This window comes from Leptonotus elevatus, chromosome 6, assembly GCF_054856555.1.
Source record: "Leptonotus elevatus isolate MCC_2025b chromosome 6, RoL_Lele_1.0, whole genome shotgun sequence".
In the NCBI taxonomy this organism is placed as follows: Eukaryota; Metazoa; Chordata; class Actinopteri; order Syngnathiformes; family Syngnathidae; genus Leptonotus; species Leptonotus elevatus.
This window is the reverse complement of record NC_141244.1, coordinates 22,040,475-22,555,307: the sequence shown is the minus strand read 5'-3', so window position 1 is coordinate 22,555,307 and position 514,833 is coordinate 22,040,475. Positions and strand designations below refer to the sequence as shown.

At 40.6% G+C, this 514,833-nt stretch overlaps 13 protein-coding genes and 2 long non-coding RNA genes across 17 annotated transcripts in view; 12 read left to right on the top strand and 3 right to left on the bottom strand.

Annotated features, from left to right (window-relative positions):
* Positions 1-76,799, top strand: part of LOC147172764 (mannosyl-oligosaccharide 1,2-alpha-mannosidase IA) — a 135,941-nt gene extending 59,142 nt beyond the window's left edge. For both annotated transcript variants that reach the window (XM_086077734.1, XM_086077735.1), the window contains 11 exons: positions 18,795-18,891; positions 35,724-35,839; positions 38,918-38,998; positions 61,034-61,128; positions 64,427-64,550; positions 64,716-64,809; positions 66,482-66,597; positions 69,858-70,077; positions 71,871-72,043; positions 74,098-74,213; positions 75,754-76,799. In XM_086077734.1, coding sequence (XP_085933860.1) covers positions 18,795-18,891; positions 35,724-35,839; positions 38,918-38,998; positions 61,034-61,128; positions 64,427-64,550; positions 64,716-64,809; positions 66,482-66,597; positions 69,858-70,077; positions 71,871-72,043; positions 74,098-74,213; positions 75,754-75,916 — 1,395 coding nt within the window. In that variant the 3' untranslated portion in view covers positions 75,917-76,799. The remainder of the gene's footprint in view (positions 1-18,794; positions 18,892-35,723; positions 35,840-38,917; positions 38,999-61,033; positions 61,129-64,426; positions 64,551-64,715; positions 64,810-66,481; positions 66,598-69,857; positions 70,078-71,870; positions 72,044-74,097; positions 74,214-75,753) is intronic.
* An 18,437-nt stretch (positions 76,800-95,236) lies between these two features.
* On the top strand, positions 95,237-105,573 carry ifnlr1 (interferon lambda receptor 1). Its single transcript, XM_086077893.1, has 7 exons — positions 95,237-95,409; positions 96,661-96,787; positions 97,961-98,133; positions 98,208-98,392; positions 99,371-99,509; positions 100,649-100,788; positions 102,635-105,573. The coding sequence occupies exons 1-7, from the start codon at positions 95,367-95,369 to the stop codon at positions 103,481-103,483; spliced, it is 1,656 nt and encodes a 551-aa protein (XP_085934019.1). The 5' UTR covers positions 95,237-95,366; the 3' UTR covers positions 103,484-105,573.
* Positions 101,237-134,146, bottom strand: LOC147172762 (uncharacterized). Its single transcript, XR_015095330.1, has 3 exons — positions 133,733-134,146; positions 133,331-133,444; positions 101,237-102,994 (listed from the first exon to the last, which is right to left on the bottom strand). It is a non-coding gene; the product is annotated as an uncharacterized LOC147172762 (long non-coding RNA).
* On the top strand, positions 114,262-173,930 carry myom3 (myomesin 3). Its single transcript, XM_086077891.1, has 37 exons — positions 114,262-114,461; positions 117,901-118,035; positions 124,593-124,697; positions 130,858-131,011; positions 132,336-132,493; positions 133,155-133,247; positions 133,346-133,434; positions 134,595-134,639; positions 139,484-139,615; positions 139,690-139,851; positions 143,121-143,262; positions 144,843-145,042; positions 146,367-146,420; positions 148,016-148,143; positions 150,830-151,013; positions 151,811-151,985; positions 152,054-152,175; positions 153,300-153,487; positions 155,592-155,718; positions 157,469-157,650; positions 158,950-159,064; positions 160,126-160,282; positions 162,278-162,384; positions 163,301-163,345; positions 163,456-163,592; positions 165,904-166,048; positions 167,357-167,416; positions 167,585-167,652; positions 168,546-168,656; positions 168,720-168,807; positions 169,331-169,369; positions 169,454-169,559; positions 170,752-170,915; positions 170,987-171,023; positions 171,107-171,129; positions 171,204-171,259; positions 172,166-173,930. The coding sequence occupies exons 2-37, from the start codon at positions 117,929-117,931 to the stop codon at positions 172,436-172,438; spliced, it is 4,278 nt and encodes a 1,425-aa protein (XP_085934017.1). The 5' UTR covers positions 114,262-114,461; positions 117,901-117,928; the 3' UTR covers positions 172,439-173,930.
* A 700-nt stretch (positions 173,931-174,630) lies between these two features.
* On the top strand, positions 174,631-175,431 carry fabp10a (fatty acid binding protein 10a, liver basic). Its single transcript, XM_086077894.1, has 4 exons — positions 174,631-174,752; positions 174,824-174,996; positions 175,164-175,253; positions 175,353-175,431. Exons 1-4 carry the CDS (start codon positions 174,686-174,688, stop codon positions 175,401-175,403), a joined length of 381 nt encoding a protein of 126 aa, XP_085934020.1. The 5' UTR covers positions 174,631-174,685; the 3' UTR covers positions 175,404-175,431.
* Positions 175,432-175,538: 107 nt separating this feature from the next.
* On the top strand, positions 175,539-180,978 carry srsf10a (serine and arginine rich splicing factor 10a). The gene is made up of 6 exons (XM_086077639.1): positions 175,539-175,773; positions 177,198-177,302; positions 178,243-178,346; positions 179,536-179,710; positions 179,795-179,845; positions 180,001-180,978. Exons 1-6 carry the CDS (start codon positions 175,709-175,711, stop codon positions 180,281-180,283), a joined length of 783 nt encoding a protein of 260 aa, XP_085933765.1. The 5' UTR covers positions 175,539-175,708; the 3' UTR covers positions 180,284-180,978.
* A 54-nt stretch (positions 180,979-181,032) lies between these two features.
* On the bottom strand, positions 181,033-185,639 carry pnrc2 (proline-rich nuclear receptor coactivator 2). Its single transcript, XM_086077640.1, has 3 exons — positions 185,436-185,639; positions 184,891-185,163; positions 181,033-183,435 (listed from the first exon to the last, which is right to left on the bottom strand). Exon 3 carries the CDS (start codon positions 183,411-183,413, stop codon positions 182,928-182,930), a length of 486 nt encoding a protein of 161 aa, XP_085933766.1. The 5' UTR covers positions 183,414-183,435; positions 184,891-185,163; positions 185,436-185,639; the 3' UTR covers positions 181,033-182,927.
* Positions 185,640-192,124: 6,485 nt separating this feature from the next.
* Positions 192,125-194,766, top strand: cnr2 (cannabinoid receptor 2). The gene is made up of 2 exons (XM_086077637.1): positions 192,125-192,344; positions 192,946-194,766. Exons 1-2 carry the CDS (start codon positions 192,290-192,292, stop codon positions 193,998-194,000), a joined length of 1,110 nt encoding a protein of 369 aa, XP_085933763.1. The 5' UTR covers positions 192,125-192,289; the 3' UTR covers positions 194,001-194,766.
* Positions 194,767-197,720: 2,954 nt separating this feature from the next.
* On the top strand, positions 197,721-206,802 carry akirin1 (akirin 1). The gene is made up of 5 exons (XM_086079074.1): positions 197,721-198,088; positions 205,195-205,341; positions 205,628-205,756; positions 205,879-205,950; positions 206,241-206,802. Exons 1-5 carry the CDS (start codon positions 197,881-197,883, stop codon positions 206,249-206,251), a joined length of 567 nt encoding a protein of 188 aa, XP_085935200.1. The 5' UTR covers positions 197,721-197,880; the 3' UTR covers positions 206,252-206,802.
* A 1,310-nt stretch (positions 206,803-208,112) lies between these two features.
* Positions 208,113-213,302, top strand: rhbdl2 (rhomboid, veinlet-like 2 (Drosophila)). 2 transcript variants are annotated; one of them, XM_086077853.1, is made up of 8 exons: positions 208,113-208,673; positions 209,555-209,803; positions 210,299-210,447; positions 211,283-211,395; positions 211,492-211,592; positions 211,674-211,734; positions 211,818-211,879; positions 213,048-213,173. In XM_086077853.1, exons 2-8 carry the CDS (start codon positions 209,567-209,569, stop codon positions 213,048-213,050), a joined length of 726 nt encoding a protein of 241 aa, XP_085933979.1. In that variant the 5' UTR covers positions 208,113-208,673; positions 209,555-209,566; the 3' UTR covers positions 213,051-213,173. The 2 variants fall into 2 exon arrangements, with proteins under 2 accessions (XP_085933979.1, XP_085933978.1); XM_086077852.1 differs by having other exon boundaries at positions 208,116-208,673; positions 212,983-213,302.
* Positions 213,303-214,497: 1,195 nt separating this feature from the next.
* gja9a (gap junction protein alpha 9a) lies at positions 214,498-218,032 on the top strand. Its single transcript, XM_086077854.1, has 2 exons — positions 214,498-214,646; positions 215,480-218,032. Exons 1-2 carry the CDS (start codon positions 214,597-214,599, stop codon positions 216,327-216,329), a joined length of 900 nt encoding a protein of 299 aa, XP_085933980.1. The 5' UTR covers positions 214,498-214,596; the 3' UTR covers positions 216,330-218,032.
* mycbp (MYC binding protein) lies at positions 217,667-220,674 on the bottom strand. Its single transcript, XM_086077856.1, has 5 exons — positions 220,470-220,674; positions 220,086-220,158; positions 219,101-219,149; positions 218,883-219,012; positions 217,667-218,248 (listed from the first exon to the last, which is right to left on the bottom strand). Exons 1-5 carry the CDS (start codon positions 220,482-220,484, stop codon positions 218,204-218,206), a joined length of 312 nt encoding a protein of 103 aa, XP_085933982.1. The 5' UTR covers positions 220,485-220,674; the 3' UTR covers positions 217,667-218,203.
* A 1,154-nt stretch (positions 220,675-221,828) lies between these two features.
* rragca (Ras-related GTP binding Ca) lies at positions 221,829-229,467 on the top strand. Its single transcript, XM_086077851.1, has 7 exons — positions 221,829-222,267; positions 224,386-224,589; positions 224,675-224,874; positions 226,763-226,877; positions 226,961-227,103; positions 227,510-227,658; positions 228,830-229,467. Exons 1-7 carry the CDS (start codon positions 222,085-222,087, stop codon positions 228,985-228,987), a joined length of 1,152 nt encoding a protein of 383 aa, XP_085933977.1. The 5' UTR covers positions 221,829-222,084; the 3' UTR covers positions 228,988-229,467.
* Positions 229,468-236,785: 7,318 nt separating this feature from the next.
* Positions 236,786-496,473, top strand: LOC147172751 (uncharacterized). Its single transcript, XR_015095416.1, has 7 exons — positions 236,786-236,921; positions 237,038-237,075; positions 292,496-292,545; positions 358,708-358,770; positions 422,829-422,928; positions 449,130-449,229; positions 496,073-496,473. It is a non-coding gene; the product is annotated as an uncharacterized LOC147172751 (long non-coding RNA).
* An 11,163-nt stretch (positions 496,474-507,636) lies between these two features.
* On the top strand, positions 507,637-510,667 carry pou3f1 (POU class 3 homeobox 1). Its single transcript, XM_086079112.1, has one exon. It carries the CDS (start codon positions 508,026-508,028, stop codon positions 509,202-509,204), a length of 1,179 nt encoding a protein of 392 aa, XP_085935238.1. The 5' UTR covers positions 507,637-508,025; the 3' UTR covers positions 509,205-510,667.
* The last annotated feature ends 4,166 nt before the right edge of the window (positions 510,668-514,833 follow it).

The following is a 514,833-nucleotide window of genomic DNA, read 5'->3' as shown; positions in this document are numbered from 1 at the left end:
TACATATATGCTAATTTGACAATATGACGTTAGTGTTCATTACGCATTTGCCCCCAAAGATATATAAATATGTTATATTTTAAATGTTTTAAGTGTCCCAAAGACATATTTATGTGTTTTCTGTTTTGTTTTTTTAATGCTAGAGCATACAGAAGGCTTTGATGCAGCCTCAACTGCAGAGAACAGATGAAGAAATGGTAGTTATTACAAAAACGGCCACCAGGTGGCAGCATAGCAAAAGATCAACCAGGGCCATGTTGAAAAAAGCTTATTTACCCACCGTTCTAAACAGATTTGTGAATAATTATGAAACTTAGCTATATTCTAATTGTAATTGCTGCAAAAGTAAGTTTTAAGAGAAAAAAACTAATTTTACAAGAATAGAATTGTAATTTTACAACAAAACCCCCAAATTCATTATCTCCCAAAAAATGTGTAATTTTTTTTTTTGCCATGGTCCCAAAAACATATTTATAAGTTTTTTATGTTTGTTTTTATGCTAGATTATACAGAAGGCTTTGATGCAGCCTCTGAACTGAAGAGGTCACTTAAAGCAATGGTAGTTATTACACAAACGGCCATCAAGTGGCAGCAGAATATAAGAGATCAACCAGGGCCATGTTGCAAAAAAGCTATTTTATTCACAGTTGTAAATAGATTTGTGAATAATTAAGAAACTTAGCTATGTTCTAATGCTAATTGCTGCAAAACGAAAACAGATACAAGTATACTTTTTTTTTCCTGATGAAAGAAGAGTCTAGTTTTTCTTTTGGTAGCTTCCATGTTTTTATAGCAATAGAACACAATATTCTGCGGGCCTTGCAAAATGAGCCAAAATCCAGTAAACCAGCCGGGAGTGAAGAGGGTTGCTTCAGAGTGAATGAGTTAAAGAAGTTCCCAACCGATGTGACTTTGTTTAATCATTTGTAGTTGTACAACAACAGGCATAAATAAAAAAATGTGTGCCATCTTGAAAATTGAAGGGAAAAAAAAAGGTTGCAGTGACCATAACAAATCTGGCGACCTCGAGTTTGTAAACCTTGACTTAAGAATTAAAAATTTCCTGCAATGCATGCACAAACAATACAAAGTCATCATCTTGACCTTGACGGACCATCTTGCTGTCGACGTGTTTTTTTTGGGGGAGGATTTGGGATGACATTAGCATCACAGTGTGTACTCACAGGAGGGTGTCCCCGTGATGAATGGTCTCTGTGCTTTGGATGGCAATAACGAGCACAAAAAGCAGCCCGCTGACCTCATTTGTTGCACCGCCGAGGTTCCTAATGAACATCTGACGCTCGCTACGTGTTTTTTTTTCCCGCCGCCTCACGCGGCGATGCAATGGATTGGCTGCGTGCTTTGTGTTGTGTTGAGTCTGGAAGATGCGTGCCGTCCTTGGTTTGCCGCCCTGACGGATGAGGGCGGAAATAATGCCTCGTCGGGGGGGAGCAAGGGTCAAGAACCAATGCGGTTCGTAATAGGATCAGCCTGGTGGGTGGGCTGTATTTTAGCATGCTACAATACGTCACCTGTGTCACAGGAAGGGATTGCAAAAGCCTCGGATTCAGTCATGTGCGCGCGTGGCGTTGGAATAGATGGGAAGGCAAGGGAGAAGGCCGTGCACATTTACCGAGGGGGGAAATCAATGCGGTGATTGAGTGACTGACTGTCATCTCGGTCTGTCCCTTCCGAAGGTGGAATCACCGGGGCGGTAAAAAGCAGCGTCCTGTCGCAGGTCGTAAATCCCAATTGCTCTCCTCTGTATTCACTGCATACGTTTGATATGCAAAGAACGCCGACATCCCGCTGCAGATGTCAGGATGGGGGCTGCCGTGGGTTCACGACAGGGTTGCAAAAATTGCTGCAACTTCCCATTGGAGCCAGGAGAAAGGGATGGAAATGAGTGGCAATGTGAGAATTTACAGGAATTCCTCACAATAAAAATAAAAATGCGATAAACGGGAAAATGTGAGAGATGTTCGGTACCACTGATACTAAAACAAGTATTCACTCTTGAGTACTCACTGATACCGAGTAGAAAAATTGTGAACAAAGCCCTTTTTTTCTGATGCAGATGATGATTTGCCCATGTGGCAAACCACCACAGTATAGCGCCAACTACTGGTGAGGAGGACTTACAATTGTCAGATAATTGCCGCAAGTAAACAAGTATTTGGCTCATAGACTTCCTATTGGATTTTGGCCAAATGCATTTTTACCCCACTGTACCTTAAAATAAGGCTGGAACTCGCCATTTACTTATATTTTTTAAATATAACAATGTAATGATAATAGAATTAACAGGACTTAAATAAAATCAGAATTAATATAATGGAATTTACTGAAAAAAGTTCATGTGAATATAAAGGAATTTATAGAAATTAGATGGAATAAATAATAATTAAAATTGACGGGAAAAAATAAAAATTAAAAAGCAAATATAATTATATAAATCAAATTATATATAATTCATGGGAATTAATTGGAATACAAATTTGAATATGAGGGAATTCCATGAATTAATTGGAATGAAAATGCAAATATAATGGACTTTACAGGAATTTATTTGAATTAAGAGAATGTAATGAAACTCGTTTGAATTTAAAATTCAACCAGAAAGGAATTTGACATGAAAACGCAATTATTCGGGATTAAAAGGAAAAGGGGAAAAAACATGACAAAGGTAATCTACTTTAATTATAAGGACAATAATTAGAGTTTTAAAAATGGCAAACTAAGGTGAAGTAGTAACGGGACTAAAATCAGGATGGGGCGGCGTGCCGAGAAGACGATCAAACTTGACTATCTCGAGGAAGTAAAAGTCGTAACAAGGTTTCCGTAGGTGAACCTGCGGAAGGATCATTACCTGCACAGTAATGTAATTATTGGATAAAACTTGACTGGAATTTTTTACAGGAACCTGTGATAACAAAATGACCAGAAGGGAATTTCTAAGAATGAATGAGAATAAAATATGACTCAAGCAATTTACACAAAATGAATGTGATTTATTTTTAGGTTAATAGGGATTGGAATAAGGGTCGCGGGGTTGCTGGAGCCTATCCCAGCTGGCTTCGGGCAGTAGGCGGGGTACACCCTGTACTGGTTGCCAGCCAATCGCAGGGCACACAGAGACGAACAATCATACTCACAATCACACCTATGGACAATTTGGAGTGTCCAATTCACCTGCCATGCATGTTTTTGGAATGTGGGAGGAAACCGGAGTACCCGGAGAAAACCCACGCAAGCACGGGGAGAACATGCAAACTCCACCCAGGAAGGTCGAAGCCCGGACTTGATCTCACAACCTTTGCACTGGGAGGCGGACGTGCTAACCAGTCAACCACCGTGTCTCAAGCAATTTACACAAAATTAATGTGATTTATTTTTAGGTTAATAGGGATTGGAATAAAAACTGAACATAAGTATTACAGGAATTAATGTGAATAACACATTTAATGGACTTGGCTTAAATTAAGAAAAACAATTCAAAGAGAATTTCCAGGAACGAATGGTACATTTTCAAAACACAGATAAACAAAGTCGTAATGTTCCCGGGTGGAAACAATTTAGCGAATGACCGACAGCTGACTGACAGGCAGAAAAGGTGCGCACTGTCTCAGGTTAATATTGTTTGAGGAACCGCTGCAATCACATCTCTTTTTAGGGACCCTTCCATCTCCCAGTCTCACTGGTGCGGTTACCGTGGCAACCATCCTGTAGCTTTCCATAGATCACATGTGTCTGTCTGTCAGCTGTGACCTCCACTCCCCCTCGGGTAGGTCCACGCAGAGGTCATCACATTTTGCTGACATTTCCCAGCCAGTGTTTGCCACATCCAATTTTTTTTGTCAGCTTAAAGATGCACGACACCCTCGGAAATGGTACGCGATCCTTGGCAAGATGGTGAGAAATGATAGAAATCTAATTAAAGGGGAAGTCAACCTTAAACATTTCTTGACAATAATATGTTATATGTGACCTCACTCGTCTAAACATGACATTCTGATTAATAGTACATTTGTGTATGATCATCATCAAGATAATTTCAAGAACCCATTTCCGAAACAGGAAGTCTGTCATTTTAGTTTGAAGCTACCTCATGTCCTTTCAAAATTGAGTTGTCGTTAAGATTTTGTTCCATTGGTACCACATTTGAACCTTATATATAGACATCTGTAAATGAAATGGGGAAAATACTGATTTTCATGACTCAGCACATCTACAGTACAACCCGGCATACATCTGGTCGTATTCCAGAAAAACACACAAAGCTATTAGCAATAACCGGATTATTTTCCTGCCATTATAGCGCAATGTTATTTTACAAGCTGCTTTCCTCTTTTATGCCCCCCTAGCAGGCTATCTAAAATGGCCGAGGTGACCCCGCCTTCCCAGTGACGGGGGGGGGGGGGGACACCTTAAGAAACCCTTCATCTTATAGCCCCCTCACCAACCATAAAAGGCAAAACATACGTGTGCGCCTTAAGGCACGAAAGCGATGAAATGTGTTGTGAATGCCGGACATTTATTTGGCGGCGTTTACGACGCTAAAGGGTTTGCGCGCCTGACGTGTTTGCTAATCGCAGCGGAGGACGGAGGTGGTCGCGCTGTACATTGCGTACGTGAGGGTCTTAAAAACGACATTGCCCGCTACTAAACGGTCACATTTGCTTTTATGGATGAGCCGCAACGTGCCATCTTTCTTCCGGTGGTTTGCCGTAACATGCCAGGAATGCTGCTCTGTATTCACTGCATATGTTTAAGATGCAAACTCGTGCCACTGCATGACTTTAAAAGTCAGACCCTTTCAGGGTGTGTTGCTTTAACTTATTCACTGCCATTGACGGCTATAGACGTCAAAAGTTAATTTGAACTATTTCTATTAGTTTCACATTTTTTTGAGTGTGACAACCTATAATTTTTTTATTGTACATTTAGAACAGATGTAAAAAAAAAAATTGAAAAGTCATGCGGTTAATAACAATTAAAAAAATTTATTTTCTGACGCCCCAATTTTTTTAAATAATCTTAACTTTTCTTTTCTTTTTTATTAGGGGCATCAAGCGATTAATTTTTTAAATTGTAATTAATTGCATGACTTCACTAGTTAACTCAAGATGAATCACAAATTTTATATCTGTTCTAAATGTACAATAATTTTTTTTCTAGGTTTTCATACTCTTGTTAACAAAAGTGGGCAAAAATGTGAAACCAATAGAAATAGTTCAAATGAACTTTTGACGTCTATAGCCGTCAATGGCAGTGAATGAGTCAAGGAAGTCGAGTCGAAACTGGTTAGATTCTGTCGATTATTTCTAGCGTCATAATTGCACATCTGTATCGTCAATAAACAATCACCATAAATTGTGCTTTCATTTAAGTGACTGAGCCAGAAAACAGGAAACTGAAATTACAAATCGCTAGGTCGTTAAAAAAATAAATAAATAGATAAATAAACAAAGCTTTACTACATAATCATTTTTTATGTACATAAAAAAAGGTCTTACAATAGATGTTTTTTTGTTTTGTTTTTTATAAATAAAAGCTTTACTACTATTCATGATAATTCACAAAAAAAAGTAAAATAAAATAAATAAATAAAATCGACCTTACTATTGTTGTTTTTTTGTTTTGTTTTTAAAACAAAACAAAACACCTGCCTCAGAGAATTTGAGACGGGTCAGTTGTAATTGCTGCACTGCCAATGTGAAGGATATGTGGTTTGTGTCAAATCTGTTGGCCCCCCCACTGGCAAAGGGGCCCCTTTGCTCTGCGAGATGAATTCTCGCGGTATCACAAACTATCGATAGCTGCAACTCATGACGACGAACTCAACGCACAGATTGGCTAACGGGTTAGCCAATGGACAGCCAGCCAACTCTACACTCTGATTCGCTGATGCCCCCGTCGCTCACCAAGCCAGGCTTCGCCTTTTTAAATCCGTGCACACTCAAGAGTCACAGATACTACAGTAGAACTCGAGGATTAGTGACCCCAAGTGGACAAAAATAAGTGGGGCCCTAACTAGCACCGAAACCTGAAAATGTCCTCTTTTCCTCGGATGTTTATTTCTCATTGCACTGCAGAATTTTGCTGTCGTCGGTTGAGGGTGGAGCCTCTGTCATTATCTCGCCAAGGACACCTCTGCAGGGTAAACAATGTTTGTTGCATTGGAGTTTTTTTCTTTTCTTTTCTTAAGTCGCAGCCAACAACCTCTCTCTTGCGCTCTTTATTTTATGTTAACACATTTGAAGGATTTTCAGCCAAGGCGCACAAGAACACAGAATGGAACATTGGACAAGTAAATCAATGGAGAAATGTGCTGCAAAAAAAACGTTACTTTCATCGTCTCATGAGTGGCAAAAGTGTTGTTCCCGTGTTTGGTTCGCGCTGGAACTAAACAACGAGCTGGAATCAAACTACTGCTTTGTGGACATGTTCTGCTAACTGTGGCCTTTTAAGAAGGCTTTGTAGTTTTGTTTGCAGGTAGTCAAGCTTTATTTGTGCTAACCAAACAGCAAATGACGCCAAAAAACGCCAAACTTGCCGTTATGATGTCACCTCCAAAAGTATTGGAACAGAAAGGTTAAGTCCTTGTTCCTGTATTTGTTGTATACTGAAGAGGGTTTTAGATTTCAGATCAAAAGAGGAATTGATTTTTTTATCTTCTCTTCTTTTCCAGGCATTTACATTTATTTCCGGACCTCTTTCATGTCATGTTTGTTCGTTGGGGTTTCTTCCTTTAGTTTCAACTCCAGGAAGTAAAATGCATGCTCTATTGGGTTAAGGTCTTGAGTTGAAAACACTAGGAAAAAGAGCTGGTTGCAACATGGCCCTGATTGATCTCTTATACTCTACTTTATTCTACTGACACCTTCTGGTCATTTTTTGTAATAACTACCATTGCTTTAAGCGACCTCCTCAGGTCTGAAGCTGCATAAAAGCCTTCTGTATGCTGTCTAGCATTTTTTTTTAACATAAAAAACGTATAAATATGTTTTTGGGAGTGCAGGACAAAGTATTTAAAACGTATTTATACGTTTTTTGGTTTGAATGAGTTAATTACCGCCACTTTCACCAGAACCGATCGTCATAAAATATGGTGAACATCTGTCAAAACAGGACACACGAAAAAGTCTTAAGGAAGCTGTGCCTGAAATTGAACAGAAAGTCGGCCATTTTGGTTTGATCGAGCCTAATTTCAGAGCAAACTTGAACTAGGAAATCCCTCACGTAAACTCCAATTGGAAGCGGTCATCACAGGCAGATGGGTGACACAAGTGTTCCTTAAGAGAGGAAGGCGGCATACAGATGTTTAAGCTGCAAAGCCAAGAGATTTTAGGCATCTGCTAAAAAAAAAACACAGCGCGTCACCAGGCTTCGGGGCTCGAAATGCGGCATCGAGCAGGTCTGGATTAGGCCGGGATTTTCAACCACGATCAATACGCGGTCAGTGAGACGCGCCGTATCTGCTAGCGCGTGGCCCGCCATGTTCCCTATCGACCCATCAGCGATGGCGGCTGATAAACACGGAGCTGCTGATCTTAAGCACAGATGATACTTTGAAATACGTTGAAAATTTGATTATTGGAAAAGAACACTAGCTTTATATATTTACCGGCCACTTCATTAGGTACACCCACAAATAATAATTTATGTACAGGATGTTGTTTGCAATCAGGAATTGTGATTTACAAAGACAACTTTACCTGATTGAGTAGGAGTAAAAAAATAAAATAAAAAAGAGTACATAGTCTGTAAGTAATTGGAATTTTTAAAAAGGGTAATTTAATGTACATGAAAATGCAAATATTTAGGATTTAATTGGAATAACAATAAGGGAATTTGCCAGAATGAATGGAGATTAAACAAAGTTAATAAACAGGAATTAACTGAAATTAAAGAAGGCAATTCATTGAAATTAGTGGGAATAAAAATGTGAACATAAAAGAATAATTACTCATTTTGAATATACCAAAATCAATTAGAATTTAAATTGTGGGAATATATGGGAGTCAATTGGAATTATTGCTGGTCCCAGAACCAGTTGTGTCAGGGACTGCATCCGGCGTACAAAGTGTGCCAAATAAATTATGCGTGTGACTTGTTGTGGTGACCCTGAAACCGAAAAGCAGAAAGTCACTTCTGAAAAAGGTAATTTGCAGGATAGTGATAAAAAAATATGAAAAATACAGGAATGAATTGAATCAGAAATAATTTGAATAAAAGAAATGTTTAAAGATAGGAATTTCTTGAAATAATAAAAAATTTAATGGGAATCAAATGTGACCATAAACATGCCAGAAAATGTAAAAATTCATTTCACAATTTTTGTATGATTTAACTTCATCAAAAAGTCACAAAATAGAACTGTTGTGCTTGACGCCATTCAACTGCAAGTGTACCTAATACTGAGTCCAGTATGTAATATATTGCTCACATTCACATGCATGGCCCTTGGGAACATGCTAAAAAGTTCATACAAACAGATCCCGGACATAAATCTCAAGCAATGCGTTCACCTGCCCGGAAGACGGATCCCACTTTGGCCGTAATGCTTCATTCTTTCTCACTCACGCTGTACTGTGACATCCCGTAGGCCTGATCACAATAGGCGTATCGATGGATGGGGCCATTTTTTTTCTCGGGGCTTATCAGCATTTTGCAGGAATACAACGCCGGCAAGAAAGGGTGACAGATGCCTCCAATATCAGAATGGACAAATTTCCAGTGTGGTGGTGTGTCGCTGAATAAAAGATTTCAAGCTTGGGTCACTTAAATGCTGTGATATGACCGCACTGAGCTCATACTCAACACGAAGACGATGTATTTAGGGATTGGCATTTCAGTTATTTCCTTAAAGGTCTGAAAAATATCTTTACATTAGCGTTTTTATTTGATGTCATGCGTGCATTGTGTATGTGAAGAAGGGAAAATGCAGTTTAATTTTTCAGCCACAGTATAACTCTAAAAAGATCATTGTTGAACCAATTTAAGATTAAACAGGATTGATGACCAACTTAATACAATTGCTTCAAGTGGTAACACATGATTGAATTGAATGAATCCAAAGTGGTATATTAACTCATTCACTACCATTGACGGTTATAGACATCAAAATTCATTTTAACTATTCAGATTAGTTTAACATTTTTTTTTCCCACTTTTGTTAACAAAAGTATGAAAACCTCGATTTTTTTAATTGTACATTTAGAACAGATATAAAATTTTTGATTAATCGTGAGTTAACTAGTGAAGTCATGCAATTATTTAGGATTTTAAAAAATGATCGCGGGAGACGCCCCTAATCTTTTCTATTTAAAAAAGAGAAGTAATTTAAAAAAAAAAAAGAATAATCTTTTCTAGTCAACAAAATATTTTAATTATTTAAAAATATATATATTTTCTTTAAAAAATATATTTTTTATCTTTTCTTTTAATCATCTATATAAAAAAATTTTTTTAAGAAAAAAGATTATAAAAAATTAGGGGCGTCAGGCGATTAATTTTTTTTATCGTAATTAATCGCATGACTTCACTGCTTAACTCACGGTGAATCACAAATGTTATATCTGTTCTAAATGTACACTAAAACAAATCTGGGTTTTCATATTCTTGTTAACAAAAGTGTTGTTTTTTTAACTAACAGAAATAGTTTAAATTAATTTTTGACGTCTATAGCCGTCAATGGCAGTGAATGAGTTAAACAAGTGGGGGGGGGGATTAGAGCTGGGGTGGGAATGTCAGAGGAATCCCAAGTGAAAAGGAGGCGGACAAAGTGCAACAAGGACAAAAAGGAACTGGAAACAGGACAAAGCGAAAACACTCAAACAATTGTCGTGTTAAAAGAAAAGAAAAAGAAAAGGCCGACCCCTTTGCTCGTTCGTCCCTGCAGATCTTCTTTAATGGCGTTGAAAGCAAGAGCCTGCAATCTAACTCCTTCGCTGGCGCTCCCAGGACGCATTTTAGGGGCTAAAATGGATTGAATCTCAGGCACGGGAAGCTTTTCCTCGACGCCGAACGGATTTAGCGTCTGCGGGGGAACTGGGCAGGAAAATGCCATGGATGTTCTGCGCTGTAAAAAATGTGATTCTTCTACTGTCGTCATTAAAAATCGCATTAGTCGCGTCGTCTTTTATTGTTGGTATGACGAGCTTAAATCAAAGGGTTCATTAATCCTGAAAAACGGAGACGCATTTTCAGCATCAGGCAAAATGAATTAGCAGTCAATCACATATTCCATATTCTGTCCATGCAAAAAAAAAAAAAAAAAAAACGTAAAAGCTTTTGACAATTACAGCGATTGCCTCGACTTTGAGGTTCAAAGGTAACTCGATGGATGCTGGCTGATCTCAAGAATCAGTTATTAGAAAGTAGCCCCAGAGGCCCCGGTGGCATCTTGTGCTTTGAGATAGCGTGTACCGCAGAGGCCAGAAGGGTGATTGGCGTTTGTGATCTTCACGCTCAGTAAAGACTCGGCTTTGGTGATTTTGGAGTCTGATTGATTACAGGATCAAAAATCTTTGGAGCCACTTCCGCGCTCAACTTCTCGGCAACGTGGCTCATTAGCGATCTAACGGGCGGCGCGGTGAAATGAGTGGTTAGCAATTAAAAGGTTCCTTAATACGGTCAACCGCCACACATATTCACATATTCCAGCACCTCTTTTTTTTGGACTGATCCGATTGTACAATTTTGTTATATCTTATGTTGAAGTAATCGGAGGAGTTTCATAGGCAATTATAAACTCTTTTTTTTTTTTTTGTGGGGTCAGGGGTTAAGCGCAAAAGGAAAGGGGCTCACTGTATGACAAAACGTCAACATTTGTTCCTAATTGCATCTTCTCATTAGGGAGATTAATACAAATTATGAAATTTGCATAGTTGTTAACTCATTCAATCCCAAAAAACGTATAAATGGGTTTTTTAAATAGTTTTTATATGTTTCTTTTTTAATACTAGAGCATAAGAAGGCTTTAACTCATTCACTGCCATTGACGGCTATAGACGTCAAAAATACAACAATTTCTATTAGTTTAAAACATTTTCTTTTCATTATTATTATTATTTTTTTTACATTTATCACAGATATAAAATTTGAGATTGAGTCAACTATTGCAGTCATGCGATTAATTACGATCTGTCGTCTGTCTGACGCCCCTAATATGTTATTTTATTTTTAATTAGGGGCGTCAGGCAATTACAATTTTTAATTGTAATTAATCCCATGACTTCACTAGTTAACTAACGATTAATGATATATTTGATATCTTTTCTAAATGTACCCAAAAAAAAATCTAGGTTTTCATACTCTTGTTAACAAAAAAGGAAAAAAAAGTTAAGCTAATACAAATAGTTAAAATTAATTTTTGACGTCTATAGCCGTCAATGGCAGTGAATGAGTTAAAGCAATGGTAATTATTACAAAAACGGCCAGCATGTGGCAGCAGAGTATAAGAGATCAGCCAGGGCCATGTTGCACCAAGGTCTTTTTGACAGTGGTTTCACCAGGAATGTGAATATTGATGAAACTTGGCCATATTTGAATGCTAATTGCTGCAAAACGGAAATCAATACATCCATACTTTGTTTTTCCTGATGAAAGAAGACACTCTAATCTCTCTTTTGGTACGCTCCTTGTTTTTATAGCAATAGAACAGAATATTCTGTGGGCCTTGCAAGATCAGTCAAAATCCAGTAAAACAGCCGGGAGCGAAGGGGGTTGCTTCAGTGAAAATGGCTGCGAGTGAATGAGTTAATAAGATTGTCCAGAACAAAGTGACACGCTCGGCATTAGCGTAATCTTGAAGGTGTTGCTTTTGATTGACGCCCGCTCCGCTTCTGCGCAAACTTTGTCGACAAACAAGCGAGGCGAGTCCATTGCCCGAGTATCCCAAAAAAAAAATGGTTCTCTTTTCCCTGACTTTGGACTTGGCGAGTTTCATTAAAGTGACGGAGCGGTGCTGTCAAACAGCCGCGACAGGATGACTGATGTCCTCTGCCGCCGCAAATGTGAGAAAAAGGAAATTTAAGGAAACTTTCTTCCACCTGCGTCCACACGGCTCAGCAAAAAGAAACGCACGCAAAAAATGTCATCTTGTCGTTTGATATTCATGCTTGTCTGAAGGTGATAATAAATGCAAGACGAAGGGTTCCTCCAGGGGGATATTTCCGCTTATCTGTGCATGCAACCGACTCCATTACTGAATTAGACTTTAGATTTGTTGTCTTTTGTACTTCAAACAAAGGGAAATCGTTTATTGATTGCATTTCTATGAGGTACTAATATTTTGTTACTAATACTATAGTTTTGTTTTTACTTTATAAGGCAGCCATTGCCTAAACAACAATGTCAGAGAGAGCTAATGAGAAAGTGTTTGTTTTTCTTTTCAAATTGCAAACCCCTTTTTAAGTATATTTCAGTCAGTAGTTTTTATTTATTTATTTACTTAACTCATTAACTGCCATTGACGACTATAGACGTTAAAGATCCATTTTAACTAGTCTAGCAGTGAATGAGTTAAGAGAGTCCTTTTTTTTTTTTAAGTATCTGTATGTCTACTTGAGTACAGAGTGTAAATACTTTTGGTAAGTCATGACATAGCGAGGGAACACTCCATTTATAACCAAACAAACAAAAAGGAAAGATGTGCAATATATTAGGGGTGGGAATCTTTGAATGTCTCACGATTCGATTCCGATTTTTGGGCCTGCAATTTAATTTAGAATCGATTTTCGATTAGGAACGATTTTAGATTCAAAATGATTTGATTGACAATGATTTTTGCTAATTATCTACTCTAGTCTGACTCGCTAATGCTAATTAGCGCTGCGTTTTTCTCACTGAGAAGAACGGCTCCGCACTGCAAAAAACAAACAAACAACTTTTATTGGAATAACTTGATCGTGACTTTTTCCTTCTACTCTACTGTGGCTACAACTTAACAGTGTATTAGACCGCGTGGAACCACACTGCCGCTCAGTGGCCAAACCGGGTACAACATGAACAGCGCTCCAAATAAAGGCACACACAGACAAAGGCAAGACAGTATACATTTTTTTAAATAAAATCGATTTTGGGGCATTTAAAAATCGATTCTGAATCGTACTAAATGAGAATCACGATTCTTATGAGAATCGATTTTTTTTGCCACACCCCAACAATATATATATCGGAGCAATGTGTAGCACATTGCTTCAGGACAGCATGTAATTGCTCCAAGTGTGTTTGAAAGACTGAAAGGGGGGAAAAAGGTGCGATAAGATTTGCACTAGCGAGTTTACTGCCGGTTGGTGCTGAGTCGGAATGGACTTTAGAGACCCACACAATGCTGTTGTGGTTTGATCAGGTAGGAAATAACAGGTCGGGTCCAGGTCCTGGGATCGAAAGGCAACAGGGGCGGGTAAGTTCAGCGCTGTAATAGTTGGATGAAGCTGATTGTTTCCTTCCAGCAGCGCGATTTTGACAGTACCGCAGCGTGATTTATAGTCTCGGCATCTACCCTCGGATTAAAGGGGGGCCGGTTTGGCTTGAAGCAAACATAACAAGCGCATTATAGAGTGTTCCGGTAAGTGTCAAGAAGTGTTATGAGGGCTTTATGAATATTCATGCAGCTCCCCTCGTTCCAGTGGTACAAGATGACCCTGGAAGTCAATGACTCAATGGAATGTTCATGTCGATTGTGCAAAGTGACGCTTTGAACCTCGACAAAGTGGTTTATGTTCTCACTGATTTATTTACTCAACTTCTTTTATTATTTTTTTTTTTTGTGAACTGGACAGACGAGCCAGTCATTCGCAGACGAGGTCAAAATATATATAAAAATTTAAATGTGAATGTGAAAATATGTAAGCTATTGTTTTTTAATAATAACAATATAGGTCAGTCACTTGTAGTGACCTATCTTTTTTTGTTAATCCATTAAGATTGGATGTAAATGGAATAGAGTGGATATAAGTACTCATAATTTATTATCTTCTCTACATATGCGTTATTAAACATCAACAAAATGGTTAGCAATCACGATTAACATTAGCGCACTAGCATTTACCACTTATGGTAAACAAACACTAGCATTTAGTTCACACACACACACGCACACATCATTATATCTACATTACACGTATAATATTGTCTAAAAAGTCACTTAAAAGATGATGCTTCAACATTATTCCATGAGTAGACAAGTATAGAGCTAGCTGTTAGCTACATGAGGTCAATAACTTCTTTGCTGGCTGTCTTCTCCTGGGAACGTTTAGTGCATGACTGCCCTCTACTGGTTAAGTGAGGAACAAGTGGCAGGTTATATTTTGGAATAAATACAGCCCAGCTGCTTTTTAGGAAGTTCAGTACTTGCTTTCCTGTGTTTTGGGGAACACAAAAATGCTTTCAAGGAGCAAATTTGAGTCAAACCTATTTTTAAAGTCGACTTTTCTTTTTTTTCTTTTTTTTTTGAGCCCTAATTGGTGTGCAGACGCCTCACTATATCTTTACAAGACATTTAAAGACACATTACGTTTGGCTGTAAGCAACCAAGATGTGCGTTAATTAGTTGTCCGGAAAAATGCAGACTGTAGTCATTTGCCTCTCCTGGGAGTGCGCGAGCGAGTATGCGGGAGCTCAGCTGTCAGTATCGCGTTGACAGTAAACCGCAACAGATTCCCACACTGATTGCTTTGGTTATTAGCGAGGAGCGGAGAATGCGAGTCATCCAGGCTTGTTGGAGCGTTTTCCACACGCGGGATTCCTCTTGGGAATATTTCACAATAGAGATGTCGCCCCGACGGGGTAGCGCGACGGCCTCGGGAAAAATCACGGTTGGATCGCAGCACAAACGCAGCGATTGTTGATTCTTGGGGTGGCGCTGGCGCGCAGTGGAGCTTTTCAAAGTGGAAGGTTGGCCGGGATGAAAGTTGGCAAAGTCTCAAATGAAGGATGGGGAGGACATGACAGTTTTCTGACCAGAGTGGCTGTGATGTCTCCTAAAAAATGGAAGTCGGGATCCATGCTGACTTTGGCGGAATAGGAGAGGGCCGGCGCTGAGATGAAAAGCGCCCGCCCGCCGTGTCTCTTCTAACCTTGACTGGATGCCGGCCACGTTTGCGGAATACCAACAACATCCCGATGCTCCTATATGAGCGATTTCCTCATATTTGGAATTCAATGATGGATCAAAATGGATTTTGCGTTTGTTAAGTTTTCATCATTGCACTAGATATGATAATGTATCGTAGGTTTTCGTCCAATCAATTGCAGCCTGGTTTAGAAAATTCCATATGTGAAATCGCATGTTACACTGAGACGTGCATTAACTCATTCGCTGCCAATGACGACTTTAGACGTCAAAAATTCATTTGAACTATTTCTATTAGTTTAACATGTTTTCCACTTTTGTTAACAAGAGTATGAAAGCCTAGATTTTTTTTATTGTACATTTAGAACAGATATCAAATTTGTGATTAACTATTGAAGTCATGCAATTAATTACAATTAACTCATTCACTGCCATTGACGGCTGTAGACGTCAAAAAATTATTTGAACTATTTCTATGAGTTAAATTTTTTTCCCCACTTTTGTTAACAAGAGTATGAAAACCTAGAAAAAATATTGTACATTTAGAGCAGATGTAGAATTTGTGATTAAGCATGAGTTAACTATTGAAGTCATGCGATTGATTACAATTTAAAATTTTAATTGCCTGACGCGACTTAAAGATTATTAAAAATTCGGGGCGTTTAAAAATTGTAATCGTAATGAATCGCATGACTTCACTAGTCACAATTAATCACAACTTTTAGATCTGTTCCAAATGTACAATTTAAAAAAATCTAGAAACTAATAGAAATAGTTCAAATGAATTTTTGACGTCTATAGCCGTCAATGGCAGCGAATGAGTTAAGATGCGCCGTCCTCCGTCTCATGATCGGCTGCGCGTGACTCCCTCCGGTGTCGGTATGCGATGATTCATTTTAATCACCGCCTCTGCGTTCACTTATTGATCCACTGCAGGCACGCGCAGCGGCCAATTAGCTTGACCTGCGTCAGGTTGTGGCGATCCTGACCCGCCCTCACTTTGTTCTGCCACATCGCAGTGCTGAGAAGTAACAAAACGTGCAAATGCTTTGTTATATTTGAGGTATCTGTACTTTAGCGGAGTATTTCTTTTTCTGATGACTAATTTTCCCGATATGATAGATATTCCCGATTCATGGCCTTATGTAAGAGAATTTGACTATTTCAACTTTTTGCAGATGTTGACACAACTTCAAAAAGATAAATGGAGTGGAAGTCAACCACAGTTGAGAGTTTGATTGATTGAAGATAAAGAACGCTGACCAGGAGGCATTAATAACGATGATGCAACACATTCGGAGAAGAAAAATATTCCTCAGCCGTGGCCTTATTTATGAGAATTCTTTGATGTTGTCGGCTCCAAGAATGATAAATGCGGAATGCGCGAGCTTCGGGCCTTCAAAAATTCGCTTGTGTAATTTGTTAGAATACACAAAGCAAGGGTGTCATTTTTTTTGGTTGTGGTCTTTAGTTCATTTCAATGTTTTTGTTCACAATGATAGCAAAACTATGTGAAAATGTTTCCTTGGTCCAAGTTATCAAAAGGTGAAAATTCGTTTTCACCTTACTTTATTCTGTACTTTTTTTACTTCTACTTTTTTTTTTACTTCTACTTTCTACACAAGCACATTTACTGACCACATTTGCTCCACAAAAACGTATGAATACGTTCTATTTTAATATTACCATGCTCCCAAAAACGTATTTATATGTTGTTGTTTTTTTTAAATTGTTTATGTTAGAGCATACGGAAGGCTTTGATGCAGCCTGTGAACTGAAGACAATGCATGAAGCAGTGGTAGTTATTACAAAAACGGCCAGCAGGTGGCAGCAGAGTATAAGAGATCAGCCAGGGTCATGTTGCAACAAGCCGTTTTATGAATAATGATAATATTCTAATGCTAATTGCTTGAAATATACTTATTTTCTGATGAAAGAAGAGACTCTAATCTTTCTTTTGGTAGTTTCCATGTTTTTATAGCAATAGAACACTGAATTCTGTGGGCTTTACAAAATCTGTCAAAATCCAGTAAAACAGCCGGGAGCGAAGGGGGTGGCTTCAGTGAAAATGGCTGGGAGTGAATGAGTTAAGTACAATGTAAGTCATTTTACCGCCTCTGCTGTAATGTCAAAAATGACCAATCAGCATTATGTTGACTTATTTCTTTATTTTAAATTTCTGCTTCAGTTTTCTCTGTGACGTTCACTCGGTAGCGAGCTTGAAAGAAAGAACAAGATTTTTTTTTTTTAATCCCTTTTTTTGGAGGCTTGAAGACAGGCTGAGAATATAAAAAGAAAAATCTGACATTGTTGCTTTTCTTTGATTGGGTGAAGCCTAACGTCGTGTCGGGACGCCGTCACACTCTCTTATGTTCTTTTGTCCCCATCTGGCGTCTGCGGCAGATGAGGGTAGGAGGTTGTGGTTTCATCGCATTCTGTTACTTCGTGTGATTAGGAAAAAAAGAGAACAAGCTTTGCCATTTTTTATTTTTATTTTTTTTAAACAATTTTCCTTAAGATCATCAGAAGTGATAGAAAAATGATAACAATCAGATACATCTCATTCTGGAATGAGTGGCGAGCAGTCCAGAGACTCGCCGATGATCAATTCACGATCACCGGCACCAGAACCGGACTGACGATCTGCCCAGACTTACTAAAATCAGAAACCTTGATTGTGACTGGCGACTGCTCACAACTGACTGGTGACCAGTCCAGACTAAGTGTGGCGAACGACTTCCGAATGCGGGGGTGCATTTCTCCAATAAAATATGTATTGGCGTAATAAATTAGATGTAATGATGGTTTATTTTAAAGTGGAACAATTGGATTCAGTAGAATTACGATTCGATTCAATATGGTGTGGCTCAATTTGAGAGGTTATGATGAAATTAGTTTCTTGTTGACCTTTTTACGTAAGAGTTAACGATATGTCGGCAATGAAAGACGTTTCGATACATATCTTAATATACTTTTATAAAATGGAACGAGATTCAATTCACTCCCATCTTTTAAACCTTAACCGATTTTCTGATTCAAATGACACCCCTACTGGTGACCAATCCAGATTTAAAGTCAAACCAATGCAACCATTCCAGATCGCCGGCAACGACAGACTCTTTTGGTGACCAATCCAAAAATAATTAGTACCCAATCCAGACTTTTACTGCTCACCAACGCAGATTGACTCGAGTCCAGTCAAGACCGATGGTGACCATTCCCCACTGAACGGCGACCATTCAAGACTCAATGGTGGCCAATTCGGATTGACTTCCAATCCACTTCAATCTGTCGTTCATATTGGAATGTTTTGAAGTGACAAATCGGGAAACATTTCCTGCAGTTCTTGTCAATGAGTAGAAAACGTTGAACCAAGCATCACTCATCTCACTCGCCGTATCGCCGATCATATCAATTGATAAAAAAAAATGGGTGATGAGAAACTGTCCCAAAAGATCTCCCCTCATCTGGCGTGAACCAATTAAATGCTGCCTTTAATCTTGCAATTTCTTGTGAAGTTTTTAATGGCTGCAGGATGAACGTCAGCCTGACTTTACTTCGGAATGTGGCATAATTGCACGCTTGTCCTCTGCCGCGCTGATCAATAAACTATCATTCCAGTCGCCCGGAGCTCGACAAATTTAATTACATGTGCGCTCCGTCAATCCCACTGACTGTTTTGTGTGTGCGCGTGTGCGGCTTTGTTTTGCAGATGATGAAGTTTGCCTGGGACAACTACAAGCAATATGCCTGGGGCAAGAATGAGCTGAGACCTTTAACTAAAAACGGGCATATTGGCAACATGTTTGGTAAGTCTTTACTTTTTTTATTTATTTTTATTTTTTTTACTTTCTAAAGGCGGAATGATCTTTCTCCCAATGTTTTCAGTCACAAAGATTGGTCCTCATTCCCAAAAAGTAGCTTGTGTTCAAGTAATTCCAATTTGGGACTGACTGAGAATAATGATCAAAATAATATAATAATAATAATAATAGTCAAAATTGACACTGACTCTAGTAGCTTTTGTATTTTTGTATGAGTAAAAAGTATTTTTTTAAAGGATATAAAGCCCTATTTTTTTAATTTAAAAAATATTTTTTTGTTTGTTTTTTTGTAGCTCTTACAAAGTTTAGAAATGCATTTCCCCCGTTTTTGTAGCTGTTGAATACAAAATAAAAATGCACCGATCTCATGAGAATTTAATTGGATTTATACAAAAAAAAAAGTGAGACACATTTCTTCTAAATCAAACCTGAAAAATGTCAAATTAATATCCGAATGCCTATCAAATGTGGCCTAAAAAATTTTATAAAAAAAATTCGATTTTTATATTCATAATTCCATTAAAACAAAAAACAAACACAGCCTTTTTAATTGAATATATCATAGGCTAAAATGTTGCAATAATTAAAAGTGTACTTTAAATTGAAATATTTCATTATTTTTCTGGCCTTAAATGTCCAAAACATGCCTTAATGAATATGATCAGGAGGAATAAAGTAAATCCTTCCCTTAGGGTTTTAATGAAATAAAAGTGTATTTTTTACGGCGAGCTGGAATTAATGTCAGGAGAAAAATTGCTTTTGTACAAAAGTTAAAGTACAAAGATTAAATATTTTGATGGTATTTAGTTGGGTTAATAGTGGAAGTTGAACTGTCTGCCAAAAACGAACTCGTGGGCCAAATCGCTGTCCAAATCCCCTGTAATAAACGGCAGATCAGCTGGTAGTAAAACCCTTAATACCTGGAGTCTCCTTTGTCATTTTCCTCGGATTATGACGATAGAGAGCATTTAACTTGGACGAATAAACGGGTGTGATATGTTTGGGGCGGCGCAGTGCACGATCACACAACTTCAACGTGATGACATTTCAAGGTCTAAACATATGGAGATGATCAAACCTGTCTAAACTCTGAAAATGCATCATTTTGAAAAAAAAGGTAAAAAGATGGAAATGACCGTACCTGTCGAGACATTAAAAAAAAAACAATTAAACACTAAAAAAAAAGGCCTCAGCGGATGTTCAACAAAAAAGCAACGTTTTGAAAAGGTGATTAACCAACCCGTCAAAAATACGAACAAAAGCGTATTTTTCTAAAATGGTTTCAAAGGCAAGCCTATCACATCCATCTCAACACTTTTAAACAGCTACACATATAATAACCCCCCCCCCCCTTTTTTTTTTAATAGCACTGCGGATCGTGTAAAAATAAAATTTCAGTGTATGCCCCGGGCCGCTAGAAAAATGGACAATTGGCCGCAAAGGACCCCTGAGCTATAGTTTGGACACCTCTGCTATAAAGATCAAATGTAACCATTTGTTTTTGTACATCGGAACCATCCAGTGGAAGTCAACCTTCAACACTTCTTGACAGTAATACGTTATATGTGACCTCACTCGTCTAAACATTGACATTCTGATCGATATTACATCTGTGGAATATGCAGCCATTTTTATCCATCTCAGGGGGCGGCCATTTTGTCACTTGCTGGCGAGTGAAAAATGACATCACAGTCGCTCAGCTCTCAGGTAACAACCAATCACAGCTCAGCTTCAGAAAACAGGCGAGCTGTGATTGGCCGTCGCCCGAGCAACTGTGACGTTATCTTCAGTCGACGGCAAGCGGCAAAATGGCCGCCCCTTGAGATGGATAAAAACGGCTGGATTTTACTGCTTAACTCATATTCCTCTAACACAATATCAACCAGAATACCATATTTGGACTAGTTTGGCTGCATAGAACGTATTATTCAAATTTCTAAGACCAACAAATGAGGCTAGCAGATTTAAAAAGCAGCTAAATTAGCCTAACAGAGCGCTTACGTTGTTGCTTTGTTTATTTCGTCGTGAATTGAATTGACCACTGGATGTCTTAGTTTGAAGGTATGCAAACTAACGCTTGCTGGGGGGGTTAAAGGTTTGACTCCTCGTCTCCTTGCTGCTAATTGCCTTCGTTGATGAAGCTTTAATAACGCCATCCAGCCACCATCAAAACAACGTGGACTTTGCCTGGCACTTTCCTGCATCTTGTTGAGCCTCTGAGAAGCGAGTGACAGATCCGGGAAAGGGCATCATTCTGCCGAGTAAATGTCACAATAACGCGCGCGCGTGCGTGCGTGCGTGTGTTGCGACAAGCCAGGTATGAAATTGGCTGCTGTGTTCTTAAACGTAATCCTCAAGAGTGAACACGAACGCGGGATGATTGGATTCCGCACGCTGCAGTCTGAAGGCTGTCGATACACAGATAAAAGACGGCGGCAACATCCGCGCCTGAAAAGGAAAGAGCGGAAGACGAGATGTTCGCCGCAGCCCGTCGAACCTCAACCTTGTCTTCTTCTCGCACGACTTCATCTCGGCGCTGCTTTCTGTCGTACCGCCGCGGGCTCGATCTGGTTATCCTCGCGCGGAAGAAAGAAAGAATACAGTACGGTGACTATTTTGAAGACACTTTATCTTTGTAGCGTATTAAATATTCATTTGTGCTCGGGGCATCTCGGAAGAGGAAACGAGGGGTTAGGTTAGCGGTGGGGCGTTGGGTGTCGGCTCGGTGGCCCCGGGTGCTAAATTTTTGGGACAGCAAAATTACGAAAGAACAAAAAAAAAAAAAAGTATGCACAACTTATTCTGGCTTTTTTTTCTGTTTTACTACTTGCCCGTTTAAGTAGTTTGTTTACATGTGACGTTTTCAATTAGGATTATTTACAAAGCCACTCAGTTGTATGACAACAATCTTTCTGACATTCAACAACACCAACTTTTGATAATTTGCTTTTTTTTTTTTTAATGCATCAAAAAGCCAAAGCGGGGGTTACCAAAATGTAACTTTTCAAAAGATTTAAAAGCAAAACTTAAAACACTCATCCTTTTGAAAACACATCAAAAATGATGAGTAACGCATTCTTTTCAAGGTTTAAAAGTGGAAGATGATATGATATGATATACTTGAAATACCAATGAAAAGCGTCTTTTTTGATTGATACGTCTTCTCACTGAAAAATGTATCTAAGTAAGTCTAAAAGGGGACGTTATAATCTCCGTCAAAACACTGCAAACTGTTTATAAAATGGTTAGCATAATCGTCTGAAATACACTTTATTTTGAAAATAATTTGTCACACTGTTAATTTCACGTCAGCGTGCGCGCACGTTTCCTAAACCTTCTCCAATCTTCTCTAAACTGTTTGAATGGTTTTCATGTATAACATTTTCTTGTGGCACTAAAAAAAAACGTCGAACTCTAGGCGAACGTTTGTGAATCTTGAACGAACCCCGACGAAATCGCGCATTCACTACCTTGGCCAACACTGGGAGACATTCGCAAGCGGAGGTTATCGTGTACGCTTGTAAACACTGAAAATGTAGCAACGGGTGTTAGCGTTTCTCTTCTAAGCGCATCCGTATTGAGCTCTGACCTTCATTTCTTTATATTTCACTTTCATTCCGCATGAATAACTTTTGCTAAAGAGGTGATGTTTTAATCTGCTTCTGATGGATCTGCTGTCTATCGGTTGGATTATAAACAGAATTTTTTTATTTTTATGAATATTAGAAGAAATTATACATTTTCAGGTGTACATTTATTGAATTCTTGGGTCTGCAGCCGAATATTAGCTTGAAGTACGTAGCCCCGCCCCCAAAATCTCTCGTTTCAAGTTAATTAAAAACATTTTCTTGGCGCGAAGCAGCTCGGGAGCGTTCCAGGGATCCGATCAGTTTGGATTTGCGCTTGTCGGTGTGTCCGACTCGATTGTGAAACTGCCTACGCGCCTTCCGCCCGTGTTTGTTTAGCATCCGGCACCGGCGCCCCGTTCGCGTAAAGTGCTGTTTGCACACAAAAGCAGTTTGGGGGAACATTAGCAAAAGCGGGACAGTCCGTTGCTCTCGGGTGCCTTTGCTGCACTTTTCTCGGTTACCAGCCTGGGAAACATCTTGACAATTAATCCCTCAAGTCAACCGTTCGCTAAAGCCGGGATTTATTGTTTTTTTTTTCCCCCCTTGCTAAGCTACAACAACAACACCGCTCGTGGACCGGAGAGCCGACGACCTTGCATGGCAAATAGAGGTTGACAGGATACTTTAAGATACCGGAACTCCTCACAGTAACTGGCCCAGAAAACAAATTCCCGCTTTACTATTGCAGCGTGCTCAAAAAAGCAAACCAGGAGTTTCTTTTTTTAATTTCTTATGAGAAGCCTTCTAGCTTTCTTTTGTTTACTCATTACTCATTGTTTAGTTTATTAAACTATGCACTGAGTAACTCGTCTTTTTTTTTCTCAAATTTTCAGAAGTTGAAATGGGTTAAAAGACAGAGGTTACCATAGCTGTCCAAACACTGAAGAATGAATCTTTTTCTGAAACGGGTCTGAAAGCGGAGCTTACCACCTTTCGACTGACAAAGGCAGAGGCAGGTTGTCATACCGACTAAACATTGAACATTGGTTTTAATGTAGACAAAAAGTGGAAACAGACCTTGTTCAAATGCAAACCAGGAGTTTCTCTTTCCTTTTGTTATGGGGGGGGGGGGGGGGGGGGGTTGGGCTGGACAATATCCCACTGTAGCCTCGTTTTTTCAATATGAGCTGGCTCTGATTTTAGGCTTCTTTTTTGCAGCCTCCGTCACTTTATGAGCTCATTACCTCGTGTAACGGCGCTCACTTCACAAACACATTTTTTCATTGGAATATGCATTTACATTAAAAGCATATCATATCCATACCTGTTCTTAAAAGTTCCCGTTATCAAACTAAGCAATGGTTAGTTACCATACCCATCTAAACGCCCCAAATGCATCGGGTCTAAAAGCAGATCGGTGCTTATCGGATCAGGTTATCATACCCGTCTAAACATTGAAAAACCAAAAACAGCTTTTTGAAAATGTTTCAGTTTGTAAGATAAGGGTTATCATACCCGTCTAAACATTGAAAAACCAAAAACAGCTTTTTGAAAATGTTTCAGTTTGTAAGATGAGGGTTATCATACCCGTCTAAACATTGAAAAAACAAAAACAGCTTTTTGAAAATGTTTCAGTTTGTAAGATGAGGGTTATCATACCCGTCTAAACATTGAAAAACCAAAAACAGCTTTTTGAAAATGTTTCAGTTTGTAAGATAAGGGTTATCATACCCGTCTAAACATTGAAAAACCAAAAACAGCTTTTTGAAAATGTTTCAGTTTGTAAGATGAGGGTTATCATACCCGTCTAAACATTGAAAAAACAAAAACAGCTTTTTGAAAATGTTTCAGTTTGTAAGATGAGGGTTATCATACCCATCTAAACATTGAAAAAACAAAAACAGCTTTTTGAAAATGTTTCAGTTTGTAAGTTTGAGGGTTATACCCGTCTAAACATTGAAAAAACAAAAACAGCTTTTTGAAAATGTTTCAGTTTGTAAGATGAGGGTTATCATACCCGTCTAAACATTGAAAAAACAAAAACAGCTTTTTGAAAATGTTTCAGTTTGTAAGATGAGGGTTATCATACCCGTCTAAACATTGAAAAAACAAAAACAGCTTTTTGAAAATGTTTCAGTTTGTAAGATGAGGGTTATCATACCCGTCTAAACATTGAAAAACCAAAAACAGCTTTTTGAAAATGTTTCAGTTTGTAAGATGAGGGTTATCATACCCGTCTAAACATTGAAAAAACAAAAACAGCTTTTTGAAAATGTTTCAGTTTGTAAGATGAGGGTTATCATACCCGTCTAAACATTGAAAAACCAAAAACAGCTTTTTGAAAATGTTTCAGTTTGTAAGATGAGGGTTATCATACCCGTCTAAACATTGAAAAACCCAAAACAGCTTTTTGAAAATGTTTCAGTTTGTAAGATGAGGGTTATCATACCCGTCTAAACATTGAAAAACCAAAAACAGCTTTTTTTAAAATGTTTCAGTTTGTAAGATGAGGGTTATCATACCCGTCTAAACATTGAAAAACCAAAAACAGCTTTTTGAAAATGTTTGTAAGATGAGGGTTATCATACCCGTCTAAAAGAGAGTCTTTTTGACAGGAGATGGTGAAGCTTGCAGGAATATAGGCTACCTTTGTTGAAACACAAACCAGGAGTTTCATTTTCAATTTGTTATGGGTAATAAATCACATTGGACACTATCCCAATGGAGACTTGTTTTGGTGGCAAACAGTTTGAGCTAGCTCCGATTTTTCCGCTGCTTTTTCCAGGCTTCCACCACCTTCTATATCTAAGCTCATTACACCTTATCTAACTCGGCGCTTCTTCTTTCACACCGGGAGAAAAAAAATAAGAGTACACTTTGCCTCGCCAAGACCAAACTTCCCCACATTGTTATCCATTACACTACAAAAGTGGCCTGTTCTGAGAATAAATAGCTTGAGAATTTCTCCCAGACAGTAAAGGGGAAGATGTTTTTGCTGATGCACTCTTAAGAAGGTCGTTGGTTTGAATCTGGAAGAGGGTCTGGTCTCAGCCTTTCTGCCTCGGTTAAGGTTAGGGCTTAGGGGTTGGATTTAGGGCTAGGGTTTGCCCATCCGGATAAATGTGGATTTCACCCGCACCGTAATTCAAATTCCGCTTCCCCGTGTGGTTCACGTGAGAACGGAACTTAGAATCAAAAATTCTCAAAAGTTGGATTCTGAATTCCAAGTACCAATTTATGGAAGTCCGGCCAGGGCGGTTTCCGTCGACTTTCTGTATCCGACCATGGGCACTATTTTCGGGCTCATCCGAGTCCTCGCCGGGGGCCTGGAGGTGTGTAGTCTGACTTGCGTTTTCCCACGGGGGGGTGGGGGTTTGGGGGGGGGGGGGGGGTTTGGGTTGTTTGATGTTAGGATCCCTCCTAATTCGGGTCAGAGGTACGGTTACGGTTATTTTAGGCCAAGGGCAAGCTGCTGATTCAAGACCTGCTGCGGGTACGACGTCATCCTGTCGAATAACACATGAACCCGGGCCAAGGAGACGGCAGGGCAAATGTTTGCGATTGTGGGGAGGAAAGAAGAAAAAAAGAATCTGCCACATTTACTGTGCAAAATGTTTATCTGATGAGTGGGTTCGGGGGCCGCATGCTGCTGAGACCTTCTTCAATACACGGAGAGATTCTCATTGGATTATTAAAGAGCAGCGGGGCATCGTTTTGCTGAGGCATCTCCTTGAATGCAAAACGAGAAACTGCACGAGTAACCCCTCCACCCCCCCCCCCCCCCCCCCCCCCCCCAGTAGCGTGCCCGGTGACCGTTTAAAAGCGAACGTTTATTGGAGAATCCCAAGGGCTCTTCACAAAGCGGCTGATAGCTGCTCTTAGATGATGAAGTGCACTGTAGTGGGCAAGGAGATGGCCTGGGATCGTGACTGAGCACAGATCGATGGTCCATATGATGGACCCCCCCCCCCCCCCCCCCCAACACACACGCACTTGACAGTATTTATTATTTAGTCTTCTCTGGCCTCTTCCAGGTGGTTGAAGTGAAAGGTAAAATAGTGTAAATATTTTAAAGAGTTAATAGCAGTGCAAGATTTAAGGCAGGGTTCGCCAACATGGTGGGTCGCCCCCAAGGACCGCATGAGTAGCCCGCAGCCTTGTTCTAAAACTAGCTCATCAGTGATGGGACAGTGTGACTTCCTAAGAACTTTGAAAAGATCATTTGAAAAGAGTTATTTATAAATAGTGATGCATATTGATTTATCTTCAAAGTCTTGATCTTAAGTTGGTTTCAGAACCTACAAAGTCTTGTCTCAAAAGCGCAATGTCCTGGTCGTCATTTTTTATGACAAATATTCCTGCTAAAAGCATTCAACTGACAACCACTTTCCCCAGTAATCACCTCAGCCATCTCCGCCACCTTCGCCTTCGCTCAACCCCCCCCCCCCCCCCCCCCCCCTCCACCGCCCACCTTCACCTCACTGGCAATTACCTCTGAACGGTCCTGGCTCCCGCTCTTTAAGAGGACCGCCATGAAGGCGGCTGGAGACAACGGTGAGGGTGTGGCGACCGTCTCTCGCCGGCAGCTTGAAAGGGAACGCCTCACAAATGGCGCCGATCACGGCAGCCTGTCGCATTACTGGCAGAGCGAAAGGCTCGTTACCATATGCCCGCTCTCCGTCTCCGGGCCATCCATTTTTATATCCCCCGGGCTCCCCCGCCATTGTGTGCAAGGGATCATCTGTCTCCATAGCAACCTGCATTTAGGTGACAAATAGCTATATTGTGCACGCGCATTCCACAGAGAGCTCATCCATACCCTCTTCTTAAAATTGCCCAGTTAAGTTGTCAAGTTGTCTGGCGGGAAATGCTGGCTCGGCATTTTTTTTTATAGTATAATATTAAACTTTGCATGATGATTGGAATAATGACGAACACATACTGAGCAATGATTTACACCAGAGGGTGTCCAGTCTGGCTTGCGGGCCATTCGTGTCACGCAGCCGCAAGAGAAATGTATTCGCCGATTAAGATACGATACGATCGGTACATTGTGATAGGAGACGATGCAATAGGCAACAATTTGATAGGACGTAGCATATATAGTACGATGCTACTATAGGGCAGGGTATGGGTTCGATATGATAAGGACAGGATATAGTACGGTAACGGGGATGCTAGGCTAAAAGGCAACAGGGCAAAGTACAGTAGGATCGGAAGTGATGCATTACAACAAGGTATGATGTGATAGGATAGAATATGGCAGGAAACAAGATACGATATTGAATACAATTGGACAGGACAGAGTACGATGGGATAGGACAAGAGTAGGCGACCCTGGTCCTCAAGAGCCGCAGTCCTTCGTGTTTTTCATGCCCCCCCCCCCCCTCCAACAGGTGAGGATCATTATCAGACTTATCCTGAGCTTGCTGATGAGCTGATCATTTGAATCACCTGTGTCGGAGGAGGGACTTCTAAAACGCACAGGACTGCGGGTCTTGAGGACCCAAAGTAGGGCCTAGCCCTGGGATAGGATGTTATGTGGTAGGAAAGGATACGATGCGACCGGATCGGTTTAATAAAAGCTGACATTGTTCTGTTAGCGGCCGTCCTTGTCAAACATTTTGGACGTCAAATTGATCGGCAACGCCTTTAATTGGAAGAACTGGCAACGTAAAAGCAAAACACAGACTAAAAAGAATACAAATGCGCCTGTCGTTATCGCCGCCACCAAATTTGTCCTCTTTCTTTCAGGGATTAGAGCAAGTCCCCCTCAGGGGGACGCAGACCCGTCATCAAGCCTCTGCCAAGGGATTATAGCCAAGATGATGAAAATCTGGTTGCTGAATGTATGACGAAGCTGCTGGATTACCGGGGGGGGGGGGGGGGGGCTCCATTTTACTGTAAAACTTCCATGGCAGGCTGATGAGGGTCAATTGGACTCGAACCACTTGATGTTGTCCGCCTGATGGCCTCAAATGCCACGTTTGCGTAATCTGATCACTGATCTGTCTGCGCTGACGTGGTCTCGCGTGGGAACGGTTCGTCATAGAGGTGACGTCACGGCGACCTGAGACACGTCGTGGTAATCCCTGTTTGCTAGCTTTAATCGCCAACATTTCCTGCCAAGCCTCTTAAGCCCGCGGCGGGTTTAGCCGACTATTAATAAACTCAACTTTATTTGGAGTTGCGTCAGTGCACCCCGGTCACATCTGTACGTCTTTCGATTCATCGCGTTTTAATCGTCTTGGATGCCGGCGTTTTTGGTTCGAGTCATTTTTTGCTAACATTTACTGATCCAGACGGACGGTTTAAAAAAATGGTACTTTGAAAATGAGTCATCAAAATCAGCGCGTTCCAACATGTTCCATGATACGATCAAATTGGAGAGAAGTTGCGATAGGATATGGTCGGTAAAATTTGGTAGGTAGGTCGGTACGGTATATGGACATAAGTCGGTTCTGCATAGCAACAAGACATTTGTCAGGCGAGAAGCCGTGCCCGAATAGACACGGGAAGGCCGCCATTTTGCCATACCATTTCCCAGTGGTGCTTCAAAAGCAATCTTGTCCTTGAGTTTGTGTGATTGCGAACACATTTGAAATATTGCACTAGACACACTGGCGCTGCAAAATTGGGGGGGGGGGGGGGGGGGGGAATGTTTTCCTAATTGTGTGTGGGAGGGAGATGGCGGCAAAGTTTGCAGGCGAGTTCATTTTGAGGTTACTCTAAGAAGACGCTAAGATGGCCATTTCTTATACACCTGCTGCCGTGGCAACGTCCATGTTCGTTTCATTTCTTGTGTCCGTCAAGTGTCGTCTCGTTGTATAAATTGCAGCCATGAAAATATACGTTTGGGAGGATTGTTTTGCACTCTTAATTCAGCCCCCAAATCCACTTCTACGCAATAGCATTGAGAAATTTGGTAGGCTTCGTCTGGGGGGGAAAAAATCTCAACAGGCCGTGCCAGGAAATTCACAGGAAGTCAGCCATTTTGGTTTAAAGCAAATGTGTCATGGTCAATATGATTAGGAAGTCGTTGAGGTTGTTGTCAGACCGTCAGCGTCAAAGCAATATTCAGTTACGAAGTATTTCCATTCCAAAAGAAAAATCCGCTTGCGTTTCCATCAATCTGCTCTGTCTTCCCTTCGCCGCCGTCGAGCCGCTCGCCGCGCGCCCGCCGTGCACAAAAGTGTTTGATTCCTGAAGCAAAGACTTGGCCGCCTGACCTCAGCGGCCTCGCCGTGTCTCAATCGCCTTCCCTTTATTGCCCCCGCCTTAACGTGTTTGCCGGCATAGCGTTTCCAAGTCGGGCGCCCGCCGCGGGAAAAAGGGGGAAGCGGGAAAAAGGCAGTGGCAGAATTACAGGGCGAAGCTGCGTGAAATGAATTCCTTTTGTCCTGCTAGGCTTGCGGGAACTTTCGCACTTTGCTCAGCAGTCTGGGCCACACTTCAGAAGCGAGGGCGGGGGGGCGGGGGGGGTTAAGGTAGGTCACGAGTGATCCCAACTGCCCCCAAGCGGCCTGGAAAGGAAGGAGGGTGACGCCGCAATCAAACCAAGAGCGGTCGCCGGAGCGGAATTGGGTCCATGTGATGTTGAGCAGTGCGGACAAGTGTTTCTTAGGAGGCTAACTGACATTCCTCAAGGCCGTAATACGAAATATTGTGGATTGTTCATGTAATTGGGTGTGAAAATGAAGGCGAATTGGGGATCTGGGCGACAGCTTTCCATGTTCAGAGTAAATTGGATAAAGTAGACGGTTTGCCTCCTCAAAATTGAGGCGGCAATATTGGTGGAAGAAACACGATCAAATGTAAAGAATGGTTTGAACCTTGAGTCGACCCACAGGAAAGCATCAAGAGGCCCATAAGGTTGTTTCAGCCGTTTCTGGGGGTCCTTCAAAGACAAACTCATCCTACAGATTTTGTTCCAATGGTACAAAATTGGACGACACGAAAATGATAAAGGAATTGGTTTTTGTCACTGTGTGTTAGTGGAAGTGAAATCACAATTTTCACCAAATTTTGCAGGCGCCAAAATTAGGACCAAAATTTGAGTTTTATTTGCGTTCCCTCGCGTTCTTTGCATGCCCTCGAAAAAAAAAAAAAAAGATTCCCTCGCAAAGATTTTTGTTCTCTTGCAAAGAATGCGTTCCCTCGCAAAAACGTTTGCGTTCCCTTGCAATAAATGCGATATAACGCGGTTTTGTTTTTTGTTTTTGCGAGTGGACGCCTTTTTTTTTTAAAAATGTATTTATTTATCTCTGCGCGTTTATGTACTTCCGGGTCAGTTTGGATACCGTAGCCTCAAATGCAACGGGTGAGAGGCGGCGGCACAATAGCATAGATATCTACGGCGGAACCTTTTTGAAAATAAAATTCAATGACACTTTCCTGCTGCTGAAGACACAACATCCTCGTCGCTTTTGGTCGCACCGAAGTTGACCCGGAAGTACATCAGCTCGGTTTAAAAAAAAAAATTGCGTCCCCTCGGAAAAACAACTTTTGCAGTATCTCCCAATGCTAAATTTTTGGGGAGGCAATGCTAATCCCCCCCCCCCCCCCCCCCCAAACCATGTCATGTCACCTTAGGGGCTCCGGAGCTTGGTCTGTAGAAAAACCTGCAACACACATAAATCGGCTGCATAAGTCGGCACGCACGCACATACACATACTCACCCACACACACACACAAAAAAATAAATAAATAAATAAAATAAAATAAAAGAAAAGAGCAATGATGATGACATTTCCGAATGAACAATACTGAGCTCTTTAAAAAAGAAAAATAAATAAATAAATAAATAAATAAATCGCATAAGTCATTTCCACTTCGCAACGTGAAATTCGGCAGGCGTGTCTATCACCGACGGACGGACCCACAAAAAAAGTCTCAAGAAACCAAGCCTGAAAAAAACCCAATCATCAGTCTTCAGTTTTGCTTTGAAACGACCATTTTAGTGTTGATTTTGGTCATTTCGAGGGGTCCTTGACAGGCAAACATGATCTGAGAGACTTTGTCCAATCGCCACCAAGTTTGGACCCCGTACAGCAGACAGATGGCCGGCACCGAGTCATTGCGCGCGCGGGCGCCGTTTGGCAACAAAGTTTGATGACTAACCGTGAAATTCACCAATATTTGTCGACGCATTCATCCCTGGTGGAAATTTACATTTGTTAAGCCTTCTTGGCAACGTCTGCATTTGTCCCGAGCACATACCTGAAAAGACCCGGGAAGTCTTTTTGAATCTGACATCTTAGGCCCATTTTGGCAAAAGTTGAACGCTCCTCTGAAAGCTTCCTGCCGTCTTGTAGTCTTTTCAGCCCAATCAGATCTTCCGGCTTTTACCTACTGTGAAGATTTTGCGGCTCGACAAAGCATCGGAAGCACGCCGACCGTGGAGTGTTTGATCGATGCGCGGCAGGCTTACGGATAGCGGGGGACGATGCGAGCGTTCGATAACGCCGCGTAATCTCATCTGAGACGCTGTCATATCAGCCATCCTGACACGCTCGCCGCGCTTTCCCCGGGGGCGCCAAATTAGACGATTAGATTGAGGTGTGCGCCGAGTCTGGAACGCCAGCGCTAATCAAGTCCGGGGTGTTTTGCATTCAGCATTAGCCTTTTGATTTAGTTAATGTGTGCGAGGCGCTCTTCGGCGTTTGATCGCGTATCGATCTGTCGTAAAGGCCGCCGGTCGGGGGGGGCCAGTTCGACCTCCGCTTATGTTTACGGGACGCGGATGAAGCCGCGGGTCAAAAGTGCGAGAGGAGATAAAGAGTATGACGCAATGTAAAAAGGCTTGACTGGAAAGCGCTTGTCTAATCACTCGCTGTATCTCGCTGCATCGTGTCACCACTCATTAAAACACAAAGAGGCTTGAAATCAATGACTGTGATTGAAGCATATCTTAAGTCTTTTACTGAAGTTACTTAATCGGAAGCAGTTGCATTTCACAAAATAGGAATTAGCCTCACTCTTGTACGGGAGAGGATTACGGTCAGTGAAGTGGGGAAAAGGGTGGGCAGGATTCTCACTTTATTCTCAGACTCTCTGACTTTAAGGTCAGAATTCTCGATTTATTCTTAGAATTCTGATTTAAAAGTGAGAATTCTGATTTAAAGTGAAAATTATCATTTTAGAATTCTGAAATGAAAGTCGGAATTCTTACTTTAAAGTGAGAACGCTGTCTTTAAAGTGTGAATTCTCACTTTAATCTCAGAATTCTGTCTTTAAAGGGAGAAATCTGACTTTGTGACGTAGAGTTATAAATTTTGGGGGGTGGAGTCAGAAAGTCAGAATTCTGAGAATAAACTCAGAATTCTGACTTTAAAGTCAGAATTTTGATTTAAATCTCGGAATTCTGACTTTGTGACGTACAGCTATGAATTGTGGAGGAGAAGTCAGAATTCTGAGAATAAAGTCAGAGTTCTCACTTTAAAGTCAGAATTCTGAGAATAAAGTCAGAGTTCTCACTTTAAAGTCAGAATTTTTATTTAAATCTCGGAATTCTGACTTTGTGACGTACAGCTATGAATTGTGGAGGGGAAGTCAGAATTCTGAGAATAAAGTCAGAGTTCTCACTTTAAAGTCAGAATTCTGAGAATAAAGTCATTATCCCGACAATCATTTTTTCTCTGTCTTCACTGGCCCTATAATCCTCTTCCGTACTCTTCCAACACTTTTGGACTGTATGTATAGATCGCAATCTTGACTGATGGACACGGTGACATTTCTCATTCTCGATCTTCTTAATCCCGCTGCCGCCGCGGCGGACTGCTTCCTTTCCATCCGTCCGCCGGAACTGCCGTACGTGTGTCCTGAATAGCAAGCAGCTCGCCGTCGCTAACGCCGCGCTGACTCATCGACGCGCTAACCCCGCTTCCATGGTGCCAGACGGCATTAGCGCTAACAAGACGCCCGTTGCCCCCGCCATTGATAATTGGATGGCGGTATCCGCTGGCAACGGGGTGGCGTGATGAGTGCGAATCCAAGCATCTGTATCAATTAGCATCAGCCGCCACACCAAAACGCTCGCCTTACCTCGCCGCGGCATCTGTTACACGATGCTTACGCTTTGCAACGGGCACATTTCAGTTGAACGTTCCCAGACATTCTTCATGATAATGCTCACTCTTGTATTAGCAGTCCATAGATAGTGTGCGGGTATGTCGTTACTCTACCTTACATGCTGTATGATTGGTAATGCAAATTAAAGGGGAAACGCCTTTGAGAAAGACCTGGTGGTGACATTGAAGGAAGGCGCACATACTTAATGTAACGTAGTTGTGTGTGCACGTAAGATGTCTGTCATTTGATGGCATCTCTGCCCGCGTCCATTGCTGACCGCCACTTGACAGCCGTGATGAATGAACACATGACGATTTTTTTTTCTTTTTTATGTGCACGTCACATCATGAATGCATATTTTTTCTAGTCAACTTTGGTTTGATCTAAATGCTTAATCATAATTCCCACAAAAAAATGTGCATTGAACTGAGGTCCTGTGCGACGGTGAACTGATCTCTGAAGTTTTAGCAACTTTTGAGGCGTGTCTACAATGAAAACGTTATGTGAGGGATTATTATTATGGCTAAAACTGAAACAACAAAAACTTTTTTTTTTTTTTATATAAATAAAAATCACATATAAAAATCTTTTAAAATAGATTAAAAATAAATGTAAATAAAAAAATTGGGGAAATTGAAATTCTATTTTTTTTTAACTCATTCACTCCCAGCCATTTTCACTGAAGCAACCCCCTTTGCTCCCTGCGGTTTTACTGGATTTTGACAGATTTTGTAAGGCCCACAGAATATTCCGTTCTTTTGCTATAAAAACATAGAACCTACCAAAAGAAAGATTAGTCTCTTCTTTCATCAGAAAAAAGTATCTACTTTTTTCCGTTTTGCAGAAATTTGCATTATAATATAGTTAAGTTTCATCATTATTCACAAATCTGTTAAGAACTGTGGAGCTTGTTTGCAACATGGCCCTGGTTGATCTCTTATACTCTGTTGCCAGCTGCTGGCCATTTTTGTAATTACTACCATTCCTTCACCCGTCCTCTGCAGTTCAGAAGCTGCATCAAAGCCTTCTGTATGTCCTGGCATTTAAAAAAAACTTTAATGTATACGTCTTTGGGACACTTAAAACATTTAAAATAGAACATATGTATATGTTTTTGGGAGTGAATGAGTTTGAAACATGCAAATGAAGACTTCAGATTTAATCATTTAACTAAAATAAATTAAAATGTTAATGAAACTAGAAATACAGAAGCTTAAAAATCAGTTGATGAATTTTTTATTAAATAAAATGAACCGTTTTTTATTGAAAATGCAATTAGATTTAAATAATTCAATAAAAACATTTAAAAAAGGAAAAATAAATCAAATTTGTAATCACAGAAAATTACATGACTTCAATATGTTTTTTATTTAATTTTACAACCCTATTTTTATGGTTGTATCAAAGAGTTACTGGTAATATCGGTTGCAGCTCACGAGTGTGTCCACATTTGACAAACACACATCCACAATAACAAACTCATTGTTATGGAAATACAGAAAATAAAACAAAAGTATCAGTCGTAAATACAACACACAGCATACAGAGTACACTTGTGCATGTTTGCTCCAGCGCTGATCAACATAGCAGAGGCTAGCTTTGTTAGCCTGGGTTCGGCCCCCGGGGCTCTCGGTCCATTTGTGTCCGAGGGCTGCAGAAAGTCCAAGAAAAAGAAATGCACTATTGGCACACGTGTGCAACACTGAGAACAAACATTGATGGATTGATCTGTTCTGTCTGTCCGGGCACACAATCAATCTTCTTCACTTTAAGGTTGGATTTTTATTTTTTATTTTTTTGCCTTATATGGAATTTTACACACGTCTTCTCTTCATGCCGAACACGAATCGGAACTGCTCAAGTCCCAAACATCTGTGCATTAAAATCAAGTCAAATGAGTCATTAATAGTATTGCGGAGATGCAATAATGAATCGATTCAGTGGAAACGAATCGATTATCAAATTATTTTGGTAATCAACCTCCATGAAAACAATCTGATTATCTTTGCGTTTTGTCCAAAATACACGTGGGCTTTAGAGCACCGACGGCCGCTATATTTGATCCATTCGTATACAAATAGGAATGTCATAAATGTTTCTTGGGCAGCAGCTGCGGCGCCGGCGGTCATAAATCACGGCGCGGCGACACTTAGTCATTTTGTCTGCTGTGCTTCCAGGTGGCCTGAGAGGAGCATCCATCATCGACTCGCTGGACACGCTCTACATTATGGGACTGTTGGACGAGTACGAAGACGCTAAGGAGTGGGTCAGGAGCAACCTGGACCTAACCACGGTAAAGACCGTGACTGTTTTTTATCGACCCGCCGAAACAACATCTATGGCGAGTCGTGCTCAATCATTTGCCGCCGCTTCAAACCAAAATCGACGACCTTTCTGTTCATTTTCGATTGGGGAGATTAAGACTTCTTTGGTGCATATATAATTTGATGGGTAGGACTTTTCTGTTGCTTTTACTTGACTTCCTTTTTGTATGACACCCTTAGCACACATATTAGCTGAATTCAATTAAGGTCATAGGGGTCACACATTGTCACATGGGCTGGGTGGAGACGAAGAGTAGGAATCATGAGGGAAGGGGGATTAGACCTTCTTCCACATCTGGCAGGAAAGGTTCTCCACAGCCATGTCTTGATCTTACTGGCATCCATTAATCAACTGAGAATGTGCAGTCAAGCGGGCATTAACTCATTCCCTGCCAGCCATTTTTACTGGATTTTGACTGATGTTGCAAATCCCACAGAATATTGTGTTCTATTGCTATGAAAACATGGAACCTACCAAAATAAAGATTAGGGTCTCTTCTTTCATCAGGGAAAAAAAGTCTATTTCTATCTATTTCCGTTTTGCAGCGATTAGCATTAGCATATAGCTAAGGTTCACTGTGGGGGGGGGGGGCAGCTTTGTGCAACATGGACCTGGGTGATCTCTTATACTCTGCTGCCACCTGCTGGCCGTTTTTGTAAAAACTACCATTGCTTCAAGCATTCTCTTCAGTTCTGAGGCTGCATCAAAGCCTTCTGTATGCTCTACAATTAAAAACAAAAACAAAATCACATATAAATAAGTTTTTGGGGACCATGGCAATATTTAAAATAAAATGTTTTTTATACATTTTTAGGAGCAAATGAGTAAAAGAACCAGTAGAAGTTTGCTAGAACTTCTCAATTAGTGCCGTGACTCGGATTCAAACCGGGGTTGCTGCAACCTTGGGTTCTTGAGGCACCTGACCCATATATCCATCAGGGTTATAAAAAAAAAAAGAAGATTTTTTGGGGTGGGGGGGAATAAAAAAACATGTTTTTTCGAAAATGGAAATTAATCAAGAGGCCACCGGTTGCTCTGGCATAAACAACACATTTTGCAATTAAGATATCTGCTTCTAATCGGGGCTCAGCTATGGAATCAGCCCCAAAATGGCTTCTTCAACTTCCTGCTCAATTTCCGACATGTGTCCTTGAAACTCATTCATGTGTCTTGTCACAATAGACTTCTCCGCCAAATTTTGTGCCGCTCAGTTGAAACTGTTGTCAGACTGACTTTTTTTCAGTCAATATGTTTTTTTGTAGCGGGGACGATGATAGAGATTTGAGACCCCCCTACATTACATCCATTTTCACTCACTTGCAAGCTCCATATTTATTCACATTGTTTACTTGCGCTGCCGCCTCTAAATGAACTCGTCAACATATGAACACTGTGAGCAGTAAGGAGGAGGTAAAAAAAGAAAAAGAAAAAGAAAAAAAAAGTATTTTGTCTCGTTATTTCTTCCACCGGCTGCTCACACAAAGCATTCCAAGAGGATGATGTCATCACCAGCGCGTTCATTTCATTTTCTTCTTCAGAGTTTTGGTTTTCACAAAGCTTCGCTATGACCTAGATCGACACAAATGAGAGCCTTAAAAATTATAGCGCATCGATTTCGGTTTTTTTTACCGTCAGTCAGCACTTTGGCGCTCATAAATAAGGAGCGTAAATCTAGCGTTGGCCTTTTTGGGGTTACGTTTTGTCGATAGTATTTAACTACAGGGTCAGGGTGTCAATCTCCTGTTTACCCGCAGATGCTGCCGTATATAATTGTCTTATTTTATTATGTCAATGCAATGATTAAATAAAAATGAAGTATAATTTAATATTAAGTTTAATACAACTGTCATTCACTGGTAAATGGCATTTTATTTATATAGCGCTATAGCGATGTAGTTACAATGGCATGGGATCGAACCCACAACCTCTGAGTGGGGCGACGGCCACTCTACTACTGAGCCACGCCACCCTGTACAATGTCATTTAACTTGATAACATTTTGAATATAAAATTGCATTTTAATATTAAAAATAAATTCATTGTAAACCCGTGAAATTAGGATTTCCTTTCATTTCATTTTTATTAAATTGACTGAAACAATTATTGACAAATAATTCAGCACAAATAGTTTTTTTTTCTATTGAATTGTGTAATTAATCAAATAAATTGACAAAAATTTAAATCTTGAAAATATATTTCATTAAAAAATGTAGGACTCTTACATCTTTCATTTATTTAGTTATTTTTTATCAATCTTTGAGAAAAATTCAATATTTAAAATGTGATTTAATATATGAATGTAAAAATATGTCTACATTGTGATGCATTACATACAACATGCTAAATAAATGTATTCAATTAACTTGAGTTGTTTTCATAAGCTAAATATTAAAAAAAAAAAATTTAAACATATCTTTTTTTTTTTATCTGTAAAAATGAAAGCTAAATTTTAAAAAAAAACTTCGTTTTAATCAACTGATTTGTAATAAATGAGAAATAAATTATATATTATAATATCATAATATTTTTTTATATAAAAAAAATCGGTTTTAAAAAGATGGTTGTCAAATGAAAAATGTAAATATATTACTAGCTGAAATTCCAGAAATGTGTTTTAGTTTAATCATTTTTAAAGGAAAATATTCATATGAACTAAAATTGAAGTTAATTATTGATATATTTTCCTTTATAAAAAAATAATTATCAGGGTTTCTTATATGTGGAAATATTGTTGTTAATATTTTGTCTCGCATGTGCGTGGCACAGATTCAGCTCGTATTTGACTCATGATGCCGTCACTGCGTTGACTGATGTCAGCTTGCGTATCAAACGAATTGCCGGGGTCCCATTTTTGTCATTTCTCCGTTGACGACAATGCAAATCTAACGCTATTGCTTTCTAAATATACACATTAGACAAGAGAAAGTCTACAAGTGAGTTTGATTGATGACATTATTAATGATCATATGTGTTAATGCTTTAATGTCATCTCGATGCTGACAAGCCTGACAAGTGAAGTTCTTCTGCTCTCGCTCTCTCACCGCAGAATGGCGAAGCGTCACTCTTTGAGGTGAACATCCGTTACGTCGGCGGCCTGCTGTCGGCGTACTATCTGACGGGAGAGGAGGTAAGATGAATAGATGTCTCGTGGTGTTATCCCGCTGCACTCCCGCCCGCCGAAATCCACTTCCTGCTTTTTTTCCCCCCAGTCCAAAGTTTGACGGATGTTAAGACTTTCTGGGAAGTGTGTGACAGTGCAAGTTGAGAGCGAGTGTGTGTGGTTGCGTCAAAAGATGGACTTTGCTTTTTTTTTCTCGGGTAGTTTTTCACCTGCCTATATGTCAGGTGAATTGGATTTACTGACATCCGTCTTGGTTTGCATCACGTTTGAGCTGGCAGTGAAAAAATAATGGAATGAGTTTCCATAGGCTGGAAATGTTAGCATTAATATGTCTGGAAATGACTAAAAATGAATGGAGTAAGGTTTCCCGTGATGATAAATGTAGCATAATTAGCTCTACATTATATTGACAATAACAAAGTACTAGTACAAAATACTGAATTGCAATATATAGCTGCAACACGTGGACAAACACAGAAAACGAATGGAGTGAGGTTCCCGAGGTTGCCAAATTTAGCATGAATGCATCTACATTATATTGATAATGACAAACTAATCCAAATGACTGAAAAATCATACTTGGATTTACAAAATGCTGAAACATGCTAAATGAATGGAGTGAGGTTCCCTAGGTTGGCAAATTTTGCATAAATACATCCACATTATATTGACAATGAATCCAAATTACTGAAAAATCATATTTAGATTTACAACATGCTGACTCATGCAAAAAAAATAATGGAGTGAGGTTCCCCAGGTTGCCAGATTTAGCATGAATGCATCTACATTATATTATTAGCGACAAACTAATCCAAATGCCTGAAAAATCATATTTAGATTTACAACATGCCGAATCATGCAAAATGAATGGAGTGAGGTTCCCTAGGTTGGCAAATTTAGCATAAATGCATTTACACTTGATTGACAAACAGTCCTAATACAAAGCACCACATATAGCTCCAAGACGGACTGGTAAAATAAACAAATAAATAAATAAATGGAGTGTGGTTCCCCAGGCTTACAACGTTAGCATAATTTCGTATAAATAATGCTGGTAAAAACAATGTTCTAATACAAAACACTAAACCACCGTCTGTAGCCTTACAACAAAGACAAGTTGGAAAAGAATAGAGTGAGGTTACCAAGACAAACCTTCATTATCCGTGAAGAGTGGCTGGAGGTCAGCGAGGCACCGTAATGAGCATCTCCCTGCAGCAAAGACCCCCCAACCTCTCCACTCTCTCTGCTCCCACCCCCACACCGTAGGTGGACTATTTTTAACAGCGACCACATGCTACGGCTGCGCACGAGCTAATGGAGAAAGCGCCCACGGAAAGTCTCCGGCGGCTTTAATGAAAATTGATTTGAAATGTGAACACACATGCGATATAGCGGAATACGTTAGATGTAACTCATTTTCACGAGATGCTCTTTTAGTGCATCTTCATGGCTATACATTATGGAGTGATGGTGACGAATGAATAGCTTGTATTAGTGCTCATACTAATACTGAAGTAACATATTTAGAAACAATAGACATTTGGGCAAGGAATGGAGTGAGGTTCCCAGGCTAGCAAATTTAGCATAAATGCATCCAATAAATGTGTTGACATTAACTAAATGTTCTTTCCCAAAAAATACATTTGCAACCACAAGCCGGGAAATGAATGGAGTGAGGTTCCCCCAGTCTGGCAATAATAGCATGTTTTATAACATGCTTTCACATGTTGACATGCTCATGTTTCTCATCTGTAGACTGTTGTAACCTTGTTTTGTGAGCATTAGCTGGATTGTAAATGGAGTGAGGTTCCCCAGGCTGGCAAAGTTAGCCTGTGTCTTCATTCCCTCTGATTATTAGATGATTCTGTTTTCATGTATTTGTTGACATATATTACTTTTGATTCATGTTCGTTCTTTTGACAGTTGTCGGCATTTAATTTGAGCTCAGAGCCTCAGGCAATTTCTATTGTTCATTTGTGAATACAGTACAGCCATGGATTTCCTTCCTTGGTACATCTACCCACATCCCAGTGCAGCATCTTGCCATGACTGCGTTATCTTCACATATGAAATCAACCTTCACGTGATTTCCCAAAGACCATAGAATGTCTAGTATGGCTATTTGATCCCATACCATAATTGCCACAAATTTCCCTCGAGTTGTTGGTTTTCCCACCAGCAGATTTTCCAACTTCAAAGGCATTTTTAACAAGCCGATATTTACATTGGGTAGACTCATGGACGTTAACGTGTGTCAGCAGTCTGTCATGCAGACGTGTGCGCAAGCGACATGTTTTATTCATATTTTGCGGAAAGACTGACAGCTTCTTTTTTTTTTTTTTTGTCGATGGTCTGTCCACTGACGTAAAGTCAATCTAGAGAAGTTACAGTCGCTCGTTGTCAAAAAGGTAATGGCAATCCATTGAGGCGGTGGCGTTTATTTCTTTAAACTGCTTATTTTATTTTGAATGATACAAAGTATTAAAGGTTTATTAAGTTTCATGCCAAATACAACCAAAAACACTATTATGAAGAAATTCAAATGCTAAGTCGGAACATTTAAGATATTACATTGTGCCCTTAAATGCTAACATAGCAAAGAGAGCCGTTACTAGCAGCAGCATGTAAGCCTAACAAAGACTTCAGTGCGACAGGACCGAAAGGGAAGAAGAAGGCTTTGCTTGCCACAAGGCTGTAGTCATTAAGAGGCTCTCTAATGAGTCCCCGCAGTTGATTTGTTTGCCCCTCCCCCTTTCTCCCCCTCAAATGCATCACACCTTTCATTTGTCTCACTGCAGGATTCCAATTGTGGCAGACGCATTTGGGCTCACACAAAGAATGGATTGGGAGAGTAAACAACACTCGAAACGTAGATGTTTATAAAAAAAAATTATCAGGATTATTATATAAAGCCTGGACCAACTTGTTAGCATATTAGCATTTTGATCAAGTCTCATAGGACCAGACGACAAAGCATGATGAAAATAAAATAATAAAATAAATAAATAAAATAATTTTTGGGGCTGCCTAGTGTGTTCTGTATTCAAGTTGCTACTATATGTTATCAAATTGGATCAATAATCATTTGATAATTTGACAATTTAAAATTCTTCCCACTTTTTACGCTCAGTTTTCTACCGCTACAATATTTTGTTACTATGTTAGCATTAGCATCAATGAGTAATGTAGCTTTATTACCATCTGCCTTGGTTGCTGTACTTGTTGCTAGCTTTCACTGTGTTAGTGTGACAAGTTTAGCACGTTTGAGTGCTACTTTCCTCCATAGGCTGTAGCACACTGAAATCAGCAAATCAGCGGCGTCGTCGTAAAATAATTGCAAAAAGTGTTTTGGAGACGGCGCATTCTCAGACGTCATTTCCATGACGTTCCCGCATATCTGATGGGGAAGAAGCGAGCGGTCCACATTAGCCACGTAATGAATATCAATTTGTTGTGCGCGGCGAGCGGAGGTCAAGGCGCAACAAAATTCAACAATGTGATTACACGGGCGGGTAAAGCCGCAAAACAAACATGACAACACAAATGCTCAAAAGCGCGTTCAAAGAAACACTCAACATAAGTAAGAATTTTTCGATTTTTTGCTTTTTTTTTAGATGCTACTAAGATAACGACATTGCCTGATTGAAGCTGTAATCAAATGAAATAACATTAAAATAATGTAAGCCTAATGAAGGCAATTAGTACAGGAAAAAAAAAGCCTTCAATTCAACGCTCTCATATCTTGAAACCTTTTTGGTGTCTCACACACGCAAAACAAATATAAAAAAAACGTTGGCCTTGGCAGCACATAATGGACATAACGTCTGCGGAGACGCTTTTCATCTGGTCCAATTCTCACTCGCTCAGACGCTCATTAGCCATTTTCAAGCCCCTCGTTCTCCCTAGATGCATGTTTGTGTTGCTTTGTCTTTCCCTATCTGCCTCCTCTCTTTTCTATCCCCCTCCATCTGTTTGTCTGTTTGTCTCTCTGTCTTGCTATCTCGCTGTCGATGCAGCTATTTAGCAAGAGTCATCTATTTGATCCATTCTCATTCCAATCCTTAGCATTTCCTGTACTTAAGTTGCTATATTGCTAGCATAGCAACTTTTTAGCCTGTTAGCATTTGTTGATCTGACTTGGCTCCTATTTAAGTCATTCACTGCCATTGACGGCTATAGACGTCAAAAATTAATTTGAACTATTTCTATTAGTTCAACATTTTTTTCCACTTTTGTTGACAAGAGTATGAAAACCTAGATTTTTTTTATTGTACATTTAGAACAGATATAACATTTGTGATTAACTAGTGAAGTCATGCGATTAATTACGATAATTTTTTAAAATTGTAATTAATTGCATGACTTCACTAGTTAACTTTTTTTAATTTTATATCTGTTCTAAATGTACAATAATTTTTTTCTAGGTTTTCATACTCTTGTTAACAAAAGTGGAAAAAATGCTAAACTAATAGAAATAGTTCAAATGAATTTTTGACGTCTATAGCCGTCAATGGCAGTGAATGAGTTAATCAGGTTGCTATCTTGATAGCATGTTAGCATTAATTTTTGGGTGCATTTGGACATTTTCCCTGAGCGTGCAATGCTTCACTTGGAAAACTCAGTGTTGTTCAAATATGCCATTGTGTTATTCAGTGCCCCAAAAATCTCATCTGTCTCAGCACTTTGTATACTAGCTTACCATATATTTTAGCATACCGACTAGCATTTAATCAATTCTCATTTGACATAGTTTGAGTTAACGTCATGGAAAAGTTAAGTTGAGTTTTGACGCTGGTTAGAACAAGCCAGGTCTACTCAGATTAGCTAACGGCAGAATAATGTCAGAATTTAAAAATAGCGGCATAATTGAGCGTGGCTATATTACCATGCTACCGCGGCCATTAATTAAATGAATAAATAGTGTGTTAGCTCATTCGAGCTGATCAATTAAAATAAATAATAAATGAAACCCATTTAATTATTCAACACGCTAGCCCGTATTAACTCAAAGTCCTTGTGGAACTTCTAAATCTAGATACAGTACCCTCGTGTTAAAAACAAACACATTAGCTCAGTTCCAGAACGACCGAGACTGCGCTGATTGATTGATGGGCGGCGTCATATTCGGCATAGGGCAATTAGCTAATGGGAACACCGGTGTCCCACTTTGGAGGTGATGATCAGGAAGGATAAATGGGTGTCAGGGGGAAGACGGGCGCTCTTGGAGCGCCTATTGGCCAACAAATAGCCACTCGCCTCGATGCTAATGTGTAGCATTACGACTACAGACCATGTCCTTGCCGCTAGGATGTCCTTCAGGATGTCAATCAGAGATACCAGACATCCTTTCCGCGATAATTCTTCATACGCTATATAGCTAAGATAATGCTAGCATGGGTGTTCGTTTTTGTCAGGCCGAATTTGTGCGGTGGCCCCAGGATAGGTTAGTCATTCAGAGCTCGGCTAAGCTAACATTAGCATGTGTTTCTCGTTCATCTTTGGCAGGCAGAATGTGTCGGCAGATTGTTAAGGGAGACTGATTTTATCCAAGGGGATCAGGACTGTTCCTCAGTACCTGTTTGGATATAACGAGAAGTACAAAAATACTGCTCTCAATTAGACATAACAATTGAGTAATTGGCCACTTGTTTGAATGGTCACTTGTTGCTAGGCAGAATCCATAGGACTCAGATCATGACTGTCGCATCAAGCAAAGAAATATTGCATGCGCAATACTTGTTAGAGTTTCTTTTCTCCGATTCTCACTTGGACTTTGAAGGTCACACGCCACCAATCAATGCTTCCATTGTAATGATTTTTTTTATTTATTTTTTCCTTTCAATTTTGTTTTAAAAATTAGCACTTAGGTTGGTGAATTTCTCGAAACGAAGCCCGGTGGTCTCTCGTGGCCTATTAAAAAAAAGAAGAAGAAAAAAATCCTTCATAGAGGAAACACTTCATGCACGGCTTGCTTCTTTTGAATGTTAAACTCAGTATTGTAATTGTTTTAAATCGGCTCAAATGAAGGTCGTCGTTTCATCAAGACATCCGCTGGGATTAGGGATTAGATTATATACAGATGGTTATTAATTTGTCAGTTCGTTGATTTTACGAGTGGTTAATTTTGTCGGCGTGTTTACGTTTAGTGGGGCACATCAGGCATCCAGATTTGGCGCATTTGCACAGCCGGGAACACTTTAAAAATTCAGCCCCCTGAAGCTACTTTTACATAGCAACATGACATTTGGTAGACGTTTGTATTATGAGCAGACCAACAAAAATGTCCCAAGAAGCCATGCTTGGGGAATTTTGGACATTTTGAGGATTCCTTCACAGAGGAAACTTGTAAAGTTTTTGTCATTTTGTGTGGACAGAGCATGGCGGCAAAGTTTGACATCTTTAAGGCCATTTGTTTTCCAGTCTTAACTCATTCACTGCCATTGACGGCTATAGACGTCAAAAATTCATTTGAACTATTAGTTCCACATTTTTTTCCATTTTTGTTAACAAGAGTATGAAAACTTAGATTTTTTTTTATTGTGCATTTGTAACATAAAAATGGTGATTAATCAATCGATTAATTACAATTAAAAAAATTAATTGTCTGACACCCCTAATTTTTTATAATGTTTTCTCTTTTTTTTAATTACGGGCATCAGGCGATTACAATTTTTAATTGTAATTAATCACATGACTTCACTAATTAACTCACGATTAATCACAAATTTTATATCTGTTCAAAATGTGCAATAATTTTTTTTTCTAGGTTTTCCTACTCTTGTTAACAAAAGTGGAAAAAATGTAAAACTAATAGTTCAAATTCATTTTTGACGTCTATAGCCGTCAATGGCAGCGAACGAGTTAACAGAGAGTTTGGAGCAGCAAAGCGTGCATGCTAGCGCACAAGATCAAATATCCGCGCACCGCCACGCTGTGCTTTCTAATTGCAGCCAGGTTGCGCCGCGCAAATGTCCTTTTTCCAAGCGTTCTCCCCAACACCTCAGTCGCGGTGGCAGCAAGCAGGAATGGCGCGCTCGGATTTCCTCCCGTACAACACGAAATTACAAATATTAGTAATAATTACAAATATTAGATGAAAAACACACACATTAGAAGTATCTAAATACAAAAACAAGACAAATACTTCAAAATGATTCTATCAAAATATTACACAAAAAATACAAATCAGTCAAAAATACAAATGTTAGACTTAAAAATAAATAAAATAAAATAAATAAATACATTTAAATTAAATATAAATTAAATTTTAATTTAAAATAGTAATAATTAATATATACTTTAAAATTACAAATATTAGTAATAATTACAAATATTAGATGAAAAATACCCACATTAGAAGTATGTAAATACAAAAACAAGACAAATAATTCAAAATGATTCTATCAAAATATTACACACAAAAATACAAATCAGTCAAAAATAAAAATGTTAGACTAAAAAAACAGACAAAAACATGCAATATTATATGCTACAAAAATATTGGCCAAAATATTAGACAATACAAACACTAGAATTGTTTAAAAAAATAATGAATAATAAAAATAAATAAAATGCTTCAACCATTGATTGAATAATGTTTTCTTCGTCAGCAGAAAAGTTCCTACTTCTTTTTTGCCAGTGGTCGTTTCTTTCGCTGACCCGGAAGTAAACAAAAAGAGGAATTATGGGATATATCGGTGCTAACCAGTGACGTAAACGGTACGGTTAACTTTGACGGTGCCGTTAATTAACAGCGTGACTAACCATGTTTTGAACAACGCATATTTGATGGCCGGTTAGTTAACGGCGGGTGAAGAACTTAACCGGCTTTTAGGGGTTAAACAGTGAATAAAATAAGATCAGATCATCCAGCCGTACTGTCCGATCTTGTCGATATCGCTTGTGTTAACAAAAACTGCTGACGTGATGAGATGCCCACCCGATGTTTTGAAAAAAATATTAAATTGACATATGGTCTCTTCATCAAATGCTATTTTATTGTATTATTTTTAGCTGAAAGTGTTTTAGTCCACTTTTTTTGAGTTGGTGAATAATGGCGTTTTGCTCGCTATTTACCTGTCAAGCCAGATTTGAAAGGCTTTCCTTCCATACCTGTGGAGAAAATACTGCTTTCCTTGCCATTGGAAAGGCGAATATGATCTTGACAAAGAGGATTTTGTGTTAACACTCCCGGGGAGTGAAGCTGTCTTTTTTTTTTTTGTGTGGACATGGCCAGAAATAGGATTACTCTGCATTTTGACATTTTGAGGTGAACGAGGGGAAAATGTGTGATATGTGGGTTAATATGCACACAAGCTTAACACGCACACTCCTTGGCCCTGTTCCCAACTGGGTGATGCGTGTATTAGCTGAACTGGTCTTTTTTTTCCTTTCGTCTGAAAAAGGTTCATATTTGCATCGAGGGCGCTTTTATCAGCGAGAACAGCCTCAGCTTCGGTGCGCCATGACACTTTGAATACCTTCTTCATGACGGCAAGCAACCACAAGGTGTACGAGGCCTCGAGTTTAAGCATCTTAGTGCGCTGTTGGGGATATTTTTAAACTGGGTGCATTAAATACTAATCAACTTTGTGGAAGCTTCTTCACCAATTGTTGCCAATGTGTGTGTCTTGGTGTAAGAATATGTTTTAAAGGGGTCCTGAATATGACCTCGTCGGAGATCATTCAGTAGAACCCCCTGGAAATGTAACTCATTCACTCGCAGCCATTTTCACTGAAGCAACCCCCTTCGCTCCCGGCTGTTTTACTGGATTTTGACTGATTGCAAGGCCTACAGAATACTGTGTTCTATTGCTGTAAAACAAAGAAAGATTAGAGTCTCTTCTTTCATCAGGAAAAAAAATGTATATTTATATCTGTTTCCGTTTTGCAGCAATTGGCATTAGAATATAGCTAAGTTTCATCATTATTCACAAATCCTCTTATAAATCCAATAAAAATAGCTTTTTTGTAACACAACCCTGGTTGATCTCTTATACTCTGCTTCCACCTGCTGGCCATTTTTGTAATAACTACCATTGATTCCACCCGTTCTCTGTAGTTCAGAGGCTGCATCAAACAAAGTGTATGCTCTAGCAGGAAAAAAATTGTTTTTTTATTAAAAACGTATAAATACGTTTTTGGGACCATGACAATATTTAAAATAGAAAGTTTTTATATGTTTTTGGGAGCGAATTAGTTAAAAAAAAAGTCTCATGAAATAGGGCTGTGCAATTAATCGAAATTCAATTACAATTTCAATTATTACTCTTCACAATAACAAAATCGTCATAATCGTGAACAAAAATAAAAGATTATTAATGCTAATTTTGAGTTGTTTAAATTGATATATTTGCACCTTTTTTATTTTAAAATGACAAATTTAATAAATGTTATGTCCAAAAGGAACTTGCATAATTTGTGTTTCAAAGAAATGTATTTGTGTTAATATTTTTTTACATGTTTAAACATTTTCTTGTTTTGTACCAAAAAAAACAAATGAGTGGCAATTATTGCCAATTAATTTAATAATAATTAATTAATTATTACCAAATTAATTGTGATTTTTTTTTTTTTCATCGAGCAGCCCTACCATACATTTTTCCAGATAAACACAAAATATAAAAAGTCTCAATCACAAATGCCTGAAATTCAACAGGAAGTCAGCCATTTTGATTTAGATCTAACCAAAGGGTGCGCGGAGGCCTGTTTGTGTGTTTTTCTTCACTCAGCACTCGGCGGAACACTTGTGACCATAAACTGAATAGAATGTCCACGTATTTGTGGAAGGAAAGAGAAAAAGAAGGCAATCGTCGCTAATATTCCCTCTTCCTTCGAGTCCTTCCATTTCTCCGCGGAGCCATTCATGGGAGTCACTTCCTGCGAGACGAGGAACAAAAGGTGTTTACTATCTGCTCGTCGGAAATAAAAAATGTGACTATGATGAGGTCATCAACCTGTAATTGCATCTCGGGAGCCGTGTTGTTCCGCCTGGCATCCTCCTACGGAAACGCGTCCGTTCTCCAATGGCCAATTCCGACGGCGTTCCCGCTTCCCCGCGAGTTCATTTTGCTGCCGATTCCGCCTCCATCGCGCAAAGTGTTCTTTGGGCCCAATTCCACGGAGAGCGGCATTCCATTACAGCGCAGGATTGAACACATGGTGACCTCTCATTCCCTTTTTTTTTTTTTTTTTCTGCCTTGAAAGTTTTGTATTCTCTTCTGGCTGTCGATGCGCAATCACTGCTCGCTCACCCCAGTGCTACCTAATCAGAGCCGGATGCTAATTTCCCGCCTTAACGAACCCGTCTCAACTTTGATTCCAGTGATTGCGCTGATCCAATTAAGCCGTCTCGGAGATGGGCGTGAAAAAGAAGAAGAAGAAGAAAAAAAACAACAAGTCTTGATTTTTCTGTTTTTCCTGTCAGACGTGCGTTTGCCGGATGCGGGCCGGCCACGGCGAGTGACTGGCAAGCGCGCCGGCAAATTAGGACTGGAAATGACTTTGTTGTGCTGCCAAAAGTGCGTTTCGGCGCCGTCAAACAGCGACTTAACGCACAAGAACACAACTGAAGCGCTTCATGATGGATTTTATGGCTTGATTAACAATGACTTGTCTCGTCCAAAAGCGATAATAATGCAAGGAAGCAGCATCTGGGTCGAACCTGATGTCGTTCGAACAGCAGCATGCGCACAAAAGTGAAGTCATGACATCACAACTACAAAGATTTATGATCTGCCAGGAGATTTTGACTTGGCAAAAAGGTCATTGAAACTTTTTTTCCCCCGTGCCGTGTTTCCAAATTTCATGTCAGTCAATTGTTTTTATTTTTATTTTATTTTTTCAAATTTACTGGAAGTGAGCAAAACGGACATGCGACTTATGCCCGTTTCCATCTGTTCTTCTTTTGCGAATATTGAGAGGGGGACTCCGCCGCTGTAGGTGGCAGTATACATCATAGAAATGTGATCCACCACTAATTTAAAAAAGAAGACCAGGAAGCGACTGCGCCGTGTGATGACGTCGTATGAATTTTCTTTTTTAATTCTTGATAAACTGTAGCGTTTCTTTGCCGTTTTACATCTAAAATAGCATTAATATTCGCTTTTTTTTTTTTTTTTTTTTTTATTAATATTCGCTTCTTTAATGAATTCCAAAAATATTCCCCCCCAACATACCTTACTTTATAATCCCTTATTGTTTTGGGACAACAAACGTACGTGTGACGTAATGCCCGATCAAAACGTGCGACGTGTATCCGGTCTTGCCAGCGGTTATTCGCAAAACCCGTTTCCATAACCAATATGAGCCTTTTTCCTTTTTTTACTCTAAGCGTAAAAACATTTTTTTTTTTTGAATTTTGGGCCCTTTTTTGAATTTCGGTTTATTTTTGCATTAAAATAAAAATGGGTGGATGGAAACCCAACTAGTGAAACTGGTGTGACGCTGTTTTTGTTTATATATTTTTTTTTACTTAACAAAATCCTCAAACTTTGAACACCATGCTCCGCCCACAATAATTTAGCATCTGCCATTTGTTCGTGACACCTTCTTCTATGGACAAATTCCCTCACAGGAGTTCGCTAAAGCAGTGTTCCTCAACCGCGGTCCTCGAGTACCCCCTATCCAGCCTGTTTTCCATGTCTCCCACAGCCAACACAGGTGTTTCAAACGATCGGCTAATCAGACAGATCTGCACGAAGCCTGATAACGATCCGGGGTTGAGAACCAGTGCATTAAAGTACTTGCCTTGGAATTTGTCTGGAGTGTTCAATCCAAAATGGCCGACTTCCTGTTTTATTTTGGGTATGGGTTCTGTGGCATTTTTAGCACATTCGTCATTGAAACTGTTGCGGGGCGCAAAACGCACTCCTTAAGTGACTTTGTCCTGCTGGTGTCACCACAGTGGCCAGTGACTTTAACACAAAACGACGGCACTCTACTTTTCCCGTCCATACTGGATGGCGGTGATGCAGGGTTGACTGTTATTCAGGGCGACACCACCTGACATGTGACCCCCCCCCCCCCCACACACACACACACACACACACAAACCCCCCACCCATCCCAAAAGTCGTTCAAGGACGTCTGAAAACATTAGCTGATGTCACTCTACTGCCGCCTTGGATCGCTGCTAACAAGGTGACTTTCACGGCACGCTTACGGTTAAAGTCGCGCTTGTTCCTTTAAGGAGGAATGTTTATAGCCGAGTTCACCTTTTTCATTGACATTTTTATCGTCGTCGTTGCCCGTGTTAGCTCAGAATGAAAACATGCTGCAAATAACAAGATAAAAGCAGTAGGAGTAATATACTGTTTATTTTTATTCTATTTAGGTTTCATAAGAATTCACTATTTGGTTCATGTTAGTATATGGATGGATGCTAGCTTTTTTTTCAGGCTGCAAATTTTGGGGCACATTTTGAGATTTTTTGTTTTTAAACCTGAAAACAAGTCATAAAATCTGTAGATACATGCTTTTTGTTGGACTGCCACAATATTAGTTGTATTTATTAAGTATTATTATTTATTATTACAGTAGTTTGTTTATATAGTTGTTGTTTTTTTGGGCAACTCACATTAAAAAAAAGGTTTTATCTGTATTTGTGTAATTTGCATATTTGACAAATTTTATCACAAAATATATATATATTTTCTTTCCTCTCAGACTTGGATGTTGATGCTCTTGTTAGACAATATCACGTTTGTTTACTTCCGTGCTCATGCTTACGTAAATGTCAGATTTAAGCATTAAATCCAAATCTGGCTTTAAGATCCACAATGTCAATCTAACCTTTAGATTCTCACGTTTCCGCCACCGTGTGCTTCAAATGTCTAATTTATCGTACCAAACTGACAAATGTGATAAATGGCTCCGACATCAGAGACGACACCAATGTCACTCATGTTGGTCTTTCTGGACACTTTGTCTGCAGTGAGCCTTTCTTTGCCCCCCCCCCCCCCCCCCCCCCCCGGCCCCCCCAGATGGAGGCACATCAAAAGTGTCGGAATTGACGCCTCAGACCGCTTAAATCTTCCATCTCCGTGGAATTGGATGCACATGCCTGAGCCTCATTTCATTTCCTCCGGTTAGCTGCGAACGAATGCCGACAATCCCAAAATAAACTCGAAGCGAGATGCTGAAGTTGTGCTGTTGCGCCGCACAACTCTGATAGTGTTAATTGGAATTAAAGCGTTTTGCCCTTCGGTCACAGGTTGCTTTTTTTTTGTGCTTTTTTTTTTTTTTACCGGTCAAATGGACAATATTGATATCGGTAACAATAATATATAATAATAGGGTTTGGCCAAATGGAGAAGATGAGTTAGTTATAGTCAGGGGTTAAGATTAGAAGGGTTTAGGGGTTAGCTATAAGGTTTAAGAGGGTGCTAGTAATGTAAAGGTTAGCCTTAGGTATAAGATTTAGGGGTTTACAGGTTTAGGGTTTGTGGGGGTCCGGGGGTTAAGGTTAGTGAGAGGTTAGGATTATGAGCGGGGTTATGCATAATTCAAGAGATAGGGTTATTATTCATTTTAGCCTTCGGTATATGTTCAGAAGGATTATAGTTGCGGTTAGGGGGTTAATTGTTAAGTTCTCGATGCCTGGGATCGCATTTAATGGGAATCGAACGGTTTTTCCCTACGGTCACAGGTCGCATTCTCTAACCAGCCGTCCGTGACTTTTATGCGCAACCTTCCTTTTTCCGTCTTGGCGAGCAGCTCGGTTTAATTAGCATCAAAAAGGAGTCCAGGGCCATGCAATATATATGAGCGCTGACATTTGAGGATTCCTTCAGAGGACCCCTTAGGCCTCCCTTCCGCTGTCCTCCGAGGCTTCTCGGGGAATATCAGACGCCATTACTCACCATCGAGTAGGAATATTCCGCCTCGTCGTCTTCGGCCTCCGAGACATCGGGGCGTCTTCGGATAGTTCGCACCTCTTAGTGCTCCTCTTGTGTAGAAAAGTGTCCAAATGATTGATGGTCACCGACGTGGCCTCTGATGCCCGCGGCTCTAAAATTCTACTGGTGCTGATGTCATCATTGGTCTTTGTACAATTCCGCATTCTTGTTCATTTTACTCCAACATACCGATGTAATGTAAAAAACAACAACTCTAAAACATCTTCAGTAAGTTGTGCGGAAAGCCTGAATAGGATAAAAATAATTACAGATAAAGTCGGGGGGTTATTATTGTGGTCGGTTAAATGGTTTGTGTAATGGTTAGTGGTTCGTTATAAGGTTTAGAGGGATACTGGTTAGGGTATACAGTAGTTCTCAGGGTTAGGTTTAGGATTCTGGGATGGGGTTTGAATTTGTTATAGGATCAAGGGATGATGTTAAAGTGTTTGGGTTAGAATGGTTAGTAGTAGAATTAACTCATTCACTGCCATTGACGGCTATAAATGTCAAAAATTCATTTGAACTATTTCTATTAGTTTAAAAAATGTTTCCCCACTTTTAACAAGAGTAAGAAAACCTAGAAAAAAATGATTGTACATTTAAAACAGATATAAAATTTGTGATTAATCGTGAGTTAACTAGTGAAGTCATGCAATAAATTACGAAAAAATTTCATCTTATTTTGAATAATCTTTTCTTCTTTTTTTTTCTTAAAAAAATAAATAAATGTATTTTTATTTTTTGTTTTTAATATTTTAATTTTTTTTAAAGAAAAAATACAAAAATATTAAAAAATTAGGGGTGTCAGGCGATTACATCACAATCATAATTAATCGCATGACTTCAATAGTTAACTCACGATTAATCACAAATTTTATATCTGTTCTAAATGTACAATAAAAAAAATTCTAGGTTTTCATACTCTTAACAAAAATGGGAATAAAATGTTAAACTAATAGAAATTGTTCAAATCAATTTTTGACATCTATAGCCGTCAATGGCAGTTAATGAGTTAACAGGGTTAAGGTTAGGTTTAGGATGTTAATATTGGGGTGAGAGGTTTAAGTTCAGGATTTTGGTTTTGGGTTCGGTTTAGGGTCAGGAAATCTCAGGATCAGGCTGAAGGAGATGAAATGGGGTTTAGTATATGTTTAAGGGGTGAAATGATGGTTTATTGTAAGGGGATTACAAGTGTTAAGATAAGAGCCTCTTGTCTCATGGCATTTTAATGTCATTTAATCCACCTGTCCATTGTCCCTTAAAACAAACGACCCGCTTTCTCACCAGCTCCGTTGGATTTATTCGCCTTTCACATGCGCACCTCCTCAACCTGGCACCTTTAGTTTGCGCACCTTCGAACCGATGAGGCGCGTCCGGCCCGCCGTCAACAACAATCCTCTTTGCAGCCCAGCTCAACGGCGTGTATGAGAACGGGGGGAATGTCACCCCGACCTCTCCCGCTGAGAAAATGAGCGGAATCACGAGATGTTCAACCCCGGCCCCTGACAGACGGGGTGGGGGGGTTAGCGCTGCTTCCCATTTTGGGATCCATGGCAACAGTGCGCAACTGGAGGTCAGGGACCAATCAGACGAGAGAATGACATTGTCATGTTGGTTGGCACGGGGGCCGTTCCTCGCACCTGGAGGATGGAAGTCAACACCATATGCTTCGTGTCCTTCCACGCACTTCACCCACTGGAGACGCCGTCTCCTTTACGTTTGTCCTGGTCCACCAGGGATTGCTTGTTGGCGGCACAAAAGGCTGACAATCTAAATTCAAGCTTGGTCTCAAGGAGAGTTATCATTGTCTATAAATGCATTAGAGTGTAATTCTCACTCTTGTCTCGTTGCCGTGTTCTTACGCCTCCGGCTTCACAGAGACAAACTCTCCGTCTCTGTTAAAGGTGTCATTTTGCTAATGTGTGGTTTTCTAAGTTTCGTAGATACAAATTATTATTTTGCCATCAGAAGCGATTTCTCGGCCTTGTTTATGTTGTGTTGTAGTTTGACACGACGCAAAAGCAAAAACATTTTTTAACTCATTCACTGCCATTGACGGCTATAGACGTCAAAAATTCATTTGAACTATTTCTATTAGTTTAACATTTTTTTCCACTTTTGTTAACAAGAGTATGAAAACCTAGAGACATTTTTTGATTGTAAATTTAGAACAGATATAAAATGTGTGATTAATCATGAGTTAACTAGTGAAGTCATGCGATTAATTACAATAAAAACATTTAATTGCTTGAAAAGGTGAATGTTAACTCATTCACTGCCATTGATGGCTATAGGCGTCAAAAATGCATTTGAACTATTTCTTTAGTTTAACATTTGTTTCCACTTTTGTTAACAAGAGTATGAAAACCTAGAAAAAAATGTTTATTATACATTTAAAACATAAAATGTGTGATTAATCGTGAGTTAACTATTGAAGTCATGCGATTAATTACAATTAAAAAAATTAATCGCCTGACGCGACTTAAAGATAATAAAAAATTTGGGGCGTCAGGCGATTAAAAATTTCCATCGTAATTAATCGCATGACTTCACTAGTTAACTCACAATTAATCACAAATTTTATATCTTAATGTACAATAAAAAAAATCTAGGTTTTCATACTCTTGTTAACAAAAGTAGGAAAAAATGTTAAACTAATAGAAATAGTTCCAATGATTTTTTGACAATTAGTTAATGAATTATGAATGTCATTGTTCTGATTGACAGGTTTCTTTTCACAAAAATCGCACTTTCTCTGGAGTCTTTGGAGAAAATTGAAAAAAAAAGAAGCTAGAAACAACCTTTTTGGTTTATTCTGGGGAAAGAAGAACACAGAATTTCTTGGGCTCTTGAAAGAGCAGTCAAAATGCTTTGAAATCGGCTGACAGTTGAATATGTTAAGAGTAAGTAAAGTGGAGTTTGGTGTGTTTCAAGATTATTATTTTTTTGCTTGTCGTCGCCAAACTCAATGCAGATCAGGTAGCGCTACGGATTAGGTTGCACCAATGATGAACACTGCTCCGATGACTGACACGAAGACTGACTTCAAAAGCGGGCCAGTTTGGAATCAGGAAGGCGGGACTTGCAGAAACCCAAGTCGCAACGTCATGGAAGAACGCATGCTGACTGAGCCCATGAAATCCTTGCGCGGGTAGTAGCAAGTGCCTTGCTGGAGGTAATTGCCTTTTTATACAGCAGGCTATAAAGCAATAATGATCACTCTCAGTGTTATTGTGGCCCTACATACTGTATAATAGGAACATAACGATACGCAATATGTGCCTTAATTGTTTCTAAACAACAAAGTCATTGCTCTTTTTGGGCGATCAACACGCCAGCGAGCGTTCAAGGCCGCAATATAGCGCTAATGCGCTCCAATTTAGCGCCGCGCCGCGGAAGGAAGCAAGCTGGCCATCGCCGCTCGTTTGTTTTCCAAATTGGGCTTTGGTGGCTTCTTCTTCTTCTTGGGTTTTACCACCCGGGCCACAACCATCTCTAATTTAGTGAATCTGCTCGCCGGCAAGGCTGCGCTGCATAAATTATGCAGAGTAATCTTTATTTTTTATTTTTTTCTTCTTAAAGCACGAGGCTCGGGCGGCTGACGTGACAAGTTCATTAGCAGCACCGGCAACGCACTAAAACATTTACAATGATTATTTTTTAAAGCTCAGACGAAATTATGAAAGCGTGGATAAAAATAAAATACTTCCAGACTAATTGGAGATTTTTTAAGGTATTACATCATATTAAATTACGTTAAAATACATCTAAATATAATTGGTATAATGAAGAAAATATAAAATTCTTTAAATGAAGTACATTTATTTATTACTACTTTATTTTAGTTTTTTTTATGCTTATTTTATCTTTACTTTCTTATTAATTTTTCATATTTTATTTGATTATATAGTATTTTTTTTATTGACTAATGTATCTGAATTTTTTATAATATAATATTAATTACATAATTTATTTTATTTTGCAGATTTTTTTCACAGTATATATTTTTTTATATTTAAAAAAACATGTTTTAGGGTTTTGTTTTTTTCTGGATCCCCCCCAAACCCCCACCTTCCCCGTTTTTCAAACACGCATCATATAATGAATGTTTATCAGCATTTTTTGAATAATTTTTTCTTTATTTTACTGCCAATATGTGTCATTCGCTGTTCGGGGGGCATAGACATGACTGGCGATTAATCTATTATTTTTATTGTTCCAGTTAATCAATTGGATAAAAAAAATTGAAATGTCAATCCCTTTCTTTTAAAAACAGTGCATTTGGACAATTTCAAGTTAAACTAAGTCTCTCAACGATTACTCGATTAGCAAAATGGTTGTCGCTTAATTTGATAATCGATAAGTTGTCAATTAATCGATTGTCTGTACTTTCATTCATTCTGATTGGTCAGTTGTTGCTAGGCGGAATTCACAATCCACAATTCCTTCCTGCAACAGTCCAATCAACTCAACTAAACTCCAAAAAAAATAAAAAAAACATGTTTCTAACTCCATGGAAAATATTTTCCATGTTTTTGCCATTTAACTGACTTCAATCTGTTTGGAGATTGTTCTTGAAAAGTGTACATGAGGAGTGTGGCGAGCCTGTACAGGACAGATAGCAAAAAGGGGGGGGGGGGGGGTTATGAGGCCCAGACATTCCAAATTGGAATTATTTATCTGTGGCTTTTTTTCCCCTCCCTTCAGCCACAGACATCAGACAAGACTTTAAATGTCATCCACTCTATTTTCAAATCGAAAAGTTATTTTTTGCCACAGACTTCAAGTCACATGATGAGCACACGCGAGCGCACGCGCACACACAATACATAAACCCATACTCTGCACAAGTGAATATCAAGTTGACAACTATCGCAAATGTTGTAATTTATGAGCTTCAGTATTTTCATTGGCTTATTATTTAGTATTTGATGCGTATCTTTTTTTTACTCATTGTATGCATTTGATTAACATTTTGACATTTTATTTGTAGTTATTTTTATTCATAGAGATTCAGTAAAAAAAAAAAAAATTATATCACACAGCGTTCTTGCCTTTTTTTTTTAACAAAGCTTCTGGAAAAAAATAATTACACGAACGTTTTTACGCTACAGAGAGCTTGCAAAAGAGATCGACAAAATTTGATGGAATTTTGCAGAGAACCTTCACAATTGAAAAAAATTACACAGATTCTACATGGTTTTTTTTTAAATACACAGCATTCCTGCAAAATGTGTTTTTAACACAAAAACAAACTTACACAAATATTTGTATTAATCCTACAGAGAAAAAAAAACAAACATTCAACAGATTAGCGATCCTGCCTTTTTTTTGTTTTGTTTTATACAAAAATTGTGAAATAAAATGACAGTGAAAATATTGTACAGTTCCAGCATAAAATATTTTTGTTTCTATCCTGAACTCCAATTTCATTTAAGGTATGACCGATACCACTTTTTGTCAGACCATTACTAGTATGAGTGTTCACACTTGAGTTTTCATCAATACCGATACCACTAGTACTTATGATACATATATTTTTCAACTAAACGATGACAGATAATTTTCTGATAATTTTCTGATAAACATGATGATTTACTGATGTGTGTGCCGCGCTTACTAGATTTGTATATATATATATATATATATATATATATTAGGGGTGTTAGAAAAAAATCGATTTGGCAATTCATCGCGATATTACAGCACGCAATTTTCGAATTGATCCAATATGCGGCCGAATCGATTTTTAAACATCAATTTTTGATGGGAATATTCAACAAAACGTCTTACTTAGGGTTAGGATTGACACATTAAGCATGGAAGAATGTTATATTAATATTTGATTTCAGTGCTGTTCAAACATGAAACGAACTGCAACCTGTCTGTTAAATGCAGTGGCTCAGTTATAAGCCTGAATGTTCAGATAAATAAATACATTTTCATACAAATCCTACAGTGGACATGTACACGTTTACTGATTTGTATTTTTTAAATTTTGAGTTTTGAAAAAATCGCTATAATCAATTTATAGATTTGTATCGAGATTAATCGGTATCGAATCGTGACCTATGAATTGTGATACGAATCGAATCGCCAGGTATTAGGCAATTCACACCCCTAATATATATACATATATATTTTTGCTTTAAGTATCGGTGGCTGGTATCGGCAACCTTTCCTAGTACCCAATACTTTTGAAATAAGGCCAGCATCTGCCCGATACCCAATACCTGTTATCGGCACTTGCCAATCCCTCTTTTTTTTACCGAGATGATGAAAAAAGGAAACACAAAAAAGTCCTCAAACACAACACGGGAATCCAGCAAAACGCCATGATTATTTTTTTTTTCTTGATAAGAACCGCCAGTGAAGAAGCCGTGGCGGTCCGAATCCTTCCTTGTGGGTTTTCCCTCCACGTCCCCGAGGCGAGTGGAAGCAGACAGGCCGTGTTTTTGCAGCTTAGCGGAAGTGGCAGCCCGAATCTGCTTTGTCGCCCTTGTCCCTCCGCCGGGGCCTGACACTGTTTGCGCTTCCTTTCCCGGGTGGTCGCTCCAGCGCTTTCGGAGCTGATGGAAAAAGCCGTTTGCGTCCTGCCGGCCCATCGCGCGGGGGTCTTGCCTGTGGGCCGTCGCGTCTCATCAGCTATAAATAAAAGTCACGAATGTCACCGGGGAGGATGGCGATGACGATAGCTCTTCATCGCAGGGGGGGCGACGAGTAGGCGGTGGGAGTTTAATTAAGTTCGGGAATGGCGGACGAGGCCCACGGCGCCGTTGCCGAGCGCGGCCTTTAATTTAGCAGACTGTAATTAATCATGTCATCTCCAAACAAGCAAACTACCACCATTGATGGCCTCGTGCTATTTTGAGACACGTGCTCTTACCTCCACCAAGCAAGTTGACCTTTAATTGCATCTGTTGGTGTGTTTGTCTCGTTCATTGTCAACAAACTTCCTGGGCGAGAAATGTCAACTGAGAATTTACATACGCTGCCAAATTTGAAAATGTTTTACAGAAATCATTTTTAGAGATCCTACAAATTTTTAAAAAAAACTGAAAAAAATATTACTGATATTTTCTTTTGTTTTTTGTCCCACACAGATACAAAAAATATATAATAATTCACAGTTCTTGAAAAATTGCAAAAAATAACCTGTATTTTTAGAGATCCTAAAAAAAATGGCTGATATATTCTGTTTTTACAAAGAAATCATGAAGTTAAAAAAATAATGAAAACAATATCTTGAAAAATTGCATAATTTTTGTAGAATTCTCAAAATATTATATTTTCAAGATTAATCTATTGCTGTCAAATTTAAAGCGTTAACTAATTAATTCATCACAAAAAAATATCGCATTAATCATATAATCATGTAAGAATTAACACACAATATATGCTCTTTAAATTTTGGCGGGCAATTTTTTTGGAATAAAAAGCCTTTTTAATTAAGCGATTAATCGCGATGAATCAAAATACTAAAATGTGATTAATCGGATTCAAAGATGTAATCGTTTGACAGCTTTATTTTTTACACAGTATGTGCTGAAAGAAAACGTTGTGTGAATTTTAATAAAGAAAATAACAAGAGCCTGCAAAGGGAACCAAAAAAAAGCAAAACTGTAAAACGATCCTACAAGTTTTTAAAAGAACAATACAAAATTGTCTTGAGCTTTTTTTTTCTCTCTCTCTCTCTCTCTCTCTCTCTCTCTCTCTGTGTTGATACTTGACCATCGCACCTTGACCAACTTTTCCCAACTTTCCTTTTCCCCTGCCATTGATCTCCCATCCACGGGTTTGCCTGTGAGGTTTTTCGTCCCTGCACTTGCGTCCATCCCTCTTCTTCAATATCACACCTGACTCGCCTCGCTTTTGTGCCCGGACACTAAACGCACAATTTGGTGATCGATGAGCCATTAGCTTGGCCTCAACCTTGGCCGAGAGTCGAGAGTCCGAAAAAAAGTGCTCTCTTAAAGGGACAGCGTCCTAAAGTGACAAGTTTGCTTTGAAATGTTGTCGGGTTCAATGTCAGCGACAGTTGGATTTCGATAGTTGATGGTGTAGAAACATTTGGTGTCGAAAAACGATTGGAGGATCCCTTGTCCTACATCTAAGTTTTTTTTTTCCTGTCGTGCGCTTGCAGCTGTTCAAGACGAAAGTACTGGAGTTGGGCGCAAAGTTGCTCCCGGCCTTCAACACGCCGACGGGGATCCCGCGAGGAGTCATCAACTTGGGGAGGTGAGCATCAGCACCGAGTAGTCACACCAGCCATGAATTATGCAAGTCACAAAATCCTTTTGTATTAAATTTGCATTTAACTCGTTCAATGCCATTGACGGCTATAGACGTCAAAAAATCTTTTGAACTATTTATATTAGTTAAAAAAAATAAATCCACTTTTGTTAATTGTTTTTTTAATCTTTTCTTCTTCTTTTTTTTTTTAAAGAAGAAGAAAAGATTATAAAAAATTAGGAGCACCAGGCAATTACAATTTTTAATAGTAATTAATCGCATGACTTCACTAGTTTCTTTTTTAAGAAAATATTTTAAAAAGAAAAAAAAGATTATTATAAATTAGGGCGTCAGGCGATTAAAATTTGTAATCATAATTAATCGCATTCTAGTTAACTCATGATTAATCACAAATTTTATATCTGTTCTAAATGTACAATAAAACAAAATTTCTAGGTTTTCATACTCTTGTTAAAAAAAAACGTTAAACTAATAGAAATAGTTCAAATGAATTTTTGACGTCTATAGCCGTAAATGGCAGTGAATGGGTTAATAATTTTAATATTTATTTTAAAAGTGCAGACCAACGTACCAATAAAACAACCAGCTAAATACTCCTCCGTACCTTACCTTTGACTTTGGCCCAATTAAACGCTGTAATATAATGACATAATAATATATAATATAGAATCACATAAATCTGACATCCGTCATGTCTTAATGTTTTTACTGTTGTTATTTTTAAGAACAAAATGTGTATTATTACAGGAAATAAGCAATTTTGGGCAAAATAAAGAGGCCTTTTCCCACAATCAAAGGCATAATATTACAAGAATTAAGTTTTAATTTTTTTTCACATGTTAAGATGTGACTTTTTATTCAAAAAGGCATACAAAATATATAATATTATTAATAATAATATTATTATATCATTATTTTCTTCCAATTTCTTTTAGATTCAGTGTTAAACACAATAGTGTGCCGCCATCTAGTGGCTGACAGCGGAATTACACACAACATAGCACAAAAATGCGTTATCACTGGACCAACAAATACAATAAAATCTAAAAAATAACAAACATGGAACCCATGATGAAGGTGTGCTTTCCTCTGTAGCGCCCCCTAAAGAGCTGCCATTGCGCTATTTTTGATAATTATAGCTTTTAGCTTGATAGCAGCTAGCTTGCGCTATAAGCTAACTTGATGGTCTATGTCTTCATTCAGTTAAACATTACAAACAGACTTGACTACGATGTGGCTGAGGGTACGATCATTGAAAACAAAAACAGGAAGTAGAAATCTACCAACAGCACGATAAAAATACGGTTAGCACGTTTGGGTCACACGTTTGAGGTTCCGTGTTCGAATCTGGGCCTTCTTGTGCGTGTTCACATATTCTCCCTGAGATGTAAAACTAATGTAATGTAATGTAAAAAAAAAACAGCTAATGGTTAGCATGTATGCCTCATAGCCAAGAGGTTCTGGGTTTGAATCTAACGTGAGTTTTCACCAGGTACTCTCTCACATTCCGAAAACATCTCAATTGTCCATAGGTGTGAATATCGATATTTTTTTCTGGGCTATACAAAATGGATGGATGGATGAAACATTTTAGAAATCATCACCAGCAAAGGCAAAAATGCTAGATTTTCTATTAATACACTTTCAAAAAGTATTTGGCGTGCTTGCCAGTTAATGTAGCGGAGCGCTACAAACGGAGTGTTTATGTGATTTCGATTAGGCGCTAATCCATGTGCGTAAATAAAAATGGCCTGAATGATATTTGCATGCATTAGAGAACATGAACTGGCCGGGACTGTTCATCTGTTCCGAAGCATTAACGTGTCCCGGCTAAGTTGCTAATAAACATACAGCAAACGCGGCTTCACTGATTTTAAACACAAAAGTCCGTTTGGCCATTACTTTTGCTTTACGCGTCGGGTGGGAAGCAACCGAGCGCGCTGGACATCTGCTGGCTCGCTTCGTTATCTTCTCCTGCACATCAGGAGGAGGAAGGAGGAGGAAAGGAGGAGGCAGGGTGTTGTGTGATGTGTGCTCATGTGAGGTGAAGGAGCGACAAAATAAAGTGGATAGAAAAAGTTCAAATGTGAACTTTTGGATAAAAAAAAAAAAAAAAAAGAGAGATCTTGTCACCTGTACAACTTAACTGAAAATCTTTTTGAGAGTGGAAGTGAAATGAAACAACTGAAAATATGTTTGCACAAGTGTGCACACCCTCCTAAGCAGGCTTAGGGAGTAACACATGTAATAGTTTATGTTACGTAATTACGATACTGTATTCTGCTTGTTACTACGACTGCGTATTAGGGACACATTATTATTATTTGTAATCCCCAGGGGGGGCGTGGACATAAATATTCCTAGAAAAATCTCGCAAATTTGCGACTTTCCTTATTTGAAATACTATCTCCTTATTTGACAACCCGACCGAAAAGTATTGGCACAAACATTCGAGTAGTACGCTACATGTATTTCTTATTTATTGACATTTAGTTTTTTCCTCACAAATTTGCCACTTTTTAAAGTGGCAAATTTATGAGTTTTTTTTTTCGCAAATTTTCCACTTTACGAAGTCGTAAATTTATTTGGTTTTTTTCTTGCAAATTTGCAAATTTACAAGTTTTATTTCTCACAAATTTGCCACTCTATAAAGTCCAAATTTGCGACTTTAAGTGGCACTTTTTTCTTTCGTTTTTTCTCGGAATATTGCCCCCACTCTCTAAAAAAAATACTTATGCGTGGCCCTAATACGCCGTCGTATGTTACAGAAAAAAACCCTACATAAAAGCATTATTTTTCACAGTTTCAATTTTAATGCAAAGAGAGGCCAGTCATTGATTGGAGCAGATATTCTGATGGTATGATAACCGTGAGAAAAAACATCACGGTATTAAAATTATAGCTCTACAGCGCTTTTCTTTTTTTTAAATAATTTTTCAACAAAACAATATTGGGTACATTAAAAATATGTACCAGGTAAATGTATGTTAATGTATTTTGCAAAAAAAAAAAGTATGATTTTTTTTGTAAAGTTAAAAGGCTTAGGCTCCTTGGCTGAGGTAATGAAACTTTGATCTCATACTGTACTATAATTTCTGCATATTGCCATTTGCGTGCATGGCCAATATTTACTACACAATAAAAACATTTAAAAATAAATTTAAAAATAATAATAATAATGACATATATATATAATAATGTGAGTATTATCAAGCTCCCAAAACGGCGGTGTCTATTGTGTGTGTGGCTGCTTATTGTGTGCGTGTTTCACGTTCTGTTGCAGTGGCAGCAGTTGGGGTTGGGGCTGGGCGTCGGCCGGGAGCAGCATCCTGGCCGAGTTCGGGACCCTGCACTTGGAGTTCGTCCACCTCAGCGAGCTCTCCGGCGACCCCGTCTACAGCGAGAAGGTACGCATTTTCAACCCGGAACAAATGATCGATATTATCGGTTTGTGAGGAAATGGCCCAAATATGGGCAACAGGACGTTTGCGTAAATTCAATTGAAGTGATTCTTGAATGTATCACACTTTAAGATTTTTTTATTTTTTTTAATTTTTTGACTATTTGTGCAGGTGATGAACATCAGGAAGCTGCTGAATAAGATCGAGAAGCCTCAAGGCCTGTACCCCAACTTCCTCAGCCCGGTCAGCGGAAACTGGGTCCAACGTACGTCCATTTATGCCAATGCGGTTGTATGATTATCAGTGCCTTTTTTATATTTCTGTGTTGAGAACACAAATGCTGTCACTGCATCCTGCGGGTGTCCCTAATGTTGCGGCCCTACTGCAACTCTTGAGCTTTTCTATGAATCCACATTGAAATTCATAGCTGAATATGATATTTCAGCGGGGGCGTACTTGCGACTCCCACGCAATGTTCTCCCAACGCTGCTCGCCGTGTTTGCCCTTGACACACACACACACACACAAGACACACACGCACACTCGGTCCTTTTTAGTGCGATAACGCAGACAACTAGCAACGATTAGCCTCTGTATTCATGCGGAATGGCTGCTTTTCAGAACCCCCCCACCCCCTCCCTCCTCGCCACCCTGATCATTTTCACGGCTTTTCTGGTCAATCGGAAAGGATCCAATTTTCCAAAGTAATTGAATTCATTATCATTTCAATAAGGCAAAAAGCGGCAGGAGCTCGGCAGCCGCCGCTTTGATGCCGCGCATTAATAAGCAGAGCATTTGACAGACAGCCGAGCGGATTGTTGATGCTCCGGCGCCGCGTCACCTTCACAAACGGCGACGTAATCAAGTCTGCATGCAGCGCACACATGCAGTTAATTAGCTCTACAAAAACTTTTTTTTTAAATGTCACCGAAAAAGTTTGTCTGTGATGGCAAAGTGTGTGTGTGTGTGTGTGTGTGTGTGTGTGTGTGTGTGTGTGTGTGTGTGTGTGTGTGTGTGTGTGTGTGTGTGTGTGTGTGTGTGTGTGTGTGTGTGTGTGTGTGTGTGTGTGTGTGTGGGTGGGGGGGCTGCACACAAAATCGGAAATGGAACTTACTGCGATCCACTCATGTTTCTGTCCTGACTGCAATAATTGATATTGTTTGAAAAATTAAACCTCAAAGTCAATTTCACTTAGCAACATGAAATTTGGTGGGCAATGTCTATCATGAGAAAACCCACAAAAAAGTCTCAGGGCGACACGCCCAGAATGACACTTTTGGTTTGAAGTGGTCATTTTAGCCAAAAGACAAAAACGTGTGGTACTTTTTTTTTATACTTAACGATTCAGCAACCACAACCAGTTTTACTTAGCAATATGATATTTGGTGGACATGTCTATTGTGGACATGTCTAAAAAGACACAGGAAGTCTGATCATCTGAAGCTGCTGTTTTGGTGACATTTAGCCAAAACAAACTTGTCCTAGTTTTATTTTATTTTATTATTATTATTTTTTTATGATGATTCAGCACCCAAAATCAGTTTTACTTAGCAACATAAAATTTGGTGGGCATGTCTTTCATGAGAAGACCAAAAAAAAAAGTCACAAGAAGCCATGCCCAGAATGACACAGGAAGTCTGCCATTTTGGTTTGAAGTGGCCCTTTTATAGTCATTTTGGCCAAAAGACAAACGTGCTAGTTTTTTTTTTATAGTTACGATTCAGCACCCAAAACCAGTTTTACTTAGCAACATGATATTTGGTGGACATGTCAAGGAGCCATGCCCCAAAAGACACATTAAAGTCCATCATTATTATGTTACGAAGTGGCCATTTTGGCATTTTTTTGTGATTCAAAGAAACTTACCAGTCTTTTTTTATTTTTTGCTCATATGCCATACAAAGTGACCTCATCCACCAACTGTTTGTTCCTCCCAGATCACGTGTCCATCGGCGGGCTGGGGGATAGTTTCTACGAGTACCTAATCAAGTCGTACCTGATGTCGGACAAGACGGACGATGACGCCAAGAACATGTACTACAACGCTCTGGAGGTACGGACGCCAACCACTCAAATATGCTACGCAATTAAAAAGCTGTTCTTTCCGTGTGTGTGATCGTTCTAGGCGGTGTGACCGATATTGGTTAATAAGCCACAAGCGTGACGTGGGGGGGTCCGCCTTAGATTAAAGGAAGCAAATCCTCGCAGTAGGCTTCATAAAGCATGTGTCAATAAGAAAAAGCTCATTAACTCTGCTTGGCTCCTGTTTGCTCCCAGGTTATACATACGTTTATATTTAATCAGGCATGTCAACTGGTTCAGTCACACTCCCCAGATTATTATTATTTTATTTTTTTAATTGAGCTCTCAAGACATTTTCACTTAACATGAAATTTGGTGGCGATGCCAGTCACAAGGAGACCTCCAAAAAAAAAAGTCTCAAGAAGCCATGCCTGAAGTCAGCCATTTTGGGGTTATTCTGGATTATTTAGGGGTCCTTCAAAGGCAAACTTATTAGAGTGACTTGAGTTTTGAAGGAATGAAATTTTTGCCAGTTTGGTTTAAAAGGCTCAATTTCATTTTGGCCGTTTCCAGGCGTCGTTCAAAGGTGAAGCCAACCGAGAGATTATGTCGGATTGCTACCAAATTTGTACTAATGGTAGTAGACAGACGGACGATGCTAAATTGCAAACCATTGGTTTTTGTTATTGGGGCATGGCAGCCAAATGCCATGAGTGGGTCATAAAACAAGCTCCAAAGTTTGTGTGATACAAGTCATTTCAGGGCGGTTTGCAAGTCTGCTTGTCAAACTCTGCATATGTACTTGCATGAAAATGTTCACCCGGCACGCCCGCCGCACTTGGTGTATGCTCATTTGAATGTATTTCTCGCTCTCCGCCAATTTAGCGTGTAATAAGGCCATTGAATGCCACATTTCGGATAGCTTGACATTTAAGAAGTTTGAAAGGTTTTATCGGATTGTTAATAGGTGCTACTTGGAACTTCTAAAATGTGGCTTTGGTTCAGACGTTTTAAGGTCTTTTTTCACTTTTAATCTTATGATAAAATATTTTGGTGAAAAAAAAAAATCCTGATTAAAATCAATTTAAATTCCCCAAAAATAAAATATTCAAAATATTCTTCTCTTTTTAAAAAAAAAAAATCATTTTTAGTTATTTTCCTCACAAAATCAAACTTTGATTTTGAAAATGAAACTTAATTCTCATTGAGTTTAGACTAATAAAAAAATGGGAGCAAAATCTAAAGTGTTAATATTTTACATATTTTAATATGTTTTTTAGTATGATGCAGGTCAGGGAGGTTTATGTTTCTGTCAACAAGGTAAAAAATAAAAATTAATAATAATAATTCAGTTTTCTCACCCCAAAAAAACAAACATTTCTGTGAAAAAAATATTTAAAAAATTCTAAAAAATAAAATACAATTCCAATTTACATAGCTTGAAAAAAAAGTTGAAAAAAAATTAATGAGAGAAAAAAAGATTTCATTACAACATTTTTTTTTTTATTTATTTAAATGAAGTGTGTCCCCAATGCCCTTTGTAAAAGTGTTTCAGGTTCAGATTTGTCTATTAGATTTGAGATTTTCGATTATATGAAAAACAAAAGATAGCATTAACATGTGCCTCTTCAGTCCAAATCCCTCTCAAACCTCCATGCATACTCTTTTTTTTCTCTTTTTTTCTTTTTTTGAGTGTGTGCTTTACGCCGAAGTGCCGCACTTTAACTTGTTCCAGACATTCTCTTCAGATTGGTCTTCGGGGAAGGCAAAGACAGAAGGATGATGGCATTTAAAAATAAAACTCAAAAATGATGTACAGTGCTATAGATGAGCACATTCCCTCAGGTTGCAATTATACCAAGAAAAAAACAACACGAACGGCCATTGAAAACGAGGGTCAAGCCGGAAGCGCGGGCGCTAATTACGATCGCGCCGGTTTACCCCCGTGATGTGCGATTTAAATGGCTTCGGTCCAGTGTGTGTGTTTGCTATCAGATGAAGTTAAAAGCTGTGTGTGTGTGTGTGTGTGTGTGTGTGTGTGTATGCTTATGGCGAGCCAGATCGAAGGTCCAAGTCGCAGCGCTACTCATTAGGCGTGGCATTTAAATAAAAGTACGGCGCTAATTAAAAAAGCGTGGGACAAGAGCACATTTTGCCCAATTATTCTATTCCCTGATTAGCTTGTCTTAATATTATTATAAAACACATTGCTTCATTTTGTCTTGTTGTATTAAGGCGGATGAGATGTGTTCATTTTATAATCTGCAGATTTGCACTCTAATGGTATGCTAATGTTCAACATAAGATGGCAGTGAATCGCAAGCCACAATATTAGGTACACCTACACATTTTTCACATTACTGCTAAGATATGTCATTCTGTATTTTCATGGCACAACACTGAAAATGACATTTTGACACAATGAAAAGTTGTCAGTTTACAGACTTAAACCAGAGTGCCGCGCTATCATTGTCTGATTTATTAAACTTTGGAACTCTATTTGTATTTATGTGGTCTTTTGAAGTATTTGGAAATAAAAATATATAACTAAAAACATAAATATATGTTATAAATAAAGATTTGTGCACATAAAAAATATTATCAACATTAAGCTTCCTCCTTTGGGATCACAGTTCAGGGATTTGTTCTCAAAAAGGAATAATGAACTGAATTTTAAATAAAGTTTTCAAGTCATTGACAGGTGATTCTAGATGGCATATGACAAGTTGGGTCGAACCATTCTGGTATGGAGAAGCTGTGTTTTTAGCATACTGAAAATTGAATAGCCAAGGAAATATAAAATTCATTTTATGAACTTATATTTTTCTGAAATATTTACATATACTTTTTAAAATATATTTAAAAATCTCACGTACCCCCATTTGAGAACCACTGGCTTATAGCAATGGTAGTTATTACACACACAAAAAACGGCCAGCAGGTGACAGCAGAGTATAAGAGATCAGAAAGCTCTTTTTGTCACCAGGAATGTAAATAATGATGAAACATAGCTATATGCTAATGCTAATTGCTGCAAAACGGAAACAGATAGAAATATTTTTAAAAAAATCCTGATGAAAGAAGAGACTCTAATCTTTCTTTTGGTAGGTTCCATGCTTTTATAGCAATAGAAAACAATATTCTGTGGGCCTTGCAAAATCAGCCAAAATCCAGTAAAAGAGCCGGGAGCGAAGGGGGTTGCTTCAGTGAAAATATAATTTATTTTTCTTTTTTCTCCCCCTCAAAATTACTTCAAATCTCAAACATTTTGTAACATGTATTGTCTGACAGGCCATCGAAAACAACCTGGTGCAGAAGTCGCCCGGCGGCCTGACCTACATGGCGGAGTGGCGGGGGGGCATCCTGGACCACAAGATGGGCCACCTGGCCTGCTTCTCCGGGGGCATGATCGGCATCGGCGCCGACGACGGCGTGCCCGACAAGCGGCAGCACTACCTCGACCTGGCCGCCGAGATCACGCACACCTGCCACGAGAGCTACGATCGCTCAGGTAAGAGCTGCCGCGGGACACTGTTCACGTGCGTTTGTGAAAATGCATACGTTCGTGCAGTCAAATGCGCTTGAAACCAAACGAAATCAAAAGTTGCGTCGCGTGAGCTTGAAGTGATCGCTGCTCACACGCGAGCGTCCTTGGCATATATTGAGTTGAGTGGAATAATTGAAGTGTGCTTGAGTGACGCTTGAGTGACTCAAATGAAAGGTTCTGCTCCAGACATCTTTTTAGGGAGAAAAATTGGATGTGGCGATTCTTTTATAGACGGCGTTTAATGAGCAAACATCGTCTTTATCGCCGTTGTTTGCGTCGGGCAGATTGGGCCACCGTTTTGGCTGATAAAAGACGGAAAGGTTTGCTTGCTTTTTCATCGTCCTTGGCTTTGCTTACTTTTTTATCACCCATGAATGTTTCTCATTTCCTTCCGTGGTCTTTACTTTGGGGGGGGGGGGGGGGGGGGGGTCTTTCGAGGTGCTTTAAAAAGTGAATTCAGAGATTTGTTTCTAAATATGTTTAAAGAGATACTCGACTCATTGAGCCATTTTCAGCAGTAAAAAGTTAATATTTTGTCCAGAATGAATTTGATGACTTGGTACAAACAATTTTTTCCACTTGCTGTCGACTGAAGATGACATCACCTGTGCTGAGGAAGTAGGTAACGACCAATCATGGCTCACCTACGATTGATCGGTACCCACTTCCTCAGCACAGATCATCTTCAGTCGACAGCAAGTGGAAAAATTAGTTGTTAAAGTTATTAACTCATTCACTGCCATTGACGGCTATTGACGTAAAAAAAAATATTGGAACTATTTCTGTTAGTTTAAAAAAAATGCCACTTTTGTTAACTAATTTTAATTAATTTATTAATTGTGAGTTAATTATTTAAGTTATGCGATTAATTACAATAAAAAATGTAAATTGCCTGACGCAATAAAAAAAAAAGATTATTAAAACATTTGCAGGGTAGGGCGATTAAATGTTTTAATTGTAATTAATTGTCTGACTTCAAGTTAGCTCACGATTAATCACAAATATTATATCTGTTCTAAATGTACAATATTTTCATACGCTTGTTAACAAAAATGTTAAACGAATAGAAATAGTTAAAATTAATATTTGACGTCTATAACCGTCAATGGCAGTGAATGAGCTAATTGTACCTGTACAAGAAAAATAATGAAGTTAGCAAATTAATTCTGGCTAAAATATGAACTTTTTACTGCTGAAAATGGCTCAATGAGTCAAGTATGCCTTTAAGAGTAATTTTGTAAAATGAGTTTAACATCATATTTATGATCATACTTGGCGTTATATTAAATTTTTTATATTATATATATTATGTATTATTTTATTATATATCATTACATTATATGTTATATATATAATTATTATTATTCTTATTATTATTTTTTTATATATATTTTTTTCATTGTCCTTAAATTTTTTTCATTCACTTTCCTTTAGAAACAAAAATGGTCTGTGGGTCAATAGACAGTTTTTCATGGTGCTGGCCTTGTAAAATAAATTCAGAGATTTGTTTCTAAACATGTTTGAAGTTAATTGGACTGAAAACTACGCTTTACCGAATTGTGGCTTGATTTTTAAAAATTTTAAAGCCTCATTTTATATTTGGTGATTTTTCAGATCTATAAATTTTGCAGGGTTTATGGTTACTGTTAGATTTGATGATATTTCCAGCGGATATAAAGTCATTGATTAAGTGCGAAACAAAAGAGCTGCTCATTGAAATGGTTGATAAAATAGCACTTTTTTTTGTGTGCTTCCAGCTACCAAACTGGGACCCGAAGCGTTCCGCTTCGACAGCGGCGCCGAAGCCACGGCCACCCGGCTGAGCGACAGATACTACATCCTCAGACCCGAGGTCATCGAGAGCTACATGTACATGTGGAGGCTCACCCATGACCCCAAGTACAGGGAGTGGGGATGGGAGGCTGTGGAGGTAAAAAAACAAACAAAAAAACACACACACAACAAAGTGAAAGAAAGCATTGAACTCAATCGTTAACGTTTACAGTCTAGATGTTGTAACGCGCGGTGGCTTGATCAGCCAAGGACGGCACTGCTGGATAGCAAAAAAGAAAAAAAAAAGTCCACATGGAAGTCCACATGTTATTATGAGGGGGAAAAGTAGGGTTCTTGGTGCTACCACAAAAAGTGCTGCATAGGAATAACAAAAACAAGAGGCGCCACCTTGTTTTTTTTCTTTCAAATGAAGAACAATCTGTACTGTTATCTCATGAGAATTTTAAATATTTTTCTTTTTTTTCTCTTTTTGAAATGTAATCCTTTGAGAACACAGTCTTATTTATTTATACCAATAAATAATGTGTGTGTGTTTTTTCTAATAATCTAGCAAGAAATTAAGTTGTAATATTAGGAGAAAAAGTCATAGTATTACAATAACTTATTTTCCAATATAATTCACACATTTATGATGATAATGCAGAGAAAAACCCAACTAAAAGTAGTAATTTCATAACAATTTAATATAACAATGCTGCAATTATGAGAAAAATGTTACAATTTGATCATGTTGTTTTGTTAAAAATTATCTTGATTCTGTTCTGATAATAAGAAAAATTATACACTGATGAGAATAAAGGTATGTTACAAAGAGGAATAAAAATCGCTCTATTTTGAGAAATTGTTCAATAAGGTAATGTTAATCCATACTATAAGAGTAATTTTATAAGGGAAATATTTTAAAGAAAATAGTTATAGTTTATTACAAAAACATGTACTCTCACAAAATAAGTTCATAATATGTCAGTCTTTTTCAAGACAAAAAGTCATAACGTATTATTAATATTAACTCATTCACTGCCATAAAATAATTGTTTTAAAGATAAAAAATTAGGGGCAAGAGGCGATAATTTTTTTTTTAATTGTAATTAATCGCATGATTTCACTAAACTTACGATTAATCACAAATTTTATATCTGTTCTAAATTAACAATAAAAAAAATCTTGGTTTTCATACTCTTGTTAACAAAAGTGGATATTTTTTTTTAACTAATAGGAATAGTTCAAATGAATTTTTGGACGTTTATAGCCGTCAATGGCAGTCAATGCTTTTTGAAAAAAATCATAATATTGCTAGAACTTTGGTTTCACACGCTTAACTTAACTTATTACAATAAAGTTGAGAACATTTTTTAAATAGGCATTATATAATTAGACTAAAGTAATAATATTAGAACAAAATATTTAATAGAATTTTTGTTTAAAAAAAAATCACAATTACCAAGATTTAAAAAAATATATCCTAAACTTTCAATATTCAGAGAAATTTAAATGCGAATTTAAATATAATGAACTCAAAATGTTGTGAGAATAAAGTCGTTTTTTTCACAATGAAATGTTCACGCGTGTTTACGTGTTTACGTAGATCCTGCCTTCAACGTTAACATCCTGTTTGTTACTTCTCATACCAAATGTAAAAAGTAATCAAAGATCGTATCAGGTTAGTGCGTGCTATTAAACCAACATATTCTGAACTACTCACCTTTTACGCTAAACCTCATTAGCATCCCTAATTACCCTCTCCAAGTAGCAGCACACGCTATCATGCAGATTAAAGCCTGAGGTGAGGCTTGCGCGAGCTCGCGCGCTATTATTAATGTGCATTAGCTGTCATCAAGAGCAGAGGGTTAGCGTGATGGATTTTGCTTTCATTTAGTCAAAAGCGCCGACCGGGCCTTTAATTAACCAGCACAAAGGTTGAACGCGGAGCATTAACGCGTCAGGGTCTTGGCTAATTAGCGTGCGCGAGGCATCCCTTTGTAGCTAACGCCGCGCTCATCCGCTCGGCTAGCTCGGACACTCCCCATTAGGCCCGTTTTGTTTCGCGAGGGATTTCCATTGTGTGCTCGACTTCTCAGGTGTCGAATACGATTGCAAAGTGACACATCATCATCATGAAATGTTGCCGATATGCTCCACCCACATTATACGGCATCGGCCAATCGCTGATTGATGTTGTCTCGTTTTCAGGCGCTGGAGCGGCACTGCAGAGTGGAGTCGGGCTTCTCGGGGATCCGCGACGTTTACACGTTGACCGACAGTCACGACAACATGCAGCAGAGCTTCTTCCTCTCAGAGACACTCAAGTAAGTTTATGGCGACTGAAAACATTATTATTTTTTTTATTTATGCCGATTGAGTGCACCAACTGAATTCCCCTACTGACTGTGTACATAATCATTAGCAAAAACTAACGAAAACAAAAATGCTTTAAAAAAATATATATATATTTTTTTACTTTATTATGCAATACTTAGTGACCTTTTTTTTTTTTTTATGTTGTCTGCAAACACTAAAACAAAGCATTTAAAAAAAAACTGCTGTAAAACAAATAAAAATAAATTTATTAAAAAAATGTCCAAATGAACTACAATAATTTTTAAAAAGCTATACTATAACAATGATTTTCATACAACAATTTTTCTTTCTCAGAAACGCATTAATGGCATTTCCATTCATTTCAATGGGAATAGTTGATTTAAAGGGGAAGTTAAGCCCCCCCAACCCCCCCCCCCCCCCCCCCCCCAAAAAAATGTTTTACAATAATTTGTTCTATGCAGCCCCATTACTCTAAATATGGCATTCTGGTTAATATTGCGTTAGCGGAATATGAGTTAAGCAGCAAAATCCAGCCATTTTTTATTAATCTCATAGGGCGGCCATATTGCCACTTGCTGTTGAATGACGTTGACATTAATGTTGCTCAGGTAACAACCCAGGTTATTATAGTTTAGGAAATTTTAATTTTAGTTTGTTTTTATTTCGTTTTGAGGTTGTTGTTTTTTTGTTACTTGTAATTAGTTTTCAAGGCGGTTCTTTTTGTTTTTTATTAGTTTTATATATATATATATTTATTTATTAATTTTTTTTTAAACTGCTTAGTATTATTAGTATTATTTTTTTTTTAATGTGTAATTTTTTACCTAGCGTTGCATTTCGTCCGATTTAAATGCAACAGTCAAGCCAAATTGTCGGATGGGAATGACGTCATCTGAATGTGCTTTTCTATTGGCTGTTGCTTCATGATGTCACTTCTGAGCGACACACTTTCAAACATTCGTATTTTTTAATCACATCCAAAATCAACCCCAAATGCTCATGTATTGCTTTAATTACCAAAGACTAAAACAAAGGACATTTTCGCTCAAATTATAGTTAGTTTTGTAAACGTTTCAGTTAGTTTTTGATTAAAAAAAATAAAAAATAATTAGATTTTTATTTTCTTTCGTTAAAGAAAATGTTTTTTTGAATTTTTTGTAATTTTGTTAGTTTTCGTTAACTAAAATAACGTTGGCAACCACCAATCCCAACGCAGCTTAAAAAAAACAGGTGAGCTGTGATTGGTCGTTGCCTGAGCCCTGAGCAACTGTGATGTCATCTTCAGTTGACAGCAAGCGGCAAAATGGCCGCCCTTCTGAATGGATAAAAACAGCTGGATTTTGCTTCACAACTCATATTCCACAAATATAATATTAATCCGAATGTCATGTTTAGACGAGTGAGCTCACATATAACATATTATTGTCAAAAATGTGTCAGGTTGTCTGATTTGATTTCTGAGCACGATCACAGAACATAAGAAATTCCTATTCCAAGGTTTGACTATTTGAAACCTTTGCTGCTCAGGTATTTGTACCTGCTGTTTTCGGACGACGACCTGCTCCCGCCGGAGGACTGGGTGTTCAACACGGAGGCCCACCCGCTGCCCGTGGTGCGCAAGAGCTGCCTGCTGCAAGAGCCCTCGAGCGCCGCACAGGACAAAAGCAAGCCCGCGTTTGCATCCGTCTGACCACGCAGCTCCGAGGGGTGCGTTCGAGTTCCTTTCCAGCAAAGGACGTACGTGACGTGGTGGTTTTTACACGCTGTGATTGTATATTCTAATCTTTCAAATGTCGTTTTTCCGGGTGGACAATCAAGACCAAACGTTGCCGGACACTTTTTCTTTCCTCTGTGAGGAAAACGAGCTCGATTCTGTCGGGAAAACCACTTTTTAGTTTGTCAGTTTTTTTTTGTTTTTTTTTTGTTTTTTGGGAAATGAATGATTTTTGCTTGGCTGACCAAAGGGTTTCTTTTCCTCCGCCGCATTCCTGCAGTCAAAATTAAGCATTGAATTGTAATAAGAAGTACTGAGAGCTCCAGAATATGCTGTTGATGTCACGTTTCTCGCTGAAACTTTCTTAAAAAATGTCAGGAAAGTGTCTTATGCATCCTGGGACCGTTGTAGACAAAAAAAGAAAAAGACGCTTGTTGTTTTTTGTTGTCTGTTTTGACTTTTTGGGGAGCTCACAGCCTTTCTGATAATGGATCCCAAGCCTAAATGTGTTTTCACCTTTGTTCTTTTTCAGTTTTTCCTAACAACACTGATTTTTGTTGTTTTTATCAGTGCTGTACATCAAAAAAAAATATGATTTCTTCTTCTTTTCTTTTGTGATTTTTTTTCCAGTTGATTTGCTTCCCTCAGGTGTTTCCGTAAGAAAAAGGAGGAAAATTAACTTTAAAAAAACAACAAAAGTTATACAATTTTAAGTCTACTTTTTGCCGATATTTGGATTCTTATTATACAACTTATTCATGTTTGGTTAATCTTTGGTTGTTGAGTATTTTCAAATACTGATTTAAAAAAATAAATAAATAAAGAGCTGTGCAACTTTGTACCTTTAAAATAACTTGTTTTTGTGTTTTCTTTTCCTGACTTTAGTCACATGACTGAAAGAATTGGCTCATTAGCACAGCTGCAGAATCAGAAAATGACGACTACAAGTTTATGATACAGTCCAATTACATGAGACGACATAAATCAGTCTGAAGCCAGTGATTCGGATCAACTTTATGATGGATTTTTTTTTTTAGAGCCACGCTTAAATGAGTGAAAGACTGAGAGCATCCTTTTTACTATTTAAAGTCATAATATAACATTGAATTGATTATAAAAAAAAATTCTTGTTTCACTAGTAATATTGGTACAAACATTACAACTTTCTAGATTATGTCTTTTTGAAAGGATTTTTTTTTTTGGTCCTCATATTTAGGACCAATATTTAGATTCAATATAACTGTGACCAAAAATATTGCGGTATCACGATATTAAAATGACAGCTCTTAAATTACCTTAAATATATATATATTTATATTTGGGTAAATAAATAAATAAAAAATCCTCCCCCTGAACACAATACGTTTTTGTTTTAAACAAAATATAGAATATTTGGTACGGAAAAAGCGTGTATCATGTTAAATTTTTCAATCAGATTAATCACATCTTAGAATTTTGATTAATCACAATCACTTAATAATAATAATAAAAAATGGCTTTTTATACTAAAAAAATTCACGCTTTATTTTAAGAGCACCGGTTATGTGTTAATTCGTTTGACATTTAATGTTATGAGGACGTCTTCCAACATTTTTTGACCCAATGCACATGCTCATCCTCATCAGTTAATTACTTGCAGAATTTAAAATGGGGGGAAAAAAATGACACCAATATTTACACAAAAATTTATTAAATGCTTTACTTTAATGCATGTAATTATGTTTATTGCTCAAACACAACCTGTGTTTAAATAGTGCGATTAATCTTAATTCATGATTAATGCAATAATTTTTTGTGATTAATTAATCAGTTAACACTTTAACTTTGACAACACTAGTTAATTTTAAATAAATGTCACTGGTGAACTATTTTTAGAACAGACCCATGGGCTACTCATGTTGTCCTTGGGGCTAAATAGTACCCGCTGGCAAGTTTTTATGAAAACGATTAGCATTCCGGCAGTGGCCACTCCGAGGATCTGTGTATTTATTGGATGGATTTGTACACATTCAAACGGTAGATTAAACATATTTAGAACATCTGAGTCTTGTATCTTTCCTACTGCGTGGATAACAAGAATGTAATGTTTATATTTATTTCTGCCCGATGTTGATGGTTGTGCATTTTTGTGGCTACTTAAGACTTGCAACGTGTATCGCATATGTTGTCGCCGTCAAGTTGGACTACGTGACAAGACCAATGAGATTAAAATGGAGGCATCAATAGCGACGAGCCGAAGCGCAACGCAGAGGTGCAGCGACAGCTCCATTTTCCTTCAACGCGACACCCACCAAGCGTCTTTACGCCAATCAAAGAAGCGCTTTTCAAAAAGCTCTCAGATGTATTCTGGGACGACGACGCACGGAAAACAAACAACACAACAGAAACGTCTCTTCTGTGCTCCAGTAAACACATTTGTCGTCATCTGACATGAAAAGTTTGCAAACCGCTCGCAACTCATCGAGTTTGACAAGTGACAATTATTTTGTCGTGTTCCATATTGTGCATTCCCTTTATCAGCACGCATTTTTTTTTTTGGGGGGGGGGGGTACAGTCTATAAATAAGCGTCACTTCTACAATCAATGTAAAGTATGATTCAAAACGTTTTTAATCTTACTATGTGGAAGATTAGTGTGAGGGGAAAAAATGTTCAGAAGACTAAAAAAAAAAAATGTAAAATTGTTTTTTTGCTTGTTTCCTTATTGTATGAGTAAATTATTTATTGAGCAATCCAAACGTATATATTAATATCACAAGAAAATAGGTTTTGAGGGTAAAATCTATGAGGTTTAGGGGGACATGATTTTGGTAAAAAAAATAAAAAATAAAAATTAAGAAAAAGGGATATGACAAAAAAAAGTCTGTTCATAAGAACAAAAAAGTATGAGAGCAAACTGGAAAAAGTCCATTTTTAAAATAAAAAAATGCTCAAAAACAAGTTATCTTTCAGCGAAAAATTGCAACTAAAAATACACAATTTAAGTCAAAATCTGTATTGGCCAGAAAAAAAAGTTGTAATCTTCAAGAATACACAGTTGTGGTATTAGTGTTGCAAAGACATTTTTCAAGAAAATTTTCGTAATGATAAAGTGTTGTAATGTTCAGGATTTTTTTTCTTTCGTTTAAGTTATGATCATTCAAGAATTTTAACATTTCATTTGAAATTTGGGAAACATCGTAAAGTTATAAGAAAAAAAACTGTCCAAAAATAATGGTGAAATATTGAGATAATATTCATTTATCTTGGAAAAAATACCTACATTTTCAAGAAAAAAGTTATAATTAAAACAAGGATAGATTTTCAAGAAAAAAAAGGTCATAAAATAAAGTAAAACTTTAAACGCTGCAATCTTACAAGGGAGAAAAAAAATCATACTAAGAAAAAAATCCTTGTCCTTGAGGCTAACTAGTACAAGCTGGCACAATTTTTTGGGTTTAATTTTTATGAACAAAATGCATATTAATCAAAAAGCATCTGTGCAATTATAACCGTTTTTTTTTTTGTCCTCCTATGTGCATAACTGCTCCCCCCCACCCCCTCTCTGCTTGTTGGGAGGGTGGGGGTTGGGGGGGGTCACTTGTCAGAACACGATGAGCAATGATGCCAACAGAGCAAAAGGTGTGCCAGGCCGTGTCAGGCCCCGTGCGCTGGCCCGACACCTTGTCAGCAGCGTTTCGAGGGGAGCAAGGACGCATAATGGGATGCTAATGCGGCTAAAAATAGAGCACGCCACGACACGCTCTTTTTGGCCGCTAATCTCACAGTTGGAATTGATGCCAAGCTGGAAATAATATTTCAACTCATGTTAGGTTCAAGTCAACAAAAGACGGCATTTTGTGTGGACTGTTTTTATTCATTATGTATTCACATTTTTATTATGTAAGATCTATAGACGGAATTAACATTAATTTGATCATTTATTGTTTTGGATTCTGTGGCCAACAAGAATTTATTTGACTTAACTTTATTTTATTAAATGAGAGCTGTGGTGGACATTAAATTGATTTATTTTATTTTTATTATGTAAGATCCGCCACGAACAATATTTTATGTACAGTATTTTCATTACGTAAGAGCTTTGTGGTTTTATTTAATTTTTGTTATGTAAGGCAGATGATCAACATTATTTCATTCATTGAATGTTAATGTTTTTATCATGTCATTTATTTACTTGGTCATTTTCATTTTTAATAAGCAATATCTGTGCACTATTTTATTTATTTATTTTAAAGGTCAAGATTATTTATTATTCCATAAGATCCATGGTGAACACGATTTAATTTATATTTATTATGTAATATGCATGGTCAACAATTTATTTTGTTAAATTTATTTATTTTTATCACGTAAGCTCTGCGGTAAATGTGAATTGATAATAATGTTATTTTATTTTCATTACCTATCAACTCTATGGTCACCAATAATTAAATGTTAACTTAATTAGAATTTTATTATGCATGATCTATAGTAAACTTTCTTCTTTTTTTTTAATCAATGTATGCAAAATTGGCATACTAAAATGATAAATTTTAATTTTAATTCTAAAAGCATTCTTGCAATAATTGTATTTGAATGTATGATGTAGGATAATTAAATTACTAAAATAATTTTTTTCAGTGCAACATTTATGGTAAATATTCGTCTTTTTCTTATGTGAGCCTTATTTTACAGAGGAATTTCATTTGTTGAATTATTTAAAACCCAAGTTGGAGACATAAAACAACAATGATTATGATATTATTAGTCATGCCTTTTGTATCATTGTTGCAGTGCGTCTGTCTGTCGTCACCCTCCAATAATTATACGAGTGCCACAACTTAATGTGCGCTTTCGTGTAATGAAGTTCTTTCATTTGAGGGTTTTATGTCGTGGGCGTAATCCTTTAATTAAGCGGCTGCTGCTTTTAATTGGATGCGGTTTCAATAAAAAAAAAAAAACGATCCATATTTACACTGCTACCTTTGCGTGTTTACAATGCTGCGCTCTCCGTCAATTGTGAGGGACAATGGAGCATTTTGATGCCTTTATGTGAACAATATCATTTGAATTTAATTTCACTGACATGTACTAATATAGTGTCTTTTAGAAGAATACTGTATTCCAATGTGAAAACATGCATTCTTTTTTGTGTGCTCTTTTTAAGGACGACGATACCAGCCACCAATATTTAAGGCAGCTAGTAAAATCCACCCACCCCTAATATAAATACAGAGGTGGCAAATCCAGGTCCAGAAAGAAAACACCCTGCCACAGTTTGGCTTTAGCCCCAGGTGTTAGCGAGCTAGCTCCCTAGCTAGCGAGCTAGCTCCCTAGCTAGCTCCCCATGGTGCTCGTTTACTTGCTAGGGAGCGAGCCATCAGGAGCTAAAGACAAACTGTGGCAGGGTTTTTACTTTCTGGATCTGGATTTGCCACCTGTGTATAAATATACTATATATATGTGTGTGTGGACTCTGGGTGCGCCTAATGACAGCCTGTCTGGGAGGTAAACAGCACGTCATCGTGTAGTGGGAATCCGAGAATGTCATTACTTTAACGACAACCATGCCCACACGCACGTCATGCTAATTGGGCGTAAAGCCATTTTCATAAATAATGGCCTCTTTTATATTAATTATTTTATTACGAGCGAGGCTCCGTGTGTCACTCGGGACTTATCAAACGAGCGCAGTGATTCTGATGAATGAAATTGATGCAAAGTGGGGAATATGAGACTCATAAACAGGACCGTTAAAAAGCCATTTGATGTTTTCAAAGCATTAAGATAAGCTAAACTGACGTAGCATTGTGCCATTGCTGGGGCAGATCACCTTTTAAATGATATAACAACTCTTATTTTGAAATTGATCTTATTCAAAACTTAACCACAACAAGATATGGTGTTGTTTTTGTATGCCATTTCGAGACAGAAATTTCTATTCCACCTTCATTTTAATGAAATGAAGAATAACTCAAATAAGAAAAAAATTAACTACTACAGTATAACAATGATTTTTATACAGCTAATTTTCTTTCTTGGGAACGCATTAATGGCATTTCCATTCATCTCATAGGGGAAAGTTGATTTAAAGGGGAAATCAAACCAAAAATATTTTTGGGACAAAAACATGTTCTATGCAGCCCACTAGTCTAAATATGGTATTCTGGTTAATATGACATTAGTGGAATATGAGTTAAGAAGCAAAATCCAGCCGTTTTTATCCATCACAGGGGGCGGCCATTTTGACACTTGCTGTCGCCTGAAGATGACATCGCAGTTGCTCAGGTCTCAGGTGACAACCAATCACAGTGCAGCTTCAGAAAACAGGTGAGCTGTGATTGGGCGTTGCCTGCGCAACTGTGATGTCATCTTCAGTCGACAGCAAGTGGCAAAATGGCCGCCCCGAGATGGATTAAAATGGCTGAAGTTTGCTTCTTATCTCATAATCCAAATGTCATGTTTAGACTAGTGAGGTCACATATAACATATTATTGTCAAGAAATGTCTATGGTTGACTTCCACTTTAATGTGCAATAAATTTTATTTGAATCATTATTTAATTATTTTTTCACATCCCTTTGATTAAACACGGAGGTAATTGTCAAACTGTCCATAATGTTGAATTTAAAATGACTTATAATATTATAAAATGTACTTTTCAGGAGTAAACCCTGATCATACCACCAATACAACGTGTCCATCGACAGACGTTCAATATTTTTCCCAGTAACAATTTAGCCGTCACGATCAATTGTTCATGAATAAGAGATCAAACGTAAATCGTGTCACTTTTGACAGCCCGCACACTCGTCTGTCTTTTTCCAAGGCCCGTTTCATCCGCGCTACGCCGGCTGCCGTCTGTTTATGCCACATCGTCGGCGGCGGTGAATTTACAACATGCAGTCGGAGGCGAACGACAGCTTGTTGGATTCATCAATTTACTTTGAATGGAAGGAGGTAGCAAAGTAGACTTTGATTGAGTGACTGGGTGTCATTCCTGGACCAACGTCACCGCTGAATTTTTTCATCCCCAGTATTTATTTACAATCTCAAAAATTTTTACAAATGGTGTAGGATCCCTCTTTCTGTTTAAAGTAAACAAATCCAGTTTTTTTTCTGAGCAAATTCTCAAATAAGCAACAGCTGTTGCTTTCTGTAGGCGTAAAAAGCAGGACAGGAGAGGACTGCAACATTCAATAATCTCTTTTGCTTCAGCAAAAACGAGGTCCAGCTTGAAAATGGCCTACTTCCTGTTTTCAGGCTTTTTTTTATTTGAACATTTCCCACAATAAGTGTCCTCATCTACTGGCCAACAGTGGAATTACACCCAAAATAAACAGCACAAAATTGAGTTATAACTGGATTGTTTTGTTTTTTATTCCCACAAAATAATGGCACCGTGAACCTGGAACCTTTGACGGAGGTGGGGTTTACTGAATTGTATAAAAAAAAATAAAAAAAATAAACTGGTATTATGAAGTGCAATCACTATACTTACTGTATTATTGTAAGTATTGTGGTGGATGTTTAATTTTAACGGCAGCTGCTCCTTGTGAGTGATTTCATTTTGCATTTGTGTGTTTGACAGTTTGTCACGTTCAATAAACTTAATTGCTCCATCGTGCTTTATGAATGGCAGCATATCTGAAGTTTCCTTGTCACTCAAATGTTGTCTTTGAAGGAAAGGCAATAAATCAAACAAATGTTTTAAAACTTGAAAAATGGAGTACAAAGTCCATCCATCCATCCATCCATTTTCTTAACCGCTTTTCCTCACAAGGGTCGCGGGGGGGAGTAGTACAAAGTCTTCAAACTAAAACTCCAGCTGCTGTCTTACCAAACATACAATTTCACAGTTCCTTGAAAGTAATCTTAGGTCATGAGCCCCATACTGATTCACCGTGACATTATAATCACACATCGCAGCCTGCTTTGGTAAATTTCCACGGCACGTTTGGAATGCTAACCGAGCAGCCTTGTCATGAAGCGATCCAACCCTGCTCACTAATTCCACTCTGTGCCTCTGTTAAAGTGCTAAAGATGATCAATGACGCATTCAAAAGCCATTTTCTTTTCATCAAATCTTATCACATGCTTTCTCTGTGAAGCCGCTACCGCCGCCATAGCAGCCGTTTGGTTCTGAATTTTTGATTAACGGCGATTCCCGCGAGGACTTCCCGCAACGTGATGCACAGCGTCTCATCCTTTCGCGCTCTCGTATCTCCCGCCAACGTCACCCGTTTTTTCTCTCTGCGATGTGAGCGGCAAATCAATGAGGATGCTCCATCACGGAGGTCGGAATGATTGGGAGCTAAAATGGCTAATACAGTGGTACCGCGTGCCTCCACGTATGTGTTTTTCGAGCCATGAGGTCGATTTTGTGCTTTGAGCGATTCAGATACGACCCCTAATTCGTAGGTCAAGGTATCACTGTATTCACAAACGCAATAATGAGTTATTTATTCACATGAGAGAGAGAGAAGTGTTTTATATGGAGGCTAATTCACTAGCAGGTCGCTAGCACAGGAAGCTAACAGCTAACGCTACCGTCTACATCTCAAGTCTTGACAAAAGTGACTTCTGTTTATGTTGAGTTAACAATTTTATTTTTGGAAGGTTTGAATTTAAAATATCAATTTCGCCGAGTAGCTTATTGTTTTAGCTTTACTTATCCTTAACATGAAGTTTCATAGCATTGGGTGTCACGGTCATGATGCTCCATCAATAAACCAAAAACCAACATCACTTCTACAACACTCCTAGAAAATCACAATGACCCAAAACTTTTGAGCTATTTTTAGAAGAAAAAAAAACAGGCTGCTCAGATGGTCCTTCAAATCTTCCGTTGTCATGTAAATTTACCTGAGCAGGCTGCTTTTTGTCACATATTAATAATGCCTTTATCTTGGTGAAGCAGCATGTCGCTCATTCCCCAAGGTTATTACGCTTCTTGCGAGGATTAAACCAAAATGGATGCACACAGCATGTTCTTAATGCATCCAGGAATTATTCAGTGTAATAGATGTTTTCATAATTAATGTGATCTACATGCATGAATTATGCATTAATCCAACATATAGGAGTTTGTATACATAGTGCGCCCCCCATGCTTTACGTAAACCCGACATTGTTAGCTACCACTGTGCCGAGTAGACTTTCGAGCTTAGTCCTTCCCTTCACTATTGGAAGCCGTTTGATAATTCATTACATTTCAGCACGACTTCTTTTTTTTTTTTTTTTTTGTAATTATCCTACTAGCATGTTGAAGTCTTCCTACTAGTGAGGACAAACAGCAAAAGTGGCACTAGGCTAGTAGCGCGGAAGAAATCTGTCATTCTCCTTGTGAGTTGAATTGCCTTAAGTGAGGGCAAAGAATGGACGAGTACAAAGACCATCAATAAATTCCATACCACACAGACCGCTAAGAGAAGTTATGCATGGTTACCGCGGCAACCACAAAGAGGCTGTTCTCCTCATTACGAGGCCAGTGTACGAAAAGTGAAAGCCTGAAGTCAAGCTCGAAGGAGAGATCAATGTATTTCTGTCCGTCACCAGTAAATTTCCCTCAGGTCTCTGAGCTTAAATAAACGCTGAAGGTGCCTTGCGTTTAAGGTTGATGTATGGAGGTGGGGGAAATGGACGCTTTGATGCGTATAAACGGCCGTATACGGCTTTTATGTATAGACTAACCGGTGATGTTACATCGCGTAAACCTCCCTCGCGTGTCCTGTTTTCAGACGTATTAAAGAGGTAAAACATCCGACTGCTTTGTGAGCCTCCCCTGAAGATGCTTGCTATTTTCTATACATCAAAAGAAGAAATACCTAAAAAATAAATAAAAAAACAACAACAATGAAAAGCTGAGTGAGGAGAATGCAGATGATATTTTATTGCTACCACCGACGCTGTTGGAACGCTCTGACTGGCCGCTACATCTGTTACACAAGCTAAGGTAAAGTAGCCGAGCTAAAGCATTACATCCGTAAGTACTATGACACATTTTTCCATCGTTTGAACTAATTCAAACACCACATGGCAACGTAGAGCCCCCCCCCCCCCCCCCAGTGATTATTATTCAGTTTAATGAGTTATGGGAACGGTGTGGTGGCGGTGGTCCAGAGCCAAAGCGCTTGGGTGCCTGCTGGCTAATAATCATGACGGTAATAACACGACTACTCACTCAGTGGTCGCGTGCCGTCATCATGTGACCACTTGACGAAGCCACATGGGGAGCCTTGACGCCAACGTGGTTAGTCAACGCCAAACGTGAGTCACAACCGCTTTCACTCAGAAATCCTGAGAGTCATCATAGAAGATGTGATAATAAGATGGCTTAGCCTCAGAGGTGACAAATCCAGGTCCAGAAAGTAAAAACTCTGCCACAGTTTGGCTTTAACCCCTGATGCTAGCTTGCTAGCTCTATAAAAGGTAAACAAGCACCTAGGGGGCTAGCTAGCTAGCTAGCTAGCACCTGGGGCTAAAGCCAAACTTTGGCAGAGTTTTTACTTTCTGGACCTGGATTTGCTACCTCTGCTGCTACAGTGGATCCTGTTATTCGTGGGTCGGCCCGGTCCCTAAATCCCCCACGAACAGCAAAAATACACCATAATTGACGGACATTATAAATACAATGAAAAATGAAAAAAAAAACATTCTTAACTTTGATAATGTGGGTTTTGAATGCAAGTCTGCTAACTGCGCACAACTTTGAGTATCTTCTTCGCTAAGGTTTTTTATTATTATTATTTTGAAATAAGTTTTGTCAATCTGGCTTGACTTTGAAAAGTGTTTTGAAGTATCTTTTTCTAACTCACCAAGGACTTTTGTTAAAAAAAATATATTAAAAAAAGCATTCATATTGTCCATCTGGTATAATGTTGCTAACAAGTGCTTTAAATCTTTAATGGTCTGGACTGCTTTTTATATGGCGCTTTTATATACACCATATGGTGCACAAAGCCTCACATTTGTCGTCCACTGCCATGCAGGTTCACTGGGAGAAAGCAGAGGTGGCAAATCCAGTCTAGAAAGTAAAAACCCTGCCACAGTTTGGCTTTAGCCCCAGGTGCTAGCTAGCTAGCTCCCAAGCTAGCTCCCCGTGAGCTTGTTTACCTGCTAGGAAGCTAGCTAGCTACCACAAGGGGCTAAAGCCAAACTGTGGCAGGGTTTTTACTTTTCTGGACCTGGATTTCAGTGTCTTGCTCAAGGACACTTTGACATGGTCATAAAGGTTGAGGATCGAACCCACAATCTCCCAGTTGCGAGACAGCAACTTCCAACTCCCCACAATGTCTTTTTCATGTAAACGGCGAGGCTCATCAATTTCTTCCGGCTCTCTAACGTTGGCATAAAAAGTGCAAGCGTGAAAAAGCACAGCTAGCAACGCATGCTCGCCGTTTGTTCGTGTCTCGTCGAGGCATTGTTTGAGGGGGAAACAACAAGCCGGAACGGAACCAGGGGAGACGGCGGTAAAATGAATCCTGGTCGGCTTCATGCTCCAGCTAATCAGATAGCAAGCAGAGAGAAACGGACAGCAAAGCATGGAGAGATTTATGAGTGCAAAGTTACAGCTGGCAAACTCCACCAGGAGCACAACAAATACATTTGATCAAAGATAAAAGTAAGCTTCAGGTCTCTAAGGGGCTTATTGGGCCATGTTGTGGATGCACCAGCAGGGGGCAGCAAATCTTATGTACTTCGTGAAATGTTTAACGTATTAGTTTCACAGTTAGTTTTTTTTTTTAAATGATTTAATTATATTTTTTAAATGTACTATTTTGTTTTAAATAATTTTCAACTCACTCACTTTCAATTCCAGCCATTTAAAAAAAAACTGTTCCTGAAATTGTCAGGCATTTTAGAGCATTTTGACTTATTTATCAAGACCTACAGAATATTGTGTTTTGTTTTAGTAATCAGGGAGAACACAAGTTGGTTACACCAAAAAACACAGGTTTCTGACCAAGAAACAGAGACAATTAGCTTTCATTAACTTTGTCTCTAATATTTTCGACTTTGTGATGTCAAGATTGAGGTGTCAAAATAATATATTTATATATAATTTAGAAACTGCGTTCTCACTCCATGAATTGCATATTTTTCCTCACAATTGTGACCGACACTTTCTATTACATATGCGACACATACACTGCTGATAACATATATACTACTGTTCACGTGTTGTTCAGTGCCTGGCATTGCCTGATTTTAATCTGAATTGTATTTTATTTTTTTACATATAAATGGAAGTGAAATAGTTAAATGTTAGATCTTTTATTTATATTTGTAATTTAAATTAAATTAAATTAAATATTTGTAATGGGATGAGTATTAAATAAATAAAATTCAATTATGGGGAAAGGTACAAATCAATCGATTTGTTTATTTAAAATCATAGATTTTAGTGATTTTATTTTATTTTTTTGGAAGGGACATCTGAATTTAATGGCTTGTATACAAATAGTTAATAATCTTAAACAATTGAGTAAATCTTTGATGCCTATTTCTGTCTGACTGCACTGTCTAAATCACTATCATGCACAACCTCCTACATCCCCCATGGGTGCGACAACCCTACCATCTTGTCAAAGCCAAAAGGTAAGCAGAGCTGCATCGAGTTTGATTGGGTGCGCAGGTTAGCGTCAGCTAACAGCTTTAGCTTCTGATAAATGGCATATAGTGGTTATGTTGTCCATACACCACATACGCGTATGAAGTGCTGCTTCCAAGAATGAAAATGCTTTTAATCTCTTTCCAGGCACATCATTATTCACCACATAGAAATCCAATTTCACCCAAGTGGTCCGAAAATCATTCGCGTCAAGTCAGTTTCGAGTTAAGTCAAGCTTATTGAAATAGCCTTTAATCACAAGAGTTTCAAAGGGCTTCACAGTTGACAAATATTAACGACATCCGCTGATCTCACAAGAGGGCAAGGAAAAACTCAAAACACCCATCAGGGAGTCATTATTTATGTGCTAAAAATGGTCTTCGTTCATCTACTGTATCTAAGCCAGCGACATATAGTGGTACTTTATAGATATAGATGTACTCTAACTCTTCATCCGTGTGGTAATTTGTTAAAAGCAAGTCATATACATCTTATTAAGTCACCTGGGAACTATTTCAAGTTGTGAAAAAAAAACTTGTGTAATATGTCTTTTTTAAGTTCTTACAGGATCCACAAATGCTTCCAAACACTGTAAAAAATAAATAAAAAAACAACCACAACAAACACAATGTCTCCCACAGTGACCAAACGACTCCCCAAATGCCTGGAATACACGGCGAAAAGCTGCCAGGCTTGCTTGTTGTTGTTATTATTTTTTAATGGCCTAGAACCCGCTGAGCCTCGACTCCAAAGATGCTTCGCCCCCACCCCCCACCCCCCCCCCCCCACTCCCGGAAAAGAGAGCACATTGGAGATAAGATGTGACAGCTCGATAGCTGCTCACCGCTCTGCATGGAAGACTGACAATCGTGGCAGAGAGGAAGGTTGTTGTCTGTGACCTTTTTTTGCAAATGGATTTTTGTAAACTCACACAGGATGCCGTGACATTCTCGTTGTGTTTTTAATTTACCAGTACACACTTGGATTTAATATGCAGGCGAGCACACCCATGGGCTAAATAGTCTGCGCTGATTTCATAGGGAAAAGGTCAAGTTGGACGGCTGATTTTAAAGCCTTTCAACAGTTTGTCATCCATTTGCGTTTGGACGCACATCACAAACCTTGTACCTCCAAAATAGTTTTTCAAGAAAGCACGGCATTTTCAACACTTCGGATTGGTAAATAATTTGTAGAAAAACCACCAACACGTGGAATGACCAAAAGTAGAATTTTTTGAAAAAAAAATATATTTTACCAAATTGTGACTTTTGAGGTTTTCGGCCCAACGCTAGTGATATATATATATTTTTAAATGTCATATTTTATGATTTCTGCGGCGTTAAAGGATTTTCCACAATTTAAAATGGTTCCCAGGTGTTTTAAAGAGGAAGTCAACCCCAATTGTTTTTTTTACAATATGTTCTATGCAGCCCCACACGTTGAGAATGTACTTACTACGCCCCACGCAGGAGCAGCACAAAAAAAATATTAAATTAAAATAACATTTTACAAAAACAAGGCCACTTCACAGACATACAGACAGATAGCGAGTGTAGCTCAGTATCAGAGGAAAAACCCTGCCAGTTTGGCTTTAGCTAGCTCCCATGGTGCTCGTTTACCCGCTAGCAAGCTAGCTATCTAGCTAGCAAGCTAGCATCAGGGGCTAAAGTTAAACTGTGGCAGGGTTTTTACTTTCTGGACCTGGATTTGCCACCTCTGCTCAGTATTGAGGAGAGTCAGTCTATAGGAGGAACTCTCAGGAAGTCTTAAAGAATCACTCTCCTTTCCGCCACACCAAGATGGATGCACGCTTTAGCGGCTGCGAATTGCTTTGCGAGGGCGGCCAGATAACCTTGAGCACGTCGTGACAGATGAAGTCCGAGCCTACTCGGAACATATCCCTCTTTTTGTTGTTGTTTTTACCCTCACGGGAGTCAGACTTGATGGTGACGGACGTTTTAAAGACAGCTTATTTACTTGTGTGATTAATTCAGTTGAAAAGCGCACAATGTGAAGCAGGACGCCGGCATATGGAGAAGTATTTTGTTCCGTTATGTACCTTTGGCTTTTATTTCATTTCAGAGTTGACTGCTTTTGAAGGGCGGCATTATGTGCTTTAAGTCAGCCGTGTCGTCCAAAGCGGCTTGTCGAATTTGAGACAAACCCACGGGAGCGGGCGCACACACGCGGCGTGCAAAATAAGCCTGCTGCTCAACATCTTAGCGACACGACTTTAATGGAGGACGTGACGCTCGGCCGACGAGGACATGGAAGTTCTTAAGCTCAAACGGTGATGACGTGACAAATACAGTATTGATAAATCATCTTATCGTCGCAGATTTTCTGCTCCGGTCAAAGCAATACAACCGTTACTATGGTTGCCATCTGGTGAACTCTTGATATTGGTGTTAGGTTTAATTTTTTCACTACCGTTTCCCGAAGTAGCTAATCAAGAAATCACGTCGGTTTGTGCTAACGTGTTATTTAGGCTAATTTGCTAGCTAAAACTATTGATGAGCCTCACATGAAGGTGATTTGTGTTTCATTGATATATTCCTCATACAGTTAAGTAACATGATTTCATGATTGTGTACATCCTATGGTGTTGATACTTTATGATCATCTCCCTTTTAAGTTCATTGTTTGGGCGTCAGTACTTCGTCTTGAAGCCAGAGGACCGTGATGCTGTAAAATGTAAAAATGCAAACCCGTTCCCTCTGACAGCTCCCCTTGCAATCCTGCATGTGTGTGATCTAGTTCTGTATGGTGTGCAACCCCCAAAAAATTGACAGCAGAATGTTGAATTGCCCCTTGAGGGATTAAAATGAGTAGTAGGATGTAAGATAGTCCAATATTTTACTCTCGCAGATACTATCTGGTGTTGTGAACTCTACAAAGGGTCACAGATTACATTTGATAAAGACAAATGGCAAGCAAAAGTGTGTTTGTGCAATGGACGAATAATGTTCTTCCCTTTCTCCTTTAGAAAATGGCTTTTCCTCCCCCACATCACATCTAAACGAATTAGAGGAATTGTGACTCTATTCATCCGTCACTGGCAGGGGATCAGTAATACATGCTCATAAATTATTGTTCAGGTGATTCATGGCCACGACCTAGACATTCACAACTCATGTCTGAGTTGGAAAAGTCAAGTTATTACTTACTCGGGAAGCCAATTTCATGCTGCATTTCCATCATTTTCGCTTCACATTACTCCCCCACCCAATTTCAACTCCACAATATTAATTATAACAATTATGCGTTAATTGATGAGTTTGGATAATGTCACTGCCTGCACTGCACAATTCATACCAGCAACTAAAATGAGTGCTTTCGCCTCGAGACACACAACAGATGATTTTGACATACAAAAGCATTGCTCATTAATTCATGCAAAAGGGCACAGTGGCCCAAAAAAAATAAAAAAAAACTTGATTATGTGCCCATTCGCGGGCGTGTCGTCGAGGGAATTCAATCAGTTTTCAGCTGTACTTGTTTGGGACGACATACATTCTCGACTCATTATGGCGGCGCCTCCTGGCCTTGGCTGTTGTGTTTAATTAACTTCCCGGGATTTGTCTGTCACGCGTTGCCAATGAGCCAAGAAATCTGCGGAAGATTGATGTTTTCAAAAGGCCTTAATGTCATTGCGCTCTATTTATTTTGCTTGCGGAGCGATGGCTGTTTGATTGTGGGATGTATTTGGAGCGGAGCCACCTTTGTCTTTGGTACGTTTACCCGTCTTTGCAGCTGCCTACTTTAGAGCTTGCGTATTGTCTCAGCACAAACAATTGTCAGTTCCGGAAGAACAACAAGAAGCACATAATTAGTACCAAATGCAACAAATATGCAATGATATCACAACATTTTGGGGGAAACAAGTCTTTTTTTTTCTTAGCAACAGTAAATTGAGGACAAAGGGAATTGAGTTGTGGAGCCCCGAGAACCGAAAAATAAAATGCTCAGTCCTAAAATGTGAGAGTAGAACTAGGTTCCTTCTCTGTGCATTAAAGAGGAACGACCCAAATCACAAACACAAATCAATATCGCACTCATTTTTTACAGTACAGTACATCTTTTTAATTTCATTATTATTAAATTAATGACTAAAAGATGCAGCCATATTTCTATTAGTTTAACATTTTTCCCGCTTTGTATGAAAATTTAGTATTTTTTTTGTACATTTAGAACAGATGTAAAATTTGCGATAATTGTGAGTTAACTTATTGAAGTCATGCGATTAATTACGATAAAAACTTTTAATCGCCTGACAACCCCTAGTTTGAAGCCATTTCACATCGTTTGCATGTAGACAAATATCCAAAATGCATAGAAGAGATCATAGAACGTTCCTGTGTGCAAGGCTCCCAACATCTGTGGGTGGTATGACGCTGACGTAAACTAAGTCATAGTCTGCTAATATGTTCAAAGAAATAGCACGTGAATGCCAAGCGTGCTAAAGATTGGATTAGGTGAACTGCCACCTCCCCCGTGTCGACTGATCAAAGAGGTAGTTCTGCCCGAGTGATGGAAAGAAGCTTGGGAGCGAGCTGCGTCTGATTCACTGAGACGGTCCAAAAGATGACTCATTGATGACGTTCTTGAAGAGAGCGAGTCGCTTCGTCTCAGTTTGCGAGCCGGCGCCATCAAAGCGTTTCCGCCGCTCGGGGAACGCCTCCGCAGGGACGCCTCCGCTGGGACCGGGTGAAGAGACAAGGAAAGGCTCACAATCGCGCTCAAGGAGGCGTGAAGTGAAAACTGAGCTGCCACATTGGGCGGAAGGTCCAAATGCACAGGGAAGCATTTTTGGACACCCTGGACTGGTTGCACATATAGATACCGTATTTATATATAGTAATCCGCAGCGAGCCCTGCTGCAAATAATGAAAAACAGTAACTGAAGCTTCCCAAAAATGTTTGCATTCATTTAGAAAGTAAATATACAACAAACTATGATCTCAGAAGACTAACATAATTTCATTGTCAGGAAACCAGAGGACGGACTATAGGAAGGAAAGATGAAACAAAGTGAGATCCACAGACACCAACCAACTCCAAGATCAGCGGGAGAAACAAACTGTTGGTGAGTTTTGGTAGATGCTGTTGTGGTGGATCTGGAGTGCATAAAGACCTCCACCACAGTTACAAGTCCAGGATCCTTCACCAACCGAACCGGATAAGGGAGATATCAGGGGACCATTGTGTTAGATTAGGTCTCTTAATGATTTGATAGGTGACTTGAGCCAGGCTGAGCCGCCCCCCGTGTGGGCGGGGCGGCCTAGACAGTGGGAGAAGCAAATTCTTGCACCATCTTCGGTGTTTTTGAAAGAGAGCATGACTGCTAACAGGTGAGTTTTTTTAGCAGAGAGCTGAGTTTAGGTTCCACAGAGAAAAAAAAGAAAAGAAATGTGAACGGACGACCCCTCTGGACTCCTTACTGACTGACTTAATGACTGAAAAAATGTCCATCTGAAAATGGTCCTTCAGCATGTATTCTTCCAAAAACAGCAAAAGTTATATGTACTATATTAAGATTACTATATTCATCCGTGAGGGAAATGAAATGCCCGCTGCAAAGAGATAACATTCACGATAAACACAATACAATCATGATAAAGTCAGAGTTTAATTACACTGGAACCAGCGTACTAATATATTATAATGACTACGCCGTAGCTGTCCTTTCATCAAATCTGATTTTAAATTAAGGAAATTGCTTTTCTCGCTTAATTAATATATTCCGAAGAACACTTTAGACTTTTGAGTCGTATGTAAATTAGGACTGCTTAGGCTGAATCTAATCTACAACACGTAGAGCACTCACAACTAGTGTAACCTCCACTAACCTTAACTCTCCCGACACTAGTAGTAGTTGTAATTGTTAGGGTCGTTGTTCAGCTCACTGTTAGGGTTAAGGTATACCCAAACATAAACCAAACTTAGGGTTTTTCCTGGCTCAAAATGAGGCAGAGGTGGTATAATGCTGACTATGATGGGCGACTACCGATATCAGGAAGAGAGTAAAATTTTTCAGAGTAAATTTTGTATGAGAGAATTTATCCCATGACAAAAAAAAAAACGTTTTTCCACTCTGAAATTCTAATTAAATTTGAGAATTTTGAGAGTAAGTTTTATTAGTTTATTTAAAAAAAAATGTTTTTACTGAAGGGTTGAGGAGGGAACTGACGACCTTCAGCTTGGGAGACGGCCAACCTACCACCTGAGCTATGCCACTCCTACTGTTTGTTACTAAAAACATTCTCTCGTACACAAAAATTTACTCTGAATATTTTTCTGTCTTCCAAGTGTACATTTTACTCTGTTTAGAGTGGGATCCAATAGACTCTTTTTAGAGTAAAATGTACTCTACAAAATTGACTGTGTACCTACCTAATCCTACCTAGCGTGACAACTGTATATATATGATAACAATGAGCACACTGTGTGAGAACCTGAAAAACATGCTCGTGGCATAGCGTATCAAGGAATTATATGTTATCTTTCACTTTCCATTTTGGGGGTTGGTGGGTAATCATGCTTTGTCTGGATGATCTGTAGCCACTAAAAGACAAGCAAAGAGAGTGACGCACAAGTAAGGTGAGTAAGAAAAAAAAAAAGGCGGAACCACCTGCGAGCGGAATATCAGGAAGCAAGGTGATAAAGGTACACCTGCACACCTGAAGGAGACCACTCCTTTGAGCAGAGTCCTGAGGATGACTGGCAGCAGCGATGTGAAACCCAAGGCAACTTTTAACTATAACCCGGGGGTCATCAAACACTTTGGAGGACATTTCTTGGCAGAACTTTAACATATACCCCCCCCCCAAAAAAGATGTGGTCTGTCAAAGTCCTTATCCTGCTTCTCTTCTGCTACGGTGAGTGCATGTTTGTATTTTGTCCCATTTGTTCTATTTGCAGTCAAATCATAATGAAGTAACTGCTTTTTGTGATTGTTTTTAATCTTACATGAAACAAAAATAAATGCCTGGAATTAAAAACAAAAGACGACTCATCTATTTAACAATCTTAGGATGTTCTATAAGGTAGTAATTGATGGGAAAAAAAATCCCGTTTTATGATCAACTTCTTCACCTGACGTGATATTGATGAATTCATTACACGGCTAATAAAAATGCAAATTGTCCGAACTGACTGCTTCAATCTTTTGTTTCGCTCACCCCTGACTGACTGCGAGGACAATAACGTTTAACGTAATATGGCCCGGGCTCATTTTATTGACGTCACGTTGGGAATATGTGACTCATTTATTAAATGCTCGGGCTACATAATGGAGCGCCCGAAGTGTTGGGCTCACGCTAGACAACAATCGCAGGAGACTTGAGCAGTTTAGCCGACACGTGAGAAGCAAACAAAACAAAACGTTGTGGGGATCAGCAAAGGAGGCAAAAGAAAAAAAAAAAAAAAAAAAAAGCTTTGGTAAAAAAGTAGGACTGATTTAATTAATTTACTTACCGTAAATAAAAGAGTACAGACTTAGAAATGTACAGTAAAAATTCATTTTAGTTTTATAAACATGACCAGTTTAAATACTGTACATTATCAAAATGAGAGAAAAAAACTTCCCTGCATACAAAATAGCTCCCAGAACTTTGCAAACTGACTCACAAATACATTTGCTAAATTTGCCAATGTTAACGAATGAAAAAAAAGGAACCTTACCTGTATGTGGTTTTTTTTGTTTTGTTTTTTCACATTAGATTTTTAACATTTTAGTGCCAGGATCCATCGTTGTTTTAGACGCAACGTATTTGCTATGAATCATTCTTGAAATTGACCACTTCAACAATTCAAACGGTGAAAAATGAATTGCGATATGAGTGTTTCAAGTTATGGGCATAGTCACTAATTGAATGAAACGTGTATCTCAAGGCACCATTGTATTTGTACTTCATTACTTCTCACCACTGTCACACTCGACGTAATCGAAGATCTGTGGACAAGGATTCCGATCTGTTTATGTAACGTTACGTCAGAGTACTTCAAGTTGTCTTATTCAAGAAAAAGGTGTAACGTGACAAATTTGTTTGACACGAGTGAACAAACACCGGGAATTATCGTCCAAACAAATGACTCAACTGGACTTTGCACTCTTTCGTCTGTGGCAGCTTGTCTTTCCATCGGCGACGACAAAGTGTACTTTTGCTCCAAGAATTTTTACAATGTGCTCCACTGGAATGCCTCGGAGCCTTCGTTACCAGACCAACAGGTCCTCTACAGCGTCCAGTACAGGAGGTACGGAAGCAGGCTGTCTCACACAAAAGATGCACAATCATGAAAAAGGTCGGCCACAGTAGCTTCAAAATAAGTGTTGCTACATTTAGGGTAAAACAGGAGCAAAGGTTGATAGCGACTTGGGGTGTAGCATTATGCCAAAAAATCACACTTCGGAAGGTACCGGAAAATACTTAATCACATTTTGACATTTGAAAAAACTACTAGAGCAGGCAGTAAATTATTTGTAAAAAGTGGAAGTCAAACATTTCATGACATTAATATGTTACATGTGACCTCACTCGTCTAACCATGACATTCTGATTAATATTACATTTGTTGAATATAAGTAAAGCAGCAAAATCCAGCCGTTTTTATCCATCTTAAGGGGCGGCCATTTTGCCACTTTCTGTCCACTGAAGATGACATCAATGTTGCCCAGGCAACGAGCAATCACAGCTCATCTGTTTTCTGAAGCTGCGCTGTGATTGGTTGTTACCTGAGACCTGAGCAACTGTGATGTCATCTTCAGTCTCATCTGTTTTCTGAAGCTGCGCTGTGATTGGTTGTTACCTGAGACCTGAGCAACTGTGATGTCATCTTCAGTCGACAGCAAGTGGCAAAATGGCCGCCCCTTGAAATGGATAAAAACAGTTTTAACTCATATTCCACTAACACAATATCAACCAGAATACCATATTTAGAGTAGTGGGGCTGCATAGAACATATCATTTTAAAAAATATATATAATAATTGGGGGTTGACTTCCAGTTTAAATGAATGTTACATACTCTCAAAACTAGCATTTCTCTAGCTAGAGCTAATACATGTCCTGTTCCACTCATAGTTGCAACAAATACAAAAACAGGAATTTAAAGGAATGCCCTCGCACCTAATCGACAACATGACGTATCACGACGGCATATTATTTGTTGTGTTCTTATGTTCAGTATTTCCCTGATGAAAGGACTAAAATGTCATTAAAAAGGAAAACTGATGTTACAATTATTGGGAGAAATATATTAAAAAATATAAAAATTAAACACTCTTAACACACCCCACACCTTTCAGTGACATCTAACAATCAGGCCTTTCTCATTTAGATGGCAAAAGAGGAATCATTTGGACCGAATTTTGGTATACCACCGGTGTGTGGCAGCATTAACCACATTTTGTACACCAAAACCATTCCAGGTATGACGAGGAAAAACCGTACCACATCAAGAGCGAGTGTCAGAACATCACAGCGCTTCAGTGCGACCTGACTGCAGAAACACCGTTGCTCCCCCTCGTATACTACCAGGCGCGAGTGTACGCCGACGGTCGGTTACACGGAAGGACCTCCAGGCTTGAACCCATCGTAGACAGTAAGTAACGACATTCGCAAATGAGAATTGCATGTGACCCGCATTGAATGATTGCTATTGTGTGACTGCTGTAGCAACTCTGGGCCAAGCCAACTTGTCAACAGGCGTGACGCCGACATCCTTGCACGTTAGCGCCAAGCTTCCGTTGGGGCCGAACGGCGACTCCCTGGAGGACATCATCAAGAAGAGCAAAAGCAGTTCCGTCAATAATTGCATTAAATTCACCTTTTACCTCACCTCCCCCAAGTGGGCCATGCAGGTAATTGCACGTCGGCATCTGTCCGTGAGTTGTGGACGAGCTCAGTTCCTTACCAGGGTTCTCATTATGTAATAAATGGTAACTGGTATTTCATTTGTATAGCGCGTTTCCACCTTACAAGGCCCTCAAAGCGCTTTACATTCGACTACTCATTCAACTACTGATGACGCAGCATCAGGAGCACCAGAGGGGGGTGGGGGTGGTGGGGGGTGAGGGGGGGCAGTTGCGTGCTCTGTCCTGGCCGGGGTCGACGGCTCCCCTCTTTGGTGGAGGTTTTCATGCATGCCAGATCCACCACACCAGCATCAATATTCAAACACAATCTGCTTCTTCCAATGGTCGTTGATTCGGTGGAGGTTGATGTCCTATCCTTCCTTTATTTCCTCAGTCTTTTCTTTGGTCTCTTGAGGTCTCCCTAATTTGTTGGAATTTAGATGTTTCTGGTGTTGGTAAAAGATTCTGGTTGGTAACCCTGTGGGTAGTAGGTGATGTCTGGTCGGTGCTGGATTTCACTTTCCTTTCCTTTCTTTGATCCTTCCTCTGGTCTCCTGACAACCTCACGACTCTAGCTGGATTCTGAAGTATTCGGTTCAGGTGAACGGTATGGGATTTTTAATAGGTTTTAGGTGAATTAATGAGTACACACGCACGCACACATGCACGCACACACCCGCATACGCACATACTTACTCACATACAAAAAAAAGAGAGAGAGCAATGATGATGACCTGTCGAATCGGTAAGATTACTGAATGAACAATACTGAGAAGAAGAAAAAAGGAGCACCAGGGCGTTCAGTATCTTGCTCATGGATACTTTGACGTGGTCACAATGGAATGGGATCAAACCCACAACCTCTAGGTTGGGAGACGACCACTCTACCACTGAGCCATGCCGCTGCGTTTGTCTCGTTCAAGGAACAGCTTCTACATAAGTGTAATAGAACAATGTCTGATCAGTTTGTTTTTCAATTTCTAGGAGCATCACAGACCATTTGCTCATTTTGTCTTCAACTTGAAACCCAACGAAAGGTACTGTGGCTATGTGGTCTACACGAATTTGTGCCACCTGGCTTGTCCGCAGAGTGAGAAGGCCGACTTCTGCGAAACGCTACCAGGTGAACACTGATTGGTTACTTTGAATGGTTTTCCTCGTGGGATATTACATAAAATAGGTGTTGTTGGTTGACAACTCCTAAATTTCAATTCTTGTGGCATTTCAGACCACAGAAGGTCTTTTTGGCTGGAGTTTAGATGCTTGCATGGAGATTTAAAAAAAATATCATGTTTGGATAATACAGTTTACTGGAAAAATCACTGACATGTCAAAGCCAAAGGGTAAGCAGAGCTGCGGTTTTTAACATAGAGCATGAGGGGTGGGTAGTTTTGCATGATACATGTCTCCGTATTAAGACTGTTAGCATGCGAAAGTGAACGTGCCTGTGACATTTCCTTCCTCTCTTGTCCCATTGTTAAAACTAAACTAGCGTGAAAAAATAATCTCCTGCCGGAACGTCACTGCTAACTCGAAGAATAACAAAAGCTGATGACTACAGCTTCACACCATACACACGCCAATACAAAAATCTACATTCCAATTCCCTCAAGGAGGCTGTTGTGCAGTTCTCGGCAGAGATAAATCCCCAATTTTGCTCCGCCAAGCTTTTTTGGATCGCGACTTCTACATGCAGGACAGTAACCAAGTACAAATACTTTGGGAGTAGATTTTTCAGGTATCTGTAATTCAGTTAAGTGTTTACTTTTCTGATGACTTATGCTTTACCTTGTGGAAATAGGCTTGTTACTTTTTTCTGTCTCCGCAGATGATAACACGACATAAATAGAAACCGGTAAAGTCAACCAACATTGAGATCTTGATTGACTTGAATTCTTCGTGAAAGAAACACAGCCAGCATCAATAAGTCACTATTTTGAGTGCAGTTTTTTTCTCGCTGTGCCAAAATTTGTCAAACCGATAAGTATGGTATATAATTGACAGTAAATATCAATTTTTACTTTTGTAAAAAACTGCAGGTTTTGACAGTATTAAATCAGTATTTCTACTTATACACAGTTATCTACCTCTATTTAAGTTCAGGCTACGAGTACTGTAACTTTTGCAACCTCTATATATAACTGACAAATAAATAAAAAAATTTAAAAAATTTTTTTTTTTATTTTTACTTTAGAAATGTGTATTTGTATCAGTATTTGTACTTGTATTTATTTTACACAAATATCTGTACTTCTCCTTAAGCAAAGCCAAGTTCCCCTTTCAAGATTCTGTGGTGGGCACTCTCGGGCGCCGCCCTACTGGCCATCATTGGCATGGTGTTGGTTGGAGCAGTGTGCGTCTACATGAAGGGCAGCCTGATCAAGAAGCTGCCACGGTCACTGGTGAGCAGTCAAATTCTTCCCCCGCCGTTTTACCCAATCTTTATATGTTAGCAAAAATCTCACTACACATCACCAAACAAGAGCGTCACAAAAAAGCGGACACAGGTTATTTCTACCTTTTGCCAAGTGGAAGAGTGTTTAATTCTTCTGTGCGTCACTGGATACGCTGCACATAATAAAAAAAATAATAACAAAAGAAAACGTTTTTTACGCAGTAGCATGCACACATCGGAGCACACGCGTGCAGAGCAGTAATTAGGTGCAATTTGGTAATTTTAGGGCGCACTGGTTGGCAATTATTGGTCTAAAATAACCATCAGCAAATGTAGCAAAACTGGAAAATCGGGCCCTGTAGCACAAGGTTTGGCATGTTGGCCGAAAGTTGAGGCCATTGAATGACTGTTTAAATAATTATATTTAGTAATTGCAACAGTAGTTTGGTGACGCACAAAGCTTCTTTTTTTTTTGGGGTGGTGTCATATTTGTGTGTACAAAGAACACAATGGAAAAATGTGCTTTCTCACTTACTGCATCAACAGAATTCGGTAAACAAAAGTAGTGATAGACCGATTTTTCCAGGGCCGATACGATTATTAGTAGTCAAGGAGGCCGATTACAGTAAAAGAAAAAATATTACCGAAAATATTGCCGTCAAAATAAAAAATAAATAACTTTGTTGAAATGTCATTAAGCATGTTTGTTCAAACAAATTTTCAACACTTGAGGTTTTTTATTTCATTTAAAATATATAAATATATAGACAGCTTTGTTTAAAAATGATTAAAAACAGGGGGCTTCCCAGGTCATCACCATGTGTTAAACTAAATTAAAAACTAAGCAAGTAAAAGGCTACCTAAAGCTTTACTACTGTAGATAATAATTTCCCAAAAATACAACATAATTTCTTAATTTTAACTTTTTTTTTTCAGTTTTAAAAATAAGTGTAGGGAGTTCCCAGTGTCAGCAAAATCTTTTATAAAGTAAAGTGTAAATTTAAATACAGTGTTCCCTCGCTCTAATGCTGTTCACTTTTTGCGGTCTCGCCGTTTCACAGATTTTTGTGTGTGCAATTTTGCATGCATTTTTTTTTTTTACAGGTTTGAACATTGAGAATGTTTAAACAAGGGAGAAATGTGAGGAATAAATGCATCAATGAGAAACGTATATAAACTGTGTGGTGAGGGGTTTTAGAGCCTTAAAACATTTATAATAAATGCAAAACAAAGCTAACAACTTCGCAGATTTCATGTATTTATTTTTTGGGGAACTTAACCCCGGAAAACGAGGGAACACTGTAAATATATAAATGAAACGTTCCTTGTATCTCACTGAACAACAAATGCACGCGAATGTAGCTAATTTTTTGGTTTTCATCAGGGTTCGTATAAGGTTTCAAAAAATTTTCAAAATTTCTTTGCAACAAGTAAAAACTGTTAACATCTTACAAAACCTGATGAAAACCCCAAATTCGCTACATTCGCAAGCATTCACCGCTCATTGAGATGCCAGCTTTATTGGCCGATGCTGATATTTGTTAAAATGCCAAACATCGGCTCCGGTAATCGGCCTGGCCGATAATCGGTCTATCCCTAAACAAAAGACCTCCATCAAGGCCAGTGCGCCATGGTAATTTGACTTACAAGTTCATTTATGAGTTTATCAAGATACAAGCCGCCGCTCGGCCGTTTTTTTTTTTTGTGGTCTATCAACCAAGGGACAGCTCATAACGCAAACAAATTGACATCGTACGTATGTTTACTGATGAATTGCTCGCTAGTTAGGTAAGATAATAGATTCCGCAATGGAATTTCATTTCCCTTAATGTGTTATCTGCCTTTTACAACAGGAAATGCATATTGCCAGAGAACTGCCAGGTTTCCAGAAAACCCCAGAGAGGAATCTGATTATTCGCAGGCCAATGGTCTCTGCTCAAAATGAACAAATCTCCATCAACAAGGATGCTCCCGTCAGTCCTACGTCAAACGGGCCTTGCGTTGGACCTGTTGGAAGTTATTTCCCGCAAGACTTGCCTCGCCAACCCTGGCTTGGCGCTACGGGGTCACCAGTGGGGAGGTCAGCTGTCCAGGCGTCCAGCAGCCAGTCTTATGTCATCTACAGCTCCTTGGCGACGGCTGCTCCCACAGAACAGAACCAGCTCCCGAGAGTCCTTGTGGAAGACAGGGAAGGACCGCCTCCGCCGCAAAGCCTGGACGGGGAAGCATGCGGACAGTTACAGTTGCGGACGGCGCGAGACGCCAACGGACAGCTTGGGTTGTCTGTCGCTTTCCGGGTAGAGAGCGGTACAGAGGGAAAACCGCTTCTATCTGATCTACATGAATCTGAAAAGGAGGCATCAGTTTTAGGTCTGCTGAAGCGTTTGAACAGCTCCGAATGGTCAGACTCTGGGTGTGTCGATGGGACGCTGGTTAAGACCGACTGCGCACAAGCTAAGTCGGCTCCGCTTGGAAATTACATAAGCAATAATGTACCGCCCAGTGAAGCCGATCCAGGTTCGGGGTACAAACAAAACTGGATGCCATTTGACGCCACACCCGACAATGATCAGGATTACATGAGGAGAAACCACTCTTGGACTTTTGCCGGTCCTCGAGAAACGGAGGACGGGGAGTTCAATGACGATGCAGGATTTCGAGGAAAAGTTCTCCAAGACTGGGTGTTGCAAATACAAGAGTAATACAATTAAACTATTTTTGTTTACGTTTAAATCCCCACAAAAAAGGACAAGCCAAGAACCTTACATTTCAGCACCTCCGGGGTAAATGTGTCTTGTCCTTGACGAGCCCATTGGTTGTTTAGATGTGCTATTGCAACTAGCTGGTGACCCGACAATTGCAATTGACCGGTGTCCACTCCACTGTCTATATTGATTGACTGACCACCAGTCCAATGTCTGTTGATATGTGCCTTGTGACTGATTGGTGATGTTTGTTGTCAACCCTCCCCAAAATATTGACAATAATATGTTCTATGCAGCCCCACTAGTCTAAATGTGGTATTCTGGTTGATAATTGTGTTAGTGGAATAAATGCAGCCGTTTTTATCCATTTTGCCACTTGCTGTATCACAGTGCAGCTCCAGAAAACAGGTAAGCTGTGATTGGTCGTTGTCTGTGCCCTTGAGCAACAGTGATGTCATCTTCAGTTGACAGCAAGTGGTAAAATGGCAGGATTTTGCTTCATAACTCATAACTGCATGTCATGTTTAGACTAGTGAGGTTACATTTAACACTATTGTCAAAAAATGTTGACAGTTGACTTCCACTTTAACAACATTGTTTATACCGTTTTTTTTTGTTTTTTTACATGTAGTTGATTGGTCACCAAACCGATGTCTGTCTAACTCTGGGATTACACAGCATGCGCGTGCGTTGCGTCTCCGCTCCGCCGGCGCAGCTGATTCGTTTCCATTCTATCAGCTTGTTCAAATTACACCGGACCAGCTGCGTCGTGTCGGAGGCCGCCACACGGATAGACCTATTTTCTATTTTTGCCGGACGACGCTACCGTCGGCATCCGTCAAATGGCAAACTAGCACAGAACACATCAAAATAAATAATTTCGCTTACCTTTCAAAATACTCACCAAATCCTATTTCGCATTCATGTCAGCAAAACGTCATCATGCTTAACGCTTAATTAACGAACATGGACGAGGAGAGATTTATAATGGAGGTGGATTATATATGACACGGCACATCTTTTTTTTATTTGGACAACCTAAAGGAAAGCGAAAGTGAGTTCAATCAAAAGAAGTCCACCTCTCTTTCTGCTTCTCTGTTAAGCAGTAAAGAGTCGTTTTTAATGCCACGTTATCGCGCGCGATCATGCGAGACACGGCGGGAAGTTGTCGGCGACGGAGCTGCCGGACCGCAGCTGAGCGCAGCCGGCGAGTTTTGTCCATAAAATTGACGTGTCCGGAGCACACAGTCAAGACGCAGCGGAGCGTAGACGCGCATGCGCTGTAATCCCGGGGTAAATGTCTATATGTGCCTTGTGATTGACTGGCGACCAGTCCATTGTTTACCAAGAGTGTGTGACATCAGGGATGTACTGGGGCTAAAATTCGGCCCGGGACTTTTGTGGCGGTATTTATTTCGTGGCGGATATGCATAGAAAAATGTGTTTCCGTGTGCTCTTCTGCTGATACTTTTATTTTGAATATGTCAAATGAGTCAAACTGTTTTTTCAAGGAAGTAGCGTAAACACGTACGGCAGAAATTTTGGACAAGTTGTAGTAATTGGTCAAAGACTTTGGGAGTTCCATCTCTCGGGAAATCAAAATTTATTTAAGTAGGAAAATCAAAATGAACGTAAAATTAATGAAAAACATGTCTGGTATAAATATTTTTTTTATGTTTATGTTAATTTTTGATGTTCCTGCTTGTGCCGTATCACCACATATTTGTATGCCGTGAGCCGTCGGTAGCCTCAAAATCAGGATCGCCTGTATCCTGCTTTAATGTGATTGGAGGGCAGATGAGTAAAGTTGAGTTTGTTCAACAAGTAGCATGTGTCGTCGGACAAACATCATCACAAGTCACTCATTTGCAATGTCAGAAGACTATAAATAGATGTTATCACCTCCGCCCATGTTGACTTATTAACTATGAAAGTGTACAAAACGCACCGCTGAGTCATTAAGAAGAATGTGGAAAAATGACCAAATTAATTCACAAGAGTGACTGATTTTTTAAATATATTTTTTTACCCTCTACATGTTTCAGTGTTAGTGACAGAAAATGTATTAAAAATTGCTATTCTGTTTACTGTTGACTCTGTGGTGGCTTTGTTCTCTTCACTGTTAGCTAGGGTAAATAAAGTGCGTCAACATACTGAAAAGGTAAGGGTCAAGGTTCACGCGAAGCTGATAACACATTTAGGTTACATTATCGCTCATTCACAAGCTGTAATGTAACAATGGGAGTGTTCTGAATAAAACAGGAACGTGGCTCACAAATGATCAATCAAGAACAGTTTGAATACAAGGCAAATGAAGTATTTCTGAGTTGTTGAAGATGTTTTACCTTTGTCCTTTGTTTCTGCGCAATTCAAAACAACAGGAGTGTTGATAACATATTTACGAGGTGCTTTTGCCAAATTACCACAAGGAACCAGAAGTACATTTTACACCAGGAATGGAGAAAATATGGCCCATTGGCCAAATATGGTCTGTTGCTTTTTAATCTGTCCTTTAATATTTGTTATAAATTTACATAGCTGTTGTTGTTTTTTTCTAAAATTGATTAGCTAAAATGTGTTTCTTTTTAAATAAATCATGACATGTGGGGGGATTCAAATATTGTACATCTACATACTCTACAACGACTAAACAATTAATTGACAGCTAATCTATCAAATTAATTAATTAATTTAATTATTAGATATCTTTTTAACTCATTCAAACCCAAAAACGTATAATTTTTTTAGTACTTTGTCCTTCACTCCCCAAAAACTTTTTATGTTTTTGTTATGCTAGAGCATACATAAGGCTTTGATGCAGCTTCTGACCTGAAGAGGTGGCTTAAAGCGATGGTAGTTATTGTAAGGTAGTTAGAGTATAAGAGATCAGCCAGGGCCATGTTGCAAAAAAACACATTTTCCCAGTGTTTTCAACAGGTTAGCGCTATACTAATGCTAATTGCTGCAAAACGGAAACAGATACAAATATACTTTTTTTCTGATGAAAGAACTCTAATCTTTCTTTTGGTATGTTCCATGTTTTTTTAGCAATAGAACACAATTTTATGTGGACCTTGCAAAATCTGTCAAAATCCAGTAAAACAGCAAGGAGCGAAGGAGGTTGCTTCAGTGAAAATGGCTTGGAGTGAATGAGTTCATGTAAAAATGGTACAAATGCTCAAAATTTCAGCTTCCCAAGAGATATCTGTTGTCCTCTAGCCTGATTATCTTTTTTTTGTGAATCAAATTTAAAAAAATTGCCTTTACTTTGGGAAACAATTACAATTTTTGCCGATTTTCTGACATGTTATAAACCAAAGCAGTGACTGAATCTAAATTCATTTATGTTTGTGTATTTTTCTGTCACTTTGAGATACAGTAATGCAATCTTTTTAAATCACAGCTCAGATAACAACCAATCACGGCTCAGCTCCAGAAGACAGGTGAGCCATGATTGGCCGCTACATGTCATTTTCAGTCGACAGCAAGTGGCAAAATGGCCGCCCCCTGAGATAAATAAAAATTTTGCTGCTTAACTCATACTCCACAAACGCAATATTAACCAGAATACCGTGTTTATAGTCTAGTGAGGCTGCATAAAATACATTATTGCAAAGAAAGATTTTGGGTGGACTTCCTCTTTAAAAATGTCTTCTTTGACGGTTTATACTAGTCATGCTCCAATCAATCGGCCACCGATCAAGTCGAGCCTTTACACCAAGCTTGTCCTTTTATGGTAGTTCTTACACAAGTACTGATTCCTTGATCCATTTGCCTTTCAAAAGATTGAGTGGCAAACAGCAAAAAAAACATCCATAACTGCTCTGGATGTACGTGATCAATGACCACAGTGATTAAACATGCTAAACTGAAATACACAAAAATCCCAGCAAAGGAGCGCAACTTCCGAGGTGTTTGCGAGGTTCAAAATCAATGGTTTCACGTTGGTTTGATCCAGACAATGTGCACGGGAACAAAGATGCAGATGGAAGGGAGAAACGTCTTTGCAAATCTTTAGAAGGAATGTTTGGGTGTACGCACTTCACTAGATCAGAGATTCCAGATCGATGAAAAACAAGTAAGACACGCTTTGAAGACTCATAACTAGAAATATTAGCTGTACAGCTCTAGCTTGAGAGTCATTCAATTCATTTTATTCCATTTTCATTTCTGTTTTTCTTCCATTCTGATTACGTTTTATTGTTTCGCTGAAATTAACTTTATACGCTGAGATCCAAGCGCATCCCAGCAACGTGGGCCTTTATGATGGTTTTTCAATTGCCCGTCCGTGGTAATAAAAAATAAAAAAAATGGATGAAAAAAATAACACCTATAGTCTGCTTTTGATATCCCATGAGTGAAGGTCTAATTAGTGCTGGTTCGTTGAAGGTGTGTATAGTATTGTATGATGAGGTGTTAAAGGTATAAGGTCAATGAGATTTTCCTGGGAATACAGAGCTGATAAAGCCGCTCTTCGATGTTTGTCTAGTAAAATTTAGAAATTTGCTTTGGGTTGTGATATGAATTTAAAGGGGTGGCTTTGTATCAATGACAAGTATTGCTTTCATTAGCACATCCAGCGATGGCAGAGCAAGAGCGTTGCAACAAGGCTAAGTGATTTTTTTGTTTTTCACTCGTAGAGACAGCACTTCAATCACCAAGCCGCCAAATTACACTTGTCAATTTGGGTATAGTACATCTGTGTATAAGGCGCATGCAGCGGACACATCACCAAACACAAATACCCTCTCATATTGACAATTTGGACGGACAATGCTAGTATTATACCAGAAGGTAACACTTTTGCAGCTCTGCTTACCTCTTAGCTTTGAGGTGTATTTCCCTGTAGTCGTTTCAAAATGTCGGATCTTTGCCCAGGCTAGTTATAGCCGGAGCACCTGATTATGTAAATTAGGTGCACCCTAATATCACAATCTGATCAAATTTAGAAAGGCTCGACCTACAGACATTTTTGGAACTATGCAGCTAAGAAATAGATAGTAAATGATACATGAATAACTCATTCAAACCCAAAGACATGTAAATACGTTTTTAATATTTTGTCCGTCACTCCCAAAAACGTGGTTATACGTTTTTTTATGTTGTTCATGTTTATGCTGTTTTATGCAAGAGCATACAGAAGGCTTTGATGCGGCTTCTGACATGAAGAAGTGGCTAAAAGCAAGGGTAGGTATTACAAAAAACGGCCAGCAGGTGGCAGCAGAGTATAAGAGATCAGCCAGGGCCATGTTGCAACAAGCTCTTTTAGACAGTGTTTTCAACAGGAATGTGAATAATGATGAAACTTAGCTATATTCTAATGCTAATTTCTGCAAAACAGAAACAAATATACTTTTTTTTCCTGATGAAAAAAGAGACTATTCTTTCTTTTGGTAGGTTCCATGTTTTTCTAGCAATAGAACATTATTATAAGAATATAATATTATTTGAATATTCTGTGGGACTTGCAAAATCAGTCAAAATCCAGTAAACCAGCCGGGAGCGAAGGGGGTTGCTTCAGTGAAAATGGCTGGGAGTGAATGAGTTAAAAATGCAATTTAATAATAACTTTAAATGAATAATTATGCATACATATCGCAATTTGGTGAAATGTATAACGGCTCGGTTTCAGACACATTTTCAGATCTAGGCACCTAATAGAGGAATAAAGCCATAAACAATACATTGTTAAAAGTACAATTTAATAATTAATCTTTTAATTATATAATTATACACATTTTTGTAACTAGGCATCTAAAGATGAATAAAACAGTAGCTAAGAAATTATTTTTTTTATTAAAAGTTTAATACAAATAATAATGTAAAAATTTCAAAGTATATTTTTATTTAATGTGTCACCTTTAAAATTATTACTCGTGAGTTATTGCAGGTTTCTAGGGAGAAGTGACAAAGAAACAAGCTTCACTAAGAGAAAGACAGCAGGAGCCATTGCTTGATCTAAGAATAAAAATCTATTGCTTTTTCCCTTTGTGTTCAGCGCTGCTGATTCCCATTGATAAACCACCAAACATGCTCACGGATCAAACCAAATAGGGTTAAAACCGGATGCCGGCAAGAAGCTGGAAACGATCGCTTTGCAAAATGCTTCTGTTAGCTTGTTTTTTAACAAGCCCTTATATTGGGCCCGTGATAGCGACAGGACAGGAATGTAAGGGAAGGATTGCCAGGGAATGGATTGAAGCTACCTGGACTCTTTAGAGATTTGCATCCATGATTGCTTGCAGCCACATCTTGATCAGACAAAATGGCGACATTACAGAGCGTTCCACTTTCACTTGAGATTAAATGCAAGAGCGTTCGACAGGGGAATAAATGTTTGCAGTGCGCAAAGGCCAAGCACCGCCTTTTATTCATAATACATAAGTGCGAATAGCAAACAAGCATGAATGATTAATAGAGTTGTTTTCAACATTATGCCGTCCACGTCGCACCCGGACAAACTCATTACGCATTTCCTACCTCGGGTGCTCTGCAAGGAAGCAACATGTGATCTCAATGAATACCCAGAGGAAGCTGAACTGCAGCCTTTTATTTATTTATTTTAAGCAACAATTCTATTACCACACAAAATTCCATAAAACATGTGAATGGGTGGGATGTTGAATTTTTAAAATTATTTTAAATGGGATTGGAGAATCTCAACGTTTTCCTTTTTTTTTTTAATGAACAGAATTGTTCTTGACACCTGCCTCAGAGAAACTATCACCATCAAAAGTACAGGCAAGTACAGGGGGGGGCAGAAAACTGACCGTTACTGACTGGGTTATCTCGGCAAAGGAGAAGTGCTCACTATCACTTTCCATTACAGTTTTTTTTTTTTGCAAAAATAAAAGCGATATTGTACTATTTCAATAAAGTACAATTTCGACTCGTTTGTGTTTTCATTGAAGAGCGTTTCGCTTCTGAGGCGCAATTCTCGTAGTGTCCCGTCTCGCGAGATCTCGCAGTTCTATAGGAGGTGATCATGATGTTTACGTTAGACGGACGCCCGGAGTTGTTAAAATTACTTAAAAAACATCTCTCTCCCCTCATCGGGCGGGTTCGGGCATATGGTGTTGGTGTTGTGTGTGTGTGTGCGCGCGCTTATCTTGTGTTATGGTGCGGACAGATGGATTTCAACAAGGACGTGCGCCGTATGTCGCTTGATTGCTTGTTGCCCGGGGTAACGGCCATTTCTCATGCAACGATATGGAACGTGCATTGAACGGCGGTATATTGGCTCTCGAGCTAAATCGCTTTGTCCTTAAAAAAATACTTGTTATCCCCTCAGGAGGCAGCTCCGACGCGTACTTCCTCCTTCCTTTCCTCCGTGACCTGGCGGGGGTCACATGACTACAGGGAATGCGCAAAAAGTGTTTCCATTACACTTTTGCGAAATACTTCTATTTCGACACGTCTCAAAAACCACCTCATTAGAGCGTAAAGGTTTTTTCGAAAATCATGTCTTTCCATTACTTGCCTTTTGCGCAAAACACATCTACAGATTTAGACTTGTTTGTGAACAATGTTTGAGAGAAATGGTGATATTGTGTGCATGGAAGAAGTTTGAGATCTTTGAGTCCATTTCATAAAAAATGGGAGCAAAAACAATCGTGTTGCGTTTATATTTTTGTTGAGTATAGTATGTGATCCTTAGTACAGGCTACAGATAAACAATTTTAATTTGGATCAGATTTTTTGCTTTGTTTTCCCATTAACTCATTCACGCCCAGCCATTTTCCCTGAAGCAATCCCCTTCACTCCCAGCTGTCTTACTGGATTTTGACTGATTTTGCAAGGCCCACAGAATATTGTGTTCGATTGCTATAAAAAACATGGAACCTACCTAAAAGAAAGATTAGAGTCTCTTCTTTCATCAGGGGAAAAAAAGTACATTTCTTTCTGTTTCAGTTTTGCAGCAATTAGCATTAGAATATAACTAAATTCCATCATTATTTACATATCTATTTAGAAATGTGAGTAAAATAAAAAAAAATCAACATGGCCCTGGTTTATCTCTTTTGCTCTGCTATCACCTGCTGGCCGTTTGTGTAATAATCAAAGCCTTCTGTATGCTCTAGCATAAAAAAATATACATTAAAAAAACACACGTATAAATACATCTTTGGGACACTTAAAACATTTAAAATAGAACGTATTTGTACGTTTTTGGGAACAAATTAGTTAAATAACAATTATCTGCAGCGTTGATCAACATAAGTTTTTGTTTTTGCCTGTTGAAAATAATGTGAAATGACAAACATTTTTAACTGTCTCAACTATCATAAACTCTCTCACTCTATCATAGAACTAGACCAGACTAAAGTAAAACCATCAACTATTGACAGACATCTAATGGAGAACTCTTTACAGAGATGCCCCCACCGAATGGTGTTGTATACGTATTGTAGAAGTAATAAAGCCTCATTTTATGATATTCTGTCTAGCTTCTGTGGCAAAAGCTCAAGCAATTTCCGACCACTAGAAAACAAACACGCCCATGTCACTTGACCAAAGCAGATAATTTTCAGTTCAAGTCAGCAGTAAAAAAAATATATATATATATAAAAAAAAATATATATATATATAAAAAAAAAAAATAATAATAATAATTAAAAAAATAATAATAAAGAGCAATGACGATGACATTTCCGAATGAACAATACTGAGCTCTTTATAGAAAAAAAATAAAAAAATAAAAATAAAAAAGCAGTATTCAACTTCCTACACTTAAATCTTAGTAATACTCAGAATTGACACGTTTTTGCTTGATTGCTGAACTTTGATTTTTGCACTCCATCACCACCAACTCTACTCAAGTTTAACGGAAATCCCCTACGAGAAATTAAAGATAGCGCAGATCCCGGGCGGACCGGGATGTCTCGCTAATAAAAGGTAGCCCCCCTCACAGCTGCTTTGTCCCGCTGGTTATTCTTAGTCTGACAGTCATTGCTGGTGTCATGATGAGACGGGCCAGTCTGGAAACCCAAGCACATATTGTGTTGCATATATTCCACAGGCAGGTGCGTTCCCACTTAAGAGCTTATAAATAACCCTCCGACGTCCATATAACGCCCTACCCTTGAGCGGAAAAGTAGCATTTGCTGAGAGAAAAGTCAAGTTATTTTTTCACCCAAAAACTTAAAACTTGCCACTTTTAATTAAAGGAAATTAAAAGTATGTTTATTTCCTTCCTTCTGTTTTTATTGGAGTATTGTTAATATCGCCAACCTCATATCGTGATGTTTGCATATCGTCATATCCATAGTTTGCAACAGGGCGGCTAATGCTTACTCAGTGTGCAGAAAATAGTGTGCCAAAAAGACAAAAAATCTGTGATTATAAAAGAGGAAAATCAGGGTACAAACAAGTGCACATGCAATGATCTCAGAAGTGAATATTAATTGCCGACACATTCTGGGTCCTTAAAAGGGAAGTCAACCCAAAAAAAAATTGGGACAATAATATGTTCTATGCAGCCCCACTAGTCTAAATATGGTATTTTGTTTAATATTGTGTTAGTGGAATATGAGTTAAGCAGCAAAATCCAGCAGTTATTATCACTATCAGAAAACGGCCATTTTGCCACTGATCTCAGATAACAACCAATCACGGCTCACATGACCTCATTTGAGCTGTGATTAGCTGTTACCTGAGACCCGAGCAACATTGAGGTCATCTTCCGTCGACAGCAAGTGTCAAAATGGCCGCTCCCTGGGATGGATAAAAATGGCTGTATGTTGCTGCATAACTCATATTCCACAAATGTAATATTAATCAGAATGTCATGTAGGGATAGACCGATTATCGGCCAGGCCGAATAACAGCGCAGATATTTGGCATTTTGACGTCCTTTTTTTTTTTTATCTGATGGCCGATATTAGATCCATATAAAACTGTGCTAACCTCAGGAAACTATTTATTTAGATTTTCAAATCGCTTTATAAGAGCTGCTGCTGACCCTAGGAACTCTCTGCATCTTTAGTTTTTGTTTGAAAGTAAAACAGAGATACCTGAAAGTTTAACATTTTAGTTATTTTAAAATTTTGGATAAATGTATTTATTGTAGAAAACTGTAGGGAGTTATGACATTTATTTGTTTAGGTTTTCATTTAGTTTTTAATACATATTTATGACCCTGGGAGCTTCCTGAAGTTTGTGTGTGTGACGATTGTCTAAGACTTAAAAAAAAATAAAAAATAAAAAAAAAAATCAACATTTTGCAAATCTAAACATATGCTTTAAAGCATTCCAACAAAGTTAAAAGTTGGATTTTTTTTTTTTAATTTACGCCAATATTTTTTCCCCTTTTACTGAAATTGAATACCAGCTCCAAATATCGGTTAGTGATCTCCTTGACTAGTAATAATCATTACAGGTGTAAAACTACTAAACGAGAAAAGGCCCTTTAACATTTGCACATGCTTTTTTTCTGCATTTTTGGACTAAGTATTGGGGAAAAAGTAAGTTGATCCTTTGATACTTGGTGAAGTGAGAGGCCTCGCGAGCTGCAGAGGTCTTTGGTCAAATTCCGAATGGTACTAACTAGACTTTAGAGAGCCTCCACTGCATTAAATAAACATATCTTTCTCCCAGTCAAAGTTATCAAGGACACATGTGAAGCTCGTTGTTCTCCCCAGAGCATTCCAGCTGTTCCCATCAGCTGCTCTGGTCATTCATCATATCATATCGCTTCATCCCATAGCACAGCACAAGTCTTTTAATTCGACCTGACTACTGTTTATGTATGTGTGTGTGTGTATGTGTGTGTGTGTGCAACTGAGTGCATGGGCAGTTGGTCATGGGTCTATATTTGACGACCTTACAGTGTCGGAGTATTGTGTCGCTTGATCCGGACGGACCACAAAGGGATGAGACGGTAACCGAACGTGAGAGCTTATACGAAGCGAGCGTGTTTCGGCTTCATAGAAACGTTGCGATCCGGAGGATTCTACCTGCTTCCTTGAGGAAAAGAGTAAGTGACTGCCACAGATATTTATTTTTAAATGCATTCTTTCATCCACACACAAATTCATCTTTTGGCATTTAAAACATTTTCAGTGTCTGCCCGAGTGCCCGTGTTCGTCCTTAAAATTTCAATAGCGGTTGTCATTTAAATTTGTAATGAAGTAATGTGAGTGTTGGCTTTGAGCGGGGTTTGCCAAACTTTTTGGGGGTTCAGGTTGCGGATTGTCAGAGCAAATTGGTCTCCGTGGATCCGTACAAAGTCTTCAAGGGCTTGATTATCCTTTCATAAAAAGTAGGGGTTCCAGGCGATTAAAAATTGTAATCGTAATTAATCGCATGACTTCAATAGGTAACTCACGATTGATTTGATTTCTTAATAATTCATAAAATTTAATTAAATTAAAAATATGTAAAAACCGAGTGCAATATTGAATTGTGTTGATGTCATTTTTCTGCCACTAGATGGCATAATTGCATTTGTAAGACATTGGTGACAAGAGAAGAGCGATCTAATCTTTAACATGAAGTAACTTGTGAAAGTCTGCACAATTAAAAAATTGTACAATACAACTTGACCCCAGTCATTATTATTGTGGAATATGTTATTGTGATTTTTATTCTCCCAACTCACACATAATACTTCCGATTTACACCGTTCAACTTGCTTAAAAAAATGCACGTCTTCCGGGGTATTTATCGTCTGATGCCACATTACTTACAGTATTCTTACAATTTAACGTTAAATATCAACTCAAAATTAACGCACTCATTTTAATACCCCTGATAAAAAGACACTTAATCCCTAAATCCGCTTTTGTAAATTATTTAAAAGACAATATTGATGAAGTCTCAAGCTATCCAACGTAAATAGATGAATGGAAGTTTCAGTGGTTATTCCTCTTCAGCAGATAAAATGCATACTCTGTAGCGTTTAAGTCTGGCGATTGACTTGGCAAATAAAAAGCCCTCCACTTCTTACTCCTGATTAACTTCTTTGTTGTTTTCGTGGGATGTTTCGTAGCACGTCTGCCTCAAAATCAAGATGTTCTGGGTGTGAATCTCACGTGGATTTTCTCCAGGCTATTTGTCCATGTGGGCTTTGCAATTAGCTGCCGACCAGTCCAGGGTGTACCTCGCTTCTCTCGCAAAAGGTTAGCTGGGCTAGGCTCCAGCTAACCCGTGACCCTGGTGAGGATACGCGCTATAGAAAACAAATGAATTATTTAAAAATGCCCCAACTTTTGGGTAGTGGTGTTGGCTAAAAATATCCACGGACGTAATTTAGCACAGGTGGCATGCAGATTTTCCGCCTGTCTGGCGCTGTAAAGGTTACTTACAATTTAGAGCGCACGGTAGTCCTCGTTGACATAAAACCAAGGCCGCCTCAAAGGCTGCACCTGCACCACACTGATTAGCCAACTTGTGTTGCCGGCTACAATTTCCCCCTTTCTTTTGCTTATCTCTCGGGTCTTTACATGTTTCTACAGTCTTATTTTTTTGGGATTTATTTTAAAAGCCACAATGGATGCAGGATTTAATTACACACTTAGGGAAGACGGGAAAGCGAGTTTGTTGACAAAGCATTTCCCCATAACAATAAGAAGAGAAAATACTTGGTATTATTAGGTCATCTGTTGACAGTGTAATTTTCTATTTTACTAGTGGCCTTCCCTCTAATAGATGCCACGGTGCGTCATTTAACGGGCTTCAGCTGGAACAACTTGCCCGAGGAGATCAGACATGCATAATGACTGATTCACCCGAACCCTTTGACAGACTGGCAGTAGCACATCTGGAGAATTTGAATGGAAGTTTTTTGAGACTATTAACTCATTTGCTCCCAAAAACGTATAAATAAGTTATATTTTAAATAAAGAATAAGACATATTTATACGTTGTTTTTTTTTGCAAGAGCATACAGAAGGCTTTGATGCAGCTTCTGACATGAAGAGGTGTCTTAAAGCAATGGTAGTTATTATAAAAAACGGCCAGTAGGTGGCAGCAGAGTATAAGAGATCAGCCAGGCCCATGTTGCAACAAGCTCTTTTTGCTAGTGTTTTCAACAGGAATATGAATAAAGATGAAACATAGCTATATTCTAATGCTAACTGCTGCAAAACGGAAACATAGAAAGAGACTCTATTCTTTATTTTGGTAGGTTCCATGTTTGTATAGCAATAGATCACAATATTCTGTGGGCCTCCCAAAATCAGTCAAAATCCAGTAAAACAGCCTAGAGCTGTGGATTGCTTCAGTGAAAATGGCAGGGAGTGAATGAGTTAATGGAAAAGTTGGAGAATGTTCACATAATAATCTTCGTATGTAAAGAAAAAGCACCGTTGCTTTTGGATACAGGTCCATTTTAATTAGTTGAATGGGAAGAAAGCCGTCAGTTCACACAAAGCTCTCGTCTTGTCTTAACACCACCGGGACACAAACAAAGGAGCCAACAGGGAAGGCACATTAGCCTATTAGCCCGTTAGCCTACATGCTCCAGACACGACTTAATTGAAAGAGACACATTATATTTGTGTAAATGGCCGCCGTTGGTAGAAGTGGGCAAATGAAGCTATAACTCAACAGCGACCTGATTTTGTTTGTTCGGTCGCATAAGAACATTGGCTTACCGGGAGCTGCTGTATGATTAATGGCGGCGAGGAGAGCGGCGGACCTCGACGGGAGAGTCATTAGCAGCAAAACAAAAGGGCTGATTCATTTAATAAGGGTCGGAAATAACATGTGTTCACCAGGCCGAAAAACACTTCAGCCCATTGACACTGAATCAACAACGACGAAACAAAAAGCAGTCATTTCAAAGTTGGACATTTTTCTAAGGAAATTAACAGGAATTCGTGGGAAACAATGTGCCAAGTTTCAATTGGCAAAGGTTAATTAAACGATGATCGCAAACAACATTAGCAGCATCTTGGCTATTAGCGATGGGCTTACATATCTGCTTGTGAGACAAAGTTTCCATAACATTTGCTGTAAATTTCCAATTTTCATTCATTCAAATGGAAATTCAACTAATTCATTCCCCAAATTATTCTATTTTTTTTGTCAATTATACAAAAACAAACATTTTAGAAAAATTAAAGATATGACATTTTTTAAACAAAATTTGGGGAAAATTCTAACAAATTAATTGGCTTCATTTCAAAAGAACGTTAGGGAATGTTAAGTGAATATTTGATAATTTTAATAAAAAAATTAGAGCATTTTAAAGGAAACTTAGAAATATTAATTAAGGAAAAATTGTGATAATTTCAATGCATTTTTTGAGACGTTCAATGAAAAACCAAAAATTCAAATCAACATTTTAAAGAATTTATTAACAGATTTATTTGAGAATTTTTAACTGAGAATTTGAGAAATTCAAGCAACAGTTTGAAAATTTTAAGGTAACATTTTCTGAATTTTGACAGAAATGTTCCACTCTTTTGCAGTCCTACTAAGTGCCTGTTGGGGGTTACCATGGAAACCAGGACGACGATGCGTCGAGAGCGAAAGGAAGAGTCATCCAGCATGTCTTGCAGCATGGAGGTGTCATCGCACAGTAACAAGAAGACCTTCACCTCGAGGTGCGAAATCGAGTGTTTGTCCACACCCGAACCCAAGAAATCCGTGTGCTTCCAAGTATCTATCTGCAGGACATTATGAACTGTATACTAAAAACATTAGGAAAAAAAAGTATTTTTTACATTTTCATTCATTTTGGAATTATCTAGCGCGTCACTGTATTCGTTTTTAGTACTTCGTACCAAAGCGTCATGTTTTGCTGGGCAACTTCGTTTTCTTTCACTGATGATGTCAACCACACCAAAAAAAAGTAAAAAATACATTAAAAAAAGGTAATTTTTGAGCAGCTGGGGCGCCAGAAAAATACTGTGAAACAACAGAAAATTACCGTCTTGTAATTCTTGTTTTTTCCTCCCATAATTAAAGTAGTTTTTAACTGTAATTTTAACGAGATTGTATGTAATATAACAGAATATGACAAAAAATATGATTAATCTTTCAAAACAAAAAATAACAGAAAATGTGTTTTTTTTAGTTACAGTGATTTCATGTTATTTTACAATTGACATGTAAAATCAGAGTTTATTTTTGTAAATTAAATGATATTTTAAAATGCAGGGAAAAAAACTGTAAAATAAAAAGTAAAATTCTGTTATTACAGTTTTTTTTTTACAATGCATCTAATTAACGAGATTATTTTAGTTTACGAAAAATAACAAAATAATTTACACTAAAATTGAAAAACATTTTCGTTAATAAAAAAAACGCTTTTACATAAACAGAACCAGATTTTGCTGCAAAAATGTCCTCCATTTTTTTCCTATGGCAATTAATTTAATACATAAGCATTTGGGGTTGATTTTAAATGAATTTATTTCGATATTACAGCACGGCAGTTAGGAATTCAAACCACAAATCTATTTTAAAAGTCAGCAACTTGGCAAACAAGGGATGGAAAGTGAGAGCATCCTCGTTTAGACATTAGGGTTGCGATGCATCTCAGTGGTATTATGCACTGCACTTATTGCAATTCAAAGTCTGTGGACTGGTATACGGTACCTGTATTTGATTTGCAGATGTTTAAAAAAATAAATAATAATTCTTACATTTTTCCTATACAATACTTACCTGTGATGATTTTAAATTTTTTTGTAAAACCTTGCACACAACAAATACAATTTTTAGACACAAAACTTGATACTAAAACTAATAAAAACTAAAGTAAAGCATTTTAGTAAAGACTAAAACTAATAAAACTAACAAACGCACTTTTGAAAAGAATTAAAACTAACGAAAATTAAAAAACAAAGAGTAGAAGAAACATTTACACATGGAAGCAAGCAAAATAAAAAATTGTAAAAAATACAAATAAAAGTCACTCAAGGGTTTAAGGAACGAACTCTTGACCTTCAGCTTGGGAGACCGATCTACTCCCTGAGCCACGCAGCTCCTGCTGTGTGTTAGTATATCGCTCATGTCAGCTGGAATCTTCTTAACTCCAAGGGTCCAAAAACGATGGTTTTGGTCTCCTCTTGGATGTGAGCAAATAGTAAGAGGGGCATAGCTCAGGTAGTAGTGTCTCCCAAGCTGAAGGTCATAAGTTCGTTCCTCAACCCTTGAGTGAATTTTACTCTATTTATTTTACTCTCCTCCAAGTGTACATATTACTCTAAAACGGAGTCTATCTAGTCCCACTATAAATAGAGTCAAATTTACTCTAAATTGAGTCAAATTTACTCGAGAGAATTGACTGTGTACTAGTTATCTGACCATGGGATGCTGTGTTGCTGGGTTCTTTATAAAAGGCTCTGATTGATATGGCAATTTTGCCGTATTTCTGCGTGAAACCGGAGACTTTGTGACTCGTCAAATCCTCTCGTATCACTCCACAGAACGTTAATGCCAAATTCAAAGATGTAGCCCGAAGGCTTGCCTGAGATGAGCTTCAAATGGGAATGTGACGGACAGAAGAAGAACCCAAAGACAACGCGCCTCCAGTCAAAAAGTCTGCAGCAGACGTGATAGCGGGAGGTAGCGTTGTGAAATTTCCTCCTCAGTGGAAGGCGTTCAGATTTGATTTAAGAAGCGAGCGCTTGTCGGACTCGCTAGCCCGCGTACCATTTTTCCCCTTTTTTATTTCCCCTTTCTGCAGGAAATTGAGGAAGCTGTTATTAATGTTGGCAAAGCGCAAACAAACAATGCAAGGTGGCGTACGCAGCGTGCACGCTCGTGTGTTTGTCAGTCGTTTATATGCATGTGACGGCGTATGCGTGCCGGAGAAATACTGCGAGGGGCCACGGGCTGCACGCTACATAATTCAACGGCCTCGGCCTTTCAGCTTACTCTCAAAGGGAGTCTATACAAAGAAGAAAGAAAGAAAAATAAGACCTAAAAAAAAAAAAAAAAAGCAGAAGTTGTTCTGTGCGTGCCGTGATGAAACACGGGGAAAATTTCCCAGGCTTGGAAACAAAAAGAAAAACGAGAAGTGGCGTGCAGATTTGCATAGCCATTTGTAAAATAAGGGGCTTGGTTGAAAGCGACGCCTCGGGACTTAGAGGCTCACAACGGAAGCTGGCTGTCGCACCTGAGTAAATATATGAGATGTTGCTTGTTTTACGAGGTAACAACAGCACGTTTGTGTCACACTAAAAGTGTTTAGCCCCCAAATGTTAGTGAAATAAACTAACATTTGTAACAAAGTACAGACTTAATAAGGGGTCACCAATGGGGTGCCCGCTTGCTTTAGCTAGCTGCTTCTCCAGTGACCAGGATGCCTCACGTGACCTTGATGACGACGACAAAAGGCCCCCCGCTTGTTGCGAGGCCCGCAAAGGTCAGCTAACTCGATTGTGGTGCGCTTTAAATGGACACGGTGCTTTGGTGTAGACTTACACGCGTGTCTATTGTCTGCAGGAGTGTCTGTCTGAATGCATCCTTACTGCAGGGTGGGAAGTAAAGAATTACAAACATTTTGTTGTTGTACTTAGTAGACGTTTTCAGGTGTCTGTACTTGAGTATTTTCTAAGGATAGACAAAATTATCGGCGCCGATATTCAGCATTTTGACAAATATCGCCCATTTTGAAGAATCCTACGGCTGATAATAGATCCATTTAAAAAAAAGTGTTCAGGCCATGTTGGGCGAACATTTCACCTGAAAGTATGATTGAAATGGAAAGAAATTGAAAGATGAAAGTAAAAGATGTTTTTTAAGATGAAAGAAAAAGAGGGTACATACCGTCCACTTGTTATGCATAGTGCCCAGGCCCGATTTTAGGAGCCTACGTCTATGTCTGACCTGCTGTATTTGTTTTAAAAGGCAACAACTTTTTCATTTATTTTCAGTTATTTATTGTTGTTAAAATAAACATTTTCAAACAATGATGTGATTTTTTTTATGCCTATAAGAATAACCGTCGAACCGCGTTTTATATCCCTCGGACTATAATCGTACACTAAAATCTGAAACCGTTGCACCCCTAACTAAACAAGATACGCACCAAATCCTCTTTGACGCCTCTGCATGACTGCGGAGATCGAATCCCCAGCAAAACAACCAGTACATAGCATACATAAAGAAGTTGTCACTATCATGTAAATACCCATTGAGCTTTATTGTCTTAAACATCTCGTGATCACATCAGTGGCCCCTGTTCTACCTTATTATATAAGCTCCCTATTGACCGTGAACGTGAGTGTGCGTGTGTGTGTGTGTGTATGTGAGGAATAAGCTCATCAGCTTTATCTCACTTAAGCGAAAACGGGTCATGTGGTGGATTCGATATTTTTTTTTTTGCCACAAGAGGAGAGAAGGCTTCTAGAGAAAAGAGAAAGGCTCAAACAAACGTCCTTAACACTGATCTCTCAAAAAGGAAGGCTTCATTTGCAATACATACACAAAAGCACAGAATAGCTTGCGGTGGAGTGCGTCGAATCCGCAAACGCCGACGTAACGTTTCGGCAAGCGTGAACACCAACAAGTCGCAAAAAACGAAACTCACTGGCTGGTTTATCCACAAGCGTCATGCTGACACGGGATTAGCGCTATTGACATTTCAAAGAGCGCCTGCCTGTCAGACGCTCTCAACGACACTTTGTTGTTTTGTTTGCGTTTGTTGACTTTTGCGCCTTGTCAAAAGAGCAAAAAAAAAAAAACATCATCCCTTTAAGCTCCTTACTGTCTGAGAAGATAAGAGTTGTCATTTACCAGGGGGTACATGAAGAAATTTAACTTTGAGGTTTTTTTTGCCCATATTATGTTTCTCGAGGGAATCGGCTAATGCCTTCTAGTGGCAGAAGAGCGAATGAAGTGCCACCTTATTTCACCGTCGTTGTTCCATATAAACCAGGGGTGTCGAACTTAGCTCAGGGACCACATGGAGGAAAATATATTACCAAGTGGGCCTCACCGGTAAAATCATGATATATCATTTAAAAACAATTCATGTCAGTTATACACAGATTTTTGCAGGCCAACCTTAAACACTTCAGCCCATTGACACTGAATCAACAACGACGAAACAAAAAGCAGAGTCATTTCAAAGTTGGACATTTTTCTAAGGAAATAAACAGGAATACGTGGGAAACAATGTGCCAAGTTTCAATTGGCAAAGGTTAATTAAACGATGATCGCAAACAACATTAGCAGCATCTTGGCTATTAGCGATGGGCTTACATATCTGCTTGTGAGACAAAGTTTCCATAACATTTTCTGTAAATTTCCAATTTTCATTCATTCAAATGGAAATTCAACTAATTCATTCCCCAAATTCTTCTTGCTAAAACCTCATGAAATTATTTTTGGGTGAATTATACAAAAACAAACATTTTAGAAAAATTAAAGACATGACATTTTTTAAACAAAATTTGGGGAAAATTCTTCATTTCAAAGGAACGTTAGGGAATGTTAAGTGAATATTTGATAATTTTAATAAAAAAATTAGAGTATTTAAAAAAAAAATTAAAATATTAATTAAGGAAAAATTTAGATAATTTCAATGCATTTTTTGAGACGTTCAATGAAAAACCAAAAATTCAAATCAACATTTTAAAGAATTTATTAACAGATTAATAGTAAATAGCGGGGCTCAACTGTAAATATTGTTCCCAAAAAAAAAACACACACAAATGCGGCAACACTTTGCCCGTATGAGTTCCTGTTTTGCATATACTGTTCCCAGAATGCATTGTGTGGCGCAGTTAAGGAAGTTATAGGACGTTAATCCATGTCATATGCGTTTGTGTTACCAGTAGCTGAATCTGTGTCGTATTTAGCACGTTTATGTTGGTCTATGTTTTTATTTTTTTCAAAAACCGTAACTTCCGGTTGTGTGTAAAATAACGACATCCAGGTCAATTCCGTGCACAAGTTTCGTTTCTCATCTGAAACTACGAATTTATATGTTTTGATTTTGGCTGTCATTACTTATTTTTTTACTTTATAAGATCATCTGGCGGGACAAATTATTATTTGTGAGCCTGATTCGACTCACTGGCCGTACGTTTGAAACTCCTGGTATAAGCGAAACCAACACATAATATAGGGACAACGTCATCCTGTGAATATTCCAATTTAGGAGGTCGGCGACGGGCAAGTAAAAATGTAAAGTGGTCTGCGGAACATTTGCAGGTAGTACAAAGGCGGAGCACAGCACACCAAAAAAAAACAATCGACTCTTCGTCACACACCAAGCGATTGAGTACCGCACGTAAAAAAAAAAAAAAGGGATTGTGTTTTGAGGCTTCACGTACAATATACACTGTATTATAATTTTCTTTTAACCACAAAAACATTTGTCAAAAAAGATGCAGATTGCCACAATCAAAGGAGAAGCTGGGAAAGGGATAATGTTGTACAATGAAAATTATGCACACTCTAAAAACAGTTGGGTCAAAAATAACCCAACTATGGGTCAAAAATGGACCGATCCTCTACTTGGGTCAGTTTGACCCAACTTTCTGGATTGTTTTATACATAATGACCAAGTTAAGGATCTGACTAATATTTATTTATAATAAGTTGTTTTACACTAAAAGCTGGCTCAAATTGACCCATAAAGTGGATCGGTCCATTTTTGATCCATAATTGGGTTACTAGTTTTGACCAAACTGTTTTTAGAGTCCATAGTCTTAGGCGGTAGTATCAAAAACGTAACATAGGCAAGAATATGTGTGAGGGAAAGTTTCTACCTCTTGGGTCAATATTCCGCCTTTGCTGGCTTGTGTTTAAAAGGCAAAGACAAATAATTGCCTGATCTTCCATGACAAAGCAATCAACCTTTCTGTCAGATAAGCACCTTTGATAATGCGCATTAAACAAAATTTAATGCATTTTTGCAGCTTTTTTACGTCGCTGTTAAATCCACTCGCAATGGTAGGAAGAGCTTCTACGAGGTAGTATAACGGAAGAAGTTTATGTACATGAGCAGACAGCAGGTGTGATGTAACTACATTTTGCTTCCCGTCTGAAATGTATTTTAAACATCACATAAGTTGTGATCTTCTGTTACGGCTCTGATGCAAAAAAAAAAATCAAAATAAATCTCACGTGTCAAATATAAATCAATGCGTCGTCTTTTTGATATCCAACTTCAATCACTTCCATTGTCTCTATTTGACAGTGACGAGGAAGTCCCATACTCTGATCTTGTTCCCATCATCCCCGCTGACGTGATGTCCGTTAAGGAGATCCTGGACATGGAAAGCATTCCCCGCCACAGGACATGGTGAGATATGATCGAGTGGAGTGCGTTGCAGATCTGTCTGGTATGTCGAACAGGGACGGGCATTAAACTATATTTTCTATTATTAATTCTTCTCTGATTGTTATGAAGTCGTGTTTTTGTTAAGCAGATGAATGCTGCCTAGAGCTTTGGAGTGAAGGTCTGAGTTGTGGTGGCTCTCTTTTCTTTTGACAACAAACTTGAAAAATATTATGGGGGGGGGGAATGCGCAAGTACAGTATAATGCAATTCATGGTAACAAAAATCATCATCAGAGAGAGCAGTGGTTCATATTTATGAGACAAGGCCGAACCAAGCAAGCGTTCAGTGCTCTAAAAAAAAATAATAATACAAAAGAGGGTGAGAAGGGTGCTGTTATTCTTGATAATTGGGGCATTTAGACAAAAGCAACGACAAGACATCTGGGAAGTGTTTTAACTTGTGAAAAGAAAATGTCATAACGTACCTCCTTTCAGATTATTCAGATTTGCAAACCAAACGTGCTTTCCGGCACAGCTGATTGATCTTCCGCGGCACAAAGAGAACGCAATTAAATAAATAACAGCAGGCAACACATTTGGGACCTTAAAAGACAAGTGTAAGACAAATACATGTGATAAATGAGAAGTGGTGGCACCCAGTTGGAGATGTAACTATGGTGACAGGCGCAAACATTTCACAAAAGCCATGGCGACCACGTTTCAATCAGCAAATCAATCAAAGCCACGGGTGGCAAATTTCATTCCAAATCTAATTTTGTGAAGGCTTTTTGTCGTCTCAAATGGAAACCATTGAGAACTTGATGACTTTCTTCCGGGGTAAATCACTGGAAAGCTCTCCGCTCCCTACTTTGTGACGTTGGAGTGGATTCAAATCTTTCGCTCCTTTTTCGTGCATGGAATTAAAAAATGGATTTCCCTTTCTTTTACGACAAAACGTCGGAAGTCGGGGCTGCTCTTCCTCCCTCATCTATCTGCGGAAGGCCAGCTTGCGGACACGTGTCCTTATTCACCGAAAAGGCCCTCGAAGGAGTCAAGGGTGCTCCCATTCATCCATCCATAAATACAATTTCTATACGGCTTGTTATGAATAGGGTCGCATTTGAATGGCGCCCATCCCAGCTGACTTGACGCGTCCCAACCTGCACCCATGAAATGTGAAAATTTGAAATGGAGACAGGAAAACTGCATACAGGAAGGAGGGAGCCCTGATCTGAATAGTGCTGTTACTATCGCATACTTTTGAATTGATTAATCTATCGATTATTCAATCAATTAATCGACTAATCGGATTCATTTTAATTGGGCATTTAAGTGTATTACTGTTTATTAACCAGTGATTGCATGGTGTTTATTTCATACTTTGTATTTGTAGAGTGATAAAAAAAAAAAAAGATGTTGTACTATGTTATCAATTTGGTCATTGTTTTCCAAAGTACAAACAGATGTTTGCAAATGTTTTATTTTGATTATACACAGTCTTCTTCCACGAAGGACTACAGAAATCAGTGAACAATTAGGGTTGAGATGCTGAAATCTGAGGATTTGGGCAATTGTAAATTAAAAAACGGCTCCAAACCATTACTCGGTTATTAAAATAGTTGTCGATTAATTTGGTAATCGATTACTTGTCCATTAATCGGTTAATTTTGCCAGCTCAAATGGAACGCTCCAAGGGTATCAAGCATGTCCTTCTACAAAATTGTGAAGCACCAAAGCATGAGTATTAGGCTTGAGAACAGAGGTTACAACAAGTTCTGCTCCCACATTATTAAGACCTTTCAAATTGATTCACTAAAAGTAATTCTGAAAAATCGGAAAGTACCCGAACTAGGATTTTGGAAGCCAACAGCTCTTTGAAATAACTTTTTGAACATATTGTCACGAAGAGATAAAAAACAGAAATCAGAGGATTTGGGCAATTTGAAATAAAAAAATGGCTCCAAACGATTACTCGATTATTAAAATAGTTCTCAATTTGATAATTGATTACGTATCGATTAATCGATTGATTTTGACAGCTCTAGAGCTGAAACTTGAACCTTAGAACTTGCTCCCATTCAGTTTGGTTTTAAAAGGAAATTTAATGTGTGGAAATCTTAGCTAGAGTTAAAAAAAAAAACAAAGCCTAGATTTTTTTTTTTAATATATTTCTACCTGTACACGAGTATTTTTTGTTACACTTGTAATGTTTCAACCATATTTTTTTGGGTCATCACGCAGCCTCTTGTTAATTGGTTACGTCATTGGGCACAGATGCCGCATTATCCAGGTCAGACTTTTCTTATTGGCCTTGACTGTTTTATGCTCCCTGCCTTGTGTTTAAACTTCTTTTCCCACTGAGAGTCTGTATAATTTGAATGATGGAGAATAAGTTGATTTATTTATTGTTCCGGGAATGAAGTAACATGTCTGTCACCCTTTACTTCTCGCGTATCTTGTTATCATGGAAGGTGGGCAGGAATCCCTGCTCGGCTGTCATGTATGGCTCTAAAAATAATCCCAGACAAGAAACAGTGCCTCTTCATTAAATTTTCTCACAGGAATGTCTGCTGTTCTGGTCGCATGCGTCTGATAGTGCCCGGAGTATGTAGTATGGAACTTGGAACAACTGTACTAGGGCTGGGTGATATGGCCAAAAAGTAAAAAAATTTTTTTTTTTTACAATTACGATTTTAATCTAATAACCCCCCCAAAATTAACATTTATTTAAAGGTTTCATTTATTCAAAAATAATTCCTGTGCAAAATGTTTAGTCAACAATAATATATACTGATTATAAATCAGTATATATATATATATATATATATATATATATATATATATATATATATATATATATATATATATATATATATATATATATATAAATAAAACATTTTGACAAGTCTGAAAAATAGTTCATTAAACATGCTTTAAGATATTACAACAAAGTCAAGATTGGCATTTGTTGACGCCAATATCTCCCTTTTAAATGAATATCGGCTCCAAATATTGGTTATAAATAAAAAATGAATAAATACATAAATAAATAAACATAAAACAAGTAAATTATGCCTTTTTATGGACTAACATAGGCTGACATTCACAAAAACACACCCGCAGATGCGACACAGTTGTTTGTTGATTTAAATATATATATATATATTGAAGGTTTATGATAATAAATCTAGGTTTGTGTGAATGCCACATGTGTAAGCTCTGAAATGTTTTGGGAATTATGTTTTTATCTGCTTCAGGAGCTGAGATATCAATTATTTAGTATGCATTGACAATATTGTTGATTATCCAGGATCCAGGGGGGTAGGAGGGTGCGGGTGGCCGCGGGATGGGAGGGGGGAGGAAGGGAGGGGTGGGGGGTGATAACTGTGGCCACCCCTGGCCACCACGTGCCTCCGCCATTATTTGGGAACAAATGTAATTTGCCCTAAACTCAAATTTAATCAAGCGCAGGGAAACTAGGACAGAGAGACGGAAATATGTCAACGGCAAAATTAATTTGTGCACGTAAACATAGTCGGCGTGTCTCCAAATGGCTTCTTTAACATGACGGCGTGACGTTGGATTGACAGATGGATGCGGCGATGTTTTTGTCTTGACAGGAGCTGTCCTCTACATTGCTAATAAATATTAAAAAATGTCCTCCAGAGCAGAAATTAAGCCATAAACAATCTCACTCCTGCAGGCGGGATGAGTTCTGAGCCTTTTTTTTTTTTGCTTTAGGACTGACAGACTGAAACTTGATTGAAAAATTGTGACAAGAAAGGTCGCATAGAGTATTAAAGGGGCCGCTACTTTTTGGAGAGTGGCTTTGCACACATGAGCATCCATGTGGATTCATGCGATTTGTGCATTTCACTGCCAATTATCTCAACTATTTGTTCAGCCCTTCATGCCAGAGTGGTCGTCATAGATCAGAGCTGCGTTTGTGAATATTTAATGGCGAGATAGATCACGGAACGCGCGCTCCTGGCGACGAGAGTGTCATATTAAAGCGTTCCACTTATTCATGTTTAAGTGTGCGTGCTTAGCCGTATGTAGACGACAACAGAGATGGTGAGGCGCATTAAAAGAAAACATGAAGTGTATTAGGGAGGGTGTCATCGCAGGGCAGTGGAATCGCTTATTCCTGCTTCATGATTAAAAATCAGGGCCTTTGACTTTGTCTGTGAGCATTTTTCTTTATATATCTGGAAGGGGGGGGGGCTGCCTTCAATGCACTGTGGCACAGATTCTACAAGCCTTTAATACTTGACTGGGAAAAAGATGACAATTTTTACCCAAAACAGCAGCGCTAGTGTAGTGGTTCACATAGCTGACTTTTTATGAAGCCTTGTACAACCTTGACACTGCATATGAAAATTATATATATATATATATTTTTTTTTAAGTTTGTTGATATTGGTCTTATAATGTGCACAGCACACATGTAACGATATCTTCAGCGACAATCACGAATATCGTAAAGCTCAATTAAATAGGTTAAATAGGTGACTGCTAAGCCTTTTGAACTGTTTTGCTAACCAAAAAAAAAAAGGCAGCACTGAAACATGAAACTCTCACAAGTTTCTCTTTAACTGAAGCAACCCCCTTCGCTCCCGGCTTTTTTTTTACTGGATTTTGACTAATTTTGCAAAGCCCACAAACTTGTGTTCTATTGCTATAAAAACATGTAGCCTATCAAAATAAAGATTAGAGTCTCTGCTTTCATCTGGAAAAAAAAGTATATTTATATCCGTTTCTGTTTTGCAGCAATTAGCATTAGCAAAATATTCACTTTTGAAAATGGCTCAATGAGTCAAGTATCTTTTTAGTTTCTCAACACCACATAGTAGTTGAATAATATAGTCCAGGAAAGTGTTTTTTTTTTTGATTGCACACAAAAACAACAGCCATCACTGACGCCATCAAGCAAAAAGGCATCGCAGAGCAACCAAGCTCTGAATCGTTCAAAACTGAAGGGTTCCTGGAGAGGAACGAGTCGTCCCGCCAGAGATTTTTCGAGCAAATCACCAGCGACGACGAGGCTAGGCTCAAAAAGAGCGACCTTTCGAATTCTCTCGAGTGGTGCTCGTCTAAAATGACACCTCGGTTGAAATGCAGCAGCCGCGCACGGACCTCATCAAGCTGTCAAATGCGAAATAGCATTTGTCGAGGACTGCGCTCACTACAAAAAAAGAAACAAATAGTTGTATTCCTCTTAAATGACAATGTCAGTTTCTAAATAAATGCTTCTATGCATTGCTATCTCTTACGTTGGAAATGAGCAGCGTTTTTTGACAGCTTACACCATTTGAAAAGCTTTTTTGCACTTTGTTTTTTCCCAATTCAGATAGTTCAAAGGTTTATATTTTTACCTCAAGGTTGCTTCTGTTCTTCGTTTGTCATGGAGAGCGAGAAATTGATCCGTGTATTCATTCATTCATTTTCCGAACTGCTCATCCTCGCTAGGGTGGATTGATCCATTAAATCCCATTTCAACTAAAACTGCTTACAAGACATTATGCCTACGGATGAAAGACCAATAAGAGTGTCGTCAGTCTACCTAGTGGGGAAGTTGGCAAATACAGTTTCCTACGATAAAAAGTGTCATTAATTTGGCAAAAAAAAAAAAAATAAATAAGGTAGGCTATAACACTTTAGGGTAAAGGTTGGGATTAAGGTTTGGTTAAGGGTCAGGTTAAGAGTTGTCAGAGGGTTAGGGTTTAACATTTAGATAGGGGCTAAGGTTTAGGGGGTTAAGTTAGGATTCGTTTTATGGATTGGCTATGCGGACAAATGCAAGCATGTAAATGCTGAAAAAAATGTAGACAAAGGAAAAAAAACATCCTCTAGCATCAGTTTAACCAATCGACACAAAGTTTGGTTGACATGTCCATCCTAATAGGTCACACGAAAAACTCCAAGACCCATGCCTGAAACTGAACAGGAAGTCGGCCATTTTGTTTGAAACAGGCATTTTGGTTGAAGTCCGGGGCTCATACTTTGAATGAACTATAAAATACACACAAATGAAGCGGGTGTGATGTAAAACTACTTACTAAGTTTTTTTTTTGCCCCCAGCATGGCATAAAAGGTTTGATCATTACTGTATTTTGAGGATTTGCTACGAAAAACGGGATCATACTTTTGTCATGATTTTAAGTGATTATTGCGTCCACCAGGGAGATCCTAAGGGAAACTGTAGCGGCCGACGAAGGCTACCATCGAGACAAGTGGACGATGTTTGGGAACGAGGCGGAGAAGTTCGATGTGAGCATGATGCGGAATCAACGTTTGCTACGCACCCGCGTGGACAAAATGGCTCTTCGTAAAGAGGTAAAAACTGTGAATTTTTTTTATTTAATAAATAGAAAATGGGGGAAAAAAAGGCTTTTTGTGATTGCTGTTGACTTTTGTCATCCAACACTACAGTTTCGCTATCAACTACGTTTGGTTATTGTGGAAAGCATTCCACATTCATTGATCATTTATTAGCATTGTTTTCAGGATTCCCACGCAATTTCTCCAGAAATTGAACTTATGCCATTTTTGTGGGGTCATATTCATACTTTCTTTTCTTGTACACATTAGAAAAATAAATGAATAAATGCAATCATCTCACTACCAGACGTGGCAAAGCCCTGCCACGTCCAGTGTTAAAATATGTATCAACTTGTTGGATATGACAGATCTGCAGCACATTTGCATTGATTTTTTTTTTTTTTTTTACTCTTTCACACCTTTCAGCCAAGATCAATAAATGTCAATTCTTGCATAATGCTGCTCATAAGCAGCTAATTGCTGAACTGAAATTTGACATATGGGGGAAGTACACCTTTGGAATGGAATGCAAAAGTTATTTTTTAATGGCTATATTTATTTTACACTTGTGAGACAAATAAACCAGCTACATAAGTAAACATAACAAATAAACAAACATAAGTTTGCATTATGTGCTTGAAGATAAGCTTATAGTTTATTAGGGATGGGAATCCTTGAATGTCTCACGATTCGATTTGATTCCGATTTGTGGCTGCACGATTCGATTCAGAATAGATTTTTGATTGAGAACGATTTTTGATTCAAAATGATTTGATTGGCAATGATTTTTGCTTCAATTTATAGATGTTCAAGGAATCGTAATGATCTACTCCAGTCTGACTCGCTAATGCTAATTAGCGCTGTACTCGCGGCACTTTTATCACTCAAAAAAATGGCTCCACGCTGGAAACAAATAATAAATTGTATTGGAATAACTTGATCGTGACTTTTTCCTTCTACTCTCTAATGTGGCTACAACTTAACAGTGTATCAGACAGTGTGGAACCACACTGACCCCAATTGGCCAAATCGGGTACAACATGAACAGCGCTCCCAATAAAGGCACACACAAACAAAGGGAAGACAGTATACAATAATTTAAATAAAATCGATTTTGGGGCATTTAAAATCGATTCTGAATCGTACTAAATGAGAATCGGGATTCTTATGAGAATCGATTTTTGGGCACACCACTAATAGTTATACTATGTTATTTAGAAATTAATAATTTTTTTAATAATAGATGCAGTTGTCATTTCCATGATTCTGGTTTCTGTACTTTCATTATGACATTACTGTAGTGTGCAAATGTATTTGTGTGCGTTTTGCAACGCTTCAGGCACAAAAGAAGGCGTCCGAGCACTTGGAGTATCTGGAGCGTCTAAGTCAGAAGGTGCCAGACTTCTCCGTGCCCCTGAGGGCGCACACTGTCTGGGAGGGCATGACGGTGCAGTTCGCCTGCGTGGTCCAAGGCTGCCCACCCCCTCAGGTCACATGGTAAGACGTTACACATGTATCCAATCTTCTGCAATGCTATTCTTTCTGTCCTCTGTTCAGTTTTTACTAGTATTATTATCATTAGTATTTATTGCATCTGCCACGTTTCGTCCCACGTTCCCCAAAATATGCAGGTTAGGTTAATTGAAAACCTTTGCATCGATGGTCATTTGTCTAAATGTTCCCTGCAATTTGCTGATGAGCAACCCAATGTGTGCCTCACCTCTTGTGCAGTCAGTTGGAAAAGGCTCCATCTCACCCGCGACTCCTAATGAGGACAAACGCTATAGAAGATGGATGGATGGCAGCGGTTTTGTCATATAAATTCACCATAATGATGGAATGGAGTAAAGATGGAGCACAGCATTAAAATTGCACGATTAAGACACTTACGCCAAGACATTAAAACCCCTCGAGTCATATTCCTGCTCGAACCGATTAAAACCAAATATATTGCAATATTTTATCTTCAAAAGTCCCACTTTCTTTGTGAAAGAAAATATTATTTGGGATACTGGATGGAATTAATCAAAGATCCCTGGAGCACACTATAACACTGGGAGTATATTTTGTCAGGTTCACTAGCAGCCATCACAATCTGTGTAAATGTATCTGTGGATTGTAAGATTTTTTATATTTTTTATTAATGGTGTCTTTACAGGTACAAAGATGGTGAGGTGCTGAGAAAGCCTGAGATGCCGTGGAATTACGGGCTTCAGCAAGCGTTTGGTCTGAATTACCTGGAGATCAGACGGTACGCAACTGAAACTGATCTATTCATGCTGACATTCTCGAAATGTACCTTATACATCTACTTCTCTCCCAATTTATACGTACCATATATTATATTAGATGCTCTCCTGGTGACGCTGGCGTGTACAAAGTGGTGGCCAAGAGTCCCCTGGGTGAAGCGATGACCTTCGCCACACTTGTGGTGAATTGTGAGTAATTCTGTCAACACATTATGAATGATTATAGGCATTAAAAGTAAGTCTTTTTAGTATCAAAACATGGTATGGTATCAAAACATGAAGCAAAATAAAAGATATATAACCTCCCCTTATGGTTACAGTCGATATATAAATAATGCTAAATATTTACATTTTTAATTACGCTAAACGACATGTATATGTTTAGTATGTCAAAGAAATAAGCAAGTACCTGTGCAGTATGGCAACATGTAGCATTGTTAGCTTAACAGTGCAGAAGTCCATTGACGAAAACGCTAATTTTACTCACCGCGTAGCCGTCAGTCCATCGCAATCGGTGTCCAACTTCTTGCTCAAGAACGTTCCAGAATCAAACCTGCAGTGTCGTATTTTCCTTGGCAAACATTTACTCGTCGTTTCCCGTCCTCTTCATCACCCCGTAACGGGACAGTTTCCAACTTTTCAGCCTCATCTGGAAACTCATGGGAGTTGTGCGTAGCTGTCTAGCTACGTGGTTAGCCGCTAACTGAGTTAGCATCTACTTTCCGACAGGTGAATTCTGTTTAATAGTGTTTTTATGCCGACGTCAAAGTAAAGCGGTTATCAGCCATTTCAAGTTAGAAGAAGTCCAAGTAAAGGTAAGTTGACTCTTAGTTTGGATTTGAAACTTAGAGTGTGTTTTTTTTTAAGTTTTTTTTTAAATACACCAGTTCTGGAACTGGTCTACTTCTGACACACCTCATATACCGAATGCCATTTTCTCACATTGCACAGTGAAGTAGCTTTCTATCTCCATTACATAACAAGTGATCTTGCAGCACTCATGCATAATGAATTCCAAAGGTAGATGGAGGAGAAGAGTGCACAGCGGCAATGACTTTAAACAGCTTTCGTGGCCTTGCAGCACCAAGACAAATATAGTAATTTTCTTTAATGTTGACTTTTCATATCTTTGTAGAGATGGATTGGTATTTCTATTCTTTAAACATCATCAATCCATGTTCTTGATGGAAAAAATCCCATCCACATCCATTCCTGCTGCCCGTTAACATTAATGGCATATAGCATAAATGGGCTTTATTATCAATTTGTGTGTCCTCTCATCCTTCTAATGTGAACCTCTTTTTTTCCCCCGTATCTCCATTTTGGATCGGTCCTGCTTCGCCACGCAGCATATAAAGGAGCCACGTCTGGTTCGGATGATTCCCGAACTCGGGGTAAGATGAGTGTCCACATTTATTTTATCTTATTAATTAATGTTCCACAAGCTTCTAGTTAGTTAGATCTGTTTGTTTTGTGCATGGATTCAAAGGGTCTTACGGAAGTCCGTTGGGAGAGAACTTTTTGCAAGAGCTGCAGCGTCAGCCATGTATATTTAATCCCAGTGTCAGTAGGGAGTGCATTCTGTTTTCGCTTCAAGTCATACAGCTTCTCATATTGGCTGCAGCACTGTTTGGCCCGAGATCCCTTACAAAAGCAACGTGGATTGACAGATCAACACATTTACCAGAAGCGCGTTCCGTATCAAAGTGGTTCTTTTTCCATCTGTGAACTGCCTTGGCTCTATTGGATTAGGAGATTTGTTGTAGGGTGTGTAACGGTATGCCAATTATCAATGTTTGCTACCTGCAGTACTTTGGTTTTAAGGGTTATGGTTCGGTTGACGTTGGTAAGGCCACACCAAAGGTCAACTCATACTTTCCAAATTGTATGTCCGCTAGTGGTGTGCGATACTGCTAATTTTAAGTAATTTTAAGTAAATACAGGGCGAGTATCACCGATATCAGTATCTTTTCATAAACTTTTCGAAAATGATGGTATATATAATTTTTTTTAATTAAAGCTCATTCACTGGCAGCCATTTTCACTGAAGCAACCCCCTTCGCACCCGGCCGTTTTACTGGCTTTTGACCGATTTTGCAAAGTCCACAGGATATTTTGTACTATTGCTATAAAAACATGGAACCTACCAAAAGAAAGATTAGAGTCTCTTCTCTATCAGGAAAAAAAGTATATTTGTATATGTTTCCGTTTTGTGGCAATTAGCATTAGAATATATCAAAGTTTCATCATTATTCACAAACCTGTTGAAAGCACTTGCAAAAAAAAAAGAGCTTGTTGCTACTTGGCTGTGGCTGATCTCTTATACTCTGCTGCCACCTGCTAATAACTACCATTGCTTTAAGCGACCTCTTCATGTCAGAAGCTGTATCAAAGCTTTCTCTCTGCTCTTGCATTAAAAAAACAATTTAAAAAAACATATAAATATGGTTTTGGGAGTGAAGGACAACGTATTAAAAAACTTAATAATGCAACTTTGGGTTTTAATGAGTTAAGGTAGCTGTATCGTCAAATTGCTTAATCACAATCAAATTTCAACCTTCAAGTGTTTTTGTGTTGTTTCCTTTTTAAACAACGGACAAAATTAGGACAAAGTTTGTTGATAAATAGAAAATACTTTATCAATGTTTTTCCCCTCAGAAACATTACAACCATAACAAAACATATTTTTTTCTACTTTCTTAAACAAAATGCGCAAAGTGATTATAGGAATTGTTTAAAACAAATTCTTTATCATATGCTGTTCAGAAACTACAAATAAATAAATAAAATATTAAAATTATTTTGTGGATTACTTTTCAACCTAAATAAACAAGATGTTAAAGATTATCATGCAGCAAATATAAGACATAAAACAACATACAAAACCAATTATTTTTCAAGTGCAATACTGTATGCGTTCAGGCAATCGACTACAAACGGTGAGATGCTAAATCACCATCAAAACACAGGAGGGGAGGAGGGAGCGCGGGAGCAAGTCTGCCTGTTATCTGTTTGACTAAACCGCAGCATGGTATAAAAGAGCCCAAACTGAAACTAAACTACTAGATCGATATTATAGTTGCAGTGTCGATCCGATATCAATACTGACTTGGTATCTATATATCGATATTTGGACATAACATTCACAGATTGCACACTGTATACAGATTCATTTTTTTTCTTTTTAGGAAAGTGATATAGCTGTCTTTGTTTTTTCAGTAAATGACCTATGCAGACAAGTGCAACAGTAACCGGTTGAACAGAGTGAATTATTAAGCTATAAAAAGATCACGGGCATTTTTATTGCTTTGGCTCTTTGTGAAGGGAGAGGCATTTTAATTGCCGCTGGTAGTTGTGTTTGCATCGCGCTAGTTTCTTTTTGATACGCATCGATATAATAGCACTGGCGTGATGCCGTTATCAAATCAATCAACACGTTTGACATGCCGCCAAAAGCGGCCATGACAGCTGCTCGCTAGAGGCTGAGCTGAACTGCATTTGTTTACGGAGACGCGTGACTCGAGCAGGAGGCAAATACATTTACACTGTCCTTTATATAATGTTCTGTGTGGGAAGGACTCTGAACTGACAAAAAATACGCACAAAAAATGGCCGCTAGTCTTTTGACATCACCACAGCATATAATGGCACTCAGACCAAGGCTGAAAAATCGGAATTTACCACTAAAATCTGACATCATGTACCTAAATGGTACAAGGATTACAATGAAAATCGAACAACATCTGAATAAATACAATTTGGTTGAATCCTGCAACCTTGCTACTAGGGGTGGGAATCTTTGAATGTCTCACGATTTGATTCGATTCCGATTTTTTTGGGTGCGCGATTCGATTCAGAATCGATTTTCGATTATTATTATTTTTTATTCAAAATAATTTGATTGACAATGATTTTTGCTTCAATTTATAGATGTTCAAAGAACCGTAATAATCTACTCCAGTCTGACTCGCTAATGCTCATTAGTGCTCTCGTCGCGGCACTTTTATCACTCAAAAGAACGGCTCCACGCTGCAAAAAAACAACAACTTTGATTGGAATAACTTGATCGTGACTTTTTCCTTCTACTCTCTAATGTGGCTACAACTTAACAGTGTATCAGACCGCGTGTAACCACACTGCCCCTAAGTGGCCAAATCGGGTACAACATGAACAGCGCTCCCAATAAAGGCACAAACAAACAAAGGGAAGACAGCATAAAATAATTTAAATAAAAATCGATTTTGGGACATTTAAAATTGATTCTGAATCGTACTAAATGAGAATCGCGATTCTTATGAGAATACATTTTTTGCTACGTAAGATCACTGACCGAAGTCCTTAAATATTCAGGGATTTTGTTTATAATGTTGTCTCACTTATGTGGTCATGGTCATCCAATCACTTCTTCTTTGCTTTTGGTCATCCGTCACGGAGTTTAAAATGTCAACATATACTTTCCAGGATTACAACAGAAGACACCGATATGATGCAAGAAAGAAGAGGAACCTTTTTTTTCATTGTAGGGACTTTCCCTGCTTCAATTTCCGTCTATTGCTAATGCCATAGTACAAACGCTTGACATGCCAAACCAAACAAAGCTTGCCTTTTAAAGGCTCTGATAAAACAGAGCAAAGTCAAGGGAAGTGCATTCCAAATGATTTATCGTTATTTGTACTGCTGTATGCGCCGGATCTCGTTCCTGTCGTACCTTAACGTGATTGCTTAGGTGTACCGAAACTGCCAGTATTCCCTAATCATGCGCATTGTTGAACTCGAGTCATTACTCAACTGATTTTTCAAATATCGTTCCTATTACTTGCTGTACGTCAACATCGCTGCGATGTAAATACGACCCGCCGTTCTGGAAATAGAGCTTTGTCAGCATTCTACGGGGCACTGTCACTTTAAGCTTCAGTATCTCGTATGGAAACGATCACAGCTTGCAAAGGCAAATCAGTCAATCAGCCAAAAAGCGCAACAGCGGCACATTCATGCTAGCGGCGTGGCAAAGGTCGAGCCGTTGAATGATGGCAAGCGAGGATCCAAGCGAGGTAATCATTATTATTAAAACAGCGTGTATCCTTGTGTTAGTCAAGAACACACAAATAAATGATGCCACCATTTCTCAGATTTATCGCTGACAGTGAGATTTGACAAGACCTCACAGCACCCGTAGCTTCTTCTTTTTTTTGTGGGATTGTATCGCCTCAGTGGTTTTGACAAGTGCTAGCTGAAGTAATAGCGTGTCAGGAATTGTTCACTTTCCGCGAGCTGTCACATCTTTGGCTTTTGCGTAGTGTTTTCCTTGAGGGAACGCCTGGCTCATCTGTTCCCTATTTCTATCTTGCTGCGTGCTTGTGTATGAGAAGGATTTCACTTCATAGGCGTTGTTCCAGAAAACTGTGAATACGTAAATCACTGATCTCAGACTATAATACAGTGAACCTCCTCCCGTTTAATCCGTGCTACAGAAGAGACTTTATTTAAAAAAAATAAAAATAAAAATCAAAGCTATACCGTTCTCACACGTTTTAACTTATTTAAAAGGAAAGTCAACCCCCCCAAATTCTTGACAATATTATGCAGAGGTGGCAAATCCAGGTACAGAAAGTAAAAACCTAGCTAGCCATAGATGCTAGCTAGCGAGCTTCCAGGCTAGCTCCCCGGGTGCTCGGTTATCTGCTAGGGAGCTAGCTAGCTAGCACAAGGGGCTAAAGCCAAGCTGTGGCAGGGTTTTTACTATCTGTACCTGGTTTTGCCACCTCTGAATATGTTCTATGCAGCATTAGTCTTAATACGCCAATATAACATCACGGTTGCTCAGGTCTCAGGTAACAACCAATCACAGCTCAGCTTCAGAAAACAGGTGAGCTGTGATTGGTCGTTGTCTGAGGAACTGTGATGTATATCTTCAGTCGTCAGCAAGTGGCAAAATGGCCGCCCCCTGAGATGGATAAAAACGGATGGATTTTGCTGCTTAAATCATGTTCCACAAATGTGATATTAATCAGAATGTCATGTTTTGAATAGTGAGGGCACATATGACAAATTGTCAAGAAATGTTTAAGGTTGACTTTCCCTTTAAACACACTTAAACTTAACAAAACACTTACACAAGATTTTGAAACCAATGCTGATGTCATCCTGCCGAGCTCTAATCATAATTGACAAATTTAAACTCTACTATGCTCCTTCCATACCACAAGTTGGAAACAATGTTTTCAACTCCTCTTTCCAGCCTCGCAGCAAGCCGGCTTTGCTACCACCTTATCGCCAACCTGGGTGACAGAAGGCGACAGTCTCACCCTGAACTGTTCCTTCACCTCACCTCTGCTGCCCTTCCAGCAGGATGTCACCTGGTTCAGAGATGGTGAGGTCCCGGACTCAGCCGGACCCTTTAGATATCAACCTAAACATCCTTTTTTTTTTTTATCGCCGTTTCAGGTACGCAACTGCTCCAGTCGGGCTCTGTGGACATGAAGGCAACAAACAGCGCAGCCTCGATTACACTAAGCGCTGTGTACAAGGAGCATGAAGGTGTTTACACAGTTCGCCTGAAGACTTGGGACGGAATCCTGGAATCGAGTGCCTATGTCTACGTTGAAGGTGAGGAATGAACAAAAATGTCGTCATGTTAGATAAATAAATTATTCATCAATCTGTTATGTCGGTGAACCAGCTTTGACACCTCTTGGATTGTGTTTGTAGGTATTGTTTGTCTTTTATGCTTGTCTCAAAGATTAAGCCATTCAAGTCTAAGTACACACGGCCCGTACAGTGAAACTGCGAATGGCTCATTAAATCAGTTATGGTTCCTTTGATCGACGGGCGACCAGGGGTCGAAATTCCCCCATAGGAATGAATGGCGGGCGACCAGGGGTCGAAATCCCCCATTGAAATGAATGGCGGGTTAATGCAACAATGTGTCATAAAAGAGAGACAGTAACATCCACGTTTTGAAAAACTGTTGTGACAATTAAAACTGTTTGCAACCTTGAATGAACACTGACGAAGAAATCACCACTCGCCAGCCTTCGCCACTCTTCAGGTGGCGTTAAAGGGATATTCAGTGATCCAACGTGCCATCTAGTGGTCAAAGAACAGCATTAGAAGCATGCAGGAGCACGCACACTACGGTGGCTCAGAGAGACCACATTTCATTTTGTGTGAGCAAACGAGCATCTCGGCGAGCGACGGCAACTTGGCAGCCATTGTGAAATTAGCCGGAGCAGCTAACAAAAGCGGCTAGTCTGAGCCATAGAGGGGAGTGGCTAAAAAGAGAGGCTAGCATGAGGAGCTAGAAAGGGGAAAAAAAGCTAGTCAAATCTTGCGAGCCAAGAAGAAAGTGACAAGCGACGGGCCCGAATCACGGGAGTTAGTGACGACCACCTGCAGGCCCCAGCTGTGGAAGGTTAACACTCGATGCAATACCACCCCGGGCTAACATTCGCAAAGTTGTCCTTAGAGCATCCGTAGCAAGAAGATGGCGGCGAAACATGGCAGCTCTAATAAGGTGGATTATTTTACAAAAAATGTTTATGCAGCGCGATAAAACGTAATTTTTTGCATACTACTTTTTAAAATGAATGAATTATTGGTCCACCACTAGATGGCGCTAGGGATCACTGAATGTCCCTTTAAGTGTGCTACATAACGCGTTTAAGAGTCCCTGGCACAATCGCAGGACGGCAAGCGAGGAGGGAATTATGACATTTGTGTCGGGAACTAAAAGAGCCACTTGAACACGTTTCATAAAAGAAACCACGGGAGCTACAAACCCTTTGGACATCTAAAATGAACATCGATTTTCTTGTCTATTTAAAGAAATAAAAAATCTGCTGCAGACCGCCTTGAGCCCGTTATGTGCCATAAAATCGACACATTATATTCGTAAAATTGACCTACTTAAATTACATAATACAATCAAAAGCAAAGGTTCAGTATTGATCCCAGGGGTTCCTGATGGGGGGGGGGGGTCCATGTATGTAATACGGGGGGGGGGGTCCATGTATGTAATACTGTTAATGTTGTCTATGGTAATACTTGCCAGTGTTTGTCGCAAATCTTGGATCTGTAGAGCTGCGCGAATAGAGTACAAAGCAAAATACCGTAAGTACTATCTGTAGGGTTTATTAGAAGCCCCTAATGCGTTTTATGTGTTATCTATCAATTATTTTTTGACAATGTTATGTTATCTGTGACCATTTGCTGTCGACTGAAGATGACAGCAATGTTACTCAGGGCTCAGGTAACAACCAATTACAGCTCACCTAATTTCTGAAGATGCGCTGTGATTGGTTGTTACCTGAGACCTGAGCAACATCGATGTTATCTTCAGTCGACAGCAAGTGGCAAAATGGCCGCCCCCCTGAGATGGATAAAAACGGCTGCATTTTGGTGATTAACTCATATTCCACTAACACAATATTAACTTATTCACTGCCATTGACGGCTATAGACGTCAAAAATTAATTTGAACTATTTCTATTAGTTTAACATGTTTTCTACTTTTGTTAACGAGTATGAAAAACATTTTTTTTATTGTACATTTAGAACAGATATAAAATTTGTGATTAAATGTGAGTTAACTAGTGAAGTCATGCGATTAATTGCGATTCAAAAATGTAATCGTCTGATGCCCCGAATTTTGAATAATCTTTTAGTCGCGTCAGGCGATTACAATTTTTAATTGTAATTAATCGCATGACTTCAATAGTTAACTCACGATTAATCACACATTTTATATCTGTATTTCTATAAATAAATAACAAATCTAGGTTTTCATACTCTTGTTAACAAAAGTGGAGAAAAATGTTAAACTAATAGAAATAGTTCAAATAAATTTTTGTTAACCAGAGTACCGTATTTAGACTAGAGGGGCTGCATAGAACATATTAACTTTTTTTTGTTATATACATTTTAATTTTTTTATGCAGACATTATTAACAAGTGCTTCTATTTGAGTCAAGTCTGCTTTACAGGGGCAGGCGGCCATATTGCATGAATGCCCGTGCCGTCTCCCGTGAGACCAAATTGCTGTCACATCGCATTAGATCATTCTCAAAACACTCCACACATTTTACCTACCGCGTTGCAATATAAAATTGTGTGTGTACAATTTTTAATCTCTCATAAATTGTTTTGAACTCTCAAAATAGTGTTCTACCATGAGTTTGGTTCTGTTTTAATTTCCTGCCGTCACATTCATTCAGGTGGCAAAGTTGCACCATCAGTCAGGTTTGTTACCTTTTTTTCCCCCCCCCTGAAACTATATATGTATTTTCCCACAGCCTAGCATTTTTGCGAACAAGCCAATCATAGCACCACTCACGTCAGAAGTCTTCTCCTACAGAGAACGTCTCATACCTTTGACAGCATTACCTCGACTGGTGACAAAAGGACAACAGCTCCCAGATCGCGCCTCAAACGCTTAAAATGTGATTGGGTTGCAGTCTCGCTGTCTCCCTTGTTACGAAGCCTGTTCTTTGCGAGAGCTGGAGGTATTAATTAGTCAATCTGAACTGAGTGCCTCCATTCAGCACTCACATTTGCATTACAAATAGAAGTTTCGTGAGACCAAAAACAAACATGGGAGCCAGCGGAAAATCAACGGGAAGATGTGTTGGATAATTTTTATTGTGGGGGGAGGGGGGGAGAAAAATATTATCCCTCCTAGCCTGAAGACAAGGTTTTGGAGCATGTCATTACCATTACTTCAATCCGCTTTGCATAAATGAGGAACGTTGTTATTTTTTTCTCTCCTTCATTCCACCAGCGGTGTTAATATAGTTTGCAACACAACATGGACAACCATTTATATCCTTTTCCTTGCCTCAATCTCGAACACTCAGTTATTATCGTTTACCACAACTCAGATGCGTCGACCATGGTGGTCGGAGGTCCTGCTTCTCCCCTGTTGGTCCAAGTATCCGATATCAACAAGGACTACGTCTTCCTCACTTGGCAGCCGCCCAGCGCTGATGGATCCTCACCTTTAGAGGGCTATTACATCGAGAGGTAAGAAGAGCAAATGTCGCAACCCGTGTGTGGTTCTTTGGCCCGACTGGGCACTGTACACTCTAAAAAGAGAATTGTTGAACCAATTTAAGATTAGAAATTGAATTGTTGACCAACTTAATAAAACCCATTCAAACCCAAAAACGTGTAAATACGTTTTTGTACTTTACTCCCAAAAACGTATTTGTATACGTTTTTATGTTTTTTTTTTAATGCAAGAGCATACAGAAGGCTTTGATGCAGCTTCTCCTCTTAAAGAGGTGGCTTTAAGCAATGGTAGTTATTGCAGAAAATGGCCAGCAGGTGGTAGCAGAGTATAAGAGATCAGCCAGGACTCTTTTTGACAGTGTTTTCAACAGGAATGTGAGTTATGATTAAACTTAGCTATATTCTAATGCTAATTGCTGCAAAACGGAAACAGATACAAAAATACTTTTTGGGAAAAATCTCAACCCAATATCAGGTTTTGAGGCTCCCGGGTAAGGCAAGGCAGTTTTATTTTTTATTTCATGCACAAAGAAAAAGCATTTGTACTTGGGCCTGACTTCACTTTTGTTGGCAATTTATTCCAGTTGTGTGCAGCACAACAGATAGATGCAGCTTCACCATGTTTGCTTTCAAACATTTCCAGGAAGTTGGCTTTAGCCAGTGTCGAAATCAACGTGTTATTCCACTTTAACACTACCCAAGTTGTTTCTATTGTTTTGCTATCCCACATACACGATCTACAAAAGCCAAATCTGGATTTAATTACCATTCCGAGGATATCAATAAAAGATTTATTTAGAATGTATTTCCGGAGAGTCCTTGAGTAACAAGTTAACAAAAGCAAGATTCCAACGCGTGAACCTCATCTTGCTCTCAGGGAAATTGATTTGTGGCTGATAAAAGCGCAGGCAGGGACCGGGCAGCAGCAGGTGTGATCGTTTTCACCAGATGAATGGTACGTGCGATAATTATCAGCCCTTCACAACCTGCGAATATCGGAATCAAAGACTCCTGCAGGAGAAACAGGTGCTGCTCGTACGGTATCGGCGCACCAATCGATCACGTTTGGTCCTGTCTAAAATCCACTCCTTTGCTTTGTCATTTGTCTTTTTAGTGTTTTTTTAGCATTCTGCAAATGCGCTCATTCATCTGCGCAATGATGATGGTACGGTGTATGTTTGTGTTTGATCTCTTTTAATTGGAGTGGTGGATTGAATTCCTGAACATGACTGTTTGCTGGATGTGAGAGGACAACATCGCTCCCCAGTTCCCTAGCAACAGCCTTATCGTTAGTGCAAACTCCGCTCATCTCTCTTTGTTTTCCAGAATGCGGCAATAGATTGTTATTGAAGTTCCCGTATCCGGGCCCCACATTTGTCTTTGGAAATAAGTTTTTAATGTGTTTGGGAGGCCCTTTGTTTGAGCACCGTGGTTATTACGGGTCTTAGCGGGGTGTTTACCGCTTTTGATTTGTTGTGCAGCCTCCTCGCCATTTTGTTATAAAGTGAAACGGTGGAAGTAATGTGCTCGTTTATGTTTGCAGGGAGCCATCAATCTGTCTCCCTGCTTTATTTATTTATTTATTTTTACAGGTGTGACCTCAGTCAGGGCCAGTGGGTGCGCTGCAACGTGCACCCTCAGAAAGCATGCCACTACCCGGTGTTTGGGCTGAAAGAAGGAGCCACGTACCAGTTCAGAGTTCGGGCGGTCAATCAAGCCGGCGTGGGTCGCCCCTCCAAGGCGACGGAGCCCATTCTCACTGAGGACCCCCTGCAACATGACAGGACGATGGGTGAGGGGCCGCCGTTAATTGCCAGCATTTCTCTGGCTTTTGTCTGTGTTGCTGTTCCCAGTGTCAGCATTTTTTTTTTTTTTAATAAAGTGGAAATTTCCTGTATATCTCACTGAGCGACAAGTGCGAATGTTGCTAATATGGGGCGTTAGTCAGGGTTCGTAAAAGGTTTCAAAAGATCTTCGTAGACAGTGACAAATTGTCTGAATATTTATTAGGGCTGTGCCAAAAAATAGATTCTCATAAGAATCACGATTCTCAGATTCGATTTTAAATGTCCCAAAATCGATTTTATTTAAATTATTTTATACTGTCTTCCCCTTTGTTTGTGTATGCCTTTATTGGGAGCGCTGTTCATGTTGTACCCGATCTGGCCACTTAGGGGCAGTGTGGTTCCACGCGGTCTGATACACTGTTAAGTTGTAGCCACATTAGAGAGTAGAAGGAAAAAGCCACGATCAAGTTATTCCAATAAAAGTTGTTTTTTTGCAGCATGGAGACGTTATTTTGAGTGATAAAAGTAGCGCGCTAGTTAGCATTAGCGAGTCAGACTGGAGTAGATCATTAAGATTCCTTGAACATTTATAAATTGAAGCAAAAATCATTGTCAATCAAATCATTTTGAATCAAAAATCGTTTCTGAATCAAATCGCACACCCCAAAATCGGAATCGAATCGAATCGTGAGACATTCAAAGATTCCCACCCCTACTGAATATGTCCGGAATGTCTTTGCGACAAGTACAAATTTTCTGTGGCGACAAGTAAAAACTGTGAACATCTTACAAATCCTGATGAAAACCCTGAATTCGCTCAGCGAGATACCAGCTTTTGTAAAAAAGTAAATGCTGATATTTGTCAAAATGCCAAATATGCCAAATACCTCCGTCTATCCATAGTTTTAATTTTAAAATTATGTCATTTGCCATGAAAGTGTAAAAGCAATACTTCCTTAGTGGTGGTGGTGGACTATGCCAGTCTTCCACTGGGGATTGAACTGTGCACTGAGATGTGCCCCGTGTGTGCGCGTGCCCACGTGTGTGTGTGTGTTTGTCTCTCAATATATAATACAGAGGGCAGATGGGCTGTAGTCCAGTGTTGCGGATCATTAAACACAGATGAAGGATAATACATAAGGCTGACCGCCTTCCGGCCTGCTCTCCATCCATCCATGCTGCTCCCTCTCACCTATTTGCGTCTCTCTTTCTCTAGCTGTCTCGCCAAACCCGCGCCCGCCATTTTGACACAATCATGCTGTTATTATGACCACTAATGTGACTGCATTAGGCCTCTCGTTAACAATCTTTCTCCCGTGCTCCCGTTAGTGGTCAAAGTGCACAGAGGAAGGACCGTCGTCATCACAAAAGATGAACTGGAAGGTGAGTATTATGTGTTATCGTTACAGTGAATGTGCGGTCGAAATGATGCCGTTAAGGAGGTTATTAAAGCAACACGTGGGCTCCCCGTTCCCCCGTTTGCTTGCGGCCTAATGCGTCTTCATATCATTTTGGACAACACGCCGCCGTAATTGATCGTTCCATTTCTCAGAAGTGAAGACAATGAACAGCCCCCGATGGCTTTTTGGTAAATGCACATCATGGCCGCAGGCGCTGTGTTTGTTGTGCAGCTCGTGAGAATGCGTCCGCGCTGTCTTCATCGCCTCCACACGCGCACATGGAGGTGAAAGCATGCATCGAGCGTGTGTTGTGTGCAGCTTCATTCATCACGGGCAAAAATTCTCTTTCAGGGTAATGAAATATTCATAAACTAGAATGGCACTCAGAGGAACAATCCTCATTTGGGCCCAATTGCACACTACTTTGAAATGCCACGTTTGTAAGTAACTGCCTTGCGGAGGAGTATTTGGCTCCACACACGCACATGCACGTGATTTACAATAATATATTACAAGGAAAATTACTTGAAATTTTTCGAGAATATTTTTATATTTTTCAGAGGGATAAATATGTTTTTGGGATCATGGCAATATTTAAAATATAATCTTTTTTGTACCTTTTTGGGAGCAAATTAGCTCGTTTTGGTGATCGTTTTTGTGTTTTTGCAATCAGTAGTCAATGTGAAACAAAGAGCACTGAAAATATAAGGTCTTTTAAGGGAGGTAATAAAATCTCATTTAAAAAAAATCTAAATAGTTTAATTACATACTGTGGATTATCAACACCACACGAAAATCAACTCTCTTAGATACAATTCTATATATCTTTATTTTAATCATAAATCAAACATTTACTGTGGTAGTGTCGTACACATGCTAATTTACATTCTCCATTGTTTATTCATTTTCACATACAGTATATGACTTATGTGATAGTAAGCATAGCTTAACGGAACAGAGATCGACTTTGCGTCGTTTACTTGAAAGCGCAATGCAGTGCAGTTATGCACACACACACACCGATACCAAAAACATCCGCTCTTCTGTTTTTGCGGTATGCGAGATAAGACTGACATCTGTGTCCTTTTACTTGGCAAACGCGGCGACTCTCCGCCTCCACCGTATCGGTTTCTTTCTACTCCGATGCGCACTGACCGCGGTGCTGCCGCATCATCGCAGAGAACTGCGGGGACGGAGGCGCTCAGACTGCTGATTTTTACAACTAAATGTATGCGCTTTTTATGAGTCAGAAGAGTTTGCAGCATCCTGTGCTCTGTTCAAATACATCATACAATGCACAAAATGTATTGGTGCAGACAGAAGCAGTGTTTGGGGTTTTTTTAAGTGAAAAGAAACTGTTGCTCAACCATAGCAAATCTCATGGCGCACCACCAAACAAAAAAAAAAAATAATAATAATAATCTGAATATGACAGAATGTACCATTTCACCTGTGTAAAATACAAATTGGAAGATGACGCATTTATTTCCTTTTGGTGGGGCACTATCCCCCATGCCCCTAATATTAAGCTCTTCTTCTCCTCCAACTGCTCTTTTTCATCTTCTCCTCGCGCCACAGGTCAGGTCCGAATTACACTCCCGCCCACCAACGTCCACGCCTGCGAGCTGAGTGACACGTACGTGGTGCTGAGCTGGACCGAGCCAGAACCCCGTGGGAAGGAGCCGCTCACCTACTATGTGGAGCAGGTCAGCGTTATTGTCTTTCTAAAGACTGGAATCTGGATTTTGAATACAACTCCTTTTATTGGGTCTCGTAGATGTACCTTATAATGTAGTTGGTCAATGTGTGCACATTAGTAATCCTTCCGCATATCATCGCTGCTATGTGAAAATTTATTATTATTTAATTTATTTAAAAAATGTGAAAAACATTTATGTCCATTTTTTTTTTATTTGATTTTTTTTAATTTCTAGGTTTTGGGGATGACATTTAATGCAGACACCCCCCCCCCCCAAAAAAAAAGACAATTAATTAATTAATTCATAAATAAAAATGTAACACTTATGTCCATTTTTGTAAGTTTTTTTTTTTATTGTATTTTTATTTTTTTTTACGTTATCTGGATGAAACTTAATGCAGGGATCCCCAAAACATAAAAATGTATAATAAAATTTTAAAAAAAATAGAAGAAAAAGAAAAAAGAAATGACAAACACATGTCCATTTTTGTATTTTTTATTTATTTTATTTTTATAAAAAAAATTATTTTTATGTTTTGGGGATGAAACTGAATGCAGACATCCCAAAAACGTGTTTAAAGAAAAAAAGTGAAAAACACTTATGTCCATTTTTGTCTTTTTTTTTTTTTTTTTTTTTACATTTTTATGTTTTTGGGGATGAAACTGTAAAACTGTAAAAAGTATAAAAAAAAAAAAAATGGGGGGGAAAATGGACACAAGTATTTTTCACATCGCAGCAACAATATGCTGAACTCGAGGATCAATGTTGTTTCATCGTCGCACGTTTGTTGATTCTGGGCCGCCCGGCGCTGGAACATGTGTCAAATTTAAAGTACAGGCTCCCAACTGCAGCTCTAATCTAACGAGACAGGTGCAAGTGAACACACACAAACAGACACAGACAGGCATGCACATCTGTGATTTCAAGGTTGGGTGCAGTTTAAGGTCAGCGCTCCCATCACGTCCTCACGCGGCAGGGGGAAAAATCTCACCACATTTTATTCTTTTATCCCGGAGAATGATCAAAAGTTCAAACTGATGTTCAAATAAGATGAATCCCTCCACCTTGCGGGCGCTCGCCTTTTCTTTTCGGCAATAAAGGCCCCCCAGGTTCTGCAATATCAAGCCCAGACGCCCCAACATTTTCCAGCTCTATCAGGAACGTGCCGCAGGAAATATAATTTTTTATTGGACTGTTATTCGTTACCGGGGTAATAAAACTGTCAGAGCTGTCAAAGGCATATGTGAAATGCAAAAGTTTGCTACTTGACGTCCACTTATTTAATGAAAATATATCTCTCGCCCTTGAGCGAGCTCTGTATAATCGTTGGTGCCTTTGACAATCTTTTCTGGTTTGCGTTCCACTTCTGGCAAAGTGTGTTGGAAAGTCAAATAATGCTTAAACAGGAAAGGCTGGGTTTTTGTAACAAAATGTGACATTAATGCTAAAACTGGGCTTACCATGGATGATTTTAACTGTTTAACTTTAGAGGTAATCATCAAAGGTAACAGTTTAAGCACTCCCGCTCTAGTAGAAATGCTTATTGAACTAGACAACGTGCAATTTCTGGGGATGCTGAAAAGCTGAATGCTATTAGCTGAATGCTAAGATTTGAATGCCTGTGCTTCTGAAGTAAATTGAAAGATAAATTGCTAAAGTACTCAAATGTTTAACGTTAAATTGGGCGAATACTCTAAGTAATGTGGAATCAGACGATATATACCCCGGGAGGCGTGAATTTTTGAAGCAAGTTGAAATTTGAACAATGTAAATCGGAAGTATGGACTGATTTTTCAAGACCCTCAGAATATTGTGTTCTATTGCTATAAAAACATGGAACCTACCAAAATAAAGATTAGAGTCTCTTATTTTATCAGGAAAAAAAGTATATTTGTATCTGTTTCCGTTTTGCAGCAATTAGCATTAGAATATAGCTAAGTTTCATCATTATTCACATTCCTGTTGAAAACACTGGGGAAAACGAGCTTGTTGATCTCTTATACTGTGCTGCCACCGGCTGGCCATTTTTTTTAATAACTACCATTGTTTTAAGCCACCTCTTTATGTCAGAAACTGCATCAAAGCCTTCTGTATGCTCTTGCATAAAAAAAAAGAAGAAAAAAAAAAAGAAGTATAAATACGTTTTTGGGAGTGAAGGACAAAGCATTAAAAAACGTATTTACACGTTTTGGGGTTTGAATGAGTTAAAAAGTAACTGAATCTGAACAAAAGATGAAGGTAGTCTCGTGCATAATAAATTATGCACACAGCAGTGCATATTTCATCACTTTCTTTTCTCAGGGGGAATCATGCAGTAACCACTGCAATGTTGTAGTATTACAGCTTTTTTTTTTTAAGTGCAAATCTGAGTACAGATGTGCCATACATGCTGCATCCCCGGTTATTTTGCATTTACTTCCTTGCATCTGCACTCAGCCCTTTGAATCTTGAGTCCATTGAAGTTTTTCAAACTACCAACAGGTGACAGTCTTTATGCCTGCCAGCGCGTGAAGTGCTCCGCTGTAGATAACGACACAATTACCAGTGAGTGATGGTACTCTCTTGGAAAGGAGTTATCATACTTTGGCAGCTCACTCGTCTGCACATTGAATCCTCCGGCGCATTGCGGTGACCGTACAGAGATGGAGGCTCTTTGGAAATAGTCTGACTCGTGTTTTGGGCTCGGTTTTAGTCGCAAGACGAGGGGAACAGCTGGGAAATGGCCAGTCTGGACGCCGTGGTCAACTCTCCCAGGCTTCCCGTCTTTGACCTGGTCAAGGGAACGCGGTACCAGTTCAGAGTGCGTGCTGTCAACAAGTACGGTGTCAGTGAGCCGTCAGAGCCGAGCGGCCCCATCTGCTTGGGAAAACCACAAAGTAAGGACCGTATGTCTGTGAGCGTGTGCGTGCACGACTGTGTGTACAGAGTAATCACTATTTGTTGAAAAAAGCCTTAGCTACCAACCAACCGACTGACGGGCTAAATGACTGACCAACCAACCAAATGAGCAAATGAGCGACCAACCTACTGAGCAATTAACCAAACGACTGCCCAAGCCAATCAAAGCAACGAACTGACTAGTGGACCAACTGCCCAAATGACCAACCAATGAGCATACTAACTAAATAATAACCAACTTGAACCTATCAGTGTTTTGGACTTTCCCAATGTGGGACTCCACGGTCTTAACTGGTTTCAACTGGAAAGGGTGCCATAGAAAAATCACAGCAATATAACGGCCTACATTAGGTCACTTACCTAATTATTTATGCCAATATGTGTATAATTCACCAACCAACTGATGGGCCAAGGAGCCGTCCGACGGACCAAATAACTGACCACCCAACTAAATGAGCAAAACAATAATAAGTCAACATAAATCATAATTTCTGAATGGGCCCCGGGCCACTTTTTACAGGAAGAGTTGGGCCCCAAGGTAACAAACGGCATAAACAATCAACCAACTCACCGACTGACCAAACGACCAACGAACCAACCATCAAAAAAAAAGAAGACAGACCATCAAAGTAGCAACTGTGTCTGTACAATGGCAGTATGGTCACCAACCAATCAGCCCACTAATTGCCCAACCAATCCACCAGCTGACTGACTGACTAAATGATCAACCAACCAACCAACCTAACAGCTGATGCATATTTGTGTTTTTTCATAGGCGTCCCCGCTCCACCTTCCTCCATCTTGGTCTTCCGAGACACAGACACCTCAGTGTCGCTTCAGTGGCAAGAGCCCAAAGACAAAGAGGACGTCCTGGGATATTACCTGTACTGCAGTAAAACCGGTGAACGGGACTGGAAGGTCGTCAACAACAAACCCGTTACCAACCCCAGGTGGCGTAGAAAACTTTACACCCCGCACACATATTTATTGTATTGATTCTTCTTTTTATCTTCTTCAGGTTTACAGTCCACGGCCTCCAGACTCGTAAGGAATACGTGTTCAGGTTGAAGTCAGTGAGTCGAGCGGGAAACAGCGACTACTCAGAGGAGTCTCGCCCCATCCTGGTCAAAGCCGCCATTCGTAAGTGCAACACGGATCTATTCTTGCTAGAAAAACAAATATTTATCTACGTTAAGGCGCTTTCACTGATTTTGAAGTTGGCCGTGGTGTAAAACTGCCAATATAAAACAATCAACTGATGGATGGATCAGGACCAAAGGACCAACCATCCAACCCTCAGTCAATCAATTAACTGACCAACAACAACCAACCGACCAAATGACATAGCAAATAACCTAGCAACCAAACAATTAATGGACTGCCCAACTGTTCAACTGATTGATGAACCAATTAATCAACCAGTAAACAAACCTATAGACTGACCCAAAAGACACCAAACAATTGACTCTCAAACCAATCAAATGACTGTTGGACCGATCAATCAACCAACCGACTGATGGAAAATCCAACTATACAATCAACTAATGAACCAGCCAACTGTTTGACTGACCAACCAAACAAACAACTGACCAACTAAACAGTGGAGCAACCAACTAGAGCTGTCAAAATTAGTAATCGATTAGCAAATTAATTGACAACTATTTTAATAATTGACTAATCGTTTGAGACATTTTTTTTAAATCTAAAAAAATTCTCTGATTTCAGTGTATCAACAATAATTGTACACTGATTTCTGATCCCCTTTTTTTTTAATCACTATACGAATACAAAATAAACACCAATCAGGAGTTAATAAACAGTAATCAGGGGGGGGGGGATTTTTTTGTAATACTTTTTAATGCAAAATTTAAATGAATCCGATTAGTCGATTAATCGATTGAAAAATCGATAGGTTAATTGATTCTAAAAAATATTCTACAGTGACAGCACTACAAACAACCGATGGATGGACGAAACAAAGAGTACCCAACGTTGTGTATCAACTCAAGTTAAAAAGATGCTTGCGTGTCAGCTATCATGATAAACTGTTTCTTAACAGAGACAGTTAGAGAGCCACTGGGCCTTTCTTGTGGCTCAGTGTCAGATAACGTGACTCATTTTCTTGCTATTCGCTCCTTTCGTCTCCGCATGTGGACGATTTGCCTTGAACTTGAATATAGCCTTATTTGAATGTCGATTGTACGTCTTACGAGCTGTGGCTTCGCTGCAGTGATTTCCCGTCATCTTTATTTCGTCTACCCCAGGCGTCCCCTCGGCCCCTTCGGCCATCGCTTTGCTGATGTGCACGGGCTCAGAGATGGTTTTGGGCTGGAGGAGGCCTCGCTGTGACGGCGGCAACCCCGTGAGGGGGTACTACCTGGACAAGCGGGAGGCGGGCACCGAAACGTGGCGGGAGGTCAACGGGAAGGCGCTCAGAGAGAGGCGGGCCACGGTCAGTAAATTCACGAACCTCCTTGATGCTTTTTTTTTTTTATAGCCTCCCTTGTGTTGTTTCACTTTGAATGAGAGTTTTACGGAAAGACATTTTTACACAAATTACACGAATCTCTATTATTTCTCCAGTTAGCCTCAAAGTAATGACAATATTGGCTTAAGCATCTCAAGCAGATTACATGTGCTCCCTAAGTCTTTTTGATTATTTGAATGTTTTCATCCAGCTCAGGGGGCGGCCATTTTGCCACTTGCTGTTGGCTCAAAATGACATCACAATTGCTCAATGGTCAGGTAATGGCCAATCACAGCTCAGCTTGCAAGCCTCACATGACCAAACTCAGACCAAACAGGTGATTGGTCGTTACTTGAGCCCTGAGCAACTGTGATGTCATTTTCAGTTGAGACAAAATGGCCGCCCCATGAGATGGATAAAAACGGCTGGATTTTGCCACTTAATTCATATTCCACAAATGCAATATTAGACTAATGGGGAAGTTGGAACTTTAAAGAAAGGGTTTTAATTTGGTGATTGTGAAGTGCTGCTTCCAAGAGTTAAAATTGAAATGTCTTTATGGGTAAAAAAAATTCTTACTACATTGTGAGCTCTGCTCCCACAAGTGCTGTAGAAGCCACTCTAGTCATTTAAAGTCTGGCCACGGTCGTCATAGAAACGACAGCTGGACTTGTCATTGGCCCAGCAGTATATACGGTGGGGTATGCAGTCGCTCATTTGCATGAGACAGTGGCTGAAATCTGTGAGACAAGAAATAAGGAGTGTAGTAATACTGTGTGTGACCAAAACTGCCAAAATTTAAAATAAATAAATGAATGAATAAAAGTGCAAATAAAAACAGATATAAAAATCTAATTAAAAAATTAAACACAAAAAATAAATATAAATGGTAATATAAACAACTATATATATATATATATCAAGATAAATGTCTAAATAAATACAAGAATAAATATATAAATAAAATCGCTCTGCTCTGACATTTATTTATTTCATGCTGCAGACGCTCTGTCAGGTCGAAATGTTATTCAAATGAGTGGGCGGTCCTAAGTGTGTCTAGGGTTGGGCTCCGCCGTTGGAAACTGCCTTTCAATAGTCGAGTGAGCGGGTCGGCGAACAAGGAAGTCTCTGGAGAGCAGAGCGTTTTTATTTATTGATTGATATTTAATTATATTTATATATTTATTTTTGCATTTATTTCCGCATTTATTTTTATATTTATTTTTTTAATCTGTTTTTAATTTTTGTATTTATTTTTACCTTTTTACGGTTACACACACATATATATATATAAATAATTAGATTTTTTATATCTGTTTTTATTTGCACTTTTATTTATTCATTCATTTATTTATTTTTAATTTTGCCAGTTTTGGTCCTCCATATGAGTGAGCTTCTGACAAAATACTCTGAGTATTCTGACAAACTCATGACACAGACCTGTTTTTCTGAAACTGCAAGCAAGGTGAGAACAAATTGGAACACGTGTCCCGGTAAAGGATTGTACCTAAACATAATTTATTGATCAGGGCAGAGGCTGATTAGACAGAGGAATGAAAAGTGAGTCAAAGCATCAAACGCTACTTCTTTGCCCAAGTGGATTTCGAGCGTACTTTGAATTCTAAAATGTGAAGTCAATTTCAAAAGTGAAAATGGTCTTTTCTTCTTCTTTTTTGGGATTCCGCCGCACCTCCGAGTGCATCGCTTAGCCTCGGTAAGGCGAGAGCGTCTCACCGAGGCGATAAGAGTCTTAAAGTCTAAGTGGCTGCGAATAGTAAGATCAATGTGCAGATCAATAAGGCTGAATCCCTTCTCTTCCCAAAGCAAAAGTGTCTAGGGTGGTCTCAAGAGAAATCGCTGGCAGCAGCACTAATGCCTTCTCAAATGCCTGCCGGAGTCTGGAGAAAGGCTCCTGTGCGACCCAGGAGCAATAAATCCAAACAAACGTGGCGGGGAAGAGACAGCCGCAATGCCAAGTCCAGCTCATTTGTGCTTTATTCAGCATTTTTCACACTGGCCACTTCACTGGACTCATTATTTGGCTGTTGTTAGTTACCTTATTGGGTCTTTGTTTTGTCTTTTGAAATAGGTTTCAAACCTGACCAGCGGGCTTTGGTACCAGTTCCGCGTGTTTGCTGCCAACATGGTTGGTGTGGGGAAGTCATCGGAGGCCAGCGAGGCTTTTCTGTGTGAAGAGTGGACCATGCCGGAACCTGGTACGTTCCAAAACTGGGGGGAAATGATGGGGGGAATTACAATCCATTGCTCATTAACCTCTAATTTGTTCATATTTTTTCGCAAGGGAAATAATGGTAATTATTCCAAAACATTTTTTAAATAGGGCTCTGCAATATGGCTTTAAAAATAAAGTCTTTGGATTTATTTTTAGCAGAAATATTGCTTATAGAAAAATTCAATGACAATGACATTAATTCAAAATAAGTTCTGCTTTTGGTTTGGAGTTGCTTGATTTCTCCTTATACTAAACAAGCTTTGACACCATTTTTTCTCGCGAGTTTTTTTTCCCACCAGAATGAATCCATTTCCATTGAAATAATAGGAAAACCCCATTCTTTACGGATAATGTGAAAATACACATTGCGCGTTTTGGACACAAAGTGTATGAATGTGCTTCACAAAACAACATTTAGAGGAAAAATAATTTAAGATATTTAAAAACTGAAGAAATTAAGACGTTTAAAAGCAAAGTATATAAATAAAAAGTTAATGCAAGAATATGATTTTGGATGGATGGATGAATGAATAATAGATGGATGTGTGGATGGATGGATGGATTGACAGGTGGATGGATGGATGGATGGATGGATGAATAGATAATAGATGGATGGATGCTTGATGATTGACAGGTGGATGGATGGATTTTGGAAATTCTCTAAAAGACCTTAACCATAGGTATGAGGGGGGAAAAAAACGTTTTTAACTTGGATTTAAAAGCATTTACACTTGGGACTAACCATTTCTGTTGACGTCTTGTTTCATTTGCATGCAGCATAACAGCTAAATGCTGATGCACCATGTTTGCTCTGAACTTATTGACCCTAAGCTTGCTGAGCTCAGAACCCTACTGGGCCCAGAAGCGTCATTTTAAAATCTACACAGCCCATAATAAATGCTCCCAGTCATCTCAACCAATTTTGTCCAATTAAATGGACATTTTCAACAATTTAACGCCATTAAATATGCATTCAGGGTGCATGGCTCTGCTGGTGCTTATGTCTGTTGCCAGCTCCTGCACCTTGTTTATTCATTCAAGGACAGGTGGGGCAAGGCAAACCTCAGGAAAATATTTGTGGCTTGGAAGCACAAATGTTTCCAACACGACACATTAAATCTACTGATACTTTTGCAACATGGACACCTTGCCTTTCAAAATGTTCAGGGGCACCAGCCCCAAAATGGTGCAAGAGATTGTTATTTCTGAGTAAACCAGCTTTTTCACTTCATGCTCCCTTCTTATATAACACATAGAAACTTAAACACTATAGAATGCAGGCTGATGCCGTGTTTCATCATGCTGGTGCGAACCAAGTGTTCGTTAGTTGCAGAAAGGCCCCAGCTTGGCCGTCAAGTGTTGCCATGGCGACATATAAAGTGAAAACAAAAGCCCTCGGGGATCCACGCGTGTTCCGAGCCATGCATTGCATGGAAACGTGGCTACACGCTCTCTCACACACACACATGCACGGGCATTGCTGCTTGTGACATTAATATTGAAAATGGAACGAAGCACTCTCTGGCACATGTCGTTTTTTGAAGCGCGGCTCATTTATCCTGCCGAATGGTCTTCCCTGGATGCCGTTAATAATTCAAAAGTGGGCCCCAAAAATCATTAGGCAAATTAACCGCCGTAGTCAAGTAGATCGAGGAACGTGTTCATGTTCCTTTGGCAGGTATTGATAGATGTCGTCATGGATACGCATGCTCAGCGCTCAATCTCTTTCTCAGGTTGTCCTTTTGATTTGGAGGCCCGCGAAGTGAGGGACGACTCGCTGGTGCTCCTGTGGGCTGCGCCGCTTTACGAAGGCCGAGGCCCCGTCACGGGCTACTTACTGGAAATCAGCCAGGGCGAGCAGTCCGACACGTGGACTGCTGTGAATGACAAGCCAGTCACGGACACGTATTATAAGGTGAGGACTCGTATAATAATGGTAAGCATATAGGAGACCAGAAAAGTATTATTCATAACTCCGTAAGAGCTGTGTAGTTTTACTTCATTTTAATTGTGTCTAATCTAAGGGTGTCAGGCGATTACAATTTTTAATCGTAATTAACCCATTTACTCCCAGCCATTTTCACTGAAGCAACCCCCTGCGCTCCCGGCTCTTATACTGGATTTTGACTGATTTTGCAAGGTCCACAGAATATTCTGTTATGTTGCTATAAAAACATGGAACCTACCAAAAGAAGGATTAGAGCCTCTTCTTTCATCAGGAAAAAAAGTATATTTCTATCTGTATCCGTTTTGCAGCAATTAGCATTAGAATATAGCTAAGTTTCATCTTTATTCACAAATCTGTTTAAAACTGTGGGGAAAAGAGCTTGTTGCAACATGGCCCTGGCTGATCTTGTATACTCTGCTGCCACCTTCTGGCCGTTTTTGTAATAGCTACGTATAAATACAATTTGGGGAGCAAATGAGTTGATCACATGACTTCAGTTAACTCATGATTAATCACAAATGTTATATCTGTTCTAAATGTATGTACACAAAAAAAACTACTACTCTTGTTAACATCAAAGTGGATTTTTTTTAACTAACAGAAATATTGCTGCATCTTTTAGTCATTGATACAGTAATTTCATAATTATTCATAAAATTGAGTTAATGTTTAAAAGATGTACTGTACTGTAAAAAACGAGTGTGATATTGATTTGTGTTGAGGTCATTTTTCTGCCACTAGATGGCATAAATGCATTTGTAAGACGGTGGTGACAGCTCAGTGCATTTTTCTTTTCATATTTAGAGCTATCTAATCTTTAACATGAAGTAACTTGTAAAATGTAAAATTGTAAAATATAACTTGACCCCAGTCACCACAAATATATGCATTATTATTATTATTACATTTATTACTGTTAAATTTTGACGTGGACGTGTCTGCTGCGTTGCGACTGGAATTCCCCCAGTACAGGCTTTCCAAGTAAGGAGCTGTCGTTAAAAAAAAAAAAAGTGGCATTAAAGGAACTTTAAATGAACTCCAAATGATTACACTAATTTTGACACCCCTAGTTTAATCAGATTTTATAGATTTTATATAACTTCTATTGCCATTATTCTGGATGAGGGAAATTAATTTGAATTACTAACAAATCAGAGGTGATTGGTGAACAACCTGTGTGTGATTTCTGCAGCTCCAACATTTTTATAAAAACCCTGAGGTATTGCACGGGTGCTTAAAGTTTGATGCGTTTCTTATAACATGCAGGTTTCAGGTCTTCAGGCGGGTCAAATCTACCGTTTCCGTGCGTCGGCTGTCAATGAGGCGGGAGCGGGAGCCGCCTCCATCCCTTCGGAGCCAGTCACGGCACAGACCTCGCCAGGTCAGCCTTTGCATAATTCTGTTTGTTACAGTGTACTATGTGAGCCCCTTTTCGACATGACACTTCGATACGGCAGGGCTATACTAGAAATACTAGAAATGCCCAACAGAAAGAATTTGAGGTGGGGTAAAAAAGTTACAATCCATTGCTCTTTTTTTTCCTTCTATAGAAAATAGTATTTGTAAAATGTATTCTCGAACCAAATCGCTGCTATAAAATAAAAATAACAGAAATTGTTGTCATGTGTATTTTTTTTTAAAGCGAGAATGATACTTACATTTTTTTTTTAAGAATAGCTAGTTTTAATATTTAAAATATAAATATAATGCATGTATGATGATGAATATGATTTCAAACAAATTTTCCAAAATTACTCTTAAACGTAAATGGCTTAAATCTGATTCTATTTTTTTATGTACAAAAAATACATAAAAGAAAAATAAATACCTAAAAATAAAATCAAGAATAGCCAGTTTTATTATTTAAAATATAAATATAATGCATGTATGATCATAAATATGATTTCAAACAAATTTTCTAAATTTACTCTTAAAAATAAATAGTTTAAAGCTAATTCTATTTTGAAAAAAAATACATAATAAATAAAATACAAATAAATACCTCATTTTTTTCAAGAATAGCCAGTTTTAATATTGAAAATATAATGCATGTATGATCATAAATATGATTTCAAACTCATTTTCCAAAATTACTCTTAAAAATAAATGGCTTGAAGCTAATTCTATTTAAAAATAAATAAAAATAAAAAGTACCCAAAATGCATGTGGCAAAAACTCTCTTTTAACGCCTAAAAATTAAATTTAATTAAAAATAAAAAAAAATTAAATGGCTAAATTTAGTTCCTCTCCAACATCACCATCCTGTTGCATTAGGGTATTTCTGACAGAGCACAAAAAAAAAAAAAACTGGGTTTTACAGCTGGGTTGTAAATTCACGAACAATGGACAATTTAAAAAAAAATCTGTCTGCGAGGTACACTGTTCCACTCCTATGATGGCTTAAAACATTAAAAAAATAAATCTTCCTTGTGTCATCCTCAGATACCAAAAACATGGAGGTGGGCGTGGACGACGACGGCTTCATCTACCTGGCGTACGAGTGCGATCACGTCTGCGACGGCCAAGAGGGTCTCTGGAACAAAAATTACACCGAGCCCATCGACGGCGCCAGAGCTCAGGCGGACAGCAAGGACGGCAGGTGGGAGGCGGGCTGCCCGCTCTGCGTGGGTGCGAACACGGGGTGATATCGTAGGGGTCGGCAACCCTGTGAAAAGGATGCGAGACGGAGCCAAGTTGCATTTCAGTCGCTGAACTCAACTCGCCAAAGTCTCTGACCTTTTCACACTCTTTTAAGTGCCTTCTCGTGTTCGTTTGCAAGCGATGTTCCGTCCTTCCCCGCTCCGGTCGTTAAACGATTTCATCCTCACACGGCCAAATTATATTAGGATAAATGACTTCTGCTTAAAATATGAGCTAATAGAGCGACTGTTGGTGTCAATGAGGCTTGAACAAGCCGGCTGGCAACTTGGGAGGATTCCCATCGAGTGCCAGCCCCGATGAGTGCCTGAATCTTGTGTTGAGGCCTCATGAAAGGGGACACATTGTGAAAAATTGACTTAAAGGGGAAGTCAATCCCCCAAAAATCTTGACAACAATATGTTCTATGCAGCCCCACTACTCTAAATATGTTATTCTGGTTAATATTGCGTTAGTGGAATATTAAAATCCAGCAGTTTTATCAATATCAGAAGGCGGCCATTTTGCCACTTGCTGTCAAGTGAAAATGACACCACAGTTGCTCAGGTCTCAGGTAACAACCAATCACAGCTCAGCTTCAGAAAACAGGTGAGCTGTGATTGGTCGTTGCCTGAGCCCTGAGCAACATTGATGTTGTCTTCAGTCGACAGCAAGTGGCAAAATGGCCGCCCCCTGGGATGGACAAAAACGGCTGGATTTTGTTGCATAGGTCATATTCCACAAATGTAATATTAATCAGGATGTGATGTTTAGCTCTTTTACTGCCAAAAACGTCAATTGACGTTAAGGACACGCCCATTTAATACCACCAATAACGTCAATTGATATCAACTACGTTTTTTTTTTCTCAATGGGCAGTGCAAAGTCTTGTGCAGCGCTGCTTTGTCAATGGGGTTGGAAAATCCCAAAACGCCCACATAACTATGGCCAGCAGATGGCATCGTCGTATCTCTTTTCAACGGGCTCCCGGTAGTATCAAATTACATGAAAACATGGCGGATTTTAGGAAATAAAACATTTTCAAAGATGACGTGAATGACCAAAGCGTTTGTCACCTTAAATTTAATTCACAGAGTGTCACTAAACTAAAAAAAATATTAGTGTCAAAGTCACTGTTGTGCAGAAAATGTATTCTTTTCACTTTTCACTCAAATTACCTATTTTCAAATGGTGATTACTAAAGAACAGAATAAGGTAGAAAAAAAATTTCTAATGAAAGAATGGAATCCAATCTTTCATATGGTATCCACCATGTTTATATCACACAATGTTCTGTTTGCCTTGAAAGATGAGTTCAAATGCTCAAAATGGGCTGGCACAGTAGGGGTTGTTTTTTGAATAACGTTTGGCAGTAAAAGAGTTAGTCGAGTGAGATCACATAGTTTCAATTCAAATGGTTGGGCGTCGGGAGTGCATGCATGTTAAAGTACACAACCAAGAAAAACTTGGGAGCTGCCTTTTTCCAAAAACGTACACGTGAGCAAGACATTCATTCAGCAAATTGGCATAATACTGCCCGCTAAAGGGTAAGATGCACTGTTGTTGGATGCACAGATTAGCTTTAGCTTCAATGTTCACACAAGTTCACTATGGACGGTACCTGCTGCCATCTTGTGGAAGAGCACTTAAAGTCTTCTGCCTGTTGCTATCACAGTGGCTCATTTGCATGTGGTAGAAACACCGTCCCCTCAAAACAGTCCGCTTGGAACGATAGTGAAAAGTATACTTTAATTTTTTATTTTATTTTATTTATTTATTTATTTTTACTGAAAGTTCCTTAGAAACCTGGGAACTGTTTGCAATTTCGAAACCAAAAAACACATGCCCCCTTAAATTATTCTAGCTAATGCAGTACGGACTCAAAGCACATCTTAGTGTGTCTTTAGGCCTTCACAAAGGTAAAAACGGCACACTCGATCGTCTTTGTCTCCATTAGGTCTGTCCTAACCTTCAGCGACGCCTCTGAGGAAGACTTGGGCCTCTTCACCGTGGAGATGAGCGACGATCCCAGCCTGTCATCCAGCTACCTCCTCACGGCCGAAGGTTGTGGGAAATGACGTACCGATCATTCAGAATCTCGAATGTTCTATGCCAAAACAAAAAGTCTCTTTTCCACAGCACTGTACAATTTACCATTGGAACAGTGGAACATATTTGAATTTGTTTACTAAACAGCACTTTGAAGATGAAGGAGTTTTATCATTCCGACAGACTCACTGAAATATGTAAATGTGAAATTCTCGCACTAAAAAATTCACTGAGGCTCAACTAAAAATCTGTTTTTCCTTTGATATGACTAAAGTTAGCATTGAAAATATATATATTTTTTATATAAGTCTGTAATTCTCTTAAGCTGCTGCACTCACTGTGATATGTTCAAATATTCTCAAACCGCAAATTTCACAGAGGCAGAACAAAAAAAAATCAATGTTTATCCTTTGGCATGGCTAAAGTTAGTTTATCAGGTTTAAAATAAATAACCAAATCCTCTTTTTTCCCCCACTGATATGTTTTAAAAAAATTCTTGAACTGGAAATTTCATTGAAACGAATAAAAAAAAACATTTGTGTTGCACATATTTTTTTTCTTAGAAATTAAAAAATGATGTTTGGATTTTTGAAATTATCTTGATGATGATGTTTTTTTTAATTATTTTTTCTCAAGCTACTGCACCCATTGTGATATATTCAAAAGTTCACCAAATTTAATATTTCACAAAAGTTACATTAAAATTAGGAAATTCTACCTTTGACATCGTTTTTCATGTGAATGTTGTTGATTAATTCTGTGAACATATGCGGACTGACTGGCAATCACCTCCAGTGGCATCACAAAGTTGAACTCAGTGAATCTAATTCGCTCAAGGTCGCTACACCAATAAGCCGTCACGTTCTCCATCAACTTTTCAAAATGTGATCAATGAAATAAAAGTTTAATGAACCTCTTCTCTACCTTGCAGACCTTGAACGCCTCAAAGAACTCAGCCAGCAAGTCCGAAATCCATGTATGCATCTTCTCTTCATTTTATTTTTGAACTCATTCTACAAGTATTTATTCAGTGATCTTTTTTTTTCATTTTTTTTTTAACGATCGAAATTTCTCATCCTTTGCCAGTAATCGCACTCAAGTCAGGATGGCATGTGGAGGTTTCGGAGACGGGCGGCGTGCGCCTGTGGCTCCAGACGGAAAGTCTGAGCGACGATGCCGAGCTGCGTCTCGTTTTCAACGACAAAGAAATCTCCAGCACTCCAGTAAGAAACTAGATGGGGCTTATCATCGCCACCATGGCAACCGCCATTGATTCAAGTCGGACCTCTCTTGCCGTTCATTGGCTGGGAAAATTGTGCTTGATGCAAGCATTGAATTTCTCCTCACAGCACAACATTGGCCTTCAGCTGACAATGGAGCCTCTCGATCATGACGCCTGTATTGTGTCGTTTTAGATGTCATACGGGTATAAAGAGAAGTTGAAATCAAATTAAAAGAAAGTAAAACTACTCCGCTTTTGAAGATGTATCATAGTGAGTAAATATGCGTCATTGTTGATAAGCCTCTCCACCAGAGGGCGGTATTTTTCAATTTTATGCAAAATCGGTGAAGGGCTGTAATGTCTTATTTGGTTCCACGAATATTTATCAGCGTTTTTTGAAGAATGTTTTTGTTTGTTTTATTTACCATACATTTCGACTGCCGTCAATTATACTTGGGTTTTTGCTTTTCGTGGGCTGGGCCAGTCACTTTCCACCGCGAATGGCGGCAGACGACTGTAGAGTAAATACAAACGTTTTTTAAATAAATATATTGCTGCATCTTCTGACCAAATCGGTGATCGGCCCAAAAAATCGTGATTGTGTAAAGCCTAATTTTAACTAAATACATTTCATTTAACTCATTCACTCGCAGCCATTTTCACTGAAGCAACCCCCTTCGCTCCTGGCTGTTTTACTGGATTTTGACTGATTTTGCAAGGTCCACAGAATATTGTGTTCGATTGCTTTAAAAACATTTTTTATTTTATTAAATTACTGGTAATTAGTTAATTAATTATAATTAAATTAATTACTGTTTTTCTAACTGATCAAATAAATGTATAACATATTTAACACGCAGATTTTATTAAAATTTTTACCACGTCTATTAATGCCTTGACCCAAATTTTGACTTTTTTTTGTGGCTTGAACTCCATTTTTTAAACTTTACACTTTGCAGTTTCTTTTGTATATAAATAAATAACGTGAGAAGTCAGAGCATTAATTCAAATCCTGCAGGGCGAGATATTAATAACGCGGAGCAGGTGAGAGTTACGCCTCGCTAGCAAGTGAGGCCAAGGCGACGCCCACGTGGGCCCGACGCATTGCCGTGAGTTGAAAAAAAAGCAAACGGGCAACAAAGGTGGGACAAATTGACAATTTTGCACGTCATAGACGTGTAGATTTGACGTCCGCTGGAGGAAATTACCCTCGAGGCGCAGGAAAATAAAATGACAAATAACATGATAGGGCAACACAAATATTATTTTAGAGCGGTCTCGGGAAGGACATTTTAAATGTGTTTTGACACTCAAAACAGATGCTGCACAATACATTTTATGATTACATTCCATGTCTATAATGAAGTCAGACAAGTGGAGGGTTGTGGAATGACCTCCCCCAAGGCCAAACCGTTAAGAAAAATGAAGAATTTATGATGTTACAAAGAGAGAGGCTGGGGCCATTTTTGGGAGGGGAAGGGATTGATTTGATTGTTTTATCTGGATGGCCTGCAAGTGGTCTTCATACATGTATTGATTGTAATTCTAAATGTACTACTGCATAGGTTAGTGATGGTAAATTGTACTTCATTTGTATATCCACCTTACAAGGCCCCTTAAAGCGCCTTACATTTCTCAGGTAACAACCAATCACAGTGCAGCTTCAGAAAACAGGTGAGCTGTGATTGGTCGTTGCCTGAGCCCTGAGCAACAGCGATGTCATCTTCAAACGACAGCAAGTGGCAAGATTTTGCGTCATAACTCATATTCCACAAATATGTTATTAATCAGTTTAGACTAGTGAGGTCACATATAACATATTATTGTCAAGAAATGTTTACGACAATCCAACATGGTGTCACCATTCACTCACTTATTTGCATCAACTGTCTCACCGGCAGCATCTGCCACTCACACGCCGCTCGCGTCTCATATTTCCATTCGGTCCATTATCTGCCTGCTATCCCGCGTTCCATCGGAGGAACGCTGATTACGCCTCGTTTCTGAATGATCACAGCTGAGGTTTGCGAATCCGAAAGCCCATTTAGCTGATTAGCGCCCTCGGGCTCGCCGTACATCACATGGCCGCACGCCGCCGCGCCACAACCGCCCTAGTCCCATCACCATTACGCAATCATACACTCCACGTAATGAACATAAAAGCCTGGGAAATGATCTCAAATGCGGTTTTCCCCCGCTTCTGATTGTATCCTGCATGAATTGCAAAATATTTCATAATGCACTTCGGTGAGTAGCTCTCTCCGAACGACACCTCATTCATACCTCGTATCTTCTCGTTTGTACGTCTGCAGCGCCGCAGGATCCACTTTGACAAGGCCGCCGGTCTGGTGGAGGTGCTGATGGATCGGATCAGCCACGAGGACGAAGGCTCGTACACGGCCCAGCTGCGCGATGGACGTGCCAGGAACCAATTCACGTTGGTCTTGGTGGATCATAGTGAGTCACAGAACAGATTCGATGCCTTCAAGCTCTTATGATCGGTCATCAATACTCTTTATAGACAAATCAGGCGTTTACTATGGAGATATGAGCCACTTTGCCACTGCCTGCTGGCATTAATTTAATAATAATTCATAAAATTTTGTAAAATTAAAAAGATGGTCTGGACTGGACTGTAAAAAAAAAAGAAAATAAAGTGTAATATTGATTTTTGTTGAGGTCATTTTTCTGCCACTAGATGGCATAATTGCATTTGTAAGACATTGGTGACAGCTCCACAAATATATGCATCATTCCTAAATGTATTACTGCTGAATTTTTACGTGGACGTGTGAGCTGCGTTGCAAATTAATTAAATTAACTCAGCATTAACGCACTAATTTTGACACCCCTAATTTGAGCTAATTTAGATTTCTAAACAAGTTACGTAATCATCAATTTCTTGTGTTTATGCAATATGAAAAAAATTGTTTGAAACGCAAAATGTGTTTGACACGCATGGTTTAGTCTAATTAAAAAATATATATTGGTGTAAAAATTATTACAGCTGTAAACAAATACTTGTTTTTATTTAAAAAATTGGTTACAAAAAAATTGGTTACAAAAATTAAACACTGAACCAATTATTTATAACTAATAATAATAATAATAATACAAAATTATCACAGATCATAAATTAAAACCCTACCCCAAAAACCTCCTATACGTACAACAGACTAGAGTATATAAATAAACAAAAACTGATAGCCTGAGGAAATATCTAAGCTAAACATACATTAACATTAACAAATTAATAATGACAGTAAATCCATTTTAAATGCGGAAGGCCTTACCACAATAACTGTCCTACACATAATGATCTCTTAAAAGTCGTTTTTTTTATTTTTATAAATCAACCTTTATGATAATTATAATAAAAAAATACAATACAAACTAAACCTGAATAAACACCTAACACCTGACAGACTGCTTTTGAATAAACACTGGGGAGAAAAAAAACGCCTCTCCCAACTATGAGGAACGCCAATAAAGGGAGAGAAAACAATTCTGACATGGAGCTTTTTTTAGGATAATACAATTAAATGTATAAACAGCAACGGTAATACAGTCAAATGAAATGCCTTTCCCAAAATAACATCTCACACCTCGCAGACAACCGCAAAAAAACGAGGAAACCAAAGCTGTGAAAAGCATCCAACTTCCTCTTGCTGCTTCTCTTTTGTCTAATTAGACTGTGTCGGTGTATCTAATCAACTGTCTAATTATCTGTGTCTTTCATCACGCCCCCCCCCCCCCCCCCAACAGAATTCCGCGAGCTGCTGGCCCTGGCAAACGCCAAGCGACGCGACCACGAGCGAAAGAGCGGTGAGACGTCTCTCTGTAAACACGCCACGTCCGCCGTTCACGTCCACATGAAAACGCGGCCGTCTCATTACGATAACAAATGGCTGCCGGTGACCTTTAAGCGGCACAGATGCACACTGAGCTCGGCATACATCACCGTGACATTGTCATCCTTTGCTTCTCCCAAAGGACCGCACTTCCAGGAGTTCTTGTCGTGGAACGTTAACGAGGATTGCCAAGTGATCATAAAGTGCAAGGTACTTAATTGCGGCAATGAATATAACGGCGCTGTTTTCGTCTGCCGTTCGTTGCGTGACGGTCATTAGTGCAAACGGTAAAAGAGGAACTGTCGTAAAATGCTTCAAAAAAGCGTGATCATATTTTTCATAAATTTAGAAGTTTGAGTGCTTGTTTTGATTCAAATTGGCCAGTTTTAAAGTTTCAAAATACTGAATTTTTTTTATAAATATGTGTCTCATCTGGTAGCTGGACTTCTTGGAGTTCTTTGTTTTGGAATCAAAGTTAACCCAAATTGGGTCAAAAAGGGACTGACCCAACTTTTTAAAGTTATTTAATTAACCCCAAAAGTTGGGTCAAATGAATAACCCCAAAATTGGGTTGATTTGTGGGTTATTAATTTAATTTGACCCAATACCTCAAAAAGTTGGGTTGGTAAATATTTTACCTAATTTAATTGGGTTAGTCAACTAACCCAAAAAGTTGGGTCAAATAAATAAGCCAACCCCAAGGGTTGATTTGTGGGTTATTTATTTGACCCAACTTTATGGGCTAAATATCTAACCCATAAATGTTCATCATACATAATAAGTTAGTTTTTCATAAATTAAGTATTTATTTTTGGAGGACTTCATAAAAACTGAAATGTCCCCCGATTAGATGAAATGTTGCCAACCCCTCCTTAAATATTTCTATAGTTTATATATTATGTTTTGGTTAAAAAAATAAATATTTTTCAACTAATAAAGGAAAGAATGTTTAAAAAAAAAAGCTTTATTTTTATTCTTTGTTTATTCAAAATTTTTACTATTACTTTTTTTTTTTAAGCCCTTTATGTGCTACTTTATCATAAATATATATATTTTTAAATACACTGACTTGCATCTGATGTAATGTATTTCTGCTTCCACAGGTGACAAACACAACCAAAGACTCCACCCTCAAGTGGTTCAAGGACGGCGGGGCGGTGACACAGGCTGATTATGACCCCCAGTCTGGAGTCAGCGCGCTCACCATCCCACAGGTATTCAAACACTAATCAATATATGTGTCCGTTTTGAATATATAATTAAATGAGTCCCCACAGGTTGAAAAAAAGCAGGCGGGCTCGTATAAAGCGGTGGTGTCTGATGCCAGAGGAGAGGACGTCAGCACCTTGGCGTTGCGGGATGAAGGTGACGGGAGCTCATTTGGTTTAATGGCCTTTTTTTCTTCTTTTTTTTTGCACTATACCATATCACTTGCCAGGCTACCACCACCCCCCCCACCAAAAAAAAAAACTGCACCTTTAAGTTCATTAATAATTATAAAATATATATAATAATTATTTGAATTATGTATTATTAATATAACTTTTATTATTATTATTAATTAGAATTTTTTATTATTATTATAAAAATATATAAAATAATTAATCTTTTTATAATTATTATTATTCATTATAATAATTATAAAAAATATAAATAAAATAATGAATCTTTTTTATATCAGCATCTTGATATGGCACACCTGTGAGGTGGGATGGATTATCTCGGCAAAGGAGAAGTGCTCACTATCACAGATTTAGACTGGTTTGTGAATAATATTTGAGAGAAATTGTGATATTGATGTGGAAGAAGTTTTAGATATTTGAGTTCATCTCATAAAAAAAAAAAGTGTGCACGCCGCTTACTATTATTAGTTTATGTTTCTTCACAGAGTACGACAAGCTTCTCCAGCAGCTGAGCAAACAATGCGGTGAGCGAGTCACACAAGCGGAGGACCCCGCCAATGTGCTGCGTTGACAACATCATCCATCCATCTCTCCATCCGTCTCTGCAGGATTGTCCGCGGGTCCGCTGAGGGTTCAGAGCACGGCAGAAGGTTTCAGGCTCTACTGCTGCCTCACGTATTATATCAGCTACCTGAAGACCACCTGGAGTTTCAAGTAAGGCAGAGTTGAAGAAATACTGACAAGGTCAATAGAAGTTGTAGGAAGTATATGAACGCTGATGTTTGGCAATGATTTGAGTCAAGTGGAGCCAAAAGAAAGTCTCAAAAGATAAATGGGCTGTCAAGCCTAATTTGAATGTATTTTTTTTTACATTCATTCTATAAGCTCATCCCGTCATTATTCATGTTCGCTTTAAGTAATGTCCTATTTGTCTTTGTAAGAAAGCAGCAATTTAGACTACATTGGTGATTTAACTGAACTAGACAGACGAAACTAAACAACATTTTGCACAGAGCTGTCTGCATTGGACAAAGAAAAAGCACATTTCAATGACTTATTGCAAGTGTGCAAAAGGCATTTTTAAACTAAGGCTGTAGCACCACCTGCTGGACATGGAGGTAATAGACTGAATACAGATTATAGTTGCACTTTGGACTACTCCATTTTACAGTTTGTTTGTTAGAAGTGTATTATTTATATTTTAGAATATTTATATTTTGTATTTAGTTAAGTATTTAACTTTCTGTAGTTCTTGAGGTTGATAAACTACCTTTCATATTTATTTGTGGTTCATTTGCTTATATTTTAATATGAATCTAAGCTATGAGACCAAAAACGTTTGTATAATAATTATGATATTGTTTAGGCAAGGCAACTTTATATAGCACAACTGAATACAGAGATATTTAGGTTTTGGAAAAATGTCTGTTCCTCTTAATTTGTACTCACGTTCCTTTTTTTTTTTTTATTATTTGTATATTTACTGGAAAATTTCATGATGGGTTTTATACATTATTTCAAGGCAATTAAACTCAATCAATTCATCAAATGTAAACTAGTTTCTAGTTGTACAAATAGTGGATTAGTGTCAACAACATTTAAGTACATTTAAAACCAAAAGATTCAGAGACATTTAAAAGTAAAGGAAATAAATAAAAAATTCACTTTCTGAAGTTACCAAAAGACCGTAGAGTGAAATATATATATATTTTTAAAATGCTTAAAAGGCCTTCAACAATTTATAAGGGGGGAAAAACTGTTTTTATCTGGATTTAAAAACATTTATACTTGGGGCACTTCTTTCCATCTTATTCCATTTGCGTGCAGCACAACATCTTAATGCCCCTTCACCATGTTTGCTTACCCTGCCACTAACCCGCTGTACTGCCTGTGCAACGTCTCACAGGGGCAAACGGATGGAACCGCAGTCCAGGTTCAGGATGGGCAGCAACGTGCACACGGTTTGGATGGACGTCTTCAACCCCACGGAGAACGACAAAGGCAAATACACCCTGGAGATGTTTGACGGCGTCGAGACGCACGAGCGTCACCTGGACCTTTCGGGACAAGGTGAGGGAACGTGCGAGATCCAACGACACGTAGGATGACTTCACTGAAATGATAATCCTATTTATTTGCAGCTTTTACAGATGCCTTGCTGGAGCACCAGAGGCTGAAGTAAGACGTCTTTTCTTTTGTCGCAAAATCATTCAGCGTGATTGACTGATTACTGATTGAATGTGTTGTTTGCATCTCTTCAGGCAAGAGGCCGTCATTGAGAAAAGTGAGAAACAAAGTTGCCAATCAGAAGAAACCACGAGAGCTGGTGTCAGCAGAGGCTGACTGGTTTTGTTTCAGATCGGGCCAAAGTGACAAAAGGTCTCCCGGATGTGGTGGCCATCATGGAGGGCAAGGTAATACACAAGACAACACGACAATGAAATATGGAGGAACAAAACTGCCAAAATTAAATATTTATGAATGAATTAATTAATTAATTAAATATTACAAATGGATATTAAAAATATAATAAAAAAATTAAAAAACAAAAAAATAATATAAATTGACATAAAACCAACTATATATATACATATATATACAGTATATAAAATAAAAAACGAGATTCAAAAGAAAGAAAAAAATTTATACAAAAATAAACGCGATTCAAAAAATACATGTGAAAATAAATACAAAAATAAATGTGATTCAAAAAATAAAAAATACGTATAAAAATACATGTGGAAATAATGACAAAAATAAACAGAATTAAATGTCAAGCAATACATAAAAATGCTCTGCTCTCACATTTATTTATATCATGCTGCAGACGCTCTGTCAGCACGAAATGTTTTTCAAATGAGGGGGCGGTCCCAAGCGCTCTCTTGGGTTGGACTCCATCGTTGCAAACTGCCTTTCAATGGTCGAGTGATGGGGTCGGCAACAAGGAAGTCTCGCTGACTTGCATGGAGAGCTCTAGCATTGGACGACTACCTTGTCCACTGTCACCACAACTGAGAAGTCGAGCAAGTTGAAAATTCTATTTAAATATTTATTTTTGTATTGATTTCCACATATATTTTTATATTCATTTTTATTTTTTGAATCTCATGATTTAGTTTTGAATTTATTTGTTACTTTTATTTATTTATTTATGGATATATTTTGTTGTTTTTATTTCCATTTATATTTATTTGTTTGCATTTATGTATTTATTTTTAATTTGGCAGTTTTGGTCCTCCATAATAAAACTCTTCTAATATTTCCCGTCCCTGACTTCATTTTGTCCACTTCCAAATTCCACAACGTTCTCCTACTTGCAGTCTCTGTGCCTGACGTGCTTCATCGAGGGCGACCCGACCCCAGATGTCTTCTGGCTGCGTAACGAGCGCGAGATCGCCGGCGAAGACCAGTTCTTCATCACCAGGGAGCCTGGCTGCAGCACCATCACCATCAACGACGTCCGCACGGACAACTCGGGCAAATACACCGTGCTGGTGCGCAACCGCTGCGGCTCCGAGTCGGTGGATGTGACCGTGAGCGTGTACAAGCACGGCGAGCTGCCGCCGACCAACGCCGTGGAGATGGGCTTGTGAACGGAGGTGGCCAGATGAGGAGTGAAGGGGTAGATCGGGGGTGAGCACACTTTTGTGATCAAGGGCCATGATCGATTTTTAAAATTAAATTAATTAATTCATTTAAAATATATATATTTTTGAATATTTTACATACATATTTTAACAGCTTTTTGAAATCTACTTTAGAAAATAATTGATTGTCTATAATAAAAATTTATTTTAATTTTATTAAATAATTTTATTGGAAATAAAAGAGCTAAATTATTGCAACAAATATTATCGGACTCTTAATAAATAAGAGAGCAGGCCGTAAATGGCCCACGGTCCAGACTTTGTCTACCCCTGTTATAGATTATTTGGTGCAGTATAACCAAAAGTGCACATGTTGTTGTTTTTTAATTACAAAAGCTTCAATGCAAGTGATATTACTCTTAATTAAGCGTAGACCTCTGCCAAGGAAAACTATCACAACATTTTCAGTGCATGGAGCGTTTTATATTTGTGTTTGTTTATTAGCAGGCTACTTCCTGGTTGACAAAGGGTGACGAAATATGGGTGGTACCATTTTGGATTCTGTACATCATGGAATCCTGGTTCGGTACGTACTGGAGTTTTAGGGTCACGGTTCGGTACGCATTGGGTACAGTTAGGGAACAAAATGCAAAACGTAAAGGAGCCGGGTTGTACTTTAAAAGTGCAAACAGTCCACGGGGACGTTCACCCCACTGGCGGGCCTCTGGAGTCACATGAGGAGGTTCAACGGCACCGCAGAGAGGGGAAAGGTTGCGGACGTGTAGGAATTAAGCCCAAATAAAACGATCCCACAAAAAGTGGCGTGTGTTTACTTAACTGCAGAAGTGGGAGAGGCCTACTGTTAGTGCAAGATTATTATTTTAATAATCAACCCATCTATCCTTTTTGTATCTGTACTCAGCTAGAACACAAATGGTTGCAGGGGAATCCAGTTAAGTCTCCACATTATGTGTCTTGGTAGGTGCTGCTGTTTTGGTTAGCATAAGCAAATGGGCTCAGCGGTTTAATATAGCCTGTCTATAACATCTATGAACTAAGATAATTACACTTAGTAACATTTGTTTATTAGTACTATTTTTTTGTGTGGAATCAAACTGTTTCAATAATATGACTGGCCAAAACAAAACAAAGAAAGCCATGAAGCTTCCCCTGAAGATAAACGTGGATGACGACACTAAATGTCGGAATCAACTGGAATGCTCACCGTTGCAGAAACCATCGCCTCCATACAGTGTGTAAGCAGTAATCATCTTTAATACTCTGCAAAGAAATCAAGCAACACTTGAGAGTTCATGTGCCTCAGTAGGTGCCGCTGTTTTGGCTAGCAAGTTGAATTTTGTCCAGTCGAACCAAAATGTCTATGAACGGAGATAATAACACATTTGATGGTAAATGGGCAGTGTCCAGGGATGGCCTCTATTTGAGGGAATAAAGTATGTTCTGATTCATTTTGAAATAAAATGCTTTTCCATGTGGATGAAGGCGCATTGCTTGTTGATTTTTTTTAATTGATTGATTGTTGGGAAAAAAATACAATTATTTTCCAACTCTTACGTTTGTTGAAATATCTTTAAGCATATGTTTATTGAACAGCAACACATTTTTTTTTATGTATTTATATATAAATATATATAGTATCTTTTAAAAATGGGGGCGGAAATATCTTGCTTCACCAAATTTGCTTCAGTTTTTGGTAATCCTCTTTGGTTCATATCCCCAATATCTTGATCAATCAATTAATCCAAATTTCAACTAGGCTAGAGTTTACCTCTCTCAATTAATGTCTCTTTTTTTTTTTTACATTGTATCTATGAAAGATAAAAAAAAAGTCATGGTCCAAATTTGACAAACTAATGGGTAAAAAGCACAGATAGCTGTTTTCAAATGTAGTGAGCAAAACAGAAAATAAAATAAAATAAATGTCAGAAATATAAATACTCCAAGTACAGATAGCTGAAAAATCTGCTCAATTACAGTAGTCAAGTATTTGTATTAAATTACTTCCCACCACTATCAAGTTTCTTGCCCCTGCGCCATGTCTCGGCACCTCTTGATCCCAAAAGTAGCCGCCGTCTTCGTTTCACGCCAATTCATGGAGCAAATGAACTCGGGGTTGTTCAAACAGCGTCCGATGGGGTTACTAATTAAACGCCTCGCCCGCGGAGTATAAAAGCAAGCCGGCCGGGGCAGACTCTTCCCCACACGGTTGAGCTTCACCCCCTTTTGGTCAACATGGACTTCAACGGCACGTGGCAGGTCTACGCCCAGGAGAACTACGAGGCCTTTCTCAAGGCCATGGGTGAGGGAAAAAGAACTTAGGGGAACTGGTTCTATCTTTATATGCAAATTCATAATATGTTCATTCACCAGAACTCCCCGATGATGTCATCAAGATGGCCAAGGACATCAAGCCGGTGACGGAGATAACACAGAAGGGCAAGGACTTCGTTGTGACCTCCAAGACCCCCGGGAAGACTGTGACCAACTCCTTTACTATCGGCAAGGAGGCTGACATCACCACCATGGACGGCAAGAAGCTCAAGGTGAACTGTTTGAGAAAATCCATACATTCATAGCAGAAATAAAGATATATCTTTTTTTGTCTTAAAAACTTAAACTGGCTTGAAACCATCATTTGAAACCCTAAGCCATTATAAATATATATATATATATATAATTCACTATGTACGCTGTTATGTGACCTCCCCAGTGCGTTGTCAACATGGAGGGCGGCAAGCTCGTCTGCAACACCGGCAAGTTCTGCCACATCCAAGAGATCAAGGGAGGCGAAATGATCGAGGTACCATGAACGCATCACTTGCCACACGCACAGTACATCCAAATTGTGTTGTGTGTAAATCACCTCCATCATGTCATTTTTCTCTTCTCTCGTTTTTAGACCTTGAGCATGGGATCCGTAACTCTCGTCAGGAAGAGCAAAAAAATGTGAAACTCAAAATAAATGTCTATTTAAATAATATACAGTGTCGTTCTTTGTGTGTTGATATAACATCCCTGTTTTTATTTACCAACCCTGAACGTATCACACTTGACAGCGGAGATTCTCCACTGAGCATGCGCACAAACTGCGCCGAAGCAAAGGAGCATGCGCACTGCCTGCACCACGCTCGTCACGTACATTTTTAGCCTTAAGGTTTGCAATTACAGCCGACACTCGGGGTTCGAACTAACGGTGACTTTTTTTAATTTTTTTTAAATAAAACAAAACCAGCGGCTATTAGATTGTCGTCACAAATGGCGAGGTACCTGCGACCCCCAAACTCCTCTCTGTTTGTACGGAATATCTCCGAAGAGTCCAGGTAAGTCCTCGCAGCTAACCGTATGCTAGTTTAGCTACAGCTAACCTCACAAAAAAATGGCTAACTGGCGTAGTTGCTCGACGTTGATAGCTTGCTAATGTGGGTGACGTTTGTCGCAAATGTCTTTTGACAAGGAATGACGTTCAGGAAGACGCCATTATTTTATTTTGAAGGCGATTAGTAACGTTGGTTACGCGAACCGGCTAGCTGCTACTTTAGCCTGATAATGGAGCTGAAACATCAAATATGTAACGTTACATTAAAAAACTGCATTGGTACTTCCATAACATATTATAACAAAAAATATATAATAGCGACGGTGTCCAATTGAGAGACGTTGAAGTTCATCCGGGCACTTTGTGATTTTATTTTATTTTCAAACCTAAATCGCCGCCATTTTGGTTCAACGGGAATATCGTTTGCTGCTTTGTGTTTATATATATATATATATATATATATTTAAAAAATTCATCAAATAAAACAACAAATAACGAATATTTAAAATGAACAAAAAAGTAATAATTAACATTTTTAAAGGTGGAATTCTACTTGAAAGCCACTAAATCAACCTACATAATTTAAGATTTATTATACATAGTATATTATAAGATGCATAAACCTTTTATTTGTACATTTACAACATATACTGAATGTACACATTAAAGATATTTAAAGTAGTTTATTATAAAATATATTCTACACAGTAGTTTTTGTATTAATATACTAAAATGTGTTCATCTACTGAATAGTTGCTTATTATATATTTATTTTTTTGTTTAATAAAATATTAAAAATACATTTATTAATTATAGTCTCCATATTGATTTGGATGCCTATTTGTTTTTGCACTTATTTACTAATATATGTTCATTAAAATATTTGGAAATTTCTAGATATAATATTTTACTTATTGGATGAATGGGTTGGATGTCTTCTAAATATTTGATAATAAATGTATACTGAAATATGTTCATTTTATTTAAAATTAATTATTTCAGTTTTCTATGTACCATATTCTTATTCACTTACATATTTGGGAGAGAAAAAATTAAAACGGCTGCGATTTGAACATTGGGTGCAATGTTATTAAATTTTCCTATGTATTTGATTATTTTTATTTACGTATTATTTGTTTAATTTTTGTCTATGAATAACCTCCGGTGGTGCAAATTACACTTTTGTTCATTTACTGATTTTTTTTTTTTAATAACTAATTAATATCTCATTTAATCCACTTTGTATCCTGCTATGATTGTGTGTGTGTGTGTGAACCTTTTTTCTTTTTTTTTCCAGTTCCTATCCAAAACTTTAACCACAATTACTTCCACTGTCTACAGTTGGATTGCTTGTGTTTAGTCACACAGTGCATTCCAAAAAAAAATCAATAAAAATGTGCCTCATTTCATTATTTCACGACACTTTAGGCCAGAAGATTTGCGGCGCGAGTTTGGTCGTTACGGGCCTATTGTAGACGTCTACATTCCACTTGACTTCTATACGCGGCGGCCAAGAGGATTTGCTTACATTCAATATCCTTTCTTCTTCTTGTGTGCTATTTCCACTGTGGCGTGTCCCGTTTGTAACTACTATCTCTTCTGTTGTTGCCTCAGAATGGTAAAGATACAGTTCTGGAGAGCCCGCCCCCCCCACTACCGCTACACACAGAAAAGTTACCAGGTAGAGTAGCCAAAGCCAAAGACCCAAGCGCTAGCAAAAAAACAAAACAAAAAAAAAACACAGCAAAAGCATCAAGATGCAAAGAGGGGTGCGAGCAAGAGAGAGAGAAAGCGGCCATTTTGTCTGCCAAAGGGAGCGCCTCCATTTTATGGGCCAAAGGGAGGAAAAGCGGGCGAAAAGTGTTTATTGGGCAAAGACAAGTGCCGCCTGCATTCCTCTGCCAAGAAAGCAATAAAGAGCAAGCTCAAGTTCACAGATCAAGCATGTTAAAAGGTAAACAAAGACAAGATTTTTTTATTTTTTTTTATGTATCCTCCTTAATCTGATCACTATTTATCTGTCTTGTCCACGCAGTCTCCAAACACTAAACTCTTCAGTGTCAATGTTTTGTACTTGATTATTTCATGATGTGCCAGCACTGATATCCAAGTGACTGTGTCAATAGCAGATCTCTGTGGCGCGTGTGTGATTTGTCAACTTTACGGTGACCTCATTGCTGATCATTTCAACTGGTTTCTTTTTCATTTTTAATGTGCAGCAAGAACGAGTAAAGAGGAAAATAGCCCGGCCAGGGTTTTTGATTTAGCTGTCCGTTGTTGCTGAGTCGAGACTATTACAACGTGTTTTGTTGTTGTTGTTGTTGTTGTTGTTGTTGTTTTTGCTTATTATCTTATTAGCATTGATAAACATCAGCAACTAGTTGACTCAACTTTCATCCCATTAGTGTCAAAAGTAGTGCGTGCGCGCGTGTGTTGCCTTGCCCTAAAATAAAAACCTTAACCGCGTCAGCACGTTCGAAGATGTCCGAGATGCTGAAGACGCCCTCCACAACCTGGACCACAAGTGGGTGAGTGGGCGCCAGATCGAGATCCAGTTTGCCCAGGGGGACCGCAAGAGTAAGAACTTTTCTTTCTTTTCTTTTTTTTTTTTGTATATAGTGGAACTTAAAGTCCAGTTCCAACACAATTTGGCTAAATATGCCTCTAAGCTGAACTCCAGACTTGCCAAAAATAAATAAAATACATACATACATTTTTATGTATGTATTTTAAATGTACATTTTGAGACTGTGCAAGGATTTTTTTTTTTAAAAACTCTCACGAATGTAAGACCAGTAAAGTCTATTATTATTATGCTCCACACTTCAACCAAATTATCAGTAAAAGTGAAAATAAGTGGACATGAATATTTACTATGCAAGTTGATTTACAGTATACACCCCTAATTTTTCTACTTGCTGCCCTAAAATTTCAGGTTGGGGGTTACTGTGCTCCTAAAAAAAAAAAAAGACATAAAACTTTGCAGTAGAGGTCGGTAGACTTCAAATGTGTAATTTATGCTAGATAGCACACCCATGTTTTAAAAGATGTCAGTTTGGCAATTTTCAAACTAAAAAGTGAATCTGTATTTTCCTTTTCCTTTGGCTGTTTTGGCTCCTTGTATTGTGTTGTCTGTAAACATGTGAATAAAATATCTGTATTTTCTATTACAATTATTAGTGAAATAAATACATAAAGGGATTTTATTACATTTATTTGACAGAGTGAAGTGCAGATTTTATTACATTTTCGGGAAATTATTAAATTATCCGGTGCTACACTCATTCGGGTCAAATCTCAAAACTGTTTCTAAAAAAACTGGGAACGATCGACAGTGGCACAAAATAGTGTCCAGATGTCAGCGTGCTTCCATGTGATCGTATAGATCATAGGTGTCAAACTCCGGTCCTCGGAGGCCGCTGTCGTGCAGGTTTTGGAGGTTTCCCTCTTCCAACACAAGCTGATTCCAATCATCAGGATGGTTATCAGGCTTATGCAGAGCTTGCTGCTGAGCTAATCATATATCAGCTGTGTTGGAGAACGAAAACATGCAAAACCTGCAGGACTGCGGCCCTCCAGGACCGGAGTTTGACACCCATGGTATAGAGACTCACCAACCGGGCATAAGTAGCGAGAATTTCTGCATTTTTGGGTGGCTTGCCATCAAATTTGATGTCATTTCACTTTACTGTTGGACCGGAAAGGATCCAACTCGGTGTGGTTGAACCTGTTGTAACGGGCATCATGTAAAATTGTCTCTCAAAAGCTCCCAACCAGATGAAGTCCAAAGAGCGCCATTCCCCTCGCAGTTTCTCGCGCTACGACGACGACGACGAGCGCGACGGGCGCCGCAGGCGATCGCGCAGTCGCAGCTATGAGCGCCGCCGGTCGCGCAGCCCCTCGTACGAACAGCGGCCGCGGAGGTCCGACAGCCCCAGAGAGTATGTCGCGCGCACGCTTCTGCTTTGCTTACACGTTCAAACTGTTGGTGTTCATTTTGGCTATTTCTCATGTTTCTGCTCCAGCTCGCGCTCCTACGGCCGACACAGACGCAGTAGAAGCCGTGAAAATGATAAGTATGTTTTTTTTTGTTGTTTTTTTTCTCGAGCTCCTCGGTTTAAACGATTCATTTTAGTATTTAATTGTTCGTTTTGTTACCTTTTCGGGCTTGCCCAAGGCTAGTTTTAGGCCTTCAAATGTTCTATGTTGGGCAATGTTTCTTTGTGATCAGGCACAAAGGCGGCCAGCAGCACGAGCGCCACAGGACCCATCGTGAGGCCGGCGCCCGGAATCGCTCGCCCTCCCGCTCGCCCTCGCCTCGCGCCAGGCCCAAGGACAGAAAGAGCCGGTCCCGGTCGCATAGCCCGGCCGTCCAGGAAGAGGGCTTCCACATGGCCCCCGGTTCCCACCAGCGCTCATTTGGCCGCTCCCCGTCGCGCTCCGTGTCACAATCCATATCCCGCTCGCGATCACGCTCCCGCTCCTGGGCAGAGTACAAGTCCGGAGGGCGCTAAACGACAGTTAAGTTTAACACGTAACACATTTTGTTTGTCTGCATTCTTGTTGAGTGACTTATGTTTTATGAGGTATTACATTTTCCAAAGTAGATTATTAAAATCGGTTTAACACCATGCCCATAACTTCTTTGTGGCGTAATGATATGATGGGCTGTTAGCTACGCGGGAGTTTCTCACACACAAATGATTTTGTGGGCAAAAAAACCCAGAAGTTATTTTGATGTTTGCATCTCTCATGAGGATTTGTTTGCCTTTGTGGGATATCCATAACAGTTAAGTCAACATAGTAAAGCATCTGATTGCTCAGTGCAACATGACCAATTCAATTGTCGACTACATCATAATGCTTAAAATCACCCTTAATGTAACGTGTTTCTACAGTACCTCAAAAAGCCACAAGGAGGCAATATACCCTTGTCCATTACTTTTCATGCATATACAATGCTGTACACTGCACAGTACTTTTTCTTTGACGGCAGCCATGTTATTTTAAGTTGACAGTCAAAGGCGATTGAGCCACTTGACATCATTTCCCATGCTACGTTTTGAATGACTTGGAAATATTCTATTGAGGTTTTACACGTTGCCTTTTTGTCTTAGTAAGGCAAGTTTATACACATCAGTATGCTGCCTTTTGTTTGTACAGTGACTGGACTCAAGTAGTTCAATAAAAGACCTCTGCCAACACTGTATTGCGTCGTAAAAGTCCCTTGAGACGATATAAATAAAAGACACCCAGACAAATGTTTAGGGGGGAAGGGGAAGGGATTTTATTTAGTTTTTTGTAAAAATTTAACTTTTTCCAAATCAACTGCTTCTTTTTCATAATCTTAAAACCAATTGTTGCCAATTTTACATGGGGCATATTTTCTTCTTTCCAACATACAATGACATCTTCAGTGGGGACAAATTCAAATCCAATTCTTGACAAGTTCTAATTTCGCATGAAGAGATTGCAATGCACGACATAACTGGATAAACAAATACAGCAAATGACTACATTTAAAAAAAATCTGCTGGCGGAAGAACAGCTGAGGTAAGGGTGCTTCTAAAAACAGATTTATTTATTTTTTTTTGGGGGGGGGGGTTCAAATTGTTTTTCTAAAGGGGCTTTAACTTAAGTTACAAATTCATCCAAGTAAATGTCATACATGTGCAAATCTCCCCAGTTCCAATGGTAAACAAATTTCTCTCACCCTACACTGCATCATACAAACTCATAAAAACATGTGCAAGATCTCCGGAAAGACTTCAGTGCAGGGCTCTCATACTGGCAAATGCTTGATTTTCTTTTTTTTTCTTAACAAAAATATTCTTCAGCATCTTCGAAGTCGAGACGACACGCGTCCCATACATTCAGTGTTATTAGTACTAAAAATACTTTCGTCTGCAAGCCTCCGCCGCAGTGTGGGCCTGCAAATGTACAATATGCTACAAGAACTTTATACATGCCATCATTCTTATTTACATGGCTCCTGAAAGACACAATCAACGAATGAGGTTTTGTCGTCTTTAGTCTGGCTATGAAGCAGATTCAATTCTGCACAGGGAAAGCAATAACAAATCCTAAACAAAATGGCTCACGTGAGGAGGAAAACGATAGTCGATCACGCGTCTGATTCAACAACGTCGCAGCCTGTAACATAACAACTGGAGCAAGTGCAGTGCAAAATGGGCTCAAGCTCATGATGGAACACAAACAAACGCACCGTGCTTGTAACGTCACAAAATGGTGACGCAGTCTCGGCTTCTCAACGGCAAATTGTGCCGCAGACAGGACCGAACCGATCGGTCCTCTTCCGCATGTCAAGGCGGCACTAGAGGGCGTTAAAAGAAGAGACTGCATCACAGGAACATTAGGAGAGGGGGGGGGGGGGGGGGGGGGGCTGCTGCTGCTTTGGTCAACGCACGGCACCGCCAAAGCACAAGACCACTTGGACACTATGAACACAAGGCCCGGCATTTTTTTCCCGCCTCTTCGCCTTTCACATGGAACATTGGCACTTGACACCGAGTGCATGTCTGTCCCGTCTTACATTTTGCACACATTTGCGGGCAACGCGCCCCCTTCTGGATACTCCCTCCAAAAAGGAGGACAATAACAAGAGCGACAGCGGAAAAATGTTGTCTGTGAGGCCTTAGAGCAGCTCGCCTCCTGCAGTGCATGTGCGCACAGCGCAATAAAAAAAAAAAAGGGTACACAGGAGTCGAGCGCCTAAGGCCTGTGTGCCATATCAACTTTTCATCTAACGCCATTAAAAAGAATGTACATGTGATTTCCCTGCAGAATCGCAGTTGAGCGTCCTACCGTTTTAAAACGAACGCCAGAGGGGCTCTCGTTTTGAAATGTGCTACAAAAAAAAAGAAAAGAAAAGGAGATTGGACCGTGTGCTGGCGACCCATTGTAAGGTATAAAAATAAAAACGGTTGTATATGTCCATAGAAGCGGACAGGAATTAAGTAACGCGAGGAAAAATAAGTGCACCCAATCTGCTTTGATAGCCAAAATAAAAAGAACAAAAAAACGACGCCAAAAAAGGGGGGGTATCCGCTTAATTGTCACCAGCAAGAGGACTGTAATATCGGATTTGTTAAAAAAAAAAAAAGCTCATTAAAAAGTGTACTGCAGCCATTTTCCCCGTCAGGCCTGCACCTTCAAGAGGCTCTTGAGCTGGAAGGTCATCATCTCCCTGCTCTCGCCGGCACTCATGGGGAAGGACACCCAGTGACTTGGCGGCTTGGGAAGCACGCTGGGCAAGGGCGGCTCGCTGAACTTGGGCCCGGCGTAGCTGGGGCTGCCCCGGGCATTCAGCAGAGTGTTGAGGTGCGACACGGCCCCCTCCCAGTCCTGCTCGTAGGCGGCGGCCAGACGGGCGATGGAAGCGGCCGCCTCGGCCTGCCGCGCCTCCGGGGAGCAGTGGTATGCCAGGACGCCCTTTTCGTTGCTGCTGCTGCTGCGGCGGTGGTGGTGGTGATGGTGGATGCCGCCGGCCGACGCCACCGTCACGTTGCCGTTCTGGTCGCGGCCTCGCTGCCTGGTTCGGCCCGGCTGCTGGTTCTTCTTCTTGGGGCGCTCATGATGGGGGCCTGGAATGTTGCTGCATCGCTCTCCGCCTCCACCTCCCATGATGCTTCACCTTGACTGTCACCTAAACACACAGGTATGTGCGTGTTAGTTTTATTCTGTTTGAGAACACAGAAGCCCTGTTGTGATCACCCTCAAACTCAAAGTGAAAGTGAAGAAGCCAATGTTTTGTGCCATTGGGGGAGAGGAAAAAAAAAGTTGTTTTTATATATATTCTGTGGTCCACAAACCAGAACTAATTGTAAAAACTGTCCTTTGGCAGTATGGTAGCAAATAAATGAACCTAAAACACTTGTTTGTATACTGACCACCCCCAATAAATAAAAGGTTTGATCAAATAGTGATGTTCTATGCGGGAAAAGGTTCTGTTCTATCAGTTATGTACACAGAAAAACATTGGTTGCTGGCTCTCACAAGCTAAAAATAGAGGGAATAGTCATAATTTGAGCCCGTTCTCTACATATGCTGCGACATTCCATGGCTGTAGCTCAACTTCCTGTAGATGACCTCATTGGTTGGTCTGTACAGTGAACAACAATGACGTGAGTGTTAAGTTTACCTAATTTTCATTATATTTCTCACCAATTAAATACATTAGCAGGTACAGCATTGACGTTATAGTCACATTAGTGACTAATGTCGGTTAGTCAAACGTAAGTTCACGCCATGTGAACAAAGGCGACAAGTCAATGTGTGTTAAGTCGGCGTCACAAAACCAAGGTGACTTCTGTTCTTCTTGCAGGCCTGTGTGAATAGTTTAAGATTACAGTGGATGTTTACTCCAGTGCAGAACATATTTTGTATAATAGAGGACCTAATACTCCTTTGCACACTCTGACAATGAGAGCACCACTGCCGCAAACTTCCTGTTGTGCAATCACACTTTCTTTTTTTTGGGGGGGGGGGGGTTCCCTGAGGTCAAATTTCCCCCCTCCCCTGGCATTGCACCGTGCCCCCCTATTTGAGAATGACTGATGTACTGGTAAATTAATAAAACCTGATTTCTGCAGACTTTAGGAATTTAACCCTAGTCTTTACTCGTGGCTTTAATGCTTCTTCATGACATAAGTCATACAACAGCCACTTGCTATTTACAAGGTGCCAGAGTCAGGGACGACCAGCACACATTTGGCAATCTGAAGATCTCATTCTGCGTACGTGAAATTTGTCAGAAGCAGATAAAAAAAAAATATATATATATATATATATATATATATATATATATATATATATATATATATAAATAAATAAAAAGGATTTAATATCAAAATACAAAATGTAGATGTGATTCAATAAAGAAATTTGTTGTAAATGTATTTCTCTATAAATTGATTATAAAGACTAAATAATTGTCATTAGAATGTCATCGGCTTTAAAAGTTAATTGCAGAACGTTTAAAAGTTAATTGCAGAACGTTGAACCGTAGTCCTTTTGCCTACGTGCGGAAGAGCAAGCAGCCACCCCTCCCCCATCACCCCACAAGACGAAAACAAGCTCTCGGCACGGCCCAAGCACGCACCTCTTTGTTGCCACAAAGTTGCTCAGGAAGAGATCCCTCTTCTTCGTCCTTTTCGTCTGCCTTTGGCCTTCAAACAGCCTCCTCCGTCTCCGAGTACAGTCGACGTTGATGTTGTCGCGATCGGGTCTCCTCCTGCGGGTATCGAGCGGTCTTTGTCCCGTCGAGTGTGCCGGGCTGGCGGTCGTCGAGTGCCAATGGGCGTCGTTTGGTCGCGGAGCAGAGCTGAACATGAATTCACCTCGGCGCACACGATACACCACGAAGCCGCGGGACCTAAAACAAAATAGCCACCATTACGCAACAGATTTCATGATAAGCGGTTTCGGTGTACACTTCCTGTTGTGACGCAGATTCGCTACTAGTTTAAAAATTCAGTCAACCAGGGTGATTGTTTTCTATTTACGTTATTACGTAATAGTTAATCGAGTGAAGCGATGGCGTCGTTCGACTCGCCATCTCTGTTCAATTTAATTTCGCGGAGAACAAAAACAAAGAAGCTTTGGCTCCGTAATGGCGACCAGGAGGAACAAAAACAAGTCTCTTACCGACTTCTTCAGGCTTGATCGTCGAAGCCTTTCGTCCGGTTGGTCGTTTTTAGCGAAACAGATATCCTTCGTTAATTTTCCACAAATTCGGTTGGTGGTCACCCTTGCAGATGGGGAAAACAGAACTCAGGAAAGCAATCGCCTCCTTTCTCTCTCTCGCCTTCTTTTCCGACTGCGTCTGAATTGCTACAAAATGTCGCCTCAGCTCGTCTAAGTAGCTGGTAGCTGACCGCCTCCGACCAATAACGTCGCGAGCTCGAAGGGCTCCGGCCAATCAGAGGCGAGTGAGGCGGACGCGTTCAGTCTTGTTGCCAGACGAGTGACGTCAGTGGCCGACTTGTCTTCGCCTTTGTGCTTTCCGCAATTTCCTTACAGAGAAGTAAGAAGAGAGAAAAGACAAAAAAAACACCTCACGTCGAATGTACAAAGCTGTTTCTCTTCTGAAATTGTTGTTGGGTAACGCGTAATGTAATGTAATGTGATTATACAAGCCATACGCGACGCAGAGGCCACAATATGCGTCGGATTAAACCTTATGTAATGTCGATCCTTTGTCGGACACATTTAGTAAAAAAAAAAAGATGACATAAGGTGTTCTAGAATCTTGTCTTTGACGCTTTTGTTTCGTGTATCTGTCGAAACAGCTGCAACAGGCTGTACATGAAACCCTTCACCCATCCCCCCACCCCCAACTCACCAAAACATTTACTTTTTGCTTTCAAGTCAGCCAACAGCATTTGAGTCAATATCACTGCGAACGAAGTGCCTTTGTCTTATCTCTTAAAATGTGTTTCCAACTTTTAGATTCTTTTTAAATGTCCCAAACACTGTTTTGCTAGTTACACTGCGCGTAATAAGTAACTTAATTAATTGATACTAAATTTACTTTTATCATGTACATTTATATTTTAGAATCACAGAGTGGACGTGTTAAGCTTGAGTCGCTTGACAACATCCAACGACACAAATGATGAGGAAAATTGTGTAAAGATTAATTCTGAAATAGCCACCGTTCAGCCTACATCGAAGAAAGACAAAACACTCATTTTACATTACCCTTAACTCATTCACTGCTATTGACGGCTGTAGACGACAAAAATTATTTTGAACTATTTCTATTAGTTCAAGATTTTTTTCCCCCACTTTTGTTAGTAAGAGTATGAAACATTTTTATGTACATTTACAACAGATATAAAATGTGAGTTAACTAGTGAAGTCATGCAATTAATTACGATTAAAAAATCACCTGACACCTAATTTTTAATAATCTTTTCTTTAAAAAATAAATAAATAATTGTAATTATTATTTTTAAATTTTTTATAATCTTTTTTTAACTCAAGATTATTAAAAAAATTAGGAGCGTTTTTTTTATCATAATTAATCGTTAGTTAACTCATGATTAATCACACATTTTGTATCTGTTCAAGAGCAAGAACAAGAGCAAAAACATAGCTCCCAAACAACTCCCCACGTTACTTCGTTTGTACCACTTATTCTATTCCGTACGTCACGGTTTGTACAACCTTGACCACGTTTTCACGTAAAATGTTTAAAAAAACAACAACCAATCGGATGCCTCATGAGTCAGTCAAGAGTGGCTTTCCTCCACTAAAGGGAGTGAGTGGCCTTGAAAAAAAAGTTGCACAACAACAGATCATGCTGGGCTGAGGGGGAGGGGCGGAGTCACAATCACGAGTCCAAAACTATGTAAGGAAAATAGGTCAGCGGCAAGGCCTCCTGCAGGTCGCGCAGACCCCGGCAGAAGGCCACGTCACCATATTTGTCGGCGTAAACATGACACTGATAGTAAAAAAAAAAAGTACAATAAAATAACATTTCATTCTTGAATCAAAAACTAACTTTCCCCTCCAAGCTCATTGGAGGCCTTCACTCCGTGGGGAATGTTGTACTGACTGTGAGCTACCAAGATACCATAATGGAGTTTTCACACGTTGCGATTTCATAACGTTCAGATAGAGTTCCCCAGGGAGAACTGATTACAAAAAATAAAAAAAATAAAATAAAAAAATGGTTCGCTCTGTTCTGTTTACTTCACATTTGTTACAGTGAAGTAAACAGAAGGGGAAAAAAATGCAAAAGAAAAGTGTTTTTCTTTTGCGTGAACAGGAACCGAGTCGTAAGTTCCCGAATAAACAAATGTAACTGAAAACCTGAACGGAAAGCACAACATTAATAATTGAATAGTGTAATTGTTTAGCTTTGAAGAGGCTTGGGAGAGGCTGTTTAACTCATTCACTGCCATTGACGGCTATAGACGTCAACAATTCATTTGACTATTTCTATTAGATAAACTTTTTTTTCCCCACTTTTGTTACCAAGAGTATGAAAACCTAGAAGAAAATTATTGTACATTTAGAACAGATATAACATTTGTGATTAATCGTAAGTTAACTATTGAAGTCATGCGATTAATTACAATTATAAATTTTAATCGCCTGACGCCCCTAATTTATAATAATCTTTTCTTTAAAAAAAATTTTAATGTCTAGGTTTTTATACTCTTGTTAACAAAAGTGGGAAAAAAATGTTAAACTAATAGAAATAGTTCAAATGAATTTTTGACGTTTATAGCCGTCAATGGCAGTGAATGAGTTAACTGTAGGTCTAAGTTGTTTGCATAACTCTAATTATTTACTTGCCTCACCGGTTTCATTGCGAATGAGTGACCACAATACCGGTGCAAGTAATGACGTCAATGGTAGAAGCTAGAGGCTGAGGTGCAATGTGTTTGTTTGTGGAACAGACGCGTTAGCTCGAGAGCGGGGCAGTCACAGTCCAAGCGCGATGATGTAACCCGACTTCCCGGGCCTAATTCCATTCAGCTTGTCTGTGCTATGCGAAGGAGGAGACGCTGCCAGTTGACCGCAGATGATCATTTATGTTTTGATGGCCTGCTTCTTATGCCATGACACTTTTGTGTCTTATTAAGAATGTTCAAACCCGTTTTTTGTTTTTCTTTCAGACCGTCGTTCTGCGTCAACAGCAACAATTTGGGGAAGGCGTGACGGGCAAGGCGAGGGTGTGAAGTTTAAATACTTGACACTCCTCCTGCAATTGTCGCTGCCCAACAAGTTCTTTTTTTGTTTTCCAGTAATCGCCTGCTATTTTTGGTGGCTAATTACTGAGGCCTGCAATACCAAACAACCACAAACAAGTACTGTTTTTGGCGCCCTCCTAAAAATATTTCTAATTAATTGCCTTTAATGATAGTTTAAACCGTAAATATACCACAAACTATGATCCCAAAACAACACACTCATTTTACATTACCCTTAACTCATTCACTGCCATTGACGGCTATAGACGTCAAAAATTAATTTGAACTATTTCTATTAGTTTCACATTTTTTTCCACTTTTGTTAACAAGAGTATGAAAACCTAGAAAAAAAAATATTGTACATTTAGAACAGATATAAAATTCATGATTAATCTTGAGTTGTGATTAATTACAATTTAAAAAAAAAAAATTTGCCTGGTGCCCCTAATAAGAAGGAAAAGAAACGGAAAGATTCTTAAAAATGAGGGGCGTCAGATGATTAATTTTTTTAATTTTTTTTATTTAAAAAAAAAAAAGATGATTAAATTTTTTAATTGTATGACTTCAATAGTTAACTCACGATTTATCACAAATTTTATATCCGTTTTAAATGTACAATAAAAAAAAATCTAGGTTGTCACACTCAAAAAAAAAAGTGAAACTAATAAAAATACGTCTATAGTGAATGAGTTAAAAACAAATGACAAAACAATTATAAGATGACAAAAAATTATAGTTGTGTCTTGAAATGCAATTAATCCCCCCGCCAACCCAAAACGCACAATTAAAACTAAATAAATAAAAACACCATATGTGAGTAGTTACGTGCTACATTTACTCAAGTAACTTTTGTTTTCAATTGTACTTGCTAGAGTAGTTTTGATGCATACATTTTCCTTGTATTTGAGTATATGTGAAGAAGAAAAGCGAGTCTATCCATCTCTGAAAAACACAGAAAAAGAACATTTGCTCTTCACATAACCTGTGAACACAGAAAATATTGCCCCTCCTTGTTTTCCCGTGGGGTCAAAGGTGGTTGGCAAACCAGCCATTGTCCTTGCATTGCACTGATCTCAATATATGACTGGATAGCCGATAGTTTATACACTCCCGTGCAAGCCGTTGAAGCGACAGGGCGGCCATCTTGCTCCTCCCATTTCGCGAGCAGATTACTGTATAAACTATACGGTATACGTACAGATTACACATATGTAATGTTTTGTTTCCTCCCTGCCATCGGCGCTTCCTGCTTTCGTCCCGCCCTAAACAACGCCTGATTGGTCCGACCAAACGTATCAGCGGGAGCGGCGCAAGATGTATTCCCGTAGTATTTGTGAACAAATGCCGCGAGAATTCAGCTTGCTGGCCAAGGTTACGAGTGACGACTCGTAACCTTGAAAATCTAGTGACAAGTAAAGGCGAGGTACTACTGTACTTCCTTGACACCGATTTACAGCGGACCCACGGGAGTTACGGACTGGGCCAGCCTACAAATAGCAAATACATTTAAAAACAATCTTGAATAAGCGGGTATGTACCACTAATAAGCATTTTCCACAGAAAACAAGGATTTCCCTGCAACAAAATTAACAATATTTTATCCCCCCTCCAAAAATTCAAATACATATATTTATTACTCTGCTAATAGGTGAATATGCGTTATAGGGCTTTGACGCCACCCTGTGTTTCAGGAAGAGCACAATGCAGTTTTTCCTGTGATGTGTTCCATTTTAGTTGAGCAGCAAGGCCAGAATGTGTTTACCACCTACGTGTATTATTTCATCCTCTCATCATCATCATCATCATCATTTGTTCCCTCCCTCTCTCTCTCTCTCTCTCTCTCTGTCCAGTTCTTATTTGCTCTAGTCTTGTGCTCCCACGACTAAAAAGTGTGGAGGGCAAACAGCAACAGGTAAGCAAGCCCCTGCGAGGTTCTTCACGTGTAAATTATGTATGTCTGTAAAAGTATGCTGGTGTAAATTGTAAAATTGTTGAGTACGACTTTTGGGAGTCTTTATCCTTTTTTGATGATGAATTTCTGCTGAGCTCGTCGCATGTGGAAACAGTGAGACAGCGACTCCACGTCACATTTCAGCTGTGAAAAAGCGGATGTGCAGTGTATTTTTATTTGATGGGAAATGAGCAAAAGTCTACTTTCCCAAAACAAGAGCACTTCTGCATTCTTCTTCATTCTGGGAATTTTTCAAATCGACAGAATCATCATCATTTTAAAATTATATTTAAACAGTGGATTTTTATTAGTAGTATGGTTTTATAATTAATTGTCCGTGAATACTTCCACTTAATATACATGCTATTTTGATACATTAGTATTGTTTATTTATATTATATTTTAAATACATTTATGAGTTGATGCGATATACATTTTTGATTTGATATTCCCATATTATTTGCATTTTGTTTTGTATTTCACTTTCATATGTTCCAAATAGATTATAATCATAATAATTATTTTTTTAATTAAGATGACATTTTAATCTGTATTTCAGTGTAGTCTGTATATTGATAATTTTACTTTAGATTATGGATGTTGTATAACTTTCATTTTGACATTTTAATTGATGCGGTGTATATTTTTCAAATATATATGTAGAATTTTTTTTATTTAGTATTTTAAGACCTCTTAAAAGCAGGTAAATTGTATTAGAATTGATTTTTTTTTTGTTCCTAAAAATAAGACTGTAGTGCACTCCCATTAATGGCTGCATTATTTAACACTGCGGCCCAATCCTCTTACATTAGTCCAATCTATTGATTGCATATAGGTGAAAGGATTGATAAAAGCTGACTGACTCTCACTTCCTGATTACCAGTAGACTACTTCATGCGTCCACCAGGGGGGAGCATTGGCAGTTATTGCAACCTTTTGAAAAATAAAAAAAAGACAGTTTGGTGACTCACAAATAATCCATCCATTTTCTTTACCGCTTGTCCTCACAAGGATAATATAATAATAAAATAATAACACATGTATTTTTACACTGTATATAAACGAAAAGACAACTTTTAAAAATACATTGGAGCCATTCTTTCTTGTGTTTATGGCTACCATGTTCAGCACGAGGCTGTAATGATCGTTTTATCTGTTTTCTTGGAGCTCCAAACGACTTTCCACTTTGCCTTAAATGTCAATGTTCCATCTCGGGTCTAAGTTCAATATTGACCGAGAGGATGCGTAATTACATTTTCTGCTTATTATTGTTTTTTTTCCCTCACTCCCTCGGCAGGAAGCGTCCGCCTTTAATAGCTGTCGATAGTGGAAAAGGTCGTCCTCGTTGGCGCCCACGAGGTTTGGCATTTGTCTCTATGTATATGACAGTCATAACGGGATTACTGTATTTTGTTGTCGTAGTCGCGAAACCTTTAATAATGAACATAACACAAGCGATTTCCTCAAAAACTTTATTCCCCTATTTGAAATAATCCATACAAGGGTCAAACTGTGGCCATCTTAAAACCTTATATTGACTGTAAAGGCCACAAAAGCAAAAAAAAAAATAAAAAATCTTACATAATCACAAACATAATGGAGTGTTGGTCCTTTGATATTTTTTTTACTTTGCACAACTTTACAAGGCGTTTTCCCGGGAAAACAAAAATGAGTACAATTCTGTCAAATTTGATGTGTGATGTCATAATAGTCTCATTTCTGTCGACCATTTTGTAAAAATTGTTGACGTCTTTGCACGAACGTCATGTCCGTAAGTCTTAACATCCTTGCCTGCCGTTTTTAGAGATACGAAGACCGTCAGGTTGCAAATCTAAAGGGCTAAAATGGAGGAATTGGATGTTCCCACCCAAGTTGAGGAAAACACGTCGGCTTCACAGGGTAAGGCGTGATGGGTGAGCTGAAAACGAATGCTGCATTCAAGGAAGGGCGGAAGTCTGATTGATCCCAGTTGGCTTTTCTCAGTTCCGACCTGAAAGCATTCGAGGCGAACGTAAACAACCAAAATGGCGGATAGTGATAAATTACTTTTTGTTTTGGACCTCAACACGCATTTTGACGTCCAGCCTGAAACCTGTTATTAATCCAAGACCCTTCATTTTAACCGGATACTTCAGAGTCCCGCCGGAGTTGTGAAGTTGTTAGGAGACCAGAGGAAGGAGCAAAGGAAAGAAGTTCACCGTATAATTTCATGCAGAGATCGCGGCGTGTTATGTGAAGTCATGTTGAATATTTATGTATAACGAACGCTATCTAGTTTTATACTCGGGTAAATTGTGTTTCCATAGTGGTTGCCATTGTAGAGTGACGTCATATCGAAGTCGTTGCCCCCCCCCCGACTTTGCATGTGGTATTTCCGAGTTCAAGTGTACGTTCCCGTACACACTTCCTGTTTTGAAGTCGTAAAAAGTCCGACTGCCCGCTTTCCTCGAATGCAGCATTTCTCAGCCCACTTTGTAGTGTACAGAAGACTTCCTCCCAGTCAACAGGTCCTGCGAGAACCTGGAATGCTACATGGTCCTGATCGCCGTGGAGAAGACGGCAATCGGCTCCATCTGTTTCCTGGCCGGGCCCGTCACGTTGCTGGAGAACGCCGTCATCCTCGGCTTGATCGCAGCTACCGCCTCGTTACGCCGGCGCCCCTCCTACCTCTTCATCGCTAACCTGGCGCTGGCCGACGTCTTCGCCAGCTGCTTCTTCACCACCAGCTTCCTGGACTTCCACCTGTTCCGCCGCAGCGACGGCCCCACCGCCTACCTCTTCAAGCTGGGCGGCGTCACCATGGCCTTCACCAACTCGGTGGGAAGCCTGCTGCTGACCGCCTTGGACCGTTACCTGTGCATCCACCGGCCGTCCGGCTACAAGGCGCTGCTGACCCGCCGCCGCGCTCTGCTTGGGCTACTCGCCCTTTGGTGCGCCACCGTCTTCATCTCTTCGCTGCCGCTGATGGGCTGGACGTGCCCCACCGGGTTGGCGGCGCCTTGCTCCCGCCTCTTCCCCTACATCAGTCAGGGCTACCTGGCCTGCTGGACCGGCTTCATCCTGGTCCTCCTGGCGCTTATCCTGTGCGCTTACGTCCTGATCCTGTGGAAAGCTCATCAACACGAAGCCTCCATGAGCAACCTCCAGGGGGCGCTTGGGTCAGGCCACGCCCGCATGAGGATGGACATCCGGCTGGCACGCACTTTCGGCCTGATCCTGCTCACGCTGGTGGGCTGCTGGCTTCCGGCGCTCTCCTTCATGCTGGCCGACGCGGCCGTGGCGCTGACCCGCAACCAGCAGAGGGCCTTCGCTTTTTGTAGCACCCTCTGTCTCCTCAACTCGGCCGTCAACCCGCTGCTGTATGCCCTGCGTTGCCGGGAGCTCAGACTCGCCCTGCTGCACCAACTCAAGGTCCTCAGCCAGGCCGCCAGGTGTAAAAAGGCCACCGCGGGGGATTCGGGTCCAAGACCGCCATCATTAGAGAATTGTACCGCCCAGGAAATGGCCGGCAGCTCTCAATGTTGCTCCGTTTTGGAAACAACAGACAAGCGGTAGTTAACGCTAAAAGGGTAGTTGTTTTCAAGGTAATAAGTCAAGGATGGACTTTGAGGTAAAAGCGGCTTGTGATCTATTAGGATCACAATCATCATCGTCATCGTTTAGAGAAATTGACCAACAGTTTCTCATCATTTTTCGGTGAACTCGTAAAAGTTTTCCAGAGCTTTTTGTAAAAAAAAAAAAAACAGGATTCTATCAAATATATAATCCAACTGAATTATTTTACATCAAGGACAAAAATGTATCATCAGATGATTGGAGCTAAGCTTGTTCACCATTTGGAACAAGAATACCCAGTAGAACCCGTTGCTCCCAAAAATGTATAAAAACGTTCTATTTTAAATATTGACATGGTCCCAAAATTATTATTTTTTTTTTTAAATTTAAACGTTTTTTTTAATGCTAGAGCATACATAAGGCTTTGATGCAGACTCTGACCTGAAGAGGTCGCTTAAAGCAATGGTAGTTATTACAAAACGGCCAGCAGGTGGCAGCAGAGTATAAGAGATCAACCAGGGTCATGTTGCAAAAAAGCTATTTTCCCCAGTGTTTTAAACAGATTTGTGAATATTGATTTAACCTAGTTAAAGGAAACAGATACAAATATACTTTTTTTTCCTGATAATCTTTCTTTTGGTAGGTTCCATGTTTTTATAGCAATAGAGCAGAATATTTTGTGGGCCTTACAAAATCTGTCAAAATCCAGTAAAACAGCCGGGAGCAAAGGGGGTTGCTTCACTGAAAATGGCTGGGAGTGAATGAGTCAACCTTAAACATTTCATGACAATAATATGTTATATGTGACTTCACTAATCTAAACATGACATTCTGATTCATATTACATTTGTGGAATGAGCGTTATGAAGCAAAATCCAGCCATTTTTATTCATCTCAGGGGGGACGGCCATTTTGACATCAATGTTGCTGAACGTCGTTGCCTGAGCCCTGCGCCACATTGATGTTATCTTCAGTCGACAGCAAGTGGCAAAATGGCCGCCCCCGAGATGAATAAAAACGGCTGGTTTTTGCTGCTTAACTCATATTCCGCTAGCGTAATAATAACCAGAATGCCATATTTAAACTAGTGGGGCTGCATAGAACATATTGTAAAAAAAAAAAAAGGGGGGGCGGGGGGTTTGACTTCCTCTTGAACTCATTCACTGCCATTAACGGCTATAGACGTCAAAAATTCATTTTAACTATTTCTATTGGTTACATTTTTTTCCCACTTTTGTTAACAAGAGTTTGAAAACCTAGAATTTTTTTATTGTACATTTAGAACAGATATAAAATTTGTGATTAATCTAGTGAATCTATGCGATTAATTACGATTCAAAATTGTAATCGTCAGGCGAGAATTTTTTTTAATTAATCGCATGACTTCAAGTTAACTCACGATTAATCACAAATTTTATATCTGTTATAAATGTACAATAAAAAAAATCCTAGGTTCTCATACTCTTGTTAACAAAAGTGGAAAAATGTTAAACTAATTGAAATAGTTCAAATGAATTTTTAACGTTTATAGCCGTCAATGGCAGTGAATGAGTTCAAGTTGACGTCATGTGAGACTTCCGCAAATCTTGTGGAAGCTCAAGTTCGAACCACCCTCCCCCCCGTTTCATTGTGATGCCACCACAGAGAGAAACATAGAACCCAAAATGTGCTTACAATGATGTTGCAGTAGCTTTGCGACATAGTAGAAGCTTTGAAACATTTGTCATGGCGACTCAGTAAAACATGTCTACCATTATTTTATTGTTTTCTTGGGACAGGCTGACCTCAAAAGTCACAAAAAAAAGCAAGTTTCACTGTGATTACGTTTTATCACAAGTTTCATATTTGTGGCCGTACAATGTTTTTCTAGGTATGACGACATGATGATGCTTGTGTGTGTGTGTATGACTTGAACAGGGTATGGTGTGTGTGTATTTAGCCGGGGGGGGGGGGGGGGTTGGGGCTGTGAGTCTATGCTATCTGCACATGAATGCCAGGCCTCCACAAAGGCCCCAATGCAGAGGGGGATTCAAATGGGGCACATGCCAGGAAGAAAAGACTGCTGGGGTGGGGCGGGGCGGGGGGAGAATACACTACTAGAACATTCTTTGTTATGATAAAAGAGGGAGGGGCTACTGTTAAAAGCTCCCATTGACACTGATGTGGGCCACTAATAGAGAGAAGTCAGGACATTAGCACCACAAGTTACTGGTTTAAACCCCTTCACTACCAATCATTAAAATTGTGCGTGACTATTTTTGCCTTTTGCTTTTTCTTTGGCTTTTTTTGTGATGCCAATGCAGTAAAGGGGAAACGTGTGCAACTTACCACATTTGTTGAGAACAAATAACAAAATATCAATTATTCACACAGCAATTTTACCAACCATATGCTACTGTAAATAGCATGTAACCGGAATTACCAGCAAGAAAAATGGCCAAGTAGTTTATTTTACTCCTCTTGACACACTGTTGGCCCCATGAGAAGCCATTTTGGATTAAAATCCTAGCAACTGATTATTGTTATTATTGCTGTTATTACCATTTTCTCAAAAATTATTACTATTGCTGATTTCAACACCTTTCAGGCATTTTCCTGATGATGTAAGACTTTTTATGTCAGCTGTGCTAAAAACAGTAATAAAACAGTCTCAAACGTGGGTTTTAATTGGAAGGTGATTTTAAATTGGATCGCAAATTGGTGCAGTAGTTAAGTTCCACATTTTTCACCTTAAATTACTTGGTTCAAAAATACTGCTTCTTTTAAACGGAACCCATAAAAAGGGAGCACATAACTCCTTTTCTGGCCTCTCTCCACAGGCTGCCTGCACTAAGATTCTATTAGTTTTTTTTCAAATCTCAAAATGGTTTCGCCCACCTTAATTGAGCTGCTTCATCACAACACTCCTTCTTGGTCTTGGAGGTCCTGAAGTCTAAGCAGAAGGTCAGAGGGAATAAGGCTTTTTTCGTCCCAAACACAGCATGATAATCTGACCATTAGTTTTAGTGTTTTATTTGTTGTTGTAATGCTCATTGCCATCTTTTATATACCATGTTTCTTTATGTGCAGCACTGTTTCAGCTTCTGTTTTAAAAGTGATCAATACAGAAAATAGTTGAGAATAATAGAAACAATTGAAGAAAGCGAACTTGTGTACACTGTGTTCATTCAACAAAATTCATAACCATTTTTTTTCCCTTTTCTATACACATGAAAATTTTTCAATGTTAGCCAAGCAGGCCTACTTGCTAGCCACTAACAAATACCAGTAACTGTTTTTGTGAGGCATATCCACTCACTGTGATATGACGTTTACAAGTTTGAAGGGTTGTGACAATAAACAGGCGTGACGTTTAAATTAAATTGTAAAAAAAATATTCACATTTAGACGAGGGGAAAATATAATACCCATGATAAATTTGACGTTTAACCTGACCACCTCCACCTTTCAGACAGCGACTTTAGTTTGAGTTCAACTCAAACCATAACGTTCATCGCGGGGGAGGCTCCGTAGATTAACGTCATGAAAACTGCACTTAAAGTCATGAAGAAATGTTTGTATTTAAGAATGCGTTAATATAAAACTCTAGAAAATAACGTGTGAATCTACTATACCGGTGAATAAGAGGGGACAGCAAGTAAGAACTTGCTACATTACGACGACCCCCCTCTCTCTGTTGCTCGTTGGTACGCTCCGCCATTGTGACGTTTGAAAAATTCAGCAGGCTCACTTGGCTCTTGGCACTTCGAGAGGAAGAAAAGCCGTTGTTGTGGGAAGGAAGACGGACAGCCTCGAAGCCCGGAAAAGGACGCCTGCCACCGGCACCAACACTCATCGAATCTCATTTCTATTATTTTGACGTCCCATTTTCCCACCGAAAATGGCCTGTGGGGCGACGCTAAAGCGCTCGATGGAGTTCGAGGCCCTCCTCAGTCCCCAGTCTCCCAAGCGGAGACGGTGCAACCCCCTACCGGGGACTCCCGGCACTCCGTCCCCGCAAAGATGCAACAACCTCCGCGCCGCCGTCGACGGCCCGACTCACTCCATGTCGCCGCAGAGCGTCGCGGGCGAGAACAGACTCACGCCAGGTACGATTGAATCAGATCGGATTGCTTTTTTGTTGTTGCATGGGTGTCATTGTGGGGAGGAAGGGGGGGATTTGGGTGGAGTGGTTAGCTTGAATGGGGGTTGGAAGCTAACGCTTAGCTCGCTAAGCTAACATGCGCGAGGGGAATGTCGTCGTTGTGTTATTATGCGTTGATTTATGACCTATATATCCTCATGTGTTCATTCAAACCGATCATTAATGGCCTCCACTCAAAGAAAATGCGTCATTTTGAAATCAAAATCGTTCGGTTCTCTTTAAAATGCTGAATTCGAAGTTAACGATTTAACTTGTTAACGTGTACATCACGTCTTGCTTCCGTAGCCGTGATGTTTTGCTCATGTGTCGTCATATAAGAGGTTTCAAAATGGAAGGGAAAGGTTGTAGATATGATAGCAGGCTAATCAGTATTGCAGGCTGCTAATGAGAAGCTGGCACAATCCTCATGGATTGAGGTGGTGAGGGAGGGAGGGTTGGTGCCATTATTCCTTTCCTCCTGAGGGTGGGAGGGCATTGTTCATTTCCTTGATGCATTTGCTTCACCCTCCCGTATAAACGGAAGTGCAGAAGTAGGAATTAAAGCTGCAAACGGCAGGAGAAATGGACCCATCATCGCCACAGCGAATCCTCAAAATGGTCGACCAACTTTGATGCCATGCTCTGCCCGTGGGCAATGGCGTAGGTGAAGGAAAGTCGCATTGTCCCATCTGTCGAGGATACCTGCTTTTGATTGACGCATTTGTGTGAAATCCGGAGGAGTTCGCTCCAAAATGGCGGACTTTGTGTTAAATTTTTGGTGTAGGCCATTTATAGCACCGTAACAACATTTCCCCAAAATGACAGCTTGTCAAAATGACAAGTCTATTTGGAATGGCCAACCTGAGTACAAAACAAAAGTATGAAGAATTTAGAAAAACAGACAATGTCTTCCGGAGATATTGATTTTGTGTGTGTTGGAATAAATTTTATTTTTGGTGAACGTTTTTGTGTTACGTTATCTCTTTCGTTTTGGATGTTACTCAGAGAAACCCCATATCCGATTTACTTGCAAATATTTTGTGCATTCTATTTTATTAGACAAGTTCACAAGGTTTTTATGTGCGGCGTTTACAGTTAGGCACTCGGATCACCTTTTCACGGTGACACGCCCATATTGGATGATGATGCTAATAATAATATGTTTCTGTTTATTGACCTGCTTTGGTTTGGGGCTCATTTGGGTGAATTCTTGATTCGTCAAAGTACAAGCAATAGAATTTGCACTTAAATGCTTCAAACCGGACTGACCAACTACCGATTAAATTTCTGTCGTGGGACCTTTAGACTTTTTTTTTTGCGCACTCTTGTTATAATAAACATGTCAGTCAGGGTAAGCGTTGCTTTGGGTCCTCGCGCCCCGTCGACGTTTTTCCGCCATGCTTCACCATCCCTCGACTGGCAAAGGCAACAATTGAGTGAATTCCCTCCTGGAAGTTGGTCGAAATAACAGCAGCGGGATTCGCCCTAACTTCCATTACGTCTCTTCACAATGAGACCCGATGCCGGCCCATTGTCACATTATCGTCGTCAGCCATTTTGTACCTCGCGGCCAGGGCAAAGATGTTCAACTTCCTGTTTTGCCCGGTGACCCCGTTTCTCTAGCAACATCATGACGACAAAAAGCCAAAAAAAAAAGCCACAAGCTTGATGTAGAACTGGTTGAGCACGTGGCCGTAGGCCGACACGGGGAGCGGCGCTTATCTATACCACCGCATGCTCGTCGAGCTTGATGGAACGCACGTGCGCTCACACAGCCGTGTTCTGACAAATACATCATGTACTTGTGCTCGGAGACAAGTGTGCCATTCCAGTTAGACGTTTGGTTTTCTCCCCCTGGGAGGATTTACTTCTTTTTTCTTTCTTTTTTTTTGCATTTACAAAATGGTTGACATTGTTTGATAATGGTCGATAAGATAATAACACATTCTCTTTACAGTTTATGTAGAATTGTAGACAGTTGTTTACAGTTGAGGTTTGAGCTCGGATTTTTTGTGTGTGTGTGCTTATGTACGCTTTCTGGGTTCTCATCCCATATTCAGTTTGACGCTTAATCGAGGACTCAAAATCTGCTCACTGAAATCGAAAGTCTGCATTAAAACACCCACACTGCTTGATGTTTTATTGATCTGACTTTCTCGTGTGATTTTCCAATACATAAATAGCTGTCAGATATTTTCGCTCATCCTCAGTAAAAAAAAAAAAATCAAGGAAAAAAAACCTTAAAAGCTTCATCTTGATCACAGCATTGAGCAGATGTTTTTTTGCACATTTGAAATGATGGCTTCTCCCTGTGGCACAGATGGAAATGGATATTGTTTTTTTTGCTCCTATGCTGAATTATTATAAATCATCAGGATTATCAGATATCCATACTGTCGAACATCCAATTGCACATGGTCTTCAGTTGACAAGTTACCAGCTAGTGCCACCCAGTTTTAAATTTAACTCATTCACTGCCATTGACGGCTGTAGACGGCAAAAATTCATTTGAACAATTTTTATTAGTTTAACATTTATTTCCACTTTTGTTAACAAGAGTAAGAAATAAATATTATACATTTAGATCAGATATAATTTTTTGATTAATCATGAGTTAACTATGCGATTAATTACAATAAAAAAAATAATCGCCTGATGCCCTAATTTAAAATTTTCTTAAAAAAAATAAAAATGAAAAGAAAAGATTATTAGAAATTAGGTCGTCAGGCACTTAAAATTTTCATTGTAATTAATCACATAACTTCAATAGTTAACTCACGATTAATCACAAATTTTATATCTGTTCTAAATGTAAAATAACTTTTTTCTAGGTTTTCATACTCTTGTTTAAAGTGGGAAAAAATGTTAAACAGAAATAGTTCAAATTAATTTTTGACGTCTAAAGCCGTCAATGGCAGTGAATGAGTTAATTATTGTTAATTATTGTTGATTATGCCATCGATTACTCAAATAATTGATTTTAAGAAGGTTCGTTTGTGGCAGGAGTGGGCAACCACTTGATCAGTCTACTTATCCCAATTATTATTATTTTTTAAGGGGAAGTCGACCTTAATTTTGTTTGACTAGTCTAAACATGACACTCTGATTAATAACATATTTGTGGAATATGAGTTATGACGCAAAATCTTGCCACTTGCTGTCGTTCGAAGAGGACATCATGTTGCTCAGGGCTCAGGCAACGACCAATCACAGCTCACCTGTTTTCTGAAGCTGCACCGTGATTGGTTGTTACCTGAGAAATGTAAGGCGCTTGTAAGGTGGATATACAAATGAAGTACAATTTACCATCACTAACCTATGCAGTAGTACATTTAGAATTACAATCAATACATGTATGAAGACCACTTGCAGGCCATCCAGATAAAACAATCAAATCAATCCCTTCCCCTCCCAAAAATGGCCCCAGCCTCTCTCTTTGTAACATCATAAATTCTTCATTTTTCTTAACGGTTTGGCCTTGGGGGAGGTCATTCCACAACCCTCCACTTGTCTGACTTCATTATAGACATGGAATGTAATAATAAAATGTATTGTGCAGCATCTGTTTTGAGTGTCAAAACACATTTAAAATGTCCTTCCCGAGACCGCTCTAAAATAATATTTGTGTTGCCCTATCATGTTATTTGTCATTTTATTTTCCTGCGCCCCGAGGGTAATTTCCTCCAGCGGACGTCAAATCTACACGTCTATGACGTGCAAAATTATCAATTTGTCCCACCTTTGTTGCCCGCTTGCTTTTTTTTCAACTCACGGCAATGCGTCGGGCCCACGTGGGCGTCGCCTTGGCCTCACTTGCTAGCGAGGCGTAACTCTCACCTGCTCCGCGTTATTAATATCTCGCCCTGACATTCTGATTAATATTACATGTACAGAATATGAGTCATGAAGCAAAAAACAGCCGTTTTTATCCATGTCAGGGGGCGGCCATTTTGCTACTTGCTGTCGACCGAAGATGACATCACAGTTGCTCAGGCAACAACCAATCAGAGCTCACCTGTTTTCTGAAGCTGCGCTGTGATGGGTTGCTACCTGAGCAACATTGATGTCATCTTCAGTTCACAGCAAGTGGCAAAATGGCTGCCCCCTGGCATGGATAAAAACAGCTGAATTTTGCTGCTTAACTCATATTCCACTAACATAATATTAACCAGAATGCAATATTTAGACTATTTGGGGCTACATAGAATATATTATTCCCCCCCCCCCCCAAAAAATAAAATTGGTTTGACTTCCCCTTTAGTCTTATTATTCCCCAAAATGGCTGACTCATTGGTCCTTGGCTTTTTCATGGGTGCTATTATGATATACAAGTCTGCCCGATTTCATGTCCATTGTTGGAATCCCCACCACCGGCTGTCTGAATTACAGCACAGCAGCTGCAGGTATCGGGCTCACCACGATGGCCCTCATGGGAGTTTGGGGGTAACAAGCCAGGCCCGTCTAACGGAGTTTTTGTCGAAGAATCTTTTTATGTTGAGCTAAATGTCAGCTGTCGTGAAACTCCATCCACTCGCCGACAATTAGTCAGACAGTCGTGCTGCATTCAAAGTCTTTTTCTTTTTTGCAACGTTGCACATTATCTGATGCAAAAATGTCCGAGTTTGCTGTAAAGGTAACGGTGGCGGCTAGCTGGTAGCATAATGCTAATGTCTAGTGTGAAAATGACCAGACGCGAGCAAACAAACGGCACGATTTTAGCTGGCAAGCAAAACGAACAGCCGTTCTATTGCACTTTTTCTGATGCCGAAATGTCCGTTTTCAGGAATGCTAACAATAGCATGTAGCCCAGCGCTCAATGCAAATGACTATTAGCTGCATTTTTCCCAATAAAACATTACAAACAACACTGCACTCCGTTGCCTTATTTCTGACGGAGGTTTGCTATTTTCCTGGCAAGCTAACGATAGCATGTAGCCCATAGAGCTAATGTTTAGCGTGAAAATGACTCTAGGCATGAGCCGACAAATGGCAAAATTTTACAAAAGCACTGTTCACTTTTTCATTGACATGGAATGCAGCATTGGTACAAAAACTGCAGCCCTTGAAGCGTAGCCTTTTGTTGGTTTACTGTAACTTAAACTGAGCCATCATACGCCTCAGTGAACCCCCCCCTTCCCCCCCCTTTATACACACACTGGGTTTTCTCACAACCCAGGCCACCCGCCCACGTCCAATCTATGCGCTCCATCTCGTGTCTACTTCATTGTTTGGTCAGCGTCTGAGCCTTTTTTTTTTTTTTTGCCCGGTACCTTTCGCCATGTTTCCCCCAAACTCCCGGAAGGAAGTGTCTGTGATTGATTGCTCAGCCTGGCCATTGTTACCGAGCAACCCCCCCCTGGAGTTGGGTTGCTACTACTGATGAGGATGCAGTCTAATGTGCATGGACACATCTTTTTTTTTTTCTTTCTTCTTCTTCTTCTTTTTTTTCTTTTTTTTCTTTTTAAATCCTCACGTATACCACAATAGGAGCCAGTCACGTGACTTCTTGTAGTAAACATTACTCCCACAAACGTTTCCCCTGCCTGGCAGCTGCTGATGGGTAGCTTTTGGACCCCCGCCCAAGATAAATGAGGGGTTACTGTTTTCTCTTGACATCGCTCACTTGAACGCAGAGAGCCTTCTAAAATAAGGTTCGAGGTCCAGCAAAACAAAAAAAGAAAAAAAAGTTTTTGGGGGACATTTTAACTGTAATTTTTTTCCCATTGTATCTGGAAACAACCTTCTTTTTTTTTTTGTTTTACGTTTTATCTGAAACATTTAAAGTTTAACAGACATCCTGCAAACTAGAAATGTTTTACACTGCTATCCTGCAACATTGAAAGCATTCCACACTTAACACAAAGATCCTGCAAAATTAAAACGGATAAACATGGATCCTGCAAAATCAGCGGGGAAAAAGGTCTGGATAAATTAAAACCGTTTTACACAGGGGTGCTACTAAAACTCAAAGGTTTTACACGGATCCAGCATTTAGTTTTTAGTTTCAACTCTTAAGTAAAATTACGAGGGTCCTGCATAATTCAAATTACTTTTGGATGCTGCAACATCGATTTTTCCATTACACATAATTTTTTGTTTTCTACAAAGATTCCTTATACTAAAACTTGCTTACCCAGTAATTCAGCAAATTTAAAAAACAAACATTTCATTGTACAGAAGTCCAGATAATTTCAAAGATTTTTCACAGAGCTCTTCAAAATTGTGGGGGAATATTTTCACAGACCCTACAAAAAAACAACTTCAAAATACTGTAATTACAGACATCCTTGTAACATGGCAAAAACACAACAAACACAATGTACACAGCCAGGCCAGTGTTCTCATTCGCTTATCAGCTACTTTGTTTTCACAGGATCTTTTCCTGAACATTGAACTTTTTTTAAAGTTTACTGTGAAGTACCGCACGAAATTAGCATGTTATCACTGGTATGCAAATCTGCAGCTGCATATATAATACAATAAAATATAATAGGCCATCAAGAATAACATGGCTGTCTGATGTTATATGTGACCTCACTTGTCTAAACATGACGTTCTGATTAATATTCGATTTTTGGAATATGTCCAGCCGTGTTTATCCATCTCAGGTGGCGGCCATTTTGCCACTTGCTGCCAACTGAAGATGACATCACAGTTGCTTGGGCAACGACCAACCAGGGCTCACCTGTTTTCTGAAGCTGCGTTATGATTGGTTGCTACCTGAGCAACATTGATGTCCTCTTCAGTGCCACGGCAAGTGGCAAAATGGCCGCCCCCTGGGATGGATAAAAACAGCTGGATTTTGCTGCTTAACTCATATTCCACTAATCCAATATCAACCAGAATGCCATATTTAGACTAGTGGGGCTGCATAGAACATATTATTTTCCCAAAAGAAAAAAAATGGCTCGACTTCCCTTTTTAGTCTTATTATTCTTGTAAATGGCTTCTGATGATGTCAGCGGCTCAGCAGATGCTCCCCTCAAAAGACGACAATGACAAAAATGCTTCCAAGTCATCATCCGTCATGTGTGTTAGAACTGACATCAGTTTTTGTTTGTGGTTCTACAGAGCAGATCTTCCAAAACCTGCGCCAGGAGTACAGCAGGATCCAGAGGAGGCGGCAGCTGGAGGGGGCCTTCAACCAGACGGAGGCCTGCGGACCCTCTGACGTCCCCAGCCCGTCTTCATCCCTGCACGCCCCCAGCTCACCACCAGGTAGGCGAAGACGCCCGCCCGGCACTGCATGCTTATTGGATTGGATCCGTTTCAATCAGTCAAGCTTTTTCTTTGTATCGTTCCTCACCGCCATTCCGCGGTCCCGGTGCCGCTGGTGTGATTATTGGGAATAGCAGAAGCTAGCGACGTGAGGCAAGCTAACTCGCACTAAATTCGCCAGGATGGAGTGAATTTGTGGGATTAGTTGATTGTGAGTTGGTAGAGGGACTAAATAGCAAAAACTATTACATAAATCAAGCTTTTGTTTTTGTTTTTGTTTTGTCAGGCGCCTCCAGACGGGACCAGCCCTCGTTCACGCTGAAGCAGGTGAGCTACCTGTGCGAGCGCTTGCTCAAAGACCACGAGGAGAAGATCCGAGAGGAGTATGAACAAATCCTCAACTCAAAACTGTCAGGTAACTATGGCAATTATATTCTCGGATAGACGTTGTACACTAGAAATCAGGTGCAGCCCATGGCACCAGTGATTGGTCAATCGAGATGAACGCATTTGGTCTTGTTTTTGTTTTCTCCACAGAACAATACGAATCATTTGTGAAATTCACACAAGATCAGATCATGCGAAGATACGGCGCCCGGCCTGCTAGTTGTAAGTACACCCAGTCCTATTTAGGAACGTATATCCCCCCCCCCCCCCTTGTGTGTTATTGTTCACGTTTTTTTTTTATTCTTTTTTTTGGGGGGGGGGGGTCATTTTTCTTAAAGTTCACATTTCAGTCTTTTTAAGGGGAGGGGAGTAATTTTAGATTTTAATATTTTTACATATTTTCTCATTTTCTAAATATTTTAAGTGCATATATTTGTTTTGATAGATTATTTAAAATGTTGTAAAAATGTGTCTTCCAACGTGCCAACTCACTGCCCTTCGCTTCTTTTCAGATGTCTCCTGAACGAACCACCACAAGATCCCACCTTCTTCCCTTCACACACACAAAATGGCCGCTCTTCTAAGGCCCTCTACCACTTGATTTTTCATTTTTACCCCCACGCACACACACACACACACATACGCGCACACACACACCCACACACAGTGCCATGGTTTAACTGCTTTTTATCCAAAACTGTTGCTGCTGGCCAAAACCTAGAAATCTTGAGAGACGACCTTTGTCCTATCCTGTCCTGACAACCCCCCCCCCCCCCCCCCCCCATGTTATTTGTCTTTATTTTATTTTTCTAGTTTCCCGTCTCTGCTCTCGCTGTCTGGCTCTATCTGAAAATGTGGACTGAAACCGATCCCCGTGTGTCCAATCTCTGGCCTGGCGCTGTAGACTACAAAGCTTATTATTCTTTTTGGCTCATGTGATAGAAGCTCATTGGAGTGAGCAGCTGTATTTAACGCCTCTCATGTCGTCCCTCCTCGCTCACTTTCTCTCGTCTAATATGAGAATGTGCTTTTTTTTCTCCCTTTTGGAAAAAATAAAAGTTCTGTGATTTAAAATCTGCCAGAGAAATTCTTTCTATAATTCTAAATGAATACCGTTTTTTTTTCTCCATTGTATGATGTGGACTACTGAACTGAATTTACCTGAAGGTTATTGATTTTGGTTGCAACACTATTAAGGCATGGAAGAAACCCATGTGGGTGTCAGAATGGATGACAAACTTTATATCTCACACAATTGGAACCAAATGATTACGATTTAGGTTGTAAGAGGTAGAAATATTTACTTTATAAAAATTTATGGTTTTCATTGGACAGTAACGGTGTATTGCTATTTCTTTTGTAATTAACTGGTTAAAATATTTGTTAATAACTGATGAATATTAAACTCTTGTTACTTTAAATGTAGAAATTAAGAACCAAATGATTACGATTTAGGTTGTAAGAGGTAGAAATATTTACTTTATAAAAATTTATGGTTTTCATTGGACAGTAACGGTGTATTGCTATTTCTTTTGTAATTAACTGGTTAAAATATTTGTTAATAACTGATGAATATTAAACTCTTGTTACTTTAAATGTAGAAATTAAGAACCAAATGATTATGATTTAGGTTGTAAGAGGTAGAAATATTTACTTTATAAAAATTTATGGTTTTCATTGGACAGTAACGGTGTATTGCTATTTCTTTTGTAATTAACTGGTTAAAATATTTGTTAATAACTGATGAATATTAAACTCTTGTTACTTTAAATGTAGAAATTAAGAACCAAATGATTATGATTTAGGTTGTAAGAGGTAGAAATATTTACTTTATAAAAATTTATGGTTTTCATTGGACAGTAACGGTGTATTGCTATTTCTTTTGTAATTAACTGGTTAAAATATTTGTTAATAACTGATGAATATTAAACTCTTGTTACTTTAAATGTAGAAATTAAACTATTTTAAAAATAAAACAATACAAATAAAATGATCTAAAAGCAATTGCAAAATGAAATAGAAATTTGGTAGAATTTTTGTGTTTTTACAAGAAAAATGCAGTTTAAACTTTTTCTTGAAACAATTTTTCTGTTGCAGTTTTATTTTGAGAGCTTGATTAAAAAAGTAAGAAAAAATATATACAATTGAAAATATGTAATACAATGTACAGTAGCCTATTTTAGTAAGATATTTGCAATTATGCAAATTAATAAATTATTCAAAATAAACTAGTACAATATTTATTTTCTAATCTTACAGTATGTTCAAACGAAGATTACATTATATGGACTCTAGCGCCACAGTGTGGCACATTAGCGTACCAACACGTTCCTTTCTTCCCTTGTTCTGAATTTGTGTACTGTACATCCATAACAATCACGTTGGATTCACATGACCTCGTGATCTTAATAATTTCCTGGTTGTGTCGCTCGAGTTTGTTGTTCATGTTCTGGCTGATAAGGTATGCAAATCGAGCCTACCCGTTGCGTCCCAGGCTCGCAGTTTACGGGCGTGGCAGGGAAGGTGGAGGCGGGAGCTAACAGACAGGTAGAGTCAGGTAGCTAACAGGAGCTAACAGGTAAAGTCAAGTCAAGTAGCCGCCCTGCGCCTCATCCTCTTGGCTAGCTCGGAACTCTGGAGCAGGACGGTCAAATATTCCGAATTACGCGCGGCTTGTTTGTTTAGTCGCTGGGAGGAAGGAAGGGGAAAAAACTCAGGGGACTATAATTATCTTCGAGCCATTTTTCTGCCTTCCTCCTGCTCCAATTTTCATTCGAGACGAGAGCCGACGACGCAACATCGAGGCTCGCTACTACTGAACAAAACAAAAGCAAAAAACGGAACTAACTCATCCAAGGACGATTGAAGCTGTCATTCATTGATACAAACCAAGTACAGTATCGAGTCGATATTGTGGTTTGGGTCGCTTCCAGTTGAAGTTTAAGGTGAGTTTTGTCTACTAAATTACACTATTTTTTCGTCATTTAAAATATATAGTTACAGGGTTATTTTAAATGCGTTTTTTTGCTGTTTTGATAACACAAAATATTTGCAGGTGTGTGGTAAACAACGTTTGTAATGTACCAGGACTCTGCTTTGTTTACCCTGAGGGCAACGACATGCATCTAAACTGCCTGCCTCAATTTGTTTTCATTATATAATTTTTTAGATACAAAAACGAATGTAATATATATTCCAGGAATGGATTAAAAAATAATCTAAATTTAAATTTGTATTGATTTTAAAAATAATAAAGTTTTTTAAAGGAAAAATAAAAATATTTGTTTTTAAAAGTAAAAATCACACAATATTACAATTAGTATTTTATTTATCCCCTCCAAAAAGTATTTTCTCTGTGATGTTTGGAAAATAAATAAAAAATAAAAATAAAATAAAAAAATAAATATCTTAATTACAATGTCCGTTAATCAAAATAACACATTGTTTTTTTTTATTTCAAAACTTCACCACGTATCTGAAATTGTACCAACACAATTTTTTTCCCCACAGAAAAAAAAGGGGGTTTCAGAATGAAATGATTTTTTGTGAATATTTGTTTTTATTCTCCAAAACTTTTTTAAACAATTCCCACATTTTATTACTTTAAATAAAAAAACAATGTTTTCTTATTTTTAATTAAAAAGCGTATATATTATTATTATTGTTTTTTTTTTTTTCCCTTCCCCAAAAATTGGAGTATTTTTTTGTGGGGAGAGTTTGTATTATGTTGTATTGTGGTAAAAAAAAAAACTAACCTCAAAAAACCCAGCCAATTAAAAAATTTAATATCAGCCCCTAATTAACATATGTTTTTCCGTCACAAAAGTACGCAGCGACGATGGGTGACGTGGACCTGGAGCAGCAGGAGCCGTTCCCCGTGGAGCGACAAGTTGAGAAGCGTGACCCCCAGGTTGGAGAGGACCTCCCCGACGGGAGGCGGAAATTGGGATGCTGCGAGAAGTTCCAGCAGAGCGTCTCCAGGTGGATGCTTCCGGAAGATGCCCGCAGCACCTACCTGCAAAGGGCCAACTGCTGCCCGCCGCCCGTCTTCATCATCATCATCAGTGTTGTCGAGGTAAGAGATCTGGAACGATGAGTTGCCTTAAACACGAGCACAGATTTTTTGCTTCAAGCGTCATTTCCTTCCTCCTTTGTGGCTTATGATTCATCACAAGAGCTCAAAAGGAGAACAGGAACCTCCCAAAAAGCACGTTGCCACCAAATAGGTCCACTTGAATTACGGTTGTGAAGGGTAAGTCCTTGCGGGATGGTGAGCGCTTTAAGTATAAATATCGTGACATCATACTGTGCCAACACCCAATTTTAAGGCACGGGGAAAAAGCGTTCTATCATGAAAATGAATTAAAAAAATGAATAGAAAAGTGGTATTACAAAACAATGCCAAACAAAGCATGTTATCTCTGACTACAATCTGGATTTGTGATGACTATTGCATATGTTTAATCAGTCATACAGGAAGCATTAAAAAAAAAAATTTAATCTCCCGCGGACAAAATGGCCGCAATGAGATCAACACATGCTAAATGTACAGGATGTGTTTTGTCTCCAGCTGTCCATGTTCATCTACTATGCCGTGTGGAAGCCCCAGAAGCAGTGGGTGACTCTGGAGGAAGGCATCTGGAACAGCCGCCTGACTTACCGGCCCGAGTACAGGCAGGAAGCGTGGCGCTTTCTGTCCTACATGTTTGTCCACGCCGGGTAAGTGCAGCCAAACGGACGTGGGAAAGAGAACGGGAAGGAAAACAAATAACACGTGTGTTGTCTTGACCTCTATACAAGCGGCTTTAGCTTTGAAGTCTCAAACGTAGCCTATCACGGTGTATAATAAGAAAAAAAATAAAGCAAAACAATATCATCATTTTCCTATGGAAAATAGATGTAAGGATGGATATATACCTATAAATAGAATATCATAGATTCCCCCCCAGAGTTGTACATACTGTAATGTATTTTCTGGAAAAAAAGTTTTTTTTTGCTGTTGAAGCTCTTAGTAATAATTATTGACAGCATATTCGATATTTTATTTTAAAAAATTGCACCTCAATTTGTTTCAGTCAATTCATTCAAATTTTACTTGTGCTCTACTTTTGTTTTTTTGTCATGAAAACAAATAAAATACAATAATGATAATAAAGACATACTATATGATAATATATGCAGTACTTCCTAACAGATTTCTTTTTTTTTTAATTTAAATGCAAAGAAATAAGGACATCCAATTAGTCCAGCGTTTGTTTTTTTCCCCTCAAAATGTTTGTCAATATTTTAAAATATTTGTAATGATGAATGGTTGCTAACTGCTTGTCAGAATTTATGGAGCGCAAACTTTTATGCCCTCTGTGGTCCCAATTAAAAAAATAAAAATATGCCAATTAATTGACTGAACTTCATATCAAAATGAAAGAAAAATCTACAATATGTATCCACTGCACGTCATCGTCGTTTCCTCGGCAACAGGAGCCTCACATAGCAGATGAAGGACTAGGAAGGTCGGCACTAACTACGGTACTAACGGTGCGTTGATTCCATTAAGTGTGGAGCACATCGTGGGCAACCTGTTCATGCAGCTGCTGCTCGGTATTCCCTTGGAGCTGGTTCACAAAGGCTTCGAAGTGGGAATGATTTACATGGCCGGAGTCTTGGCGGGTGAGGAACGCTTTCGGCAGATTTGTGACACATTTTGATTATGTTGATGATAAAGTATCATTTTCGAGACGTCTGCCTCGTGTACGTCCCACTCAGGCTCACTGGCAAGCTCCATCTTTGATCCCCTCAGTGCCCTGGTGGGGGCTTCTGGGGGAGTTTACGCCCTCATCGGAGGCTACTTCATGAACGCTATAGTGGTGAGCATCTGAAAATCTTCATTTTGCAAGAAAAAAAAAAAAGAGTAAAATCTTTCAAGTCAATTGACTGTCTTGTTGCAGAATTTCCGAGAGATGATCCCACTGCTCGGTGTGTTTCGCATCCTTGTCATCGTGATTATCGGTAGGCAGACATCTTGTATCTTCATTTTTTTTTACACTCGTTTTTCATTTCTATTCGGTTGAAATGCATGTTATGTGTTGCAGTGGGCGTGGACTTCGGCTTCGCCTTCTACAGAAGATTTGCCGGCGACGAGGACGGTATGAAGGTACGTGCGGCTGCTTGCTGTGTTTTCCACAAATCCAACTTACTTGCCTCCAGCGTGTCGCATATTCTTGCTCCAAAATGGCTGATGTGCTCCATTAGTTTTTTTTGTCGTGGTACATCAGCAGATCATGTTACAACACGCTTCTTGTACCTTCTTATCTATCAATCCCGTGAAATGCATTTTGTCTTCCATATTAACAAACGTTTACAAAATGTTTGGCATGCTGACTCCGAGTATCTGACTTGCTAACTACTACTGACAAGTAGAACGCTCACAAACTAAGTAACAAATTATTAGCGATCTAAAGTAGTTGAACTAGATTACTTATTAACCCCATAGCAAACTTAGTAGCTTGTTAACTGAGAAACTAGTAGTGAAATGAATCGTAGTAGCTCGATTATAGCCCACCTAGCAGCTCGCTACCATGTAGCTTACATACATCAGCTTTACAAATTAGTAGAATGGTAACCATAATACAACTAATTAATTAGCTTTAATATTACTCATGAACTACTAATGTTTGTTCATGCTTACTAAATACCAATAAATTAAAAATGATCTAATGTACTAACAGCAGGCTAGCTAACAGACATACTAATGAACTAACGTCTAGCTAACAAACTAGTAACCAACTAACCTGGCAGTGAACCCCTAACAGACATTATAATGAACTGGTTACTAACTAACCAACCCAGTAACTGACTGGCTAAATAATTGGCTGTGGCTTATGAACAACTGTTACTAACTAGATGCTAACTAACATGCTAACTCAGTAATGAACCAACTTACTAATGAAATAACAGCCAACTAGTTGACTAAAAAAAGTAGCCAACTAGCTAGCTAGCTATTCCAGTAACAAACAATTGTTATAATTACCGCACAGGTGGCTAGGCTACTAAATAATCAGAAAGTAATTAACTTACTGGCTTACTAACCATTTAATAAACTAAATTGCAGACTAACTACCAACTAGCTAACAGTCTGTAAAATAGCTAACCTTACCGATTAATTGTTAGCCAGCTCACTAACTGAGTAATGTGCTAACAGTGATTTAGCTGAGTCTCATTAAGGAAGTTTAACCCAGAGTTTCCTGTGGTGACCAGGTATCGTTCGTGGCTCATTTCGGGGGAATCGTGGCGGGCATGACGGTGGGCTACGTGTTCTTTAGTGACTACAACAAGAAGCTGCTGAAGGACCCTCGCTTCTGGATGTGTATCGTGGGTTACCTGGTCTTCTTCCTCTTTGCCGTGATCTTCAACATTTTCATCTCGCCCGCGGCGTCCTAACATAGCCACTCAATACGTTAGGTTGAATACGTTTAAAGTTTTACACTAAGTGCCTTAAGGTTCTATTGTTACTTTACATATTGTATTTTACTGTCTTTTAATACATGTTCTCATATTAAAAAAGTGTCCATTTTCAATCTTGTTTGGTCACTATGACTTCATTTTAGTTTTGTGAAGTTCAGATGGGCACGTTCACCGGTTCTTTTATATCGATTGCTCGCTATACTAATAATAGCAACCAGGAGACTGCATATTCTCAGTTGAACTATTTACTGGATGCCAGAAAGATCGAGTACACAGCTGTGGAGCTTTTTCTGCTGAATGCGGAACAAGGTCTAATCTAATCTACTCTTATACCGTCTTGGCCGCCCACCCACACGGGGGGACGGCAGCCTTGCCCATATGAAAATGTGTGACCTGATGGTCTTAACCCCTATTTTGCTTCCGCCTCAAGTAGCAAAAACGTTTTAATATACACAGTGCAGGTTGTTGTCACACATCAAGGAATTGTTCAATTCTAACGTAAAACATTGCCTTAACAGATACTGTGGGTTAGCTAACTATTATAAACGAGCTAACTTCAAGATTAACAGTCGTATTTGCTAACAAGTAGATAGCCTAGCAAAGTAACTAACAGCTAACTATGTTTACAAAGCAAATTGAAAAGTGAACATTTCACTAGCTTGTGAATGAACGAGCGGTGAGATGTTTGTTATGCTAGTTAGCCTGCTGTTAATTAGCTAGCTTAAAAGGCAAGTTGTAAAGTGAATGAGTTGAGATTTTAGCGAGTGGCCATCAAGTTACTGTATTTGGGACCTGTTACTGTGTTAGTTGGCTAGCAACAGATACGTTGGTTAATAATTAGTAACTAACCAAAACTACAAGTTGAAAAGCAAATGTTTGACTTAATCATTCAGTGTTGAGATAGTAGCATGTGAAATGATCATAGATTTGTTCTCAACATGTTCTTATGGGTTTGAAACGCCATCGATCACTTTCAGCATAGCAGCGCGCTCTAGATTGAACCCGGCATGTGTGGACCATAACATATCGATAAGGGCACTCGCAATCACTTTTTCCTCATTTGACAAACGTACTGTGTTAACAGTCATGTTATTTACATACACGTGTACTTCATAGAACGAATGTGATCGTACATCGCGTTGTCGTGTTTGTCTGACGCGCACACATTCTGCTTGATGATGCATGATTTGATGTTTCCAAACAATCCCTGCAGGTCAATAAAGCTGTGACCTAAATGTACATTTCATGGATTTCCTGTGGAGTTGATGCCGCTGGCACACGTCCCTCATCCCATCAGCGTGGCCACTTCGGCTCAACGAGCGATGCGGATCACTCGGGAGGCGAGGTGACGCCAACCAATTTATTTGTTAACTTGTTTCGCTAGACTGTTTTTGTGGGGAGGACCGCATGACCCACGGAGATTTAAGTCACCATCGGCAGTCTGTCCACGCCGCAAGGTAAACAACATAAACTATTAATACCAGGCAAATGTTCAAGTTTGCTTTTTTTATTTTTATTTAAAATGTTCCGTAAAATTAAAGCTAAATGGAATGTTAATTAATGTGACTGAAAATGTTGAATTTCTATTAACCTATTAACTAGCAATGTAATAGCTGACTATCTAGTAGCTATTTATGTCAGCTACTACTAAGTCTTACTATTTTACTAATTGCGTAACACAGGGGTGTCGAATTTATTTCAAATTTGATCTCAAGTGGGCCAGATTATTATGCCTCATAAACTATAAATAATAATGACAGGTGAAAATTATTTTTCCTTTGATTTTGGGTGCAAATAATTACACATACATTCTGAAAATATTCCCAATTATTTTCATTATATTGCAGAGTAATTTCTTAACAAAAATGAGTATCAAATCATGAGTAAGACCCAAATGTCAGAATGTCCTTTAAGTGGTTGTCAGTGCGACCTCCAGTGGACAAAATTAGCAACAACAGTTGATTTTCCTGAAAAACTGAAGTTTGTGTTCTGTCTTCACGGGCCAAATTAGACCCATTGATGGGCCTGTTCTGGCCCATGGGCCGTATGTTTCACATTCCTTAATAATTATATTATTTTGTTTACAAAGTAGCTGTCTTACTCGTTACTAGCATTCTAGCTGCTAAATAGTAGCTATTTAAGTCTGCTACTGCTAAGTAAGTCTGACTATTTGATTGTCTGACATGTCTTAACATAAACTTGATATCAAAATAAGCTAATGTGAAGGTAACAATAGCATTTTAATTTATTAGTTACAATGCACCATAAAGTTTTTTTTTTTTGTGTGCAGTCACAATGGCAAGATGGACGACTGGAACGTTTTTGGCGGCATCTTGGAGGAGGTGCATGCGCACTCCACAATTGTGGGAAAAATGTGGCTGACGCTGCTGCTGGTGTTCCGCATGCTGGTGCTGGGCGTGGCGGCCGAGGACGTGTGGACGGACGAGCAGGACCACTTCGCGTGCAACACTCAGCAGCCGGGCTGCCGCAACGCCTGCTACGACCTGGCCTTCCCCGTCTCCCCCGTGCGCTTCTGGGTGCTGCAGGTGGTCTCCGTGGCGTCCCCCTCGCTGGTCTACGCCGGCCACGCCCTCTACAGGCTTCGAACTCTGGAGAAAGCGCGGCGCCTTACAAAGGTCTCGCTCAGGAGGCAGCTGGAGGAAGCAGAGTCGGATGAATCCAAGCAGCGAATTGAGCAGGATCTGAAGCGGCTAGAACGTGGGAGGTGTGCCAAAGCGCCCCTCAGGGGGGCGCTGCTGCGCACCTACGTAGCCCACGTGCTCACCCGCTCCGCCGTGGAGGTGGGCTTCATGGCCGGCCAGTACCTCCTCTATGGCATGTGGTTGTACCCGCTGTTCAAATGCCAGTGTTATCCTTGCCCCGACACCGTCGACTGCTACGTGTCGAAACCTACGGAGAAGAGCATCTTCATGGTCTTCATGCAGTTCATGGCCGCCTTGTCCCTCATCCTCAACGTCCTGGAGATCTTAAACCTGGCCTACAAGGTCGTGAGGAGGGGAGTCCTTCAGGTCTACATGGACGAGGATTTCCACGGAGCGTCGACACCGGGAGACTTCAATCTTGTCACGGAGAGGCCGGAAGGAAGCAGTTTGGCCATGATGGAGGTCTTGTCATCTTGATTTGATCATTTCGAGACCTGGCCTTCAGTTTTTCAAAAGAGCGTTTACATAAAACGAAGCCTCACAAAGTCATTTTCACATAACCGGTGCATAACACTAAATATAGCGGTGCCTTAAGATACGAGTTAATTCGTATCACAAATCATCTTTCACCATTGAAATGAATGGAAATGCTATTAATCCGTTCCAGGCTTAATTCACTGCCATTGACTGCTATAGATGTCAAAAATTAATTGGAACTATTTCTGTTAAATTTTTTTTTCCATTTTTGTTAAGTTTGAAAACCTAGAATTTTTTTACTGTACATTTTGAACAGATATAAACATTTAGATTAATCCTGAGTTAACTAGTGAAGTCATGCGGTTCAATTACGATGACAATTTTTAATCGCCTGACGCCCCTAATTTTTAATAATCTTTTCTTTTTTTAAATGGCGTCAGGCGTTTTCATTTTTTAATTGTAATTAATTGCATGACTTCAATAGTTAACTCACGATTAATCACAAATGTTATATCTGTTCTAAATGTACAATATTTTTTTCTAGGTTTTCATACTCTTGTTAAGAAAAGTGGGGAAAAAAATGTTAAATGGAAATAGTTCAAATGAATTTTTGACGTTTATAGCAGTCAATGGCAGTGAATGAGTTAAGGAGAAAAATAGCACCCTATAATATTGTACTAATGACATAATGATATGAAATGTTGACATTTTCTTTCATCAATTCAATGGACATTGTGCTGCTGCTCCCGGTATGGTCACCGTAAGCTGCATGGTCATTCTCGGCAGAGGATAAAGAAAATGTGCATGTGAGTATTGTTTTATCTATGTTGAGCCACTGTCTTGAAATCAGTTGTTTTAAGGACACCGATGCTATTCAATACCGTGTCTACGCAATTTTGTTTCTTAGCATTTCGTAGCTTTCCTAAATCAATATAGTTTTTCAAATACACGCCACTGTTTACTGTCACCCTTGTGCTCCTATCTCCAATTTGCTTTGAAGTTAAAAGCAAAAAAATGATCTGTCACTCATATCTCAAAGCACCACTACGTCCAATTTTTATTTAGTTTGGCCTTGGTGATACTGCATTCAAATTTTTATTTTGACACAAGCAGCAACCCTGCAGTTATATGGAAAATTTTCATTTTTACATAATCTAGCATGCAAAACTATAAATAAAAAATGTGCAGCAACCCTCCAGTTTGTTGGAAATTTGCCATTTTCACATAATTAGATGGTTAAACTAAACACAAAACAATCCATGATTTATGAAAAATGTTCATTTGCACGTGAACCAGCATATATAAAAAATAAAATAAAAAAACAGCCATCTCCTGTCTAGCTTTATGCAAGTTATTTATTTTATTTGTTGTTGTATTTGTTTTAAATAAAGTAAACCACTGGGTAGCATCATGTGCAAAACATGTTTTAATCATTCAGATTATCTCTCAGAATGTGAGAAAATGTTACCTCTACTTTTGTGTCTATGTAAATCAAACAACAAAAATATACAAGATTTACTGTATTTATACAAGTATTATAGTCATATATGCAACTTACTTTTGTTTTGACATTTCCTTTGCAGTGCTTTGCTTAAATTCTGGTTGCAATTCATTTCAAAGTGATAAGATTTAAGTGCACATGTGATGCTACAACCTGAAAAAAAAAACACCTGAGTATATCAATAGTTTTTAGCAATTATCATCATATAAATAAAAATAATTACAAGTTGTGACATGTGTGCTACTCATTACTTCATATTTTCCTAAGGTGTCGTCTTCATAATATGAATTCTTGCGACACTGGCGATAGAGAAAGGCACTTTTTTTTAAAAGAAAACATCAAAACTAAAGCAGTTGTTGAGTTGTTCTGGAGTCTATTCCACAATGGCGACATCCTCAGGCGGCTCGTGGCGCTGCAGCTGGAAGAAAGGGAGATCATGTTAACTACTGAAAAATAGAACCCAAAAAGATGACGTGACATATGGTGCAATTGAAATGTATCATGTCAGACTTGGAACGGTATCTCAGTGAGGTAAATACATAAAAATCTCTATTTGGGAACTTTATTAACTCAAAAATTCATTTGAACTATCGCTATTAGTTTCACATTTTTTCCCACTTTTGTTAACAAGAGTATGAAAATCTAGGATTTTTTTTTAACATTTAGATATAAAATTTGTGGTTAATTTTAAGTTAACTATTGAAGTAATGCGATTAATTACAATTTTAAAAAATTAATCGTCTGACGCCCTTATTTTTTTAATTTTTATGTGTTCTTTTTCTTGTTTAATTAGGGGCATCAGGTGATTAATTATTTTTTTATTGTAATTAATCACAACATCACTAGTTAACTCGAGTAATCACACATTTTATATCTGTTCTAAATGTACAATAAAAATGTTTTCTAGGTTTTCATACTCTTAACAAAAGTGGGGAAATATTTGAAACTAATAGAAATAGTTCAAATGAATTTAGTAAGTTTGCAAATGGAATGGAAATGACCGATAACTTTTTTTTTGGGGGGGGGGTGCTTTTAAAATTTGTGACACTCACTTTGGCTTTGAGTTCTAGGTTCTCCTCCTCCAGACGAGCACACCTCTGCCTCAGGTCCACCACTTCCTGCTGCAGAGCCTCCGTGTCGGCGTCTGTCAGGCCAGGCGTGCCGAGGTGCTGCTTGACAAATCTGGACGGCTCGGGTTAAAGGCATCTAACGACATCATTGGCCTTTATACCGAACAAAAAAAAAAAAACGCGCTTAGCAGTGAGGATACTCCAGAGCGTTGGTAGGCTTCTCTGGTTGTTCATACAGCGCTACTAAAACTGAAAAAGAGACACGTGGATGGCATGCAACATGACTCATATACTGACTGTTGTACTTTTTTTTTTCCAGTGTCAAATCATGTTTTTATTATTTTTCCCCACACACAACCATTAAAATAATATATTGTCAGAGTGCAATGAACGTTTTTTAAAAACTAAATTACATACTACATACTCTTACTAGTAGCTACTTTACTAATCCCCAGTTAACTGTGTTAAACTACTAACTAGCTAATTAATTTATTGGTAGTAACAAATTAGCTAACTAGAAGCTAATTAACAAGAAAGAAGCTAACTACTTATCTTACGAACATCTACAACTCAATTGGCTCGCTAACCAACAAACTACCATAGTAGCTGTTTGCTTAGATTTGTAACCAATGTCTGTTTTGCAAATTAACTAAGTAGTAGCCAACTATTACGTAGCTATAGTAGCCTTTTTTTTTCTTAATCCGAGAATTTAAATTTTTATACATTCTTTTTTTTATTTTAAGAAATTGATTTAAACTTGAAATAATTTAGGGTCCTTGTCCCAATAAATGAGAAAAATAAACCTATTTATTATTATTTTATTAAAGATAATATCCATCCATGAGTTTTATTATAAATATTATTTCCAAATATTTGACCCCCCCCCCCCCAACTCCGTATACTGTAAAAAAAGAAGAAGAAGAAAAAAAGGGAGTAGTAGTCACTTGTTGCTGGGTAGGCTGCTCTGAAATCAGGCATGCACTGTATTGTATTAAATAAATAAATGACGATTATTTATATTTTAAACCAGTGGTGTCCAAACTCGGCCCTCGGGGGTCAGAGTCCTGCAGGTTTTTGGATGTTTCCCCTTCTCCAACATCACACACCTGAAGCTCATTAGCAAGCTCCGGCCCTCGAGGACCGAGTTTGGACACCACGGTTTAAAAAAAAAAATCATCATCTTACCACTGGTCAGACTGTCAACAACACCAGCTTTCTCCAAGTATCTCCGAAACTGCTCTCTCTTGTGGTCTGGGGCCTATTGGGGTGTTGACAAAAACGGTTTCATAAATAAATCAATGAATGAAGATAGAAATGTTGAAAACGAAACAAAGATGTGGGTTTCGCCATAAATCAAAACTTAAACGTTCTTCATAAAATTGAAACACTATAATTTAACGACTGGTTAAATTCGTTGTCGTCAAACGAAGGTAATCACATTATTTTTTTTTTGCAACAAAGTGCAGGTGCGCGACTGACTCTTAATTGCAACAACATTAAACCGTCCGATACTTGCTTTCGTATTAATAACTCCGCGTCAATTGTTTAACTCAAATAAATTAAACTTACCTTATAATGCGACATGTTGACTCACTGTCGAACTTTATTACTTCAAATTATATAGTGTCTGACAGCACTGTTGTGTTTAGTACGTCCTAGGTAACGAAGCAGTACGCCGTAGTTTACGCTCGTGACGACTACCTGATGACAACCTCCGACTCAGACCGGAAATAGATTTATTTTAATTTTATCCCCCCCCTCCTCCCCTGTTGCTTAATTTTACTCCTTGTTGGTTTGTGTTATGTTATTCGATATAGTATTACAATGATTAAAAACAATCTAAACATAATCCAACCTATACACTTGTAGCGTCGTACTGGTGACGTCACTGGTATTCGACTCGATTGTCACTTTGAAACGCTGCTGTATCGTACTAATCAGCTTTACCAACAAATATAAATAGCGTGCATTGTTTTAAGTCTTTACGATTATTTGGCTATAAAAACGAATAAGCAACGATGACATAAACAATGCCTTACGTCAGATCCTACTGCCACACTTCCAACTGAGTCGTTTATAATCTACGCGCAATTTTTTATCTTAAAAAAACCCCCGTATTTAATCTATTTGTAATGGTCACCCAACTATTCTGTTTTGAATTTTAAAATATTTTTTATTTTACTGTGAATTTACTTGTTACTTTTTCCTTGCTGTTCGGGGTAATTTCCAATATTTTTGTGAGACCTTGAACGTCTCAAGTATGTTGTCGCCATCTGTCGGTGCCACTCCACTCGGTGGTGTGCATTGTTTTAAGTCTTTACGAATGTTTTGCTATAAAAACGAATAAGTAACGACGACACAAACAATGCCTTACGCCAGAGCCTATTCCTGACGTTCTGCCACTCTTCCTACTGAGTCGTTTCGCAACTTTTTATTTTTTAACCGTATTTAATCTGTTTGTAACGGTAACCTAAATATTGTGTTTTGAATTTTAGAATATCTATATTTTATTATGAATTTACTTTTTACTTTTTACTTGCTGATCGGGGTCATTTTCAATATTTTTGTGAGACCTTGAACGTCTCAAGTGTGTTGTCGCCATCTGTCGGTGCTACTCTACATTGCCTACTATTTTATCGTTTGTTTAGTTTTAGAACACAATTGTTCCTTGTGTACGATGGTGAAATAATAAACCTTATTTAATGTAAGAAAATGACAAAATAGCGTGTAAGAATGCTTCTTTTGGAGGCTGCTTGGCAAGTCACGAAACAAGTCAGGTGACAGCGACTATCACTCACTGGAGTGACAAGTGCTTTAAACCAATCGCATTTCGCAATGCACGCGAGGGCCAATTGCATTTCGCATTGGAGGCCGCCCATCCAATCAGAACCGAGAAGGGCGGGATTAAATGCATTATTTTATTTTTTCTCCCCCCCCAATGGAAAGGAAATCCGAAGGTAACGTGTGAGCTGGAGCACCACTGTTCACCAGTCAAATGGAGCATTGACGGCCCAGTAGTCGCACTTTTTTTGCGGCTACACTTGAGGTGAATCCCGTGGATGAAAACACGGGCGTGGTGGCCGACAAGTGAAGGTTGGCGCGGGGCCCGGGAGGAGGAGGAGGAGGGGGGATACCAGGGGGGGATACCACCCGGGGATAAGGCGACTGTCGCTTTTGGCCCAAAATGTCGATCCAATACGAAGTGGAGCAACTTGCGGGTAGCTACGGGGTGGCCGACTCGTTCCCCAAAGACTTCGGCTACGGGGAGGAAGAAGCGGACATCGAGGACAGCCCGGCGCCGTCCGACAGCAAGCCGAGGATCCTGCTCATGGGGCTGAGGAGAAGTGGCAAGTCATCGATACAGAAGGTGTGCTAGCCGACAGCTAGCTTCGTCATAGCATGTAGCTACAAATATCACATGCCGTAATAGAAGTACAGTACGATGAGCTAACAGCTAGCCTCGACGCTAAGCTAAATACTGTCTACTTGTGGAAGTGAGGCTATAAATCATTAACCAGTCGGCCAGAGGCTCTCAGTGCATCTCCCTGATTATGTGGACATAACGTCATGTGACTTTTAAAGGCTATCGAACAGTGTCCACACTGGCCTGGGCATAGCAAAACAACCAGATCTCTTTCCTAGTGGTTCTCAAAGTTTTCGAGAGGTTAGGTTTTGACACCAAGTACTACCTTTAAAAAAAAAAAAAAACATACTTCTCGTTCCAAGTGCTGCCAAATCACATTAAACTACAGTAGCGTAGTATGCCCAAGTGTTCATCCGAGTGTTTGTTATTGTGACTCACATGCTGCACAGTTTGAACTTTATCACTGTGCTTAAACATAGGTAACTAAAAAAATATATATATTAAAATAGTGATTCAATGAAAACGTATTGAACTTGAATAAAAAAAATATCAAAATAAATGTTTGAAAACATTTCTATAAGATTAAATGCTAATGTCCTTTTATATAACTGAACAGATTCAACAAATCAATGTACCATGCTGGATTAAGAAAGTTTTAGCCACTGATTAGTTTGAGCGGCTAATTCAGTAATTCTGTCACGTACCACTAGATGGCGCTTCCATATTAGTACAAGGCTGCGCTGTGTCCCGTTGCATGGCAAGGTGGGCGTTCGACGATTTGGTGCCGCTGTTTTTTCAGATCAGCATACCTCGTCAGATCAGCATACGCGTATACTAAACTCTGTAAATCTGTAGCCTCACCCTAAACTCTGAACCAAACACCCAACCCGTCCCCTACAGCGCATGCGCAGCAGTGCAATGTATGCGACTCTGACTTGTACGCTGTTTTTGTCGAGACACCACGTCTCAAATTGAACAATTTTCAAGTTTGGATTGGCGAAGTGTTTTCAGATCGCTAACAGGAATGTGCCCGCTTTCTATTAAAGCAAAAGCTGACAATGTGGCACGACGTATCTTATATTAGATATTACTATTTGAGGAAATGTAAATCTATTTACCGGTAAGTGATACTTTTTCTCTGGTGGTCAAATTCATCCCCCGTTGTGGAGGGCATACAGTTTCTTTGCGGTAATCAGCTTTGAGTAGGCCCGGCAAACATGTGATGTGGCTTTTTTGCTGCTTCACCGCTCCTCTGACTTGAAGAGCTCACGCAGCGCTGCACACACAAGCTCTTTTTTTTTTTTTTTCTGGATGTGAGCTGACAATGCTAATTGTAGTAACTTATTTGTTGTTTGCCCCGCACTCTTCCCTTGTTATGTGCATGTGACATCTGGCTGAGTGCTTCTGAAACTGCCCCACAATATGAAAGTACCGGTATACGATAGAAGGTGGCTTTTATTGGATTACTTTCATCACAAAACCAGAAGTGCGAACATGGATGCTAACTACCTGTTTGATTAGGGTTTCAAAGTAGGTTTCCGAATCAGCGTTGGGAGTTTCAAGGTTAGGGTTTCAACTTCAAGCCTGGGTTAGGGTCTTAAACAAAGGACAGGGCTTAAAGCCAGGGTTGGGATTTCAAAAATGGGATTCATGCCTTGGTTGAGGTTTTAACGCAGGAATTCAAGTCTGGATCAGGGTTTTTCCACAAAGGTAATAGTTTCAAATTAGGATTCAAAATTTGGATTATGGAGTGAAAAGGAAGTTGAAGTTAGGGATTTGAACAAAATTAGGGTTTCAAGATAGATTTCAAGGCCAGGTTAGGGGTTTAAACCAATATTAGTGTTTCAAGATCAGATTAGGGTTTCAAAATAGGTTTTCAAGGCCTGGCTTTTAAATTTGGGTTGGTTTTCAAAGTAGGATTTGTAGTCTTGAGTTACGGGTTTCAAATGAAAGTTTTTCTTTTTATGCTTCAGTCGAGAGACACGCTTTTTTTTGGTGACATGTATTCCAAAATCAAACCGTGTCAATATGGAGCGTTCATTGAACAACATCAGTAACGAGTGAAAAGCAAGTTCATCCACGAAATGTTGAAATGTCGCGGTTTGTTATGTGTTTTTCCAGGTGGTGTTCCACAAGATGTCACCTAACGAGACCTTGTTCCTGGAGAGCACCAACAAAATCTACAAGGACGACATCTCCAGCAGCTCTTTTGTCAACTTCCAGATCTGGGACTTCCCGGGCCAGGTGGACTTCTTCGACCCCACCTTCGACTACGAGATGATCTTCAGGGGCACCGGAGCCCTCATTTTTGTCATCGACGCTCAGGTGAAGCGCGCGGCCGCATGGCATGCTATATGAATTATATGCATTGATGTATTATTATTTTTTTTTTGTGTGTGTTAATTTTCAGGACGACTACGTGGAGGCCCTGGGCCGACTCCACCTGACTGTGTCGCGGGCGTATCGGGTCAACCCGGAGATCAACTTCGAAGTGTTCATCCACAAGGTGGACGGCCTCTCGGACGACCACAAGATCGAGACCCAGCGGGACATCCACCAGAGGGCCAACGACGACCTGGCCGACGCCAGCCTGGAGAAGCTCCATCTCAGGTACGACGCATTTCAACTCCTTCACAGCTATAGACGTCCAAAATTCATTTGGACTATTTTTATGAGTGTAACATTTTTTTCTATTATTGTGAACAAGAGTATGAAAATGTAGAATTTTTTGAATATAATTTTTTTGTACATTTAGAACAGATATACAATTTGTGTTTAATCGTGAGTTAACTAGTAAACTAGTAGACTAGTAAAGTCATGCGATTAATTCCGATTACAAATTTGCCCCTGATGCCCCTAATTTTTAATAACCTTTTCTTTAAAAAAACAAACACAAAACTTATTTATTTATTTATTTATTTGAATATATATATATATATTTTTAAGAAAAGATTATAAAAAATTAGGGGCGTCTGGCAATATATATTTTTTAAACGCAATTATTAGTTCATTAGTTAACTCACGATTAATCACAAATTTTATATCTGTTCTAATACAAAAACAAATCTATGTTTTCATACTTTTGTTAACAAAAGTGGGAAAAAATGTTAAACTAATAGAAATAGTTCAAATGAATTTTTGACGTCTATAGCCGTCAATGGCAGTGAATGAGTTGATGTACAACTGAGTGGGGTAGGATGCATCGTCAAACCCGGAAGCTAACTTTGTTAGTTGATGCTAATCTGCGCGTCCAACAGAACCCAAGGCATCGTGGGATGCGGGTGTTTCTGCATGATAGATGATATAGTGTAGTCAGCTTGAAAGTGGCTCTGGATCTTCCCTTGGCCCACCTGAAGATCTCAAGTGCAGTGAAAATTGATGTGGGACGTGTAAAACTGATGACTCAAAGAATTACAGTGAACCCCCGCTATTCACGCTGATTTGGGGCCGACCCCTGCCACAAATTGTGAAAATATAATTGTATTTGCTTTCAGTTTGCTTTATTTTATTTATTTATTTTAAATATGTTGTTTGGTGCCAAATGAGAATGTGTTCTCAATAGATAAAAGTTAAATATTTTTTTATTTTTTCCCCTAAACTGATGCTCCCCCAAAAGGGTTTTGTAGTTGCGTATATATGCCACAAGATGGCAGCAAAGCACTTAAAGCAGAGAGGATCATAAAACACCAACACCATGCAACTAGCATGTACGCATTCATGAACCAACGTTTCATGAACTGTATTCTGTAGTTAAATTATGCAACACAAACAAAAACAAATGCCTTCCCATGAAGCTCCTCAATAGCATTAGCTAGCATCCTAGCCCAAATAACACGCTAGCACAAACTGACGTGACATCACTTGTGGCCAACCGTGCCGCAGATCCTCGTTAGCTTCGCAGTTTGATGCGTCACTGTCACATTCCACTTGTTTCTTCTAATGGAAAAACAACTCGATGCTAGCGGCCGTCACAGCTATCTTTGAGTATGACGTATGCAGCAAACCCTGCTGACTTGCTAATCAATTTTTTGGGCCTTATCATGAGCATTGATTGGCGCTACAATCACGAGATGGCGGCGGGGAACTTCACTACACCAAAATTGTTTTTTTTTTAAATTTAAAAAAAGCATGTATGCGTGTCAAGCTGGTTATTGCCACTCTATGTTAAAGAATTAAATGTGTATTTAACCAAAGCACATTAACTTTGCCATACAAAAGTTTTAAAACGTTTTAAAAGTTTGGGTTTATAGTTTGTGGTATATTGCTAATTTAAACTATACTAAGGCCATTTTTTGGGGGGGGGGGTGGGATGTCCAGTTTTAACACATCTTTACTGCCGGCAATTACATCAGAGCCTGTCAACTTTTCTCCGTCTGAATCAGCTTCCGTCTCCTCACGCCGTCGCCATGTGACCGCCAGCTTATCGTTTATTTTCAGGAAGTCAGCAAGCGTGATCTACTTCCTCACTTCCTCTTTTTTTTTTTTTTTTGTGGCTTAGCTTTTACTTGACGAGCATCTACGACCACTCCATCTTCGAGGCCTTCAGCAAGGTGGTGCAGAAGCTCATCCCGCAGCTGCCCACGCTGGAGAACCTTCTCAACATCTTCATTTCTGTGAGGAAGCGTTTGTGATGTCACTTCCTGTTTGTCGCCGCCGCGCTGGAATTTCCGTTTTTTTGGCGGGGGGGGGCTTTCAGAATTCAGGGATCGAAAAGGCCTTCCTGTTCGACGTGGTGAGCAAGATCTACATCGCTACCGACAGCTCCCCCGTGGACATGCAGTCGTACGAGCTGTGCTGCGACATGATCGACGTGGTCATCGACGTTTCCTGTATCTACGGGTAAGCGCAATTCTCGGGTCTGGCCACAATTAATCCATTTTTTTGTCTTAGGAGTTTACGTTGTTCAAAGTACACTCTAATGCTCTGAGATGGGCTTTTTGTTTGTTTGTTTTTTTAACCAAAAAGTATGTAGTGGATAGAAAAAGTCTACACACCCCTCTTCAAATGCCAGGTGTTTGCGTTGTGACCAAATCAGAGCCATATGAAATGCTTGTGCTGAAAAATGTGAGAGATATGTCAAGAAAAGCCTACTAGAACATCTGAACTCTATTAGGGATTCATTTGAATCATTTCATTTGCCATTACTTTTATATTCTTTGTGTTGAAAAAAAAAAGACTGAAATCTTTAGTGTAATATTTTCAGCTCCAGTTTGACTAATCCAATTTTTTCCCGACGGCGGTCTAGCCTGAGGGAGGACGGCAGCGGCAGCGCTTACGACAAGGAGTCCATGGCCATCATCAAGCTCAACAACACCACCGTGCTCTACCTGAAGGAGGTCACCAAGTTCTTGGCGCTCGTATGCATCCTCAGAGAAGAAAGCTTTGAGCGCAAAGGTGAAAGAGTTGCAGGGTGAATTGTGGACCTCAGAGGTTAAGTGAGTTCAAGTGCGAACCTCAATTGAGGCTCAGTGCTCGAAACCGCTGTTATTAAGTTTGCTAGATGTGGAGAGCTTAAGTGCATAAAACGCGCACAGAGTTTAAATAAACAACATCAAATGGGTTCAATAGAAGTCTTTTTAAAAAGGGATTAAAATTAGATCAATTTTTTAAATCAAACCATTTGTTTTGACTTCTGCTTTATCACTTTTTAGTTTATAATATATTTTCAAATGAATTTTTACAAATTATTATATACATTGATATAATTCATTCTTTAAAGACAAGAGATTAAATTAACAATTATTTGTCCACATTGATGTGATTTGTTTTGTATTTATTTATTTATTTTTGGGCCCAACTGATTCTTGTTGATATATGGCAGAGTAAAATTCTGATAACCGTTTAATTGGCTGATTACTTAAAATAAAAATATATACACTATATAATTAATAAATACAACAATAAAGATATGGATTACAGGTAGAACAACAGATAGAACATTTATCAAAATTAGTTATGTGTTCGGGAAAAAAAAGTTGTTTTAATTTTTTTGCAGAATTTAAGACGTCTATTATTGGCCGATTACTCGGTTGGAGCCTAATTTTTGGAAATAATTATTTCTTAATTTTTCAATGCATTTATAATAAGTTGATTAAAATAATAATTCGATAGGAATTAAGATGAAGTTTGATATATTAATCGCTCTAGTATTTATTTCAAGTGTTATTCAAGTTTTATTACTTTGAACATAAATAGAATAGATTAAAACATCTTAACTTAAATAAACAAATTATGAAGTCAAATATTTAATTTGTTATTATTTTAGCAAATGTTTCATTCACTTAAAATTAAATGTACAAACTTTTTTTTTTTAAATTTTCATTCCAATTTAAATTCGCAAATTAAATATGAAAATACTGTTATTTATTTTAAAATGAATGCACTGTATGAAATGAAAACATTGTTGAAATCAACTTCAAATTCAGTACAAATATATTTAAAAAAACAGTACATAAAATGTAATGCATATATATGGCTTTAATTAGAACATTCTCTGATTCCAAATTCCATTTTTAAATCCTAAATGTTCCAATTTTAATCCAATCCACCGCCTCTCTGTTGTCAGGCTTGATCGACTACAACTTCCACTGTTTCCGCAAGGCCATCCACGAAGTGTTCGAGGTGGGCGTGTCGGCGCAGCGTCCGCTCGGGGCGCTGCCCGTGGGCTCGCCGGCACGCAGCAAGGCCGTGGCGCTCAACGGCACGCCACGCAACACCGTCTAAAACTCTTTACACATGCAAAAGACGGTAAGGACCAGCCAATAAAGCGGCCAAAGGAAGGGGCGGGGTCACAGGGTCAGCCAGGCCTCAAATGGCTTCTCGGAGCGGACAAGGACTCTTACTTTGGCGTTTGAAGACGACCGATGGGCGGGACCAATGGTCGCCGCGTTGGCAGGATTGTGATGCACCCACTCGGCCACCTGTAAAAGAAATTAGAAAATACTATTGAAGGTAAGGCACCAAAGCAGCACGAAGCACCTCGCATCCGAGTCGCACCTCACCCCCCCCCCCCCCAATGCTGCTGGGACGCCACTTCCTGTGATCGCACGTGTCGAGAGCGCACTCGAAAGGGATTGTATGCGTGTGTGTGTGTGTATGTGTGTGAATGCACGTGTGAATGTGTGGTCGCGTGTCGGGTTGAGCCGGTGAGACTTTGTGTGTTCTTCTCAATAAAGTCAACTAATTAAACACTCAGAATCAAGAGTGATTGCCATTAGCGTTTTTTTTTTTCACGCTATCCCAAGCTTTTTAATCAAAACATGCTTCAGCACGCAATTATTATAATGGTTGCAGCTCGAATTGAGATGCCAATTGGTCGTTAAACGCGAATTTTCGGATTTGAGTGAAGGAAAAAAATGAAGACGATCGTCGCGTCTGCTTGTGTCACAGGAATATTTGAAGGGTAACGTGTGACGCGGAGGAGCTGAAGGAGTTTCCAACCTTAACTCATTCACTGCCATTGACGGCTATAGACGTCAAAAATTAATTTGAGTATGAAAACCTAGATTATTTTTTGTACATTTAGAACAGATATAAAATGTGTGAGTTAACTAGTGAAGTCATGCGATTAATTACGATTACAAATTTTGAATCGCCTGATGCCCCTAACTTTTTCTTTAAAATTTTTATTTTTAAATTTTTTATGTTTTTTTAAGAGTATGAAAACCAAGAAAAATTTACATTTAGAACCGATATAAAATGTGATTAGTTATGAGTTAACTATTGAAGTCATGCGATTAATTACAATAAAAAAATAATCGTCTGACGCCTCTAATTTTTTAATATTTTCTTTTTTGTTTAATTACTTAATTATTTAAACTCAAGATTAATCACACATTTTATATCTGTTCTAAATGTATAATAAATTTTTTTTCTAGGTTTTCATACTTTTGTTAGCAAAAGTGAAACGAATAGAAATAGTTCAATACATTTTTGACGTCTATAGCCGTCAATGGCAGTGAATGAGTTAAGATTGGACTGGAGAGATGCATCCGCCTAGATTAGCTTAGCACAAGCTAGCTGGTATGACTTAAAAAAAAAAAAAAAAAAAGACCAGAGGTTCGATTATTGGCCAGGATACAACAGGGGATCTTGGTGGTTGAAGTAAGCTCTTTAAAACTAAAAAGGAAAATATTTCCATTGGTTGTAGCGGCTGATAAAGCACATTAACCTTTTTGAACAACTTCGGTTTTTCAGTTGTTTGACGGACATATTTTTCATCAAAAGTACGAATAACCCATTCAAGTTAATTCGGAACTTCTTTGTTAATGTCAACACAAATAGCGAAATGAGCTTGGTTTTTTTCTCTCTACAAAATGTATGACTTTAGCTTCCTGAAACATGTTTTTTTTTCTTGAGGAAAAAAAAGATTAATTTCCTGGGGAGAAATGGTTGTCTTTGTTTCTTAAAATAATACAACTACAAAAACAAAACTAATCGTTTCTCAAAAAGTAAACTTTTTTTTTTTTAAGATGAATTTTTTTCTTGTGGGGAAAAAATATCACAGATTTATTTGGTGGGGTGGGGGTGGGGGATTCTGGAGCAAAATAGTTCTCTAATTTTCATTATATTTCTATTTCCTATAGATAAATACATTTAATTAGGGCAAATATCACACTCCACAATTACAAAATCGGCATAAACATAAATAAAACATTATTAATACTAATTAAGAGTTGTTTAAATTTATATATTTGCACCTTTTTTATTTTAAAATAACTAATTTAAATAAAAGATTTATTAAATTGTCCTTTTAATCCAAAATAATTCTCGTGTTTCAAAGAAATGCATGTCTTAATATTTTTTTTTTACATGTTTAAACATTTTCTTGTTTTTTACCAAAAAACTAATGATTGTTCTAATCGTGATTTTAATTATTACCAAATAAATCATGATGAATATTTTCTTCATATTGGAGCAGCCCTATGCTCAATCCCAGCTGATTTTTTGTGTTAGGGTTGGGTCCAAATATCTAAAAACCTCAGAACTATGTGGCATTCATGCTAACCACTAAATGTAACTACATTTACTTCTTTATATATATATATATTTTTTTTTGGGGGGGGGGGGGGGGATAAAATTAAATTTAAATTTTTGTGTGGATGTTTACCTAATGAAGTGTTCTAAAACCACTAGATGGCGTTGTAGGACTGTTTTAAGTGTTGCAGCTTCACTTCGGTTTATTAACGTGTATTATTTATGCTGGGGGGAAATAAATAGCATGTAGAAACATCCATATCTATATTAGCCATAATTGAATGACTCACTACACCTTCAAAATGTAGCCTTAATGTTGCATAGTGATTCAAAGAACATTAAATGATCATATTACAGACCGAATGAGTCCTTTTTATACGAGTCTCTTGCTTGAAACTACAATATTGATGTTTAGTGCGCATAAAAGCAACAAGTGCAAAAGTTGAGGTTAATAATCCTCCCAGTCTTTTCTTTAGAAAAATACACCATCGCATTAATCCCTCTTGCATTGTCGCTTTCCTTGGCTTGAATGCTCACTCAAACGGCCGCTAATTTCAACTCAATTATGCATCCGCATGCGGCCAGGCCATGCGGGAGGATGGAGAGAGTGACACTTAGAGGAGGGATGGAGAATTAAGGCAAAGGGAGAAACACTAACATGATGATGACATTTCGAATATGCGATTTGAAGGTCACGCACGCCATATTCGCACAAGGTCACTTTTTTTTTTAAAAATGTAAACAATCTGACATTGAGTACAAGAATTTCCCTTTTGATCGATTTGATTCATGTAAAAGTTATTATTATTGTGATAATAATATTATTGTGAGCGGCATCGGGTCAGACACCGGTATACCGAGAAGTGTACCTGATAATTTGGTGACCTCATTGAGCTCGGTAGCAAGGGGAAGTGTGATGGTTCGCCCTGTTCTTTCTCTGGGGGAAAACAGGAGGAAAAGTAAAAAAGAAAAGAAAAAAAAGTAAAATAAACGACAGCAATAATAAAAAATGACATATTTGAACGCATCTGCAAGCCTTTTATTTCATTTATGTAAAAATAATGATGTAAGTAGATTGGATTGATGGTTATTTAAATTGTATAGGCATATATAGGGCACTACAGTGTTGTTGTGGTTTATTGTGTAAACATTGGATGGTATCCTTATTTGTATTTTTCTGAAAAAAAGAGAAAAGAATAAGAACAGCTATAGCAAAAAATAAAAAGTCTGCCAGTAGCAAAATAACCCCTCAAAATTTCCCCCCAAAATGCAGTATTAAAAGTCCTGTAAATCTCAAATAATTCACTTTTGAATAATTTTTACCTTATGTTAACAAAGTCATAAAAAGTCCAGTCCTTCTCTTAAAGAATGGGGAAAAAGATGACTAAAGTAAAAAATATATATATATATATATGTAATGCACTCCAATAATAAAACACTAATACATTTTCAATGTTGCATAAAAAAAAAGAAGAGACAATTATTGAATAATTAGTCTCCAATAATTATTAATATGGAGGGGAACATTCCAATAAAAAGTCATGCAGCCCTAATGTATGTCAATAATTAAACAAAATGGATCCCTTAACAATGTGTGTCTTTAAAAAAATAATAAAAAATACATCTGGGTAGTGTGTTGTACATAATCCAACCACTAGATGAGGCTGTTTTGTACACTTTCTCACTTTTGTCTTTTATTTTTATTTTTTTTACTTGCTTCAAGAGCCCACTAACAACATGTGACTTTCTTCCTCCCAAGAGAAACAATGAACTCAGTCACAGTAAAAGTCACTCCACGATGTATAATAAAAGCACGGCTGCCTCCTCACTCTATCTAATAATAAACGCAGCTATAACAGTGATGACGTCAAGCTCGAAAAGCCTACTTTGAAAAGATTTTTCATGCCACTGGGCCCACTGTTCATCTTGGTTATCATTACAACCATTAGGCTCTTAATAAAACGCCGCCGTTATCAGCCATCTTTTATTAGCTGCGGTGGAATGAGGGCCGCAAAATGAATTTTACAGCCCAATACAAAATGTGGGACTTCATCTGTTGGATTGTCAGGCAAATTATTCACAAGTACAGTGAATCTCGGCTTTGTCGCGTTTTTTTTGTTTTTGTATTTGCATATTTGCAGATTATTATGATTATAATTTTTTTTAGGGGATGGATTTATTGTTTATTATTTACTGTTATTTGCTGAAAATGTCATATATTGACTGTTTTTGTTATCAGAAGAACCAAAGTAATAAAATATTACCAATACTTTGTCGCCATCTGGTGGAATCTTAGTTTTGTTTGAATTCTTGCTAGTGTTTTTTTCGTCTTCATTTGAGATATCCTATGTTGGTTTTCTTTTGTTATAGGCCTACCAAGTGCTCAGTCAAAAGTGAATGTGAAATTTATAGTCTGTGTAGGCTATTTTATTTTGTAAACGGCAAAAGTAGGTTTAACATAGCTACATGCGAGTGAGAATATTTGTATTTACATGTATGATGTCATGTCAGTTTGTGCTAGCTAAAACTATTGATGAGCATCAAGTGAAGAGAGTTTGTTTATGTTGAATCATTTAAAGGCATACTTTACATTTAGCCATTTTCAGCAGTAACATTTTTATTTTTGTCGATAATTCTTATTCTTATTATCATTATTACTATTTTTAAATCTATGAATACGTAATTGTTTATTTTATTTTGCGTCTAATCACGCTGGAAGCTGGATCTTTCAATCGCTACGTAGCCCCCCGCCTCTTCCAATCATCTTCCCTCCGCCTGCTTTCCGAGCTCTGCGATTGGCTGGCCGGAGCGGGAGGCAGTAGATGTGCACGGGGAACCTCCTGAAGTAGCTGCTGACTGAGCCCCTGATGCTAGCTCGCTAGCTCCCTAAAAGGTAAACAAGCACCGTGGGAGCTAGCTAGCTAGCTAGCACCTGGGGCTAAACCCAAACTGTGGCAGAGTTTTTACTTTCTGGAACTTGATTTGCCACCTATGAACACCTGTGATGTCATTTTCAGTTGACAGCAAGTGGCAAAATGTGTTTTGAAGTAAGTTGTTCATTTAATTATAGACAAAATATTAACTTTTTATTGCTGAAAATGTCTAATTGAGTCAAGTTTGCTTTTAACTAGTGAATGGCAATTTTAAAGATAATAGTGCTCAGTGAGGCATTCATGTGTTTCCTATGGCGGTGGCGCGAGGATTTTGTTTTGTGTTTTCGTGTCAGTTTGAAAACTATTTGACACACTTCTTATTTGCGAATGAAGCTTATTAGATGTAACGAGGGCATGCCATTAATTCAATGGCGTCTCCTTGTTGACAATTTGAAAACATCAGCCAAATGGGCTTTAAAAAGAAAATTCTAGGATGTTTTTTTGCTCCTACACGTTGATTATAAGGCGGATGTGCTAAATAGGCCCCCGGATTTTGTTTTGCCCATGTTTTCCGCACAGTCAGAAGATCTGCGTTTGAAGGTGTGAATGGTGTTTTTCTGGCGCTCTCAAGTCAACCAGGCTAGACTCCATATATCCGTGACCCTATGATAAACTTTTTAGAATATGGATGGATATTTTTCCAAGCAGGCTACATTCTGTTTGGTGCACAATGATTCCTACAGTATTCATGTTTAAAAGTTTTTATAGAGAAGGTTTCATTCACACCAACTTGCAAAAAAATGACTCAAAACACTGTAATACGCATGCCAGGCTACTAGTTGGCGATGTCTTCACGATGTCCTCCTAGAATGTGACACATCTAATACCATTTTTACAAACCTAAGAAAGTAAAAACCGTGCCACAGTTTGGCTTTAGCCCCAGGTGCTAGCTAGCTTCCTAGTTAGCTCCCATGGTGCTTGTTTACCTGTTAGGGAGCTAGCTAGCTAGCATCAAGCAAACGGTGGCACGGTTTTTACTTTCTGGACCTGGATTTGCCACCTCTGTGGTTAACTACTGTATCGCCTTTATATCAGATTGATTCCAAATCTTGCAGGATCAGACTTAGCTCATTACTGACGAATCAACATTAATTATTAAAAATATCTGTATCGGCGATACTAGCCCTGTATTTACTTGGTATAGGATCAATACCAAATATCGCAGTCATAAAATATTAATATACCTTTAGTTAGTATGGAATCAATAAAAAAATCTTGCAGTATTAGATTTCTCAATTGGATTTTACATTATGAAAGTATAATATCAGTATCAGCGATACCGGCCCCGTATTGACTTAATAATCGATTGATACGAAACCTTGCAGTATTGCACACTACTAGTGTGTATGTGTGAGAGGTGGCTTATCGAGCCAAAATGGCGTCCGTCGCGCGTGCATTTTCATCCATATCGTCGACATGTCTTCGCCTTGTTACATCAAGACAGACGGATCAGTCAGCCGGCGCTTCGATGCTTCCAGTGCACGCGGCCTCGGTGAACATGCACATTGCGTTTTTTTTTTTTCAGGGCCCAATTTTTTGAGGGCGCGGGGGTGTTTGGGCGCCCTCGTTAAAATAGGCGCCGCTCAGCCGAGGATGTTCGGGTCATTTGCAGGAAGCGAAAAAAAAAAAAAAAGATCGGCAAGAGGGAGCATATGAAGCGGAAGCTTTGTGCGACCACGCGGTTATCGACAGCTTGACAGCAGCCTGCAGCCATTTGTTGAGTTTTTGGAGCTTTGAGAAAGGAAGAAGAAAAAAAAAGATGAAAAAAGATATTTAAAAAATTTAATAAAAGGCTGTTGTGATGTTGTGTCCTGCTGTGTCGTCTTCTTCGACTACTTCCTGCTGGATAGCAGACTTCCAACAGAAGAAGAAAAAAGAAGAAGGAAATTCCTCTTTAATTTTATTCCAGTGTGTGTTTAAAACAAATCAACTGCTGAGAAGCATTTGGAAGCAATATGGCAGCTTTAAAACAAAACAAAACAAATGCTGACAAAGCTTCCCCAAAGTGTGATTGTTAACAAGTCTTCCCAGCAACTTTACTTAAAAAAGTTTTCTGGGATAACACATTTGGTTCTTAGATGATGTATTACTGTTAGAATAATCCAAAAGACATCCTAAAATTAATTTCTTTATATTTCACATAGACTACTTTTCATTCTGTTTTCTTCCTTTAAAAGTAGGGCAAAAGTCCATTAGTGAGTAAATAGCACGGAAAACAACTTTTATGTACGGCATTAATTGTATCTTTAAGACACAATATGGTAAGATTTTTAACTTTTTAGTTTTTAAATGAGTGAAAATAGTCGATTTTTTTTTAAAGTGACGTTTTATTCAGAGCAGATATGAAACGCGCAGGCAACCATTTTAAAAGCCCATGCTTGACAGAGGGGGAAATCCAATAATAATGATTACAAATACTTGTATTAATTAACATTAAATCATGATTAACCTTTTGTATTTTATTTAGAAGTTACATAATGACTAACTCTGTTTTCTTTTTTTTACCTGTTTATAGCAAAAAAAATAAACATTCCGACAGCTTCTACATATGATCACCCCCATTTACTTCCGTAACGTGGTTCAGTCCACTTAAAATCAGGTGCGTAGGCCTCTGTTTTTGACCAGCTTGCATGCGTGAAGATAATGTGTTCCCTCTCAAAATGTCCCTTTTCCACGCCAAAAAAAGGAAGTATTTCATTCGTGAGGTTAAAAAAAGAGAAGGGAAGGGGTCATGTAAATCAAACAGGGGTAAGTGTTGTCACTTGTAAGCCACCAAATACCATGATTTTTTTTTATTTTTTATCACTAACAACTGACACGTGCATAAAATAAAAATGGAGTCATACTTGTTTCCTCATTACCAGTAAAGACCTCCTCGTCCCTGTGGACCATCTGAAAAAAGGTAAGCAACTTACAATTGTGTTTTTGATTAATAGCCTACTACTGTATGCTAGCTTCATTGCAGGGGGCTATGATTGGAGTTTTCAATTAAACATAAACAGCCACTAGTGTAAATATGTTGAAGCTGTTACATGAAAATATTACTTTTCAGGTCTGATGAATTATAATTCATTATTGGCTATATAATCTAAAAGTGGATTGTTCTGGCGGCTGTTTGTGCGCCAACATTTTGAATCCGCATCATATAATGTCCGAGCTGCGTTAAATGATCGATCACAGTATCACTGCTTTCATTCATCTGTGAAATATGCATTCTTGATTTGTTTGTTTTTTAAATAAATACATATTTTTGGGTTGAAGCAGTTGGTTAGGATTTGAACTTTCAAGCTACACCAGGGATGTCCAGACTTTTTCCACTTAGTTTTTTTTCCACTTTTATTGCCGATAATGCATACATTTATCCATATTATTCTAATAACAATATTTAAAAATGGCTTTGAACAAACAACTCAAATGTATTTACAATTAAAAAAATGTCAATATTTTTTTGCAAACTTTCACTAAACGTGTTACATGAAAAAAAAAAAAGGATTAGATCTGTACCGTTAAATATATATTTTTTTAAATATACACTTTATTAATTGACATGACACATCTGCCATCATGTCAAAACCAAAAGGTAAGCAGAGCTGTAGTGAATTTTGTTGGCGGTGTTGGTGTTAGCTAGCAGCATTAGCATCCGACAAGTGGTGCTACTTGATTTCTCTGTGAAATTGTCAACGAGGTGTTGAGTGTTAGTAGTAATTTTTTTTTTAAATTCTGTATGGGTGATCGTATTTTTTCCCATTGATTTTTAAAATTATTCTTTTTTATCCGTTAGCTTCACCTCAGTTGCCACGCTAACAAATCCAGGACTGCCCATTGGCCCAGCATTATGTAGGGCGGGGTGTTGTTTTGCTTACGTGCATGAGGCCCGGCCGCCTCCTCGAAAGCACAAAAATGAAAAAAAACAACAACATACATATATCTTCTTTAATGCATCACACAACGTGTTGGATCATAGCCTGTGCTGTAGCCTCTTGCTAAATCTGCATTTCATCCCTGCTCTTATGCTGTGATGTGCAACTGACTGTGTTTTGTATTCGCGCACACACACACGCGCGCACACACGGCAGGAGTTAGGCCTGCAGCCCTCCTGGGTGTTTTGTGGGTCGGATTCACACCGCTGAATCCTTTGACTGCGCCATTGTTATTTAAATGTGCGAGGGCGATCAGCGGCGGGCATTAATGGCATCCGCAACACACACACACACTCACACGCACACACGCTTGAGCGTCAGCCTTGTGGATGCACCTTGAGGGGCCGCATGAATAACAAATAGCAGGCGACGATTTCCAGCGTTTTTGCCGCATTAGTCAGCAGTCTTTGTTTTTTTTGGGGGGGTGTGTGTGTGTGTGTGGGGGGGGGGGGTTTTAATGGCAACGCTTCCTCGCCGACATACACTTTTAAGCTAGGTATATTATTTAACTCCGGAGTTGCCACTGATTAAAGTTGGACCAAGTGGGACGGGAGGGAACTGATGTTTTTTGTTCTGTCAAGGCCAATCAGAGCTTGGACGGCGCATATGAGGTGACTGTATTGTTTTAACACCGGTGAAGACCAACCCCGCCCCTACTCACCAAAATTGGATTAGACAGGCACCTCTGGCCATAAAAAAAAAAAAAGTAGTTGGAATTGCTGGACCTGCTGCATCTCAACTTAGTATAACTGATACAATTAGAGTAGGTTTATTGATCGAGGCCAAACAATCAAATTCCTCATTGGACTGGTTAGGGTTAGAGGGGGTTAGGCGGATTAAGTGTCAGGGGTTGGTATGTTTTTATTTTTTTAATGATTAATCATTGATCCATGTTTGTGCATGTATGCAGTGTTAGGGGTGTTTGGCCTCGGGGTTAGGGTTTGAGGGATAGGGTTAGATCTTGATTCTTTGACCTTTGATTGTGCGTGACCTCAGTGTACAATCTAAAAGCCAGAAGAGAAAAAAAAAGCCCCTGAGAGAATTGTCTGTTTTTAATAGCGTGCTAATGCTAATTGCGATTACTAACCGTTTCGCATAGGCTAATTTTGTTGTTTAATAATGTTCGTGCACATAATTAGTAGGGGTGGGAATCTTTGAATGTCTCATGATTCAATTCCGATTTTTGGGTGTGCGATTCGAATCAGAATCGATTTTTGATTAAGAAAGATTTTTGATTGACAATGATTTGATTGACAATGATTTTTTGCTTCAATGGATAGATGTTCAAGGAATCGTAATGATCTACTCCAGTCTGACTCGCTAATGCTAATTAGCGCGCTACTCGCGGCACTTTAATCACTCAAAAGAACGGCTCCACGCTGCAAAAAAAAAAAACTTTTATTGGAATAATGATCGTGACTTTTTCCTTCTACTCTCTAATGTGGCTACAACTTAACAGTGTATCAGACGGCGTGGAACCACACTGCCCCTAAGTGGCCAAATCGGGTACAACGTGAACAGCGCTCCCAATAAAGGCACACACAAACAAAGGGAAGACAGTATGAAATAATTTAAATAGAATCGATTTTGGGACGTTTAAAATAAATTCTGAATCGTACTAAATGAGAATCGGGATTCTTATGAGAATCGATTTTTTTGGGCACACCCCTAATAATTAGTAGTTATATCCATATCCACTCAGTTCAACTCATGTAGATACGCTTGTACAGTATGTGTGAACTAAATGGTGGTTACTGTTTGTTTACCATAAATGGTAATCGCTAGAGAGCTAATGCTAATCGCGATTGCTAATGCTAATCGCGATTGCTAACCATTTAGCATAGGCAAATTTTTGGGGTATTTAATAATGCATATGTACATAAGATAATTAATGAGTAGTTATAGCCACTGAATTCAACTCAGGTTCAACCTTAGATTAAGAGAAAAATAAAATAAAATAAAATAAATACAAATTAAAAATAAATCATAGGCGATCATTCAATGGAATTATCGATAAGATAATCGATTTAAAAAAGATTTGACAGTGGCAGCCCTAGAAATAATTGAGTATTAGCACAGACTACTAGCCACACTGTGGGTACGCAAGTTAGCCGATTGGCAGCATGTCGTGAGTGCGGCTGCTGCAGTCTTTGTTTGTTCGTTTACCAAAATTGAATTAGACAGACACCTCGAGCCATTGGGGAAAAAGCACTACTGCCGGAATTGCCGGAATTGCTGGACTTGTTGCCTGTGAATCTGGTGTCCTGATACAATTAAATTAGGGTTATTGATCAAGGCCAAACAATCAAATTCCTCATTGAACTGAGCCCCACCCGGCATCTAATAACATCGTTTGGGCTGCAAATCAACTCCCGTGTAAAGACTTGTAAAGACCGGGGGGCTCGGATTAGGAGGATAAGGGTTAGGTGAGCTTTGATGAGGTTAAGGTAGATGTTTGCAGTTAGTTGAAAAAATATATATTTTTACAGTTACCTACTTTGAATGCATGAAGGTGTGTGGACTTGCACCCTCTTTCAATTCGTCATTAACTAATTCACTAATGGGCCACCTACACTATATATTCGTTATTAGGGATGAGCGAGTACATCGCTATCTGTTCTAAATGATCTGCATGCGTATTTGGAGGGGTGTGGCCTAAACAGGAAGTGGGCGTAACCCACACCAAAATGGGCGTGGTTAGAACAGAAATAAGTGGGGCTTACATCAATTCGGTAAATATTTTTTCAATTTCACACTTAAAATCTTGGTAAAATAAAGTGTGAAATTGATGTCGATTGATCAAAAGTTGCTATAATTTTTTATTTATTTGAGAACTATTACCAAAACAGCCCAATTGCTATTCAAATCAGTGCTTTTGATCACAAAAGTGAGAACTATTTTTCAAATGTTTTTATTTTATTTTATTTTTTAAGAAACTGTATGTGTATCATTATGCCCAATTTTTTTTTTATGGGTAGGCATGGAAGAGGGGATCACCCGGAAAACGGTTGAAACTTTTTCTGGTGAGAACGAAGAGACTTTTTACAGAACACTTATTTTGTCAGTCAATGAGAGTTAATAAAAGTTTTTATGAAGCTCACAGTTTGACCCCAGAACTGATGATTTCCATTTCCATTTCTTCCTACGGGGAAAAAAAAAAAAAAGTATTTAATAGTGCAACAAATAGCTGCCTCACCATAAAACAAAGCCAACTAACGCTCAAGAGATGATGATACAAGCATTGTTCGCTTGCTGAGCTTTTTCGTGGGCCAACGTCTTCTCGCTCTTTTTGTCGTTTCTTTTTTGCCTGGGACTTTGTGTGTTTGTGTGTGCGTGCGCTTCACAGTGTTGTCACAAGTGATCCCATTTTCATTACTCACCGCCTCAAAGGAGGAGGTGAGGCCCTGGCTAGCTCGCCACAGTGATAAATGCATTACGCCAATAAACCCTGTCGCCACTGAGGTGCTGAATGCTGACACGCGCACGCGTGCACGCGCACGCACGCACACACGCCCCAAGTGAGAAAAGAAGAAAGAGGCTGCCAGCGACGAGAGCGATGGATAGATAAAGGGAGTAAAGAGACAAGCAAATGGGAAGAGAAAGACAGTGACAGCCCACAGGAGATGAGAAAGAGGAGATGGAGGGCGAGAAAGAAAATAAACAGAGATGCGAGAGCGGGGAGTAGGGGTCTTGGAGAGGTGTGGTGGTGGTGGTGGGGGGGGGGGGGGGTGAAAAGAAAAGTGACAGGTGCTGAAGAGCGACAGCAAGGCGTGAAGAAGGACAGGAAGTAGAAAGGAAGAGGTGGGAGGTAATAGGTCGAGGCCTTGCGGGGGTCGCTAATGACCATGTGGAGCAAAAGAGAGAGTGATGGGGTTCGAGGTGAAGGATGTCCAGTTTAGCCTGTTAAGAAAAGTCAGCATTGGTCGGGAACTTTTTGTCATCCGTCACTTGTTTACTTACAGAGGGTCCTTGGTTTACAACGGAATTCCGTTCTTATTGTGGCTACGTATTGCAAATTTGTAGTCGGCTGATTTCGAACTTACGCTGAAGAAGTACAAAAGTCAGAATTAGTTCAAACAATATTGAGGCCATAAAACAGTAATTACAGCGAACTCATATTTGTCACCTTTACCACTTGCAATATGTGAAAAACACAATATAGAGACACCATATTGAAACTTTTTGTCCCTCCTACACTTTTACCCCAGGGTGTTGTAGCGGCTTTTCATTGTCAACCACGAGTGTGCGCCAGGTATCGTTATTGCCCATCCCCAATTAAAGCACACTTAAACATATTAAAACACATGCTTTTATATTATTCATGATCACTTTGATCACTTTCACTGTCACAAGCAATACAATCACTTTGAGGTACACAGTTTTCCAAACGAGGCTTCGTTTACTTCATTTTGTCTCAAAAACGATGCAATGCGCTTGTCCTCATGGGAAATGTGGTCTTCCTTCAGGCATAACATTACCGCTTTTGTCCATATGGTGCCGCCATAATCAACGTAAACTGAAAGTTCCTTAGTGTTGCTTTAAAATAAAATAAAAAATAAGATGCTATACTTACCCAGCTTTTCGTCTTTGTGGCCATAATGTAGAAAAAATAAGGCGAAAAAGCCAAAGATACTTATGGTGTACAAACACAGACAAGCGCTAGCACTAGCTAAGCAGAAATACCAGGGACAAAACGGCGGATGAGGCGCGGCTGCTGTAAAGTCGAAACGTCGTAGGTGGAGTGCGTTGTAACTCGAGGACTCGCTGTCGTAATGAAATTCAGCTAGCTTAATGCTAACATGTATTGTGAAATGCATTGATAAGCTCACAGAAGTTAGCGTCGATGTTACGGTACAACTGCTACTGCCACATACATGAAGCAGCAACAACTACCAACAACACGTGTGTGTGTATACAGTACCTCAGAATCTGTGCACCTAACGACTGATTTCCATCGGAAAAAATCTGGAACCGTTGTTTTATGTACCCCAAATTGTGTCTCTGGAACCACGCAGTGTACATCCAGCCTGTATACGCAGCGTAGTGTATCTCTGTATGCCCTCCCTCCTATCTCCCACTCCCCACCTCGCTCAGCTCTCCACCTCTGGTAATGAGGTGAAGGTGGATCAGAACCCTTAGCGTGAGCAGGGTCTCGGTCCCGGCCGGGCCTTTCTCTCATTAGCCTGCCATCACAGGTTCGCCCCAGCCACAACACAACCATCAGAACCCAGGGAGTTGATGGAGAAAAGTGGGCTTTTGAAATAAATGTCTTTTGGGATGTTCTGGGTGGGGGTGGGGGGGTGACCAGGGGATTGTGGGGTACAGGGAGAGCTTGAGAGGGGTAGAGAGCAGCATACAATAAAAATAAAAAAAAGAAGGTGGGGGTGGGTGTGACCTCGTAATATGAACTGAGTGGGTTTGGAGGGCAGGAAGAGGGTGGGGGGTACGTGCGCCACATAATGAACGGTTGAACTTTTGGGGGCGTCTGGGTCGGCATACCAAATCAAGTCACCTTCTAGGAGTGCAGGGAGAAAAGGAGGGGAAAGAAACAAGAGGCGAGCGACCCGGACGACTTGAGGCGAGGCACAGACTTTAACGAGGGACCGGGGAGAGAGGAAAGGGGCCGAGGCGGGCCGCGCTTGCCTAATAGGCGGCGGGCATGGCAAGGGAGGGACGGCGAGAGAGAGAGAGAGAGAGAGAGAGAGAGCGAGGGAGGTAGGGAGACACCCCCCCGCCTCCTCCTTGTGGCTGCCACGGGGGCCTGAGTGACAGAAATTAATAATTAGTGACAATGATTGACAGCGCTCCCTCCATCTGCGGCTCCTCGCCACGCCGGCCTCCGCCAGCGACCGCGGGCACAATGAGCTCCAGAGGGATTGTGGGAGATGCACATGATTGACATCTGCCTCCTGGAGAGACAAGGGAAGGGGCGGGGGACAGAGGAGAGTTTTTAAGGAGGGGGGGCGGTGAGCATAGATGGTCCTCTCCGTCCAACACCCCCCCCCCCCCCAACCCCTCCATCACGCCTCCTCGGACTGCTCATCTCGCCATCCCATTTTCCGGCGCGCCACGCCACGCCATTATGCAAAAAGTGACAAATTGACCACAGGAGGGAAGAGAAGCGCAGGGATAAATAAAGAGGAGAAAATGAGAAAGAAGGGGCTTAAGGTCCGGCCTATTCTGTAGCGAGAAGTTGGGGAAATAGCCTGTAGATAGCCATCAACGAGGGATTTGTCACTTGTCTCCTCTCCTGTCCCATCCTTCCGTCCTCTTAGGCCATCCTTGAGTGGCGGTCTCTCTCCGACGTCAGGAGTGACATCATCGCGCCGGGGTGGGCTAAACGTCCTTGATCGCAAATTGGTGGCATAAAAATATTGTTTTCGCTGCGGATTGGATTTGTTAAAAATGTCAGCAAGCTCATCTTTTAAGCTTGGATTGTCCAATTTCCAAAAGTCATTAAACACCTAGATTACGTTTTCCAGAATAGTTTTTTTTGAGTGACCATATTTACTGTACCACTGGGTTGGGTTTGCATCCACCCATTCTTATTAGAATTTTCAAGAAACGCGAAAATAAAACGAAACGGAAACGCTAGAAATTTGAAAATTTGTTTTTACGCTTAGATGATTTTGAAGCGTATCAGAAAAAGGAAAATGCAAATTTTGGCTATGGAAACGCTGACAAGACCGGATACACGTCGCACATGTTGACCAGTTATTACATCACACGTACATTTGTAGTCCCAAAGCAATGGCAGACGAAAAAGTAAGGTATGTTTGGGGGTACGACGAAACAGAAATGTTTTTGGAATTCATTAAAGAAGCGAACATTTATGCTATTTTAGATGGAAAACAGCAACGCGACAGTTGATCAAGAATTACAAAAGAAAACTCATACGCTTCCCGGTCATCTTCTTCTTTTAAATTACTGGTGGATCACATCGCTATAGTGTATACCGCCACCTATAGCGGCGGAGTCCCCTCTCAATATTTGCAAAAGAAGAACAGATGGAAACGGGCATAAGTCGCATGTCTGTTTTGCACATTTTCAGTAAATTCGCTGAAACAATTGGATGGAAATCTGACTACTGAAACTTATAAAATAATGAATTCCCACATGCCCAAAATGTCAGGAAACAACTCTGTGTAGAAACATGACATGATTTGCAACTGTCTGTCCAATGGAAGACAACTTCATATTTATTTTATAAAAAAGTTTTTGTGGAACTTTAGGAGCATGTTTTTTTTTGTGGTCATTAATATTGCAAAACTCCAAATAAAAACAATATGGAGATACATGCTTTTCATTAGAAAACTACAATAGTCAAACATTACATAACATTAAGTTTAGCTCAATCTTTACAATTTCCTATACTGCCATCTACAGGACTGGAGTGTCGACTCCTTTACATCTCCTCCTTCTTTTTTGAATGAACAGTGAAACAAAAAAAAAATCCAAATATATAGTAAAGTTAATTTAACGTTTATGTGATGTATTATATTAAAACTTCTAATTTTATGAGTTTTTGAGAATTTCAATGTACACATTGCAAAAATGATTAGTGCTGCATTCATAATAATAATAATAATAATAATAATACATTTTATTAGTAAAGCACTTTATATTTCAACAATCTGCTACAAAGTGCTACAGAGCCAAAAGGCTTTTGCACAAAGAAAAGTCCTAAGAGCCCATTAGCAATCACTAGTGCCACCCAGAGGACTGGAGTGGCTCTGTATCAACTCGAAGTAGACAAACGTTCTAAGGGTTGTTCACCCTTGGCGGAAGTCTCTCATTCCAGTTCCATCCATCTCAATTGTTACTCATCCCTGTCCTGCCCTCGGGTGTACCCCCGACTCTTCATTCGTCTTACACCCCCTTTCCCCTCACCAGGGCTGTTTCCGCCTGCCGTGACAAGGCCCAGCGCTAATGTGCTCCGGTACGGCTTAATCGGTGCGCCGGGTCTCCAAGGCTTACCGCGGCACACTGCTACAAAGTACACAGTTTACCTCGGGGCCACGAGAAAGAATAGGCTTTTCACAGGGAAGCCGGCAAACCCAGTGGGGAATCAGTTTCACATCACAACACATTATTGATTTTTTTTTCTTCTTTCTTTTCTTTTCTTTTCTTCCCCTCCCCAAAAGAGACATCGTTGCTCGAGTCTGGCTTTCCTATCTCAGCAGTGCTTGCTACAGAGGTAGCTAAGGAGCTCAGGATGAAGGTCGTACCCTCGAGCTAACCGCTGTAATGTGTCTTATTCCACCACCATAACTATCAATTATTTGGGTAACTAAGGCAGTTTTGCGCTGTCAGTAGCTATCTTACACGTTTTCTTCAAGCAGGCTACACGCGTACACCGATTATTGGGTCGAACTGGAGCATTACGCTACTAATCAAAGACAGCCAAGGCCCAATTATTAGATGTCTCAAATATTATTATTATTATTATTATTATTATATGCATGTAGAGGGGGGTACGTACTAGTCAGGCCATCAATCGTAAACATTAAACATGTTCAATATTTGCGATTGTAAATCCAATCGGCCAACTCTGTGATTTGTGATGTGCAACTGTGAAAGGAAAAAAAACAACCAAATGGAAAAAGTTGTTATGAATAATGTTGGTCATTCTTCTCGAATCAAAGGGCACAAAATCGATTACAATCGAAAATTGGGGGATGATAGATTTAATTAGCGCCATGTGCAAGGCCATGCCAGGAACATGCTGTAGATGTCCCTCATGTAAATGGAGTGATATTTTGAAGCTCGCATACTAATAAGGTCTGTCTAATAATGGCTTTCCTTGACGACACAACCCACATTTATGAGTCCTTTCAATGTCAAGAAAAAAAGAAAAAACGATTTTCCACAAAAGCCCACAATGTCATCCAAGCATCTAATTGATCTTTTTACATTGACATCAGCTTATTAGCGGCTAATTTAACCTCGCTAATTTGACCTACATCCATCAGTCAGGCAACTGTTCAGTAAAAATATCATTAAATTTTTGTCAATCATCTTTTGAAATTGTACACTTCATGCGGAAAAGACTATCAACATTTTAAAACTGTTCATTCCATTATTTGAAAAGCAATGGATTGTTAAATTAATTGATAATTGTTTTGATAATTGATTACTCATTGCTCGTGTAATTTCAGTCCCTCAACAGTAAATATCCAATTTCTGTCTTCCCTGAAAGCAGACTGATTATCCTTTTTTTTTCTTTTTCAAAATAAAACATTTGCAAATATCTGCTTTTACTTTGGAAAGCAATGATGAACATTTTTTTCGATTTTCTGACATTTTACGGACCAAACTCTTAACTGAATCATACTCAATTTATGTTTGTGTATTTTCTAAATGGGCAGTTTGAAATGTTTAGTTTTTGGATAAAGGGATATGTATTTTCATTTATTTTTTCATCCTATTTTAATCTCTTGATTAATCGACAAAATAATCGACTGATTAGTTGATTATTAAAATAATCGTTAGTTGCCGCCCTGAAGAACAATCATGAAATGCTTTGATGGGCCGCAAACTTAAAATATATTGCATTTAGTGTTAAAACACGGTCTGGTTTTTGCTTAAAAGGCGATTTGAAAGAGAGAGAGCCAATGTTCTTCTTTGAAGGTCCACCTTCATTTTCATCTGGCCCAACTGAAGTGTATAACTTTGCTTCAACCCTTTTAGCGCACACGCACACGCACACACGCACGCGCACGCTGAGCACAGCACAGACGGCTCAGTGTGCACGTGGAGTTGACAGCTGGTAACTGCGGGGCCCAGCAGGTGCAGGGTGTGTGTGCTCCCGGAGGGCCCCTGACTCACGGCCAGAGAGGCTAGAGGTGTGTGTGTGTGTGTGGGGTGGGGGTGGGGGGGTGTTTGTTTGCGTGTGTGTGCATGTAGTAGCGGTGGGACTAGCCTGGAGTGGAGTTCACTTCAGCTCTGGTGATTGATTAGAATTGGCCCGGACGTGGGCCGATGTGTTGCCTTTGGTCACGAGCTTTGACTACCTAAATTACATCAATACAGAACCACACCACCTCTCCCCCCCCCCCCCCTCCCTCCTCTTTGTATTGCCGTATGTGCTCTTGTAGCCATTTTGTCAATTTTGAGGAGATGACGTCATGTGGCCCACTTTCGCCGTGCCATAAACTCGTCGGGCCACGCATAAAAGGTTCGGACTTGGGAAGGCTGTACTCTGGATACTGTCTATTAGGACGAGGGATATCGTTTGAGGACTAAAAATGCAGGCCAGGGGATACAAAGTTAGCACTCGGAATGCTAGACAAGTAGACTGGATGATATATTCTAAAATTCCTATCACGGCATAAATTGAAGTCCTCCAGAGTAATGCTAAAGTATATTGTGATAGCATAAAAATGGTAACGGAGGTCCTTGGAAGGGGGTAAAATGCGCTTGAAGCCATTTTAGCTCTGAGGCAGATTACGTCATCGACGAGTGTAATTGCCATTGGTTTGGTAAAGTCACTCATTTTGATTAATTAATGACCGCCCCGTACTTGGAAAGCCAGTACTGGGGGACTTCCTGTCACAACGCAGCAGACACGTCCACGTCAAAATTGAGCAGTAATAATAATGCATATATTTGTGGAGACTTGGGCCAAGTTGTGTTTTACAATTTTTAATTTTACTTCATGTTAAAGATTAAATAGCTCTTAACATGAAAATAAAATGCACTGAGCTGTCACCAATGCCTTACAAACGCAATTATGCCATCTAGTGGCAGAAAAATGACCCCAAGACAAATCAATATCATACTTGTTTTTACAGTACAGTACACTTTTTTTTTTAAATTGAATTATGAAATTATTATGACTAATTTAATATGATTATCAATGACTAAAAGATGCAGCTATATTTCCATTAGTTTAACTTTTTCCACTTTTATGTTAACCAGAGTACGAACAATTATAAAATTTGTGATTAATTACGAGTTCATTATTGAAGTCATGCGATTAATTCGCCTGACACCCCTAATATATATACATGTAGGGATTGAAAATTAGGGCTAGGACTGTAGTACCAGAGATGGCTTGGAATCTATGACTCGGTTTGGACTAGAAAAGCAGAATTAGACACAACGTATTATTTGGAGAATCCAGTGTACAATAATAACTCTGCCACAATCATCTTGAATGTGAAACAGATGGGGCAGAAGTTTGTAGGATGTAGTTCACACTGGCAGAAGGAAGGAGAAAAAAAAAAACCCTTCTCACTTTCTTTCTCGCTTCTGGTCAGCACTTGACGGACCACCGCACTTCTTCCCCCCTCACCACCTCCTCCTCCTCCTGGAGCGTGCTGACATGTTGAAAGGCGCAGCGTCTGTGGCACACACCTGGCCCCGCCGGCTGCCTCTTTGGTGCGTCTCACCTTTTGTCAGCGCCGTGTTAATGAAGGCGCTGTCAATGTCCACCTATCGCACGCCGGGGCGCCTTTTAATGAGTGCGCTGTTTGATCACAACAGAGACACTGTGTTGCCTCGCTCGCTCGTCGTCTCTCTGGATGGTGCTCGTCCCCTCTTGCCTAAGGGCTGGTCAGCTGATTAGCGGATAATAAAAGAGGGGAATGGTGGTGGTCTTAAATAAATAATTGGACTAGAAAGGCAAGACCTGGGATAGAAGCATGGGGGCTAGGAATGCCAGACTCAGGATTGGTCAGGACTTGGAATGTATGAGGAGAGGAATATAGGTAGTTACGGAAAGGAATGCAGCGCTAGGGATCAAAGGTTAGAATTACTCATGTTGGCATCAGAGATGGGCACTTCCATCAATACGTTGGTCCATCATTTACAGATGTCTGCATTTTCGGCAGAGGTAGCATATCCAGGTCCAGAAAGTAAAAACCCTGCCACAGTTTGGCTTTAGGTGCTAGCTAGCTCCCTAGCTAGCTCCCATGGTGCTCGTTTACTTGCTAGGGACCTAGCTAGCTAGTTAGCATCAATGGCTAAAGCCACACTGTGGTAGGGTTTTTATTTTCTGGACCTGGATTTGTCACCTCTGATTTTTGGTGACTCAAATAAATACATGGACTGAGCACCGACTGAAGCAGGTTTACGTCCGTCGATCTGAGTCAGTACAGACAGCCATCTTCAGTCCGTGTATTTTTTTTCGAGGCCTCTCGTCATTAAGCACTCGCCGAAAATGCGGAAGCACTCGTCAGTGACTGGCCGACGTAACGACTGAAGTGCCCACCTCTGATTTGAATAGAAAATTAGGACTAGGGAAAGAAGATTAGGATTCGGAATGTCAGACTCAGGATACCTAAATTGAGGCTAAACTAGTAATGCAAGAGTTTGTATGAAATGTCAGTCTTAGGAATTCTAATAGGGCAAAATTAAGAAAATTAGGATGAGATATAGAAGGTTAGGACTAAGAATGGTATAAAATATTTGGATAAGCAATACAGGAAGAATAGCTAGAAGGTTAAAACTAGGAATTCCGCCGTTAGGAGAGAAGGTTAAGGCAAGGGAATGTTGGAATGAGGAACGCATGCGGACTAGGGAGGTAGGACTCGGGATAGAAGATTAGGGCTAGGATAGGTTTTTTGTAATGGATGCTAGCTTGCGCTACATGTGTGTACGTTTGTAAAACCTCAGTCCCCTGAACCTTTAAAAGAGGGACGAATCTAGTGCACGGGATGGTAGGATAGGACTAGGGATATATTGATATAAATGTAGGACTAGGAATGCAGATAAGTTAGGACTAGTCTTAGAAACAGAAAGTTAAGACAAGGAATGTCTGGTTAGAAATGCTACTTTAAAACTAAGAATATAAATTTAGTGCAGTACTATGACTAAATAAGGTTAGGACTAAAAGATTGGGGGAGGGCGGTTGTATTAAAAAAAAAAAAAAATCTTCCCCCCTCCCCCTGCTGCTGCTGTACCCAAGTGCGTCGCAGCGGAGATGAAAGCGGTCCGGGGCGAGGGGCTCCCAACAAAAAAAAAAAAAGTGCCAAGCGATCACAAACAAACCTTCAGATGAATCACATCAAAGGCGGCGGCCCAATTGTTGGCCCTCTCGTATCTGCGAGAAATTGGCTCATTAAGGCTGAAAAAAAAAGGGAGGGAAAAAATGACATTGTTTACATTAGCCGCAGCCCTGATTAGCGCCGGCCATGTTTGTTGTTGTGTCCGCTTACACCGAAAGGCCACTTGAACGGCGGCGATACACAATCGGCCCTTTGAAGGCTTTTAGAAAGCAGAGCAAAGAGAAGAAAACACACCCGGACGCCCACAATTTGTGTTCCCGTAACGCACACAATGGGACGCCACAGCGGCGTTTTTCTCTTTTTACTCCTCGCCTCATCAGCTCTTTAGAACTAATTAGGCCGCTTGCGGAAATGGAGGTGATAGGATCGGACGCCGTGGCCGTGTTTGTGTCGTAATTGCGCTGATAAAACGGCGAAAAGGATGCGCGACAATGAAAAGACCTCTACCTTTTGTAAGATGACGCCTGGTCTCATCTACCGGTTTTAGACGAGATGTTTTTGTTTTTGTTTTTTTGGTTTAAAAGTGCGTTTGATCCCCTGATCTGACGCGCGAGGTTCCTTCCACCGTCTCATTCGCCACTCGAGTTTCTTTCTTTTATTTTCCTGCTATCAGTTGGAGCGCATGTATAGTCTGTACAAGCAAAAAAGTCGGTGTTTAATCTCTCATTTCAGGTCAGGCACTGTTATTTGTCACATAGCCACAAAATTGCTGCCACAGGTCACGTTATGGTCTTTGATTTACATAAAAGTGCTAAAATACTAAAATTTTAAAACAAGATAAATAAATAAACAAAAAGACCGTATATTGAAATTGATTTAATAAATACTTAAAATATCCTAATCAGAGGTGAAGCATATTTTATAACCTGGCTTTGCAAGCATTTATACTCTGGTCTGGCTTCTCTTCTATTTGCCACTTAAACCATTTGCATGCAGCATAACGGCTAAATGCCTCTTCACCATGTTTGCTTTGAAACCTGGGATCCAAATCATGAAACTTGCCGGAAAGATAATCACATATAGCATTGTGGAGTGACTACACAACAGTCTACTCGATCACAAAATATGCCATCTCCACATGGGTGTTCTGCTGTTCTGGTTAGCAACAGTGTCCAATGATCAAATGATCAAATTATTTTTTGATTATTTTAATAATTGATTTGTTTTTCATTCTTTTGAGATTTGGACAATTTTAAATAAAACGGTCTAAATGATTAATTGATTATCAAAATATTTTTTTCAATTATATTGCTAATTGATTACTTTTTTTTAATTTTATGCTACATTTAATGGAAAAGTAACGTACTGTAGCCTATGTTTTAACCTGCTACATTTACCTCATGAGAACTTTGCCTTTTTGAGTTGGGACGCCCAACTTCTCCCTACAGACCGTCAATGAAACATTAAAATTCAAACGGCTACGTTTTATTTTATTTTTTATCCGTCTCTGCTCTGCCTGGTAGTGAAGAAGAGTGAGACTCTGGAAAAAAAAAAAAATCCTTGAGAACTCCAAGTGGCGGGTGAGCAGGTCACGGCGCGTCGCTAACGACAGCCGACGACCCGGCGGCCGCCCCGCATTAGCCTTCACCTTCCACCGCTCCCCCAGGCCGCCTCACCTTTGCCCCGCCGGTGAAATGGAGTCGTAATGATAATCGCTGAGATCGGGCCGCTCCCCCTCCTCCGTCCCCGCCAACGCTGGCCCCTGGACACTCAGCCCCGGCTGCCCCCCAGGTCAGCTGGCACATTATGAATCCTCTCTCCTCGTGAACTCTCTGACTCTGCATTTACATATTTTTTCCATGTACTTCCTGTCTTTCTTTTTGCTAGTTTGATACACTTTTTAGCATTATGACACTGCTTAGAAATTTCCCTCTTGACTTTTGGCAAGCTTTGTTTCCAGTGGAGATGGCACAAGGGAGGGTAACATAATTGAGAAAAAAAATACACGTTAGAATAAATATAAAATAATAAATTAAAATAATAAATTAAAATAGTAAATTAAAATAGTAAATTAAAATAGCAAATGTAATTACAAAATAAATGAAAAAATACACTTACTACAAAAATTTACACAATTATAAAATACTAAAATATTATTCCAAAATATTATAAAACTATAAAATTATTACATAAATAAACAAAAATAACATTAACCAAAATATGATGACTTTCTTCCCGCTGGCTGGATTTCTTTCTTTTTTCTTTTTTTTTAATAACCATGAAGACCGCGTTTGTCTTTTGTGTCTTGCTGCAGTGTACTTCATAATGAGCATTTCCAATGAAGCATCAACATCTCTGTGGGAGGGCGCGCACGTTTGCCAACACACGGCTGTTTGCTCGCTGTTTTGAATTTTTTTTCCCCCTTGACTTTTGACAACCTTTTTATTTCCAGGGGAGAAGGGGACGGGGCGGGCCGACTTCCATTTGTCTTTAAAGGACCCATATGGAAAACATCAATAGGTAGCAGCGGGGAAAGGGGCGAGGCCGCCGACATTCCCGGCGTCCATTTGAATTCATGAGGTAACGCTGCGCCTTTCCTTTCGTCTCGGAATCGAAGAAGAATTGTCACAGGAGGGGAGATACAAAAAAACCCACACATACACACACATCCAAATTCTCAATACTTAAGAAACAAAATGCATTTATGAACATTTGAGTTGATAAATTATGCAGTGTGACCAAACTGAAACAATGTAAAACTAGAGCCACTCTCCCCCAAAACTAAATTAATAAAATAAATAAAACATTTGTTAATCTGATCCAACTGATTACATCTGTGTAAAGTCTATTGTTAATGTTGTAATAAAGTACATTTTTATTTTTACTTTTCCAAATAGTGCCTATCTTCGAAGGTTACACTCAAACATTAAACAGAATTTATAATATATATATATATATAAAAAAACAAAACAAATTGTACCCTAACATGACATGCGGTTAGTTGACATCGCCATGTGCTTTGTAAGTCTCTCCCTATTAAACGACTTACATAATTCATCTCTTTTGAATTTTTCAATTAATTTCCCGTCGGCTGACTTTACAATTTAAATGATAATTTCATCCCTCGTTAGCGCCGGGAGTTCGCAGAAGTATTCACTTTCTGAGCCGTTCCCCTTGGAAAGCATCCCCAAATACTTGCTGGATTCAAACAGTGGATTGTCACATTGGGAGGGGTAGTGGTGGTGGTGGGGGGGGGGGTGTGGGGATAGTGAAAAGTAGTACCTATAAACATGAGAAAAGTATCACAAAAACAAAAATTAGACAAAAATGCTTAATTAAGAAAATTTGTTAACCTAAATATAATCATAATTTTCATGAAAATATTGTATACTTACAAATTATTTAATAAAAAATAACAAAATAGAATTAACTAAACATTTTAGAAAAATATTTGAAAACATTTAAAAATTATGAAAAAAATCTGATAAGAAATATAAAAATATGAAGAACCTAACATTTTTAATCTTAGTCTTCTGTCACTTGGGCAATTTTGAATTAAAAAATATATCTAAAAGATTCATTGATTATTAAAAAAAGAAACATTTAAATACTAATAATTATTGATTAATCTGCTAATCCATTAGTGGTCAATTAATCGTCCATTGATCTTGTTTATTGTAATATAAATAATTTTTTTTGCCATTATTAACTCCCGGCAGTTTTACTAGATTTTGACAGATTTTGCATGTTCCACAGAATATTCTGCTCTATTGCTATAAAAGCATGGAATTTACCAAAATAGTCTCTTCTTTCATCAGGAGAATTTTTTTTCTGTTTTGCAGCAATTAGCATAAGACTATAGCTAAGTTTCAACATTATTCACAAACCTGTTTAAAACACTGGGAAAAAGAGCTTGTTGCAACATGGCCCTGGTTGATCTCATACTCTGCTGCCACCTGCTGGCTGGTTTTTATTAATAATTATAACTACCATTGCTTTAAGTGACCTCTTCAGGTCACAGGCTGCATCAAAGCCTTCTGTATCCTCTAGCATTAAAAAAAAACCTCATAAAAACATATAAATACGTTTTTTGGGACCAACTCACAATTTAAACTAGCACGTTTTTAAATCGTAATCACAATTTCTAAGGAAAAGAAAATCGCAATTTGATTATTTTTCAAAATTGTTCCGCCCTAGTTAAAGGTGAGTCGCTGGGGGGGTTTCAGCGGCTGTTTGACTTCACGCGGACCACATTAGGAAGAGGTCGCGTCCGACTCGTGGGACACGGGGCCGAGCGCGACCTTGCGGATAATAACTGCCAGCAGGGTTCACTGTGAGCCTGGGAGGGGGTGCGAGAGACACTGATAAAAAGAGAGCGAGGGGGACAAAGCTCCATCCTATCCCTCGTCTCTTTTCCCGACGTGCCTCGCCGTGTCACCGCTATCAGGTTAAATGGAGCATTATGCAAAAACGAGGATGATTTTGGCTTCGGGGGGTCCGATTGGGAGAATTGTGAGGTCGGGGGAGAAAAGGAAAGAGAAGATGAAGATGGTTAAGGTGGGTGTGTGGGGGGTTGGAGGGGGGGGGGGGCGCAGTGTAAGAGGGTTAATAAAAGTGACAAGTGAGTGTTTCATTCTATCAGCCACCTTCCCTGGACAGGTAACTCACTTAGAGGATTTGCTGAGTGGGGGAGTCAGCCGCCAATTGTGTGTCTTTCTCAATATAAGCCACAGGCCACACAGGACACTCAGGTCTAGCCCTCCTCCTCCTCCCTTTTTATTTATTTATATATATATATATATAAAAGCCCACCTGAGGGACAGTGCAATAAAAGCCAATGTAATATGGCCACAAAGAGAATTTTCTTGATTTTGAGTGGGAAAAGAAATTGGAAGCTATTTGCAAACAGTAATTCCCCAAAATCACATACAGCAGGTTCACTTAGGAGAGTCGTTCATATCCCATCTACCGTCTAAATGGATTTGCTCTCACCTGACTCGATGGAAAAAGTTATTGGAAAACAGTCTGACTGTGGAGTGTGGAGGGAAGTGCACACTGTGAAGACCTCTGAGGAATTTGGCTGTTATTTTAAGTTTTGAATCATTTCAGACCATTTAAATTTGACTTTATAGAACTACTGTAAAGGTAAAATTAATTGTAGTATTGTTTAATGTTGATCATGACCCTGGTACTTGGAGAGTGACCCTAATTTCATGTCAAAAATAGGCCTCTTATATAAAGCATCCCCCCCTTAAAGAGCGTTTTTTTCTCTGCACTTGAGTATAATACGGTCCCCCGATTTGCTGGTATCCTTTAACTTGTTCTGCTCCACACTTAAATATTTTTATCAGTAGCTGAGTTTCCAGTAGACTACCCTCAAATATGCCCAAAATGCAAATTGCACAACAGTAAATTGTTAATGGCAACACAGAAATTTTGAAAAACCTTACAAATGTTGCAAAAAAGTTTTTAGAGTCTTTTCTTTCATTAGGGAAAAAAAAGTGTATCTGTTTCCGTTTTGCAGCAATTGGCATTAGAATATAACTTAAGTTTTCACCATTATTCACAAACGAAAAGAGCTTGTTGCAACATGGCCCTGACTGATCTCTTATACTCTGCTGCCACCTGCTGGTCGTATTTTGTAATAACTACCATCGCTTTAAGCGACCTCTTCATGTCAGAAGATGCATCAAAGCCTTCTGTATGTGCTAGCATAAAAACATAAAATGTATAATTATGTTTTTGGATTAAGTATGCCTTTTTACAACCTCTATGTAGCCTTCTGGTAAACGTCTATAAACAGGGCCAATTTTTTTAAATACATTTTTTTGGGGTTAAAAAAACTAATGAAAAACATTAATCATGGGAAATTACAATGTTATTTTTTTAGATGGCACTTACTGTGAAAAGTCGATCTAGACAATTATAAAATTTGGGGAGGCATCAACTACTCGTTTTTTGGTATTCAGGGCTCAGTTACCATCGAATGAAGATTTTTGGCATGTAAAACAATACAAGACTGATATCCAATCAGCAGGCTGTTACAATTTGGCCCCGCCCCCTTCTTTGGGCTGCGTGTATCACTATCTCAGAGGTTAATATTTTTTTTTCCTCCTTTGAAATGAGGGCCACTGACCCTGATATGAGGCGACTTAACACCCCCCTAATAAGACGATAATTGGCCAATGATGACTATCTTGCCCCCCCCCCCCCCCCCCACCCAACATTGACAGTTAATTGTAATAGATTACCTGCAAAGATGTAATTGTTGGTGCATGTGTGTGTCTGTGATCAAGAACTCCAAGTAATGAAAACGAAAAGCTCAAATGATTTTCGCCGTCTCTAAACGCCACACTGATGACTGTCATAATTGCGAGCTCGTGGGCTCAATTTCCCCCGAGGGGTCCCCCCCCAAATTAAAAGAAGTCATCCCACTCCGGCACACACACGCACACACACTTGTGTCATCGCGTTTATGTCGCACTCTAGGGATCCTCTGCTTATTTGAATGGAACGTTGTCTTTTTTTTTCTTTTTTCTTTTTTTTATATTCCCAATCCCTTCTTCCCGTTCAAGTCGTGTGTCACTAATGAATAAATAAAACACACACAAGCAGTGGATTGACTTTCATGCATGGCTGCGCCGACGTTGATGAGTACCACACACACGTACACACAATCTTCTGCACAAGCTGTTGAGTCACACTCGGCCCAGCTACTTCTAACCGTGCGCTCTGAATGCTGATGGCACACTCCTTAAGTTTTACAAGGCCCCCGCAAGGATCAAATAACACCATAAGACCAAGCCATTCAGGGGCAAGTGGGTAAGAAATCGACATGGCTCCTTAAGGCTTATATTACCTCCCCCAAGGCAAATTTTCATGGATGCGTGTTAGTGGACGAGATCACGGAAAGCGTACGAGCACGCATCGATTTTATTATTTTGTTGAAACAATTTTTCAAGTTCTAGTTGTCACGGGTAGTAACAAGGTCAAGGGTTACATTTTGGGAGTCGTCGGTAGCTTTTCCAGTGGTGTTAAAACAACATTCACAAAAAGTGTTAGGAAACTTGACACATTAGCCAAGCAAAAAGATAACCGAGGAAATGATTTCACGTGGCTTTGGGTTACTGCGCAATCAAAACGGAACTTTCCGTTCATCCCTTATGTCTTAGGTTGTTCTCCATAAATCAGAAAGTAGTCAGTAGAAACGGTAGTAGCAGAAACGGGTCTCTTAAATAATGTAAACATATAAATCTTATTTGAGGTCAGAGCATTGATCCTCTTCATTTTTATATACGATTAAAATGTTTTAAATGACTGGAGCAATGTCCGGATGCTTTTTTGGAATGGACTCATCGTCTGCACTTTTATGCAGCCTTGCGTATCGATCTTCATATCGAACTGAGCTCCCGAAACTTCCGTGTTGTTCTCTTGTTTGGCCTTGGCAGAGGTCTCTTCTCCACTAAGTGCTACTCTAGTTATTCCCCCCCCCGCCCATCTTTAGCAAGGTCCAAAACAGCATGCTAGTGCATGTCTAGCTTGCCCTTTTAACTGCCAAGGACTTGGCATGTTGAGCATGGCAGTGGGATGCTGGCACTAATTGGCCCATAATGGCATCATAAATTATGGCCAAATCGAGACCGTTTATCGGGCGGAGGTTTTAATGGAAAGTCCTACCGGGTCGAGGCCCATTGAGGTCTGCCAGGGTTGTCCATCACGTTGCAACCATCTGCACCGTGTTAGAGAAGCAATGTACAGCAAGTCATCATGGTGGTAGGTGAAGTCTAAAATCTAAAACTTCTTCCACATACACAATACCACCAGTCTAAATCTGTGATAGTGAGCACTTCTCTTTTGCCGATATAATCCATCCCACCTCACAGGTGTGCCGTGTCAAGATGCCCGATTAGACACCATGATTAGTGCACAGGTGTGCCTTAGACTGGTTTTCTGGGTCCCCAGATCCCCACCTCAATAAAAACAAAACTGCACTGAGATGGATTATCCCCGGCAAAGGAGAAATGCGCACTATCACAGCTTCAAACTGCTTTGTGAACAATATTTGAGAGAAATGGCGATATTGCGTATGTGGAAGAAGTTTTAGATCTTTGAGTTCATATCATAAAAAATGGGAGCAATTTTATATTTTTGTTGAGTATTTTTCGTCCTCTGAGAACAAAACATCATTATTACTGCAGCATGCCGAGTCATTTAGTTGTGAAACTCTTCTTTGCGTATTCTATACTGTATGTCTTTATTATACTTGCTCCTGATCCAAGGCGTGTATACTGGAACGGTGCTATTTATTATAAAAACATGACAGCATTTTTTTGGGTTGCATTTTTTTCATGGGTCTGGAAGTGATTAATGATATTTATTTTTATTTCAGTGGGGAAAGATGTTTAAAATGAGTGTTTTGAGACGCAAGCGCGGCCACACAACAAATTCAACTCGTGTGTCAAGGCGTCGCTGTAACGGTGTTTTCACACATCCCAATTATATGCAATTTTACAAGTAGCCCAGCGATTTAAAATATTCTAACCAGATTATTTCTCACCCGAGGCAAGAGATCTGTAGAAAATTCCCCCCGTTGCTCACGTATGGCGGTTAAATTTAGTCCAAGCGCCTGGATTTAGTCCCAACATTCCGAGGCCTTTATCAGACATTCACCCCAAAGTAGTTTGCGCGCGTGTCTGTTTATTTATTTGTGCAACGTGGGTGAACGCGGTGTGCGAAGCGGAGTTGTTTCCATTTGAGGATTGGTGATTGACGGCCAACTTTTCCCCGAGAGTGTCTCGACTCGTTTCCTGGCAGGGATCCACGGCGTCTTGTTCGCTGCCGGAGCGTTGGCACAGGGTGCGCGATTCACATGCCAGCGCACCGGTGCGTCAGCAATAATCTCTCAAAGCAAAAACAAGAGACGGGGAAAAGGGATCAGGGTTTTGTTAATAGAAATGCTTTTGATATCAATACCTCCTCCCGTCGTAACCACCCCCGCGCAAAAATCACTTTTGTGTTATTGGAATGTCTCCCTGTGATATGCTAATGCGCCCGCTAATCCTTTGTAGCAGGAATTCCCAAACTTTTCATCTTTGAACTTTGTCCACCCGCATGGATGTGTGATGGTGATGGCGAACGGTCAATATCACAATATTGAAATGACTTTGTTGCTATCACATTACGATATTTGATCATATGGATGAGCTGATCAAGAACAGTTGTCTTGTACGATAAGCATACAATCGACTTTGTACACGATGTAACAATAAAATGATGAAAGGCTACAGAAACTCCAATATATAAAAAAAAAACAACAATTACAAAAATCTTTTTTTTGTGCTGCAACTACAGTACTGCATTGCGATGTAATAAACGCGGTTGGGCGCGGACCTCCTCCAAGCTTAAAAGTGAAATCATTCTCAGTATCTTATCGTTTTCTTTGGGGAATCGCTCATAAAGTATATTTACACAAGAAGTAAAAAAAGAAGTAAAATGTGTGTCTTGCTCCTTAAGAGTTGGGAAATACTGCTCTTAGTAAATCTATGATAAAGATATACTTTTTTTTTTTTTTTTTACTTCATTGGTGTCCCCATTAAAATGAAACTAATTTCAATCAGTCTGGGCAGCACGGCTTGATAATTTATTATCTATTTGCACTTTGACAGCCTTGTCGGTTCTCCAATTGTATTCAGGAGTTCTAAATGAGCGTTGCTGCATCTAAAATGGTCTTCCTGACCTCAAACATAGCCTTACTTGTTTTGTTTTGCCTAATATGCCCTTGCATCAAACGTTACTACAATACCAACCTACATGGAGAGCGCACGCATTGCTCCTGATTATTCAATAATGTCGCTAGGTACCGCTACTCCTAGTGCACGAGAGGAAGGCCAAATTAGCCGAGTTGTATAAGCAATTATTGGGGCACACTGTGTACCTAAGCCCTCCTAATAGGTATGTAGAGAAGGCCTTATTCAATTAGACTGGCGACGAGGCAAGTGGCGCGGGCGACAGTGCCGGTGTCTTCTCCTTATGAAACAACCTATTTAAGCTAAATCAACTCCCACTTAAGAGCGGCGGTAATAAGCGCGCGGCGACGCTTGCCGGCCCGCGGGGGCCCATCCGTCATGCCGTAATGCGGGAGTCGGAATGAGCGATAACGCCGCGTCTTGCTACAGTGACTTAGCCGCCGTTTGCCGCCTGCCGCCGCAGGAGTGTCTCTTGCATGCAGAAGATAATAAACAGTGTGAACGCCGTTTATGTCGAGTAGTAAGTTTTGCGCTTTTGGACACTTTGCGAGGAAGGTTTGTTTGCTGTTAATTCGTCCTTATTCGTGTAAACAGGAATTCATGCGATATTGGGCAATTTGACGAATATCGGTATCGGCTTTTTTTTTTTTTCAAAATCTGACGGCCGATAAAAGGAAAAGCTAAAACCATTTTAATCTCAGGAAACATTTTCACTTAACCTTTTGTTTTTATTTGACATTAAAACAAAGAAATGTGAACGTTTAAGATTTATTTATTAATTTTTTTAGGAAAAAAACAGAGCTATTGTATTTACTTCTTTAAGTGTCCATTTAAGTTTAAGACGTACTTGGGAGCTCCCTGAACATTTTTTTCCCCAAAATTTAAATGAAGTCTAAGATAAAAAATAAATAAATAAAAATAATTTAATTTTAAAGAAGTCTGAAAATGTGTTCTATAAGCATTAATGCTTTAAGACATTGCAACAAAGTCAAGATTGACATTTGTATTAAAAAAAATATTTTTTTTTGGCTATTATTCCCCCTCCCCCTTTTTAGTGAAAATGAATATCGGCCTCAAATATCTGTTATCTGCCTCCTTGACTACTAATAATCAGCATCGGCCCTAAAAAAACAAACATATCGGTCAATCTCTATTTAAAATGCAAAGTTTACATTTTAAAATTCTTCAATGAACAAATGTGTATGCAATAAAATAAAAGCTATTTAATATGTATCGATCATTTAGGAAAGTGCAATATTTTCAAGGTTTGATGCCCGCTAGCCAGAAGCTGAGCTGCACTGTATTTGTTTACAAAGTATACATGTTGCAGAGATATTTTCTATGAAAAAAAAAGTTAACATTTGAATGTTTGTATCTATGCTAAATTACAGCAGTAACATACTTGAAAGTACCATAAAACCTCAGCAGCAAATGCAAACAAACAGGGGAAAAGATGTTGACTATTTTCCGCTCTTGAATCATGAATAGCTAAATGAACAGATGAAAACAACAACAAAACAGGGACAGAATTGTGGGAACGGATGAGGAGGGAAGGGAGGAGGAGGAGGAGGAGGAGGAGGAGGAGGAGGGTAGGGGAGAAAGGCAGTCAATGAGCGTCGCGTTTGCAACATTTGAGAAATTTCACGGCCATCTTTCTGTTTTTGTTGACGACATTTGTTTTCCGCCTCGCTCTCCTTCTCCGCATGGCTCATCAGTGTGACTGTTCATGGGTAATGACTCCCACTGTGGCAGGGCCCCTTTAAGGTTTAGGTACCCAATCCCCCCACCCTGGACACCCCCCTCCCCTCCTCATTCTCCCCCATACATTATTCATGGCTCACAATCAAATGAGGGAACAACGGTTGGTAGCACGAGACGCGGAGCATGGCTCTTCCTCTTCCAAAAGTCCCCTGAGGTGCCTCAGTCTGGTACCCACCATCAAGCCCCCCCAACCCACCCCAATCCACCACTCCCACCTCTCTTTGACAGTTTATTTGATGGGGTGTGGGGTCCAGACACATTGACTCCATCCCAGCCCTCCATGCTGCGTTGTCCACCAGTGACCTCCCCTTACCCTTTTGGGGTAGTCATCACTTCCTGTTCATCTCCACGGGCGAGACACCAAAATTGTCTGGCACATTTTTATTTATTTTTTTGGACAAGACGTTGCTTTGACATCAATGGCAAGCTGTTTTAGTACCAGCAGTCGACTTAAGTCTGTTGTTTAGAATAAATGTATTGATTGTACGTTGACATAACAACCTCTTCCGGGGTCTTCTATTGCATCACTGACTAACGGAAATGTGGTTTTGAATGCAATGTAACACTGCCATAAAAAATATAATGCTTTTTTCGACCAAATTCGCTCAATATATCTGCTTAAAGCAAAATGGGCGACTTCCTTTTCATTTCCGGGTGTCATGATGGAACGTGAGTGGATGAGGGATGGTGGACCCAAATGCAAGGAAAATGGAATGAAGTGCAATGTGTGGTACTTTTATTAACCATAGGGAGAAAGGTCAGCAGACAAACATGACTGGACGGGACGTGAGTGGACTGGTCGTCATGACTGGAACGAGCGTGACGTGACGGGACCTGATTTGCCTTGACTTTCTGTGGAATGTCTATGACTTGGCTGTGGCGATGACTTGGCTGTGGCGAGGGCTAGACACGCGAACTTCCACGCAACATAGACAATGCACCCACACCGACTGGACAAACACAACAGACTAAATACATCAACACTAATGAGAAACACCTGGGGAAGGGAAAACACACACAGGTGGACGTGGTTAGACATAACGAGACAAGGGAAGAAACCAGGAACACAAGACAAAAAAACACCAACCATAGACAAAAACAACAAAAACACCCATAAACAAAAACCCAACTCCTACAGAACCGAAACATGACACCGGGAATGGCACTTTTCTGTGTGTTTCGTTACGATGACCCATTGATCGGTGAAGGTGGTTAATTTTTTCAAACTTTCCGAGAATCCTCGAAATGATCGTCAAACATTGACGCCGTTCTTATCTTTGATGGTATAGCTTCACAATCGAGCATTGATCTGCCTAACGATTTTCAGTCTTCGACTAAAGACTGAAAGTCAGAAGGGAGTTTTAGTTTTACTGCAGTCACAGCGCACTCTCGTCATCTCGATGGTATAATGTAACGTGCTAATTTCAGCTGTTTTTGCTCGGTCTTTGTCTAATCTTGGTCTTACGAAAATGTAAAGCATGTTTGAAATTATTACAAATCTTTCATTATTTGCTGTGGTCAGAACAGCCCAGCTTGGTCGTTGTAGCCAAAAGTTCTTACTTTTCCATTTTGTAGGTTTCTACTATGACTAAAAACTCTATAACTGGTCTTTAAGATTAGTTTTCCAAGCCCCCCCCCCCAAATCTTCCCGAAGTCATCTGATGTGCAGGTAGCAAAAGCAATTGGGGCTCATTCAGATGACTTTCCTAGCTTGAGTCTTTCAAAGTACGAGTCTTTGAATTTGACCGAAAGGACCGCATCCAACCAAAATGGCCAACTTCCTGTTGTAATGTCATGAACTGGTCAATGAGACTTTATATGTCTCCCCGTTTTTGTGTCAATTGGTTAATCTGTTGTCGGGGACAATTTTTTTGAGAAATCTGTAATTAATCAGCAAACTTTAATGCAATGTTCCGTCCACAGCGTAGACAAACAACACCGCAGTTTGATGTCGCCCATCTGTTGAGGATACTTGAGGATAGGTTCAAATGGATAAAAAAAACAAAAAATCTATGTTTGGAAGAAAGAATTTAACGGTACAGTCATCTGAAAGCCACATAGACGTAATCCCTGCTGGTCCGAAGATCACCTCTGCCTCATCTCATCCATTCCCAGCCCAGAAATTTGCCATTATGCTCGTCTTATTATCCTCATTACTGTGGCGGCGGGAGCGGCGCTTGCGTCCATCACGGCCCTCTAATGCGGGGTCTAATGGTTCTGACCCGTGCGGGACACAGGTGGTCTCCAGAACCGCCTTTGATTGGCTCCATTTATTAAGCCACTCTGATGCTGGAGAGGGTCCTGGTGAGTGGTTAGTGTGTGGAGAAGGATCCGATCCCGAGGAGAGGAATCTTGGCACCGTAGCTGAAGCTTTGTTCTGTCCTAATGCCTCAATTAAAAAGTTAATTCAGAGCAGGACCCCCTCAAATTTGTCATTAGCACCGAGCGCTCGAACCGCATGGGCTGGGAATCACATTGGAACTCGCCACACGATATTATTATCCTATTTTGCCCGTTCTAAAGATATCTCACTCGAATTATGTAATATTTGAAATACTGGGAGAAAATATTAAATACACCCACATTTGAAACCCATTTTCTTGAAACCTTTCCTATGTCTTGAAAACCTGACTCTGGCTTTAAAAAATAATTTTCAACTCCAACGTGAAACCTTCTCATAAAGCCCTACTTTTGAAATCCTAACCCTCTCTTCAAATGCCTTTGCCCTGTAAACCCTAATTTTGAACCCTAACTTGAAATTCTAACCCTGGCATGAAACCTTGGATTTTTCTTGAACCCCCTAACTCAGGCTTAAAACCCAAGCTCGCTTGAACCCTGACCTACTCATTTGAAATGCAAACCGTGTCTTAAAACTTTTGTTTAAAATTTTTATTATTGAAACCCTACTTTGCAGCCCAGACACGCTAACCCTGTCTTGAAAACCTATCTTGGATCATAGACCTCTTTTGAAACCATATGTAACCCTAACTTCAAATCCTCACGCTGTCTTGAAACCTGTCTTAAAACTCAGTGTCATGAATGAGGGAACGTGAGTGGATGAGGGACGGTGGACCCAAATGCAGGGAAACGGGAATCAAGTGCGATGCGTGGTACTTTTATTAACGATAATGAGAAAGGTGAGCAGACAATCATGACTGGACTGGTCGCCATGACTGCAACAAGCGTGATGTGACAGGACCTGATTTCCCTTGACTTGACTTGTTGTGGAGTGACTTGACTTGGCTGGGGCCTATGGCTTCTTGGCTGTGACGATGACGACTTGGTCAACGGTGAGGATGACGACTTCGTTAGCTGTGACCTAGGATGACTTGGTTAGCCGTGAGATTGACGACTTGGTTGGCTGTGGCCAGGACTTTGCTGTGACGTAGACTTGATGCACGAACTTCCACACATAACATAGGCAATGCACCCACCCGACTGGACAAACACCACAGACTAAATACACCAACACTGATGAGACACACCTGGGGAAGGGAAGACATATTCAGGTGGACGTGGTTAGACATAACGAGACAAGGGAAGAAACCAGGAACACAAGACAAAAATCACCAACCACAGACACAAACAAGAACATCCATAACAAACAAAAACTCAACCCCACGGAACCGAGACACTAAGCCCGTCTTGAAAACCTCTTTTGAGACCCTAACTTTGTCTTGAAACCCCAACCCTAGTCCTAATTTGAAATCCTAACTCTGTTTTAAAACCCATACTTCTGTTTGGAAATCGTACTTTAAAAACCCAGTCTTGAAATACTGCTCTGCCCACCCTAATTTGAAACCCTCGTATCGATATCCAGCAATTAATCGTAATATTTTACTCGCACAAACTTCTTCCCCACTCATGCATGTACACACCGAAGCTGTTGCTTTTTGCATCCCCACCACACCACACAGCACACATTTATTATTCATGGCAATCAAATAAGTGAGCTGCTCGGAGAAAGTTACTCTCTCTCTCTCTCTCTCTCTCTCTTCTCCTTTCCCCACTCGCCACCTGCGCAGAATTGCTTTCTTGGCTGCAAACGCTCTGCGGCAAAGCCGTCGGCACCGGCAGCAGCAGCAGCAGCCGTCGTCGTCGTCGTCCCACCCGCCCGGCCGCCGCCGCCGCCGCCGTCCCGCCTGCCCTCCTCCCCCGTTTTGTGGAAATGAGCAATTCTCTCATTGTAATAATGCGCCTCTGTCATCTCCCCATTATCGGCGTGATAAAAGATGAAATATTCAGGGAGGCTGGCCTCCTAACCTGATCTGGGCGTGATATTGGGCCCGTGGAAAATGAGTTTTATCAGCTTTAATATACTCCTTGGCAGACTGACCCTTGAAATTAAACATTATTACAGAGCGGATATTTAAAAAAGCGGGGCCACAAATGACATCAAAATGAAAATATTAAGGAACATTACGGCTCCATCAAGTGGCGTTTCTCCCTCCTTCTCTTCTCTCCGTTTCCCCCCTTCAACCGACCGTGATGCTGTAAGTGTCACTGTTGTGTGTGCGTGCGTGTGTGCGCGCAGTGGGCTGGCAGCGGAATAATAACAAATTCCGCCTGTCCCGCCCGCTTCATACGTCTGAATAAACTAATTATGGCTTCACGCGCTCATCACCTGCTTTATTGAGAATGCAGGGCAGAGGAAAAGTGTGTGTGTGTGTGTGTGTCTGTGTTTGCATGCCAGGAAAATGGTAATAGTGCGCAATCAAACCGATGTTTGATGTGTACACGACACATTGCAAGTGATAGTCATGCCTGTGTATGCTGCACATACAGTACAGTCCGTATTATGAATTTAGGGTTATTTCCTATGAAATGGAAGTGCGCTGATTAGTAGAAATATATTTGAAAATATTATTCCTATGTATTTGATTTGATTGATGTTTGATTGAATATATTGACATCAATTTCTATTTGAAACTTTAAGCCTGGCGTCAAAGCCTGATTTAACACCTTAACTTTTGCTTGAGACCTTAACTCAGACTTGAAACCCTAACTCGGGCTTTGAACCTTTATTTGAAACCTGGCTTCAACGATCAGGATTTTGGAGCCCATCAGCAAGTAAAAAAACAAAAACAAACGATAACTGGTCATCAATCTGATCAGAAGATGGATCAATCCTTCCAATCTATTTAAAAAGTTATGATACTGTACAGTTAACCCCCGCTATTCGTGGGGGATCGGCCCGGCCCATGAATAGCCAAAAATTTTATGTAATTGATGTCCATTTGAAATGCATTGGGGGTAAAATAAATAAATAAAAATAGACATTTAAATCCTTAAAACACTCTAAAAAAAGATGATAATATAATAATAATAATAATAATAATAACAATAATAATAATAATATATATATATATATTTTTTTAAAGCTGAAAAAAAGTAATCAAAACAAAAAATATTGGTGTGACTGTTTATGCTGAGAAATCTTGGAGTGTTAAAGATGGCAACACAGAGAAGATGAACGGGATTATAATTCCTGACATGTTTTATTTTGTGTATCCAATCATTGACATCTGCAAATTATGACGATTTTGCATACATTTCCACAATATCTGCTGATCCAATGTGTCAAATCAAACCTTACTACCATCTCTAAACCCCTGAAACTTTGTAGCCTTAACCTTTTAGTCGGGTTTAAACCTCACTTCAACGCTACTTTAAAACCTGACGTTTAGTGAACTAGGTATGAACTATTTAGTAATCACTTTGCCATCATTCCACATAAACCTACACGCGCAAAGTAAAGTGTGTGTGTGTGTGTGTAGGTAAGGAAGTCAATTTGCCTAATCACTTTAAACCTCAAATCCAGTGTGTGTGGTTCCCGCTCAGATGTGGCGTTAGTTGTGTGAAGTGTGCGCTGATTTGTTACTTTGTGATGGGCTGCTGCTGCTCCTGCTGCTCCTGCTGCGCGTGTACGGGCAATGCAATAAAAGGCGGAGGAGAGATGTGATTTGAATAGATTTCCCAGGAAGCGCCTCCTCAGGGTGGGAGTTGGATGAGTAAGCAGTGTCCCCGAGGAACGAATTAAAACTTTACTTTTGGTCACGGCAAAGCCCCCCACACAGTGCCCCCTCCCCCCACACTTTACCTCCCTCCCTCCTCATAACGCTCGTTGGCTTATCGTCTAAATATACGTGTGTGTGTGTGTGTGTGTGTGCGTGTGTGCGTCCCACCAAGCAAATGAGGCAGACTCCCCCCGCACCCCGAGGTGATGGGGGGTACGCACGTACCTCCCACCGCCAGGCCCGGATGAGTATTCACAGCAGCATGTCCCTGTTCCTGAACCCAGCACTGGAGAGCTTTTCATATCCACACACAATATTTTGCAGCAATTATAATCTAAATTGATGTCCAGGAGTTTTGCACAAAATATTGCAATTTTGTTAGGTTTGTTGACTTAAAATGGTTGATATACTTTTTTTTAAGAAGGGTATGCTAAATATGTGTGCAGAATCTAATTAGGGTTAGGGTTTCAAACCCAAGGTTAGATTTTTTCATTAAACTTTTCAAGTAGGGTTACCAAAATTTTTTCAAATAAAGGTGAAGGTTTCAAGTAGGATTTTTTTTAGGACAGAGGAGAGAGTTTTAAATTAGAGTTGCAAGCTAGAGTTGGGGTTTAAAAGTAGGGCTTTAAGTCAAGGTTCGAGTCTCAAGCAAAAGTTAAGGTTTTACATGAGGGGGTTTCAAGACGGTATTAGCATTTCAAGTTTCAAATTAAGGCTTCAATTCAGAGTTCGCGTATAAATCCAAAGTTAGTCACTCATTAGCAAATCAGGTTCAAATAGAAGTTAAGATTTCAAGTGGTGTTTGGTGTACGGTTTCAGATTGGGTCTTCAATTCAGAAATAGGGTTTAAAAGTAGGATGTCTCATTTGCGACGGATGGGCAGTAACTGATACCAGGTATCGGTTAGCGCTTATTTTAAGGTATCGGGTACTCATTGAGGCTGCCGTTACCAGCCACTGATACTTAAGGTAAAAAAAAAAAAAAAATAAATCTTTTTGTTCACGTTTTTTTTGTCATTATGTTAAATGTTATATCTCAAAATTAGTAGAGGTAGCACTCGGGATCGGTGAGTACACAGAGGGAATACTCATAATAGTGTTGGTCTGGAAAAAAAAAGTTCCTAGTTTCAAGTTAATGTTTCAAATTAGGGGTTCGATCCAGAGTTAAGGTTTAAAAGTAAATGTTTGGTTGCAAATGAGTTAAAAAAAAAAAAAGGGGGACATTTTTTAGTTTTGTTTTAAAGAAAGGGATAAGGTTTTTAGTTAGTGTTCCACATTAGGGTTTCACCCCCCCCCCCCTCCCCCAAAAAATAAATGATAGAAAATCAGTTTCAAGGTAGGGGTTAGAGTTTAAGATAGGGATAATGTTTCAAAGTGGGGATTCAAATTAGGATTTCAAGTCTGGGTTCGTGTCTCAAGCAAAGGTTAAGGTTTGAAATCAGGCTTCCACTTCTCGTGTTATGGTTTCAAATTAGGGTTTTAATCCAGTTAAGGTTTTGAGACAAAATGAGGGTGACAAATAAGCAAATTAGTTTCAGATAAAGGTTTGGTTTCAAATTGGCATTTCAACCTAAAAGTACCGTTTAGAAGTAGGCTTTCAAGTCTGGGTTAGGGTCTCAATTTGACATCTTGCCATTGTTGAAGGGGTCTTGCAGGTCTGGGCTCCTGTCGAGACTTTTTGGCATGCTACGTGTAGAATTCTGAGAAGTTGAATGTATGCAATTTTGGAAAAAGGCTGTTACGTAACAAAACGTAGCGCTCTGGTACTCTTTGGATTCACTAAGGCCTGCAACGCGCATTGTGTCGGATGTGCAGGTGAGGAAAAGGTTTCCATGATGAATTCAAGCAAAGGCATAAAAGCCAGGATGAAAGCGGGGAAAAGAGGAGGAAAAATGGGAAAAGGGAAAATGCGGGATGAACACGGCGGGGGTTCGTCGCCACGAGGGGAGAAACACAGCAGAGGGATAATGGTTTTTCTCCATCCCTTCTCCCCCCCTCCCCGCTCCCTCTCTCTCTTTCCCTGCCACTTGATTCATTATGCTGATATACACACTATTTGCTTCCCGGGCCAGCCCCCACCCTCCCTTGGTCGAGCACACGTACAAATACACACACACATAGAAACACACGGCAAGGTGCCGGTGCGGCTGCCATAAATATCGCAAACGACACAGCCCGGCAGCTGAGCAAGGTCAGCCCGGGCCCGGGATGACAGTGCCGTGGGCGCTGCACCCAGCTCTTATTAGGAATGCGCACGGAAAGCTCATTAGGATGGACCCCTGAGCCCCACTCACCTCCAGCCCCACCCCCCGCTTTCCAAGCTCACACACATACAAACATTTACAAACATTGATCCATTTACTGTTTAACTGCAAAGCTGCCGTCCACGTTTACGCCACTTCCGCTTTATTTACGGCCTTGCGACGCCATTTTGTGTCTTTGAAGAGTTACCGAAAGCCAAAGAAAAAGCACAAGACGTATTTAGTCGGGCTGGGTATCGTTCAGTTCGATTCAAATTTCGATTTTTTTTTTTCTGAATCGAATCACTTCAGTTCAATCTGATATTGATTAATTATGGAAAATCGATTCGATGTCAATTATAATTATTATTATTTTTTAAATCCAGCCCTAGTATTCAGTGTACGCGTACAATGCTTCTTGGCTCATGCCCTGGACATGCCTGAGAGACCCTGTGAGTGTTTGCCCCCCCCCCCCCCCCCCCCCAAACTCCCCATACACACCCGCCATCAGACACACGCTGATACACGCACACATCTATGACCTATTCCTTCATTTCTCTTCTTCAATACATTTTTTATTTAATCATCAAGATACAATCTTGTAGTAGTTGATTCAATCTATCAATTCTATTCCCAACTCCCCTTCTGGGTCACAAACTTTATTGATCCCCGAGGGATTTTGGGGAGAAGTTGAAAAGCACCTTCGCCGCGTGCCACCGTTGCCCCTCTTTGCCACATAGAAAATGCATTGGATACTGATTGTCCCCCATGCCAACCAGCCTCCTCCTTCACTCCTCCCTCCCTGCCCAGCCTTGGGGGTGTGTGAGGTGGTGTCAGTCTGGCAGGCCCCAGGGCCCGTCAGGCGACTAGTGGGCTGTGACGGGCAGCAGCCCCGCGTCCCTCTCCCCGCAGTCTGGCGCCCGCTGAGCCCAGCTTGCCAAAGTGACCTCGCTCAAATTGTGAGTGGGTATTAGGAGCAAAAGAAATAATCAGAATGTGAACTAAAAATCATGCCGCATATAGCCAAAGTACTCCCGGGCCTGCTAAGTGGACAACGTGACGGACTCAAATGTGGTTCGCCCGCAGAGTACAGTCACGATTGGCGAATGCATCATTAATGGTTAGCGCAATGTCGCTGACTCACACTCATGCTAATAAGTAGCACAAATAACTTTGAACTATTTTGGATGTACAGTATTCTCACTGAAAGAAAATAAAAACTCAATTAAATTTTTACCTCTTTCAAGGACAGTGGTTGTTAGCTTATCATATGCCAGAACATATTTCCACCAAATTTTGTAAAAGGTTGCTACATGGATCTAAAAAGCACCCAGCACGTGTGTTTTTTTGGCTTTGGCTGAGGTTCATGTTCAGAGGTGGCAAATCCAGGTCCAGAAAGTAAAAACCCTGCAACAGTTTGGCTTAAGCCTCAGGTGCTAGTTAGCTAGCTCCCTTGTTAGCTCCCATGGTGTTGGTTTACCTGCTAGGGAGCTAGCTAGCTAGCTAGCACCAGGGGCTAAAGCCAAACTGTGACAGGGTTTTTACTTTCTGGACCTGGATTTGCCACCTCTGTTCATATTATACCAAGTTTAATGAAATTAAAGTGACAGTGTGTAATAAGTGACCACTAGATTTAAGTCAAGTCAAGTTTATTTATATAGCCCTTAATCACACAAGTGTCCAGACGGAAGCAAAGTTTCGTTCCTCAAACCAATCTCGTACACACAGAAGCATTTTAAGACTTGCGTGTGTGCAAATCTTTCCACTCTGGAGCCCGGTTTCAAAAGTGATCGGTTTCAAGCTCCAAAACGGCGCTATCGGCCTAAACGGTAAGAAACTTGTGAGGATACATTGAAACTGGCTTTCGTGTGGGGTCTCAAAGGGCTTCACTTGCCCTCAGTTGACAAATATCAATGACATCCCCTAATCGTACCACAAGAGGGCAAGGGGAAAAAAAATATATATATTTTTTTGGGGTAGGCATATTGTTGAAATCAATAGTGGGGTTTTAAATTGAATTATCAGTTTACCACTAGATGGCGATAAAGAAGACACACTTTTACTTTAACATGCCAATTTTTATTTATTTTTTGTTATCTTTTGTGTGTCGGTCAACCTTGAATTTATTTGGATTCAATCAATCCAATCATTCCAATCAATCAATCAATCTTTATTCATATAGAACCTTTCATACATTTAAATCCAACTCAAGGTAATGAACAATTAAAACATCCATAGTACAATAAAAAGAAACCTCACACCCCTACCCCCAACATCCCCATGAAATGAAAAAAAAAATACAAAAGGCAGAAAAACACTTTTTTTCAAGGATTAAACTGTCTCTTGTTAATAACAAGCATCCGTCAAGAAAATAGAAGCATTTTAACTTGTGGAACAAAAGTTGATGCAGCTCAAATTCTGAACTGCCTTCTCACAGGCACTTTTTCAAAAATAGTGCTTTAATTTAACACTTGATTAGTGGGGTGACATTTCAGATACATTTTTTATTTTTATTTGTATTAAAATAAGTACATTTGACATGTTCCCTTTAATGATACATTTTCTGTGCATGGTTGTATGACAAAAAGTACGGCAGTCGTCTCTTTTTGGAAATTCCTCTCCATCCTTAAGGAGTTCTGAGGCAAAGGAAGAGAGTCGTAAGACTAAAAATAATAATTAATGTGTCAGGAAAGAGCCCAGGTGTGCACTACACAATTTCCCCACCGCCGCCGCCATCTCGAGTGGCAAAAACATAACACCGCCCGTATACCCCAAACCCAAGCCCCCCCCCCCCCCCTCCCACTTTGCTGCATCCCTGAGAGGGTGATGCAGCGAGGTGACAACATTGAGGAGGAGAGCTGGCACTTTTGCGTTTCCGCTTTTTCCCGCAAGTTCTCCCGACTTCACATCCAGTTCAAGTACTCTTCACGCCCAAAGTGCGTGCGTATCCCTCGCAAGCCCCTATCTCCTCCCCCTCGCCGCTACCCCGCCCCCCTACCTCAGCCCCGCGGAGATGCGTCGGGGTCAGGGAATATGGGGAGAGGAACAGAGGGAGGCCGCACTCGACGACTTGAAAGGAATTCTAATGAGGCGGCGGCACAGTCGCTCGCTCTCGCTGCTGCTGCTGCCTATTCCCACGACAACAGGCCCCAAACAAATAGCTGCATTTGAAGTCCCCTCGTTTTCTGGCTTTGAAAATGTTGCCTGTGTGGATGCGCGCTCGTGTTGTTGTTGTTTTGTTGACTGTTGGTGTACGTGTTTGCCTACCTTCCTCTGGAAAAAAAAAAACGTCCCAGGACGGCTGATTGGCTTTAATGTCTATACTCTGAAAGGATGTAATTATTGTACGCTATGACCAGATTTTATTTAGTATTATTTAAAAAAAAAAAAGTTAGTAATGACCACAGTCCAGTCCTTATGAACAACATATGGAGAAGCTTGATGATTGGAGAAGATGCTTATTTAACGCCATAAGTAGAAATTGTTTCAATGTTTGCTGATGACTATCACATCTGTTCAACCCCCCCCCCCTCCCTCTTTATAAACGCTCCAATCTTTGTAGTTGTGGAAACACCATTTTACTTCAAAACGTCTGTAGTATCTCCAGCATTAGCACAATTTCTGTCAAGTTTACTCCATTTTTTTCAAAGAGGAATGCCTCACCGTGATGACATTTACAAATATAAGCATTGTATTTTCCTCCAAAACTTCAAAAGTCTCACTTTAGCATTGGTAGGAATTTAGGTAATTCGTTAAATTTTTTTGGGGTCTCAAATTATGGCCTTGCCTCAATTCAATGAATTGACAAACTGAATCTTTGTAGTCACGGAACTAGCATTTTCTCCTTAACTTTGTTTATTTATTTTATTTATTATTATTATTATTTTTTAAATAAAGGTCTGTTCATCATTACCAGGATTTAATTTCAATTTATTATTTAATTATTTAATTATTTAATTATTTAATTATTTAATTTAATTATTTTACTATTTAACTATTTTACTATTTTACTATTTTATTATTTTACTATTGTATTTCTAATAGGAATGACTTGCCTCAAGTAGACAAAGTGCAATTTCTGGAGAAAATGCGTGGGAATGCTGAATGCTACAAAACTAAACAATAAATAAGGTACATATGGATAAAGACTGATATTAAACTAAATAAGCATCATTCACAGTGTAAATGTAAAAGTAGTGGCGCCGCTTCCCTAATAAAATGTTGATCTATTGTATTCATCATTACTTATTATAATATCCAAATGATTATTAAATACTATTCTTGGCCACTATTTGAGGAAATATGGTATATAAAGTCACTTGAGTCAATTGACATGCGGCACACATTGGGGAGTGACTAACCTGGCCATATTTGGACAAGGGTCACTTTAAAGGAAAATAAGTGGCCGATTAAGAATGAGACCAGTGCATTAATATTCATATCCACGACCCGCCCAGCGAATCCCACCCTCTTCAGCCCCTTCTGTGCATGTGCATGCTTTTTGACAACCTCGGGATGCGTGTACGACAGACCCCCCCCTGAACCCAAATGTCTTTTATTAGTCAGTCCGCGGCGGCGGCCGCATATGCCCCCCCGTTCGGATGGCAGGCGGTGGCGGATGAGCTCGTCAAGGCCTCCCCTAGTTGCGGCGTGTAAACAGTAAATAATAAACAAGTGCGCTAATGCATTATTGAGGGAATCACTTTCAGCAAGTGGGACAGCATGAAAAGTCAAACTCATTTTCAAACTCATTATGGTTGGTGACGTGGCTCGCTTTCATATTGCAACCTTTTTTAACTTGAAAGGCACACGATGTCTTTTCTCACATGTTCCAAAATGTGTGGAGAAACAGTCGCAAAAAATGCTGTCCTGGGCTATCAAGACTTTTCTTAGAACGTATGTATTCAATTTTAAACAATGTCATTAAAAGTGCATGAATTAGGATACATCTGCCACATTGGGGGGATTTTTCCCAAGAAAGTATGAATTTTAATATACAGGGCTTTTTTTGTTACCAAAAATGCCAATAAAACTATTTTTTGCTGTTAAATAAGTTTACTCAAAATAAAAATAAAAATAAAAAGAGCAAATAAAAGGACACAAATGTGTATCGCCATTCAATTGACAGTCCCCAGCATTTTTGCATACCATAAACCAGTTAACAGCAAGCACGTCTTAAGTATTCTTTCTGTGCTGCCTGATATGATTTTTTTTTTTCCCGCCCAGTGGTTGGTGACCCCTGGTTTAGATTCTGTAACCGATAGAGGTTCTTGAAGTGTGATTGTTGGAAAACCTAGGGATTGAAAATGAAATTGTTGAATCACTTCAAAGCATCCTGGCTACCGTCAAAGTTCTTACCTAACATAGTTATGTTGAAAATTCTATTGAAATTCAATCAAAGCGCAAATATCCTTGCAATCGCTTTTATTAAAACCCCCCATTCACTCCCAGCCATTTTCACTGAAGCCAACCCCCTTCGCTCCCAGCTGGTTTACTGGATTTTGACTGATTTTGCAAGGCCCACAGAATATTGTGTTCTATTGCTATAAAAGTGTCTTCTTTCATTTCTATCGGTTTCTATTTTGCAGCACTTAGCATTAGAATATAGCTAAGTTTAATCATTATTCACAAATTTGTTTAAAACACTGGAGGAAAGAGTTTTTTTGCAACATGGCCCTGGTTGATCTCTTATACTCTGCTTCCACCTTCTGGCCGTTTTTTTTGTAATAACTACCATTGCTTCAAGCATTCTCTTAGTTCAGAGGCTGCATCAAAGCCTTCTGTATGCTCTTGCATAAAAACGTATAAATACGTCTTTGGGAGCATGGTAATATTTAGAAAAGAACGTATTGATATGATTTGGGGGAGAAAATTAGTTAATACTGGAATGCTATTCTGAGTTGACTCCATGCAATGCAGATGTGAAGCCGTTTTCTATTCTGAACATTCACATATTGAGAAGACGCCGCATTGCATACCAAATCAAAACCACAAAGAAAAAAAAATCTAATGTGTTATTGCTGTGAAGCCGGTGGACTTAATGCAATACAGATGAGAAGCAGTTGTCTGTATTCCATACACACAATTGCATTGGGAAGATTACCCATTCTATTCCAAATCAAAATGTGAAGACGAAATTTTCCGATTTGTTATTCTTATGACATCGGTGAGATTCATGCAACACAGATGTGAAGCAGTTGCATACACATGGATGTGTTGGCAACATGGCACATTGTATTCCAAATGAAAACATGAAGACAAATCAATCATGTGTGATGGACTCCATGCAACACAGACGTGAAGCATCTCTCTGTTCCACACACACACACATTTATTAGCAATAAAACTGTTCTGTAGTCCATACAACCAAAGTAATGTCAACATTGTACATTGTATTCCAAATGAAAACACTTGGACACATTGTTTGGATTTGTTATTCCTGTAAAGTTGAAACGCTTCTCGATTCCATGCACAAATATTAGGCTGTTCATGAAATGGCCATGTTTGCACACTTTCAAACAACTGCTTGACATCTTTTTTGCATGGCCAAGATCATTGACCTACGATTCCTTATGCTTTTCCTTTATTTTTTATTTTTATTTTAATGACACCCTTTCGTTTTCATTTCTAAAGAGTTCTCCACGTTCTTAAAAAAATAAATAAAATGATCGCATGCCGTTTCCCTTCTTGTCCCGCGCTACCATCAGACGTGTGTATAAAATTAGCCGCTAGCACGTAGCCTGTTACCGCGCAAACATAAAACAGCGGCAGCCCCGACCTGCTGCCGAGCGTGTAAACGGAATATCTTCCTCCAGTGGCTTATTGAGCAGCATAATTACGTCGCACATATTGAATTCCGCTAATGCGCCAAAGGTAGCTCTTATTTAATACGGCAAAGTCCCCGGAGTGCGCTCGGGGAGGGTGATTTGGAGCACACGCCTCCTCGCTTTGCAGCTGCGCGCCTTAGAAATATGTCACTTGTGAATGTGGCCAAAGCTTACCTGCGACCCGAGTCGTAATTCTGTGATGGTCCCCCGAACCAAATGTGATTATTTGGCCTTCAGCGTGCTATATATTCACACGGCGACTCCATTTCCAGGCATAAAGCATTCTGGCTTTTTGAGGGAAATTGATAAGAGATGCCAACGCTCCTCCGTTTCGCTGGGAGGCTTTCCGAAAATCTGTTCAGCTCCCGCGGACGTTACTTGCTGTCTAATAGATCCTCAACATTTACCGATAACAATGCACACTTTATTATCTGCCCGAGTTTCTGGTTGCATCTGGTGAAATTTATGAAGTAGTGTCCGAACGTGATACCTCACTTTATGTCTGAACATGCTGACAACCTGTTAGATGATGATATGAGATTGAAAATAACAGCACGGTTGCGTCACGTCAGAATCCGACCTCGTTACAATGCGAATCCAAGTCCGATACGAATCTGATATCTGCAAATTGTGAACTTAAATAGATCGGTGGTTCTCAAAATTTGGTGCCCTATTTCAGTTGTCTTTAACTTTAGTGCTGTCACAATAGGATATTCTTAGAATCGATGAATCTATCCATTATTCAATCGATTAATCGACTAATCTGATTCATTTTAAATTTTGCATTCAAGTGTATAAAATAATTCAATAATTCAAGTATTATAAAAGCATTTTTGTGTTTTTCGTACTTCGTATTCGTATGGTGATTTAAAAACTAGCTTCGGTCCTCGTTTTCCAAAGTAAAAACAGATGTTTGCAAATGTCTTATTTCGATTGAACACAGAAGATAATCAGTCTTCATTTTTGAAGGACTACAGAAATTGGTGAACAATTACTGTTGATATGCTGAAATCACAGGATTTGGACAATTGTAAAAAAAAAAAAAAAAAAATGGCTCCAACTGATTTCTCGATTTATTAGAATAGTTGTCGATTAATATGATAATCGATTACCTGTCGATTAATTTTGACAGCTCTATTGACCTTTTTAGTTCAGTACGTTTGTCAAGTCTTTACATTTAGGTACCATTTTTGTCTAACTTGTGTGAACTATAATTTGAAAAAAATGTGTTTTATTTCCCCAGTATTTGTGCACATTGTTCATTTTCACACTTGCTACAATGTTGCATGGCTGCCTCGTTTTTGATGACTACCGTATTATAACGTTAATCATGGCGATGGTGGCACTTGGAGAGAGCAAGTTGATTCATTAATATCCATCCTTTCATTAATTTGTACTGCTTTATCCTCAATTATTAATACTTAAGCAATAATTATCCACAGTGTGTGAGGAGATGCCAACTTGAATGAATCCCTTTTATAATTGTTCCGGAAAAAAATAACCCAAATATTTTTGCGGTAGTTATTGAACAAAGAAATTAGTTGGCAATGAAGATGATTTATTTTTCAAATCCGTCATTCGTGGATACTAAAAATGACACAATAAACCACATTGCTCTATTTTCTTAGGAAACCTTTTCAAGCAATGTGACAAATTTCTATCGATGGAAATGAGTGTAGGCATTGGAATACACTTGTGTATCTAAAAAAAGATAAACAATAACATAAACACTCTCAAGTAATTATTTGTAATTGTTTATTATAAATATGGCCCCAAAACAACAGCACATTGGTATTATTTGATACCTTCTCTTACTTGAAAAAAGGGCTGCTTTAAAATACAAATGTTTGGAGACAGTTGTCATTTGGACTCTTTTGGGACAAAGTCTTGATTGGTTGTGGCTTGTACAAATCATTGACTGAAATGAGAAGAGATTAAAGGGCGGCTATGTCTAATTTTCATGAAGGAACAATCACCATGTTTAGCCGGAGGGCTTGTTCTGTATATCATATGATGTGCCTCTGGAGGGTAATACTGACCTGCACCTGAAGATGGCAGCCAAAACCTAGTTAGTCGGGGAATCTGCTGCCCCCCCCCCACCACCCCCCACCCACTCCTCTCCTCTTCAAACCATATTCCTCCATAGGTCAAATGTGTTTTTGTATTTATTGTAGGATCAAGCTTCAAGCTGCCTCTGTGTTTGTTTCACTTAAGCACAGAAGCCAACATCGAAAAATGTACATTTAAGGCACGTCATGTTTAACCAGGATGCATTTTCAATCTGTTGTGTGTGAGCAAGCAAAGATGGATGACCTCCAAAAACGGACTCTAATTGTTGGACAATGTTTCTTTTTTCTTTTTCTTTTTCTTTTGGATTGATAGTGTGGAGCAGCTGAGACGCAAACGCCTAAAAATGTGTTAAAGTTCTGCAAATATTAGTGAACAAATGATAAATCACAGTTTGGGATTCAATATATTTGTAAAAAGTCACTTTTTCTGAACTGTTTGAAGACGAGAACCCAAAAAAATAGACTTTAATTACTGTTGTTGGTGTTTTTAAAATGATCATTTTTCTACCCTCCATAATCACTAATGTTTAATAATTATTATCAAAATTATGTTACGTGGGGTTAATTAAAGGAACAATCAGTCAATCTGGAAGCGAGCTGAATTTTTTTTTTTGAGTACTTGTGTTGTATTTCAGAGTACCTGCAACTTCTTTACACATTGAGCCACTTACAACAGTAAGAAAATCATGTTTTGTCTACAATTAATGTGATAACTTCATTATTTTTCATGAACAATTAATACCTTTCAAAACAAATGCCATCACCTGAGCCGTGATTGGTCGCCCGACTCGCCACCATCCGTTTTCCGAGTAGATCGCAGAGAGAGAAAAAAAATCCACTTTTAACGCACTCCAATCTAAAGCTGTTAAAATTAATTGATTCATTAACAAGCATTCGATTATCAAATTAATCAACAACTATTTTAGTAATCTAGTAATCATTTGGAGCCATTTTTTTATGACAAATTGTCCAAATCCTCTGATTTCAGCATATCAACAGTAATTGTTCACTGATTTCTGTCAGACATTTACAAAGATCTGTTTTTACTTTGGAAAACAATGACTGAACTGGTAACATAGTACAACATCAATCCCCCTTGTTTTTCTTACAATTAGGGATAGACCGATTATCGGCACCGATATTTGGCATTTTGACAAATATCAACATCGGCCATTTTGAAGAATGATACAACCGATAATAGATTCATTTTAAAAAGTGTTCAGGGAAGAAAAAAATAATTAATTAATTGTTTACACTTTCCTACATTACAGACCCTGAACTCTCTGCACCTTCTGTTTAAAAATAAATAAATAATTAAAACTATTAAGTACAACTGTAATACTTCAGATATTTTTACTGTAGAAAATCATAGAGAGCTATTTCCTTTAGTTTTTATTTAACTTCTGAAGACATGCTACTGCCCCTGGGAGATCCCTGAACTTTTTGTTAGATTTGTAAAACAAAGATAGTTTTTTTCCCCCATAAAACTCCTACATTTTGCTAACCCTAAAAGTTGTTCAATAAACATATGCTTAAAAATTAAGAGCTGGAGTTTGCATTTTTTTTCAAATTTTGATGCCAATAATTTTCCTGAAAAAATTTACATCGGCTCCAAATATCGGTTATCGGTATCCTTGACTAATAATTGTATTGGAATCGGCCCTAAAAAAACATATCTGTCTATCTCTAATGCGAATATAAAGTACAAAATAACCACCAATCACTGGTTAATAAACAGTGATCAGGGAAAAAATGCTTTTGTAACACACTTTAATTTAAAATTTAAATGGATCCGATTAATAGATAGATTAATCGATTCTAAAAATATTGGATATGAGAGCACTACTCCACTCCACAGGATCATCTTTGAGGGGGGGTGTGGGGGGGGGCGCTTACATTTTTGCAGATATGTTTGCGCACCGCTTTAGTGCCTCACATTATAAACAAGATTTTAAGAATCTTTGCATGTGTACGCCCCACTTCAAACAAAGGAGGTGGGAGGAAACAATGGGAGGTTTGGCTAGACGAGGAGTGGGAGGGGGTCAGGGGTGAGAGGGGAAAAAGGGGGCGGGGGGGGAGCCACCCTAACAGATGAGTGTTGGCGAGAGAGACGGAGAGGTCATACAGGGTGGCGATCTGGCGTTCTTTATCCGTGCGGGGAGTCTGGGTCATGTCTGCGCCGTCACGCTCCAGCGCACCATTATTGACTGCTCAAATTGATAGCCCAACAATGAGTACGGGCAGCGTGCGCATGTGTTGGGGTAGGTGTGTCAAGAAGAGGCAGGGATGCACAAAGTGTTGGTATTTTGGCGCTGAGGACACAATAGGGTGGGCAGGCAAAAGAGTGAGATGGAGGGAGGGGGGTGGGGGGGGGCGGAGTAAGGCTGGGGGTCCGAAGCCATGCAAGTATAACAGAATCGTTGCTCTCCAATATTCTTTTTATGCGCTGACACCTGTTGTCTCCATCCGGGTCAATCTAAAGCTGACGTTGGATCGTAGCCAAACATCGAAAGTCAAAAACAGAGGAACAGAATATTGTATTCTCTTGCTATAAAAAAATGGAAGAGTCTCTTCTTTTGTATATTTCCATCAAGTTTGTTCATTACTCACAAATCTGTTTAAAATTGTGGGGAAAACAGCTTTGTTTCAACATGGCCCTGGTTGATCTCTTGTACTCTGATGCCACCTGCTGGCCGTTTCTGTAACAACTACCATTACTTTAAGCGTTCTCTTCAGTTCAGATGCTGCATCAAAGCCTTCTGTATGCTATAGCATAAAAAAAAAACGTTTTGGGACAGTGGTAATATTTAAAATAGAACGTATTTATGCTTTTTTTTTGAGAGGGGATGAGTTGATAAAGTGTGTAATAAACCAATCCGACAAGAATTCAGCAGGTATTTGAGTGAGTAAATCATCCAACTTACTGCCGACTATAGCACAGCGAACTAGAGTCCCCTGTCCTAAGATGGCCGACCATTGGTTATGTTGCCGACTTCGCCTTATGACATCTCGTGTTATGTATATCTATGAGTTCGACAGACGCTTTTTTTCTTTTCTGAAGAAAATGTTCTTTCTTGAATTTAGAACCTTGTTCTTCTTGGTTCCTCTGTAATACTCAAATTTAAAATAAAAATGAATAAACAACAATGTTGTCAATGTGCGTCAGTTACGGTAATTCACCTTTTATATGGTATACATTGTCAAACATATGCGCATTGTGTTCCCTGCGTCATAACAAGACTTCCCACCACTACCCCCCCGCCCCCTCCTCCCCCATTTCAGGCGCACGTCTTCTGTTCTAGCCTCCTTTCATCTGCCCACGTGCCTTATTCGCCATCTTTTTACTGGCGGCTCGACAAGAAGAGAGCAATTAATATCAGTCATGCTAATTCGTCAGATAATGATCAAATGCCGCCTCTTTCTCTGTCTGTCTGTCTGTCTGTCTCTCTCTCTCTCTCTCTCTCTCTTTGTCTGTCTGTCTCTTTCTTTGACTATCTATCTATCTATCTCTTTTTGTCTCTCTCTCTTTCTGTTTGTCTGTTTCTCTCTCTCTCTCTCTCTCTCTCTCTCTCTCTCTCTCTCTCTCTCTCTCTCTCTCTCTCTCTCTCTCTCTCTCTCTCTCTCTCTCTCTCTCTCTCTCTCTCTATCGCTCCATTCCATCCATCCATGCATCCGAGCATTGTGTCAGAGTTTACTCATATTGAGGATTCCCGGAAAGATTGAATAAATTAAATTAGCCCGCGGTACCAGTTGGGCGACTCGACATGAATTTGGTTGGACGTGTGTCATAATAGGATGCACAAAAAAGTCCCAGGGTCAAACTTAAAAAGGAAGCTGGCTAATATGATTTGATTGAGAGTATTCCAAGTTCTTGCACTTGAACAAACTCCGACGAGGGAATCTTGTCAAATGAGCCCCAAGCCAACGCAGGTGTTCTAAACAAAATGTGGTACAAAGTTTGATCATTTTGATGATTCGCTTGAAAAACGGGCCCGTTCATTGCTTCTCTGCAGCTTTAATTATTATTATTGTTGTCATCATTATTATTATTTCACAGCCTGTTTAAAGATGTAACGCGGCCCACAAAGCAGCGCTTTTAATGACCAATTAACAGGAGCTCCTCGGAGCGCCGTGGCCTCGTGGAGGATTTGCTAGAGTAAACAGGGCTGCGGCGGCGGTATCGGGGTTGGGCGGGGGGGGGGTTTGGGTTATCTTGTTACACGCATACAGTATAAACGTCCATGCGTACACACACACAGACCAGCGAAAGTAAGCTTATTAGAGGAGCAGCGCTGTTTACCAAAACCTTGAGAGTTGGTCAAAAAAAGCGTGATGGAAACTCTGACGAAACGGCGTGGAAGAGCGAGTAAATGAGCGGAGGCCGCATCATTAGCATTGCTCAATAATGTAGCTGGGGGGTAGGACAGCAGCACTCAAGGCCACGGGGCTTTCCGAGAGGCTAATTTGGATCTCGTCTTGTTTACGCGCCCCCACCCTGAAGACCGACGACGAGCTCCCCGAACGAAACAAACGAGTGGAGGCTCCTGACGAAGTCATCCGTGAGTGATCGAGCGTACGACAAAACATGTTTGTGAGCAAGTCGCGGTCCTATCTTCTCGCCAAAAACGGTCCCATTTTGGAAAAAAAAATAATGCACTGTAATTAGTAGAAACATTTTTGGGATACTAGAAAACGTGCCACAAGTGCCATTTTCCCATTTTCCCATAACAATTTGATACAGATAAGAAAATCACTCTTTGGTTGAGATTCATAGAGTGATAATCGATATGAACCAAAATCTACATATCAGAAGAAAAGGCGGCGACATTTGGGTTTCCATCCACTCATTTTTAATAAAATTTTCAAGAAATGCAAAAATAACACGGAATGGAAACGCAAGAAATTAAAAAAAAAAGCCCAAAATTTGCAAAAAAGTTTTTACGCTTAGAGGGGGTAGATTTGGAAGCGTATTGAAAAAAATAAACATTTAATTTTTGGCTACGGAAACAAGTTTTGCAAATATCCGCTGACAAGACCGGATACACGTCACACGTTTTGACAGGATATTACGTCACACGTACGTTTGTAGTCATAAAGCAATGTCGGACGATAAAGTAAGGCATGCTTGGGGGGGGCGACGAAATTGGAATTAATTAAAGAAGCGAATATGAACGCGATTTTAGAAAACAGCAAAGAAACGCTACGGTTTATCAAGAATTACAAAAGAAAACTCATACGACGTCATCACACGATGCAGTCGCTTCCTGGTCTTCTTCTTTTAAATTCCTGGTGGATCACATATCTATGGTGTATACCGCCACCTACAGCGGAGGAGTTCCCTCTCAATATTCGCAAAAGAACAGATGGAAACCGGCATCTCCGTTTTGCGCATTTTTACAAAATTCGCTTTTTTGGGGGGGATGGAAACGACAATACATTCTTAACTGGATGTGTTATCTTTTAGCTTTGGTCCGCAACGTTACGTATTGGCTTCGATGACATAAAATAATTTATGGCTAACCTTTTTCGGTTCTGCAGTACAGTAAACAAATCCGTACCACTTTGTACCATCGTTCCTATAGCTCTTTAGCGTTTTGCTAATTGCTACACCGGCGTTGTTTTGTGTGCATATGCAAACCTGCGTTTACATTCTCGTCGCACTCAATCAGCACTCTGCAATACACATATACACACACCGACAGCATATTATCTTTCCGTCGAGGTATTCGGTTGGGGGGGGGGATCAGACAACCCCGGTTAATAAGACGTGTGCGTTGATTGTATTTGTTTTCCATTTGTCTCTCGTCTTTTGAAGACGCCCGGCGGTAATTACGCCGCTAAGTGAAAGTGAAACGGGTGAGTCGCGGGCCGAGCGTCGTACGAACAACAGATCGAGGATGACAAGAGGCTCAGTGGAACAATGCAGAGAAATGGTAATCCCCCACCGCCGCCGCCTTCACTACCCATCCATTAGGAATATCCCATTGTAATAGCAAGACAAAACCAGAATAGGAAGGGAATCATACATACGCGCCTGACTCATGCCAGCGTATTTAGCATAATGAAAGCATGACTTTTGCTGCTGATTCGCCGGTGTGTGTGTGTGTGTGTAAGTATTGTAAAACAAATGGAGGAAAGCTTAAAAGCTCCTTGGGAGGTTGTTAATGGAGTGAGGGAAAGACGAAGCACAGAAAATGCCAGGAAATATTTAACGTCACATGATCGTCAATTATATTTTGATTACTAAATGAGTAGTAGTGTATAGTGCAAGCGCCAACGTTTGTTCCATGATGTTGGTCCAGATGCTAACAATTTAGCTAACGCTAATGTGTAGCTTTGCTTTTCCCTGCGCCAAATCTAATTGAACCTTAACTCAGCCCACTTTACTTACTTTAAGGTACCGTATACTGTCGTTTGAAAGAGTCATCATAGTTTCCAAACTGTTAAACATCAGCATTATGAGCTGTTTGGCGGCAAAGTGAAACGACCCGGCCTTCCGGTGTTGCAATCGGGACGAAAATGCAATGAATGATTAACAATTAAACTCATTGACTAGCAAAAAAGAAGGCCAACCAACGGAGCTAATGTGCGATTATGTAAACACAGCTGGACCATGTTGCCGCCGTGCGTTTAATTAATTATCAAAGCGGTCAATGTTTTGCTGCCCAAGACGGAGCCATTAATGGCACCGTACGATAGCTTTTGATGAATGACCACTTAATTAATGAACATGTAGAGGGGACACATGGGTATACATGCTTGTATACTGAAAAGGAGTTCAATGTTATTGACGGTTCAGTATTTGCTATGGTAATTAGCAGGAAAAAGACAGACGTAGCGTGAGATATCAAATATGACACTTATGTAGACTGAAGGAGCAATGAAAAAAGATCTGTCTGCAGTGCCCGGGACCCAAGATATGCCCCCCAAAGAATCAAGACACTCGGGGAAACAAGATTGACCACAAGACAAGACAACAAAAAACTGGACTCCCAACAAACCAAGATACAAAGATTCCCAAGAGAACCAAGACAAGAAGAACCAATAAGAGAAGAACCGAAAAACTAGGACACCAAGAAGTTAGAACCAAGACAAGAAGACACCCAAGGACAAATATTCAACCAGGACGACCAAGAGATCCGTGAAACCAAGAGTACCATGGACAGTTCCTTTGGTTTCTTGGTAAACCAAGTCACTAAGAAACCAAAACTCAAGACAACCAAGGATAAAGACACTCAAGAGAAGCAATTAAAGTCACCCAGTAGACAAAAAATAAATAAATAACAACAAACCGAGATAAGTGAACAAAGACACGGCAGGTTAGACGCAACCTGCACCTGAAGCCCCCCCGTTCACTTCCTGGTTCTCCACCCATTGCCAGCCACTCACTCCACCAGAAAACTCCTAAATTTGGGAAATAGAACAATCAACAACCCAACATAAAACATCTGCAAACATCATCCCAGTTGGTCATAAGGACGGATAAAGCAGTTCTATTCTAGCTCAACTTTATATTTTTTCTTCTTCTTCTCGGGAGTATTCTGCAGTGTCTGTTTTTATTTGTATACTTAATAAAGCAGGGCTTCCTTGATTCCTAACATATGGACAGAGAATGGAGGCAGCTTGCAAATAAGGAGAAAGACCCTTTATCTCCGTCTCTCTCTTCCTGGTCATGCTAATTGCTCCCAAGGTCAGCATATTGGAATCCCCCAACCGTCAACCCCCAACACTGCCTGGCCTCCTGGCTTTGAATGGCATGTTTTGATCAGGCCTAATTTGATTGGTGGATGCCGTCTGCTGGGGTGGATAGGGATGGCGCTTTACAGCCCACTGCTTTTGATGTGTGTGTGTGTGTGTGTGTGTGATGCGTGTGCGCAAATGTGTGTGTGTGTGTGTCAGGGCGATGCATGTCAGGTTATGAAGTGTCGGCGGAGGAGAGTGTTACACGTCAGCGGGGAAGTGTTTTTTGAGCCGTGTCAGGAGTGTGTGTGTATAGCAGTGGGGGTGGGGGTGGGGGGAGTGTACGTGTTTGAAAGCGTGCTTGTTGTCATGAGTTTGTGTGCGCGGGTGTCACGGAGAGTTTTGATGCGTTTTTAAAATCGAACGCACGGCCTGACGTTTGAGGCCTGATGCGATCGGACGTGGCTGGAAATGCGACTTTGCAGATTGTTGTTGTCATCCTCATATCCATGAATGAACAACAAAAAAGTAGCAGATTTTCAAATGAAAATACTCTTCTTTTATCAAAACTATTGATATGTTTGGGTCTTGCTGTATGGGCATGATAATCTGTTAAAAATATAATAATATATATATATGTAAATAACTGATCATTTAGATTGGAAGACAGAAAAATATTGCTTCCAAATATTCGATTTTTATTTTTGCCCTTAAAAACATGTCAAATGGATCCACCCCCCAAAAAAAAAAAAAATTATTGTGACGTAAGTTACACTTCTGCTTATAATAAGAATTCTCATTATTAGCATTATTATCATCATCATTTGCTAAACATTGTGAGATGCCCTGTGATATCGTTGTGAATGATACATAAACCTAACTGACGTGATTCTATGAATATCTATGAAATTAATCAATGAAAAACACCTCTAAAAAGGGCACAAACCAAACTGCGGGTAGGTCCGAGCTCAACTGACTGCCGTTTAAGTTGATTCAGCTTGTCATTCCCTCGGTTTATGATTATACTCATTTTTGATTGGATATTCCAGCCCGTTGCAAGGAGAATTATTGGTTACGTTGTGACGCAAATAAAACGGTCTTTCGCATCAATTGTCCCATAAAATGTCTAAAAGTAGGCAAAGCTGTCATTAGCAATTGAGCTTGACGTGATAAATTATGCATCTTTATTTCAAGTATTTACATCTCAATGGGGAGGATGCAGCAGCATGACTGATTTCTTTCTCAACAATTATTTTAACATCTTTTAGGATGTCCAAAATAGAACGTGGACTGTCAAATTGAGGATGCAGCAATTTTACTTACTTCCATAATGATTTGAATTTGTTTGTCTGTTTTTTTTTTTCTCACCAACTGACGCTGTCCTGTTGACGACTGTTCTTTTATAAGTGATCACTTTGAAATTGCGCCTCACTCAAATGACTTAAAAGTGACATATTATACTTTTTTTTCCCCCTTCCGCAATTAAAACTGCTCTCAGGTGTTTCTGACATATTTCGGGCAGAAAACACAAAAGGATAAAGAATTCCATCAAACTGGAAATTCACTTGTAGCAATGGTTGAAATCACTCTGGATTTTGGAGGGCAGTTCTGACTGATGCAAATAAGTTATAACCGCTGTCTTTCTTTTGCCATAACACAATGGTGATGCTGTAGATCGTTTTTTTTTCCCGCCCCACCGTAGAGCCAGCAATTCATCACCAAGATGCCGAATTACACTTGTTAATTAGTGAAGCAGCTACGGAGCTGCTATGTGGCGCATACAGCAGACAAATTGCCAAACACAAATACTCTCCATCAAAAATATTTGCATTTCATACATACTGTAATTTATTGAAAAATTTATTGCAAATATTTAAAAAAATAAAATAATCCATTAATTGAAAAAGAAAATTTAGACCAATTTTGTATTCTATTTGTCAATTTTTTGTTGTTAAATTTTCGGGGTTTTTTTTTCTTTAAATGTCACACAGACAATAAATTATGCGGTGTTTATTGGAAAAACGCACGTCATCTAATGCTAATCCACGCTAACTCTGCAGCTCTGCTTATCTTTTGGCTTGAACACGATCATGCTTCCATTTAGTCGCTTGAAAAATGGCGGCTCTTCACCCAGCCTACTACATTACACTTGATCTGCCGAGTTATGCAAATGAGCCAGATTGTGACATCACAACTGGCCAATATTCACAAGGGCTTGCTCAGGGACACATTTTTCCCTAAATAGGCAAGATCTACTTGGTGGTTTAGGGTTCGAGTTCCCACCTCATAGGTGGTCAAGCACTTATTTGTGTACAGTACATATCAAACTGACCTTTGTCCAAAATATTCCTCCTTTACAAAGGTAAAAAAAATAAATAAAATCCTCTCCACGTATCAGGTCTAGCTAACAAGAACAGCCCCCTCGGGTGTCCTAGCCACCGTCCTGTCCCCCCTCTGCCCCCACCGGAGAGAAAGTGAACTATGTACAGTAGGAAGTCGGCTGGACGAGTTTGCGGCGTCTTGACAACGCCGCTGATCCGGCCCCCCTTATGAGTGAGATTGATAGGGCCTGTGATCAGGGACGCAGCGCTCGCTCCCACCGTCGCCGGCGAGATGGATCACATCACACCCGGCGTGTCCTCCGCTTCCAGGATAAATGAACAGGGGGGGAATCTATCACTCCCCGAGAGGGAGGTAGTCGGGGGGGGGGTTGTCAGAGGACGACTTTTCTGACGATGAAAGTAGCAAGGTAGAAAAGTCGAGGATGGCGAGGTAAAATAAGATGGAGGAACTGGCGACTACGTCCCCCCCTCACAGGTTAGGTGTTAGGATGGGGGGGCTTTTCTCATGTCGGGCTGTCAGCCTGCCATTTGTCACGGTGAGTGATCGGATGCGCTGCCGAAGCCATCACTCAACAGCTCTGCGGTTCGTGTGTGTGTGTTCACACAAAAAACATGTTTGGACAACAAGCTGTATTTGCGCACATACGGCAATGGACTGTATGTCGTCCCTTTAAATGGGAAGATGGCGGGCCTCAGTTAGTTGCCTGGCCACCTAAGACACTTCTGTGTTTTTTATGATGCCATCACCATAAAACAGGAAATGAAATTTACAGCGACATAGAAAATGACATAATTCATAATTCATGACTTTTTTTTTTTATGAAGTCAGTAAACTCTTCTCTCAAATAGACCCTTACACAAATTAAATCCGTTTATAGACGCTATTGTTCTCACGTGGATAGATAATTAAGTTTTGAGCCCATTTGAGTATGATTGCGAACCAAAACAGCAGCACTGAAGCAGCCTCAGTGGGGTTAATTGTTGGAGTATACAGCGCACACAACACTTGTCACTTGACGACACCGAGCGATTGTGGTTGCCAGAGTAGTCTTTTAAATAAGGGGAACAATTTTGAAGGAAAAAAAACAAAATCTGTTGAATTAGATTCTTATGATGATGAAAACTAAAATTGGCATGCTGATTACAAAATTGCAGTCATTTTAATTATCCTATTCTCCACATAAGCACAATTCTACTGAATAGCTGTAGTAAGACTTTATTAGGATTGGACTCATCTACATAATCGACCCTTAACCCTTGACAAGTGCAGTTCCAAATTGATCAGTACTATCAATATCTTCAATTGCAAAGCGAGCATAACCACCGGCATACGTTGTTCTGTTTCGTTTTATGTTATGTTATTTTAGTTTTCAAAGCTTGTAACGTTTTCATTTAGTCTATTTACTTACACACGCATTTAGTTTACATTTTTGAAGAAAAGAAAACGAGGATCCTATAACTCAATAACGCGAAACTGAGATCAGTTTTGGATTCCGCAGCGCAAAATGAGAGTCGAAATGAGCTGCCAGACTTAAATCAACCAAAATTGTGCTTCCCGGTGTAATTGTTAAGATGAGTGATTCTAAAAAGATGGATTAATGGCAGCCATAGAACACAAGATGAGAGCGGCTGGCTTGTTGAAGAGAAGAACTTCTGCTCATTACGACTACATTCAATGTAATGATGAATCGTACTGTATATTTACTCTTTCGTTTTTATGCTGTTCTGTCTTTATGTGGATCCTGCCCAGGGTGCAGTTTGGGGACCGATCTGTGTTGACTACCAAGAATCTTTAGTCGTTCAACCAATATCATCTTAAACGCAAATATTTTTTTTATGTAGTCTCACTGTATGTAAAACGAGTCCTTTAAAGTTTCAACTACAGAAAAAAAAAGAGTAATTCTCTATAGGTAGTATTCGCATGACGTCATGTGCCCCACATTGTGTGCCGCTCACGGGTCCATGGAATGTCAAATGGGATCGGACAAAGAAGTGTCCAGAATTGCAAAGATAAATCGAAAGGATTTTCAACTGACAAAGTCTACCAAAGTGTGTTCTGACCGTTTTGATTAAGGTAGGGGTCATTGTAAAATGGTAAAAAATGCTTTCGCCATAATGCGATTTTTGTGAGCCGCTAGCTCTGACTAAAAATAGATCTGGTGGTCAAGATGTTCAATTTTGAGATCATCTCCAAATACTCTCCCTTAAGGTCTCTTTTTTTAATTTTATTTTCACAGGAACATACTCCCACAATTAGAAGACCACCGTACAAAAATAAATAAATAAATAAAAATAAAAACAATAAATAAAAAAAAAATAAAAATAAAAAAATAAAAAAAACACCATACAGTGTTATATTTGCCATTTTCCATCCCACTTTCCAGTGGTCACAATCAGTGCCTCTGACCTCGAGACTCCCAATGTGTGCTGCTCATTTGGCTCGTCTCCAGATCTTGACTTGGTCACGGCTGACTGGCAAATGGCACCTTATTGCATTAGGCCACGGCTTATTAAGCCAACGCTCTTAAAATGCGCTTTGCTTAACTGGGCGACAGCTTCTCAATGAGCTCGTCTTGCGAGACACGTCCGAGATAATTGCTGAGCCGAGATGCTTTGACTGGGGGTTGTTTTTTTTTTTTTTTGGACTTAGTTGACACGTGTCACCGACGCCGTCCCCGCGCCAGTGAGCAGCAGCAGCACTGCGTGTTGTTATTGATGTGATTTCTGCATATTTCCAAGCTAATGTGTCCTTCTTCCTCTCTCACCACCAGACTTGTTGTTCCTCTCCGCGAAGAAGAGTGACAGCTTCAACGACTGATTGGTGAGTCCTTCACTTCCTCGGCCTCCTCTAGTAATCCCAACATGGCTCTCAACATGGCTCTGAAGTGCCCCCCCCCCCACCTCCCTCCACCACAATCCCTTCTCACGACGTGATTGCCCGACTTCAAAATAGCAGCGGCGGCGGCGGCGGCAATTTGCTGCGGCGAGCCAACAAAGGAATGTTGTAACAATTAATCACGGGGCGAGCGCTGAAGACGGCGATAATTACGTTCATTAAGTGGCGAGCGCCGAGGACAATTAACCGGCGTCGGCGAGGGTTGTCGCCGCGGATGCCGTAATAAGTCACCCTGCTCCGTTTGACACGGTCTAATGACTGGAGAGCGTGTGATACCACGTATGTATGGTCACGTGCTTGATGAGCCGTTTAAAGCCTTGTCTTTAATATCTTTCATTTCCTCGGCAGACTTAATTTCCCCAAGACGTTTATCTAATCAATGGAGTGACATAACATTTGGATTTGATTATTTATAAGGGCATTTTCCATCCAGTTAACGCCAAACCGTAAACAATAAACCATAAGCATTGTTTATGGTTTGGTGTAACAACTAAATACAATACAAAGGGATGGCATTTCTTTGTCTTTTTCTAGCACTATATACAGAAATATGGAAGAATATTATAGGGGCCTCTTTGACAGACAACGACTTACATGTATTAAGTCATTCACTCCCAGCCATTTTCACTGAAGCAACCCCCGTTGCTCCCGCTGTTTCACTGGATTTTGACTTATTTTTTGCAAGGTTCACAGAATATTTTGTTCTATTGCTATAGAAACATGAAGAAAGATGAGTCTCTTCTTTCTTTAGGAATAATAGGAAAAATACACTTATATCTGTTTCCATTTTGCAGCAATTAGCATTAGAATATAGCTAAGTTTCATCATTATTCACAAACCTGAAAACACTGTCAAAAAGAGCTTATTGCAAGATGGCCCTGGCTGATCTCTTATACTCTGCTTCCACCTGCTGCTTTGTAATAACTACCATTTCTTTAAGCGACCTCTTTATGTCAGAAGCTGTATCAAACCCTCCTGCATCGTCTAGCATTAAAAAAAAAAAAACATTAAAAAAAAAAGTCTAAATATGTTTTTAGGAGTGAAGGACAAAGTATTAAAAATGTATTTATAAGTTTTTGGGTTTCAATGAGTTAAAAAAATAAGATTATAATAATCTATAATGAATTTATAGATTATGATATATATATATATATATATATATATATATAGTTAAAAAAAACTAAAACTTAAAAGTGATTGAGGCCAGTAGTTTAGGATTTTTTTTTTTGGGGTGGGGGGGGGGGGGGTGATTTTGGGATGGTCCACAGCCCTGCATCCGAATAGATCCACACCTGCACTCAGCAATAAGTTTCCCCATTTTTCTCTTGCTTTTCATATTATTGAATGTTGACCATCAATTAAAAAAAAAAAATACAAATCATGTAAAACATTTTTGCTGCCACGTCATGGCCAGAGACACTCCCTGTAGGGGCGGGGTTATGTTAACAAGCCCCACTGTTACATCACAGTCTAACAAGATTCGGAACAACTCGCTCACTTACACATGTTCTGAAATAGGCAGAAAAATTATTTGCTTGGTTGTTTAATTTCACACTTGATGTCTCCAGAGACCCAACTATATGTATACAAACCATTTAAAAGTTACATTTACATATGTGCCTAAACACATCACCTGTGAATTTAATAGCAGATTTATGACAGCATATCAAGCAGATTTAATGATTTCCTGTGGGGAAAACTGGGTAAGTAAACGAAGCGTCAGTGTGTTCTTTACACAACAGACAGAAACTTCCAGTCACTCACAAAAAGCAAAGCTTGTCGGTACAAAAGTGGAAATACCATTGCTCTAATTAAGCGGATTGGCTGTGCTCGTCCTGCCAATCAAACGGCGCCGCCGTTTTCTGCGCCGTAACGCGAATCGACTTTACCGGCACCACCGGCGTGTGGTTGGACAAGAACTCTTGCAGCCTGTAGCTGTCAATCAATCAGTGCGGAGTTGAGTATTTGTGGACTTTTTCTCCCCTCTTCTATCTCCTCCTCCTCCTCCTCCTCCTCCTCCTTTTCCTCTTGAAAGCTGCCAGGCGTGAAAATAATAGATGCTTAGAACGCTGCTCTGTTTTTAATTTTAAATTTTTTATTTCTACAAAGCGGGAGGATCTTGGTTGTACACTCCTCTTTTGACATGAGAGAAAGAAAAAGGAACATCTCAAGGTATCTATGCTTTCGAGGAGAGACAAATAAACAGTGTGGGCTCTTTATCACCAAAGGAAACAGACAATGGCCACACAGGTCTTATTTTAGTGACTGCCAACCCCTTTTTCTCTTTTATTTCTTTTTCCTCGGGCGTCTTTCTTCCCTCGTTCTCTCTCAATCGCGAGCCTATTTGCAGCGTGTTTGTTTTCACACTTTCTCATCTACCGCCCCCCCCCCCCCCCCTCTCCTCGCACTGGGATGGATGCGAGGCATGTATAACCTCAGGTAAGCTCAAGTAAAAGCAGCCCGACTAGCCGTTTGTGTGTGTGTGTGTGTGTGTGTGTGTGTGTGTGTTTCTGTGGGAGGCTCTGGCTCATCTCTGCCTCTGCATCCCCGTAGCCTTAATCTGTGACAGACCATTTCATAATCACAGCCGAGGGCCCTTCTTCTTCTTCTTCTTCTTCTTCTTCTTCTTCTCTCCCCTCTTCCTGCGCTCCTCCTCAAACCCCCCCCCCCCAACCCCCCTTCGCACGCCGTCTCTCCCAAAGTGCAATAATTCACAGGCGTGCAGCACCCTCCCACAGGCGGATTAGCAGCCGGCGTGCTCGTCCTACATAATCTCGGCACAATGAGGCCCCATACGTGACGCCCGCAACAGTCACGCCATAGGGCGCCATGCATCTGCGCGCCTGAAAACTTGAGTTGAGGCCTTGCGACTTTTTTCTGGGGACATCAGAAATGAAGACGAACAGGGTGAAAAAATCTTGCTGCGCCCACAAGGCGTCAAAGTGTACAGCAGAGCTGTCAAAATGAATCGAGTCGTCGATGATCAATCGTTTGGAGCCATTTTTTTATTTATTTAAAGTTGTCCAAATCCTCTAATTTCAGCATATAAACAGTCATTGTTCACTGATTTCTGTAGTCCTTCATGAAAGAAGTTATCTTCTGTGTTCAATCAAAATAAGACAATAAGATTTTTACGAACCAGTAGCATAGTTGTTAAATCACTATACGAAATATGAAATAAACACCAATCACTGGTTAAAAATGATTTTGTAATACCCTTAATGCAAAATTAAAATTAATCGGATAAGTTGATTAATTGAATAATTAATAGATTAATCCATTCTAAAAATATTGAATAGTGAAAGCACTACAACAAAGTGACTTTGGGGAAGGCAGTGGTCAGGTGAAACAAAACTTAAGTTATTTGATATCAACTCCACTTTTTTTTTTTTTTTTAGAGGATAGAAAACATGTTTTTCACCATTCCACCATTCAAAAAGGCCCATGAGCAAAATAAACGTCATTCCCCATAAACACTGACGCTCCTTCAATTTTGATAAAATAACACGCCTGCTTAATTCTCAGCGTCTCGTGAAAATTCTGCCTTCGAATCACCAGCAGTTGATGACAGTGTGCAACATTAACATATTATTGAGAAAAAGCAAAGGGAGCGCTCATGCTATGATCCATATTTGTCGTTGCAATAACAGCTGAGCCGATTAGCAGCATTGTTGCCGAGACATCATTACGGTCCTCAATTTGGGAGAATCATCTCTTGTTGAGCTGATTCAAGGAACGAAAAAAAAAAAAATAAAGTCTGTTGATCGTTCCCGCTGCATCTATATATGTAATATTACATTTATGTATTAGCTTCAGAGGGCTTAAGTGTGAAGCTGTGCACAACTGCTCCGGTAACAGAATGTCAAATAGGATCCATCGCTCCATTCCGGTGCGTTCCATATAATGCCGTAATGAAAGGCGAGGATTTATACCGCATTAGCAACAAGCTCCATCAGATTTACACCCGTAAATCCATTCTGGAGCGGCCAAGTTTTCCTTCTTTAACGTTTTCCGGGGCGCTTAATTTAATTTGCCCTGCGAGTGCCAGGCTGTTCTCTGGTGTCAGGTGAATGAAATCATTTGCACATACTTTGAGCCTAAACTGTAGAAATTGCCCCGTGTATTTTCTCTTTAAAAAAAATACATAAAAAATTCTGTTTTTTGGGAAACGTGCATGCACCATTAGGTCTGCTAAGCCGCTGGATGCCGCGTGGATTACCCACGACGATCCCATTATATTTATAAAGCTTTACCTAAAACCAGCGCCACCTTGTTGCCTCTATTACGCCCACGCGCCGCCTTTTTCCATTAATTCCCCATCTCGCTATACCTTTAAACGGCACGCGCCGAATAGCGCCGGCGTGGGATCTGATTCCAATGCTGCCGGCGCCTCTGCCGTGTTAAACATTCAGCCCTTCTCCAGTCTCATCCTGCTCTTATTTTCGCCGCCTCAGCACAAGCCCACACTGGTAATCCCTCAGAAGTCGGGGCGAGAAACGAGCGACACCGGGCGGGTCGCCGCTGGAAAACGCGTGGCGTCGCATACGATATCCTGTTCAGTGGGGGACGCTCAGACCGACAATCGGGACGAATTTGAGTATTTTCTCCCCCTTGCGATTAAAGTCAACAATGAGCTGATTCTTGGTTGTATCTGAAAGATTATTTAGTGCGCTTATCCTACATTGTGGGCCGTGTTGAGGTTGTTGTATAATTGTGTGTGTGTGTGTGTGTGGTCAACGAGTTCACCTGAGCTGTGATTGTGACCTGAAAAACAATTGTGTGGAGATTTGTTAGTCATTTGGAGTACACCACACAGTTAAACCGTTTTCACCCTGCACTTATAAGGGCACACCAAGCCGTTGTCGTCAAGCCCATTGATTGTGTATCTGGCCGTGGAGCCTGATCCGAACCGACCACGGATCAATGATGATCCGTTGCATCACTACTTCTTACGTAGCGTTGCGAAACTCTAGCTCACAAACAAACTTAAAATGATCCAAGTTCCCACCGAGCCATTAGTAAATGATGCACTCTTCTTCCTCATTCTTAAAATGAGCGTAGCCAGGGCTTTCTTTTGCAACAATGAAAGATGCATCTTGTCTAAACTAGCAGCAAAAGTCTCCATCCTTATTTCCCGAAGTCAGCACTTCTTCCAAATATGGGCACGTTGTCTTTCCGCCCTGTTGTTGCAACCCTTTCACACTGAGCGAGTGCAGTGTGAAAAGGGCGTAGCAGCAGTAATCACGCATAAAAGCAACAAGTTCTCCTTTATTTTATTCTAAATTGGTTAAAAATTGATATGTGTACCCAAATGTCAGACATAATAAGAACAACTTGTGTTTAGAGATCTGGCGTGTCTTGTGGCGATGCTACACTTTGACTCGCCGGACTTTATTAAACACATCGTGAGATGAGGCTCGCCGCGTGTAATCTGAGCGCATGTTCACATCGCCCTTTTTCCTCTGGGCAACTCCAAAGAGGCTTGTTAATCCCCCCCCCCCCCTCCCCCCCGTTGCCTTCGATGTTGTCAGGTAAGTGCATGCATACTAATACTAACACCTGCTAGCATTAGCTTAGCTGGCACTGAACGCCGCAATGCTATACTCCACAGTCTCCACTTTACCACTTCAGTAGGTTTCTCAGAATTCTCACTTTAATCTCTGGATTCTGACTTTAAAGTAAAAATTCAGAGTTCACAGACTTTAAACTCAGAATTCTGAAAATAAAGTCAGAATCCTGACTAACTTTTTTTTTCTCTCTCTTCACTGGCCCTAATCATCTTCCCCGTAGGTTTTAATCTGATTTCACTCGTAGAGACAAAGACATAAAACATTTTTCACACAATTATCTATTAATTTATTGTAACATTAATTAAGCTAATCGAAAAAATTATCTTTAGGTAAAACATGATTTCAACTGACTGTAGTTGGGTTTCCATCCTTCCATTTTTATACGAATTTGCAAGAAATGCGAAAATAAAATGTAAATGGAAGAAATTTGAAAAAGGGCCCAAAAAGTTGCTTCCTGGTTGTCTTCTTCTTTTAAATTACTGGTAGATTACATCTCTATGGCGTATAGCGCCACCTGCTGCGGCAGAGTCCCCTCTCATTATCCGCAAAAGAAGAACAGATGGAAACGAGCACAAGTCGAATGTTGGTGTTGCGCATTTTCACAAAGTTCGCTTTTTTTTTGTGTTTTTTTATGGAAACGACAATACATTCTTAACAACAATAATAATGTTATCTTTTAGCTTTGGTCTGAAACGTTACGTATTGACTTTGATGACATAAAATAACATTTTCATAAAATTTGCTTAAAAAATTTGAAACAATTGGATGGAAACCTGACTTGTGTTAACCAGAACGACAAACATTTATGGGAATCAGCCATCTTTGTTGTTTACATTCTTTTTGAACGCGTTGTGGTCAGAACTGGGAGATTAGATTCCAAGTGGGATATATCCGATTTCCCACCTTCCTTGAATGCAGCATAGCACCTACCACTTCTTCCTCCTTAATTTAGACTTTGGCTGATTTAGGAAAAATAGTAAGCAAAAATGTATCCTAGAAAGGTTGTTTTTACTAAATGCTGCTCTTGTCCCCGCCTTCCTTTCTCTTCTCCTTGCCTCACTCTCTCGCCGTGTCACCGTAGCTGATTTATGGCTCTGTTTAAGCGAAGGCCGCACGTCTCTCCCGACGCCGCTATTTGTTTCAGCCCTACTTAAATTTTTTCTCTCCCCCCCAACTAGGAACCAACAAAAATTAACCCTTGCTTCCTTATGCACACTCAACCTGCTTCAGGGAGCGTTGACCGTCCGCCGTCTTTAGCTCGTCGCTGATGTGGAAAAATGACACGCCGCAAGGATGCCATTAATAATGCTCACGGGCAAGGTTTTCTTGACGTGGGAACACGGCAAGCCCTTTTTATCAGCCTAATTTCATAAGAGGATCTCGCGTCTGAGCGGGCCAGCGTGGCTATTTTTCCTCTTCTTTTATCTTGTAAACAGCCATTACTCGGAGAGTTGTACGCCCACGCCGCGGTAGTAAGTGAATATGAATTTCAAGAGCGAACCATCCTTTCACATCAGCCCGCCTTTCACAAATGCTTTGACATCACAGTGGCATCGGGCAGACTTTCCCGTGCTTGCGGCCGCAGCGTAATTCATCCGCATTGTCTCGACAATACTTCTCTGTTTTACGTTGTTGACACTGGGGATTAGATCTCGTAGATCTGTCTGAAGCCATTGTTTGGCTAAATCAAAAGCACAATTGCATATTGGGAATCTGTTTGTGTGGCCATTGATTGTAAATATCTAAAGCGCCTGAGCGGAATGCGTTTCTTTTTCCTCGGTGCACTATTGTGTACCACTTACTGTATTGTGGCAGCCTGGCACGGAGGAATCTGTTGTTTACCCTGCTAAGATGCCCCATTGTCTCTGCTGGGAATTCCCTTTGGGGAGATGCTAACCGTGGATCTGCTTAGCGTAGTGCGGGTAGCATCCGTTGGGATTCGGCGCGAAGACCATCCCCTGAGAATAGGAAGTCGAAATCGTGGACCATTGGGCCGACAATAGGGGGCGCTATGGACTTGAACTTGCAGCTATCTGATTTCAAATGTAAGGAAGACTTGACACTATATATATATATATATATATATATATATGTCTAAATTAAGAAGGAAGAAGTGGTAGGTGCTATGCTGCATTCAAGGAAGGTATATATATATATATATATATATATTAGGGGTGTAACAGTTCGTTTCCTTGACGTTTCTCTCCAAAACCTAAAACAAGAGTGAAGCCATGTCCAACAAATCCCACTCCTCCATGTCAAAGACATCATTTCCAAAACAAACCTGCGTGCCGTAGTATGACCTCATCCCCCCCGCCAGTCACGGCACACCCCCTGCAACAATCAGCAGCATTTCCACACCCGGCTATGCTGGGGGGCCTGATTACAAGGCGTGCCCAAGTTCAGGTGTGTTTTGTTGTGGACGCGGGGCACTGCCAACACGGGTTAGGCTCCCGGTTGGATGCGGCTTGACAGCGTGCGGCGAGGCTGGCTTGGCCCACCGGGCACTTTTGCCTATCGGTGGACCTGCAGGGGAGCGAACAACACTTGACTCACAACTCAAGTCCAGCAAGATGAGCTGTTGGTCAATCAGTGTCAGCTCCTATATGCTCTGCTGCTTTGCAATAGAACTGGCACTCTGTTGACTGTGGGTTGTGAGTTTGAAAGGAAAGTTTTATTTCAACCTTTTCCTGTGCAATGTTGCTGTACAATGACAGCCATAGTGTGTATACCTCACGTTTTTGCTTCATCCCAATATCAATGCATCCTCTGTACTGCTTATCACAATTCAAACTGTTTTAGACTTAGAAACTCATCTTTTGACGAAAGGCTGTTTATTTGCCGTTGTTATTCGTAGGCAGAATAACCGTAATTATCCTGATAACTGTCTCCATAGTGCCCAGTGGAATTTTTTTTGAAACTATCCCTTGATGTTGGTTTCACTTAACATGATAATTAAGTAGGCATGGCCATCATGAGAAATCATGGAAAAGTCTCAAGGGCGTTAAGCCCAAAGAGATACAGGATGTTGGATTTTTGTTTTTGAAGTGGACATTTCAGGGTCGTTTTCCAGGAATCATTCAAAAGCTAGCTTGTCCTTTTGAACTTTGTGTACTAGACAAGATAGCACCCCCCCAAAAAAAAAAAACCCACAGCAAAACAACAACAAAAAAACACTGTTAATTCCCCTGGAATTAAAAAGAAATTCAGCCCTTGAAACCAGTTTTTCTTAGCGACATGAAAATTGACACACGTGTCTCATGATTAGACAAAAAAAAAAAAAAGAAGAAGTCTCAAAACACATCCCTGAAAGACAAAAGAAGTCTGTCATTTTGATTTGAAACATCCATTTTAGGGCTAATTTAAGGGGTCCTTCAAAAGCTAGCTTATCCTTCAGATTTTGTTCAATTGCTATCAAATTTCAACTTTGTATACGAGATGGTCGATGCTAAATTGTGAAATATTTTTGTTTTTTGTCATTGCAGCCAAGTTCATCCTGATGAAAAGATACATTTAGTAGTGGTCATGGGCATCTTTTTTTTCTTCTTCTGGTAAGCATGTCTATCCAGAGGAGACCCATGAAAAAGTCTCAAGGAGCCATACCTGTATAGATTCAGGAAGTCTGTCCTTTGGGACTCAAACAGTCATTTTAGAGTCACTTCCAAGAAGCTAACTTGTCGGACAGATGTTGCCTAGAAATTCAGCTCATGAAGCCAGTTTTACTTCTGAGACATGATATATATTTGGGTTTTCGTCATTGCGTGTAGGTGTAGCATGTCGGCACATTTTGATGACTTGCTATAAAAAAATAAAATTGTAAGTCAACTTAACGGCTAATTTAGCCTTTTCAATAGTTAATCACTTCTCCCCGAAAATTACATACAATATCGTATTTTATATTACATTAAAACAAAATCACTCTGATTACCACTTGAAAGTGGAAAGTGGGTTATCCTTGGTCATGTACCGTATAACTTAAAAGGCAGTTGTTATTTTTTGGGTCGTCCATTTATCGACCAATTTGTCGTATTTCAACGCCGTCACAGCTTTTTGCATAGCGCGCCACTATTTAGTCGATGCGGTTGAAATGCCAAAAGTTTCGTTTAATGGAGGCGAGGAATGTAAAGTTCAGTGGGAAGAGGAGCCTAATGCCTTCTTAAGGTGAGCCATTTTGCTACCACGCGACCGCATTTGTATACGTCTGCGTATTTACCCGCGGAGGGAGTGGAGGTGACCTTTTCCGCGAGGAGATGGCGTCTTGCGCCGAGACGTTGCTCGCTGCATCCTAATGGTCACCCAGGGCCACCTTGCCTCTGTGGCCGTCCTGATATTTGCCTGAATGCGTGGATGGACACCCCTCCTTAACCCTTTTGGAGAGGTTTGCAAAGAATTTGTGTTGAGCAGAAATTGAACAAGAATTGAAGAGAGCTTTGAGGAATATGCGCAGTTTGTATCTCCAAAATACAGTTGTTGTTTGGCCAATTATTATTTTTCCTTGACTTGCAGGCAAAAATCTAAGTTTGGAAGACAGTCAACAATTCTTTATTACAAAAAAAAAGGTGCTTAAATCTGTTTAATGGCACGCCCATTTGACCTAGTGTTACTGTTTAAAACATCCACACAACTTTACCTCTCGTTAGCTTAATGCTAACAAACAATGCAAAATGAATGAATTGAATCAGTAGTAAAGATGCGAATACAGAATGTAATAAAAGAGATTATGATGGTTTTATCAAGTGTCATTTAACAAAGTCACGCAAACAAACACGGATTGCAGTATCTGTGTTAGCCTTTAGCCTTTAAAAGTTATAGTCTAGTGATCGACTCTAACTCCGGTTCAGGTTAGGCATTAACTACGCAGTTACTTCGGCGTTAGCGTCTGCTTCATATTCCTTGCAAATGTTTTCAGTTTGTATTTGACCATTCTCAGGTCATTTTTAAGCTATCCAGTTACTAGCTTGTGTCCAAAAAACAAAACAAAAAAACAGCATGTCCTGAAAACAACGCACTTCCAGACCATTATTGGCATTTTAAGCCTTTGGAAATGATGGTCAAAGGGACAAACCAGAACCCAACGGTGAGTAAAACAAAAATCCCAAAGTGTTTTTAGCACTGAGGGAACATCCACAGGTGCAGTTCATTTCTGGAAAAACTTTGCGGAATTGTCCGCTGGGAATATAGCCATCGCCTCCTGCTGCTGTGCAGATCATTAGGAAAATGAACGATTGTGCGTGTGCATGCGCGTGTGCGTGCGCGTGTGTGTGAGATGTTTGTGCCACCGGGCTACGGGCGGCATGATTACTCGGCTCTGTCTCCTACTTACCTGCCGGCCCACTGACTTACCGTCAGCATACTAACTTTCTCTCCCTCCCCCAACCTGAAGACACATGCAGGAAAGCAGGAGGCGCTCACAAATAAATTTATTTGTCTAGATTAATCGCTACAAAACTTGTGAATGAATCAAATCCCGACAGCCGATTCTAGGCCAGTAAATTTACTCCTCCGGGGATACGCTTTCCTTTGGGGAGGTCGCAAATCCCCCCCCCCCCACACTTGCTCCACCAACTCCACTAGTTGTTTTTCTTCTCTTGTTTTATGTGCACGTACCACGCTCGCAGGCAAATAGCGCAACATACATTTTAAAAGCGCATCAACGACTCGGGGGCAACCCCCCCCCCCCCCCCCAACCCGCCACAAAGGTCGGAAAAATTACAGGCGCATCGATTGATGTCGGCGGGGTGGGAACAAATCTCAGCACGGGGCTGGAGATTTTTCACTTGTGTGAGCTGTCCCCCATTAAGAAGCGCATGAGATAATGTCGGTGGGTGGACATACTGTGTATGTGCGTGTGTGAGTTGGTAACATAGCAAACGTGCTGAGCCTTACAAAACAAGGAGTGCTAATGCTAGTACTTTGTCTTCGCAGTAATACATCAGTGCAAAATATTGTTTGTGGGACCTGGATGGTAGAAAACAATCTGTCCGGGATGATTTCACACCCCCCCCCCCCCTCCCAGAGGAAGAGATGGAAATGGTCTGTTCCCGAGGCAAACCGTCACCGACATCAAGCAATTGAGTTACATAATTAATCTCGTGCGCAGACACAGCGATTAAACGTTTGCAGTGGTGCCTTGAGATTGATTGTTTTCTGTCACGCTCGTCTCTAATATCAAATTAGCTTTCCTGAGAAAGGACATTTTTGTACTAGGCATAAAAAACATTCCCCCCCCCCCAATATTTTTAAGCAGAAAAATTGCATTAAATTATTATTATTATCATTATTATTATTTTTATTATTATTGAACTTTATAAAAACATGAAGTAATGACATAATACAATAGAATGTCAGGAATGTGTAATCTTTTTTTTTGTTTTATGTTTAATTTGACAGTAAACTTCAACTGGGGTTGGCAATAAACAGCTTGAAGCCTTACTTTTTTTTTTTTTTTGAAGAAGAATTGTTCAATTCTTTCCAAACTGCTACTGCACAGCGCTCATAGCTAATTTTTTTTTTACTTATAAGTAAAAAACAAAAACAAAAAAAGGCAATCGAACAGCGGTTTTAGTCATAAAGGCCCTCTGAGGGAAACCATAACTACTGAGTTAGTAAAAAAAAAAAACGACATTGGTGGTTTAATTCCACATTGGATGAGTGGGCACGCACTCCAGAGACCCAACTACTCATATGCATGCAATTAAAAAGTCAATTTTCATAATATGTCCCCTTTAAAGTCCCACTCAATGTAAAAGTGCTCCTAAAATTCCTTTTTGATTGATTTACTTTATAGTACATCACGTCGGTAAGAATTTGATTTCTGTGGCGCATCCCTGACAGCCACTTTTCTTTTTCTTTTTTTTCTTCTTTCTAACCCATCAACATTTGAACCCGCAGCTCTGTACGGTTTGTTTCAAGATGTTCCAAGCACTTAAAGATAATTATTGAAGGAAAAAAACAGACAAATGACGCTCTAATGAGGAGCAAACAACTGTCCTGCCGTCTTTTGTGACCACCTTTTTAAAATCTTCCTTTTTTTTTGTTTTGTCCGTTTGACAGTGTCGAGCTCTCCCATATGGATGCGTGCCATAATAATTGGCCGAGCGCCGCGGATGCAAATTGCGGGTGGATTTATTAAAAGCACACCTTAAAGGGAGGGGATGAGAAAATGTCTGTCGAGCAAGTGAAATTACCATTTCACTTGCAGTCTTTTTTTTTTTTTTTTGTGCGTCAGCCTCTCTTAAACTTCCCTGCGAGAGGTCAGACGCGGGCCTTCGTTTGTGGAGGAGGATTTTCGTCATCCCCGTGCGGAAAATTGCAAGGCATTTAGAGCTATCGGAGAGGGTCAGGGACCTTTCCTTTAATTTCCCTTTATCTTCTCCTGCATGCTGCACGACCCCACGCGCATCGCCGTGCTCGTGTCTGGCCCGTCCGCATGCCCGCTGTTTACTTGTGTACTCCCGTTCAAACCCCCCCCCCCCTTCCCTCTCGAACTGGACATAACTTTTGGGACTCAACTTCAGGTGTGCACTTCAGAGAGATTGAATACGTGAAGCTTTTACAATATCAAAGCTCTGTTTGATTGACATCTTTTCAAGAGTCGGGTATTAACTCGGGATGGACAAATGCTGATAGATTTCAAGCCGAACCAAACTGTAATCATCAGTCTGTCATGTTATTTTAACCACGCTTCCGTCATTACTTTGTTACCACTATTTTAGGTCCAACAGACAGAGGTGTGGGCAGTCCGTGGTTCTGTCAGATCAGTATACCCGTAAAGTAAACTGTGTATCTGTAACCTCACCCGAAACTCAACCTAACACCCAACCCGTTCTTTATTTACTGTGCATGACCTGTTCCCTACAGCGCATGCACAGAAGTGCAAGGTATGCCACTATGTCAAAAGCGGGCGTCCGTTGGTGACGGACTGATGGACAGTTCGTCAGTACTGACAGAATGTCCACCTCTATTGTATGTAATTAAAAAATAATAATTTGGGTACTGTACTTTTACGCCAGTGCAGTAAATCTTCTCGCCACCTCTGCCGGGTAATCCGCGAGCAAGACGCACAAGCACAGGACCGGAACTAATGACGACAACTATTCAATTACCAGCTCAATTAATGCACGCGCCCCCCAGCCAGAGATCGCAGATGAGCCGAGCACTCTCGCCTCCGATGATGGCGACCACGACTGGAGGGCAAACGACACGTAACGTCTCCTCAATCCCCCCCCCCCCCCCCCGCCTCGGCAATTGCTTGTCGTCACTTCACGGCCTCGTGAGCGGAACCTCATATCTTTCGGACCCCTATTGAACTTTCTTCCCAAGATCAACTCCGTAATTGCTTCCTTCTCTCCTGTCAAGCTACGCTAACATGACCAAGCGCAACAAAAAAAAAACTCCAAATTATCCAGATTTTTTACCTTCCATCTTTGATTCCTTGTATCGATTTTATTGGACTTGTTATCTTTGCTTGTTTTTTGGGGGGATAAATCTGGGTTGTTTACAGCGTGCAATGACCCACGGGGGCTACCGAGATTATTCTTAACCCTCTGCTTCGCTGAGATTTTACCTTGTATCGATAGCGAGCCATGTTTGCTTATAATTAAGTCCCTGCCAAACCTCAGGTGGGACTCGCTTCAGACTCCTCTGTCCAATTAAAAAGCAGCCTTTCCGCCTCACTTCAGCCCGCTTTCTTACGCACGTGTAACTACCTTCATTTGGTACAGAAGTTAACGGCAATGTAGCGTTTGAATTGATGTGCGGCGCTTTCTTGCATCTTCGTATAAAGCCCCTTAAATGCCCAAAGGGAGGGACACACTGATTAAAGTTTTAGAGCCTCGACAACAGGAAGATAACGGCTTAATTATTCCCCTTTTAAAAGAAATTAAAAATGGCAAAGGCCACAGGGGAGTTGTGTCTAATTATTTCATTTATCTGTAAAAGGACTCATGAGGCTGTTTTATCTTGTCATTTTTCTTGGCCTAAGCAGTATTTGCCTTCTTGCGTCATGTTGCGATTTTGTTGTCATGTGCACATGTTTACTAGCTTGTGAGCTACTGATGGTATTAGTAAAGTTGACTGAGTTGGCTCGTTACCGGATTGTATGCCTAAAACTTCCTAAAAGGAAAGGAGACCATTTTTTACTCATCAGTTTCCACACCTGCATAAAACTGTGGGTAATAATTCCATTCAAGAAAAAAACAACACTGAAATACAGTACAATGGTCACTTCAGTCTTTTTATTGCCACTCCTATTTGGAGCTTATTCTCAAACGAGACAGTCCTAACCCGAACCCACCACAGAGGTCATTTTGAAATGTGCCAAATTACGACCAAGTTTAACGTATTGTAGTTTAGCGACCCCTACCGGCCATGTAAATGGCGAAAAAATTGATGTAAAGTGAACCACATTTGTCGTTATTGGGACGCGAACGCAGGTAATGTGGTCGGAAGACGAATGTCTAACCGACTGAGCTAACAGGCCCGTAATTATTTGTGTTGACTGTGTTTTGTGATGCTAACCGCACTACAACCTCACTGAGCCTCTTACTAACCCCAACCTTAAGTCCCAGTGATGACGAATTGTCATAAATGTCAACAATAACAAACACTAAAGTAATTAGAGGCCTGTTAGCTCAGTAGGATAGACGTTCGTCTTCCGACCAGACGACCCGGGTTCGAGTTTCATTAACTTCACTTATGGTTCACTTTACTCTTTTTTTCGCTATTTACATGGCCGATAGGGGTCGCTAAACTTAACACTTGGTTGTATTTTGGTGCATTGGTAAAACGACCAAAATGTCAAACTAAACATTAATCAAAGAGGATTACACGTTGTCGATTTAAAACAAGCATAATTTTGCCTTAAATTTAAGCTAGTTTATAATAGGAAAATCCTTAGTTGAGATAATGAATAGCAATGATGTCACGGTGTTATGACCCTTTAAACCAGTGGTCCACAACCACCAGGCTTTGGGCCACTTTGGACCGGGCCAGTTGAAACAATAAAAAAACGTACTGTATTTCCCGTTAATTGATTAAACGATTTTATTTTGACGAGTGACCGGATTCTCTCCGTTTATGACGGACTCTTGACGCATGTCAAAATGCTAATTATTGCAGTTTGCGAAGCGCTGATGCTAATCGACAAGTTAGCAAAATGAGTAAAAAGTTTCTTTGCAACGGAGAAAAAGCCTAGTGATGAGAAAACACTGGAGCCTATGACCAAGAAGACTATGCAACCATACTATTGTGTGTCAAGACAAATCATTTGTTTTGTGAATGTTTCTTCACTCAGTCACGAGAGAGTGGAGAATGGAGCCTATTGAGATATCCTTAGACCAAAAGAATGTCGACTATAGGGGCTCAATGCTCTTAAAGGTTGTACTGCCAACCTCAGCACTGAGAAAATAACCTAAAAACATTTCACCAGCGTATGGATGACAGGCGGTACAGTCACTCGGACACGCTGGCAGGGTGTCATATCGTCCCCTACGAACAAACTTATGACAGTACCCCGCCACAAATGTTTGCAACGGCTGCTTTCATTTCTCTTGAGTCGCTTGTACACCAAAAACATTGTAGAATATTATTAAACCATCATATGGTTGAACAAGTTGTCATGTGTACATTCTGACAGGGGTGTCACGTCATTACCTACCACCGATCGTATGTCTGTACTCTGCCAAAAAAATGTCAACCAGATGCTTTCTTTTGCTTTGCTCACTTCGACTGTACCCCAAGCACATTGGCGATTGCAGAGGATCATTAAACCAAAGCAGGATTGTCTCTTTTCCACTCCCGACTCTTGCGGCCTCCACCTCTCATCCCGTGTCATTTTTTTCCCCCCGCTGCCAAGTCCGTGGCGGAGTCCGCGGGAGCCCCATTTGCCGTGACATATTGTGAACAAGGCAGCCACTGCGAGCGAGTGGCCCTGTCTGGAGCTGTGACTTAGTGTCGTCCCTCAGTGCCACTGGCAGCACAGGGACAGAGGGGATGAAGGCGAAGCGGGCTGGGCCGAGGGGGGCCGAGGAGACCCGAAGACATAGGAAGGGTGGGAGCGGCCGAGGGGATTTCACGCTGGGGTTTTTGCCCGAGAGACACACTGGCAGTCCTAAGATTAGAGGGGTAATCAATCTCAGCATGGAGCCAGCCAATCTTACCGCCCCGCAGCCGGGTCCAACCTGGGCCCGCTTCAGGTGGGGGCAGGGCTGGGGGAGAGCAAGGTAGCACTGACATGCAGGCAAAAATATGGGCGGTGGGAGGTTGGGGAGGTTGTGGCTTGCCTGCAGTGTATTTACAGTCATTTGTCTGTAAACAAATCGTTGTCTCGGACAGGTGGTGAAGCATTGCGCCCTCAAACAAATATGATTTGCGCCATTAATAAAACGCCAAAGCTGGGGGACTCCCTTGATTATAAAGATGAGGCTCAGTTTGGAAGGACTCAGATTTGGGGGAGTGGTCATTGGTTTGGGTCTGGTGAAGGAATGTGGAGGTTGGCGTTGTACAATATAAATATGTACTTGCAAAAATACCTGGAAAATTCGAGTAACTGATATTTTTGTTTTTGTTTTCTTCTCCTTTCCATTCCAATGTATTTCTTTATATGTTTTCAAGTCACCCAAATCCAATTCCAGTAGTTTTTGAAGAGGCAAATCGACTCAATGACACAGAAGTCATCCATCCATCCATGATGGACAAACAAGGATTTACCCTCATTCACACCTTCAGACAATTACCAAACAAGCTTTTTTTTCTTTCCTTTTTTTTTATGTGGAAGGAACTCTCAAATATACCTATGCAAATCCGTGAGAACAACTTGAATCTATATAGGAAGGCCACGATTAAATACCATAATTTTAGGATAACGACGACACTAGCCAACTACCGTACCCAGACTGTGCCATTCTTAGACCTTAGCCTGTTTTCCATGTCTCCTTCAGTCAACACAGCTGAGGATCGTTATTAGGCTTCATGCAGAACTTGCTGACTAGCTTATCATTTGAAACACCTGTGTTGGCTGTGGGAGACATGGAAAACAGGTTGGATAGGTGTACTCGAGGACCGCGGTTGAGACAACCATCAGAAGTCCCTTTTTGAAGTTGTGTACCATGGACTGTCCACACCTGCCTGAAACCCATCCCTGACTCTTTGAGGCCTCCATCCTCTTATGACTCCCTGACCTTCATTCTTTTTCCATGTTTGACTCGGTCCGAATCGTGGGGAAGGAAATAAAATTTAAAAAGGAGAGGGGAAAAAAGCGTGGGTGAATCTGAGCAGAGAAACATCCTCTGGGTCTTTTTCTTTTTTTAAAAGAACTCCTCCAGATCTCATGTTTAATTCATGAAGGAGGGCTCAGGCGTGATACATCCTGGCATGACAAGCAGAGTCCATCTTTGTTTTTTTGTTTTTTTTGAGAGCGGGTGAAGATGTGGATTGGACCGGACCCGACCGAGGGGGTGATATGTCAGTCCCCCCCTCCGTCCATCAGGCCGGTCAACAGCTGGGAGCCAACGCAAGTCTTTTTCTTGGAACGGCAGCGTGGTTAATTAAACAAGTTCCCCTCGGTCAGAAAGCAGCTGGAGTGGGTTTACTCGCTGTGCCAGTCAATGCCAGGTTGACTGGAAGGCACACGCCGCCGCACAAAGGAAAGCTGCAACGCCGTTCCTGCAACGCCACGGATGTTGTTACTTTTCGGGAACATTTTCCGATTGAAAAAGATCCAGTCCGAGAAGACAGAGTGGGATGCGATGTTTCGTGTTTGGCTCACCCACGCGTGGCCGCGAGCGTCAATCGGCGCAACCCACACCCTTAAACCCACCGCCGCTTTATGCAAAAGCACGCGACGAACAAATTGCATTTTTGTTGTTTAAGGCCGGTCACATCCGCATCCTCGACAAACACGGCGACACGCGCAGGCAGCAAAAACAAGCTGTATCTTGTTGAGGGAAGATTAGGCAGCCGTGTCCGCCTTCGCAGACACCGTGGTCAAACCCGCGGCGATTTCACAGGGCGGTTGATATTCGATGGAGACACTTGAGAGAAACAAGATGTTTGCAGTGCTTAAATCCAAGGTTGGGCTTGCAAAGAGGGAAGAAGGAGAGCGTGTGGGGTGGTGGGAAGCTGGGTACAAAATGGCCAATTTCATAGCATGCGTGTGGATTAAGATTCCGCCTTTGAAAACGCTGCGGAATGCCCATGTTCCAATTACGCCCTGATGGTATGGGCGGTAGCTGTGGGGCCATGTTTTTGGATGCTCTTGCTCCGGCTTGCCAGATTGTCTGGGGGGCAGCGTTTGTGCCTTCTTTGATTCGGTGCCAGCGAGGCCCTCGCAGGCTCTTGGCAAACCCAGATGACTCCCCATCAATATGCTGGCACCGTACGGCAGTGGTATCAAAAATGACCCAATTAGAGGATGGCAATATGTTATGACAGGCAATACCTGCTTGGGCGGCGGTGTTTGGGCAAACGGACGTTTTGCATCAGAGGTTCTTTCTCCATCTGTTTATTTTGCCCTGAACTGTGGATTGTGTGTACTCTCATTTAGAACCTACGCAAATGTCCTTATTTATGAAACAGTAGTCCTGTCTAAATCTGTGAACTTGTAAAATAAAGAGCTCAATCGTACTTAAATTTTCACATTTTAGGCTTTATAATCGTTGAAAATTGAGTTGAAGAGATCCACATTTTCAAAGTGTGCAAAACAATAAAGCATTCCTATAGGGTTAGGGTTGTAAGGTGTAAATTTATCTGGTCTCAAGCTAAAGCCCAACATTGAAAACCCTAACCAATCCTAACCCTATAGACATAACCAAAAATCCCTCAAATCCCCGAATTTCCTCAAACCAAAACCCTAGACCCTTACCATACCTACATAACCCTCAAAGACCTGGTCCAAAGTTTTTCCGCTGCTGTTTGTAAAAACAACATTCAAAACTGACGCTCGACGGAGCAGCCAACTAGGAACAAGCGTGAAAGCAGCCCACCAATCAGGATTGCGCATTCGCACAGCCGAATTAGCATATGCCAACAAGACCAAGACACATGACTCAAACTCCTGACACGCCCGCGGAAGCAGTCCACCAGGAACGAGCGTGAAACCAGCTCACCAATCAGGAGTGCGCGTAAGAAAAAAAAAACAGAAAAAAAAAAAAAACATTTTGCATATCCTACTTGATGGTAGCTTGCCTCTGTGGCTTGGCTGGAAGGAAAACGTTTCGAGTTACGAGTCTCCGCCCAGAAACGTCCGGGACGGGACAAAACAAATCATTCGGACCATACCTTTAAACGCTAATCATAATTGCTTTAATCCCTGAAAACAGTCACCTACTACTTAATCACCTAACCCTAAAATCCAACCAAACACCATCTAACACCTAGTCCAAAATCCTAACCACAGTTTCCTAGCCCTAAATCACCAATGAGTTGTTGTTATTATTTTTTAAACTATTATTTCCAGAATTGGAGCAGGAGATTGACAGGCGGATCAGTGCAGCATCTGCAGTGATGCGGACTCTGTATCGGTCCGTTGTGGTTAAGAAGGAGCTGAGTCAAAAAAAAAAAGCACTCGATTTACCGGTCGATCTACGTTCCTACCCTCATCTATGGTCACGAGCTGTGGGTCGTGACCGAAAGAACAAGGTCCCGGATAAAAGCGGCCGAAATGAGTTTCCTCCGCAGGGTGTCCGGGCTCTCCCTTAGAGATAGGGTGAGAAGCTTGGTCATCTGGGAGGGACTCGGAGTAGAGCCGCTGCTCCTCCGCGTTGAGAGGAGCCTGTTGAGGTGGTTCGGGAATCTGGTTCGGATGCCTCCTGGGCGCCTCCCTGGAGAGGTGCTCCGGGCATGTCCCACCGGCGGGAGGCCCCGGCGACAACCCAGGACACGCTAGAGAGACTCATGTCTCATGGCTGGCCTGGGAACGCCTTGGGATCCCGCTGGAGGAGCTGGTTGAAGTGGCTGGGGAGAAGGAAGTCTAGGCTTCCCTGCTAAAGCTGCTGCCCCCGCAACCCGACCTCGGATAAGCGGCAGAAGATGGATAGATATTTCCAAAATATAATAATGAGATGATATTTGTCTTCCTTAATTAAACATGCCAATATATACAGTATGTCACAAAGTTTCTTTAAAATATAATGCTTTATGTACTGCAGACACAGTTGTCCTCTATAAGTGAATGAGAGGTCTTTAATTTGACTTTATTAACCCTGCCGGGACTCTGACTTACAAAACCCCCCCACAAAAAACGAGAAACACAAAAGCGCCATGTTTAATCTTAACAATTACATTCCTAAAAGCATTTGCGCTCATTTGTATTATGTCAGTGCTTATACTTTCATGTGCATATCCCGAATCAAATTTATTTCCTTCTCATTAGATTAAATGCCTCAGTGGCTCCGGCCGAGAGAGTGGCTGTGACGCTTTGGCAGCTGATAGCCCCAGGGCGCCGTACTGGTCGCCGGGGCTCAGGCCCCCTCTCGCCGGTCTCGACTGGCATGTTTAGAGCAAGCTGCCAACCCGGATGGGCAGTTGGCGCCAGGTCCATTACCAGCTGGTGAGGCTCCACGAGCCCTTCTCGACGCCATTAGGCTCACATCTGTCAAAAGCGCTACAATCTCGCCATCCTCCTCGTGTGTTTAACTGAAGTGACATGCCGCTGCTTTGACAAAGTGTGGTTGTCTTGTTTTAGAAAGCCGAGCCAGACTCAATTAAATACTTGGGCATTTATTACATACATAAGTGGTTCTCGAACTTTTTACACCAAGTACCACCTGAAATAAAACGTAGCTCTTCGAGTAGCGTAGTGGGCTAAGCGTTGAGGTAAATGTTCTTCAGAAAAAAAAAAAAATTCTTACAAGGATATTTGATATTATTCTAAGACACGGTAACACAATGCAAATCAAATATTTAAAAAAAAAATACTTAAATGATTCCATTAAAATATATTGCACATAAAAGTAAAAAATGGAAAAAAAGATTAAAGTCAAATAGAACAGAAATCTATTTAGGCAGTGATTCTTTTACATTCCACTAGAGGGTGTCTGTATCATAATTAGGGGTGTGCATCTCTCCACAAAAGACAAATCCATACGGTATTTGAAACGGGGAATGCAAACCGATTTTTATTTTTTTATAATGTTTAACTCAACACTAGATTGGATGTCATTTCCTTGATTTTCTATGGGGCAAAAATTATTTTTTAAAGCCAAACATATTGCGTATGCTTCAGCGTTCCAAATCAGTTACTCTTCAAAACGTGAACCAAACAGTGACCTCTGAACCAAGGTAGGTACCGAACCGTACATTTGTCGGTGTACCTAATACGGTTCAATCTTAAAACTAGCTAATTAGAAATGTAATCGTCATTTTTATTTTATTTAAATTGGCGTATAAATGGGGTGTTTTGTGTGAATATATTACATTGACTTTTTTGAAGTCATGCCCCTCTTCAACCCTCCCCTCAAGGTCTACGAGTACGTTCTTGTGTACGACATCCTGTGCTGCTGTGTGTGTGTGGCCTTATATCTTCTTCTACTGATTGATTGTGACCAAAGGTTAAACCATCAATGAAATATTTTCCAAGTATAGCATAACTATTTCATTTCTGTTTGTTTGCTCGGAGGATCTGACACGCTCCTGTAAATGCCTCCGCCCGAAGCTTTCTCTTTCCTCCTTTCTTTTTATCATACTTTTTCTCTGTCGACTGACGCTACGAGCAAGTGCGGTTTCCACGGCTAATTTGTACGACTGAGCGCTCCGCCAGAAACAAGGACCCGACTCCGGCCATTATCTTTTGATAGATAACTACTCTGCAGGTGCTCTCGGCGTGCCGCGGGGTGTGGTTTTCAAGATGGAGGACATGTTTTTGCCCGCTGACGTTGATACAATACGAGCCAGAAGCAAAGGTACTAATGTCTGTGTCGGGTCCACTCAATCCTGGTGGCTAGTCTCTTTTGTCCCCCGTCTACACCCCCCCCCCCCTGCTCTATTTTTTTTCCCATGGTCGTAGCCTGCAAGGCGCTATTACAGAGAGGGTGCTGCCACCTAGCATGAGTCATTAAAGTGAGTCTTTAGACGGGCCTCCAGGAGGATAACACACACTTTCGAAGGACCAAATCACCAACAGGCAATTCCGATGTTGTAATGGAAGGTCTTAAAGTTGTTTGTTTTTTTTGGTCATAATCTTACTTGGAATTAGCTTCATTTGTTACACATTTTTGTAACAGTAGTAGTTAAGCTTATCATTAGCCAAAACATGGTACCTTTCAGTATTTATGACTTGATTGTTATTATTGCCCAGTGATGCAATTTGACGCACGTGATGTTCGCCAGCCAGAGGCTGAGCTGCATTGTATTTGTTTGCGTAGTAGACCTAGGCCAGGGGTGCTCAAGTTCGGTCCTCGAGAACCCCTAGCAGCAAGGACTGTAAGAATATGACCATATAATAAATGAACAATTTTATTATTATTATTTTTTTAATAATCAAGAGTCTTTATTTGTTAAATTCACACGATGTATATCAGCAAACTGACCATGCATTTCTACTTCAACGAAAACGAACACGTGCCTGCAGAATGTTGTAATCCGGGCGAAATGTTTGGCTAAATGATCATCATCAAGAAGGCTAAAACTGGCATTTATCTTGCATAAGCATAGCAATTTGCGTACACTTTTTTGTTTTGGAGCAAGAGGAAAAGAAAAAAACAAAACACTTTGCAATTAATTGGAATAAATCCTTTTAGTGTAGTTTTTACTACATTTAAAAGCCTGAAACTTGACCATTAACCTCCAAATGGATGTGAAACTCGTCCCCGCCTTTCTCCAAAATGCGACGTGCCACAGAAAGGACGTTAAAATGAAATGATGAGTTTGAAAATGTTTTTTTTTTAAGGCAAACTCAATTAGCGGTTTTTTACCCCCCTTCTTCCTACCCGTCAAAGAGCCCCGCATTAGCACCAGGGCTGGTTATTATTTCCAGCGCGCACGTCTTAACAAATAATTTCCCAATGCCTTTCGACTGCCACTAACCTCCGAAAGTGCGCTCCCAATTATAAAAGCATTAAAACCGTTGGTGAGGGATTTAGGTACATTACACCACTCGATGGCATTCTGTTCGCTATTATGCTATTAGCGCTAGCGCTACGTGTTAAAAGGACCTTTAATTGAGAAAATGTCGGAAATACTTAAAAAAAAAAAAAAAAAAAAAGCAGCACTTTTACCCTTCCATTCTCGCTCATGGCTGGTTTACTATTTTGTTACATGAATTTTCGTTTTTTTTTTCACTTTTGTTATGGTAAAAAAAAAAGAAAAAAAAAGTGAATCGCTTCTACAATATGAGAGTTAACAGATGGCAGCCTGCGTGTCATCTGTCATTGCATTCAGGTCATTGTTTAGAGCTTAGCCGCGGCGTGACTGATTTGGCCGCGGCTTGACAAGTGTGTGCGTATGTGTGTGTGTGCGTCGCACTTAATGTCAGAAAGCATGATTCCTGTCCGCAGTCGTTGGGCAAGTGAGCAACTTGTTTCAAATAATGCATTGAAGCCCTTAAATGCATAGCGGTGCCTTGAGATCATACGATGAGTTTTTGGGAGGTACAAGCCATTGTTCGGCTATTTTTTTCTTTTCTTTTTTGCTCTGACTTGCAAGCAAAAAAATTGAGATGGGACTGAACCCAACTCACTTAACAAGCAGTAATTCAACAGAAAGCGCTTCACAAAAGTGGCTTTTGCCAACTTGTAGTTTACTGTCAAAGTAAACATCAAACAAAAGACATTTCCATGTTGTGTAGAAAAATCTTTTTAGCTTAATGCTAACACTACAAAATACCATTAATGGGCTAATACTCACAAGAATATATTCTTTATCCTTTGCAGAGTACGTTTACCGAGTTAGTTGTGAAAACTCCCCTGGGCAAAGCACGCTCATCAGGAGCAGCACAGTGTCCATTGAGTTAAGGCATAAAAAGAAAAAAAAATCAGATTTTTTGGGTTTCTATTTAACTCATTCACTCCCAGCCATTTTCACTGAAGCAACCCCCTTCGCTCCCATTTGGTTTACTGGATTTTGACTGATTCAACAAGGCCCACAGAATATTGTGTTATATTGCTCTAAAAACATTAGAGTCTCTTCTTTCATCAGACGTTTCATCATTATTCACAAATCTGTTGAAAACACTGGGGAAAAGAGCTTTTTTGCAACATGGCCCCGGTTGATCTCTTTTGCTCTGCTGCCACCTGTTGGCCGTTTTTGTAATAATTACCATTGCTTTAAGCGTCCCCTTCAGGTCAGAGGCTGCATCGACGCCTTCTGTATGCTCTTAGCATAAACAAAAAAACACACACATAAAAAAAACATAAATACGTTTTGGGGATCAAGACAATATTTTTGGAAGCAAATTAATCATCTCAACATGTTATTTGAAAGTATAAAAATTTAGAAGGTGCTCTTATTATTTAAAATCACATTACTTACCAATTGACGATCTCAAAATCAATTGAGTCAAAAAAAAAGAAGAAGGGATTTCTACTTCGACGTATTTCAAGCTATGCTGTCTGTCCATCCGTACATCCTTTCATTCATTCATCCAGTCATCTGCCCATCTACCCTTTCATCCATCTTTCCATCATTCCAGCCACGCACGCACGCACACACTCATTTGTCCGCACATCCATCTATCCGTCAACGCTTCCATTCATCCGTCATTCCAAGCGGACACCCAACTTTCCAACCGTTTACCCGTTCACCGCTCCAGCGATCAACCGGCCATCTATCAGTGCTTCTCTTGTTCCACCTCAGTCCATCTGCAGGCCGTCTGATGGGACGCGTCGTTATCGCCGGCTTTTAAGCGTTTAGGTTCCTCGCATGTCGTCCGTGGCCTCGCTCTGCACATGCTGGGTTGGGGGCGAGGTCGTGGCTACCTACCACAGGCTGCCAATTATGTGTGCACGTATGCACAAATCTCACGATAGGCGTTCCTGTGACGTCGCACGCCGCCTTCATGTTGTGTGCTCTGCGTTGCGCGTGACTTTTCGATTGGGGTTTTGACGGTTTTGAACAAAAAGAGGCTGCTTCACCTGAATTGCCCTCAGACACGACTAATCAACTAATTAATTTGGCACAAATGATCAGTTCTAGTATAGATGTGTTAATAATAATAAATAATAATAAATATATATAAATTAATAATATATATATTATATAAATATATATATATATATATATATATAATATATATATTATATAAATATATATATATATATATATATATATACATAAATATAATAATAATAATAATAAATAAAATTAAATACATATATAAATAAAAAATAATAAAATAAATACTAATAATTTGAATATAATATAAATATAAATAAATAAATAAAATAATGTAAATATATTAAATACACATACACAATCTTTGTCTGGCAGGCAAATTACAGTGGACCAGTTAACATTTGGTACGTTTAAGGACTCCCCGTAACTTTTTAGTACCTGTTCATGACCCACCTGTTTTAAATGTACCATTAAGCGTGTGGGTGTAAACATCACATTCACTTCCCTGTTTTTATTTTTTTTAAACCCGTCACATTTTGTGTTGTTTCCTCCCTCTCGCAGCTTCTCTTTCCCACTCCTCCTTCCCCTTCACACGTCTCGTCTGTCAATGAAAGACACGGTTTTGCCACGAGGCATTGTATGTTTAGCGGCGGTGCCAGCAACTGCCATTCGGCGGGAATCCCACCCCAATACCCCCTCCCGCCCCCTTTGAACCACTGCCAAGCCTCAGCTAGATTGCACCTTCTTTAATAACTTCTCCCTGAAGGCACTTCCTTCTTTTTTCACTCTCACTCCTTTTTCTTCAACCACGCAACCCCCCCAATCTCCCCTCTGACGCCACCGCTACTTTCTCCCATTCACTCCCGCCCTCCCCGCTCCTTGTGTGTGTGTTTTTTTCCCTCTCAAGTAACTGCTGTTTTCACGGGTGAAAAACCTGTGATGCTGATAAGAGAGGTAAGGCTGCTTTTAACTGACAGCCTGAAATCATATCACTGTGGGGAAGACGCACACACACACACACACACAGCGAAGTGAGATATTTTTTTTTTCTTTTAACATTTTTTGTCAGGTGCATTTAACATCAGCTTGACTTGTCAATGTGGGGTTTTTTTTGTATCTGAAGAATTTTTAAGATGGCTTTTAAAAAGTTGCTTTAGTCTTGTAGTGTATGCTAATCGGATGGTCACCTCTCTTCATTGGTGTTTTTATACCATAATAGCACTGCTACTGTTACAGTTTAACTTCTCTGCATAGTTTGTTTCCTAAAATAAAAATATTTTGTCTTCTTTTTAGGAAATATATTGTTTTTGGGAAAGTGAAATATCAATAGTTTGCCCTTTTTATAGCAAAGTGCAAAAAATCATCATTAGCAACATTAATCGTTTGTCTTCTTTTTAGGAACGTGCAACATCAGTCGTAATAATGTAATAACAGTATTTTTTTCAGGTTTTATAACAAAGTGTAATATCAACCATTTGTCTTCTTTTTAGAAAAGTACAATGCCAGTAATTATTTCTAGCAAAGCCAGCCGTTTGTCTTTGTTTTAAGAAAGTACAACATCTGTAGTTTCTTATTTTTAGCAAAGTGCAAAGACAGTAGTTTCTTTATTTTAGTGCAACCTCAATAGGTAGTGGTCTTTTTAGGAAAGTGTGACAGTTTTTCTTTTTAGAAATATGCAACATCAATAGTTTTTTAATTTTAGTGGCTAGTTTGTTTTCTTTTTTAGGAATGTGACGTCAGTGCATGCAAAATCAATCATTACTCTTTTAATAGGAAAGTGCAAAACCAATATATATATATATATTTTTTAGGCAAGCTCATCAATAGTTATTTTTAGCAAAGTCAGTCAATTGTCTTCATTTTAGGAAAGTGCAACATCAACAATGTCACATTTTTAGGAATGTCAGCTTTTTGTTTTTGTTTAAGGAACGTGCAACATCAACAGTTTGTCTTTTTTTTAAGGTACTAAAAGATTAATAGTTGTCTTTTTTTCAGGAAATAAATATATATTTATTTTTCATTTTAGGAAACCCCAACCTCAATGCTTTGCCTTCTTTTTAGGAAAGATCCATGGCCTACGGCGGCTGTTCCTTTTATAGTAAGTGTTGTCAATAAATAAAAGCCACAAAAAGCCAAAGAAAAAAAGCAAAATCCACAAGTGTCCAACACAACACTGCAGACAGGCATGCGGTGCGTTTACGAGCCCGCAGAGTCAGCGTGTGAACTCGCAATCTGTCAGTTGGCCTGTGCAGCACCGTGGCCCCGGGACAGGCAAGCTGTCGTGGGGGGGGGAAAAAAGGCCATAGCAAAGGTGTGTAATACACCGTGTCACCTCAATGGCGAATGGCCCATTACGGCGACATAACCTCAGAGATGCTGGCTTTTATTTTGTCACGAGGGATTATTGGAAACAAACCATTACTGTTTGGGAACGTATTGTATATTTACAAACGCCTCTCTTTAAATCCCTCCACTGTATGTGCATGTTTTATATATGTATGTACATGGTGTTGTGCTGTAGTAAAATGCAGAGGGAGGTTGGAGATGAGAATGTAAATACAGCCTCCTCCTCCTCCTCCCCTTCTTCCTCCTGCGTGAGGGGGTGACCTTGCCCAGTGTAATTAAAGTGAAACACCTTGACTTGTCACCATTGCCTGAGACAGCTTAAATCTCCCTAATGTAAATGGAGGCTGCTGACGTGCTGCCGAGGCGAGGCATGGCCGTGGAGGAGATACAAGCGTTGGTGATCCATCTCCCCGCACCTCACCCCAAGTACAGTACATACACAAGAACACAAACACATTTTCTATTTATTCCCCCCAATCGCTCATTCGCTTTCTGAGAAAACAAACGTAAACAACGTCTTTTTCCTCACTCTTTTATTGACCAACCCGAACTTCATCAGTAGGTTCGTAAGGGACAGGATGTTTACTGGCGCTTCAGCCAAACAGCTGAGCGGGTTTCTGCCGTGCAAAACTGTTCAATATCTTACTTTGTGTCTGTATTAGCAGATAAACAACCTTTTAAAATGTGGTCAATCCTAACCGGAGTCAATTCCCATGGCCGCGATTGGCCCGCTTCATTCCAGGCTCATTTGCAGGTTGACAAACTGAACAGAACAGAAGTAGGGCCAAAGGCACTTTTTGCCCCAAATAAAAAGCGCCTGACTGAATGCCACATGTGACGGAATGCAATGCTCCCTCCCTGTGCCAACTTCACCAGTCGCCTCTGCCCCGCGCCAGGCCTCTTTGCCCGACATGCTCCGCCTGGCCAGTGGGCAGCGTGACAGGAGGCAAGTCTCTGCGCTGGGCGTCCTGCCCTCTTGCTGTCTGGTATTTGTCTCTGATGCCAACAGCTGTGTAAGCCTGGCAATTAATTGAACTTCTCACGATCATAAAGGTCGATGAAACAATTGCGCGCCGATTTAAGGGTTGAGGGACAAACTCGGGACCTTCAGCTTTTGGTCTCCTCTTGGAGATAAGTAAACAGTAGGAGGAGCATAGCTCAGGTGGTAGTGTGGCAGTCTTCCAAACTGAAGGTCGTGAGTTCGTTCCTCAACCCTTGGGTAACTAAACATATCAATAATGTTCTATTTTAAATATTACCATGGTCCCAAAAACGTATTTATACATTTTTACTTTATTTTTTTTAATTTTTTTATGCTAGAGCATACAGAAGACTTTGATGCAGCCTCTGAACTGAAGAGGTCGCTTTAAGCAATGGTAGTTATTTAAAAAAAACGGCCAGCGGGTGGCATCAGAGTATAAAAGATCAACCAGGGTCATGTTGCAAAAAGCTCTTTTCCCCACCGTTTTTAATAGATGGGTGAATATTGATGAAACTTAGCTCTATTCTATTGCTGCAAAACGGAAACAGAAATATACTTTTTTTTTCCTGATGAAAGAAGAGACTCTATTTATTTTGGTAGGTTCCATGTTTTCATAGCAATGAAACACAATATTCTGTGGGCCTTGCAAAATCAGTCAAAATCCAGTAAAACAGCCGTGAGCGAAGCGGGTTGCTTCAGTGAAAATGGCTGGGAAAGTGAATGAGTTAACTGTCCCTTATTACTTATATCATGATTTTGTCATTTTAAATGTGACTTGACACACAAACAGTTGTGGCAATCTTCTGTTTTGTTGGGCTTGGTGTAAAAACCCACGCAGTTGATATGATAAGAAATCACAAACAAGTCAAAGTAGACAACAAACAAGCCCGCCGCTATGCTGACGGACAGCCTCCACTGCGAGGTTCGGTATGGCAACGTTTTCCCCGTGTGATGCAGCTACAACTGTCTCACAGCCGCGGTGGTCCCGCTTAAACATGAGTGTGCAAGAAACCAACGAGCATGAATGAATGAATCGACAATGAGCTCAGGTGCTGCTTTTGACATGTGCGTGCACTTCCTGCGTTTTTTCTGATGTTTGGCGGCGGAGGAGAGGAAGGTAGAAGTAGGAGGGCGGGGTGGGGTCGGGTTGGCTGACAAAAAAACAAGTGCAAGATGAAGGCCTTCCTGGAGGCTACAAAAGAATCGGCGCGCTGGGAAAAATAAGGCAGGGGGAGCCCTCAACGGCGCTGATGAGCACACAGACAAAACTTGGGAAGGAAGAAGGCAAGCCTCACAATGGTGAGCGGGGGGGCCCCATGCCCTGCTTCAAAGAAGCCAGTCAGAAATACAGAAAAGGGGATGTAAGATGGACCTGCTGGGAAGTCTAGCAATCACGGTAGTAAGCGGCGGGAGGAAGCGGTCTATGGGCCCTGGCTATTCATTTGAAAAGTAACTGTGCTGCAGCCAGGCGCCGTCAGAATGCATCAGTATGTGGAATGGATTCTCAATTGGTTCTCCTTAGGAGAGGGCCTAGCGCTGCTCCATGTGTGGTCTGATGCTAACATTGGTGCTACGGAGGGAGGGGGGGGGGGGGGTACGCTATTCGTCGAGGAAGAATCTGCTTGATCTTAATTAGGAAAATGTGGAATCCCTCAGTAGTTTACATTGCATATTTTCCCACCATATCAGACATATTCTGACAAAGCTGAAATAAGGGAAGTGTTGCCTGAAGCTCAGAGCTAAATCTCTTCCTATTGAAATGTATTAAAAACGTCATCTGCTATTAGCCCAACGATTGTCCAGCTAAAAAAACGCTTTTAATATATGACAGTATGCTCATTTTATCAGCATACGGAACCTCACTCCATTGACTTTCCACCACCCTGTTCTGTTAACAGTGTTCGCTAATTGACTAAAACCAAAGGGTGGGTGAGTGTCGCAGAGGAACTGACAATTTAATATTTGGCCATTATTTTGCCAACATCATGATTCAGTATTTCCTATGGCTCAGAGCTAAACTTCTTAATGTTGAAATGCATTAAAAAAAAATCCTGTTCTTAGCCTGGCAATAGTCCAACACTGCTCTGAATTTGAATTTTTTATTCGCTAACTTTACCAGCCTTGGGAATCTCGATCCCTTGACTTTCTTCTACTCTGTTAACCCTGTGTCGATAAAACACTACTGTACTGAAAGCTAAAGTGTCGGTGTCACAGAGTAACTGAAGATTTGATATTACCTACAATATGACTATCCAGTATTGACTGAGGCTCAGAGCTAAAATGCCTCATATTAAAATATCACAAAAAGCATTGATGAGCCTAGCAACAGCCCAGCTGAAAGTATTCCTCGTCTATTAGAGTGGATGGTGACTTATTGATGGGCCAACTTTACCAATCCAGGGAACCTTACTTCATTCTCTTTCCACCAATAAAAACAAAGACTACAATCTAAGGTGTGAGCAATGCAGGCATTTTTATGATGTACATTTGACGATGCTGTATTAATGTGAGTATGATTATGTGAACTGTAATATATGTTAGCTCAGAGCTAACTTTTATATTGAAATAATAAAATAAGCATTTTTGAAGAAACTAAATAAGCACATGATAAGATTAGCGTAGCCAAGTTGAAAACACTTCCTTTCTATTGGCAGACATTGACCATGTTGTTTAACCAAATGACTAAAAATTGGGTTCATATGATGATTTTGTAATACCAGAAGCTCAAAGCTAAACCTCTGTATTGAAAAGGGAAAATGTTATTGAGACTTATTAGTGAAGCAATAGTCTTCTAACAGCTGCATCTGTTAGAAGGGTTGCAGATAAATTAATGTGCTAACTTTACCAGCCTCGGGAACCTCTCTCTGATCATTTTCCACCTACCGGTTCTGTCAATAACTGAAAACTAGGATGTGAGCTTTGCAGAGTAACTGGCAATTTGATATGGCCGCAGTAGTTTGCCAACAGCAACATAATCCAGTATTTGCTGAGGCTCAGAGCTAAATCTCTGCATATTCAAAATAGTATTGTCACAAATTATCAGCGGAGTGTGCAGCCCTATTGATGCTCACACTTTACCAGCCTTGGGAACGTCACTCCATTAATTAAAAAATGGTGTATTTTATTATATTTGAAACAATACTATGAGCTATTTTAGCGGAATCAAGGTAAAATGTATAGCTTGTGCATCTTTGTGATGTGTCAGTGTCACGGTGAAAGACTTATCACAATCTGGCGCAGGGAAATAATGAGTGGCGGGAGTGAAAAGGGGTTAGCGCAGTTTTAATAAAAGTTACCTCAGCTCTGCTTCCACCTGCTGACATCCAGCCTGTGATATTCAAGGAGCGGCAGATTGCGGCAATAACATTTAACTTCACCAATTTCTTATTGCCTGTCACTCTCTCTAATTTGATCCGGCGTCGGACAGTTACGGTGTCGGACGGCCGAGTCGGACGGCATATTGCCGCGCAAGACTGGCAGCTAATAAAAGCCCCGCTTGGTATTTACTCCCTCCCCCCTTTTTTTTTATTTATAATATATCTCAATATTGTTATTATGAATATACTGTATATGCATTTAGGACTTGCCCGTCACTCTCCGTGGCCCCTCGGTTAATAATACGTTATTGATCTCCATATAGCACCGGCTGTATATCGGTTTAATTTCCAGGCCTTATCGCGTCCCCTCCTGTGATTTCACATGAACTCTTGCTTTATTTCCTGCTTTTTTCTTCCTACAGGCGTTATTAATTCAGTATAGGAGTGAAGATAACATGTTTTTTTACAGCGTGACAGGTTATTTTATATGGTAGAGACTCATTAGGATTCATTTTTCTTCTTTGAAAAGTCATGATCAAGGGCAGGTAGTAGAGAAAAGTGGAATTTATTGCCTGGTTGCCTTCTAAGTTTTAATTTAACAACAGTTTTTCTACATTGGAAAGAAATTTAAGTTTTGTAAACAGTTCTGGCTTTATAAAGGCTTGTTAACGGTACAATTTTTTTTTTTTTAAGTTCTTGTTAACTCATTCACTCGCAGCCATTTTTACTGAAGCAACCCCCTTCGCTCCCGGCTGTTTTACTGGATTTGGACTGATTCTGCAAGCCCCACCGAATATTATGTTTTATGCGTGGAACATACCAACATAAAGATTAGAGTCTCTTCTTTCATCAGGAAAACAAATGTATATTTGTATCTGTTTCCATTTTGCAGCAGTTAGCATTAGAATTTAGCTAAGTTTCATCATTATTCACAAACCTGTTGAAAACACTGGCAAAAAAAGCTTGTTGCAACATGGCCCTGGCTGATCTCTTATACTCTGTTTCCACCTGCTGGTCGTTTTTTGTAATAACTACCATTGCTTTAAGTGACCTTCAGGTCAGAAGCTGCATCAAAGTCTTCTGTATGCGTATACAGAAATGCAACCACTGGAGCGCAAAATTTAAATATAACAAAGTACTAACCCTGGATTATATAAATGACGTTTGGTCATTACTTTAAAAGGCAAATGTGAAAAAAATCGGGACGATTTGGCGACGTTGCAAATTAGTGCAACAGCGGCAACTACCGCAGGAAGTGTCTGATATCGTATGTATTTTCTTTCTCGTACATCTCAAGTGGAATTGGTGGCGTGTACGTATGTAGCATTACTGCTCTAGCCGACTTAGTTGTAAATCTAAAAGTCATAAATAAGTCATCCTGATTCCCGACTTGATATTTTCTTCTACACTTTCCTCTCTAAAGAGGACACGAGGGACTTGCCCTCTCGCTAACTGGCCGGCCAGCGAGACCTCTGGGGGGCTCCTCCCTCAGCCTCTGCATTCCCTCGGCCCCTTCATTCCCGACCCGGTGGAATGATAAAGGGAAGGAGGGATGAGGAGGGAAGGCGCGTCGGCGATGAGAACGAGGCGTAAGCAGCGCGTGTATGCGAAAATATTATGCGCCATCAGCAGGAAAAAGGGGCCTGAGTCAGCCCGTTTGCCCGGGCCTCGCCGCATGCTAAAACACATAGAGGCAAAGCCCATTAAAAATGGATGCTACGCGATAATCACATTCGCACTTAAAATTTAATGTTGCTACGCGGCGGCTGACAAAGGGAAAGCGGCGTAGGGCACTGTGATTATGACCGTGTCGTCTGCACTCAGCGTCCTTTTACCTGGAGGGGACGACTTCATGTGATCTCTGGAGGGCATGCAAGATGAGTGCAGGGTGCTTCATGACACCTAATTGTTGCATTTAACCCGCATGCCCCGACAAATATACATTGCGGGGAGTTCACTTTTGGATGGTTTTGATAATACATTTGAATGAATTTCTTGTGATTGTCCATATTTGATTGCCATAAGGCAGGCCGGAGAGAGGCAGAGACACCCCCCCCCCCCCCCCCAACCAATTCGCGGATCGGGAGTGATGCAAATCGTGGGGCCTGTTCTGAATCGACCATGGATCAATGATGATCCATTGCACCACTAAACGTAACGTATGGTGTTCCACAGGGTTCAATTCATGGACCTCTGCTGTTGTCATTGCATCTGCCGATTTAAGGTTTTCATCGTAAAAAAACAGCGGGTCTTTGTTTTAAAAGTGCTCTGTAAATATAGAGTCAACGTCCTAAGTTACTGCATGATTTGCAATGCCAAATTCATAAATTCTAGTATTTATCTAACAAAACACTTAAGATGCATGGGCACAGGAAATGTAAGAACACAACGCTCGCTGTTCATTTTGTTCACCAGTAAAACCCTACAATATGTCTTAATTAAAAAATAAATAATAATCAATAAAGAAGGATTCAGCGACTGTGCATAGGCAACTGGTGGTATATATTGTTTGTTGAAACACTACCATGATGAATGATTGTGATTAATCATGTTTACAATATTAATCAAAGTCCTGACTAGCATATTGGTCATAATCGTACAGCCCTAAGCCCAAACACAATATTTACTGTATTAATAAACATTTTTGTACTTGTTCATCCTCTCCACTTGACCTCCTGTCCTTGCTCCTCCTCCTGAAGGTCAAATAGGAGTTCTTCAAAGACTGTCATTTTCCCTCTTGCCATTCGGGCAAAAAGGTATCTCTCTTTTAACCTTCTCCACCCCCCGTCTCTCTATACCGCCTTGGAATTTAGAAGGAGAAAAAGCCTCGGCATCTTCTCGGGACAATGACGGGTCCTTGGAAGGAGAGGGCCGAGATGAATGAGAGCCGCGCCGTCGCATTTGTGGCCACAGCGTGCAAAGAAAAGCAACGCAATCAAGGGGAAGCGGAGGTCGGACTGCTTGGTATTCATCCGCCTCAATTATGCGTGGCCATTTTTCAACCGCTTCCTCAAATCGTTGTCTCCATTTCGAGACAAAGGGGTTTGATAGGCCATGTATGTCCCCACATCGCGACTAACGGTTATTTTAATAATATATCTAACATCTAATCATTTTTTAAGTTGAACTGAATCCAGCTTTAATCATCTGTACAATCAACTTCAATCTTCTGCGATGTAAATATTGTCACGAAGCAGACATTTCTTGATTTGTGGCCACTGGAGCAGTAAAATGAACGGACGAGTGTCAAAGTTGGTTGAAGGCAGTAGCACTACCTGAGATTGAAGTCGCCCCCCCCCCCCCACCCCCTATCCGTATCTAGGTCACAATATGTGGAGCAATTTCAACAGATGGGCTGCAGAGTAGTCCCCAGGCGAACAGAAGTTACTTTCTCTTTTTCTTACTGTCACCACCCCTTGCACCCCTGTCCTCTGCCGCTAAGCCTTACATCATCAGCGAGCTTACTTAAGGGAAGACTGGTGTGCACGCCAGGCGCATTCTACAAATATAATACATAGCTGCGCTTCCCGTAGGTGCTTAAAATACTTGAGAAATGAAAACGCTCCAGTGCGGAACTGTTTTCTGGTATCTTTTAGGTTTGCAAAAATGCTTCCATTTTTAAACCCTAAATCAGTAATAAGTGTTTTTATATGTCCTGTTTAGTTTTAAGGGCACATTCAAATTCAACGACTTTTGCAGTATTAATGACACATTTAATTTGCATATTTCAATGCAAAAATGAAAACATTAGCTTGGGGTTAAATATGAAGGGACAAAAACGTGTTGGTTAATTTGATCAGATGTTTTTAAATATCGTCTCAATTTCAGTTCAGTTTCGATCACGCTTGTTAGTTTTTATCATAGTTAGTCAACCTCATCCTGTTTTTATTTCGTTATCTTTTAGTCTACTATAAATACAGCATTTTAGTCATTATTTTAGTCTATGAAAACATAATTTTACCCATCTAGTTTTAGTCAGGACAGTCATTTTACCCCTGTATATTTTTTTCAGCAGATAATGTTGTACTTTTCGGATCTAAAACTTTTTCGCATCAAATTTTTGCTCGTCTTTTTGATGAAAAACTTCACACACAATTACAGTGGCTACTATAGCTCCATGCTACGAGTTACTAAGTTAGCTAGCATTAGTTAGTGTCAGATTAACATTATTGTCAGAACGTTTAAGCCATTGAATTGCTTTTTTTAATTGATTTTTTATTTATTTTTTACTTTCACCGTGAATCCACCTCCTGTCTGTCCCGAGCTGCAGATTTGAAAGGGGGCGTGTCACTGCGTATCACATGACAGTGTCACAGGGACAGAGTTACAGACAGGATTTTACAAGATCATATAATTTTCGTGTCATCCTTGTTCATGAACTAAAATGTCCATCGATGTCCAGTTTTTATTAAGTGAAGTACATTTTCGTCTCGTCTTCATTAGTCCACAAAAATGCATACTGATTTAGTCACAGTTATTGTTTAGTAATGAGGATTTTAGTCTAGTTTTCGTTCGGTGACAAAAATATTTTTGTTTAGTTTTCAATAACAAAATCAACACTAGTGTTAACAATTTTTTGGGGTAAAGATTGAAAGTAAGACCGACATGGACAGACGGAGGCTGAGTGCACGTGTGGGGTGGAGATGATGGCATTGGGAGGGGGGGGGGGGATGCCATATAAATGGAGAGGCTCCACCTGTTTACACTCCTTTGCCCCTGAGCATACTTCAGCGCGCTCCTTTGGAGGGCCCTTGTTTTAACTGCTCTCATTGGCGGGGACCACCAGAAAAGAAAAAAAAATAAATCCAGCCATGACGAATAGGCAAGTTAGAGCAAGAATAATAGCAATAAAAGTAAATAGAAAGAAAAGAGTGTATCACCAGTGAAGCACTTCCAAACAAGGCTTTCTAATGAGGTCCGCTGTGAAGAAAATCAGTTAGGAGGACGAAGGTTGGAGACGGGACGGCGAGCAGGAGGTTCTCGTGGCTTAAAAAAAAGAATGAACAAATGGGCTGAATGTGTGCACTGAATCACTTTGTTTTTCTTTTTTCCTGTACAATGACCTGTGTTTGCAAAGCACTGGATGAAGACAGTAGCGGGGCAGAGGAAAGGGATGAAGTGTTTGGCTAGTGGGAGGCCAACAGGCTAGACACCAGGCTTTTGTGTGCAAATTTCCCAGCAGCGCCTTACCAGTTAATTAAGAAGGTCAGTCAAAAAAATATATAAAAAGTAGCAGGCGGTGGTTGAGGGGGGGGGGCCTTAACGAGCTGTCCACGCCGCATGAATGAGGGGTTTGTCCCAAACTAAAGCAGCGAGAGGCCAAACAATGTCGGCGGCAATTAGCGAGCAGTGGTGGGCAGCCAAAGGCCTTTGGACCGAGCAAGCCCCCCCCCAAAAAAAAGAACATGCAGTGACGATAATAAACATGCCAGGATAAATAAAGGCGAGGAGGCGAGGAGGCGGGCGAGGAGGCGAGGAGGCGGGCGAGGGGGCATGTTGCCTTCACCTCTGCACACAGCGTGGCCTTGACCCCGCTGCTGGATGAGTGCTTGGAATCCTTGACATCTGGATGCTTGCGCGACACCTGATGTGTTCTCACAAGGCTGCTTGCTCCAAACATTAGAACAACACATTTTTTTAGACTTACTTATATCTAGTAGCCTTGACAGTTGTTGTGCCCAATTATGGTAAGAGCTTGTGTTTTGGGTTAAAAGCAGGAAAGGATTTATGTGAAATAGCTTCAAATTGCATTTTCTAAAAGGAAAATATGTCCATTATCCTTAACTCATTTGCTCCCAAAAACGTATGAATACGTTCTATTTTAAATATTACCATGCTCCCAAAGACATATTTATACATTAAAAAAATTGTTTTTCTTGCGGAGTCCGTTGGTTCCAGGTCCATTAAATTGAGGTTCCACTGTAATCATACGTAGGCTTAAAAAAAATGGTATTAATGCATCCTTAACTAATTTGTCCCAAAAACTTTTTTTAGAATGTTGTAAGTGTCCCAAAGACATATTTATATGTTTTTTTTTAAATGTTAGAGCTTACAGAAGGCTTTGATGCAGCCTCTGAACTGAAGAGAATGCTTGAAGCAGTGGTAGTTATTACAAAAATGGCCAGCAGGGGGCAGCAGAGTATAAGAGAGCAACCAGGGCCATGTTGCAAAAAGCTCTTTCCCCCACTGTTTTGAACAGATTTGTGAATAATGATTACATTTAGCTATATTCTAATGCTAATTGCTGCAAAACGGAAACAGATAGAAATTTACTTTTTTTCCTGATGATTTTGGTAGGCTCCATGTTTTTATAGCAATGGAACACAATATTCTATGGGCCTTGCAAAATCTGTCCAAAATCCAGTAAAACAACCGGGAGCGAAGGGGATTGCTTCAGTGAAAATGGCTGGGAGTCAATGAGTTAAAAGGAAGTCAATCCCCCACAAAAATTCTTGACAATAATATGTTATATGTGACCTCACTAAAATGGCCGCCCCTTGAAATGGACAAAAACAGCTGAATTTTGCTTCATAACTCATATTCCACAAATGTAATATTAATCAGAACGTCATATTTAGACTTGAGGTCACATATAACATATTATTGTCAAGAAATGTTGAAGGTTCAATTCCACTTTAAAAAGAATCAAGCGCAATCCTTTTAAAGTTTGTCATATTTTTTGCTACCGTCTTATGCTACCGAGTGTCTTTCCATTGGTTTCTCGTGTGACTCTCATGGCCAGAAGGGCACTACATTTTCTAAAAGTCAGCCTCGAACCGAGATTGTTGCTGCGCCCAGAACCGTCCTCCACCACGCCTGTTAGCGTTCATGTCACAATGCGAAGACTCCGCTGCTCTTTGTTTCATTTGAAATCTTGGAAGTGAAGTGGGCCTCTTGTCGCCGTAATCGCTGGCAAAGAGACGGCGTGTTCTGTCTCGTGTTCCTGGATGCCGATGAACTTCCCCACAAAGAAGTGGAAAACGGCTTTGTGTGCAAATAGAAAAGCTCACAAAAAGGAGCCTGAGATAGTGTCAAGTAAGAATGCCGTTGCCCTACGGATGTCGATATGAATTATATTTTTAATATGACGGCCGTGTGCGGGTCACTCGGTGGTCATCATTGGCTGGGAAGCCTTCAGATTTGCGAGGCTTTGAAGAAAGTGGAAGGTGAGGTCGCTGGGCTGTTTGGGAAGATGGCCAGCGAAGGCCATGAGAAATGAAAGATTTCTGTTTTGTAATTGGCGGTGGAGATTTGAGGCTTGCGCAGAACTTCGGTCATATCCGTGGTCATTGTGTGTTCTTGGTTAGTCAGATTAGTAGTATTATGAATGATGCATTTTAATAGGAAGTTAGTTGGTAAGTTAGCACAAAATGTTAATTTGTGCTTGTGAAGTTTTTGTTATGAAGTTGCTCAGATTCCGTTACTGGACGGTTTGGTAAGCAACCAGTGGAATAGTCTGAATTTGGATTAAACCCACAAGTTTGCATTTTGAGCACGTTATATCTTTTATGGCTATAGTCTCACAATTGATTTTTTTTACATCAGTTACTACTTTCCTATTAGCCAGGTCTTTAATGCCATCTTGTGGCATCTCAGGACATTACAGAAGAAGAATAGAAACATGCACACCTCCTGTATATGTGATTTGATCACCCCCAATTTGATAGATGATGATTTATTGAGGTTTTATCTCTAACTACAAAATGAAAAACAGTCAATAGAACGGTAAGTGAGTTCATTTTACAGTGTACATAACCTACAAACTGTCACGTTTCCAAGTTCGAACACGTCCCCTTGATCAGACCTCCGCTCCCTTTGCGCCTTATTCGCTCCCTCCCGCGGCTAATTGGAGGCCGATAGCAAACCCCGACGCCGCCAACCCCCCTAAGACGGAGGAGCCCAGGTTACTGTAACCTTGGTTGCCAGGGATCGGCTGCTCGCCTTCGTGTGACCGGCTATTCATCAAAATGGAGGGGGCGGCGCGTGCTGGGGGGGGGGGGGGGGGGGGGTTGGCGGCCGGCGAGGGGGCAGAATATGCAGCGGAGGGAAATGAGCGTCCGCCAAGACAGCTTCCCAAAAGGGTAACAAATCACCCTGCTGGCCCTAATACCGCCGAGGAGAGGGGGGGTGCAGAGTTTTTCTCGATAGGCTCGTTGGCTGCAGAGGTTCTCCCGATTGATAAAGTGAAAAATTTGAGCTCATTTATGATTTGTGGGATGGCGCTAATGCCACATGCTAAGGCGCTATAATTGGTCATATCGTGGCTGTTTATATCTCGGCGCGAGTGAGAGCGATCTACTCCGTGTTACTATGCAAGGCTGTAGCTCGGGTGGGGGTCTTGTCAGCAATATCCCAAATGATCGATTACGGCGCTTGGACGAGTCATCAATCATCCGTCATAACATTGAAATCTGTGCAATAGCCATAATCTAGCTGATCAGATTCATTGATCTGTATTGTAGCACCAATGAGCTGAAATCTGATCAAATAAGTTAAACATCTCGAGACGAGCCGGCGTCAACCAGTGAACCCTGAAAAATCAAAAAACATTTAACACCATGTGGCGCGTAGGTCACGCACAAGCCTTCGCCATTTTGTCACTCCGTTTTTGAAAATCCATGAATTCAAAGTTGGAAACTTTCCAGAGGAGCTAACAGGAATTTCTGGGACTAAATTAGAAATTTACTAAATTGAAGTTTGGGAAATGCTAATGTAGTAATAAATATTTTGGCATAACTGTGTGTAAAGCAACCAGATTTAACCTACTGGTGACATTGTCTGCTCGTTTGCCATGTGCGCGGTCGCTCCAAACCCGTTTGTGACAGAGAACTTGAACCCCGACAGTCTTTTCTCACAGTTCTTCATTTTTGACTTTGTACGTCTCCTCGATGTCGAGTACCGATCGCAGGTTTTGAGGAAAAACCCAAAGCGTGTTTGTTATTGACTGTTGCGTTCCATTTTTTTAGCATTCCATAGAACAGCAGAGATTTAACACAGCTTTAGAATGTGGAATTTAGTGAAAATTAAGTCAAATTAAATCGAACTGATCTATCATCACAGATTCCTGAATAATCACTCACTGCACTGCCAATTAGCGGGAATGAATCCGACTCATGAATTGGTATTAGTTCCATTGAGCTCCTACGGATTGTATATTGGCAAAACTGGTAACATTGCTGGAATGGAAATCATTTTGATAGTGACCTTTGCTAGTAGTTTAGACATTCCTACACCAGTAACTCATCCTACAACGTTATGCTGCACTTAGATCAAACGAGATACTCCGACATACTGTACTTCCTTGACACCAATTACGATGCTACTTTCTTTCCTTGGAGGATTATAGACAGAGCATAAATAATAAAAAATAATTGTTGACTTTTCCATTGAATAGTAGAAGGGTATGTTCCATAGATGAAAACTCAAAATTTGTAAATAGCGAACCACAATAGGCAAGAGCACGCTGCAGTGTAAACGTCTGCAAACTAGCTGACAACAACCCGTGTACACGCACAGAAAAAATACAAGTGTCAAAATTGCATGCGGCAAAAAAATAGCTGCGTAAAATATATCCACGCACCCCCTTCCTCCCCCCCCCCCTACCAATTCTGCGCTTTGAAGCAAAGGGAATCCCATCCACGCTATAAGGAAATATTTCATACGGCGCATTACAACGTAATTACCCCTGATCTCGCGTTTGCGATGACGTGTTTCCTCGCCATCGGAGAATAGGGGAACGAGTGGCGCGTATTCAGCGGGGAACACAGGCGGGCGCTCGTAGCGCCGTCGCGGGCGCAATCTCCCCGCCGTAGCACCTTAATCATCCTGGCTGGCTGCCTTGTGCATGTGCATATAGGGAGATTTGTGTTTGAGCTGCTTGTGATTGTGTGTGTGTGTGTGTGTGTGTGTGTGTGTGTGTGTGTGTGTGTGCGCGCTGTGTTTCCCTATATGTGTACGTGTGTTCTTTCACCTGTGTTGTGCACTGAGAGAGAGAGAGAGAGAGAGAGAGAGAGAGTGAAAAAACCCATCCCTCCAATTCCCTCGTGAAGCCCCTCCACACCAATTTCCAGCCACGGGCAATCACTCACTCTGCGCACACACACACACACATCTACATAGAGAAGCTGATGAGATCCTCCGTGGGCTCGACCATGTGACTGCCGCTCGTCATCTACTGTACGTGCGCCACTATTTGAATATCACAGTCACGGGTTGGCGGGGTGTGATCTACATACACTTAGGATACACGGGCGATCTCCGAGGAGAAAATCAGAGGACCCCCCAACACCCCCCCCCCCCCCGCCTTGCTATATTTCCCTTTGAATTTGAGAAGAATCTGTCATCGGCACGCACCATTATGTGTCGAGGTGATACGTCATTCACTTTGCGATGTCCTTGCACCTGGATTGGGGGGGGGCACTTAACTGTATCTGGAGAAGCGTCGGCTGATATGGATGGGAGCTCGCTGGTTGATATTGGGTGGGTGGATTTAGAAGAGTACCTACGAGGGGGTGGGAAAATCACGATACTGCGATTGCGCAACAATCTATCGTACAGTGAACCCTGCGTGCGAATTGAACCGTCATTTTTAGTCAACAGCAATCATTTTATTTTTGAGAGCTCAGTATTATTCATTCGGCGGTCAGCAATTTCGCAACAAAAATGAGCTGTTGACTGACATGTGACCACTCGACTACATTTCAACCGATGCCCATTGTAGACGCTTACACTTTGGAGATCTGTTTTGATGGACTGAGGTTGAATATGTGGCACAGCATGGCACTTACCTTTTTGTTGGTACCCGCTCCCCACTACTATTTCTCTGTGTGCGCTGATGTCAGCACATTGGCAAGCATCAGAGCGGATGACCGAGTAGGTGGAGGGTCAGCGTGGGCTTGTGAATAAGATCCCCATTATAGAATATCTTGTCGATTTTCATTTTGGCTACCGGACATGTTTTCCCTGGAATTTTTTTAATTAAACAAAAAGACCCAAAATTAAAGATACACTTACGTTTTAAAGCAAAAAAGCCATAGTGGTCATCTGAAAGAATTTGGAACTGACAAAAGTAATAATAAATGATGGTGGTAAAATATGTATTGAAAATTAACTAGTATCAAATCATTTTTGTATTGTGATCTACCACCTTTTTTTTTTAATGCTAAAATCATCTACCAAAAAAAAGAAACAGGATAATTGCAAGGGTGTGTATAATGCTGGCATTTTAGCAGTTCTTGAAACACCGAAACTCAGTAGCGCCCCCTGGAAAGTTTGCTAAAATTAACCTCCAATGTCAGTTTCACCGCTTGGCATAAAACTGGTTGGACATGTTTTTATCAAAACAAGTTGTACCAAAAAGTCCCAGGGTCTCATGTCTGAAAATGAACAGGAAGTACAGTAGTCGTCCATTTTGTTTGGCTATTTCGAGGAAATTCCAGACTTGAATGCATATTAAATCACTTAAGAAGCTAGTTGGTATAGAATCTTAACTTTTATTGATTAGATATTTTAAAGAAAATAATCTAGTTAAAAAAACAGACACGTATATTACTGGTCTCTTCAAAAGGTGGACAAGTGGTCTAATTAATTTTTTATAGTGTTCTAATTATAGAGTACCATATTAATAGTTTTCTATTTTTCCATACAAAATCCGATCAGACTCTCTTTTCATTCATTAGCATCGCTGTGTGTAGCATATGACCATATTTCACTTCATATTGTATATCATACATACCATGTAGTGCATATTCAGAGATATGGACTCTGGCCAGTAGCAATGAGTTCTTTGTGTGCTAAGGTTTAAGAGCATACTGTACACCCGTATTCATCACAAAGGCCAAAGCACTTATGATAGGGACACTCTGAGGGCGTTTATAGTGGCGCGTTCACATTAAAAGTCGGCATTAGAAAGGGCCGGCTGTAATGTCACTTTTTTTTTCTCCCCTCCACATTTATTGATCTGACCTTCTTGACGCCCAGAAATACCCTCACATTTTCTCTCTCTCTCTCTCTCTCTCTCTCGCTCATACAGGGCTGGATATCATTTGAATTTTATCGATCGCCACCGCACGTACAAATGTCTTTATCTCGCTTAGCTTGTAAAGCTCCCTAAATTGTTGACTTAATGCATACGGTAAAAAAAACAATAAAAAAAAATACACCATCCATTATTAGACTTTATGAAATAACCAGCCGTTTTTAGGGGAACAAAGTCATCATTTGGTGCGAGGCAACAGTTCTTTTGTCTTATAATTTATTTAACAAGGACACTGGATACCTCTGTTGCTATCTACAGACTAAACCTCTTTGCCCAGAATTCATTCAAACTTGATAAATGGACATTCATTATACCTGCAATTTATTGAACCAAAGAAGATGTTAGCTTGGATGCATGAGAGGGACCGCATAATATCAAACAATGCCCATTAGATATATTTCCTACATACAGTGGAACCGCAATTTATGCGATTAATCCGTTGTAGAAATTTTGAGTTAAACTAAATTTTTAAGAAATCCAAAGAAACATTTCCTATAGGGAATAATGTCAATCTGATTAATCAGTTCTGACACCCAAAAATGTTAACTGAAGGTAAATGGTGTCTACAGCGTAAAAAGTTTTCTACAGAGATGACAAGTCATAGTCTAAAGTAGTTAATAACGACTGTAAATCTAGTCAAGCATGTTGCTAAAATTGTAGCATTTTTCTGTGTTGTCCCATGAAAAGATATTTGGGGTGAGATACTCTCTCTTTTAAAACCACCAATAGTTCAGACCCCCTTTTTTTTGTGTGGGTTTTACCAGTCCTGCTGGCCAATCGTCTCCAGCTAACTGTTAATCAATGCTGGCGAGAGGTTAGACCATAATGGAGGATTTATCTGGGTTCTTCACACCACTTAAGTGCCCGGCGGCTGCCTCCGTACCACCTCCACCTCTGCACACCTCCCATTCTCTCCTCCTAACCCCCCCCCCCCGATTCCCCCCTCTTTCTGTGAAGGAAACGGGCCTCCTGAGAGGGGGTAAGATTTGTGAAGGTGGAAAAGAAGAATCCACAACGAGGGATGGAGAAAGTTGAGGAGGGTCGTTAGATGGTGTGCGATGGAAAAAGGGGGTCGGAGCAATGAGGGTGCTATGGCGAAAAAGCACACAAGCTGTATTATTTTTGTTTCGTTTTTTTCGTTTTTTAATGAACTCGGCTTTAGCGAGGCTATGCTACCTTGTTAGCACAATCATCGTGGACCACAAACACAAGTCATTACAGTTCATACGACTTATTAGTCATTTTTATTCTTCTTTGAACCATTATACGTCATTCTCACTGGTGGAGAGTCAAGTATGCTAACTGCTAACTAGCCAAGGCACTGCTGAGGCGTCGGGGGGGGGGGGGGGGGGTGGTTATCGTCGTTCACTGCTTGCTAGCCCTAGTTATGTGATTTTGTGACTTTTAACAAGTTAGCGTACAGACGTACGTACGCACATTTACAAAATTAGATTCCAATATTTGTTCCATAAAATTGTATATCTTCATTCCCAAAAGTCTATTTGCGTTTCTCTTGGCTCCACTGCTTCCAAGGACATGTGGATGTTGGATTGATTTTGTCCAATCAGATTTCAGCATCTGTATTGCCACGTCACTCGAATCCCTCCAGGACCTTTAAAACCGGTAGAGCTGGCCAATATAACAGCCACTATTTCAGTGACGGGACTGTTTTCTTTAACATATCAGATTCCAATCAGATCAGCTCGCCGGCCCGCGTCAGTGACTCCTCATTTTTTCCTTTCATCCAATTCATTTTCTTCGTTTCACCATTTGAAACTGTAAAGGTCTAATGATACATTTCTATAGAGTCATCGTGCATTTACTTGTGATGAATCACAGGCTTTATGCTCCGTAAGGGTTAATACTGGTTAGTGGAGGAACGTAGGTGTATTCACATAACAGTGCGGGATTAACAAGGTCGTCGGCATACATCGAGGAAAAGGGAGTTGCATCATTAGCGGCCGTAGCGTAGCGTGTTTTGTTTACACGCTTCCCTTACATTGCGCTTGTCCGGTTCATGTCCGTGGGTGGTGGGTAGTGGCGCTGGTGGGTTACACTTGTATACATCCCTCATGCAAATTTATGTTGGAGCTTGTTTGTGGATGGGAGTGGAGGGGAGACCTAGGAGGCTGGCGTTGGTGTGGCGGGTGGTGGTGGTGGTGGTGGTGGGGGGGTTAGCATTGGTGGTTGCGGTGACAGAAATTGAGGGGGACGGGGTGGCAGCTGCAGGCTGCTCGGTGCACTGTCAGAGCGGAATGATTAATGAATGGCGGCCCCAGCTGAGCCTAACCTTTGGAGAACCGCACAGGACATCTGCAGAACTGTCAGCGCTCTGACAAGGACAGAGCTGAACAACCAATTATTTCGCCATCACTAAGGTGGGCTGTCAGCTTAATCCTAGCCATTCACTTAGGCAAGGACAGGCAAATTTCTCCTTTACATACACACACACACACACACCAGCACACAGAGCGAGCAGGACCACGGCCCTTGTGGACACACACACACACACAAGTGAACAAACAGACCCGTGTGGACACGCATGCACACACGTGCACGCTAAATGGCGTTAACCCCTTCCTTGCCAGGCTGCGGGCTGGTGTATTAGGCAAAGCAGGGCACACAGCAGAGGTTTAATAATGACAAAATTGGGCCGCCCGGTGCCGGCCAGAGGATGGGCGGTGGACCTGGGTGGGGCTGCCGGCCGGAGGGAGGGACGCTACGTCTGCTATATGTCAAGGAGGAGGAGGGAGGACAAGAGGGAGGGGCAGGGTGTGTGCTTGTCTGCAGATTTGCATGCTTCATGCAACTCTAGGCTCAGTTAATAAGTCAATACTGAGCATTTTAGCTCGCAATGCAATCTTGCCTTTTTTTCCTCATTTGTGTTTATTGCAACTCTCTCTCTATAGATATAGATATATATTTTAGGGGTGTCAAAATTAGTGTGTTAATTAAAAGTTCCTTTAACGCCACAAATTTTTTTCACGCGCGATTAATGACCGCCCCTTACTTGGAAAGCCTGCCCCGGGGGAATTCCAGTCGCATATGCGTCAAAATTTAGCAGTAATGAATTTAGTAAAAATGCATTTATTTGTGGGGACTGGGGTCAAGTGTATTTTACAATTTTAAAAATGTTACTTCGTGTTAAAAATTTAGATTGCTCTTAATATGAAAACAAAAATGCACTGAGCTGTCAACGTCTTACAAATGCAATTATGCCATCTAGTGGCAGAAAAATGACCACTACAAATCAATATCACAATCGTTTTTTACAGTACAGTACATCTTTTTAATTTTAACTCAATGTTATGAATTATTATGAAATTACTGTATCAATGACTAAAAGATGCAGCTATATTTCTATTAGTTTAGCATTTTTTCCACTTTTGTTAACAAGTGTGAAACCTTATTATTTATTAATATATTGTACATTTAGAACAGATATAACATTTGCGATTAATCGTGAGTTAACTATTGAAGTCATGCGATTAATTACGATTAAAAAATATAATCGCCTGACACCCCCAGTTACAAGAAAAGTTATTTTATTTTTTAATTATTATTTGTTTATTTATTTAACTTATTTATTCATTGCGAACTAGCTAACAATGCTAAAAGTCTCATGTATTTAATCTTTATTTTAATATCATCATTATCATGACAATTATTGTTAGACTACGACCAGCAAAATTCTAAAAAACATCTTCTATACCAGGGCTATTATCTCTATTATCTGTGTTAATGATTTCTGTGTACATAAATGTATGTAATGACCAGAATGCTGCTCCAGTTACCGTAAATGTTGCAAAAGTACATATAACCAGATTCTCAATCCTTTAATTTTGTTGTTCTCCAGTCAGAGCAGATGAATAGACCCCCCCCCCCCCCCCGCCCCCGCCTCCATTAAGCACATTCCCTTGATAACAATGCATTGATGGGTACTTTACTTCTTTGTGTGTGCATTTTGTATGTGTGTCGCACGGAGTGCGGCGCTTTGCAGAATTGGGTGCTGATGGCGAGTATGAGTGACTGATTGGGTTTTGATTGAGGCGTCCCTGCGACGATAAGAGATGGAGCGTGCCCGGGAAGCCCATTGACAGGCTGCTGATGAAGCCCAAGTCGAGGTAGGAGAGAAGGCAGTGAGAGAGAGGGAGACGAAATCGAGGGAGCTCGAGGAAATTAATAACAGGATAAGAATCAATTAAGTCAATTGACCCGACACGCATGTTTATAGACAAGCTGGTTGTGTTTTGTCTGCCTTTTTTCCCTGAGAATCATACACCTGCCAAACAAAAGTCAATTGGCCAAAGCAATATGTAAGTCATGCATTTTCCATCTACAAATGCAAATGTGTCGCTCCTGAGAAAGGCAAGCAAGGAAAGACTTCAGTCCAACAAAGATTATGTATTGCATCAAAAAATGGCGGATGACAGGTTTGGTTGATCGGTGCATGGTAGTTGTAGTGACCAATAGCACAACGCCTGTACTGAGATTTGTATTTTATCATCAAACTCTGCCAGGAAACTTAAATAACAATAACATGTCGTTCATTTGTCTAGTGTCTCAATAGGGTGAATTTCCTGGCTCAAAACCCAGAAAAAAAGACCTTCAAACCAAATAACCCACTCTCTAAACGTATTTATACGTTTTTTATGCTAGAGTATACAGAAGGCTTTGAGACAGCTTCTGACATGAAGAGGTCGCTTAAAGCAATGGTAGTTATTACAAAAAACGGCCAGAAGGTGGCAGCAGAGTATAAGAGATCAGCCAGAGCCATGTTGCAACAAGCTCGTTTTTCGCAAGTGCTTTCAACAGGTTTGGGAATCATGATGAAACTTCTATATATAACTATATTTTAATGCTAACTGCTGCAAAACGGAAAAAAACACAAATATATATATTTTTTCCTGATGAAGAGACTCTAATCTTTCTTTTAGTAGGTTCCATGTTTTATAGCAAAATAACTGAATATTCTGTAGACCTTGCAAAATCCGTCAAAATCCAATAAAACAGCCAGGAGCTAAGGGGGTTGCGTCAGTAAAAATGGCTGGGAGTGAATGAGTTAGGTATAGTCCAAAGGATTAGTTTTGGCCTGTCTGGGACGTTTCTGGGCGGAGACTCAACATTTTTATTCTAGCCAAGCAGTAGAGGCAAGCTACTATCGGTGACATATGCAAATTTCTCTGTGCGTTCTCCCGCTCCAGATTGGCGGATTGCTTTCACGCTCGTTCCTGGTTGGCTGCTGTCCTCGGCTTCCTTGATCAGTTTAGAATGTTGTGTTTACAAACAGCAACGAAAAAACGTTGGACAGTACTTTTTAAGTTTCACAGCATACATTATTTTAAACTTAAAATGTGTGCCAGATTATATGCCAATTGGACATACTGGTGGGTGGGATTTATTTATTTATTTTTAATCCATATTTTGCCACAATGCAACGACTGTACCCCTTGGTGAAAACACTTTTTGCAATTGCCCATTTGTCTAGTGTATGTGGTTCAAATTTGGTGGCAATCGAGTGAATTCCCTTTGGAGGAGTTTTTCCCAGGCACAACCCCTGGAAATGGCCCAGATCCCAGAAAAACTGCATCTTATCACCAAATTTCCTACCATAGATCAGAGGTGCCCAAGTCCTGTCCTCGAGAGCCCCTACCCAGCTTGTTTTCCATGTCTCTCTCCTCTAACGCAGCTGAATCCAATGATCAGCCCATCAGGTCAAGCTTTGACCCTGATCCTAAATCAGGTGTGTTGGTGGAGAGAAACATGGAAAACAGGCTGGATAGGGGTTCTCGAGGACCGGACTTGGGCACCCCTGCCATAGATCCTGCATTGATATTCGTGAATCCTCTCATAATGAACATTGCATTCAAAATGTTTTCATTTTATCAGCGTGAGAAAAACTCCAAAAAGGTGATTAAATTCCTGATTTGAATCACATCTGTTATATACCCATACACCAACACAGGTGATTGCACACTCACTGAGTTATATTCATTAGAAAAAGTGTTGTACTAAAATTGGCTGTTTCTGACTGGCTGCATGCTTTTCAAACTAGGTTAGTGGATCAGCAAGGGAGTGAAACAATAAGAGCGATGATCCCTGCTGTGAACCTCTTTATGCCACATAGATGAGTTTGAGTGTTTTTTTCCCCCCTCCTTATGTCTACAGTAAGAAAAAAAAGAAGACAAATCATGTTTTCCTAATGTTTCCCCACTACCATAATTCCACCGACTCCCTATGATGAACTACATAATTGTCTCTCTTCAGTCTCCTGCCCTGGGTTGATTTAGGAGCCAAATGGCAGCCCATTAGCATGTCAGAGTGACTGCGAGCCGAAGGTTTTTTTTTTTTAGCGGCCCCGCGGAGAGAGGGCTTTCTCCGCACGTCTTCTATGATTCTCCATCGCCATCGAGAGTGGAGCATCAAAGGCGACGACTAACTATCCTCGCCCTCTGTCTCCTTTTGGCCTCCGGGTCCACAGTGTAATTTGCTCTGGCTCTCTTTCTTCCGCTGTCTCTCACTTGGTCTTCTTACCCGGCTGGCGACGAGGTCAAAATGAGTCTTCTGCTCTCTAAAGACGATTATGTCGCAACGTGTCGTTACTCAGAGGAGCGACGGGCGGGCCCCGCGGGGGACCCTGTAGGCCAACGTGTCTTACAACGGGGAGCGGCGGCGACACCTTCGAGCTATCAGAAGCTGTGCACTCAATTGGTTTGTCGGGAGAGTGAAATGTAGACCTTGTCTTTGGTGCAAGAAACAGTGGAGTTGGGTTCGTCTGATCAGGTGCGTTTGGAATCACTCATCCAGTACGAACTTAAGAAGTGGGTCAGTAACCTGTTTGGCGTTCTGCTTGTATTCAACTCTGAGGAGGCCTTTGGGGTAAACCTAGGAAATGGTGGATGGCCTATAACGGCATAGGCGACATGGAATGCCTCAGTGGAAGAGGTGACTCGTGTCTGGAAGTCCAGAATTCCTTATCAGACCATTGCCGCCTGACTAAGTCATATCAGCCCCAAAAAAAAAAAAAAATACTCAGGTTATACCACACTCATGAAATTGATGTGCTCGACCAGAGTTTTTACTTTGCTTTTAGTTTGGCCCAAACCAAGGAGCCGGTAAACCAGAGAGAATACGGCGAACAGAGGATACTGTGGTGCTACCCACCTTGGTACACCACCCCAAAGCGATTTTTAATAACCATATCTTACATCTGAGACTTGGGTTGACAACACCTTATTACCATCAGAAGCTATGCGGTCAAACGAATTGTCAAGGAAAAATGGAGATAGTTTGATAGCATGAAGATGAGCACTTGCTCCTAAGAATATACGGTGCAACAAATACGGATGTGTCCTGGTCTTACCAATTCAGTGTTCTGTGCATGTCCAACTGGGAGGCCTTCAGGTTGACCTAATTCAGGCTTGATGGACAGAGATTGGCCTTGAGATGTCCACATTTTTTGGCCCAAGAAGGTATACTCGGCTACCGCCAAACTTACTGTTATTTTTTGGATTGTTTTGTATGCAAGGAATATAAATATTTTTATCAGGCAAAGGTTTACTGTAATTATGACTTTACTACTGCAATAGTGATTTATTTACATTGAGTCTCGGGGTATGTCACAATCGTAAGAATGGACATCTTTTCTGTATTTATGTCCTTCACTAATCACTTGCTACTCTTCGGTTTACATTTTTGCAACCAACACTCAAAATACCAACCTGTTGTCTCAGACAGGAAAACATGCATGTTTTTCAAATTACCGTAACTCCTGAACCGTTAGCGCTAGCAACAATATTCTACCGGCTTCTGAAAGCAGAGAAGCGTAGCTTTACGTCGATACCAGATACGTTGCGGTAGCTGACAGATTGTCACGTGTGGAGGAGGGGGGAAACCGTGCGTCATAGAGGGGAGTGACTTCAAATCACCGTAACCGTTTGTGCTAGCAACGTAATTCCAACGGCTTCTGAGAGGGAAGAAGCGGAGCTTTGCGTCGATACCACGTGCGTTACGGTAGCTAGCAGATTTTCATGTGTGGAGGAGGGGGAAGTGGTGTGTCATAGAGGATAGTGACGCAGGAGACAGGAGATGACGCGCGTTTTTAAAATCACCGTAACTCCTTAACCATTTGCGCTCGCAACTTATTCTCAAAGCGGAAGAACCGGAGCTTTACGTTGAGAGTAAAAAACAAGAAAAACAGGCGGACTGCTATAATAGTATTTAGAGGAGTAATTATTATTATTTTTTGAAACACTTTTTGGTATGATTGGATTTTTTTACTGTGTCAACAAGAACCATACTGGAGGGCCATTGTTTACTAACCGATTGGGACCAGAGAGAGGGAATTTCAGAAAGCAGCCTTGCACTAAATTTGAGGAAGGTACCAACCTGTTTTTTAAGTAAGTCTTGATTATCACTTATTAAGCAAAAGCACTGAGATTTGGCTCCAAGAATATGTCTGGGGGCTTCTCCAAAGGAAGTTGAGTCGCCCTCCTTTATCTTTGTCCCCCCCGACTTTTCTCTAAGCCCCCGTACTTCATATTCAGCAGCCCGGGGCTTGAGCCTATCTTGTCTCCTCCCTTTTTTCAATTAATTCTCTTAGAGCGGCGACATGCAATATACTTCAACGCGCTTAAATGGAACTCGCGCAGCATATGTAGCATTTGGCGCAAGGAGGGGGGTGGGAGGCTGTGGGGGGGCCTTGTGCGAAACGAGCTAACAAGCCCGCCGTGCCATGCGACGACCAAACGCAGCTGTTTGAGTCACAACACATCTAATACACATTTCATCACTTCTTAAACAAGCCATCAGCAAGTCTAATGCTCCGGGATGGAGAGCAGCGCTGTGATACATGTGCCTTCAAAGCTATTTCTTAAACATCAGCACTTAGTACTCGCTCCCTCCAAGCCCCCAACCGCACCCCACAACCCATACATTTAGTAAGCAGTGCTGATAATTCACATTTCGAATTTTCTTGCCACTCAGATTTCTTAAAACAACAGCTCCATCAGTCGCCGAGTTCTAATTGACGCTACCCATAGATTGCTGCTGCCTATTCTATGGCTGCCGCCTTATCCGAATGACAAATATGGCTACATGCGTATCACAGGTGAACAGCTCAGTTTTTGTCACATTTTTGAATGGAGCAAATGCAGACAAAGTGTCACTCAAGCGAGGCCGGTCGTATTCACCCCTGCGTGTCTGTCTCAGGGCTTAAGACTTACTCTCTCATGACATCTTACCATTTTAAACCTTATTTGGTTTGCAAAAGTGAAATTAAGCTCTCTCCGCCACCCCTCCTTTGGTTGAATTTTGGACAGCAAAGCTCTCGACCGAGATAAGGAGGGGTATAACTTTTGGGGATTTCAAAAGGGATGTGTAGGGGAGGTCACCGGGGAGAAGATGGTAGCAACAGCCGAGGCGCAAAGGGGTGGAAGTTTTTGGCTGCGAAGATACTCCACGGAGTGACTCCGGAGAGATTTAAAAGGGGAACTTCTCTGCTGTGACCAACAGGCCACAATCCCATGATGCCCGGTAGTCTCTGTGGCACTCATCCTCCCCTCACTTCGCCGTAGTCCTCAAAAAGTTAGCATGAGCTGATGGGAGGTCAAGATGTGAGAACAGACTGTTCATACATTATTGGCTTTCTTGGTGTTCACAGGGTGGATCACTCTTAGAGAAGTTGTGTGAAGGGCATGAACACTGTTGTCCCAAATTCTTCAAGACTTTTTTTTTTCTGGTGACCTTTTCTTTGGTTCAGGGCCAATACAACATTTTTTTCTACAGCAAGATGTCATAAAATGTAGCTGAAATCATTCTTGGGTAGTGTAGTTTGAACAGAAATGGTATGTTTTCAGGACAGTTTTGGCGGCCAGTCGAGCTACTTATTCTTAACACATTTCCGTTGCTTCTTTAGCTATACAGATTTTCCAGTAAACAGTAGACTTTTCATCAGACAGCGGAAATATGTCAAAGAAGCATAAGTCTTGTCACATATGTACTGTATACGTAATGTTAACCATGATCCTCAGAACTTTTTTTTATTTTTATATTTAGCTATATATTTCTGTGAAAATTATGTCTAGAAATAACCCCCCTCTCTGCCAGAAATAACCCCTGGCCACTCCTCTAGTCGCAAGGACCTTTTTTCAAGTTTCTCATAATTGCTGGGGCCAGAAATAAATGACAGACCTGCACCCATCGGCGGACTGACGGATGAGCGCGCCTGGGCTGTTTAAATGTGTCTCTGCAAACACTGTTAGGCCCGTGTAAACAGCACTCCATTGATTAGCCACTATTCATGATCAGCACGTCTCGGGCTGCACTGGATTAGTCAACATACCGACCCCTCCCTCATGTTTGCGCCGGCCAGGCCAATTTCAATGCCAAGGCCTCATCGGAACGCAGATCACGCCCGAGGGCGAAGGGGAACGGAGGTGCTCGTGCAGAAATATTGAACCGTCAAACTCGGGGAGCGGCATCCGTAAGCCTCTCCGCAAACTATTTTAACAAGTTTGCCATGATGCAACGCTGTTTATCTACTCTGACAAGTGTGACAGGGTGTCACACCATGAGCGCAGACCTGGTGTTGCTAATAGCCCCTCGGACTACACCGGCTAGCTAGTCGGTGGCTACAGGAAAACAGAGTCCGAGAGTGACAGCCATAGGGATGGAGAACGAGGGGTGTCCACACATGGAGAGCGGCTTCATTGTGGCACCCCATTTTCGCTATTACACTTACATACATCCCCCTCAAGCTCCGAACACCAACACCACCTCCTTTTGCATGGTAATTATTTTCCAGCCCAAAGGTAGCTGCAGGCAACGTCAGCCACTGCGTCAGGGACCAGCGCATTAGCTGGCCGCTGCATTATTTATTTGTGCACGGGCAGCCGGATGGATACCCCAAATCCACCGAGACTTGGGGCAAAGGGAGGGGGTTGCTGCTCTCCTCTCAATGTCATTGTTCAAGGCAGTTGTGGCACCCCCTGAACGGCTCACCGGCGAGTGGCTCAAGGGCAAAACGGCATGAGACACTTTGCGTGGGAGTCCTCGTTAGGTGCGTAATGTATTCTGAAAAGCGGGTCAGCGGTCTGGTAACTGGTCCTCGCTTATGCAAGAAGCGACCGTTAAGGGTCTGCTGGATGACCATCTAAAGAGTCCTGCAGGACATTGCCGAGTGCCAGGTAAAATGGAGGGTCATGAAGTTCAAATTGCCTTAAGGCTCTCGGTGTACTTGACGGCCATATGGAGAACAGTCCACCCTTGGGTACTACGGGTAAAACAGGCATTTACCTCCGTCCCATCTTGTGTATCAATAAAGGGTTATTGCACCCAAATACCAGTGGGCTAGGCTAGGTCAAAACATGTCAGCCCCGCACAGAGAGACAATGCGACATGGCTCAGCGATTGTGACGTTTGGGGAGCTAATACCCTAGCGTGCCCCCCTGCGTCCTGGTTCTGTCCGACATGAAACCACCCTGACCTGTCAGCCCCGCACCATCGCATGGTAGCGCCTGCGATGACAGCCCGACCAGTGTCCCTGTCACGGCTTCTCATCCACACGTGCCCACCATGTGCGTGTCCGCGACAGCAGTAACTCCAGCCGGCGCCCCCCCTAGCATCCCGCCCCACCCATCCTCGCTCCCCTTGTTCCTCGCCCCCCTTGTTCCTCGCCGTGTCCCCGCTTGCCAGCCGGCTCGTCCGCATGAGATGCTCAGATGGCCTCGTGACATGACAGCGACATGGTATCGATGCTCGGCGGAGCACCTGCAAGGCCGAACACGTCAGGCTGGCTCTGTAATGGAAAAGATCCACAGCACTCTGGTTTTCCAAGACAGATTTACTTTTAGTTTCTCAATGTTTTATAAAGAAACCACACACAAAAGTCCTCAAGGCTTGTGCTGCCCCAAGGCCTTACTATTGGTCACCAACTACCGGCTGCAATCTTGGAGATTAAAAAATGAAGAAAAAAAAATATATATATATATATATAGATGCCAAAGCATACAGAAGACTTTGATGCACCTTATGATATGAAGAGGTGGCTTAAAGTAATGGTACTTATTACAAAAAAACGGCCAGCACGTAGCAGCAGAGTATAAGAGATCAACCAGGGCCATGTTGCGAAAAGCTCTTTTTGACAGTGGTTTCAAAAGGAATGTGAATGTTGATGAAACTTGGCTTTGTTTTGATGCATAACGGAAACAGATACAAATATACTTTTTTTTTCCTGATGAAAGAAGAGATTCTAATCTTTGTTTTGGTAGCCTATGTTCCTTGTTTTTATAGTAATATAACAAAATATTCTGTGGGCCTTGCAAAATCGGTTAAAATCCAGTTAAACATCTGGGAGCAAAGGCGGTTTCTTCAGTGAAAATTGCTGAAAGTGAATGAGTTAAGTATCATGCTCAAAAACAGATTGCAGATGTATTTGGTTCATGTTCAGATTGTGTGTTTGTAACGTGCTTGGTTTTTGACATATCTTGGGCTACTTATTAGAAAGGGCCAGGGTGCTGCTGGTCCAAATCTCAGATAAACTGGAGTGTTTATTGTGATTGTCCTTGTCAGAATGCCTACTTTAGCATGCTGCAAATCCAGATTTCTTTGTGAATTTGTAGTTTCGGCTATGGAAGACGAAAAGCAATCACAATGTTTAAATGTCACCGAATGACAAAAGCGTCAGTGATAGAGACAGTTTCCACTTTGCCCCGACACTCCCTCCTAATGGAAGCCGACGCCACCAGAGCGATCCGGACGGACGATGGGACGAGCATCGCAGGCGTCCAACCTACCAATTATTTTTCTGGCTCATTTTCTCCGGTCCTGCTCGCTTTCTCGGCAGAAGAAAATGTGGCGGAACACTGAAATATCTACTTGACGGGTCTTTTGATCCGGCAGGACAGCTGCCTGTCACATGCAACGTAGTTCCACCCCAGAGCGTTAACATACACACACATACACATATATATTTAAACTGTACGTTTTATGTATGTCATGTGGAAGATGTACACAAGTACGGTATGTCACAACACAAACACTGACAAACATGCCTACTACTATACTGTTGTGATGTGTTACGTACACATGCTGCATAATGCATGTGAGCAAACAACAGTCTCCTTTAATAAAACAACAACGACGAATGTGCTATTAAATAATAATTACGAGTTCAACAGAGACAGTCTTGCTTCCCTCAAATGGCCTTTTGAGAAACTTCAAATAGTTGTCATGAAGAGTTTTCTTGAAGAGTTGCCTCTTTGTGGAAATCCGCTTCTTCACTAACCGTGCCAGCAAGCTGAAATCTGCGAGTTCACAAACTCCGAAGAATACATCTTGTACCGCCCCCGCTGATACGTTTGCAACAGACCTTTTTTTATGTCTGACCAATCAGGCGTTGTTTAGGGCGGGACAAAACCAAGTAGTGTCGATGGCGGTGGGGGGAAAACAGACAAATCTAACAGACGAATGGACGCTGCAATTAATTACTCATCGTTTCCTTGTGAATGTTGAACAGCGAGAGGCGCTTCGTGCATTTTTAACTGGTAAAGATGTTTGGCTTTTTTTCATCCCCTGCGACGAGCCTGAAGATCCACGGCATTGATTGGTCAAAACAAACGTTGCAAAGATGCCGCATAGTCCAATCAGCTCGAAGTATTGTACAGCTAGTTCCTCCTTTCCGGAACGGATTTGCCGAGTGAAGCTCCAGATTGATAATGTGAAGAAGTCTCTTGAGTGAATCGCAATTGAATCAATCTGGCTTGTGAGGTTACCTCTTGATAATAGTTGGGTTTCTATCCACCCATTTTTTCAAAAATAAAACTGAATGAAAACGCAAAAAATTCAAAGGGCCCCAAATTCGGCCAAAATTTTTTTACACTTGGAGCGGGTGGATTTTGAAGTGTATCGTAAAAAGGAAAATGCGAATTTTGGCTATAGAAAACAGGTTTTGCGAATAACCTCTGGCAAGACCGGATACACGTCGCACATTTTGACAATATTCGCGAAAGAAGAACAGATGGAAACGGGTATAAGTCGCGTGTCACATTTTCAGTAAATTCGCTTAAAAAATTTCAAACAATTGGATGAAAACCTGACTAATGACGTCATGTTTTTGTGGTTCAGTAAAAGCTAATACCGTACTCTAAAAAAACAGATACAGGCTAGCAGTTTTTCCATTTCAATGCATCGGTAGATATGCAGTGTTCAGTCACTTGGTGTGCAGCAAAGAGTGATGATGGCAATTTACAAAATTTGCGAAATCAAAAATAAATGTCTTGCAGATGATTTGATGTTGAACAAATCCACTGGAAGTACGCATCACGAGTTTGCTGCACTGCTTTGAAAATATTCGATGGCAACGATACAATAATTACATGTCGTTCAGATTACTCGATACTTTGTGTCAATCACATCACAAACAAGTCACTCAACATCGGTTCCGTGGTGTCAATCCGCGACGAATGACAGCCTAAATGAACGCGTGTTATTCACTCATCCTGTTGCTTCGGCGTCATTTCCGCCTCGCTGATCATCGCCGTCGCTCCGAGATGAGCGGTTGCCTGTCGTTTCAAATCGAGCAGTGAAGTCGAAAGAACTTTCCTGCAAAAGCTCCCATTTTGTGCTTTTATTCTACTTCCTCAGCAGTTAGTGCAAGTAAATACGTAGGCAAACTGTAATGAGTCTCATTGTATCACATCTTTTCTTCTTCTTCTGCGCATTGCCCAAAGGGAAACGCCTCGCGCCTTCATGTGCAGCTTCAGCACTTTGTTTTGCTCTTAGGTGTGAAAAAAAAAGAAAGAAGAAAATAGAAATGAACGATACTGTAGTTTTAGCCATTTTGTGCATCAAAGTCCAGTTAGATGACAACCTCGCTAACCACTATGCTAACTGCCCACGAGTCTCAGTCCTGAGAGCCTTTACTGCATGCGTGCATTCTCCCCAGCAGTCGTCGCTCCCCTTTTCTTCCCTTTAATTACAGTAAGTACAGCGGACCCTTCCCCCGGGCTTGTTTGAACAGATCAACCTAGCGGAGGAACCAAGAAAATGCTAATTAGCCTGCTAATGTTGCTGACCGCGCTGGTTCCCCCCCCCCAGCACTGCTGAGTTGTATTGACAAAAAAAAAAGGGGGGGGGAGGGAGGACAATAGGAATCTGTATTCAAATGACGAGCTCAGCCAGTGTGGGAAGACATTTAATACTGTGCAAAAGTCTTAGGCCGCAACGAGCTTGGTTTTAATGAGTCGTTTTCGGAGTATACAAATTGACTCATAAGACAAAATTCCTTGTTGGAGGTCTGGCCTCTCTACTTGGTGGCTTTGCAGTTTTTGTCATTTTTATGGCATTGCTCGAATAATTTGCACAAACAAACAAAAGTATTGGAACGGTGAGGCGGGTGCTTTATTTTTGCACATTTGAAAAAAATTGATTTCACTCCTTTACTTAAAGGTAAGTTAATTACACTGAGTATACGTCACTTTCCCCATTCGTTACAAAGACGGAAGTCAATTTGAATGTCGACGCACGATTACTGCTTTCCTGGCAGAAGCTGCAAAACAACAATTCTGAGGAGACAAAAAAGAAAAATGGAAGCTACCTGGATAAAAGGACAATCAAGGATCGACATTGGCGCCGATTTCACTCGCTGGCGTGAGCTAAAAAAAAAGACGCAATGCGCTTGTCCTCATGGGAAATTAGGTCTTACTTCAGGCTTAACATTATAACGTAATCAACTTAAACTAAAAGTCCCTTAGTGTTGCTTTAAATTTCAAAAGTAATAACTTAAAATGAATGTTTACTGTAAATTATATAGATTGCCCTTTTCGGAAAAAAAGAGTTTTGTTTGCATTAGCTAGCGTTGGTTTAGGCTTTGCTAGTTTTGCTAACGTTATGAATTGATCAACAAAAAAATATTTCTTCACTGAAAAAAATCGGCAATGGTAACCGACGTGCGCCGAACACTATTTATCAGAATTTCTCACGAACTTCCCGATGCCTGCTACACCTGCGTTGAAAAAATATCAATGACATAAAATTTTCATCACATTATACTACTTCTTACTACTTTATTATTACACTTGCTTATACTGCGTTATAAATATACTACTTTATATTACTTTCATCACATTATATTCAACAACAAAAAATCTTACAAGCCAAAAATAATATTTTCTAATCACATGTCCCCCTTTGAAATGAACTGAAAAGGCGCTAGTGTTTAAAGCTCTGACTGATTAATCAGCTGACTGATATTGGCTCTATTAAAATTGACGACAATTTTTAAAATATTTTTTAAAATTTAATTTCCCCCCCACATTGACACTTTACAACATACAACCAAGATAATGACAATCAAAAACCGCCCATAAAAAAATTGGCTTAATTTTACCGATTAATTATACCCCCCCCCTCCACACACACACACACACACACACACACACACACACACACACACACACACACACACACACACACACACACACACACACACACACACACACACACACACACACACACACACACACACACACACACACACACACACACACACACACACACACTTAAGTTATACAAATACTAAACAACAAAGTGTTGTAAAACATTTCAAATGTTATGCCTGTAATTCAGATCTTTATTGTTGTAAGTGGTATGGGAAATTAATTGGCCGATTAATCAGGAATCAGAATTTTATTCTGTCAAATATCGGAATCGGCCTAAAAAAAAAAAAAATCCATTTCAAATGGGCCTTAACTTTTTGCATTATTTCCTTTCAAATCTGAGCAGTTGTTCGATCCAGTACAACTTCTGGTGCTCAACTCGAGTGCAACGCAGAAGGCTTGTAATACATTTCCATGTTTCCGCGCGCATGTGTGTGTGTGTGTGTGCGCGCGTGCACGTGCACGTGCGTGCGTGCATGCGTATGACTGGGAATCTGGATCAATACTATTGACCTGTTTACTTTGGTGCTGGTTTACCACTTGAAACATTAAAAGCAGACTATTAGTAATTCTTTGGCCCTGCTTTTTCCTGATTGGCCAGCATGGAATGGTGGGGGTTAAGGATGGTGGTCTATTTGGGGGAGAGGGGGGGGGGGGGGGGGGGTCAAAAAATAAAACAGACAGTATGTATTTCTATATAGAATTGGTAGTCGGAGTGTAATCCTCTTGACTCCTTGCTATCAGCTTTTGCCACCGTCTCGCCGCTCGCCTCACACTCGATGTGGTCACTCAAGCCTATCGGAGGGCCGCGGGGCATTGTGGGGGCCGAGCAGCGCCGCCCTCGCTCCCGACCCTCGGGCGCTTTTGTGCTCGCCCCCCCCCCCCCCAACACCCTCCCTCCCCTTCCAGTCCTGTATTTCTTAAAATGATTCATGTTACCACCCTTTTTTTTTCTTTTTTTTTTAAGTTGTTTGTCCATCGATTTGTCATCCCTTGACTCCTCGCCGCCCTCCCACCTCCTTTTGCGGAGAGAAGCGGGGGTCCGTCATGTTGTTGTTGTTGTTGATGCATGCTGATTTATTTACTTATTTCAAGTTATTTACGGCTATTACAGAATCTACCTTGTATCATCCGGGAGCATCTTGCCGCTCTCCCTGCTCCCCGCCGGTGTATTTTTTAATTCCCCCTGATGTCGGCAGGCTGCAGTAATGTCTCCCAAGCCCACCTGAGGAGGTGATTGACACCTGGCCCCTCTGCTGTGGAGGCCACTCACCCCCCCCCCTCCCCCCTCCCTCACCATTTCAGCAGACAAAAAAAAAAAGATGCCTGCATGGTAAAGTGTTAAGGAAGGGCAAAGGGGACGATTCGGGGGGCACCGTGTGCGTATGCGTTAGCAGGAGAGTCTGATGAAATCTCCCGGGGAGGTGGTCTACAACCTCCCACCCCCCCCCCCCCCCCCCCCAACATACACACACACACCTCACTCTTACATTTCCAAACACTCCACTGTTTCGCTTGCTTTTCCTCGCTCTCCTACACTGTGTCCCTGCTGGCTTATGCATTAGTATTCATAGTGGTTGGACTCTGTTTGGAAGGGAAGGGAAGGGGGTCAGGGGAGTCGTTGTGGGGGTCCCCTTTGCCAGCTGCTATACCGGGATTGGCTGTATAATGGCAGCGGACGCTCAAACAAACAGGAAATGCACCCCCCCAAAAAAAAGAAAAAAAAGACCAGCCGTGAGAATTAGGGAGCAATTAATCTGTTGGGAAAAAGTGACAAGAATGACATTCACTAAGCGCCAAGACCTCTGCCAAGGCCCCATTTTGGATCGAGACCAAATGGTGCACCCTCATAGATCCCGACCGGCTGATTAACGGCTGTGTTTTGTCATTAAGATTGATGAAAGTCACTTAGGAATTAGGATGTTTTTTTTCTACCCCCAACACGCTCAGCTTTAATGTTACAAGAGTGCTTTAGTATTTATCGCCTTGTTTGCTTTTTTTTTTTTTTCCTCCTGAAATTGTTGGTTAGAAATATTCATTTTAGTACCACTGGCATTTTGCATTACAGTTCATTTAACATTTTTGTCCATGAAATTGGTTTTCAGGGGAAGAAATATAGATTAACATCCAGAAAACTAAACGACTAATGTAGTGATCACAGTGGATCTGATAATAAATGGAAGAGAGGTGAGGAGGGGGGGGGGGGAGTAGCAAATAGCAATTTCCATACTTTGCTACAGGTTGCTACCTGAATTCTGCCACATTATTTAAAAAAACATTTGAATCAAGTAGTTGTAACTCAGAACTCTGGCAAGGCATATATTCCACTATACAAGCTTTTAATAACTCAAAGCATCGACAACCCTCTGCGTCCGCTCGGCAAAATTTGGGAATGTTTTGGCAACATCATCGTAACACATCCTGCGCTCTAAAAACAGTTGGGTCAAAAATAACCCAACGATGGGTCAGAAACGGACCGATCCTCTAAGTGGGTCAATTTGACCCAATTTTGAGTCAAGAAATTGGTCTTTTAGTGTAAAACAACTCATAAATATTGATTAGATGCTTTACAACCCAGGAAGTTGGGACCAAATTGACCCATAAAGTGGATCGGTCTATTTTTGATCCAAAATTGGGTTATTTTTGACCCAACTGTTTTTAGAGTATGTCAAAAGTCAGGCCTTCAAATTAAAAGCACAACTGTATAATGCACATTTCATAAAAGTTTCTTTATACTCTTCTTCTTTTCCTTCTTGTTCTTGTTCTTGTTCTTTGTCTTGTTCTTCTTGTTCTTGTTCTTCTTCTTCTTCATAGGTTAAAGGTTCGAATTCCGCAAGAGGCTTGGTACACCCTCAACCAAATGACAAGTCTGGGTCTCGAATGAACAAAAGAATGAACATAAGAAACATGTTTTTGAAATTTTCTGAGAAAAAGGACGGGGATAACACACACACACACTCCACACAAAAAGGCCGGTGCACAGGTTCGAACGTAAAAACTGAGTTTTTATTTTTGTTTACTATACATTTGATTTATCTTTATACTATTATCAACTGCTACACAACTACTCTTATAAGCAAATATGACAGTTGGTAGTTGTGTGAAAATATTACTTAAAATGACATCTGTAATGGTAGTAATAAAAATTAAATATATTATTATTATTATTATTATTGTTGTTGAAATGAGTCAACCAGCGTTAATAATTTCAATTTTCTTTCATATCAGATGTCTTCTGATTCATTCAAATATTGTCAAATTTAACATAATCCATGTGCTCGTCTGTATTTTTGATAGTCAGTGTGTTCTCATTGGATCCTTCCAGAAGGGGACAGTAGAGAGCAGGGAGACACCTGCCCCTCCCCTTTATTGAAGAGGAGGAGGAGGAGGAATACTGGGGGGTGAAAGAATGTCCTCACCTCACAAGAACACAAGCAAGACTGGAGGTTGCTTGTTTTGCGTAATGAGCAAGATGTCAATCATCGGTTCAGATTTGGGAAAGGCGCACTTTGTACACTAATCCAGAGGTCGGGTGACACGCCACCCCGCCTTAATCATGCAGATGAACCTGACCTTGGCCGGCCTTGGCTCTCAGCTGACCCCCCCCCTCCCATCCCCGTTCGCCCCACTACCCACCCGGCCGACCTCGCTTTGCATCTCTGATTGTGTTAGGGCGCGTTTCCCTATCATCAGCAGACGGCGGACACTCCGCAAGCACCTTTTGAAAAGATGTTTTTTTTTTTTTTTTTTTAATAATCAACATAATTCAGATAAAGGGGGAATATACGGTGATGTGAAGAACACCAGTGGGATGAAACAAGAAGGGTCCTTGGCATTATTACAATGATGTGTGTTTAGCCATGAAGAGCCTGCTTCATTGGAGGGGAGGGCGTTGGGGGGGGGGGGGGGGGGTCCTAAATTAAGAGGCTGACCTTCAACAAGCGCCTCTTCTTTGTTCATTAGCGTGCTGCTTATCTCCAAAATAACACACGACTCGAGAGCAAGATGAGGCCACAGTCGTTGATGCAACACGAGGGATCTCTGCTGTTTTTTGTTTTTTTTTGGCCACACTTTCAGCAACTTGTCTGCAAATGATTTCAATGCCCTCAACTGGCGTTACAACTTTTACAGACTTCTTCTGCTTCCGTACGGCACCCATCGTAGAAATGTTCTACAAGCTTTTTTTTTTTTTTAGGTGGGACATCACCTGCTTCTTCTTCTCAGTGCTCATTTTCTTAGGAGCGATTGTGAGAAAACTGAAATCGGACAAAATCCAATCCAAGTGCTGCGCATTAAGATCTGCACACTATCATACACATGAAATCGAGTAAAAACAACTATAAAAATAAAAACAGTCAAAAACGTAGTAAAATACAATAGGTTAAAAAAATAATAATAATAAAAAGAGAAAAATGGAAACACAACAGACTTCAAGTTAATGCATCAGCTGATGGTGGCCGGATGGCGTGAAATTTGGTGCTGCCATCTTGTGGCCGAGTGTCTGAAGCAAAATCAAATCACATTTTTCAAATTTAGCAACACAAGACAAAACAAAAATCAACCGAGCAACTTGAAAATCAAAGACACTCAAAGTCACCAAACGCAAATACCCTTCGTCCCCAACATTCGTGTCAGTATGTGCTGCTCATCACAAGCTAATGCTAAAGCTAATAAACTCCCTCCAAAATGATTGCAAGTTCATTACCTTTGTTTTTATTGTATATTGAAGACATTTGGGTTTCATATCAACAAGACGACTGAAACAAGGGCCTTCATCGGGTCACAGGCATGATGCGGTTTTTGCAAATAAAGGTTATGTCGCCAAATATGAAATGTTATTCACATTAAGTGCATTTAATAATACTTTTGCTCAGCTCTCCTGTTTTGTTCACCACCACATTTAGATGTAAATACCATGAAATAAAATCTGGATTTCCGAGCCTTTCGTCTCATTTTCATCTTTGATCTGAAACCTAAATGTCTTCAGTATACAACAAAAACAAAAGGAATCGACCTTGCCGTATCACTTACTGCAGCTCTCCTTCACTTTCTGCTCTGACATTATAGTCCTTGAGAGAGTGTAATTTGTTTACTTGTTGAAATTAGAGGATCTTCACCCGGCCTATTTGCCAAGTAATGGGCATAAAAAACTGCGGGGGCATTGTAATGCAAAGACGAACATTCACAACAAACGACTCGGTTGTTTAATTTCACACTGGATGTTGTGGGCAAGCACTCCAGAGACCCAACGATTTGTATACGGGCCATTAGAAAGTCCATTTTACATTTATTTATATTCACCTTAATCTGTCAGTGGGCAATGTGACTGAATGTGAGCCAATTGTCTTTCCAGGTTCCATTGGATGGACGACCTTTTTGAAAAGACTTCTGTTGAGTTTCCACCTCAAGTCTGAAGGTAAGTCCTGCTCACTATGCTAGCTTGTAACCGGGCAAATTACGGAGGTAAGCAGCCAAGGTGTATTCGAATGCTGATACGACGGTTCGGTAGAGAATGAGGAGAGTGGTTGGCTGCTTGATTGGGAGGTTGGGGGTGGGGGGGGGGGTTGGGGGTAAATAGATGAATAAAAAAGAAAGAGGGGGCGAGCAGACACAGGCCATGGTCGATAGTGTCAAAAGCGGATGACAGATCTTAAAGAATGAATATTGATCTTTTTTTTTGGGGGGGGGGGGGCGCTTTACTCAGGCGACCTGTGGGAGGTCAGCTGGTGTAATTAGACCGGCGGATGTCTGACTCTGCACTGAGGATGGGAGGCTTAATACTATCCGGTCTGGTGGTCCTGGACAAACAGTTTGTGTATTAAAATGTTCATTTTTGTAACTTTTATTTTTTGAGTTATTACAGCTGATTTCATATCTCAATCGGAGTTGAAGGTTTTCTGATTGGGCTTTAATATTTTTAATTTTTATTCATTTTTTTTTTAGGTTTTCTAAGACTAACCCGTCCAGTTTTGTTAATATTATTTTAAATTGGGAAAAGGGAAATCAAGCTAGCTATCACGCCACGACGCTCACACGGTCCAACTTCAAAGTAAAAGTCTACTAAGGCTATTTGCTTTGCAGTTAGCGTATTATTTGCTCAACTTTATTTTGAAGTTAGCCTTCGCTATCTGTCCGCAAGCTACTACACTACGCCGCGGATGGTTGGAGAAGCCTGACCATTTACCATTTAGCATTTAAAATTTTTTATCAGATTACATTTTTGGGGTGTGCGTATGAGTGTCATGCACCATTTTAGGAAACATTTGTTGGGTATTTGTAATGCTGTCAAATTGAGTGCAATTTGAGACAAATAGTACATATACGAAAGGATTAAAATGGGAAGCTCCCTACAATACGGTACATTTACATGTACAGCTGTGTCGCCGTGAATGACTGAGCAGCAGTATATTGTGAGCGTGTGTTTCCGTGGCTTCATCCAGTTCTGATTTAGTGCTCCGCAGGCTTGGTCACAGGCCCGTGAAGCACACAGTGGCGTTCCCAGCCTTGCATCCTTTGTCCTCCCCGAGACGTTCCCGCTCGGCGGTTGACCCTCAGTTCAGCCCCCCCCCCCCCCCCCCCCCCCCACACACACACACACACACACAGGTTTATGGTTGAAGATACTCAACACCCCCACGTTGGCAGACATTGCCGCCGCACTAGTGTCGGTTGTCACCGCCCGGGGACGTCTCATGGTAAGGTGAACTCGGAGTGAACCTGCTCCAAACATAAATAACATCGCTCTATCATCTCCCCACCCGCTCCGTCTTTTTCTTTAGCCTCTGTTTTTTTTTTTTTTTTTTTTTTTTTGCCTTCCAGTTCTAGTTCCCTTCCTCTTTTCATGTGAGCGCAAATAGAAGCATTAACGCCGATGGAGGCTACACGGTTGGCAATCCACACATACACACACAAACTCAACCCTGGAAGCACCTGAGTGAAGCCATTGCACGTGACGACGACGCCAGCATCAAAGAAGTGTTCAAAAGATTAGATTTTATTCAATGATGTATTCGTTTCCGATGTTTGTGTCACTAGCAGCGGAACCTTTTAAGTTGAATGAAGCCGAGGTTGTGCAATCATAATGATTTAAAATAATAAATAATGGATACACCTCTAAAGCGGTGATTCTCAAACTGGGGTTTATGAGCCTAAAAAAGTGGAGTGTGTTATGTTAGGATTTATAAATTATAAAGTGATGCTTAAAACGTTGCCTGTGTAGATGGTCGGTTCTCGGCAAAAGTTGAATCGAGGCATGTGGACTCTCCTTGTTTGATGAAGACTTCCGACCTTTAATCCGAACGGGGACACACCCACCAGAGACATAAATTGAAGGACTCCACACCAAATGAAAAACTTCAGACTTTTTCGATTAAAGGTGAACATTTGAAATGGAAGCGATCAGAACTCATTACTCCAGTCTTAAATACTTTACGCTGGCTCGCAGTCAGCTGTAAAATAGATTTTAAAATGATGCTATTGGTCTATAAATCACTTAGGACTTGAAGTCATTAAAAAAATGCTGATGGAATATAAACCCGGTCGGGTTCTGAAGTCAGGAGACTTAAGGTCAATTTATGGAGTCCAGAGCTCAAAGCAAACAAGGTGCATCAACATTCAGCTGTGATGCTGCAAGTGTTAATGCTTTTAAATCCAGGTTAAAAACTGTACTTGTACTTTTGTAACATGATGTATAAATATGAATAAAAGTGCATTGCCTTGCCTTAAACAACCAAGACGAGTTATGTTACGTTGGTTCTACTTTTGCTTGGACGATTAATTGATGACGACTGTTTGACCCTGAAAGGATGGACCTTATTTATAATTCTTGTTATTTCCAGTGGGAAGATATTTAAATCTGGAAAAAAATGGAAGCCCACCAACATCTCAGCGTTATGTTTGACCTTAGAGGTTCTACTACATTTCCTTTCATACCTGCGCTCTCTATTTATATCACAGAATCCACATTTTAGCCTTTACTGTTTTTATTTTTCTATCTGGTCCCACTGCTCGCACTTCCTGTTAACACAGGAGGCATTTATTGATAGTCCGTTCCCATTAGTGCTGTTTACCTGTCAGGGCTGGCTGCGCTAATGAGAGAGCTTTGGGGAGAGAGGAAAAAAAATGAGTCGGGACGGTTAACCGCTAATGGATGTTTACAGCCTCCCTGGATACCACCACTGTGTTTGCCGCCACCTCTGCCGCTAACCGCTATCCACCATGTAGCTGGCGCGCACACTCTTGCAGGCTAATTGGCACTGCACTGAAAGGCCAATCTGGGCCCTATTTGATTATCATGGGGATTAAGGTGGGCGGCGAGATCACGGTTAAGGACGGAGCCAGATAAGTATGGGGGGGGGGGGGAGGATTGTGGCGTTAGGGACTTGGAAGGTAGCATTTGGGGGTTGCCGGATCGATAACTAAGTAGGGGGGGCCTCGGGACGGGCTGAGTGCAGACGCCGGGAACTAAATGGAGGTTTGAAGGGGATACGCGCGAGGGTCATAACGGCAGAAGGATCTCTGAGAGTACTATTATTGGTGGCGGTGAAGGGTAATCGCGCCATTAGAGCTGTAAGTGATGCTAAATGGCGCAGGTATGGTTAAGAAAGTAGCGCACGTCGCGAGGCTGGCGATGCAAATTGTCGATCAGGCGTCTTAATCGCCGACATATCCTTGAGAAAAGCACCGATAATTGTTTTGGGGATGACGGACGAGCTGGAGATGACTTGCCGGACTCATTTTGTCTGCTTTCTTGAGGCCGGCAAAATCGGGAGGCCCGCTAACGATGTGGATCGCGTATTGCTCCTGCATTTCATGCTCCCACAAGAGGATCAATTTGTGCCTTTATTAGATTATAACGGAAATCTTATAAGTGGGCAGACTAACCGTGCAAGGTATTTATCTGTTTATTGAACGATCCGGGCTCGTAGCCTCACTCCTCCTTAGCTCCTCGGCGGCATCCTCTTGTTTCCTTGACTATGGAGCTATAGAAAGTATTCAGTGACGTCACGGGATCGCGACTCGGACCCTCATGCTGGGTCAACTTTCCAATTCTGTTTACACAGAATGCTCTTTTGGTATTGATGAATGTCACCCACAGCTTCCTCTTAAGCAGGACGTATGCGGAAGATTTAGCTCAACACTTTTTTTGACGTTGAAACGTTTGATTTCGGGGAATCGATTGGATTTCAAACATTTGCTGTTACTGCCCGGACCGTACTACATGGCAACATCACGTATGCTCTGAGGTAGGACGGCTCGATCCCAAAACATGGACATTCTTGCGTCTTCTGTACTTTCGGCTTTTATTGGTTACTACGCGCATTTATCATTTGTGAATTAGAGGTGAAGAATCTCGGGTGTTTTTTAAACCAAGTTAGCTTATTTCCCGAACGCGCTAGCCACTAGCGCTAGCATGTTACAACAAAAACAACAACATTGTCAATTCATCACTTATTTTCGTACACTTTAACAACAATTTCTACTTTTGGGTTGCTGGGAAAGGAAATTAAGAGATCTTAAGGACGATATTCGGAGATCTCAAAATCAAACTTCTTGACCCCCAGATCTATTTTTAGCCAGAGCTAGCCACGGCTAGCGGCTCACATATATCATGATCACATTATGGTAAAAGCATTTCTACCATCTTACAACAACACTTACCTTAATCAAAATGGTCAGAATACACTTTGGTAGACTTTGTCAGTTGGAAATCCTTTTGTTGTATCTTTGAAATTCCAGACACTTCTTTGTCCGTTCCATGGACCTTTGAACGGCACACAATGTGGGGCACACGACGTCATGTGAATACTATCTATACTGACTGGACTCATTCTGCACTGATATTCACATTCACGTGATGAGTTCACAAGTTTGACATTCTGACAAAAGCACCTCATTAGCCATGAAGTTTGCTAGCCAGAGGCAGAGCTGCGCTGTGTTTGTTTACCAAGTAGATGTGTGGCCAGAGTGCAATACACTTACACTTCCTGTCTCAAAACAAATATGCCGCTGTCAAGCTGCGCGGTGTTCTCATAGACCTGAATAAAGTACGATCAGATAAGATATTCTACCAGGGCTCGATGACACACAACCGCTCTCATAGCCGCGGCTACAATTACCACGCAGGCCTCCAGTGTCTCATTGGGTGTCTATTAAGCGTGGTGGGGAAGTGGGTGGTTGGGGGGGTGGTGCGGCAGGCTCATTGTAGTGATGGCAGAGTTTAATTACTTGCAGCCGGCGCCTGTTGTAAAACATGCTGATAAATGAGCCAACAGGACAGCGCATCATTATTTTTCAACGGTGCCAAGGCTCGTCGGAACATGATGATTAGAGCGGGTGGGAGGTGCCGTACCTGTTAGAGCCTGAGAAAAGGCACGGCAGGACGGAAAGGGGGGGATGGTGTGCGGTTTTCTGATCTTGGAGCCAAGTTGTTGGGATGCAGTGATGCCGATAAATAATAAATAATATAAAGCAAACTTGTCATTACAGTCAGGGTTCCTTTTAATGTGTTAAGCAAATCAAAGATGTTGAAAATTTCCAAATCATTAAAATTGTTGGCAAACATTTGGTGAACATTTGCGAACTGGAACAAACCCTGACGAAAAAACGGACTTTAAGAACAAGAATCAATTCAATCAAAACATTAAAACTTATTAAAAAATTAATTATGTTGTTATTAGCAGTATAATATGGGATGGTTTCAACAAAAAAAAACAACACATCAAGTTTCTGACTAGTGTAGAAAGAAACGTTTTTTTGTGAAAGAAACATGTCAAGCAGGCCTAGACAAACTCTGTCTAACTATTGTAAAGCGTAATATTTAAGTCAGTGGCAGTAAACGGTTGGATTCCACTTCGGAACTATTTGATACATTTTTCAGATTTTTTTAGCTTGTTAGCATAACAAACGTTACGTTTTCTGTTGATTGACAATGCACTGTCACTCAACAGAAAACAATATTAAGGAATATTATTGCAAAATGTGGGCGGCACGGTGGCTGACTGGTTAGCACGTCCGCCTCCCAGTGCAAAGGTTGTGAGATCAAGTCCGGGCTTCGGCCTTCCTGGGTGGAGTTTGCATGTTCTCCCCGTGCTTGCGTGGGTTTTCTCCGGGTACTCCGGTTTCCTCCCACATTCCAAAAACATGCATGGCAGGTGAATTGGACACTCCAAATTGTCCATAGGTGTGATTGTGAGTATGGTTGTTTGTCTCTGTGTGCCCTGCGATTGGCTGGCAACCAGTTCAGGGTGTACCCCGCCTACTGCCCGAAGCCAGCTGGGATAGGCTCCAGCAACCCCCGCGACCCTTGTGAGGACAAGCGGTACAGAAAATGGATGGATGGATGGATGGATTGCAAAATGTTTTTAAAAAACATTCAGCTTACATGCAATAAAACACACAGAATTTTATGATAAAGATCCAAAATGGTCATAAAGTGGACTTGATGTGGACATCTTCTTACCTCATGTTGACCATTCCTGAAGATTATCCTCACCAGCGCAGCTCGCGACCACACGCTACTCTGCATCTCACAAACAAGCACGCACATTCACAGTCATTAATTTTACACTTTTTTTTTTAGCAAAGCGGGCACATGTGGACCAACCACACCTGATTAATTGCGTTCCTCCTACACCATTATTAAATCGCTGAGGCAAATGTACCACATACAATAAATCCCTCTCGGCCCATTATTAATCAAAACGGCAACATAAAAAACCAAAAGAGCGTCAGCTGGGCAGGTAGCGCCCCAGTGCTAAATCAACTTTATTGCACGACGAGCAGCTTTAGGCACGTGCTCAAAGGGCGACCCTCGCCATTGGTGGATCGGACGCTTGGCTACTGGTCAGCCGTCGTGACCTTTCGCGCCATTGATTGGTCAACTTGGTCAGGGCACAAAGGCGGATGAGATGCGAACAAAATAGACTCTGTGGTGGCTCAGTGATTAGAAGGACTGCAGTATTGACAAGCTTGCTGCAAAAAAAAAAAAAATCAGAGTTTTGCAAAGCTATTTTTTCAGGATGAGTTCTCATAAGTGAGGTAACTGAGATAACTGCAATATGGCGATATTAAAACTGCCACAATATCCTCGTCGTCATGTCACAATATTAAAAGCAGCACATCTGTTAAAAATGTCTAATTGATTTCCATTTGTGCAGTTCTGGCTCATTTTCGTAAGGGATATTTTGGCCCTTCTATGTTTAAAATCCACGCCAATCGTCAGATGAAGGGGAACGTAATATGCTTGTGAACCGAGTCAATATGTGGACGAACTCAATGTGTGCGTGCATTGCTATAAAAACATGGAACCTACCACAAGAGAGATTAGAGACTCTTCTTTCACCAGGAAAAAAGAAGTTTTGCAGCAATTAGCATTAGAATTTTCATCAAAATTCACATTCCTGGTGAAAACACTGACAGAAAGAGCTTGTTGCAATATGGCCCTGGCTGATCTCTTATACTCTTCTGCCACTCGCTGGCTGTTTTTGTAATAACCAACATTGCTTCATGCATTCTCTTCAGTTCAGAGGCTGCATCAAAGCCTTCTGTATGCTCTAGCATAAAATGAATGAATAAATAAAAACATTTTAAAAACGTATAAATACGTCTTTGGGAACATTGTAATATTTAAAATAGAACGTATATATCTGTTTTTGGGAGCAAATTAGTTAAGTGTTATTCGAGATTGTAGGTTGTTTATATGCATTGCTGTTATGGACAAAAGCACAATATTGTGCTTTTTTTTGTATGAACTCTTCTTTTTTTTTACAATATTGAGACCTCTTTTAATATCGCCAACCTCCCCACAATATCGTGATAATATCGTATCGTGGTGTTTGGATAATGTTGCATCCCTAATTTTCATATAAACTTTGCTTAGAAAGTTGAACTTTTTTAGACTGGTCACTGAACTCCATGCCCAAGAGAGTTAAGACAGTGCTGGAAAATAATGGTGGCCAAACCAAATGTTGACACGTTAGGCATTTTCATTGAGGGGTGTGCTCACTTTTGTTGCCATGGGTTTAGCTATTAGTGGCTGTATTTTCATTGCAGTTTGTAGTATATGTAGCAAAAAAAAAAAAAAAACTCTTCAGGACAATGAATAGTCCATATATCACAAGTTGAGAATGAAATAAACATATATATATACCCCCACATATTTTTTTCTATTGTTTGGCATTTATGAACTAAGATAGAAGCATTCCTTTAATTTGAGTCATTTCCTATCATATCTACAGAGAGTGACAATGTTTTGAGTATGGAATCCTCGTAGTTTCCATCGAGCTCAAAAGTGCTGATGCCCAATCCGCCGGCTGCATAATGCATGCGCGTGATTAATAGTGTGTGAGGGCAGCGCAAGAGATGATTGCGGGTATACTGTTTAACTTCACCTTATGTTAAACACTAATTGATTGCAATGAATTTTAAACGCTTTCTAATTGGCGATTAAAAGCACACAAAAAGTGTGTGGGGGGGAGGGGGGGGCAGGATGGCGTCCGAGGGAGGTTGCCGAGTGCGCCGACGAGAGTTTAAAGGGCATTGTCCTCTTAGCATCCACAAGCAAATGTCACAGTTGTCTGTTAATGTGTCAAGCAAATCAAACATGCGCAGTGGCCGAGGCATGCTAAGTGACAAGTGACCTTGCCGTTGTGATGGAAGACCGCGGCCCCGTTTCTGATCTACTAGTTGGGAAACCCTGTCTGGTGCCCGTCTTCAGATAGACGGCCCAGCAATTAGACATGAGATGGCGACTGACACTCGCTCCGCTTATCAAAACGCGGCTCCAAGTGTGCTCATGAATCCAAATGAAATGCGACTCGAAGACATGCAAAATAATCATCGTAGCAGAGGTCGAAAGTGTTGACGACGCTAGCGTGTCTTTACAGACAAACGCAAAGTATTCACAGAGCGCAGACCTCAGCCGGGGCTCAAACACTGAAGCTGACGCATCTTTACAGCTAAGACGACATCAAGTTCTTGCACACGTGCTTCTGAAATAGTATGCAAGCGTCAGTCCATAAATCAGTCCAATTAGATTTTATTAGATGGGATTTTTCTTGTAAATTTTTAAATGTTAAATGAAACAAAACTTGGACTTATTTTTTTGCCCTGCATAAATGAAGGGACTCTCATAATTTTAAATTTGTATTTTTTAAAGATAATTACATTTAACAAGAGGTTGAATAGAATCTTGGACATTTATATATTTACTTATTTATTTTACCCTGCATAGTTTAAAACAAATATATAGTATCTCTTTAAAAAAGCTATAAAAAATTATTTGATCAATTTGTTAAAAATATATATAATTTTTTCCGTGTTTTTTTTTCATTTACATGTGAATAATTTTAAATTATTAATTACAACTAAAAGTTGAACAGGAACATGGACATTTACCCTATATTTTTTTAAATATACTATCCCCTTAAAAAAGCTATAATGTATGAATCAATTTCTTAAAAATACTGTATATGGATTTTTTTGGGTCATTCCGTTTCTTTTTTCTCGTTTACATGCAAATAATAATTTTTAATTATTAAATTAAATGATCAAATTAATTTTTTTTATAATATAATATTAAATTAAATATAATTGTCGGATAGATGACAAATGGTAAATAAAACAAGTATAACCTTAATTTTTAGGCATTTAAAAAATATATATTTTTCTTAAATAGGCTGTCATGAAGCTTTTTTTTTTTTTTTTTTTTTTAATAATTCGAATATTGGCCAAAACTTAGCCCTTGGAACTTTAGAACCCCCACACCCCCCTATTAAAAATCTAAAAAAGGTTGACCTTAAATGGATAAATTCCAAAATATCTTGTACCTATCCAAATTTACAAAAATACACCATTTTCAAATCTTCTCTTACCATCCCTAGTTACTGTGTCAAATGACCTCCCTGATTGTATGTTTGGCAGTGCGCATACACACGCGATTGGGTCATCTGTGAGCTATCTGACCACACATGCACACACTTAACATCTATTACCGGGCCCCACTGTGTTCCGTAATGTTCGGCGTAGTCAGGCATAGAACAAAAGGTGAAGCAAAATGACTTGACAGAAGTGCTGAACCACAAAGAACACCTTGAAGGGCATGTTCACTGTCAATGGAGTCTCGCGCAAGCCGCTTTAATTAACATACAACTTAAACGGCTTCCCAGTTAGCTGTCGTGTGTCGTAGAAGTCCCCGCGCCCATTTGTTTGTTGTTGTTTTTAACTCTCATGTTGGAGGACGACATCACGTGGAGTAACTTGCCAGCGAAAAACTGTCAATTAGACTTGTGCAGGGAAGACGTACCTTTTATTGTCAATCATCGGTTCAAAACTTTACGTACATTTTCCAAGGTTGTCAACATTTGGTTTGTTAATGCTAAGTAACAGCCGGCAGTTGTGAGTCTCCGCTCTCTTCGTCCAAACCAAAAAAAAAAATATAAAGAGCACAGAAATGTTTAAAAACGGTGCGGAATATTTTGTGTGTCAGTTGTTTGGGTTCAGCAACAGAAAATACAATATACTAATTTTCCACGACTGTACAAGACTGTTTTCTGGCATGGTAGGATTTTTGTTGTTGTTGTTGTTGTTGTTTTTGACTTTTTAAGAGAAGGCTTAAGCTTTTGCGCTAACGATGGCTACGTTTAAATGGACGCATTTATTTGGATTATAAACCTTATCAGAATTAAAATGCTTCATGTACACACTCCATTTGGAATAATCTGACCCGATCAAGGCTTTTCCGATCATGATTTTATCCCGAGAGGCGTGGTTTAGATCAAATCTAATAATAAGAATTTGATCAGTGCGCGTGAAAACAATTAAATCGGAACCGGTGCACATTGGCATTTCCATTCATTTCAATAGGTAGAGAAGATTTGAGATAAGTCCTTCACATTTTTCTTCTGTAGTATCTGCGACTTTTAATTGTGTATGGCTTTAAAGGGGAAGTCAACCTTGAACATTTCTTGACAATATTTTCTATGTGACCTCATAAGTCTAAACATAAAATTCTGATTGATGTTACATTTGTGGAATACGAGTTATGCAGCAAAATCCAGACGTTTTTATCCATCACAGGGGGCGGCCATTTTGCCACTTGCTGTCGACTGAAGATGACATCACAGTTGCTCAGGGACCAATCACAGCTCAACTGTTTCCTGAAGCTGAGCTGTGATTGGTTGTTACCTGAGACCTGAGCAAATGTGATGTCATTTTCAGAATACCGTATTTAGACCAGTTGGGGCTAATGTCACAATGTTTTTGGGTCATGAGTGTGGTCACGGAGCAAATTCAACTCTTAACTCAAGGCACCACTGTATATAGCCTACTTTATGTGACATTTGTTCCTTTGTTCACAGAAGGTTAGGAAACAATACTGTACATTACCAAAAATGATCTCACAATACCGATATTTTGTCCCGTTGCTAATGTGTTAGCATCTACTTGCTGCTTACAAACAGCCATAGCATTCAGTTCCAAATTCAGCGATAAGAAATGCAGGCGCACACTGGCTCCTCGCAAATTACCAAGCCAAAGAGCCGACGCTCACGTTTTTGCACCCTCACACACAAACGCACAAACACACACACTAGCACGATACAAATTTGAAAAATCCCATTTACTGTGATGCTACGTGACTGAACATCGCTAGTCTAGCGTGGCCCGCCCGCCCTCTAGCCGCGGTAATGCCGCGTGAGATTTGCGATGCGGCGAAAGAGAGGCGAGGGGGAGGGGGAGGGGGAGAGGTGGGGTAGATGCATATGGAAAGGGGGCCCGGGCGCCTCGGATCTCTCGGTCATGCACCCCATTAGGTCGCGCCGTTGATGCCGGCGCTATCAAAGCCAGAGTCAGCTGCTCAGCAGTGGGCTTTATGCCCGAGCACACCGGCGGAGACAGGCCAGAAATCAGCCGACATTGCCGGGATAGGCCTATTTATTTTCTAATTAGGATGCGAGAGGAGGAAATCTAAAGGTAACCACCGGGTCACAAAACCCAAATAAGTTCACCTACACTCGCACACATACATACACGCACTTGGCTTTCTCCCTAATGGCACATTTTCTTAGAGGATTTCAGCTGTGGTGAAGCGTTTCATCATGCAAATGTATCTCTAGACTGTAGAATAAAAAAAAAAAAAAAACAATCTGGAGAGGATAATTTGCCCTAAAGAAAAACAGAAATGATGAAAAATGCCCGGGATAAATGGGCTGAATGAGTCAACACACCACGTTGTGAATAGCCGTTAATGTGTTTGGGTTTGGAGATAACGCACAAAAAAAACAACCAAAAAAAAAGCCAATGACAGCTTTCACTTTGGCTCGTCGTCACCGATGAATCCCGCCGCTCCGTCGTCATTGTTTCGGCGCGGCGCGAGGGCCACTCGGCTTTTCAGCGCGCTGCCAACACGCGCGTATTTGCGGAGGTGAAGCTAACGCGCTTAGCCGCTGTTTTTCCCGCCTCGCTCATTCTTCGCCGGGACTTAGTTCTGGTGCGGATTTGCTCCCTCTGCACCCGGAGCGATGCGCCTGAGCGGGGACGGCAATTCAAAACCGTCCCTTTCTGTGGGCGCCGCTGTTCAGCAAAGTAAGATTTGCTGGGGGAGGTTGATACCTACCTTCCTTATTTACACTCCCCCTTTTAATTTCTTCTTTTAATTCCTTTTCTTCTCTAGCCTGCCCCCCTTCCTGTGTCTCATTCTCACGCACATCACCCTGCTTCTTTATTCTGGGATGAGACGCTTTCCTCTGCAGTGAACTCTTCTTCTCTTACTCGCATACTTACTTTTAACATCTTAACCAATTATTTAAAACGTAGAAGACCCCATAGATGGCAAGGGAAACAAATCAGTGTTTGGTGTCGCTTACTGCACACCACATACGTAATACCGCCACAAAGTCTCCTCCACCAAACCCGATGCATGCTTGTAGTACCAAGACTGACCTGTGTGAGGCAGCACAGGGCATCCAGAAGAAGATGAGAGTAGTAGAAGACTTATAAGAGGCTAGGCTATTCATCTTAACTGGTAACTACTTAACTGACTGAATTGGTGACTCGTCCAAACTCATTGTTGACCACACAGAAGAAATGTTTCCATTATTAGTATTAAACTTTCTCATGGCATTTGTGTTGATCGCGCCGAGTGGAATAGCCTCGCTAGCTTCAGCTATTCCAATCCGCCCTCGTCGTAGCTCATTCACTCCCAGCCATTTTCACTGAAGCAACCCCCTTCGCTCCCGGCTGTTTTACTGGATTTTGACCACTTGCATGACATCATGCTGAGAGGCCCCGGTGCAAATGTTTTTTGGGGCCTTCACTCCCTACAATTTCCCCCCCTATCGACCCCCCCTAGAGGGTCAAATGTCGCTTCTGGGAGCGGGGCACTAGATTTTGCCTGCCCTTGACTGTCCTTCACGTCTATTTGAGGATATTAGCTTTCATGTCGTCATGTTTAAAAATATCTATATATTTTTGGGTCCTTTCTTTTTTCCCCGCCGCAAAGTATGACGACGATGGCGCAAACACACACGAGCTACCACCTTTTTTTTTCAACTCGTCATCGAGACTCATCGTGACTGACTGATGCCGAAGTCAGGTGATGAAATTTCCACCTCCCACAGCGGGGCTGACCCGCCGAGATCCTATTTACAAAATATAACACTGGCTGTTTTTCCCCCATTTTTTCTTTCTTTCTTTCTTCCTTCCTTCCTTCCTTCCTTCCTTCCTTCCTTCCTTCCTTCTGTCATGGGCCCCGGCGCGACGCACCGTCGATATTTACGCCACTAATTTAGCAATTCCCACAGAATATTGTGTTATATTGCTATAAACCTACCAAAGAAAGATTAGAGTCTCTTCTTTCATCAGGAAAAAAAAAAGTATGTTTGTATATGTTTCTGTTTTGCAGCAATTAGCATTAGAATATAGCTAAGTTTCACCATTATTCACAAACCTGTTGAAAACACTGGGGAAAAGAGCTTGTTGCAACATGGCCCAGGTTGATCTTTTTTACTCTGCTGCCACCTGCTGGCCGTCTTGTGGAACAACTACCATTGCTTTGAGCGACCTCCTTACGTCAGAGGCTGCATCAAAGTCTTCTGTATGCTCTAGCATAAAAAAACATTAGAAAATGGATAAATATTTTTTTAGGACCATGGCAATATTTCAAATAGAACGTTCTCATAAGTTTTTGGGGGGCGCAAATGAGTTAAAAATACCCTGGCAGCTAGGAACGAGGGCAGCACCGCAAAGTGAAGGTCCATCATCGTCGCGGAAAGTAAATGTCCAAATAAATGCGGCTGTAACAAAATTTTTGCTAAAATGTCGTTCTTTCGTCATCGCATTCACTTCGGGCGTTAGCTGACTTTGATCAGAAGAGGACAAAAAAAACCTGCAACCCAAAGAAGCGGCGGAGAGACAGCAAAGCAGGTGAAAGTGACAAAAGGTTGCTCATCCTATTGCCAGCGTGCTCTTTATCCCTTTAGCGTAGCACGCGGCTTTTAGGTCTGCGTGAAGACTCCGGCGTGAAATTCCGGCTAAGCGTCGCGCGGGAGCGACGGAACACGGAACAGGGATGAGCCGGGATTAGGGGGAGGCCCGAAAGCGCTGCCTTTATCTGCGCCTTGTAGGGCGTCCCGCCAACTGTGCGACACGAGGCCGGTCGGTGTCCACTCGCAGCGGGGATGGCGACGAGACCAAATCCCTCCACCTCTGGATCCCGGGTTCAAATCCTTATCTTCCATCCTGCCCCCCTACCCCCACTGTGTGTTTGTTCTTTGGGTGATCTCATTACATCAAGACTTTGTTTTGCCGCATGCTTCTGTAGTGTCTGCCTTGGCCTTACGTAAGCTACGCGTGGTCGTGAATTTATTGTCCGAGTCGGCCTTTTGTAAGAGTCCGATGTCAAGGGCCCCCCCACACACCATCCTCCGCCCTGAGTGCTCCTCGTCTCAACTTATTTTTTTTGTCCTCACCTTAATGCCGGCACGCTTTTCATCCACAGTCAATAGCTATTGAGCTGTTCATGAAAGGGAAATGACAGCTAGTTCATAACTTCCAAGGCCGATCAATATGGACGTGTGACGGGCTCGGCTCGTTCTTCAAAGCCCCCCCCACACACACACTCCAGTTTATCCCCCCAGCTCTGCCTTTTCAAGCGCCGGATGCCTCATTATATTAGGTAGGAATACATTTCAAGAAATTGGTATGAAAATGTTCTTAGGGATGATTAGAATCCAGTTAATGTCAAGCATTAGTTTTGCTCAGCACCGTTAAGTAGAGTTATGCGATATAAGTTTATATCCAAATATGTAATCATATGATATAACGGTATTTTGTTTGTATCATGAATTATTTGTATTTTTAGTTAATGGATACTATAAAAAAAAAACATAATTTCTATCTGTGGTCCATCAATCAAATTCTTGATTGAATTTCATCATTTTGCTGAGGGAATGCTGTAGTTTCTTTTCATCCGCAGAGTAATGTGCTTACGCTATTTTCATTTTTTGCCATTTCATTTTTTTTTTTTTTTTTTACAGCTCAGCACAGAAAGCCAAATTGGTATCCATCTACTTGTAAACAGTATCCGTCCACATGACAATCCCGTTTACGCGGCGATGAAAAACCTAAAAAACCGAGTACTGGCAATATTTGGGTTCTAAAAGTATTATTGATTGCATGCATGTAAACGTACTCAATCATGTGTTCTTGAAGCCTGTATCTCACTGAGCGGCGAAGGCTTGGTAGCAAATTAGGCTTTTTTCAGCAGTGTTCATTCAAGGTTGCAAAGGCATTCGCCAGACGTTCACAACCTGTTTTAACGGTCACAAACGTCAAAAGAAATTTTGAACCTGGTCCAAATTTGATGGCGACAAAAAAAAATTGTTTGCGTAAAAACTTTTTCATCCAAGCTGTTTATTCCCAATAGAGATTGTTGTATTTAACCAAACCACATAACTTAACACACAATGCTAAATGCCTTAATCAGGCTAACAAAACTAGTACCAATGTTGACAAAGTTCTAACCTTTTAAGAATACATAGGGCGCATCAACACAAACTGACAATAGTGTCAGTGTTCAAATGAGGACACTACCCGTATGCTTAACATGTTTTATGTTTTTAACATGCTTTGTAATTTTCACTTTTTATTACAAATATATTTTTCGAATTTTTTTATTTCTTAATTTTTTCTCCCTTTTTGTGTATTTATTTATAAGGAAAAATATATTTGCTGTATGTATAGTCTGTATATGCTATACATATTATATATACAATATATACACACATGGTAAATATGCAATATATTTTTCTTTAATGTATTTTTATTCGTTTTTCAAAATATACCTTTTTTTTATTTTTGTTTTATAACAATATAAACCTTTTAAAAACAATATTTGCATTTTTAATTGTTAAAACTATTTTTCTTATATATATATATATATACTTTTTTCGTTGGCTTTGACTTTTAGTCATTTAGTTGAACTTAGTAGGAGGCAGCATCTTGGAGGTGCAGAGTAGCCACAACAAAGACCCCCATCTCTCCGAAAACACACACACACTCGCACACACACGTCCCCGAGTGTTCGCGATGTCAATAGAGAAGACAGACAAGTCTTTGAGGGCCACACTAAGAAAGAGGCCTGGGGTAGAAGTACCTAAAGTGGGGGGGGGGGGGGGGGGGGTTGAGGTGGCGAAAAAAAAAGGATGATAAATCTATTTTGCTTACTTTCTCAAACATGAGAGGCCCCGAAATGCTCACGTCGGTCCAGCCAGCAGGCAGCCGAGTCTCAACCGCACTCTCTCTTACTCTCTCTCTCTCTCTCTCTCTCTCTCTCTCTCTCTCTCTCTCTCTCTCTCTCTCTCTCTCTCTCTCTCTCTCTCTCTCTCTCTCTCTCTGTCTGTGTGTCTGATGCTCTCTCCCTCGACCTCCCGTTCAAAGCAAAGTTGGCTCCTTATTTATGTGCAAATTTGCTCTTAGGCCCTACGAGGGTGGCGCGCATGCTGAATCTCTCCTTTCTGGGCTTTAGCAGATTATCCCGCTGCTCCCTTTGGTCCCCGTCGCCCTAAGCCCAGCTGCCCCGACCTTTTGTCATTGAGACTTTTCTCTCCGCGCCGTGCTGTCTTTCTTTACCTCCGCGCCATCCCTCCTCGCACCCCCGCCCCTGCCTCCTTCCATCACTCCTCCGCCATCTCCCGTCTCCCTCCTTCGCTCCCTCTCAAAGGGCCATTATATCGCTCTCGTCACGGACAAAGGGCCCCGGAGAGATAGAAGGCAGAAAGAGTGAGAGAAAGAGGAGAGGGAGGGAACACTTGTGCTTTGCCCCTCTCTCCTTCCTAATCGATGAAAGTGGCCCACATGGAGCTCTGAAGGATAATCGATACTACTTCCCCCACCCAACCCCCCTTACTCCCTATCTTTTTTCTTAACTGTCCGATTTGTTGCTGAGTCTGACAAAATGCAGTAAGTGGTGTGTGTGTGTGTGTGTGTGTGTGTGTGTGTGTTGGGAGTGGACACCCCCTGATCGCTTTTCTCTTAAGGGTTAAGTGAGGGTGGGGGGGATGGGGGGGTGCAGTGTTTGACCAATTGAAGCTGACCTGATGCAACGTTTTCAAGAAAGTGAGAACATCCAGGTACCCCTGTAAAAATAAGTTCCAAATAAATACACAGCGTGTATTCAAAACAACCATACAGCTTTGCCTTCAAGTTTGCTAGGTTGATGCTAACATACACTGGGAAGCACCTCGGGTTCACAGTGTTATAACCTTGTAAGCAACAGATAATTGAACACAAACTGCAGTTGAAACTCATGTAGACGGGTGATATGACAATGCTCACAGGCATATATTCTTTATCCTCTTCGAAGAGAGTGAATATTTTTTGGTCCCGTAGTGAGGAGCTGAGACGGTCTCCATGTACAATATATAGGTTGCCAAGCCTCGCACACCAGGAGCAGCACAATATACACTCTAAAAACAGTGGAGTCAAAATTAACCCAACTTTTGGTCAAAAATGGACCGATCTTCTACTTGGGTGAATTTGAGAAAGAAATGGGTATTTTCATGTAAAATACCTCATAAATATTGTTCAGATCCTTTACTTGGGTCAAAAAATTGGGTCATTTTGTATAAAACACAGAAAGTTGGGTCAAATTGACCTGATCGGTCCATTTTTTACAACTTTTATAACGGAGCGGCGGGACTTTTAACTTAAACTTAATCTCAAGGCAGCACTGCCCTCAAAATAACTCAACGCAGCCATGAATGTCTAATCTTTTGGCAACAAAAGTGAAAATGTACAATTGAGATCAAATTATTGACGCTTTGCCATTTATTCAGTGAAACAATATGATTAAATAGTTATGAAAATGTGAGGGGTGCACTCACTTTTGCAAGGCACTTTATATGTAATGGTCTTATTTTGAGTCCAGGTGAAAGCAACAAATGACTTACAGTTGTTAGAGAGTTCATGAAAAATATTCTCAAATATCAATATAGAATTCAAATGTTACTTTTCTTTCCTTTTTTTTTAAATTTTATTTTATTTTAAAAATATTACAAATATTATTTTGTTAAAAAAATATAAAAGTAGTTTTTATGAATTTATTTTTATTTTTTTACATCTCTCTGTAGAAGTTGGGAGAAACATGATCTTTCCACCATTCTAGTGGAAGCACAAATTGTCTTCAATATTTCTACATATGAATATTTTATATTTTCAACATAATTGCAGTTATGGTAAAAAAAAAAATCCCCCCCTCACCTTTTCTACCCCTTTTTTTTATATTTAGTATTATTTTACACTTCTTTCTTATTTTTTGAAGGTCAGCTCCACAAGCTAGCTTCTCTTAGCATCATGACATTTGGTAGACACATCTACCATGTGTGGATGCACAAATACAGTCTGAAGAAGCTCTGCCCGAAAAACACACATATGAAGTCTTTCATTTGGCTTTCAAAGCGGCTATTTTGGCCCTTTCCTGAGGACCTTCAAAGACAAATTTGTGCGACAGATTTTGCGCGATTGCTACCAAATTTGAATTTCATATACCTAGACAGATGGGCACATGAAATTATGAACCGTTTTTTTGCCTTCATCATTGCATGTGAGCGGAGCTTGGTCCTTGATGCGTCGCCATCAAGCATAAAATTCTCCGCTCCAAAATTCAGCCACCGCAACCACTACATTTGTCAGCCATGTCTATCATGAGTAAACCCACAAAAAAGTCTCAAGAACTCTCATGCCTGAAAAGACACAGGTCAGCCATTTTGGTTTGTGGTGGCCATTTTATTGTCACTATTTTCTCCTTCAAAATTATTGCTACAACTACAATAACTGTTGTCTAATTACAACTCATACAAACTATACAGTATTATACATATTACATACTAGGGTGATATTAAAGCCATCATATATAACACAATACATTTTATGACATGAGAAGATTGGTGATGACTCCGCCATATCCCAACAGCAGCCTCCTCATCCCAGTCCAACTGCTGACACACGCCAACCCCCGCCTCCCTCACAGCCAGGTTAGCTTGCTGAGCAAACACCGGGCTAAAGACTGGACTCTGTCTTCTTCTTTTTTATTATTATTTTTTTTTTATTCCTCTTCCTTGCCTGCCTTAGCTCCCCGTGTGAGCACACGGAAGGATTTGGGAAGCCTCGGCCTCGCTAAGCCACTTCATTGTATTCCCCTCCATCTTCCCTCCTCGCCCTCCCCCTTTTGTCTTTGGCCGTTCCCACACTGTCTCGCTCTGAGCTCACGTCTAGTCCACATGGATCAAAAAGCCGTGTCGTCACAGAAATACTACATATCTGTTTGACCTTAAAATATCAATTTTGTGGGGGGGGGGGGGGGGGGGGCTGTAATGATTTTAATGGGTGGGGATGGCGTGTCTAAATGGATCTTATCATTACACAAGTATATAAGAGGCTCTGAAGTACTTCTGTTTCATTATCATCTAATTGCATTGGTGCAATAACTGTACAATGGAGTGTCTCGCTTGTCTTTTGTTTATAAGTGTGTATCTGAAGCATTGTAAAGAGTGCATTTTCTCACTACAATTTCACAATCTTGATTCAAAATGGAGGAGAAAATATTAAAACTGTTTTAATCGATCGGGGAGATCAGGGCAGACCGTGTAAGAGTCATAATTGTCCGTCCGTCATCACAGAGATCACAGTTTGCACACAGTCATGTTCAAATTTGGTATGTTCATATCATTTATGGGAAAATAGATGGATCAACGGATGGATTCTAAAGGATCTCAAAAACGTGAGAAAAATAGGCAAATTATTATTATTTTTTTTTCAACGTGCATTTTTATTTGTTGAGAGTATATTCTGGCTGGAAAGGCGCAACAGAAACTGGCAAAATACATTCAAATGAGGCTACAGATTTGAACTACAAATATTTTTCATTGATTTAGAATGAATAATGTGAAATTGTTACTTTGAAAAAAATAAAGTTTTCAGATTTTCAATGTTACCGTTTTTTTTAAACAACTGCTTATTTAGTAACTGCTGTGCACACATATCCATATCATACATGTTCCTCACTGCTTACCCCCCCCCCCCCCACACACACACACACACACTTGTCTCAACGAGATATTCAACAGCTTCCCGCCATCTCTACCACCCCAGCGGAGAGAAACAATTACGGCGGCGAGATGACAAACGCCACATCCTCCTCACTTTTCTGGGCTCAGGCTGTTAAACGTATGCGGTAATTACCTCTCGGCGGCAATCCTCGCTGTCACTTTATTAGCTCGCCCCTAACAAGGCTTTTTATGGCATAAATAGACGCCGATGAAATGGCAATTAACCTTGCAAATGGGTATAAATGAGCGTCCACCGGACGAGGCTATTGACAGGGGGGTGGGGGGGGTGAGGAGGGGTTGGGGCGGGGGAGCGGCGGCGGGATGCTTCGCAGGGCATGCTGGGAGACGACGCGTCCACGGGCGAGCTGCTCCCACGGTCTTTGTTGTGTCTGCGCCCGGGCAATTGTTTTGGTCCCTATTAACCTCCTGGCCTCCCGTGTTTGGGAGCCGATCCAAAATGACAGACATGGCCTGGTGACATGGGCGGTGAGGAGTGCTTCTAACAGGGGCTTCAGGACTGGGGGGGTGCCCCCCCCCCCTCTCCACCCCCACCCATTATGTCTGGATAAATAAAGAGGGGTGGATGTGGCGACTGCATGAGCGACATGGCAGTCATTTTTGTTTTTGGTTTGGCTGTGGGCATAATAGTTGTTGGTTTTGGAAACCACTACTGGAATGACAAGTGCTGCTAGTAGTCCGGGCTCACAAAATCATTCCGAGATCAACCAGAAGACAAACTCTGGCCGGCATGTTCCGGGTCGTCCTTGAGGCCTCCTCAAAGTGGGATGTACGTGAAAAACAACTCATCAGGGAGACATCCAGGAGGCATCCCAACCAGATCCCCCACGCCACCCCAGTTTTTGAGATATTAACTCATTTGCTCCTAAAATCGTAATTTAAAAGGCATATGTATACATTTTTTATGCTAGAGCATACAGAAGGCTTTGATGCAGCCTCTGAACTGAACAGAATGGTTGAAGCAATGGTAGTTATTACAAAAATGACCAGCAGGTGGCAGCAGGGTATAAGAGATCAACCGGGGCCATGTTGAAATTTCCCCACTGTTTTAAACAGATTTGTGAATAATCATGAAACTTAGCTATATTATATATATTATATATAACGCCCACTTCACACTGACTGTGTGCGTTTTCCGTACGGCATCCGCACGGACTGCAATTCACGCCGCGTTTCGTGAGCTGTCCGTGAAATCTGCACCTGCCAGACCACAAGATCACGGGGTTTCACGCTGGAGAGTTGAGTTCACGCGATAGCAACCGTGTATATCGAGTCCTATTGGTAAACAATAGCCACGCTTTCCTATTTATTTATATATTTTTGTCCTTCTAAGAGCTCTGTATTGTTCATTCGGTAATTTCACCGATTTGACATGTCATCATCATTGCTCTCTTTTTTTAAATAATTTTTTATCTTTTATTTTTTTTTATTATTTTGTATGTGGGTGTGTGCGTGAGTGTGTGTGTTTTCATTAGTTCACCAAAAACCTATTAAAAAATCCCATACCGTTCACCTAAACCGAACACCACGCTTTCCTGTTGTCACATCAATATGCTTTAGGACATTATTTTTGGGACTTCTACCAAGTACATTTTGTGTTTAAATAGTGTTATTTTGACATGTTTCATTTATTCTGAGCTTGTTTTTTGTCTTCAATGTCCGATTCATGTCATGCTATGTAGTTAGCTAGCTTCCCTCTAGCTTTCATCTTTCTTTTGGTAGGTTCCATGTTTTTATAGCAATAGAACACAATATTCTGTGGGCGTGGAAAAATCTGTCAAAATCCAGTAAAACAGCCAGGAGCAAAGGGGGTTGCTTCAGTAAACCTGTTTGGGAGTGAATGAGTTAAAGATAATTTCATTTGCTCAGTCTAAGTTCACTCAGATCCGCCATTTTCTCCAAGTTATGCCAGCAGAGGTTGGCTTTTATATTGTTTTATAGAAAGCCATAAATCTATTTTCTAAAGACCTTTTAGTTTATGTTTGTAAATAGTGGAGACCAGGATACTTCTGGGTAGCAGAAAGCGAGTGACTACAGCCGACCTGTGCTAAAAACCTTAAAAAGTTTCATGTACTCCACCACCATGCTGCCAACTCTTCAGTAAAACAAACTTTCCCAATGCTGTCTTTGTGTTGCGTGTAAGAAGAGTTCTCAGAGACTGTAGACCTCCCCCAAGGCTTAAACGTTTTTCACCGTTTACTGGTCCACAACCATGTTGTCTCTAGGCAGAATTAATGTAAATAAATATCTTTCTAACCCGTTGCCAAATGTGCAGCAAAAAGCCATGGCTTCCGTTGCCCACTGGCTGAGCTGCACTGTGGTTGTTTACGGAGTCGATTTGTGGTTAGAGAGCTACGCGGTTCCATTGCTTGTTCTCTCACATGGTAATATGTTCCGTGTGGAAACTCGTATGCCTCGTTACCGTACCAACAGTCACTGTATACTTCACATAAACCATCTTATTCTTCTTAAGGCCGACTAAACATTATCCAGTTTCTCAACATCCGTATTTCCTTGTCACCTTTTTATCGACAAAGTACTGGTGACTTTTATCCGTGGTAAAAGGCCACGAGGAAGAAAAACTGTCACCTTACATGAGAACATACAGTTAGCTGACCCCCCCCGACCCCTCAGGGGCCTTACCTGTCCTCTCGTCAAACTCTTGTCGCACATCGAGAGGTAGCGGCAAGAGGAAGAGGATAAGTGCAGGAGGGGGTAGACCTGCGAGGATGAACCGTGGGATTTAGATCCCTACGGGTCGGGCGGGTTGCCAGATAGTCTTGCCCAAAAATCGTGCGGATCACATGAAGCTGTCAAGCAGGGGTTGCGAAGATGTGAGAGCAACGGGAGCCTCGGAGACGGGAGTCCCCGGCTAGGAAGCTCAGCGGATAGCAGAGCCGTAGAGCTTAGGCAAAGGATCAGGCTTGTTTTACCGGAAACTGTCAACGGTAGCGAAGTAAGTCGGAGGAAGCGGAGTGTGTGTGTGTGTGTGTGTGTGTGTGTGTGTGTGTGTGTGTGTGTGTGTGTGTGTGTGTGTGTGTGTGTGTGTGTGTGTGTGTGTGTGTGTGTGTGTGTGTGTGTGTGTGTGTGAGTGAGTAGAGAGCCAATGAGGCGAGTAGAGAGCTGCTAGTTCAAGACTACAATAACTCGAGTAGTTCACGGACCGCCATTAAAGCTAAACAATGGATCACCATCAATTGGTACGTCTTCGTAGTTTGCCACTGCTGTATATGCTTGAGTTGAAGATTGCTACATGGCTCAGTGGGATGTAAAAATTGTCACAGAAAGTCATCATTCCATTTCACATCATGACCTCGGAGTCCGTGCTTTTGTCCAAATTGTGTTGACCACATACGTAACGATTTGCGATTGTTCAGATCAGGTAGGAAAAACCCGTCCACAGCACAAGACGATCCCTCAGGATGATCTTTCAGACACATCTTTCTTAGAATCGAGCCTTTGCCCACTTTGATGGAAAGCGGCGTAAAAACGTTCAATCTTGCCTCGGGATGTCCGATACCACTTTTTTTGTTAGACCGATAACGATACTCAAATCTACTAATACCAAGTGCCAGCAAATTTCCTTAAAATTGGATGAAATTATGGCACTTGTATTTTTCCAATTTGCTCATAAAAGTCATTTAGCCTAGAGCACACAATAAAATGAATTTCCAAAAAATCGATAAATAAGATGAAACAAATAATCCAGTGGCCAGAAAAAAAAATCCCAAAAATTCAATTAAGAATTCCTCAAGCTGTTTAGTATGTGATGTTTAATTTGATCTTGTTTTGAAATCCATGCTTTGAATTTGGAAGGCTGCTCTGTATTTCCGTTTCCTGTTTCACATTATCCGTTCATTACAAATACAATGTAGTATGCATAAGAGCTATAATTAGCATCTGACAGTTCCTGACCGAGAAATGGCCGCAAGAGCGGGGGCCGATACCAGTATCGATATCCGTCGCGACTACCAATTCCTGGTATCAGAACTCGCCCGTCCCTAATCTTTCCCCATTATCAGTAGGTGTGTACCCCACTTCAGATGACAATAAAGGGCCCCGGCAGTTCGGACCCTGGCGTATATCCGGCGAGACACGCGAGCCGTGTTTTAACGCGTCCGGGAGAAAGTTGTGTTAAATTACGCAGAAGGAGCTAGCGAGACCTTGTCAGGACGTGGCGTGGGCGTTCGCGGAGAGCACGGCGGACGGACGTGGCACCGCGTTCATGCCCCCCGGAATGTTCTGTCAAGACTCATGACCGTGCCGGGCACATGCACGCATGCACGGGAAGAGGCGGGCATTAAAGGGCAAGTGAGGGGAAAGGCGCGCTCTCCTTTGCATCCATGCGGACTTTTCTCAAAGACGTTTTGACTGGTTTGACGAGAAACCTATTAAGGCGTCCGTCCTTGCACCTTTTCATACTCCTAATGTCGTCGGAGCGCCTTTGTTTGTGCCAAGGTGCCGCAAGATGCGAGTCAGCCGTCAGCCAGATGCTCTGTTGTGCAGCGTCAATCTGAAAAGAAAAAGGGGAAGAAAAAAAAGACAAACCTTGAGCCGTAAAGTTTGCACTTTTGGGTTGTTGTTTTTTTTTTGCAGGGGAAGATAAAAATGTGCATCGTTAAGTGCACTTCACAATGCTTTACAAATCAGATTAATAAACGCTTAATGACTCTAAAAGGAAATTCCTGTAATTGAATATTAAGCGCTGCTTATCGTTGTCTTTCAGTCACGCTTAATTGCCGTGACTTTTTTTGTTTTTTGCCTATTTGCAGCAGCTTCTTTTTCCTTGTTTTCTGGGCAGAATGCTTGTGTTCCGCATGACTGAATCACTCTGCCTTGATTTTATTTACAGCTAATTGTCTTAAATCCCAAGTGCTTTACATCATCCAGAACTGTCATATGCATGGTTGCCATGACCTTGAATAAGTGAGGGGAAAAAAAGCTAATGCATATCAAAAACAACTCAACTTAAGCCTGCCTCACTGCTTCAAGAAGAAAGAAAAATATTGGAGATAAATAATAATAGAATAGAGTAATAATAAGTGTGAAAAAACAACAGTGTAGTCTTCCATAATACTGTAATAAAATACAACATTGTAAAATATCAAGTGTGTTTAAAAGCAGTTAAGTAGGACATGCAACAATAAGGTATAGTGCCATTTCAATTAATAAACAACAAAAATACAGCTTATTTTTCCTCATTAAGATATGCTCCAGTAAACTCACAGCAACCAGATGAGAGCAAAATATGTCATCTTCAAGCATATATTTTTGTATAATATTTAAAATGATACATTGTAGTATAACAAAGTGCCTGATCTTGAGCATTAAACAAAAAAGACATGAAATTTGTATAACTCAACTCAAAATTATTTTTAAAAATTACTATTAACATTTTTTGCAAATATTTTTCTTTGAGAAAACTACTTAATTATTTTATTGTTTTTATAACATTTTTATTTGTCTAAAATTATTATTAGTATTATTATTATTTATATTATTGTTGTTGTTTTTATCATTGTCATTGTATATCAGTAACAGATGATGTGGTGTAAGAAAAAATAAAAGTTGCATAAAAACACAAAAGAAAATATTTGTAACATTATATTATAATCTTTATAAATGTTATGTTTTATAATTATAATTGGCGAAAAAGATTTTAAAAAGGAAAGAACATTTTCATTTATTTTATATTGGTCATCTTTTTGTTGTTTTCAATAATACAAATAAATTGTAAACAAATTGTAAAAGCATAAAACCTAATCAAATAAAAAGTAAAATGACATGTATAATGTTAAAGTGTATATATATATATGTTGTCATCCTGCATTTTATAAACAGTATGTATGACATCATAAAAGTTGCACGGATAAATTAGAAAAAAGAGCTCAACTGTATTGAGTTCAATGACATCACCTCTTTAAGAACTATGCAATTTATGACTCTCGCTTTTACTGTGGATTTAAAATAAGATGACTTAAACCCCACATTCTCCATACCTTGAATCATCTTTGTGCAAATGCTATTCAAACAACACTTCCTGTTATGACTCTAATATGGAGCCAACAGGGTTGTTGGCGTCCATTACCTGTGGCGAGCCAACGAGATGGCAGCAGAGGCATTTGTCTGCAGGCTACTGACCGACCGCACAAAGCGCTCTTTGTTGTGTCCAACCCGAATCCTTCCTGACACGTGGCTGCCGTGTTCGCCGAGAGTAATTCGCCGTGATTGGCGGCCTCTGCTGGGAGGCATGAGTCCGGACCCTGCGCATCCCTGCCGCCCCGGGGCGAAGTTGTTATCCCGGGCTGCTTCACGCCCCGCGCCCGTTGAGAGGAATGATCGGTCGAAGGCGATCAATATGTCGTCCAACAGTTGGCATGGTCGTCCGTCCGTCCGTCCGTCCTTGTCACTTTCTTTGCTCTGAGCGTCGCGTTAATGCGCTCGTGATAGCATGTGCGCCGCAGCATGTGCTCCTCTTTGCTCACTTGGTTTTGACACAAAAGGGCCCCGGGCCAATCTGGCGAGTGCAAAGGGATGCTTAGCCCGATTTCTTTCCCTCTCGGTGCCCGTGGACGCCCCGCAGGCGAGAGAGATTCCACGCCGCGTGGCCTTCATCGCAACTCGCGTGCTGCATTAGCGGCCCCTCAACGCTTCACGGCTATTGTTTCAACTGCGTTTTCTCATCATCGAGGACCAGCGACATTCTTTTTGGCCGTTAAAATCAGAGCTCCCAAACCTTTTCTTTTACCACAGACCAGTAACACGTGAAGCTATATATATATATATATATATATATATATAAGAAAACAACATAAGGGTGAAAGTATTGCAACATTGCATTGTTTGTTAGCATGAAGCTAAATGCGCTTACCTAGCGTAATTCCTTTTGTTTAATGTTTAGTTTAACGATACATTTTTAGTGGGAGTGGCTCAACGAGCTTTCTTTTTTCTTTTGACTCAACATGCTTTTCCAAATCAGGAGCAATAACCTAGCATGTTGCTTAGCGCGCGAATGATTCATGCCGGCATCCTGGCACACGGTATCCTCCTGTAGGTGTCGACAGCTGCTTCTTCCTCGGCCTCCCCGCCGAGAGGATCGCTCGCAAGTGAACGATAAGCGCCGTATCACTCCCCGCCCTCAACGCGAAACGGCGGCGGCGGGGATGTAAAACCGCCAGCCGATTATCCCCTAATTAACGCTGATACCTCCCTCATGGACAATGTCCCATCTCATCAGCCAGCCGACGCGTCTTAATGTTAGCCGCTAACGGCCTCGCTCGCATATGTCAGTCCTCGTTAAGGGACCGCGCCCGTAATGTCTTCCCGTTTAATGGCTTGTAAAATGATGGTTAACACTCACTATTTGGCTTGCCTTGCTCGGCACCCCCTCACCGACACGGCGCTATGACAGATACAGTATGACGGAGCAGCCTTTGGGGGGAGCCTAATTGTCGGGCCGACAACTACTCCTGGTGTTTGAGGCGAGATAACTACCAGTAGCTGAGCGGGTGCCGCTGCAGTTTGGGTCGAGTCACGTCATGCCCGCCTCGGGCTAAAATGACAATGAGCGTTAAAAATTATGACGTGGAAAAAAAAAAAAGAAGAAGAAATTATTAAGTGCACACCTCCCACTCTCAACCACGTGTAAGTTGATTTGGTAGACTTCCAAGAAATGTTCCATAGTTTGGCATATAAAAACATTTATTGGTATTTGTATAGTATTTTACATCATAAAATGCCGCTGACTATTCTTGCTGCTGTTCACTTTCACTTCATACACTTTTCATAGTTCATATTTCATTCTTAACCACTTATTTATCAATATAGTTACTTTGCCATATACAGTACAGGCCAAATGTGTGAACACACCATTTTCTTTATTTTCATGATTATTTACATTGTAGACTATGAACGAACACATGCGGAGTTATGTACTTAAAACAAGGTGAAATAACTGAAAACATGTTTTATATCCTCGTTTTTTCAAAATAGTCACTCTGAGCTCTGATAAAAAAAAAAAAATTGCACACTCTTGGCATTCCCTCAATGAGCTTCAAGAGTTGTCACCTGAAGTGGTTTTCCAACAGTATTGAAGGAGTTTCCAGAGCACACTGTTACGAATACACTGTAGAATTGACAAGAAATAACTGGCAAAAAAAGTTGCCAGCTAATTTTTGTAAAATATCATTTGATTATTATGAAAATCTATTACAGTAATTCACTGTAATCTAGTTTACAACTGTTTCTTGTATTCTAATTGACTGTACTGTACTTTACTGTAAATAAATAATACAGTATGTCGTTGTACAATCCAGCCATTCATTTTCTCAGCCGCTTATTCCTCAAAAGGGTTGCTGGAGCGCTCTTTGCTTCTCCTATAGAGATACCCGCCAAAACGTGACAATCTTTACAATATTTACTTGTAATCCAAATGAATACATGCCAAAGTTGCTGTAAAATTGACATTATTTGACCGCTAGTTATACACCAAATTACTGTACTTTATTTTTACTCATAATGCACTTAGTTTTACCCATAACGCATTGCTGTAAACAGTTAAATACTGTATTTAAAAAAAAAAAAAACGAAATTTTTTGACTGCAGATTTTACAGAAATTTGTTACAGTGCAGTATTCAGAGCAAAGGGTAGCTATTTTGAAGAAACTAGAATCTAAAACATCTTTTCCGTTATTTCCCCTTTTTTTGTTAAGTACATAACTCCACATGTGTTCATTTTTAGTTTTGATGCCTTCAGTGACGATCCACAATGTAAATAGCAATGAGAATAAAGCAATTGCCGCATTGAATGAGGTGTGTCTAAACTTTCGGCCTGTACTGTACAACGTTGCTGACTCGCGGCTTGACTGTTGCCCTTCACATTATTTTTTTTTGCATCATATTTACCCCTGCCAGCGGTAATGCTGCAGTTTACAGCGTATGTTGTTACCACATTATGAACTGTAGATACAGCACGGCACATGTTCGCAAGCCCAATTATGTAACAATTAAACTTTTCCCCTCCGAAGTTGACGTCAGCCTCCATTAAGTGCTGAGAAATATGTCACACATGTACTGTACATTATGTGCACGCCGCCATTAAAAAAGCAAAATGTCACTTGAAGCCGAAGAATGCGGTCTTATCTTAAGAGACGAGCCGCACTTGCCCGACCTTTTCTGCATTCTTGTTGTATTATGAAAAAAGAAAACATAATTATTTGAGATTTCCCGCTTTGCCGCCGGAGCATTGGCCCCCACGCCCCCCCTCCCCACACTGATTGAGGGCTAATGAAAAAGCTGTCCTGAGCGTGGCTGCCTCCCTTGTATCCATTAGGAATAATTAGACGGGAACAATTTTGATGCCTGTAACCTCGGCGAGTGTGGCTAATGGCGTTATAAATTGCTCCTTGTCCTGGGCCCCGGCGAGCGGCGGCGCGCGAATGGCGGGGGCGAGAGACGCTTAATTCAAAAGCACTCTGTCAACAGCGCTGATTTGTGTGCTTAATGAGAGCGTTTAAAACAACAGGCGCAGCTCATGCATCCTAATGCCCGTGGCGGGAGCGGGTTCGATAAAGAGGCTTGTCCGCCGTAATTAGCCGCGACAAACGCCCAGGATTAAGAGACAAGGGGAAGGAGGTGGGGGTTTTGGGGGGGGGGGGGGAGGGGGGGCTCGTAAATATGGCCTTCACTGTGACTGACTTTCTCCTTAAAGTCCTCCCCTCTTTAACGGCGTGACTTACTGCATCTTTCAGTCATCATTGTCTTTGCTCAGACAGGTTCATTGCGCGTTTTCTTTATGAGCTTAAGACTTGCTTCCATCTGTTTACTACATACAAGAAGTCGACTGTAGGCTGCCTTTGTCTATTCTGGCTTCTTAGTTCTCGAGTTACGTCGTACGCGACTTTACGGCTCGTCCGTAGCATCTTCTTTTTTTCTTAATTTCCCACAGTCATCACGCCAGCAAGTGGCAAAATGGCCGCCCCCTGAGATGGATAAAAACGGCTGGATTTTGCCGCTTAACTCGTATTCCACAAATGTGATATTAATCCGAATGTCATGTTGAGACGAGTGAGGTCACATATATATGTCAAGAAATGTTTTAGGTTTACTTCCACTTTAAAGGTAATTAGAGCAAATGTGTGATTTCAAAACTAGTAGCTCTTCACATTAACCTGTAGCCAACAATTAGTTCTCAGCTTCAAAAAAAAAAAAAAGGTTGGCAACTCATGGTCTACAACTATGGGTGACGTGTGGTCATATTTCGATTTTACGACCATTTGTCTCGTTCTACGAAAGCTTTTGGGCTGCATGCGGGACTAGCTGACACGATCCCATCCAACATGTTGAACAAAGTGACAAAAGTAGCGCAAAAGCGGGCACGGCGGATGCAAACAGACACCGAGGAGCACGAAAGCGACACTGTACGACATTGACGCTCGCGCTGAAGGAAGCTGCGGCAGCGCAAAGCAGTTAAGGGAGCCTCCGGTAGATGTTTTAATCACGTGTGTCATGCAGAAGGTCTTCTAAAGGACTGTCTGTCTGGACAGCTGTAATGAATGGACGAGGAGAGAGTGACAGAGACGGGGGCCGCCTTAAAAGGTGTTCACTCCCCCCCCCACCCCCCCACAAAGTAAATGCATGCTGACAAGATTAATTGAGCATTGCAGATGGTAAAGTGTGAAACCCGCACCTCCAATAAAATGGCTCTCACATGCACTCGCACACAACAAATAAACACACACTTTAACACACTTTTTTATGCACACACACACACACACACGCATGTTAAGAGAGAAGCTGGCCTAGCAGCGTCCACGTGTCTGGCCCGGCACAAATGACTTGATGGGCAGTTAAATGCAGGGGTCGGAGGTTAAATGAACACTGTTGTTTATGAGGATGCGCTGTGAATCCATTTGCATTCTAATATTCTCTCAATTTTCACACACATACGCACACACCTACGAAGGCTTGGAGGCGGGCGAAAGGGGTGGGGGATGACTGGTGGACAGCTTGTTTAAGAAAAAATTGAAAGAAAAAAAAAATCCCATTATCTAGTTATTTATGGAATGCATGGCCCGGCAACCCTCCGTGCCCTTGTTTTGTTGAACATGAACCTGACACGATTGCGGCACGTGACGCCGCCCATTACTTGACGTTTTTCAATACTATTAGAAATGTTGCTAAATTCTGCCTTAACTCGTTCAGCAGCTCATCCACTCGGTTTGTCAAACTAATACGTGGTGGACAAATATGGAATTATAAAGTACATGTGCCACTCATCGGGTTCCCATCTAATTGTTTCGAATTGTTTAAGCGAATTTACTGTCCATGCGCAAAAAACGGACATGCGACTGATGCCTGTTTCTATCTGTTCTTCTTTTGCGAATATTGAGAGGGGACTCCGCCGCTGTAGGTGGCGGTATACACCAGAGAGATGTGATCCCCACCAGTAATTTAAAAGAAGAAGAACAGGAAGCGACTGCGCTGCGCGATGATGTCGTATGAGTTAGCTCTTGTAATTCTTTATAAAACGGAGCGTTTCTTTGCTGTTTTCCAAATAGCATTAATATTCGCCTCTTTAATTAATTCGAAAAATATTTCAGTCCCCTTACATTATTGTCCGACATTGCTTTGGGACCACAAACGTACGTGTGACGTAATGTCCAGTTAAAACGTGCAACGTGTATCCGGTCTTGTCAGCATTTATTCGCAAAACCTGTTCCCACAGCCAAAATTCTCATTTTCCTTTTTTAAATACGCTTAAAAATCTACCCCCTCTAAGCGTAAAAACTTTTTTTTGCAAATTTTGGGGATGGAAACCCCACTAATTGAAATTAACCTAGTGAAAACTCCAAGTTAGAATACAGTCCTTTACAGAGCACCCTCTTTTTTTATTTAGATGTTTTTTTTAAAGTATAAAACTGCTTGGTCATAGTCTAGAACTGTGTGTCGTCATAGTCTAGCACTGTGTGGTCATGTTTTAAAACTTTGTGTGGTCATGTTTTAAAACTTTGTGTGGTCATAGTCTAGAATGATGTGTGGCTATACAATAGAACTGTGTTTGGTCATAGTCTAGGACTGCATAGTCACAATCTAAAACGAGGAATGTTTATAGTCTATACTAGAGCTTCTCAATTATTTTTTGTTATGCCACCCCCCCCCCCCACCAAGAAGAAGAAAATATTTTATATATTATCTATAGTTTTATTTGAAATTGTGCATGGTCATAGTTTAAAGTGATATGTAGTCACAGTCTAGAACCATTTGTGGTCATAGTCTAGAACAGCATAGTCACGTTCTAAAACTATGACTGATCATAGTCTAGACTTTTTGCCTTAACTTTGACGACAGAGTCACGAGACTCGTCTTCCAGACTGCATGTTTAGTAGCATGCATGGACACACGTATCATTCCCAAATGGGACATGATCATCATCCCCTTCCAGACGGAACATCATTACAACTCGTCTGCATTTGCGCTTCTTTGGCGATTTAAGCCGGTCTTTACGAGCGGTCGCGGGCCGAGGGACACGCGCGCGGGAGGAAATCGATGTCAATCGTAACAAGCTCTTTAGCCTAATGCTCCTGTTTAAACACGCAGGGATCATCATTTCCCCCTTTTAGCCGGCAGCCTCGCGCATCAGTCAAGGAGCGCTCATTACGTGTAAACAAACGTAGGGATTATTCACAAGCGCGCCCTCCGAAGTGGATCTCGTTGCTTTGGCAAGGTAACTTGTTTGATTGCCAATGACACAAGCGCCGCATTATACAAGTATATCAGTGGTTTTTGTCAGCCTTATCACCAGAGATACTTGTCGGGTAATGCACTATTATTAGTGGACAATCAAACACATTGTTACTTGGAACAGTTTTTGTCCAATTAAAAAAAAGAAGGTCATATTATGTGTTGATTTAATTTCTAATTGTTTTTAGTTATTGAGTAAATACATGTATATTTTATTTAAATTATAAAGTATAATAGTTTAATCAAATGTGCTACAATAAAAAAAAAACATCATAAATAATAACAATAAAAAATAAAACTGTAAATTTCGGTAAATTAGAAGAATTTTTTCCATGAAAAGTTAATTATTGTAAAGTAGAATGTCAAATATAATTTTAGCATTCTTGTAACAGCTTTTTGAAAATAGTTTATTTTAATAAATGTCATAAATCTGCAATGATATATTATGATATATTATTTCATATACATGTAGTGATAATTTTCTAAATTAAGATATAAAAAATTACATTTTATTTTATTTTTCAAGTTCAATCAAAATATGAAAGATAGATAACACTTAATAAATTAGAGCTGCTTTTAATATATATTTAATAATGTAAAATAATTTAAAAGAATAGCTATATATATATATATATATATATATATATATATATATATATATATATATATATATATATATATATATATATATATAGATTTTTATAATTTTCTTTTTCATCACTTTTTTTTTAAACAAAAAAAATGCTACAGCAGTACTATTACAAATAATAAATACTAATAAAATGCCGGTGCTTATGAGACAACCTTTATTTTAATATTACAAATTCTCAATAAATAATAAGCTCTGTATCTGTAATAATCTCAGAGTCAAAATAAATAGGTTTTCTACATAGTAAATCAATCATAAATGTATCTTGAAATTAAACATATATTTTTGTATTCTTGGAGATATGCATTTAGGACAAATACATCTTTTTTAACTTAAGGTGTACATTTTTTTGTATTCATGTGGAAAAAGTCAATTCAATTCCATTCAAGTGAAATCCATGCAGTCGTTGAACAGAATTTTGCTGCGTTATTCGCACACATCACGCGTCACGAGTGCAAAGGCGGATTGGAGCCACGGGCTGCCCTTGCGCACGTGCATTATTCAGCGAGGCCGCTCCTCGCAGATTAACTCCTCCACATTCCAGCATATGCCAACTAAGCCTTGAACCCAACAGCGCGCCCCCGTGCCACCAGGCCAGAACGTGCGCACAAACAAACAGCCAAGCCCGCTCGCTTGTACGTCGAAAGACCCGCCGAGCTCTTTTTGGAGATCAGGACCAACGCATTAACATTTAAGCGAGCAATTCTGCATGACTACGTTGTTAGCTAAAGAATGGGGAGTTAATGATGTTAGACGTGAATCCATTATCCTTGGGTTTGTGCTCTACCTGCAACAGCGCCCTTGACCCGGCACGTTAATAACCGAATGATGTTTTCTTCGTAAGGTCTTTAACCTTCGCGCAGGAGACAAAACAAAGCAAATTAAAGCCACGAGCGAAGATGGACGGGGGGGGGGGGCTTGCACTCCTTGTGCCCATCGGTGGCATCTAAAAGTTGCAAGGTGAGCTGCATTGAATACTTGAAGCAAGTATAGCAAGAATCTCCTCACTTGGGTTCTTGAGACGCGAACTGACCGGCTTCACGGACACAATTTTCCAGAAATTCACGTTGGGTGCTGCCAAGTCTATTTTGAGAGGCTACACCTGTAAAATGCCCATCTCTACTACCAACTAAGCAAAATGACAGATTTCAGCTAACATCCAGTGATATCTCATAGGCCGTCGTATCTTTGTGCACTAGCACACATTTGCCCTCATTATTAATGGAAAGATCCCTTCCGGATACAAAGGTAGCCCAGGTAGAAAGCCTGCTCATCTCCCCTCACCTCTAACTGTGACTTCTCCCGTGGGTGGGGGGAGGGGTTATGTGTTTGTGTGTTCTCGCGGCAGTGCTCCCTCCCATAGTGCCCCCCACCGGGCCACAACTATTCTTTTTAATGACTTATTTATACAGTGTATGATATGGAAGGGAGTTTGTCAGAATAGGCTTTGTTTCCTACTACCGGTTGAGTGTCATTGGTTGCAATGGAACGGATAGGAGTGGACCCCCCGTTGGTTTTTGAGCCCCAGCCTGGACTGTCATTGATCCACTTGTTTTTTTATGCAGAAAGATAAACGTTTGGATTAGGGCCCGACTGAAAATGTTTTTTATAGGCCAATACTGATGCAGATTTTTGGCAAAAAAAAATACAGATTATTGATTAATCGGTTGATTAATTTTAATATATATATATATATATATATATAATGCATAAAATAACTTTTTTTTTTCACCCAATGCATTTCAATGGGGGTCACTGGTCGTGGGCCGATGTGCTTAGAGTGCATAATGTGAACATTATAGGCAAACATCGTCCGTTTGGCCGATGATTTTGGCCGATGTTTGAAAGGCCATTATAATGTATTAATAATAGTTGTTACATTGCACAATAGTAATACAAATATGTAAGGGCTTTTTACTTTTGCTCAAAGATACGCGTTATCTGAGTTAGCTGCTATGCTAATTTTTTAATTAAAGTCAAACCCCACAAAAATGATTGACAATAATATGTTAAATCTGAACTCACTAGTCTAAACATGACATTTTGTAGAATATAAGTTATGCAGCAAAATCCAGCCATTTTTATCCATCTCAGGAGGCGGCCATTTTGACATTTACTGTCAAGTGAAAATGACATCACAGTTGCTCAGGTGTCAGGTAATAACCAATCACAGCACAACTTCAGAAAACAGGTGAGCTGTGATTGGTCGTTGCCTGAGCCTGTGAGCAACTGTGATGTCATCTTCAGTCGACAGCAAGTGGCAAAATGGCCGCCCCCTGAGATGGATAAAAACGGCTGGATTTTGCTGCATAGCTCATATTCCACAAATGTAATATTAATCAGAATGTCATGTTTAGACTAGTGAGATCACATATGACATATTATTGTCAAGAAATGTTTAAGGTTGACTTCCTCTTTAAAAATGTATTCACACTCCTCTCCGGTAACTATAAAAATATTCAGGAAACACTTTTATTGCACACCAAGTTCCCAAAATGTCCTCCTACTCTTTAATGACCCCAGTTATGAATGCTAACCGCCAGCTCGACCAGTGAAAAATAATCAGAACTACTACCTGCACGTCACCTCTGGACTGTTGCCGGCCGCTCTCCTTGCTTAATAATGATCCATCTTACATACTAGACTGAGCCGTCATGTATAGCGGGAGCGCTTCCAATGAATATCCAACCATCATACTCCATAAAGTGCATTAGAGGCAAAGAGAGTCATTAGCGCAAATAGGCTCGAAGGTACTTCTGCGTGGAAGGTGGGGGGAGGAGGAAGCTTGGAGGGGAAGCAGTGTGTGTTTCTCCTGCACCTTGTTTGGTGTACCCACCTAATCCTACACGCACACACACACACACACACACACACACGCACAGCCTCAGCCTCTCCTCCCACCTCCACCACCACCGTTCCTGTGGAGAAGACAGGGTGCCCCCCTGCCCCTTGTTCGCTCCCGCCGCGGTGCAGGAAGTGCATCCTCACTTAATAATGTATCAGAGAGAAGACTGAGCGAGGCAGTGCTCTGACCCAGACCAACGCAGCCCTCTCCATTATTTAGCATTTACTGACACCTTCCAGCTCGTTTCGGACGGGCTAGTTAATGTAGCGCTACGCCGGGAGATGAGGGAGGGACGGGAGGGAGGGAGGGGAGGGGAGTCCTCTTGATTGTCCGTGCTTAGTGTATATTATTGCCGGATGAAACTGAAATTGTGATTTAATTAGGGCTTTCAAATGATTACAATTTTTAATCAGATTAATTTCATCTTGAAATTTTGATTAATCACGATTAATCGCTTCATTAAAAAAAAAAGAAGGCTTTTTATCAAAACATTTTGCCCGCCAAATGTGAAGAGCATCTGTTATGCGCTAATTCTTTCGACATTTAATTTTAATGAGGACGTCTTCAACATTTTTTGATCCGCTGCACGCTCTCATCCTCCTCTTTTTCTAATCAATTAATCACTTGCATAATTTTAAATGAAAAAAAAAAATTACTCCAGTAGTTTGACATGAACATGAATATATTATTTATTAAATGGCTTTACTTTAATTCATGTAGTTATGTTTATTTCTGAAACGTGTGCTATAATGTCACCATCCGCTGTCAAACTAAAGGAGAATCCATTTTTGGGATTAATCAATGAGTTAACTCTTTAACTTTGACACCACGAGATTTGACATGCGATTATTTTTTTCAAGAGCCTCAACCCATGTTTTATTTTATTTTTTTAAACAGGCAATACATTAATTTGCATTACAATAACAATAACAAATTCCTTATACCAGTACTTAAATGTTTTGGTTTTGCTTACGCTAAGCATATTTTGCTTCACAAAACAATTGTGACTTATTGGTTTATTTTTATACAGTTTAATTCGTTTAGTTTGTTTTCCACCGTACTACTTCTTAAGAAGTTCATAGCCTAAATACATTTCAGAAAAGGGTTGTAGGTGTCATTTTTATTTTGCATCCGTAATCGAGTGCAAAATATTCCAAGCAAGACTGCGAAAAAAAAACAATTTTGCAGGGTTTGTCTTAGGATGTCTTTTCTGTGCGTTCATCTTGTTTTTTCCCTGACTTTTTAAAATCACACTGCTTTGCCATTTGTGAGACCAACAGCATGCCTGCAGCAGAATATTTTTGGGGTGGAAAAAAACAAAAAAAAACATCTCCTCAGGCGGTGTCAGCTTTCGGGTTGTGTACAAGGCTGCTATGAAAATAGCAGATAAACGCCGTTGGACCCGGGTTTCCCCCGTCTTCTTTTTTGCTTGACAAAAAAATATATACCGTTGCTTCGGAAACGACAACACGCAAAACGAAAAAGAAAGAAGAATTAAAGCAGAATGCACGGCCGCTGTGGGCTTGCAGCTAACAATTTATGGGCACCAACAACACTCCTGCCAACAGCTCCCTTATATCCAGAATCGAGTCAGAATAAAACCTAAAGTCCATTTGGATGATTTTTCTTGGGAACCCCGGAGTTTGTTTTCCCACCACTTAAAAAGCCAACAGACGTGACTGCTGACAGAACGGTGACTCGCATAACGAAATGGGAACACGGGAACGTCCATCTTCGCCGGGCTACCCCTTCGTGTTCTTCTTCTTCCTCCGCCACGTTTCGTTTTTTTTTTCCCTCCCCTGGAATCCATTTCACATAATTAAAGACCCTCAAATGAAATGGACCCTCAGGAAGAGTGGCTTTCAGCAAGGAGGATGAAAGGCTATTGGTTGTTCAAGGAGCCCCTCCATCCCCAAGCGCTCCCTTCCCCTCTACCTTGTTACCACAATGGGGGGGCCCCCACCTTGAAGCGAGGCAGAGTGGCTCTCGCCGATCAATATCATCTCCGTTATTAATATCAAATGCACATTACTTTGTTTTGCGTCTGGCGGCGGGCCAAGGCGGCTCGGAGGGGTCCCGGCCGACAGCCGCTTCCTTCCTGCCCCCCCCCCCCCCCGCCACGGCCATCAGCGGCCATTTACTGCGACTATAATTTACTTTGGTGAGTTTTTAGGGTATTGTTTTGTCAGGGCCAATCAGCGCTGAGTAACAAATGATGCGGCGGGAGCGGAGCTGCCCCCGCCGACTCCCGAGCTCCCCTTGCCGCCGCTTAAGTGACACACGTGGCCAAATTCGCTTTTGGAAGTTTCACGTCGATTGCTTTTGTCCTTGACTCTGCCGGCGATGGCAAGCGAAGGAAGCAAAGCGGACGGGGCCCGTCCCGAAGAGCAAACGAAACAAACTGGCATCCATGCAGTCAAAATTAAACATGACGCTGTCTCTAATTGTTTCATTGAACTGAATGGGCCATAAAAGACATGAACAAATATTGATTTTTCTTTTTTTAGAGGTGAAATTGATTTTGAGGATGACAGTGAGTTTAACCTCATAGACCAAATTCTATTATTCACCGTACAGTTTCCGCTGGCAAAAGCTAGCACAGAAAGGTGCTATTTATAGCACCTGGTCAATTGAGGGTTCAAGTTCACATAGGTGTGTCCGCCCGAAAATTGTCCAGTTTAGGAGCGCAGAGTGCTACCAGTGAGCTGAAATTCTGGCATACAGCCGTTAAACGTTAAAAGTCTTGAAATGCTTCTGTGTGTACGAGATTTGTTTGAGGAACGAAGCCGGCTTTGCTTCCGTCTGGACGGGGCCTTAGTTTCCTGCTTTTCTTCAGTCTTTGTTGGATCATTGTTGTTGTCACCACTCTTGTGTTTTGTTGTTTCTTTGATTTTTTTGGTCTTTTCAGAACTTTGTTGGTTTTGTTGATTTAGAGTTTTACCCAGTACCTGTTAGTGTTTTTGTTAATAAATTGTGTTCAGTACTCTGTTCAACCTTGCCATGGTTCTCCAGCCTCTCTGCGTTTGGGTCCTCTACCCTACTCGAACCGTGACAACCTGTTTCCATAGCCAAAATTTGCATTTTCCTCATTTCAACACACTTCGAAATCCACCCCCTCTAAGCGGAAATACTTTTTGGGGAATTTTGGGTCCTTTTTCGAATTTCTAGCATTTCCATTCCGTTTTATTTGCGCATTTTCCTGAAAATTCAAATAAAAATGGGTGGACGGAAACCCAACTATTTTTCGGTTAGCATGTTGAAACAGTTAACACTCAAATTGTCACGTACGGACCTAATAAGCTGGTCATCTTTATCTCCTTGTTTGATATTCAACTAAATTCTCATGAGAGCCTGCTGTGATTGTCCGCATATAAAAATATATGGCGTCCGTCGCATCTTGACGTCTCTCACGAGCTCCAGTGCCACTAATGAATACTCGGGAGTCTTCTTTGTCTTTCAGTCCCGTTGTGCATCACGTTTGTGGGACACCGGATGCACCCCCCCCCCCCCTTTGGATCGCACAATTGCAACCCAAAGGGCTGATAAAAAGGTCTAAACATCGCGGAGATAACATGAATATTTCACTTATGACAAAATATTTATTCGGGGCCGTTTGTTTTTGGCCGATACGTCGATGTATAATGCACATTTTATGAATTTAAATTTTGATGAGTGTATTTTACTCTGTGTGATTTTTGCGTCATTGTCTGACATCTGCTCGAACTGCGACATCCCCTCCCAACCATTTGTCCTGGAGACGCCGCCGGCGAGCTTCTCGCTCCATATTGATGCCGAGTTAGCCGGGTGCCGATGCGCAGGGTGCTAATTTATGCCTCTTTTGAAGGATGCCCCACACCAAACATACTCGCGCTCGAGGTGCACTTTCTCTCTGTCTCCACAACCAAAGTGCAAAACGAGAGTCAATGGGAGTTAAAAAGAAAGAACACCATGCCACACAGGTCATGGTGTGGTAGCCTGAGGCTGTGCAGCGTTGGCCGGTTTTTTTTTGGCGCTCTGTTGGAAATTCAGATAGTGAGACAAGAAACGCAAAGTTTAGTTTTGGATGTTTGATTGATGGAGGGATACAATCATCCATGTTCATGTTGACCTGTTGCCACATCGCCTTCTGAACTGAAGTGTTCAGCTGGTATCTCAAAAAAAACTCTTTAAGTCAAAGTAGCACTATATTTGAAGTCATTTTAATTGTCTCCAATGTGATATTCATTTAGATGTCGATTTTTGGCTTGATGTTTGCTGTTAGCTGTAATCATCAAAATGATCAATTAAATCATGAAATAGTTCGCATGGCGAGTCTATAAATGATGAGTTTCAGGACTCGTGAATGTCTCTGAACGATCAGAATTCACATTTCCGTGCCTATGTTTTGTTTTGTTCAGAAAAACGCTGCCTGTAGCTATCATGTTTCGGTTCTGTGGTGGTTGGGTTTTTGTTTACGGGTGTTCTTGTTGTTTATCTTTCTTGGTCGTGTTCCTGGTTTCTTCCCTTGTCTCGTTATGTCCAACGACGTCCACCTGAGTGCGTCTTCCCTTCCCCAGGTGCGTCTCATTAGTGTTGGTGTATTTAGCCTGTCGTTTGTCCAGTCGGTGTTGGGAGCATTGCCTCTTGTTATGTGTCGAAGTTCGTGCGTCAAGTCTTCGCCGTAGCCGAGTTGTATTCATCACAGCTAAGTAGCCGTTGTCGCCGCCAAGTAGCCTTCGCCACAGACAACCAAGTTGTCCTCGTCACAGCCAAGTCGTCCTCGTCACAGCCAAGAAGCCATAGCCTTAGCCAAGTCAAGTCAAGGCAAATCAAGTCCTATCACATCACGCTCTGTTCCAGTCATAGTGATCAGTCTACTCACGTCCTGTCCAGTCATAGCGACCAGTTCAGTCACGTCCTGTCCAGTCATGGCGACCAGTCCAGTCACGTCCCATCAAGTCATGGTTATCTGCTCACCTTTTTCCCTATGGTTAATTAAAGTTCCACGCATTGCACTTGATTCTTTTTTCCCTGCATTTGGGTCCACCATCCCTCAACGACTTAAGTTCCACCCTGACATTAACGTCCCAGTGCTGATGTCATTGTACTTCTTTAGGCTTCACATTCATTGGGACTGAATCAACTCTGCTGGTCGCAGACAAGCAGTGCACTCCATTTTGCCTCCTGACGCCATTAATTGAATATTCGACTTCCCAGCTTTCTTGAATGCAGCACTATTGATTCTGAGACGTTTGCAACTGCTGGTTAGGAATTGAACAGTTACATTCAATGGCATTCAAAAAAGAAATTGCAAAACGTTAAAAAAAAAAAAATATCCTACTAGGGCACACTCTTACAGAATGGGGGCCGTTGAGGGGAGAGGAAGGTGAGAGCGGGATGGCAGGTGGTTGCTGTCACACCACGTTTTGCTGTTTGACACAAGTGCAACGTGTCAATCAATGGCTTCCACCATGCTCCTCCTGTGGGGCTTGTGCTGATCGATTTCTGAGCGTGTTAAGAAGTGCCAGGGGGTGTTCGCACCCGCCCGCGCACACATCGCTCCCGGAGTGTGAGGTCAGGATGTTTCCAAGCAGCAATTTCTAGTACTGTAACTTCACCCCAAACATCAACTGCTTCAGAATCGCAAAACACTTCTCTGCCATAGCTCAAATGAATCATTTACAAATATTTCATATAGCAAAAGTCAAGACATACCCTTGCACAATCTGATGACAGCTGGAGAGAATGCCTTTGGAAAAAAAAGCATAAATATTTTAAAATAATAATAAATATTTGACCAAAAATATATAAAAATGTTTCAAAAATACAGACATACTGTAGTACACAGTAAATTCTGTAGTGTAAATTTGACTCTATTTAGAGTGGGATTAAATAGATTCACTTTTAGAGTAATATTTTCACTTGGAAGAGAGTAAAATAAACAATTGGAAGAAATTACAAATAAAAGTGACTCAAGGTAGGAACGAACTCACGACCTTCAGCTTCTACTAATCTACTCCCTGAGCCACGCAGCTCCTGTATTCTGCTAGTATATCGCTCATGTCAATTGCAGCTGGTTCCATGACTGCATGGAATCTTCCTAACTCCGAGACCAAAAACAATGTCTTTGGTCTCTTGGAGAAAAGCAAACAGTAGGAGGGGCATAGCTCAGGTCTCCCAAGCTGAAGGGTGTGAGTTTGTACCTCAACCCTTGAGTCAGTTTTATTTGATTATTTTTCAATTTTTTATTTTACTCTCTTCCTAGTGTAAATCTGAGTTTACTCTAAAACTGAGTCAAATTTACACTACAGAATTTACTGTGTAGAAAATAGTAAAACACAATTTAGATTTTAAAAATATTCGACAAAATCACGTTACAAAAAATAGAAGTCTATCTGTCTATATTCTATTTCTCTCTCTCTCTATCTATCTTGCAGTATGGTTCACTAGTGTTTAAAACGTCTGCTTCACAGTTCTTGTGCTTTGGATTTAATTTGCGAGTGCTCAGGCTCCCTCCTGCATTCCAAAAACCATGCATTTTAAACATCCATAAGACCCCCCCCCCAAAAAAAATCTAAATATCTATTGGAGTAATCCAGTAGTAATTAAAAGTAATCATGTTACATTACATGAATATTATGTTACTTGGATTACATTGCTAACTATATCAGAGTACATTTTTAGAGTAACCCTCCCCAGTCTGCTGCTTCAAATAAACCTTGATGCCTGGCGATCGTGGCACGCGTGTGCATCCGCCTGGCAACCCAGCACGCTCGGCGTTACCGACGTCCGCTGCCGTCATCGCCGCGTCTGCCGGATGCCAAGTCAACGGGAAGTGGAGCAATGAAGTGAAGTGAGGTCACGCATATTGTTATGCAAAGGCCGGGCTGCTTCTACTTTTATCTCCATCAGTCTTCTTACTTTCTTTTTTTTTCTTCTTCTTCTTCCTTACACCCCCCCTTTACTCCCTCCCTGCACAGTGGGGGTAAGATGCATGCCGGTGCCCAGGTGGAGAGCGGGAGAAATCAATAGCGAGGCCGTTTGAAGTTTTCTGAAAGACTTCCCGGGGAAGGCGCGCTTGTCAGGGTGATAGATAAAGCTGGCGCCTCAGTCAGCCCCCCTGAAAGATGCGGCCGGAGAAGACGGGAGCGCCTCACCTTTTTTAAGTGAGGGCCCTAATAATAAAACAGCATGAATAAAACATGGGGGCTGAAGCCGTGCGCTGCATTAGCACCGGCGTGCCACCGTTATAAATGATGCCGGTGGCCCCACCGCCATTTGGGTAAAAGCCCGCAGCGTGCCTTTAAGAATAGGGGGCCTCGCCAGATGGATTGATACGTGCGTTGTACACATTTATTTTCATGTTAGGCGGCGCCAAGAAGAATGAGGACAAATTAGTAAGTTTTAGTGCTGCATGCTGATTTATTGCTTCTGGACGCTGAGGTCACGATGCTTCCAAGCAACAATTTATTGCTTCAAAATCATGTTTTTTTTCTATTTTAATAAATGTATAAAGGCATGTTTGTCCAAACACGACATGAAGCTTGCATGATGACTACTGTTTATCAGTATAAGAGAGTGGCACAAGTCAAAATATCACAGTGAGAGCCAAAGAGAGAATGATAAAAAAAAAATAAAAAAAAATACTGAAATACAAGAAAATAATACAAATTATTAGACAAATACACTATATGAGAAGGTCAACAAAATAGAAAAGTAAAAATGAAAAAATAGCAAAGAATTAACAAAAAATGACACAAATATTTGGAAAAATAGTAAAATAAGAGGGAAAAAAGATGAAAAAATGCACAGACAAAACAGTACAAAAAAAACAACAAAGACCATAGGTGGGCACTTCTGTCTCTACGTAGGCCCCGTCGTTGACCTTGCCCACATTTTCCGCGAATGCTTTATGATGCGAAGCCTTGAAAAAATACCAGGACTGAGCACTGACTGAAGCAAGTTTTCTTCCGTCGATCTGGGTGAGTACAGACGATCCTTCTTAGTCCATGTATTTTTTCAAGGCTTTGCGTCATAAAGCACTCAAAAATGTGGGCACTCACGAAAACGTGGGCATCCGTTAACGGCGGGGCCGACGTGCCCACCTCTCATAAAGACATTCGAAACAAATAAAATACCTGATATGCCTTCTGCTGTATACTGCTGTATAAAAACAACTACCGATGTAGGGGTGCAGGCGCAGCAGACTCAATAAAAACAGCAGAGGCCCTAGTATTGAACCCGGTGGAACACCATACATGAATATTGCACATATTCGTCTGACCACTTAATTTTTTTTATCTCGACAAAGTATGAAGGGATTACAATAATAAGGAAATCACACGGCATACATCACAATCTCGTTCAAATTCCCTGCAGCACAGATAGGCCAAACAATATAAGAGGAGAAAATCGGGGTTGAATGAAATGTGTTGAGAATCTACAGCACTTGACGTCCATGATTATTGATCCCCTTCCTTATTTTGCACTTGAAGCTCTTCTTCGGCGTGTCAAAGTGCAAAAACCTCCGTGGCAAGGTTGCACAAATTCATCATTCATCACACAAAGAAAGCCCGGCCCGCCGCTCGAAGGCCGGAAAGCACTTCACAGGCAGATATAAATCTCCCGGCGCCGACGCCCTGACCTCGTTTGTTCGGCCCTGACCGTTCCTTACCCCGTGGCCCGTGGGCCGGTTGCAACTGCCGGACCGTGGCGAGCTCTTCAGGCCCAAGGGTAAGCGGGGTCAAGTGGCGGGGTCAACGGCTTTCAATAACCGTGCCCCCGGGGTCAAACTCTTGACCTGGCCTCCAACCGGGGGCCGAAGAGAGAGGTCAAGCCTCCGCCGCCTCCGCTTTCGCTGCTGCTTCCAGGTGTCGTGGCCCCCTCGTTTTTGACGAAAGTGTAGCAGGGCATCCGCTGTGATACGCCTTATGCGGACATGATGGGCTGCTGCTGAGGGAGGCCTCGGAATTGCGCTGGTAGCTACTAACTGATCGACCTCAGTTTGACACGGCAAATCTTTGGAGATGTGTTGGGTAAGGTTCAAGCACATTAGCATAGCAGTAAATGGATTAAACCTTCATCCATCAATACTTGACAGTCAAGTCCATTTTCTTGTTTTTCCACCAAAAATACACAAAAACGTGTACAGTGGACCTCCATTATTCGTGGGGCAAATAGCAATAATGAAGCTTAATGCAAAATAAACATAAAGCCATTAATATTTGTGAATAATTTTATTGTATTTATTATTTATTAATTATGTATATTATATTTTGTTATTATATTTGTTATACTGTATTATATATTATATGTGAAAGGCCGTTCTGAAATGCTGAAAAGTTTGTCCCAAAATCAATAGAAACAGTTTATTGAAGGGCTAGAACGATTGATTGACCGGCACATTTAAGCGACCAATATTGACACAAATGGACTGAAAGGATAAAGTACTGTAGTGTAAAGCAGTGACATTTTCTGCCTGTAATTCATGCATATATCATTGTATATGTTAAGAGACGTTAAAATAATTATTTTGTTTATTCATTTTTTTATTAATCGGCCCATTTATTGGTTATTGGAATTTTAGTCTGTCAAATACTGTCATCGGTCACTTTATTGTTTCTGCGCATAGCATAGCATCCATGAAGTCGGCACTTGAATAGTAAGCCACTATTCTACATCACAATGCTGACAATCAAATCTTCTCGTTTCGCCACACTTTTGCCTCTCAAAGGCTTTTGCATAAAAACGACCTACTGCATAGATGCCAACTTTAAGCCATGTCACAGATGGATTTTGACATAAAAATGATTATGAACTAAAGGTTAACATGTTCTCTCAATATTACAGATTTCCATCTCTTACAAGTGTATCTGGAATGTGTCCCTCCGCAATAAACAGGCCTGTTACTGACCACTACATCCTCATACCAAAATAACTCAATGGCGTGGCCGACTTAGTGTTTTTATTCCTAGTTTCCTCAAAAGTCAAAAAATGGTGACATAGTGTTTACATGATGTCACGGAGCGAAGTGCACTCCGTCGACGAGTCGTGCTAACAAAGTCACACTATATAAGTAAGTGTTTTCAGACACAGCCGCACACACTATATGAAGCCAAATGACATCATCGACAGCGTCCCATTGATCGCCATTAAAGCTTCCACTTTCGCCGTGTGTTTGCTCGCCGGAATTTATGGCGACATTAGAACTCCTTCTATAAACAAGCGGGAAGGTGACAGTGAAAAGTGAGACAATAATGTGTTGCGTCTTGTTTTTCCCCACTCCTGTATGTGAGTAATTAACTCTGCCTAAAAGGTTGTCTGTTCATCGCCACGTGTTGGTTGGAGGCTGTTTGCAATCTACTGTTTTGAATTGACAAAAGGAGCCAATCTTGGACATTTGTTACCGGACAATAGCTGTTTTGAAAACAGGTTGTTGGCCTCTGACGCCATCCCAGCACAAATTGAGTTTGCAAACTTGGTCGCTGAACCGGCAAGACGGAATCTCATAGGTTAGCTGAGCGCTAGATAGCTAGCTGGTACGACAGACATGACATGGATGGAGGACACAAATGGATTTAAAACTTTACCCAAAAGCACAAAAAAAAAGCACATTGGCTTTGCCATGGGCCCGTGCATGGTGAGGGAACCTAGAGGTTAAAGTAGGTTATTTTAAACGATAAATGACAATTTAGGGAACATCTTGCGCCTTATTGCTTCTCTTCCAATGCAGCTACCAATAGCCCGTGATGTCTAACTGCCATTAAAATGTTCCCGTATTCTCTAACATTTATTATGCCGAAAGGGGTTGAATGTGAAAGACAGCCATAATGTGTATCAGTCGCTAATGCTAAATGCTATCTTGGGTCAAAGATGATCAAAAATGAATGCACTCACCATTATCCAACATTTTTCTTGCTCGACCCCAAAAGCTATTGGAAGCTGGCTCTGCCGTTTACCTCGTGCCGGTCACGTATTGTAACTTTGCCATTATACCGCGAGAAATCTCAGCTTGCGTTGTCTGACCAGCGACCGGCAAACCATGATTCTTAGATAGGAAAGCAGGTAGTCGTTGTACTGGTCGACGTCTGCTACGTAAATCCGTCCTTCTACCGATGCAAATGAGAACGCAAACAGGAATTTGGAAGTATATAGGAAGGAATTTAATTCATTTTAATGCGTTTATCATATGAATCGCTATGACAACTGTGTGATTGTCGTACACATGGCAAAAACGGGACGCCGGGACAGCACCTGCGTAATATCGTGACAAAACAATGAGGTTGTCAAAGTCATTCTGGACACGGGAACCAAGGCTCAAAAACTGGACTGTCTCGGCCAAAACGGGACCTCTGCTCACCCGAGAGCTAGCGCATACATTTGTTATCCGAATTGTGATGCCATGCTTGTTTGTGCTAGTGTGTTATTTAGGCTAGTATGTACATGTATGCTAGCTAATAACACTGAAGGTGGTTTGTTTGTGTTGAATAGTTACTACAACAACCACTAAATAGTTAATAGATGTTAATATTGTAATATAAAAATCGGTTTTATTATTTAGTTCGCTAAGACCAGAGGTGACAAATCCAGGTCCAGAAAGTAAAAACCCTGCCACAGTTTGGCTTTAGCCCTAGTGCTAGCTAGCTAGCTCCCTAGCAGGTAAACAAGCACCATGGGTGCTAGCTAGCTAGCTCCCTAGCAGGTAAACAAGCACCATGGGTGCTAGCTAGCTAGCTCCCTAGCAGGTAAACACGCACCATGGGAGCTAACTAGGGAGCTTGCTAACTAGCACCTGAGGCTAAAGCCAAACTGTGGCAGGATTTTTACTTTCTGGACCCGGATTTGGCACCTCTGGCTAAGACTCATTCAATGCATTGACAGAACTCAAAAAGTGGGAGTGTTGAACCTTGACATGTTTTATCTGAAGCGTATATTTCATAGCGGGCCCAGTGTGCTTGCACCAACGCGAGCTTGACAAGTGATAGCTGGCGTGATTACGTTCACAGATGAAATGTCAGCACGGCGGCAAGGCCAAAGTGCTGAGTGGTACTGACCCAGCAGATGGCGCCCCGCTTGAAGACCGTACGTCACGTGAAAATTTATGAAGTGGCTGATTGAGTCGTTTGGGCTGTCACGAAGCTCCCGTCGCGTCGCATAATAAAGAATTCCTTTTATTCCTTTTCCTCCCATCTCCCAAATTTTTAATTTTTAATCCGGACAGCGGCGGGAAAATAAATGCCTCTGTCCGCCAGGCTATGGTAAATAATTAAAATTGAAAATTGATTGTTTGCACCAGAGCTGGGATTTATGGGATAGGGGGCTCCACCGCAGCTCACCCCCTGGGGGACCCACGCACACACACGCACACCCACACACTGGCCATGTTCCGTGTGCTAAGCATTTTTTCCACATTATTCCACCACCTAATATGCTAAGGCGAGTGTGTAAAAGGGGTGAGGGAAAAGCAGAAGAGGAAGAACAGCGCTTTGTTACACTGCCCCTCCCCCCCCCCTTCCCCACCTTTTTTGGGTTTGAAGAAAAATCAATAGATTGCAAGCCACCCAACTATTTGTATTTATCCCAATGTCCCAACATTCAAGGTCAAAGTCGCGGTTAAATTAAAAATCCGGCAACAGGTAAGCTAGTGCTTCCTCACCTCCCCAGCTCGGGTGGCCTCCCCGTGACAGCCTCAGCTGACTAATGAACGGGGGGTGGGGGGAGACAAATAATGGCGCACGCTGTTAAATTAATGAGGGCTGAAATGCGGCTGTGTTTTTTTTCCTTAATGCTGCTGACCGCGTTAACTGTGCCGTGCACGTGGGTGTTCGCCATAATGATAATTCACCTCGTGTAGCCGCCCCGCAATTCAAGATGGATCTACCCTGCCGCCCGTGGCTCGTGATGCATTTGCTCCACATCAATTAAGACTTGCCACTTTAAACACACACACACACACACACACACACACACACACACACACACACACACACACACACACACACACACATATATATATATATATATATATATATATATATATATATATATATATATATATATAAAGCTTTATTGATGTATTTATTTATTTTATTGTGGCATGTGGCCAATATTAGATTCTGACTGTATGAAAACAGTGAGAAAAAATATTGTGATATCTCTGTATAAAAATGACAGCAGTAAATTGTCTTATTTTTTTATATTTGGGTAAATAAATAAAAAAACATTTTTAAATTAAAAACAATGTATTTTGTTTTTCAAGAAAATATAGAATTTTTTGCGCATTAAGATCCGTGTACAATGTTAATTTTAAATAAATAAATGTCAGCACTGGTGAGCTATTTTTAGAAACAGAACTGTGGGCTACTCATGTTATCCTTAAGGCTAACTAGTACCAGATCATATTGTGTCCTGCTTAGAAATGCCCTCAGCTCATTATGGTGAAAGCCAATATTAGATTCTGACTGTATGAAACCAGTGAGCATAAATATTGCGATATCTCGGTATTAAAATGAGAGCTCTAAAATTGTCTTTTTTTACATTTAGGTAAATAAAATAAAAAAGTTTTTTATTAAACACAATGTATTTTGTTTTTAAAAGAAAATATATATTTTTTGGGTACATAAAAAAAAATGTACCATGTTAATTTAAAATAAAATAATGTAATCACTGGTGAGCTATTTTTAGAACAGAGCTGTGGGCTACTCATGTTATCCTTAGGGCTAACTAGTACCTGGTCATGTTATACCCTGCTTAGAAGTCCCCTCAGCCCATTAGCGGTTATTGAAACTTGACTTTTTAATACTGGTCTGACTGGTAATCGGCCCATGCCTAGACCACAACGTTGGCCATCTATTGGTATTGCAACCATTTTTGGGATTTGCTGTAAAGTAGTTGAATTAAGAACATAACTATCCTTCTACCCACCCGATATATCTGACTACAAGCTTTAAATCAGAAAGCATCTTTCTCGATACAATTCAACTTTTGTCACTCTGCCCTTCAACACCTCACTGTTGCTCCACACACACACACACACACACACACCCCAATATGGCGGCAAACATGCAAATGCGGGCGAGATAACCTCAGTGCCGTGTGTCTTAATAATTAAAAGACAGTGGTATGAAGTAGCGGGGCGGGCGCTGCTTTATTTATGAGACGAGCGCGCACAGTGAAGTGATTGTGTTGAAACCAGGCGAGTCCTTGATCCCTGACATAAGGGTTTGTCTTTTTCGGGGGCATATTTGAATATCAATGCGCAGACATGATCATCACCCCTGCTAGACAGACCACACACACTCGCAGGGAAGCGCTAGGCGTGTGCGCGTGGGTTCAAAGGCAAGACGCATGATCAAACACACATCAATGGTGTGACTCACTGCATGTACTCGCATAGATAATGCATGTCTCCCTATGCAGGCTTACATACGTTAAGGGGTCAATCACTGTGTCATCCTTTATTAGATTTGTATACGACAATTATTGTTAATAAGACCACACAAGGGTGTTTTTCATTCTACACTTGCTCTCTTACCTTGTCTTTTAATACCAAACTCTCGGTTGTGATTCATTATTAAGCTGCCCGAGTGTGTGACGATGTAAATCGATTGTGGAACTGCTCAGATTATTTTTCCTGGTCACGTCTCAGCATTACACGGGCCGCTTGTTACTAGGCAGAATAGGCGGGGAGACGATCAGTCATTCCCCATAGGCCAATGGATGACAGCGGCACTGAAGGAATTATTCTGAAAACAAACATAATTAAATCTTCATCACTCACCGTTTTCATTATTTAGTGACCTTGAAGAGCTGAGGTATTGGTTTTGTGTTTTATGGTGAGTCGTCAAATTTGGAAAATGTAGATTTCTGCACAATTTGGGATTACTCAAGTCGTTTAGATTTGGTAGCAATCCTGCAAAATATGTAGAAGGACAGCATCTGTTGAATATTTTGGTATTTGGATAGCCTACTGGAAATGGAATAGAGTAATCAGATGTTCGGATTAAAAAACAACAACATTGCACTTAATAATGAACAACCAACTGTTTTTTATTTTTAGACAATTCAATTTTGTTTTTACCTACATTCAAATTTTACTTTCTAGAAACATCAATGAGATTTTTGACAAATGTCTCCCCATAGATTTTGGTTTAAGAGACAAAATGACGTCAGAAACACAGTAGTAAGCCCGGTTTGTTAAAAAGTGATCAGGAACCGCTAAGATTTGAATGCATGTGCTTATGTAGTCAATTATGTAAAAAAAACAACAACAATAATAATAATAATAATTGACAAATGAATACAAATAAAACTTGAACTGCAATCTGTCTAATGTGGGATTTAATCATTTCAGAGAAATTATAATCCATTTCCTGATCTGATAGTCAATAGGTATCGAACCATCGAATGTACTAAAATGTGGTCCAAGCGGGGTTTGTACCCAGGTTCTCCGTGGTGGCAGGCAATTGCTCTAAGCACTGACCAAACTGGACTTGAAAAGTGTCATCTGATGCTGAAAGTTAACATGCATTTAATCATTTCAGTGAAATTATTCATCCATTTCCTGATATGATTGTCATTTGGTATACGTGTATATCACATAGCGTAACAGTCATGGCCATATTTGCAATGTACAGTCGGAGGTGGGATTTGAACCTGCAATGTCCTGGTTAATGGACAACGATATATTGATCAGTTGTATGCATGGAAGTGGGCGTGGAAAGTAGGACTTAGAAAAAGGTCAATGTCAGTCCCATTAAAAATGAATTGGGAAAAGTTGATATTTAACGTTAAATTGTGCGAATACTGTAAGTAATGTGGAATCAGACAACATATATAAATCGGGAGGCGTGAATTTTTGAAGCAAGTGTAAATCGTGTAAATCGGAAGTATTATGTGGGAGTTGTTTCACGGCGAATAAAAATCACAATTATAAACATCGCTAGTCGATTAGTTGGCCGGTGGTTATGCTAAAACATTGGCTAATGCTAAATGCTATTGCTAGCTTGGCTCGCAGTTCCGCAGCTGTAAACAAAGCACTACACTTTACCAGATACGCCAACTTACTCGCTCCCCATTTCTCCAAGCTTGCTCTTTCTTGGCTCGCTGTGTTGTACATTATTGTGTCAGGCCGCCAGGACGCCGCGTGTATGTGCCGTGTGTGTTATGTACAGCAGTAAGTACATTGTACAGTACCTGTTCAAATTGACCAACTTGCCCCGACTCGTGTTGCCCAGCATGGATTCGCTCCTACCAAACATCCTATAGCTCAATTCGTTGAGTCTGACCGCAGCATAAGACAATCGTCCACAATCAAGCTCGCCCTAATTCCGACACGCATCACTGCGACGTACTGCGAGGCTCTGCTTTGTCAACGCAAAACAAACACAGCCTAGCGCCATCAGCATCACCGCGCTTGAAAAAAAAAAATCAATTACCCGTACTCCCATGAAGGGCGGGCGGGCGGGGCGGGCGTTGCAGGCCTGCGGGCCGGAGCGCTCGCGCTACGTCCACCGGGGGAATTACTGAGGCGCGATGCAGAGCGGAAGGTATGAGGTGGTCTTGCAGGGGTCTCACATAATTCCATCTCTTCACATTAGCGGGCCAATACACTTCCCCGCTGTGCCCTGGGCAGCGCGCTCATCAGATCTGCATTGGCTTCTTTTCTCTGAATCACAAACGCATTGGAAAACAATACCTATCGCAAATACATGCACACTCTATTGGATCATTCATTCATCACGCTCAAGATGTTTGGTCGGGCCTCTGACCTTGTAGAGTTGATTTATAGAGTTTTGTGTTTAATGGCGAGTCATCAACTTTTGCTCCAGCGATGAAAACGGGACTTTACAACGTAGCGTCACCGGCATGGGGAGTTTTAGTTCAAATTTGGTAGCAACAGGACAAAATCTGTTATCATGCACTCCAAAAACCGTTGGGTCAAAAAATAACTCAACTATGGGTCGAAAATGAACCGATCCTCTACTTGGGTCTATTTGACCCAACTTTGAGTCAAGAAATTTGGTCTTTCAACGTAAAACAACTCATAAATATTGGTCAGATCCTTTACTTGGGTCAAAAAAGTGGGTCATTTTGTATAAAACAACCCAGAAAGTTGGGTCAAATTGACCCATGAAGTGGATCGTTCCATTAAAAAAAAAAAATCTTTAATTGGGTTACTTTTTGACCCAGCTGTTTTTAGAGTGTTCTATAATTAGTTCAATTTTGTTAGCAATTGGGCAAAAACTCGAAAATGAGTTTGCCATTGAAGGGCCTCTTGAGTTATTTGGTGTTTTGTCAAGTCAGCAAATTTTTCCAACACATTTAGTAAAGTTGAGGAACGTTTCTTAAATTTGATCAAGATCAGCCCTGCTTGAAATGCAATTTAAAGGTTGGTGGTTGTAATGAGTGTGTTGATACCTGGAGTGACTTCAGCATCCAAACAGGAAGCAAACGTGTGTGTGTGTGTCATGTGTCTGGTTTTAATGTGTGATATGGTAACGTGTCAAAATATGGAGAGAGAAAAGCGGCACCTTTGTGCACACACACACGCACACACACGCACGCACACACACACAACTATTGCCACAAGGCTTTTTCATGAGTCCGCTGGAATCACAACATAATACTCTAGTAGAAAAGCTGTTTACTGATATTCCACTTGCACAAGGGGAAATAAAAATGAAAAAAAAAAAGTTTGTTTGTTGAAGTGCTCCATCGTGAGAAAATATACAATATTTATATATAATAGGTTCTTGCTGTGAAGTAGCAACGAATAAGCAAAATCTTTTTTTAGCTGCTTGTTTTTTCAAATTAATTTATTTAAATCATCTTACCCATGACAAATTTGTCGACTCATGACCTGGTCCAAGATCCGCCATTTTCTTTCCCTGCTGAGCCGTAATGCTGTTGCACATTCAGAAACAGAAAACAACTCACTAAATTGAACAAAACACGTGATTAGCGACGAGTCGACACCAAGCTCTGCACACAGGTGCGTACACGCACATGGAAAAAAAAAAAAAAACCTCAGTTATTCAATTCCTCCCACACAAGTACAGGAATCCCATCACAGGATCCATCTCTCGTATGCTACGCTATTAATAGCTAATATGCGGCACCATTAGCATGCACGGAAAGCCCTGCACTATTAATAGGACGTGTCCAAATCACGGATGTCGCATTAGCGGCTAACCGCTACAGCACGTTGGGGGTTTAAGTGTTGCTAACCGAGCGTGCCTGCTTTATTATGCCTTGTGTGAATAATAAAATCATCACCGCCACACCTCTTTCACTCCTTTTTTTTCCCCCCATCTCTCTTTCTCTCTCGCTCTCTAAGCATCATATTGTGAATATTTAACTTCCTAAAATAGGTGATTTGTAGTCCTCTGAGGGCCGTACAAGAAGTTATGACAACTTGTAGTGCTTTATTGCATCACCTCTATTCACTACAGGCAAGTATCAAGTTGTTGTTTTTTTCCCCCGGTGCTATTTTTAGTGGCATACATGTGCCGGTCTGCATTTAGGTTGAGGACGTAATCAGCGTTCCTTATTCCAAAGTGTCCTTAAACTAAACACCGACTTGTGTGCTAATTGTACCTCGTCAGCTGAGAACGACTGATTTACCGTACAGTTGAAGTTTAGTGCTTTTAAAGAAAAAAAGAACGTTTTATAGTGGGGATGACTGTACCGTTATTTTGGCAATTTGTGTACAAAACTCGAAGATGATCATTGGCTTACTTAAGTCCAGTTATTTTCCACCTTAACCGACACCTGACACATTTCAAGTCTCGGTTATAATGTTCCCTCCCATGAACACGTCGGAGGTCATTCTTCAATCCCTGTCGCCTGTCAACGGAGAGCGGCAGAAAGGTCCCTCATCCCAACAACCTCCTTGGATTCGCCATTATCCTTCCATAAGGTCACAGCTTGACAGCCAGGACCCGAAACAGCAGCGAAGGAACCCCCCCCCCCCACCCCCACCCCTTCCTTCCTCCAGGAAATTGATTATTGATCGTGAGCAACAACATAACTGATTGAGGGTGGCAACGAGACAGGCAGAGCGAGGGGAGGAACACGAGCGAGACCGCAGGGCTCAATAAAGAATGATTGAAGCGTGTCACGAGACGACATGCTGACAGGAAGCCGAGCGGCGGCGACGGCGGCCGCCGTTCGGTCCCCTCGAAGGCATCGGAGTTTCTCGCCGTCACCTTTTAGCATTCTGTGTTGTGATCTTTGCTAATGCAGTGTATTTATATACAGTATTGTGACTTGGTGCATTTCAAATTGGAATACTGTAGATAGTATTATGTTTACTATGGATCACATTTTTATGCTGCGTGAACATTTTAAGTCTAACTCGACAAAGTGCAATTTCTGGAGAAATTGTGTGGGAATGCTGAATAGCTAAGTGCTAATATTTGAATGCGTGTGGAATGCTTTAACAATAATGTTAAATGACATTGAAAAAAAATGGATGTTTAAGCTGCAGAATTCAAAAATAGACTAATATAATTTTAAATCTCTACTGCCACCTGTGGCCAAAAAAATGAAATTGCACACTCCCTTCTTCAACTACACAATGCGCACATGATGTCACATTCACAGAGTGCGGGAAATTCAAACCCGAATCCAGTCCATTGTGAACAGCTAAGGTGTTAATCTACTAATTATAAAATGGTCAAATAAAAAGACTATTCTGAAGACATTTTGGGTCGAATTGTTACATAAAGCAGCTTTAAATAATTGAACAATGACTATTACGTGAAATTGAAGTTGTGCTAAATTATATTCCAAGTGGGAATCGAACCCTGAATTTCCACATGCCAGTCATTTGCTTTAATGACTGCACTATTGTGGATATGGCTGTGATTTTATGTAGATATACCGGTAAATTACTTTTCATCCTTCGGTTTTAAAACCTAAAACTATGGAATCCAGCAGTCCACTATTAAAGAACTTGAGCACCTTAACTCGCATCAGTGGTTATGCCGCGCAATCGTGATGTGAGGTTAGCTAGGCAGCTATGCCCACATAATGTATGTTCTTAATGCTGATGTAGCACCTTTAGAGTGCCTCATTGATGGCCTTGAGTGTGCTCACATCATGTTGAGAAAGACGGAACATCAAGAGGAGGGGGGCAGGAGGTTGAAGAGGGGGCGGGGACAAAATGTACAGTCCGATGTGATGTCCAGCGGGTGGACAGGAGCTCACGCTGGCGTGGCCATTTTAGAGCGCCTCGTCGTCAAAGCATATGAAATCCCTGCGATGACATCTGCACATGTGGACCAGTGAAATAAGGTGAATTAAAGCAAGTTTAAGAAGAAGCTAACCGCTATTACCACAGGTGCTCGCTGTAATGTGGTGCTGCTCTGAGCTTTGACGGTTCGAGACCAACGAATTACAGATGAAATATTCACAGACAAAGCTCTAAGTACAATAATTGCATATAGGACAGGAACAATGAAGGCAAGCAGGCAGGACGTCAGTTCCAAGTGGTTAACAGAGGGAGGGCACTAATTATTTAAAGGCGGTTTATTTCCATTTGAGTCTCTTTAATATCCGTTACATCATGATTTAATCAGCCCGCATAAATATTCACGGCCCACACCGAGCGGCAAAAGCCTCTTGTTCAACACCCAATGATATTGATTCAAGTGTTATTACACATTTTGCTCAAATAAATGAAATACAATTACCACCTCGATAGCATATTCCTCCTCTGCCATCTTCTCTCCTTCATTTCTCCCTGCTCCTTATATAGCCCCCCCCCCCCCCCCATTGTAAACTCTAACCCCACCCTCCCCTCCTCCAATCACCTTTCCGGAAGCACGGTGAGAACATTGTGATGAATAACAATTGGCGAAGGAAATGTTTGGATGCGCCACTGGATGCCGGCGCACTCGCTGCATCGTGAGATGAGCTAAATGGAGTTAATATCCAACATCGCACATCACACTAGAGGTGAGAACATATTGCACGGGGACAGTATCACACGTCGAGTAACACGCTGTAATCAGTCGAAAAGCTCCAATTGAACCTGTGGGAATTCATTTATTTACTCCAACTAATATGCAAAACTAACAAAAAGTTAGATGAGGAGGGGAGCGTTCATATGTTTTCTATACATGTATATTTCCATACTGTGTGACCCTAAATACGACTTAAATGTCTACTGGAGCCTATATCCTTGATTGATTAACAATAAACAAATACATATATAATAAACCCCCCATGACATATTTGAGGTTTGCAGTCCCGCTATATAAGAAGAACAAAACAGGAAGTCCTATATTTCAGCACAGCCTAGTTTTTTGTTGAAAATTATTGAATGTCATCTGCTGTCATCCTGCTTTTTATGCCTACAGAACGTGACAGCTATAGGTTAATATAAGAATGTACATCTTTTGGGTATGTATATTGTGAGATGATAAGCTGTTTAAGTGTGTTAAAGACCTTAGAAGGGGATTACGGTTGAGGTTGCGGGTTCAATCCCATGCTATTTTGACCACGTTGAAGTATCCTTGAGCAAGATACTGAACCCACCCCCCACCCCCCCCCATCCCCCGCACCCCCCCCCCCCCACCCCCAGTTGCTCCTGATGTTGCGTCATCAGTAGATGAATGAGTAGTCGACTGTAAAGCACTTTGAGGGCCTTCTATGGTGGAAAAGCGTTATATAATTGATTGACCATTTTATGAAAATAAAACGAAACCTAACATTTTCCAACAAAGGTTTATTAGCATTACAGATTCCAACTGTGGGGCTTGAAAATGCTGGCAAAATAACAGTGTTTGTAATTAGGTGCATGATAATAAATAGTTATATTAGGGTCACTGTCAAAAAATGGACCAAATTCACCATTAATGTCACATTTTTCTCATTGCGTTGGTTTTGTGCAGTGAGAAGAGCCCAAACTCGACATCGAAGCCATCTTGTTTTCAAGTATTTATTTTATTTTTTTACCAAATTATTATTGTCATTATTATTATAATTTTTTTTTTTTTAGGCAGCTTGTATGTCTCTGCTTGGACTTGATAGACATGTGTGCAAGTCTCAAATTCAACTACTATTTTACAAGTCAAGCGCTTCTCAGAAGGGAAGGAACTCTGTCTTATAAAGGGGAAACTTCCTTTATAGTCCTCGAAACTTTATGATATTCCATGATGTACTGCGCACAGATTCACAGCTGCCGTGTTGAAGAAGCGCGTCCACTAGAACGCATAAAGCGAATATATGTTTGGGAATATCTATATAGAGAGTGTCAGAGGATATTGTTCCATTTCACGAGACAGCTGAGCTGTAATCGGCCTGAGGGGACACTTACAAACACATGAATATGACCCGAGCCAGACACAAAGAGATGACACGCGCACACACACACACACACACGCAAATACATTTGTGTGGCAAGACAGACACAAACACAGACAGTGTGGACATAAGCAAGACTGTGCAAGGTGTTTGATGCATGCATTAATACTCTCATGCATGCATGAGCGAAAAGCACATACGTGCACACGCACACACACACACACATACTGTATACACACAGACCCACACTGCTACTCACCTTAATTGGCCCACCGAGCAACACTTAAGAAGCCTTTGAGAGGAAGACGGTGGGAGATAGACATGGAGGAGGAAGGGGTGGGGAAGAGATGAGTGAGGGCATGAGGAGGAGGGGGAGGAGGAGGAGGAGAAGGAGGAGGAGGAGGAGAAGAAGAAGAAGAAGAAAGCTCCCCATGCGTTTCTGTGGGTAATTACAGATGCAGATTTGCCACTTGCAACATGGCTGCATTCATTTCCATCCGCGCTCTGCCCTTCCCCGCTGCCCCTGGGGAGGCACATACGTAACGTGTGTGTGTGCGTGCGTGCGTGCGTGCGTGTTGGAGGAAGCAAATCTGAGAATCTGCATAACAAGTTGGCAAAGAAGGAAGGAAAATGGAAGCGTGTGCGTGTGCGCGTGTTTCGTGTAGTCACATCCGGAAGTATTTGGACAGTTTTGCCTTTATGCATCTCTGTGATGGATTTGCTTGAAGTCAATCAATATCGAATGAAAATGTAAGGTTTAAGGTTATTTGAACTTTTTTTTTGGGCCATGGCACTTTTGCTCCCTATTCAAAGCATGCAGCAAAATTGCCTTTGAATATATTTGAAAATGCTATACGTCTTTGACTTAACATTGTTTTCACCTAAAATAATCTCTACCTTCGTGGTGAGATTTTAATTTGAAAGTGTTAAATCTTTCTGTAATATAGATTGTTCCACCAGATGGCGCTACTTTTACTCTTTCAAAGCATGCAGCAAAATGTCACATACTATAATTTGCAACACAAGAGCAGTCCCATTGAAACCCATTCAAATTATCAAATTGATCTTATTATTAACCTGAACATTAGGAAATCAATTAGAACTTCTGGCTTTTGAGATGTAATTTTTATATGAGTCCTAGTGATGGCACTACGTTTTCTCATTCAAAGCATGCAGAAAAATGCCATGTTTTCCCCCTTGTTTATCCCACTGTAAACAAATTCAATTGTTAATGTTCCTATTGAATGTGGGCTACACAGTTTCAATTTTGTATTTGCCCACTAGATGGCACTCCGTTTTCCTTTTCAAAGCATGCCGAAATATGTAAAAATTGTCCCACCAAAAAACATTGAAAATCTCATTTCTCTTACCATAAAATAATGCGTTGGTTACCAAATTGCTATTGATATCAATGTTAATAATCAAACACTCTTTGGAATGAATGTATTTCATTCATTGTTTTACTTTTTATTATTTTAATTCAATAAATATAATGAATAATGTTGAAAACTTGATGTGCAGTATATTTCAGGCAGAGTAACTCTTTGTAAAAGTTTTTACAGCATTTTTTAACTGCAGGACAAAATGATTAGAATTGTTGAAAAAAATAATATTTTTTTTTAATTGTCGTTTTCCGTGGGGTTATTAATTTTTCCCATCCATGCTTATATGTACTGTATATTAATTTGTCATTATCATTTATGATAAAACACATGCTCTCGCATCCGCCCATCCGTGTTTTGTTTTTTGGTTTACACTGCGTCCACCATGGATCGGTTGCCCGCTCAATCACAGGACACCTCCGAGTATATTAATAACCATGATGATAATTCATAGTTGATTCAGTATAAAAATAAAGCTAATGTAATCGTCATTCCACTCGTCTTCCACCTTGAGAGAGAGTACAGGTGTTCGCCTCAGTCTCAGCCTTCAGTGGCGTGGAGATTGATGGCCAGCACGCACTCTTAGCAGAATGTGTTGTGTGCCAATTTTCGCTTGTGAAGTCTATCGCGAGGCTCTCCGTCTTGGTTTTATAACCTGCATAGTCGATGCACACACACACACACACACTCACAAACGCACACACCTCCACTGTAAGACCACCTGGCTTCCCGCGAGCCATCCGCCAGCCAGCGGCTCGGCCCGATTAATTATCTCGGCGCTTAATTGAATGTAGAGGGACTCTACAGGGACAGCTCATTAAACTGATGTTTGTCTCCGCTGTTTATCTACGCCCGGCTAAAAGATACACACATGCGGGGATGGATACCTTACAATACAGTATAGGTGGACAATTTTGGTGCAAATCTAGGATAAAGGTGCACGTCTAGCCATTTTTTTTTTCCATACGCAGTAGGGTAAATAATCAATTGAATTGAATGTGCCATGAACTGTTTGATTATGATTGCATATGTGAGCTGTTACTTGCAAAGATGATGTTCCCGTAATATATATTTCGAGTCCTGTCATGTGTAACGAACATCCAAACAAACGAATACAAAATGGCATGCTTACGTACGCAGCCAGAAAGTAGCCTACTGACTACCAAATGGATGGACAAACATCCGTGATATGATAATTTTCTCACTTTTGTTAGCTGTGTAATGGTTCCACTTTTGCTGGTTGGATCCAAAAGTACGGAAGAGGATTAGGGCCAGTGAAGAGAGAGAAAAAAAGTTTGGCAAGATTCTCACTTTATTCTCAGAATTCTCACTTTAAAGTCTGAATTCTGACTTTAAAGTGAGAATTCTGTTCATTCTTCATTTATTTCAGGCAGCAATCAAAATCAAATACTGTATATTAATTTGTCATCCCCTTCCTCCCCCCCCCCCCCCGAAACCCCCTCACCCCCGACCCCCATTGGCCATCTTAGACAATTTATTAGGTACGCCCGGCATTCTCGTCCCCTACCCACCCAGGGTGGCGGCCATCTTTGCCTATTGATTAGGTATGCCCTGGATTCTCGCCCCTGATTTCAACAGGAAATGACCCGGAAGGGGCCTAAAATCAACAGGAAGTGACCTGTTTCAACAGGAACTGACACGATAAGAATAAAGTGAGAATCCTACCAAACTTTTTTTTTTCTCTCTTCTCTGGCCTTAATCCTCTTTTGTACAAATGGAACTATCCCCTCACCCCCCCCCCCCCCTCCACACACAAAAAAGGCATCGTTCAGTCACCTCACGGCTGTTTGTATTATCCTGAAAACTAGCTTGAATCTGAGGCATCAGATCATCTTTATGCTTTTTGAGTCATGACGGAACTCTTTCTCCAACCCTAAAACTAAACAAAAAATTGCAATAGTCCATTAAAAGCCCCACCCCAGAATTGTAAATGGTACAATCCCATCACCTTACATCACAAATCACTTTTATTAAGAGTGTTTCCCAACATAGATTCTTTACACAGACCACGACCTGCGAGGCCTTATGGAAGCAATGCGTTATTAATAGAGCGCATATGTGATGAGTTGTAATTAATGCAAAGCACTTTAGATGTGACAAGCAAGCCCTTGGTCTCGGCATTAAGCCTTCCATTGTTGCCCTGATAACAAGGATTCTCTCGGGGGGACGCGGGGGTGGTGGGGTTCTGGTGCATCACTCTTCTTCTCGTCTTTGTTTTTATCTCCTCCCTCCCGTTGCCGCTGTCATGTAATCCTCAACGCCGTGGCTCGCTAATGATGTCATCGTGTTGACGCGGAAGGCGATTTGAGCCAGTGTCCTATTTTGGAATATCTGGCTTCGTCATCAGTGGGTTATTGATTGCTGTTCCCTGCGATGAGAGTAATTACATAATTAAATAGAATGTGAAGAATCAAGCTGTTTTTGCCCTGTTTTGCTTCATTTCAATGGAGATTGTGCCGCTCCTTCTCGCGTGTGTATGCCTCGGCCATCGGGGGGCAGTATAGTGCAGACATAGACACACACGAAGAGTTGACTAATTAAGATGAAGCAATACTAATTTTGATTATTATTGTCTGACCATGTTTTTGCCCCACCTCAATTGGGAGTGGCAAGAAACAAAAAAAATGTTCACCATCTGCCAAACTGCTTCTTGTTGTGAAGTAGCTTGACTCGAGTTGAGTTCTCTGCCACCATTGGTAATGGCACAAACCAAACTTTTTGTCATGGTTTTCAGTTCAAGTCAACGGTAGTCAATCACTTTGTGCCAGCCGGAAGCACCCGGGCACCTATTGTTTACAAACATTATGCAAAGGCCTGCTGATGGTCCGTCAGCCTAACTACGCGACAACATTGTCCAAATCAATGATCATCCTCGCGCCTCCGCACCTCCGAGCTCGGTCCGGGTCCTGTAAAAGCACCTCGAGGCCTCGTCAACCCTGCCAGATCACCCATTTCATCCCCATCTGGGGGCCATCCATCTCAGCAGGCCGCAGCCAGGCTCCATTACTCCCAGACGAGCTGTGAAATGGCCATTATGTGTGTGCAGGCATGTGAGAGGCGGGGCGCGGAGGAGACGGGCCTCCGAGTCGGCTGGCGGCTTTTAGCGGCCAACAATGGGCCTCGTATATGGAGTTTCAATAGCCTGCTTCGGTGCCTGAACACAAACACGACGTCAGCTTGCGATTCCAATGGAGGGGCGCGAGCGCGCAAAACGTGTTAGCTGCTCCAGAATAAAAATTGGTGTGCAACAGGCTACTTCCCAGCATGATTAATTTGACTTTACTTTAGTTTTATTTGCAGCAGAAAGTGGCTGTGACACCTGTGAACGTCTGCATTTTTAATTACTGCAATGTTATGCTAATTTCTGGGAGCCCGTCTATGATGTTTCCCATTATATGATAGCATTAAGCTAGCAGCCTTTTGTTATTGTATAATTTGTTTGAACGTATGGTGTTAAAATATACTCTAGTGCAGGGTTCACCAATTCCGGTCCTCGAGGTCCGGAGTTCTGCAGGTTTTAGATGTTTCCGCCTACCAACACACCTGACACTAAAAATCAAGATCGATATCAGGCATGCTGATGAGCTGATTATATGAGCGGACGGAAACATCTAAAAACCTGCAGGACTCCGGACCTTGAGGACCGGAATTGGTGAACCCTGCTCTAGTTTTTAGGGGACGTCTTCATGGGGGTTTTAAAAGAGTTACGAGAACTGTCTGTGGTCCACCACATTTGCTCAAGTTCCTGCAGAACTACTTGTTGATCTTTGAAGGGTTATGGGGGAATCTTAAAATAGTAAAATAGTCAAAGTCATGTCTATGTATGTATATAATTGTTTTAATTGAAATAGTCCCTTGAACTGTCTGTGTGTCCACCACATATGTACTAGTTCCCTAAAAGCATGCATCTGTTGGTCTTTGAAGGGTCATGATGGAATGGATGAAAGAGAAGTCATAGAAAGCTCAGGCCTTCTTTCGGACCCTCCACATCCTGGTCACCACCTCTTCCAGCGCCTTCCCTCAGGTAGGCAATATCAAACAATTCTGGTTTTGATTGTTCTGACCCTGTCAGGCTGTTAGTACATTTTTTAATAGATCTGCAGTATAATTTGGTATCGATAATTATTAGATGTTCTTGGCCTGCATCATGGAAAAGTCTCCGCACTTGATTATGTACGTAGGTGCTGCTATTTTGGTTAGCAAAGGCTCACTATTTGTAGTATGACAGTATGAAACTCACTCTCATCAGCCAGTCACCCCTCTTACCCCACTTTTTGTCTTCCATCTCAACACAACCAAAACCCGACTTGACTGCGCTGGTATTTCAACTGGACCTTTTGAGGCACGCGGTTATAAATGGCGTGGGGTAGATAATGTCAATACTCGGTGATTGGACTGAGGCCGGCCAGTCGCTAAAGGTCAGGGAGGGAGCACGTTGCTTGATTGTTTTCCAAAGGCAGCCCATTGAAGTTTGCCCGATGGAGGTCGTCTGCTTTGAAAATCCGCTCTGAGGCAAAGTTATCCGTCTGTGTCATCGACGCCGCCTCGCTCGCGGCACATTTCGGGGGGGGCTGGATGTGTTTGGACGGGCCTTTTCGGACACCAGACGAATGATCCTAATCAAGCTTTTGGGACGTGGCATTGATTTCATTAACGTTAAACTATCATCGCAATTAAATGGGCTTTTGATTATGAAAGATGGGGGCTTTTTCCGACACACTCCAATTGATGTATGGATGTCATGAAGAAGGTAATCGATGATTATTACGGCGACAAATCCGTCCTTGACTGTTCTCGAGAAATTTGTTAGTACTAAAAAATACCAAAAGTCTTAAAAAAGTCACAAAAAACCCCAAAACAAAACAATGATAAACATTTGCTACACATTTTCCGCGAACTGACTGATCCTCCTTTGAAACCTTTCTTTAAAACTCTTTATTGAAACCCTACTTCGAAACCTTAACCACTTTCACACATTCTCACAGTTGACAGTTTTTTTTTTTAACTCAATTATATAACCACTGTTATTAATCGTGACCCTATTTTGAGAGCCTAACCCTGCTTCAAAACCCTACCTTCAAAGCCTTACCCTGCTTGGAAGCTTTACCCTCCTTTGAAACCCTGCTTTGAAAGCCAAAATTGGACTTACTTTGAAACCCGAGCTACTTTTAAAACTCAAGTCACACATTCTTACGGTTGACTTTTTAAACTCTGCTTCATAACTTCTGTTAAATTGGGACTATATTTTGAAAACCCATTTTAAACCCTATTTAGAAACCCTACCCTGAGCTACTTTCATATATTTTAATTCACCACTGCTACTGTATAAATTGTGATCCTACTTCGTAAATCAGACTTTGAAACCCGACTTTGAAATCCTAACCCTTCTTTGAAACGCAAACCCTACCTTAAAAAACGACCTTGAAACCCTAAACCCACTTTGGAACCCTAACCGCAGTACGTATACGGTGTACAAATGCATTATAATTTTACCTTTATTTTATTCTGTATTGTTACACATTTGTTTTCTTTCTTTTTTTTTTTTTACAGAATTCATTGTCATTTCATAATAATTCATCAGTTCCTCACACGAAAATCTATAGTGTGTACTTATGCATTACAATTAAAACCTCGCGATTGACCTCAGATGCGTTAAATAGACAACCAGTGCTATAAATAAGATCCATTCAATTCCTCCGGTTTATTTTTTACATTATTATCGTACGTTTATCACACATTAAATACGTAATCCCTTCTTTTCAATTCAACTCCATCCATTTTATGCAGCGTGTACGTTTGCATTACTTTTAAACCTTGCCTTTCATCGCAAAGTTGTACGCTCATCACACAAAACATAAAACGGGTTATCGTTGCGTGTTACCAGTTTTCCATTGAGCCTCTCACTGTATAAATCCTCTATGGAAAATTGTATACAATTTTAATTGCAACATGGACATTTGCCGCCCTATTCATTGACACCATTAAGATCATTGTGCGTGTACGCGCGCTCGGCAGCTCTTCAAAGGCGTTGAGTGGCGCCCTTTGTGGCTCCGCGCTCCCGTCGCTCCCTTTCAGCGGGGCTCCTTTTTTGTCTTAGCATTTCATATTTAATCAAGCCGGCCCGGGGAAGCGGCAGGATACCCGAGGCTGGAGGGCGAGCGAAAAAGGACTCGAGCCCCTCAAGTGTCTCTTCTGCCTCGCTCGCCGACTGCATCCTCTCGCCTGCTCTCCTTTTAAACACAATTTATGAGCACATCAAAGGGATCCGCATCATCCATCCTTCCTACCCACCTTCCATTCTATTGGAAGGTCTCACTCAGCTCACCCACGCACACTTGCGCTTGCTTTCAAACAGGTGTTGACCCATAAGGGACACTTAAGTGCAGGAGCGATGAGAAATGAACACGAAGATGGTCTCCGGAATTGAGTGCGGATCATCTCTATTGCGCTGCAAAGCACTTTCAGTCCAATTCAAAGCTCTCAAAAAAACAGTGAAATAGCCAAAGTGGAACACATTTGTGAGACTGGTTGACTTCCAAGATCTGCTTTAAAGGTTTGAAGGAAGTTGTGGCAAGTTATTGCAATGAAGGATTTTTGGTTGGCCAAAATGGCACTTAAATGACTTTTTCAACCCAAAATGACCTTTTTGTGAAATAACATCTTGAGATTTTTTTGTGGGTCTACTCATGGGTCCACATGTCAAGCAAATTTCATGTTGCTAAGTGAATTTCATCATCTGTGTTCTGTTGACATTGTTTTGGTCAGATACCGTGCCATCCTCCATTTTGTCACCACCACCATAAAACCCTCAATTGTGACAGTGGTCAAATGTCACGAAACAAAATTCAAATCCATAGTCCAATCCATCTCGTATAATTTGTTCAAATTAATAGCAAATGGCCAAAACTCTACGAGAATTTGTTTTCCAAAGTCGAAGGAAATTGCCCAAATTACCCTAAAATGGCCAAAGCGGCAGATTTTCTGTGTCTTTGAGCTGTACAAGCTACTGCACATGACTCATAATAGCATTAGCATCAATGCTAACGCCAACGCAACAGGCCAGGCAATCATAATCATGGTAATTGGTAATCATAGCAGCATTAACTTTATTTATTGGACTTTAATGGTAATCTCCATAAAAAAAATACAGCTAAAAAAGTGTATAAGAGGAAAGAGACTCGATGAATCCATGCGGGCCGCCTATCTGACGTGAATGAGATAAGTGTTTAAAGACCCGCCGCTAATCAATTATGCAGGCCGTGCATTCCCTCCGCGACTGCTTGGCAATCAAACAGCTAAACAAGCCCGTCTGGATGGACCCGTTGCTCTAATTAGACAAATGGCTCGCTTAATTGATCATTGACTGATGATCAATAAGGGAGCATGTGTTCCTGTTCTTTACAAGCAAGTTGACTGAGTGCGAGCTATAAAATCAGCTCGATAGTTTGACAAATATGCCGATTGGCTCTTACTTGTGGTTCTCTTGCTTCCTTGCTTTCACGTGTCTGTCATGTGTCTTCAAAGGGGGAGTACTTTTACTTTTATTGGGACCGGCATGCTGTGGGAGTGAGTGGGTGTCATTTTAGTTTTCAAACTTGTCGCAGTTGACACCAAATTTGGAGTAATTATAATTGATAGATAGTCCATGCCAAATTATGAATAATTCATCCATCCAATTATCAAGCATCCATCCAACCACCCATACATTAATCACCCATCCATCATCTACATTACATTATCCATCCATCCATCCACCTACAGTATCCATCTTTTATCCATCCAATCATCCACCTCCAGTATCTATCCATCCATCCATCCCCCTACAGCATCCATCCACCCATCCATCCATTTATTATGCATCCATCCATCCATCCATTCATCAGCCATCCACATGTCAATCATCAAGCATTCGTCCATCCAACTATCCATCATCCATCCACCCATTCAACATCTACTGATGTCCACCCACCCATCCATTTATTATGCATCCATCCATCCATCCATTCATCAGCCATCCACATGTCTTTCCTGGTTGACATCTTTCTCATCCCATTTAATTTTAGCTTCCTGTCCTCCCAAGATTCCTGTGAACATTTGTGCAACTAGAACATTATGGCCCACAATGAAAGTTCTTCTTAATAAGATCTAGGAGGTGCTGTTTGACCATCCTGAACAACAACTCGGACCTCAAACGCTCCTCACTCCCCCACCCCTGTTCCTCTACCCCCTCCTCCTCCTCATGCTGCCACTTCTTTTGGTGGCGAGAGATTGTTTATTTGGGTCAAATAGTCAGTTATCTCAGCAAGGAAGACAAAAAAGAGGGGGTATCTTCCACCCTTGCTCTCTTTCCTTCCCACTTTTTTTCCCACCCTCCTCCTCCTCTTCGCAGCCCCCCTTGCATTTTAGGTCTCGGCCATTTAACCAGTCAGCAACAATCGGAGCTGACAGAGCGACGGGAAACAATCGAGGCGGGGTCATCGGAGGGGGTGACCTCCGAGGAGGGAGAGTGGGGCGGCGAGAGAAGTGGGGCCCCGGCAAAAACCGCCACCCCGGGTGCGGTGCAGTGCGGCGCATAGTCCCGCCTGCTTTCTTTGTTGTGGCTGGCCAGTGAGAAAATGGCAACACTTGAGTCGGCCATTCGCTTTTGGCTTTGCGATTGCTGTAGCCGTAGCATTGTTGTGTCCGGCTTTGTCCCGGCTTAGATTGATAAAGTGACTGATGGGCCACTTTTTCCCCATTTGACCGCCTTCCTTGTCTTTGAGAGAGTGTCTGTGGTGACTGTGTGACACTCGATGATTGACAGTGGGCGTGGGACAAGATGGGGGCTGGGAGCGTTAGAGGAGGGAGTGCGTGTCTACATGTCTGGACGCTCCGAGTTGGCCGACGGTGGGTTTTTCACCGAGGTTTGCGCGGCAGGATTGGAGAGTGCAAGGAGGCGGGTGGTGGCGAGGGTGGGGGAGATCATTTTCCACTCACCCTCTCCGTGCCCCTTTCCCATTTGTTTGTCTGCGCGCCTCAACCAGGGGTTCCCACGTGAAAGTGCGCCCCTTGTCACCGACCGTTGGACATCACAGCGGCTCGGACCAGAGGCGAGACGGACGGCGACCGAGACTGACAGCTGGGCTCGGAGGTCCGCGGGACCCCACCGGCTTGAGAGGACTCCCTCTGGTTCCAATGTGAGGGGCTCAAATGGTGACCTCGGGATGTTTGTTTACAAAGGAAGGCGAGAAAACGCATACAAACATGAATTCTTTTTCAAAACAAAACACTAATTGGCAAACTTTTGTTAACTTTTTGGGGGATATTTTTAATCAAGCACAAAATATATCCATTAAAAAAGTTCTTAATACTTTTACAAAGAGTAGAAAACCATTCCCCAACATTGAGGTAGTGTATTGTTTTTTTGGCCACAAAGACGACGGCTGCTGTTAGTAAAGACTTCAAAACTACCGACCAAGTCCGAAATCTTGGTGTGCTGGTTGTTTCGGATCCGACTTTCAGCAGTCACATCAAATCTAAAATAGTCATTCACCAGCTGGAAACCTTATCGAGAAGTAGACCAGGAAAAGCTTATCCATCCTTTTATCTCCAGTAGACTTGATTTTTGTAACAAACTTCTGACTGGACTCGCTTAAAAGAGCATCAATCAACTGCAGCTCATTTAGAATACTGCAGATCAGATTCTGGCTCAGAACACTTTACTCCAGTCCTAACGGCATGACAGTGGCTCCCAGCTAGCTGTAGAATAGATTTTAAAATTAGGCTCCTAGTCTATCAAACACTGAATGGTTTAGGTCCTAAATTACATTAAGCAAATACTTTTGGAATATGCACCCAGTAGGGTTCTGAGGTCAGCAGACTCGGGTCAGCTGTTATGCTGCTTGCAAATGGAATTAAGCTGCCAACAGAACTGAAGTTAGACCTGAGTTTAGAATCTTTTAAATCCAATTTTAGAACAGTTTTTACCCCATAGATTAAGGTCAGAATTAGTTTTTCCAAAATCATGTTCTGGTGCTCTATGTTCTTTAAATCATCGTAGTAAACTTTAAATTGTTCTATTTTGATTTTAAATATTTTAAATTCTTCAGTTTTTTGTTTGTCTTAAATTATTTTGCCTTTAGATATTGTTTTATAACTATGTCAAGCATATTGAGTGACCTTGTTTATGTTATATGCAATATAACTAAAGCTGCCTTGCATTGCTTTGCCTTAAAAGGCTTACATTTTTATTCTTTAAACCAGCAGATGATTTTGAAAGAAAAAAGTTCCCCACCTTTGGCGTAACTTCCTTCAGTCCTGCTGCTGTGACGTCACACGCTATTGTAGCTCTAATGCTGGGCCGATTTGTTAAGCAAATCTAAGTAATTGCTGCTTTATCTTCTGGAAAATGTCACGCTCGCTTGACTTCATCCCCTCCGAAATATCAAACAAATACACTGTGCTACGCATAATTAGAGGTCGCGGCCGGGCCAATTAAAACGGTATGCCTCGTTCTCTCCCTGGCAAATTGTATGATAATTTAATTTTTTTTTTTTTTTTTGGGCCACTTGGTGTCATATGCGGATGATTGATTGGGGATGTGGAGGGAGGGAAAAGAGGAATTCCTGGGCTGAGGCAGGAGGGAGGGGCATGACGAGTGGCTGGACAGGGGCCGCGTGGACGGACGGCCGGATGGAGGGGAAAATAGGAGGGGGGAGACGAGGTTCCCCTCTAGCAAGTGCAGAGACGGGGACAGATGGAGTCCCAGTTTTCACCTGCGGCCCCATGGGAAAAATCCGCCTTCCTCACACATGCGCCCATACAAGAGGCCCTGGAATGCTCTCGCTAAAAAACACTACAAGCTTGATGAAGGATGTATTCCGAGAAGAAGGAGGGGGGGAGGGGTGTGGAGAAGCGGGTCAGGGGGAACCAGGAGTTTAAGACCGGGCAAAGTACGGCACGGAGGATTATAAGATTGCGAGAGAAAAAAATCAATAAGCGGAATGTTTGAAGGAGGAGAATCAGCAGGGAAGCCTTCACACTGTTAAAAGTGTCTGACAGATACTTTCCGACTCACGGCGCAACACCTCCGTCATCCCTCCATCCCCTTTCTTACCCCCCATCCGTCCCCCGTCCCTCCCTCCCTGACTGTTGGCTGATACAGATGGTGCTTTTGAGCTCTGTGAATGGGGTCAGGCCAGGTCGGGGTGGGGGGACGCATGGGAGGACCAGACAATAATGTAACGATTCGGCCCCCTCCTCGGACCAGCAGGGCCATGGAGGAGAGTGAAAGTAAACAATGGTCCACGGCGGAGGGGGTCAGTGGGAGGGGAAAGAGGTGTGTGGAGTGGGGGGGGGGGGTCAGTCTCCCAGGGTCTTGACACAGGCCGCCGTGGGGAAGGGGTCCAAAATGTGTGTATGTGAGGTCACAAGGTAGCAACACGCCACTGTTGGCATGTGTACACCAGCCTGCTGCTCCACGCAGAAACTATCATGCGGCGTGCTTCGTAATACAAAACATGGCAGCGTCTGCAGATGCTTGAAAAAAGTCAGGCCTTAAATCCTTATTTTAGTCTCAAAATTCGTAAATACCAAAATAGCGCTGTCAGGCAAAGCCGTGTGTATGTCCAAATTTGGTCACTTTCACATTTTCAATTCAATAATATTGTATGTCCCTATGTTGCGTGTTATTATTGTGCATTGTTAATCAATTTAAAGTGTTGAAAATAGCTCCAGTTCAACTGCCTGAGAAGTGTTGTAAAACTTGCCATACAATTCAATTCAAGAAGACAACATAACAACCATAACCAAAAACCTTATTCCAGTACACCACATGACAGACAACAAATAATTACAGTAATTCAAATCGGGTTATTAATTGCCCCTATAGCTACGGAGCTCCATTGTGAACTAATGACCCACTGTATTCATTTACGTCATCACCAGTGTCTGACATGTGACATAAGGGGTTAAAATGTGGGACGAATGTCCATTTTATACACTTAAGCTATGCTTTAATTTTATGAACTGTAATATAATTGTTAGAATAAATGTACATAAGTTATCCCATATTTACTCTTATAGTATTGCAAAGCATTTCGGTATAACCTTATTTGAATCATGTCAATTGAAGTTATCTGTGAAGAGAGCAGAGCCTCTTGAGAAAGAGCATGGATCGTGCTCCTAAAGCTGCAAAACAGGAACTGTGCCTTTATCACAAGATAGCGGCTGAAACACTTTGTGAATGAATTGTTGAACTTTGACCTTCAGAGCCAAAGAAAGACACATCTGTATTATTATCTGCACAATGATTCATATCTGTGATAGTTGCTGCTGTGTCTTCCCCCAACCTTTAGAGCAGCAACAACTGTGTAACCAGGAACCGCCCTAAAAGAAATTAAAAGACAGGGCTCGACAGAATGTGTTTCAGAGAGGTAGGAGATTATAACTGTGCACCTCTCTGTTGGTTCTCCTCATGAGCAAAAACAAAAACAAAAAAAAAGAATCTAAGTCTCTTGTCTTCCTTCCTTGTCTGTTGTTTATTAAATGTTCTAGGTTGACTGAACCTGACAATAATACTCAATACATTTTCACACAAAAATAAAGTAACTCACTTTTTTGGGTGGTTAAACATGCAGGGGGTCGGAACGAAACAACACAACAGTTAAAAGTGCACATACTGTACTCCATTTTGGCAGTCAACCATTTTCAGTATTTACAACCAAAATGATGTTGTTGTTTTCGCCTAAGCAGTCCACTTAGAAAGCATGTTTTCAAAAGTTTGCATTTTCAGGCTCACAGACACTGTTGTCAAATTGACAAAACATTGGTCAGTGTTAGTTCTCAAATGAAAAAATACAAAGTGAAAATGTTCGCTAAAGTCGATTTCCGGTGTTAGCAACTTTCCTCACAAGGTTTTATGGGCAAACACGTTATTAGTAAATAAGATATTTTTACACCCTTAAGCAGGCTAAGGCCAAATAGTGGTAAATAGTTCATGCTAATGAGCTGGAATTGCCTTTAATGTTTGATTTTTAATTCGACAAATCTACCTTCAAATAAGGTCGCGGTGCAAGTGCAGCTTAAAGTATAAAACGCTCTTAAACATTTATGCCATGCAACAAATCCCTTATTACAAATTCATGATTGCTGAAGCGTGAACGCCATCTTTTCCCCCCTTTACAATCCTCACTATCTGTTTTCTGTGGATCACTTTCCAATGATTGCAACGCTGGCCGCGGCCGACTGTGTCCGCGGCTGCCATCTGTGCGCTGGCGTCACAATTGAAGCGGACAGTTGACACATGGCTAAGCAGGCCTAAAGATGCTTCATTGATCTAATTGACTGTTGAGGCAGGGATCAATGGCAGTGATCAGCAGGGCTCCAAAGTCCAGTAATAGGCATAATGACTTGACTTGTATGAGGCGGGGTGGGGCAGATGTTTATCGCTGAAACTCCCATTCACTTGGTCCTGATGATGTCCTGTAGATTCTACAAGATTGGGAAATTTTAATGGGAGGCATGTGGAACGTTATCCCTCAAATAACTTAATAAATCTTGGAGTTGTCAAACGGAAAAACATTGGCTTTGTGTGGATATAAGTATCAGGTAGTAATCTTATAAATTTGGGCTGAAATTGATCGCTCAATAACTCACCAAACCAACCACTGTTAGCCATTTTGAATTCAGGACAAACTTCAGTCAGCTTAGAACCATATTTATTGCAACACTCATGGCTCTAAGATGTTTGGAAAAGAGTTTGGGAAGATGATGTTAACACCGCTGTTTGCTTTTGTGAAGAGTTAAAGGCATTTTGTGCCAGTATTTAATAAAAGCTGTAAACTGTAGTCCGTGTTAAAACACATTCAAAGTAAACAGACAATCCAGGACAAAATGTCCAACTGTTATAAATTATTCAAACACATTTTCCTCACTCAAGTGTCTTAACTACCAAACTGTAAAACCAAATTAGCCAATCAGAAGGAACGTCTTAAAAAAAAAAAAAGGCAGCAGAGAATGGATTGCAAAAATGTCAGATTTAGTCAACGTAGAACATTTAATAAACAACAGACCAGGAAGGAGGACAACAGATTTAGATTATTTTTGCTCGCGAGGAGAGCGGACATAGATGTGCTCAGTTACAATCTTCTATCGCGCTCTGAAACACATTCCACCGAATCTCCCCTTTTTACTGGGTAGGCCCTGGTTACATAGCCTATTGCTGCTCTAAAGGGTTCGGGGAAATACATAGCAGCAATGTGGCAATCATCCCGGATATGACTCATTGCGCAGACAATAATGCAAACTCTTCAGCGTGGAAAGTTTCAATCAAAGTTCACAGCCACAAAATGTTCCAGCCGCTATCTTGTCAGGTTTCAGTTCCTGTGTTGCAACTGCAGCTTATTCTCTCCACAGACGACCCCAACCCACATAGTTCAAACATAGGTCACAGTGTTGAATAAATTCACAATGTTGAATAAATGCTCTGCAATTACTAAAAGAGTAAGTATGGGATAACTTATGTACATTTATTCTAACAAGGAATCAAACTTGTGCCACTTGAATCTGAACTGTGAGGAAGTTCTAGCCAATCAGAAGCTTGCAGAATATAATTTTTGGAAAAGGCACGGCAAGAAAAAGCATTAAAGTTATGAAAATAATCATTCAAAACTCATCTTTTTTCCCCCCAAAGGTGCTTATTAAAAAAAGGAAAAAAAATCATCAGGGTGCACTCAATCCCCAACTGTGTGTCCATACGTATTACCCAATGGAATATCTGAAGAAAGTAATTCCCGGAAAAGGCATAACAGCCACAATGGCAAATAATAGAAAATACATTTCCATTGAGCTATCATAAAGTCAAGTTGCTTTTTAACTATGTAACACCGCCAGCCATTTTCAGACCTCTACCTAAAAAAAAACACGTCAATGGCAGTCAATGAGTTTTTAATACCCTAACTTTAATATAACGTTAACAATATAACAAATAAGGTAATTAAAGGTTCCTATTACCTTTAATTACCTTATTATATATAAGCATCTATTCCCAAAAAGTCTATTTTCGGTGACCCAAAACAGAGTGGAAATGCAGTCAACCTGCATGGTTGAAAATGTGAATGGATGCAGTTAAACACATTGCTTTGCTCCCACATTAACACCTCGGCCGTGTTCCCCTCCACTGTCCATCTGTGGCTCTTGATTGACAGCTGCTGAAGAGAGCAAAGGGAGCCTCGGTGCAGAGATGAGAGGGGAGGCTGCAGGGGTCGAGTCCCAGAGCTCCGTTTTTTTTTGGGGGGGGGGGGCGGCTGCCCTACTCCTCCTTCCTCTACCGCCATCCCAGGCTCAGGGGCCCACACGGGGGCACGGAGAAGACGGCAACGACTGAGGGGGAAACCTGCTTTGTTTGCGAGCCCTTCGCATGTCAACGCTTAAAGTCAACCAGTGTTGTGACATAAGTGACAGACGCATAAATACAAATGTCTTTCGCCGTGTGTGTACTCACGCTGCGGCTCGACGTATGTACGCATTTGCATGAGACATATAGGCGGGGGAAGGCACACGCTATAAAACATCCCCATTATTGCCTCACTAAATCTGTCCCTCATCTCCAACCAATGGCGTTGTCTGCACCGTCACACAAGATATGATGTGTTGTCTGAAAGCACGAGGACATGTTCAGCCATTACGTTGATGGCAAGCATCACAAGGAGTTAAGGGGGAAGTCCAGTAAAAAAAAAAAAATGCAGCCCCACTAGTCTAAATATGGTATTGTGATTAATATTGCTTTTGTGGAGTATAATTAAGCAGCAAAATCCACCCGTTTTTATCCATCTTGGGTGGCGGCCATTTTGCCACTTTCTGTCGACTTAAAATGACATCACATAGAATACCTGCTTTGGAATCCCTGCTAAGAGTGTGGCAAAGTGAAATTTGCCCAAAAATGGATGTTTCAAACCAAAATGGCCCGACTTGCTGTTTGATTTCAGCCAATAGTGCTTGAGACTTTTTCATCGAAACAATCATCAAACTTAAACGGCATGCTGTACCCACGTTAGTTGTGTAAGCTAAAAAAAAAAAAAGCTTTACGTTCTTGTTGCCCATCGACAGTAACAAAAACATCTGCTTCCAATTGGGTATCATTTGGCCACATTCTCCATTAGCTCTGGATTTCAATCAAAATGGCTGCTTGGAACCAAAATGGATAATTTTCTGTTCAAGTTCGAGTATAGGTCTTTATACTTTTTCCATGCATCCTGTATTATAGATACGTTCACACAGTTTCCTGTCAGTTGGTTTCATGGCGAAACCTCGAAACAATCTTCTACATTTGTTGCCATGCTCCACCCATATTCGATGGCACAGGACAAAAAAAACTTGGTCATTGGATACTCATTTGAGTGAATTCCCCACCAAGAGTTCGGCCAAATGTGATCCTTGGAATTCATCCAAAATGGCTGCTTAAAATCAAAATGGTTGCTGTTAATATTTGAGCATGTGTGCTTGTGACTTTTTTTGTGCTTTCAATTTTGATCGTCATAGTCCACATAGTTTCCTGTGGATTGGTGAAACGTCAGGAGGCTAACGATAGTCAAGCTTTCTGAGAATCCTTGAAATAATGCTCAAACCTTGCTGCCATTCTCCGCCCACATTAAATGGTGTAAGGAAGAAAATCGTGGGATTTTGTATCCATTCCATGTTTACCTATTTCATTATTGGGGCTCATTTAGGTCAATTCCTAGTAGAAGTCCATCGAAGTACAGCTTGGGAATTTGCCCAAAATGGCAAACTTCCTGTTACGTCCGTTTTGTTGAGGAAGACATGTCCCATCCATTTTCATGTCCATCAGTAAAACTGGTCCAGGCCATAAAAAAAATAAAAAAATAAAACTTAAATGTTACTGAGTTGTTTCAAATGATGAGTTTTTCGGCATGTTGAGGCCGCCTAAAAGAAAAACAACAAACTCTTTCAAGTGTTTCACTTCTCCCTCTTCACAATTCTTAGACTAAATCCCCATTTTTAGGGCTTTCCCATACTCAAAACCTCAACAAATTGTTTTGGCAAGTTAAACCGTGGTAATCATTTACACTTGCCAGAGGTTCTTGGCGTGACTCCCAACTAGTGGATCTGTAGTGCCCACCCAAAACTAGTTTCCCTTCTGAACTTGAACTTTGAAGGCAGTGACCTCAGAACAGAAGTCAAAAGTCACTATGCCTAAAAAAAAAAAAAATTAGTTATTTTCAGGTGTCCTTAAAAAAACAAGGCCAACCAGGAGATTTTGTCTGATGGCTTCGAAATTTGAACCATGTAGAGAATACTAGACAGATCACTCTGCCATAAAACATGGATTTTTAATAACTTCCTCCACAAGGTCACATCTTGTCCAAACATCTTTTGTGATGAAGGTTCCATCCTTGAGAATCATAGGCACCTTCTACTGGCAGAAATGAAATAATCTATTAACACTGCTAAATCGCAGATTCCCTTCAAACTTTGTTTAGCCGACTTGCAACAAGTTCTCTGTATGGCGCACCTCACACATTTTGCAGGTCCCAATCACGTCATCACTTGAATTCCTACTGTTTTGGTCATTAATGATGGGAGTGAAAAACGAACAATAGCCCCGAACAAGTTGGCATTGATTTCCTTGCTGAGAGATTTATTGGCCACCTGCAGCCTCGGTAACCTTCCCGACAACAAGCATTCCCAGAGCGTTCCGATATCGCTTGGATTCAAGGAGAAACCTGATGAACAGTTGGCCTTCTCCAACAGCATGTTATGATCCAGACACTAACGCCTCTATTTCATTCTGTCAATGCTAAAAATATACTCGCCAAAGGATTTGGACTTGCGTGTTCGGCAATGGCGATGATAATTTGCGCAAACCTCCTACATTGAGGTTTTAACTAGATCGTCGATCAATAACATTTAGAAATGAATCGACTTATGTTTGCGTTTTTTTCGGAAGTCAGTTATTCAGGTGGTTATAAAAGTCAGCAGGTTCTCTTTTGTGTCATTTTTTAAAATCATCAACTTGGATCTACAGGGAGTCCTCGAGTTACGACGTAATCACGCCATTTTAAAGTTGTGTTGTTGTTACCTCCAGCAACAGGCGTCCATCGAGCAGGTCGGCTCGCCATCAGGCGCGTCACATTTCCGTGATTAAGTTTGCATTAGCTCCGCTTTGCCGTCCGTCCGCAATAAATGTCCGCGCTCTGCAGAAACACGAAATATTGGTTCCGGCATCTTCCGGGTGGCACAAATTTTTTTTTTTTGGTATTTCTGTACAAAGTATTTTGATGTAAATACCGACTTTAACGGTGAAATCCAACTTAAGTAAATTTGGGTTACATCGCCAGCGTAGGAATGGAACTTGTCCGTAACTTGAGAATTCCCAGTAATGTATTTACAGCCATGTCTAGTGTTCGAGATGACCTTGCATAGTGTTAGGATGGCGTTTTTAAAGACGATTAGCATTTCAGTATACTCTGACGTGGTCGCCCCACAATGTTGTGTTGGCTACATATTTACATTCTGACTGAATAGTTTTAAAGTACGGATAATATTGTTCGATTTGTTGTATTGCTGACCCTCAAACCCCTTAGAAATTGTTCAAAATGTCATATTCTAAAAAATTTTTTTAATCCTGTAACATTTAGCTTCTGTTGGTCTAAAATAGTTACATTTGAAAATAAATCAATGCAGCCTGACAAAAAAGTTAAATTTTTAACAAGAAATTATTAACTGTTCTTGGAAGAATCAAACATTCTTGGCACCTCGTCGGTCCGAGGCTAAAGCTTCTGTGCAGTGTGAAGCTACAATGAATGGCGGCCCCGTTGATCATTGGTGAAGTTCTTTATCCCGCTTTTGATTCTCCGCGCTTTTGTATCCGTATGATTGGCAGCCAGGCAGAGCTGAATGAAGCCTCGCGCCCGTGTCAAAAGGATGTACATTTCGCAACCTTGTCTTTGTGCGCTTTTGCCTGGCAACAAGGCGACGGAGACAATAGACAACAGCGTAGTGATCCCGGCCATCCTTCCTTCGGCACTCCAGTGCACCGCCGAGGCTCGTGGAGGGACTGACAGCAGCTATGCGGGGCATGTGTCTGCACACATTTGCATGCGGAATGGTTTCGACCGTGTGGCTCGGGATGGTTGTGCACCACAGTGTCTGTGTTGCATGGCGTGGACGAGGTGGTGGGGAAAAGGACACGCGGGAGGGAAGCGACAGTGAGAGAAAGTTGCTAGGGGTGACAATGGAAGGCAAGCAGATGCTGGGCCCTGGCTCTAATTGATCTCTGGGTAGAGCAGAGGGCCCAGCCTCAGGGGCCACTGGAGGGGTCATTAGAATGCAAATATAACACACTCCTGACGGACACACTGACAAAAGACGGAATGATGGAACGTAGTGGGACAGGGGAATATCCCAAAATACAGCTCACTCGTCTTTTTGTGTTCTACCTAGTTATTCTTTGTCTTTAGGTTCAGGACCATCTTCAAATAAAACCAGATAAGAATTGTCCCTTTGTCAAATGCGTATATGGCAAGTGCATTTTTCTATGAAAATGCAAGCAATGGATTGTGGACATTTTTCAGATCATTTAGATGTGAAACAGTTTACCAAGTAAGAAAAGTATTTTTCACAAACTTGAAAACATCAAATGCTGTGGGCATCTTTCTTATGCCTACACATATCTACGTACTTAATCCACTTAAAGCCTTCAGTGGCTGGAATATATTCCCTCGGTTTGCTCCAACGAGGCACTCTAAAGTGGCCACAACAGCTCGAAGCCCTAGTCCACACCCTGGCTTTCAACTCAGACATTAAAAATATAAAATCATTAAGTAATCCGCCTTCTTCACTCTTCCAGCATTCTCTGCATGATGTGTGTGCTTTTACGAACGACGAGACGCTCTAAAGCAGCCATGTCAGCAAACTTTCTGAAGCCACACCATAAAAAAATTAATAAATCAGGAAAGCTGAAAAACTATATCTTCACAATGAAATACTCCAAAAGGGTTAGTAAGCTTCATCTGGTCATAAAAACAGTTTTTGTGAGCAACATTTGTGACATCGCCAACTAGTGGCCCGGCATGCATATTTCTGTTAGTTTCAGTTAAAAGGGAACGGACAAGATGGGTTTAAAAGCAGACCTTTTCGAGTATTGACCATTTGCACTGACGTGACGTGATCATGTGACTGCCCTATGACGGAGAGCGGAAGGAAATGATTGTTGAATGGAAGTGGACGTGTCCCGGAGCAACTTAGTGACTTAGCGACTGTTATTTTACATTATTAAACTATCTGGCTCGTTAATGTGATTCGAAACACGCAATTCGACACCTGTGTTACAATCTTTTTTTAGAGTGTACGTTTCACTAGTAAAATGTATGAACATGTATCTACTAACCGCGCAAAAAATGATCGCTGCAAATCCGTGAATACGTTGTGGGCTGCCAGTTCTTTCTGTTGATTGCTGCTATCAATCGACGTCTTTTGTCTTCATTAGAAGGTATGTGATAAAAAGCAACATTTGGTTTACTCCTTTGTCTGTCTGTACGACCGACCGCACAGCAAGGTATGAGCATTGTATAAGATAATCGATTAGATAAAGGACTAACGGTTACAATACAGGCAAGTGACTCTTTTGCCGTCCAGTGTCCCCGAGGGGGCGTTTCCATGAGGGCTGTGACGTCACGTGCAAAAAGGTCAATAAGAACCTTTTCTGTTGATATTAAATCAGTGTATTTGTTTTTTTGTGGGGAAAACCAAGCCAATGTGACCCACCACTCAAACAAACCCGGACCCTTGTGCCCTTGAGAAGGGTGCATGCTGTTTGTGGTGTCCCACCCCTTGTACACGTCTCTCATTATTTGTCTTTTTCATGTCTCCATTTTCGAAAAAACAAAAGCCAAAGAGATCCATGGCAAGGGTTGGATGGACCGGAGGAGGGGATCGTTGTTTTATTCTCCCCTAATTGACGTGAACAGTTCTTTTGACCCTAATTAGTGCTTTGTAATCTCTCATTTGCATTTCACAAAGGCAACATCATTTGCATATTTGTAAACGAGATGGGCGTCTGCATCTGCATGCGTTCCCTTGTTTCCTCGCCTTTCTTCTTTCTGGCCGTCATCTTTTCCGTCTCATCATCTCTCCTTCCCCTTGACCCCCCGCCTCTCGCACTGTGGGTACGATGCCAGAAAGTGAGGATGGCGACAAGAGGCAACGCTGGCACACAAAAATGAAGGCACGAGGAAAACACAAAAAGTTGGGATCAAGAAAAAGATAATAGATCAAAGTTGTGGTGTCACGGCAATGCGCTGTATTCAAATGTGGTGCACACCCAGAAACTTGCCCACCAGCACCCATCCGTGTATTCAGCATTGATTGCCCAAGCACCCACCACCGTGGCCAGATCAGATCCTCACCATTCAATATTTCAAACAGGCTGTCTGCCACGTCGTCAGCCAAAGCCAGCGGGGCAAAACCGACATCTGCGCAAAAGGAGCGAGTGCATACCAGATACAGCAGCCCTCCACTCTGGTCATTACACCGTGTTTTTGTACGCACCACTCCACACTGCATTTTCGGGGGGAAAAAAGTATGAACCCATCTTTTTGGGGGGAGAGATATTAGATAAATGTAAGAACGTATTAAAAATATTAATAAGTATATTACACCACCTCTCACAGAGAGACCATTAAAGTTACGGAATTGATTCAGTGCAGATTCTTTCTATTTTGAGCAGGAATGAAAATATATTTTTTTTTACCAATTAAACCTGCTTTTGAGTTGCAACTTAATATGACGTGGGAAAGAGAAAATACATTATTTTTTATATTTGATACATCACGGAGAAGTGTCATTAACAACCCTGCCAAATTGGAAAGATTTTTTAAAAAAAGGAGCCAAGTAAATAAAACCGTACCAAAGCACTCTAAATAAAGAAAAATCAAGCCCTTGTCTTTGCTCCCAAACACTGTGGGCGTGGCCGTTGAATTCTATGTAAGCATCAACCGTCAATCAAATACAATATTGTTTTGGAGCGTGTTGTTGCCTTTGATAGTACAGTCCTTGATGTATTAATTTTTGTCATTAATATCGGTTTCATTTCTCTAAGTTTGAAGGTTGTTTTATCCGTGGGAATTTTCTCTGATTTTTTTACTGTGAATTTAGTAGTAGTGTGTACCAAATTAGAGCAGAAATTGTGGTTTGTAGTAGTTTGTTATCGTTTTGGAGTTGGTCGTTGCAGTTTGTGGATGCCAGCTCAAACGTAACAATTTTTTTTCCCATATGATTTCCTAATAAATACACAGTGCCGGCAATTTCTAATCGGGGTTTGAGATGAAAATTTTTGTCAGCGATATTTTTGTAGGATTTTGTACAAAATCAGAGCAGAAACTCCAACAAAAACCTCCTGCCAGTCCTCCCCAGTAATAAAAGAGCTTTTTTCCCACAGCATACATTGCGATTCATCTCTTTTTATAAGTCGCCACTGATGTCCCGGCGAGGAAAAAACAAAGCATTTATTTGCTTGTTTGTCTTTTGCTTTCTCCTTTAATTTCCACAATGAATTGCTCGCGTTTGTCCTGCAAGGTCACCGCATCTATCACACTGTCGCCGTTCTGGGGAGGCATTAAAGATGCACTTTGAAATTTGTCATCTTCAAGGCAGCGAGTCCTTGAAGTTCTCAGCATGGGTGTCAGCCTTTGAGCGTCGTCCTTCAAATCTTCTTCATCTCGCACGATTCCACCTTCCACAAGTCACCACAGCTGACCTTGGCCTGCCCAAATGCAAGGCGATGCAAACGCGCCCGCAGTCATAATGACACTTTGCGCTCTTTCCGCGGCTCCGACCCGTTCTCCTCTTCCCCTTGTCAGCCCCGACCCTGGCGACGCAGCGCTCTATTACTATGGTAATGGAGGCTAATTGAATGGCCGAGGTGTAATGGAGAAGACAACACGGCCTACATTATGATAAGGAGCCTACGCAGTAACCCAGCGTCCCGGGTCGGCACTCCCCAATCAGGCGGGCTTAAGGAAGGATAAACGTCCTTCTTGCGTCCTGCCATCGCACCTCCTAACTTTATCCACTTTATTAATCTGAATAGCTCTTCTTTGGCTCTTTCTGCACTCGGGTTGTTATCTTGCTATATGTCCGCATAACAACTGTTAGCTTGTTTACATCTAATCAGGTCTTGTGGAAATAATACGTGACTATGTGCTAAGATGCCACATACTTTAGTACCCAGATTTCTTGCTAGTTCGTTTCAGCATGAACTGTTAACGTTAGCATTTGTCAAATAGTGCTTTCAGGTTGCTACGTTACCATGCGTCGGTTTACCAACTGTTAGCATGTTCATTTGAATTTGTACCTTACGACAGAGAAAGATCTGAAAAAGTTTCCATAGAAATGTTGGTACTCTTTACTGGTACTTGTTATCTTGGTGTATTTCAGCAAACTGGTTAGCATGTTAGCGCGTTTTATAAGTGTTCTTTTGAACTAGTACGCCACTAAGCTAACTGTTGTAAAATGTTTGTACTTTCTTACTCTGTTGCTATATATCTGCATACCGACTGTGAGCCTGTAAATTAAATTGCAAGATTCTCAAAACATCTCAGAAACAGGAACAGGGAAATATATTAAATGATCAATCTGCCTTTGTGCTTTTGGTATACAATACTTAGGCTGCTATCTTACTATATTTCAGCATACCAACTGTTATCATGTTAGCATTCAACCTAACTGTCCATTGCAGGACAAAATGTCACTGAATTAGCATTACTATTCTTGATGTTCTCATGGCAGCTGTTACCATTGTAGAAATTATAATTTTTAGTCCCGTTTTTTTAAAAGGTACAAGTGACCATTAAAAAAATAAAATAAAATCCACCAAATTAATTGTTTTCACTTGTATACATGTTGTTAACCTTCATTTTGGGTGTGTTGTGTGGCTTATTCTAGGCATTCCGTGGATGTTAACACAGTAAGATGTGCATGTAAATAGGAAGAAGAAAAAAAAAAGGTTATAGGCAGTAAATCGAAATTTGGCACTTAGACCTGCAGTGTATATCTAGCTTTAGGGTCAAGGCTTTTGAACAAATGCATTGCATAAGTAAGCACTATATAGGTGGTATTTGTGGTGCATGGTGGGCTTGGGAAGGCGCTTACACGGCAACGTGTAATGAAAAATGTAATGGCGATGAATCGTTGTTTTCCATGGCGGTGGGCCGCCGTGCCGGGCTGCCGGGGGAGTGAGCGGGCATTCATTTGCTCCCATTCCACAGGTTCCCCTAATGTATTCAAGCGTGAAAGGTACTCCGTCAAACGCGGCGAGCGGAGGGGGGGGGCCGGGCCCCCGCCAGCGTTGCCTTCTTTGCATACACGGCCTCCTCTGATTGCTGTGTTTTGGGACAACACGTCTCTAAACGCGCTGCTTTCTCGATAACGTCCGCGCTTTAAATATTCACAAGGAAAATAAACAGTCGACGAGGTAAAGGCGCGCAATAAGCAATCTGGCGAGGAATGTCGCCGGCGAGGAATGAAAGAAAATACAGTAACTTTCCAGGGGAAATGGAATTTTATTTTGAATCCGAGCTTTTAGTTTATATTGTTTCGTAGCGTATGGAGAAAGCTGGTTACAGCTGCCTTTGATTCTGTTTACGTTGCGAAAATTGGCCCGTGCAATTAGCGTTGTGGAGTGTGAGGGTTTTTCATATGTGCCCATAACCAGATAAAAGAAGACGATCAGAGAAGAGGCTGCAGTAAGTGTTCCTGCTTGCTAGCTACTTTGTGTTCTTTATTGTTACCATGTGATAAACATTCACCAGTCTTGTTGTTGAATAAAAAAAAAATTTTTTTTTTAAATCTGCACCTATATTTACTTGCGTAATTGTTTTCTTTTGTCAGTTGTACAGAAAAAAATTATTAAAAAATACCCATCCTCAATTGCTTGTGATAAGAATTAGAGGGTGTACAGTTCTCTGCACTGTACCTCCATCCACCCGCAAAAAAGCTACAATATTCACGTGCTTTCCCTATGCAAGGCAATTACTGCAGTGATTTTTTCTGTTTGAGTAATTTGTTGACTTCCGAGGCGTGAATTTTCTTGAGTTTGAGTTTGACGACAACTTGAAGCTCTTCCCTTGTCAACGTAGCTATTAGATTTGTGTGTTATGGTGAGTCATCAAGCTTTAGCAGCTTGCTCCGCCCTTACACAATGACAAAAATAAAACTCTTTGCCATTTTGTCAACTGAGTAGTTCAAATTTAGTAGAAATCAATTCAAAACTCAAGGACAAGTCCATTTTTGAAGTACATCGAGAAAACGGCGACTTTGAACCAAAATGGCTGACCTGTCTATTTTCAAATTCAGCTACTTCAGAGTAAAATGGCAGACATGCCATGTCTTTTCTTTCATGTCTTTTCTCTTTTAGATTTTTTTGTGTGGGGTATGCTCATGATAGACATGCCTGAGACATGCAGAGGTTTCAACCAAGCGAAATGTTAGATTTAAGTACTAAGTGCTGACCTTAAAATGGCAGCTTCAAATCAAAATAGCTGACTTCTTCTGACTGTCTTCCTGAAGACAATTTTGCATGTCTACTTTTGATAAACATGTCTAACCAAATTTATGTTGTGACTCAAGCTGGCTTTAGGGGTTGAATTTTAAAATTGAGGTTGAATGAAAACCCCACTGATGTGTTTTCTCTTGACTTTTGAAGCATGCATGACCATCCCAGCCTTGCTGTTGTATACGACATACTTCGTTCAACTTTAAAAAGGGAGTTTGCGGTTTTAAAACTGCTAGCCTCACTTCTCTAATCCCTCAAACTCATTCATGTGACGATGAAAGTGCACAGCTGTGATAGTCCCAAAGAACGCTGTCCCAACTTCAACCAAGTAGCAGCACTAGCAAAACTAAGCTAGCAATTAGCACTGTAAATAAGATGACGTTAGCCACGTCTGCTATGTTGATAGCATGACTTTATAATTTGTGATTTGTAGTAAAGTGTTACTATACAGTAAACGGTATCAGTTTGAAGTTGTTTTTTTGGTATGTATAATCAATTACAAATCAAAAAAAGGTGATGAACTTGCCTTTTAAGCAGAAATGTTGCTAATTTTGCGTTTCTTCTGAAGCCTCTCAGCTGCCCGAAGTCTGTTGGCTTTGTTTTTCTTTGCTGTTTTTATAACAAGTTGTTAGCAAACGATGGTGACAACGCTGATATAATTCCTTAAAACTAAAAAAAGTTTCAAGGCTGTCGTCTGCATGTGCTCCTCCCCGTCAGCTCCCAAATAATTCCCGTTCGGTCTGTATGTGTTTACTTTGTGTTGTTCCTCTCAACTGTCACCACCCCCCCCCCCTACCTCCATTGCCCTCTGCCAGTGCACTGCTCACCTTTTACCCCCCTTCCACCCTTTGTTGATGTGAAACACAGCGGCCATGCATAAAACATGTCATAGTACTCGGGGCTAGTCAACTTTTCCCTTAGCGTTCATACAAAGTGTTTTTTTTTCTCCCCCTTTGGACTCTTCAAACCCGCAGGACAACTTTTAGAAGTTGCCTCTCTTTGGCTTTTGAGAGCTTCGTCTGCTGTTTCTTTGGTGGTCATCCAAAGAAAGTGGCGCACACGCACGCTCTGGGTTGCCTTTGCCCCCCGCGGGGTCAAGGTGGGCTGCACCAAAAGAAGACGTTTTGCATCTCTTTCCCTTTCTTTCCACCTCCTCCTCCTCCTCCTCGTCTTCATCTCGTGTTTTCCACCCCTGCTGGGGGCCCGCTGGCGCCCCCCCGCCTCAAGCCCATATTGGATCTCAGTAGGAATTTTGTGCTTTTTAAATGAAGAGGCAAATCAAGAGGACGAGGACCAATCGAGGCGAGCAAGGGCGGGGAAAGGAATAGCGGGGGAGCGGAAGGCAATCGACGAGCGCACACCAACAACACAAACACGGGAGTGGCTCGGAGCCTTGAGGGGGGTCGAGGTTGCGGGGACGGGGGGGGGACGGGGGGGGACGGGGGACCTCATTTCAATATGACCTCCTGCCGCGTGCCCCTGATGCAATGACCAGGAGACCCCTCAGTTTCAGAGCCACTGGTCTGTGATAAACACCCAATTTTGCATCCTCCCCGTCCTCTTCCCACTTGAAAATCCAATTCCAAGCGACCCCCCGTCCTCACCATCCCAAATTGCTTAGAGGTCTTTTCCAACTCACAACCTCCTCATGCACATGCACACACATTTTGTGGCATAAATGCTTCTTTAAATCAAAGTAAGTGACATGTATTACTGTAAAGTCAGGAAAATTAAGGGACCCAAAAAAAAAACACTGGACCTTTTTTTTTGGTATTTTGACCATTTTTCAGTTTTTGGCAAATAAATATTCTAAATGGCAATATTTGTATTAAAATTTCTTCCCAATTTAGTGTTATTCATCTGACTAATATGATTGGTTGAAATTTGGTAGGAATGGTTTGCTTTTCTGCTGTAAATGGTCACATTGGCCGGAAAATGCCATTTAAAACTAAAATGGCAGACTTCCTGTGTCTTTCTGCACGTGGCTTGTTCAGTGTTTTGTGAGTCTACTCAAGATCGATGTCTGCCAAATTTCATGACTCTAAATGATACGGGCACATAACTTGTGGAGCCCGGGTTATTGGACATTGAATTTGATTAGCGAGTCATCATCAAACTTTGCTTCACAGCTCAGCACAATTTAGCATCACCCAAATTAGCCCAAATGAAAACAAGTATCCCAGATAGTTGGGCGACGCAAAACTTTCCAATTTGCTATTTATTTTTTTATTTTTTTTGCTTTCTATTGTCTATTGTAGCAGGATGCACAAAACATTTTCAAGTACCCATGGCCAAAACTGGACAAGGAAGTCCACCATTTTGGCTTGAAGCAGCTCTTTTGGGTGAATTTCTCACGATTAATCACAAATACATTTTAGATCTGTTCTGAATGTACAATAAAATGTAAAAAAAAAAAATAAAAAAAAATCAAAGTTTTCATACTCTTGTTAACATAAAAGTGGAAAAAAATGTTAAACTAAAAGAAATATGGCTGCATCTTTTAGTCACTGTAAAAAACGAGTGTGATATTGATTTGTGTTGAGGTCATTTTTCTGCTACTAGATGGCATAATTACATTTGTAAGACGTTGGTGACAGCTCAGTGCATTTTTCTTTTCATACTAAGAGCCATCTAATCTTTAACATGAAGTAACTTGTGAAATTCTGCACATTTTTAAAATTGCAAATTGTATAAAATGTATTACTGCAAAATTTTGACGTGGACGTGTCTGCCGCGATGCGACTGGAACTTCCCCGCTACAAGCTTTCCAAGTAAGGGCCGGTCATTAATCTCGCATTTAAAAAAAATTGTGACGTTAAAGGAACTTTAAATTAACTCAAAATGAACGCACCAATTTTGACACCCTTACTATTTATACTTCTGTTGTTACTCTGTCAGTCAAAACTCAGCATTGTCATCAGAATATTGATACATCTCTTATATAGGGTCCCATTGGATCATTGTGTCTGTATTTCGTACAGCACATGTCGCCGGAAGCTATTAGCAAGAACTTATCAGATGATGTATATAAGAATGAGAAACACACAGCATCAATCACTTGGGCCAACCACTGACTTGAGCTTCCTGTTAACCTTGACTATTTGACATTTGTTTGAAGTCGTGTCATCAATCATAGCACGGGCAGAGAGGCCGTCTCTTGGTGCTTTGATTACTAATTTGATGCGTCGGAAAAGCCTTTGTTTGCTTAGGGAAATAATAGAAATATGGGAGACGCTTCATGGAGGCTTCAGGATCCAGGTTGGAGCATCAAGGTGTGGGAGACCCGTGCTACCGCGGTGGGTTCGGTGGAGATGAAACGAGGGTCTCCAATAAGGCCCGCTAAAATATTTATCCACTCACTTCCCTTCCTACAGCTGGAATGTGACACACACGCATGCATACTCGACACACACACACATTGCAGCTCCCACCGGCTCCCTCACCAAGCCTGCAGAGGGCCCTGAAATATTAATGCACAAAGTAAATTAAAGCTGCAACAAAAAGAAATGGGTGGGGGGGCTTCTTATTCTCCACCCCTGTATATCTGAATGTCTGTTCTTTATGACTGGGTGAAAAATGAGGGGAGGGGGGGGGGGTATGCAAGAGAAGGAGGGAGAGTGCGGGTGGATAAAGGGAGGAAAGGGGTGAGCATGGTGGGCGGCAGATGAGAATGTAAGCCCACTTGAAAAGTTTAGTTACAATTAAGAGGATGTCAAAATTAGGGCCATCAATATTGAATCTTTTTAGATGTGGTTATCCTATTGTCAGGTTCAGTCAACCTAGAACATTTAATAAACAATAGACAAGGAAGGAAGACAAAAGACCTCGATTCTTTTTTTTACCCGCGAGGAGAACGGACAGAGATGCGCTCAGTTACAATCTCCGACCCGCTCTGAGGCACACTCTGCCAACAACCAAATGTTTCAGTCCTTGTGATAAGGGCACCGTTCCTGTCCTGAGTCATGCTTTGCAATACTAAAAGAGTAAATATGGGATAACTTACGTACACTTATTCTAACACCTATCGAGGCTCGACTAGTCCATTGAGTCGTTGGATGGCTTTGCTCGTAGACGGTAACATGGTCATGATTAGTTTAGTGTAGATTGGACAGTGGAGGTATTTGAATTTTGCGTGTTATGATGACTCGTGTGAAAATTTGGTAGCAGTCATACAAATCTGTAGGAGTTCATCTTTGAAGGGCCCCTGGAAATGGCCAAAATGTTCCTAGAACAGCTTCTCTAAACAAAATTGGAAGCTTTCACATGTCTTTTCAGTTATCTTGAGACTTTTTTTTCCCCGTAGATCTACTCATAATAGAAATGCCCACCAAATCTAATTTTGCATAATCAAACTGGCTCTGAGCTGAATTATTGGTTTCATGTTTGACTCCAAATTGGCCAACTTCCTGCGTCTTTCCAAACATGTATTCTTGACGCCTTTTCGAGTGTCTGCTCATGGTAGACCTGTCGACCAAATTTCATGTTGCTAAGGAAAACTTTTTCGTGGGCATAATATTCCAAAACAGAACAGGAAATGTGGAGGAGAAAGTTTGAATATGAGAACTTTCAATTCAAAAGGGTCTCGGGAAGGGGTCATATGTGGTCATTATGCTCGTATACTTGCTCACTCGCAGCTTGTTGATGGAGGAAAAAAAAGTTTATTTTTCCTCCAACAGAAACACACGGTGAGAGCAGGGTGATGACCTTTGAACCTCAACGCAATGACCCGTGACCTCTTTGAATTTGAATGACAGCTCAAACAGCGAGAGGATGGAGGTAACACACACGCATTAGCACACACGCACGCTTGCACTTGACTTGAGACAATCATGACTAACACACACACACCCCCACACACACACACACACACACACACACACACACACACACACACACACACACACCCCCACACACACACACACACACACACAGAGTGTATGTTTCCATAGCAGCTACCTGCTCATAAACTTTCAGCTAATTAAACCTTCATGTTTGCTTCTTTGGTTCACTGTCAATGTTCGTGGGTCTACAATACATATAGAAAATATATGTTAATGAAGAAGGAAAGTAAAATAAATTTGCCCCCATTTTCTCTGTTTAGTGGTTAAAAACGAAAAAGAAAAATGAAATAAATGTAAACAAAACAAGAATAAAAAAAATAGCAGTATTTTTTCCATGAAATAACTTTAATTTGTGCATGTTAAGCCATCAATAAAAATAAATAAACTAAAAAATACAGGAAGATAATAAGTTGTCATTTTTTTAAATTTAATATAATTAGTTTAGATTTTCTTTATACTTCAGAAAGACGGATGTATGTTTAGCTTTTAAAATAAGGGCAACAAAAATAATAATAATAATAAAAAAATTAAAAATTAAAATTTTCTTTTCCACTTCCAATGTCTTACAATTCAAAAAATAATAAGGTTTGATTATTTTATTTTTTTATGCATCAATTTGCCCCACGGCATAACATCAGGGTCCAACAATGCCACATGCTATGACTTTTCCTGTAAAATGGCCACCTGGTCAAAGAAGGGACATTGATATGATCCATAAATCCCTCTCAAGCTCATTCTCTATTACACACGCACACACACACACACACACACACACACACACACACACACACACACACGTGCGCGCGCGCGCTGTAGTATAGACTTTATCTCCACCATCAATTTCCGCTTTGTGCATATGGCTGCTAGCTGCTTATGCATGTGCTGCAGAGCTGTACTTTATCAAAGGGCCCGTCCTGGCTTAGGGCCATGCATTATTAAACACACACGCGCACACAGTAAAAACCAGGCCCTGTTTCAGGGCTTTGGCTGGACAGGTACACACGCACGCACGCACACACACACACACACACACACACACACTGCAGGTGACAGAGGGCATACACTACAGGAAATGCAGTCAATTAAACCCGACTGGCTTCTCCTATAATGGACTTTGGTGCAGGTCCTCGGAGCTAAATCATAAATCTGCATGTGTATTTTTAATACAGTGCGGACTTTTGTAAATAGAAATGTAGCGTATACATATCGCTATTGAGTTCCAACGCAACAGCCGTATCAAAAGGACCAAGATAAATAATGCTGGCACTACCTGAGAGTTTGTTTTGTTTTACTCTATGGATTTTTTTTTTCTTCTGGTTGTTAAAATACAAAAAAAAGTGCTAAAACGCTCTACTTGACCTTTTGATAAGCGATGCTGGAGTCTTGCTGCTTTTGAACATGCGCGCCTGCTTACTTCACTCGCATTAGCCAAAGAAAAAGTCAAACAAATAAAGCACAGTGTGAATCTTTTAATGCCTCCGCCGTCAGTCCGCAGTCCAACGTTTTGTGCGACTTTAGTGACGTGAACAGAACATAACATTAACTCAGCTCGATTTTATTTGTAGAACACTTTAAAAACCATCACATCTGAAACAAATTGCTGTACATAAAGTCAAACATGAGACAATTGAAACATAAGTTAAAAAACAATAAAACAATAACAAAGTTCAAAACAATAAAAACCGACAAGACACTAAAACAAGGGCAGAGTCTCAAGCTGCGTTGAAAGCCAAGGAGTAAAAATGACTCGAGTTTTACAAAATGGATTATGTGGGTATATATATATATTAGGGGTGTCAGGGGACTTGTTTAACATTTTATTGTTTTTAGAACAGATATAAAATTTGCGATTAATCCTGAGTTAACTATTGAAGTCATGCAATTAATTATAATTTAAAAAAAGTTTTCATACTCTTCTTAACATAAAAATGGGAAAAAAGTGTTAAAGTAATAGAAATATGCATGAATCTTTTAGTCATTGATACAGTAATTTCATAATTCGTAAAATTGAGTTAAAATCCAAAAGATGTACTGTACTGTAAAGAAAGAGTGTGATATTGATTTGTGTTGAGGTCGTTTGTCTGCCACTAGATGGCATCATTGCATTTGTAAGACGTTGGTGACAGCTCAGTGCATTTTTCTTTTCATATTAAGAGCCATCTAATCTTTAACATGAAGTAACTTGTGAAATTCTGCACATTTTTAAAATTGTAATATATAACTTGACCCCAGTCTCCACAAATATATGCATTATTATTACATTTATTACTGCTAAATTTTGACTTGGACGTGACGTGTCTCCTGCGTTGCGACCTGGAATTACCCCAGTACCGGCGTTCCAAATAAAGGGTGGTTATTAATCGCGCCCCCAAAAATGTGTGATGTTAAAATAACTTTAAATTAACTCAAAATGAATGCACTCGTTTTGACACCCCTTCTATAGACACTTCAGAAAGGTGCTGCTAGGTGTAAGCAAACCTTTTGCGGAGGTTCCCACTTCCCCATAAATACACTCACCGGCTTGGGAACACACGCGCAGGCGCGCGCGCGCGCACACACACACACACACACACGCGAGCTCGCAGACGTTCCGGCTTGTCTGTGCGTCGAGGCTGGCTGCTCACCAGGGTAATATTCGCTGTCACTCTGCAGAAAGTGAACTTGACAAATTGAGCCTCAAATACTCGCTACGCTGAGCTTTGGAGCTGAACTACTTTTTTTTCTTTCCTTTTTTGAAAGCAAAAATCCCTCCAGTTTTGTCTATGAAATACAGTATGAAATCTATTTTTTATCCTCAGAAATACTGTAAGTCTTTTTTTATTCCTCAAATGGTGTCATGTATGATATACTGGTGGGTTTCGGCCATGAAATGTTGCTTGTGTCGGGTAGAAATTAATTCACACGTCGTAGCAGCTCGGTTCTTTTTTTGGATTAAAGGTTGTTTTTTTCATATAGTTTGCTGTGGCGAATATCATAATTTATTCTCACAATTCTGACTTTAAAGTGATAATTCTGACTTTAATAACAGAATCCTGTCTTTAAAGTGAGAATTCTGACTTTAATCTCAAAATCGTGACTTTAACTCTTTGACTGCCATAAACGTTATAAAACGTTTAGCATAAACCTAGGGAAGGGCGCCGAGGACGTTAAAAGACGTCCCCTATGTTTTTTTGTTTTTTTTTCAAAAACGGGTGCAGGAAAGCCTTGGGCAGCTGTGCTGAAAGTATCAGGCAGATATGATTAGTCAAAGACTCGTTTTGGCCCCTAGAGGGCAGCGATGACTCTCTTTGCACAAGGTTGGATGGGCCGCCCACCGTGGGCGTCAGTAGAAGACGTGAGGCGGAGCTAGAGTGTTGAGGAGACAATGGCTGATCCAAGCCACAATGGCTTGACCAAGCAACCGGTTACAAGCAGCTCAGCTTGAGCATTTTTTTCAAAGACGGAAAGCATCAATCAATACTAAAAAGCGCATTGATGTCAACGATGATGATGACTCCGAGCTCTACGCCAAAGTTGGAAGCTTTGGCCTGTTACTATCACGTAGTAAGCCTCACCGGCTAAGCGCGGCTAGCGCTGCTAAGGCCGGAAAACGCGCACAATAGCCGGCCGGGTACTTCTGCACAAGCGGACATTCGATCGGGCGATGGAGAGTTGGCATCGACCAATGCAGATTGATGATGATGATGATGATGACTGCGAGTTTGACGCCAAAGTTGGAAGCCTGGACGTGTTTACGATCACGTAGTAAGCCTCACCGGCTAAGCGCGGCTAGCGCTGCTAAGGCCGGAAAACGCGCACAATAGCCGGCCGGGTACTTCTGCACAAGCGGACATTCGATCGGACGATGGAGAGTAGTCGAAAAGCATCGACCAATGCACATTGATGATGATGATGATGGTCACTCCCGAGGTTGACGCCGGAGTTGGAAGCATTGACGCGGCCGTTCTCTCGTCATAAAGCCTCACCGGCTAGCGCTGCTAACGCCGGAAAACGCGGAGCTGCACAAGCGGACATTCGATCGGACAATGAAGAGTACCCCGAGTCCAATGCATATTCATCGGAGGAGCGGGTACAGTCTGATCACGGAGAAGACACTGTTTCTGGACTACGATGCCACCATGAATGGAGTGGATAAAATGGATCAGAACATCTCCTACCACCCGGTATAGCAACTGAAGGACACGGGGAAGCGAGACGTAACGAAACCGTAGCATGATCCTGATATTAGACTTGATGACACACTGCAGTATATACTTGCTATTCCCCGGAAAAAAACGGCCTGCAAGAAAGTGGCGCACGCGAAGAGGCAATCTGTTGTGCAAATGCTGTTGCGTCTCTTTGCACGCAGGAGAGTGTTACAAAAAGAAAAACTGTCGTTGAAACATCCACATATTTGTAAATAGCACCACAGTTGCACACATTTGTAAATAGTTTGCCAAATTGTTGTCAAATTGTTACACTGTTGAATGTAAATAAACGTATTTTGCTATCAAAAAACACTTTTTCATTCTTGGTGGTAGTGTTTTATAGAAGTAAAGCACTATTTAGGTGTTTGTGGCATCATTCATGGACAAAAAGAAGTGTCAAATTCACTAGAATGCATGAAATAATATCGTTTCACTAAAAGCTTGATTTCTCCGTATTTTGGTCCAACACAGGAGAAATTGGGTCAAACTAACCATTTTCTATTGTTGATTACTAAAGAACGGAATAAGGTAGAAACAAACTCTTTCTGATGAAAAGATGAAAGTCCAATCTTTCATTTGGTAGTACGTGTGTTTCCATAGTCCAAACAGAACATTTTCTGTGGACCTTGAAAATCAGTCAAAATGCTTAAATCGGCTGGCACTGACGGCATCCCTTTTCTGAAAACGTCTGGCAGTCAAAGAGTTAAAGTGAGAATTCTGACTTTAATCTCAGAATTCTCACTTTATCACTTGAAACTCAGAATTTTGACTTTGTGAAGCTATGAATTGTTGGGGGAAGTCATAAAGTCAGAATTCTGAGATTCAAGTCAGAATTCTCACTTAACATACATAGTGAGAATTCTGACTTTAATCTCAGATTTCTGACTTTAAAGTGAGAGTTCTTACTTTATTCTCAGCATTCTGACTTTGAACTCAGAATTCTGACTGATAATTCTGACTGATAATTCTGACTTTGTGATGTAGAGCTATGAATTGTGGGGGGGGGGGGGGGAGTCAGAAAGTCAGAATTCTGAGAATAAAGTGAAAATTTTCACTTTAAAGTCAGAATTTTGAGAATAAAGTCAAAATGATGAGGGGGAAAAAAAGTCAGAATTCATCCCAACCTCTTTTTTTCTCTTCACTGGTCCTAATCCTCCGTATAATTGCAAAGTTAGTAATGAGATACTGTAATTGATTACATTCACCACGTGTCATGCATGTTGCACATGTGACCCATGCTGACCATTACTACTTTCTTGCCTCAGCTATCATTATTTCTTTTTAGCCGCAATGTGACAGGTGCCTCCGTCTTTGCAGGTGTGAGAGTTTAGTGGAGGTAAGCAGCTGTTAGCCCGCCCCCACTTTCACCTCTCACACTCTCACTGTCTGGAAGACACTCAATTGCGGGAAGTCCTACAAGCGCCTGTGTGTGTGTGTGTATGCGTGTGTTTGCGTGCGTGCGCGCGCGTGTGTGTGTGGTACAAAAAAACAAAACAAAAAGACGCACAGCTTTGCCCAAACGCCGCCACGCCTGGCAGGTGTCTGACTGCGACTCTTGTGATCTTGGAGAGCGTCCAAAGTTTGCAGCGCAGTAATTGGAAGTTGATTCATGACGAGCCGGGTGTCATTTCACATCAGATGGGTTGAAGTGTTATGCGCATCCGTCAGCGCGCTGGTGGTTTAATACCATGGCGGGGAAAAAAACAACTTTTGACTTGTTAAACGTGGATATCTCGTTGTGATGTTTCATTCAAAAGCGCAAGGAACTAATTTAGAAAAAAAATCTCTAATATTGCTGTCACTAAAGAATATTTTTAGAATCGATTAATCTATCGATTATTCAATCGATTAATGGACTAATCAGATTAATTTTAATTTTGCATTAAAGTGTATTACAAAAGAATTTTTTCCCTGATTGGTGGTTATTTGGTACTTTGTATTCGTATAGCGTTTTGTTTTGTTTTTTGTTTTTGTTTCTTTAACGTGGGATTGATGTTGTACTATGTTACCGGTTCGGTCATTGTTTTCATTGACCCACACAAAGGACAGTCACTCCACTCCTGTCACACAAGGGTTATTTTGCACGTCATGACAAAGTGGGGGGGTGGACTGCATTAATATTTAGAAGCCGGCCAAGCGCCTCAACGGGAAGTGTCAGTTGTGCCGATGAGCTTATATTGTCAGCCTTCAACTTTGACCCAGACGGAGGATTGGAATAAGACGGCGAAGAGGTTCATTGAGGAGAGGACGGCGGACGGCCGTGCGATTCTTCACCTCGTGCGTGTCACTCTTCACGCCCAGACGCTATCCTCTGTAAATCAGGAGGCGATGGGCAAAATTCATGCCGCCGCGTGTCCGAAGTAGAACCACCGAGCAGGTCATGTATATTTAACCGGGGGGGGGGGGGGGGGGGGGTAGAGGGTGTGCTGTGTCCAAAAGACAAGCCATGGACACGTTGAATCCAAACTCTTCCAAAGGATGCGTAGGAGGTTACGACCCAAAACGAGGTGTTCTCCTCGGGAGACGAAAGCGGCGCCGAGGAGTTGATATGAATCTCTTCACACTTTTTATCAAACCGCATCGGCCGCGTAGTGATGAACTACTTTAGACGGCTCCGGCGGAGCACTCCGCCGGCAAGGTTCACAGGGGTTGTGAGATTTTGCATTTCTTCATTGTTTGTAGTCGGAGTCGCGACGCGGATGTGAGCTGTGGTATCAAACATTCAGAAGAGCTCTCACAAGATGTCTTTGCGATTGAGGCTTTTTTAATACGTTGCTCCAAGTTTGACGGACAAAATTTCATGTTGACATTGTTTTTGTCAAAAATCCTTTATCACTTCATTTGCTTCCAAAATTATTTTAAATATTGCCATGGTCCAAAGACGTATTTATACGTTTTTGTTTTGTTTTATGCTAGAGCATACAGAAGGCTTTGATGCGGCCTCTGAACTGAAGAGAACGCTTACATCAATGGTAGCTATTACAATAACGGCCAGCAGGTGCCAGCAGAGTATACGAGATCAACCAGTGTAATGTTGCAAAAAAGCTCTTTTTGTCAGTGTTTTCAACAAGTTTGTGAATAATGATGAAACTTAGCTATATTCTAATGCTAATTGCTGCAAAATGGAATCAAATAAAAATATACTATTTTTTCCTGATGAAAGAAGAGACTCTAATTTTCTTTTGGCAGGTTGCATGTTTTTATAGCAATAGAACACAATATTCTGTAGGCCTAGCAAAATCTGTCAAAATCCAGTAAAACAGCTGAAAACGAAGTGGGTTGCTTCAGTGAAAATGGTTGGGAGTGAATGAATTAAACAACCAAATAAATATTTGCAGCAAAGTGCCTGTGAGTGAAAAGTTTAGAATTTTGCTGAGTTGTGATGTCACAGTTGGGCTTAACATAACCCCGCCCTCACCCTGAATTTTCTCCACCCATGACTTGACAGTTAGGCAACCACAGATTCACAGTTTTCAAAACAAACACACAAGTGTACTTTTTGGAGCTTGCTGATGAAGTGCTGCCACCTTGAATGAAAATGCAATCCATCAAAAGCCCTATTTCAGTCTTGTTTTTGTTGTTTTGTAGTTTGTAGTGTCACAAAAGCAAAGATTATCATCCAATTCCCTGTTCTGCTTGACTAGGTTCTTTTCACAAAAAGATTTTTCTACACTGTGTTTTTGTCTGAACTTACCCATATTATACTAATGATCACTAAAGAACGGCAAAAGCTAGAAATAAACTTTCTTTCTGGTGATAGTGTTCAGTAATTACAATGTCACTCAAATGCAACAATCACAGATGACCCAGATGAAAATCTTAGGTTTGCTAAAAGAGCTGCTGGATTTTCCAGCTGTGTGAGCTATCAGGCCAAAAGCAATGGGACACTGGGGCAAAAGTCCAAGGACACCACTTGATTCTAACCCAAGTCCAAATTGTACCACCTTTGTGGCATTCCAATATCCAGGCAGTGCCTCAATTGTTGTCAAGGTGTCTCCCAGCGGTGGAGGCCGACTGGTGACAAGCCACCGGATCATTCTCGCACGTTGCGTTTGCCTCATTGCACCCGCACCCAAGCGGCGGCATGCTTGCTTACCCCGACAAAATGAAAAATCAATACATGTCCCCCCCCACCACAGACGCGCTCTTTTGCAGGACAATTGACCCTGACACTGTGATCTCTCAGTGTGAGCCGTATTATTTCCACTCGCTTGGTTTAAGAGGTAAGCGATCCATTTCTCAACGGCCGAGCGTGCAGGACACCTCGAAACGGCACCTCGCAGTCAACGGCCAATAAAGTCAAGTGACGGCCATCGAGCAAATACTTGCGCAGGCTCTTTAAAGCCTTCATGGAAACGATCAAGCTAGTTTTTTTACCATTTAATGCTGAACTAACTGAAGAGAAGATTCATTTTCATAGCTAGCTAGCTAGCTAGCTAGCTTTCATAGCTATGTCTCTCGGCTGGCCGGGGAACGCCTTGGGAGGAGGAGCTGTTTGAAGTGGCTGGGGAGAGGGAAGTCTGAGCTTCCGTCCAAAAGCTGCTGCGCCGCGACCCGACCCCAGTAGGTAGTAAATGGATGGATGGATTGCAAGTATGCATAATATATTTAGAAACAAATCTCTGAATTCATTTTACACAGTATTTAATATTTTAAAAAACTTTCTATCAGCACACTTTCGATTGTACAGGCTAGATTATATAGCACCTTTGACCCACCTGTCTGAAGCTACAAGGTTTTTTGTTTTTTTGGGCTGAAAGAGATTAGTGTCTACAACCCCCCCCGAAACCACCCAGAATTTTAATCAGCAACCGAGAGCTTTGGTTGTAGGGAGATTGGTCATTAGAGAGGGAGGTGGAAGACATTGATTTTTAATTTCGACATGCAAATTTGTTTGCCACCGTATTTGTACAGTAAACTGAGCCGCTCGCGTCGCTCTCAGCACTTCTTCTTTGAAAGTGACAGAGTAGTTTACCCACGTGCAACATCAGCGCCGGACTTTTCATCACACACTCGTCACATGAAATAGAACCAGACTCACAACCAAATGAATATACTAAACTGTCTGTTCAGAGAATTATCAAAAAAATATCTATCGTGATATATACAACAATATATATATAACAATATGCAAATCGCAAAAACATGCAATAAGTTTCATATGAAATTGTGTGCTTTTATCTGAATTTGACCAGTCAGACGCTAACTAAAATGTGCACCGCCATCCAATAGCAATTACAATTTATTAACTAAGAATACATTGAGTTTGTTTATTTTGCAGCATGATTTTTTTTTTAATTCTTTCATTAGATAATAAAAATGACATTTCTTTAGGTACATGTTAGCGCAATAATATCTATCACGATATTTAACAACTATATCACATGATTTCCCGATACCGGGCAGCCCTATATGCAATAGTAACTGTATCTTAGTAAGAGTAAAAGTGTCTTGTTTGTCAAAACGTTCACAATATAAACCCGACTCAGGTCAATTAGTGAAGCCCAAAGTTCAAAGCAAACATGGTGCATCAGCATTGAGCTGGTATGCTGCACACAAATGGAATATAGTAAATCTTTCCAAAATCATGCTCTTGTGCTGTACGTTCTTTTAGAAATTTTAATAGACTACTTTTTATTTCTGTACTTTGCTTTTAAATGTCTTAAATGCTACTGTTTCTATAAATGTCTTAAATTTGTTTAGATTTAAATGTTGTATAATGCTAGTATTTGCTACATCAATAAAGCGGCCCTGTCTCACCTTCTGCATCTTGCAATCTTCTTTGTACAGCCCACAGGCTCCACTAGATTATTTTTATTTTATATATTTTTTTGGTACATAGAAAAACAAACGAAGACTAATCTGGCACTGATTGTCATCGTTTCATTTCAAGTCAGGGGTAGTAAGTCACAATAACCGCCACCTTGCACAATAGAAATAACCCACAAATTCAAGAAAGTTGCAGTAATCCAACGATTTATCGTGGCACACTGAAATGTGTGAGTACGCCCTAAAAACAAAGCCATGGTGCTAAAGTTGATAACCTCGAAATTCCTTGTGTTCGGTTTTCACCTTTTTCCCCACCTCAGGGGTTGAGTTGCAACTATGCCATCTTTCACGGTTGCTGCTGGAAAAAAAGTATGTTAGCCACATTAGGGAAGCTCCCAAAAATGACGAGGGAGCGCTCGTGGCACAGCGCCGCGGCATCCGGAACAATTAAGACATCCGTCTCGGAGACATCCCGCGGAAAGACGGCGACGAGACACCGAGCGGATTGACACATTTGTCACATATTCATTTGTCTGCGTTCGCGTCACTGACGGCATTTTCTCACCTCGGTGACAGCGGGGGGGGAGGGAGGGTTGGAGTAACGGCGACATGGCGCGCCCGCCGCGCCGTGCACTTGGATTAGCTATCATAATATGATGACAGTAATTGAGCTCGTCATAATTGCTCAATTGCCAATCCTTTCCCCCGGGGGTGTGAGAGGCAACTGTTAGTGCTGTGCAAGCCTTCATTACAGCGACGCGATATCGTGATAATTCACTTACAATATAGCATGACTGGCAGCGAGTACGCCGACGACTAATACATCACATCGTTTTAACTTTACTGAGCCATTGATAGAAGGTCAAGAGTTTGTTCCTCTACCCTTTGAGTGATTTTTTTATTCTATACTTCTAGGGGCGGCCGATACCAGCTCCTAATACTTAAGGCAAAAAAAAATCTGATATGGATTATATCCTTGGTATGATGCGGCACTTGCTGGTATCCGTCTAGAAGAAAAAGTGGTATCGAACATTAAATAATTTGCTCCCAAAACGTTCTCTTTTAAATTTTGCCATAGTCCCAAAAACGTACTTATACGTGTATTGTTTTTTTTTATTGTTTTTTTTAGGCCAGAGCATACAGAAGGCTTTGATGCAGCCTCTGACCTGAAAGGATGGCTTAAAGCAATGGAAGTTATTACAAAAAAAACGGCCAGCATGTGGCAGCAGAGTATAAGAGATCAGCCATGTTGCAACAAGCTCTTTTCCGATTTGTGAATAATGATGAAACTTAGCTTTATTATAATGCTAATGGCTGCAAAACATAAACAGATACAAATATATATTTTTCCTGATGAAAGAAGAGACTCAAATCTTTCTTTTGGTCGATTCCATGTTTTTATAGAAATAGAACACAATATTCTGTGGGCCTAGCAGAATCAGTCAAAATCCAGTCAAACAGCCGGGAGCGAAGGTGGTTGCTTCAGTGATAATGGCTGGGAATTAATGAGTTGAAAAGGTTTTCAATCCATAAATTTAAAAATGAGCTTAATTGGCATTAAAACGTCTGAAATCAATCATTCAAAAGTCTTAAAAATGTTTACACATAAGTAGGATTTTATGATTGTAAATAGTCTGAAATCTCTAAAATGGCTTAACAGTCTTCACTCTAGTGGTAGCATTACGTAATCACGACAGCGGAACCAACAAAAATGATGTTTTTTCTGTGCTCTTATTTACTGTATAGCAACTTTAAGCAACAAGTGAAATTGAAAACATTTGGAATTTGGTCTTATTTAATTTCAAATGAAATTAAAAAGTCGTTAAGTCTTGAATTGAACTTGCCTTAAGCTGTATTGTATTGTATCTTATCTGTAGTAATATTAATGGGATACACCCGTGCTGATGAAGTAGGTAACAACCAATCATGTCTTCGTTTACTGACGAAACCCAAAAAAACAAGTGAGACGTGATTGGTCGTTACCTACTTCCTCAGCACAGGTTGAGGTCATCTTCAATGGACAGCAAGTGGAAATTTACTTTTTAAGGGTATTAATTGTACATGAAAGATAGTGAAGTTATTAATTCTGGACAAAATATGAACTTTTTCCTGCTGAAAAGTCAAGTATCCCTTTAAGTGGGTGTTGCTTTACATTAGAATCCAAGTTATTCTCTCCGTTTTAATTGTTAATGGTTGTCAAGCAGCTTCCCCACACAAAAAGTTTTCATAGCAACTCTTCCTAGATATTGACATACATTCAGTTCATTTCATTCTCAGGGCATTGAATCGATCACAAGTGGACTCTGGTGTGATGTTCTGCCTCTCGTCTGAGCAGGCTTGATTCGTTGCTTGGTTCGGACTGCTCCAGTTTGACATATGGTTTAGGTAAATACTGTTACCATCAGCCATCAGCATCTTACTTTTTTTCCCCTTGCAGCCAATCAAATTGTGAGATGATGGTTTACCAGTGACCGATTCTTTAGTACGACTGCACAACGTCATCACCTCGGTGTCCCACATTCATGGAGGACTTGATCAGATTTTCCCCGGCTGGAATCTGGACCAAACCTCCTCATCTTCCTCTTCTTCCTCCCTCGCCACAAATGAGAGGATGGAGAGGCGGAGGGGGGGGGGGAAATAGAAAAACACAAAATTGGAAAAAAAAACAGCTGAGGGTGTAAATAATTCATGCAGACAATATGACTTTTTTATGTAAATTTGGTGCATTAACCCTCTATTATAATGATGGACGACAGATACGGGTGATGTTTCCTTGGTAAGAGCTAATGGATGACCATCATAAATTCACTGCACATTTTATTGTGTTGCCGAGGAAAATTGTGCCTGCAGGCAACGTTGTTTACTTTTATGTCAGGGAGGAGGCGGAAAGAAAAAAATCCTGCTGTCGTCAAAAGGAGAGAGCGGGAAAAAGGAGTAAAAAAATAATAATAACAATAATAATGATAATAATGGGGGGGCTCCCGCGCGACGACTCGTATTTGGACCTCGCCTGGCGAATGTCCCTCAGCTTCTCCTCGGAGAGCGCTTCTCGCCGCGCTTTGCAATTACTCACGACTGGATTTGGAGATTTGGGGAGGTAAAGAGGCGTCATTTTTCATCACGGTCTCCCGCCACGCAGTTATGCGGCCGGCGCGAGCCTCCGTTTGTAGCCGTCGTCGGATGAAAACGCATACGTGATGAAGCCTAAAGCCTGTTGATGCTGTTTTCACTTTGAGAGCCATCTTCTTAACTTGTGCACTATTGATGAGAAGGAGCGGCGCCGGTTGGCTCGGCCGTCATCCCCAGCCGCCCCCCTTTTCCCCCTTCTGCCCCGTAGGCTACCCCCAGGCCCTCGTCAAATCAACACCCTCCCTCCTTGGTCTTTCCCCCCTCCATCTTTGATTCGTCTTGTAATATCGGCTGCCTAATTAACAGAGAGCCCGCACGTCTCGTGTGACTTGTTTTGGGTGGATTTCAGCATGCTGAAACCTCCCTTTTCGCAGCCCCCCCACTGTGCCGCTCTCTCATTTTCTTGACTTGGAAGCAGACGCACTCCTGACAGTCCATCATGCTGCTTTTTCACAAACGTACAGCCACCGGATTAGATAGCTGTCCATCCATCCGTCCATCTGTCCGTTTTCTGTGGCGCTTGTCCTCATTAGGGTCACGGGTGAGCTGGAGCCTATCCCAGCTGACTTGGGGGTACGGCTTGGACCGGTTGCCAGATAATCGCAGACACACTCACATTCCTACCTATGGACCATTTGGAGTCTTTAAGTACCCATAGAAAGCCGTTTAATTGAAACGGAAATCTGGAGGTTTCCTGTGTTATCTACTAAATCGTTGTCAAGCATGTACGATGCATCTAATTATTGTCAAACAACAAATCTGAGTCTTCTTTGACTCTGACAAGTACCTTGAATTGCGAACATTTCTGTTTATAAACCATTTGAATTTTGCACAAAAACTTTTATGAAAAATGAGCACTATTTACGCACTATTTCCGGTAACTAGCGAAGGGATGGTTCTATTTTGAGCTTCTTCTTCCTCTGCATAAACGTCCGTCATTGGCAGCGAAAGCAGAAGTTCCGCCTTTGTATCCTCCATCGTCCAATCACAAATTCGAAATTAGTCAGAAAATAAACTCTAAAACAATTGGGTTAAAAAATGACCCAATTTGAGATTGTCCGTAAGGATGTGTCATTTGAGGTATATTATTTTGTTTAGACAATTTTTTTTATTATTATTTCTTGGTAACATCTCTGACCTTTTTTTTCTCTTTCATTTCCTTGTATTTTGTCATTATTTAATTTTAGTTACTATATTTGGCAATTTCTCACAAATATATATATATATATATATATATATATATATATATATATATATATATATATATATAATTGTTTTACACAAAAAAATACCCATTTCTAATTGACATTTACCCATAATTGGGTTATTTTTGACCTAACTGTTTTCAGAGTATTAATTGAATAAACCAATTTAATTGGGTCAAAAATGAATCGACACAACTTTTTGAGTTGTTTACCCCAAAAGTTGGGAAAAATTGAAATAATAACCCCCAAAGTAGCCACATTTTTGGGTTATTAACCAGCTACGTACAATACATTCACTCAATCACAGATGCAAGAAGCCATCCACGCCAAACAAGCGCCAGTTTCACATAACTACATGAAATTGGGTGAGCGTGACCATCAAAACCGGTCACGTAAAAACGTATTGAACAGGACATCAGCCATTTTGTTTTTTAGCTGAATTTCAAGTTTCATGAAAATCAGTTTTGCTTGCACTATCTACGTTTAATAGACCTCGATGCCAAGATTTGGTATAGTTTTGAGGATCCTCGGATTCTCCGTCAAAAATAGGGTGCGAGGGCCCGTTTATAATTCTGCTTTCTCATTTAGCAACAAAAGATGTGTAGCACATGGAAGCGCACAGATGTGCATGCAGCATCAAGCTGCAGATGCAGAAGCAGCGGCAGATGGCGGCGGCCAGCTGTTTCACTCGAACTCTCTCACAACCCCCACGCACACTATATCAACACGCACATCTGGGCTTCCTACTCGCCAAGGCGGCGTCTTGATTGGATCACCCGCCAGCTCGCCTTCTCGAAGGACGGCTGGCACCAAAGTCACGTGACAAAAAAACGACGGCGATATCTTCCGCACGCGTTCCGCGGCTAAGTGGGCCAAGTGGGTGGTTCAAGTCGTATGCGTTGTCCTGCATAAAGGGGCGTCATGCTAAACATACCATGCTAATTAGCCACCCAGCTGCCTGGTGCCACATCCCATAATGGGTCTCGCCTCAGCACCGGCTCCTCGGAGACCTTCTCCACCCGCCTATTGCTAATTTCTCAATTTGTCCGCCACATTTACTCTCTGGGTTTTAGCACGCTTAACCTTTTCCGACGACTAATGCGCACCTTTGTCAAACGCGGGGCCAAAGTGACGCCTCCCTAATGATTCACTTAGCATCCGGCGTGCCGATTCTAATGAACAAACCCGAGCCTCAGCTGGGAATTGGGTGATTATTATCATGTACATAAAGAATTGACAAAGCGAATGAATAACACGCTTTTGTTCAAATGGCCTAGCGAGCCCTGCTAAGGTGTTTAGGAGCTTTTGTTTGTGCTTAGAACTTCCATCCGGCGCCTCGGGCAACCAAGACACTTTGTTCCGCGCGGGACCGGCGCGCGGGGAGGCCCCGGCGAGCGTCGGGGGAGCCCGCCCCCCTGTCTTCAACGCAATTGCTGGAGGAAAACCAAAGCTCGGCGCCGTTTCCCCCTCTTGTTTGCTGGCACGCGGAGGGTGTTTATCTAGAAAAGAATAACTTGTTTTATTCATGTTGCCGTTGGATCGTGCTGCGGCCTCCTGAGAGAGAGAGGGGGGGAGGGGGGGGGGGTTGATGGGGATTCAGGGATGAAGCGCGCTTGCTTTTTTTTATCGCAAAACTCGAGCGTATGTGCATGTATAGTGTGTGAAAGCCTCCGGCATTGAGTCTAGTGGCGACTTTTGCCACTATTTTGTTGTCCTTTTTGATGAATAGTCCAAAGGCGATTTAAAAGAGGCACCATATCATCTAATTATAGTGTACAGTTGGGGAAATAATTATCCCATCCCCTTGTGGCAGACAGCCATGCACACTCAACCAATTATTACCAATACTCCTGATCTCAACTGGTGCGCTCGGAATACAGTTCTTACCTTCTAATCTCTTTACAAAGATATGAGCGTGACTGTCAAAAGTTGTCAGGGGCAAGATTGTTGATCCGCAAAAGGAGCGAAATAAAATAATCAGTAAAAGGCTCTGTTAAAAAAAACTACTGGCATCATTATTCCAAATTGGACGGCATACAAAATTGCCATAGTCATTTCCCACCCTAGTTTTAACGATCCTCTTTTATTAGTTTGACAGAAACAGCAGTTGACTTCCTGGGTCAATTTGACCCATCGTACAAAGTGTCTGATTCTGATTCATTATTCATTATAATTATTGATATATAATTATAGTTGTTTATTGAGTCACTACACTTACTGCTTTAAAAAAATGCAATGTGTCAATTTGACCCCTTATACAAAGTGTCTATCTCGAAAAAAAATATTAATCTAAAAGTAACTTCAATTGTGAATAATTATAGTTATTTATTGAGTCACTACACTTACTGCTTTAAAAAAAAAAATGCAGTGGGTCAATTTGACCCGTTATACAAAATGTCTATCTCGGGGGGGGGGTCTAAATTTAACTTAATGCATGAGTAATTATAGTTGTTTGAGTCACTACACTTACTGCTTTAAAAAAAAAATGCAATGGGTCAATTTGACCCGTTATACAAAGTGTCTTATCTCGAGAGAAAAAAATCTAAATGTAACTTCATTCATGAATAAATATAGTTGTTTATTGAGTCACTTGAAAAAAATTGTCTTAGTGTCTTATCTTGAAAAAAATAATAATCTAAATGTAACTTCATGCATGAATATTTGTTGTTGTTTATTGAGTCACTACACATACTACTTAAAAATATTCTGTATGGGTCATTTTGACCCACTAAATAACAGTTGGGTCAATAGTTTTTAATGTTTCAGTGCTAACAATCAGTGTTACTCAATTATGCATTGGGATCTATTTAACCCACTTGGAACATCAGTTTCTTTGGCATTTGTGTTCCTGGGTCAATTTGACCCATATCCAAAAATTGTCAGAAACAGCAAAACAAATTCCCAAAATATGTGCTTAAGACTAATTATAATTACTACCTTTTAAAGCAAGAAATCTTACGATGGGTCAATTTGACCCACTATATAACAGCAGGGTTAACATTTTTAACATTCTGCTCACTTAAACAATGGTGTGATTATTTTGTGTACAAACCTTACCAAACCCCACAGTAAGCTTGATCATTAACACGGGTTTAAGTGCCGCATATGAAGTGTGAAAGTCGAGCATCGGGTTGTTATGAAACACGGCATGCTTGGTTGCCAGCTCTCCTCGCAAGCGGCCATGATATTTAATCCCCGGCAATTAAAATATTAATCAGCGGACCATTAATTAAGTCGCTTAAGTGCTCGTTGAGGTTTTATTAGTGCCACCATTTGGCCGTCTTTAAGTGACAACCCAAATGGGGCCACTCTTGGAGAAAAAGATGATAATTGGCTTTGGCAATTCCATTTCCACCGGCGCAAGATCCTCTCACCCGCGCCCACGCCGACCCATCAATAATTGATCTAATTACTGATATAGTGGCATGAGTCACTCCCCATTCAGGAGACAAACATGATTATTTAATAATAATAATGCTTCCAAACATATGCAACGTCTCCTGACCTGCCTACTTGACTCAATTTTTAATGATGTGCTAACACAAAGAGCTCCAAAAAAACAGAACAACAAAAGAAATTCACTTGTGACCTGTACTTGCTAAATATCAAAAGAGCAATATAATAATGGTACATTTTGTAATAAGAATTGTATCAATAATGAGAATGATGTTCTGCATCACACGCAAAACGTTTGGTCAAGATCTGACCTTGTGGAGCTGAGCAATTGAAATTTTGTTTTTACGACGAGGCATCAAAATTTTCCACTAAACACACAATGATGAAAATTCTACGTCTTCACAATTTATCATTGCACATCTTTCTATTCTAATTACTTCAAATTTGGTCGCAATCGAATAAATTCTCTACACTCTAAAAACAGTTGGGTCAAAATAAACCCAATTATGGATAAAAAATGGACCGATTTACTTTATGGGTCAATTTGAACCAACTTTCTGGGTTGTTATATACAAAATGACCCAATTTTTTGACCCAAGTAAAGGATATGACCAATATTTATGAGTTGTTTTACACGAGAAGATCCATTTCCAAAGTGACCCAGATAGAAAATTGGTCAATTTTTTACCCATCTTTGGGTTATTTTGGAACCCACTGTTTTTAGAGTGTACGACGAGTCTTGTCTTGGAACCCCTGTAAAGGGCCAAAATGGCTGCTTCAAACCAAAATGGAAGACTTCCTGTTCGTTTTTTTTTTTACATGGCTTTTTGGGACAGTTTTTTGTGAATTTCACATTCTTAAGTCAAACTGACAGCAGTCATTGAATCAGTCCTGCCTTCCTCTATGACAGTCTGGTTTGGTGCCGCCATAAAAAAAGGACAAAGTCTGACTAAAAAGGACAGTTAGGACTGGTGAAAAAAAACAAAAACAAAACATTGGTACCACCAAGAACCAATACACTGGCAAACCTTTCTCAGACCCTCCACATCCTGGTTACCACCTCTTCCAGCTCCTTCCCTTGAGATAGGCACTATTGGAATTCTGCACACTAAAACCAGCAGCAATTCCAATAGCTTCTTCCCTTTTGCCATTGAGTCCCCAAACAGTTGACTCCAAATTCCATCGTGGCACTTTTGCAAATGTTTTGCCAGCAAGTAACTCCACTGCCATGCTTTGTGCAAAGACAAAAACTCCAAGTGCAGTATAATTATATCAAATTTGAAAATTTTAAATGAGTCTATATAAATCTGAATTCTCACTTTAAAGTCAGAATTCTGAGAATAAAGTGGGAATTCTCCCTTTAAAGAACTTTATAGTCAGAAATCTGAGAATAAAGTTGGAATTCTCACTTAAAAGTGAGAATTCTAAGATTAAAGTCTGAATTCTCAGTTTAAAGTCGCAATTCTGAGAATAAAGTCAGAATTCTCAGTTTAAAGTCAGAATTCTCACTTTAAAGTCAGAATTCTGAGATTAAAGTGGGAATTCTTACTTTTAAGTCAGAATTCTTGCTTTAAAGTCGGAATCCTGCCAACCCTTTTTTCCCACGTACAATTTCAAACCAAAATGGCCGCCTTCCCCTGTCTTTTTGGTCATGACTTCTTGAGAGTTTTTTGTGGCTGTCCTCATGTTAAACCTGCCCCCCAAATTTCACGCTGCTAAGTTAAACTGGCTTCGCGGGCTGAATTTTTAAAAGTCTCTGGATGGGCTGCTACGGTGTCAAAAACAGAGTAGGGTTGTAGTTGAGGTGGAGTGGGGGAGGGAGGGTCTGAACACTATCCACATCCCATAATGATCCCAATAATAACCCCCGACAACACACGCGGACATAAAAAATAGTGCGGAAGTGTGTGTGTGTGTGAGTACGTGTGTGTGTGTGTGTGTGTGTGTGGTTGGGATTATGAGGCGCAGTAAAACATGAAGAAACTCAGTGAATATGCTGGAGGTAAATGAAGTCCCAAGGGTGTAATATTCACCTCGCCATAATAATTCTGCCTCTGTCAAAAGCCAGCCAGCTTTGCTCTAAGTGTGCGTGTACAGTATGTGTGTATGCGCCGGAACTACACACACTCGCTTACTCGTCTTCTCTCACTCGCTCTTTTCCCTTTCGGTGGCGACAACTCCGTGCAGTGCCTCGACGGGAGGAAGTCGTCGTTCCTCCCGTACGTTTGTTGACGCGTGCGCGTTTGTGTGTGCGCGCAAACCACAAGTTGAGCTCGCCGGGAATGAGCGTGGAAACGCGTCTATTTCCATCTCCTCGGATGACTGAGGACGGCTCGGGGGAAAGGGGAAGAAGAGGCTGCCCACTGAGGGAGACACTGGCTTGCATTGTGGGGCGTCGGGGCGGTAAAGCGCACTGATCGGAAGGACGGATCCATTAAATGTGTGCGCGCGCATGATATTTGTGTGTGTGTGTGTGTGTGTTTGTCTCACGAGCAGCCAGACGCAACGAATGGCGCTCATTAGCCCCATGTTAGCCTTGCTAGCTGCGAAATGCCCCGTGGCAATAAGGTCATCGGCAAGGTCGCGACTTGATTACATACTATAGCACTGATGTGCTGATGTGTGTACGCAAAACGCACACACTTTCCCGCCAAAGATGTTTTTTTTTATTATTGTTACATGATAAGAAGCTGACTTAAATAAAATATATAATGATATAATTTAAAGGAACCATACAACTGTTTTGAACATCGTCTTGAATTTCAAGACAATTCCCAATTTTAAGAGATTTTACTACTTATACTTTATGACATGTAGATGAATTCCTAAGAGAACATGTGGCCCCCCCAAACAGTGTCCCCAAATTTTGTCCTGTTCACAGTTAACAGCAGTAAAAGGCCATCACTTCAAATGCCAACATTTTGTGCAATAAAGTACAATGTTTTGATGACATTTTCACCCAAAAATTAATTCGTACGACTTTTGAACGTCAGTTCAAATGCCGAAATTTTGAACGATAATGCATGCTTTTTGGAATGAAAGGTTCTGAAATTTTACTTCAAATTTGGAACTGTGCAGCCTTTCAAATGAAGTCTATGAATTCTGATTATAAAAACCTGGGAAATTGAATTTTTGAATTGTACTTTTTGGATCAAATTTTATCCAAATTTTACACTTTACAATTCCAAATCATACCATTTCAGTTGTGTGTGACGAAGTGTAATATTTTTGATGAAATTGTATTAATAGTTATTGAAAAAAATCTGAGTTTTGTACAAGAAAGCATAATGTTATAATACATACATTTTGCTTCTTTTTTTTTTACTGTAATGCAACTTTTCAACTTCAGTTCATATTTAGTTGTCTCCTTTTGAAGCAACACTAAGGAATTTTTAGTTTACGTTGATTATGGCTGCGCCGTTTGGACAAAAGCGGTAATGTTATGCCTGAAGGAAGACCACATTTCCCATGAGGACAAGCACATTGCGTTATTTTTTAGCTCACGCCAGCGAGCGTTGACATTCAAATTGACTTCTGTCTGTAACAAATGGGGAAACGCAGCACATTTGTATTTTTTTTTTGTGTGGCAGTGTTCCTACCATCCTCCTCAAAGTTGCTTAGTGCCAGTAAAATGATACAGATCCCCTCAGGCCATGGCAAAGGTACCATTCAACTAGTTTTAAGACAATGTTTCATCAGAAGAGTTGTGAAAATATCTTATTACGGTTGAAAAGTTCCTTAGTGCTACTTCAAACAAAAAAATTGTGCAATGAAGTGTAATTTTTACATAAAATTTTGTTGAAAATTTTACCAGAAAATTACGAATGATCCGACTTTAAAAAGTTACTGTAGTTTTGTGCTTCTCACATTTGCTACAAAATTGTGGTTTGTTCAACTTTTGAACTGTAATTCGGCTGTTGAGACGTAATTTTCCTGCAAATTTGCACCAAAATTCCAAATCGAGCAACCTCAAGGGCCTTTGACTTATAGTTTCACCCCTATAATTTTTGGTGCACTTCAGCCTCATCACTAAACAAGTTAGCTGATTTCCATTTTCTTGTATTACTCTGTTTTTAAATCAATTGCACTTCTTGCCTATAGGGGGAGCCAGGGAGCAGCAAAGCTAAATCTTCCACGTCAGCCGTTTGTCATGAAAGATGCGCAAATGAAGGCAGGGGAGGGGAAAAGCCTGAGGGTTTGTTGTGTTCTCCGTCATCAACATTGATTTAGCATCTGACTTTATTTTATTTCCTAAATCTATAGCAGCTCTCACATGATCAACCTTTGATGATTAAGTCTGCTTTCATTGACGTGTGCGCTTGTTTATTAAGAGTGCAGCTGCGTGCCACATACTTTGAACATGTCTCTTTTAATGTAGAAAATGTCAGCCGTGTTGAGAGAACGTAAGGTTGTTGTTGGATTTTCTGTTGATGCGTAAGGTCCACAGTCATCACTTGGGCAGCCATCGGGCTCCATTTAAGAGATAAGAAAATTGCATATAATATCAACTGAATTGCTTGCATTCATCTTGTGTGCAATTTCCATGCTGGACAATTCCCAGTTTAGCTCCAAGCGTTCCCTGAGGGGGCAAGTTCACAATTTCTGCCACTACGCTGATAAGGAATCATCCGAGAAGCGCAAATTGTTAGGATGGCGATCGATTCGGTATGCAGAAACGACCACTAGAGGCCACCACTGAGATAAAGTGCCATTTGTGGTGTTGAAATTGAAAACTCAAAGGTATTGTGCCAGCAAGTGTCATTTTTTCTCTTGAAACGTTTCTAAATTATATTAAATTTTCAATGTGTGAAATTTATTTAGCCACATTAGCAATTGTTCTGATGTTTCCTTCCGTCGCTGTTGGCCAACATTGGGCTTTAATACGTCTGCATCAACTTCGTACCCTCATTCGTTGTTATCGTCATTCCTTCAGAAAAAGAGGCTCTTATCCAAAGTTTTTCTGCTGTAATTTTGCAGCTTGTGTTCATTTATGCGGAAAATGAATAAAAACCATATTGTGTGCGTACAACATCCCTTTGCAGGTTTGCCCTTATCCAATGCACGCGTTTGAACCCAAAGCCCTCCAAGTGTAAGGCAAAGCCCCCCTTACGTGAAATTAGTCTCAGTGGGAAGGCAGGAGGCACTCTCTCGTTCAGCCGCCTGGCCCCGCCCACTCCTGCCCAGCTACTGTCACACGCGTCAAGGTGTGCACAACGTTAATTGCCTCCGTGTGTGTGCGTGTGCGTGCAGCGGTAGCCGAGCTCAGGTGCACCTTTTGGCCGCTCCTTGCAAATGAGATGCAGAACCTCCTTTTCCGTGGATAATTGACCCTGGGGATCCGCCTTCCTTCCTTTGCTCGCCTCCTCCGCTCCTTCTGCTTCTGATTGGTTGCGAGTCAGCAGGTTGGAGTCGGACCTTTGACCCCGACAGCTTCCTGTTCTAGTTCACACTGAGAAGTACAGTAGTTCCACTTCCTCAAGCTGCAATGTTGGAACATCCCATTTGTTTGATGTGAAGCAGTGGCAGACTCTGATTCACGCTTAAAACTGAATTGAAAACAAACAAACAAAACAGAAGAACCAAAAATAACCCAACTTGGGGCAAAAATGGACCCACCCACTGCTTAGGTTAATTTGACCCAATTCCTTGTTGTTTTGCAAAACAACCCAACAACTCCCCAAAATTGGGTTGGTTGTGTCGAATTGAACCAAGTAGTTGGGCAGTCCATTTTTGACCCAAATTTGGTTCTTTTTGACCCAAATTTGGTTCTTTTTTACCCAAATTTGGTTCTTTTTGACCCAAATTTGGTTCTTTTTGACCCAGCCTTTGGTGGGGATTTAACAGACTTTATCCACCTCTCCTGTCACGTTGCAATTATAGCCAAATAGTTGGGTCAAAAATAAGCTAATTATAGGTCAAACAGAAGCGTATTGCATTCACTTAGAAGAAAAACTAAAAATGTTTTAACAGTTTTTTTGGGGGGAGCTTTGTTTTGGGGGGTTTTGTGTAATTTTTTTAATGTTTTGTTTTTCTGACTATTATTTATTTTTATTTTACTGAATTTATTTTTCTGTCGTGAAAAAAAAAATCTGATTTTTTTTCAAAAAAAACGGGAAAATTATTCAGTAAAACAGGAAAAAAATCAGGTTATGTATATCGTTTTATGGAGCATGTAAGTATACAGACATATCAATCGAACGGCATGATTTTCATGCATGAAGTTTCTCTTGCATGTGGGAAAATATCCCCCATTAGCGAGCCTGCAAGAAGTCACTTGGAGCTCAGGGGTAAAAACAAAACAACAACAAACAATTATAAACAATATTTTTTTCTGGGTTTTTTTAAACAATTTTCCCCCTGTTTTTCTGAATATTTTTTCTCTGTTTTTCAGAGTAATTTTGCTCCGTTTTCTGATTTTTTTTTTCTTTCTGTCATAAAAAAAAGTCAGTAAAACATAAAAAAAAAGTATTCAGAAGAAAAACTAAATAAAATAAAATAAAATATTACACACAAAAACAAAGTTCCCCCAAAAAATTACGCAGAAAAACTGTTGTTTTTTCAAGTAAATGTAATATGCTTCCGTAAAAAAGGGACTGACCTCACTTGGATCAATTTGACCCAAGTTTTTGGGTTATTCATTTATCCCAAAAAGTTAGCTCAAATGAAGTTTAGAAGTTGGTAACTTAGGATGGAAAGCAAGACCATCATGCTTACCGCAAAGTTGTTGTTTGTTTACACTTGCACACATACAAACAAAATGTTAAAAACTAAAACTAATACTAAAACTAATAAAAACTAACAAGCCCCTTCTGGGGGGGGAAAAAAAACTATAATGAAAATTCCAAAATATCACAACCCTGGTGAAGCATGAAATTTGTTTTCTCCTCACTGCTGCTTTGCTCTTTTTTTTTTTTTCTTCTTCTTTTTTTTTGCTCGTGTGGGTGTTAAAAAACTGTTAAGCGCCTGATGTGGTGTAAGTGAATAGTTGCCCATCTGCTGGGATGTTGATCCTCTTGTTTTTGTGTGCGCGTGTGTGAAGATGCGTTCACGCTTGTCTGTTTGCACGTGTCTGATGTCAACTCAATATGTGTTTGGAAATGTGTGTGCGTCTTCAATTGGCTTGGATGCCCTGAAACACGCCCCCCCCCCCCCCCCCCCCCAAATGCTCGTCTCCCCCTTTTGGCGGGGAGGCCATCCAAGGCAGAAGGCGGCTGTGCTGGCAACGCGTTTCATGCTTAATTCTGTGTCAATTAGCGGGCCTGTTACCTTCCCTCTAGCGAAAGGGAGCAGGAGAGAAAGAGGAGCCCACAGAAACGTCGGGGCTTTGACAGGCGCGGTGTTCAATCATTTATCCCGAGGCCCCGGGGCCACGGAGCCCCTGTCAACAAACATTCCATTGAAATCATATCAAGCCCCGTACTCTTTCCCTCTTCTTCGCCTGGCGTTTTATCGCTTTCATTCTTCACCCGACGCTTCCTCCTTCGCCGTGCGTCTTCTTCACCCACCTTCGCTCGGCTTTCTTCCTCCCCCCTCCCCCTCCCCCTCCCCATCCGGGCCTCCTTCATAGCTGTGGCGGCGCTTCGGGTTATTCTTCCAGTAAGCCTCCTTCGTAGGCCTTGGCGGCCTGAAGTGGTTAGTAATCAACTACTTTTACACCCATCCAATGAATTGAGTAACTTTTTGGACACTTTGTACTTGTCACTGTGTGTATGTGGCACAACACCAAACAAAAATTGCTCATCCATCCACTTCTTGACAATAATATGTTATTTGTGACCTCACTCGTCTAAACGTGACATTCTGATTAATATTACATTTGTAGAATAAGAGTTCTGAAGCAAAATCCAGCCGTTTTTTTTTATCCATTTCAGGGGGCGGCCATTTTGCCACTTGCTGTCGACTGAAGATGACGTCACAGTTGAGCAACTGGGTTCAGGCAACGACCAGCTCACCTTTTTTTTCGGAGGCTGAACTGGGATTGGTTGTTATCTGAGACCTGAGCAACTGTGACGTCATCTTCAGTCGACAGCAAGTGGCAAAATGGCCGCCCCCTGAGATGGATAAAAACAGCTGGATTTTGCTTCCTAACTCGTATTCCACTAACGCAATATTAACCAGAATACCATATTTACACTAATGGGGCTACATATAACATATTATTGTCAAAAAATGGGGGTGTTGATTTCACCTTTATGTTCTGTTATTCCATGTGTGTGCAGCATAACAGCAATATGCTGATGCACCATGTGTGCTTTGAACTCAGAGCCCTACTGGGTTTTTATTTTTTAATGTCTTCAGGATCTAAACCATTCAGTGACACTAGCATAATTTTCAAATATATTCTACAGCTGACTGGGAGCCAGTGTAAAGTATTTAGGACAGGTGCAATATGTGTTGATCTTAGTTCTGGCCAGAAACTCACTGCAGCTCTGCTTACCTTGGGTGAAGCCCCTTCTGGCTAACACACACGCGCACACTTGATTGTCGTGTGATAGTTTGACACGACATTAGAATTACTTGTCAATTGCTCGACATGCTGTAGTCACAATGCGCTCATTTCAACAAGACAGGAAAGGAGCGTGTATAGTAGGCTACAATTCTTGATCCGTGGGTTATTTTGATGAAACCAACTGAGAGACGTGCTTAATAGCTCCTCTAACACAAGAGGGATACAAACAAGTAGGCGATGAGTAACATCTTTTGACCCAAATCCTCTTTCCTAGCAAAAGCTAGCAAGATGTGTTTGCACGTTAAATAGTTTGTGATATGTGATGAAGATGAAAGCAGTCTTTCATCACAGCGTGGTGCACATTTCACACATTGGAAGCCCGTGTCAGTTGCAGGAGCCGCTCTCCTCTTTCCCGCAACGTACAAATATCACATCGCCGGGAATTCTCATGCAAACCCGTGTGAAAGCATTTGAAATTGAGAGCACATTATCACATCTGAAAAATGCTGATGCGGGGTATTTTGCAGGTAAGGTGGACAAAGGGCCATGCCTATGTTTTGATTTGGTTGCTTGTTTTGTTTTCTGGGCGTGTTGTGCCCGAGGCTACAAACATTGATGTGCAGTATGAAAAGGAAGATGAAGCTTCCGCCGGGTCCCGCGAGCGTGGGTCGGTCCCACGAGGAGCGCAACTCACCTGGGCCCCAGCCTGATAAATAAATGGAGCCGCTTAATTATTAATAAGACAGCCTAAACGAAGATAGACGCCGGCCTCTCAAGGCGGAAGCCGTATATGTTATGTTGTTGTTCAGGTCCTACTGGAGATGTAATATTGTCACGCGCATCCACACTTATTCTTTGGAAATTGGACGGCACTCAAAGGGATTTTTTTTTAAGCATAGCGTCGCAGGCAAAATGAATGTTGTTAGATAAGAACAGTGGTACTAATTTGTCAACATTTTCCAAAACTTATCTTCTTTCAAAAAATAAGTTGTAGTATTATGAATCATACTAATTAGTGAAAGTCAACATTTTTTTGTCGAAAATATGTTGTAGTATTAAAGTCTTAATTCTTCAAAAAATGTATTAGATTTTTCAATTAATTCAAAAAAAGACAACCAAAAATAACTAGGTTGTAAACTCATACAATTAAATAAAAAAAATCAACAGAATTTGCTGAATCAGGGGAAGCTGTTGTTTGTGGATCTCACTCTGCTTCATCCATCCTTCCTTCCTTCCTTTAGTCTTTCCTCTGGTTAATTGAGGTCTCCCTAATCTGTTGGATTTTAGATGTTTCTGGGGTTGGTCAAAGATTCTGGTTTTGTAACTGTGGGTGGTAGGTGGTGTCTGGTTGGTAACCGGATTTCATTTTGTTTAATCTTTTTTTCCTTTGATCCTTTCTCTGGTCTCATGACAACTTCACAACTCTGGCGGGGTCTCTGAAGTATCCGGTTAAGGTGAAAGGTTTGGGAAACAAACTCTCACGCACGTGAAAAAAAGAGAGTGATGATGATGACATGTTGACTCGGGAAGGCTGCCGATTGAATGATACTGAGCTTTCCCCAAAAAAACAATTGCATAAAAAATAATAGTCAACATTTCTGAAAATAAAAATAACTAAAAAAAAAATGTAGAAATAAGATTCAAATTTTACAAGAATAGTCTTCAAATCATAAGAAAAAAATTGTCAATTCAAGACAATAAATTTTATGTTTTCTGAGAACCAATAGGTGGGAAATAAATGTCCCAATTGTCTGATAATAGTGTTGTCTAATTTCTGACGTATTTCCTCTGTGAGGTGCAAAAATCTTTCCTCCACCGGGCGCCGCTGCTGAATTTATGGGCAGGATCTGGCCACAAATTACGCAGTATAAGTTTCACCAATAATTACTGAAATTTGTAATGTAATTGTGCAGGTGTTTTGTACGGAATTGCATTTAACCATGACAATATGCGTACACGATGCTTAATTAGCAACGATTGTGAGCGTGCCGAAACGGCGTCTGGCTGGCAGAATTTGCTCTTTTGAGCCACAAATTGAACTTTTGGCAAGGCTTTGCGCTGTTTGCCGACTGGCTGCCAAAATGCAAAAAAGATCTTGGCGTGCATGCCCACGGTAAATCAAAACGTGCCCGACCACAATTAGCACTCTGTTGGCACTCGGTTCGCATCCAACACTTGATGACGGACGGAAGATGAAGCGTCGTCTTTGCCAAAACGCGTCCATACGCTGAAATAAATACAATACTCACAAAGCGCTATGAAAAAGGAACTCAGAGGACAAGCTATAATCCCCCCCTTGTGTAATTGTACAACTGTATAAGTGCCTCACAGGTCAAATATATACAACAAGCTTCTTTCCATTCAATAGCAACTCATTTGCTGGGAGCAATCAAACGCGAGATAAACAACAAGTCATCCGGTCGAATCTCTCTGCGGAGTGCCAGCCTGGATCAATTAATTACCCCCTGCGTGTTTAACTGGGGGGCATCAGTAATCATCTTGAAATATTCATTTGCCTTTGTCCAGGGACTGACAAGTACTGTAGGCCTCAGCTCGTCAGCGCGGAGACAACATCCACGCGCACATTGTTGTTTTTCCACGCGTGTTCAACTTTGACTGGATTTTAATTTGCACTGATTGGCTGCTCTCTTTTCTTTTGCCGCATTGTGCTGAGTAAGCACGAGGAGGATCTCGCCCACCTGAGAGGCAGAAAGGGGCAGAGGCAGCGCATATTCAAATATGCGCTTTGATCCAATTCAGGAGGCCTGTCTTGTTTTCAATGTTCAAATGTGTGTTTGTGTGTGTGTGTGGGGGGGGGGGGGGGGCTGAAATAAAACAATAATTGGAGAAGAATGAGGATGTTTTAACGCCATGAAGGCGGGTAGGATTTTACAAAAATGAGACTTGTTAAAAATTAAGTTGAAATCGTAATGAAAAAACAGTTAGGCAGAAATTTGAACAATAGAAAAAAAAAAGTTACATTTTTTTTAAGAATTATGTCACAATATTACAGAAATAAAATCAGAATATTGTGAGAATTTTTTTTTACAAATTTATTTTCATAATTTCCTTTTTAAAAAGGTGGTAAATAAATATTTTTGGGGTAAAAACTGGCTTTATTCTCTTAAAAATAACAAATGTATTCTCTTTTTTCTCATTATATTCCAGCTTTTGATATTTTGAAGTTGCAACTATTTTTGTGTGTAAAGACAACATATGTATTCTCATAAAATAGTTTTTCCCCATAATATTCCAACTTTATTTTTGTAAAATTAAAAGTGTACGCTTATAAAATGAAATTCCTAAAAAGGTAATGAAGTGAAAAAAAATTCTTAGCACATTTCTTAAACAAAAATATGGAATATCTAACAAAAACCAGCCAATTTGGAAAAACGTATGTCGCTTTCGGATTTAGCGACATCAAAATACCCAAAAACTGCTCTTGTACCATTGTAATCAATAGTGCTTGTCGTCTTTTTTTTCTTTTTTTTTCATGTAGCCATACAACTCCTTATACACTTCAAATGTGATTACAGAAAAATCTCTTTCCTTTATAATGACAACAAAATTATAATGGACCTTAATTAGACAGCGAACCCTTTCTTTTAAATTGCCAAAACTTACAAATCGTATCAAATTTCATCAAAATGTTTCAATTTCAGCAAATAATCCCCTTGGAAATGGAAATTATTTTTGAACATGTTCCACTGTCCTGTAGTTAGTTGTCATTTGTTGTACTGTACTTGAGAAGCATCTTCCACACCGTCCTTTTTGTTTGAAGATTTTGTTAGCGACAAATGTTTTCAGCCTACACTCTTGTGTCATTTTAGGAGTAGTCCATAGGAAGGACGCGGCCATGTTGTCGTTAATGCGGGAGGAAGCCATCACATTTTCGGGAATCAACTTTTCCGACTTGCCCCAAACGTCCTTGGCGGGGAATACATGAAAGGTGTTTTCTTTTTTTGGCGCTTGTGAAAAGGAGCATTCAAGGACCACCAGGTTTTTCTCAAGTTTTTTTTGGGGGGGGGGGGGGGGGGGATCCTGTCATAGGAAGGCGGGCGAATGGCGGCGGTGGCGCGGGAGTGTGTTGGGCTGCCAGCTGGCACGGGAAGCCCGCACGTCCCCGAGATGTGCGAAGGGCCAGCTGGAACGGCGCCGAGAGCTTGAACAAACTCCGTGGGCCCGTCCTGTTACAAGTGACACAACACAGGACTAATTGTGCATTAATCAGCGCCTTCACTGCGCTCGTCCCGGGAGCACATCCTTGCATTCCGCTTATTGATGTGGCGCTCCCGGGAGTCCACGTTTTGTCTTCCAGTTTGGTGGGCGCCTTGCCACTTTCACTCGTGGCCTGTATCTTGGATTGTGTCAAATGCTGATGAACATTCACGTTATCCTGCAAAGAAAATATTTGTATTACTCAGATCATTTCCCCCCATTGGAATGAATGGAATTGCCATTAATTTGTTCCAACCTAACCAAGATTGACGGCGGCGAGGACCACTCCCACAGCGGCGTAGTCCTTTCTCTCTCTCACACAGAAACCGCCGGATTGCGAAAGAGATCTGCCATGCGCTACATCGGATTTACGTCTGTCATGGAAATAGAGCCCAAAAAGTGCATCAACACATACATTCAAGCATATTGACAATAGTCATAGGCTGTATGTGAACAAAAAAAATCTGATACACCACAGAGAAAAATTGGCAAAAATCGGCCGATTTATTAGTTGTTCATTCTTTTTAAATATCATTATCTCTGTCTTGTGTTGTAATATGTTAAAAAAAAAAAAAAAAAGGGGCAAACAATTTATCAGTAAAGATTTATATCAGCTGATCGATCGGTCGGTCGGACCCTAATTTCATTACAGTACAATCGCTGCTATTTTTCTTCTTAAAAATGTTTTTGAGGGGTCTGGAACGGATTATTGGCATTTCCATTGACTCAAATGGGGAATGTTAATTTGTGTGATTTGACTTGCATGCGTGGCCACGGAACAAATTGAACTCCTAAGTCAAGGTGCCACTTTATGATTATTATGATAATTCTGCTGCAGCTCATGGCGGCGTGCAGCCTCCTCCAGCAACGAAGAGTAAATATCAAGAAAATGAAATAAATCTCGAAATTAACCTTTGGGCAGAGACTCGACGCTTTGCATCCAGGTCCTCCTTGGGGACTTTGGTCATCACGCACGCGGCACGTCTGGACCCTTCGTCCGCCGGGTCAACGCGCGCTGAAGTGGGCGGAGTGAGCGTGTGTGCGCAGATGCTTCACAAGCCAACCTTTCAATTAGGCCTCCGAGTATAAATATCCGCAGCTGATTGGAATGTGCACAAAAGGGCCTCCTGGTCTTGGCCAAGCTCCAAGGGGGGGGGTCTGTGGCTCCCTGGCTGGCTGGCTGGCAGTCACGCTGGAAGCCGCCCATGGTGACTTTGTCAATGGTTGCACTCATTCCCAGCTCACCTTTTTCCATCCCGTCACAGCTGAGGTTGCATTGACGCGGGCCTCCGGTTGAACTCGGCTCGAGACTCCACGTGTCTTCTTCCCCTTCACGCTTTTTTTGGCAGGTCCGCGTTTCAAATTCACGTTTCCACTTATTTCAAACAAGCTCAAGATGGAGCCACATGGTTGGTCGGCTACCAGTGTTGTTGCGATTCATACCGTCAGGTCAACAAAATGGTGGCATAATTGGGTACGTACAGAGGATCAGCACTATTTGATTTTTTTTTTCCTCCAGCATTTCAAGAAAAATAAATCTGGTTTTTTTACATTTAAGGATGTAAAATTGGCAGGTTTTTTTTCAATAATTTTGCGGTGGCTAAAAAAAAAGAAGTGATTTTGTGTTGTTGTTTTTTAATAAAAATGTCATTTCAAAATTCACTTCCACATGCTTAAAACATATTTGACATGTTAAAACACATAGCATCCACTTTGGCGGTCACACTCTGAGTGGCCCCATGACTAACCCCCCCCCCCCCAAAAAAAGAAAATTAATGGAGAAACATTTATTCTAACCCAAATAATTCTTCAGAAATCGCTGATAAACATTCAATCTACGTTTTCCAAGAAAAATTGGGCAAAATGGGGAAAAAAATCCACAAGTATGCGAATCTGCGGCTGCCAGACTGCAAAAATGCAGGGTCGACTCTAGTTTTTAAACTGTAATATCACCAATCACCACTAGATGGCAGACATGACTTAGTTGCGCATACACTGGGTCTTACACTGCCCTTTACTACAATGCGAGTTGGCCTAACGTTTTTTTGCGGCTTTGGAATGATATGCAGGGAAACATAGAACCCTCAGTGAGTGAGTTAATTTTTGTGAAAAAAGGAACAAAATTACTTTTTGCACTTGATGTCGGTTTCTTATTCAGCAGTTTTGTGCCGTACTTGAATGGTATGCAAGAGGCCTTTGTACTGGGAAATTGGAGAGAGAAAAAAAATCACAGCATGTGATTATTTTGTTTGCTTCAAATAATTTGTTGTTGGGTTAGAGTAGAGGACATGCATTGCAAAATGTATTCTCAAAAATGAAATGTATTAAGAGCACATATTTTGCACTTATGTGTGTATTTTGTCTATATTTAAAATCAATTTTTTTTGTCATACATCTAGTTCGGAAGTGTGTGGTCCTATGTGGACCCCCACGAGCACTGATGATAAATTGTGCAAATAAATTGCCCATCCCTGCTCTTTGGCATTTCAAGAATTGATTGAAAAAGTGAGTTGAATTTTAGTTCCATCCCAACATGCAGAGCTTGTATATCAAATTTTTGCTCACAAGTCAAAACTGTTGCGACGGCTCATATCTCAAATGTTGGCTCGCCCGTATCTCAAGGCACTACTGTAAACTGTAAAAAAAAAAAATATATATATATATATATATATATATATATACACGCAAAGGCTGAACAACTCACCTTGTGCCAAGGCAACGCCACACCCTCAAAAATCATATGCCCTTTGTTAGCAGGCTGACCCCTCCCCCCCCAGACGTCCCGGGGAAGACCCCCCTCGCCCTCCCCCCAAGTCTCCTCTGCATCCCCGTGGAATCAACAGAGATTAAAAATTAGGGGATTAGGTTCCCCTGCTCGGCCTGTAATCCGAGCAAACAATGCTCCCCGACACCGAGTGGCAGCTCCCGAGGCGTGGCTAAATCCTCCGTGTCAGTTATTCCTTATGGAAGGGTTCTCTCGGAAAAAAGACGCGCCCGCCACCTTCTCTCCTCGCCGTACCCCAACCCCCCCCCCCCCCTTTTATTTTAGGAGCCGCTGCTGTAATGAGGCAACGTGGGAGATGGTATGGGAGGGCATGGGGGGGGGGGGTGGTTCTATCCGCTAATAGGGTCAATGGAATAAACTGTTTACTAGGAAGGGGGGGTAAGGGGGTGGTCAGTGTTGGCACGAAGTTGGCGGATAAACGTTGGTCTTGTCTGGTCCAAGTCTGGTTTTTAGAGAATGAGCATAGAAGACTCTCTTGGAATTGCGCCATATTGGCAGAGTTAATTTTTGGGGTTTAAATAAATGACCATTTTGTTTGAAACGCTCCAAAAAATTTCAGGTGTTTTCCAATGGTGGAACTTTTTTTCTTTTCTTTTTTTTACTCAGCCAGTTTCACTTAACCACAAGAAATTTAATAGCAATTTCTGTCATGTGTCTTAAGAAGCAGTTCCTGAAAACAAACAGTAAGTCGGCCATTTTGGTTTAACACCACTATTTTGGAGTTATTTTTTACCATTTCCACGGTGCTTCAAAAGCATCATCTGAGAGATTTTGCCATTAAACACAAAACAAATTAAATTCAGCCCCCAGAGCCAGTTTCACTGAACATGAAATTTGGTAAGCATGTCTATGAGTAGACCCACAAAAAAATGTCTGAAAAGACACTGGAAATCTGCCATTTTGGTTTGTCACAGCCACCGGGGTCCTTTTTCCACTTTCCGGGACTTGTCTTAGAGATTTCGTTTTTTTTTCTCATCGCTATCAAATACAATACGTATGATGAAAAATGTATACATTTTTCAGGTTTCAACATGATGGCAAAGTTTGGCGATCTGCCATAAAACCCAAAACACATTATAACAACTAAAATAAGTTTAAGAACTTAAGTTGCAACATCCGTCATTAGTAGATGCATGAAAAAAAGTCTCAGAAAGCCATGCCTTAACTTAAATGCTTGATCCTCAAGGTGTGGACCTTCTTTATCGCTGGCAGTACCCAACGCGTCAAAGTGCGATGATATGGTTAAAGCCATTACTATCTTCTTATTTGAAAACCCAACCGAAAAGTATTGACACAAACATCCGAGTAGTACGCTACGAGTTTTTTTCTCACAAATCTGCCACTTTATAAAGTCGCAAATTTGCTTTTCGGAATATTGCCCCCGCCCTCTAAAAAATGTATGTTCATGCGTGGCCCTAATACGCCATCGTACTCATGGCACCTCGATATAAATATATATTTTTTCAACTTTACTTTGATATGGACCTCCTTTCGCACATTTCAAAAATCTATTGAAAAACTGATCTCGCGCTAACAGTGATATAGCGGGGGAACGCTATATTAAAGAGACAGCTGAGGCAACGCTTGTACTGCAAACCTCCCAAATTGTGTGTACCCCATGCTCATGGGGGCGCGAGGACCCCCATTCATTGCTGCTTGCGTCTTTTATGATTTTTATGATTTTTTATTTTTTTTTCCCACCACAGCAAACAACAGTGTCAGCCAGTAATAATGAGTCCAATAACATCGGAAGAGATGTAAGGCCTACTGAATTAAGGCCCTCTTTTAAATATGTCAGTGTCGAGCGCCGGCCATGGCGGGCACTCCTTTAATTTCATTGCTCTGTCAGCGTTTATTAAAACCCATTCGTCACCAGCGGGGGCGGAGAAATTGAGAAGGAAAATGGCGAGAGGAACGCAGAAGACACAAATGAGAGGGATGTCGGTGTGCGAAGGCGTCCAGGAAAAGAAGGACGACTTTCTTGGGACAGATAACAGCATTGTCATCTTTTTGGAGGGGGGCAGGTGGCGCTCACGCTTCGCCGTCACCTTGGGGAGTCTTTTAGCTTGAAGACAAGAGTGGGAGTGTCGAGGGGGGGCAGCAGGAGTGATAAATGAGGAACCCCCCCCCCCCCAATTCACAATCCCCAGACTGTACTGGAGCCCCGGCTAGCCCACCTTGGTGCCCATTTGTAACTGTCTTGGGAGGGGCCATCAGTGACCCGCTGACGTGCCCCCTCATTTTCCTGAAGGAAAAATACGAGATGGAAAAGGTGTCAAATCCAAAGAGTGAGTTTATTGATGGTGATAATCATGAAAATGAATGGACGATGTCTTCCGGATCACACGGTGACGGATCTGATAATTGTCGTTAAATTAAGTGTTGCATTTCCTAGAACTTTTCAAACTGTTTATTTTCCATGCTCACATACAGTAGCATGTTTTTTTTTTTTTAGTCTGGCCATAAATATCTTCAAAATGTATTTGTAGATTGTCTGACATGACTAAATGGAGAAAAGAGAACGTTTATTTTTTGCTACTGTTACTGGAGCGGATTTCGCAAATCTGTCAAGGCACCTTTGACCTCCGTGTCACTTTGTTTTAAGATTCACCCTGACCCTTCAAAGACCAGCAAGGTGGTGGAAACATAATACACAATTCAGTATAAAAAGTCTACACACCCCTGTGCAAGTACCAAGAATTTGTGATGTAAAAAAAAAAATAAAATCATTGAAAAACATTTTCCACCATCAAGGTGACGTGTTTATATCTTTTGTTACGATCCAATGAAACCAAATTAAAAACAATTTTATTACAAGTACAAAAGTTAATTTTGGCCCAAACACAACCCTGCAAAAAAAAAACTCTATAACTCTCGTGAAGTGTCATGGTGGCATCATCATGCTCGGGGATGTTTTCATTGAACAGGAATTGGGTCCTTAGACAAGGTAGAATAAATTGGGAACCGTTCAAAAGCAGTCCGGGCCATCACAAAACCTACAACCTTCTGCAAGAAAACAATCTTCTTTTATTTGACTTCCCTTTTCGAAAAGATTTGTCTTTTTAATTGAGTTGCAGAAGTTCTGGTTCACATTACTGGTGGAAAACAAACGATTCATCTTGGTCTCTTCTTTTTTTTTTTTTGCCTGCCAAAAACATGCCATTTGTACTGGGGTGTGTAGACTTTTTACATCAACTGTGTTTCATGGAATTACTTGTATTGATTCTACCAATGGATTTTTATTCCAAATGACATACCTCCGGTATCATCTTTTTCCCCAGTATTTTTTAATAGTATTTTTTCCAGGTTTTTTTTGGGGGGGGGGGGGGGGCAATGTATTCATTATGGGCATCAATTGTATGTGGATTTTCGCTATTGGAAGGACGGCCCGGTCCTTTATCCATTACGATTAACGGGGTCCACTGCACTTTAATGTCTTAACTTAAAAAGAACACAACTTTATTCTTGGAAAAAAGTGTGTCTTTATTCTTGTGATATTGCAATATTTCAGATGCAGCAATGTTGAAAACCGTGCAATATATATTTCTATTTTTGCTATTTACCACTTACGACAGTTGTTACTTGCTAATCTTTTCCACGTGAATATCATGCTGTCAAATGCCTTCTAGTGTGATTCTCAGATGGCATCAAAGTGGCCCCGCGTTAGCGCCGCTGCCTCTCTCTCTCTCTCCCCCGTACCTCCGATCCCACGCGCCGCCCCGTACAGTACCTACAATCAAAAGGAAATTAAATGATTTATTACAGCTTTCCCGGCTGCGCCGCAAAGTCAAAACATGAAAAATGAAAGACAAGAAAGGGCTTTCAGGAACACTTGTACAATGCATTTTACCCATTTGCTCTCTAACTGAATAGTGCATGATAGTGCTCAACGGAGAAGAAGTGGGAAAGGAGAGAGAGAGAGAGGAAATAAAATGAAGTGTGACAACATATGAATTTCAAATTTCTTGGGCGACATCAAAGTGCGGCGTGCGCGCGTGTGTCTCTCCGACAAGGACACTTTCTGATTTTTAATTCCGTCCTCTGATTGTATCGCCGGGCGGGGCCCCTTAACGAAGAGCCGAGCGAGGAGCCCCCGAAAGCAGCGAGCGGGCATCCGGCCGACAGAGATAGAGCGGCGAGGAAGAAAGGGAGGAGGAAAGGCGGGGAAAGAGAGAGGGAGAGGATGTGAGATCAGAGAGGGGGGGGGGGGGGGTTGTAGGAGAGAAGATGGAGGAGGAGAGAAGAAAGGAGAGGATCATCCAAACAGAGGCGGCCGTGCTCTTTGTTGTCGAAGCGATCAGAGCGTCCCTTTCATCGCATGGAGATGCGGAGGAGGGAAAGAAAGCCAAACAAGCGGGCGGCCGGAACAGTGACACGGGAGGGCACGCTCGACCTCCAAGGACTCGTAGGGGTCGCGTCGTTATCTCCGACGATACGTTATCGATGACGCCGGATCGTGTCGTTTGCTGATGTCACTTGGCTCAACAAGTTTCAACTTTGGAATCGCAGCCGCCGAGAGCTTTACTGAGCTAACTGCGGTTTTGCTATTTTAGAGTTCCTCCTTAAGTCAGCGTTTATCGTAAATTTGACACAACACAACGCGTGTTAACAATCTACCAAATTTGAATGGTTAAAACGAATATTCATAAAAAAAAACTAGAAAATGCACATTTTTGAGAAATTGTGTGTGAATACTGAAATACTGATTGGAAAAAAAAATTCTAATCATATCGAATGATATTGAATAAAATGGAATGATACTCACAAACATTTGCTCCTCAGCGGGATCCGGGCTTAAAAGGATTTGCGTAGGTTAGTGATAGACGACACCGTATTCTCACTTTCAATGGTATTGGTAAAAAAATATATATAATAATCAATATGTTAGTGGAATGGTATTGATAGAAAATACAATACTTTGGTGGGAAATGTAGAATGATATGGAATGTTATTGAAAGATATAGAAAGATGTGGAACGATAGAAAGATGTGGAACGATATTGGTCAAAAATGCAGTATGCTGTGAAGAATGTGGAATAATACAGTATTGAATGATATGGAATAATATTTAAAGATATGAATTGATATTAAATGGTAGAATGATGTGGAATGGTATTGGTAAGAAACAACATGTTAGTGGAAAACTTGGAATGATATTGGTTTAAAATGTGGGAATGGTATTGATAGAAAATACAATATTTTGGTGGGAAATGTGGAATGATATAAAATGATATGGAATGTTATTGAAATATATTGAATGGTAGAATGATATGGTCAAAAATGCAGTATGCTGGTGAAGAATGTGGAATGATATGGAATGTTATTTAAAGATACGGATTGGTATTAAATGGTAGAAAATAAAATACAATATGTTGGTGTAAAATATGGAATGATATTGGGGGGGGAAATGTGCAATGATGTGGGATAATATTTAATGATATTGAATATACGGAATTGATGTGCAATATGTTGCTGAAAATTGCGGCTTTTTGGTATGTGGGAGTTTCCGGAATGTTGAAAATCGTTTTCATCGTGAACTTGATGAGCTGAATATTTTGAATTTCGAACAGTACTGATGTGAATCAGCAGTTCTACAGTACTTGAGTAGTTTTCTCACTGAATACTTATCGAAGTAATTATTTTTGACCCGCAACAACACGTTCACAGCGCGTCAACACGAACGCCGCCTTCAAATCGGCGCTCTGCGTTTCGCCGCCGTTCGCCGCAGACGTCTAATTGCCTGCGAGCGTTCTCGGCGGGAGGCCGAGGAGCCCTCTGGCAAGGCTTCTCCTCTGGCAACGCTCGGTGCCAGCGGCGCCGCGAGGCCAGCCAGGGGTCTCCCTACCCCAAAGGGCCCCCCCCCCCGCCCACGGGGGCGCTCCCTCCAGAGTCCCTTTTGGAAGCGGATGCTGAGCTCCGGGGGGAAGCGAGCGGAAAGAGTGGAAAGGTCATACGAGCGGTTGATGAGGCGACTCCCTCGCATGAGTCGCTTAGCAACCAGACGTTGAAATTAGCACTGATTTGCCTCCTCACAATGACGCCGCAAAATTGATTGCAGCACGAGTAAACAAACTTCATTTGACATTTGTCCAAGGTGTAGTGGTTGAAAAAAAACAAGTAAATGCTTGGAAAGAGGATTTTAGGCTTGTTCTCTTTGCTGTTGTTGATTTATTTATTTTTTGCTTTGACTTGAGAGCAAGAATTTGAGATGAGTGTTGCGTTGTGGTAGGAAACTAAACTTAATACTCACTTCACAACAAAGTAGCAATTTGGCATTGTGAACAATTCTTTTAAAAAGAGGATTCAGAGCCTTTATTGCCACCCCAATTTACTGTGTTACTGTTTTTTCCTTTTTAAACTCCCCAAAATATTATTTTTAAAAAAAAGTTTTCCGTGACAAACAGAAGGGAGATGGGAAAAAAATGTAAATAAAATTTGAAAAAAGTCCGTGAATATGTGAATCTGCGGCTGCTAAACTGTGAGTATGCCGTATAACAATTCTCACAGGCATACATTCTTTATCATCTGCGACAAATGGATCATTTTAAGATTAGCATATTATTTAGGTGAGTTGTGACTATACATGCCTATCCATATGTCTAAGGTCTTGACTCATAAAGTACAATAGAGTGATATTTTCCTTATTTAACTCATTTGCACGTTCTATTTTAAATGTTTTAAGTGTCCCAAAGATGGGGGGGGGGGGGGGTTATGCTAGCGCATACAGAAGGCTTTGATGCAGCCTCTGAACTGCATAGAACGGGTGAAGAAATGGTAGTAATTACAAAAATGGCCAGCAGGTGACAGCAGAGTATAAGAAATCAACCGGGGCCATGGTGCAAAAAGCTGTTTTCCCCACTGTTTTAAGCAGATTTGTGAATAATGATGAAACTTAGCTATATGCTAATGCTATTTACAGAGAGATACAAATATGTTTTTTTCCTGATGAAAGAAGAGACTCTAATCTTTCTTTTTGAATTTTCCATGTTTTTATAGCAATAGAACACAATATTCTGTGTACCTTGCGAAATCCAGTAAAACAGCTGGGAGCGAAGGGGGTTGCTTCAGTGAAAATGTCTGGGAGGGGATGAGTTAAAAAATAACATTTGTTAAAAAAATTTGGGGGGGGGGTGAAATGGATTAATGGCTTTTCTGTTGATTTCAATGAGGGAAGATGATTTGAGATCCAAATGCTTTGAGTTATTAGCGTGATCACAGAACGAGTTGAACTTGTATGTCAAGATACTGACTCTTACAGAACCCCTTTGTGAATTTCTGTGGAAATGTTTTTTTCAAAGTTAGCGGTGTCCCAAGATTTATGCACATGACTACATTTCTAGTATTTAGTTTTATAGTTGGAGTTGTGAGCCTTCATCACAACTTGGCACATGATTTTGGAGTCAGCCAGCGCCGCTCAAACATCTCTAAGCGGAAGCTGAGAAGGCGATAGGGCTTTTTCTGACGCTTGTTGTTCTAAACTGAGCTTTTTTTTAATTATTATTATTATTATTACAGCACACTATGTTCTAATGTCTTCTTTAATTCTTTTATGTCAGATGTTTATTTTATGTAATGCACAGCACTTAGTTTCTGCTATGGTTGTTTTTAAATTGCGCTATAAATAAAATTGACTTGAAAAATTTTTTTTCACTAGAATTAGGAATTAAGACAGAAGGTCTCACACACACGCACGCACGCGCGCACACAGGCCCCTCCTGCCCGGCGAAGCAGCTGAGAGACGTACAGCCACAATGGCCCTTTAGGGCGAGACGGTCCTAATCCGCAACCCCCCCCCCATCCGTCCTACTGCGCTGGTGAAAGGGGGCCTGTCAATCATAGAGCGGCACCCTCGGGTCCCCGAGATGGACGTGCGCAAATTTGAGGATTTACTGTACCCCCCCCCCCCCCCCCTTTTTTTTTTTTCCCGCCCCGGCTTATTAGAAAGCTCTTCGCAGACGCCACTGAGAGACAGCACGCGCCCCGACATTAAACATGCGTGTCGTCTGCGTGTTGGGAACAAACAACATGCATGTACAGTACAGTTAATCATTTGGCTGTAAAACATCCTGCAATATTTTCTTTGATATTTTTCAAAATGATTCAAATCAAATATGTCGTAAAAAAAATTAGAAATCGGACGCGTTTCTGACATTAGAGATCATTTGTTGTATGTATGTCTTTTTTTTTTCCAGGTCCATACTGTGCTCCCCTTTAAAGAACACAGATTAGACTCTTTTTTTCCCCCTTCTTCTTTCCTCATGTTTCCTTTTTTACATTTAAGAAACTCTGGGGAATTATATAGCGAAAAGATATTTCAATGAAAGATTGGCCACACAATGAGTTTTTTCCTCCTTTCATAGCCATTAGCAGCTAACGCTTGACCGGGATGATTGTTTTTGATACCTTCAGGTGTGCTAAAGGGGGGGCTAGCTTCTCACTTCCCGTCATTCCAGCCTATACAGCAATTCAATTTGCTTTGTGATCATCAGGGGCAATTTGACTCCTCAAAAGCTTTCCTTAATATGCCTTTATTAATAATAATAATAATATTAAACCCGCTGTCTGTGATTTTCTTGAAAGTTTCCCGAGTACACCTTATGTGAAGTTAAGTGGTTTGGTTTCAGAGTCACAGAAATATTTCAATAGAATAACGATTCACATGAACATTTCCTTAATATGCCTTTATTGCAACAAATGCGTTGGCGTCGCATGCAGTGGGGCTATTTTCTTGAAACTTTCCTAAATATGCCTTTGTCATAACTAAACCATCGGCTCTCTGAGTCACAAATATTTGAACTGATTTTCTTGAAGATTTCCTTAATATGCCTTTATCAGAATCAAACCACTTGCTCTCTGACTCACAAAAATTGTAAATGGACAGTTATTTATATTATTTATAGTTTTTCCTCTTTTGATTTTTAACCCCTTCGGACCCATAGATGATTGCATGGACATGACATATTTGCGTGTCTAAACCAATAAAAACATGAGATAACCCCATTTTTTCCCATGTTGTTCTTATGTGGGAAAAGAGTCAAAATCAGCCAATTTGTATCAATTTGTATTTTTATTTTTATTTTTATTTTTTGCCCAGCAGCAGAAAAAAAACGCGTGTCTGAAGGGGTTTAAATGGGAAGGACGGGCCAGGTCATTCATTAAAAAAAATAAAAATTGAAAATTGTTTTTTTTAACAGTAACATGTATATAGAAAATAGGTTAAAATCTATGATTTATATTTAATTTAGCTTTAAATTTTGTTTTGATCCTAATTTATTTTTCAATAAATTAACCAAATAGTTAATGAGAAATGAATGGGGGGAAAAAATCAATAAATACACTTTAATGAACCAACGCTCTTAATATATTACGCTCTTCATGTTGACAACAAACACACACAAAGCAAACTGAAGTTCATTAAAAAAAAAATCTCATTTATTTACAACTTAAAACACTTAAAAAACAAAAAATCCTCAACATACGTCAGCAAACAGTGACGACATGGATTTCAAAGGAGCACTATTTTTTTTACTTACAAGTTAATGAGGAGGACAGGCATGAACACGGGGGAGGGATGAAGGATGATGATTTGGGATGTGGTTCATACGGTTGCGCACACGCACACACGCACAAACACGCACACACGCAGAGTTCTGCCTAAGCTGTGAAGGCAAACACACTCTGACCTACACAGAGTAAACACTTATTTAGAGGTGTCAGACGCCGTGTGTAATATCCTCTGGCACAGTAGCCGAATGTGTGTGCGCGCGAGTGCGCGTGTGCGCTAGCTGAGCCGTGCACTGTCCGTCTCAGCTGGCTGACGGTGATCAAATGTAGCAGACAGCGAGGACTCGAGCGCACTTTCTGCCTCAGAGACATTGGCCAAAGGAGGGGTGGGGGTGAGGGGGGGTGGGGTGGGGGGGTTGTTGGGCCCTGCGACCGCCTCCGGCCACCATTATCTCCTCGCTGCGTGACTGTGTGCCCGCGCGAGTGTGACAAACTAGTGTTTACTCACAAATGTGTGTGCGTGTGCTCGTGTGTCAGTTCAATCGTCAATATGCTCACGCTCATACAAGTGAGAGACGCATACATAAGTTGGCGGCGGGGGGAGGCAAAAGTCACGTCAGTGCAGCGCCTGGAAGGGGCTTGTGAGTCATAGCTGGCCATGAACAACTTTAGGGACAGCTCGGCGAGAGAAGCGGGGTACACGTTGGATTGGTGGGATAATTACGCTTGCTCACCTGCAGACAGACACAAAAAGGAAGAAGTTGAACATCTACATTTAATTGGCCTTGCACTTTTTTCCTATCGTTGTTTTTCTTTTGTGTTGGTTTAAAAACACTCACAAGACAAAACATTCGGGACGCCTTGGTATAAGAAGCGGGATCCACCCTGAACTTGGTACATGTACCCAAAGAAGTAATGTTTTACTCATATTGGCACCTGATGACAATTGTGAACTTCACATGCTGCCAAATGTTTTTGGGGATGTGGGAGGAAGCTGGAGTCACAAAAAGTACATCGATTCAAACCCAGAAATTATTGACTGCGTGGCAAAAGTGGCAACCACTGCATTGTGCTGTCAAACTATATACAGCTGCAAAAACAACAGCAACACTGTATACCAAAACGTGATTTTTTTTTTGTCCATTAGATTTGGGCCTGACCAATATGGAGTTTGTTTTTTTAAGGCTGATTGATTACAATATTTGGCAGAATAAAATTCTGATAGCCGATTATCGACTGCTATCCTTCGTGCCAGTATTTACAGAAGTAGTCACAGTAGTTACGACGGCGCGATTATCTCCTTCCTAATTCCGCTGTGGTTCGTTGCATTGTCGTGGGAAAAATCAAAACGCGCTCGCGAGTATGGCGCGCCTCCGAGAGGATTCACGATCTGAGATGAGCAGCGCATCGTCTCAACTCGCGCAACGCGAGCGTTCGGCATTGCTCGGCTTCGCTCGCCATTTTCAAGGTACGTTCGGCTTGGCTTGCTCCGAAAATGAGTTCAAACTCCGAGGCATTTTTTTACTCCGATTTTTGGGGTTAAAGTCCAATTTGTACGAGTTCCGATACGTTTAAACTCCAAGGTTCCACTGTACACGCGTAGTCCATCATAAAAAAAAGAAAAGAAGCTATTGATAAGAGAAATTAACAGTTGACACTGCGCAGCATGAATCGAAACTAGAAAAAAAATTACAAAGTGACAACAGACTGAATATTTTTAGCCCTCTAGCGTGTGTGTGTGTTTGCCCGCACTTTATCTGCCCCATCCTCATTTTTTTGTGCTTTTTGCCCCCCTCTACCCCCCTTCCCCCTTTCCCTCCCCTCCCGCACACATTGCGCCTTTTAATGGTAAATCAACAAAGGGCTCACATGAAAGAAAGGCTCGCTCTCCATTTTTTTTTTTTTTTTTTTTTTTTTTTGCGGGCGAATTATTCATCAGCGCCAGGCGCGCGTTGGCACTGCGGGCGAAAATCCTGCAGCGGCGGGCGCTCCCATTTTAATTGCCAGAAAATGACTGTAAATGATACAGAGAGAGGGCCGAGGAGGGGAGAAATGTGAGGTATAAAGAACAAGGAAAGGAAGGACGACCCCCCCCCCCCCCCCCCATACCACCACCCCCCAAAAAAAAAAAGATTAAAAAAGTGGCAATCACAAGTGAAGTGCCTCTCCACCCCGAGCAGCCCCCCAAAAAGACAGATAGTGGCGGGAGGGCGAGGGGGGGAATGCCATCAAAAAAAAAAAAAAAAAGTGCTGGGATTAGGTCTGAGAGACAGTTTACTACGCTCTTTTTGTGAGGCCAACCTGCAGGATTAGAGATAACAAATGTTAGCCGAGGACGGGCACCTGCTGTGAGCGGGAGAGGGAGGAGGAGGAGGAGGAGGAGGAGGAGGAAGAGGAGCGAGCCCGCTAAAACAGCAGCGTAAGGGAGTCGTGGGGTGGCGGGGACAAAGAAGAAGGAGATGCTGAAGAAGAAATCTTGTCTTGTGAGATTGCTGGACTTCACAGCCAAGTGGCTAATCTGACTAGCACGCTAAAGTGCCACTTTTTAATGTTATCTGGAAAATGGACTTGATCAAATATATTTATCGTTGATCTGAATGTCAACTGTAAAAGAATCCGTCTTTGGAAAAGAAAGTTTCGTTCTTACAGTCAATGTCATCAAAACAACATGGCTGAGAAGTCATTATTTTCGTGTCATCCGCAGTCATGGATTCATGAAAAAAAAAAAAATGTCCCGGGTCTACTCTCGCTTAAATCAGATGGGATTTGCTCAAACTCTCACCGCAGCCCGTTTAGGCCTCAAGCAATTTGGGGCTTAAGTGTCTGAGAGACCTCTGCAAGTACAGACTACTCAAATACATGCATCTAGCAGTGTCCTTTTTTTTTTTTTTTACTTTTTGATTTTTCTCTGTCCTGCTTATTTCCTTTTTAATTTGGACTGCTGCCCGTCTCAGCAGCAAACAGTCATACGCTAAATTAGTCCCCTGCTGCCAATTAAGGGATGGCTGCAATATTTACAAAAGTTAGAAGTTCAAAGTAGCATTTTTAGCATAACTAGATCCCGTCCTGTTTATCTCCTCTTTCAGTTTTAACCGCGGCCCGTTTAGGCCTCAAGCAATTTGGGGCTTAAGCGTCTGAGAGACCTCTGCAAGTACAGACTACTCAAATATTTACACCTATCAGTGTCTTTTTTTTAATTTAATTTTTTACTTTTTGCTTTTTCTTTTGCCCTGTTTACTTCCCTTTTCTTTTCTTTTTTTTTGGGACTGCTGCCCGTCTCAGCAGCAAACAGTCATACCCTCAATTATTTCCCTGCTGCCAATGAAGGGATGACTGCAATATTTACAACACGTTTTAAGTTCAAAATAACATTTTTAACATAACTATATCCCGTCCTGTTTATCTCGTCTTTCAGTTTTAACCGCAGCCCGTTTCAGCCTCAATCAATTTGATCTTAAGTGTAACCCATCTCAGCAGCAAACTCAATTATTTGTGGGCCTTCCCTGATTGTTGCCAAGTTTGAGACGATGACAATGTTTTAAACAGGTTTGCTTATTTGTGAGTTAAACAAACTTGAACCAAACTTTTCTCCGGTCATGTTTGCTTCCTGTTTCAAGATTTACAGCAGCCTGTTTTAGCAGCAAACTATTTTGGGTTGCTGCCAAGTAGATGATGCAGAAATATTTACAACATATTTTAATATTAGCTGGATCTGTTACAACAGCTTCTTTCGACAGCAAATGATTCTGTCTAATCCTGGACGAAACGTTCGTTTCTGTAGCAGCCCGTTGAGGCAGTAAGTATTTGGGGGCTTAATTAGCTGACAGTCCTATAACTATGCTAGTTCTCCTGGTTTGATTGGTTTTAGTTAAAAAATAGTCACACACGATTTCATTGATTGTACTGTTTGCATCGCCTTTAAATTCCTATAGCAACCCTTCTAGGCAGCAAACAATATGGGACTTAATTTGTTTAAGATCCTCTCGTCTCTGCCATGTATTGCAATCAATGTATGCCTTCATTGATTCTTATTCAACAACCAACCCCCCCTTCCCCCCCAAAAAATAATTAATAAATGAATTTATCATGCCCGTCACTCAGGCTAATGTGTTCCTCTCCCCTTTTTGACCTCAACAGGAGGGCATGGGGACCTCGCCGCCTGCTCGGGCTCAGGAAGCACTCAGACTGGTCAGTCCTCAACAAAAAGCCCGTCTGGAGCCACCGCACGGATGACCCACACGCACACACACATGAGCGTCCGACCCAAGGTGAGCTGCACTGTGTTGCGCAAGGTGAGGTGAGTGTGTGTGTGTGTGTGTGTGTGTGTGTGTGTGTGTAGGGGGCACTTGGACAAAAAGGGCTTAACCTCAGCCTTGTTTCCCGCACTTCAGACCTGACGGCTTTCACCTCCCCATTAGCATTCGGTCCCGAGTTTGACCTTTTATTTCGGGTATTTACAGTCTGAGAGCTCGCCGTGAATGACGGGAAACGTCTCTATGAGAAAAGTCGTAAGAACATATGCACGCTAAACACGCTAAACACGCCTCCGTATGTTGCCCGTTGTTTCCGTTTCATCACTCATGTTTTGAGGGGGGTGATTTTTTTATTTTTTTTAAATCTGAAAAACAAAAGCCAGCGCGGATAACCGCAGGGACTGCTAAACGAAGCATAAAGACCCCGAGTGACCGAGGGGAATTATTTGGCTCCATTAAGCAGGCATTAACATGAATTACTATCTAATTAAAATTAAACAGCTCATTAATAACTTTGCGGCAGGGTCCTTAGCGTGGAAGTCCTCTGGAGTGAGTTTGCGTGCGTGCGTGTGTGCGCGTGTGTCTTGTGTTATATTGTGTGGCGGGCCGAGAGAGCAATCAAGTGGGATAAAAGCCGGCAGCTGCTCCATGGGAGGGTCTGAGGGTCTTTGGAGAAGGCAAACGCTCACCTGGGCGGCCAACGACAGACGTTGCTAGGCTAACTTCTTACACCACAAAGTTTTCTAATGAAAACGTACAAAAGCCCAAAGTGTGTAGTTACACAACAGTGGAACATTAAAAATATATATAATAATGCTTCTTGTTTCATTTATGCCCTGTACCAACAATCACAGCAACCCGTTTAGGCGGCAAACAATTTGGGTCTTAATTAGTTTAGGGTGGGCAACCTTGGTTGCTGCCACCTAGAGGCTATTTCAGTCTTTACAAGTAACATTGCTTTGCTTTTGTTTTATTTTAGTTTAAAGTGGTGTCTTCCAAATGTTTGTCATAATTCTACAACAGCCCGTTTAGGCAGCAAAACATTTAGGTTGTATTTAATTGGTTTAGCCTCTTTTCGTTACTGCCAAGCAGAGATTACTACAAGTGTTGCTATTTTTTCACAATAGCCAAATCTATCTCTAGTTCTATTTATTTTCAATGCAGCCTGTTTAGGCGGCAAACAATTTAGAGCTGAATTGGTTGGCTAACTTCCCTGTTCAACAGTCCTCTGAATCTCACTGTCAAATAGAGACTACCGACAATCAGCTTTATTTTAGTTTTAAAAAAAGTGAATCAACAAATGTTTCTCTTGTCCCGTTTTCTTCCTGTTTCAATCAGCAGCCTGTCTAAGCAGCAAATAGTTTGGGGCTTGATTAGTTGGTGGGCCCTCTCCTGTTTGCTGCCAAGTGGCAACTTCTACAATATTAATGGCAGGCTTGTATTTGTTGTAGTTCAGTAAATATTTATCTTGGTCTGTTTTCTTCCTGTTTCAATTTCAACAGCAGCCCGTCTATGCAGCAAATTAAGTGGGACTTGACTAAATGTCGGCCTCAATATTTATAAATAGCATAGGGTTGCTTTTCTTGTTTTGTTTTTTGTTTGTTTTGTGAGTGAGTGTGTTCAGTAGTCCATTGCCAAACTTTTTCCCTGTTTACATCATGTCTCAATTTCTACAGCAACCCATTTAGGCAATACACTCATGTTTGGGCCTATTCAGCTGAAGTCTTTGTAGTGTTGATGAGTAAAACTACTGCAATTTTGTTAGCGTTTAAAAAAAATATATATATATCTTGTCCTGTTTGCATCCTGTTTTCAATTGCAACAACAGAATGTCTAGGCTCAATTAGTCGGGGGGTCTACGCTGGTCACAAGTGTTGTATTGTTTTGTTTTCTAATTCAGAATAGTCCCGTTCCATACATATAGATTTTCCTGTTTATTTTCACTTTCTACAGCAACCTGTTTAGTCAGCTATTAAATATGAAATCAATTTAGATGTAATTAGATGGGAGGCCTCTCCTGGTCACTGCCAGGAGTGGAATACTGCAATCTTAGTTGAGTTGTGTTTTTTGTTTTGTTTTTTTGTGAATAATCCTTGTCTCTTGTTCTGTCTACTTCCTGTTTCAATTTCTATAACAGCCCATCTCGGTAGTTGAATGGAAATCTTTTTTATTTTTTATTTTAGTAGCTGCCAAGTGGAGACTATTTTATTACTTACCAGGAGCTTTGTGTTTTGTTTGTATTCTTTGGAGTAAAGTAGTCCCTTAGCATGCTTTTCTCTTGTCCTTTTTACTTCCCATTTCAATTTCTCTGGACTTGGGGAATTTTTTTATTTTTTATTTTTTATTTAAATTTAAAAAAAAAACTTTCAAAAAATATTTGAAAAATGTGTCTGCTTGGCGACTCGCCTGCAGAGAATAGAGTGCTAAGTGTTATACTGCTCTCACACATCGGAAAAGGAAATGGGTGAATATGTTTGCGCTGAAGCTGCGGGCGCAGTGCCAGCACGCATATTTTGACAAGATACGTGATGGGCGTCGACTCATTCCCGCTGTGTCCTGTCGGGCTTTTAAACTTCTCAGTGGATCAGCCTGGCAGGATCTGTCAGCGGGAGAGAGTGAGAGAGAGAGAAACGGACACCGGGTTACATCAGTGGAGCGAGTAAGTTGAATGAAGATGACAAGAAAACTGTTTCATCTAAAGGCCAATGTGTACGTGCTACACAACACGCAAAGACCTCGCCAACCGGGACCAAACCCGTTAAGGTACGACACTTCATTTGCCTGAGTTAGGTATTGTAATTAGGTGGTGAGGCCTCCCCAAGTAGAGAATATTGCAATATCTAAGACTTTTCTAAAAAAACTAAAAAAAACAACAGCAACGGTTAGAAAAGTCTTAATAATAATAATGTACCAGATTTATTTGGCACTTTCCTTTTTTTTTCCGCACACCTCTTTCATACAGCAGCCCGACTATGCAGCACACAATTTGGGTCTTATTTAGTAGCTGCTGTACAAATGTTTTTCTTTTTCTTTTTTTTTAATTCAGAATAGTCCCACTGAAAATTTTCCCTAGCACAATTTACCCCCTGTTTCAATTTCTATCTCAGCCTGTTTAGGCAGCACATAATTTTCTCGTGGTAACTGTCACGTGTGGAATAGTCTTATACTTATAAGTTTTTTGTTTTTTTGCTAAAAATGTTCCTACAGAAAACTTTTCCCTTCTCCAGTTTACATTTCCGTTTCAATTCCTACGGCAGCCCGTCTAGGCAGCACAAAATCTATGGCTTAATTAGTTGGTCGAGTCCTGGCCACTGCCAAATTCAGATTTTTTAAAATATTAATTCTACCTTCTCTCTTGATCTGTCTATGTTCCCTTTCAATTCCTATGGCAGGCCGTCTAGGCAGACCACAGTTTGGAGCCCAATTATTTGGGATGGTTTTCGCTGGTCACTAACAAGTTCACACTATTGCAATACTTATGAGTGTTAGTTCTTTTTTTTTTTCTTTCAGAACAGCACCTTTGCAAACTTTCCTGCCCTGTCTACATTCCCATTCAATTTATACAGCAGCCTGTTTAGTCTGCAAACAATTTGGGACAAGCTGGAGGCCCTGTCCTAGTCACTGTCAAGTAGCGACTAATTCAATATTTAGTTGAATGCATTTGTTGTTTTTTTTTGTTCAAAATAGTCCCATGCCAAACGTATCTGTTGTCTTGCTGTTTTGGAGTTCATCCAGCAGCCCGTTTAGGCAGTAAACAAATTCGGCCTAAACTAGCTCGTGGGGTCTCCACTCATCACTGCTCTGTGCAGACTATTGTAACATGTATTTTGTTCAGAATAGGGCGGCTGTGCCAAACTTTTCAACAATTTCTTCCTGTTACAGCAGCCTGTCGAGACAGCCGTTTGGGCAGTCATTAGTTGTAGGGGAGTTCTGCTGGTTGCAGGCAAGTACAAACTGCCCCAATATTTCAGAGTTTTTATATATTTTTTAGGTTCGGAATGGCAACACACAAAACTTTTTTCTTGTCCTGTTTACTTCTCCTGGTATTCTCGTCTCGAGCATCCCATCTAGGCAGTTGATTGGAAATCTGTTTTCTACAGTACTACCGACAAACTAACTAACCAATAAGTACCCCTCGCCTGTAGTGTTTTAGCGAATAAATAACGCCAGCGAATGAACAAGAAAGAGGGATGAATGTTAAATTAGGCCTCACGTACACACGCGCACACAAAAACACAAACTTGTCTTCCCACTTCCTTGGCCAGGAGCTGTTTACCTCTCTATCAGTGCTGTTCTCTATAAGTAGAGAGCCAATCCATATTCACCGGCCTGAAATTCTTCTTCTTATCTTTACCCGACCCTTAAAAAAAAAAAAACTCTGCATGTTCCCCTCTGTGTGCGCGCACGCACCCACGCACACACACACACACACACACACATACATACATAAACATGTCTTTATGGAGGCAAGAGGCGAGCACGTCGGGCCAGGAGGGGGTCGGGGATAAGAATCACCTTGAATTCAAAGTAGAGGATTTCGCCTCCTCGGCACAGAGAGGATGGACATGCAGGCCGTGTCGCAGGTGGACCGAGGGAGGCTCCAGGGGGGCGCGAGTGTGCTCTGAGGGGACAGTTCCTGGATTTAGAGAGTGTGGAGGGATGCTTTGTAGAAATTTGGTGGCCTGCATTAAGGGAGAAGAGGATTTTGTAGGAATGATAATGTACTGTGATTCTGGGAAAAGCATTCAATATAAGTCAAATTTCAAAAGTTTAATAGTTTTCAATTAAAATTTTAAAAACACTCAAATGTAATAGAAAAGAGAGAAAAAATGTCAAATGTTTTCTTTTTAAATTATACTTTTGTGGAGTTTATTCTTGAATTTGTAGTCATGTTTAAGGTTAACCTCACATTTCCTCATGGATTGTTTGTAGGTTTGGGGGTTTATTTACTCATAGGAAAAGCCTACTAGAACATCTAAGCTTTATTTGGGGTTTATCTGAGACTTTAAATGCTGGCAAGTGTATATTGCCTCCCATTTAACAAATTGAATATAATTGGTTAATTCTGAACACATCCACATAATCAGTTATGAGGGTGTGTACACTTACGCAACCACATTATCTCGGCTGTTTGTTTTTATGTTCTCTATTGATTTTGTTGTCAAGTGAGCTGTGAAGGTTATAGGTCACATGAATAGTATAAAACGTTTTGAAATTATTTATCTTATCACCCAAAAATGGCATTTGAACAGGGGTGTGTAGACTTTTACATCCACTTCATTGGTAGATGCTGCTGTTTTGATTAGCAAAAGAGTTTTCATGGGCTCCGCATTTAACTCTTTGCTGTACATGTGCTTATAGGTTGGAGGAAGATTGTTTACAACATGCACACAGAGTTCACACACTGATGCACTTCTTGTAGGTGCTTCTGTTTTGGTTAGCAACAGTTTCAACTTCAACTAATTTCTGTAGTATAGGATTTAACTTTATCGATGATTTCTTATCGGCGTGTGTTGCATTAAATATGACGATAAATACAAGTATGAATGTCAAAATGTTAGCCTCAAATGTAGTTGTGGCCCATTTGGAGGTGATGGAGGTGCTTAACTCATTCACTGCCCTTGACGAAAAATTCATTTTAACTATTTCTATTAGTTAAAAAAAAAAACTTTTGTTAACAAGAGTATGAAAACCTAGGGGAAAAAATATTTTACATTTAGACCAGATATAAAATTTGTGATTAATCGTGCGTTAACTATTGAAGTCATGTGATTAATTACAATTAATTAGTTTAGTTTTAGTTTTAATTGTAATTAATCGCATGACTTTAATAGTTAACTCATGATTAATCACAAATGTTATATCTGTTCTAAATGTACAATAAAAACTTTTTTTCTAGGTTTTCATACTCTTGTTAACTGAAGTGGAAAAAAATATTAAATTAATAGAAATTGTTCAAATGATTTTTTTACGTCTAAAGCCCTCAATGGCAGTGAATGAGTTAATTGGATTAGCCCGATTCCCAACATGCTGCTTTACATCATGTGGACTTGGGCGGGTGGCAGCGTTGAGAAGGGGAGTCGCAGACACAAGCATTCAGAGTGAAAGTCGGTGAGGGCGCCTCAAAGAGTGCTCGAGCATGGGGCTGGTTGATTTGGGGGGGGGGGGGGTGTATGGGGGGGGGAGCCATCACGGGTGCCTGTTCCTATGCGAGTCGGCCGCCTCCTTGTTTGGAGCTTCAAGTTGGGAACTCTTGACGACTAATTGCGAGCCGATGCCTGGCATGAATATTCATGCTGGTGTGTTCAGACCCCGTCTAATTAGTGGAGAGTTAGAGGAAGAAACTCGCACCTTGCATACCCTGCACGAGGGAAGCGCACACCCCCAACAACCACCCACCATGCTCCCCCTTCTTCCACCATGCAGCTCTCGAGGGAATGCTGGCAGAGTAGCCGGAGTTCATTAGTCAAAAAAAAAAAAAAGGAGGAAAGAAAAGTTACCTGAAAAAAGCACATATTTGGTCTTCAAAAAAATGGACGTGCAAACAGACTTTTTTTCTTTTTTTTGCATATTTGGGGGCCTATTATGCATGTCTATCAAAGAACAGGCACTCACAAATTATCTATTGGAGAATTTTAAAATGTAAACATGGAAAGGAAACGTCCCCTGTGGGATTGAGTGGTTTGGGAGGGGGTGGAAGATTCACGTTAAATATCTAATGAGACCCTTTCAACAAAAGTCTTACTTTGGGCTTACCTGTGGAAAGTAGTTTTTAAAAAAAAAATTGTTCACTTCCAACCAAATGTTTGCCTATTTTTTGTCCTTTAGACAAAAGATTAAATGAACCATAAAAGTGTTTATTATTATTATTATTATTATTATTTGGGAATTACAAACACTTTTTATTGCCATTTTTATGAAGCTAATAATTTCAAACCCTACTAAATCCTAACTTGTGTGTTATTTTGAATGTTCCAACTGTGAACGTTGGTGCCTTAACCGTTTAATTCATAGTTAAAACAGCACAAAAGAAGAAGAAGAAGAAGAATGAAGTGAATTAAACGGTTTGTGCATCATGATTTCATGCTTCAATGCACTCTCTCAGGTGTGTGCCTTAGCCACCAGGGGGCACTGTAATGCAGACATTTATAATATATGAAGAAGAGTTTCACAGCTAAGTTACTCAGTAAGCCACAATTAAAAATATTTTTAAAAGGAAAATAACACAATTTGGCAAAAAGAAAAAAAAGGGGGGGGGTTGTTTTGTACAAAACAACTTAGAAAGTTAGGTCAAATTGATTGATTTCTATTTTACGCAACCCTTTTATGAGTGAGTCATTTTTTTTAGAGGATAAAGAATATATGCCTGTGGGTATTGTCGCTTGTAGACATTTGTGTTGAAATTTCTGTTGCTTAAAGGTTAAATTATCGCAACACTGATGCGAGCTTTGCTTGCTTGTCTATTTGAATTTTGCATTGTGAGTTAGCATTAAGCTAGCAGACTTTCTTAAGGTACATGGTCAACGTGTCATTTTCTTTCTTTTGAGTTTAAACTTGCACTGGGAAGGCCAATAAAACAGCTTCAAGCAATAACTTGGCAATTGTTTACCATCTTCTGCTTGTTGCGAAGTTCACCGACACCGTAAAAATTGTGAGTCTCGAAAAACTCGCAGTTGGAGTTTCGAGGACTTCCAAACTATCTGGTCAGTGAATTCAATTCCATTTCCCTCCCTTTTGTTTTGCTCACATCCTGCATGTTGACCTGATGTCAAGTCATGTCATGCAAGAAACTATAAATTGACACTAAGGAGAATTTGGCCCAACAAAGAAGAGCTTCATATTGTTGGGTGGGTCGATTCGTCTTTCCCCCAAGACCCCCCCCCCCCCCTCCTGACCCTCTCTGCTTCTCCTTTTCGTCATCTCCCAGATTCATCCTCATCCACGCCGCACACGGTCTGTCATTCACTTCTGTGGGCTCCCTTTCACGACGCGCACCATGGAGACGTGGTTGGCCACGGCAAAAATGCACCGGGGGGACGGGGGTTGAGGGTGCGAGGGCACGATTCCTCCACAAAAACGCCCCCACCTCCTCACCTCGCGCCCCCCTCTGCTGAGCATCTGGATGTGGCTTTTCCTTCCATACACAAGAGTGACTCTGTGCGGGCGTGCTTTTTATAGACATGGCCCACGAGAAGGGGGGAGGGGCAAATGACCCCCCGAAAAAACGATAGGGACGGAAAATTGATTAATTAAATAATTAAATAATCCACAAACGCTGCGAAAGTCGCATGATGTCAAGTCAAACAGGAGTTTATATAAAATGACTAATTTAAAGAGAAAGTGCACAAAAATAACTCATCTGTAGGATATGCACAACACTGTGAAACAACCTGACATGGTTTTATCGAACCTGTTAAACGGCTGATGAGTCCGGAGTTTAAAATATAAAAGAAAAAAAAACTTTTTTGTAAGAATTTTATAAGAAATTGGCAAAGACATGACGCACAAGAATGGGGATGAACAACCCACAGAAAGGGACAAAATATTCTATCAATCAATCTGACTAGTCCTAAAACACAGTCACAAAAAAATAAATAGGTAATTAAAAACGGTTTTAGAAATTCATTTTACCCAACAATGTTTAACAAAAAAAATGCAGTGCACTACAATTCCATGCAAATGACATAATGTACTGTCAAGGATGGGGCCATAAATCACGCCTTTCGCCAGACCATAAACTCTCATGCAAATGGCATGCAAGAGCTTTCATCATTGTACAGATATATTCAATAGAATATTTTAAAAAGTAGTGCATTTGTAAAATATATATATATATATATATATATATATATATATATATATATATATATATATATATATATATATATATATATATATATTTAATTGTTGCTCATTGTAGTTTTTTATTGGTTTCACATCAAACCCTAACCCCTAACCCTAAACCTAACCGTATATCTATAAAAACCTAACCCTAACCCTATGAAGTGAAACTATACAGAAAATGCACGCTAAGAGCAACTCTACTCTACGAACCGATCGCTCCGGACATGAACACAAATAAGCACAACACTGTGGAGTGACTGCAGAGTAGAGATAAAAGACAAAAGTGCACACAGTCACAATAATTATATTTAAGGTCAAAATTAATTAAACGTCCTAAGAATGTGTGACATTATCAAAAACAATTTTAAACAACTTTAAAATAATTGTAACTCATTGAGCAAATGGTATGAAAATGCTCTCACATATGGATGGCCATAAATCTCGCCGTTCGCTAGATAATGATGGTCAGCACTGTCAGCAATTAGTTTTTTTGTTGCATTTTTTTTGCATAAGCTCAAACTAATTCTTTATTTTTGAAATTCTTATGACAAGCGACAAAGTGCATGCAAATGTCATAAATTGACCGTCAAGTATGAGCGCATTCAAGGACGGGTGGTCATAAATCACGTCCTTCGCCAGATTATGTTGACGTGCGCTTGTGACCACAAACTCCACTACAAGATAAGACAACAATTTAAATAGTCTGTTAGTCCCGTTGGAACAAAAAAAAATCTAACTAATTCTCGTGGTTTTGAAATTGTTTTGAGCTGACATATTGACAGCTTGCAAATTGTAACCTTAAGCGCAAGCAAATGTCATAAATTGACCTGCAAGCATGTGTACAGCCAAGAAGGACGGGGTGGCCATAAACCACGCCTTTCGCCAGATGATGACGAGCACCTGTGACCATAACCCCCCCCCCCCCCCCTTTTTCTAGCAAGACACACTAGCCGAGCACTCAGCCTTACCTTTTAAAATCCCCCAAAAATGAAGCGCGTGAGCCCCAACACGTCTGTAAGTAAACACAACAACAAGGTTGACGAGTAAAGAAGAAGAAGAAAAGAAAAAGACTTAAACGGCAGGCAGCAGTTTAGACGTCCGGAAGGAGGAGCGCGAGGAGGCGAACATGCGGCCGATTGCCGACTTTTAAGGCGAATGCAACGCCAGAGATGTAAGATTTGTTTAAAGCCCCGCATTTCCATTTAAGAACGTGATTGTGTTTGCAAAAGATCCCTTTCAATCTTTGCACCCCCACCCACCACCACCAGCCCCTCACTCACTCTCTCACTCACTCTCTCTCTCCATGTGTGTGCGTGTGTGTGCGCGTGTGTGTGCGCGCGTGTACCCCTCAGCGTCTTCGAGCCTGCTTTGCAATTCATAGAATTGGTAATTTGCTATTGGGACAAAACGTGAAGGGAAAAATAATCAGATCAAGCAGGGGAAGGAGAGGAGAGATGCGTGTGTGTGTGTGTGTGTGTGTGTGTGCGTGCGGGTGCGTGCGTGCGCGTGTACGTTTCTGCGTGTTTGTTAGATAGCTGTGTGTGCATTGTAGGAAAAAGACAGCCGTGTGTGTGTTTGCGCGCGTATCGACTCAAGATGCAAGGACTCACACGCCATGCTAAAATATAATACATATAGAAACCAGCATCATAAAATGGTGTGCTTGAATTTTTTGTGCTAATGCATGTTGACTGAAAACAGATGTTGAAATTACATAACGCACAAAACGTGAGCAAGATGTTAGAAATGGAGGCCTCGAGTGCTCATTTCCAGAATCAGAATATTAAGAACAGCCAAGTGATGCAGTGCAGTATCACCCCCCCCCCCCACCCCCCAAAAAAACACAAAAACAACAATGCTATACGTTGTTAATGTGTGACTGTTGGCATTATTATCTTTATATTGTGCAGGTGTACCTAATGATATGCCTAAGCATTTTTCAAATGAGTACATTTTGTTTTGTAAAATATGTTTTCCTAATTAGAAATTGAATTAATACATTTGTTCAGAAAAAAACTACACTGTAAGTGTATTTTTCCCTTATGTGCTTTGCTTAATTAAGCAACATGAGAGGGTCCAAATACATACTATATATTTTAATATTTCATATATTGTTGTTTATTAGTGAAAGCTTTCAATGTGTGATGGACAGACAGACAGTGTGCAGTGCACTTACAATAGGACAATTGTGCACATGCTGTAAAAAAAAATATGTGCCAAATTATCATCATCGTGTCATTGAAATCAACCGAAGACAACAGTTGTGCATCAATGACTTAAGATGCATGTCATCTTATTGCACATGAATAATAAATCATCAAATCCGTTGAATCGGAAAAAAATCATGCAATAATGAAAGCTTGCACATCTTAAAGTGAAGAATATGGGAGCGATGTGTTCCCCTCTGCTCCATGTTGTAGTTCTAAGAAGCCTTCCACGGGGCTCATAATCTCGTTTTATGTTCATAAAATCAAACGAAAGGATTCATCTCGACTCTTGCGCGTGAGACAATCAAGGCTTGTCGCACGATTGCTGAATGGGATGCTGTTATAGTAGGCGGAATGTGCACAATCACGTCGAGGGGGAAAAAGTGTAAAGCGGCATTATAATCAACTCACCAAGGTGCATGTAATGTTGTTGTAGTGTATATAAAGCATCAATGGTGTTCCCTGTACTGTTATTATTATTAAAATTAATGTAGTACAAAAAGAAAAGTGGGTCCCCACACGTTTGGACTTTTAAGGTGAAGTAACACACACGCCAATGATAGAAAGGGGGGGGGGGGTCCCCCCTCCTCTCCTCCTCCTCCGCCGCGCGCACGCGCGCCTATCGAGCGCGTCCCCGCGGGCCTCCGTCGGAGCCGAGCCAATGCTCGCCTCTCGGAGGCGTGTCCTCTCGCCGGCCCAAGACCTCCCAGAGCATCCGCCGACGCCGTCCGGGGCTCTAAAGCCCGCAGACCTCCTCGGCGGCCGTCACTTCTCCGAGTCGGAGCCATGGCGACAACAGCTCAGTACATCCCGCGGAATAACTCCTTGCCGTCCAACCCGCTCATGCACCCGGACTCGGACCGCATGCACCAGGGGACCACCTACCGGGAGGTGCAGAAAATGATGCACCACGAGTACCTGCAGGGGCTGGCGGCCACCAACACGGGACACCCGATGAGCCTGACGCACCACCAGTGGCTGCCCACGTCCAACAGCGACTGGAGCAGCGGCACGCACCTCGGGCAGCAGGAGCACAAGGCGAGCCGCGAGGACCTGGCGGCCGGCTTCCATCACAGATCGCACCTTGTGCACCAGCAGACGCAGGGCGCCCACCACGGCGCCTGGGCTCCGGCCAGCGCGCACCACCTGTCCCCGTTGTCGCCCGCGTCGAGCGGCGGAGTCGGCGTCGGCGGCGGCGGCGGAGGTGGCGGCGGCGGCGGCGGCCAGGCTCTGCTCTACTCGCAGCCGGGATACACGAACCTGAACGCCATGCTGGGCAGCCCGCAGCCGGGCGCCCTGCACCACGGCATGCGCGAGCCGCTCCACGACGACGCGGCGGCGGCGGGGGTGGGGGTGCACGACGGCCACATGGAGTCCCCGCAGCAGGCGTTCGGCCACCACCAGGACCACTCGGACGAGGACGCGCCCAGCTCCGACGACCTGGAGCAGTTCGCCAAGCAGTTCAAGCAGCGGCGGATCAAGCTGGGCTTCACGCAGGCGGACGTGGGCCTGGCCCTGGGGACCCTGTACGGCAACGTCTTCTCGCAGACCACCATCTGCCGCTTCGAGGCGCTGCAGCTGAGCTTCAAGAACATGTGCAAGCTGAAGCCGCTGCTGAACAAGTGGCTGGAGGAGACCGACTCCAACACGGGCAGCCCCACCAACCTGGACAAGATCGCCGCGCAGGGCCGCAAGCGCAAGAAGCGCACCTCCATCGAGGTGGGCGTCAAGGGGGCGCTGGAGAACCACTTCCTCAAGTGCCCCAAGCCGTCGGCGCACGAGATCACCACGTTAGCCGGCACGCTGCAGCTGGAGAAGGAGGTGGTGCGCGTTTGGTTTTGCAACCGGAGACAGAAGGAGAAGCGCATGACGCCCGTGGGGGTCCCGCACCCCAACATGGAGGACGTATATTCCCAAGCGGAGACCCCCCCGCTGCACCGCTCGCTACACAGCCCCGTGCAGTGACTGACTTGACAGCCCAGAACACCACCACCGCCCCCCCCCCCCCCCCCAACTACCCGCTTTGCGAACCCCCTACCCGCCACCGGGCTCCTTTGTAGACACATAAAAGGGACTTCGTGGAGTTTACACTATTTAAATTTCCTCGACGAGACTTTTGGGGAGGGGGTGGGACGTTGTGTGCAGTTTTTTTTTTTTTACTTAGCATTGGGAATACATGTTGGGGGAAAAAAACACATCTAATGACAAATATTCCATTTAAAGCGAGACAAAGATTTATTTACCAAAATTATAACGGAGGAGATGCAAGGAGAATCATCATCTCCTCCAACCTTTTTTTGGACCGTGAACGCACCACACGCCTGCAAAAAGAAAAAAAAACACTGGAGATGAAAAGTTAGCACTGAATGAACTTTTTTTTTTGCTTATTATTATTATTATTTGTCTGTCGTCTTTTTTAATTTAATTTCAAAACCATAACCCGAGTGTGTACTTTTTGGGGGTGCTTCTAAAATTGGTGACGGGAGCTCATCAGGGTCAAAATTTGGGAAGAAAATGATGGCAAATTAACGAATATTCCAAAAGCAACAGGACTAACATGTTCTGATTGCACGCCTTAATATATTTTTTTTAACCTCACGTCGCAATTCGTACACGCAGACGCTAAAAACAACAACATTTTTCTCGTTTATTGTGGATTTTACCTCGATTTTTGTCTTGATTTGTTTGCATGGAGCACTTACTTTTTTGTTGTTAATGCAAAATTTCCACACATATTGGCCCCCCATCACCATGCAAAGTTGGAGCAACTCAGGTAACTTTCAGTGCCCCCCAACCCAGCCCCCCAGCCCCATGTCAAAACAACACTTTCTCCGACACTTAAAAAGGCCGTGAATGCATCGCAGTCAAGGGATTCTTTATTTTTGTTCTACTTTTCAACTCGTATTTATTTGACGTCTTTGTGTGTCATGAAGCAGTCCAAAAAAAGGAGAGAAAAAAGACAAGCAGTGCTATTCACCAGACATTTGAGGGATTTTTTTCCAAGAAAACGTGACAGTTATTAAAAAACGAAAAAAAAAAGTTTAAAAAAAAAAGGTGATTTTAGAGAAAATGTGTAAATATGTCCAATATGTAAAACTTGTATTTGTTCTGGAATCTGTTTTTGTTTGTTTCTTTTCCTGGCAGTTTTGTACACTTACTAATAATATCCCAGAAGATATTTTAATATGATTTTTGATTTATTGATGACTCATTTATAAATATATATTTATTATTTCTTCGAGGTGTTTTGTTTGTTTAGCTCTGTTGTTGTTTTCTTTTTTATATATTTGTTGCAGTGGATGATTTTACTTTCTTTCTTCATTGGTTGTACGTTGATTGCTCTCCAAATGTAGACTGCAAAGTCACATTTCTATTTATGTTATAGTAATATTTTATTACTTACATAAAACGTATATACAAGAAAAGTACTCTGCTGTTGTCGCTGTGTGTTCTTTTGTTTGGGTTGCACCACTAGGCCGCATTTAAACCACACCGTTGAGTCCAATATTTCATAAATAATGTCTTGTTATGATTATTATTGTTTGACGTCAGGCATCCCGTATTCATTTGTGCAATACTTATAATCGAATTTTTATGTTTTTGATTGATGATAATCATCGTATTGAGTTGTGCAATTAGGCGCTTTTTAAACGTGCATTAAAAAAAAAATCACATTGTAAGCATGTAAAATGATGATGATGTTTTCTAATATGTGTAAATGTGTCAAGACAAGACAGGAAAATCTGAATCGAGATTTGCTTTTCTTCTATAAAATCACTTTTTTTTTTAAGGCCTTAAAATTGAAATAAATCTCGACCTTTCAGTGCTATCATTTGCTCTTAAATGCCCAAATGATTCATTTTAATCGTTGATTTAAAAAAAAAATCGTCTTAAACGCTCTACGACTTTCGTAAATGTGGATTTGAATTTATTTTGTATAAACGACTTCAAAATAAACTGTAAGTAGCCCGTAGTTCAAATGCTACATTTCTGACGAAATAAATTGACTATAGTCAAATATGACACAAAACTCTCCCTGGCAAATTCCACTTTTTTTTTTTCTAGGTTCTTTTGGTTGCATATAAAACAAAGCATATTAAATAATGCAAAACGCGTGTTGTATTCCTGGTTCCAGACGAATCTTAAGACACCCACATGCGCTGGAAGTAAATTATTATGGGAGAAAATAAAATGTATTTGTTCAAGATATTTGCGTTGTTAAACGCGACTCGCGACGCCAGCGAACGGCTTTTTAAGCATTTTATTAATCATGGAAAAGCGGATTCTATCCCGTTTTCTTTGTTGTTTCCGTTCGTAAACATGGAACAAAAATAGCGGAATAAATTTCTTTCTTACTCAGTCAGTGACTGAAGATCGTTAAAAAGTAAGCAGGGGAGCAAAAAAAGAGAGAGAGAGATAAAAAAAAAAATGTGTGTGTTTGCAGAAGCTGAAGTGGTCCAAACTCCAGCAGGCCAAAGTCACGAGTGAACCACAGGCGACCCCAGCTGGTACAAGTGTGGTACTGCATGCTTATAGCTGCACGGTCCGTTTGGATGAAAAGCTGAACATGTTCATGTGCTTGTGGTACAAAATGACAGAAAAGTCCGCTTTAAAAGTTTTGTGAACCTTATTTGAATGTGCACTCACGTGACACTTTATTAGATACACCTAAACAATCTAATGACTAAGAGCAGCATCAAAACAAACCTAAACGTTTTACCCGAAGTACTTTTAATGGTTTTATTTTGATGTCAATTTATGCAGTGTCGTTACCGATACTGATACCAAGCAAGTACAAAAACAAACAAACAAAAACTATGACATATCATTTTAAAGATATAGTATATAATCCCAGTATAGCATTTTCCTTAAATGGCATACAATTAAAAGCAATTTCTATTCTTCTCATTTCTAGTTTATGATCTTAAAACGGGCGATAAGGCTTCCGTTGTGATAAGGATACCTTGAAATAAAGGCCTGGTATCAGCCCGATGCCGATATATGGCATTGGGAATCACCTATCATGATAACACACACACACATTGGAGAAAAAAAATGACTGCATTTTTATTGTGTATTGTTCAATAACTATACTAATATCGTTTGTTTTGCATGGATACACATTTAATATATAAATAGATTTTTAATGGTTTTCTAATTACGGCAAAATATTTAACGCTGCTCTCTTAGCTTACTTAGATGTTTCATACACTGGGAACAAAATAATGGCGTTTGCTTAATTTGAGCTGTAGAGTCAAGGCCAAAATATCAGATGTCATCTTACTTTACTAAAATGTTCTCAAAATTTATACATACGTTGGTGCAACTTTTCATCTGATAGATAGATAGATAGAGCAAAAAAGGGTTTTGACCAACCCTCAGCTAACACACACCCTCCCGCGAGTCTTGACAGTGGAGCCGCTCGTGAGCGCCGCCCTTTGGCCAAGAGAAGCATCGTCATCGTACGCGCGCATGCAGAGGAGATGATGTGGATTAGTGATGATTAGCAGGGATTATGACTGGTTAATGGTGGGAAAATACATCAGGAACCATTGGCTGTGCAGAAGGGGGAGGGGGGAGGGGGGGCTGAATTTCACTCACACTGGCGGATTTGCATTGATCCACAGCAAATGAACGCGGATTAGCAGCATCCAGCTATCCGCCGACAGATAAATAACATTAAGCGTATTACGCGCCATTGCCTCCTATTAATGACACTACAATGCCGGCAATTATGGAAATATGGAGAATAATGGCGAGCGCCGCTACCTGCTTGGGTTTCCCGGGATTCTAAATCACCCATGTGTCTAAAATGTGTTTTTATGTATTCATATTTTGTCAAAGCACGCTGTTTGAGCTTTACGCTTCATAATTTAAAAATGATTACATTTATTTATGCCATCTTTTGGGCAGAGCAGTTACACAGTCTTGTCTTAAAAATCAAATCAATTTGTTCTGATTTTGAAACCATTTACCCCAAAGGAAAATCAGAATATACAGCACATTCCCAAAATCAAACTGTTCAAAGTCAGATCAGTGAACGGGTCGATCAATCATTGCTAGCAGCCTCTCAAAATACAGGTTCCGCATTCTCTCTCTCTTATTCTCACTTGTTTCCTCTCTTTGTGGCAACCAACTTCTTCCTTGACAATTGCACCATGTTTTTGTGGTTCATTCAAAACTGCTACGCCTCGAAAGCCAATACGAGTCACAGTATTTTCCGTCGCTGCGTGTCAGGAGATGGGCAGTGCTCAGTCGCTTGGTGGGCAACTGTATCGATGTGTGGCGGCCCTAAAATTTCTCAAAGGCTCAAAATCTTTTCAGATGTTGTTTCATGATCATCTCTGACGCTTTGGAATACGGTACACATATTTTACAGTCAGAAAAGACTCAAAATTTGATTTTTAAAAATTTATGAAAATGCTTTCTACAGGTTTGTTAGGGATCTAAATAAGTCTGATGCTTCCGCAACCACAACAGATCTGAGCTCTGAGATACTGTTTAGGTGCTGTTGTTTTGGTTAGCAACAAGGGTCAAATTCGTCAAGGAGACTGTTTAGGTGCTGCTGTTTTAGGTAGCAGTATAGTGTTCAATTGAGGCCACTATTTGAGGAAACATTCCATCCATGTTCTTATGCACTAGGGTGAGCTCGAGCCTATCCCAGGGAGTTTGGTGCACTCAGTAGTCGACTTGTGACTGTTGTGATGGTATGTCGGCCATGTGTTTTTTTAATTTTTAATTTTGTAATCCCTTCATACTATGTTGAGCAAAAAAACTAAAGTGGTTAGACGACTATGTGCAATATCAATTCACATGTATAACAGACCGTATGGTGTTCCACAGGGTTCAATTCTGGGGCCTCTGCTGTTTTCATTGGGTTCCATCTTAAGAAAACAGTTGTGGTTGTTTTAAAGTGAGTTGAGTCAGGATCCTCACTGCATGATTTGCAAATTGAGCAATTCTAGTCATTCAAATAGCTAATTTGCAAAACTAAAGGAACATTGACTGTTGTGATGGTACGGTGTGATTTTTTTTGTTCATTTTGCTCACCAGTAAACTACTGGCATTTGAAAGAAATCACATTTTACTTTTCAATAAAGAAGGGTTCGGTGAATGCACATAGGAAAATGGTGGGGTTCAGTACCTCCAACAAGGTGCATTAGAGTGAACCAGAGAGTTTTTAGAATGTGGGAGGAAGCAAACGCCACACAGGAAGACCTGAGCTGTAATTCAAACCCGTAACCTCAGAACTGTGAGACAGACATGCTAACCACAAGTGTGAAAGTATTTTTGCTCGACAGATCTCGATTGATTGCGTGGGTCACATCTGGAACACGACTGATGTGATCTTAACTGGAAAGAGGAGGAAAAATCCCTCCATCGTCTCCTCCCTTAGTTCTCCTTTTTACCGTTTATGTAATAAATACTCAAGTCCCACAACGAGAAGGTAAGGTGGGCGAAATGGAGGCTTCGCGAAAAAAATAGAAAAAAAGTCGAATAATGCCGTTTTTTCATCAAAAATTCCCTCTCTTCCCCTACCTCAAGGTTTCCTCCTCGGAGCCACTTGAAAAGGTGGGCAACAATGTGGCCACAC

Bases quoted from the DNA above. Each gene is read 5' to 3' on its own strand.
- ifnlr1 (XM_086077893.1), top strand. From the start codon at position 95,367: ATGTGGTCTGTCAAAGTCCTTATCCTGCTTCTCTTCTGCTACG. The intron at 95,410-96,660 runs GTGAGTGCATGT...CGTCTGTGGCAG, and splicing joins CCTGCTTCTCTTCTGCTACG to CTTGTCTTTCCATCGGCGAC. The intron at 98,134-98,207 runs GTAAGTAACGAC...TGACTGCTGTAG, and splicing joins GCTTGAACCCATCGTAGACA to CAACTCTGGGCCAAGCCAAC.
- myom3 (XM_086077891.1), top strand. From the start codon at position 117,929: ATGGAAACCAGGACGACGATGCGTCGAGAGCGAAAGGAAGAGTCATCC. The intron at 143,263-144,842 runs GTAAGAAGAGCA...TTATTTTTACAG, and splicing joins GAGGGCTATTACATCGAGAG to GTGTGACCTCAGTCAGGGCC. The intron at 168,808-169,330 runs GTGACGGGAGCT...GTTTCTTCACAG, and splicing joins CTTGGCGTTGCGGGATGAAG to AGTACGACAAGCTTCTCCAG.
- fabp10a (XM_086077894.1), top strand. From the start codon at position 174,686: ATGGACTTCAACGGCACGTGGCAGGTCTACGCCCAGGAGAACTACGAG. The intron at 174,753-174,823 runs GTGAGGGAAAAA...TTCATTCACCAG, and splicing joins GGCCTTTCTCAAGGCCATGG to AACTCCCCGATGATGTCATC. The intron at 174,997-175,163 runs GTGAACTGTTTG...TGACCTCCCCAG, and splicing joins TGGACGGCAAGAAGCTCAAG to TGCGTTGTCAACATGGAGGG.
- srsf10a (XM_086077639.1), top strand. From the start codon at position 175,709: ATGGCGAGGTACCTGCGACCCCCAAACTCCTCTCTGTTTGTACGGAAT. The intron at 175,774-177,197 runs GTAAGTCCTCGC...ACGACACTTTAG, and splicing joins AATATCTCCGAAGAGTCCAG to GCCAGAAGATTTGCGGCGCG. The intron at 178,347-179,535 runs GTAAGAACTTTT...GTCTCTCAAAAG, and splicing joins TGCCCAGGGGGACCGCAAGA to CTCCCAACCAGATGAAGTCC.
- pnrc2 (XM_086077640.1), bottom strand. From the start codon at position 183,413: ATGGGAGGTGGAGGCGGAGAGCGATGCAGCAACATTCCAGGCCCCCAT.
- cnr2 (XM_086077637.1), top strand. From the start codon at position 192,290: ATGGAGGAATTGGATGTTCCCACCCAAGTTGAGGAAAACACGTCGGCT. The intron at 192,345-192,945 runs GTAAGGCGTGAT...ACTTCCTCCCAG, and splicing joins AAACACGTCGGCTTCACAGG to TCAACAGGTCCTGCGAGAAC.
- akirin1 (XM_086079074.1), top strand. From the start codon at position 197,881: ATGGCCTGTGGGGCGACGCTAAAGCGCTCGATGGAGTTCGAGGCCCTC. The intron at 205,342-205,627 runs GTAGGCGAAGAC...TTGTTTTGTCAG, and splicing joins CGCCCCCAGCTCACCACCAG to GCGCCTCCAGACGGGACCAG. The intron at 205,757-205,878 runs GTAACTATGGCA...TTTTCTCCACAG, and splicing joins CCTCAACTCAAAACTGTCAG to AACAATACGAATCATTTGTG.
- rhbdl2 (XM_086077852.1), top strand. From the start codon at position 209,567: ATGGGTGACGTGGACCTGGAGCAGCAGGAGCCGTTCCCCGTGGAGCGA. The intron at 209,804-210,298 runs GTAAGAGATCTG...TTTTGTCTCCAG, and splicing joins TCATCATCAGTGTTGTCGAG to CTGTCCATGTTCATCTACTA. The intron at 211,593-211,673 runs GTGAGCATCTGA...GTCTTGTTGCAG, and splicing joins ACTTCATGAACGCTATAGTG to AATTTCCGAGAGATGATCCC.
- gja9a (XM_086077854.1), top strand. From the start codon at position 214,597: ATGACCCACGGAGATTTAAGTCACCATCGGCAGTCTGTCCACGCCGCA. The intron at 214,647-215,479 runs GTAAACAACATA...TTTTGTGTGCAG, and splicing joins CAGTCTGTCCACGCCGCAAG to TCACAATGGCAAGATGGACG.
- mycbp (XM_086077856.1), bottom strand. The intron at 219,150-220,085 runs GTAAGATGATGA...TCTCTTTTTCAG, and splicing joins TGTTGACAGTCTGACCAGTG to TTTTAGTAGCGCTGTATGAA. The intron at 219,013-219,100 runs GTATCCTCACTG...CGAGCCGTCCAG, and splicing joins AAGCCTACCAACGCTCTGGA to ATTTGTCAAGCAGCACCTCG.
- rragca (XM_086077851.1), top strand. From the start codon at position 222,085: ATGTCGATCCAATACGAAGTGGAGCAACTTGCGGGTAGCTACGGGGTG. The intron at 222,268-224,385 runs GTGTGCTAGCCG...GTGTTTTTCCAG, and splicing joins GCAAGTCATCGATACAGAAG to GTGGTGTTCCACAAGATGTC. The intron at 224,590-224,674 runs GTGAAGCGCGCG...GTTAATTTTCAG, and splicing joins TTTTTGTCATCGACGCTCAG to GACGACTACGTGGAGGCCCT.
- pou3f1 (XM_086079112.1), top strand. From the start codon at position 508,026: ATGGCGACAACAGCTCAGTACATCCCGCGGAATAACTCCTTGCCGTCC.